Here is a 532,110-nt window from a genome sequence, read left to right as displayed (position 1 = left end):
TACAGCTATGGAAGACAAGCCTGGGAAGGTCCATCAGGCACAGAATGGCTGACAGTCACTGCTAGGAAGTGCTAAGGCTCTTCCAAGAGCAGGGAGCAAAGGTGTTTCCAGCAGAGCTGGGGAAAAAGCAGTGCTGCTGTCCCAAGTGTAGGTGAGGCACAGGTCAGGTGAAGATGCATAGTTCTGGTTACACCTTCCTACTGGGAATATTTTATCTCTGGGCTAACTTCTGCATGATTTCTCTTACAAAATCTGTATGTCTCGGACAGGAGCACACAGCACAAAGATCTGTTGTTTTTGCTCATCTGCCCTGCACATGTACACACACAGATACTCACATACACTCTCTAAAGCATCTCTAGGTGTGATAGAGGGAGAAGGGACTGAAGCACCTCAGGCCATGTACATTGCTTGGGTAAGGGGCATCTTCAAATTTCTCCTGTGGGGTTCAGGTACCTGGCACCAATAAGCTGATGCGCAGATCAGTTTGCTGGGCCAGCCAGGATGGATCAAGAACAAGGGCAGATGCCAGCTCAGGAAAAGTCAGGACATGCATAGTCCTACTGCAAGGAGGGAGTCTGGCTTCTGGTAGCAAAGGCACATGCTGCCTGCAGAGCTGGCACTTAACCAGATGGGCTAAGGGGAGGAAATGGGATCTGGCCCGCTGGGCAGGGAGGCATGGGGGACTGAGTCCCCTTCATGCTCTGCAGCCAAGCAAACACTGCACTCCTGCCACTTCACTGTGATTTGCGTGGCAGATCAGAAGGACAAATTTCCCTCTGGATGATTTATCACTCACACCTCAGCAGGTGTATTTCATAAGGTAAAGAATTTTTCAGTGCCTCAGCAATCTCCTTTGCAAGTCTTACCAAAAGCAAGATGCCTAGGGTGCCTCCTGGGTCCTGCTGGCTGGCCTCATCTTCACTCACTGTGCCTCTGCACATTTGGTTGTCCTCCAGGACATACAGACATGGCTGACATTGTCAGTCACTGGAATGATTTTCCTGGCCTCTAAGAGAGGGTTGATTTGACATGCTCTTTTCTCTTGGCTAAATTCTGTGTTTTCTTTTAGTCAAATACAAATGTGGGGCTGCCATAGTCCTTGTTTTCTCTCACAGTCTGTTGCTTACATGCCATGTGAAAAGCAGGTTTCTGTTTTGATAATTACAGGTTGCCTATAGACTGCATGGCAGGGGCTACATGTTTCTTTTGTTCAGACTACCCTGTTTTCAATATAACCTCCCAATCTTTTTCACCTGTTGGCCTTAACCTTCCACAAGCAATGAGAAGACCACTAAGAGTTGTGAAGTCTGATTTCCTCCTTGCTTCCATAAGGTCATCAAATCACATACATCACATATTGACTGCGTCTGTTTTGCCATTTAATTTTGTTCAATAGCTATATCACACATGGGGGTAAAGTATGAACATCTGCTTCAGTACAAGAGCTTCAAGACCAGTCAAAGTCATTGTTATAATTTCACCTTAGAAACTTGTAAAGTCTGCATCCTCCATTCTACTGGGAAATAGGCATTACTGTAGTCTGTGTTTAACAACCCACTGCTTAACCCATTGCAGCACACCAGTGTGTAATGAAAAATATACTGGGATTTTCAGGCTACAATAACTTTTCTACCCATGATGTTGAAGAAGGAAAAGATCTGAAACTTGTAAAAAAATAGGTAGTTTTCAAAAACTCAGCCATTTTTCAGGAAGCTCTGGGTTTTAAGTCCATTTTTGGAAAAATAATAAAACTGGCCTTTCTATTACACCATTCAAGTATTAAATATGTTTTAAGTGAGGGATTTTCTTCTGCATATTAAATTTATCTTCCAGACATCACTCCTTTTGGTACTGTAACTAGAAGATGAAATGATAAAAGACACTAAATTACACAGTCTGAGATATTCTGGCTAATGTCTCTATTTTAAAAGCCAATATATACAGTGGTATTTACAACTCTTGCCTGGAGAATGGCTTATCATCATTTTCTTTTATTAAAGATGTTTGAAGTATATCTCACCCTTCTCCAAGGACACAGACATCCCCAGCAGTAAAGAAATCACATGGCTCCAGTTCTCTTTGATCCATAACAGGGAAGAAAACTCCAAATGCCCATCGTGGTGCTAGCCTATTGTCATGACTTCAGGTCACCATCATCATCATGCTGTCACAGAATTATAGAACTGTAGACTCCTTTAGCTTGGAAATACCTTTAAGATGATCAAGTCCAACCCTTAACCCAGAACTGTCAAGTCCATCATTACAGCATGTCTCTAAGCACCACAACTACGCTTCCTTTAAATACCTCCAGGGGTGGTGACTCAACCATTTGCATGGTCAGCCAGTTCCAATGCTTGGCAACACTTTAACTAAAGACATTTTTTTCCTGCTTTCCAATCTAAACCTCTCCTGCTGCACCTTGAAGCCATTTCCTCTCATACTATCATTTGTTACCTGAGAGAAGAGGTTGCTCTCCACAGCTGGTACAACCTGCTTTCAGGCATCTCTAGAGAGTTATCAGGTCAACCCTGATCCTCTTTCTCCAGGCCAAACAACCCCAGCTTTCTCAGCGGCTCCTCATCACGCTTTTGCTCTAGACCCTTCACCAGCTCTGTTGCCTTTCTCTGGACATGCTCCAGCACCTCAATGTCCTTCCTAAACTGAGGGGCTCAAACCGGAACGCTGGATACGAGGTGTGGCCTCACAGTGCTCAGTACAGGGGACAATCCTGCCCTGTTCCTGCTGGCCACACTATCCCTGACACAGGCCAGGTTGCCATTGGCCTTCTTGGCCACCTTGGCACAACTGGCTCGTGTTCAGATGGCTCCAGGTCCTTTTCCACTTGGTAACTTTCCAGCTACTCTGCCCTCAGCCCCTTGCACTGCATGGGGTTGTTGAGGACCAAGGGCAGCACCCAGCACTTGACTTTGTGGAACCTTATACAAATGGTCTCAGCTCACTGGTCCAACTTATCCAGATCCTATCCAGTATACCCATTCAGGCTGTGAGCAGCCAGTTTCTCCAGGAGAATTCTGTGGAAAACAGTGCCAAAAGCTCATCAGCCTCTCTGCTGAATTACGCTCCATGCCTTGATTGTGATAGTCAAACACTCTTTTGGAGTGTAGTTAGGTGCAACATAGATAGGAATACTTGACAACAGCTTTATGTGCATCATCTCTTGTAAGGGATGATGTCAGCTCCAATAGGTTCATGCAACACATGATTTGCATTATAGCTCATCGTTGGTTCTTGGGATTAATGGTGGTATGCACTTAAATGATGTGATATTTATCTATATTGCTACAAATTCACTGCTACCTGCTTTTTCATGATCATTGCTAAATAACACATCCTGCCCTCTGAGACTTTCTGATCCTGACAGCAATGAGGTCTAAATGCAGGACTGGGCTGGTTTTGGCTGGGGTAGAGTTAATTTCCTTCACAGTGGCTGGTAGGGGCTGTGTTTTGGATTTGTGCTGAGCACAGGGTTGAAGATATATTATTTTTGTTACTGCTTGAGAGGGCTTACACAGAGCCAAGGCCTCTTCTCCTTTTCCTACTGCCTGGTGTGGGAGCTGGGGGTACGTGGGAGGTTGGGAGGAGACACAGCCAAGGCAGGTGACCCAAACTGACACAAGGGATGTTCCAGAGCATATGGTATCATGCAGCACATGAAATGGGGGAAGAAGGACAAAGCGGGGGACAGTTGGAGAGAGAGAGTTTGTCATCCCAAGTCAGTATTACATGTGGTGGGGCCCTGCTGTCCTGGAGATGGCTGAACACCTACCTGCCAATGGGAAGCAGTGAATGAATTCCTTGTTTTGCTTTGATTGTGTGCCTGGCTTTTGCTTTTCCTATGAAATTGTCTCTTTCTCAACCCACGAGCTTTCAAGCTTTTACCCTTCCATTCTCTCCCTGATCCTGCTGGTGGGGCTGTGAGTGAGTGGCTGTGTGGAGCTTGGCTCCTGGCTGGGGTTAAACCACAACAAGGAGGTAAAAGAGTTCTTTGTAAGAGAACAAAAAAATTGAAACAATTTGACTTCACACAAGTAAATTACATGGGTTGTGCTACATTATTGTAAAGAAAATAGGTATACGCCAGATAATGGTGATGCTACGTCAATCAAAAATATTAGGGAAAAATGAGTAATGTGGGCTTGGAAATTTAAAAGTAGTGTGACAGCTTCTGTATCCTTTTGCTGATAAAGGATACAAAAGGACTTGTCATGAATCCAGTTATCCATGCCCACAGAAAACCATAAAACCCCTCTGAAATGAGCCAAAATGGTGTTTTCAAAAACAAAGGTCTCTCATAGTTAAAGTCCTTTCTGGGAGCTATTCCAGATCTAAATGGAGTGTCACTAGGAAACAGGAAAGCTTTCTTTCCCAGTGCCATGGCCCTTTCATTTCTCTCCCTGAAAGATTAAATTTGAACATTGCACAGTTGGATTCTCTGCTTTCCCATCTTGTGCCATGCTTGTGGTGAAAGGCTGCCACGTCCAAACAGCAGTTCTTTCCTCCCTGTTTGCATTTCTCTGTACGGCTGCAAGATAAAAGCCTTAGGGTCATGTGATGCTATGTTTAAAGAAACTGGTAACTGGTCCAGCATTACATCTTTCTCATCTTGCCACATGGCCATGTAATGCTCTGTGGAAATTCTTGTGCGCATGAAGAAAATAAAAACAACCCTTAACGGGTGAGCGGGGTTGGATTTTTTAGGTGATGATGACCTTTCTGGTTTAGTTTTCTGTTTTTAAATGGTGGCTGTTCAAAGGAATGTTAGAGTAAATCCTGAGAGATGGGATAAAAGTCAGAGGGCAGGGGAAGCTGTTGGGGGTGCAATACAAATTCATTTAGCACATTTCTCTGCAATTTATCACTGAGGTCTCACCTCCATATATGTGGTGCGTGCTGTATATTTAGGGACAGGGATGAAGTACAGTGGGGAAAATGGCTTCCCTCTTCCACGTACAGACAGTTTTATAAACTAGGATTTATTTACTGCCACACAGTATTGCTGTCAAGACACCTAAAAGTATTTTGACCCATAGATTTTCACTGAAATAGGGGTAGGCAGCTGGAGTTGTGCCTTCCTCAGAATGACATCTGAAAGGGGTGGCCTGGTGGCAGCCTGCTTGGACTTGCTTCACTGCCCAAATCTTGGCTTTTCCGTGAAGCACCTAGTGTTTTGCAAATAACAACTGAAGTACAAGGTGGCATTTGTGAGCACCGCTAACAGCAACAGAACTTTGCATAAAGATGGATATTTAACCGCTTCATTGCTGAGGGCTTGGCCGCAGAAAGTGGAGGGGCACAATATGCTGCCAGGTCACCTGCTCTGGCTCCTCAGTGGGAGTGGCAGAGGAATACACTGTGCACATTCCCAGGGGGCTCAGTGCCTTGGAGGTGGGGTGGGAAGAGGAGGGTCCCCTTACCATGAGATCTGCACATTTGCAGGGTGCAAGGGGTGGGTAAAATCTGCTTATAGCTGGACTGAGAAAATGGGGAAGCAATAGAAGGAAGAGGATTTGCAGAAAGACATAAGTCACAAGTCACAGATTGTATTTGCTTAACCAGCCCCAGATGGGAGAGATTTGTAGGTGTGGTGGCTAAGGAAAGTTTTCAAGATAAATTTAGAAAGATGGGAACAATGGGCTTTGCAAAACCTTAAGGATTTTCCTACGCATTGGGGGGATGAGTGAAAGTGACTGACGGGGAAATGCATTCTAGGAGAAAAATGCAGACCAAGGGCAGAAGGAAGGAGTTTGAAAAGCTAAAGGACATTGAAGACAAACGTCCGTGCTTTGATATGACGAATGGCTGCACAGTCTGCTCTGAACTGCGCAGGGCTGTAGCATCCAGGAGTGATGCCTGGCTTGCAGGTACCACCACCACCTTCCCTCCTTCTTATTTAAATCCCTGCTCTTAGTAGGGATTTAAGACAAACAAACAAACAAACAAGCAAAAGTTCTCTGTTATCTTATCTTTAAAGATTTGTTAAGATACTGGCTCAGAATCAGAGGCTTTTACAGAACAAAACTTCATCCCTCTGAACTCCATTTAAATTCCATTTCAATGGGTAATGCTATCAATTCTTTCACTGAAAATTCAGAAGGAGCTGCCTTTAGAATAAGTTCCATTTTCTGGATTACAGAGTGTGCTTAAATCTGTCTGTGGCTATATTTATTACAGTTCTTTTTTTTCAACTTGCTTGAACTCTGAAAGGGGAAGGTCAACTGATACAACCTCATAAAATCCCAGAGCAAATGTAGAGACTGTCAAGAAATTTCATAAGTTTAGGATCTCTGGCATTTCAAAAAGAAAAATTGATTGTCCTTTTCCCATTTGCCTGGAACAGGTGAATGAAGATACTTCTGAAGCAATAATTTATTGTGTCTTTAGGGATTCAATGAAGCATTTATGAATATAGCCCAAAGTCTCTTGACATTGGCTGCCTGATATGTTATCACATATTTTACACAGGAATTTGAAGAGCAAACTTGGCTTTCTGTACGAAGTCATAAACACTAGAAAGCCCTGGGCACAGTGAAATGGGCTACCAGGTGTGCATCCAGGGAGGCTTTAAGCTCCTCTTTAAGCCCTCCCTGACCCCTACTACTCTGATCTGTTCCATCTGTGGGATGTGCACCAGCACCTGGCCTTTTCTGTGGGATGCTCTGCTCTGCTCCACAGCAATGGACTCATGTAAGTGAGGGAGGAGATGGGGACAGGCTGGGCGCACCTGTATCACCTCAGAAGGATGGGGCAGCAGCACTCACAGGAGGCTGGAGCATATCCCCAGTTCCATTCTGAAGATGTGTTAAATGATCGGTCAAATAGAGGCTGCAAATTGATATCTGCAGCTGACAAAGCTCAGGAGGAAATTCCTTTAATTATGCTAGGAAGAGCATGATTAAAGGAGGTGAGAGGGGTAGGTGTGCAGGGTGAGGTACAGCAGGGGACTAATTTCTGTCATGTCTGGGAGCAATCCCACTGTGACACAGTAGTCTGTCTATCAGTCTTGCTTCTGCGAGGCTTTAATTAAATGAGACAGTTAAGTAACTGCAGTATAAAAGTTTCCAGATTTTGGGGAAGGTGATTCTGGCACCTTGAGGCAGTAATGTGCTGGGTATCTCCTGCAATGCAAATCCATATGACACACAGTGCAGAATCAAGCCCACTGTGTGCTAAGGTCAAACCTTAGCACATACATGTCGAACAAGACTGTTCTCTTCCTCCTTGCTGTGATGTTCACTTCTGACCATGCTGTGGACATGGAAGTAAAAATACACATAAGCATTTCTTACTAATGAAACAGTTTAAGTTATTCATACTTCAGAGGAACCTTGGAAATTTAGCTCTTAGAAGTTCCAGGGTACTTCAGAACTTGCATCCTAAAATTCCCCTGCTTTTAATGCTGATGATTCCGTTTAAAAACAAAATTACTTCAATCAGAGTATGGTCAGGTTCCAGACCACAGCGCTGAAAGTGCAGCAGTAAATGTCAGGCTGGTTCAGCAATGTGTGCGTGTTCATGTTGAACTGGTGCTACCAGCCAGGAAAAGTACGAAGCAAAGGTTGAACTGGCTCACTGGATGTGTTGGAAGAGTCAAGCATGAAACCTGTATCAGTGCCTGAACTTCATCAGAGAGATCTTGCCTTGTCACTACGTGGCATATACAGGTCTGAAATCCTAGGCTGGGGTTATTCATAATCTGTAACTATTTAAAATCTGTAGTCCTAAGTACCTTGCACCCAAGGGTAACATAAAAAAAAAAAACAAACCAGACAAGTCCTCTGAACTAAATCTTTAAGCCCCAGGAAAATCCTGAAAAATTAGAGTAGGAGAAGAGAATAAAAAGCAAATAAGAAGATGACCAAGAGGGCCTTAAAAGAAAATTTTGGGCCAATATTTTAGAAAGCCAAAGGAATGATGCAGGAGGCACTGAAGTGCTTATCTTGGCATTGATCCCAGGCACAGTTCAGGGAAAGGCTGATTGAGGATGCAATCCATAAAAAGAAATTAAGAGATGAGAGCATTAGTAATGCCAATCGACGTCACTTTATGGCAAACAAGTTTTGTCAAATATACATGACAGCATGTTTTTAGTAGAATCACAAGTTTGTAGGTTACAAAAGATGGTATTGCCATAAAGTACCTACATTTTTGTGTTTGGGGCAGAAAGAGCACTAAGCAAAGCCAGTGTAGCTCCTATTCAAAGAATGAGTAATGTGAACAGAGAAACTGAAAAAGCTTGGAAGTAGGGAAGGTTAATCCCACATAGTGTGGTTTTAGTGGAGTCCAATGGGTACCTATTCTTAATCTAATGCTATTTAATATAGGTTTTATAACCTGACCAAAAGACCTGCTTCCCCGTTGATGAAGGCTGATGTAAACCACATGCGCTTTCTTGCAGACATAGGTACAGTTATGAATTTAGAAATAAATGGAACAGATCGGGAGTGTAAGATGGGCGGTTGTATTCTGGAAATTTGTGGCCTTAAAGCAGAACTGGAAGTCATTTGAGATAAATTACAGAATATTTTTCTTCCAGTGTAAAGATTTAGCCAGAGCAACAAACAGGTTTCAAGGGCACCCAAACAAGTAGAAATAGAGAAATGGTATCATCCTTGCATTCAATTAAATTATCTTTCTGCAACAGCATTACCATTACATTGCATCCACTAACTGGTGTCCAGACCTCAGCAGGGGTCAGGAGGACTTGGAAAGTTCCAGGAAAGACCTGTGTGCTCTCCCAGTACAGGCTGCAGCAGCATGAGCTGCTTAGTGTATACAGAGGTTTCAGATAAAAAGCCTTTACAGTCTCCTTCAGAAGATATTTCTGTTGGTAGAAAGTGTCTTAAGATGCCAGAAAAGCACAGGATGCTCTGGTGTTCCATCTGTATTAGGGAACTGGATAGGCCTGAAAACAGTAGGAAGAAAGCAAGGTGAATAAATGGTTTCCTCTCTGGAATCGGCTTAGGTTGAATCTGCAAGGGCTTGTTTAAACTTCAAGTAACTGAGATAGGCATTTCCTATGCTTTAGCCAGAAGGTTCAAAACAAATAAAAGAGGTGTGTTCTGCCCCTCCAGCCTCCCACCCACACATACATATTCAAAATAAAAACCACTCTGTAAAATAGTGTTTGAGAGCAATGGCCACTTTTCCATGACTCTGGGGATGTAAACTCTACTGCCTTGAAATAAATTAACCACAAAATGTGGTGCTTTTGCAACACAAAGTATTTTTACACAGTTTGTAATGTGCTGATGAAATACTGATATACCTAGGGACATACAACGTGAACAAATCTGCTCCAAAATTTCTCATGACACAGCCCAGCAAAACATTGCTAGAGTGGCCTTAATGGGAACCATACCAGAAGGGCTCATTCATGCCATCAGTGGTTTGCAGAGCTGCTTCTCAAATGACTGGTTAGTTGCCTTTTACAAAATAATAAAAAAAAAATCTCAGTTCTACAAGTTATTGTCTTATACAAAGAATGGGCAAGAAACACACTGCAGAAAATAACAGCAAACAGACGTTGTATTACGTGAGACACACAGCTCATTTTAAACACTTTGGTCCTAAAGTACATTGGTTGTTTTTAATGATTATTTTGGTGCACAAAGGATGAAGCCACAGAACATTGCTTTCTCTGGAAATGAAAAATCCCCCAGAAACTCTTGCTGAGAGCTCCTTCATGGAAGCCATGGCCATGGGGAGGGACACACCAGACCCACTATAGGGAAACAACCAAGGTACCAACCCCAGCAAAGGCAGCAGCAGCCTCTGAGCCCTGCAAAGGGCTGCTGTCCCAAGCACACACCAGTGGGTTACACTAGGCACCCAGGATTTCCCTCCGCTGTTAATAAAATAGGGAAATAGCAATTGCTCTGGGCTAATTTTTGTGTGATTCATAAGGTATAGAAACACACGACTCTGGAGCAGAGAGAGAGGAGAACAGACATGGTTGCAACCAAAAAGGTTCTCCACATAACCAACCTCCATCAGACTGGAGCTAACAGCTTCTGTGTTTTAAAAACAAAATACTTTTTTTTCTGCATATGTATTGTGTCAGATGACTATATAGGTGTAAACAAGCCTGCACTGTCTTATTGTCCATAAATAAATACTTAGTAAGTTCAAAGCAAGGCTGGATTCATAAAGCAACATTCTCCTAATCTGTATTCGGGTCTCAAGCGTATTATCTGTAATTTACAACCAATTTAAATGGCATTAACAGCCTTCCCCTTATGGGAATTTAAATTTGCATCCTACCATTGAATTAAACACTGATTGCATATTTTCTATAGGGGACGTAATGCTCTTTGAAGCTTGTTTTGAATAATAAAGCATCTATTCATGCACATGGTGCAATGTGTTTCTTTGTCCTGAATGTAATTGAAGTAAAATGTGAGTTAAAGGGATTTTTCCTCTAGCCACAGGTTTGTTGATTACCATCTATTTTCATCTATTCAAGGTTTTTAAAAGGAAAAGAAAAATACAGTAATCTTTTCCTGCATTTGGAACCTCATTTACCACTCAGAGCTTTCCTGAGAGCATCTGAGATGAACAATCAGAAGGTCAAGTTTCAGTCCATCTTTGAAGGAGGAGAAGGGGAGAAAGGAACAAAACAGTGCCTTACCCTTCTGAAAAGAAAAATATGAAAGAAAAAATAAGTAAATACCACAAACAAAAAGCAGAGGGAAGCAGACAACACCACATCTAACCTTCAGGAGACAGATCTTGCCTACCTGTCAAGTAGCTGTTCTCTATGCTGTCAGTCGCTGAGAGCCAGGAAAACCACAGCAACAATGACTTCAGCATTAAGGAAGCAAATAGGATGAAATAACACTGTTGACCTTTTTTGTTTGATTTGTAAGGGAAGAATAACTGAAACAAATTATAAACATGACTTACTTACTCCTTCCTGAATGGGAAAAACAAGCAGAAAGGATTGAAGAAAAGGAGTGCTAGCCGGTGGATGTGTGATTTGCCCTCAGTGGGGCTGGGTCCTCCAGCCACACACCCACTCCAGCCTTGGAGGACTTTCAGAGGAGTGGGTGGGCTGATGCCAGGAGTGGGTGACCAGCTGCAGCAGGAGTGGTGGAAGTGTCCCCCAGCATGGCCATCCTTCAACCTTCTCTTGTCCTGTGCAGCTCACCAGGCTGGAAAGCTCTGCTTGCTGATGATGCTCAGAACACTCAGCAAACCATCTGGAGAAACTGAGCTCTCCACTAGTTCTCCTGTCCCAGGATACAGCTACAAAAGAGTTAGGGGAAAAGCCTGTCTTGAAATCTGGTGGATTTTAAGAGATTTTTTTCTCCCACTCTTTTCCCTTTAAAGGTGATCATTTTAAGATGCAGGCAGGCCTAATAAACCTGTTGTGGTGTTGATAGCTCTGACATTCATGATCTCGGCATTTATTCAGAAATGACAGAGAAGACAAAACACAGTTGATATGTTTGGCATTTATGTAGTGATATAAGTAATTGTTTAGAGTGATTTTTAAAAATTATTTTTTACCACTGTCTGGTTCCTACATTCTTGAAAAAGCAGGGGCCACTTCTGCTGAAACCCTTGTTTTCCTTCAGTTCTCAGGAAAGCTTTAGGAAAAACAGAAACTACTGGAAAACAGAACTTTATGATGATTTGTGCCTTTCCCCATCTTAAAAGGGGATTTTATGAGTCCTTGAGGAACAAACACTGCTTAAAAACTGCCGACTGTGTTTTAGGAAGAGGCAGGGAGGATTGCAGACCATGGCCTTGATCCCATTAGGACGAAATGTCACACCAGCAACGGTAACCATATCTCTGGCCTTAGCCAGTTGCTCAAGATTTCTTTACAGGCTATCTTAAATTGCTGCAGTTAATATTGTATTGGTGCTATAAAAGCAGGCACCGCCAATGCCTCTTGCACGTGTAACAAACATCAAAGTCCCCCGTAGCCACACTGCCGGCAGATAGCGAGAAGGCCTCGAGATAGCGAGGGACATAAAGGCTCTCTTTTTTCTTTTGCTTTCCACAACGTTTTCATCATATCATTTGCACACAAGAGACCACAAATGGTCCCTGGGCACCTTGGGGGTAATTGCCACATTGTTCAATTTGCCTCGAATGAACGGCTCGGGAATGATAAATGCTCTTTCATAATAAGCTCGCTACCACTGGTACATAGTACGGGTGGGATACCCTGGACCCTGACCCTCTGCCAGAAAGTCATCCTCCCCCGTTATATTTGCAGAGACAAGGAATCTCAGGGGCAAAGGAGGTTTATTAGCAGCACGTACCCATCTGTGGGCTGCAGCCCCACAGGCACATTGTGTTAATGCTGTGCCCTCAATGCTACCTGCTACCGTGGCACGACAGAGAGCCGGAGCAAGAATGGCGCCAGCAGGGAGGTCTGGTGGCTGGGAGGCTTACGTGGTTCAGGAGAAAACACTAGCAATTCCTAGCACAAAATAAAGATTAAAGTGAATGAGACCCTCATGACTTCCTAACCCTGGCTCAGGGGGAGTATGGGCAAGGCTGGCTGCTCCTGTAAAGCTAGCCATGCTCCTGACTCTGGCGGGTAGGTGCAGCCTGCCGTCATCCCAGAGCTGTGTGCAGCCTGGCACAGCCACCCAGCCCCAAACCCCCTGCTGAAACTCCCCCTTCTCCTGCCCACAAAGGGAACTGGGGTCCGTCCTTCCCTCACAATCGGATGATTCTGTAATTTTTTGGGGAGAGAGTTCACCGTATTCCTTCATTCAAAGGCCAAGCTCTGGTTTGCTTTCCTCTCCAAATGGGCTGCCCCAGTCCTGTGGAAAGGAGGTGTGGGTGCCAGGCACTTGGGGCACCTGAGCAGTCCAGCTGACTTTCACCATTTCTCCTTGTTTTTTCCTAGGAATAAACAAAGGCTAAGGCCCAACTTGCTTCACACATATGATAAGTACAAGCCCAAGCTGGGAATGCTGGAGTAGGCATTGTCCATTCACCAGCAGCCAAGGACAGTGTGCAGTAACTCCACTAGAGATCCACATTTTAAAACTGCTTAACCTCAGCAATCCTACCGCAGCTGGTTGAGGAGCCTGTGCCTTGCTCCATGTTTGGGGCACTTTGCCACACTGGGGAAATGCCAGTGTAGAGTGACATGTTGAGCAAAGAAAACACACATATCCTCAGGTGCTGAAGCTGCTGCTGGGGCTTTTCAGGGTGCCACACACAGCTGCTCCCCAGCATCTTCGTTAGTGATGTGGAAATAAATGTGAAATCACTGCTGGTAAAGCACCCAGAGAAAGGCAGGAGGGTAAATAAAGCAGAAAGGCTGGCTGAATCACACAGCCTGCTGCACCCGGACAAGCAAAATGCATTTTACTGTGGGCTAATTGGAAGTAAAAGCATGGTCCTGAGAGTGATACCTGGGAACGAGGGAGAATGGCAGGAAATGAGTCAGCCTTGAGAAAATGATGGAGGTCATGGTGCAGCTGATAAAAATTCAGTAGACTTTTTCTAAATCATGGAGAATTTCTAAAAGTTTAGATGAAACTGCACAGGATGATGATGCTTTTTGACTGATAGTTATGGGCATCTTCTAATTAAGGTGGGATGCCTTGCAATAGTCCTAGCCAGAATGTCCAGTCTGCCATAGAGGGATAATTCAGTGACATTTATATGGGAGTTGGCTTCAGCAGATCTGATGAGTTCTGCTGGTTTTAGGCTTTATTCATCTCTGAAATTGCCACACTGCTTTATAATCTATTATAAATAAATAAAAAAGAGAAGGGGCTGAGTTCCCATAGCAAACTCTCTGCCTGCTGTCCAGGCCTCCACAACATGAATTTGTTTTTAAAGAAAAAAATAGCAGGACAAAGGTGACAAAGCAGACTCAAACATCACCATTACCATAGCAACAGTGGCATTAGCCTGACACAGCAGCAGAAACCAAAATACGCCCTTGCACAGAATACCATGCAAGTTAGGAAATTGCTATCTCTGTACGGCACGCAAGATAAACAGCCAAAATATAAATGACTATAGATTGCTCAGTAAAATTATTAATTGCTATTTAAAAAATACACTTCCTGCAAATAAATATTATCTTAATAATCTCTAAAATTGATTTCCCTGGACACGAACAGCAGAAGAAAAAACAATTGCAAGTTGTGTATGTACCACAATATAGAGCAGCATCTTTGCCTGGAAGCTAAAACTACGAAGGCAGCAATGCTGTAGGGGTTCCCTGACTGCCTTTCTGGCTTGGCTCCTGCCAGCAGTGCATTCGGTGACGTGACTAACATCTGTCACATGTGGTTTGCTCTCTCTCTCACCTGCCCTTTGGGGAAGGACTACGTGTGCAGGGGACCATTTTGCATGGACTTTCTTTTTTTCTTTTTCTTTTAATGCACTCACCAGGCTGCATTTAAATGGGGAAACTTCAAGCCAAAGAAATACACTATATGCTTGAAAGAAAAAAGGATTTCTTAGCCCTCCGTGGGATTTCGTACTCTAGCCTCAGACATAAAAGGACTAAGGAAAGTCTCTCTCTTGCCCAGATGAGTTTCGAAGAGACAGTGCTTGATGTTTGACTGAGTTCTTGCTCAGTGCAGAGCAAGAACTTGCAGAAGCCATCATGTTGGGCAGCTGTCCTTATCATGGTGCTTTGTGTGTGGGTTGAGATGATGGGTGACAGCAGTGCCTCCCAGATGTTTGGATGGCCGAGCCCCAGTGTCTCCACTGCACTGCAGCAGCGACTCTGCTTGGGGAGATCAGGGGAGCAGCACCACTGCTGCTGTTCCCACACAGCCACGGTGATGTTTTAGGCACACTGGACCAAGGCTCGGGAGATAATTCTGAACTTCTTGAGACTCTGTTTAGTCTTTGTGATACCAGGACAGAGGGCAGAGGAGGGGTCTGACGTGTTTGCAGCAGGCTGTTTTCTGAGGAAATGCTAAGCTGCAGCCCTCCCTCTAGAGAACATCCTGCAACCCATTGCCACATCCAGCTGGAAGCTGCATGTACAGGGAGGGCACCTAAGTAGAAAAATACCCCAACCCAATGTAAACCAGTGTGAAATAAAATTGCTTTCTCCCACCTCTTCTGGAGACAGACACTGAGGGTTGCAGCAGGCAAGCCAAGGGCACTGCTGTCACTCTGACTTGGCAGGGCAACCATGAGAAGCTCCTGCCAGCCCACAGGGCCACTTGGCCTCCTGCCTGTGTTCTCTCCCTGCCTGGAGCCCAGGAGCTCCCACACTGCTGCAATTCAACATTTTCTTGTAGCAGCAGCTGAGCACACACAGGCTGGGTGCTGCAGGCAGTGTGGCAGGGCAGTCCCAGGGGGATGCAGGGAGGGGGATGTACTGGGAAGAGAGATGGGTCCCATCTCCCTGGACCATGGAATGAGCCCAGATCTGCAGCAGGTAGCCAGTCAAAAAGCATCAGTCCCACCAATAAAACTAGGAAAATTATAAAATACACCAGTAAAGGTATATTTTTTCCCATTTCAGACTGAAAAATTGCCAGCCATCTCTGGGTGCTATTAATCACACAGTGAACTCCTCAGATGTGTTCAGATACAGTGGAATAACAGTGACTTGCTCTCCAGGACAGCCAGCCACTAAGATTCCTGGGGACAGAGGGCTCTCCTAATTACTTTGAAGGGATGAATAACGCTTGTGCTGGTCCTGAGACAGAAAGCCAGACCCCCAAAGTTGGGCAACTCCATCATTTTTGATAATGCAAACAGTACTGGGATAAATCCAGACAGGAAAAGGAGGTGCCATCAGTTTTATGTGGCTGTTATAAATCCTCTTTTACAGGAGCCTTTTCGCTGCATTAGGCACGTGTGCATTTAAACTGGTTACAAAGCAACAAATTCTCTCTTTTTATTTAAGTTTGGCTTCATAACTAGAGACATTCCACTTCACATGTGTGATGGAGATGGATTAAATGGGATTCAGCCCTCACAGACAGGAATTTGTGCTGCCAGAAAGAGATGCTGAGAACAATCTTGGTAGTGTTTGATGGAGGCAACACACACAAGGTTTTGCAAAAGAAAATAAATTTACAACATCTAAGTCCAAAAAATATTTTTCTCAGTTAGTTATAACTACCATACACATATAGGACTTTTTTTTTTTTTTTTTGTAGAATTGTTAGCTTGACATGGATTTTTATTGTAATGAGATTGCAACATATCACTTTAATTTGCAGTTAGATCCCAACATTAGTCAGATGTTCTTAGAAGCCAGCAGAAAAATGAAGAAAAGCAGGTCGTCATGAAAGCTGACTTGTACTATTGGCAGTAAGCTCCCATTGGTCACCAAACCTAATATCTTCTATACTTTAAAAAATTTCCATAATCAATTAATTCTGTGAAGTTACTTTTTTTTTTTTTTTTTTTTTTTTTTTTTTTTTTTTTTTTTTTTTAATAGTAGATAAACCAGAGGCATTTTCACCCAGGGGATATAAATTCTTTTAAAAACTCAGCATTCTCAGGGGCTTATTGCAGAGTGCTCCCTGCCCAGGGAGACAAATACCACATCCTCTTCAAAGTTGCATGAAGATAATTGCAGCTTTCAATCAGGGAATTAAGAATCAGCCCATCGTAGATGTTTAAGCTGCTTCCATCTTTTTCGAGAAACATCTGTTTCTCAAGCAGATTGCCACAGCTGATAGAAATGCTCTTTTATTTTAATAATCTAGAATAAAAAGGGAACATGAGCTGCTGGGGGAGGGATGATGGTTGCTCTTCCCCTCATCTGCATGAAGCACAGAAACGCCTGGAAGGACTGGGCGTGAAAAGCCAACCAGCCTTTCTCAGAGGAGCATGATCTACTCTGCAGGGATGCAGCTGCAGCACAAACTAACGTGGCAGCCAGCAGTGGCCAAAGCCACTGGAATTAGAAAAACTTTCAAATGGAGAATTATTTAAATCCGTTACAATTGCCCATTTTCTCCTTTTCTGTCTCTGTCATATCAAACATTTCCCACTTTTGAATTGCCCTTTAATAGCTGCAGAGAGCATCAGGTTAGTGCTGCAGGCTGGTGGAGGGGGAAGGAGCCAAGGATCTCCCTGGAGAAGCAGAAGACTTTCACCAGCAGCTGGTTAACCTGAGCGGCACCTCCTTGGGCCCCACAGTCTGAGGTCACAGATGTTCCAGTTGGCAATACAACCATGAATGTAGAACCTTCTGTGTTGCCTTTCCAATTGTGAGGCCAGGAAGGTGACCAGGCTGATTTGTTTTCCTGTTTTGTGGCTGGGAGGGTTGGCCAGTCTAACAGAGCTCATGCCATCGTGGCGGGTTGCTTTGTGCCCTCCAGGCTGTGAGCGTGGAGCTGTGTGTAAGGAGGGGCTGGATGAGAAATGACAGGTTTTGGTATTTCTGCAGCTGTTTCCAAGCAAACCCATGGAAACCAGAGCCCACATTCAGGTGCTCCAGTCAGGGTGACGAAGGGGAAAAGTGGCAGGATCACCTCCCAGCCCTGTGCTCTGGGATAGCTTTAAGGTCTGCAGAGCATCCCTGGATGGAGGAAAGATGCCAGTTTCCTATTCAAGATTTGTGAAACCCATTCTCCAGATATCTCAAATCCAAAACAAACCAGTACCTTGCTTGAAAGCTGAGAGCACAAAGAAAGTCATGTCCACTGCTTCCCACCTTCTGATATGGGATTTCAAAATCACCTCTGATAAGAGAGCTTAGATTAGGATGCAAAAGTCCATATAAACAGATTTCTGCTGGTGTTGCATTGTACTCACTACCTTGGGAATATTTTCTTTGGTAACAAAATCAGCTTTTTTACTTATCAAGAGAATAAAGGGTGTTTCTTGATCTCTGGACAGTAAAATGCAGGGGTTTCCCACACTGGATATACAGCAGTGGTGTAGTACCCAGCCTGCCCCAAAAAGAGAGAGGTGGAGAACTGTATAAATACACCTGGTTCCTCATTCCTCGGCCAGAAATGATAAAATGGAAGAAGATATATAATTTATCTTTTATATACCTTTCCTATAAACCTGTCCTCAGGGTTTCCCTTACTTTAATATTTCTGAATGTTCTCAAATTAATGTGCTCAGAAAGTGGGGGAATTTGACACAGAGTTTATTTTCCAGTTATTTCCCCCTCTTTTTGGTTTTTCACAGCTTTTAAAATGTGTAATACATTGAAAAGGTACACAGCCTTGTAGAAAGGTGGCTGAGAAAGGAAGGGGCAAAAGGACATTCCCTCTTATGCACAAGCTATCACTAGGTGAAACAACTTTCCACTCCTTGCAGAGGAGACAGGAGAGCATTATCTCTTGATTTTTCTCCACAGCCCTACTTGGGGAAGATCTTTTCCATGGCCTGTCATAAAGAAGCCATTGGGGTTCAGGCACCCAGCCAAGCAGATGTGCTCACGTGGCTCCAGGCACCTTCTGATGTATGGTAACACACTGCTGCCTGCTCATCCCCACCTTGGGTTTGTGAAGCCAGGGCTGAATTGATGCTGAGAGATGAGTGGCTCCTGGCTGCTCACTGTCCTGAATGTCTTGAAACTGCAGCAAGGCTTGCCTGATGTCTGGATCCCACTCAAACCAATTTGAGTCCAATCATGAGGCCATGGGATAGTAACCCTCTCTGGCCCAGACCTCCAGAAGTGTCTGCCTCAAAGTCACACTGGCTCTGGGATCACCCCAGACTGCTCAGGACTTGATTTTCAAAACCTTCACGGATGGAACCAGCACAAGCTCATGGGGCAACCTGCTCCACTGTCTGACTTATCCTCATACCAACCTGACTCTCTTGTTTCAACCTCTGCTCTCCCACTGTGCCCCACCACAGAGACTCTGGCTCCATTCTGTGAGCGCTGGGCAGCTGCTGGGTCCTCCCAAAACTGTCTCTTCTCCAGACTGTACAAGTCCAACTCTGTCAGTTTTCACTTAAAATAATTCAGGGGTGCAAAATACTACCAAAAATAAAATCCAACCTCTACAAAACCCCAGTAGTTAACCTCTGGTGCCTCCATCAGCATTTTTCTAAACTATTGCTGTTACAGGTATAGTTCAGTTATAATTAAACAAGTAATTTTAAACCTTCCTTGACCTGAAAACCTATGCTTCATCTTTGGATCTGCATCCCCAACTTTCCCAATGGACTAAGAACCATGGGCCTTCAAGACTGTGTAGTGAAAGGAGCACACTCCTGACTCTATTCCCTGCCAGACCCCATGGAGAAAGAACAGCAGAGGAGATTATACAATGCAACACCAGAAAAATTTTACATTTTTCATTGAGCGGAATTGTTACAAAACTCAATTTTAGCCTGAGAATTACCAAGGGTTGGCTTTTTGAACACGTGAAATGACAATCAATCAGTTCTCAATCCAGCCATTGCAATCTGACAGAAATGAGGAGGATAACACATGTAAGGAGGACGGAGTAAAGAAAGTATACTGGAAGTGATCTTTAATTAAAAAATTAACCACCAACAACAGACATCATGTCAAGTGAACCTTTGGAAATGTATGCAAATAGATGAGAAAAGGAAAACGAGACATAGCTCTGGTAAGTGAATGAAAGGAAGTCTTTAAATGGCTTAATAATAGGAACACGTTGAGAAGCAGTGAGGTTAATACAGAAATTACATAAAGCAGTGGGGGGTCTTGGACTAGATTTATTGAGCATACTAATTGGAGGACACTGAACACCAGATAATAGCTGAAGGATGGGGCTTCTGTTCTGTCAACATTCTCTTGTTCACAAAGGATGATCCAGCAGAATTTAATAGCTTCACAATATCACTGAGTGTGACACTGTAATAGGTAACAAAACGCTGTATTTCAGCACTGTGCAGGGGGAAACCACAAGAAAGTGGAAGGGGATGACACTGGAGGCCTCGCTGGCAGCTGCCAGATCTGAAAGCAGCACAATTCCCCCAGCCTCTCCCAGCCTGAAAAAGAGCCCAAGTGTTTATCTGTGGTAATATTAAAGCAAACTTTAAAGTAACAGCACCAACAATTGAGACCACAAATGTCTTGTAATTCTTTTATTCCTTATAACCTTGCAAAGACTGAGAGAGCTCAAGAACCAGCTCATTAAAACCTGAGTTATTTGGAGCAAGAAAAGCAAGCAGCTCTTACTGGTCCTTACTGTCCAGGCTAAGTGCAGAAATTACACAGCCAGCAAATAGATTTGCTTTTTTTGTAGTAGGGCTTTATTAACAATTCACACAAAAAATCACATAGCATTCAGTGATGTAAGAGATGTCATGGTGTGCAAATGTAAGCCTCATCTTTGAGTACTCAAGCTCTGAGTTACAAGGCAGACTTCTGAATAAGAAAACCATCTGTCAGGAAAGGTCTTTCATGAATATTTTCTCCCTGTAGCTTTTAACATGCCAACACAAGAATACTGTATAGAGGTCAAGTGGCAGTCTCTGAGCAAAAGCCCGACAGTCTTAGGAAATCTCATTCCTTAAAAACAAACTCTGGTGGCTGAGGCAATGCTTGCACACTTGAGGCCAGGCCCTGGCAACGTGAGACACAGGATGTGTGGAGTGGCTGCTCTTTTGGTGCCACTGGGGATTCTCAGTGGGCTCTGCGGGGCTGGCTGCTCTGCCAGAGGGTCCGAGGAAAGCAGTGACCACAGATACTTGTTGGGATGTCCTGCTACATCTCCAATGGCTCCAGGTGCCTGCAGAAAACCACCTTAGAAGCTTGTGCAGAAACAGCCACGTTTTACCAGCTGAATACACCACTGGGCTCCACAGTGGTATTCACTAGATGTACGCTGACTGCCACAAGAGCTTAACCTCCAGGATCACCCATGGTCATCCACGCAGTGGGCAGATTCTGGATTTCTATGTCAGAAACCCAAGCCCATCTTCCCCTGTGCACCTTGGCACCTTTGTCACCCTGGCACCGAATTAATGAAATGGATATTTTTCCTGCCACAGCTACCAATTCACTGTCAAAGAACAAGGTATACCATTTGCTGTGAGGTGTTTATTTTTGTGATACGCAATGCAGGGAGGCATGAGGGCAGGTGTGCCTTTTGGCCTCAACAGAGCTCACGGGTGTGCAGGGTGAGGTGTCATGTAAGTCACCACAAGTAAAGAGAAGGCACCAGCCAGCACTGTCTGAAAGAGGCCAAAGCATCTCTGCCCACCTGCCTAAGAGGGAAAAATAATTTTTAAGTGATTTTTCCAGACCATGGCACATGGTGAGTCAGAGGGAGGAAGGCAACATGTGTGGCTCAGCATCAGGAGCCCCTGGCCCTTTTTTCATCCTACCTCCTCCTCTGTGCATCATTGCCCTCAAATCTCTTACCCACTGATTTTCAGGCATACCTTGTTCAATGGGTGCACAGAGGTTTACTCCTGAGGGAATCAGCAAACAGGATGTGCTCAAGGCAGCAAAGAGCAACTTTAATACAAAGTACATGTACTGGCAGAGGATGTGTCAGTGTCATGTAAAACACACTTGGCAAGGTCGTTTGCCATGCAGGTAGAAGCTGTGCAGCTAAAGGTGATCAGATACTGATCTGCCAAGACACATTACCAGGGTAACCTGAGCATGTAACCCAAGCAGATGACCCCACAGGGAACTTGTCTAACTGGCTCCATTCGTGTGAAAGCACTGGAGTCAGACAGTAAAAGAAACCTTTCCTTCTAGCTGGGATATAATTCCCTTGAAATTCAGAGCGCATCACCAAAATGGGTCTTCCTCTCAGATTTCTTACTGAACACTGACTTTGCTTAGGTAACTACAGCTCTGCCCAGACCTGCAAGCACAAGTGGGGAGAACATGATGAGCTGGGAACAATTTTTTTTCAGAACAGGTTAAAACCAAAACAAATGCTGGAAGAGCAGACCAGATTAAAGCCAAACCCTCAGCTGTACCTTGAAGCCTGAGGGTGGTTCAGCTGGGGCATCCCTGGGGTGTGCAGTACCAGGGTACTTGAAGCAGGGGAGCACTGGGTGCACTCTTCCCATGACACAGACTTTGTTCTTCAGGTCTGAGTCCTCTGACCTCACCAGGATTTTCAGTTTGATGTAAATTTTCAGGGTGCAGTAGATGATGACTTCCAGGAAGCTGGATTGGATGATTCAATAGTTACTTAGAGTCTTATACTCCACATGACTGGAAAACATCCTACAAAATCCTTATCACAGTGTTGTAGTGAGCTGGTACATTTATTACTTATCATGAAAATGGCAGTGCTGATAAAACTCACTATCTTTGGTCCCTGAAGCTGTCTTCTATCTGTGGCAAGATCTTATTTGTGTTTTCTACAGCTGGGAACCTCCCAAGGGCTAAGTCCTGGGAGCCAAGAGCAATACAGAGAAGAAATTGGGCCCAGAGCTTGGTTTTTCTTCCCCAGTCTGAGATGCTGACACACACTGCTTTTGCAAAGTGCCCAATCTTCTCATATCTTGGTCAGCCCAGCTGCCAAACTGTATAATGGCAGGATCTCGCTGAGAGCCGTATGTTGCTGCTGGATTGTTTTGGACAAAATTAAATTAAAACAATCCACAACAGTTGTTTTAATGCCATTTCTTGTTTGCTTGAAGCCTTGGTCCCAAAGCCTATGGTTTCCAGTAACTTGAGGGACATGCTGGACACTCAGGAATGGCTCCTGATGGGCAGCACAGAGACTCTGAGCCCTGGGAGAGCTCTTGAGAGGGAAACTGAAAAAAAAGGTGAAAAAAAGTCAGGAAGAATAGCAGCTTTACTTGCTTTAAATTCAGCTAAAAGCAAAAATTGCATTGCATTACATGTCTTTCTCCAGGAAAACCTCTTCAAGCCAGTGGTTAACTTTATTCCACAGATTTTTTTGCTTCCTCCCTTCCACTCCCCATATTTCTCTGCATGTGTGCTTATCAATATAGAGTTACATTCAATCCACAGGACTAAGCTCCATGCTCAGAAATCCAAATCTGCAGGTTACCACTGCTGTAGGACACAGAGAGCTGTCAGATTAGCAATTGAATAGAAAGCACTGACCAGAATTCTCATGGAGGAGCTGCTTTCTCCTGATAATGAGAAAGTGGACAGAGCTCCGGGGTGTTTGTCAGACTGAGCAATGGTGTGGATGAGACACCCAAAGTGCTCTGCACTGCTGACTCCTGCAGCCTTGACCTCCCAAACCTGCGCTTGGCACAGGCAGGGGGGACTGGCATGTTCAGTTCTTTGCTGAGAGTTAAGGCTTGAGAGCAACTAGTGTAACAAAATGTTTTTAAGGCAAATGGAAAAAAAAAATTTTTTTACTTATTTTATGCAGACAGTGAGAACACAGACTTTTCCATTCTGATAACATCGGGGAGTTGTTCTGAGAGTACCAAGCCCTTTCCAGGCTAGGTAAGAGACCTTCACTTTTAAAAGAAACCCCAGTATGATAACAGTTCCTTGCATACATATTTCCCTCCCATGATTTTACACTGAATAAGTAAGAGAAAGAATCCTACAGCCAGGCAGAAGTAGCTGATATATCCAGGGCCATGCTTTCTCTCCAGTGCTGTTTATGTACATCAGTTTTTTGTTTGTAGCCCTTAGTGTAAGATCTCATTTATATGACACTGTTTTATCTCCTCCCTTTTATTGGCACTGATGCTGGATTCTGGGTGGGAGCACTCTCCTCTCTCGTCATTCTTGCAAGGCCCAATGATAATAATGATGTGTCTGGTGGTGGATGCTCAGGGCTCCAGCAGTGATGGTGTGGGTTCCCTGGAGAGCAGAGCAGAGCAGAGCAGAGCTGATGGTGCCCTGGACAACACAGCGTCTACCCCAGAGGCCATCTAAATCTGCTGGCTGGTGTGCTTGTTTGCACTCCCCTGGGTCTGCCCTGGGTGTCAGCATGGGAAGGGCTCTAGGCAGCCTCAAACTCCCTGGTTCAATGAGGGACCATGGACATGTCTCCGGGATGCTGTGGGCAGCTTGCCTGGCTCCTCATTTCCTTCCTGCCAGCCTGCAGGCTGGGACTGTTGGGGTTCCCAAGGGGATTCCTGTACTCCCCTCTTGGAGTGCCCCCAGGTGAGGAGATCTGCTTAGGCTTGGGTCATGTTTGGTTAGCATCTGGGAAGGTTAGAAAGGTAATTATTTTATTTTTATTTCCTCCCCCCAAGATTTCATCTCCACTAGAGGGTCAAGGCCAGGGAGGAGACACCTCTGCATGTCTGGTTCTCAGGGCCTTCACCTCAGAGCTGTTTTCTCAACAGTGCTTCATCAAGGGTAGCCTTTGTCTGGGCTGGGATAAAGGCACTTCCATAATTAAGTTAGCTTAACCACCACTTGGGAAACACAATGTTCACTAAACTCATCCACAGCCAGGCAGTGACGAGGATCGCATCTCCTCTGCAAGAATGGAGCACACGTCAATTATCCCCAGAATTTCAAAGCTGCAAAACCCAATAGTTTCCTTGGCAAAATCTGCCAGGCATGACATGACTGCTACTTGCACTCCACACATTTTCTAATGCAAAGGATTGGACAACCTCAAATACCGATTCCAAGAATAGCAAGGGCAAATGAACTGCAAATTACTAAATTCCTTTTATTGCTGGGAGCTACAAAGTAATTTAAATTAGTTTCAGTCTGAAGTGAACTGTGGGGCAAGCTGGGAAAATTATATAAGTGGTGACATTTTACAAACACCTTTTATGATCACTTAAAGAAAATATTTCACCTCACACCAGGGTACTTAGTAGTCTTAGGAAAGATACGTTTGTAAAAGTTCATGGCTTTCTGTACATGCATACATGCAGCACATTTAAATGCACATGTACACACATACGTATGCTTTAACCTATAATGGAAACTGAATATTTTTCATTCACTTAGCAACTAGCCTTTGCAGGGAAAGCGATAGGAACTCACCCCAAGAGAATTTACATTTTTATGGAAAACTGCCATTAACATTAGACTTGATTACATAACATTCTTTACCTCTTTCCCACATCCTCTGATGTAGGTGGGTTTGCTAAATGCATAGGTAAAATAATGATCTTGTACATTCTTCAAACAGTTTCCTGCTCCAGGAACTACTTTTGGTTCTCCATTATGGTTTTGATTAACATCCTACCTGTGACTTCTGCAGATCGGCGCTGGTTTGCTTCTCCAGGCAAATGAGAGAGGGGAATAAGCTCCAGCACCTGGCACTGAATCCTTGCAGCTGGAGTGAAGAAGTCATAAAATGCACTGCCTTTTAATGAAATAGGATAGAGGGAATAGATGCTTCCCCTGTCTTGCAGCATCACTGCAAAAATAACTCAGCCATGCTGAGTGGTGTTGGCTGCACAAGCTCTACATGTCACAGCTAGAGCAGACACAAAAGACAATAAGAATAGTAATAATAATAATAAATAAATTAAAAAATAAATAAAACCAGAAAATGGTTGGAAATATTTCATGCTGTCATGATTTCTTTCAATGAAGGGAGGTTAAATCTCCAGCCAGCCGAAAAGCAAAGGATAGGATTTGTCCCTCTTACAAATAATGGATCAGCAACTGCAAACACTGGATGCAATATGTAGTTGCAGAAAGCTTTCAGTCAAGTGGAGATAATTTCTTCATGGAACAAAGCACTTTCTGCGACCTCAATGTCCTAAATGTAAAGCAATACAGTGCTAGTGTCATAGAAATCAGAGTGCTGCCGGGTGAATGGTTGAATGGAGTGAGGGTGTAATTTCAAAGGGGAATGTTGAGGGTGATGGAAGTGGCATGGACTAGCCCATGCTTTATTGGCAGTTTTGTGTGCATGTGTGTGTACAATAATTTTGTCTTTCCTGGGGTCTGAAATTGTGCAGTTTCTGTGCTACTCCTCCCTGTGTAACTCACTTGCTTTCCCTGTCTGTTATCTGGGCTGCAGGCAGATAAAGATGGAGATGGGTGGGAGGAGGTGGATCAGTGCCTCCAGGGACTCCTCCTGGGAGGGGAACAGGTCTGGAAGCAAATTTGAAACAAGCAGAGGTGATATTAGGAAAAAAATGTTAGCGCTTGAGTAAGTACAGGATGACCTCCATGGCTGTCTGGAAGGAGATGGTGGGGGTGTGAGGCAGCTTTTCCTAGGCTGTCTCTTCTGAGAGGTTAGACAGAGCTCTGGATCACGACATTAGAGGACATCCTAGTGGAGTGGGTCACAGCTTTGGCCCTCACAGGCCTAGGGCTGCTGAGCATCAACAGGGACTATGAACGGGGAACTCCCTTCCAGCTGGTCCTTAGCTGGCCCAAAGGAAGCCCAGAAGCTTTCTGAGTTAAGACCAAATAAATGAAGACAGCAGAGGATGATGTGCTCCAGAGGCAAAGGGGGCCTTGGCTCACCACATTATTGCAAGGTATTATTACACTGTATTTCTACTAAGTAATAATATTAGTAACACGCAGAGGGTCAAAGCCTCAATTTTTCCCAAGCAAATGTCTTAAGTCAGGAGTTCATAAGGAAGCAAAGATAAAGAGATGAAAGAGCTATGGAACAGATGAATGACTAGACTGGGAGAAAGGTATGAGGAACTTGGAAGCCCAGGTGAAGAGGAGGAATCACTGGGATTAATTTTAAGAATATAAAGTTACTTTATCTTAGGTGGAAAAGAAAATAGGGATATTTGGATAAGAGTTCAGTTTTTCAAGCATATGTGAGTCTTTTGCACCAACTGCTATACAGCTGGTGTGAGAAGGATAAAAAAACCAGTATAAAAGACCAATTTTCCTTCTCTTTGAATGGGCCTGGCACATATCATGAACACAGAATCATAGCATTAATTAGGTTGAAAAAGTCTTCTCAGATAATCAAGTCCAACCAGTAACCCAACATTGCAAAGTCCAGCACTGAAACTTCACCTGAGCTACCTGCATCACAGAGGATGATGTCAACCCACCAGAGTTACTGTCAGTCTTCATGTCCAAGACACAGCAGACATGCTACAATAAGAAATATGCAAGAAGATATGAACAAAAACATACTGGGATGTCCTCAGGGCACAGCACATGTCCTAAACCTGCCCTCACCTCCACCCTGACCCCAGAGTCATCATGCCCAGTGCTTGCAAGCAATACTCTGCCTGTGGGTTTGCAAAGCAGCAGCTTTGTTCTGGTCATTTAAGACTAGCAAGGAGATAAGAAGAGAGAAAAACATTATGAATATTTTTTCTCAAAAGATACTAGTGATAGAAAACGTAGACCAAAGTTATCTTGATATCTTGCCACAGGCGTAGTAAAAACAAATACTTTATGCTTTTCTGCCAGCTCTCCTCAGAAATACAGAGCCTTTGAATTCACCTAGAACTGACTGCACAGACAATCTTACTTTTAAAGGAGTCAAATTGCATCTAACTGAGCTATGGTTGAGCTGGGGCTGAGCTCAATAACCTATAAAAAACTGAGCTGATAAGAGACAGCAATTTTACAGAGTAGCCAGCTTTCACTAACTGCAAGCTGAATTTGTGGTAATAATGGCAGAATGGGAAAATGTCATATTACAACTTCAATGTCCAGATCCATTTCTCTGCTGCATGTTATAATACTCGAATTTATACTGTTGTTCTTTTTTAAAAAACCTGGTGTATATGAGTTTGTTTTAATAATGTCTGTGCACGATATCCTTAGTTTAAATTCCAGTACCAAAAGTCAGTGAACAGATAGTGCAATGATAGTGTGTTTAGTGCTGAAGAGAATTATTTTATGAAGGGAAAATCTAGATGCACATCAGAAGAGGATGCAATCAGAGAGAGTTACTTCCAGATGGAACAGACCCTTTGGGGTTGACAATAGTGGGTGGCTGGCAATGAATAATTTGATGGACTGAGTCTCCTGTTACTACCTGTGGATAGTGAAAGAATGCTGCAGGTCCTCCACATACACTTGATTATCTCAATAACATTGCAAACCTTAAATTCAGAGGCTCAAGTGATTTCAAACACTGTTCTACAGGTGTTCAATATTTGAAAGCTGCAAGGTAGTCATCATTACCCAGAAACTGTAGGACATTATTTCTGATCTCCTGATTCCTGCTACACTGGTATTTCAGCAGGAAATTCCTGTAGGAATAATTTTTCCCTAGTCTTTAGGCACATTTTCGAATACAATTTCCATGAATGCCCATGCCAAAAAAGGTGCTGTATGAATAGGGAACAGGGCAAACACAAGAGAAACCATGACACGCAGTTCTGTTTGAAGCAATCAAAATTCCTAGAAATTCTTTATACAGTATGTACAATATTTCACATTAAAACATTTTGATTTTTTTTTTAATATTATTACCTGCTTTACTGCTGCATAGCTATACTTATGCACTGGACAGATAATTTTGAAAGGCAGGACAGCAAGGGGAAATCAAACAGGTTGGAAAGAGTTAATGCTCTCAAATAACACTCATTTATTGCTATTGTGCTTGATAGAAATGCTTCTTGCTTGCTTTCTGAAATCATTACAGCACACTCACACATTTTTGGGTTATTGCACCTGCAGGCCAGGTAGAGGCAGTTATTTCTGTGCAGCTCAGTGACATGATTCATAGTTCAACCTGATTTGGGAGGCTGAACCTTCTGCCAACCAACCTTTTCGGTGAAATCTTATTCTTCCTATTCTTGATTTTATTTTCATGCCCACGCTGTCCCATGCAGGACTCAGGTCAATGGAGGGGAACCTGGATGCCAGTCCCAGGGGCAAGGAGAAGTGGGGGGAGGGAAGGCATGGCCAGGTGGGCTGGGCTGCGGTGCCCAGCTCAGGGACAAAGCTGTGGTCTGCTGCAGGTGCCTTGGTGGGGTTAGTTTGTATTAAACAAAACCAAGAGGTAGCAGTAAAAGGGCAAGCTCAAAAGGTTGCAGATAGAGGTCTGCCTTGGAGTCAGTGCTGCCCTGCTGAGCTCCTGCTCTCTGCTTCTGAATTTGAATGTCATGATAAGATAAAAGCAAAAGCAGGTTTGTATTAGGCTGAGCAAACAAAAAGAGAGCAGGACTTTTCCATTTAAAATCCCAGCCAATGCAAAGTGTCTAATTTCCCCTACCCTTTCCAGGCTGCAGCACAAACTAAGCTATCTCAGCACGGTTGTTGACACCTACTGAAATAAAAATGCATGAAGTAATCTTTGTGAAGGTCACAGTGACCTTAGTGCTTAGCACAAAATTCTCACTTAAGCTGGGGTTTCTGGCACATCCTTGTCTGTAGCTAGGGAACCAGGCATTTTACTCGATAGAGACATGATCTTCCCTTGGCTTTGCTCATTCCCAGCCCAACTTGGCTGTGCCAGAAGTACAGTTGGGCTGAAAAATGGCTGCTGATCAGACAAAGCAAATTCAAGGACATGGCTCAACGCAAACGCTGAGAAAATGCTGCATCACTTTCCAACAAGTTGAACCAACTTGGGCTTCCCTCTTTGCCAAATTAAATAAGGATCAGTTGCAAAGAAATGAATTGAAGTGCATATTTGCTTGAGTGAAGACAGTGGGGTAGCAAATAAAGGGTGATTTCTAAAAGAGTCTGGAGATTTTGAATCACAGCAAGCCTCCAGGAACTTGAACTCTGCAGGTCATTTCAAAAACTTCATTGTAATGTGTTTCTCTAACTGTGGTAGGAGTGAGAACAGCTACAAAATTCTTTAAAAAGAAAGAATAATTTTGAATGAAGCATTATAACTCTAATATTAGCATTACAAGTACACTTAGGACTACCCTGAAATATAAAGTATTAGTGATGAGGATTGATATCAGTGTCTCTCCACAGACATTTTTCCATTCTTCTGAATATCGTGCTGCCATTAATACCCAATACTACCAAAAACACTCCTAACTCACTTTGCAGCACTGCAAAAAGACAGTGTTTTAGAGCAAAAGGGAAGGGGACCTGTGCTCATAGGGCCTGTGCATGTTATGAAACTGCCTTTTGTGGCCTCCCAGCCACATCCTTGCCCTCTGCCGCCCAAGCACAGAGTTCGGGGAAGAAGGCTGAAGGATGGCAAAAGATACGCACAGCTTTTCCTGCATCCCAAACAACAGGACCTGAGAGGTAAGGGAAGGCTTCTCTATTGGGTTTTAACCCTTTCAGAGTAGATGAGGTGTTATGAAAAATATGTGCAACACCCTCTTCAAACTAGTGTTGGATATTTTTAGCTTATTTTTTAAAAAACACTATATGGAAAAAAAAAAATCTTCATCTCTCTTCATATATGCTTTAAATAATGAGCCTGAGTCATGTCTGCAGCTCTTCACCTTAGAAAGGAAGTATTTAACAAAGTCACATAAAAATGTAGGGTATTGGGAGGTGTTAGTAATTGTGATAAAATCCCATTAGAGTGACAAGCCAGTATGATGTAACAAGAGAGTTGTACAGTTAAACACAGCCAAATAACCCCAAAGCAAAAGAAAAACAGGCTTGCAGAATGGAGCATGGCACAAATGAACACAAACAACAAATGCAGTAATGAAAGCCACACGTGAAAAATCAAGAAAAGGGGCTTTTTCCCAGGTGCAGCATAAAAAGGAGGGGGGAGAAACTCTGTTTTGCAGCACAAAGCCAAGAACCACCTTAGTAAGGGCACAGCATCTACCAGGGCCCTGGGTCAAGGCAAGAGGGTCCCATCTGGCCAAAATATTGATTCTGATAATCAAAGTGTTATTTTCCAAGTCACCACAGTGTCAGTGCAGAGAGATAAACCTGCATGTGAGAATACTGAGAATACCACCTGACAGCATCTTGGGATCATCTTCATCAGGTCAAAACAAATACCTTCTCAGGCCAGGCAAGGTTTCCCTGTTGAGTTTGAACATCCAGGAAAAAGAATGCCATACTGGCTGATAAGAAAGAATGGCTGAGAAACAAAACCCCAGATATTTTCAGAATGTATAACTTGGTGTTGAAGTATTTGAAAAACCTTTCTTTTATTTGTGTGAATTACTTTACCAAACTGATGGCGAATGTAATTAATTGATCAAAGCCATTGCTTCTGTGAATATAGAGCCATGTCACTAAGTAAGATGACACTGTTTTCACAGAAAAAGGAGACTTTCCACAATTACAGCCCATACCTATATTGGAAGGGAACTGAGGCATCTTGTCAGCAAAATACTCCTTTTTTTTGGTTTGAAAAAGGAAGTCTTACCAGCTACGCTAATTAACATGCAATGAAGCTTGAATGGGTGCCAAAGGATCTACAGTAGCACAGTGAACAGTCAGAAAACTCAGACAAGAACTTAGTGTTCCTGCCTCGTCATGCTTCTTTTCTCCACGTAGATGGACAGACTGAAATGGGCTGTGTGACCTCCTTCTGTCAGAAACTATTATTCATGTTTTGCCACTAATGCCCCTGGCTAGTTTGGCTGCCAGCTCTTACACTAGGAAAAAGAAAAGTCATCAGGTCCTTTTCATCTCTCAGGACTGGCCACAGCCAAAGGCCTGGAGATAAAACCCATGCTCAGTGATGGAACAGCAGGGCCAGCCCTGGGGTCCTGCTGGAGATTGCAGTGGGAATTGCAAAAGGAATCTCAGTGAGAAGTGCATTGGGAAATGCAAGGGGAATCACAGTGGGAATCAGAGTGGAAATTGCACTGGAAATTGCAATGGGAATCACACTGAGAAGTGCACTGGGAATTGCAAAGTGAATTGCAATCACAGTGGAAACTGAACTGGAAAATATTCTGGGAATTGCATCGGAAATCACACTGAGAATTGCAAAGGAAATTGCAATGGGAATCCCAGTCAGAGTTGCCCACCTGCAGCAGGGGAGCCCATAAAATCTCTTGGTGTGGCTCTGAACCTTTCCCTCCTGAGGGAAGGGGACAGCATATGACTTCCTGCAGCACCTTTGGCCCCAGGCTGGTGAAACTGGAGGGCAGCTGGCACCACGACTGTTGTATTCTATTGAAATGGTTTATCCTAGTTTCCCCTATGTTCTGTATGTCAATGGTTTACCCTAAGTTCTGTGTACGCCCCTTTGTTCCCTATATGGTCATTCCCCACCTCTTGTTCCGGCACCTTCCCTATCAGTCACCTAAACCCTGCCTACCCTCCCTGTCCATTATTGTAAACCCTAGCCCTTTACCCAGAATGTTCCATGTTCATCAAACCTCCCTCGAAGCTCTATTGGACTAGGCAATGCAATCCCTCCCACACTGCTATCCCATTGGTTTCCTCAGTAGTATTCTCCACCCTTTGCTCCTCCCTAGCTGAACCTGATTGGTTGTAAGTTTGTATCTGCCCCCCCGTTGTTTAAAACCCCCATGCGCACCAGTGCTCTTCACCTTTTTTCCCTGTGGACCCCTTCACAAATAAACCCTGTGGATTTATCCCAGCAAAAAGATCTCTCCTTTTCCTTAATCCCAGTCCTTGTCGTTGCCCAAGGACAGCAGGAGTTTTCCTTGACTCCAGCAGGCTCTGTGAGTCCTAAGGCACTGCCATGGGAACACGGTTCCCCACTCCTGTTGCAGCTCCAGGGTGCTGAGCTATCCCGATAGCCCCGTAGAGCAAAGGCGCTGCGACACACGACGAGCCCCCATTGCTGCCAGGGCTGGCAGGGCAGCGGGGTGGCTTTGGCCAGCGTCAGGGAAGCTCTGTGAGTAGGGACCTGCAGATGCTGGAGGGCTGCCCTGTGGCCAAGCCACCCTGGGGGGGCAGGGGACCCCTCTTCATGGGGGCTGGCAGCTCTCCTCAAACCTTGCTCAAACCCTGCATGCCTGGCCCCGCATTAGTTACTGCCTGATCATCTGCATAAGCAATCAAAAATTAGTTTAAAAATTCAGGCTGGATACAGTTAAGCTTCCCATTAAGCACTGGATGTGTGGGAAGTGGGGTCAGGGCACTTTTAAAAGGTGGTTGGGTTGTTTGTGCTACCTCCTGGTGAAAGTACATAGTCTGAGCAGGAGTTAAAAGCAGACTTTTCTCATGAATGAGGATGTTTATGGTCTGGCATCTTGTGAAATTAAATAGAGGCCTATGTGCAGAGAAGAGATAACTTTTGATGCTGCAGCCATCTAGGACAATAGAGGACTCCCACATTTGAGACGCTAATTCGCTCCCAGTGTTCCCAGTAAGGACATGTTTATCTTGTTTTCATTTGGGCTCTGAATCAGGAAGGTAATAAAAAAAATTAACTCTTCTGAGTGTTCTTGCGCTTTGTGTGTTTTTGCAGGAATTTACAGACACCTGAAAAGGATATTTGCAAAATGACCTATGATCCTTAACCCGTGGTACACACAATAAATCTGCCGCCCTAAGCATTGCCAGCCTTTTTGAATGAAAGGCTGCATTATAACAACACATGTGTATGGCTACAGGGCTGTATATCTTACTGGACCTCATACTCCAATCAACGTTTAAAAATAAAAGGAAAGCAATATAAAACTATCTACGCATAAATTCTCTTGCAATGATTTGGCTTTCCCTTCTCCCTAGCCCCTTTCCATCCTGACTGTTGGCCTTATTATACAAAGGACAGTAATAAACATCCTAGCTAAAGCCAATGAACTTTTCTTACACGTAAATACCTCCTTGGACGATACCAGGTATGACCAAGAGGAGAGTAATGACTTCTTTTCTCCATTTATTCCATGTTAATAAAATTACTGGTCATCAAATTGTAGGCTTGGATGTGATAGATTCCCAGTTTGTATCTGGACACTAAAACAGACTTAAATGGGAGAAGAAACCAGTTAGAAATTTTAAAAAGAAATATGTTTACAAACACTGTTGGCTCAGGGTAGCACTACATGAGTATCTTTTGATTAATTTTTTTGATTCATTCTTTTGGTTCACCAGATGATCTGAAGAAGAATCCAAATATAGGGCCAGATCAACTTTAAATTATTTTTACTTGTTGTTCCTCACCAAAGTAAAAAGAAGAAAATATAATTTTCAATTTCAGTAAAACAACCTGAAATATAACATGCTGAATTTCATTCATTTCACAAAAGCTGAGGGAGTAAAAGCTGGATTCACAAAACTTCCTGCAAAATTTCTTTGTGCCCAGTTCAGCTCAGGGAGCAGCCAATATTTCTTGGAAACCCAACCTCACATCCACTGTCTGCCTGAGAGGATTCAGCCCATCCCCTAGGACTGCAATCCAACCATTGGAATCCATGAACTCCAGGATGAGCTCAGCCTTTTCTACTAAAGCCTTCTTTGATTAGTGACATGAATATTCATTAATGCAGAAAACAAAGCACTTCCTAACTCATTTGTTAGGCCCCTCTAAGAAGGAGAAGACCTTAGTAGGTTGTCCATGCAGCAGGTTCTCCATTAATAATAATAATAATAATAATAATAATAATAATCATCTAGTTGCTGATGTGACTTTTACTCTCTTACTCAAAGCATTAATTTCTTCCAGTCTTTTAACAAAATGAGCAATACAGTGCACCTGTCTTCCCCTTGGATGAGTTGAGGGCCCTTTCATATCTATTCCTAAATCTGGCTATAAATCTGATGAGATAACATATACACATGCAGCTATGACGCTATTTCTCTCACTTGTATGCAGAGATGCATGCACTGGATGCCTTGAAATCAAGTGCTGTAAAACTACAGTGAAAAACAAAGGGAAGCCCCCAACATGTGCTTTCATTTGATATCCCTGGGTTGTTATGCTGATATTTTTTATCTGAGCACAATTTTGACATAATGTTTTAATTCTAAAAACTAATAAACCAATGAATTATTGTAAATTGCCTATAGAATTTTTTGAAAAATTTAAACTGTTTTCATTGGAGACCACTGATGATTTTGTTTTGACTATCCAAATATTTTGCATATTCCAGTATTTAAAATAATCTCCTTGTAGAGGGAGGCTTCAGTACGGCAAGAGGACTGACAATTGACCACAAATAGTTGTAGTTTTTCCAAATGTCTCAACATTTCCCTCTCAAAAAACTTGGTGGCAATAGTCAGTGTTTCCTATGAAACAGTCTGTTTCAGACAAATTCTGCACATTGTGCCAAGAAACCATGCAACCAAATTTTCTAGCCAGCTGTCAAGGTGAGGCAAACTATTTCCCAGAAAAGTATGTGATGGAAGAAATAAAAAGAAACCAATCATACAAGCAAATACTGCCCATATTGAGCTGTACCTTCAGAAGGTTTGGCCACAGGACAGAAGAGACATCCTCATGTCCTCTCTGGGATTCTGGTGCAGCAAGGGCTCACTGCCCCACCAGTTACTATAGAAGAAGTTGCTGCAATTTGTGCTTTCACACAGGGGTGAAAGCTGACAGGTGCCTTGCAGGGCTTCAGGGGGTTGCCTCAGGTCCCTGCACAGATGGGATCCCAGGGGAGCACCCATCTCACCTCCAGCCTTTGCCCCTCGGTGCACTGGTCTTGCCCTGGCACTTGTCCTTGTGGACAATTGCAAACCCACCCCCTTTCTCCCTCCTCCCCCCCTCCCTTCTCCTCCTCCCCTCATCCTGATTTTGAGGCACACACCTCCAGATGGGACAGGTTTCATGCCAGCCCTCCTTCCACCAGGGCCATTTAAACTCTGTTCTTTAGACAGTGTCTCTAAACTTTAGGAAGGAGAAAGCAGGGGATGGGATGGGATGGGATGGGATGGGATGGGATGGGATGGGATGGGATGGGATGGGATGGGTGGTCCTTCAGTGCTGGCCAGGGGGGTGCAGTGTAGGGGCTGGGCAGAGCACCCAGGGGTGCTCCCAGACATTGCCAGCACCTTCCTCATTTTCCTGCTTTGTTAAGAGAAGAGAAACAGCTGAAGAAACGTCTGCTGGAAAATAAAACAGATGAAGAGATTTCCAGCCTCCTCTCAGCTTCCCTGCAGGGTGAGACTCTGAACGCTGGGCCAAGAAGGCCAGCAGCGTGGGGAGGGCTGCCTGTGTGCAGCCCCTGGGGAGGGAGCACTGCTGGGCTGCCCTTCCCAGCATGCGCTTCCCAGATGTGCCGCATCGGGCACGTCAGGATGGGGCTGATTTACTGCATCTGTACAGGCCATCTGCAGGGTAGGACAGAGCCTGTGTGATAAACATCCCAGCCATGCTGGCCTCATGGCACGTGCACCGCAGAGATGATTTATTCACAAGGCAGTGGCTCTCTGTCCAGCATTTCTGGATATCCAGCAGAGACATCATGCCAGCTGGGCTGTTGGAAAAATATCCAAAATCCTCAGTCCTATCTGTGCAACATTTCCAGGCAGAAAAATAGCCATATGCACAGGAAGCCGCTGCAGCACTGCTGTCGCTGTCAGGCTGAAGGTGTACGGCTGAGACCTGCAGCTCCTGCTTGCATAAATGGCTTGCTAAAACCATTGAGGAACCTCACTGGGGTCCTTGACTGCCAGATTTACATCCCATGTGTTTTTTCTTTCCCGGCTCAAGGCATGCATAACTCACTAGCAAATGTGGCTTGACAATGGCAGACAGAGGAAACTGCTATGGGCCAGCTGTTATTCGGCACAGCCTCTGCTTCCCACCCTAATTAGGATGAGGCAACACCCCAAAAAGCAAGGAAGCTAACAAAGCAATCCAGGAGAGATATAGCAGACAGTGTTGTCTGTACGGATCCCTCATCCCATCCACAGCACTGAAAGGCTTTTTAAAGCTAGTATTTTAAAATGCTGCAGGGTCCCAGCTCTGAGCGGCCGAGGATGTATTGCTATAATCGTCGGGTGGATGATTCACGGCTTTGCACTTACACCATTAAAGGTAGCATTAGCACCAGGACCCTTTATGCAGCAACATTAGTGAACGCTGAAAAACATTCCTCTGAAAGGGCTTTGTCACCTTCCCTTGGTCGTGAAACAGTCTCTTACACCAACCCCGTACATTTCAATTACTGTACGCTGGCATTTCTACCCCTTTCCCCAACTCATAAAAATCACAGCCAATAAACACAGATCACCACCTGAAGGAGCTGGTGCTTTCCTCCCACTTTAATACACCTACCCATACTTCAAAGAAACCTGATTCTCATATCGGCAATGCCCAGGCTGCCTAGTCCTAGGCAAGGATTAGCCACGTATGCACTTGGAACAATCTGCTCTTAGTTTGCTTTGACATGGTTTTTATCCCTCTAAATCACACTCAGCCATTTGACCTGACAGCAGACTAATATGTGACCTGTTCAGGGGAAGGAGGGTGGGGAAGGCAGGAGATTTTGCTCTTTTCTTGTCCAAATTGGAAGAACCCTGCATCTTGCCAGGTGAGCTCTTGTCTCAAGAAGATGATAATTCCCCCTTTGTTTCCCAACGGTAGCTATATTGCTGTATTTCAAGATGGCAAGATAATGGCGATGACTTCAAGGCTCCATAACAACAAGCTTTACTGGAAACTACCAGGGGAGAGACAGGGACCACTGAAAATACAAATAACCCTGCAAAAAAGAGGGCAGCTAACTGGCAGGCACTAGTAACAGTAGAGGCAATGTAAATACTTCAGTGCCAGACCCATCATCAGCCTGTCTCTGTTTTTCAGGGGGCTCTGGCAGGATTTCCTAGGCATCGATGCGGCATTGATTTCACCTGCCTGCTGTGCTAGCAGGTGGGGAGAGAGGGCATGCAGGAGTCAGGGAAGCCTGGCAGAATCCCAGCTGGATTTTTCTCACTCTGTCCCAGCATTTTACTACTGGAGAGCTGGGATTTAGGCAATGCCAGTGCTGTGGAGCAGGAAAACAAAAGTAGCTTTTCATTCAGGGCTCTTGCGCAAAGCAGTGGCACTTTAAAACTTTCCAAGTGTTGCATGCATGGGAGTTTAGCATGTGACTCCCATTAAAGTCGGTATGAGTCATGTGGCAAACAACCCCAAACACTTTGAAGATATACTGCAATTTATGTTTTTCTGATCTGTGGGGGAAAAAAAAAAAAAAAAAAAAAAAAAAAAAAAAAAAAAAAAAAAAAAAAAAAAAAAAAAAAGACAACTATTGTGGACTGGGACTTCGAGGACAGCTTTTCCAAAGCAGTTCTCTTTCTGTGTTTGCTCCTAGACATAAATCATAGCAGGAGGGAGCACAATCATGCTGTTAATTGGTGATGGCACAACAATGACTGGGCAAAGGGGAAAAATAGGTGTGAAAAAGAAATGCTGGTGAAAATTATATATTGATTCCTTAAGCCTTGTACTAAAGTACTGACCAGAAAGAAAGCCAGGTGGATTTAAATTCAATACAATACAAAAGCTTTCCATGGAAAAGCTGAGGTGTTTAACAGAAACTGGAGGGAAGGTGTGCTCTTGGGTTTGGATCAGTGCCAAACATTCCTAGAAAGATAGATAATCCAGGGAGCTGAAGGCATGTGGGCCTCAGTGCCCCCTTCCCAGATGGTCACATCTAGCAGGGCCACTTAGCTTTGGTGCCACGTGTGGGGCTGGTGGTCCCACTGCATTCTCATCCCTTTTAATAAGGATGGAACCCAGCCCATGCTGTGTGGCTAAATGAGACCTCAACCTTTTCACAAGTCCAGGCTTGATGTTCAACTTGGAATTGTCAGAAATATGTTCCTTCTCGGTCTCTGCTGTCACTGGTGGGCTAAGGGACAATGCCTCAGTCAGAAGAGTGCCTGGGATGTCTCCTGCCCATGTCCCATGCTGCAAAATCCTCTGCAGAGCCATAAATCCTGTCCTCCAGCTCTGCTGTTATAGAGTGCCAGCAGAGGCAGGCAAGCAATGGTGCTGTCCCCTCTGTGACACTGTGACACGCTGCTACTGACCAGCACTCCTAGGTGGACATCACCTTTGTGTACCCAGCCAACATGTTCTGGCACCTCTCAAGAAGCTGACCCCATAGTGCTTCTCAAAAAAAAAAAAAAAAATTAGTTTTTGCATCTTGCTGGCCCCTACGGAGTGACTATAAAAGGGGATGAAGGATTTATCACTGCAGCGGCAGAATGGCAACTCAGTGTGCATTAAATAACTACAATAGAAGGAGACAGGATTTGTTTTGTTGAATAGTAAGTAGAACAAATGAAAAATTCACTTTCTAGTGAGAAATATGCACTGACTGGTGTTAGATTTTATGGATAAGTGGGGAAAAATGTAGGAGTGAGACATTTTTGATACTTCCTTGATATTCTGCTTTGACAGTTTCAGAATAAATTGTTTCAATGCATTATTTTGAGAGGATATTTTTATTCTAAAATTCACCTGAATTGAGAAATAATGAAAAAACAATCATAGGTTATCCTGAAGAAAAGTGTGGGGATTTTTTCTTTTTTTAACTTAGTTACTGAACTATTGAAAAAAAATCCATTCAGGTAAGGCTGAGCAGAATCAAGGTTGATAAGAGACCTTATAATGTGACTACCATTCACTCATGTCCCTGCCTGGCATATAAAATGTTTTCAGGAAATTAAAACCTCCATAATAGTGTAAATGGAATATTGCCTCTCTGTACTCACCTCCTCTAACATTTATTTCTCATTTTATCTTTGCTTGTCCTTGTCTCACTTTTCATCTTTTATATGTGTGGGATTCTTTTATAAAAGATACTTTGTTCCCAGGCAGAAAGCACAAGGCAGGTGAGAAGCAGCATCCAAGAGAAAATGCAGTGCTGCACTACAGCAAATTCACCTGGATTAATTTGGCTGTAGTTTTCTTGGCTAGCAAATTGCATCTGCCCAGAAAGTAAATGCACCTCTCTGAGGTTTTGATGTAACATCTACCTTTACTTCCACAGCAGACGAATTCAAAGAGCCAAAAATCAAGACTTGTATTTTCCCATCCCAGATATGCATCTCTGCACACTGAACTTCCCAACTATTTCCATGACAACAGATTACAGACTGACACTTTTTTCCTCCATTGGCAGTGAATTTATAAACCAGGGATTTATGAAGTATCATTGTTAAGAGATGCATCAGGATGGGAGAGACATGCCATGCGTTTCTGCAATAACTCACGGGCGGCTGTCAGGAGTGCTGGGGTGCTCTGTGCAACACCATGGTTCACATTCACACATTAATATCACCCGCTCATGCTGCAGCTCCAGTAAGTGGGGAGCAGATCCAGCGTGCTGTAAATCACTCACTATACCCTGGCTTTTATGCTCCTGTAGTTTTATTGCTTTCCTTTAGCTGCTAGCTGTTGTCACCAAACCAATTAAAAGTTTACTTACCACCCCTGGGTAGGGAACATGTGGGTACTCACCTCCCTTCCCAATGCTGGGATGTGGGGTAGGCTGTGGGATCGTCTCCAGCCCCATCCCAGCAGCAGTTAACAGCCTCTTCCCCTGTGGCTCTCCCAGTGATGCATCCTGGGTTCTGGGCTGACATGTGGGTGTCTTGGGGCTACTCCAGAATCCAAATTATTCCCAGAGCTCCTTTCTAGCTCTTGCCACCATGAGCACAGAATTATAGAATATCCTGAGTTGGATGGGACTCAAGAGGATCACCAAAGTCCTGGCCTTGCATAGCTTGTCCCCAAGAGTTCACACCATGTTCCTGAGAGCATTGTCCAAAAGCTTCTTGAACTCTTCCAGGCTTGGTGCTGTGACCACCTCCCTGGAGAGCCTGTTCTAATGCCCAGCCACCCTCTGGGTGAAAAACCTTTTCCTGATATCCGACCTATACCTCCCCTGACACAGCTTCATTGCTGTTCCCTTGGGTCCTACCACTGGTCACCAGAGAGAAGATCAGTACCTGAAGCAAGCAGGAAGCAAAGAGCAGCAAGCAAATAAGGAGCAGCAGCTGGAAATCAGCCCCAAAGACCCTCAGTGAGCAGAGTTGTGGCCCTGACAGCAAAGTCTCATCAAGGCACAGGAGAACCCCAGGGCACGGGAAGGGGGGAAATGATGCCTTAAGTTTTAGCTTTCATGTTTTTCAGATTCTGTGCTGCCTACAGGTGTTGTTCTGAGTCTCATATTGACTGCTAGTAAGCTCTCTTTACAGAGTAGGCAGACAAAACAATTAATTTTCCTGCTGAAGACCAAGGACAACGAGTACAACTTTGAGGCCCAAAAGCATAAACAATGGTGGACTGAAGAGAGAAACAAGGACGGGACTTCATAATCTGAAGCTGTAATTGGACAATTAAATACCAATATGCAAATGGACCAAAACTTATAAAAGTGTGAGACCTCATGACCAGTTGTCCATTTTATGACCATTTTTAGTCCACCTTTGGTGTAACCCTGGTCAGGCTCTTGTCCTGCCCAAGGTGTACCCTAAAGGCCTTTCAATAAATATCTACTTTATTCTCTTAGCTCTGTCCAGTCTGTGTTTCAGGTCAGCCTTCCCAAGGCATCACCCAGATATTGAAGGATTAGGGCGCCATTAGCCTGGCACATTTCCACAAAGCCCCTTGGTTCCAGCTCACCTATGCAGAAAAACAGTTCAAAGCATGAAGAGAGGGTTCAACAGACCTTGTGAGAAAACCAGCCTCCTTTAAAAGCGCTGGGTTGATTTGTAGTTCAGCAAGTTCATGAGAAGGATTGTTTAAAGCAGAAGAAAAGGTTTAAGGTGCAAATGCCTCACCCCTGAAAACAAGGGTACAGCTCCTGATTATGTCACAAGTATTTTTTCCAATATGGAGAAATATTAATAAGACCTTCAATGAGTCCATAAAAACATTAGGATAGCTTTAGTCCCCCTTTTTTAGTAACTATTATGCTTGTACATTTTCTTAATGGAAGTACAGAGCAAGAAAAGTGCTTTCTTATGAAGAAAAATGAGGAAATGGCTGCTAAAAGTGGAATACTCAAGGATGTGAAAATGCGGTTGGCTCCTCCATCCGTGTGAAGAAATGTGAAGGAGAGTCAGGGGAGAGTGAACTGCCAGGTGAAGGAGACTTGAAGAGGGAGGGCACAGCTGAGACATGTCCATGACGCTTTGGGGAGAATTACTGGATGTTTCTGCATTACAATTTTTCTTTTGAAAAGTGACAAAACTAATGTAAGGAACCCCCATTTTTGTAGGATTTTCTCTTGCCAATGAACGCTTATTACCTTCTCTAGGTCTTCTTCTATCTGATTACATTAATGCTAGTAATGCAGATTCTGTCTTCAGAATCAATTAAGAGACAAAGGTAACAATCTTACTGCTAAAATCAAAGGATTTTTTTTTTTTTTTTTTTTTTAATTCTGTCACAGTCTTCTTTGGAAAGAGTACCTTAAGTCCAGAAATATCAAACTAAAGGAGAGCCTTTAAACTGATTTTTGCAGTTTTCTTTCTCACTTTTAAATTCTTTTTAAAGTACATTCAACAATGCTGACTAATAAGTGAGGATGCAGTTCCCATGTTGACACAGCACTCACCTACACAGCTGTTGATTTTTATTTGCCTGACACCCTCTCCTCCTGCTGTTCCTGCTATCTGCAAACCTGTTGGGCAGAAAAGCTGCATGAAGCATTTCTGAGCCTTTTCCACTCTCCTGAAGCAGCCCTTGCAACTCACTCCCCATGCAAAGAGGGGCATGGGCAAACAAAGGCTGTCTGCCACAGGAGCCAGGGGCAAAGCACTGCATTCCTGAGATAATTCAGGTGACAGCAGGGAGTACCCAGGCTGTCCAGGTCCCCTGGATGCCCATCTGGGAGGACAACAGAAGAAGCAACATGACCTAGGGGCAAATCACCAGTCCCAGTAGCAGTTCAGCAATACAGGAGGAGGAAATACCATCAGTTCTCTTCCTTGTACCTTGGGAAAGATACTGACAGCGTTTCACAACACTCTGGAGACCCATTGACATTTCCAGATCTGCTATTCAATTGTCACCTGAGCCCTTTCCACAGGGTACCAGGTGCTTTTGCTAAGCATTGCTGCTGGGTTTGAGCCATATATCCATAGCATACAGAGGTGTCTGCCATTTTCCAGGGCATTTTCCCAGCTCAAAGCCTCCCTTCGTGGCCCAGTCAAACACGGGGAGCTGCACAGTGCCCAGGAAGCATTGCACATCCCACAACAGCCATGACAGAGCCAAGTGCCCCATGGTCAGGGTTGGAGGGCTGTTCATGGGAGGGGAGACAAGGAGGGATCAGTTACTCTTATGAAAGTAAGAAAAAACGCAAGAGCAGGACCCGTCAAGACCACCGAGGCAGGTCCCTGCTGCTGCTCCCCAGCACAGCTATCCCCATTCCCTGAGCACGTCAGCTGCCCCCAGCCCAGGCTGCCAGAGAGACAGCAGTGGGGCCTGCCAGGGCTCCAGGGATGCACTGCACGACACAGGTGACCACGCTAAAGGCAAAAAAGGGCAGGCAAGGTGACACAAGCTGCCCTGAGCACGCGGGCACTTTCTGGGCTCAATCACACCAAGCAAGTGTACATGTGCTGGTGTGTCCCGGTGTAGGACACTATCCATAGCAGTGCCAGCCCCAGGATGCAGGAGCCAGCAGCACCCAGCAGCAGCAAGAGCACCTCACCAACCCACACAGCCTTCAGCTCATGTGCACACCTCCTGGAGAAAGCTGCACCTTCACTGGCAAGGCTGACCAGTCTCTCCCTCCCAAATATCCACTGTTTCCGTCCATTACAGGAGTTATTTAAGTAAGAGGAGTGGTAGCACAGCCCTGCACAACAGCCCAGCTGAGACTGTAGCACTGGGTGGGGCCAAGGATACCATGGAAGCCACACTTCTATATCAAATCTCATTTTCTACACATATGCAGGAATCTGGGATATGACATCCCAGCATGTATTTATAGTGCTCTCCCTTCCTTACACTCAGTCCCTGGGAATCAGCTGTGTGGGCTGCCTTAAGAGCAGGATACAGCAGTTGACTGCTGCTTTTGCCTGTGGCTCAGACTTCCAGAGCTGACCCTGTCCCATCCAGTCCAATAGAAATGGGTGGGAGGGTGTCCAGCAAGGTCTATGAACAAATACCCAGCTCTGCCAACACTTTCCATGGGTCCTGACATCACAGAGGTGGCAAAGCCTGGCATTGGGCACTGCCAGTGGCACTCAGCTCAGGTGTGTTACTTGCTATGCAGCAAAGCCACCCTTGCTTCCTCAGGTTTGCTGTGCAGAGGTCACGTTAGTGTGTTAGACCCTGGCATGTGCAAGACTCCAACCATCTCAGCCTGCCTGCCCCTCCAGCATCCTCTGCCCTCTCAAGACAGCCCAGAACCCTGTGGCAGGGATGGTGGCCAATGAAGCACTCAGACCTTGCAAAGTGCAGCACCTGCAGATCTATTAAACTTTGGCCCTGGGTTCATGCAGCGAGGTGGGATGAGCTCAGCATGCTGCAAACAATTACAGGGAGGTGGAGGAGAGACAAGCACCGCTCAGCTCTCTAGCAGTCAGCAAGCAGATGGCTCTCTCAGCTTGCTTCGAAATAGAGCTCCAAGGCACAAAGGAAGGCCAAAACCCATCCACCTTTCTGAGAGCTGGGCTCTGAAAACCTGTGCTTTATGCACTTCTGTTGTATAAATCTCAGACTTGCTCACTTTCCCACTTCCAGACCCCTAAGCAGAGCTGAGGCAGGTCCCTGCAGCCCCCTGGTACACAGAGCCCAGCTAACACATCCCATCTGCAGCAGTGAATCAGCAAAATCCATCAGTATTTCCCAGCAGGATTTTGGCACCTGCTCACAGAGTGAGTCGGCAGCCGAACCTGTTATTCCCCACTACAGTAATAATAAGCTTGCATTTTCACAATGCTTTTCAGGGGAAAGTTTCCCAAAGCATTTCACAAACAGCAGGAAGCTTAGAAAAAGGGATTGTTCCTGCCAAAACCTGAAGAACAGCCATTCTGTTCTGGAAAACAGCAACTGCTAAATAATAGAGAGAAACAACACAGAGCTTTTTAGGAAGCAAAAACAAATGGTTGGAGGAGTGTAGAAAGACATCCTGGAAACTTAGCTACTATTAATTTAAAAAAAAACCCTCCAAACTGCAGATATGTAACTGTCTTGGATTTAATTTTCATTTCAAAAGGCTTCCTTTTGTTATTTGTGTACCAGTCATAACCAGGCTCCTGTTTCTTTGGAAGACAATCAGCGATCCAATTTCTGCGTTTACTGAAAATAATCCCAATGCTGAAGAACATTTAGATCACTTAGATGTCCTCCAGTCAGCAGAACAGGCAGGGTCTGACAGAGGTACAGAATGGGGTTGCTGGGGTAATTTCAGAAGCCGTAGCAATTATCTCTGAGTGCTCACACAGTAACAGGGAAATCTCAAAGGCACAGCAGGGATTGGGTCCAGGTTAAGGTCTCTGATGGTAGGTCTCTACATCAGAGCTGGGTGCCTAAATTTCCATTAGTGAAGATCCAGTCAGTGGGGGTGGGGAGCAATGTGCCTCATTGTAAAGGAGGCAGCATGGGCAGCTCAGATTGATTCCTTTCCGGATTATGCACTGGAGTTTAAACTTGGATACCTTGTGCCAGTTTGGACTCCTTGGGAAGTCCAGAGTGTTCAGATGAGGCTGACATAGGAGACATGGCCAAGGGTGCCTTTCTGGAGTGGCAGCAGGAGGAGGGGTCTAGACCTCATGCATCTCAGGGGACAAGGGACAGCCCTGTTTACCAAACTCCCTCCCACCTTGGATCCCTCGCACCTGCAATGGGAGTGCAGAAGCCTCATGCCCACGCAGATACCAAGGTGTGCACGCCTACAGCTCACTGCCTTGGGCTCAAACTGCCTTCTGGCCCTCAGAGCTGCTAAGCCAGAAACAGAAGGACCTCAGAGCACTGTACATGAAAGACCCTGTCAGCAGGAAAGGGCAAGGAATATCCAAGCTCCAAATGATCATGTGTACTTGACAGCTTAAGCTCCAAGTAGGTGATCACAATGGTCTGGTGCATAGAGAACAGGGATATCGATGTACACAGTGGAACAGAAATTGCTGAAAATACTGCTGGGTTTGCAAGCAGTGCCTTCAAATCTGGTAGAAAGCATTCAATCAGCCTATCATTATATATTTTCCACTGAATTTAATTTCAATAGTATCTCACTGCACCTTGTAGGGAATGTTGATTTTTTTTCCCTTTTTTAGGAAGACATTCTGCACCTGTGTCTGTAACAGTCCAAGAAGAGCCATGTGAGAACACATATTGAATGCATTTTTGTATTTCCTAGAGATTTTCAGATTATGGTTATCAAATCATGGGTTATGATTTAATTACTTTTCGTGGTCTGACCTGCAGAGTTCTCAAACATGAGAAACACACTCCTTCAAAGACTCAAGAAAAAAAAAAAAAAAGTTAAAAAATAGTATCTTCTGTAAGGGTTTCTATAAGCCCTTCTGAAAGAAATCCCTTGCACATCCCTTGTGCTACAAATGGAACAAATCTTATTGCTCAAGAAAAAAACCAGCATGATTTATCTGAAATAAAATTCCAAGTTCCATTCAGAGGCAGGAGCTCCATCCTGAAATGCAGAAGGGGGTTTCCATACTTTTGTGTACAATTTTCTTATTTCAACAAGACCTTGCCTTATCTACTTGCACTAGATAAAGTACCTGGGAAAAGCTGTTTAATTCTGACAAAATGTCAAAGTATGTTTTTGCAAAACAAAGAGATTCACAATGAAATGTGTTCTGTCTTTTATTTAAAATTCTTTATTGACATGTTCAAATATTTAAACTAATCCCAGGGAAGAAGGGGAACAGAGATTAGATACCAAATTAATTGATTGGCTTAAAACAAAGACTACACTGAAAAAAAATCCCCGTCACATGCTGCTTTGTATGTCTGCTTAACTTGTGTAAATAATTGCAGACACAAGTAATTGGCCTAAACCACTACCAACCAATAGCAATAGTGGAAGAGCAGGATCTCTCAGAGATACTGGTTTGAGATGACATCTCTTTCGCAAACTGCCTGTTTTTTCATTTAGCAGAATCACACAAAAGCAGGTTTATCTTAAATCTCGGGAGGTCAGCTAATTTTAATCCATCCTCCTGTCCTCAGGCTGGAGTGAATATCCATTACTGAGCGACATGTGTCTTGTGTGGCACTAAACCACTCCACAGCCAGTCTCAGCAGCCCCTGCCAATTCTTAACAATCATTGCATTTAACCTAAATCTCTCATGTTGCAACTTAAGCTGATAATTTCTTGTCTTGCCTTTGGTCATGTTGAAGAAATGAGCAACATCCTACTTAGAGCAAGTTTATACACATTTTAAGACATTCAAGATTACTGTATTTTCTTCAGTATCCATTTTCAGGAAACATTATTCAGCCCTTCTTTCCTTTCCTTTCATCCATCCCTCCCTTCCAGCCATCCATCTATCCACACACCCACCCATGCTGAATTTCCCAGATGTCTCACAATTTTCTTTTTTTGGTCTTTGTTTCCTCTATAATGTATCTGTCTTTCTTTACCTGAATCTCCCAGGCCTGGAAACAGCTGAGGTCTTGCCACAGTCAGGTAGAAAGCTATAATGGTCTCTTCTGTCATGTGTTAACAAGACACAGAGCAGAGATTGTTGCAGCTAAGGAGCATCACTTGCTAATGCTTAGATAACTTATCAGTAATTAATTTGTTTTCATTTGATATAGAAACTGCAGGTTTCTCCTGCAGGTGTGATATTTTTCATTGTTTTTGTTTAGTGCCATCTATTGATTTAAAATAAGTTTGTTAACCAGACACATATCTCCTTTTCAAGGGCACCATTTAGTTCATGTCTCTCTGGTATTCTCTGGTGAGGGTAGCATGTAGAAATACAGGAAAAATTGTAAATTGGTCATCTACTACAGCTAATGTGCGTTTGCTTTGCCAACCACCCTGCCAAAGAAAGCCATCAGGTGGCTTTCATGCAGTTCATTTTGAAGAGCGGTAGGATGGCTGGCCATTAATGCCCTACTTTTCCTCTATTCTAGCATCATGAAGTGCTCCAAAGGAAAACTGTGTGTGTTGGCTTTAAGGGCACTCATGATCAATGATGAAGAGCTGGGTTTGTTAAGCCCTTCTTCTCAACCAGCGAGGCTGAGGACCTTTATGCTGTTTTCCTACACCCAGGATAGACACTGCCACATTGAGGCTCTTGGCTGTTTTGGAGGAGAGACTGATTGTTGTTTTCCTTCAGACACAGTCCATCATGCACTCCTAATCCACGGTAAGAGAAAGGCCAGGACTGGGCGAGCCACAGTGAGGTCAGACATCTTCCCTGTGTGCTAGCTGGAAGAAACATGTACCTCCATCTTCCTTCTCTCCATTCGGTGCATGTCTGGCTGCCCACTCTCCATCTCTAGTGTTTCCCTTATAAATCCTTTGTTCACCATTCACCTTGCAGCAACAGCCTGGTTCCTGCTTTGTGGCTGAAGGTGCCCACTGCTTAGTATCTAGATGCCTGAGGTTCTATATAGTACTACAGAACTCTGCATAACACAAACACTAGCTTGACAATCTCGTGAGGCCTACTTCAAGTGCCTTGAAGAAATTAATTCTGGAAATAAAAAAGTGTAAAAAGACTTAATCCAGAAGCATAGGAATACAATGATGCTTTGGCAAAGAATCACACAAGCACATCTGGGAAAATCAAAGTCCAAGGCAAGACTAATACTTGCACCTTGTGTGCCTACTGTAATTTCAAATGGCTTACAATGTTTCTACTAGGGTGTATTTTTGAAAAAGATAGGGCTTTAAAAAGTGATTCCTGAGGAGAGTCTGCTGGGTTATCCATGTCTCTTTCTGCTGAGTTTTGAAGCCTTGGACCTCATAAGAATATCAAAATTTGAGATGGCAGCTATAATGAATATCAGGAAGCAGTTTCACACCTTTTGGAGGGGTGGAAATGATAAAATGAGTCTTTAGCTCAACTGTCTAATGAAAAGTGTAATTCCTTTATCACCTTCTAAAGGTCAGTGTAATCCCCAGAGTTTTCAGCTTAACCCATTAAATTTCAAAATAAATTTTCTTTCTTTTAGATTTTAAAATCCATTCTGAGGAAGAAAACATTCACCAAGTACTCAAAACCAGAAGCAAGGAATGAAGTATAGCTTTGTATTGCAGTCTTATAGGACTCAAATCTGTTTTCTGTTAAGTTCAAGCAAGAATTGAATCCTGCTCATACAAAATAAAGGACTGTGAATTGTAGGCTTTTCAGTGTTGTCAAGCAGCTTGGCTGTAGCAGGCTTAAGGGCAGTGTTTGCTTGCACTGTGGTGGTGAGGCATTAGATGGAAGAGCTGTGGTCTTGCTGCTCTAGCAGGGCAGGGAATTAGCCCACCCAGCCCATTAGACAGGAGATTTATATCTCAAATGAACTTTCCCATCACCTACCTTCTTCCCCTCCCCTGAAGCAGATAGCCATTTAAGCATAAAAAATAATGTAAGGGAGAGAGAAACATTATGATTTAACCCCTGGAGGCACTTACTTTCCCATATGGCATAAAGTGCCTTGGCAGTCACTTAGACTAAATACCCACTAACAAGAGGCCATGCGAATCCTACTCGTCATGCTTTCTTTTGCATTTCCAATTAAAAACCTGATGGGATTCCACAGCCTGATAAATTTTAAGGCACCCTTTCCACTGAGTGCATAGGATCAAGACAGACCAACCCAACCCACTCAGATGGCAAACAACACCTTGAGCTGAAGCCACCAGACAGTTGTTCTTTGTAGAGTGGCCAGTGGGGTTTAGGATTGTTCCTCCTGAGTGCCTGAGTGCCTCTCCAGAGAGCCTGCAGTAGCAAAGATGTGATAGTGTGGGTGGTGCCCGGGATAGGAGAGCCCAAAGTTCAGGGCCTCGCTTCACTTGGTTCAAACAAGAGGCTTGAAACAAAGGATGCATCTATGCTGTGCTGTGGAGAGCCCCTGCCCAGCAGGATCTGCCTCACTGCCAGAAAGGGCAGGTTTCACAGCTGTGTCAATAGAAGGCTGCACCCAAACTGCTGGCCCTGCTGGGCAGCAGGGCTTGCCAAGGTAGGCACATCAAACGAGCTTGTGTTTGAGAGAAAGGTGTGCCCAAGGCGGCATTTCTGACTGACTTGGTCTAACTTATCCTCATCAAAGTGTCCAAAAAGCAGAAAGAAGCTCCACTTTTCTCTAAAGATTAGTGTTTGTTATCAGCTGAGATGCCATAGGGACAGTAGGACCCCAGCTGGCAGCCCAGAAGAGCAAAGGTCACCCACAGATGTGTTGCCACATCTGCCAGTTCCACGTGGATGAAACTTCTTTAGACACCCGTGGTTTGGCAACTGTACCAAGCCCTGATTGATTGCAAATGGTACCTTAACTATCCAGTTCACTTAGACCTGTGTGACAATTTCAAGGGAATCACACCTACTGTCTCCGTAGGTACTTTGGATTATCCCCTTTAGGCTGGCTTTGGTGCGCCCTATAGCTCATTCCATCATAACAGCTAGAAATTATCTCAGTCTCCCAGGCCATTGTCCTGAACAGGCCTTTGGCTGTTCTGGAGCCCCTCCACAGTTTGGGCAGAAATTCCACCTCAGAAGTGGCATGTTTCACCTCTAGAACTTCTGTTTCAACCAAGCAACATGTTGGAAAACTACCATCTGGATTTCCCTGAAGATCTTTGAGAATGACACTGATTTTTTTAGACATTACTGCCCATGCTGAGATTGCCGTCAGGACGAGACCTTCATCCCTCAATTTCTCCCTTCACCATGTTGTTTCAGAAGGACAGAGGAGCTGACTACAGGCCTGGGGTTTAGTCTTTTCAGCTGCCCCTTGGCTTCTCCTGTGGGGTAGGGGTAGGGTGGGGAGAGAAGGCAGAGACACTGGCTGCTTCAGCGGACGAGGGTTTCCTGGAGAACTGTGAGGGGGACTGAGCAGAGCACACAGCCAAGGGACGTGTTTGAACAAGAGCTGCCCAGAAGGAATGATGCTCATACTGGCATCCTTACTATAATACGCAAGAAGTCTGCATTGTCCTTTTGGCTGTAACCTGAGTGTTAGCGTTGTTGTCTGCTAATGAACTGTATCTTTTTTAATCTTGCAGATATGCCCAGATACGTAAAGCTGCTCCTTGAACTGCTCCCGGATGAATAGGTTGGTAAGTGGTTACTTCCTTAGCACTTTACATTCCTTAGAAACCAATTATTTTTATTTCAGAAGCTGTGAATCCTAGAAAGCCTGTCCCTAGCTCAGAAATGTGGCTGAAAGCGTAAGTACTCTAATTTAGGAGCATGATCTAATTGATTAGTTTTACAAAAATATGAGTTCCAAATTGAAACAGAATTTCATTGCCTTGACTGCTTTAAAGCATGAGTGTTTCCTTTTTAAATTAATTCCACTGATGTCTTGTGCATTGCTAAAATTTTATCTGACTTACGCTGAGACATTTTTGAGAGATTTACATGGGTGTTCAAGATACTTCATCATCAAGAAGGGTGATTTGGGAGACGTGATCTAATGGACAAGGCACAAGCCTGGGATAGTAAAGACCCAGGTGCTAATCTCCATTCTGTGACCTTGGGCAAATCATTTCATCTTCCTGCATTTCCCTCCTACCTTTTATCTTTCTTTAACACTCTTAATTAAGCCAGAGTGCTACAGATAATACTGATAATAACCAATTCTTCCCGTTCACAAATTAGACATGCTCCTCTTAAAATGCCATAGAGGTTGGACTGTGGTGAAAGCGTGCAATTACTTTTAGTGAAGACAGTGGCTGTTGCACACAACCTCCCTCCATTCACATGAGCATCTGGATTAATTATATCCTATCTTCAGTAATCCTCTGGAGAATGAAAATAATGAGGGTAAATACCTTTTATTAATACAATTATGGAGTGCAATACGAAAAAACCTGAATGCATCATACATTTCACTAACTACTTAATGGAGAACACAACCAGAACAGACACCCTGTCCTCGGACATACTCCGTGCTGGGTTTCAGCCGATGGGCCTTCTGGCAGGGAGGCAGAGCTGGCAAGGAGGCAGAGCTTCCCATGCCACCAGCAGGAGACAGGACCTGGTAGTAAACGATGGCTCTGTGATACTGAGAAGGTGCTCTGGGAGCTCCAGCTGTGTGCCAAGAGAGTTGTCCCTTTCCTGCTCCGATGATGCAGGTGACGGGAAGCCTGAGGTCCATGAACTCTCCATGAGCAGCCACAGCAGGCTGTGTATTTTGGAGGAAAGGAGGTGACTGCCAAGCTCGTGAGCCACTATAGTGGCTGAGGATGTGCCTGTGAAAGTCACTCAGCCATGATTAGGAAAGTAAAACTTTAAATAGAAAATAATATCCTAGTTAGGCACTCTTACTGCCTAAAGTAAACAATGACATCTTTGCACTGAAAAAAAAAAAAGAAAAAAAAAATCAGCAGGAGAAATCCAACCTGTAAAAGCCATCTGGTGCACACAGTGGAAAATGGATCATGACAGTCTGAGTGTGAGAGGATGTGATGAAAGGTATATGTGCGTTCAAACAGATAAAGTAGAAGAAATGTAAAAAATCCAGAGCCCTCCTAATGCAGTGCCAGCGTGTTTAGCTGAAGATCACAGCAGAGGGGCACTCAAGCCCTCGGAGCCCCCCAGCAATGTTAATGCAGCCTCCTGCAGAACCACACCACAGATGGTCAGGGTGGTCTCTCCCTAACGCCAGTGCTCAGACAGACAAGACACAGTGCATGGTTATTACTTGGGAATAGATGTAGGAGCACTTTAAGGAGCCGCTTACGTAGAGCATTATTACGCAGGAAAGAATCGGAACAAATGAGGCCGTGTCTTTATCAAAGCTCTGGAGCAGAGGAACAGTACTGCCCCCTGTCCGGAGCCGGCGCTGCCCCGCTCTCATTCATGGAATACAATTCGCTGCACACGTTTCACTAGGATGTATGGCTTACGGTATTTGAAGGAATTGCTAGAATTTCACCCTCAAATGAATCCTTAAGACATAATAAGGTTTTCAGATTACAAAATCGGTTCTGTCTGCTTCTCATCCTTCTGGTAGAAAGAGAAAAATTAATGTGTTTTGCAAATTGGTGGGGAGTGTCTTTTCTCCCTCTCATCTCATTTGTTGCTAGAGCTTAAAGCCCTGCAAGGTGAGAAATAGACGCTATCTAAAGGGACAATTAAACAAGAGGGTTAGGCTAGACAAACTCAGAGGTACTGTGAAACCTCAGCTGTCCCATGATCCTGTGAAGAAGTGCACAGTCTTGCTGTCAAATAAGTCCAACAGCTTCACTATCCAAATAATTTCTATGTTGGCAGAGCACGTCAGAAACTTAGCCCAGTCATCTCTGGGGAAAATGTGGTGTATCTCTACCGCAGAACCTGTCATGCTGTCTTTATTTTTCGGCTTCCTATTAGCCGAGCAGGAATTAAGGGAAAATGAATTATCTTCAAACCAGATTGGTCTTAAATTCTTTATAAGGGAATCACACAGATCTTCAAAGTTATGCAGACATGTCAAGATCCAGCCATTGCAATGCATGCAAATATTTTATACCCTGAGTACTGCATGTAGCAATGAGACTTCTGGCTTTTTTTTTTTAAGAAGCGCATGTTCCCCCATCTCTGCATTGTTATATACCCTCCATGTCCATGTAATTTTTATTTTCCGCTCAATTAAGTAAAATGTATTCCCCAGCAAAATATTCAGAGTGTTTGGCCTGATAACTCCTTTCAGAGGCAATCACAGCCTTCTGAGATGGGGGAGGAGGGGTGTGCATGCACGGCTTCATCTCCCTCTGCAGCAGACAGGGCTGCCTGGTGCTACTCCTCAACTGTCTGCTTCCCAGCCCACGTCTGGGCATCCAGTCCCTTCCAGCCATCCCTCCTGATCTCTGTAGCTGTTCAACATGAAATTTCCAGGTATCTCACTCTCTAAGTGCCTGAGGTCAACATGACCCTCAGGGACAAATCCCTTCCCTGCTGGGAAGGTAATGCATGTTCACACACTATCATTTTTTTCCTCTGCCTGTGCTGCTATCCTCATCAAACACACAAGCACACACACACACACACACACATATGCACGCATGAAGCTTTAAAAAGCAAAGTCAAGAATGAGCCTTGCACGTGTGTCAAAGAACACTAAATACCCCTGGTTTAAAAATCAAAATTATTATTAAACTGAACTGCTTATGCATTGAGGAACAACTAAAGTACCCAAATAATCTTAACTCTTAACCTGCTGAGAGACAACCATCTCTGATTTTGCTGAAAATACACACTACAAAACTCTAGGTCTGTTTTTGTTTACGTATATACATGAATATATATCTCTAGTCTACAGTACTAAATGTAGTGCTCTGTAGTCATGCCAACCTTTGTATTTTTCATGTAAGTACTATAATTTTATGATCTGGACCCATGAGATCTGTACATAGGAGAGCAGAGCTGGTGATAGCTCTAATGGCACTGTGTAATTCCCAGGAAGAGGCCAGGTGCTTTGCTTAGCAGACTGGAGCAGCAGACAAGGAGGAGGACAAAGTAGGGATGGGTGGGAGGCTTTAAGCCAATGTCTGGCCTCATGAACAAATGCCACACATGTCCATGCATCCTCATAATGTTTCTGAATTCTCCAACAACCTCCACCTTTTTGATCAGAACAACCAGAGCACAGCAAACTGCACATACATCTTCAATGAGGCTGTGTCTGAAACATTTTTCAGAGTCAAGGCAGTAGTGGCAGAGAGAACAGATCCAAAATTACAGAAGAGATAAAGAAAAGGAATCTGAAGGGTAAGGTTGAGGTAACAGCATATCAGAGACTCAGGTTCAGACCTTTGTCCTTCATATGAATGGGGTCAGGTCTGCAGTCATCTGCCCCTGTGCCTGAGGCCAAATGCACCTCCTGCAGTCATTGCTAACCCTCACAAAGACATTTTGCCATGTCCTGTGGTGACAAAGCCCTGCTGTACTGGTGCTATAGAGTGTAAGAGAGCTATGCCCAGAGGTCCAGGTTCTTGGACCCCCATGTTGTAAAGGCTTTCTACCACTATGCAGCAGGTCTAGCCCACCTCACTGCCTGTGCAGCCTCACATGGCTGACATGAAAGCACACAGGAAGACTTTATACCAGAGAGGCAAGAGGAGTGGTCTCACCCTGTGTCCAATGGAAGGCTGGTCTGTGCATTGCAGCAATACCTGGGGGCTTCCATTGCTTGTAAGAAAGGCCCGTAAGGTACCCAGCAGGAACAGGCTCTGGACTCTCTGATGACCATTTTTTACCCAGGTTTGCCTTACTGAAGAAAGACCAAAACCTCCCTCTTCTCTTTCCCAGCTCAGGATCAACTGAGCTGTTCTCACTCCATCTCCAAACATTGGCCTTATATGCCTTTTAAGACCCCATGTGCTCACATTCTCTGTTTCCAGGCTTTCTTCTATGACTCCAGGCTTACAAATGTTTTGTCTGACAAGAAATATGAAAAGGCATTTCTGACATCACCCTGTGGGCAGTGCTGGGGCATCAGAGAGGGTGGCTTGTCCGTAACTTGGTGTTCCTGGGAGGCTCAATCACCCTTTCAGGTGCAGGGGATCTGTATGCTTGTGCTGGTCCCCGAGTAGCACACGTCATCTTGTCGGGGAATTCACAGTCTGCAGTGGACAAATGGAGTCAGCCTTGCTCATGCTGCTGTGTCTGGTTCCATCCCGCACCGGGCAGGAGATGACCTCTGGCTAGCTCGAGTCAACACAGCCACAGAATGGTCCCGGTTCGTTTCGGCTTCTCGGCTTAGCAGCTGGACCCCAAAAGTGTTGTGACAGCAACAGCAGCAGAAGAGAAAAGGCTGGCTCTCAGCTTAGCAGGTTAAAAGATGTTTATTAGCTCCAGAGTTGAGGTGCAGAGAGGCTGAGAGCTCCGAGCTGAGAGCTCCGAGCTGAGAGCTGAGAGCTGAGAGGCTGAGAGAGTTTTTCCCTCCCTCCTACCCCCTATAAGCGGGGGAGGGGTTCCAGGGTACCACAAGACAACAAATCAGGGAATTCAGGGGGTAACAAGGTGTGCCCACCCCCAAGCCTTGGACCACTAAAATCCAGAGCCAAAGGAATTCCCCCCAGGGCGCCTATCACCTGAAGCCCTCTCCCTGAGATTTCGCAACCTGGGAGGGTTCCTCAAAGTGATAGACAGGCTGCCCCAGAGAGGGGGGTGGGAGGAACTGACACAAAACACCTTGTTATACAGACAACACAAAAAGGGTTACAACATTGGGGATACAGTGAAATGAACCATAACATAAACTTCTTATAAAAACCTAATAAAACAGTTCTGCACCACCACATGCTGCCACTAGTTTGCATCTGTGCCTCTCTGCAGAACCACTACAGGACTCTTCTACAGCTGCTCCAGCAGCTTAACACCACAGACTGATCATCACAAGGCACAACACCCTTCACAACTCAAACAGAAGCATCACCTTACAACAGACCAGCAGGGAAGCTGAGAGATACTAACAAATTGTGTTGGATGTGTGTTATCACAGCTCTTGCTGAAAGTACTGAGGCCATTTCCCTACCAGCCACCTTTTTCGTGGGTAATTTCTGTGGCATCCTGGACAGGGTTCAAAGAGCTGCAATTGCATGCAAGCTGTGCTACAGGAACAATGGACAGGAGCAAAATTTCTGAGTTCTAATCCACTTGTCCATCTGTGTTTGGTACTTCAGTGAAATAGGGTTACACAGAGCATGATTAAGAGGAATCACAGGCTCTTGGTGGATTTCATTGCTCAGCCTGTGCTGTCATCACCTTCCATGAAGCTCCTGACAGGTTCCCTCTGGCAGATAAGACCCTTACTTGGCTTCGTTGTTAATAGGAGTGTACCGTGACTGTCAGAAATACCATTACCATTGAAAAAATGGATGCCACCTTCGGACAAATGCAACAGAATGTCAGAGAATATCTTCCATACTCAGGTCTCTTCTGCTTCTCAAAAATGACATATAATGCTCAAATAACAGGGCCTAAAATATGCCAGATAGCCAGAACACGTGTGTTGAACTCTGATATTTTAGAGTCACTGGGAAGCAGTAACACCCGAGTAGTAAGGTAGATGTTTAAACTAACACCCACATCATCACAGTAACTGTGGATTCTAGTCTGGTGCTGTTGCAGCCACACAAAGCCAGTGAAATGTCATCTGTCCTCAGGAAAATATGAAAGGCACTCACTCTTCTGCTATGTCCAGTGCTTTGCCATATACCTGACATGAATTTTCCATACCCAGACTAGTAAGGCAAAATCCATGCCAGCTTCAAAGACACTTCAAAGACACCCTTGTGACTTGCATTCAATCAGTCTGTCAACAAGCTGTCCCCTGGCAAGGCACTCATAGACATGGCAGTGTTTTCAGGATATGTCTGGTGTGAAAGGAATCGCCTCTGTCAGTAGGAGCAAAGAAATACGTTGAACCTCTTCTTTGGTTCTCTAACTTCACAGAATCACAGCACATTCTGAGTTGAAAAGGACCCACAAGGATCAAGTCCAACTTTTAAGTGAATATCCCATATGGGGATTAAACACACGACCTTGGTGTTTTTGCACCATGCTCTGACCAGCTGAAATAATTTCAGTCCACTCTGCTTCCTACTGCTTCTGCTGAGCAAAAGGTCTGGACCACCTGAGGGCAATACTGGCAGCCCCCGTGGAGGAAAAGAGACAGAAAGATACCCCTAAATATGTGCCCAAATGCAGACGCTGCTATCTACCATCAGTAAGTAATTTCCATCCAGACCCTGGAGGCCTGAAGACACACAACACAGCAAATGTGGAAGCTGCTGTCTTGCTCAGTGAAATTCATGTCTGCTGGAAAAGGAGGCCTCCAGCAGCCAGCATAAATTGCAGCAGCCCTCACGGCCTGCATCAGTTCACACCAGGGAATAAAACCAAAGCATCTCGACGTGAATCTTCCCCAAGATACGCTCCATTGCTTTTTGCTCGCCAACAAGAACTAGGACATAACAGTTTTGTTATCAGTCATTATCTGTTTTCATGTTCTCACAAGCAAATGGGTAATGTTCCCTCAGCAGGTAGCACTCTGCAAGGCTGGCCCTGGGAACACATGAGTGCATTCATCGCAGGGACCTTTGCATTGAAACTGAACCCAGTGGATCTCTGTGGCACGGGGCTGCAAAGGCAGGCAGACAAACAGCAAAGGGGCCAGTGAAGTTATGCCAAACTTATACTGTGCAGTTGCTTTCCAGATCTGTTTCACTATCTGTATTAGCAAAGAACAAAGGAGGAGAAAGACTTAAAATATGATGCATGATAAAAACATTTCTCAGTGGGATGATTTTAAAAGTTTTCTGTTAGGCATCATCTGCTCTCTAAGCCTTGAATAATGTTTCATTTTCAGAATTTATACCGCAAATAATAACCACATTTTCTTTCTTTTAGAAGTATCTGTGCAGGTCTTCAAATAGTTGGCTATCAGTTTGACCAAAGAATACTGAATAGATCTTTCTCCCAACCAAGGCCTCAAGAGAGAAGAGGATAATAACACTACACTTCGGCCCTTAGTGTTCCTCCTCAACAGACCCAGCTTCTTCTCAGCACAGACTTCTTTTTTGGTAGCTGGCAAAGTTCACTCCAGCAACTTGTGCAGCATTTCCTGCTGTCCTTTTTCCACTTTCTCAAGAAAACTGGGACAGAACAATATAGCTTTTGAGGCCAGAGTCGATTACCATCCCCAGATACTTTACATTCAACATGCCATCTGTGTTTTGTTTTCTTGTTAAGAGGGTTTTGTAACATTTTTTATTATCTACTGTAACTAGAAACAACAGCAGGAAATCATGTAGAGCAAAGCAAGTACAGCGAGTGATTTGGCTTCACAATCACTGGCCATCAATCCTCCACTTGAAATGTCCCCACTGCAAGCCTTTTCCGTCCTCTCTTGCACGTGTACCTATGAGAGAGAGAGGGTGTGAGAGCAGGGCAAAAGCATGCACGTCAGAAGGGCAGGAGATGGTTAAAAACACTCCCCAAAAATAAGGCATAGCAGGGTTTGATGTTGTTGCAGTATCATTTGCAAACAGCATGCTAACTAGTTAGCTCATTGCTAATTTTTCTGAGAGGGACACAAACTTTTTGCATCTTTGGTCAACCCAAGAGATTATCTGACTGTCCAATTTACTTGGTCCTGTGCTCCCAGCAATTTGATTAACAGCTTCGTTGATTAATACTGATTAGTTTAACCAACCGACTTAACCTCAGAATTAACGTGTGGTCAGTAATTTAAGTGACGTGTGAAAAAAGTCATCCTGATTGCTGTCTTGCAGCCCATTTTCCATTAAATCTTTCTTTTAATTTGTAACCTTCTGCTTTGTGTAAAAACTCACCATGTCACAAAACTCCAGTTTCAGTGTTTGGACTCCTCTGTATACACTAAGTGGAGGAAAAAAGGAGGAAGCAACATGGATTATGATATCCTAGTGCAGGGTTACTGTAAAATTGCACTCGCTGCATGCCAGGGAGTAGGAAATTTCATTTTCAAGGGCTCCCTGGGGGGCGGAGATAAACTACAAAAGTCACAACTTGTCATAATTAAACACTCATGCCCATTACACACAAAGGAAATTATGCACATTTATCTAGGTCATTGAAACATTCATATGGCAATACTATACAGGAATGTCCATTAATATCCTGTAAGAATTTAGTGAAAGTGTTCTCCCAGAAGCGATGCAAGGCTGCCTCTGATGAAGGTGCTGTAATAGCATGGAGGAGGTGGGGGAAGGGATGGGAATGGTTATTGTATTTCCAGAATGAATGTAAAAATACTTAGATGGGTATACAAACCATTCCTTCTCTGCCAAGTAAAGCATAAATATGTTAATTGGATAAGCTTTTCATATCATTATTCTATATGGTTATCAAGCAATAGCAATAGAAGGGGTTTTAAAAGTAATAAACAGCAAGTGTTGTGATGCTTGGAAGTCGGCTTGGTTCATCTAGTGAAACTTGGTGTACTGGAAGTTGGTAGCTCTGAAAACATCTCCATCTATTCTCTCATATTTGTATTTATTTTGAATATCTACTTTCCGTGGGAATGCGTGTGTGAGTTAACAAATAAGAAAATATTTTTCTACATATATTGCTGTAGTCATCCATATTCACTTTATTCTTGTCATCTCCTCAGTGGAAAACTGTAGTAATTTTGCTTGCCCTCTGGTACTTCCCAAAAGTCAAAAATATGTTTTTCCCCATTAAAAACACAGCAAGGATTGTTAGAAACAACCCTGATGAGTTTGGCACTGGCATCTCCTGGGAAATTATTGGCCAGGTGTCACTAATGGCTCTCAGCTTTGTGTCAACACTCCAAGTTACTCTTAATCCCCAGAACAGGCTCTGCTCTTTATTGCTTAATTAGAACACAAACAGTTTTATGAAAATAGCACTGATGGTCTGACTCAAATTCACAAAAGAAGATAAAATGCAGAAGTTAAGGGTTAAAAAAAAAATCCCAGCACTAACACACAGCCATCTGTGTAAGTAGGTTTTGTTTTATGGCAAACACTGTTAATAGAAATGGCTGAAAATTTATTTTTTTCAGAATCTGATCTTTTGCAGCTAAAAGACCTGTATTCATTTGCTTTTATTCCTAGATTATGGTTTATGCTGTTTGGACCACTGCCAAGTATGTGACAACCCTTGTGTGGGAAAGTGGCATGAATTTTAAGAATGAATGAGTAGTCTTCCAAGTGTTTGTGCCAGAAGCACCTCATTCACTAGTGGTGTTTTTTACTTATATAAGACGTTTTATTTATCCAATCAAAGAAAAAAGTCTTACCATATGACCCCTGAAATTTGTGCATCTCAGAGAGACATCAGGTAGAAGAACTCACAATTTTGATATTCCATCAAAATATTGGGTAAAACTCTCACTCAATAAACATGTTCATAGGAAATCCATAGTAAGTCATGAACCATTTTTTTAAATTCAAAACGACAGGAGTTTGTGATAACATCTGAGGTTATTTCACTTTTGTTTGCTTTCAAAATGCTTTTCAAGCTCTGACATGTACAATAATTTGCTGCTTGAAGAAGTGTTCCATCCCCAGCTCTAGAGGTTGAAAGGTCTGTCTAAAGAAGGGGGCACCTAAAAAGCCAAATCAATTTAACTATGAAAGTTTATTCTTCTAGATTCAAAGTTTATTGCTAAAATGATCTAAGGATCATATTTATGAATATGTATAACTTTTTGTATGGATAAAGCAATCCAAATTAAGCCCAGTGCTCTGTTTAAAATATATGGCTTGCAATGTTAGTCTGACTGTAGAAGAAATTTCCAGACCTGAACTAGTAAGACCCATGTCTGGATGTAGATTCAAACACATGATTTTGCTTAAGACACTTTGTTCCAGCTGCCAAAGAAAGAATTTTTATTCTTTAGCTATTTGTGAATCTGGATATACACCAGATACAGTCCTACAGTAAAGCAGGAACACGACCTTTAGACTTTTACAGAAAACCAACGCTAAAATGCAATTCAAATGATTGTTTTACAATGCATTAAAAAACCCTTTCTCTTCCAAACTAGCAGATAACTCTAGACTAAGTCCCATTTCCTTCAAGAGGATGTTAGTGAAAATAAGCTATTACTTTATAGGTTTTCATTGATGTCTGTCCCTCGGAAAAATAAGAAAAGCAGTGATGCAGCCGTCAGTGCTTTGAATGCATTTGGAATATGTGCCATACCTATTAGCAGCGCTATTATCCCTGTCGGCAGCGCTGCTGTGTTTCTGCTAAGCTGCCTCAGAAGGCTCACATCCATACAATGCATCCTGTTCTTCTTTTTTTAAAAAAAAAACAAAAAAAAACAAACAAAAAAAAAAACAAAAAAAAACCACTTAAGCTGACTTCTGCTAATCCCCCTGGCCACACAGAGTGGGCTCAATCAAGTTGAGGAGCCAATTTATAATCAGATCTATAGTAACTCTTGCAAGATCGAAATTTAGCTTCACATTTGGAAAAGGTGAGAGGGGGGAGGAAATGTTGGAAGTTTTTCACAGCTATCCTGGTAACAAAATCTGCATGAACTCCCTATTGGAAATTACTGTAATAATACAGAACATCTACTGAGCAATATTTGTTACTCTCTTTTGTCTGTGCGTGTAACACACAAGTACAAGTTTTAACAGTGCATATGCACTACAGACTTATGACTTTGTACATTCAAATAAAGAACTTTTGAGAGATGTGTTGCTTCATTTCTTTCAGCCAGTTCTAGTTTTAGCCTTTTTTAGCATGATATATAAATTTTACATATTGTGAAATATCCCACACACTTGCACTATAAATTATTTCCCTAGGGTTTCCCTGGGGTAGAAAGGTTGATTTTAAGCAGATTATCTGTGCAAATGAGGCTGTGTGCATTTGTCACTCGAGTGTTCAATTAACTGGAAACTCGTAATAGCCATGTAGGACCTGAAACTTTTGTTCAGCTTAGCCTGTTAGGCTGCACTTCATATGCTGGCAAACAATTACTTTTTTGCACACGTGGTACTGTGTGAGGGAAATTTTCCCATGTGAAGGGGAAAAAGTTAGGGCCCTCATTCTATGTACTGTATAGCCAACATTTGCTAAGCATGATGTGTTAGGTGTTGATCTTGCAGTACATCTCCAAGGCAAAATGAAGTTATGGATGTAGTGTGCCTTGACCTACATAGACCTCACTGAATCTGCTTAGCCTGGGTAACAGGAGGAGTGAAAGGATGGTGTACAGGAATCAGGTCAGCTCAGCAACCCAACCGCCCTTCCAAGACTCATTAGTGAGGCCTGAAGCCTCTTCACTGCATCTCTGCTGATCTTGTACATTTTTATAAGCACACCTTCATCTTGTTGTGGAGACAAGCTCCTAAAAATTGAGTCTCTAGGAAATTTGCCTCTCTCCTAAGACACTGGAAAAGGCCATCACCTTCTTCTTGCCTTTCCTTTGGATGGATGAGTGGATGGATGGATGGATGGATGGATGGATGGATGGATGGATGGATGGATGGACGGAAGGTATTTCCTGGAGGAAATGTGACAGAAATATGTCTTCAGGAAGGAAAGCATCAAAACAGGTAAGTAGCAAGAGCATAGTAGCCACCTGCAGGAAAGTTGCACCACATTCCAACGGCCAAGGACAGAAATGCCCTGGGGTGACACCGCAGTAACTGCATTGGGATGCACCTGCAGGGTAGAGGCTACAAATGGGTAACATAACTCAGAAATGCAACACATGGGAAAGTGCAGAACTGTGCTCAAAACTGAATGTAAGGCAACTCCAGCTGAGATGAGTCAAGAGAGAGTGGCAGGGGCTGAGGAAATAAGCAAAGAGGACAAGCTTTGCCACAGCATTCTTCCCAGACTGGAAGGTGCAGTGCTCAAGGCAGCTGGTGCTGGGTCTGGGATGGCCCTGGGCAGCAGCACTTCAGCAGAGATCCGTGGGTTGCTGAAGTCACTCCTGTGTGCCTGTTTTTCAACAGCATTCCCCAAGAGTTAACGTGCAGTTACAACACGTGCACTTACACACTTTCATACAGCATTGGTTGTTTAAGTTATATCTGCATAAAATGAGTGTTCAAAATACTGAGCGGCTGTGTAACCAAGAGTTGAACAGACCTAAACACTTCATGAAATACTAACAAAATAGCTATAAATCTCAAGCTTAAAATGCCCTGGTCAATACACGCAGAATATTTAATCTTACTTTTTCCTCAGGACACACATCATTAACTGCTAATCAACTCAAGCTTCAGAAATCCCTGAGCACTCTTCTCAGTTTTCAAAAATGCAGGCACAAAACAAAGTACTTTTTATCCCACCCTCAGCAAGGGTAACGGGTCCCAGAGGTGTCCAGGTGCAGGCAACATCACTGTGCTGCACACCGTACCACGCTGTGCTGGACGCACTTTGCCTGTGTTTTATAGAACTGACATAAACCCCTTCAGGTTGACAAACAAAACTGCTCCATGGCACATGGTTCTGCCCTGCAATTAGGCAGTGCCTGGGAAGCTGAAGCCAGCAGAACTTGCCTGCTCCCATTAAGTCTGGGCAGGCAGATGCAGTCTCAGTGGGGCTGGGTGGGAGGGCTTGCTTTGCCCAGTGAGCTGAGCGATGGCATCAGAGCAGATCCCTGGTGCCTGGAAGTCTTTATTTCCCTGCTGGAATCCAACCAGGGAATGGTCACCCTTTGTGTGCAGGGGCTGAGCTCAAGCACACCCTCTGCAGTGCCCTTATTTGTAAGGGAGGGGCTGCTATTTAATTAGCCTGTCGGGATATGCTGTGCATTTCAACAGAATGAGAGAATGCTGCTTTGTTAAAATGCCTGCTTGCAGGTGCTAACAGGAGTAATCGGTGATTCCCCCCAGCATAACGTTTCTGCTGGGGAATTTCTGCCCCAGATCCTAGAGCCTCTCACATTCCTGAATAAGTGCATTGCAGCCTTGATTCTGCAGGCTTTTGCTTCTCTCCATCTCTGTACATTGTTGGGAAATTTATACAGAATGAACACAGAACCCGGGGGTTGCCTTTATTTGAGTTCATATTGTGTGCCAGTGAGCTTGGCCACTTCTTCCGCTTCATCCTCTTTCTCTTGCCTTTTTTTCTCTGACTTTTTGTTCCACAACTATTATTGCAGGGGGCTGCTGATTAAGGTGAACGCTCTGAAATCAAAATACAGCAACGTCTACTCCATTCGGTGCAAGGAGCCCTGCACTGTGTTGGAGATAGACAGACACAGGATTAGATATGCAGGACAAGCACATGCAGGGACACTTCTGCTGGATTCCTGCCAGGCCCGGAATCAATTGCTTTTCCAATTACCCCATATTAAAAAAATCTGCCTACTGGGCTCAGCTGCTTGGGGAGTATGGGTCTGAGGTGGCACTGGTGAGGCTGCACCTCAAAAACAGTGTTTGGTTTTGGTTCCCTTGGTTCAAGAAAGACACTGAGGTGCTAGAGCATGCCCAGAGAAGCTGGTGAAGGGTCTGGAGCACAAGTCTTACATGGAGCAGCTGAGAGAACTGGGGTTGTTTGGACTGGAGAAGAAGAGGTTCAGGGTAGATATTATTCTCTACAACTACCTGAAAGGAGGTTGTGGCAAGGTGGGGTCAGTCTCTTCTTTGATGTAACAAGTGACAGGGAGAGAGGAAGTGGCTCAAGGTGCACATGGGGATATTAGGGAACATTTCTTCACTGAAAGAGTGAACAGGCATTGGAATAGGCCTGGCAGTGTTAAAAAGGTATGTGGATGTGGCATGTGGGGGCATGGTTTAATGGTGGACTTGACAGTACTGGGTTAATAGTTGGACTTGATGATCCTAGAGGTCTTTTCCAACCTGATTCTAAGACAAATAATAAACCTGTGCTTCATCACACGGAAGGACAAACAGACCTCCATGAACTCAGACATCTCTCTGCCAAACTAACAGTCAGAGGAGATGTGCCTCCCCAACCTCTGCCCATCATTCTGCTGGAGGGCTCTCCAATTCCTGGTGTCCCACCTCATATATCTGTTTTCCAAATCCATAAGGAGGGTGATGCTGCATTGCTAAAGGCACCTGCTCTGCCAGCAGGCCCTGGCTTCCAGGCCAAGTACAATGCAACATCTTCTACCCCCACTGCTCCAGGCTGGGCCTGTCTGCAGCAAAATGACTGAATCCACACTTTGTGATACACTGAACTGTTCATCACAATGTCCCCATGGCTATGGGTTCAAATGAAGGAGCCAGGCTATTGAGCCAGCCATCTCTGCACAAAATACTTCCCTAGAAATGGCCGCCATGTTGCTCAGTGTGGAGGGGGGAGCAGGTTTTGACGTAAATTGGACCAAAAAAATTAATGACTTGGATGATTAGTACCAGGTACTTGAACTGAACCTTCATCTGAAGAAGGAAGGCGTGGAGGACTCTGGAGAGCTGTGCTAGTTCTGCTGAAGAGAGCTGCCTGGTGTGTAGCTCGTTTCTGTGTTGGTCTGAGCCTCCTCGCCGCAGGCTAGAGGACGTTACCATACTGGCTTTTATTTTTCCATTCTAGAGGGACCTTTAAATAAGAAGGCTTTGCCTCACAGATGTCCCTCTTCTCTGACTCAGTCTGGTGTAAGAGAAATAAGGATATGGCCCAGAGGGACTAATCATATAAATAAGATTTTAGGATTCGACTCAAGTAATAAATGAAAGACTAGCAATTTGGTATTATGAAACCCCAGCTGCATGAACTCTCAACTTCAGCCTAGTGCCTGTGCCAGCTTCCAGCTGGCTATCAGAAATCATTTCCACTTCAGTGAGACCAATGTTGAAATGTCCCCTTTATCCTTTTCCAAACCATGCCCACACATTCTAACTCTATTTATTTTTACTACAATTTGAGCAGAAAAGGTGGCCTGACATCACTCTAGGAGTAGTGCAGCATTCATTTGAATGCTTCAAGACTGACGCCTGCCCTCCTTCCCGCCCCACCGGGCTCAGGGTTCTGCTACGGCCCGTCCCCTCGGCCCCGACCCGCTCAGGCATGCTACATGGGGGCACAGTGCCCAAAACATGAACAAAAAGTGAAAACAGAAGGGATTAAAAAAAACCCAAAAGCCAATTTCACAGGTTTTTAACCACAGTTTTGCCAAGGTTTGCGAGATATGGGTCTGGCTGGGCCTTCTCACCTTTGAGTGTGTTGCAGCTCATTCATCAGGAGTAGATGGCGGGGGGGCCAGGCGTGGCTTTTGCTGAGTGGCGTTGGCTCACGTTCACCGGCTGGCCTGGGCTTTCCAGAGAGGGGGAATGAAATTCTCCACCACCCCGTCCTGTGAGCTCTGATCACGACATTTCAGCTTTCCTGCTGAGTGTGGCTTGAAGCAAGGAAGGTGGTGCAGGCACCACCCTGCCGTGGCTCCATACCCCAGGCAAGTGCTGCTGGAAAGAGTTTTTTGCAGAAATTTCTGGGTGACAGCAGCTGCAGGACAGCTGCTCTGGAGGGGGCTGTATTTTGTGGGGGAACCGTGTCTCTGTAGGGGTGTGTGGAGTGAAGCCTTGGGGAAGCCCTTTGGGATGGGCAGCCGGGCAGCTCCTACGGCCACCGAGGGCGGCTGCCCCTACACTGGGGCCCAATGTCACCACCGTTGGTCCTGCTGTAATTTTAATATTTGAATGTGGCTGTTGGTGACCTGGGGGAGGCATTGCCATTAGCAGGATGTGGGGAGATGGTGGTGGCTGGGGGATAGAGGGAGGCTGGCCCTGCAGACCCCCTTGCATGGCAACTAGCAAGGCAGGGCATCTGAGGGGAGCAGGGCCATAGGAACCTGCTGCTGGCTTTCTTTCTAAACAAAACCTCAAATCCCTAATTTCTGACAGGGGAAGTTCAGTGCTGAAGGGGGAGGCTGGGGGGGCTCTTGGGGGAAACCACCAGGTTGAGTGGGTGTGAGCAGTGCGTCTCAGAGGAACAGAGGTCCAGACCAAAGTCAGTTTGGTAGGCAAAGGGGCAGGAAGGACATGACAGAGGCTGATGCTGTCCAAGGAGGAGTATGGCTGAGCATGAAGTATCTGTGGTGCGTCAGAGTGTTCTGGGCATGCAGTTCTCTGCAAGCCTGGTTCATTTCTGTCGCTGGGAACTGAGGCACAAGAAATCATTTGTCACTTTTAAGGATTTTTACCATCATACATGGTCATAGATCGATGCCTGCATATCCTCAAGTGCCAGCTCTTTTCTTAAGAGCTAGATCACCAACCAAGTGGGTTTTTCAGGTTGTTTTAGTTGGTCCAACTTTCTCTCTTTTAATGTCTTCCTTCCTTCCTTCCTTCCTTCCTTCCTTCCTTCCTTCCTTCCTTCCTTCCTTCCTTCCTTCCTTCCTTCCTTCCTTCCTTCCTTCCTTCCTTCCTTCCTTCCTTCCTTCCTTCCTTCCTTCCTTCCTTCCTTCCTTCCTTCCTTCCTTCCTTCCTTCCTTCCTTCCTTCTTCCTTCCTTCCTTCCTTCCTTCCTTCCTTCCTTCCTTCCTTCCTTCCTTCCTTCCTTCCTTCCTTCCTTCCTTCCTTCCTTCCTTCCTTCCTTCCTTCCTTCCTTCCTTCCTTCCTTCCTTCCTTCCTTCCTGTCCTTCCTTCCTTCCTTCCTTCCTTCCTTCCTTCCTTCCTTCCTTCCTTCCTTCCTTCCTTCCTTCCTTCCTTCCTTCCTTCCTTCCTTCCTTCCTTCCTTCCTTCCTTCCTTCCTTCCTTCCTTCCTTCCTTACGTCCTTCCTTCCTTCCTTCCTTCCTTCCTTCCTTCCTTCCTTCCTTCCTTCCTTCCTTCCTTCCTTCCTTCCTTCCTTCCTTCCTTCCTGCCTTCCTTCCTTCCTTCCTTCCTTCCTTCCTTCCTTCCTTCCTTCCTTCCGTTCCTTCTCTCCTTCCTTCCTTCCTTCCTTCCTTCCTTCCTTCCTTCCTTCCTTCCTTCCTTCCTTCCTCCCGCTCTCCTTCCCTCCCTCGTTTTTCCCCTTCTTTTTTCTTTTCCTTGTTTTTCCTCTCTGTTTTATCTCTTTCTCCCTTGATTTCTCACCTCCTCCCCCACTTTTTTTTTCTTCTTTTTTTTCCCCCCCTTTGGTCAAAATAAGCAGGATTTCCTCCAGAGACTGCATAACTGCAAATCTGTTTGCAAGCCAGAAGAGTGATACACTCACAAAGTTGCCTCTGAACACTTATATCATTGCTGATCTTCTTTCAATGGCTATAAAATATGCTTCAGATAGATAGTGCTTTCTAATAAACCAAGAACCCTCTCCCAAATCAACCTGACAATAATTCAGCCTCTTATTTCTGACATGCTGTCGCTGCTGTGCACAGAAACACAAACATTTGCTGCTTATGGATGCGTGGGGACAGCAGCACAGTGGTAATGGCTGCATGGCCATGCCACCTGCAGGGTTTTCTGTTCTGCTGCTCAGGTTGGCCTAGCTTTGTAGTAAAGCTGCCAGCAGCTCTCCTGCCAGCCGCAGCACAGCGCACTCCCAAAGATGTGCTGCAGCTCGTCTTTGAGCACTGTGACAGCTTCCCCAAAATCTATCAAAGGATCAAGGGTGTTTTAGGCTTGGTATTGTTTCTGGAGAGAAGAGCAATCAGCTGTTTCTGGGAACTCAGAACCGGTTCTCCTTCGCCTCATTATCCATAATACCATTAGCTACAAAGCAGTGTCTTGCCAATAACTGGCTTTTGCATATTACTATGAAATTATTCTTCTGTGCCATATGCCATCTATATTCCTCTTCCAAAAACATGCTAGCGACTCCATTAGTGGCATCCACTGCTTACTGGGATCACAGCAAGCAGATAGTGCTTGAAATGTTCCTATTCACATGGGCATAACGTGTTAGATTTCAGAACTTCAAAACACATAAAGAAACAACAGAGGAGAAAGAACACTCCCTTTGTGCTTTAACATTCACTTCTTTATTGACAAATGCAAATTCTTCCACAGTTGTGAGGGTTTTGGTTTTTGTTCTTTTTTGTTAGGGTTAAGATGAATAATATATAGGAAATGTAGACTTGAGTTTGGATTTCGTTGTTTATTATATTTTATTTATGCATAGACTCACATACTGTGAGTTTTAATTAGTATGTTAGGAAAATGAGGTAAAATTGAGGAGTTTTAATTTCTTTAAGGTTTTTAAAGTGATAATTATTTAATTCTAAGGTGATCTTTATGTTTTTGGTTTAATAATGATTACTTAAGGCTTGTCATGCAGACTTTTTTTACTTAATTATAGAAAACTACTTAAGTTTATGAAGAAGACAGAAGAAGAGGGTGAAGAAGAAGGACTTAGATAATGTTTAAAGTTTCATGTTGTGCTTGCCTGAGGGTCAGCACCCCTCAGCTCAGAAAGAGCGAATTTTCAGCCTCTAGGGTTCCAACACAGAGTGAGATGCCCTGAGAAGGCACAGCTACCAAACCAAGGGCACTAACACTAAATAAGAATTTCTCCTACACCTGTTTGCCTCTGACTAAGCCTGGAAAAAATCTGTAAAGAACTGTAACCAAAAGCAAAGTCACAACCATTGCGGTACTGTCAGAGTCAATCTCTACTGGGCTATAAGGAGCAGAAAGAGATTACGTGAGTCCTTGCCAGGAAATTTAAAGGGTCAGTAGTTGAAAGTTGTGACTTGAAGACAGACTCAACATGCACCCAGGGAACAGTGAAAACTGGGAAGGTCCTTCCTCCCGTGGAGAGCAGAGCCAGGCTGATTTTACACCAGAGCCCCTGCTTAAAAACAAGAAACAGATTAATTCCACCACAACAGTGTATGGAAAGGCTCTTATCTGCCCTCTTTCTTGCTGGCAGATCTCCAGGAAGAAATTATTGTGAGGATCTTTGATGCTATCTGGCATCTAGACAAGCTCATGTATATGGAAAAAGCAAAAGAAGTGCAACCAATAAAGTGGAAACCAAAGGAGGACAAGTCCTGACTAAACCAGGTCGGAGACTAGGAGGAGAATTTGAGTGTCAGACTAAAGTAGCATATGCACTTGTTTTTAAGGTGTATGCTCAAAAGCAGAGAGACATACAAACCCACTTATGAAAAAGGCACAGTGAAAAACTTCACGCATAGGCTAGCGAGGATATCCCACTCACACACACCCCCACGCCCCCTGCCCCTCCCTCCAAGGGGAATTTCCTGTACTCCAAGTGTCGCTGAGGTGGACATGCACTTGCTGAATGCCTCTCATGCTCAGCACATACTTCCCCATGCTTGGCACACACCTTTAGACACTGTGCTTCCTTTGCAAACTTCTGTCCTGTATTGGATTATGTAACCTAAAGATGCGTATTCTGTTTCATATGTTGAAAGCTGTTTTTTGGGAGATGTTTTATCCTTCTCTTGTAACTCCAGGGGGGAGGGGGGTGGATGCCTTCTGATAATGGCTCAGCCATTAAAACCAGGTGGGACAGTGTTTCTTATCTCTTTCACCACCAAGGAGACATCTTCTGATAATGGGCCATTAGAGCTCACCAATGACAGGACACATTCCATCATCCCATTGTGAGATGCTCCACACAGTGGGGGAGGAGCCAGCTGTTCCTAGCTAGATAAAAACTGGCCCTGAAGGACACAAGGTATCCTGCTTTTCCACTGGATTCCTGGAGGATGACCAGACCCATCTCATCACCACTGGACTTTCTACAGGATCATCTCTACTCCACAGAACTACATCTGTTTCTCCAGGAGGACTTATTTGGACTGCTTCCAACACCCTGACCAATGAAGTGCCAGGTCATATCCCTGACTCTGTCAGCTTTTTGCAAGATTTTTGTTTGCTTCCTTGCTTGTTTCTTTTTTTGTACTACTACATTTGCCTTTTTTTTTTTTTTTTTTTTTTTAAATATTCCCAGTAAAGAACAGTTACTCCTATTCCCATATCTTTGCCTGAAAGCCCCTAATTGCACGATTATAATAATTTGGAGGGAAGGGGGTTTACATTCTCTGTTCCAAGGGAGGCTCTACCTTTCCTTGGCAGACAACTGTCTTCAACTGTCTTTCAAAACCAAGACATGTCCACTCAGAGACAAGTATCGTCTTCTGGTGAGCAAGTGAAGGAGCCCCTGGTCTTTGGGCTTCTCCCAACTTTTTCTGCACAGCTCGCACAGCTCATAGGCAAGGTCTACCTTACTCCCTAGTAGAGCTCCACTGCCCAGCCTGCAGTTGGCTGGCCACTGTAAGCTTTAGCTAGAGCAGGGCAACTTGACAGATGCTTAACTGCTAGCAGAGCCAGAGCAGACATCTTGGGAGCTAAGTAGGCATGGAGAAATTTGGAATATGTCTCATTTCTCCCAAATGACTTGTCTACCACCTTCCTATTCCCTTATTCCCAGAGACTACAGGGCTACTGATGAATGGCCTAAACCCTTCCAAGAACTCCACCATGCCGAAAGAAAATCGTGTTGCTGAGAAGCATGAATGTAGTCAGAGCGAGGGGGTCAAAAGAGGGGCTCTGGGTTTTTTTACTCATTATCAAGAATATGGCAGGGGATTTGCAAACGCATTTTGTGCCTGGGGTGGCAAGCTCTGTGTCAGCCTTCAGTACACACTGCAATGGCAGATTGCTCGCTGGGAGGGAGCTCTGCAGGCTCATCACTGTGTTACTTCTCACAACTTCTATCATCCCACACACACACACTCTCTGAGGAGCACCACTATCTAGTTTAATCCAGCAACTAGGCATCTAGTAAGAGCCTTGGTTCCCTCCCTACACAGTGAACAGAAGGTAAGTCAGACCCCTCAAAGGGGTATTCACCAAGGAGCTGCTTTCTCTCTTTCTGGTAACAATAGAGACTATTAAATATAAATAACCAGCTCAAGTGCCCAGCTTTCAGATGGCTAAAATGGTCAAGCAGGGTGAATTCCACACACAATATATAATATTTGTATATTCATTTTCTTGCTTTGCATAAAAATGTGTATCCATTATGTTGGGGGCATGTGAAAGCACATACACACTCACACACACACACGAAGAAGAGGAATGGATTTATTGTGCAAGGCTAAAGCATCTCAAGCCTTCTTCCTCCACGTAGTGCTGGCCAAGGCACTCATCAGGCATTGAGAGGCTGTGACCACTTTGTACTGCGGTGCAGACTTGGCCATGGAGGTTGGGCTGTTTTCCTGATCTGCCTGAAATTAGCTCAGGGCCTACTACAGAGACTATGGCATTCTTATTTAAAGTATTTTCTTTCGTCTTATGTCTTGATTTTGCAATAAATCAAATTATTTGGCTGTTATCTCAATCCTTCAACATTAAACAATTCATTTTAGCGTTCGGCTTTAATGATCAATAGAAAGCTCTTAATCAGAGCTGCCAGCAGTGCTCCTTTTATTTAAGGCTCATGAAGATTAATGAAAATGTATATGATCTCAGTTGTGCTAATTTTTGCTAGCTATGGCAGGTACTCCCCACAGCCTGTGAGGGTGACCGGCTCCAATCCACTTGATGCATCATCATGGACATGCTGACTGATCCCCACAGGCAGGGATGTGCTCCCAGCTCCACACCCACTTACCACATGAATGCCATCACCCACCGAGGACCATGGCTATAGGACTCTAAGTGAATCCAGGACCTGGCCCTGAGGGAACACACATTACTGAGGATAACTCAATAAACAAAAAAAGGAAGCCTCGGCTGGCAACCAAAGCTCGGGATGAGTTGACACATCTGGCGAACAGAGTGGGAGTAAAAAAGGATTTTTAAAAAAATGTTTTAATTGGATTTATTCATATATTCCCATGGAAGCCTGGAAGTGTGGGATGCCATGTGAAAAAAGGCACATTGTATGAGCCCATTTCTTCCAGGCTGTGGCAAGCAGCACTACTAGTATTAATAAATAGAGGGTTCACTCACTGTCACCCAAAATAGCAATAACCAAGCAGCTCAGAATAACTTAATACCTCTTCACTGGATTCTTTTAAGTGAAAATTACAATTCAAATTTCAGCTGTTTCTTGTGGTTTTGGGGAGTAATTTGGTGAGGTCACAACCAAGGACAGAGCAAAGATGACACTACCACTGAGTGGAGGTGATAAGTAGGGCTGGTCCTGCGAAGGAGAAACCCAGGGTGGGTCAGACAACAAGTTCACAGACATATACTGCAGCTGAACTCAGCTCCGGATGGTGTGTAATGAATGTTGTTAAAATCCATTCTGGAGAGACTGAAAAAATAACCCCAAGAAGCCAGTGAACTTTTTTTGGGGAGAAAGCATATTTGCAGCTAATATGCATGTGGGTGCCCTCAAGTCTATTGAGGCATTAGCAGGTTATCAGGTTAAATCTGTGCACTTTGGTTTGGCAGTACGAGGCATTATGTACTGCTGCTGCTGTATTTCCAAGGATGGAGACACTGCTATCCATTGGTATGAGTCCATCACCTCTGTGGAATTCCAGCCTCATTTAAAAAATTAAATTTAAAAGACAAAGACACAATAGAAAACCATTCTGGTTTCCATTTAGAAATAATAATCATCATCATAATCATCGAAAAATCATACAACAAATGGAGAAAAATCATGAGGCAAAAAAGTTTTAGGAGTAAAAAGCTGGGTAGTTACAGGGCATCAGCAGAGGCTATGCACTCATTCAATGAAATTACCACATAGGCTGATCTGAAAAACTGGCAGGTCTTGTTAAAAAGAAAAAACGCTTCTGAAGGCAGCAACACCATGTCTGATAAGTGAAAGATGAGACTGTATAATAGACAATGCCAACAGCAGTTTGTGTATTTTTCTTTGTGCCAAGGAAAACTCAGTTATGTAGTTTATTCTTTCTACTCCCTTCATACGACAAAGAGAAAACATTTCGTTTGTAATTCCTAGGGAAGATTTTGTCCATCAGGAAAGGTGATGACTAAATATGCAAGTAGAAGCATAAATGGTATCCATGAATAGCCACCCCTTCTGAAAAAGAGAAATAGTCTAATGCCTATAAAGGGTGCCTTGCAATAAAGCTCTTAAAGCAAAGAGAAAGAAGATTTATTATCTTTTTTTAAAACAGCTGGTCCACTGACTCATTGTGTGGGCAAGTCTTAGGACTTTGCATCTCACTCACTCTAGCAATTCAACTGGATGAAAGCAGAATGGATGGAAGCATGCTCCAATATTCAATATGCTGCAGATGCTGCTGCTAGAAGAAGCATTCCTGGCTAAATAAGCTCACAATGCAAACCCAAGGAAACCAGAGATAGCTGCAGGCACCAGTGCAAACAGCAGTGTTTGTGTCTTCTCTTGAAGCCTTTGTGCTGTTGTAGATCTTAATAGTCACTTAAGCTTATAGCTCAAAGTACAGTGGATTGGATTATATGACATTTAAAATGGCTTCTATCCTGATTTTCAGGTAATCTTTATAATAAATTCAATATATATGTAGGTAAAACAAAATGAAACTCTTATTTCATTTTGTTTACTTCACATATAGGCCCAGAATGTTTTGATGTATACATAGCCAAACCTGTAAACACGCTGCTGCCTGTTGTGAATGGTTGTGAAGTGGTTAAGGGGGAGATGAACCTATTTTTAAAATATTTACACATAAAATCTTATTAATTATTCCCATTGCAAAATAATTCTGTAAGCTGGAATCATTAAAAGAATGCATGTGACATAAAGTAAATCCCTCTTCATGGAAAAATATCCTTTCAAACAATGACTATTCAGTGCACAGAACTGAGGCAGACAGTAGACAGAAATATAGGTTAAAATCTGGCTTTGGGACCCAGTTCAGCGCAGCGTTTAATTGTATGTAAGTACTTAGATCCTAATGCAGCAGAGCACTAATGCACACATTTAACTGCCACGATGAATGAAGACCTAAATAGGAACGGGATTACACATTTTTAGCATTCTTAGTAGTTATTCCTGTTCAGCAGATGTTTAATGCTTAATGTTTTACTGAGGTGGACATAGGCTAAATTTATTAACAGAAAGATTTAAAATTTCTTCAGGAAATTTCAAGCACCTTCCTGAGGTAAGTCAGAGCTTTTTATTTTTTGAAAACACTGTAAATCCTGGGAATACTCTGGACGGTGGCTAAAACCCAAACTTTTTCACTGGGTTTTGATAATTTTTGCACAACAGCCTGCACTGGAGCACATGGAATCACCTCCTCAGTGTCTTACCAGAATGAATTAAGCATCCAGGGAGTGTGTACCAACATCATAAACTTGCATATTCTTCTTCCAGGACCAACTTTCATGAACAACCTCAGTGAGTGAAAGGGAGGACAGGCTATGCACTTAACTTCTTACTAGTTTTCAGCAGGCAGGGCAGAATAATGAGCATTGCTCTTATGCTGTACATGCAGGAGGAAAAATGTAGTCAATGCTTGTGCAGAAGCCAATAGAGCACAGACACTATGGTTACTGAATGCAGGTCTAGTCAGCCTCCACCAAAAGGGATATAGAGGAAGCAGGGAGGGTAGAGAGAAGGATGAAGTGGTTGAGAGGGCCTCTAACACATGAAGAAAGAAGAAAGAAACCAATAACTTGTTCCCTTACAGAAGCAGCAGAAATGATAGATGCACTTTGTGACTGAGGGCAATATATTCACAGCTGGCATGGGGGAGGTGGCCAGGGAGCAAATTTTAGTCTCTTACCACACAACTTCAGAGTTACCCCATGAAACAAAGAGGCAGCAGATTTGAAAACTAACACAGAAAAGAAGCTGATTCATAGTGTGCATAATTATGGCTGTGCAACTCATAGCCACAAATGGCTCAAAAAACCTAAAAAGGGCACTAGAAAAGTTCCCGAGGCAGGGCCTATCATGATATATGAAACTGCATGACAAACACAGCCTCTGGCTTGGCAAGTCTTGCAGTAGGTGGAGACAGAAAATGTGGGTGAGGACAAGGGTGATGCTGCACCAGCCTTTTTTTGCATACTCTTTCTAGGGGTCTGCTTCTGGCAGTTCTTGCACATGATGAGCCTTTGGTCTGATAGAGTATTTCAGGGACTTAATGTTCTTACGCACCTCTTAAGTGAAAGTGGATCCCACCTGCACTCCCCCACTGCGGAACCCTGGTAAACTGCCCCATGAAATAGCTAGAGGTGGGGTTATTCCCCACAATCTTCTCTCCTTTAATAAAGCTACTCTTAAACAAAGAACTGGTTCCTCGGGCAATAATGTCTCCCCATAAGAAAAAACCCACTACTGTGTGCTCTGTGGCTTCATTGTCTTGACTTAAGATGGCGGAAAAAGGCAAGGTGCGCCAACTCATTGCTGGTTTGATGGAAAAACTGAGTTTGCACAGACCAAGAGCAACTCAATTGGCACGTTGTAGTCACTATGATGACATGAATGGGGAAGATTGTGTTGCTGAGAGAGGGTCCAAGTGTCAGTCCACAGAGGACACAACAGGTCTCCTGCACACCTTTTCACACATAGTCAGGTCCTAGAAGGACATTATCATTGCAGATGCTTTTGACCTGTTTTTCTCAGAAAAGACACTATCTGCCAGTGGTTTTTTTCTTGCCTCCAAAACACAGTACACTGAGGGGCATTTTTTTAAAGTTGCAGCAGCAACAGCAACCCAACTATTTGGGCCAGTGCAACCAAGGAACAAAAATTCGAAATAGGAAAGGCATTATTGTGAAATCAGGAGTTAAACTCCTGCCCAAGTAACAGTGTACTAATTTTGGAGGGGAGAGATATGACTTCAAGCTTTAAGTCTAGCTGGAATTGGGATGGGTGGAGTGCGATGGTGGGAATGACTTACTGGTGCATTGATTTTTTTGCAAAGGGCACTAACATCTGATCTGACATCCCCGTTCCAGCTTGTTTTCCTCCTTCTGCAGCTGCTTCAGTACCCTCTCCCCTCATTGAAGAGATTGTTATTTTGTGCTCTAATGACCTGCTAAAGGACAGGACAATAGTCATCACGACTGAGCAGGTTTTTCCTCTTCATTTTGCTCATCTCTGCCCCAACGGAATGTTGCACCAGGAGCTGTTGACATTAAATCTGAACACATTTTGCTGACTGTTGCAGAGTGCATGGGTGGCTGAGGCAGGCTCAGAACTGTAATTTTCAAGAACAAGCTTACGGGAAACCTTCTTTTCATCAAGAAAGGCACTGCACATTCTTATTGGATTCAAGCAATTGCAGGTGGTTTACTATGGCAGCACCCAGGGACCACATTTTCAAGAGCATGGAGAATGAGACTTTTCTCTTTCGCAGGGATTGAGCAGGAGGGGAGGCAGGTCCCTGGGCATTTTGTCCCCTGAAAGCCCAAGCCAGGGCCTGAGAGAATATTTGTTCAAAGGCCTGGGATTGGGTCTGAGATACTTACTTTGAAGAGACAAGGTATCTTGAATCTCTAGTGTTGGTCAGAAACTTGTCCTTGCCTTAAGCACGTTTTCTGGCAGTGCAGTGACGGAGGTGTCTCCGGCACATCCATTTCTGGCCCTGTTATTGTTATGTGTCCCACCCCCACCGCTGGGAACACCCTCTTTTCCCCAAGACCAGTGCACGTGTGGCTCTGCCTGTGCTGCCATGAGAAAATCCATTTAAATCCCCTGAATGGATAGCACAGGAGCTCACTGCAAAGACAGCAGTTGTTCACTATATTAACATGGCTTGGTAACAGAAAAGAAGGATGATGAAACATATTCTAATGGATTTCTGTGTCTCTGTCTGTGAGGGGAGCAACAAGACTTCTCCATGCTGTGGGGCTTGTACTCCTTGTGCTAGGACATTCCCACATGGTGCCACTTGTAATAGGGAAGAAGGGCTCTAACTTTGCTGGTGGGCCTGAAGGGAAAGCTGTGTTTCAGGCAGTATTACGGCAGGCATCCCAGCTTGAGGAACACATGGTGAGGCTCTCAAGCTCATGACACTGTGTTCAACACCCTGCATACTTTCCCAGTTTTGCCCTTCACTTTAACAGGAGATATTTTCTGTCCAAATTTCATCGCTGAAGAGAGGCATAACAGATGAGAAAATGCTGTAGTGGTCTTGAGCTGAAATAAAGCACAAATGGCTTAGAAACCAATTTAAAAATGGCAAAGAGGGAACTCCCTCTTCTGTTTCAAATCAGCGCACACCAGCAGTGCCATGAAAAAACAGCAATCTGAGGGTCAGCAGGAGAGAAAGAGGAAAGCTTCCTACCCACAGATCCTGGGGTGATAAGAAATCAGCTTATTAGTATTCCTCCAAGGACACACATTATCGAGCAGATAGGCACTGCAGGGCTGGGGGCTGGTGTGATCACGAGCTCTGGGAGAGCCTGTCACGAGCATGCAAGTGGGAGCAAGGACAGAGAATGTATCAGCTCCTGGCTCAAACGCTGTTTTCAGGGGATGGAGAATCTGCCTGAGTCAGGCACAAGCTGCATGGGTACCAGGAGAAGCAAATAGAGAGCAAAACTTGCTGGAAGGCAGAATTTCGAAGAGTCAGGCTGCAATTTTAGCAGTGCCTTCTGCTCAACAGGGCAAGCCCACCTCCACTTCAGCCCTGGATAGCAACATGCACAAGCATGGCATGGGAACGGGAATGGGAAGCTCACTCTGTGCTGCACAGCAGTATCTGTACTGGAGGTGCCATGGTGGCAGTGGGCTTCTCCCTATGAGACATCCACATGTCCCTGTTGGCACTTGGACATCTCTCCCTGTGTGTCTGTGGTCACATCCCTCCCCTGCTGACTTGCCATGAGGTCATGGGCAAGCTCCACGTCTCCTCTGGGCCCTGAAGAGCTGTGTTTAGCATGCCCACTGCCATCCACCAACAGATACTGTGACTTAGTTATGGGCTGGGCATCGGATTATCACAACAAAGGTCTTCAGGCTGAGAGCCTTATGTGCTGCCATTGGACTTTGGCTCTCAAAGGTAAGGGATTTAACTCCCAGAAGAGAAGGTAGCTGCCTTCTGTAGGACAGCTTTGACGTTTGGTGGTAGCAGTCAACAGGCCTGTAAGGTGTTGGTTAGCATAAAGTGCAGAGACCAACAGAGCTCCGGCCCAGGAGCTGCAGTATGTTTTACCACAGAAGGTCAGGGAGGCATTAAAATTGACAAATGTTTTTCCTTTTCAAAGCATTCACTCAACAGTAGCACAACACAAATCTCCACCCCCTCCTCCAGACACTTTAGAAGGAATACACAAAGGGAACAGGCACACATTTGCATCCCAGCCTGACTTTGAACTCTTCATTCTCCTGTAGAACTACAAGTGATGTAAGGATTCACACAGACACAAGAAATTAGTGTGGGGACTTCCCTATGTGACCACACCACCAATATTTACTTGTTTGGGTTTCATAAGGTCCAAGAAAAGCATAAAAAGCAAAGCCATGTGTAAAATACTCAGATAAAACCTGCAATTTTTTGCCCTCAAAGGGAAGTGGGAGGCAGGCAGTGGTTCCTGCAAATGTCTTTCCTCCCATGCTTATAGATGCCTTGACCTCTCAATGGCTCATGCAACACCTACTCCCACTCCATATGGTTTCTCTTCACCAGCTGTGTCACTCCCTCCCAGATGATGGCCAGAAGAACTGAACTTGCCTTTGCCAGCAATGGGCTGCTGTTTTGCTCTTGGGCAAAGCAGACTCAGATCTGGAAGGATCATTTTTAACCAGCTGTTACTCTGTCCCTAAGACTGGGCACAGAGCATCCCTGTCAGTCCATTAGTGGTGCATCTTTCCCTGGCCCAGCTGTCTGCCCCCAGGTCCTTGTTCTTGCCCTTGTTTGATTGCTTCAAACCCACTTCCCATGAGGGCAACAAATGCTCCTCTTTGCAATTACATTAATGTTAGCGTGACATTGTTAAAATTGTGCGTTCCACATCCAAGATGCCTTTCAAGAAGTATGGACAAATGGCCACCTGAAGCCTGACCAGCCCTGCTCACTACTTGCCCTGATGACATGAGAAGCTTTAATTCTGGCTGGTGTGACCTGGCACCTGTGGCCCCATCACTCCTCCTAGCTGGGTAGTACCCATAGGGGCTGCTCTGGTACCATCAGAGTGTGCTACCCAGACTCTGGATCTCCATCACCCCCATTTTTTCCATCCATTAAAATCATGAGCTGGATTTCATGAAGAACACGAGCCTGATGTTTTCGTGCCTGTCACCCGTCAGTGTTATTCCAAGGTGGGAGGATGACTGAGCTGGAAGTAAGGGGGCAGTTCATACAGGTGGTGGGCAGGTCCAGCAGAGATGCCCAGGCAGGCAGAGGCTGCTCCATGCTGCTATGTCTCATCCACATTTTGTGTGTCTCTCCTTTGAGTGACTTCTGCATTCCAGTCAAGCTGGGTTGCTGTTGGCAATTTTCTCTGTTTAATTTTTTTCCTCTTGCCAGCACACACAGCTTGGGCAAAACACTTGAACATTTTGTTTTTAAGTATTTACTTCCTCATAGGCAGCCAGCCTGGCACCCAGCCAGATTCCCAAAATAATCCAGTTAGGATTTAAGTAATGTGCCTTCAGGTGTCGCCTAGCTGCTTGTGAAGAAGTCTTGAACTCTACACTGGGCCCTTAGAACCAATGAGAGACAGTACAAGACTGACTTTTTTGCCAGCCTCATACCCTGCCCCTGCTCTGGATGTGGGACAGGGCTGCCTAATTCTCCTCTTCCAACTGCCTGCTGCTGCTGTCTTTTTTCCCCTTGTACTCTGAGATCATCTCTAGCTATACTGTCTCTAAGATATTTTGCCATCTTCCCCCGCCGCTGACAAAGGAAGAGGAAAATGAAGCAATTCACAGTGATCCCCTCCAGAAGTCACCCTAAGCAGAGGAAAGGGGCGCAGGCACAGGGGCCTGCAAGAGAAACCTGGGAAGTCCTGTCCCCATCCAAACCAAGGGGTCTGAGAAGAATGGGGGTTTCATTCCCTAAGCAAAGGTCAGGCAACCAGACTTGCAGCTGACCCTGGACAGTTTGGCCCCAGGTCTGTGCTGGCTGTAACACACTCTGGAGGTACAGCTCTAACGGTGCTATGGACTGGCAGAGTCTTTAACCTACCTGGCCTTTGGCAGGGCAGTGTCCTGACACTGGCTCAGGCTCCTGCAGCTCTAGCAGCCAGACCCCTTCTTGGGCTTCAGCTCACTTAGCCAAGCCCCATTCCAGCAGGACTGGCAGTGCAAATCAAACCCAGGTTAAAGGAGAGCTGTAACATACTGCAAACCTGCATTCAGCTACAGCTGAGCTGTAAATCTGCTCCTCTGATGCTCATGGTAGGAAGCTGGGCCACGGGAATAGTTCTGAGAGGTCAATCTCCAAAGCCAGTGTTTAAAAAGAACTTTTCTATGTGAAATTTTACACACGCCTGCATGCTAGTGAAATAATGTTAACCAGCTGTGTTTCTACATGCAAATAATGTTTTCTGTGCCTGTGCACATACACACCTGCAGTCACACACAGAGGACTGGGTGAGGGGCATTAGATTAAGCTGACTGCAGTAAGTGTAAGAAGCAGATTCGATAATGACCCCAAATATGGATCCTAATGTTCCTTCTTCTGACACTAATTGATCTAATGGATTTCAAATTTGTAACCAGGCAGTGGTTTGTACTGTTTCTTTTTGTTTGCTGCTTTAGAAAAAATAAGAGCTACTAGAACATAACCCATACCATATTTGCAGATGTAATTGCTGTGATATGCCCCTTGTCCCCAAAGCAATTGCCAGTAGTGGATTACTAATAGTTTGGAGCAGTCGCACTGTAATTTATGATGGCAAACTGTGGCAGAAATCCTCAGTCACTAAGCACACAAATACAATGATATACATGCATATTAATCTATTATAAGAGCAACATATTCTAGATCCTCAGTCAAGTGCACAGTGTTGTCAGAAGGGAAGCATAATGCTTTTATTCAGGTGGGGGAAACTGAGACAGCAGATCAGCATCTGATGAGGGAGCAGATCTGCCGTGTCATTGTTGCATGAAGCTACGGTGGGGTCTGCTCCCTCTTTGGAGACATATCCCTGCCTTCCTTGGCAGTGCTGTGCTTCATCTCTGTCCATCCACACTCTCTCCCCTGGCTCTTTGCTGTCCTTGATATTCCTATTCCTTGTTTTCTTCTCCCCTTGGTCCCACCCCAGTGACTCTGCAACGCTTCCCACTTGAGGGACAAATTTGATTGCATCCCTCTCTTCTTTGAGCTTGCAAGGCACAGCAGGAAAGCTAATGACACAGCTGCCTGTGCCACAGTAGCTCTGGCCACTTCAATAAAAGATAAAAAGAGGGGGAAAAAAGAGAAGAATTGTATGTTCTTCAGCTCTCAAACTGGCACCTTTCAGGAGTGTTAAATGGTCTTAATAAGTAAATAAAATGCAGGCTACTTACCAGAGAAATCAGAACAGCACCTTTTGCAGCTGTTCCTGTCTCTTGAGAGAAAAGATATAATTAGGAAGGTTTGAGGGGTTTTTCATTAAAAAACCCATTTAATTTGGAACCACTCTAGTCTGCTGAGTAAGCGTGTGTCTAGGTGAACTTCAAAATACATTTTCTGTACTGTATAGAAGAAAATTTCAGAAGAAGCCTCCCTGGTATATTGGATGGGTGTGTATTGGGCCAGGTTTAAAAACATTTTAGTGTAGCTGATGGACCATGACCTTTTAGCATCAGTTAAATCCAGATTTATTTTTTAAGTATGCTATGGAAAGGCACTGGCAGCCAAACTAGAGAAGTCTGCCACAGTATTTTCAAAGGATCATTCCAAGGTATTCTGTTGCTCATGCCAAGCAATAAAACCTTTGGCTTTGTGTGCATTTCTGGACACCACTGTGCTCTCAGCATAGGCAAATTATCTCCAAAAGGTGCTATTTCACAGAGAAAGCTATGTTTTAAAAACTTTTCTGCATTAGGATATTGAACAACAACAAAAAAATAAGGATGGATTTACATGTGTTGTACATAGAAGATGAGAGAACAGGCATGTACTCAAATATTGTTTTAATTATTTTTCACTTGTAGTCCTCCATATGTTTGCACTGTGAGCAATAGAAGAGCTCTCCTGTGGTTAATTTTACACCTGTAAAGTCCCCTGGATACAAACCAAGATTGTGTGGCCAAGTGCATAAAGTATCCTGGTTATCTGGCCAATGAATTCATATGCTCCAGAGGGTTGGAGAAGATGCGGAGAATATGAGGAATTTATTATTTTCAGTCTTTAGCAGATTTTCATTACTTTTACCCGTTCTACCTCCAACACCTGAGGAAATAAATCCCCACAGCTTCAGGTTTTCAATGCAAACATGAGAAGAACCACCCCACCCCCCTCCAGTGTCTGTGCTCCTTGCAGACAACAGAGGAGGAATCCAAGGCTCGCGCCAGGGGCTCCCCCAAGTCCCACACCCATGGGTCTATGGAAGGGATTGCCCCAGCAGAGCCTGCTCCCAGCACAGCCTGGCTGACAGACCATGGGGACACATCTGATTTTTGTTCAGCTCTGCTCCAGCCCTCCCACACTGCTCCTAATGATCTGACAATTATCATCATCGCTACAACAGCCGTGGAGATCCTTGCATTTTCCCCCTACCATCGAGCTGGCTGGAGACTCCTGGGTTTCCAGGCAGAGCCTTGCAAAAGGCTTCAGGGTGACCTTGTGCCAGGCACAGAGCCTCTGCAGCAAAGGCTGGCTCCCGCTCGTCAGCCACGAGAACCGGCTGTTCCACGTGGCCCTCACCTTCTACCGCAGGCTCACACCTCTGCTGCAGTCACCACACGTCACCCAAATCGCAATTAATAGGCATAATTAGTGCTTCACAACCACGCAGAATTAATAAGGCTGGGAGTGTGACACTAATATATCAATAGCAGAGTTTACATACATTGTTGGTATTCTTCGGGAGCCGTGACCTATATTCGGATATAATGGATCTTCAATGCTCCTTTGCAAATAAAAGCAAATGTTAATTAAAACGCTTTCCTTTGAAAGGCTTATTTTAAAATGACATACAATTCAAATATTTGTTTTATGACACACACAGATAGGAGGGCTCACAGTCTCACAGGAAATGTATGCATGTAGGATGGAAAAAGAAAAAAAAAAAACTGTAAGGAGATTAATTCCCTTCTATGGCACATCAGAATAAAGACTGTGTTCATGGGCTGAAGTGAGAAGGGCACATATTACACACCTGAAATGTTTTTAACTGCAGAAATGGTTGGCATCAGTTTTTCTTTTTAGTGAAGGGGATGGCTAGCATACAAAAATGAAATGTAGTCTAACATTTGCATTGTTTCCAAAATAGAAGCCTGGAGGTATTTTATTTTCACTTTCATACTCTTTTTTTGCACCTTAAGAAAGCTCTCTTACATAGTTTATTTAAAGCTACATCTTTCTACACAGTCCTTTGCAGTACATTTTCAGTTACATTCACAATGCACTTCAGGAGAAGAAATCACATACAAAGAGCAATGCTTTTTGCAGATATTAAAAAAAAAAAAAAAAAAAAAAAAATAATTTTTTTTTTTTTTTTCACTGAACAATTTTTTTTGGTGCATTTTTTCCAGTTAGAAGGCCTACTAAAGCTCAACTAAAATATGCAGTCTCAGTATAATATCCCAAGACATTCCATTCACCAACAATTTTTTTTTTCCTTTTATTTAAAAAAAAAACCAAAACCCAAACACAAAAAACCAAACTCAGATTCTCCAGGAAGTCAGAGTCTGCTATTGTTCTTCCATTTCTGATGCAAGGCAGAAGATACCAGCCAATACAGATTACTGAGTCACCACTTGCTAAGCTGTATCTTCTTACACAACAGCTCTCCCAGCTGATCCTTCCAAGTTAGCAGAGAGAATATAAGAACAAAAAAGTGATCAGTGTTCAAAAAATCAAGTGCTTTTATGTAGCCAGGTATGCCGTGAAGCTGGGAAAGAAGGGAATCGGATGGACATTTCAGTGGGGAACTGTTGGGAAGGAAGAAGCCAAAAAACCCTATAAATATGATTGCCTCTATTCTGAGAATGAGAAACCTGTAAGTGAGATAGAATTGAAAGTAAGTTTTGATGTTTGAGATGTATTAGATACTGGATCTCTGGGAAAACAGTTATGTGACCATCTGAAAGTTACCTGCAGCCAGACCCAGAGGTCAAATGGAATGTTCTGTCTCACCCCTCAATGTATGGCTCATCCCACACCTGTACCCCTCCCCTGAAGTATCAGGTATCTGTAACCCCATTGGCCCAAGGCTTGTTCCAGCCCACCTTGAAGACCCCTGATAAGGGGTCCTGGGGGGCTGGACGGTCTCTTTGCTCTTTGCTCTTTCTGCTTGCACCCTTCCCTGAGGACTTTCCTCTCTTGGAATTTCCTCTCCCTACTTCTCCCTTCCCCCACTTTCCTAGGCCTTGCCACGAGCTGCAGCCTGGCAGCTCCGAGCAAGGCCTCCACATCCCTTACAATAAACCTCATCTTCTAAAACCTAACTTCAGAGATCTCTCGTCTACATTCATCTACACCGTCCTAGAGTCCTCAGCAGCAAGAGGAAGCTATTTCTACAATTGGCGCACAACGTGGAAAACGCCGGACCCAGCCTTTCAAGCTGTGAGAGACTTCCCCATGGACGGTAACTAAATTACCAGTTGTATGCTAATCGGTGTCGTGAGCACAATATATCGCTGCAGGGCAGCGTGAGGCTGGAGCTCTTTAAAGTTGCCGAGGACAAAACCTTGAGCACGAGGATCGTTACTAAGTAGCGAACACTCGGAGCTCTGAGGAGGTTTTGTCTGGCGTCCCTCGAGCACAGACGGCTGCTGCTGAGCGGCGGCCACTGGGGCTCACGGAGGGAGTTTTGCCGTGGTACGTTGCCACGTGCGTTGAGCGCGTGTGGGCACTGCTTTGCACTGCCCGCACTGAAGCGCCGAGGGGAGGTTGGAGTCCCGAGCACGGAAGAGCTGTTCCTGAGCAGCGCCTGGAGCCGTGGCTCTGAAGGGGACCCCGTGCAGTGTCCTGAGAGCCGACTGGAGTGTCTGGCCAACCCCCACGTCGGATCTCGAGTGAGGACCTGCTTCTGCGACATCGAGGTGAGCTACACTGGTGTAAAAATGGGGCACTGCCATTCTACCCTTGATAGAGATCTCTATAAACACATCAAGTATCTTTTACGCTGCAATCACAGTACTTTACATAAGCAAGAGCTGAAAGACCTTTTAGAATGGACTCTAGTTAACTTTCCCAATGCTGACCGTTCAGCCGTCTTTACCAGAGACTTTTGGGACTCAGTTGGAAATAGACTCTTTAATGATATTTCACTGAAGAATTTTGCTGCTGCTGAGCTCGTTCCAGCTTGTAGGGCCCTCGTTGAGATCTTTGCTACAAAAAATGCCACTACAGCCGCGGCACCTGGTCACGCCGCTCCCGGAGATCCCCTCCGCGTGGCCGCCGGTCTGCAGCGGAGCCCGCTCCCCTCCCCTCCCCCGCGCCACGTGGTTTCGGCATCCGCGGTCCCGCCGAGCGCCGCGGACCCATCCCCCACCCTCGTGGCCGCGGCACCCGTTCCCTCGGCCCCTACGCCCCCACCGGACCCTGCGGCCCCTCCCACCGCGCCCTCGGTCCCGTTCACGGCTGGAATTCCTGTTACCGGGGCTCCCTCCCCCCCGCTCCGTTGTGCCGAGCCCCGTCCCCGTCTCTGCCCCTTCGAGCCCGCCCACTGACAGCATCCCTGCGGTGCTTCTCGCTGCCGGCACGGCGGCAGCCCTGCCCCCTCCATACCACGCGGCCCCGGCTCTACCCCCCCTCCCCGCCGCGGGTCCCGCCGGCCCGCCAGCCTCAGCGTTTGCTGCTGTAGCTGCTGCTGTCGCAGGCCTACTGCACAGGCAGGCTGCGACGCTTTTGCAGGCGGCGCAGGGTCCCCTCTCTGCAGCCGATGCGGCGCTGGCGGTGCCACCGCTCTCGTCCGTGCCCGCCGCTGCCTCGCCGCCGCCGCCCTTCTATCAGCCGGCGGTGCCGGCTGCAGCGGTGTCGGCGCCCGCGGTGCCACCGGCGCCGGTACCGGCTGTCCCTGCAGTTCCCCTTGCGCACACTAACGCGGAGATGCCCACCATCCCCCCGCGTGTTCTGCCACAGTGCCCCAGCCCCGCGCCGCGGCGGATGCTACAGCCCGTTCCAGTCCCGGCTCCGCGGCGTGCCCTGGCCCTGCCCGCAAGCTACGAGCAGCTCACTCCCGCAGCACAGACGGCGGCTGACCATGCACGCCCTGTCCCCGCTCCGCGGCGTGCCCCGGCCCAGCCTGCGAGCGACCAGCGGCTGAGTGCCGCGGCACAGACGGCGGATGGCCGGGCACGCCCAGTCCCCGCTCCGCGGCGTGTTCCACCCCGCCCCCCCGTCCCTGCCAGAGCGACGGCTGCACCGGAGGCCGGGGCTGTGGCCGAGTTCGCAGCACGACCCCCTGCCGACGTGTCCCCATCGCACGGTGACTCTCCGGAGCCCCCAGCCGCGGCCCCGGCGTGTCCTGTGCCCACAGGCTTCTTAGAGATCCCTCCCACGGTTCCTGCTGCGATCCCTGCGCCTCCGCCGCGTCCCGCGCGCCCCATGCAGCCCGCCGCCGTGATAACTTCCTACGCCGACCCTGTGCACGCAGCGCATTCGCATTTCGCGCCAACGCGCCCGGCCGTGTCACCGCCTGTGATACAGCCCCGTGCAGAAACCTACGCTCAGCCGGAACTTGTTACAGTGCCATCGCAAATAGTCCACACTGCCGCGCGTGCTGCACAGCCCCCGACGCCACAGACTTCAGCAGTTTCTGCACAACCACAGCCTTCAGCAGCCCTTCCTTCGTCTACGACCCTGCACACAGCACAACAGCAACACGATTCTACAGCGACTTATATGTATCCTTCCGCGCCTCTTCCACCGCCAGACCTACGTGCTACTGTAACAGCTTCATGCCGGACGACTCCTCCCGCAGCTTCAAGTTCTTCTCAGATGTCTTCACTGACAGGCTCTGTGCCTTCTGCATTCCTGCCTGTGCCTCCTGCATCGTGCCCAAGCATGACAGAACCACAGCTGGGCACACAAGCCTTGCAACGAGAAGGGGGAGGATGGAATGTGACAGCCACTTTAACAAATACAGGACAGACAGAGAACTGCTTTGCCCTTGCAGATGCAAGCTGTCTCAAATCTGAGGATCCACCACCACCAATCCCGATTTTGGAAGGTCCCCAGAAATGTTCTGATGACCTTCAACTGACAGACTGGCATGAAGTCACACGAGAAATTTGCAAAGAAGAAAATCTAAATCCTCTAGCCATGCCTGTGATATTCAGCCAGCAAGCTGGAGGTCCCAGAACATGGACACCTATTCCATCTCATGAAATTAAAGAATTAAGAAAAGCAATAAAGGACAGTGGCATCTGCTCTCCATATTATAAAGAACTGCTGAAAAATACCCTAGAAAGAACACGCCAAACCCTAAAACTCATTTTAAGTCAAGTGAAAAGGGTGAAAGCCCAAGCGACACCTCAAAAGAGATTGAAGAAAGCTCAGTATGTTTATAATTTTCTGAACAGCTCTGCAGAAGAGCCTCACCCTCACATTTACAGACATTTCTTGAACACTAAAAAGGTAAAACTGAAAGAACACCCCCCAGTTTCAATTAAAAATTTAAAATCAAGACAGTTAGAAAGACCATATAATCCTGTAACATGGGGGAAGAGGTTTGCATTTGCCTCCACAGAAAGAGGACTCAAGTGGGTTCCAGTGAAAAATGTGAAGCTGTACCACGCATCTAAGCCCGCTGAGACCTCCACATCAGCCAGTACTGCTGCAAACCAAGAAGCAAGCACCCAGACCTGAGCTGCGCAGAATCATCAAGAGAAGATGATCCGCCAAAAACAGCCCAAGAAAAGACTGGAGTTTTATTGTTTGCATGTTACTTTTGTTCTTTTGTTTTAGTTTTTGTAGTGAAGATTTACCTAAGTCAACCAAAGATGAATGTCTGAGTTGTTTTAGCTAAGTCTGCAGGCTCTGATACCATCTGTCTATCCGACAGAAGCCCTGAAAAACCTGTTTAGTTAGAGTACCTTTTCCAAAAGATTTTGAAGGTTTGTGCTGCATGAATTTATCCGATCACTCTGTTTCCATTCACAAACAATTGCAAGAATTGAGAGATTTAGCTAGCCAAATTACAATAGATGACCCATCCTGGTTAGACAATTTGTTTGATGGTTTGAGCTTTGCACCTTGGCTAAAGGAACTTTGTAAGATAGGTTTGATCATTCTAATAGTAGTAATTGTAGTTTTAGTAGCGGTTCCCTGCATACTTCAGTGTGTGAAAAAAGTAATGAGTAGGTCAGTGTCTAGCGTTTTAGTTGTTAATAAGAACGGGGGAGATGTTGGGAAGGAAGAAGCCAAAAAACCCTATAAATATGATTGCCTCTATTCTGAGAATGAGAAACCTGTAAGTGAGATAGAATTGAAAGTAAGTTTTGATGTTTGAGATGTATTAGATACTGGATCTCTGGGAAAACAGTTATGTGACCATCTGAAAGTTACCTGCAGCCAGACCCAGAGGTCAAATGGAATGTTCTGTCTCACCCCTCAATGTATGGTTCATCCCACACCTGTACCCCTCCCCTGAAGTATCAGGTATCTGTAACCCCATTGGCCCAAGGCTTGTTCCAGCCCACCTTGAAGACCCCTGATAAGGGGTCCCGGGGGGCTGGACGGTCTCTTTGCTCTTTGCTCTTTCTGCTTGCACCCTTCCCTGAGGACTTTCCTCTCTTAGAATTTCCTCTCCCTACTTCTCCCTTCCCCCACTTTCCTAGGCCTTGCCACGAGCTGCAGCCTAGCGGCTCAGAGCAAGGCCCCCACATCCCTTACAATAAACCTCATCTTCTAAAACCTAACTTCAGAGATCTCTCGTCTACATTCATCTACACCGTCCTGGAGTCCTCAGCAGCAAGAGGAAGCTATTTCTACAGGGAACTGCTCCAGCTGGGGCTGATTTGGATGGGTTCATTCTGTGACAAAGTGGGGACAGAAGGGTCGCTCAGGGCTACAGGGTGTAGGCAGAAAAGGGGGAGTCAGAGGGAGGAGGCACTAGATAAAGGAAATATCTGTATTCTAGCATACAGGATACTTAATCCTAATGTAAGGATAAGCAGGGCTTCAGCAGTTAACAGGCACATTGGGCTGGGAAATTGATTCAGGACAAGGGGTTCAGCAGCAAGTCTGCTTCTTTCAGCACTTTTTCTTTAAATATCCTAGAATTCATCAAACAGAAGATAGATTACACTTTATAATATAAGCCTCCTGAGGGGATGCTGCTAAAAGGCTGTCAGCAGAAAGAAAAAAAGAAGTGTTCAAAGTGTGCATGTAGGGTTAGGGACTCCACATTTCAACTCATCTGCAGCTGGAGATGAGATGCATTTGCATTTGTTCCCCTGGCTGAAGATATAATATTCATTACATAAGCTATTTAAAAATGGTTCTAGCTTAATTTTTTTTTATTCACACATAACCCATATAAAATTTATATTCACACATAACCCATATAAAGTACATATACATTCAAAAATTTTATAAAGTTACATTTCAAACAATTTTGCCCATGTCCAGTATGATCTGCAGAGAGAACACTTTTCAGTTTCAGTTGCGTTTGTGCCAGACCTTCAAATAAAGACCATAATATACTTAATTAACTCTAGTGCTGGTGGGTTTTTTGCGCAGAAAACCCTTTACACAAAGCATTGTGTATAGAAACAGAAATAAGATGACCCCTGGCCCAAAAAGTTTACTTGTCATGGTTTCAGCATCACACTACTCTGCAAATCTGTGGCTTTTGTTAATGATCACTGTCATTTTCCTGACATGTAGCTGAATAGACTTTCTACGGAGAAATTAGGACAGACAGTAGAAACTATGTTGTTAGGTCCCTCTGTCACATAGATCTAAGAACACGGTCACAATTGCAACCAGTGACTCCCACCTGCTTTGTAAGATGCAGAGATATAATCTTCAGTACTTTGGATCATGGAGATGTTTCTACGGCTGGTCTTGGCGCTTTGGTTCACATTCCCTCAGCAGAGATTTGTGACAGCCTCAGGCATTGTCACTCCTCTTGGTCTTTCTTCCTGCTTCACAGAAGTCAGAGGAGCATTTGTGCAAGCACCTCAGCCACTGCAGTTCAGAGTCCAGGGTGCTTGTGCAAGCTCTCATGCTGAATTACCAACTGGAGTGTGTTACTCAACTGGGATGAGCTGAGCCACCCCAAAGATGAGGGAATATCTAAATTTACAAAGCTTTTCCGAGTGCCCACAACACCCATTTCCTACATTCATCCCTTGTGATCATTTGATGAGTTATTACAATTTTTTTTTAATTATCTGCATGATCTTTCAACTGTGTTTCCATATGTTAATCTTTCCAACCTTGAGGAACCACAAATAGGATGGAAGTTACACATCAAGATGCTTGCAGAACTAGGCCATAGATTCAAATGTAATAAACCCAAAGCCAATAAAAAGTTTGACTAGATCTGCTTTCAGGCTAAACAAGACTAGGTTTTACTCACAGTTTCTGAGAAAAGACTTTCTTTGGACAAGTGCATATTTAAAATGAAATTCAGAAAAGCCACAAAGCCAGAAAAAAATTCAATGCTTGGGATGTGGTACATTTTTTTCTTCCACTTTTATAAAGAATATGCCATCTCTGCTGTCTTGTCATAGTAAATATATCTTTTACGTTTTTACAGTTGCAAGAGACAAAAAGAAATTACATTCAAAACCAAATTTTCTGTGGAAAACCACCTCACTCTCTACACGGAGGAAAGTAAAGGATTATTACAAATATTTTGTTTTATTTTATTCTCCTACCAATGAATGTTGAAAGTGTAGCTCTGTAAAACTACATTCTAAAAAAAAAAAAAAAAAAAAAAAGTGTGGACAAAATATGCTCAACTAGCACCTCCCTGAGACTACACAGCAGAAAAATATTCCTCACTTATACACTTATAATCCAAATACATTCAAGGATGGAAAAAATGCTGTATGGAAAACTATCTTAATGGAATTTAAGTGTTCTGCAATATGTGGAAAACAAACATATTTTAATAAATTGCTGCTTTCAGTGGCTGAATTACCAAGAAAATCATAACCATAAAGCAGAAAACGAATTCTTCCTTCAGAGCAGTGGCAAAAGGGAAACAGAAAACAGAACACTAAAGTGTTACCTTTGACATCTTAGATGAACTGGCAGAAGGCTGTTGGGGTTTGTTGTTTTGTGGCATCTGTTTTGGTTTGGGTTTTTTTAAGGTTTCTTTAAAAAAACCCCAAACATGTATTTTTCTCACTTTTTTAGTTTAGAGTTAATGAATTATCTGCAAAAACATTTAAGCAAAACCAATCACATGAGCAATGCATTTCTATTAATTTCTTCAGTGTTTCCATCATTCTTTGACAGCTGGAGAAAAATAGGTGCCTACCTACTTCATTTTCACGTCCAAGCACCTGACTGCTCTGTTCACTCCGTTCCTACAGGCATTAAAACAAGCATAGCAGTATGCAAGTCAGGAATGTAAAATATGAATCCATTCTCTGCCCCCACCCTCCTCAGTGTCAACTTAAACAGCTTTCCTTTCCTTCTGAAATTTCCTGCCTGTGGAGCTGGTAAGGGAAAGTTACTATCTGATGGATCAGAAACATAAGCCAATCCCTTTCAGAACATTTTTTGCCAAATCTGAGTGAAGATTGATACTTTGGGCAACAAGAACAAAAGTAGAATGCAATACAAAAACCGCTGTCAAAATCCAGCTTACTTAGACCCATTCCTTGCAGACTTTTAATCATTTGCAAATCTCCCTACTTAGGGTGGTTTGTTACTCTGCCATGGAACTTTTCCTTTCTCTAATGAGGCACCCGGTGATATTTTTAAATGTCTTCTAGCCTACAATATTGTTATTCCACCTTCTGAAACCTGACAGTACATGGAGCAAGATGTCCTTCTGGACTACCTGGGGTGGCTTCACAGAGTTTTGGAATTTCCCAGGCCCCTGGCTGCCTTCTGATGGCTCTGAAATTCTCTTCCTTGATGGTATGCTGGCTTTGGCTGGGGCAGAGTTAATGCACTTCACAGTAGCTAGCATGGGGCTGTGTTTGTGATTTGCGCTGGAAACAGGGCTGATAGTGCAGTTACATTTTCCCTATTGCTTTGAAGTGTTTGCACAGTCAAGACCTTTTCTGCTCCTCACCTCAACCCAGCAGTGAGAGTGCTGGGGGTGCACGAGGAGTTGGGAGAGGACACAGCCAGGACAGCTGACCCCAACTGACCACAGGAATATCCCACACCACACGGCATCACGTTCAGCCTAGAGAGCTGGGGGAGAAGGAGGAAGGAGAGGACATTCAGAGATACAGCATTTGTCTTCCCAAGGCACCCTTACACGTGATGAAGCCCAGCTTTCCTGGATGTGGCTGAACACCTGCCTGCCCATGGGATGTGGTGAATAAATTCCTTGTTTTGCTTCACCTATTAAACTGTATTTATCTCAATCTATGATTTTTCTCACTTTTACCGTTCAGACTCCCCTCCCGCATCCCACTGGGACGAGTGAACTGCAGGGGGCTTAGTTGACAGCTGGGGTTAAACCAAGGGAATTGAGACCTGCAAAGCAGACACCACCTTTGGAAAGTTCACAATACCAGATTAAATGCCAAAGAATTTGCTAAGGCTGTGAGAAAAGAGGATGCCGAACCTGGTGTTCCATCACTCCCACATTTTATTACTCATACAAAACTGTATGTGAACAGTTGCCACATGTGTTAAAGATTTACAGATGATGTTAAAAGCAACTAAAAAAAAAAAAAGCCTCACTGAAAAAACAATCCCAACTCAAATTAGATCATTTTAAAATCAGAATATTTAGTTTAAATGGATAGAGCAGAGGTAGAGGTGAAACTTCAAACTTCCAGTGAGAGCACCAGTCAAATTCTCCGAATGGCATCACCATCAGAATATTTAGTGTTCGTTTCAGTCAGGGAGGTTTTTGGTTTCTCAGAAAAACTTTGGGCCTCGGTAGGTGGTGCTATAGCCCTTCTATCCACCCGAGGGACAGCCCTGCTGCCAGTGCTGAAACAGATTTCATGGAGCAGTGTGACACAATCAGCGTCACTTCACCAGTGGAAAGCTGAGGGAAGAATACAAAAAAACACCCCTACAACAACAACAACAAACAAACAAACAAACAAAACCCCCATGCTGAAATTGTAATTTAAACACATACATAAGCCTGTCGTTCAGGTGATGTTTAGTGTTCTCACGTCAGGCACAGGTATCATCATACCATACACTGAACAAAAGAAAATAGTAATTATGCAACAGACCTATGAAATTATCACATTGCCATTTCTATACGAAAATACAAATAAAGAACTGCACAAATATTTAGTTCTTTCTGCAGCCTATCCTAAAATCCTGTGACTATCTGAATAAACACTTGAAGAAAATAGCAAGCATTGACATTGTTCTGAGTTCTGGCTATAAAAGCCGAACACAGCCGTAAGATGGGTTGTTTACATCCACACTCCAAAACCGGCAAAAATTCTGATCAGAGCCTGCGGGGTGCACCAAGACCCCGCAGGTGCCCAGGGCAGCTTGGCCCTGTCCCTCTTGGCCACCCTGTGCCCTCGCCCCTGCCAGCCCCATCCCCTGCAGCCCTGAGTGGGCAGGGGAAGCAGTGTCCCACTCACAGCCCTGCTCTGCGCTGGCTCTTGCGCGACACTCGCACCCGCGGTGCTGCTGACCACGCTCTGGGCTCCACTCCACCCGTGTCCCGTGTCCCGTGTCCCTGCTGGGCAGGGAGCAGCTCACACCAGAGCACTGTGCTGGGAGGGACGCGTGCTGCCCGTGCTGCAGGTGCCCGGCCCCAGCCCTGGCTGCTCCAGCTGCTCCCTGACACGAAGCGCAGAAAAGAACTGTTCATTCCTTAGGTCACATCCAGGGATCCACAGCACCTGGCAGTGAATGCTCAGCACCTCTACCAGCCCTGTTTTATGCCTTGAAAAAGGACTAACACAGAAACTGAAAGAACGAGGCCTCGTCTACTAATTCATCAGTATAAAGGACTTTCTTACAAATTTTATTCAACTTCTACCCTTTTGTGGAAAGCTGTTTTGAGTAACTCGCACACAGCTGTAAATGACAAGTCAAGTCCAGAAGTGTTTGTTTTGGTTTACAGTCTAGGCAGTGCCAAATCGTCACACCTCAGTCAGAATATCTCTCAAAGCCCTGGTTCTTCAAAGGACGTCAGAAGACTCTTTTCAGATGAAACTGTACTTGAACTGTAGATTCATGACACAAGAAATACTTAAGACATGCAGATATAGTCAAAGAGCTATTATACTTTTATTTGTAAAATACTTTATTCCTAACAGCAAAATACTTTAATTGTACTTTATAAAAGTTAGCAAAATTTGATACATTTGAAACAGAAACAAGAAAACTATTTCTACTTCAATTACTCAATTTTCTTTTCAAGATGGAAGCTATAGGTATGCATCACAGACTTAACAGATTTCAGTGTCAGACAAGTCATTCAATAAATATATTCTTCTACCATTAAAATCTGTAAAGGGCCATGAAAAACATTCGTAAAACTACTGAAAAAATATAAGCATTTTTGGTTTTTTCTGAAGTTTGGAACTAGTAATATCTATACACAACAAAGTTCTTGGCATTTACAACAAGGACTGTACAGAAAGTAACAGAAAAAATTGTTAATAGTACACCAGAACAACCAAATTTGCTGTACAACATTTCTACCGAAGAAAGAAAATCAGAAATTCAGTCTATTTCTTGAATCTTAGAGAGGACTTCCGCAAGGAAGTGGCAGGAGGAATTTAAATTACCAACTGATTTAATATTTGATAAGGCCATTGCATATCCTAAATTTCAATTAAAAAGCTGGTCCTATACACTGTACAGAAGACTGTTTGTTATGAACAGAAGTTGATTTGAGAATGAGAAAATTCACTGTTTTATCCCATTGCTAACAAATAAACTATGAAACCTTTGCCTTGGGGAGGACAGGATTAGTTATTTCTAATGCTGCTATGTACAGGCATTATTCTGGAAGCCACAGTTTCCACAACTCTCAGAAGTAAAATCCATTCCCTATGCCAATCTTCCAAGAAACTTCCTTCTGTGGAGAAACTGGACCTCTGAGACTGCACTCAGACCCAACACAAGTGGCAAGTTCACACAGCAGCAGCCAGTACAGGCACTGGGAGGACTCTCTGGCGCTGAAAACACGGAACAGAAAGGCTTATACCAACTGCATGGAGTTCAACAAGGGCAAGGGCTGGATTCTGCACCTGAACGGGGCAACCCTGGCTGCATGTATAAATTGGAGAAGGAGAAGCTGGAGAGCAGCTATGGAAAGGGTCTTGGGAGTCCTGGTTGATGGCAAATTGAACATCAGTCAGAAGTGCCCTGCCAGCCAGGAGGGTCAGCTGTGTCTTGTGGGGCATCAGCATCGCCAGCTGGACAAGGGAGGGGATTGTCCTGCTCTGCTCTGCACTGAGGCAGCCTCACCTTGAGTGCTGGGGACAGTTTTGGGCACCACAACACAAGACATTCAGCCATTAGGGAGTGTCCAGAGGAGGGCCATAAGGATGGTGAAGGGTCTGGAGGGGAAGCCATGTGAAGAGCACTTTGTCTGTTCAGCCTGGAGGAGACTGAGGGGAGACCTCATTGTGGTCTTCAACATCCTCACAAGGGAAGAGGTGTGGCAGGTACCAATCTCTTCACTCTTGTGACCAGTGACAGGGCCCGAGGGAATGGCCTGAAGCTGTGGTAGGAGAGGTTTAGGTTGGATATCAGGAAAAGGTTCTTCACCCAGAAGATTGCTGGGCAGTGGAGCAGGTTCCCAGGGAAGTGGTCACAGCACTGAGCCTGACAGAGCTCAAGAAGCACTTGGACAATGCTCTCAGGCACACACTGTCATTTTTGGGGATGATCCTATGCAGTGTCAGGACTTGGACTTCATGATCCTGATATGTCCCTTAGAACTCAGCATATTTTATGATTCTATGATTACTTCCGTTTTTGAAAACAAGCAAACAAAAAACCAAAATAACAAAGAACCTATGCAACAAAAAACTACATTAACTTCTGTACAGTTACTGTTGTTGAATTATAACTTACCAATGAAACCAAGCAAGATGTGAAATTGAATAAATACAGTAATTAACTTTATTTTTAAAAGTTCGACATCCAAGTGATTTTGAAAATTAGTTTGTTAAAATTTGTTTGTTTTTTTTTAATATAAAACTTAGCGTACTAATAAATCTTAGTCTTGTGTGAACAGAAAGGAAAGGCAAGGACATCAACATTTGTCATTGACAGGTGCTTTTCTGGACTTCATACCACCTACAACAAGGGATTTGCTGAAAATGTGAAGCCTTAGCTGCAGTAACCGTAAGATGCTGGAGTTCAGGATCCTGAAGAAGTATTTTCCTTAAATTTCATTAAGAAAAACCAGAAACAACCATTGGATGGTTCATTTTTTGGATGTGTTTTTTTTGTTCTTTTTGTAGAGCTAAATCAGAGCAAAGCAGTATTACCAGCTGTAGTTACATTGTTGTCTGCCTCTTATCCTACAAAAAACACTGATACAAGAGGCAAAGATGTGAGAGATCATACAATCATTAAGGTTGAAAAAGATCATCAAGAAGATCATCAAGTCCAGATACAATGAGTTAACTAAATGCAATTTAAAATATTTTTTTCCTTTCTGGTAATTTTGCTGAAGATATCCAGTTGTCAAAGCAAATTTCATTCCTCGCACATAATGAGATAATTTAGCTGGCTATGATTCACCCTCCAAGGAGGACCACTCTTTCCTCTCCTCTTTTCCATCTGCTTCTGCTGAACTGATGTACAGTGCATCTTTTCTAATCAGATTAATCTTTCAGATTCAATGAATCATGAGAAGAAGATGCTTTTAAGAGAGAGCACATTGCAAATGCAACAGGGAACAGTGAAAATAATTTCTGAGGAGCACAAACGCTACTTATGCAAGGAATTAGGGCTCCCAAGCCTTTTGCTAACTTTGGTCTCTATTTAGCGCTGCTGAAACTCAGTTGAATAGGAGAGCTCGGTATTACAGGCTTCTGCACGGAATTAATAAAAACCTACTAAATTAAGATTTGAGGCAGATGCTAGAGAGCTTCAGTCTGAGAGATGAGAGTGCTGCTTTCCACTGGCTTTACGGTAGTGGGATCCTCTGGAGGACTCTGCATTCGAGGACCGCACTGCCGGGGCTCTCTGGCGCATTCCGGATGAAGCCTTTTTAAGCTCATGTCTGAGACTGCGGATCGTGCTGTTTATGGCGCCCACGCATGCCTTCCAATCATATCCACTTTCATTTAGATCAAAGGATGGAAAATTCTCTTTAAGAAATTCTAAAAATAAACAAGTAGGTAATAGTGAGTTATCAATTATTTATGCAAGCTCTATACTCTTTCTGGATATAATTAAGTTAAAACAAGTGCATGCTACCAAACCAGGACAATTAGGCATATTACAAGCCTTGAAAAGCAAAGCAGGGCAGATACTGCTTTCCCCCTTTCTGTTATATTTGAAAACAAGGGGAAAAACGTCTAAGCATAAAAACAAAATAAGGAAAGAAAATGTGACCATGTGTGTGGCTTTGATCTTCTGAAGTGCTGAGTAACTTCAGCTTCTAATATCGTCAGCTAGCAAAGAGAAATCTTGAGCTCCATTTCAGAATAACCAGTATTAGGCAGGACCAAGCTCTCCTTCAGAGGATATGACTACTATATTCACTAAAATTAATGACAGCATTTCAGCATAACACATGTACAGAAACAACAGTGACAGAAAAATTGTGAGAGCTCTTTCCTTACTGTACTGCAAACAAGGTCAGTAAACAAACACTTGAGTTTGGTAACGGTAAGATAAAAAGGGTAGGACTGTGGTACCTTTCTCCCCTTCCATGAGTAAAACCAGTAGTTTATAACAAAAATTAATACTAGTTTTTAAAATTAGTGACGAGTGACTGTCCTTCTGAGCTGAGCTGAATTACGTTTTCTCTAAGCAACCCCATAAAAGACTTAAATAAACACCAAAAAGAAATTCTCATCTGTAATTTCAAATCAAGGCAATATTGCTTCTCCTTCTCTGATTAACATCTAGATTTACCTTTTTAGTAGAAAGAAAGGTACAGGTAGTAGATATTGTGTCAGCTTTGTTCTTCCACATACCAACAAGTAAAAATCTAGTATAGTATCATTTTTTATAGTTAATATTTTAACTTGTAGTTACAAACCTGGAAACTCATTTTGCCAGAAAAACTTTGGTCTGAAGGAAGAAAGTAAGTGAGATAAAAACTTGTGCTCTTGCAGTTCACTCTGCTCCAGGAAGAAAGGTGAAGGGGAGAATAAGTGTCCCTTAGGATGTTCCTGCTATAAGCTGTGCTGAGAAAGGATACACTAGCTGTTGGCTGTAGCAGCAGCCAGGCTTTCTATACTTCCATCTCCAGCAGTAAATTCAAGAGTACTTGACCTCAGTTGAACAGCACAAAACTACTGGAATTCCCACAATCTACAGAGCCTTTGTACATGGTCCACAAAACAGCATTTAACGTTGTATCTTTTCTTTCACCAAAACTGACCAATTTTGGGGATTACAGTCAGGCTATGCAGAGCCCCTTCCTGATCTGCAGGGTAACATTCAGGGAGCTTTATACCTCAAGCTATGCCCAGATGTCACCCCAGCTCCATTTTATTTAGCATGAATGCTGTTCCCTCAGATGCAGTACTTCCCTGCTTCTCTCCCCCATCCCAGTGGCTGGGGCAGAGAACAGGACAGGGAGGAAGAAGGCGAGCAAGTACCTGTGTGGTGTTTAGCTCCCTGATGGGTTAAAACACAACAGTTGCTGAATTCCACTTCATAAGCTCTCCTTGTTTCCAGTCTTTAAATATGTCTTTTTTGCTCCAGAGCTCAGTTATGAATTCCCTGCCCAACCTGTCGCCCCACATCTCTCTCAGATCTCCTAAGCATCAAGATGGACACTCGAGTGCTTGCAGAAGGCTGTTCTCAAAGTTCTGTCAACTTTCCTGAGCTCCTCTCCTATTCAGAGCTGTCTCTCACAGGCTCCCATCTGTGACTTACCCAAATATTTTGAAGTGTGCTCTCCCAAGTTACCTATACTCAGACCTCTCCAACTCTACTCAGGACCTTGGGGCCCATGATTTCATAATCTCTACAGGCAATGCCACCACCAATTATCACACAACAACCCTTTTTGTGAAGGGAGCCATAACCTGCTGTACATGACGTCTCTGCTCTCTGCTTTCATCCTCATAGCCCCTGTATCAAGAAATTATCCCTGATGTCCTCCAGAATCCTCAGGGACTGCTCCCATCTCCCACTGCATTGCCCTTTCAAGCCAATGTCAAGACAATTGAGTTTTTCCATACAAACCAGGTTCATGATCTGGAGAGTTTCTTGAGCTACTAAAATATAACTTCATTTACTTCCTCTCAATTTGTTCCACTGCTTGCAGAAATGCCTGTAAGAATAGTTTCACAGACTAATTTCTGAAGCTCTATGCTTTGTTCATAGGATACAAAGTTAATACTCCAATAGTTTCCCCACATTATAACTTAACAGAGATTTTCTTACCTCTGAGAGCATTAATTTTATTGGAATCCAGTGGGCTCATGCCACGGTCGAGACTACCATACACATTGCTTTTCACCAGCACATCTTCAGGGAACATATGACGAATTAGGTAGCGAGCTGACAATTCTGGCCGTGTCTTCCCCTTAGCAACGTAAATGACTGAGAAAGGCAATTGAATATTGCGCCATGGGCTCCCAAGAGGTTCTGGAGAAGACGTCATGGAGGAAAGTGAGATATTTTACTCATCTAACACCGACCACACTTCAAAGTTGCTGTATTAAATCAAAACTGACACAAGAAGTTCACCCAGAAACTATTCTACTTGCTTGGAAAGACCAGAGCAAAACCATAACACTACAGCTACTGATAACGTGAAACCTATTGCAGACACATGGCCAAGCAGACAGAACACCCTGCTTGGCTTACAACCCTGAAGAGTACTTCTGGTATGTCTTCGGCAATGCAACCTGCATTATTAATTATTGCTAACTTGTTTCATCTCATGTGAAAAGATGACGCTTTTCCAAGTACAGAAGTAAATAAAAGTTGTGCTATTTCAGTGGTGCTTAGATCTTCTAAGTGGAAACAGAAAGAGTGAAATGTTTTTTTAACTACTTATACCTAACTTCACAGCAAACATTAATAAGAAAAAATGCAAAATTTTTAGTACATAAAGAGGTCTGTGGGACCTGACTAACAAATTCTGGGTGCAGGAACAGATCTGATACAGCCCCAAAGTGATCCTAATTGAATAAATTACTTCCAAGGGCAACTAATCTCAGATAATTTTCCTTGAGGGTCTCTAAGCATCACACGTTGTACATAGAATTTTTTCCCAATGCATTTGTATATTGAACACTTCCACTAAAAAGTGAAAATATAAAGGCTGCTTTAAGATTTTTACTGTCCTAAAGAGTCAGTTTTGCAGAAAGGTGTGCTTTTTCTTCTGAAATTGCAATACCATTCAATAGATATTCTGAGCTAGCTTACTTTTTAAAGGCAGAATATCTACCAAATAAAAGAAGAAAGCCAGGGCGACTGAACAGCTTCAGAATGTCACAAGGGATAAGCATTATGGGACACTGGTAGATGCATATATTTTGTTAGCCAGATACAATGCTCTTGCTCATTCCCAAAAAGACTTTCTATGTATACAGCACATTACTACCTTAAGAGAAAAAGAAGACTCACATAGTTCAGAAAATCCCTTTACTATGCAATTATACCTACAGTACCATCTTTTGCCTCCACTGACCATTGAAAATGTAATTAGCAATCCCAGAAAACAAAAATTTCATTGCTTACCCATAGGTTCCAAAGACTGTTTTTTCCTGACCAAAGATGTCTGGAAAGCTTCTGGAAAGTTATCCAATCCTGAATTCTGCAATGTGTCAGTTATGGAACTGGTCATTTTCTGAGAGCTTTTAGAATTGTCTTCACTATTTTCATTATAATTTAAATCTACACAATGAGATGTATCAGGAGCATCAGAAACTTCTTCTTTCCCCTCAGTTGTCTCCTGAAACATTCAATGAGGTTAGTACACACACTGAGAGAAGCACACCCGTTTGCTAATTAGTGTTCCAGTTTACTTCACATTTAGTATAAATTAGCTTTCAGATCTTTGCAATATAGCTACTCCTGAATTTCTATCATGAAAACCACAGGTAGAACAGTTAATAATTATTCAAAAATGTGCACAGAGCACTTTAGAAGTAAATGTAGCTGGAGGTGTTTTGGGAGTGATGTTTCAGTCAATATAAAACTGAAATGCATGCTGAATATATCAGAAAAAAAAAAAAGCATGCGAAAACAAGTGTTAAGAGCTACTTGTTTAAGCTCTCAATCAAATTTCACACTACATCTGGGCAATATTTACAGTGATTTTCTTTTAGTATTCTATGCCTGAACAATTCTTAACTGAACTCTGGACACAGGAGCAGGAAGAAGCAGAGCAGAAAACGGCATACTCCAGTATTCCCCACATGGAACCAGTGCTGCAGTCAGCATGCCTGTCCTGAGCAACACAGAGACAGAACCCAAGGAATTGCCAATACAGCACTTGTACCATAAGGAGGTCAAATAATTAGTCTGAGAAAAAAGTGCAAACTTAGTACTTAATAAATCATCACCTTAGGAGAACTTGCTGAGCTTCGTTTGGTTTCAGAGCGTAAACAGCGGATCATAGAATTGACATTTGTGATACAGGTTTTCCAGTCTTTTCCATGCTCACTCAAATCATAGGTTGGAAAATTAGTTGCAAGAAACTCTGCATATAAAATATAGAAAATGTTTGAAGCTTCATGACAAAGCCCAGTATTTAGAAGTATCCTAATTTAGAAAGAGACAGAAAGCTAACTAAGCTTTCTTAGTTAGCTAACTAGCTAACTAAGCTAGCTTCATGTTTACTGTTCTCCATTTACATGCTTCAGATTTCCATCGATAAATAAAGACAGTAAACGTATGTTTTGAAAACAACCAGCATTATGAATTCATTATGTTCTGTGATACTTTTTGAGATGTTGTGAATAATGCTTTTATTACATTAAACATTTCCTGGTAGAATTAGGCAAAATATGTGATTTATCATACTAACTTTTAAAAAAACCCCAAAATCAACACCACCACCATCCCCCCAAAAGAAGAGAGACAGGGTAATGCTGCAACTATTTCACATGGCTTATATAATCTCACACTCAATTTTAACCCTTTAACACATATGTGCCATGGGATTTGTGTAAACGACTTGACATTTATTAAAAAAAGCCCCCTCCATCTTCACCACTTCTCACTCAAGAGAACTGAGTATAAGAGTATTTCAAAAACACCAGTTAATGTTTCTCGTAAGTACACCATGGCCATAAACCAACCCAAATCAACCAAACAAAAAACCACTGACAAAATCCATGGCACACACAAACACAAAATAAACTGCAATTAAAAATTTAGAGCCAAGCAAGCATGAATGATGAACAAGATGTACATAAAACCAGAAGAAATTTGATTAATTTTATTCAAATTGAAGAAAAACTAACATTGAGAATTACAAAGCAGGACTTTCAAAACAAAAAGATACTGCAGAGTGGAGCACATCCACCATGGCGTTTATCTGCTCACCAGCTGCCAGATAATGATTAGCCAGAAGCATACAGAAAAGGGCTCCTTTAAAGTTCAAAACTATGTTAAGTATGAAAGAAGTAAATCTGTGCATTTTGGAAGGCAACACACCTCTTATCGCAGCAATTTTGTTTGGATCCAATGTCCTGCGTCCCCGTGCACTCGCTCCCATAATGCTGCACAATAAAGTTTTTTTGGGGAACAAGACACGAACCAAGTGGCGTGCTGCAAACTTGGGTTTAGTCTTCTGCTGAGCCTTCACCAACTGGCTTCCAAGAACTTTCACATTTCTTGCTGGGTCACCGACAAACTCTTCTGTAAAACAAAAACATTCAAAGAAAAAAAAAAATTAAAATTCCAAGTGAGTTGTTAAAAACAGAACATTTTTTCAAAATCTTGACTCTCAGAGTATATTCTCTATTACAGTTAATTCAACTACGCGTTACTACTTATCTTCGCTCTTACAAAAGCAGCTTTAAATTAGAATGTTAACAGAAATATCTTTTTGATTCACATTAACCACCAGCATAACTGGAATCAAAACACCCAAGGAATTATATTAGATACACAATTGTCCACAATGTTCACACTGGCCTATTTTTCATATGTGCAGATACCAGGTATGTTTTCAAGACAATGACTCACAAAGAGGGGCATATCCATACACAGAACTGCTAAATCATAAACTGTTTACAAATTTTTAGATAGCTACCTGAATATTTCACCTGCTGTTCATGCAGCTTTTTAATTGTACAAATGTATTTTTTAGACCAAAAGGAAAGAAGTCATAGCTCGGCCTTGCACATAACTTAGGGCACTTACACTTTAGCAAGGTGTTAGTTTTTAATGCATTGTGCTATTTTATATGTGTATCTTTATTATAATGCAACAATGTATAGAATTCTTGTTTTTCTTCGGAATGAAGTATTTTGAAAGAAACAAAACACTGGAGGATTTGAGTATAGAAAGGATATTTCATGGATAAAATCACCCACAAAGAAAACAGGTAATTTCTTCACAGAGATCAAGTAAACCGCTTTCTTAAAACATGCACACAGGCATATGCCTCACCTAGCTTTAGTGGCAATCTCTTTTGCCTCCTTCAACACATGGATAGCACGGACATATTACTCATGAATTATAAACAGAATAAAAAAGGGTTACATTAAGAGAAAAAAAGAGAGAGCCTAGAGTTAAAAGAACACAAAGCACCTACTCTAAATCAAAGGCTTGTGGTAGTACCAGCCATTTTTTCTGCCTTTGTTTCTGAGAATTTATCACAAAGGAACTCACCAAAGCTAGGATTGATTAAGTCTGAAGAGGATGGTAGCTCTTCACTAATATTCACATCCTCAGATGCATTTCTGCAGTTCAACTCCACAGCATTATTTTCCTGACTGGGCTCAGATGGTGCTGGTATCGATGGTGATGCCACGGGTGAAGATGCAACGTTGACAGTACTTTCCACAATACTGGGAGGAAGATTTGATTGTGGTGAAAGGTCAGGCATCCCATTAGTTGCTGTATATGATGAATGCAATGAATGTGTAGAAACTATGGTGGGGAGTGGTGGGCTCTGCCTTCCAACAGGCTGCTGACATTCAAGCTGAAAACTCTGCGGGGCATGTTTTACTTTGGAATTGACTTGAACGTGGCCATTTTGTAAAGCAGCCCTTACACCTGGGCTATGCCTTCCCTGGCCTGATGAAGGGAGATGAAGACTTAAATCCCTTTCCATGTGTTTTTGTACTCTTATTTTTCCTGAAGGCAAATGACTGGAACTTCTGTATGTAAATCCAAATGGTTTCTGCAAACATGATTCAGAAAACAATTAAAAGGTTAAATTAGACATAGCTGATAATTTTTGGGGTTTTTTTAGCAAACCAGGAAAATTAGATTTTAGTAATTATGCTATAGGGAGCAAACTCTTCAATGAAGTAGTCTGTGTCATTAACTCAGAGCTACCATGTTTTAGCCTTCCCTCTACTATCTTCTATTCTCATTTGTATTTGCAGCACCAGGAGTCTATCTGGTCAGTTTCAATGTTTCTCAAAATTTTTCCACTTGGGGTGGTGGCAAAATTACTTTCTAGACCTCTATAAAAAGTAAATAGACAAAATAAAATTTAAATTTTTTCAGTCACTGACCCAGTTGTTAGCTGATGGAATTTTCAAGGAATGTGTCCACTGCCATGCTAGCTCCTTTCAAACAAGAAAAAACCCCAAACATTTTCTCTTCTTTACTTGTTAGCTGAAAACATTAAACATTCAGATCTCATCTACAATGACAGCAATATTCCAAAGAGACTGAGGTGGTCAAACTGAGAGATGGGCTATGTTTTCCATCACTTCAAGTACTTTTATTAAAAAATCATACAGTATGCATTCTAGTTCAAAACACAAGTCACTGACCAGGAGCCACCAAATGTAGATTTGTTTTTCTTATTTTTGTTTAATTTTGGTGGTTTTGTGTGTTTGTTTAGAGAAATCTCATTATATTTTACCCTTGTAGCCTTAAAAAAAAATCTATGACCTTAAGGAAGTCTTATGTATCTGAAAGTTTTGTCAGTTTCTCCAGCTTTTGGAGTTCATCTAATTAAAAAAAAGTACCCTTACTCCATTCCATTAGCCCTTCACAAGTACAGCAATGGTACAGCTATAAAAAAACCCAACAGCATCCCTGATGGTTTTAAATGGCAGAACCTAAGAAAATAGCTGGCTAAAGAAAAATAAAAAAAGCAGTGCAGGTCACTTTTAACCCCAAAGTCCAAACATTACAGCAGCTGCGATCCCACATATCAGAGGGGAGGGTAAGAGCACAGAGGTCTTATAGGGTTCACCTGTAGGTGACAAGATCAGTTTATTCCCTGAAACTCGTTTTAGATGTGTGGACAGCACGAGCTTGGAGATGACAATAAAAATACATTCCAAATAAAACCTAGTATCCTACTGATAGCTGACAGGTGAGAAATCCAACTCCATCCACCCTTAAAGCAAATGGCCTTACTGCTGTCTTGGTATCTCCTGATGGCAGAATCATCTCTGCTACATTAAAAGCTTGGTAGTGTTGATGACAAAAGAAGTCATTATGGATTTTATGACCTTTTTCAAAAATCATCTGTTATACTTTCCTTTTAAAGATAATTGTTAGAAGTACTAAAAATTGTGTCTCCTTAGTTAATAGTAGATTGACCATTTAGGAACAAAACAAATACTCTGTACTCTATATCAAACATTATTAAAAATGTTTAAAAATGAATTTCCATTTAAAAAATAATAAATTCTATACTGTAATGGATATGACAACATACTGTTGAGATCTAATGTTTGGCAAGCCAATTGAACCTACCTGACTGATGCTTAAACTCTCTTCTAACTGCAGAAACCAATGAGAAAACACATCACATGTTGCAAAGATACAACAGCAATATACTGAAGTTGAAGATGCACCTACACAATTAACTTCTATTCATGGAAATACAAATAGAATTTTACAGCATCTATCACAGTATCCTGAATTTGATGAGGGTAACTGTCAACCTGTCAGTAACACAGGAAACTGAAGCTGGCACATAATCAGAAATCTCAAGTAATTTAATTGAAATAGATTCCAAGTCTACTATTTTAGTACTGATTTTAATCTTAGTGAAAGGATAGGGATTTTTAAAATGAGCATCAGAAGAAATGAGAGAATTAAAGCAAAAATAAATGTCTTAGATCTTTAATACTCACAGGTTTGAACAACAATGGCTTTATACGAGTATGCTGCATTTCTGAGACCTTACGATGAAGCAGGTCAAATTTTTTATCCAACTTCTGAATGGCATCATACATGGCCTGTCAACAAACATAAGACTGAAAACAGTACTGTTTTACAAGAAACCAACCTAAACCTGGAGAAACCAATAAAGTTCAACTAAAAGCTAAACTCCCTCCCTAAAACTTAGCCAACTTCCTTCCACAGCACTGCTGAGTGCTTAAGGAGACTCACAAGGCATTAACACTTGGCTATAAACCACTTACAAGTTGACTTCCATTAAGCATGGGCTGAATGACTCCAGTCACACAAGCGCTCTCATGAATAAATATGGGATGCTTTTAATTTTTAGTACAGTTATTTTCAATTTTGCCAGTTCCTACTTCAGAAATCAAAGGGAAAGAACTCACAAAACCAACACTAACGGGATTTTTTGTACACCTTTGGCAAGCGTTATGTACTTTCAATAGCTGAGTGTGTATCACTGCCATATCTTTCCCATTACTGTGAAGCTCCTCCCAATAACTAAACTTTATATTTTGTATTAAAGCTTAATATTTGAAAATATTAACTTCTTATGAGAAGTTCAGAGAATATGAAGGAGATTAGTTTTACTTTGAAAATATTGTAGTTATGTGAGCAATAAACAAGCAAACAATTGGAAAAGATCACTGGTTGTCAAGTTAATAATACAACTCTTCTGGAAGTTTAAAACTAAGACTGTATAAACACCATTTCAGATATAAAGGAAAAATAAGATACCTGGCAATAACTGAGGACCTCCATGAGAGGATTCTGCTGATATTCAGTATAAGAAGCTTCAGATAAAATGCTCTCCTTTTTCATTAAAACAATAATTATATATAAAAAAGAAAAGAAGAAAAAAAAAGGAGTGTAAGGTACTAATAGATAAACGGACTTAGGATATCACATTAAGCAAGTAAATCCCAACTTCAAATCTCTCATGCCTAGCCCAAAACATGCATCCCCAAAGCAGCTTTTCAAAGTCAGTCAAACAGAAGAAAATTCACTTACACATTCATAGTCTGGTTCATACTCATAAATGACACTGTCACTGTCTTCAAATTCTTCTTCCCTTGTTCTCATCTGGGAAATAATATAATTAACATTTAATAGTTTGAAAAGTTAAAGACTTCTCCTAGGAATCCAAATTGGACACTTTTGGTTTTAGCTGTAATTCCCTCCCTTGGCTACAAGAGGGCCCAAGAAAACAAGACTTACCACAGTCATCTTATTTATGTACTGGTGTATTAAAGAACTTTCCTGTCTGACCACTCAGGGGACACTCTGGGGGTCACCCAGAGACTGTAACTCCTGGGACTGAAGCCCCTTTGCAGTGGACGGCTCAGGTGCTCTGCCTGACTCCCTACATACTCTACTTCCACAGTCAGGTAAGGTCTCCTTATCAGCTTGACCCTGGATTTGCTACAGCAGAATCTCAGACCTCTTTTTTCAAGTAATTTTACCAAGGAACAGGACATATATAAGTATATATATGTATATACATATATATGTGTATATATATATATGAAAAATAACGTGCACTTTTATTTATTCTAAGGCAGAACTTTCTCATCTAACTATACATACTCATCTAACTCATCTAACTATACATACAGCCAAGCTTATGCAATCATAGAATCATGGAATCACTTAGATTGGAAAAGACCTCTGAGTCCAAACGATGAGAGTTTAGTGGCTATAACTGAAAGCACAAGCTGTAAAAAATTCCTAGAAGAGGCAATTTGCTCAGGGCTTGCAAACTGCTTTTAACCAGGAAGAACGGCGCCACCACCTGGGCAATCCCGACATTTTCCTTCTACCGGATGGATGCCGATCCCATCCACCACACACCACGGATTTAATGCGTCTGCTGGTGGTATTTTCTTTTAAATTTTATTTTTTTAACTGATCAGGTTTTATTTTAGAAATAGAAGGATCGCGGTGGGGGAATGTGGGTGATGCTTCTGTTTTGTTTACAACAGGCAAAATTCAGTGACTGCTAAAACTGTGGAGATTTTTCTGGGAGTTACTGAAAAACACCTGAAGGACAACTGAGTAGCTGGTCACAGCCAGGACGGCTTCAGAAGGGTGAAGTCCTCCTGTCAAAGTTAATTTCCCTTTATGACAAGATGACCCACCTAGCTGATCAAGGGAAGTCAGTTGATGTAATCTCTTGGATTTCAGTAAAGCTTTTGATACTGTCTCTCACAGGATCCTCTGGACAAAATCCAGCATGCTGCTGGATAAACACATCATGGGATGGATGAGTAACTGGCTCATGAGCCAGGCACAAAGGGTTACAGTGAATGGGGTGACATCAGACTGGGGACCTGTCGCTAGTGGGGTTCTGCAATGGCTCCATCCTGGGCCCTGTGCTTCTCAACATCTTCATAAATTACATGGACACAGGACCGGAAGGGAGACTAAATTTTCTGATGACACTAAGTTGGGAGAAGCCGTTGACTCCTTTGAAGAGGTGAAGAAGCCCTGCAGAGAGATCTGAACAAATCAGAGGCTGGGCGACCACCAACTGTATGAAGTTTAACAAGGACAGTGCTGGATTCTGCACCTGGGATGGCACAACTCTGGATGCACAGACAGACTGCAGAGTAGGAGGCTGAAGACTTGCTGGAAGCATCCATGCATAGATATCCCACCCATCTTCAGTGGGATGGCATCAAATCACCACACAACAGTGAGAAAAAATATATATTCCAAGTAACATTGAAACTGGTCTCAAAACAAAGGGCTATTGTTTGGTGAAACATACCACATTGTGTTCTGCTACAGCAGGACAAAGTCGTTTTCTTTTATTATGCAAAACCAAAAAATCCATATTTTCAGGGCTGTGACCATTTCCTCTCTGCATCCTTGAAGAATGGCTCATTTGTGAGGCTGTTTGATCAGCAAGCATTGGCAAGCCTTCGCTTCCTGGAAAAGTGAAGAGAAAGTGTCCCACTGCATTAAACGTCTCACTACAGTAAAAACAGGCACAGTCTCCCTTCCTTTTTAAACTTTCAGACAGCTTGATTATTTGAAATTTGCTTATCAGCATAATATCAAACAGTTATTTATCCAATTAATTTTGATCAGAAATGATAAATTCAATTTTGTTTTTTTCAAACATAATGGTATTAAAAAAGCACCAGTAAAAGTAATACTTTTTGAGCGTAAATGGCTAAGAAAAAGTTAAAATAAAAGGTGTTCTGCAGTATGCAGGGAGAAATAAAGACCTAGATCTCTATCTGCATGATGTTGAGCTTGCTCTGACAGCTTCTTGTTGTAGGCAAGAAGATACAAGACAAAAGTAGAAGAAACTTGCTTGGACAGACAGAATGAGATCTGAAGGAAAGGCACTACTCTACAAGACATCAGTCTAAGATAGTGGTTGAATAAAATCAATCAGAAAGAATTTCAGTTTCAAGTTCAATATTTAAATTTGAGATAAACCTGTGGTGTGTTTCATTCATATATCTCACTATACTTGATTTTAACTAGACAATATCTAATGCTAATACACCCAAAGACAAGAAAATCATATTTTATCTTTTAAGAAACAACTGCTCTCATCACAATTAATTTATTAACAATGAAATAATTACTCCATGTCCTAAACCAAGGTCAGCAACTGTCTATGATAGCTTTTTGGGCAGAAATTTTAATTTTGGTGGGGTTGTTGGCTTATTTTCAATAAGAGACAAAACCCCAAGTAAACCATCCAAACCATCCTCCAACTCCCAAATTTGTTTTTAGATGTAAACATACAGAAAACTACAGAATACTCTACCGTCAATCAGAAGACCAAAAAGACTAAAGGTCCTCAGAAGCACCCAATAACACTAAGAAACAGATGTTACTCGTGTCTCTGAAGAGAAATACTGATGGGATTCTCCATAGAGTTAACTGGCTCAATTACAAAAAAAAAAAAAAAAAAAAAAGCATCCCCCAAACTAGAAAGGGCCTTTACCAGTTACAGTAATTTTCCTCACTGACTTGGTAATACTGCTACAGGACTTCATAAATGCTTAGAAAAGCTGTGACAAATTTTTGTCTGGGCCAATGAAGCACTGGGTAAGATTTCTTGAGAGATTTTGATCTTGCATGTTAAAATAAATACACTGAATTAGAGACAGACACAAATAAATACAATGACTTAGAGACAGTCACAATGGCTACTTACCACTAATAATTTATCATCTTAAACAACCATCTCGCTATCATTACACATTAGCATCTCCAGTACTAAGTTACACTGGACAGATTATCTAAAAAACTAGTTTTTTAGGTTAGGTTCTTTCATGACATTTATTTTCCCAAAGTGTTTCCTAATTTATTCCTAGGTATACTTACCTTTACAAGTAAGTAAAATGTTCTCTTTTTAAAATGTAATATTTTAGCAGGCTCACCATTTATAAGGACCTCAAAAGTAATAAAAAGCACTTACCTTTAAAGGTTGCCGAGCAATTTCTATAAAGTAGCTTTCTAATAAAATGTGTTTTAGAGATATGGGTAATATGGAAAGCACTGAATCCAAAAGCACAGAACATATGGCATTAAAACTAGCCATTAACTATCACAATAAAAACTAACAGTAATTACCACAGGCAAGTTGACTCATGTGGTGAACAGCACTGTTTGCTTCAGAGTTCTGTTGCACTGGCATGAAGCTTTGGGTGGACAGTCCATTGTCTCCATGGTCTATAATCACAGCTTCATCCTCTTCCTCAGCCTTCACACACACATAATCTATCAGCAGATGCAGAAAGAGAAACAGGTAAGACTGCAGGCCATTCTGCGCATCAGGTGACAACTGCAGTGCTTGTATCACACCTAGCATTATCTCAATTGTACCGTGGGCTATTATACATTTGGCTTCACTTTAGCATCTAAACGCAAAGTCACCTTTAAACACAGACTCTAAGTTTTTAACACACACTAAAATGGAAGCATCTTACTATTGTTTGGATGGTGGGATTTCTGAAACTATTCGGCACCCAGTTCTCCCTAAACTGTGCAGCTTCAACTGGAACAGTTATAAGCCAATAACAAGCACTTCTACAAACTCCACTTTTACATATTCAAGCATATGAAAAAATGTATTAATTTGGTCTTGAAGTTTTACTTTCATAATTAAGACTTGCTTAATACACTTGAAACAAACTAGTCTACAAATCCTAACTGTATACTTCCTACTCAGATCAATCCAAACATTAGCTCCCAATGCAATACAGCGCAGAAACACTAAATGGCAAAACTCCAGTACCAGATTTTTTGCAATTAAACACACTACAACAAGAGAAAAATGGTTTCAGAATAACTATATTACAGTAATTATTGCTAGATCCAGCGTTTTTGACAAGGTCGGGGAGGGAGTGGAATTTGTTCCTGATAAAACAAATTAATGGAAGGAACCTCATCAAGTTAGGAAATAAAACTTAAATTCAGCCAGCACTCATGCATGACACTCTAACTATGTGTAACACAGCCTGAATATTCCACAGGGTCTCTGCCCTGTTCAGTGCACAGGTCAGACTGAGCTCCAGGAATGAATCAGAACTGTATGAGTGGAACAGCTGTCTGGGTCTCTACTCTCACATATTCAATTCACTCCAAATCCTGCTCTCTTCCAATTTCCAAAAGAGACTAAAAGGTAAGAAGGACATTGAATTCCACAGGTCATTCAGTTTTCTCTCTGGCCAATACTCCCACTCAATGCAAAAGACATACATCAGGTTTTGGATTTGGCTCTCATCACATTAAGAAACTGATGGTCTGTTCAGAAACACCCATCAACTGCCACAGGTGTAAACAAAGACAAAAAGCTACCCAGAGCAGAGCTGACCTGTACAAAGGAGTTTAGCTGAGGACACACTCTAGGATATGCTGCTTAGACTGCCAACAAGAGAACAGTATAGAAGTAAACAACAGGCTTACTCATGAACTGAATTTAGGTGCAGCTTTTAGCAAAACACTTCAGTGATACTCACTGACTGAAGTTCATTGCAGCCTAACATGAGTTGTTAGCGTGTGAATTATTTAACTGCCTCACAGGCAGAAATTTCTTTGTTGACAATCATTTAGTATTACACCTGCTTTGGGAGAGAATTAATGAAGAGTCAATAAAAGTGCATCTGCATCAAAGCAGGAGGGATGAGAATCCTCTCTGCCTATTTCCCCAACCAGGATGTCAGATTAGTGCATGCATGGTCTGACAAATGCCCTACCCACAGCTGGGTCTCTGCTGTCCTGCAATCCTCTTTCTATCCCTAACTAGACAAAGCAGTGCAAATCGTATGTTATTTATGCAACCCTAATTTACATCTTTGCCACCGATCCCATGCCTCACTCAAATAACACAAGCAAAACAACCCTACCTGATCAGCCATGGCATCACTCAAATGTACAGCAGACAGAGTGCTGAGTATGGAAGAGATAAAATTCTGTGTGCAACCAGCACATAGAAAAGACATGGCAATGTCAAAGGAGCTCCATCTGGACTACAGGAAAGCCAGTATGATCAGAATTTAGGAGAGTTTCTACAAGTGATTGATACTGAAAGCAGGCCTCAGTCTTTCATACCCTCTACCACCCTCCCCTAAGTAAGTTTCAAAATCAGAATTTCAACAGTGCCATGGACTCTGAGCAGAAAGTGCTTCCAAAGCCTGCAGCTACACCAACTCACAGCTGGAGAACAAACATAAACCAAACAGGAAAACACAGAAAGGAAAACCACCTCAATTAAAAAAACAAACAAAACCAGAACAAAACAAACAAAACAAAAAAAACCCCAAACAAACAAACCCCACCCAAAACCCCCTAAAAACAACAACAAAAAAACCGAACCCACTCCCCCCCCCCCAAAAAAAAAACCCCAAAACCACAAACAAACCACAACCCCCCCCTCCAACCTACAACACATTTCTATAATGACATGGAAACAATCCAGCAACAAGCAGTAATCTCTCATTTGAACCTCTCAGGTGATGGCCAGGATCCTCGTCATCCCCATGCCTTTTAATTTACATCCACACACTGCTAAACATGGCTGCTTTCACACACAGAAAGGAAATTATTCTGTCCTCAGAACAGCTTTTACATGGACAATTAAGAAACTTGGATTAGAATACACCACCCATTTCCAGGAAGCCTTATTAGTATGACTGGTCACACTGCAACAATAAGAAAGGCAGCTCCAAGAATGTAGACTCACCTGCTTTATACCAACAACTTCTTCCTTTCCCTAATGCATTCTAGTTGCCTGGCCTTCAAAGTCAGTGGACAAACTTAAATGCCTTTGCTGTAGATTTGACTACATTCATCAGCAAGAGAAATATATATGTGATCAAAAATACTTTGTTTATAAGACTGTTGACGATCAAATAAAGTTTACTTACAGAATATTTAGAATATTATTCATAACTTCAAAAACTTGTGACAAGAAAAAACCAGTTATTTATCCATAATCTGAAAGACACTGTAACTTAGTCCTCTAAGCAATTCTAATTATTTCTGATGCTTCCTTGAACTGTCACGAATAGAAAATATTGTTATACATATATAGCATCAACACCTGACTCTCAGGTAGAAACCCCAAACTGCCAAATTCTATGGATTAATTTGTGCTCCTGAAAAAAAAAAAAAAAAATGAAGCCATCAAGTGTTTTTTACTTCTATCTTGGATAAAGATGCAACTGCATTTCTTGTGCCAAGTTAGTTATTATTATACTTTAATTCACTCCACTGACAGAAAATTTCATTACACGGCTATTTAGATGTTTCCAGTAAGTCTTGAAAGGAAATTATAAATTTAAAAAGTGTGACTAAGGAAATATTTCAGGTTTACATATTTCAAACATGGCTTTACTGTGAAGTGGATTACACACTAGTAAGACTTACTAAATAGGCTGATTTGTCCAATCATTGGATGAAGTTATCAGTTTAAGAGAACTCTGAATTTCTGTTTGAAAACTGAAGAACCAGTCATCTAAAATTAGAAAACATAACCAAACCACTTTCCTTTTTAGACTCAATACATACTCTGAGTTATATGACACACGCCACGACTTAGAATTTTCAGTAGAGCAGTAGGATCTGATAAAAGCTTGAAGCTCATTAAAAAATGTATATTGTACAGAAAAATATTTATAGACAGAGCAGTCCAGTGAAATGACCATATTAAAAAGCCAAGATTTGAGGTGATCTTTTTAACTTTTAAGATGTTTAAGTCCATCAATTAGAATTCTTTCATCAGGAGACTGTCCTCACTTCTGCACAAAATCATCAGGTTGAAGAATGTTAAAGGCAATTACACTTTAATTATTTACACCCCAAACTGTCCAACTCTGTGCCTAACCCTGTACTATATTAAACTACATTTTTTTATGCAGCACTGTGACGGCAAGCATCACAAAGAATTTATTTCCAGTAACCAACAGAAGGATATAATTAAAAGTAATTAGGACCTGAAAATGTGTTGGTATTAAACATCAATAAACACTAAAATCAAGCGAACAAACAAACAATCTCAAACTCTTTCAAAGGCAGATTGAAAAGAAAAACATTAAAACTCAAAAAAACCTCTCAAGCAACTATGAATTGCATACCAAAACAAATCAAGCAAAGCAACCCCACCCCAACAAATAAGGAAGTTACGTGGTTTGAAACTAAGCCAACAAAAGGAGAGACAGCTAACCTTAACTAGGATGATAATTAGATCCTGCGCTATTTATGGCATGACACTTGTGCTAACATACACAAGAAAGTGAACTAACACAGGGGAGAGCCCAAGAAACACCAGTGCCTTTCAGTGCTAGTATCATCCCATTACAACTCTAAGTAATCAGCTGCCCATTAACTCAATCTCACTGCAGACATAACTGGGAGTTTTAGGCAGATTTGTGCATACTATGATAATGATAGCTACAAGCACAGAAATACAACCAGATCTGATGCATCAGCTGAAGTCTGAAGATGACAGACTATTTTTTTCCTTCTCCAAGTATGTTACCACTAAAATACATCACATAAGTCAGTGGTGTAAGGAAGGACTTGTACTGAATCATTTTACCTGATGAACGCTCTCACTTGCTGCAGAAACACAAATATAAGTGACCATCAAGTACAAAATGGTAAAGGGAGATTGATGAGAGAAATGGCTGAAAGCACCAGTTAGTACTAAATTCTATCTTAAACTCTACTACAGAGTTCCCAGAGGGCTTCTTGCAAAATCACTAAAAACGTTTCACAGAAATCTGGTGGGTTTGTTTAATTTTCTACGAGTTCAGTTACATACACCTCTGTATTTCTGCAAACATTACCGCAACACACCCAGGTGCAACAACCAGCCATAGAAGCTGTAAGTCAAGCCAGATTTTACAAAGACATTTAAATACTGCACTCAGAAATAAATGGTAGCCCTCACCTCAAGTCACATCCTTGAATTTATCATACTTCTGATTATTTTATCCATCCTCTGGATATGTTGTCTGGGATCACAGACACCAGAATACTTTACCAGAGATAAAATGCTTAACAACAGCCTCTGAACACTGAAACAGTTAATTTAGAATGCTGTTGTCAGAATTTGCAACAAACTAAGACAACAGAAAGGAACGTTAAGCTCATTTAAACCAATTACTGCGGCGAGAAAGAAAAAATAAAACCAGATTTCCTGTATTCTTACATGTCGTATTTAGACCACTGACACGATAAAACCACTGGAAGTTAAAGTAAAGCCACTCTCACACAAAGACCTTTCGTGTTTATTAGGACTGGAGTTTCTACTGTACTTTTTGATTGAACCATATTATTAATGGCACATATTTTCTATTGACAGAAATTAGTACAGGCTTAGTACTTACTAAGATTACTGAACTACAAACAAAGCCAATCAGGAAACAAAGGAATTGAGAACAAAGAAGGACCAACAAATTACGTTTATGTTACGTTTATTTAATAAAAATTATATCGCAATTGCTGTGCTCCCACCCTCCTGCATCTCAGTCCTACGCCTTTAATTCATGTTGATGCTTGCAGAACTGCACAATGAACTGGCTGTTTCCTAATCAGAAAAGTTCCTTGAACAGTGAAATCACACAAGAAAATCTGGCATCTGAGCAAGACACAACCGGAACTTCTTCAGAGGGCAGGCCTGTGATTGCAACAACCTAAATGGGCATAAATGAATCTGAGTCTCTATAAACACCCCTCCCCTGAAGGGCAAGACAAAGCACGTAATTAACATAAATAGACCTGTTTCGGTCCAAAGTCAAGGTGTCTGAAGTCTAAGACACTTAAGCTGTGCTGTGCATTCTATCTTCTGACAGACAACACATTAGGTCAGGCCTCTCACTTCAGGAGCATCATTCATCTCTCTCTTACTCAGGTTTTGCATCCAAGTAACTGCAGCGCTGGGTGAACCTGTCAAAGCTGAGGCCCTTCAACATTTTGGCACTACGTTCAGCTGCCATTTGAAAGAAAAAGCAAAAGCTTTTTGGAAAACGAAAGCAAAATCTCCCTCTGCCATCAACACTGGAACTGACGCAACCAAGCTGTGGCTGGGCCACACTGCTTCTGAGCACTAACTTCCCCGAGGGTCCTGTCCCGGGACCACATTCCCGAGGAGAGCCCCTGGGTCGCGCTGGGCCCGCACCCCCTGGGGGGCGAAGCGGCGCAGCCGCGCCCGCCATGTCCCCGCCCGCCATGAGCCCCGCCGGCCGCGGCCCCGCGCCGCGAGCCCCCGCCGGCGCTGACGCGGCGGCGACGGGCAGGAGCGGCAGCCAATGGCAGCGCCGGCCGCGCGGGAACGGGCGAATAGCGACGGGCGCGGTGGGCGTGGCCCCGCCGGCTCGGCAGCGGGCGTTGGGGCTGTTGCGAACGATAAAGGGAGTATTTCCCGCGCCTCGGCGGCGCCGCGTTTCGCTCGCCTCCCTCGGCGGAGCCGGCCGGCCGCCAACCTTACCCTCCTCGGACATGGCTTGCTGGGGCGGCTGAGCGCGGGCTTCTCCTCGAGCGGGTCGGGCGGCGGAGCGAGCCGGGGCTCGGCACGGGCAGGTGTGGCCGGAATGCGGCGTTGGAAACGGAAGCGGCTTCTCCGACGCAAGAAACTGTTTTGGAGCAGTGCGGCTGCGCGCTGGGCGCGGGGGCGCGCCCGAGAAACGGGAGCGCGGGGGCCGTGCCGCCTGCTCCTTCCGCAGCCGCCGCTTGTGCGCAGAAGTCCGCCAGGGAGCGAGCCAACGAAGCCGCTAAACAGCCTGTCCGCTCCCGCAGCAGCCAGCCGGCCAATGGCCAGCTAAACAGCCGGTCCGCTCCCGCAGCAGCCGGCTGTGCCCCCACCCCTCAGTATCCGACCAGGCCGTCCGCTCTCCTAGCAACCCGGCGGCCCGCTCCCGCAGCAGCCCGGTCGTTCCCGCCTCAGCTAGGCAGCCAGCTGGGCCACTCTGGGAGCAGCTAGTCCATCGGCGGGCCCTTTCCTCCAGCAACCCGCCAAAGATACGCTGCCGGGCACGACTCTCGAGTTAGGGAAAATGCCCGGGCTTTCTCTGCGCCCCACTCGGCTGCCTGGCGATGCCACACTCTGCTAGCCGAGGCCATACTGAGGGCAGCAAGCTCCCGTTCATGCAGATTATTTGGGCTCCTGGGGAATGCGGGGCTGCCGAGCTGCTCCCTGGGGCCCTGCACGAGGTCAGAGCCTGTTGCTTGTGCCATTCACAGCTCCAGGTTTCAGGATACAAACCCATCTAGTTCTCTTTGCACACCAACAAATTGAGTTTTGGTGGCCTGCAAGGCCCCTTGTTTTTTTGATTCGGGGCTGGGGATCAGCAGGTGCCGGAGACAGCCTGCCCAGATGCCGTGTGGGTGTCCTGAGGCTCCCCCATGGAGGCACAGGAATCTTTCTGGAGGTATATCTTCGGGGAGTGGTGGGAAGAATCAAAGAACTAATTAGGTTGGGAAAGACAATCATTGAGAGCATCCAGCCCAGCCTATTACTTGACACCATGTTATCTGTTAGAGATGGATGGTGTGGTGATTGAATCTCATAAATGAGGAATGGGTATTACATGTGGTAGAAGAAGTTTTGTTCAGGCTTAAAGTTCTTTTGATGTGTAACTCTGTTGTTGTAGATTGGTTTTGGACCCCTTTTTTGTTGAACTGCTTTAATCTTTTCTTCTTCCCTCTGTATTGTTGCTACCAGACAACCCTGGTCATCAGACATTTGGGGGAGGGCATGTACTCGTGCCCCTTGCATGTGGCAGCCAGGAATGGGGGAAGCTTGTTCTTGGGGGTCTTGGAGTGACAACACCTCAACTCCAGTCAAGTTGCAAGAAGGTCTGCACGAATGAATGGCAAAGAAGAGTTAACTGGCAGACTTCAAGAGGGACCAGGGATATATAAGGAAAAACAGGAATGTATATGATTGCTTATAAAAATGTATTTAGTTGATAAAACACCAGGGATATAAAAAACAGAGCTACCATTTTGTGGATGAGCCTCTGGTGGTCGGCTATGCTCCCAGCACTGCTCCTTTTGCCTTATGGATTCTTTATTAGTTCTCAGTGGAACTTTTCTCACTCATTCCTGCTTGGGGTTTGAGCAATTTGTAACATTATTAAATAAACTATGGCACTAAGTCATATCAAGCCTTGTTTTAAAACACTTTCAGGGATAACCACTCCACTATCTTCTTAGGCAGCCCATTCCAATGTCCCAAATACAGTGACACAGTGTAAGAACATTGGATGTGGGTGGTTATGGGACCTGACCTACTCATGGCTTGAGGCAGCAAAGTGGCCTACAACAGCCTGCAGGATCAAAGAAAGTACAGTTCAGTGGCACTATGCAAGGCAAAAGAAGGGCAGTCTCTGCAGGTTCAACCAAGAGCTTTTAAGGAAAGTGAAAGAGACATGGAAAGTTCTGTTTAGGAAATGAGTAAAAAATCAGGGAAAGGGGTGGATTGAGGTGAATTGGGGAGGAACAAGACTGTGGCGGTAGTAAATGTTTTTCTAGCTTTTGTCTAGGATAATGTGCATACATGTGTGTGGGGGGGTCTGAGTGCAGTAACGGGAGTCAGACATGTCAGAGGACCTGTGTACCTCTGGTGCAGTTCTGGAGTGAATCCAGGTGTGAGTAAATGTGAGCACTAATGAAGGTAAAACTTGATGGTCCAGAAAGTAGGGAGGTGGCCCCAGAATCAGAGGTGTGTTTAAAGGTGGGACCATGGGGCACTTTGCTGCCAAGGACCAGGGGAATCCTGGCCAGGTGCTAGAGAGACCATAGAGCTGAGGGGCTCTCAAGGGGTGAAGAAGGCATGTGTATAAGGGCAAAATCAAAGGGTTGTGAGGGATCCTGGGTTCCCTGGACAACAGTGGGTCCAGAAGTCTCCTGAATTGTCTGCAGCTTGTGGTGGTAGTTTTCTAGCAGAAAAAGAGCCTGTGAGCACACTGCTTTCTGTAGCTGAAGCAAGAAAGCTTTGTCAATAGGCTCCTCTTGACCAGGCTGCCTGTGCAAGACATCAATCACAAGATTTCCTTTGTTGCCTTGGTCTGCAATTCTTACCCACTGGCTTTCTTATTTATTTTCTGATGGTGGTGGCACCTTTGGTGCAACTGGACTTTTATTCTCTTCAGCTTTTGGCTGGCTTTTCATGTGCAAAACCTCTTAGCCCTTGTGCAGAGGGACCTGGGGGATGAGGTGCAGGAAAAAAAGTGTCACTTGCTGTCTATCCCAAACATGGACTACCCTCCTTTGCTCCTTTCTTTACAAATGCTACCTTCTCATTGATGGGGAATGGATAGATCCCCTTGATCTTGAATTATTTCTGGTGGCTGCTGCTGTTTAGGGAGGTCAGACCTTGGTTCTATCAGTCTATCTCCTTTTCTGACTTTCCAATATTCCTTATTAATTTTTTAATTGTAACATTTTTAATTAACAATTGCAGCTGTTTCCCCTGCATGGTGCAAGAGACACTATTTTGAAGCGTCTAATTCTTATCAAAGGAGATTTATCTCCAAACTATTAATCACTTTCTGTAGCACCATCTTCTGAGGAGTCAACCCAGTCCTCTGCAGAAGTGAAATGCAGTTTTGCAGTACCAGCTGGAAAGGGGGGTTTCATCTTCTGCTGTAGTGAGGGTGGCTGCAACAAATCTTTGGGTCCCCTGACTTCAGGGTGAGCATGGTGCGAAATGAGAAAAAGGAGCGGAAATGATGGAGTGCCTGAAAAGAAAATTACTTTTAATGAAAAATAAAAATAGAAATGATGCCCAAAACCTGAACGCAGTATAGGAGCAAGCTCCAAAAGACCAGAAACAAGGGAGAGGTAACGAGCTGTATCCTGCTTTATGCTTCTGCTTGCTGAGTGCTGCTTGAGGTGATGTGGGGCTGCTGATGTTGGGGTTTGATGTAGGACTTCTGTGCTCTAAGCAGTAAAGGCTCTAAGTTCTTTGCATGATCCAATATTTGGATGTGTCCACACAATTTCTGAATTCTGTTACACGTTTGGATTGTCAGTTGCCACACCTGTAGACAGAATCTCAGGAGGAATATTGTGTTCATTGAGCCACACCTTCATACTGGAAAGACTGGTAACCTAGACCACAGGGTAAATCCAAGCTGTGTTTCCCAAGAAATGTGCTACTTTTGAATGATGTAGCTTACTTTTGTGATAAATAAAATGACTCACTCTTGGGTTCCATTCAGTTTCATTATCAGTGGGTTTCTCTAGTGGTTTTATATTTGCTAAATTTAGTGCAGTGGTTTTAGTGTTTATTCTCTTTTTGTAGGAGAAAGATTAGGAGAAAAGTAAAGCAGGCTTAAACTTAAACAAATAGTTTTATTAACACACACTAAAAGGATGGAAAAAAACAAAGTTGGGAAAAAAATAAAACATAATGAAACTCCAAAACACTCTTTCCTCCCTCTGCAAAGTGTTAACTTTCTTACAAAACAATATAGAGACACAACCTGTGATTTTCAGTCAGTTTCACCATTTAAACATAATCCTTCATCACTTTGGGAGAGGAATCTCTCTAGAGTACCATGGAGACACCTGCCACAAGACTGTAACAATCTAGTGGCTCCCAATGTCACAAATCTGCAACCATCCAGAATTTTTGCAGATTGTGCTGTTCTACCCATTAGCAGCCTTCCCCAGGCTAATTATGGGCCTCTCAGTGTATCTAGGGTACTGTTTAAGAATGTTTCTTCTCGTACAAAACAAGGATTCTCTTTGATCTCTGAAATCAGCTCTATCTCAAAAGAAGTAAAGACTTCCTTTTACCCCAGAAGCTGAGGGCTTTAAATTACTCTCTCTAAAATCATCTTTGTCTCAAACACTGAGATCTCCTTTTAACCCAGGAGCAAGGGCTTTGAGATTCCCACTTAAATCTCAATCATATCAGTCCCCAGTTTTGATTAGAACCAGCATTCCCCCAAACAACATTAAGATGTTACAAGGAACAGTCCATTTTCCCATAGTTTACCCCAGAGAAGTCCAGTTAAAAATGTCCACTTCCTCAATCCCATTGTCCAAAAATATTATCAGTTCACTCTTGCTCCACTGACTTCATGTGGTGTTTTTTCTATGTCCACTCTGTCTCTTTCTTCTCTTTCTCAGGAAAAGGTTAGTCCTTGGATGCTTCATGTTGCCAGGAAAGGGTTAAATCTGCCCAGGCCTGCAGTGGCCATGTGCTCTCTCTCGTGGACTGCAGGGCTGTAGAGATGCAAAGCCGTGCCCATGAGGGAGGCTGGTGGATGTCCTCCACTCCCCAGACTCATCCAGGGCGGCCTGGCTCAGAGCTACCACAAAGCTGAAGGCTTCCTTTCTCTGCTGCCCCCAATGTTACCTGATGACTGACCCCAAAGCAAGAGAGCGACCTGCAGTGTGGCTGCGCCTCTCCACGCTGGGCGGGCACGGGCCCCTGGCTGGCCCAGATCTGCACAGCGGCCAAAGCGTTCCAGTCCGGATTTGCAAGCAGGCTATCTTTACCTGCTGGACTCAGCTTCTCACCAGCAGCTGGCCCAAATTGTGTTGTGACTGCGGCGGTACATAAAAGGATCGGCTCTCAGCTAAGCAGGTTTAAAGATGGTTTATTCAGGCCAAGCTGCGGGAGCTCCGTAGCTCATCCAAACTGCCAGCCAGAGAGACCCTTTGAATTTCCCTCCCTGATCTTATAAGCGGGGGAGGATTCAGGGGAGGTCACAACAGGATAGCAAATCAGGGAATTCGGGGGGATAACGGGGGGTGTCCACTTTTAAGCCTCTGACCACTGACGAAAGGGGAAAAGGGGATTCCCCCGGGCACCAGCCTATCACACGACGCCTTAACTTCTACAAAGGAATCTGGAAGGGATTGCAGGGACACAGACTGACCCTCTTTGTTAGTCTGCTCTGTGATCTCCAAGAGCCTAGCTGGCAGCTTCTTGGGTCCAAACGGGATCCCAGCAAGGCAGGTCATGAGCAGATTGTCTGCCGACGTGGCTGAGAGGCAAATGTGGTCCTGCCCCATAGCCCTGGCGAGGGTCGCCCATACGTTGACCTTGGGCTGAGGTACGAGCCATCCGGAGACAGGAGCTATGAGACTGGTGAGCAGGAAGACACCGAGGAGTAGGTGGAACTCCCTCGATGCTGGGGACCGGTGCTGGACAGGTTCCATAATCACTGAAAAAGACTGAAACAAATATTCAGATTTTGGGTAGAGGGGCCTGTAAAAAACGGAGCCCTTCCCAGGAGAGATCTTTGCTCCTCCTCCATCTGAATGCTGCATTTGTGACTTGTGGTGGTTTTTCCTTCTCCCCTGAGACCTTTGGGACGTACGGCCTCACCCACTTAGATGGTAACCATTTCAGCCCTGTGGGGGTGGACACGCAAGCATACGCATTACTCCACATAACCAAATCGTGAGGTCCCTCCGTCCTTCCAGTCTCAGGGTCCCGGACCATGACCGGTGGCCTTTCTTTGATACTAAGCTGAGCGTTTGCCCTGAAGTGCCGAACGATTGGTGGATTCAAAACCTCAAAGGTGCAATTTAGAAAATTCAACGTGAACAGAACCCTGGCCAATCAGATCTGAGGTGTTTCTGTTTTTAAGACCTATTGTTGTTGGTTGAGGACCCTCTTGATTTCCCTGTGGGTCCTCTCCACCACGGCTTGGCCTATCGGGGAATGGGGGATGCCGGTCTTATGTTCGACTCCCCATTGCTGCAGGAAGCTGCAGAACTCCTTGGATCTGTATGCTGGACCGTTGTTGGTTTTTAATTCCTTCGGGATGCCCATGAAGGAGAAAGCCTGGATGAGATGTTTTATGGCATCCGAGGTTTTCTCCCCTGTGTGGGCAGAAGCAAAGACTGCACCGGAAAAGGTGTCCACAGAGACATGCACATATTTTGATCTGCTGAATTGGGGAACATGTGTCATGTCTGTTTGCCACACCTCGCAGCTTTTGAGGCCTCTGGGGTTCACTCCCTCACTCAAGGTGGGAAGCGTGTGTTGGTTGCAGGAAGGACATGTTGCTACAATCGCCTTAGCCTGTTCCCGGGTGATGTGAAAACGGCGAACAAGGCCAGGCGCGTTCTGATGGAAGAGCTGATGGCTGAGCTTTGCCTGCTCAAAAATGCTAGGCAAGGGGGCCATTGCTGCAGGGGCAGCAAGAGTATCGGCTCTTCTGTTTCCCTCAGCGATGAACCCTGGCAAATCGGTATGTGACCTCGTGTGCATCACAAAGAAGGGCTGCTCTCGGTGGGAGATAAGTTTGACAAGCTTCGAGAACAACTCGAACAGTGCGGTGTTAGTCACTTCATGCAGTATCGCTTGCTCTGCCCTGGACACCACCTCCGGCACATATGCGGAGTCCATTATCAAATTGAATGGTTCGGGGAACGTTTCAAAGGCTCTGACGACAGCGGCCAACTCAGCAACTTGCAGTGATCCTTCCACCTTGGTGATGTCTGCCTCCCACTGCTGAGTTTGAGGGTCCTTCCAAGTCATAACTGACTTGTGGGACCTTCTGGACGTGTCAGTGAAAACAGTCAAAGCTTCCAAAGGTTTCCTGCTCTGAATGCTTTTCAAACTCAATGTGAATTTGGCGTCCTGATGGAAAATTTTGTGGGCTGGCCTGTGAATCGAAATTTGTCCGGTAAAGGAATCCAGAGCAAACTGCAATGCTTCGTTCTCTTGAAGCAAGTGTTCTAACATCGCTTTTGTAATTTGGCTCCATCTCAATCCAGTTGGAATGTGAATGCACTCAAAGTCGTATCCGGCCAATTCCCTGATCCGGACTCTGGCTTTCCGGATCAGTTCAGCCACCAGTTCCTGTGGTCGTGTCTTTTGGACCTTTGATGGCTGAGAAAGACCCAGGCTCTATAATTAAAAGCGGATCTCCTCTGCCCTGGTCCATCTTGGTGTTGTGCCTCCACTGAAAGATGACCCCATGGAGGTGTGGCAATCTCCCCGTAACCTTAAATTTGAAGGGCAGGTCCAGATTGCACCTGTGGGCCTGCCGAGTGGACATAAGATGTTACACATTTTCTAGCGCTTCCTTCGCCTCCGGGATGAGTTCCCTAGGAGAACGCAGCTCCTCTCCCCCTTTCAATAAATTGAAAAGAGGAGCCAGGTCCTCGGTGGTCAGACCTAACCAGGGTCTCACCCAGTTCAAAGCCCCACACAGCTGATGGACATCCGCGAGGGTCTTGATTTTAGCTTTGATTTCCAATTTTTGCAGCACAATGGTCCGCTTTCCGATCTCAAGCCCAAGGTACTTCCAGGGTGGCATCTGCTGAACTTTGTCTTCTTGCAGCTCAAACCCTGCAACAACCTACGCATTGATTGTCAGGTCAAGCGCGTGGGACAAGACATCATCGGTGGGGACACACACAAGCACATCATCCATATAATGATGGATGATTGCTTTCTCCATGGCTACGCGGACTGGGGACAGCAAGGAAGCCACATACCACTGGCAGATGACAGGAGACACTTTCATCCCCTGGCGTAAAACTCACCAATGGTAGCGTTTCCTTGGGGCCTCTCAGTTGATGGTGGGAACCGAGAACACTAAACGCGGGGCATCGTCAGGGTGTAGGGGAATTTGGAAGAAACAGTCTCTTATGTCAGTGACAGCCAGTGACAGCCAGTTTCCAATTTTGTGGGAGCATGGTCGGGGAAGGCATCTCAGGTTGAAGAGATCCCATGTCTTCAATTACGTTGTTAATCTGTCGGAGGTCTTGGAGGAGTCGCCACTTGTCCTTCCCTGGCTTCTGGATGACGAAAACCGGGGAATTCCAAGGGCTAGTTGTCTCTACTATATGGCCTTTGGCCAACTGCTCCTCCACGAGTTCCTCAAGTGCCTTCAATTTCTGTTTTGAAAGCAGCCACTGTTCTACCCACACTGGTGAATCAGTTTTCCAAATCAGTTTGTGGGTAGGGTGCTCCTCAGTGGCCGCCGCCCAATAATCCTGTGAGGGGTCTGGGATGTCAGTTGTGACCCCCCACTGGGCCATCAGGTCTCTCCCCAACAAGGGTTCCTTATAATCCAAAACAAAAGGGTGTAAACTTGCCAATTGCCCTTTCAGCCCCTTAATTTGCACCACACTCTTTGACTGTTTGGCCAGTTGCATTGCCCCTATACCCTGCAAGTGTCCAGCCATGTTTTGCAAGGCCCAATGTGATGGCCAATACTTTGTAGGCATAATCATCACATCTGCCCCCATGTCTAGGAGGCCCGTGATGTTGAGGGCCTCCCCACCCACACTCATCTCATACGCCACCTGGGGCTTCGCTTCTGTGATGTTGCACCTGGAACTGGAACTGGACAGACTGATGGGATGTTGTCTTCTTCTGGGGGCTCCCAGGCGGGTATAATTTGGGCAACTATTTGTCCTTTCGGTAGAAATGTAGGTGGGTGGGTGCAACATAGCCAGAGAAAGAATCTCCCAGGATTGTTGTCCAGTGTTCCTGGAAGGATTTAAATCTCTTGCAGGGTGTGTTTGCAATCCCCCACAACAATGAGCTTACCTTCAATCTTTGGCCAAGTGCCCTGCTCATCGATGTTGACCAACACAAATTTCCAGTTGTTGTCCTTCAGGAGCAGACCCTCTGTGAACCGCAACCTGTAAGGCGAATGGTAAGAGCTGGTTGTCAAAATTGGTTGTGAAATGTCATGGTCCGAGAGAGTCACGTCCGGTGAGTTTTTTACTGTATCCCCCTCAATGGGGTAAGGCAGCTTCGAATTTTTGCCCTCCTGGCTTCCTTTCCCTTCCCCCTCTGCCAGGTGCACCCCATTTTTATCGTCATGCTGGGTGGACCTGCGCTCCCCCTTTGGTTTTTTCGCGAGGGTTTGAACCCTCTTGCCCTCTCCCTGTCTCCTCCCCATTTTGTGCCTGAAGTCTTCGAACTCCTTCTGCAGAAGGCATTGTGATGACCAGTGCCCTGGCTTCCCGCAGAGATAGCGTTTCTGCGAGCCTTGGATGGAAGGCTTCTTCCTGATGTTAGGCATTTTTCTGACATCCTCAGCCTCCATGGCCACAACGTGGTGAAGTTTGGGCCTCTGTCCTGTGGAAGCACTCATAAAAGGAACCTTTAACTGACATACGCGAAGCATGTCCTGCAGGGTGGGTGGAGGGTCTAGGGGGAGACTTAGAATTGCCACACGGCACAGCTCATTAGAATTCGAGAACACAGTCTCCCCTAGGATGCCCTCCTGCGCTCCCTCATTTTTAACCTGCACTTCGATGGCCCTGGTGAGCCGCTCCACAGTATCAGTAAAGGATTCATTTGGGCCCTGCCTCATTTTAGAAGAGGGAACCAGAGGACTGTGAGGCTGCATTCCGAAGAACGCAGTTAAGGCTGCTTCTTTTACTATGTGGAGGCATGGTTGTGGGATGGCAACCTGATCAGTCGCCATTGTCCACTGCCCCTCACCAGCAAGATGGTCAAGGGTGAGGGGGCTCCCATTAACCGTCCACCATAGTCTCCATGTTGTTCAGGAGACCGGGCAGGGCGTCCCTGAGCAGCTGTTTCCATGCCCCCTTCCAGAGCCCCTGAGAGATCTGCGCGCAAAAGCCTCCTGAAATAAGGACTATCACGCCCTTAGGCCTTATGGGCCTTGCACTGATCTCTTATGGTGGCCTGTGGGAACGGGTGGTAAGTTGCCCTGATGTTATGGCCTCCACGGGAATTCCTATATGTAACGGGCTAGAGTAGGAACGGGGGAGGAGGATCGTGGTTGTCCTGTCTTCTTGTCTTCCAGGTCCCAACCGTGGGAACCGGAAGGAGGGGCGTGGGAACCGGGACTCCAGGCCGACCGCCTTCTGGAGGGGGGTGTGGTTTGCCTGAAGGATGATGTCATCCAGGGGTCGGTTCGATGGGCGGGGTGTGTGGGAGGGGATCTGGGAGGAGTTTTCAGAGAGGGCGGAGAGGGAAAGGTTACATCATGGGGATAGGGCGGGGCAAGAGGCAGGAACAGGGTTGAGGGAAGATTGGGCGGGGCGAAAGGGATTAGGGGAAGGAGAAGGGCTGGGGGATGGCGATGATCCCGCCACGCGGTCTCCACCATTTTGTGCCCAGGGGTTTGGGAAGCCATCTTGCGATTCTACTTCTCCATCTATAGAAAAACAAACTCTGGGTTTTTGAACTGGGAAACGTGGGGATGGGGAAGGCTCTCGAGCCACCTGGCCAGGGCTGCCCGAGAGATCCTGGGCAGAGAACTGCGTGGGCGGGGGGATTGGGGCATCCTGGGGGAGCCTGAGCCAGCAGGTTGGGTCCCTGCTGCTCCCTTCAAAATGCTCTTCTGGGGACGTGGGGATTTGGGTGAGGGGACAGGAGAACTGGGGGGAGTCTCTTCACAACCCGGCCCTTTTTGCACTCCTTTTAGAGATTTTATCGCAGAGCTGAATTGCACTGCCAAATGGAAAAATTTAGATGCTTTCTTGTCCCCAGAGCTTGCCAATTGGGTTATTTTCTTTTCTACATTGCACCAGAATTTTGGATTGTAGACCTTCTCTGGGGTCATTTGCGGAAAGTGCAAAAACAGCCAGTGGACAGACTGGTTTAACTTGCCCTTTGAAATTTTCAACTGGGCTGATTCAACAATAGAAACGAAACTATAATACATGCCCTTTTGGGCGACGGAGAGTTTCACGCCCATCTCCCCCAACAAAAGATGTTGCCCCCAACTAACACCCAGGCAAACTTAACACGAAACTAAAACCGAACACACAGGCAAGTCTCCTAAAACCGAGTGGGGGACCCCTCCCACTCACCCGGGGAGCCACGGAAAATAAAATCGGTGGTGCAAGAAACCCGAGAAAGGGCCACCGCGCGAACCCTCTTCGCGCCGAACAAAGGGCTAAACAACAAAAAACAACAAAAGAGGGTGCTCAGGAGAGTTCCGGACAGGGGAACAGGGCCAACCACCACCCCCCCCAGGCTGCGCAGCCGGAATCCTTTACAAGGATTCTTGAGGACTCTTCCTCCAAGTCGGGTCTCCGTCTCCAGGGAGAACCCCACCAAAGGTAAGCACCGCTTGCGGGCGATACTTACCCCCTCCTGGGACCTGGGAAGCTTGGGGTTGTCGGTCCACTGCCTGAAGAGGACTCCGAGGGTGCTCCGGAGCTGTCCTCTTCTCCCCCAGGAGTGTGCTTCCCATAGGAGCCGCTTCCACCGAAGGTAGCGTGACACCCAAGGAGTGTTTCTTCGGGCTTTTCAAATGCCCTAGTCCGTGCTGCATGGTCCACCTCGACGCTGGGGGGTGCCCCATGTTGAGCACCAAGCCACACTGTCGCGGTGTCCCTTCACGCCTGGCAGGCGCTGACCACAGGCTAGCTCAGCCTTTGCACTGCGGCCGACCCGGTATGAGGTCGGGATTGCAAGCAAGGCAAGCAACTTCCTCCCTGTGGGGCCTTGGCTCCCCACACCGGAGATAGGACTTGGAGGTGTCACAACGTTGGCAACGGACAAAGGGCTGACTCTCTCGAGCAGGGTTTAATATGATTTATTAAAAAGGGGAGTCCAACTGGGAGCTCCGCCTCTGATCACTGCTGGCCAGAGAGAGCCCTGAACAGAACTGTACACAATCTTTTAACTGGGGGAGGACCAAGGGGTGGCGACAATGGGTCAGCCAATCAGGGCACAAGGGGGTGTAACTGGGGGTGTCAACTTTATAACAATGAGCGAATCACAATAGGAGAGAGGGAGATTTCCCGCGCCCCAGCCTATCACTCGACGCCCTCCCTGGATCTTTCCAGAAACCAGGGATGGGCCCCAAAGTGACAGGGCGCCCAAGAGGAGAGAGAGAGGATTGACAGGGACAGGTGTTGGAGAGGGATGATTGGCATATAACAGATAGTTATATAACAAACACATGTGGGAGGAACCATTACAGAAACCGGGGGGATACAGTGGAATAAACCGATACAAAGTACAATATAAAATGCTTGAACAAATACAATAAAACATGCACCGCCACAGTCTACAAGGCTACAAGTATACAAGAAATGTACAGAGAGCAAAAATTTATATGCATCAGTACTGTCCCACTTTCTGGTGTTTGTATACTTTGATCTGGTACATTCTGGGTCACGTTTACTTGTAAATTAATTTGATGACAGTGTGGACACAAACTCCAAATATTTTAAGATAGGCACAGAGTATCTTGAAAGTTTCTCCTGCAGGTTTGAGCATCTTGGCAGTAAAATCATGCAGTTCTTGTGGAATTTCAGCTTCTCTGTGCTTCAAACAGTGCAGAATCAGAGGTGCATGACATGTAGTGTTCTGTTGGATACTGCCTTCATGTACCCCTGATCTACAGAAGAATGACTGATTCTGTCTTTGTATGTTCCTGATCTAGAGAAGAATCCTTTATCATAGCCTAGAAGTTGTCAGTCATGCTGTCTAGACGCTGACCAAAGATTCTTGGAGAAGGAAAACTGAAATGGATCACCAAAGTTGCATCCCTAGTTCCCAAAGACTGTAGGCAGTCATCTGTTAAAACTAACATAACAGGAGTGACCAGAATTCCCTCTATTTTCTGTTTTATACAGAAACAGAGGAAATTTGATTTCTTAGGTGTCCTGGTTTGGGACAAATTTGGGAGAAAACCCCTGTATAGGATCCCTCTAAGGAAGCAAACCTAAGTGGCCCCTCCCTCCAACCGGTCCGGTGTCGCGGTGCTGTTCCTCGTGCTGATGAGCACGGCCACGGGCTAGCTCAGTCTCGTGCACCGCGGCAACGTGTGAGGTCGGGGTGGCAAGCCGGGCGAGCCACCTCCTCCCTGTGGGTCTTGGTTCCCCTCTCAGTGACGGTCAGCAGATGGCAAATGCAACCCACGGCAGATAATCAAAAGGCGGACTCCTCTGGGCTCAGTTAAACAGGATTTTATTCAGGGGGAGAGGCAGCACAGGGCTCAGCACTCTCTGACCCACCGCCCAGAAGAGACCCTGAGGCCAGGCACGCGGCAGGTTTTAAGGGGGGGTGGAAACAGGGGTGGCGACAACCGGTCAGCCAGTCACAGGAATCGGGGGGGTTAACCGGGGGTGTGAACCATGGAACTGGGGACCAACCACAAAATGAGGGGAGGGGGTCTCCCGGGCCCCAGCCTATCACTTGGCACCCTTCCCCGAGTCTTCTAGAAGCCAGGGAAGGGTCTCTGAGTGACAGGCAGGTGACCACGAGGAGGGGGGGGTGGGGATTGACAGCGACAGGTGCAGGGAAGGGATGAATAACAGAAAACGTTGGGTTTTACAATAGACAAAACAACCGATGCAGAAGGGAAAACCAATGCAGAACACAGGGGTATACAGTGAACTAAACCATTATAAAAATAACTTTAAAATCTTAAAAAAATAACTTAATAACTTAATAAAAACAATTCTCACACTACCACATCTCCCCCTTTTTTGTTTTTTCAAGAGGAGTGGGACTGGAACGGAGGAGGGAGGTCAGTGATGCTGCGTTGGGTACCTCAGTCCATGCTCTTCTTCATCTGGATTTCGTTCTTCGTCTTCTGGGGTCCCCTCCAGCACCTCTTCCAACTCCAGTCCTTCCTCTTCATGGTCCTCGTCTGATGGCATGGTGACATGGTTAACTGTGGGGGAGTGTGAGGTGGCAGAAACCAAATTATACAACATCTTTTTTAGAACACTGAACACAAGTACAATTAATAACAAAACAAACAAACAAAGCAACACAGTCTTTATGATGGAGGAAACCCAGCGGGAGATTCCCCAGTTTGCAAAAAGTCCGCCCAGCCAGTCTTCGGTCTCCCTCTTGAGGTTGCCCACCATCTCCTTCATCTTTTGGATGGCGGCGTGGACGTCCTCGGCTCTTGATGTTAGATTGAAGCAACACAACCCCTCGAACTCCTCCCACCGGTGGCCATGCAAGAGTAGCAGGTAATCGATGGCCGCCCGGTTCTGAAGTGTTGCCTGCCTTGTGATCTCCTCCTCATTTAGGAGGTTTGACAGGGCTTCTGAAGGCAAATTTGCTTGTTTTGCTACCCAGCACTCTAGGTGGGCCAATTCACCTAGAGACTTTGCAATGGCAAGAAGATTGTGACTGCAACGCCTTTCGATTTGGTCCAGTGTATAATTTCGGAGTCACAATCGGGTTCCAATGCTTTAAGATCTCTTTTCTGAACTGCCGAATCTGAAGCAATTTTTCTCTGCCAATTCGCTAGAGTGGTTTAGTTGGGTGAAAACAAGCTCAATCTGCCCAGTGTGCAAGGTCCTCCTACATGAAGAGGGGGGATGCCTGCCCAGGCCCGGTCCCCACAAATAAAAAAGGTTCCTTTTGGGAGAGCAAAGAACTTACTACCAAAGGAGGTGGGTCGTGTGACTTCTACTGTGTCTTCGCACCAGTCATCTGGCATGTTGACTGGGCGGACATGGCGGTAGTTCTGCTCTTGCCCTTTAGGGGGGGTGTAAACAAACTTAATACAAAACGAAGCATTAACAGAACCTAGTAATTCTAAATCAGTGGGGTCAGAACTTAAAGAGAGGAGGCCTTGAAGATACTGGACCCAGAAAGCAAACGGGTTTCTAACAGGGTAGGTGTTATAACGAAACTCAGGACTAAGATAATTGGACCGAACCTGATTGGCTGACCTCATTTTCTGAAGAAATATCGGTGGAAACTCATTTAGTCTAAAAGGGATCCCCACAAGGCAGGTTGACAAGTGGTTGTTCGCCGAGGTGGCCGACAAGCAGATGTGGTCTTGATTCATCGCTTTGGCCAGGGTGGCCCACACATTGGCTTTCGGCTGTGGTACCACCCATCCGTCCACCGGGAGACTCAGGCTGAGCGCGACCAGGACTCCGAGGATGAGATGCTGGTTCCTCGGAGTAAAGAATCCGGTCTGGGCTAGCTCCATCTCAACTGAAAAACACTAAATAAAGACATTATATAAAATGGACACAGTGAGGAAAAGGGGGTGGCTCTGCCCGGAACTGATGTTCAGTCCTCCTCAATCGATGTTTTCCTTTTCCGCCTCCACGCTGCTACAGTGACTTGCGGACTGTTGATTTTGCCAGACCCTGGGCTTTTGGGAACATAGGGCCTCACCCACTTTGCTGGAATCCATTTTGGTCCCGTGGGGGTGGACACGCAGGCGTACCCACGTCCCCACGTGACCAGATCGTGTGGTCCTTCTGTCCCTCCAGACCCAGGATCTCTGACCATGACCTGCGGTCGTTCTTTGACCCCAAACAGCGAGCTCGCGCCGAAGTGTCGGACAATGGGTGGATTGAGACCTTCGTAAGAACAATTCAGGAAGTTAATTGTAAACAAAGCTCTGGCCAGCCTGACCAATGGTGACTCTGTCCTGAGGACCCTCTGTTGTTGATGCAGCACACGCTTGATGATCCCATGGGTCCTCTCAACCATGGCTTGGCCTGTGGGGGAGGGGGGATGCCGGTCTTGTGCTCCACCCCCCATTGCTGCAGGAAGCTACGAAGCTCCCTGGATTTATACGCCGGGCCGTTATCGGTTTTCAGTTCTCTCGGAATGCCCATGAAGGAGAAGGCGTGGATGAGGTGTTTTATGGCATCCCCAGCCTTCTCCCCTGTGTGGGCAGAGGCGAACACGGCTCCAGAAAAGGTATCCACTGACACATGTATGTATTTTTGTTGTCCGAATTGTGGGAAATGTGTGACATCTGTTTGCCGCGCCTCACAGCTCCGCAGCCCTCGGGGATTAACCCCTGCATGTAGAGTTGGAACAGCCTGCTGGGAGCACGATGGACACACGGCCAAGATCGCTCTGGCCTGTTCCCGCATAAGGTGGAAACGGCGAACAAGGCCAGGCGCGTTTTGGTGGAAGAGCTGGTGGCTGAGTTTCGCCTGCATAAAGATGTTTGGCAGGGGGGCCATCTCAGCGGGGGCAGCAAGGGCATCAGCCTTCCTGTTCCCCTCTGCGATGAACCCTGGCAAATCGGTGTGTGATCTCGTATGCATCACAAAATAGGGTTGCTCTCAGTGGGAGACCAATCTAACTAATTTCGAGAGCAAGTCATAAAGTGTTATGTTGGACATCTCCTGTAAAATCGCCTGATCTGCTCTGGATACCACCCCCGCCACATAGGCGGAGTCTGTGACCAGATTAAAGGGTTCGGGAAACCACTCAAATGCCCTAACGACAGCGGCCAACTCAGCGACTTGAGGTGATCCTTCCACCTTGGCAATATCAGCCTCCCACTGCTGAGTTTGAGGGTCCTTCCAAGTCAGAACTGACTTGTGGGACCTTCCGGACGCGTCTGTAAAAACGGTTAGAGCCTTGAGGGGCCTCCTACTGCGAACCTCTTTCAGAGATAAAACAAATTTAACTTCCGAATTGAAAATTTTGTGGGCAGGCCGATGAATAGAAATTTGCCCAGTGAAGGAATCCAGGGCGAATTGGAGTGCTTCGTTTTCCTGAAGCAAGTGTTCCAACATAGCTTTAGAAATTTGGCCCGATCTTAAACCAATTGGGATGTGAATACATTCGAAGTCACAGCTGGCCAATTCTCTGATCTGGAATCTCGCTTTCCAGATCAGCTCTGCCACCAACTCTTGTGGCCGGGTCATCCTCTTGGACCGTTGATGACTCAGGAAGACCCACTCTATGATTGAGAGTGGATCATTCCCTTCTCGGTCCTTCTTTGGGATGTTCCTCCATTGGAAGATCATCCCATGGAGGTGCGGCAACTTTCCCATGATGATAGATTTGAAAGGAAGCTCCGGGTCGAATCGGTGAGCTTGCCTCTTTGACATTGCATCCTGGACCTTTTCCAGTGCCTTCTCCGCCTCAGGGGTAAGGACCCTAGGAGAACTCGGCTCCTCTCCCCCTTTCAATAAATTGAAAAGGGGGGCTAGGTCGTTAGTGGTCAGACCCAGCCAGGGCCTTACCCAGTTCAAAGCCCCACACAGTTGATGGACATCCACGAGGGAATTTACTTTTGTTTTAATCACCAATTTTTGCAGCACAATGGTCCGCTTTCCGATCTCGAGCCCAAGGTATTTCCAGGGCGGCATCTGCTGAACCTTTTCTTCCTGTAGCTCAAACCCTGCAGCAACCAGTGCATCGACTGTCAGACCAATCACATGGGAAAGCATGTCATCATTCGGGGCGCACACCAGGACATCATCCATTTAGTGGTAGATGATGGCCTGTCCCGCGACTGCGTGGACAGGGGACAGCAAGGAGGCCACATACCACTGGCAGATAACAGGTGAGTTCTTCATCCCTTGCGGGAGAACTCGCCAGTGATAGCGTCTCCTCGGGGCTTCCCGGTTGATGGTGGGAACCGAGAAAGCAAAACGTGGGGCATCGTCAGGGTGCAGAGGAATTTGAAAGAAGCAATCTTTTATATCTATAACAGCCAATTGCCCATTTTGGGGGAGCATAGTCGGGGAAGGCATCCCAGGTTGGAGAGACCCCATGTCTTCGATAACATTATTAATTTGGCGGAGGTCTTGAAGGAGCCGCCACTTGTCCTTCCCCGGCTTTTGAATCACAAAAACTGGGGAATTCCAAGGGCTGTCGGTTTCTACGATGTGGCCCTTGGCCAATTGCTCCTTCACGAGCTCCTCGAGCGCTTTTAATTTCGTTTTTGAAAGCGGCCACTGCTCCACCCAAACTGGTTCATTCGTCAGCCAATTAAGTTTCTTGGTGGGACGCTCATCAATGGACACTGCGGAAATTTCCATTGAGGGGTTGGGTATGTCAATTTTGACCCCCCATTGCGACATGAGATCTCTGCCAAGCAGAGGCTCCTTGTAATCTAAAACAAAAGGACGGATGTTAGCCAATTTTCCTTTTGGCCCCTTAATTTGCACTATGCTCCTGGATTGTCTCGCCAATTGCAACCCTCCGACACCTTGAACGTGTCCAGCCACGTCCTGCAGAGCCCAATGTGACGGCCAATCCTGGGCTGGCACGACCGTCACATCCGCCCCGGTGTCCAAAAGGCCTCTGATGTTTAATGTTTCCCCACCCACCCTGAACTCACAGTCTACCTGGGGCCTTTCTTCAGTGATGGCTTGCATAGGGCAAGCCACTGGGGTGTTGTTCAGTCCCCGGGTAGGGATGATTTGTGCGATCACCTGTCCCTTAGGAATAAATGTGGGTGGATGGGTGCAGCGCAGCCAGAGGACGAGATTTCCGGGGTCGTTGACGAGAACCCCTGGAAGAATCTCGACCTCTTGCGGGGTGTACTTACAGTCCCCGAGGATGACAAGCTCCTTTCCTTGGACTGGCCAGGCTCCTTGTTCTTTGATGCTTATGGAAAGGAAGGTCCAATCCGCCATCCTCAGATGGAGCGCTTCGGTGAGCCGCAGCCGATAAGGTTCATGCCTTGATGATGTTACTAAAATTGGCTTTGAAAGGTCATGGTCAGTACTGTATGTCAAATCTGGTATGTCATGTCCGGTATTATTGTCTGTCTCAGTGAAAGGCAGCGTATCATTGGCGCTAGATGTTTCTTCCCCCTCCCCCGCTGCTCGGTCTGCCCTATTTCTATCTTCGCGCTGGGCGGACCTGCGCTCCCCCCTTAGTTTAACTGTCGGGAGCTATCTCCCGACCCTCCCCTGTTCCCACTGCCCCCGCCTTCCCCCCTTTTCTTTTTCAAAGCTTCAACGGCATCCCACAGTGGGCAGGTGTTCGCCCAGTGCCCGGGCTCCCGGCAGATTAGACACCGGTTCTTCTGGGGCACATACGGTCTGCGTGTCGGTCCTTGGGTGCCAGACACTGCTGAAACTCTCGGTGTTATTGATTTCCCTTCCCGGTCGTTTCCCTGCATGTAGGGGACCTTTAGCTGACACACCCTGAGCATATCTGGAAGGGTCAGAGGGGGGTCCAGAGGGAGACTCAAAATTGCACTCCGGCACATGTTATTTGCATTTGCAAACACCATCTCCCTCAAGATCCCATCCCTTACCGCCACTTCCATTACTTGCACCTCGATTGCTCGGGTGAGCCGCTCGACGAACTTGGTGAAACTTTCCTTGGCCCCCTGCATGATCTTGTAATAAGGTACGACCGGGCCGTCTGGCACCGTCCCAAAAAACGCAGAGACCGCATGCTCCCTGGTAACCTGGAGGGCTTTGATGGGGATATCTGAGGTTTGGTCCGATGGGTCAGCCCATCTCCCCTCACCCATAAGGTGTTCTAAAGTGAGGGGGTTCCCGTTGTCGTCCACCGCAGTCTCCGGGTCTCGGAGGAGACTGGGCAAGGCCTCCCTGAGTTGCTGCCTCCATGCTGCTACCCACAGTTTGAACTCTGTTGAGTCAAGCAGGCAGGAGAACAGCTGCTTCAGGTCCACAGGAATAACAACAGCGGCATCGAGATCTGAACGGAGCAAACCCCTGAAATGGGGGCTGTCCCGCCCATAATCTCGATGGGCCTTGCACAGATCCCGGATGGTGGACTGGGGGAACGGGTGATGGATCGCTCGGACCCGCTGCCCTCCTCGGGAGCCCTTATAAATGACTGGGGATACCGAAGGAACAGGGGAAGGCTGATGCATCCCTGCAGGCTCAGGCCCTGGCCCCGCCCCCTCCGGGCCCAGACCGTGGGAACCGGAAGGGGGAGCATGGGAACCAGCAGGGGGAGCGTGGGAACCGGAAGGGGGAGCGTGGGAACCAGCAGGGGGAGCGTGGGAACCAGCAGGGGGAGCGTGGGAACCGGAAGCCCAGGAGGCAGGTCTTCCGGCAGGGGGCGTGGTTTGGGAACCTGATGATGTAAAGTGGGTGTTCCCATGAGGGGAGTAACTGGGAGGAGCCAAGGGTGGAGTTTTCGGTGAGGGAGGAGGCATGGGCGGAGCCCTTTTATGAAGGGGAGGAGTATAGGAAAGGAAGGGGTTGGAAGAATTTGGGGCGGGAAGAAAAGGATTTAGAGAAGAGGAAGTGGGGGATAGGGAGAACCGTGCCATCCTGCCATGCGGTCTCCTCCATCTTGGGGATAAAGGGTAGGGGAGCCATTTTGTGGTTGGGGAGTCTCAGCGGGACTAAATCTACCACGAGGTTTATTAACTGGGGAAGATGGGGAAGGGTGGAATTCTTGAGCAGCCCGGCCAGGGCTGCCCAAGAAGCCCCGAGCAGTCTGGCTAGGACTGCCCGGGCAGGGGGGTCGAGAATTCCTGGGGGAGCCTGAGCCAGCAGGTTGGGGTCCTGCTGCTCCCTTCAGAATTCCCTTCTGGGGACGAGGAGAAGGGACAGAGGGACAGGGAGAACAAAGGGCAGGTTGTCTTGGATGTGGCTGTTTCTGCACTTTCCTATTCATTTTTGTAACAGCAGCTGAAAGCTGCAAAGCCAAATTGAGGAATTTGGAGGCTTGTTTGTCCCCTGAGAGTGCCAAATTATGGATTTTGTTTTGTACAACCGTCCAAAACTTGGGGCTGTACACTTGCTCCAGGGACACATGAGGGAAGTGCAGGAAAAGCCACCTCACAAACCCCTTGAGCTCGCCCCTCGAAACCTTTAACTGGGCGAGCTCCACAACTGACTTAAAACTATGATACACACCTTTTTGGGCAGCGGAGAGTTTTGCGCCCATCTCTCCGAAACCGAAAAACCAAAATCAGGGGCTCGGGGACACCTCAACCCGAACAAATCCCCCTTGCCTGCTGCCCACCCGATGACACCCAGACAAAAGCAAACTTAACAGAAAACGAACGCGGAGGTCACTCCCCTAAAACCGGGCAAAACCTAAAACCCAAACCCGGGGGGTCCGCACCGAAAAATAAAATCGCAGTGTCTAAAACCCCTGTGGACACTTCCACCCAAAAGACAACTGCCCGAAACTTAAAGTTTACAAAACGAAAAAGAACAAAAGAGCACCCCGAGGAGAGTAACCCGCAGGGGGATGAGGCTAACCACCACCCCCCCGAGCTGCGCAGCCTGAGATCCCCCCCACTCCTGGAGGATCCCTCCCGAAATTAGGGTCTCCACACCGGGAGCACCCTCCGAAAGTAAGCCCCCTCACGAAGAAGGCTTACCCCCTCCTGGGATGTGATGAAGCCTGGAGTCTCGAGATCAGCTGCCTGAAGAGGACCTGTTGGGCGCTTCAGGCTGTCCTCTTCGTCCCTTGGGAGCGTGAGCTTACGAAGCCGCTCGACCAAGGGTAGCGGGGCGCCCAAGGACTTTTCTTCAGGCTCTTGCAGCCTCAGTCCGTGCCGCGGGGTCTGCCTCGTGACCGGGGGGTGCCCCACGATGGACGCCAAACCGCTGTCGCGGTGCTGTTCCTCGCGCTGATGAGTGCGGCCACGGGCTAGCTCAGTCTCATGCACCGCGGCAACATGTGAGGTCGGGGTGGCAAGCCGGGCGAGCCACCTCCTCCCTGTGGGGCCTTGGTTCCCCTCTCAGCAATGGTCAGCAGATGGCAAATGCAACCCACGGCAGCTAATCAAAAGGCGGACTCCTCTGGGCTCAGTTAAACAGGATTTTATTCAGGGGGAGAGGCAGCACGGGGCTCAGCACTCTCTGACCCACCGCCCAGAAGAGACCCTGAGGCCAGGCACGCGGCAGGTTTTAAGGGGGGGTGGAAACAGGGGTGGCGACAACCGGTCAGCCAGTCACAGGAATCGGGGGGGTTAACCGGGGGTGTGAACCATGGAACTGGGGACCAACCACAAAATGAGGGGAGGGGGTCTCCCGGGCCCCAGCCTATCACTTGGCACCCTTTCCCGAGTCTTCTAGAAGCCAGGGAAGGGTCTCTGAGTGACAGGCAGGTGACCACGAGGAGGGGGGGCAGGGATTGACAGTGACAGGTGCAGGGAAGGGATGAATAACAGAAAACGTCAGGTTTTACAATAGACAAAACAACCGATGCAGAAGGGAAAACCAATGCAGAACACAGGGGTATACAGTGAACTAAACCATTATAAAAATAACTTTAAAATCTTACAAAAATAACTTAATAATTTAATAAAAACAATTCTCACACCACCACAGTCCGGTAAAAAAAAAACCTCTTTGGAGAAAAGTGGAAAAAACTATTTTACTAAACAAATGAAGTGCATACAAGTATAAAGATTGAATAATATGAAACAATAAAACCTCTCCTTCTGAAGTGAGATGGCAAATTGAGAAAGTCCTTGCCGTGGGTGTAGCTCGGCTCTCTCTCAGTCTCTCATCAGTCCCAGTCTCTCTGGCGCTGCTAGAAAATGCTGAGGTCCAGGCCCCGGTGGGCCGCAGGTGCAGCCCCCAGTGCTCCCCTGGGTTTTCAGTCCAGAGCAGGTTTAAACAGTTCTGAGAAAAAGGGAAAAAAAACAGTCCAGGGAACTTCTCTGCCCTAGCTAGCTGAAACTAACTAAAAGCAAAAAAAGATCTTTGTCCTGCAGTCTCTCCAAGCCTCCGCCGAACACCCCATCCGCAGAAGAATGTGGAGGAGTCAGGCAGTTTTCTCAAAACAAACTCCGCGCTTCTCCTTGCTCTTAGAACCAGTCTTAAAGGCACAGGACTCAATATACAGCACAAACAGAACAGACGATTGGGGATACAAGCATCATAAAATTACCCTAAGACATTAGGTCAACATTTTGTATGGATGTAAGGAAGCAGTCTCTAAAAAGAATAATTTGGTAAGAGGTCTTGAGAGGCTGCAGAGGCTAAATGGGGTACCAAGAAACAGCTTGAGAAGTGAAGCAGCAGAGTGAGAGATAAAGGATATTCACTGGTAGGGCTGCTGTCGAGTAAGCTTTTAATGAATACCAACAGGAGGTACTTCCTAAATGGAGAACATTAAAGGGCATTCATTAAATGCTACTAATAGGATAATTGTCCTATGCTTTTGAAATCTGTAAATAAACTTAACTGCTTAGGCATTGAATACTATATCCTTAGAGATTCTTAGAAACTCCTATACCCTTAAAAATAGTTTTCAAGTTGATGTGAGAGATGGCCTCTATCCATTCAGGGATGGCGGATATGGGAACTGATGTCACTGTCATTGCTTACTCCACATGGCTGTGGGACTGGGAACTGACTCCTGTTGTGGGGGTTGCGTCAGGGATTGGAGGGGCTGCAGTGGCCATGTGAAGCTAACATATCACAATTGAGGGACCCAAGGGACAGACTGCCACCATCAGGCCATTCTTGGTAAGGGCACCCATCACACTCTGGGACCTGTTGGCTAGTGGGGAGCTTGGCTAGTCATCCCATCTCTAACTCAGGATTTCTAGTCGGGGCCACTGGAGAGCGTGTTACCCCACATCTCATGTGGAAAACGTCATCTGGTGTAGGTTGACCGGTGGCCTCTTTCCATAGAGAAACTACGTGCTCTTGAACTCCTTGTTGAACAGCTTGCCAAGGGCCACATTGTACCTACAAACAGCCCTTCGAACTCCCTTGTCTTTGTCCTCAGAAAACCAGGTTAAGACAAATGAAGCCTCTTACAGGACCTCCGTAAAATAAGTGAGGTCATTGAGGACATGGGTCCTTTGCAACCTGGCCTCCATGTGTCTCTGTGACTGGAGACTCACAGTCATTGATATCAAGGACTGCTTTTTTAACATCCTCCTCCATCCTCGAGATGCACCCAGGTTTGCATTCTCAGTCCCATCCCTAAACTGATCTCTAAAACGGTATCACTGGCAGGTTCTTCCTCAAGGCATGAAGAACGTGCCATCTATCTGCCAGTGATATGTGGTCCACATCCTTTCCCCCATCAGAAAACTTTCCTGACACCATTATATTCCATTCTATGGACAATTTTTTGATATGTGCAAGAGAGGCATCTTACCTAGACATTGTTATTGCTAAGACTATTGAAGCTATTGAAGAAGCCAGTTTTGAGATTCAGGAGGAAAAGATACAGTGCACTAGCCTCTGGACCTACTTGGAACTCCGGGTCACTGAGTGGACCATCATGTCCCAGTAGCTCGTCATCACGGACAACCCAAAGACCCTCTGCGATCTGCACCAACCCTGCGGTTCATTAGCTGGGTGCATCCATTGCTGGGGATCATGACTGAAGACGTTGCCCTGTTCTTCAACCTACTCCAAGGCAATGAAGATCTCGACTCACGGAGGACCATCACTCTGGAGGCTCAAGAATTCATCTTACATGTCCAAGAAGCTCTGTCATCCTGGCAGGCGCACAGGACATATCCCATGGTGCCCTTTCAGTTGATCGTCCTGGGTAAGTCACCCAGATTTCATTCACTTATTTTTCAGTGGGACATACAATCAAAGGACCCGCTCCGTATCATTGAATAGGTCTTTCTCCACCATCAACCCACCAAAAAAGAGAACTCACTGAATTAGATGAAAATTGTAATAGTCAAATTGCTGATTGGCCGCATAAGAAAAAGATTGTAATGTCTGTCTTTCTACCATGGGTACCTGCAGCCAAAGCTTTAGGTGAGATTTCTCACCTGGAGTGCTGGTTTGGCAAGCAGGCCAACCTAGCATCTGCTGTTCTAAGTTACCTCTTGGCAGATGAAGATACCACTGGGCATGCCAGCCTTCAAAACTGGGACACCATTGACTTCCTGCTGCATGCGCATGGACATGGTTGTGAGGAATTTGACAGATTGTGCTGTTTTAACCTCTCCACCCACAGGGAAAGTATCTACATTTGCGTCCAGAGGATCCAAGACTCGTGAAAGAACTAAAGACCAAGAAAGACCCAAAATGGTATGAAGACCTCTTTGGACATTGGGGACTTAAGGGATGGATTGGTTCCTTTTTGGAAAATATTGTATGGGTGTTCCGGACTGTTTTTATTTCATGTATGTTTAGTTGTTTAAAATGGTTCTTTGTAAAATCCTTGGGGGAAGAAGCCTTCTTAATAAAGAAGGGGGACTTTTGGAGGCCAGTAAGCCTGTTAAACAGGAATCCAGGATCATCCCTTGAGGGGTAAATAATTTTTGCTTCAAAGACTTGGTGCCTTCTTAATTTCATCAGAAAGTGTGTTACTTCTCGCAACTTGGAGACTTGTTCCAGGATCCTTAACTTCTGTCCCTCGGGGGTGGGACATCAAGAGTGAGGGAAGTGTCCTGGGTTACAATGTAAGATGTGCCCAAAGTGTATTCTATCACCATCTACATGAAATGTTGAAACTAAGTTGTGCACTGTTTCCCTTGGCCCCTGCCTCCAGCCTCCAGACTATCTTCTGTTAATGGCCCATCAATGCCTTCCTGCATGACTCATAGGTAACTCCCTCCAGGAGCTATCTCTGTTTAATAGGCAATCAAGGACCCATTACAAGACTGATAAAATGGTATCAGCCCATTGTGAGATGCTCCCCCCAGGGGGAGGAGCCAAGCATTCCCACCTGGATATAATCTGGGATTCGGGACAGCACAGGCAGCCTTACCCACTGGATCCCCAGAGGACAAGAGCTACCAGACCTTTCTGCAGGAACACTGCTTCAACAAGACCGCTTCATCTGGACTGCTACCACCACGGTGTCAGGTTGTATTCTGACTCTGTCAGTGATCTTTTGTACCATTGCATGTGTTTTATTTTATTTTATTTTACCTTTTTTTTTTCTCTCCTATTAAATTGGTTTTTTTCTGACTTGGAGTCTCTCGCTGGTTTTGCCTTCAAGCCAGCACAGGAAGGCACACCTTGCTGAGTTTAGCAGCTCTTGACTTGTCACTCCTTGTGGGGGACATGCAGGTGTGACCTGGATAGGGGACTCTAGAAGCAAAAAGGGGAAAGGAGGAGAGGGAGTGTTGGGGTCAAAGAAAGCTAAGGCCATGGGAAAAATCCCCCTGGTCAGGGTGAGAGAAATCTCACCCGCAAGGCCCCATGGGAGGTCTCTGTGTTAATTAGACTAGAAAGTTCTCTGTTCATCTTGTTAGCATTGGTTACTTTTTGTTGCAATAATTTGCATATTCCTAATCCTCTCTCCCAATTGGTTCCCTGCTCTCAGACTCTGCCCTTATCCTACCCTATATAAGTGACTGTAACCCCCTAACCCTTGCCTTTTTGGTGCACCCTATACTGAGCTCAGTTTGCTGTTTGCTGTTTTGCTTCCTATTAAAGTAGCTCTTTTTCAGGTCACCAGATTGTTCCCATCTCTCATTTATATAAATATCACCACCAAAGGGACTTTGGCACCCGAAATCCCGTGGTGACACCTGGCCTTCCTATCCGGACCTGGGCTGTCACAAGGGAGAGAGTAGAGTTTATGCGTGATAGTTGGTAACACCTGTGCACAGGGCCCACATAAGAAAAGTGACTCTTAAGCATTACCTGGGTGGCCTGGGGGGAGCAGGACTATGTGTGTGTGTTTGAGACAAAGAATTGCCTGTGAAGTGGCTGTGGAGTCCTTCTAACTGCAGTTCCTTCATTCCACAAGGGATATGGCCAATGAAGAGACGAAGCGAGTTGTATGTGCAGGAGTCCTGTGGAAATATTGTGAGATGGGAAATAGCTGCAGTGGGAAGACTAAGAGGAGTGGAGAGGTGTTGGAAGACTCCACTCCGAGCATACTTCCTGACAGTCCTTTTGGGAGGATGCTCAGTGACTGGGGACAAGAAGACCTGTCTTGTAGTCAGGGGAAGGATATGAAAAAATGTTGCAAGCCCAATCTTAGTCCAGGGCCATGAGCGAGGGAGCTGCAACACTTCTCCCAGAGTACCTGCGTGTCCTTGGCACTCATCAGGCAAATTGGGGTAGGGAATTATGAGATGGGTTCCATGTGCCACTCTGAGTCACAAGTTAATTCACAGAAACGGAAAGTGATCTTAACTTGAAGGCTTGGCAGGGACAGAGACATCGATGCCAGGCTAGCAGACCCTTATAAATAGGGGAGGTCTCGGAGGAAGGTACAAATACAATGACCAATGGGAACACAAAGGGTGGGGAGCAATTCGAACCCAAAGTGGGAGTGACTAGCACAGAGTAGGATTGATGGGGCGGGTAGAAGGATGGGTTCAATGGGTGGATTCAAGAGGTGAGTGATCTCAGCACAAAGGAATGTAATTGGGACCATATCAACCACACAAGGAAGGAGAGGGGGGAGTTACAGAACAAACCATTTGAGGGACTAAAATGATGAAAAAAACACATCGCCATAAAAAAGATGATTCAATATTGTATATTCTAATGGACTAAAGAACCCATTAGACCAGGCCCATTATATTGACCCAGATACAGGTCTTTGGAAGATGAGATATGTTGGGCTTTAAATCTATATGTGAATGCGAAAGAACCTTGGTGTTGCAGTGTTTATCTTCTTATCCCTGATGGACTGTTCCTTTCCCCCTATGTTCTTGGGTTTGCCCCAGTTGTCCATCTTTCCTAGACCTGCCCTTCCCCCTTCCCACTGGCTTGTCAATCCTCTCCAGTTCCTACCTACAGTTCTGGAAACTTCTGTGTTCTTCAACACCCTGTTGGTCCCCTTTAGTTGGATCTTCCCCCTGTGCTCCCCCACTGGTCGAAGTTTTGTAAGTCCCTCTCTGCACTCCTCCCCTCTTGAATCCTGATTGGTCATACTGTTGTGTCCACCCACTGTTCTACCCCTGTTTAAAAACTGTGTTCACCCCTACTCGGGGTTCTCTTCGGCTCCTGAACCCTTCAGCAATAAATCTACCCTGCTGGTACCTCAGACCGAGAGCCTTCCTCTCCCTCTCCTCCTTTACCTGGTCCATGACGTCGCCTAGCACAGTGTCCTAGAGCTGGTGGCTCTAAGGTTCTGCCTATGGTAAAGCTTACACCAAGGTGTTTCCCCGCTCCTGGTGCAGCACCGGTGTGCCACTTGGAGCTAGCTGGGACACCGGTGACATAGAGTGTGCGACCAAGAAGTAGGGGATTATGCTGCTTGTTAAAAGAGATATTTGTCCATGTTTGTGACTAAATACATGAAGACTAGAGGGGACACGAGGGAAAAATTAAACCCCTTAGACCATTACCTTCTCCCTATGTGCTTTATAGATGGTCAGATGGTATGAATTTAGAAGATGCAACAGTTGAGCATGAAAGAAGTGATAACGATGGGAAAAGATATGAAGTGACTGGTCCCCTCAAAATGGTGGATCTATGTGGCACAGCTTGTTTCCAGTGAAATGGCAGGGCCGCGTGGTAGGACTGGTTTTAGGGAAATTATATAATCTCTTGATATAACAGCTGTCACAGAGAACTAGATCACAGAGTTAGGGCAGTTAAAGAAAGACATTCAAAATTTCCCATTCCCCCCTTCAAAAACAACCTCAAAAGTTAATGCAAATAGCTTCCATGTTTCCCTTGCAAGAGGTGCCTATGCAGGGAGCTCCAAGGGGAGTAGGATTTGTGAATGTACTTCTTATTAGCACCGAAGTAAGATAATAATAATAATAATAATAATAATAATAAAGTTTTAAAGAAATCATATTAGAGGACCTCTTTGGGTTGGCAGAGCAATTAGGTAAATTTTTAGGTCCAAATATCTACACTTCGGAAGAAATACAGTCTATTTTAGGGACTTTATTTACTTCATAGGGGAGACAAATGGTACAAATTATAGGGATAAGAATTTGTGAAAGAGAAAATCCACCTGATGTTCAAGAGGAAATGCTCGATGAACAGAAATTTCCAATATTGAGACCTAACTGTGATCAGAATACAACTGAGGGAGGATGTCAGACTGTAGAAGGTTGGTGCTTAGGGGGATAAGAGAAGCAGCAGCAAAGGGTCAGAATTTTGAGAAGCTGTTTGAAAATATCCCAGCTGTTTGAAAATATCCCAGCAATGGGATGAGCCACCTGCTGCCTGGTTACAGAGGCTTAGAAGGAATATACAGCAGTACTCAGGAATAGATCTTGAGAGTGATGCAGGTCAGGAAGTACTGAAAGTCAGTTTTGTTACTAAAGTGTGGAAAGATACAGAGAAGAAATTGGAGAAGATAAAGGGCTGGAGTGATTAGGAATTGAGTGATTTATTGAGGGAAGCTCAAAAGGTTCATGTTAGGAGAGATCATGAGAAACAGAAGAATAAAACTAAATTAAAGGGGGCCACTGTAGACCAAGTAATAAAGCAGCAACCTGGGAATGGAGTTGGGAGACGAACAGGAGTAGCACAAAGAAGACTTCAACCAAATGGTAGGAGACTCCAGGGAAGAGTATGGGAGATGATCACGTGGTTGACAGGTCCCAAGAACTGTTTCTATTGTGGAAAGGTGGGACATTTCAAAAGAGAATGTTCAGAATTACAGAGGGAAGTTAAAACTTTTCAGATCATGGAATCAGGAAATGAAGCACAGTATTAAGGGTGTCAGGGGCTCTATTTTTTGGGGTCCAACTACTTTGAAGATGCCTTGATAAAATTAAAATTATGATCCCAAGAAGAAGAGTATGTATTCAGGAGAGAGTGTAAGTCCCTGAGTACCCAGCCAATGGGAAAGGGCACAGGGACCATGCTTGGCCGTGAAACAGTATTAAAAGGTTGCCATTTTAACGGTGTGTTTGTGTTCACTTTTGGAGGGGAGGCATGTGACTCAGCTGAATCAGTGATAGCTATAAATAGGTTTTTTGTTTGAAGACTCCATCCTCTTTCAATTCTATGGAAAAGTGAGCTACTTCTCATAGGGGTGTCTTCCCACATACCAGATTTGTTAGTGAAAATTCTTTCATACCTATGCACAATCTTTTCCCCTTGCAAAAGAAATCCATTGTGGGAAATAATCATTTAAAACAAGGCCATAAAAAAACCTCCCAAAACCAATAGAGCAGGAAAACCTAAGCAAAGAAAGGCATACATTAACTGAGGCTGTTTAAGTTCCACCTGTCTGTCCCCAGTCAAGGTTCTGTGTTGTGTTTTACTAAGTTGGTTTCTTCCAGTTTCACCTATAGTTGATAAATTTTTGGTTTGCCCCAAAGTTGTAGCCTCCTCCCTGATCCCCTGTACTTCCCCTATCCATCACAGCTTCCCTGTCTGTCATTGTAATCTCTAGCCCTTCATCCAGAAAGTTCTATGTGTATCAAACCTTCCTTGAAGCCCCATTGGACTTGGCAATACAATCCCTCCTCCCTTGCAATCCTGTTGGTTCCCCAGTTATAATTCTCCTCCCATAACTCCTCCCTAGATATATCTGATTGGTTGTCTGCTGCATCCACCCCTCACCGCCCCCCCCCTCTGTTTATAATCCCTAGCACAGCCTGTGTTTGGGGCTCTTTCCCTCTGGATTCCATCTCTGCAATAAACCTTGTGGAATATATCCCAGTGAAAGAGTCTCCTTTTGTCCTTCATCCCAGTCCTCAAACTTGGCTCCTAATACCCTGGGAGTGTACAGAGTCTCAACAGATTCAACATATCCTAAAGCCTTGCTGGGAGGGCATTGTTCCCCATTTCTGTGGTTGCTCTGGGGACAGAGCTGGCCAAAACCACCGCATAGAGCAAGGAGCAACAACAGATTGGTACCCAAGGTGGTCAACGGATTCAATGTCTTGGTCTGAGTCCCAACAACAACTTGCTGTCGAGGTCTCGGACCCCATGGACAAGCTTGAGATCCTCGGTGGATCAATTGAGCTTTTGGTACGCTGATCGCCTCGGTGGTAGCAGGCCACTTTTTGTGTGGCAGCACTCCCGAGGGTGAGAGTGGCAGCCCTCCGGTGCCCAGGAGGGTCGCTCCCAGACTGCGAACTCCTTCTGTGACCATCCAGATTGGTTGAGGGATCTCCAAAGGAGTTGGTGAGTATAGAGGGGACCCTAGGAGACCACATACAGTGGGGGTTTTGATCCAAAACCAGATTGCTAAAGGAAAGGGTGGGCAGCCCTCAGGGTGAAGAGGGACTGTGACAATACTGTGTACTGTGTATAGGCGGATTTTCACCCCTTACCTCAAAACTGGGGGGGGCGGGGATGGGAGCTGTAGTGTACCATTTTCCTGTGGCTGATCGTGGACATTTTGGTGATTTTAGTTAGTTTAGTTTCTTTTGTCACGAGAAGGGGGTGGATTTTGTTGTGCTGACAGGATTCCATCACAATGGGGGCACATTTGTCAGCTCAGCAGAAAGGAATCTGTTTCCAAGTTGTGGGTACCCTGGGGGGCGGGAATGTTAAGTTTTCCAAAGGCTTGTTAAAGCATTTTGTGTGTTGGCTGTAGTTTCATTTTCCACAGTTATCCCTGTGGGATGTGGACTCTATCCCATTCTGGGATAGGGTAGGAGACCTGCTCACCTCTAAGGTGGAGCAGGGAGATGGAACTGCTCCAAAGTTCCTAGCGCTGTTTCTCCTGATTAGGAAAGAAGTAATCAGGAGGGAAATGAGATGACAGCCATCCAAAACCTTCCTTGTTTCCCTTTCCCCTTCCCCTGGACCCTCTATCCCTAGACTGGGGGGACTGCGCAGAGCAAACAGTACTTGCAGGGTCGCCAGCAACACTGCAGTCTGCCTGGCTCCCTGCACACTGCCCGGCACCCTAGCTCTGGCAGCAGTGTGTGGCTGCCAGAGACCCTTCCCTATATCCTTCCCCAGTTAATACCCCAAAAGTTAAGCGTTCTGTTAGTTTTAGAGATGAGTACCCTGAGTCTCAAAATGGCTCCTGGAGAGCTCAAAATGGTGGGGACTGCATGGTGAGCCCTCCATTTTGTCCTTCTCCTTTCCAGACTCTCTCTTTCCCATGCCCATGTCTGTCCAACTCCTTCCATCCACCCAACCCCTTCCAAGTGACCAGCGCCTTCCTCCCTTGCGACTCCTCCTCCTTTTCCCCACCTTGTTATATGTCATCCCATAACCCCACCCCCAGAAGTAGCTGTCTTGAGTTTTGTACCTTCCTCTCTGGCCCCACCCCTTCTCCGACTTCCAGTTCCCACACCCTCCCTTCCGTTTCCCATGGCAGTGTGGCCGGGGGTGGGGGTGCTGGGGACAGGAACCCAGAAGAGGATGAGCTGCCCATTGCAGCTCCAGTTACTTACTCTGCTAGAACTGATAAGAACTGTGGGTAGAAAGCCATGTCATATCAAACTAAAAGGGAGTTCTGCAAGGCCCAAAAGGAGTTCGTCCGGGGAAGCAAAATGTTTAGAGGGACATTGGATGCAGCCCTAACTTCCTATGACTTAGTACTAGCAGATCTTAGGGATCTCTTCTGGTGCGTTTTAAATCCTTCAGAGTAGTTTCTCCTATGGGAGGATAATGGGAAGAGACTCCTAAGATCACACCTGAATGAGTTAAAGTACAGCCCAGAAGGTTCTTTAGACAAGGACGGTAATTTTATTACCACTGAACATCTAATCGGTACTGGGAGGTGGGGGACCCTGAGGAACAGGCTCGGGTGCTTCTCAAATATACAGTCAATAGGTTGAGCACAGTGGCAGTCAAGGCATTCTTCCAACTATCTGAGTTGGAATCTAAGGGAAGTTATGTGAATATTAAACAGCTGCCTTCTGTTTTTGCAGTTTGTGGAGCAGCTTCAAGAGCAGGTGGAGAAGCAGATTGAGGATCCTGCAGCTCAGGCGGAGGTGCTAAGAGAAATGGCACAGAATAATGCAAACGAAGCCTGTCACTGAGTGATCCTGGCTCTTCCGGTAGACCCTCCACCTACTCTCACACAAATCATTGCTGTGTGTACAAAGAAGTCAGAACTCTTCAGAGACCAAGAAAAGAAGCCAATGCCAACCAAACCCAGGATGGTAGCTGTGACGAGTCCAGGAGCTATTAAGAAACAACTGCCCTTGCAAGCCAAGTGTTTTAAATGTGGGAAGCCTGGTCACTTCACAAAGGAGTGCCTGAAACACCAAAAAGAGAACCAATGGGGATTCAACAGAGGAGGAGGGAACCAAAAGGGTCCTCAAAGAGACCCACAACAAAAAAACTAAATTATGAGTGCGAGTCCACCCTGCACCAAGGCAAAGATCAGGCGGACTCCAAAGAGGAAAAGACCTCCTCAAAGACAAAAAAGGGGGAGGAAGGGAAATTAAGCATGACGTGGTGCAAAGATCATGCTAAAAGGGACAATAAAAAACTGGACTGTGACCTTAAAAATAACAAGGAAAAGACTGCTTACCCTGATGGGGATCCACACACATTTGATGATTTGGTTTGGCAGCCTCGCAAGCCTACTAGGCTTGTGAAAGTCAAGGCTTGTCATTTTAGGTCTGCCCACTGGACGGTGGTGTCAGTGGACCTGGAAGAGGATTCAACAGACAGAACAGGACCATTTGCCAACTGGACCAAAACTGTGAGCACTTTGTCATCGGGGACGCAGCGCATACTCCCTCAGAGATTGAGATTGCTCCTGAAACTATCAAGGGGGGCTTAAATGATCTCATTCACCTGGCATGCTGTCCTCAACCACCCTTCTATTTGGCTGAGGGGCAAATTATCACCCAGGCCATCCCAGTTCCAACAGGGGTCCCGGTAGATGACAAGACACCAGACGCCTACTGGGCAGAAGTAGTGGGTGAGGACAAATCTGTATGGGTTGCAACCTAACACATGGAACCAAACACCTCCGTGTGGATGGCTTGCTTGACATGAGGGCAGATAAGACAGTCATACCCGAAAGGATGTAGCCATCACATTGGGAGTTGCAACCCATGACTGGCAAGATCCATGGTGTAGGTGGGGTGAAATTGGTGAAGGTTTCAAAGAGCATTGTACAGATTGAGGGGCCAGATGGAAATTGGCCAATGTCCGTCTGTTTGTTACTGATTTTAAGCAGTCCCTGTGGGGGAAGGGATACCATGTCTCAATGGGTGGTCAAACTGACCATAACAAAGAACCCCCAGGATTTTTAGAGGCGCCCGCTGTGGAGCGCCCTGCCCACAAACTGAATTGGCTAAGTGATGATCCAGTCTGGGTGGATCAATGTCTGCTCAGTAAAGAGAAATTGAAGGCGCTCAAGGACCTTGTGGGAGAGCAGTTGGCCAAAGGCCATATTGAGGAAACAACCAGCCTTTGGAATTCTCCGATTTTTTATAATCAAAAAGCCAGGGAAGGACAAGGAAGGGAAGGACTCCTTCATGACGTCCGAGAAATTAATAAAATAATTGAGGACATGGGACCACTCCAACCAGGGATGCCTTCCCCGACAATGCTCTCCCAAAATTGGAGATTGGCTGTGCTTGATATTAAGGACTGCTTTTTTCAAATTCCCCTGCACCCGGAAGACGCCCCGCGGTTGCCTTCTCAGTTCCCATTATCACCGAGAAGCCCCAATGAGGCGCTACCACTGGAAGGTTCTTTCCCAAGGAATGAAGAACAGTCCATCTATTTGCCAGTGATACGTGGCCTCATTGCTGTCCCCGGTGCGCGCCCAAAAGAGAAAAGCCGTCATCCTACATTATGTGGATGATGTGCTTGTGTGTGCCCTGGATGACATTTTACTCCAGGACACCCTTGACCTAGTGGTTAAGGTTTTAACAACTGCTGGGTTTCAACAACTGCTGGGTTTCAACCGCAGGAAGAGAAGGTTCTAAGGATGCCTCCGTGGAAGTACCTGGGCTTGGAGATGACTGCGCAGACTATTGTGCCGCAAAAATTGGAAATTTGCAGTGATCCCAAGACCTTAGCGAATCTCCACTCACTGTGTGTGTCATTGAATTGGGTCAGGTTTTACAATCTCTTTTCAATCTATTGAAGGGAGAGAGAGAGCTGGATTTTTCCCTGTAATTGAATGCCAGTTGGTTTCAGGGATTTGGAGTGCCCACAGATCAGTGGCATTATCCTTTCAGGGTCCACCAAACACCATCATGGGGTCTAAAAGGTGCCCTGAAAGGGCACAATTTGCAATCATGCATCAATTGTATGTATGTCTCTTTTTGGATGCTTTTTATCAGATGATCAGTAGTTCGTCTATAGCAAATGGGTTGCTGCTTTCTAGGGGGTTTAACCTTCTGGCCTAATAAGCCTTCTTCTGGGTTAAGTGACCAGAGGGCTTGGGAGTCCCTAGTTGTGAAGAACATACCAGGACCCCAGTATCTGTTGGCTTACTTCTTGCTTGAAAGGAGCTGGTTGTCCTCCCCACCCCTTAAGAGATACTCGCCACACCTACTCTGTCTCAGATTCCCTGGGGTAGTGACCAGAATCCTTTTTTAACTTTGCCAGTTCAGTGGCCATAAATGGCACTTTAAATTAAAGTTAGGGACTTGATCTTGGTCATTTTCATACAGCTATTCTTTTTTTAGTAAAGGCCTAATAAGCCTTCTTCTGGGTTAAGTGACCAGAGGGCTTGGGAGTCCCTAGTTGTGAAGAACATACCAGGACCCCAGTATCTGTTGGCTTACTTCTTGCTTGAAAGGAGCTGGTTGTCCTCCCCACCCCTTAAGAGATACTCGCCACACCTACTCTGTCTCAGATTCCCTGGGGTAGTGACCAGAATCCTTTTTTAACTTTGCCAGTTCAGTGGCCATAAATGGCACTTTAAATTAAAGTTAGGGACTTGATCTTGGTCATTTTCATACAGCTATTCTTTTTTTAGTAAAGGGTGTATGTAGTGTGTAGCATCCTCCTGAATCTGTGTCTCTGCTAGCTCCTTCCATGCATAAATGAGAGCAACCAAGTTGGTTCCTGCATCTTTCAAGCAGCCTTCGGCATCCACTGGTGTGGATCCGCTAATTCCTCTCATAAAACTTGTTGTAAGTTGCTATTATGTGCCTTTTCTTTCTCTAGCCTGCCTTCCAAGCCTGCAGCTCAACTTGGTAGGGATTGCATTGGTGCCTGCAGGGACTCGACAGCCATAATCTCTCATCTGCCGTGTGCTGCCCATTCTTCCAATGGGAGCAGCACACAATGCAGCTCCTAGAACAGCACAGGTAGCTGCTTTGTCCCTTCCTGGTTTAGAGTTTGCTTTAAGTAGCAATGTGATGGTGCAGTTCTGCACATTTCTGCCAATTCTCTCTAGCCCTCACGCTAAGTATTTCAAAACATGTATTTCACCAGCAGATCCCACTTCTGACACCGTTAAATATCTGCTGTGGGTAAGTGTGGTGGATTTTTTTAAACCAGTGCCAAGGGTGACATGAGATGCAAACAAGGTCAATACTATATCTGTGAACCATTTATTAATGAGGCTGTAAGATAAGAGGATAGAGAAGACAGAAACGAAGGAAAAGGAGAAGAGACAGAAAAAGGGAGAGAGAGGATGTTGACTGCTATGAACAAACAAGTTAAACCGCTGTTAAAAGTATATGTATGTATCTTATAAGTTTGTATTCCAATATTTAACTTGGTATGGTGGTAGGAGTTTATAAGTTCGCGTTTCAACTTGTAACTTGGTACAGTTACAAGATGTTACAGTTGTAATGTTGTCGAAGTGCTGATAGTACTACATAAGGAAGACATCAGGACACTTTTCTGGGCCATGATTGGTGAACACAGCTGGCCAATCATTCAACACTCAGAAGAAATGATTGGCCAGGAATGAATCTCGTTAAAGACCAATCAAGTGAATGAGCCAATCACGTCAAGGCGTGCACCAATCAGAGAGAGGACAGAATACATAAAAAGAACTGACAAACTGTGTTGGGTGTCACTCTCTGAAGGACGGTGTGTCCCAGAGGAGTGTCCAGTACAGTACTGTACTTGTTCTGGTTTGTCATAAAGGGCTTGAAACTAGCTCAGCCCTTTTTCTCACTGGTCAGTTTTAAATAAATTATTGGCCATTTATCCTACAACATTGGAGTCACAGCCTCGTTTATAACATTGACCAGCAAGACTTTGCAATGTACCATTGATGTCATGTGTACTGCAAGCTGGAGGAGTCTGCACAGCTCTTGGGAGAAGAGGTTCACCTTCCACGGTTGCAGGCAGCATGTCTCCTGTGTCAGCAGGTGGTGGGATGTTGTATTCTGCTAAATTGGTTTATTCTGATTCCCCCTATGTTCATTGTATGGTTTGCCCTGAAGTTTGTATTCTCCCCTCTATTCCCTTCTATGTTCATACCACACCTCCTTTTCCAGAATCTTCCCTACCTGTCACCCAAACCCAGCCCACTACTCCCAAATCCTCTCTATCAATCACTGTAATCCCTACCCCTTTGCCCAGAATGTTCTCTGTCAATCCTCCTTCAAAGCCTCATTGGACTCAGCAATAAAATCCCTCCCACTCTGTAATGCCATTGGTTCCCCAGTTGTATTCTCCTCCCTTTACTCCTCCTATGGTTGTACCCCATTGGTTGTCTGCTTATATCCATGTCTACCACCCCCTCAGTTCATAATCCCATGCACACTGGTGTTCGGGGCTCTTCCCCTTTGGATTTCCTTTACCAATAAACCATGGGGATTTATACCAGGGAAGAGTCTCCCCTTGTCTTTTGCCTCGATCCCAGTCAGTGCCAAAGGTGACAGGAGCTTGCTTCAGCTCCACAGGTTCAGCATGCCCCAAGGCTCTACCACGGCAATGCTGTTCCCCACTCCTGCTCTTACTCCAGGGTCGGGAGCCAGCCTGAGCAACCCCTGTGGAGAAAGGCGTGACGACAGTGGGATGCTCAGTGGGTTGGCACTCAGGCAGGGGAAGGCGGTAGAGCAGCAGGTGGGATCATGGTAGGATTGTGTCAGGCTGCAGTCGGTAGGTGGCAGGGCTCAGCTAGCCTCGAGCAAGCAGGGGCTGGATTCAGCAGGCTTATATGACACACTCCATAGTAGTTTGTATACTGTATAGCTCCTCTCATGGTTTGATCACCCAAGAAAGATTACTGGATAATCTGGAGAGTCTTTCCCCAGCAGCAAGGGCTGCCCCCCTGTAGGGGGATTAGTTTAGAGTCTAGTAGTGGAGGCTTTGTTCCCATGATAGGCTGATGGAAAATGTCCCCAGAGACAGAACCCTTCTCTGTTTCCTAAAGGGCAGGCTTGCTCAGAGACAGTCCTCAGCGATTCCCTCCCATTCATGAGGACTTGCTGCCTGTGAACATGCTCACATGTCACAGCTCCTAGAGCATGTGTCCTGCTAGTTTTCCATTCAATATCTGTCTTATTTTGAAAGATGTGTGTTTGCCAAGGAAGGTGGAAACCTCCCTTGGAATGGAGAATATGTCTCCCCTCCAAATTATTGTAACTGAAACTAAGGGGTTTTCAGGCAAAGATATGGGAAAAGGAATAACAGTTCTTTACTAGTACGTATAACAAGGCCAACAAACAGCAATAGTAGCAACCACAAACAAATCCAGAGCCCTGGTGACAGCCTTCTCTCAAAGGCTGCAGGCACTTTTCCCTTTGGTGCAGTTCCGGTCACAGCCTGTAGGGGCGCTGCTGGCTCTCGGCTGGGCAAAGCGGGTGTGATGATTCCTCCGCGGCTGCAGGGGGCGCTGTGGCGCGAGCTCGGCCACCTCTCTGCATGTGGTAATGGCGGGGGCAGCTGGCGGAAAGGATGGAAAAGGCACTTCCTTTACAACTCCCCAGGGACAGCTGGTCCCGGTGCGCCTCCAGATAGCAAAATGAGCTGTAGCAGGAGCCTCAGAAGCAGCAAGCTGGAACGGCAGAGGTGAGCAGATCCCAGAGTAGTAAACAAAATGTATGAGAAACTCTGTAGATGTAGCAGGAGCCATAGGGTGTCAGGGCAGGCAGGGGGTGCAGGGTTACAGTGTAGTGAAAAACTGTGAGTGGTGGCAGAGAGATGGTGGGATTGGGCAGCAGCAGCCTGGCTCCTGAACATGGCCAGGAGAGGCTCCCTTGGAGGGGCAAGGGGCTTGGCAGTCTGGGCTTTCCCCTGAGGCACCCAAGTAGATGGTGAGGGTCCTTTCTAGTGAGGTAGAGTGTTAACAAAGTCCCAGTGCAACAGCTCTGGCTGGTGTTCTGGCTCTTAACAGGCAGAACTCCACTCACAGTAGGAGAAGAAAGCAGGGGATGGAACCCTGCAGTAGTGGCGAATTCTCCCCACAGCCTGTCTCCTCTCCCATGTCGAGAGAAAGAGAGAGAGAAAGAGCAAGAGAGAGAGCTAGAGGCTGCACCCAGCTTCTTCCCCCAGCCCAAAATCTCATGGTAACTCTGTCCTTCCCAAGAGAAAAAAACCCTCAGGTAGGAGAGTAGCAGCTAGCTGCACTCCTCCCCCTCCTCTGTGGCTATATTCCTCTGTCTATATGAAGTACCAGTTGTTATTGTTTCTGAGCAACAAATGGCAGAAAAATTCCCTAAGAAAAAACAAACAAAAAATCCTAACCCCCCAACATCAAATACCAGATTTACAACCACATTTACAAATCACAGTTTATAACCACAGTTCAAGAAATAAAATGAAACAATGTTGAGGTACTATTATTTCAAAATTAAATTGGTACCACACAGTGGTGGCGGTAACAGCAGGAGAGGAGGAGGAAAAGTGGGACTCTTTGCAAGACTTAAATGTGTTAAATGTGGCCACTCAGGTGTTAAAATACCTCTTCAGAGAAGCTGGGAGTTGAGGGATGCTAGTGACCAGTGGAGTACGTGCCTTAGTAATCACCACCTAAAAAACCCACCCCCGCTTCATCTGAGATCTACCAAGGCTCTATGGGAGACATGGCATATGGGTTATATAAGTCCTTTCAAGGAATCAGAAAGAAAACAAGTGCTGGTCGGGATGGTCTTGTTGAGGTTGAAGCAGTAGGATGGCCTGTTGGAGAAAGCATAGTAGAAGTGCTGAAGCGATGGTTCAGTTACTTGTCCAAACCCAAGTCTATCCAGTCTGACAACAATAGTCATTTTACTGCCAGATGGTCTAAGAATGGGATAATATATGGGCACAAGTTTGTTGTAACCTAATGGAAGATAATAGTCCTTAAAAAGATCAAGGAAATTGTAATCAGGTATAGAACAAGTTTCACTTAGGCTGTACTATGATTTGATTGGTGGTACCCACCATGAGAGAGTAATGAATATTAAGAGAGTAAGAATATTTTGAAACAAGCAAAGTGGAATCCACAGTGGTGGATTCCTTCTTCCTTTCATCCTCTCCTGAAAAGGTCAGTCCACGGGTTGTTCACAAATCACTGTTGCCATGTACTGTTCAGAAGTATTTAAATCATTGCTGCCACAGGCTAACCTGTCGTAAGATTTAAATAATGGGTGCCCTAATAGAAACTTTATGATTGATTGTTAGGCATTGTTTCACTGTAATTTAGCTCAAGGGTATCCCAAATGTACCTCTGAGTAGGTAGTCCACAATTGCTTCTAGGATCCAACATTTTCTGGCTATCCCAGACCAGGTGGCCCAGGATTGTCATCTTGGGATCTGACACCTTGCATATATATAAAAGTACTGGGTATATTTTATGTAGTCTAATGTTTAGTCTTTTCTTCACTGAGCATGAAGAAATACAGATGTACAGTGGGCAGATGAAAACCAGCTTGTGTCTGCCCCTACGGGCTAGGCTTTTTCTAAAGATCTTGCTTACCTGTGGTTTTGGGATGGGAAAGGCACATAAGACAACAGGATCATTACAACAATAATCATTATCTATATGGTGATTTGGTTAAACGTTATGCCAACTGAGTCACACTTGGAGACTACTCAAAGGGTACCACATCATCAGGGCAATCCTCATACTGTTGCAAACTATCATTGCAGATAGCCCAGGAGCATTCCCCATAGTTCCTCTTTTTTCACGCTCTCTGTAACACCAGACCTGCACGTTTCAGCCTTTTTTCCATATGCATTTTTTAATCTCCAAGTGCAGTGTTTCGAGGCTACTTGCAAGGTGACAGCTGAAACCAATGTTTGATGATGTATATTTTCATCTCCATTTACAAAGAGGCCTGTGAAGGGCTATTGTTTAAACACTTAGCTTCCGTGTGCTGATGTCTCAATCTCCTGATAATGGAACCATTTTAAAATGAAGTTATGTTTGCCCTTCAAAGTTTGTGTTCATAATCTGTGGCCTCCATTTTGCCCAAGGCTTGCTTTATTTCCTAAGATCCAGCCCCTGGATTCTCTGTGTCTTGAGTCTGAAGTGTTGCAGTTTGTTTCCTGTTCCAGGTGAAGATAAAGTAGTAGACTCCACCATTTTTCATCTTAGCTTTCTTTCTCTTAGCCTTTTCTTACCTGTAAAATCCATGGTGAGAATTCAGCAGTTACTAGATTCTGGCGAAGTTGTGCTGGTGGGCAGCTAAAGTCAGCGACATTTTGGGTAGACATTTTCCCTTACTCAATTTATGAATGAGTCAGTTGAAGAGAAAATAGGATTAAATAGTTTGAAATGTGTAACGTGCTGAGGGTGACCTTGGGAAATAGCACACTTGTAGTCTGTAGATCAGACTTCTCATCTCATTACAAGAAAGTAAAGAGAACATTAGATTTAATTGCAGTCACGTTTATTTGCAGTTTCTATACACACTTTCTAGGTAATCAAACTTTTCCAACACATTTTTTGAGAGGGGTTCACAATGAAACTGTCACCGTTTTTACTAAAAATAAATACAAGACTTAAAGTGTTGCACAGCTCTAAAATATACAAAGGCTTGGATTTAATGTAAACTTTGAAAACATTTTACAAAAGAAACCATATTTGCAACAATTTAAAAAGTTCATATTTACAAATATTACAAAAATACAAAATGGATGCAAGTCCATAAACCATTGTCTTTTCTGCCAGCATGAACTGGTGCTAGTACCAAAATAGTTACACTGTAACCTTCTTATTTTTTTTTTTTTTTTTAAATTCTTTAAGTCATAACCTACAGTATTTCTCTATCTGCCACCATTGCAGCAAATGCACTCAATCACTGACCTTTGGCAAAAGCAAACATATGCTTTATTTGCTACAACTATCCCATGCCCTCTATGCTGCCACAACAAAAACTAAAACAGAAAGGGGGAAAAAGAAAAAAAAAGAAAAAGAAAAAAAAGAAGAAAAGGGGAAAATGTTCTTTTTCAGAACACAGCTGTATAATTTAAGAAATAATTTTCATAACATCCGTGCAAGCAACAGAACAGTAGGTTGAAATGACGGTTCAGCAGTTACCTGATGCACGTACTGTACCCTGTCTCAAGAGGTGAGTGATGTTCCCTTCGCTCTGTGGCCTGTCCTCTGGTGCCTTAGTGGCATGCTTGCAATGCCACAGGGCTCCCCGCCACTCTGACTCCCACGTTTGTTCTGGACTCTTCATAAAGGATTTAGAATGTCTCTGGGTTTCAGTCCGCTAAATATAAACTAGAAAATTAGCAAAAGGAGAGTATACTCCAATGGGTTTGTTCTGTGTTTGTTTTGTATGTGAAGTCTTGCCTCATCAATCTGGTAAAAAAAAACAAACCTCAGTGTATATATATTTATTTAGGGTGTCTGTGAAATTATTGATTGGTAATAAAAAGTGGTATCATCAAGGTCAATTAAGCTGTATTCTCGTTATTGTTTTGAATGACCATTTAACTCAGGACTATTAAACATTTTGTAAAAGTGCTCCTGGTAAAATTTTTGTGGAAAATGACTGAAGATGACAAACTAAAGATTTTCTGCCCATTATCTAAACTAGCTTTTCTCATACTCTCCAGAAGGTAGTCTATTATATGCTAAACATATAGCTTCCTCTTAAAACGCTCTCATTCATTCACTTCACTTGTATTCAGACTTATTTTCCTACCTAAGCTACTAATGTGATTAGCCTTTTGTTTCCAAAACCTTTCTCCCATCACCTTTTCAAAAACTATTTTAGATGATTTTGCAGCCCTTTGGCTGATGGACCATCCCTCATCCCAACACACCTATCACATGCACAGTGACTCTACCTCATCAACTGAATGCAACCAGGCTACACAGGAGGCCTGTAGGAAACTCTGAATAATATATGTCTTGTGGTAAGCGCTAGACAAAATCAGATGTGAACCTTCTGGGGAATAACATTTCAGATACGTTAAACTGTTCTGATTTGCTTTGACTCCTTGAAATTTTAACAGTTTTAGGAAGAACCTTCCTCTTTAAAACATGATCTGCCTTCTTTTAATAACTCTCAGCTTTACATGTTACATGATTAAAAGAAAAAAACCCCAAAAACCGAATTCGCACATCCCACCTCCCAATCCTTTACTTATGCTTAAAGCCAGCGTTTAGCCAATTTCTCTACAGCCAAGAATTCTCTTTCTGCCATCCTGCTTGACCTGTCCTACTGCACACCCCATTCTTCCTTCACTATTTTCTCTGCACTAACCTTTCCTCTTTTCCTGACCATATCCTACAGCAACCAATACCGACTGCATCAGTTTTGGATAAAGAGGACCTTGTCCTCTAAGTACCACATCAGTGTAGGTGGGGCTACATCAGTGGAAATTCTGGTGGCCCAAAGGAGAATCAGGCCTGTTGGTTTTATACTGTTTGAAAATTAAAAGTATAAAGCAACTCACGGGTTATCCTGGTATTAAGATGAGAATATTCAAGTAACTTCAAGTAATTCAGCTTCTATCTCCCTGCTTTCATTTATATCAAAGCAGCTACTTTGATTTGTCTCCTTTCCCACCCCACCCCAGTCCCTCACCCTGTTCTGTGTTTCTGGTAAACCCAGACAAGATCCCTACTGTACGTGGCTGGCACAATGAACTGGAGCTTTCCCCTTCCCAGCTCAGCAATGAATATAAATAATGCATACACATGCCTATTTCCCAGCTACGTTTTCACAGTGTCATTTTTGTAAATATTTAGGTAGCATGAATCTCATCAGCACAAAGAGAAAGCTTCACTGAAAACTCATTGCAGATATTTACTGATAAATCGAAAGCGCTTCTTGCATGCTTATAATTTATTTGTTTCCTTTATGAACCAGAAACTAATTGTGTTTAAAGATTATAGTTACCAGGTTATGACTGTGTTACGTATCCCAATAGCCTAATAGGAATATGAAAGTTAAGTACTGTTTCCTCTCACATCTATCCTCTCTGAAGCAATCCCTGCAAGAATAAAGGCCCAGGGGAGGCTGTGGGATGGGACCCTTGGGGGCTTTGCATCAGACCCAGCTTTGTTCTGTCAGACTCATCTTCCCCACCAATCCTCACGGTAACCCTCCCAGCTGTGCTTTCCAGTTAGCTTCTTTGGAGCTGCCTTAGAAAGACAAATGGTTTCTTTAATCCACTCACAGTCAGCCTTTCCATTTCCTTAAATAAAGTGGAAAATTCCTGCTTTCCACTGCTCAATGTCATCCTTGAGGCCTTTTGCACTGGAAGTGGTTATTGGTGGCCATGTTTTATGTTTGATATGAAAATGGTATTCACAGAATACAGTTATTACAATTGAATTTGTTTGTCTTCTATAAACAAAGTTGTTATGCAGTAAATTATTTGCCACGTCCACTTTTTGATAATTCTATTTACAAATTTTTATCAAAAATATGATATTTACATATGTTTTGTTAATTTCTAAAGTTTGTTTTCGCTCATTTTAGTGTAGAAAAATACCAATTCTCAAGAGCTTTTTTTTTTTTTTTTTTTTTTTTTTTTTTTTTTTTTTTTTTTTTTTTTTTTTTTTTTTTCTCCCTAGGGAAGCACTACAGTGAGGGATGTGTTTCTAGATGGGCAGCTTCTGGAAAAAAAACCCACCCAAAGTCACCTTTAACTCTATGGAAAGTGAATAGCCTTGAAATCTACACTGACAATGGAAATGAGAGTGGGATAAACCAAATGAAGCCAAAAGAAAACAGAACAGACATAGCATATCTTCATTCTTTTAGAAAATGTAATGTAATAAATAGCTACAGCTGTAGTCCTTTTGTTTCCCCAGCATCTTCCAAACACAAACACATCTAAGCATTGATATTGCCCTGTGATTGTTCTCTTTTTCTTCTTTTTTTTTTTTTTTGTTTTGTTTGTTTGTTTTTTGTTTTTGTTTTGTTTTGTTTTTGTTTTAATTGATTACTACAGCATTGGCCTTTTATACTGACATCCTTAAGAGCTCGAGTGGTGTTGGCAGCCTGGCCCTGACACCCACACAGCCTATGTAGAGCTTTGAGAAGACCGATCGTCGTGGGGGCTGCCGTCCGAGTTCTCGGTCTCCCCCTCAGAGATGGCCTGCATGGGTGTATTGTACAGCCTGCAGCGCACGCTGTACCGGCTGCTGCTGGCTGCTGGCGGTGCCCGCGACCGCCCCACCCGTGAGGATGCCGACATGGGGAAGTTCTTGGAGGAGAATCCTTCCGTGTTGACCCGAGGGGAGCAGGGGGAAAGTGGCGATAATGCATCAGGGCTCGTTGTGGGAGGAGACTCTTCTGTGCTTTGAAGGGTGTCCGCCGTCAGCTCTCCAGGAGACTTCGGCAAAATAGGGCTTTTCAGAATTTCTGTGGCAGACATCCTGTAGCTGGAATCAGATCGGCTACCCTTTTTAAGGAGCAGTAGCTTAAACTCCTCATTGGACGTGTTGGACTTTTTGGCATTTCTGTATATGAGCCCGGGGGATCTCTGACTGCTAATGGAAGTGCCCACATTGCTGGCTGGTGGCATGTTGCTGATGGGCAGTGTGCTGCTGGTGGAAGGCTGGCTGCTGGTCCCAGATGAAGCTCTCAATCTGTTTCTTACAGAAAGGTCTCCAGAATCCTTTCTCCCAAGAACTTTCCTTTTTGATCTGTAAAGCACAAAGGAAAACTCTTAGATGTTATTTTTGTAGTATAATGTTTAGTGCTGTTCTGGAGTTTTACAAATGCTTTCGTATTAGCCAGATTTCTCTTAATCCCTTTGTAAAATATTGGAGGCTATCAGTGACTCGTGGCACTGAGCTGCAGTGTCAGGTCTCAACATTACATACCTCTTCCAAGACAATGTATGCACAGCCAACTCATTGTAACGACAACAATGCATACAGAAACTTAGGTAGTAATAATATGAAGCGTAATCTATCAGAAAACTTCAACATCAGTTTTGATCCCAAATTTCAGCTGACTACAAAATACTCTAAAATTGAAGAGATGCCTTGTCATATCCTTCTCCCTGCAACAACTCATTCACCAGAAATGAGCTGGTGGATTGGTAGGCAGAAGACAGGAACCACTGCAGGTAGTTTTCTTTGAAGACATATATGTCAGTTAGAAAGAACAGCCTGATGTTTTTATCTGTAAAGTATCCCACAGAGCATGAAGTATCTCAGACTGCACTCCAAGCCATAATAAAGCATGTTTTAAAACTGCCTTTTAGAAAACTGAACTGAGTTAACTAAAGAACATTAGTTTGAGGACAAGACTTAAACCAGAATAACCATCCTGAAACTATTGTTAGTGGATAACTGTGCCAGGATGCATGTTGTCATTTCCCATTGCCACAAGGTTGTCACCTGTGAATGACTGCAAACAGATCCTCAGTAGTGCGGGGTTTGTTTGGAGACACAAAGACATCCTCAGTGTCAGCCTGTGACTCCTCGCTCAGTGGAGACATGATGGACTCATCGCTTGGAGAAGACTCTTAAAAAGGAGAGAAGCCACATTATGAGTCAGACTCCACTGCACTTGGCAACAGCACCACCAGTTGGAGGCACCAGCTCCACTCACAACTGAGTGGATGATACCACCACATACTAATCCAAAAGTCATGTCTGTTCCATATTGGAGCCCATAAAAGGAACACTGAATACAGGATCTCTCATTTACAGCACAGCTGTGATAATCAGACTCTTCTGTACCCAGGACCAATGCTCCTCCCTTTTAATCTTTTCAGTTGAAATGCAGCCGAAGGGAGAAAATAAGTATCAGAAATACAGTCTGAATACTTTGGAAAAGTGTAAATAGCTTTGGGCTGGGTGGATAGCTAACAGACGTGGGGGGGAGGTCTATGCTTAAACCCACAGAAGGAAGCTGATTGCTACTCTGCTTTGACTCTACCACCATCCTGTCCAAAACCTGCCTGATTGGGGTATAACACAGTAAGAATTCCCAACTGACCTTTCAGTGAAGGCTCGTCTGCGCTGCCCACTGTCTCCTCTGCCCTGCTGTTATCAGAGGCACTTTTGGTTGGGATACCTGATGTGAAATCATTTTCCTGCTTGCAACCCTCTTCGCTGAGTGAATCCCCCGCTGCCATCTCTGCTTCGTAGCTGATATTCCCAGGCACATGGTGGCTTACATCGGGTTGGTGCTTTAATTGATAGGTGATGGCCGGTCCCTCAGCCTGAGCTGGCCTTTCAGCCACAGGCCCAGCTTCCACCTTCCCCTCACTGCCTGTGGAGAGCTCTTGCTGAGCCTGTACTTGCTGAAGATCGTGCACTGTTTCTGCTCCCTGGACAGGTTTCTTTGTTTCATCATCACCTGTGGGGACAGCTGAGCCCTCCTGAAAGCCATCCATGGGGACAGCACATGTCTGATTCAGAGAACTTTCTGGTAAGTGTTCAGCGGCCAGGTGTGTTTGGTCCTTCCCAGGTTTGATTTCAACCAGACCCATGCTTGCTGAAGTTATAGCTTCTCGCTCACAGCTGTTCTGCCCACCGAAAGAGGAGCTTTTCTCTAAAGGTGGCTTTCCAGGGCCTGCATCGGCTGGGGACGTGTCAGTGTACAGAATTATGGACTCATCTGTAGAGTACTGGCGTGATACTGGTTTCTTAGCTAAGAGTGGCCTCATTTTGCCTGGAGAGACCTCAGTTGCCATCAAGGTGGTCTCCTGTATGCAGAGCAGGTCTGGGGTACTGCCTTTGTGTTTCACTCCTTCAGGCTTGTTCACTGCCCGGAGGTGGACAGATTTGAGAACGGAGGGTGTGATGGCAAGGGCAGAGGGAGGGCTGGGCTGCAGGGCTTCCCCGACCATGTTCTGTTTGCTGTGGCTAAAGGTATGCAGCTGATGCCTGTGAGCGAAGGGCTTGCTCAAGACATTGTGAAGAGCACTTAGGTCAAGGTGAGTAGGAGGTATAATCGGAAGTTCAAGGTCTTTGCTCACGGAGGCAGTGCCATCTTTTGAGAGTGGCTGCTGCAGCGATGACTTCCTCTCTGGAACTTTCGGCTTCCTCTTGCTCCCCCCTGGAGACAATGGTCCCGAAAAGAAAGCTGTTGGAAAAGAAGAGGTGGGCGTCTCTGACTGGCTGGAGTAGCCACTGGAAGGTGAGGCTAACCCTGCCAGTTTCTCTGGGGAGGCCAGCTTAAATTCATTATCAACAGAGGGGAGGGATGGGGTTGTAGCTCTTGACCCAGACTGAGATGTCTGGGATTCGGAGCTCTCTGGTGACTTGATGCACTCTATGACTGTAGTACCCGTAGCAGTGCTTGAATTGGACAAGGACCTGTAAGGATCGCTAGATTTCAAGTCGTTCAGAAGCCAGAGGTCTGCATAGTGAGGTTGTTCAGCACCTTCATCTTTAAAGGAGGGGATATCGGCGGTGTCAAATGGAGCGTCCTTTAACCCGCCATCATCCTGGTTTGGCCATGGAAGCTCCTGCTTGGCTGGAAGGTTGGGACCTTCCACTCGGGAAGGTGTGTTTGAAAACTCAAGGGGCAGCTTCATCTCCCTGGCAGTGTGAGAGACATGCTGCCCACCACTGATCTTTGGTTCTTTCTTGTCAGGAAGGTCGGTGCTGCCCTCTGATTTCCTCAAAGACGAGCTGCGTTTTGGTGGGGCTGGCTTTGCCTTTGGTTTCTTCAGTGAGATGCACTGCCGTGCCTGCCTCCTGTGGCTCACACATTCCTGCCAGGCACAGTCAGCTAGGCTGGAAGACATGCTCCCAGTCTGGCCACTCTCGGAGCCTGGGGCTGCATAGTTGCAAATATAGCTTTTATTACCCTTCAGACCGCAGTCAAAGTGCATGGAGGTATAGTATCCTTCAGTATCCACAGAAAAGTGTGAGCTAGTGTCTGCCTTGTCAGAGGGGGTCTTTTCGAGGAAGCTGTCATAGGTGGCCATGCTGGTAAAGCTGGGACATCCCAGGCTGTCTGCTTTCGGGCGCTCAGGGCTGAAATCCTGGCGACAGGAGGCGTCATGGTGATGGTGCAGGTAGTTCCACTCACTGTCGCTCGTGTTGCTGTTGTTGGGGTCATCCAGTAAATCCGCCACAGTGGATGTGAAGGAGCTCGCCCTGTGGCCCCTGACCTTTTCTGTGTGGTCACCAAACTGCTCTGTGATGAAGACATTGGAGTCCTCGTTGGCGTTGGGAGCAGTATTGAGTGACAGCTCGGAGTCACAGTGTGAAGAGCCTGTTAGCGGAGGAGAGGCAGCAGGAGGAATGGTTTCAGATGTCTGGGAGGGACATGTGGAGCTGCTCCCGCTCCAGTTGCCACTGGAGGACTGGTGGTCATCTTTCTGGTCCATGTGGCTGCTGAGCAGGACTCCTGCTGTTGAGATGGAATGAATTGGGCTCCCGAAGGTGTCTGAGTTGGATGAAATTTCACAGCTGCCTGAATCAACCATCCTTGACAGCCGTGATCTCCCCCTGTCGCTGATGCTGTGTTCAGGGCTATGCAGGTGCTGAGGACAAGTTAAACCAATGGGCTGGCACTCCTGTGAACCCTGCTTGCTCAAGATCTCCTTCCCCTTTTTCGGGATCCTCTCCTGACCAGCTAGGAAGTGCTCTGCTTCATACCCTGCACTCTTGGTGGTGGCATCCTGATGACCCTCGCTGGCCCGGGCGCCCTCGCGAGGAAGGCTGCGCGAGCGGATGCGGTTGCTCACAGCAGCAGCAAAGACGGCATCCCCGTTATCCGCCAGCACCAAGATGTTGCCAGTGGAGTGGGAGAGGGAGGCGACAACGCTCTGCCCCCGCTGGGCACGGATCCGTCGCCGTGAGGGAGCAGCTATCAGGATTTCTTCCGTCTGACACTCTGAGTCCCGGGTCCCCAACCTCCTGTTGCTGGAGCCAGAGAATTCTGGGTTTGTGTGCACAATCACATTGCGCTCTCTTGCCACTGGTGACTCGTCAGAATCTAGGACATATGGAAGGCTGGGTGAGTGGGAGAGAGCTCCACATTTCCTGGCAAGAGACAACCCGCGAAGCAACCCAAAAAGCATTATCTGCCATATTCTTTGTTTTTTAGTCTTTCTGAGCATTGGATCAAATTAAATTTTCATATAAAGAATTTATAAGGCAGACCTCCTGCCGGTGAGGGATGGAAATTCTCCTAGTCTTACAACACAACTTCTGCAATGCCTTCTCAATGTGGAGCTGAGTTTGCTGTGCTAAATATTAAGACAAATACTAAGTTTTCAGTTTTTTATTACTCTATTTCAGCTACATAAAGTTTTCAGGAGCAGCTGCTGGATAAAACACTCCATAGGCTTCTAAAAGTAATTCTGTTTCGCCTACCTGTCTGTTCAGAATTTCCATTATCTGCCTCTTTACTATCAAGAATATTTGCAAGACAAAAGGATCTTTCTTTCATAGGTTCTCTGAATGCTTATTCCCTATGATAAACACATTTCTTCTGCTTCCAGTCAAGTTTCATGGCAACCAACTGAAACACCAGAGCCACCTTCAGGCGCAGATGAACATTAAGAAATAACAATTCTGTTAATTTCATTTTGAGTTAATAAGAATTTCACACTGAATTTGCCCCCAACAGAGTTGCTCCTAACTTACCCTGATAAAAAATGAGGTAATTTGGTAGATTTAAGGCAAATATTCTTGATGATAAAGAATAATGGGAAGGAATTTAGGAGCGTGAGAAATAAAAGGAAGGTTTAGCAAAGCTCCCATAGGGTACCAGCAGCTGTATCTATGGTGGATATTCAACCACTTGTCTAAGTTATCCAGCTGTCGTGACCACTCATGATCACTTTGTTGAGTACCTTAAGCTCCCCTGACACAAGAAAAAACTTTCACTTAATCTAGTTACTTTTTATGCACATAACTATGGGTTCATAACAAAAATAAAATGAAAAAGAAAAAAAGAACTGATTAACATTTACACAATAAGAGCTGAACACGTACATCTATATTACTCAGTAAAGCCCCCGGTCCTTCAAGGCCATATGGAGTAATATAGCTTTTCTTACTGTAGTAAATCAAAAGAACAAAACATATCATTCCTAGAGTCCACAAGCATTTACACTTTCAAGGTTTCGTTTCTTTGGAATGCTAACTAACAGCTCATATCCCTGCAATTTAAGTTGGTTAGAAAGCTATCTATGGAAGATTTGTATTTATACTACACCTATTTCTTGTTGCACTCTTCTGGGGATGCCAGAGATGGTTTTCCTCCTCCTCAACTTTCGTCTCCGCTGTAGTACAGATTGTGAATGAACAAGAGAGCAGCGTATACTAGCCTCTCTGTCAAAACCAACTCCTGCAACCCATAAATAGGTCTCATTAGCCTTTAGAAATAGTAAACAAATTTTCATGGCTGGAACACAGTGGAGGTATGTGAGCTTGGATTAAGCCTGTGAATAAACATAAGGGAGCCCTTATGTAGCTCTTATGTAAATTATATCACAGTATATCACAGTTTTACATCTAATTCCAGCTCCCCCTCAGCAGCCTGGTCTGCCAAAAATAACAGAAGGCATGAAAAGAAAAGGAACAGAAAAAGGAAAGAAAATCAGGAAGGCAAATAGAGAGCTCTTGGTAGCAGGGCATCTTTCTTACAGCTATTTATCCATCTGTCATAGGGACAATGACAGTAACTTGTCTGCAAAGCATTATCTGTTCAGCTGTAGCCTGATTTCTTTTAAGCAACTAAGCGTAAAAAAACATTTTAAGGTTGTAATGCCATATTGCAGTAGTTGGGCGCTTCTTAGGAGACCAATATGCCAAGGGAGCTAACATTTCAAAAAGGAAGGAGACAGCTAAAATGGGGCCAAGTTACCATGCAAGTTTAGAGAGCATTCTCTGTGACAATGGCACATGACTAAGAGTGACATTAACAGGGAGCTGCTGTTCACTTGCATACATCAGGAAGTGGCCGGATTTTCCAGTGTGCACAGTGCACAGTGGGAGTCTGCTCAGGTCATGCAGTCAAGACCTTCAGTTTAGATTTAGAAGCACAAGTTCTTGAATACATTTGTTTATGACTACCTTCATCCAGAATAGGTGAGAATTCATTGTTTGTGTTTCCATGGAATTAGCAAAGGGAAGTGTATTTCAGTTTGATTTTACTCTGTGTAGTCAAAAAAGAGTTAAAAGGAGACCAACCAGAAGGCCAGTGCCCATCTGCACTGGCTTTTTGCACAACTATACACTCACTTATGCTCTCTAAAGTTGACATGGGACAGGTTGGAAAAAAAGTGCCAGGTCCATAAAAACAATAACATAAGGATTGCTGGTACAGTGGTTTGTAATCTTAAGAAAAACGAACAAACTAAGGCAAACAAAAGGGGAAAAAAAAAAAAACCAAAAAACCTGATAAGCAGCTCTATTTTAATAGCGTATAATTATAGAAAACATAATTATACACAGACATACACATACATATTACATTACATAACAATGTAAAACATTAAAAAGTAACTTTCTTGTAAAAGTTCTTCTTGAAATCTACTACAGTGAAATAGAGGCTTCAGACAGATGTCCTGTAACCACCAATGCCCCTGGAATAAGCAGAGGAAGAACTTTCTTTAATATGGAACAAAAGTGCCATAAACTCCAACAACAATCAATTTCAAAAAAGTGAACATTTCTCAGGGTTGGGAGAAGCTTAAAAACAAAAGCAGAGAACTAAAAGCAAACTCTTTGAAACAAAAAAATCAATCAGCATCATTGCTGGTTTTCCAGCAACTGTGAGTTAGCTGAACATGCTCTGTGTGCCAGATGCACAGGGGTCATCTCCAAGAGGAAAGTGGAAGAGGGTATTTCTTCCCCGTGATGCATACAAATTATTCCCATTAGTGTTAATGAGAATGATACACATAAACATCCAGAAGATTACATACCATTCTTGATCTGTAAAACTGATCAGTGGAAATTTGGTTCCAATGTATGGCAGGTGGAGTCTAGGCAAAAATGGCTATTACTGGAAAAGTTAACATTGGTCCCAGACCTAACTGTCCTCTGGCTGCTCTAGGTGACAACAGCCCTGTTAGAAAGCCTGCACCAGTTAGAGTCCTATATTGAAACTAGAAGGAGCATCATTTTATCACCAGCTTTACCTCGTGGAAATATACATTATCTATGACTTTCCATGTGGATTTCCAGGGGCACTGCCCAACCTACGACCTTGAACAGCTGGCTCCCAACCTGCTATGCAGGCAGTTCTGCCACCCAGTTGCCTGTCATCCTGTGGCCAGGGCAATGCCCTGAAGAAAGGGACACCCACACCTGGCTGCCACCTCCACAGGGAGGCAGAGCAGGTGGCACTGTGCAGTGTCACCTCTACCAGGACAGAGGGGCACTGGGACTATGTTGCTGTCACTGGGAGGATTCATGAAGTTGACAGTGGAGCAGATGCGGACTTGTCACAGTGATGCTGTAAGCCCAAAAGCCTTGGTTGAGGCTGAAGCTGGAGTGTGAGCATACAATCCTCTCCAGCACCATGGTGAATCCTTACAGCCTGTCTTGCAGGAAGGTTTGTGCACCACTGATAGATACGGGGAAGAACAATGGGAAGTGAGGGGCTGTGACCTTACCCCAACCCCCCAGTTATGGGGAAAATATAATTAAATACAAATATTTTCTCTGGAGAATGAAGGTTAACTGAAAGCCCCCTGCTTTTTTCCTGATTGTTTACATTGAAGTCTATAACTGTGAGAGTTAGTACACTTTATGCTCTTAAATTAATCAAAACTTGGTACTTGAAAATATTATTGAGGAAAACTCAGATCAACTTTACATTTACCATAGTCCTCTGGAAGGAAAGAGAAAAAGAGAAAGAGAAAAACAGCCTGATTTTTGATTCTGGAAATAAGTAATCTGTCACATTTAATAAGTGCTATATCTGCTGCTTCTATAAACAAGTTGTCCTTCAAATAAATCTAGTCAAATATATCCAAATGTTATAGAAATAAAAGAAAATGCCATTACTATACCTTCAGCATAACTGCATGTAAAGAGATCTCAGAGCGATGGTTTGCATGCTACACATTCATGCCTTGCATGTTTAAAGCACTGCAAATAGTAGCCTACATTCTCTAGTTTCTCTTCTCCTGCTACACATGATAATCATATGATTAATTTTGGTGGCTTTCTGCATTATTTCAGTCAGCTACATTCAAAAAGTTATTTGGGGTCTTTGTTAATTCAGACTGTAGGTTATATACACAACAAAAGTACATTGTTTATGCAGGGAACTAGGGTTATGTTACACCATATAACATGACTCTGAAAATATGGGCCAAATTAATCCTAGATGCAGCTTCAGCGACTCCAGCAGTCACGCATAAGGGATGAATTTAGCCCACTGTCTTTCAGGAACTAAATCTTCAAGCTAGGGTCTTTGCCCCCAGACTGCGCAATCCCGTGACTTCAAATAAATTAAACAAAATAAGTACTTGACCTCCCCTGAACCATGCAATAAATACAAAAAGAAATAGAAGAGATTTGTACCAGTGACATTGATGGGGATAATGCAAGAAGAAATCACTTGAGCATCTTGTTTCATTTTCTCCTCTGGAGTTGGGAGAGGTAGTGCTTTACTCCAATTGGTTTGTTTATCCAGTGTAGAAGGGATATTATGTATTGGATTTTTCGGCCTCTGCCCTAACATGACATCTGTATCTTCGTCCTCTGGTGGATGGGACTGCAAATGAATACATTCAAAATCAGTGGCTCCCATTCAGGCACACAAGGGTAATTTTGAAACAAAGCAGACACACAAATCAGAGATCAATTAGAGGGATGCAACAAGGAATCATTCTAACTAAGTCACACGGCACCAGCCATTCTCCAATGGAAACTTAACACCCTGCTAATAGGAGAAAAACACCTCGGCATACTGGAAGTCAGCACATTCACAGTGACATTTACAAGCCATCTCCTCTGTCAGAAGGGGCACATCCTGCATTTGTGCTTGGCCATGGCAAGCGTGTCCTCAGTTACCACAGGCGTTACAGACATGTGGGTTCTCATTTGCAACTGCAACTGGCCTCATATAACCATTCATTCAAGCATCAGAAGGTCCAAAGTTTTAAAGAAGACCCCTCTGTACTTCAGAATAACCATTTGCATTTCATTTGTACAAATGCAGACCAAGAGCAGACCATCCAACAGCTGTGTGGAGAGAAGTGGCAGTGTTGAGGGTGCTGGGACAGGGGGATAACAACCACAGAAAAGAGTAGCCACCACCAGAAGAAATTCAAAAGATTGTTTAGAAACCATGCATATTTTTGTAGCATACTACAAGAAGTACTAGATGCTGAAGATGAAGAAACAGAGAAAAGTAAACAGCATGGAAGAAACACAGATGGTCTGTTTTCTTTTTGAAGAAACAACAAATCCCCCAATACCCTGTCTTGCAAAGAGAAATAAAACAAGTGTTTTTTCATGTGGTGCTGGCTGCCAGCTTGGGTTTGGGGGGTTCTCTTTGTTTGGGGAAAGAAAAAAAAAAAAAAAAAAAAAAAAAGTTTCTGTTTCTTACCTTTACCTTCTTCTACCTAATTTCCCTCCCTTCTTGCATTAATACATTCTTCTGTAAGCTCTGACAACTGTTTGTCCAGCTCAGGACATCTGTCTGCCTCTCATTTTTTAAAAATTAAGTGCAATCCCTTTCAGACCGGCTTTCTCTTCAGTCTTGAATTCCCAGCTGCTTAACTACCAGCCTTCCCTCCTTCATGCCTGCTGTTTACACTTTACTTGCTACTTTCGGTAGCAAACAGGGCAGAGATAAAATGTTGCTCTACACTGCCATGGCAGAGCATCGAGCAGGTGGGTGCTGAACACTGCAGGATCATGCCCTGTCTGCCATTGTACTTCTGCCATTCCTCCGCCCAGGCTCCTCGCAAATCCTGGGGGAATTAACCATCTCAGGCTTGCCAAACAGCATTTACGTCCCGGCCCCAAAAGCATTAAAGACCTTAACTCTGCAGCTACTATTTAAACTGCTGGAGGGCACTTACTTACCTCGTCAATGTCACCTCCTGCAGCACCCCCAGACCCAAGACAACACACGTTTCCTCTTCTCCCGCCCGCAGAAAACCCTCCTTTCCCACGCAGGATTTCAGTCAAACATTGCAGCCTTCTTTCTGCCGGCAGCTTTTGTGCCGATTCCCGGCAGACGTGAATAGCTCATATAAACTTCAAGCACAAAAGACTTTGTTTCCTAGGTAACTGCCCCCCCCTCCCCGCCCTAAGTTTGATGCATGCATGCAAAAACCCCACCCTTGCACACACACAGAGGCACGTGGGGACACATGCACACACGCACGCACACACACACACACGCTGCATTTGTTGCCAAATTCATCCTTCTCTGGATGACAAAGAAGTGCTGGACAAAGCAGGCAAAGTCACCCTGAGCTCCTGCTCTGCAAACAGTGGCATCACCAAATGGCCAGAGAATAAATACCTGCTGTCGGTGTGGCATTGTCCAAACCATTCCTTACCGTTGAGGGAAAAAAAATAAGGGGCAGTTGCAAAACACGGCAAGAGAATTAAATGCAATTGCTAATGGTATTGAGTCTGTCTGAGTTCAGGCTTTTTAAAGGAGGTGATAGGGGAAGGCGTCTTTGTGGCCTTGAGCTCCTGAAACCCATCCAAGGTGTGAAGAATGAAAGAAGGGGGGGAAAAGTTATTATTGTGTCTTACTGGCATGAGAAAAACAGAAATGGCTTCTTTTAGCGCAGTAAAGTTAGCAAGTGAAAAGCAAGCAAGAGGAAGGGTTAGGATCTGGAAGGGAGAAGAGTGAGACAGGGCTGTTAATTGAGGATTGCTTGTTTTTCCAGTACCTTTCTACTCCAGGGGGTCATGTGGCAACACTCAATTGGGGAGGGCGAACGGGTGCTGTTAAACTATAAATGTGAAATGTGGAAAAAAAAAATTAAAATTAAAAACATACACAAAACAATTCTTGTAAAAGCACATAATTTTTGTCTGGATAAATTAGCATCAGATCCAAAACAATCAGTGATTTTCACCCTGGTCCCTATTGATGGGTTTATTCCCCACAGCAGATTGGTCTGGATCCCTGTGAAGTCTGTGCTGTTTTTGCTTACTTGGATTAGACAAAACTGCAGTGAAATTGGTTCAACCTCCTTGTACAGACATGGTTAAATTGTCCCAAGAATGCCTTGTATTGATTTGGTAACTCAAACTGTGTTCTGCCTGGAGCTGAAGCGGTGCAAGATACGTATCAAATTACATTATAAATGTAAATTATTTCATAATATAAGGGATATTTTTTCAATTTTTTCTTCAGTTTTAAGCAAATGGATAAATAATGATGCTGACAGTGATTTATCAAATACATTGATTGCTATGTGTTTCTGATGATACCACTATTTCTCTAAGTTTGCAATCACTGTGGCAGGGTAACAATGACCAATTGACTTTTTGTCACTTTTTGTAACACCTGAAAGGACAAATGGCAATGGCCACAACATCCTGGTCTTGCTGAATCCCTACACCTCCAAAATCCTATCCGATCAGAAACTCTGGTTTGTTTGTGACAATATCCAGTTTTCAAAATTAAAGAGTGAAGGACAACTGACTTCTTTTGAAATAGGAACTCAAAAAGAAAGAGACAAAGAAAACAGGTCTGTTGACAACTCAAACTCTTTAGCAAGTGTTTCTTGGTGGGGGTTATTATCTCTCCATGCATTAGTTAGCAGACTAATAATACCAAATAATTCTATGAATGTTTTTCCTCACAGTCATTATCAATCATTATCAGCATTGCTCTTGCAAATGAACAAACCTCAGTTTGAAAGACTTTGCATTATATGGTCTCCTCTCAAGAAAAAAAAGTTGTAATGAGTCTCAAAAAGCCTAATGCCACATCCCGTCCTACTTTCTTCCTACATGTACAACATCTGCTTTTCCCTCGTTCCCATGTGCCCATGGGAAGCCTCCAGATGAGCTGTCCATAATGCTTACAGGAGACCAGACTGGAGGAAATCAAGAGAGCTGTTCCCAGTGAACATTTCCAGCAGCTTAGTTTCTGCCAAGGCCAGTGGAAAACCAGTTCTCCTAAGCTGGGAAAAGTCCTTCTCTCAGGAGCTACAGCTCTGTTCATGCAACGATGGCTGTGGAGATACTGAATACATCGACAATTTCAGTCTACTTACTCCTCAGATACCCAAGGATGACACCAAACCTGGTCCTCTGACCAAGTTTCCAGTCACCTGCTCTAAGCAGACTGACTGCAGGTACCAGGATGCTTGATATTCAACTTCCCCATGGAATGTGCTGAAGGATCTCTGGGGAAGGTCAGGATACAGGGAGACTAATGCTGCTGCAGTGACAAGAGTTCAGGATATGAATCTTTGCAATATCCCATGGCCTGTGATCGTCAGTGCACAAAGAGAAGAGGACAGGAGGGACCTCCTGCCCTGAGCTTCAAGCACAGCTACATGCACAAGACACTCAGGGGCAAACCTGTCTAGGAGAGATACAGCAGGACTTCAACTTTGGTCTCAATGTGGGCTACAGTCAAGACGAGCAAGGTGTGGTTACCCTTCTGTCTGTCCTATCAGTGCAGCACTTTCCTACCTCACCTTGGTGCCACTCTTCCAGGTGCCTCAGAGAAAACACCTGTCTGGTTCCACATACCTACAGCCGTCCTTTGATGTGCCAGAGGCTCAGGTCCCTGCTTAAGCATGGCAGACAAACTTCCTAGGTAAGTTCCTATCATTAGAGATATGAAGGTGACCATCAAAATTCCAGTTTCTGCTGTCACAGCTGTGCTCCTGAGAACGCTGGTGTTACCACTGCCTTGCCAAGGGGTCCTGAGGTCGCTTAGTGCCTGTTCCCATGTGATGCCTGTTGTTGGGGCATGCTGGCACAGAGCAGCAGCCTCACCATTTCAACACCTCCATGCTGGGGGAGGGAGTGAGCTGCTGCTGCTTTTCAGAAGTTCTCACTCACTCAGAAAACCAGAATATCTCTAAATGTCCTGAGTAAACACATAATTAAGCAAGAAATTATTATTATAAACCCAAGGCTGTTCTGGTCTGATGGGGAAATCTGAAGTTTGGCAGTTTTAAAAGTGAATTTCTTTTGTGTAGGTGTGCTTGGCAAACAGAAACAGTGATAATCACTCTGTTAAATAAAAAGCCAGAATACTTTAAGTGTGCATTTTTGTTAATGGGCTAAGATTGCTTTGAAACTAAACTGGTGCCTAATTGCTTGAATAGGGATTTGTCACTGACATATGTGAGCATTTTTATTTCTTGAGCTATCCCATCAACCTCATATGCATAGGTGCCATTGTGCTCATGAAACTGCCTTGCAGTAAAAATCTTGTTGCATATGCACGTGACCTGACTTTTCAGTGCTCCGTGTCACTTCAGTGTGAAAGTTCTTTGGTTTCTGTGCAGTACAACAAAATGGTCACATGTCCAAGTCTGACTAGTCAACTTGGACTGACTATAGAGCCTCCCTTATAGAGAAAGAGATAGTGGCTCTGCTGAGGAGCAATTCAGCTCACCTTCCTTCAGCACTTAACTTGGGCTGAGATGAAGCACCCCTGAACACTCTCACCCTGATTTTAGGAAGAGCATTACTAGAACACAGGTAAGTCAGGACTCATCATTAATCATTTTAATGAATTAAAACCTTAAAATATCACCAGGACAGTAACAAAGAAGCAAATCAGGAGTTGACAAACTTGCCAGCCTGGCAATTTATGAGTCTGCACCATTTATTGTCCCTGAGCTGGGATCTGGAGAAGGAAATGAATGGGTCAATAACAGCACAAAAATGCCACTTCTGCCCCTCTTCCCTTTTCCATCCCCCAAAACTCTGAGACATGACTGTTGTCCAGCATCTTCAACATTTGGGAAAGACTGGCTCAAGAAGCATAATTTATGTTATATCATGTACCCAGCCTGCCTTACCTATAGTGATTGCTTTACAGGAGATTCTGGGATTTCAAAGTTAGTGTGCAGGGCTTATGGAACACAATGCAATAGTGACAGGAAAAACATAAACCCAAGAATAAAGAAACAATTTTTCCTCAGTTAATTAAAGATTGAGAATGCTAAAGCCTCATCAAGAGCATTTATCCTCAACATGTTTGTTGAATTTAGACTTGGCTGAGTTGATTCCTTCCCCCTCAGCTGTGTTTGATCAGGCAGGCAAGGTGTTTTCTCACAAGAGATTTAGGTGGCAGAGTCACAGCCCCCAGCAGCACAGGACTGGCACAGCCTTGGTGAGGGCAGGAGGTGGCTGGTGCATGCTGCTGCACAGTGCAATTCTCCAGAGGATTATTTCTGACTCCTGCTGCCTAAAAGCTGCAAAAAGCAAGAAGGATCAATATTATTTCTGACTTCAGGCTTCTATTGCAGTAGGTGGGGGAAATTTCCCTCCCAGAATAACCTTATGAATATAGTGGGTGATATTCACCCAAGCAGAGTGCATCAGCATATTGCTTCAGCATCTGCAAGCTTTATATATTCTATTGTCTCCAGCAAACAGAATATGCATACAGTTTGCTTTCACCCTATGGAAGCATAGAAATAAGGTGTACAGTACATTCTGACATCTCATTTGAGAACAGTCATTCATGCACTGAAACAGCAACATGTAGAATAAGTGTGAACTAGTGTTCAATCTCACATTCACATGAGAACATGACTGACTACTGGGGCTCTGGTTGAAACCTCTGTGTCTCCCTTTCTCTGCCTGTGAAATGGAGAGCCTGCTCCTTCCTTAACTCACAGCAGTTAAGGAAAATGGTATTTATTTACATGATAGAAAAACCTGAAGGTCTAGAGAAGGGAGAAGAAATACTAATAAAAGGCTACCAGCTTTCCAGTATTTTCAGAGCACAGTTGACTACTTAATTAGAAATTCATAACTATACAGCAGCTTTCTGACACAGTCAACTGATGCTGAAGAGAAAATAATGGGAATATTTCTGGCCATGCTATTTTTGCTGCAAATCACAACCCTGCTCACCTGCTTGCTCCCAATGTTTGTATTTCTGTTATGTTTCATTCTCCTCCAGATTTTATTTTATCTGCTTGTGGGTGTTTTCTTTTCTTTTGGAGCATCACAAATGCGATCAGCTGAAGTACTGACAATCCTTTAACGACTAATGTATGGCTCCAGTGTTTTGACAAGGTAAAGACAAAACTAAGACATGTTTTGAGACAGAAGTCATACCACATGTGGCATTTCAGCAGACAAAGGTACAAAATAAACATCCCACAATACAGGGTTGTAGGTATTAGGCTTATTGCACAAATGGTGCTATACAAGTTCAGTCTGATGAATAAAGTCAGGTAGGTTTTATTTCTAACAGCTTCAGGCAGGATTTGCACACTGAAAGTGCAGAACCCAACTCATGCCTGTCCCTTAACTCAGTTGCTTCTTACTGAGGCTTCATCTGGCTTCAGCACAAAACTTTGTGAAACTTAGTATATTCAGTTGTACTTCCTTCCCTTTGCTGTACAAAGCATCCTAAAGCAGACCATAGGGAATATTTTTGAAATGGCAAGGAGATGGAATAAAATTACCCAGTGCATTATTTTCCCTTCACATTTGCTCTAGCTGAATCCTCAGGGACAGAAAAACCCTGTCCAGGAAAAAACCTCCTGCTTCTTGTACCTTCTGTTCCTGCTCAGATCATAATTATGAATAAACTGACACTGAAATTTGTGCAATTGTGAGTGTAAATTTCCAAATACTGAATTCCTTGCTCCATCTCCTTGGTTTTATTATAATAGCTGTGCCACACAGGGATTGAGAAAGTGTGGTCCCATAACATTCTGAACTGGAAAATTTCAGAGCCTTGCTGGCTGGACTCGGGGAAACCCAAGAACAAAAAAATGCAGAAAAAAAAAGAAGTCTGAAATGCAGTTGGAATGACACAGCATCTTCACACTCAGTGACTGGCCTCAGCAGTGCTACAGACAGGGTTGTCATGGGAACACGTGTAAGAAATGGTTTCCTCATTTTAGCAAGTCCATAACTTTCTCCTACTTTCCTCAGATTATTTTTTGTTTGGTTTGGGTTCTTCTTCTTCTTCATTGGCAAAAATGCCTGAATGAATGCTACTTTTAAATGTGTTTGGTTGTATATTTCTTTCATGTAGAGAGAGACTAAGCATGCCAGTTTTTCAGCTTTAAAAATGAATGACTGGAATGGATAGGAAAGTTAAGTGAACTCATGTCTGTAAAACCATGAAGAGCATGGAGAAAGGGAATGAGAAAGCAATGCTTACTGTTTCTCATAGCCTGAGAGCCAGAAGGGATATGATGAAATTATGAGGTATTGGGCTTGGAACAAACAAAAGCTACATTTTCATACAGATTTTTAAAGTCATTGTCACAAGAAGCTGTTGAGGCTGAAGGTGTAAATTTGCTAAAAAATTGAATTAAACAACATAGTCAACACAGAGAGCTTCATTGGTGGCTATTATTCTGTGTTTGTTCTCTGTCCCAGGAAGTCTGTAACCAGTTTCTCTATGAAACTGGAAGGATAAATCATGGGACAATAAACAGCATAAACCATGCCCTGTTCTTTTTCCTGAAGGATCCCCTTTTGGTCTTTGGGCAAAATGGACATTTCATCAGCCAAATCATGGAATTTCCTGTAACAAGAGTAGACATGAAAAAGCTTATTCCATTTCTAGTCCTCTACTCTTTCTCCACAACAAAAATGATCTTGTTATGGGACAGTCCAAAATGTCTTTCCAGACCCATTTATGCTGGCATTACTTGCTTTGAACTTGAATTCATTTGTCCTTTCTTGGGATTTGTGGGACTTTGGCATCTTTCTCCCTGTAAACAAAAGTGAATCTTCATCTATTGTGATTGATTTTCTTTGGTTTTACTATACAATATGCAAGACCTTTGGAAGAGCTCATAGCCACCTAATTGGTAGCAGCAGCCAAAATGTACACACATAGGGAACCTTGACCCAGATATAACTGACCTGTTTTTTCAGTAACTTTATGTGGTGGTAGTTCCCACAGGTCTCACAGTGGCAATTTGAACAATCCTCAAAATCAAATTTCTTATCTGAGTATCTTAATACATGCATTTAAATTAGATAGTCAGTTTGGAAAAGTCAGACCCTGTAACTTTCAAGAATTTCCCAGCTTCTTGATGATCCCTTTCCTAATTTAAAAGAAACACAAAAAGGGGCTCTTTTGGATGTGTAGTATTGCTCCCTTCAGCACCTTCCCAATGCATCAGAAAAGTGGAATACACAACATACTGCTATGCCATGAAAAGAATTCTTGTGGATTTAGCATCTTTAGTTCATTGACAACTGGATGATACCATCAGCTGGATCAGATATCAGACGTTACCGGCAGTCCCTGGAGCAGATAAACCTTTGCAGATGTCGGCCACAAAAAGCTTATGCCAAAAAGAGCAAGCTAGCCAATAACAGCATTCTCAGCTTTCTCTTGTAATGGTATCATTCTGTCATGAAGGCTGGCACAATATCAGTTAGCTAATCACTGTTGCAGTGTCGTGTAACAATCTCTGACTAACCTCTGCCGGACAGAACATTCATGTGCAGCTTTGTCTTGCCTTATTATCTTTCAATTTTTAAGTTTCCCCATTAACAAGGGGTTTTCTCAGAAATGGGTCAGGGCACTTTGAAGTAGTCTGGGTGTGGTGTATTTGCGATTTCCAAAGCAAAACATTGCCAGATGCCTTGAAATCAATAGAACAACAGCCCTCCAACAGCTCTTGTTTGCTTCTCCTTAGGGGAGAACCTGGTCAGCTCCAAAAGGAGTTCTGATATGGGTGGGTACAAAGCTTAATGTTTTCCTTCTTGAAAAGAAAAAGGTGGCTTTTCAGATATAGCCAAGACATCTGCATTCAGCACGACTTAATTTTTTCAACCAATATAGGAGTCAGAGAGTTGCTCACTATTTGTTACTATTTTGTGTTCCACAGATGGAAGTAATGTATAAAATGCACCGGTTGTTTTCCTAACACAGCAAAGATTCAGCCCTTTAAGCACTGCGTATGCAATTTCAAAAGAGATGCCTTGTTCCCCATCTGATACTAAGCCCTATGTTCAATAGCCTGTCCAAACTATTATCTGTAACTAGTTCTGATCCTTACCATGGCATCACTTTCCCTTTACCTTTCAATGACCCCACAACAGCACTAGCTGCGATGATGACTTATAAAGAAGAAACAGGTGATCCTGTTTCTTCTTTCTGTCTTCAAACTCTTTTTCTATGCTGTTCTTAAACATTAAATTTAAGTTGAATCCTAAGGTCTGCAAATGGAACCTGTTCAAAGCCTGCAGTGATGCTGTCCTCAAAATTAATCAGATAAGCAGCCAAAAAGCCAGAACAGTCAAACTAATGCAAATCTCATGTATTTCATGCTTTTAAAATGAGAAACAAAGCTTTTCCTATGGACTGATTGGGTGATGTTTTGGTCCAAGGGCAGGTGTGACTTGTTTACATTGAGTCTTTTACACTATGAGTGCTTTAGCATTATAATAAGTATTTAAATATGTTTACTATCATGGATTAGGATGAATCCACTTGGATTTTTAAGCTAAAGTAAGTGATGATTCAGTGTGGTTATTGAATCATCACCGAGCTTACAACGTTCTCATAGGTGTGGCATCTCCTGAGATGCCAGTGTCCCTGAACTGACAGATGCAGAACCGATCTATTACCACCTGACTGAGGACTGGCATGAAACAAACGTCCCACTTAAAAGCCAAGTCCAGGTCTGACCTACACCTTTTAAATAATGCAATGACTCTTAGTACAGGGCAAAATGTAGCTACTGTGACACTTCCGTGAGTAAAACACCCAGAGGCACGGGAATTCCAAAGTCTGGCTGAAGCCAGTGGGAATTATTGACCTAATCAGAATTAAAGTTGTCAGTCTAGCACAATTCCTTTAACAATGATAAATGCCATATTGTCAACACTAACTTGATTTCAAATCAATGCAGCAGTAGCAAGTCAACACAGACATACAGGACCAGATCTTCAGCTGGAGTTCCTGCTTGGCTGGCTGCAAGGACACTCATGAGACATGAAATATCTACAAAACTGCATGGAGATGAACATTGCAAAGCAGGACTATGGAAAGTGTAACTCCTTGTAGGTGGGGTCTTGCTCCTGAACCTCCTGCACACACACAAAGCACCCAAAGCCCTTGAGCTCTTGGCTCTTGCCAATGCTAATGCCAGGGCTGAAATTACAGCACTTTCTGAAATTGCAGGAGGGTCCTCCAAGTGCTGCCTCTACAGCCTGAGTGGTGAATGTGGAGGGCTTGTGGAGGAGTGTATGAATGAAAACCTATGTGTGCTGGCCACAAGTGAAAAATAAGAGGTTTCTGATTGAAAACAGCAACCCTGGGGCTGTCTGCTGGAAGCTGTGACCTGAGTTACACTCTTGACAGTCTTTAAGGTCAGCTTTGTTGTACCTGCACCAGCTTGGCAAGGGGGCACTTGTGAAGCCCTGTCACACTTAGGTCCCACCATGCTAAAAATGTATTTGTGTGTGGTAGCTTAGTGAAAGACTTACTGGTAGCAAATGCCGGTCCTTTATCGCTTGCCTCTTTTTGCTGCAGATTGCAGGGAAGGGAGGAAAGGGGGGAGCCACCACAGCAATGGGGCCTTGGACTTTTTGCTCTCTGTTATCACCTCGGCTGCGATGTTCTGTTTCGGGTGAGAAAGAAGACACAAGTCTTTCAAAGTGCTAAAAACATACAAGTATCTCTATTAAGAGCACAAGAGAGACAGGTACAGGACAGTGGACTGCAAAGACAAGGGTTCTTCTCTTCCCCAGTGACTGGCACAAATGATCCCTGTTGTGACTGAAGGGGAGAAGCACTTACTGGACATCTGGGCACCCAGAAGGGCAATGCCCGTACAACCCCAGCATATGCAATGCAGCTAATTGTCCCCAAATGAGATTTATACCATTTATCCCGAGACAATGGAGCTATCTTCTAGGCACTTGAGACCCAAGGCCTGATTTCCAACAGGAACCTGCAGCTCCTATTGCCTTGAAATATTGAGATGCAATAACTATGCCTGCATTCTGCCCATATAAAATATACAGCTCTGGAGGGAAAAAAAGAAACACAGCTCCAAGTGAGATTTCATTCCCTGGCTGCATGGCAGGGCTAGGACCTAAGCACTGGCTTGACATCACAAAGGTTGTTGCAGTGGTAATGCTCAGGTTCCAGCATGAAGGAGATCATCCTAGGAACATCAAGATCTTTATTTGCCCTGGCCTACAGGAGTCTTACTTCAGCATGGGCTCACAATATTCACTCCTCTTCTAGCATCAGTCCCAAATCTTTAGAACCTTCCAAGTGAATGGAAGAATGCTCATGGACTTCTCATCTCTAATTTTAGGTGACAGTTAGATAATTGCTGTTTGCATGGAGTGCTGCTGAAAGGAGATAATATATTCACTCATTCCAGTAGATGTGGTCCAGACAAAAATGTTTGCTGGTAGCATAGCTGTTTTATGACCTAAAATTTAATTTTAGTTGCTTCTGGGTAAACAGATAAAGAGATAATGAAATTCTGATAGAAGAGAGAGTTGAGACACAATAAACATGTTTAGAGCAAATTTCAAACTAAAATTTCATCCCCATATATGCAGTTATTTGGAAAATAAGATAAAGCAGCACATGAAAAGCTGCCTTCTGAACCTGCACAGCTACCATTAATTGTGGAGGATGGGAAATTGCCAAAACTGAGATTTGTAACTTTAAAATGATGAGACATTTTCTGGAGCTGCTGTCAGGATTTCTCTGCCCACAAGATGGCAGGCAAAGATCAGCCTGGTTCTGGGACAACTGCAAAGCAGAGCTGCTGAGAACAGAAAAGAACTTCTGCTTTACTCCAGCACTGTGGTTGCAGTTTGGCTGTCTCACTCTCTGGCATGCTGTAAAGACATACTGCATCCACAGTGTGTTCCTGACCTAAGGCCTTCAGAGATGGTCAAATGTGATAATTAATTGGAACATCTTATCCCGCTAACAGATGCTCTGCAGTTCTAAGTAATCGATTATTATTATAAGCTAATAACAATAATAAATGAGCAAGACAATTAGAGCTGTTGGTGCAAAACGCTTCAAGACAGGAGGCTGCTGCTGAACATTTTAAGCATGACCTGCAGGGATTTTCTCCCTCCTTATGGCACAGAAGAAAGAGAGCCTTGTTTGCCTGCTTTATCTTACGTCCTGGTAATAATTTTCCCCTTGGTTAGGTTCCTAGTGAAAACTGACCTTTCCCCATCTTTTGCCTTTCCTTTAATGTGCTGTTTAGGACCATCCAGATGTTAGCATCTAGTAAATTCTCTTTATGGCAGGGATCCAGAAGCCTGGTTATGACCTTGTTACTCCTGCTTCCTCTCTGTGTCGCTTTGAGATCACAGGTCTGCAGTTCATTAGGCAATGTCAGAAAATGTTCCCTAGCCTGGGAAGGGGAGACTCTCCCAACCCTTCCAAGCTGTCCAGGACATCTATTACCTGACTTTCAGCTGCCACTCTTGAAGGACACGGACATCCTCCAGTATCATGCTTGGAAACCTTGAGCAGACAGCTCAGTTTTTGTGGAGACTAATACCACTGGGCTCCAGTTTCAGCCCTTGTGAAGGGCTTTGTGACTAGATAATCTTTAAGGCCCCTTCAAATCCAAACCATTCCGTGATTCTACAGTTCTGTCATTTCTCGGCATGAGTAAGTCCCAGTGCAGGTCAGTGCCCACAGTTCTGCGTGCCTGTGCCTGAGCATGGTTCTGCTGCCTGGAGTGGGCCATGGAGAGGTGTTACGTGTGTGGAGCTGGAGCACGGGGAGCACCTACCTCTGCGCAAGGCTCGCAGGTGCTGCTTGGCGTGGTGGTGCAGCTCCTCCACGCAGGGCGGTCTGGTGGAGGGCAGAAAGATGTTTCTTTGCTGATGCCAAGGTGCTCGGTAGTAGACGCTCAGTTTGCTCTCTGCATCAAGGTTAGAGACAGCTGCAGGATAAAAAATAAGAGCGCAACATAAGACTTCTAGTCTCTCTTCCATCATCTTAGCTGAAAAGGAAAGGTTCTTGCTTGGAACAGCATCGTCAAGAACAGGCACTGGCTTTGTTACAACCTTTACTCCCATCAAATAGCAGCAGACATTATTTTCTCCGTGTTTCCACATCATGCTATACCAGTTAGCCTTTAGGCAATGCCCTTTTACCAGATTGCAAATGGCTCTATGGAGGCAAGCAAGTGCAATGATACTGTATCGGGGGGTTTTATATAAATGGACCAAAGGGATAATAATTTTATAGAGAGCAAAACAAAAATGCAAAAAAGCTACACAGTCTTTCCACAGTGACATCTTGAGCAAAGGCAGTGGGAAGAGTAAGTCTTCCATTTACTCATTCTCCTGCCAATGTGCTCTTTCACTACATCATGTTACACACAAGTAGTTTCTGACACAGGTTGCTGGTTCGCTGCCTTCCAGGGCGTAACAGCTGAGATTAACTGCTTGCCTTGCTGAGAGACTTTGACTGTCACCTATCAAAAGAGGTTCCTTTAATAAACAGGGACTTCTGTGGGACAGGAACACTTCAGTTCCTCTAAAGATAAATCCCAGAAGTCTGCCTCTGAAAATTATATGAATCAAGTTCCACTAAAGGTTTGAGAGATTTTTTTTTAGGAGTGCTGGGACTCATGGGAGTCCCGTGGACTATTCCCAGCCCCAGGGTACACAGTAGGTAGCTTTCCAAGGCTGAAGCAGGAGTGGGCGGCCATGGGAGATGCCAGCACTCTGCCCCAGCCAGCGGCAGGGAGCAGACTCATCCTGAGCCCAGAAGATGGTGGCACATCCTGAGGTATAGATAGCACTGGGCTTGATCCTCCTACCACAGGCACTAACACAGACAGACTCTGGTCTAATGCCAAGGAGCTGCTGCAGCTGTTTTGCTCACAGGACAGCACAGTGTGACACAGGCAGGCAGCCTCATGCAGAGGAGATACCTCCTGGGCTTCCCTTCCCAGCAGCAACCAAAGAACCAGTGTGCCTCACACTGGTTCCCCCACTGGCCATGCACTCCTCTCCTTTGCATATTTCAGGACTCTCATCTACTTTACTGCTTTTGCACTCTCTTACCCTTTTTTGAGGGGTAGCCAGTGCATCATGACAGAGAATGGCTCTCTGGTGGAGATGCTTTGGTCTTTCTTGTTTTGTTGCTTTCTTTAATGCAAAACAACATTCACTCAGCCTGAAGGCATACCAGTGCTTTTTACAGAGAAAGAATTGGGAAAGTACAGTTGAAGAAGAAGGAGGGAGCAGGCAGAAGAGAAGAAACCTAGGAACCATGCTGCCATGTGTGGGATGATGAGAGACTATCAGTTTCTTTGATTAGAAAGAAAACCCCAATGGTTCACCAAAATTTGTAGGTGTTATAATGGAAGTGGTGGTATGATATCATGAACAGAACTGCTGAAGTTCAGGTTCTCAGAGCTTCAGCAAAAATGAAGGGACCCCAAATCCTGTCTGCTAGGGAGCCTTGCTTTGCTGCTCAGTGGATTTTTGCAGGTGGGGTTTCAGCACATTTGTAGTGCTGCTCCATGCAACAGGCATGGTGTCAGTGCAAGGAATGGCACCGGGGGGAGAAAAACATGATAGTGGAGGAAGGTAGTAGGATGAATGATGCCAACCTGTCAGTGCTTGTTCATCATGAGGATTTACTAATTAAATTTTTGACATTGCAAAAAACATCATGTTGCCAAACTGGAGGCAGAGCTTTTGATGGCTTGTCTGTCTGCTACCACTGCAGCAGGGAAATACCTCACTTGCACGAGCTGATTTTATATATCTTTTACCCCTTGAAGGTAATAAAGCACTATGTCTGTTTTACATACAAGGTACTGAGACAAAGCAACTTGCCCTGATCCTGTTCTGAGCCACACTTCCTCCCTGGGAATCTCAGCTCAGGACAAAAATTTTTACGCTATAGTAATTAATGATACCCCACCCATTCTATGTATTGCCTAGGGCATGTGGTATTCATGATCACAAATTGTACCCTGGAGGCTAGTGAAAAGGCAGGTACAAGCAGTTTCTTCCTGCTCCCAGAAAAATCTGTCTAGACTGAAGTACTAGTAGTTGTCTATGATGAATATCAGTAAGTGAGTGGAAAGTTTTACCTTCTTACGAAATTTTCAGATATTTCATCAGGCTAGAATAGATTTTGCTGCAAAATTTAGCTTGTAGAAAGCTCTTTTGGCCTTGGCAACAGTGCCTTACAAATAATAGTAGGAGTTGGGTTAATATACTTTGTGTGAGACTTAAAAAAGAAACCAAGCTCATGCAAACTCTGCTACACACCTACTGTTGTAGACACATGTTGCTGTTGACAGATAAAATAGCATGGCCTCTTAGCCATCCAACAAGTGTCTCTTAGCTAGCAGACCTGGCAGAGCTAATGCACAGTGCTGTCCCAGGAGAAAAACCACAAATACATTGCTTATCTCCAAATGATAGGGCACTAAGAAGCTTACAGTACCCTGTGCTGTGGCCCCAGCCAGCACCCATCCATGTCTTCTCCCCTTTCCCTGCAGGGTCTCTGATTCATGGTAACAGGAAATACACCCCCCGACACCAAGAATGCAGAAATATTGCACAATACTCACTGAACTGACCAACCCTTTAAAATACTCCAAACCTGGAGTGGATTTTCGAGGAGGTCCAGAATAGAAACTAAAAGTGCTGGCAGAAAAAGCCGCAAGGGGCTGAATGTTCTCAGCCTGCAGTGGGGAAGAAGCTCAGAGGGAGGGAGCAGCACTGGGTAGGGTGAAGGACAATGCTGGCCCCAGGATAAGCAAGCATAACCCCAAAATGAATGCAATTAGTCTGGAAGTTTGAGGAACAGCATCCCAACCTCAGAGCAGCAAAGCTCTGCAAAAAAAGACTCCTGGAAAGAGGAAAGAGTGAAAAAGCTACCAAGTGAGTAAAAGCCTGCCAAAAGAAAGACCTGCTTCCATTTCATTCCTTGCACATTGTCCTTTGCATGTCCTTCTCTGTCCTTTGCACACTGCCTGTTCTTCTGCAATGGCATTTTGCCTGGCCTCACTGATTGCCCCTGGGAACTGGGCACCATGCTGGGAGCTGAAACCAGAGGATGCAACCCCTGGAGTGGATTGTGAGCTTTAAGGACTACTGAACATCTAATTTTCTTCACAGGACTGAATCTCTTACTTTAACTAAAAGAAAAAAGCCAACCCTGTGGCAGGGTAATTCAGCAGACAAAGAGCACTGGGCACTGAGATCTAGAAGAAATGTGCAGTCAAAGCTTCACCATATGCTTCTGCTAGGAGCTGGCGTTAAGTATTAAGACTCGCTGTATCTCTGTTCTGTGAAGTGAGGATAAGGTATCTCTTTCAGCCAGCACTTCCTTTACTCAGTGTTTTACACTGCAGGCTGTTTTTACAATGCTGAGCCGGCGCGTGGCTGTAGCCCCTCCACATCATCATAACACGCATAATAAATAAAGCAATAAAGAAACTGTAAAGACACAGTCTTTAAACAATTAACAGCTGGACATCACACTGAATGAGAAAAAAAGCCAATACAGAGAAAGGAAATGCTACATTTCAGGCACCAGATATAGACTGTTAACTTATTTTTAGTGTGCACTTCGATCAATTTAGACTATACAAGTGAATCATATAAACTATCATTTCATTTCATTCCTGAGTTAAAGTAATTGGTTTTTTGTTTTTTTGTGGTTTTGTGTGGGGTTTTATTTTTAATTATTATTATTTTTATTTTTTTTGTCTTGTGGGATGACAAAATGACAAGAGACCATTTAAATGGATTCTCCATTCCATTCTGTGGATCCATTAACAGTGGCTGGTTTCCTAACAACCAGTGTCAAACAGAAATACACTAATGGCTCTTCTCATGAGAAGATTTTTGAAGATTTACAAATAGCTGTTTTATTGAAGTAGATCATATTTATCATTTACAGATCCTTCTCATCTTCACATCCGCTCATTCTCTCCCTCTTCTAACCAAGCAGAAAAAGGATCCTGCCATAGCAGAGCTGCATGTGGATGCTTGAAGGTTGTGCGGCTTTAGTGCACTCAGGCATGCTTGTTCTAATAATAACACCACAAAGGCCAAGCAAGAAAGATTTCTGCTCTATTTATTTGATAGATCCAGGGGTTTCCCCCCACAACTCCGTCTGCTTTTATAGACTCTTGCCTCCCCCCTTCCCAGATCCTTCTGTTTCTCAACTTTCTGTTATTTCTATCTGCATTATAGTTGCAATTACCTGTCAGGGGAAGAAGGAAAAAAGATAATTTCATATGTTTCCTGATCCAGAGAGAAAACATGATTTGCTCTAAGGTGTGAAAAAGTGTGCAGCCTGGAGGGAATTGGAGCAGCGAGCAGGGAAGTTGCCTACTTGTTTAGGGCCAGTGCCCAGAGCTGTCAGCCCTGAATTCTGCACAGGGAGAGCTGAACCAGGCAGCTGCCAAATCCTTAAAGTATCCAGATTCCAAAAGACAAAACTCAAAATTAAAAAGGATCAGACTAGTGAATAAGCCTATTTCAGAGCCCAGTTATGCTTAAGAGAGGGTGTAATGAGCCAAGCTCTTTGCAGGAGACAGAGGTGCTGGGGGCTGTGCACTTGGTGAAACTCCCCCTCTCTGCACACGCTGCTTCAGGGGTGCAGGATGCATCCAAAGGTTGCTGTGGCCAGCAGTCCCATGCCAGGCTCTGCTGAGGAAAGCCCTTCTTCTCCAGCATTAAGGTGGTTCACCTGTCCTTTTAGCATATGCCATTTATTCTAGCTATTTCATGTAAAAATGGTGACTTTTCCTTGTGTGATTCCATGTCATAAGAAAGCTGGATGTTCATCCAGATTTGCATAAATAGGCCTATGCCAGCAGCAGCAGCAGAATTCAACGTGATCAGCCTCTTCCTCAACTACTGCCCAGGTCAGCAGTGAGTTACTGCCTGCTGTGTTTGTGTGCAAAACATTGCAAGAAAATTAATTCTGAGGAAGACGAGATTATCTCAAAGACTAGGCAGCCTGGCAGCACATCCAACTTCATCATGCAATTTAGCGCATAAATGTTTCATTGAGGCAAATGCTGAGTCTGATGTGAATTTTATTTATAGCTCTGTATGTCTTGAATGTACGCTTCTCCCAACGTACTCGTGTAACCACTGGAGCACTCAGGGGGTTTAAGCCTACAACACTGGTAAAAATCTAGAGTCGCTCCTTTGCTGTTCATGTCCCACATCCATCAGCAAGCTCAGTACTTTCAAAGCACCTCCCTCTGCGGCTGCTGCTTCCCAGTGACGGCAAAGAGAGCACCAGGCTTACCCAGGAGGAACACTGGAGTCTGGAGCTCCTTGAAGGCGGGACAGTCACTCAGTCTTCAACAATTGTGTTCCCTCCCAACCATGCATATACCCAGACATTTCCCTATTTGCCAGTGGCAAACCCCACCAACAGGAACTACGAGTAGCTATTTGGATGAGCTACTTTCCTGTCCCATCTTTATTAGCAATTGAAAAACGCCCATGCAAAGGGACTGTGTTGGTGGGGCTGCTGTTCACTGCAAATAAGGCTGCTGGCTCATCAGCTTTTCCAGCACCCAGCTGAACAATGGCAACCTCACTGTAACTTCAGTGACTACACCTACAAGCAAGGGTATGCACACAGTTTCTCTCACACCTCTAGAAAAAAATACCAAGTGACTGCAGCTAGAAACTGGGACACATCCCAGTGCCCTTGGAAACCCTGGTCACCCTGGCAGGGGCAGGATGCCATGCTCTTTCCCCACCAAGTCAGTGTCAGAGCAACACCTGACAGTGATGGGTTTCTTTTCTAAATCTCTTTTGCTGGGACAGGGACATGAGATGAAGGGAATGTGACAGGCGCTCTCACTCCTTGGCACTGCAGAGGCTGCTGAGGAACCTGCCTGTGCTTCCCAGTCCTTCTCTTCCCTGGGAAGCTGTCTGTGGTCCACCTTCCCTGGGACAAGTGGGAAATGAGACAGTCTTCACAGGGCTTTCTAAGCACATCTCTCCTGTAAGGCAAGAGATGCTCAACTCAATGAAAGAGAGAACTGCATGCCAAACCCCGTTTCCTCACCAACCAAGTACATCTTTGGGATTTGTTCAGGGTCTGGGTAGGATGCCCCCATCCTTGGCCACGTCTTTTGTTCCTGTTTCCCTGGTCATTCTGCCATTTCTGAGGGTGCTATTTAGGGCAGATGTTTCCCTTTCAGTCTTCACAGTGCGCACTGTCACAGGGCCGCAGGTGATTGATGACCCACTTTAGGTGGTTCACTCCTTGGCTACTTCTCTCTGGGAGCCTGTGCTGGAAAACATGGTTTGTAATGGCCTTGTGCATCATTATGTCTTATTGCTTTTATCAGGGCAGAAATCCAGAATATTTCTGAATAGTTTTTGTGTTGTGTAACCTGAGTTCAGGATGGACGTGAGTGGAAAGCTCCAGTGACACAGACCCCAAGAGATGGTTTGGGCAACCGGTCTGGACCTGAAGCCTGGATCACCACATCCGCCCTGCCACTGGCACTTGCACATGCAAATCAAAGCCAGTGCAACTGTGTCTATGCAGGCTGCAGCTGCCCTCCAGAAAAACAGGAGGGGAGACATGACAAAACAAGTTAAATCTTTAGCTACATGTGGGCCAACAGCACGTGTACGATTAATCTGTTCTACACTCATGAACGGACAATTTAGCTAATTTTTCAAACTCAAGCAAAAAGGCAGAAACCTCACTGACAGAATCTGTTGAGAAAGACCACAATCTTTTATGCTCTTTGTGCTATTTTGTATCCTGCCAATACAATGAAACCTCTCGTTTCAATCACAGTTTCTTAGCACATCCCTGTGGCATTTTTCTGCCCTGCATTATGCTACACAGGGAAATAACAGCTATTCAGGAGAAAAAAGGGCAAGTAGGCAAAACCCCATCCATATTTGGCATTCAGACAGCAGGAGAGATTAAAACACTGGAAAGCATATGATTTGGATGTCATTTCCATGAGCATATCCCTGAATTTTGCATTTACCTGATGTTTGGTTGACTGGTACAGACATAATTCAAGAGGGCTGGGAGGTGTGTGGTTCTTATACACGTAAGAAGATTAGGCTGTTAAGCAATATGCACTTATGTGAAGAGTACCACATGCTAATCCCATTCTTGGCTTTGCTGCTTTCAACCACTGCTGGTGGTGTTTGAATGTATTTTAAACTGCTTTTCCTAACTGTCAAATATGTTACAGTGGCCAGAATGGAACTTCGTATTTCAAAGTATTTCAAAGCTGTCACTGCAGGATAGACAATAACCTCTTAGAAATACAGAGTACTTTATATGTTCAAGCCTCCATTCCTGTGAAGTTTCCCTAGCCAGCAATTTCTTCCTTTCCTTTTATTCCTGTTCTCAGGTCTATGCTTTACAGAGCCTCCAAGAGTGCCCTGCAGGGCAATGGTAAAAAAAAAACGAAACAAAAACAAGCAGACAACATGGCAGTCCTGCCTGGCAAGCTTAAGGCTACTGTTAGGTCAACTATTCTGCAGGAATATTTATTTCATATTCAATCAGATTGCTGGCATGCTCCATGAGAAAACAAAGAGCTAGCTAGCCAGTAAAATAGTGAAGGCATTAACAGTCTTAGATAAAAACCAAAACCAGAACTATTTTAAGGTTACTGGACCTAATGATAAGGATGAATTGTTACAGCAGGGATGATACAACATCCCACATATGCACACATGTCTGAGTATTTCCAGAGCATGTAACTGAAATCAGTGTCCCAAGAGAGCCCTTTCAGTCCTACATGCCTAATTAGTTGAAAGCACTTCTTTCAATTTAACGCACTTCCAACACAGATTTCTTCCTATGTTGACCCTTCATATTACTCCCACTCTGGATACGCAGCAAGATAAAATCTGTTATATCCAGCAGTGTAGTGTATGGTCTCAATAACACACTTTGTAAGTATGCTTTTAGACATCCTTTACAATTCTCTCCCACTGCTCTGCTATTTTTCTCCTGTACTGACTCAGCCCCAATCGCTACTAAGCTTGCCTGAGTTGCTCCAGCAGGTCACCATAATGCTGTCCTTTTTATCACAGAGAAGTGTGCTGTTCACTGCGATGTTGCTTTCAGATCAGTCACCTTGATTTCACATGCCAGAACTCAAGAACAAAGCTCTACAAAATTAATTTACTATTCCACCTACCTTAGTTAATATTTACTTTCAGAATCTTGAAAAAAAAATCCTATAGACAATTTTATGGTACGTCAAATTGGGTTTTGGTAGCAGTTTTAGGGTATCCTGCCTATTCTTCTACTCAAAACATTCAATTCCCCTGCATATTGCTGTCTGAATATTTGCACCTAAAGTGGTCATTTTCAAGTAATAGCCTTTTGAGTCTATGCTGAGCATCATCTTTTAAAGAAGAGCAGAAACTTGGTCATTGCAGCACCTATTTCCACATCAGCATCCATAGTAGGATCAACCCCTCCACATTTGTGAACCTAGAGACCATGAGTAAAATATCATGAACCTTGAAAAAGCACACTGGAAGATGACACTCGACAAAGAATATGCTGTGCTTGCCATATTGGGAGATAAGATTCAGATGACTTATTCCAAGTACAGCAGATGTATTTCTGTTTTCCTTGAATTTTTCAAAAACTGCAACCTTCCATCTACGCTCTAGGACTTAGTCTCCATACCATCTCTTGATTCTTAGAAGTAGCATTTAGAATCAAAGATGCCAGTTTGCAGAGAAAATGAATGAGCCAGGCCCCTCTTCCCTTCTGCTGGCACTGCCTGTAGGCTGAGGAATCAAACCCCCAGGAGTCAGGAACAACAAGCAATGTGTTAGGAGTAGAGATAGTGGCTCGTATTTCACACTTCTTCCTTCCCATCAGTCTTTTTCAGTGAGCTTGGCTAGATGCCTTGGATGCCACTTAACTGCAAGTCGAGGTAAATAGCAAGTTTCTTCCGATTCTATTTAGTAATTACTGTGCAATACTATGTATGTACGTACTATTACAGCATGTCCCCTCAAATCACTCACAGCCCTTCAGGGCAAGATAGAAAGTCAAGCATCTCAGTGGGACCAAAAGCAACTATTTTTTTCCTTCCTCTGGAGAAATATTCTTGCTGCTCCTGCAGCTCTATAAGTCTGTTCTGCAGGATTGAGAGACCTGCTCTGTCTCTCTATCCCTGTCTCTGAATAGCTTCCTCCCCAGAATGGTAAGGCAGCGTGTTTCTTGGGACAAGCAACAAAAATCCCACATGCTCCTCCACAAGGTCTCTCTGGAGCCACCCTGACGGTGGCCCAGAGCTGGCTGGCACAGGGGTGCAGTTACAGATACAGTTCATGGTGTAGTTCTGGTTCTTTGAGTACAACACTTCCCCAGTCTCAGTAAATACCAAGTCCTCCAATACCAGCCTCCTCAGATGTTTGGTTTGGCTCTGGCCTCCCAAGCCACTTACTTAAAGCCCAGTTGCAGACAACCATCTGAGTCAGCCCACAAATCACAGAACCAGACTGGATTGGGCTGTAAGTGACCTTGGAGATCACCCAATTCCAACTCCCTTCCGTGGGCAGGAACACCTTTCATTAGACCAGATTGCTCTGGGCCAAGAGAAGGGTCCTCTTACACTGTCCTTCCCCAGTCCCACTTATGACAGGACACTTGTGTTAAACACGACAGCAAACTGGGCTGTAAGAGTTCAGAGAAGCACACTGAGAACAGGGCCAGCTGAATTACAGAGTTTCATTTGTTGAAACAATAGGGAACACAGTCCTTTTGTTTTGTAAGGGGAAGGAGAGTTGCCTCAAAATAAGGATTTATGCCCCTTTCACTTCTATGCTTTCTCAAGGGAATTGTTTTTAATGAAAAAAAACTGATTTGGATTTAGGCTGTCTTAGATTTCTTGTGAGTCCCTTCCACCCACTTTGTGATGCCAACCACATGTTCCAGCCCCCCTCACTGCCAGAGCTCCAGCTCTTACCCAGCAATTGCGGCCTCTGCCCTCCAGGCCTTTTGGTTTGAAATTAGCCCTTAATCCATGAAGCATGGATGTGTTACAATATATGGAATGGCCTGTATTACTTACAGTACTTTCTACACACAGACAAAAAGACCCTCTATACAAAGACACCAAGATACACTAGATTACTTTTTAAAGAAATCCATCCAGACAACATTTGGAAACTCTGTCAGTGATGTTGTATATCTAGACTGCAGGATGAATAACTTACGTCAAGATAAATTATTCTCCCACTGTTGTTATTATTTGAATAACATGTTCTCAGCTTACTCACCTTAGGCACTAAAATTTTTTCTGCAGACTTGCACGTTTTTTTCTACTGTATTTCAAGCCCTTACTTACCTCAAATGGCCCACAAACCTCAAATGGCAAATGCAAATTTAACCAGGAGGTGAGCATTGGTAGCTGTATCCCTGTGCACGTCCCTGCAGAGGTGCAAACCTGTAACCATGCCCCTGGGGTGCCCCTGAGGCTCACACTGACCCACTAACTCCCACTTCGAAGTGAGACATCACAGCCAATGGCAACTAGTACATAAAATGCAGCATGAAAACATTTAAGCTAAACTAAATTTTAAAGCATTTACTTCTTTTAAAGTGTCATAGGGTGTTAATAAAGATCATAACATGGGCTAAGCTTCATTGTTATGGCTAATATGGCTTTATGAGCCCAAACCATATCCTATTGTTTGTACTCACATTTATACTATTAAGCCACATATTCATGCACAAAACCTAATTGAGTTCTGACGGGGTTTCTGAAAAGCCACATCTGCTGAAGAGCTTCAGGGCTTGTCAGAGGCTGCAGGGGTGTGGACCACTCTCTGGTGAGAGCTGTCATCCAGAACATAGCTGCAAACAGCTAGTTCTCGCACATTTGTAACTCCTCTGCCTTTGTGCACGCATCAGACCAAGGCAGCTTTCAACACGTCGGCTTTAGCGAAGCAAATACACAGTTGCAAACAATTTCTCCCTTAATGTTCATATAAAATGATTACCTTTTAAGTGTGGGCAGACATTTTATTATGACCGTGGACCGAGCCCTGCACACGAAGAAGAAAACCAGAAGGCATGGCTGAAATGGCTACACTTCATTGCATTCAGTCAGAACCGGAGCAGAAATGTCAGGTGTCAACACCTACTGGCAGCTATCAAACACCACCATGGAATGACTGCACTGACAGCAACACCGGACAGGAAGTCTTCAAACTCTCAGCTGTAAGCAGTGATCAAAATTAAATAAAACTAATCTGCAGGAAATAAGCTTCTTGGGGAAAAAAAAAAAAATCCACAGGAAAAGAAATTAAATTAGGAAATACTTTCAGAAAAGGAATAAGGCAAGGAACAAAGGAGAGCAGGGAGAAAGGCATTGGAAGAAGGGAGAATTGTCGTTAAAGTTATCATGCAGAAAGTGTAAGTTAAAAGTCGGGCCACTGAGTAGCAAACGCTGTTTGACCTTAATGTATCAAGTGGAATGGTAAATCAGGGCAGAGGGCACTCCGGGGACACTCAGAATTATTCAGAATGAGAAAAGTTGACAATATTTCCAAACATAAAGAAGCAGACAGTGGAAAGTAATCACAAAAGTAACTTTCCTCAGGGGAGATTTGTCTCCCTGGAGAATTTCTGTGACTAACAGATAGGCTCCTCAGTGATTTTGAGTACAAATGAGCCTCAGAGAGATCTGAAGAGTCCGGTAGCAGCACCTGTCCCCCTGGGTTCACTGTGGAAGAACCATGAGAAGACTGACTGTGAGGAGCTCACATGTTATGTTACCACCAGGCACCAAGAGGGGAGATATCACCTTTGTGGGGTAGGAGGGAAACAAACATGAGTCTGCAAAGCTATGTATGGGTTCTTACATTTAGTTGCTGAATATATTTAATGACGAAGTGAAGCATAAAATTAGGTCACAGACAGGCAAGCTACCAAGGCATAAGGTGAGTTTTAACTCAAAAAGGTAAAGCATTGCCTGAGAAACTGAACAAAATTCATTTTTATGAAGGAAGGGATAAACACAGTCATAAACGTGACACCATAGGCTGGGCCAGGTGTGCAGTTTTGCTGTCCTTCTTTTGTCCTTCCTGAGTCATGGATCTGCCTTACTTCTCTGAACCCTCCAGCTCTGCCAGGACATCAGGTTTGGCCCTAGTTACCCCCCTTCCCGCTTCACTGCCTTCTCTTCTCTGCCCCTCTTCTCTCTGTATGGATTTTCCAAGCGGTGTTAAAAAAAGGAAGTGCTGGAAGAGGTGCCAGACTGCTCTAGAAGCTGAGATGCTGTACATGCTGAACAGTGAAAGGCAGACGACACCCACAGCCCTGATCTGGCAGGATCTGCCCAGGGGGGAGGTGGCAATTGCTCCTCACATCCTTTCCACTCCCGTAGCATCTGCCAGCACAGGCGGACGGGGAGCCACCCCAGCCAACTTTTTTTTTTTTTTATAATATGGATCTTGTTCATAAAGTCAGAGACATTTTATATACAAATACAGATCAGTTCCCTGCCATCTGCTTATTTCTATGTAGCATCTAAAGTATCATAAGGGTGTTATAGAGAACATGAAAACAAGGTCTTACCTCTGCTGCTGAGCTTAAAAAAAAAAAAAAAAAAAAAAAAAAAAAAAAAAAAAAAAAGAAGAAATACAGTTGTTGGTATGCAGTGAAGAGCTAGGAACTGAGACAGCATTTTCAATCATGGTTGCCTGGGCTGCTGTTGTCCTGCAGGGACCTCCCAGCCTTTTCTTGGTCTTTCTACTTGTGTGTCTTAAGAGCAGAAATCACCCTTTTACGCTAAGCATTTGCACATACAGTTACAGGCCCTGCATTTCATGTGCTAGTCCAGGAATACCTCACTGGTGGATCTATTTAGTGTTATACTCCTACAGATAAAAGTAGTCCTTATTCCCCACCAGGACATGCTCCAGACCTCTGCAGATGAGCTGTGGTCTGTACTGCCCAGGCTGCAGTTTTGGACCCACAAAACTAGGGGGTCCTACAGCACAACCAACCTTCACCATTTACAAGCAGCTCCAAAGCACTGCACTGGTTAAGAACCAGGTGGTTCATTACTCAGAATTAACCCCCCATGGTCAGTATAGAAAAAAGAGCCAGGTTGCCTGATCCCACCAGAGCCCAGACCCACACAGCAAGGGAAGACACAAGAATTCACTGATCATCTGCCAGAGTCATTATCACTCAAGGATTTTTAACTACTGCATTTAAATACAGCTAATTCTGAAAAATCAAGATTGTTTCTCTCACTTGCCAGTTTGATAATTTCATCTTCATGTTTATTCACATTAGTAAGTATTGATTTCCTCTGGGATGCAGTACATTTTCTCACAGTAAGTGAGGGTGAGGTCTGCTTGGCAAGGTTTTTGTTACAAAGCAATTTCTGAAGTTTGGGTATTGTAATATTTAACATACTTTTATTGCATCCAGGGGAAAAAAAAAAAAAAATCTGTGCAACAGCAAAGAAGAAAAAATACCTAAAAGGTGCAGGCATGACTTAGCTAAGAAAATGGCATTAGGCAAAGATTACTTTGAATGCTTTTCAATTGAATTAATCCTTTATCCCAGTTATTAACACCTGTTGCCCTGAGATTTTAGCCTTATGATTGTTTGCATTTTTGTAGTGGAGTCTCTCACGGAGAGTAACATAAACAAAGTGATTGTTTTCACATTCCTCCTTGGAGGAGGGACAATCGATAGACTTCTAGTTTGACCAGTGGGTCGGAGAGGAGTCAACCTCATTCTCCAATCCCTGGTCATTGTCCAGGAACTATATAAATCGAGGTTGAAAATAAACTTCCCTTCTTTTTGCCCTGACCACCTGACTGTGAGTATCGTTCTTTTCGTGTCCTCTAGCGACAACACCCCAATTCCTTTTGTGTTTGTAATATTGCACAACAGCAACACTTTACAAATACTACAGTGCTTCTTCACTCTACAAGGGCCAGAGCAACCTCCGCACAACTTTCTCTCTATTTTTAGCTAACTGTTACACATCTGGGATGGGAAAGCTACAACAAAAATTCAGCCCATCAGAAGAACATATCTAAACTTTGAAGATTCTCATTTAGAGTCATACAACAACTTCTTTTGTAGATACTTCTGCAGGACAGTGGAATAATTTTCAAGGCTTTAAGTAAGTTCTGTCACTACTAAAGTTACAGCCACATCCATGATGACTAAGGGAAATATTTGCTAAAGGGATGGCTCCAAGACACTCATCTTCCTTCCCCTTAGATGCCCTTCTGTGGACACTCAGTGAGTGTTGGATGATGTTGCTACAGAAATACTGCAGCCAGGAGAAACTAATGATAACCAAAATGCCAGACATGCCTCACAGAAATAAGACTTTAAAAAGGACAGTGGGCAGAAACGCCTTTCTCACCCCATTAATGAACCACTGAGACAGATATGTGTCCAAAGCTGAGCTTATTCATGCAATCCCCAGGGCAATTTTTGTATTCAGAAACTCTTTATTTGGAGGGCAAAGTGACATTAATTTGTTGCCTACCACGGAAAGCACATCTTTGCAAAAGTAGTGTCACTGCCTGTTTTGTGTTGATTCATTCATCCCAACAGGAGAAAAATGTCTCTTCCTCCAGCCAGCTCCATACTCACCCCAGACCCCCTGCCAAGAGCTGAAACCCTATTGAACAACAGCTCTAAATTTTCCAGCCTTTCAGCTTTTATCATGCCCAGCCATGCTGATGGGGGCTCAGATAATCAGGTGATTAATTCTCCTTTAACATGAAACCAGGGAGACTTGGGGCTAGCTGTCCACCAGATACATAACAGTACCTAACATTTCTAGCCAGGTGCCTACACAACACTGGTTTTAAGATTACAGCTCATGATGACCAGAGTTTCATTCTGCATTTTGTACTAGCAATCTTCCACTTGGACTAGATGATCATGGTAGGAGGCCTCTACCAATTGAAAACATTCTATTCTATTCTATTCTATTCTATTCTATTCTATTCTATTCTATTCTATTCTATTCATTATGCTATGCTATGCTATGCTATGCTATGCTAATTCTGTTCTACCCTACCCTAACCTATTATTTCTACCAACATGACAAACACTGCTGATTTTGTATCCAAGCTTTAAATAATATCTTATAATATCTTCCAGTCTGACAACTCACTGCAGGCAGGACCTCTGTAGCACTGTGTTGGGAGGTCATGAACCAATACAAGGCAGTATATTGTGCACATGAGGCAATGAACCTCTGGAAATAATTCAGGGTCTAGATAACTCCATCTCTGTTATCTGGGGTCATTTCCCACTCTCAAACTGTGAAAGTTCTTCAGGTTTTAATGCAACAAAATGACCTCTGTCTTTATACAGTGCATTATACTGGCAAAGCAGCTGCAGCCATGCTGACAGAACTGCATTTTAGCAGTCAGTCTACTCTTTGCACCTCCATATTCTTCAGAAAGTACATGATGCTGATAAATGGTAGCAATGGCTTTGGTTGGCACAGTTTTACTGGTCAAAGATCACACTGTTTTCAGAGCTTTGTCCCATACCTTTGCACAAGCAGAAATGATTTGTGAAGAAAATCAGCTTCAGTATATTTACTCAGACTTGTTATGGAGAACACAAACTTTTAGATTCAGACCACATGAAAGGAATTTTAAAGTGTGGGGCACTACAGTTTATACTCCTAGCTTCATTGACTGCAACTGCCTCCCCTTGAGCTTCCCCACTTCACCTACCGAGTAAATACCTCTTCCTAGGAAGTACAAATTTCCACCCAGGAAAGCTGAAACCCTTTTCATGGGGTCCCAAGTTCTTCAGGGGTGCTTTGTTTGCCAAGTCTTATTCTTGTGGCCTACAGGCCACAATTCATAATATAAATAAAGCTTATTGCATCTCTTGGAGGTATCACCAACTGCACAGTGCCTCTGTTTAAACAGCTGCCAGAAGATCAAGGCAGGACTCTGCTGACTCCAAAAACGTTTCCAGTAATCCCATGGAGACTTCACTGAGATGCTGGCACCAGAAACAACCCAAGACTCACAGGCTGACTAGGTCATGTAATCATCTTCCTCCAGAGAGGATGAGAGACTGCAACAAGGCCATCCCAGGGCAGGATGACTGGTATGGAAAACAAGCAAGGCTTACTGAAAGGATCAGGGCAGAGAAGATGGATTCCTGAAAAGTTGCCAGTAAGTGTATGAGTTATGAAGAAGCACCAGAGAAAATGCCAAGGAAAAACTGCATGAATTGTAGAAAGCAGAAACCCAGTGCATATTCAGAGCATGGGACTAGAGTAAACCAGACTGACACATCAACCAGCCTTTGAGTAAGCTAAACACTTTCTGCTACATTTATGAAGTTGCGTACAACTTACAGGCTTTTTTTTTTTTTTTTTTTTTTTTTTTTTTTAATTTTGCCTCGTAGACACCTGGTGCTGCCAAGGCAGAAAGGGGCGGTCATATGTTGAGACAGAACAACTCAAGACAAAAGATTTTATCAAATTTGGGAGAACCTCTTTCCTCACAGGTATTTGCTGGACTTCTCTAAAAAGAGAAAGAGTGAAAAATTACAAAAGGCAGGTTAAGGATGTAAGACAGGACTGTTCCAGACTGCTCCAAAGAACCAGTACTGAGCCTTCAATACATGCCAGAACTGGGGATCCTGAGGCACATTTCCAGGATAAACATGTTTTTCCCATGGCACTACTAGACCCAGGCTGGTGATACCAATCCAGTTACTGAGCCTCTGCTCACAGAAAATCCCAGTATTTAGATTGTACTATAACACTGGAGTTGTCTAAGATTGGCATCACATGTCCATGCACGTGACGGAAGGAAAAAGAAAGCACACTGCTGTTTGTGCACGTTGAATTTGAGAAAACTACCATTTAAGCACTGCACACCTTGTGTTTAAAAGGCTATTCAAGGTACTACAGTCATTTTTCTCATATTACAGCTACAGCACCTCCAATGTACTCTGCCTTCCCAAAATGCTCATTAACCCAGGCCTCCTGAATCACATCTGCTCTTCCTGCCATTCAAACTGCCTTAGTATAAGTCAAGTCCCCTTCTTACAGATCATGAAAGAACATCTTGAGAATAAAATTCAGTCACCAAAAACCTGGGAGGAATTCAGTTCAGCAGGAATTCAGTTCATACTACCAAACCTTGGTTTTTTACATTGTTATATGATGCACTCACTGTTTCACAGTTCATTGAAAAAGCTGTAAGGTCACAGAACTGTTCCCATCTGTAGTAAAAATACAACCATGAGCTACAATTAAGTTCCTAAACCACTGATGGACAGGTTATAATAATTATTGCAGGCTCATCTCATCATTTGGAGTTAGACATTGAAAGTAAAAGGGCTTTGGTGGTGGAGCTGAGACAGGGTCTGGGACAAAGAAAGTGCAAGGGAAAAGTGATCCTTCCCTTAGCAGCTTCCCTTACCACGCCTGTATTTGAAGCAGGCAGTCTGGAGCAGGGTTGCAGCAAGGTGATAACACAACTGGCCTTGCTGCTGGCCAGTTGCACAGCAGAAACCTTGGGATACAGGTGTGGGATATCATCTGGCTCACACTGCAGGGTGTCAGCAGCACAGCAGATGAAGCCCTCCAAGGTCTCTGAGTGCTACCATAGCACGGGTAGTGAATAATACCTCGTCAGCAGGCCACATTATTGAATAGCAATAACTCTCCATAATAACTAATTAATGTCACATACAGACCAGACACTTAGAGAAAGTGCTATAGCTCTTCCTTCATCAAATTGCAGCACTGAGGTTGAGCTTTACTCATCTCTGGATTGGTAGAAGCTGGTACCTGCATGAGAGCCAGAACCTTCCCTCTGGCAGCTGTGGGCTCAATCAAGCTATTTGGCACCTCCCCCAGCTCTGTAGTGCCATTACTTCTGTGGCCATCCTGCCTGGAAAGCAAACTCTAGTGTATTTGGATATCCCCCAGCTATCCCTGACATGTCCTCCAGCTCTCACCACCCCAGTGACAACCCTGCCCTGCAAAAGGAGGCTCCCAGCATCCCCATCTTGGGCAGGGCTCACACCTCCCAGGAAAGCACTGCCTGGACCCACACAGGTTCCTTGGAAATCCTGAGACCCTAGGGAACCTCAAGAAAAGTTTATTTTGGCAGGCTCAGTAGTGTGGGCATGGTCAGCACTCTATCCTCTCACTTACCCTGTGTACCAACATGGGGACACATCTATGACGCTCCATGTCGAGCATGTTGCCTTTTCATTCATAAAAGGCAGCCTTGTATCTTTAATCACTTTGCCAGATAATAGCAAAGAAACAAGTACTTGATTGTCTGTGTTATCAGACACTATTGGAAAAGTCTAGATAAGGATGCTGAACAACCTTGTCTTATTAGAATTCCACATGCAAACGCTTCCCCATAATCCAGAGTCATCTGTATCCCAGCAACCCTTTAAATTTCATTCTCACTGAATTGCCAGATCTTTATCAAAATATAATTACAGTCTTAATTTGGATGATAAATTTTGATTGCTTGTGCTGTGCCAAAAAAAACCCCAAAAGCTGTCAGGTACACAAAAAATGAGGTGCAACTGTGAGATGTGAATCTGCATATTCTGACATTGGTACATCACCTTTCTTCTTATCAGAAGTTTGGCTCTGATAGCAAGCAATGAGGTTATGTAGGGGTAAATAGGGAAGGACATGAAAAAACAGTTTTCTGATGCCATCAAATGAAATTTGCACTAAAAACGGGGAAGAATTTGAAATCTGCAGTCGCATATGAAGATTATCACTATTATGAAGATTATACACTATTATCGTTATGAGGTAAATGATGTGCAGCATTGCTGTGCAAAGTGGAAGAAAACACCGGTCCTTCCTGAAACGAGGAGATTGTGTGGAATTCACCTTTTCTCCCACTGCCTTACCCCTCTCCTTCAATTACTGACAGAAAACAGCACAGTGCTTTACAGTTATATCCAGATTATGTGGAGAGTTACAAAGATTTTTCCAAAACAAGTAGCCTAAAAAAAGTATCCCAGAGGAATATAACCACTGCCTACTCTGCCAAGAGAGCCCAAAGGAGAGGAGATAGCCCTGCTAGCAAGCCATGGAGGTTACCTAGTTTCTGACTTATCAGAGTCCAAACCCACTTCAGTTTTACTCTGTTTAAATGTCAGGGAAAGATAATTACTCAGATGATAATGGCATAAATGCAATTAGACGTTTTACCTTAGTGTTTCTTGGTCATATGCACAGAGCTGAACTAATTGCTAAATTTGGGACCGTGAAGTTCTTCTTTTCCTTCTTTTCCACAAACGCCCTCACATTGAATTGTTTTCAGGTTTTCTGTATCCCTGAGAAGGGTCCTTTCCTAGGACAGATGTGACTTCATCCCTTGAAAATTATTTCCTTGCTTCCTGTCAGGGCTTTGGGTACCCAGCCTTGGTCCTCTTTGTTACCTGCTTCTCTAACTTTGATCACCATTGCATGCACCATAAAATACCTCTCTGACACACCTGTGAGTTGAATTCATTCTCATGGAGGGTATGTTGTCCTTCCCTGAGAAGACCATGCAAGTAAAGTAAAGTAAATTCCACCACATAAGCATGCAGAAGGGTTACAGTGTAGATTGAAAGTCATGCTGGGTCACAGTTACAGCACGAAAAATGTGCTGCTCCCTTGTGAACAATCAGCTACATCACTCAGGTGAGGACTGTTACCCTAATTCTCCACAGCCCCAGCACTCTCCAAGAGACCACTCCAAACCAAATGTGATTTTGTCCAGAGCCTGACGTAAGCAAATGCAGTTGCCAACTAATGGTAAAATTCAAAGCTCACCGAAGTCCAGAAAGATACCGCAACCTTTGCAGTCACGTCTGTGCCCTGGGTCCCGTTCCCTAACAATCATGTCCATCACTGACACATCAGTAATGCTTTTGCTGACAGCAGCAGCACAAAGTTTTACAGCTGAACGGTCTGAGGCATTGAACCATTCTCATCCCTTTGGTGATAGGAGCTCAGTGGGGCTAATGCTGCAGTAGAAATGGAGGGCAGGAAGGAACCGTGTAATAATTGTCTGGTCTGTGACTTTTCCAACTCTGAAACACAGCTAAAATTAACAGCAAATGAGGTACCCACCTCCTAACACAGAAAATGTTTCCTGTAGTGAATTTTGACTGACATGTGACCAAACCTGTCCTAAAAATGCCAAAATGCAAAGCCGAGTGTAATTCCACTACTATAAAGTGGATGAAGTATTTTTAGTTCACCTCAATTTTATTATTCTTAAAAAGCCTAAAAGAAGGGCATCCTATAAACTCCGTAGGAGCCTGTCCTGGTGCTTTATTCCTATTTGTGCTTGGAAAGGTCTTGCTAACCTTCCCTGCTGCAAAGTCAGCTGGCTCCTAAGGGGGAAGGCTGCAGAAGCGGGCATGACGGCTGCAGTCACATGCAGCTCCCCTCTTCTTTGGTTATCAGACTCCATCTCTAGTGTCATAAATTTGCAACTTTTCCTCTCAGATAAACTGAGCTGAGACAAAAATGACAGAACTTGTGCCCTGGCTGAAAATCCAGAACCAGTTTTCATTCCAGGCTGTGGGGGAAGTGGGAATGCCTAAGCCCCCAAAGGAGGATGATGAATTGCTGCTTATTCCTGATGCAGAGTTCTTTGCTCTCCTTTAAAAAAATTAATTTATTTCCTTCTGGTGAAAGGAGCCAAGCTAAAATCACAGGAAAACAAAGTTGCCTATCCACAGCAGCAGATTCAGCCTGGCACAAAGGAGATGGAAAGCTTCCATATGCCATGGTGACTAGTTCAGTCTGTTAACCATTCCCTCCACCTGCCAGGCAGACTGCCCCCCACATAAGCACTGTTAGTGAAGGCAAGCGTACATCTGGATGAAAACCACGCTGAGAGGAACATGCCATTTTAAAAGCCTGGCTTTTGTCTCTGAGTTACATGTTCCAACACTAAGGCTAATGTTGAGAGGACTGGCAGAAGAGGTTACCAGATTTACTCTTCCTCTGCACCAAGGCATGTTGCAGGGGGAGGAGTCCAAACTGGCCCCTGTGATGGCTGCCGGCATCTTCACAATAGCTGCTAAAAAAGAGGCTCATTCCTCCCAGCTACTCTTCAGTAAGAGCTTTCTCTAGGGCAGCAATGGATTCCTCACGCCTTCAGCCACAGCAGGAACTTCCTGAAGGAACATTTCATATTCAGAAGGAATTGCAATGTTCCTATTTATTTTTCTGCCTCTTTCATTCTTGAGCCCAGATCTCCCATCTTTGAGCTCACAGTTGTCATGACAAACTACAGCAGGAGGTCTGTGGCTATCACATGAACATCCCAAGTTCCTAGTAAGCAAAACTGTGGTCTGGCTTCCTCAGCTGCCTTGAGTGTTCTCCTGGGTGAAAAGACAAGCAAGTCTCACCGCTGGGAAATGGGATCCCAGAGAGGAATGTGACAAGCCTTCCACAGACAAATGGACTTCTGGCATTACACCCTCTGCCTTTGGACCGGGCATCATCACAATGACCACAAACCCAAACTGTACCGGTGATACCAGAAGCTGAATACTTGGAAATATAAACTGGGGATGCTTTTCGCTGCCCGCCATTTGGGCTAAGACACTTTACCCTTGATGGACCTGTCTTGACTTATTTATCTAAAAATTACTTGACTGCTTCTGCTGATTCCAGGAGCCAGAGACAAAATAACCCTCTGCCCACAGCACAGCCTGATCATCTGATCTCTGATCAGTGAGGCATCCCACTGATTTCTACAGAAGACAGCAACAGGGCAAATGCAGTGGAGGGAGCAGCACACAAGTGGTTAATGCATGCCAGGATGAACTATACATACATATACTGTCTCACATAGCCAAAATCTCTTATGTTGACATTTTCCATTCAGTACCACTAGAATTAAAATACTCATAATAAAAACCTGCCAATCAAAAGCATAGAAATTATTACCCAAGCAAAATTAATTTCTATCTATATAGTTGACCAGAAGGCTTTCTGCCTCCTACAAGCAACATTAATGCCATCCATTACAACAGCAAATGCTAGTAAAGTCCCTTTCTTTCCACCTGTGATTTTAAAAGTACATTTCCTGTGCAGAATGCTGTGTGCTTGGCAACCTCTGCATCTCTCCTCCTGATGAGTAGCAGAAACACTGCATGCTAAACTCTCCTGTAATGACATGAATTCCCACATCAGAGAAAAATTATCAAACTACGCAGGAAAAACTTCAAATAACCGGCAAGGTATTTAACAAACCAGAGGCAACAGCGCAGTCAAACCCTCAAAACACATACACAGAGAGAGAGAGAGAGAGAGAGAGAAAATAAATGCCCTCTGCTTGACCCAAAATAACAGAACAGTTCTGCATAGGAAAGAAAATTAATTACCATTGTGGGGACCCTCAGTCATTTAGAGTCTCCAGTCAAGGCTGAGAGCCATTCTGAGACTGCAGGTTTTTCCTTTAACTTCACTCCCCAGCTCTGTGAGGAACCAGTTAAAAATGACATCACTGCTCATACTACCCTCCTCCCCCTCCCCATTCACTTGCTAAAAAAGCTGAGGCTGCTCCTCTCCCCCTGCATTGGCTCCAGATTTGGTCCTCACTCCTCTTCGATAAGTTCCAGGTCTGCAGTTGACTGTGTGCATCGGTGTCAGTGTGGGACGGAGGATGCGTCTCTGTGCTTTTCCAGCATCCCCGCTGGTACCCACTTGAGAAATAAAATAGCCTTTCCATTAAGAAATCAGAAGAGGTCTAACCTTGTGATGTATAATGCATTACACAACCAGCTCCGTTTACAGAAGGCAGTCTTACTCTTGGAAGTGGAAGGGAGAGAGACACCCTCCAAGGGGCTCTGCCTTTCACCTCATCTTCCTTAGAGGAGAGGACTCTCTCTGTGGTTTGCTGCATCCTCCTTGCATTAGGACCGCAATCTATCTCTCCTTTTTTTTTTTTTTTTTTTCCTCTCTTTTTTTTTTTTTTTTTCCCCTTTCTTTTCCCTCCTCCTGAGTGTGACATCATCACATCATCAGAAACCAACTCTACTTCTGTAATAAAAAAGGATCCCGAGCAGAGCTACCTGGGACGAGGTCATCTGGAGGACCCAGGCGATTCTGCCTCCTGAGCAACTGTCGGTTCTTACAAAAAATACTTTGCTCTTGCACAGTGTCATCGAGGTTTAATAACCCTGCGCTTGCTGCAGACGAGGAGACCCAGCTGCAGGGCTGAGATCAGTCTCGTTTCCATCCCTGCAAGCTCCACCGGCATCACCAGGAGCAGGGACCTCCGGAGCGCTCCCCTGGTGCGCATCATTCATTCACGTCTCCGCTCCTTCGCTCCCCCCGGACTGCTGGGAAGGATGCCGCAGCAAAATCCCTCGGCCAGCACTCGGGTCTGCTGCGAAGCAGCGGGGCTGCGAGCACCCCGCGCACACGCTCCCAGCACTCCTCCGCTCTCCTCAGCCTTTTCAGCACCACCGAGGGGGCCTTTGGAAAACACGCTCCCCCCGGAGCGGCGGCTGCAGGAGCCAGCAGCTCCCGGCCAGCCGCAGCGCAGGGCCCGGCGGCTGCCACGGGCCATTTCCCCTTACCTGCCTTCTCTCCCGCGGAAGAGCGCAGGGGGCTGTGCCGAGCCCGCCCTCCCCCGGGGACCCCAGTGGCTGCCAGGGCGGCGGGGATGAGCCCCAGCACCGCCGCCGGGGCGCGGAGGGGATGGCGGCTCCCGGGATCGGCAGCGTTCCCTGCGCGCTGCCATGCTCGCAGCGGCAGGCGCGGCGCTGCCGGGAGAGAGCGGTCTGTGTGCACACGCATATGTGTAACATACGCCTACCTGTTAGCCAGACACGGGGCTACATGCGGGTGTAAACACAGACTCGCATTCTGGATCGCTCCCCGCTTCCAGCAAAGCTGCAGCCGTACCAAACACTGCACACGTGAAAGGGCCGGCGGCATTAAGTAATTTAAAAGATGTGCGGAGGTGGCCCTTAGGGACCGGGTTTAGCGGTGGGCCTGGCAGTGTTAGGTTAATGGCTGGAGCCCGCGATCGTAGAGGTCTTCTCCAACTGAAACGATTCCGTGATCTTGTGACACGACTGCATGAGCAAACGTGCTCTGGCTGGTTTTTGTGCTACCTGCCTATACAGCTGCACACGAGTACAGCCCTCGCCGCAGTGCTGACTGCAGGTGAGTACCTGACACGGGGCTGTGCAAGCGTCACAAAACTTAAGCAAGCTCCTCTAAAAGAGGTAGTGGTATGTCACACACGTCGTGTAATGGTACTGCTTTGTAAGCCAGTCACATGGTGGGGGGCTGGAAAGGTCTTTCAACAGGGAAACCCTCATCAGCCCTCTGAATTAGGAATATGCTGGTGCATCAGGTCCCAGAGAATATCTGTGCTAGAGACAGGGAGTCAGTGGGAAGCTGAAGGAAGTCAGTAAAAACCCTGCCTTCAGAGTTTATTCATAACTCCCTCTCCCTTTTTTTTTTTTTTTTTTTTTTTTTTTTTTTTTTTTTTTTTTTTTTTTTTTTCTCCAGACCTGTGCTTTGCACGTGGGCTGGTAACATTCTTACCAAACACCAGAGCCTCTCTGAATGAGCCAGAATTAAAAACCTGACATCTCCTCTCAGCTGGGACAAAACAACATTACACACTCATGAAAGGCAGAATTTCCACTACAGAGTCTCCCACTCATTCTTTTAGAAAATATCTCTGCAGGTCCTCTTCACATCACTACACTTCACTTCACAGCCCTACCAGACTGCACTCATCCTCTCCAGGCACGCAGCAGGAAGGGGGTCTCTGGCACAGGCACTGAGGAGCGATGACTGTGGTGGATAGGGATGTGGGACCATCTTGGAAGCTCTGCCAATGTGAACATTCAGTTAAGTACTAAAGACCTCTGCCATCACTCATCACACAGTTTTCTATCTGCTCTGGTAGGGATATCACAGTCATTAGCAAAGGGGGATCCTACATACACATAGCAGCATCAATAATGTCTCTGGAGAAACATCGATTATACATCATATGCTAGATCAAAAGACAAAGAAGAAGAAAGTGCACTAATTCACCACATTCATATTTCATTTCTAAATGAAGTAAGTGTTTAACTCAGATTCTTAAGGAAAAGAAGTGAACGTGCTGTTGCCTGTCCTGTCCCCTGCATCCAATCCCCATAATTTTTGAGTTCCCTCCCCAAATTTGCCAGAATATATATATAATTCTATATAATTATATACCTACAAATTGAAGATGAACAAAGTAATTAAAAAAAAAAAAAAAAAATCAGTGCCACTCCCATTTAGGACAGACAGGTAAAATTTTCACAGGGAATCTACTGGCTGATTGGCCCTGTGCCAGTGGTGGTCCCCTTGCTGTGGGAAAGGGAAGAGTGTTCCCTGGATTTTCTGAAAAGGCAAAAAACATTTTGGAGAGTAAAGGACAAGTCTACAGATCCACACTAAGTTCTTACTTCTTTGTTTTCTTTGGTTAATATGACAATTTATTTAGTGCTTTTGTTTTCTCTTCCTGAATCTGCTTCTCATGGGTCAGCACTTCGGAGCTCAAGTGCCTGTGGATTTTATTTCCCGATGAAACCCTTGAACGCAGCTTTCTCATTTTACTTTGGTTCTCCTAAGCAATGGCATTGTTTTAATCTACAGATGGGAACGCTGGCACACTGCTGGCTGGTTATAACAGCTCCCAGACCTGACAAGTTCCATGCTCATTCCTGGTTGTGAGATGGTTTTGCAGGAAAACAAACAAACTCATTCCTGTAAGAAAGAACAGGCAAACAAAGCGTGGGATTGGGTGGTGGAAGGATCCCAACAGAAATAAATTAGGGCTGGAACTTTATCCAGAGCTCTCAGAACTCTCAAAGATGCAGAAATCCCTTCAGTCAGAAGAAAAGGAAGCCTGCCCACCTCTCCCATCATTTCCCCTCCTGTTATACTGATACTAACTGTTTTACTTGGTGAATGCAGATTGTTTCAAGTTTTTGGGTGACTGAGTTGAAGATCAGTTCTCAAATAAGTAGCATCATCAAGTACTGCGACGTGATGATCATAAGATCATCAAGTAGCACTACTGCCCTAATATATGCATTTCAGTGTACCTTGGGGTACCTCCAAAGCAAATGGGGCAGAATATGTTCCATATTACATGAATTCCCCACTTGCCTTAGCAAGTGCACCTCGTTTGGGAAGTCCACTATCTTCTTTCCTCTAGTACTATGCCTCCCACAAGCACAGTTTAACAAATGTATTTTATCATATAAATGGGTGTTTCCCATTTTGAGAATCCTTCAGAGATAAGCTGAGAGTCCTGGACTGCTTTCCTGCTTCGACCAGTCTTTAAATGCAACCAAATCTGGTAACAGACATGAAGGAGTCAGCAGATGAATGTCACACATCTATTTCCTCTGCTATTTTTAACAGCACAGAGCGTACTGAAAGGAAGAACGGAAAGTCCTCCTCTTTAATGATGTCCCTGAAATTTTCGAAAAAAATCTAAATTTCAATACTCTTCCATTTCAACCCAAACCGTTACAAAGTAAATCAAGGTCATGGCTGTCTGTCACTTACCCAAATTACTCTTGAGTAAAGACAGCCCCTAGCCAAATAATGTCAGTCTAAATAGGAACTCAGCCTCTTCTGTTTCATTATCCCAGAGAGGTTTCAATTTCAAAGCTGACTTGGACCACATAAAAGTTAGCTTTTAAGCAGGAGCAGTATGAATATTTCTGCCTCCCCTCTATTTTACCTTCTCAAGGAAAGAAAGAATAAAATAAGACCCAGTACCAGTTCTGGTGACCTGACACAAGAGAAGGAGGCAGAACACAGTGATATTCCTTCGACAGGAAATCTCAGTACCATTATTTTATCATCTGTTTTCCTTCCTGCTCCACTTGACTGCATGTACCCTAAAAACAGGCTGCTCCAGCCTGCCACTCCCATTTCAGAGCAGCTGGCCATCGTTGGCAGGGGCATTGCCAAGCACCCCACCATTTGGCAACAATAGGTGACAACTCAATCAGCCCTCGAGATCCTTACTGGTGTTGCCCTTCTTTTTCAGAAGGTGCAGCTGGAGCAGGTCCATAGAAAAGCCAGGAAGATGATCAGAGGGCTGAAGCACCTCTCATATGAGGACAGGCTGAGAGATTTGGGGTTGTTCAGCCTGGAGAAGAAAGAGAAGGCTCCAGGGAGATCTTCTAGCTGCCTTTCAGTGCCTACAAGAAAGTTGGAGAGAGACTTTTTCCAAAGGCATGTAGTGACAGGACAAGGAATTGCTTTAGGCTGAAAGAGGGTGGGTTTAGCCTAGAATACTGTGAGGGTGGTGAGCCACTGGAACAGGTTGCCCAGAGAAGCTGGGTGGTGGATGCCCCATACTTTGAAGTGCTCAAGGCCAGGTTGAATGGGCTTTTGAGCAACCTGGTCTGGAGGAAGGTGTTACTGCCCATGGCAGGGGAGCTGGAATGACACCATCTTTAGGGTCCATTTCAGCCCAGGCCATTCTTTTATTCTGTGATGGTTCTATGGAATGCGAGAAATGGAAACAAAAAGGTGGAAGAGAAGAGAAATGTAACGCCTCAACTGTCATGATATTTGTGTGCCAGCTGCAAAACAAGAATTGCAGAACAGGATCCTCTCATTGACCCTTGTTTCGCATCACTCACTTAATTTGTCTGAAGCCTTTGCTTAGACCCAGGTGACAGTGCTGGGGCTCTTAGAAGAACTGAGCCCTGAGTTACACAAGCTTTATATCATAACTGTATTATGTTTATTGTTTTTCACTAGTGTTTCCAGCCTTCCTGATCCTTTTTCACAAGATTTTCTTCTTGTTTATTTCAGAAGAACTACTGACTGTGTCATAAATATTGATGTTTTATTTAATGTCTTTTGCTTTTAGCCTGGCAGCTCTATATTTCTGCTTGCCAGGGCCCTGCATTTCAAACAGCTAAAGACACAGTTGTTATAATAGAGACTAATAACTGCTTGAAAAGACTGCAAGGTTTCTTAACACAAATAGAAATACATTCAAGTAACCCACTGCCTGAAACAGTAACCATGTCATTGTCCTAGCACAACTGGTATCTGAAAAGCCTGCAAACCATCCAGCAAGAACTGCCCTATTCTGACCTGTTAAAACAGGGCAGAACTGCAATAATCCCATAGTATTTAATGTGCACTTTAAAGCAAGCTCTACCCACAAGCCCAAATAACAACCTAGGGAACTATCACTCTGTACTGACTGCATTGGCACAAATCATTATTACTTATCTAATAATTACTATCACTTCATGGAAAATAGTTGAGGAGTGTAATTTTCACTGCTTTACTTTCGGTGCTGCCTTCTCACTTTGATATCAAGTTCAACCCTGAAGATATATCTGCTGAATTTTACTGACAAATTACATTCATCATCTATGTGCCTGTCTTGTCAAGCATCTGAGATGCAATACATATTAAAATACTACACATGAATTTCCTGTTACAAGACTTAGCACATACCATGCTCGATTTCCAAAACCCAAACCAATGCATTTAGTGACCCCCAGGGAGCAGCCAAGCTTCAGGATTAGTGACCTCTCTAAGCAGTGGCCACAAATACAAGAATCCAACGGGTATTATTCCCAAGTGAGCTTGCCATCTGCTGCCCCAGGAGAACCACTCCAATTCCTTTCAACGCACACAGAGTTTAAGACAATTGTGAAAATTCTGTGTTTATTCTTCCCTATCCATGTGCTTCATCCATCAGCTATGAAGGAATAGATTATCATTTTTCCTGCGAGTGCAGCACTGTATTTGTGCTCTGACCAGAAAAACACCAGCACACGGTGGCAGGGCTGAGCCATCCCTCTGGAGCTTCTGGCTCTGCCAGAGATGGTGGCCAGGGAGGGGGCAGCTGGAGAAAGGATGGACATGGTTGTGGCAAAGGCAGGGAGAAATTAAACCTTGAAAGGATACACGTGGCCCTGTATTTCCCAGTCTTACTGCACTTGGCTGTGTGTCTCTGAAAGTTGTGTCTGCTACTGAAATTTCCCTTCAAAACTGAAAATGGGACAAAGAAAGCACCTTGTGCCTTTAATTGAGGGACATGGCATCTCTTCTTAAAAGCTTTAACCATTTTAGCTAAAAAATAGCTTATAAACTCAGTGTCTGTTCTTGCCTTCGTGACAGTGTAATGGGAGAACAGTTGTATTTTATCCTTGTCCTCATTGCTGCTGGGGGAAAATGAAGTGAGGGGTGTGCATAATCAAATGGGAGAGAGAGATGCACTGATCCCGCTTGCTGTCTGTCAAAACAGCTCAGAGAAGGAAGGAAAAGCAGAAAACCTTGAGCCTTCATGCCCCTGAAGTAAATGGCCATTTATTTTAGAGATGAGCAGCCTTCATAGGAAAGGGAGTCTGCAGTGATCACTTTCAACTAGAAAGTGGTGAAATCCTGTCCCAGATGGAGCCCAAGATGCCCACTTGCATCCCAGCGAGGCCAAGGCTGTGAACACCCCAAATGCCTTCTATATGTCAGACACTTAAATGGATGCTAAAAATGCTTAGTCTGAAAGACAGGAGCCTATTTGGGCAGGCTGGTGACTGAGGTAGATGTGTGCAACCGCAGTGACAGGGTTGCAGTGAGCAGTGATAGTAATCCTCTTTGTGGATCAATCTTCAAAAAGCCAAAAAAAAAAAAAAAAAAAAAAAAAAAAAAAAAAAAAAAAAAAAAAAAAAAAAAGTGCAGAGAGCTGTGTGACACCACGACACCATGCAAGAGAATGTCATTGTACAACTATTTTCCCTGAGTTTCATTAGACAGCCCCGAATTTTGTGAAAATATTGACAGGCTGAGGGAAAATCCCAAGTGCCATTTAATTTTGACAGATGGAAAAAATAATGCCTTGTACAAAGCATAGTCTTGATGGTCTGCTTTGTCCCTTTTTATCAAGGGCCAGCTCCCAGAGGCAGAAGCCTGGATAAAGCACATGTCAAATACAAGGAACAAGAACAGCAGAGAGATTTTATGATTAAATATGTACAAGGGAGAATGGAAGTGGGGGGAGGGAAGGATGCACATACTGTATGTGAAGTAAATGGTGCAGAAGAGACAGACACAGCAATACAGAACTGCCTGATGTGAAACTGAAACCCAGGCTGTCAGGGAGGCATGACCTACCTCATTTACTCACCACAGTCTACAATTGGAAGTCATCCCAACAATTTATCTCAATTCCTTACTCAACCACTTTGTTATTTGATAGGAAAATAGTTTTTTTCTGCTAGCATGTATGAAACCTGGCTAAACGCCTATTCATAGTAAATCTGGGACTAATTTTAATAAAGCCCTTCCTTGGTTGTTGAACTCCTCTTGAAAAAATGTTGTGAAATAGCTACACAGATAGTATTGTCTCATAGAGACCTAGTGCCATTTCATCTGGTACTGACAACAGTGACTGAAGTTGGTTAGACAAATGTGGCTGGGCATTGCTGTTGGTAAATGAGGAGTGCTGCAGTCTGCCTGCTGACTCTTCTGTTTCTACACTTCCTCCATAGCAAACACCCCTGTGTGCAGCCCTTAGGCTGGCTTAACACAGGCCAGTTTGTGTCCTGGGATGGAGCCCCACAGAGCCTGAGCCTTCCTTGGCACATTGCTCCAGCTGCCTTGCTCCACCTACTGTGCAAGGTTATTGCACGGTGCCCATGAGGCAGGAACACAAGGTACCATGGATGGGAATTAGAAAAGGTAAAATCATTTCTCCCTGACAGCATTTAAAATCTGCTTTCCCGGCCCTTTGAAATATGCTTCTCACCAAAGCTCCCTGTTCAAACAAAACTACTGCACTGTACAGTGGATTGGTCACAGGCGTCTTTGTTCTGCACCCACACAAAATTGGAAGTGACACTTTACTTCCATTGCAGACCAGACATCAAGCAGAGTCATGTCCTCACTTACAGTTTATTTAAAACCATAGATGGCTTTTTAGGGATCAAAGAGAAAGGGGTGTAGGAGGGGGGTGCTGCTCAGTGGAAGACTGGGAACAAACCAGTACAGTTTCTTTGACTGCTCCATGTTTGCTTTTTAAATTGCTGAAATGTAACATGGCAATGAAGTTACCTAAAGCATGAGACACTGAGTAGTGGGCTATGAAGCTTTTTCAATTTTTTAGTACTTACAGCTCTCTGCAGTACCTGTCACAAAGGTAAGGGATTAGACTGGTGTAAATCAGTGCTATTCCATGAAGAGCAGCCACAGTGGGAAGCCAGGCTGAAGGCTCAGAGGGCTTCACAAGCTGAGAGTACAAAGCACCATTAGGATACAAAGCACACTGTCAGCATCTGATCTTTGGGACAGGATGTTTGGAAGGGCACATAGATTTTTTTTATCATGACTTGGACTCTATTTCAAAGGAATCCCATTTAAACCAGAAACAGGGCTCTGTGCACAGTCAGGCTCTCCAGAGCCAGCAGCTCACCTCTTCCCAGATCAGTACATCTGTGTTACAAGCAGCTGGATGCCCCAGCCCTATTCGTGCTCCCTGTAACTGGGTTTCAAGTTTACAAGTATCACAAATGAGTTCATTTCCCCTCATTAACTCTCGCAAGTAGTCGCTGCTCCTCTGAACTCTGTATTTCTCTGCCCCCAAATCCCTCGGGAGTCCCTGAGGCTGAAAAAGCCCTACTCGATAGGAGAGGTTTCAGATGGCTGCCCAAACAAGACAAGCCAAGGGGGCCTCATTAGACTGGACACAGCACTCACAGAATGGATGGGGAGCAGGTTTAAATCATAGTGAGAAACTTATAAAGCAGAAATCTAAGCAGCTTCATTTTTTCCAGATAATTGTTTTCAGCAGGTTTCTTACCCAATACAAGTCTCACCCAAAGTGGTATGACAAACTGCTGAGCTCATGTTCCCAATTCAGTTTATTCCTCTCTCTCCATTCCAGGCCTCTCATTTTCTTACTTTTCTAAGCAGCCCACTAATTTCTCAAAATGACAGCTGAGATCCCAGGCTGTCCTGATTGTCAGCTATTGGTCCAAATATGCAGCATGGAAATGTTTTAGACCCCAGAAAGCCCCACACTGAACAGCCAGTTTGAAAACCTTACTGCACCCAACACATGCCAGAGGAATTTCTGGACTGTCTTATTGACACTTCCATCAAGTCTTCTGCCACACATGAGGCTGCTTTCCTAAACCCCACCTCCCTATGGGGTTTTATTTCCATCTGGGGTTTCTCTCCCTCTTGTTCTCTTATGATTTTCATGTTGAAGGCTTTCATGGACTTTTTCTCAAAAAGCAGAACGAACAACTCAAAGCAGCCACACAGTTACGGTAAGACTCAGCACAGGGATATTAATACAGCATGTGCATTTTCCTCCAAAACCCAGCACTGAAGCCATAATGACATTGAAAGCTGCAACAAAAATAAAGAAAGCATAATAAAGGTAGGTAACAAGACTTTGACTCTTTCCCTGTATATGACATACACTGTGGAGAAATGTTTGTTACCCACTGCAAAACTTCCTTTAATGACCCTTAGCTAGTCAAATGATTCAAAAATAAGGAACGCAGAAAATAAATCCAACCAAACCTACCACCTGGATATGGTTATTCTTGAGACAGGGCAAATTGCAGTCATCAAAGTGCCAGATAGCCTGTGAAGAGGTCTGGGCTTGGGCCCTGTTATCACAGAGGCTTTATATATGATCTTGAGCAAACCACTTATGGTGGGATTGAGTTGCTTAAGCCAAGGTGTCCAGTACCATTTGAGATGCCCTAGGGTACACATCACATCTGTACACGGCTGGCTGGTTGACACAAAATAGAACCCTGATATAGCAGCTGGAGGCCAGGAAGGATTTAGACACCTGTAATGCATCCTGCACTGCTTTATGAGTGTCTGCAACAGATACCTCATGCAGCTTTCCAAGCCTAGTAGCTTCTAAGCTGAAGCACCCATTACCCAACTCTCCAGAACGCTCCAGCCAGGCTCTGCACTCCCTGGCCCAAGGAACTGCCCCCACCAGGCTGTGCTTTCACTGGAGAGCAGCTGGCACACCTGGGAACATCCTACATGCTGCAGCCCAAGGCCAGGTACTGTCAGCAGCAGCTCTCTGTCCCAGGGGCAGCGCTGCCCACAGGCTGTGCCCAGGGACTGTGCTAGCACTGGAGTCACTGCACTGGCTGATTTGCACTGGTTTCCCAGTCCATCCTGCACACCACCCCTGGAAAGCTCCATGGGCCAGAGTGTCTCACCCAGTGCATTAATCCCTCATGACAGAGAGAGTCTCCAGACTGCCCAACACACTCAGCAAAGCTAGCCCGTCTGTTCCTGGGTATTTACTGTTCCTGTATTTACGGAGTTGAGAATATGTCCTCCCAAAATAACTCATTCCTTTAGCAGTTTTCCAGACCCAGCAAGGCACACGTGTGTGTGTGCCACCAGCCCACCAGCCACTGCATGTTGGGCATCAGTGCCTTTTCTCCTCTACATGGCCAGGACCTGCTATCATCTCCTCCAGCCATGGGCTGGCTCTTTGATTGTGTACGCTCCAAGCCAGCTTTACAGGACAACCACATTTCAAAATTCATCACCCAAGCCCAAACTGCCCGTGAGTCTGTCAGAGACAGAAAACTTTGGCAGCTGAGGTTGTTGGTGGCCAGAGGCCATTTCCAGTGAGTATAACACAGACAGGGCATGGGCTCTCACAGTGATTTACTGTGCAGTCAAGACATAAATCACAGTTTGTTCCTGACTACTTGTGGAAGTAATTATGTAAGAAGGGAAATAAAGCATTTCCACAGAGTCTTCCTTTCTCCCAGTTTGCAAAAAAACATTTATTTGTTCCATCTTATCAATGTCTGACATTTGCAGTTGTGCTACTGAGAAATTGCAGCTGGGTTTTGGAGTCCATCCCAAAGACAGGGTGACTTCTGCACACCCCTCCACTTTTGTGCTTTTGCCTTACCATGAGATGCACATGGACACAGTGTTCTTTTCTGAAAGCTTTGCAGGGGTAAAGAACAAGCACTCAGGGCATCCACAGCTACCTCCTTCCAGGTCTGATGCCAGTACTGCCCGTGCTTCAGCCTCAGGCTTGTGCCATCCTGTGCATCCCTACTTAAAGTGAGGGGAAACTCTCCCAAAGTAAGGGCTATAAGAGGCACCCAAAGGCCAGACATGAGGTTTTTTCACAGGGAAGAAGATGACTCTGTGTCCTCATTTACCGCTCATTTGTGAAAGTGAGCACAGATCTAGCAGGGGGAACACTGACAGCATTTCTAGCACTCACGGGCTGAGATGCCCCAAGCCACCATCACCAGGACCAGGCACCTGTATTCCTGTTCTGCACCTAGCATTAAAAAGCTCCAGAGGACATTGTGTAGGGGATGAGGAAAGTGTCCCAAAGCCCCAAGGAGTTAGAGGACTGCAGCTGGGGCTCCTTCAGCACAAGGAGGGCTATGAACTGGAGATCTTCCTCCATGCTGCCCTTTCTCTTGGACACTGGCAGAGCAAGGTGGCATCCCATCATCCTGCCCGTGCCCTGCCAGGAGCTGCACAGGCAGCACAGCTGCTGCCCTGCTACCCTGCCTGCATTAATACAAACCCCACCGTTACACCAGCTGCTACTACCTCTCTGCTATCCAACAACAACCAGGATAATTGGCAACAGCAGAGTAAAGTATCAAATCGACCGTGTTTTTGAGGGACTTCATAGGAGGCCAACAAAAGCAAGGACGTTCAAAGCTCTCAGCTAAGCATACCAAGAGCTCTCGGTGGAGCGTCAGATGACGAGAAACAGATTTGCTGCATTACATAGTCATGTCAAAGGGCTGTGCCAGAGCTTTAGCTGACAGCAGGCCTGAATTGCTTTGCATTTGCTGGCTTCAGCCAGACAGAGGCCTGCAGACTTGTGTTTCATATTGTGCCGATCTTCTTTCTGAATTTCATTGATCAAAGTCTGATAGCTCTCTCACATATTTTATCCTATTCCACACGGACCCCACCACTTTCGCCATGGGGATGACTTTAGCACAAGTCCTGGAGGAATGAGGCATCTCACGATTAAGGGGTGGTCCACAGATCAAATAGCACCAATTAACATAAAGATACATTATTAAATGGAAGGTAGTCATGGTACAAACCCTTCATGTTTAACCGGGATGCAGTTCTTCCTTGGTTTGGAGCAAACTGATTTCAAAGGCCTTTTTTTAATATGGGGGATTTGACAAGCTATTTGACATGCTATTTCTTTCTGACCATTTTGTGTAGATTCCATAGGAAAAGTAGATTTATCAAAGAACCACCAAGTTACTAATTTCTAAAATCCCTTCTTGTTCTGGAAGACAGCTCACAACAGCAGGTAGTCTGGAGGAGCTGTTGTCAGAGAGTGCCTGTGTTTGCTATGTATCAGTTCCACAACCTCAGGAGGACTGAACCTATCCTATTCCTGCTGAACACAAAATGAGCTGCTAAAGAAAAATAGCCTGGTCTGTCTCTTCCAGGGTCTGCATCCCTTTAATTTAATAGTTTTATAATTAGACATTTATTTAGCTGAGAATATATCTTTGACATACACATAGACTTAGAATTGAGCTCAGCTGAACCAAAAAAAGTCCCTATTACACAAAACAAAACCAGCTTCACAGACTGTTTCTAGTTAAGGACACACCCGCAATGGCTTGTAATAATTTAGCAAGTAATATCTGCAGAGATGCTTCAGTGTGTGCGCTACCAAACAAATACTCACCTCTGTGGTAAGCAGTGAGATCTAAAACTCAGGGAATTAATGCACAGTAAATTTTACCTGCATAGCAGGAAGAACTTTCCTGTGCGGGTGACCATGCACTGGAACAGATTTCCCAGAGAGGGTGTGGAGTCTCCCTCACTGGAGATATTAAAAAACCTCATGGACACAATCCTGTGCCATGTGCTCTGGGATGAGTCTGCTGGGATGAGCAGGGAGGTTGGACTAGATGATCTTCCATGATCCCTTCCAGCTGTGACAGACAGTAAAAGAGGCAAGTTTTAAGCTCAAGAAAGTAGAGACCACTACACACAGAGATGGTGGGAGGTAGCTTTGCTGAAAGTGGGGAACTTAGTAATCTACCATAACTAGATGGTATCTCAGTCTGCCCAAATCCCATTTTTCCCTGGTCTAAAAGAGTGAGACGTATTTAAGTTGTATATACCACGACTGTGGAGCCCCTGGATATTGCTAGCAGGTGTTGCACACCATTACACAACAGAGCTGGGAGATTGCTCTCACAACACAAACCCATTAACAACAGCAGGAACATTTGGAACAGGACATTGCTTTCTTCAGTCCCAGGACATCATTATGTCTGCAGAAGTTGTACCACAATGCCATTTTTTTAAAGGCATAACTAGGAAGTACTTATTTGCTTTTAATTCTTATTAAATAGGGGACCCAAATATTTGGGAGAGGAAGGAGCGGTATGATTCCTATGAAGAAGGCACCCATAAAGCTTGATGAATTTTGTAAGGTGTCATTTGCACAAACAAAAGCACTTGGCTTCATGAACCTATCAAGAAGCAGTTCTGCGAGGACTTCAGTGAAGTGTTGCAGAGTGCCACTGGGAGGTGTCACTATAATGCAATAGCATCAGGCCAAAAAAAAAAGAGCTGTGCTGAATACGGCAGAAGGCACATGCATTATTTTCAGGGGGACTATGAAAAGGGGAGTGTGCGTGCTGGGATTAAAACTGGATGGTTGACACTTTTGTCACTGGGTGCCATCCATCCACAGACGCTGTTTTAAAGTGACCAGTCCTGGCCAGAGAGTTGAGTGATATCTGTTATTGACCTCCCCTTTAATCTGTCGGCATTTGCTGTAACACAGACTCACGTGCATGCACACACACCAGCCCCCAAAGGCTTACTCATTAGCGTAATCTTTACCAAGCATCAATAGATTTGATACTAACAGGGTTTAATAAAACCAAACCTTAATCTACCAACCCTCCAAGTCTTGGAGAAAAGTGCTGAAAGAGCTAACTGCAAAGCTAAACACATCAAGCCTCACTCTGATACTTGCACTCTAACCCTCTCTTCTACTACTATCCCTGCCTCTGAGCATTTAGTTGGATCTCCCTTATTAAACCGATCATGAATCTCATGCAAAAAAAGTTTGACTGAATCTGCATTTTGCCCGGGGTCGTATCCCTTTATTTATTTAATTCGGTGTTTAATTTGGGGGGGAAAAAAATCCTGCCAAGTCTGCTTTTTTTTTTTTTTTTTTTTTTTTTTTTTTTTTTTTTTTTTTTTTTTTCAAGGAGCAGACAAATGGAGTTATTTCTCCCTAGTAGCAAACCCAAGCAAATCAGAAAGGGTTTACAGCAGATTTTAACACCAAAACACCAAACCAATTATGCAATACCGCTGTCGTCAAAAAAAAAAAAAAAAAAAAAAAAAAAGAGAGAGAGAGAGAGAGAGAGAGAGAGACCGCTAGCAGAAATAACCAGAACTGCTATCAGCTGCCTGAGAAGGCTGACTAAATTTCGGATGCTATTACGTGAAGACCGGTCTCTTGTCTCTGCCGCTCACCACCAGCTCTGCGGAGGAGGCACCGAGCCCGGAGCGGCCCAAGCTCCCTGCTCCTGCCCGGTGCGGTGCTCTGGGTGCTTCGTGGACTCTCCGCTCAAAAGAAACTCTCAAACAAAATGTTCCAACAAAAAACAAAATAACGAAAATTAAATACTCGAGCAGGTTTGCCAGCTCGCAGAAGACAAACGCTGAGAAGCCCGAGTACTCTGTAAGTCAGGTTTGATAAGAGATACATGTTAGTGGAAGTTTTACGGCATGCTTTGGCTGCGAGAATGGACAAAAAGGAATGGGAGGAGGCATCTTTAAAACGACGTGCGACTCTGAGCAAGACGGCGAGCTCCGCAGAGCTCGACAGGGTTTGGGGAAAGCATCCTTCCCCCGCCCGCGGCGCCCCGAGGAGACCCGGCAGGGAAGGGCGGACCCGCCTGTCCAAGTGTCCCTGTTCCCGGGAGACCCCGGTGTCCCCGCCTGTCCAAGTGTCCCTGTTCCCGGGAGGCCCGGGTGTCCCCGCCTGTCCCAGTGTCCCCGTTCCCGGAAGGCCCCGGTGTTCCCGGTGTCCCCGCCTGTCCCAGTGCCCCCGTTCCCGGGAGGCCCCGGTGTTCCCGGTGTCCCCGCCTGTCCCAGTGCCCCCGTTCCCGGGACGCCCCGGTGTTCCCGGTGTCCCCGCCTGTCCAAGTGTCCCTGTTCCCGGGAGGCCCCGGTGTCCCCCGGCCCTGCCGGGACCATGCGGCCCCGCCGGCGGAGGTAGGGGCGCGGCAGCAGGCAGCACGCAGATGGCCCCGGCCCCGGGCTCCGGCCGTCTAATCCCCACTCGACCCCGTCCCCGCCGGGAGTGGGGAGCAGTAATCCCCCTGCCGCCCTCTGTGCAGGGTTAACGCTTTCCTGTCCTGGAGCAGCTCCGCTTCCTCGCTTGGCTGCTGCTCGAACGGCAAAGACACGGGGAAACATTCCCGCCGTGGCTGGGAGAGGGGGGAGAAGAAAACGGACAGAAAGTATGGCTGGTAAAATTTGCTAGGAAGGAAGAGGGGAGAAGACTCCAAAAATGAGATTAAACTCAGCATCGCCTGCCCCAGCCCAGTGACCGTGACTTCTTGGGCCGCACTGGGCAGATCCCAGTGGTGAGAAGGGACCGGCCACTCTCCTGGCCGGTGCAAGGCCAGGACAAGGCCGGCAGAACCTGATCACACCTTGAACTGCTCACACGCCTTGGTGCTGCCACGCTAGAAAGACAAACTGCAGCAGAGACACCTCTGCAATACTTCTTAGGCTTCCCGAGCATTGTCAGCTGCGTGCTTCCAGCCTCTCCGATTCTGATTCCCGCGTCTGGATGTGATGGTGTGCGGAACTGCAAGGAGGACGGAGTCATTTTCAGCTAAGGGGCAGTCCCCACCCCAAACCCACTGGCTGTTCAATAGGCTGCTCCATCATGGAATAGCACCTCCAATGTTGTCATCATCATGCAGCAGAGGCGTTCTCCAGCAGCATTCCTATTTTCATTTTCTGTGGGTCTCCACTTCTCCTCTTAAAAGTGTTTTGTTTTGTTTTGTTTTGTTTTTTAATTTTAAAAAAAATCCTAACTGCCTATTTTGGTACACTGCGTATGATCATTGATAATGGTAACTGGGTTATGAAACACTGAAATCAAAAAAACAGAAAAGGTGGGGAAACGGGTTTAGGGAGAGATTTCGGAGATTTAAAAATAACAACAGTGATGGTAAAATGAGAAATTTTCTTCTCAGCCTGGGGAACCAAAAAGACTGTGATTAATGCTCGAACTCCCTGGTCAGGTTACCCACCTCAGCGATTACATGAAGAGCTGAGCGATGCAGCTTGAGTTCAGGAGGTGAGCTGAAGCATAGCAGAGGCTCTTTGATGCATTAAGACAGCCCAAGTCAACAGCAGGTCTGGCTGTAAGGGAGGCAGCAGTCTTGGAGAACGTGACCTACATAGAGGCTTCAGCCTCACAAGCAGCAGTGAGGGAAATCAGCAGCTTATACGGCACAGACATTTCCTGAAAGACTTATAATTATGATACTTGCTGGCTGCTCTGTCCCCTCCTTTGTGTGTAAGTCCTGGCACCAAGAAGGAGCAGACAGAAAAACAGATCAAGAATTTCTACAGGTTTTATTGAGGTATGACTTGTGAATGAGAATTTTCATTAATTTAAAAAAAAAAAAAAAGAACTAAAGGTAAATTAATCCATACATTTATTCAAATCCTGTGATCTCTTCCCAAGTCAGTCACAAAGCAGTTACCTTCCCAAAGCCAGCAACTTTTCCGTAAAAATAACCTCACAAATGGAAGGAAGAGGTGCTTTAAATTTTATTTTCTCTAGGAAGTAATAATAATTTTTAAAGGGGTGATATACCTCCAGCCCTGTTTTTCCCTTAAAATGACCCCAAGCTGCACAGGAAAAATATTTGCTCTCAGCGCTTGAACAAACCTCAGTGAATTAAGTTTTTGTTGTTAATGGCAAGGCTGCTGTTTATCTGCAGAGAATCAAACCAGATGTGGAAAATAACTGAGGGTTTAGTGGCTCAGCAGCTCGCCCTTCAACCTCAAGGAGGAAGCCCAGCACCCAAACCCGGTCAAGATTGTCAGCAGCCCTAAAGCCTTGGAGATGTCCGTGTTTGCCTGCCACAGCCATCAGTGCACAGCTGGTTCCCAGTGGGGATCAGGAGGTGAGAAGTGGGAGCCTGGACTGGCTCCAGAGGCAAAGCTGGGTGCTTTGGCACCTCTGTGACCTCTGCATGGAAACTTTCACGTGGTGCAGGCAGCTTTGAGCTTGTGACATTATTGAGGGTTACTTAATTTTTTTTTAATCTGTCCTTTCTTTGCCACCCCAGAGAAAATCAGGTTCAACACAATGAAATCAGTTGCGAAATCTTTTCTGCCACTGTAAAATTCTCCCAGACTGGGATGATTCAGTGCTTAGAGAGCTCTATCATGGAAACACAGTGTGGGATGGCTCACAGCTGAGATCAGGGTGTCCCCTGCCCCTCGCCACCTCCTTCCCCTGGGGTTGATACCTTGGCCAGGCTCTGTGGGAATGGGGCTCTCACTAACAATGGGGGAAACACCAGTACCCTCAGTAAGAGGCACAGTAGTTCCCAGGTGGCCCCACCATGGCACTTCCAAATTTTAGCTGATGTGTGTCAGAAAAATATTTGCTTTGTGGATTTTATTTCTGTTTTAAAAGTTTTATCTCCTGCTGTGTCTTTTTGTGCCGTTTTACCTATTAACATGTCATACAGCTCTTTATTTTCTTCATGGGACAGCCATCAGGTACTGATGGTTTAATTCCACTGTTCCTTTATCCTTAAATTACCAGGCTTGTACTAAAAACTCATATTTTCTTGAAAGAAATTGTGTGTTTTGAACAAACATCCAACATGCAGAAAATGGAGGGTGGTGCTTCCATACAGTATCTCTGTGGCTGCTAAGCATTTTCCACCGAAGTGCTGGGCTCTCACATGGCTGAGACAAGGAGATGGACACATTCCAATAAGGGACCAATCCTGTCCCAGGAGGCAAAGGCACCAAAGGCACACTATGCCCCATCTGATATGGGCTGTAAGGATGATCTTGCAAAACTAACACCCTGTTGATCTAGTCTTACTCATCAGAATACACAAGTTGGCATAAAGAAAAAGCAGGTGGGTTAAATGTTGCTGCAACATTGCAGGAAAAGTGTTTGCAGCTGGTATGTGGATTTGCACGGGCTGTCTCTGTGCATGTGGAAGAAGTGCTGACTTATAAAATCAGGTTGCCTTTGCAATGCTTCACACAGACCTCCTTTTCTCCCCTCCCTGGAGAAATCAGGATGTGAAGAAGCAAAGCTTTCTTCCTTCTTGATGTTTCCTAACTAGGCCAGATCGCTTTGGAAGATGGCCAAAAGGGAATTTAATATTCACCGCTGACCTGTTTTATTCCTCTGAGGTTTCAATAAAAAGTTGGGTGAAAGCCTTTTCCTCTGTTTGTCTGTTAGTGCGCCACCGTTGATGCCAATCCCTGAAACAGTCTGCAGTGCACACATAAATGATTTATTCAGAGCTGCTGCTACTTACTTGCTCCATCAACACACTCCTGCAGAAACTGGCTAGCTGCTGCTCAGGTAATATTCACTGGCAATCTCCGCAGCATCAGGAGAAAAAAAAAAAAATTAAAAAAATAAACTGCTTCCTTTTTTTTGTAACGCCTTTCTTCACGTCTCTTCAGAGTCATGAAAGAGATTTGGGAAACAGGTAAGAAATACCAAACTCCCAGCTCTCTTCAAGCTGACTGCATATCACTGTGCTTCTTAGAGGGGAGATTATGCAGCTGTGTAATCTGCAATGCAAAGCTGAATCCCTCCTGCTAACCATCAGTACCTGTCTGCAGTACAAAGGTGCTGTTCTGGCTACTGGAATAAGAGAGGATAAGGAGAGGAAACTGCAGAGGCAAAGAGACTTTTTTTTCTATAATAGCACATGAAAATCCAAGACAAAGCACAGTAACGAGTGCAAATAAATTTGACGTGACTGAAAATGGTGATTTTTTTACTTGCAGGTGGAAGGTGGTGTGATTCAGTGTTGCCAGTGATACTGATCACACCCACCCCTACAAAAATAATTGTTAAACTAAATTAGGAATTTACAAATACTATACTCACTTGCACATGTGTTCACATGCAGGATCACTGATTACCTATGTAGCAGATTCTGCTGGACAGACATAAGCTGATGGCTGTAAGTCCACAAAAACCCGCTAACTTTGGAAATTGCCCTAAATATCAAGCATATGTTATGTGTAACTAATCCTCTTGGTGTCCATTTTCTACAATAGGAGTTGTGAGTGTTCAGCTCTTTCTCACACTCGGCCGTGGAGGAGAATATATTTCTGTGCTTGTTGCTACGTGCTCAGATACCTAATTTAAGTTACTGGTTGTGACAGGGACATTGAATTTAAACTAATGATTGTGGATTCAGTCTTTCTTCAGTGAAGGGATGAACTGCTGAAGTCCCAACCATAAATAAATGCTGATGTCCCAGCTAACACTGGTCATTAAGGATCTTGATGCTATATCTCACTAAATGACTGCTGACTTTTTTCTTCAAATCAAGCTGCCTTGGAACAACATACCCTTTTCATTTTAATTAAAAAATTGAACTGCTGTAGTTCCTAAACTAAAACATTGTGCTTCCAATGAGCTCTTGATACCTGTGCTAAACACCTGCACTGCTAGTCCTGCCTTGATGGCTTTTCAGACATGGCAGTTTTAGGCAGCGGATCATGCTGGATAAAGGCTGCTGCAGAAGGTGACGTGACATACATAATTTGATGCTTGCAGAACTGTATCAGAGGCAGATTTCCAAGTGGCTTGGAGGTGCATGCTGAAGGGTCCTGATGGATGCTTTACAGGATACAAATATGTATATGGGTATATTCCTCTCGAAGGACAGATATTCAGATATCCATGATTCAGGGACACTTAGGTGACACATTGCAGCACCTCTGGAAAACACCTAAGAGGTGTTCAGTACCATACCTTCACGGGACTAAACCCTGTTGAAAACCTTCTGATGAGGTGCAATTCAGTTCATACGACACCAGTTGTCTAAAAGTGAAGTGCCTACTCTGATCCAGTTGTCCAGACCCTCTGAGTCAAAAGAGAGATACAGGCACCTCTGGAGGGCAACTCCTGTAGTTCACCTTGGACACTTTCACCACGGTGGAGTGAATTCTCACCTGCATGCATCCACAGCTCTCCTGACCCTGGACCAAGTCCAGAGGACCCTAGACCAGGTAATTCACTTTCAGGGACCCCCTATTAGATATGATGAATACCAGCCTTGGCAATTAGGTGGAATCCTTTCCTCATTCTCCCTGTTTCCTGGCAAATAACCCCGCTGAGTAAGCTCTTAAATCCTCAAGTCCTCAGTTTAGGCTCCAGGTAGGAAAGTGTCCCAACACCATTAGCACTGTTCCTCCCCCTCCTCCCAAGTCCATTTTGCTCTTCAAAAGATGAATTCAAACAGAAACATTTAATACCCAGAAAATGTAGCCAGGCAGCACTTCTCTGTATATACTTTTTTTTTTTTTTTTTTTTTTTTTTTTTGGGGGGGGGGGGTGTCTTTTCTCACAATAAATAAATAAACAAACATGCAAGGTAACTTCTACAGAATAATTGACACTGAAAACTGATGATTTGTCCAGGTGTTTTCCCTCTTATGATAAGACAATCTTTGACTGGATGCCAAACAACACTTCCCGAACAGCTCCCCTGACACCTGCATGAGCTCCGGCGCTGGCGCGAGGGCTCCCAGTGAACACAGCCTCAGCAGATAACACAGAGCTCAGCTCTCCTTTGATTTACAGCCTCCTTATGCTGCTGCGATGCAAACATCCTGCAGCCCAGAGTTATTGAGTAACTCATACAATCTGTCTCCTGTGATTTCCATCAAAAACTCTTGGTCTAAAATATTTTCATAGATCATAAATCCACGGTTTTATCAGGATTTCTCAAGTGATGGTGAGCAAGATGTTTGCACCTATGGGAGTCTGTTGAAAACTTCCGTCAGCAAAAGATGGCTTTTGAAAGGAATAAAGATTTTCTTGTGATTTCAAAATCAATATCATCACTTTGGGGGCATACTAAAGGGAAGGTGTTTTGCTTCCACAGAAAAAAATACCTTACTGGTGAAGACATTTTTCTTTGTTACTAATCTTCCATAGATGAGAAACAAATTAAAAATCTCTCATGTCATCATTACCTAATGTTTAATTAAGCAAAGAATCCTGTTTTTCCAGAAAGGCAGCAATCTATTTATTTGGGACAAAAAAAATGCAGACATTACAGCAATTATAAAGCAAAGCAAGAAACGGCAAACACACGATGGCAGCTAGTGGGGTTTTTTCTGTCTGTGGTGGAAACATTTCCTTTCAAATATCAAACACTGAATTCACTTCTTAAGGTGAATAGTTCAAGTGGTAAAGGCACATCAGATAAGAAAACAGGACAGAGAATCACGCATGCACACAACTGCAAATCATCTTATGTAGTGTGACTTATTTATACTGTACATCAATAAAATAATAACTTTCAACCCACTTAGTGACTTTTTGTGTAGGGAGAGAAAACGAGCACACCTAAGTAGGCAAGGAATATTCAGGTTAAACATACAAATTATTTATACCTTGTAGTTATTTTGGAGGAAGAAGGACTGGGGGAGGAAAGGGGAAGAAGCAGAATGTACTTCAGATAGCATTATTTACCATTTCCTGACTAAATATAGCATGCATCTCAGGAAAAGATTGATTTGGCTTCCCAGTCAGTAGCAAAAGGAATTAACCCATGCTGGGTTTGACATAAACTGGTAAATCCTTCAAATATGATCCACATCTTAAATTAAAGTCCAAGACGAGCTGCTGGAACTGGATGTTAGGAGAAATACTTCCATTCCAATAACAATTTGCCTTGAAAAATATATGGTTTTCCCTTAAAACTTGCTAACCTCTGAATGTGGCAGGATTTCTGTGGGATGGGAAACAATCCATCCCCTCTTCAGTCATCAGCCAGCTGCAAGCAGGAAACATCTCCATGTGCCAAGGAAACTGGCCCTGCATGATCACTCCCTTGGTAAATCCAAACAAAAGTGAGCTTCCAAGTTCCAAGAGACCCAGACATGGAGCAGTATCAGATCTTTAGCAAAGAAACCGGCAATTTCTGAAGCTGTGAAGTCCTGCATTTGGGTAAATCCTGGATTTCCCCATTTTTTTGGTGGTGTCTGACCTTTGCCTTGCCTGCCTACACAGTCTGAGTGAACAAATTTAGCAGCACAGTTCATGGGAAGGATTAAGCAGGAGCACTATTTCAGTATTATATTCCAGCACTTACCTCAAAAGCCGTGCAAATGTGCAAAATAATACGTTCTGTTAAGCAGTGAAAATTCACATGAAAATTGAAATAATGACCTCTTTGGAAAAGCAACAAATATTTCACCAAGCAAAAGCCTTTGCACTTCCAGCACCAGAGTTATTTTACAGCCCTCAGAATTGACTCCGTCATTTATATTTTATCAGCTATAGCACACTAGGGTGCTATAAACATAATCCAAAAGAAGCTGCCAGCTCAGCTTCTAGAAAGCAGAAAAATCCCACAAAACCCCCATCAAACCAAAGCCCTGTTCCGAAGGGAGACACAGAGCAATCACTGGGTCTCTTCCTAATATCAGGAGGGGCAAGTTCCTCCCTTCTGCTGGAGACAGCACCCCTTCCCAGGGATTTAGGGATGGGTTGCTGGGAAGGTCACAGAATGGGATTGATGTCTCTTTGTTGAAAAGAGAGACAGGCAAACTTCTCAACTGCCTCCAACCAAGAACACTTATCTCCCTTTAATCCCAAATTTATTCCTGTCCCAGAAATCACTGCTGTTTTCTCACATATGTTATTACGAGCTATATACATCAAGAATGCCGAAATGAAAGCCTACGGCTCCAGACAATGTTCTTGCCAGAACAGAAGTTGCTCCCATGTGATCTGAAATAATTTGTACATTTGGTTTTCTTTCTTCTTCCTGTTACCCCTTTGCCCATCAGCACTGTCCATGTTTGCCTTGCTGTAACTTGACAGATGGACAGACAAGTAGCAAAAAAGGTCCTGAGTATTTATTTAGAGTCTTCCTGTTGTTATGGTGCTACATTATCTGGTAGGTCTGCCTGCCTGCCTGGAGTGAGAGGAGGGAAGGAAAGGCTGAATGCTTTGGCTAATCCTAAAGTGCTATCAAGCTTTTCCTCTAAATCACCAGTTCAAATGCAAAGTCAGCAGTGACCAGCCATCCTTATGACTTGCTCCAGCTGCCTTCCAGAGCTCCTGAAATGCCATTAACTTTCCCAAAACATCTCTACGTCAGCAGAAATCCTGTTGCAGTGTGACTAGCAGCCACAGCCCAGAGGCTGGGTACTGAACTACTATTTCCTTCTGCCTTTTTTCTAGATAAGGCAATGGCTGTCACCTGTGTAAGGCACACGGGCCTCAGAGAACTTCCTCTTGGACTCTGTGTTAGCAAGTGGTGCAGGGCCATGGGAGCTGGTCTGCAGAGCTGAATGTCAGTGAGGACCTCATTCCACAGGACTTGCAGTTTGGTGCCAAAACTCAAAAGAGGACCATGGGGAGCACACTCCCAGACCAATCTCTGCCATCTGGGACGTGGTCAGGGAGGACTGTGGTATCTTGTCCTGCTGTGCAGTCTGCCCCAGCAGCTCCTCCCAGTGCAGGTCATGCAGTCTGACTGCAGCCAAACGCACGCCAAGCACGGGCACGCACATGGCAGCCAAGGGCACGCGGGTCTCGCCACCACAACCGCGGCCCCGCCTCGTCCGCAGGAGCCAAGGCAGCCACCTCCCACCCATCACCCAAATTTCTCATGGAAACAGTCACGTGCCCATGGATGCCCCTGCTCTCCAACCCAGCCATGAACAGCATGCAGCCTATGGCAGGTGTGGCAGGCTGTTTTGCCATAAATAGCATAGAAAATGGGTCAAGCTGTGACTCACACAGGGTTTTGTCCATTGAGCCTGGAGCTGCTCTAGTATTTTCAGTAGAGTAAACCAGATATGGTGTGGGCCTAAGAGGCTTTACACTCACTGATTGCTGTGTGATGTGAACTGCTCCAACAGCCCTCTCTTCAGTATTGCTTTTGGAAATTATTGCACAGTACAGGAAAAATCAGGATGCTTTTCCCTTTGACGAGTTGCTGGTTACTTCTGTGAGTAATCTTCTCCTGCCTTGATCTTTACATGTTCTACAGGCACAGTCTATTGCATTACCTCCTCTGCTGTGGCACTGCCAAGTGAACCAGGTTTAATTCTTGCAAAGCACAACTAGCCTAGCACCCTTCCAGCTCCATCTTTGTTACCCTTTACTGAACTCTAACCAATTTACCTCTGTTTTTCTGGCAACCAACAGATCAGAACGAACCCCAAACTTCCAGTTACAAGTCTCATGGAGACAGGAATTACTTCTTTTCCTGGGTCCTGAAGTCTGTCCATAATGCTTTATGTTTTAAATCTTCTTTGAAGCCAGTCAGTGAAGTGCTGCCCACCTTCCCACACACTCCTTTAACGCAACTGTGTTCGACACTTCAAAACATCAAAACCATGTTTCATGTTTTTCCCTAGAGCTTAAACTTCTGCTTTAACAAGTCAAATCTCACTTTGTTATTTTCTGTGCATTTTCCCAACCTGGCAAGGCCTGCCTGTCTCCCTGTTCAGTACTGCTCATGGATCTCATTGCTTTTTTCAGTTCTTTCCAAGACAGTGTCACCTCCAAATTCCTTGACTGGTGTTTGAGAAAGGAGACTTTCTAATAATAAAGAAGAAAAGAGAAGGGAGGAGAGGGGAAGGGAAAGAGAAGAGAAGAGAAGAGAAGAGAAGAGAAGAGAAGAGAAGAGAAGAGAAGAGAAGAGAAGAGAAGAGAAGAGAAGAGAAGAGAAGAGAAGAGAAGAGAAGAGAAGAGAAAAGAGAAGAGGAGAGAAGAGATCAATAAGCCAGCATGGCAAATTGCAGAGTCTGTCCAAAGTGACAAACTTCACCATCTGTGTGAGCACCAACTAGATAGAGAATAATATCAACACAAAAAGATTATCTTTTGCCTAGAGAAAGAAATTAGTTAAAGATCTCGAAACTATGGTAATGTCTCTGCTCTTTCTGATAGCAGGCATGGATCTTTCAGGGAAACTAAGGCACAGAGATTTAAAGGGATTTGCCCACTCAGCATGAGAAAAAAAATCATGGAGTAATGTCCTGATTTTTATTCTGTAAAATTCAAGCCCACATTTAATATCTAGATGCATATAGCTTAATTCTAGACTCTGGTATCAGTGTTCTTAAGAGCATACTGCAGTTTGATGAATTTCAGTTAAATGTTCAGGAAAAATGATCATGTCTACAACATCAGCTATAGGGAACCATCAATAAAACTCAGTTTGGTTTTAGAGACAAGATTTCACTTGCAGTGTCTCATCTTATTTCAAGTTATTTCATATCTCTTTCTAATTGCTCTCTAGTTACACAATCGCCCTCATAATACTGAGTTCTTAGCAAGTGCTTAATTAACAAAAACAAAAATTATGATTTTTCTTCCTTCTCAGATTGCAAGTAAAATCACTTCATTGACATATTTTCTAAAAATTATTTCTGCTTGGCTGTGTTTATGAGTAATGAAATGACTGACTGCAAAGAACCTAAAGCAATCCTAAAGAAAAGGAATGAGTTTTGAATTTAATTAAAAAAAAAAAAAAAAAAAAAAAAAACAAGCAAAAAACAAACCCCAACATTTCTTTTCATGTATGGAACTAAGAGCAAATCATTTAGTTCTGGTTACTGAGGTCTGATATAAGCTTAATCTATCAAAATGACTACAGTTTATTTCAAAACAATGTAGCCAGTTTAAGAGAACAAAAATTAAACAACTACAGAGAAAGGTGGACTTCATTCTCTCTGGACAAAATAATCAAGAAGAATGACAGCAAGAGATGATTAATATTCCAGATGGTAGCATGGTCTGTAATTAAAATATGATATGCCAAAAGATTACAGCCAAACAAGAAGCCTGCCCTCATCTGCTTCTTAGTATTACTAATTGTACTGTTATTAGGCCAAACAGTGGCTTTTTCTCATTACATTAATTCCTTTATTTGCTTTGGAGCTCCTGTCTTAAAGCCGCAGACACCAGAAAAAGCACTTTATGACACAAATAAGCCAGCAAAGGCAGAGAGAGGCCCTGGTGAGTGGTGGGGACAGAGATGCATGGATGGAAGGAGAGCGTTGCGTCACAAGCCCCTCATCACTCTTCTGTTCAAATCTCTTTCTTTCAGCCACCAAGCTGTAAGAAAGATGCACACTGAGGTTTCCAACATACATTAGATGAAGGATTCGGGGCAGCTTGTCTTTGTGGATAACGTGTAGTATTTGAATTCACAATAAGAACATTTTCCCAATAGAACTTAACATTTCTCAACTTCAAGCACACGCTGTACTTAATCAAAACAGAGCTAAAAGAGAATGTGAAGAACTGGATGTCTTTCAACATCCCAACACCCTGGATTTTCAAATCTCAGACCACTCTTCATCTGATTATCCGTGGGCCTAATGAAGTAATTGCAGAGTGGTGGCCTGATTTCCTTGAATCAAATGTCTACACTCACAAACCTCCAGGAGTATAGGAAGCCTGCTAACACAGTGACCCTGCTCTATTACATATTTTTCATATTAGAGAGCAGATGGAAGCTGTAATTCTCTCTAGAGTGGAGGGATGCCTTTCAGCAAACAGTAGCAGATGACATGTTCATTTCTGGAAATGATTTCTATGTCTATCCAGTAGATCAATGGGTCGTGGTGGAAAAGGAGCTGAAAGAGGCAGAAATGACCAGAATAAATGCTACAGAGGGGGTGGGGAAATACATCTCATAACCTGTGAGTTCCTGTGTATCTGGTGCTCAGCATGGGGACTCACCACTCTGTGATGCCAAGAAATCCAGTAATGGTACCCAGTCAAAAAGCTTTGCAAAGCTGCTTGGCTTTCAGAAACAGACTGCAATAGTGCTGACAGCATCACACTATTTCTCAAAAAATACACCATTTTTCACTAGGTGGACTTTACAGGTGATCCAATCTTTCTGTGCAGAAGACAGCACAGCCACTGTGGTCTCTTCATGTTTGTCTTTTGCGTTGAGAAGGTCCAGAATGCTTTTTCTTTAAGTCAGCGGTTTGGTAGTCCTGCAGTAGAGTCAAGAAGCCTGTCAGCTGTCTGAGGAGGGGAGATAAGCTGCAAAATGCAAACCCTGGTTGCTTCTTTAAAACGAGAATACCCAGGCTTGCTGTCTTTCAGCCCTCTTTCAGGCAGGCATGTTTGTTGTGCCAGCAAGGCAGCCACTTAGGAAGGCAAGGAGCACAGGGGACTTGGAGCATCCTCTGAGCTTGACAAGGAGACTCTCTCATGAAGAAAATGCTCAGGACTTTTTAAATTCAGGCTTTGCAATGCAATGCCTGCCAAGAGTATTTCCCCACCCCTCTTTTCCTTACCCCTAGCAAGGAGAGACCAAAGCCTGCCCTCAGGAAAATACATGGCTAAAATTAAGAAGAACATGAACTAGCAAAGGGAGGATAAGTGGAAGACTAAAAAAGTACAGAATAATGTGGCTTACAGTGGGATCTACATCACTGTACTTTTTAAAAGGATGTACAGGTTTCTTTTTCGTGACGCTGATTATATATGTTCCCAAACTCCATGGGGCTGTTTAAAATCCCATCTACTGCATAACTTGGATATTTCCACACTCCAAGTTTTCTGAGTATTAATTTCAGTTCTCATGCACACTGACTTAACCCATTCCTGAGCTATACAAGATCCCTCTGGCAAATTCTATCATTGCCTCAGCTCTGACCTACATCTTCTCAGTTGCCCAATTCAAAGCTCCTCCTGCCGGAAGATTGGCCATCAAGGTGTAGAGCAGCTCCCTGTGACAGATCAAGCTCCTGTTCCCATCAGTGAAAGGCCACCAGCTGTAAGAGCTCTCTTTCCTTCCTCTCTCCTGACTGACAACCCTCAGCAACTGCCCTCTAATTCATGCTACACCGCAGGAACTAAATAAACAACTGCATTAGGCAATTACTGCAATAAATGCTTTCTTTATTCCCTGCTTTCTACTACCAATTTGTTGTTGGAGGGCTGGAGTGGCTTAATTTTTTTTAATTGCAAAATAACCACCTCACTGACAGGTGGGTTATGGTACATGTTTAAAAATCCATTAAAATGAAGATAAAGTCAGATGGGCTGTAATGTAATGCAAATTTGAAAGTCTTTGCTCTTAATTCTGCTGAGCTTTTGCCAAGCTCGGGCATCTTCTACAGCAAGCAAAAGATCTTTTTCCGTGACACCGAAGTGTGGGTTTTTCTAATCCCACTTTTATCCTATTTTTATCCTCAAACATTTCAAATTTGAAATTCATCTTGCCCAGTGTATTTCAGTGCCCAGGAATTTGTTCCTGAAGTCAGTCCAGCCTGTCCAGTTCTGAATGCAAGGAAGGGAACCTGTGATGGCAGATGTGCTATTCAACTACAGCCAGCTAAATGCTGTCCATTTAGAGAGAAATTTGCTTGCTATGCATAGCTAGATCTTTTCCACAAATGACATTATCTGATAATAAGGCCCAGACCTGACTTGCTTAAAGGAATTTCACTTGAAACTGGAAAATTAAATTCTCCTGGCAATCAAAGGCAAAATAACTCAGTAAGCTGACAACACATTTAAAATTAACTCTGATTTTTAGAGGAGATATCTTTTGGCAAGGTTGATTTTCCAATGACTGACTTTTTTTAAAAAAAATGCAGTTCACTATTTATGGAGCAGTAATAACTTCAGAGGTTTGAAACCTACTGAATGCTCCTGAAACCACTGAAACATTCAGACAATTAAGGAAAGTGTGATTTGGTACTGATTTATTTAGCACGAAAACAGATTTCTATCAAAACAGATGTCAACAGCTGAAATTCAAAAACATCTGCATCTTTACCCTCATTTCAGTCACCTTTGTGTGCATTATAGGCACACCTAAAAATGGACTTGTGCTTGCATTTCAGTTATATTTAACACAGGTGTAACTTCTCATTGTAGAAGTTTGTTTAGCTGTTTTCTCGTATGTGTTGAGATACACGTGCCACCAAGGGTTGACAACTCCCCGTTTCACAACCCAGTTCTTCCCACACCTGCAGCCCTGTGCTTCAGAGCATCAGCATCAGCGTCATCTCCCTGCTTGGCGTGGTGAGGGCAGCCCCAAGACGCGGTGCCCGAGCCGTGCAATGCGGCAGGGCCCGAGCGGCGCGGCCCAGGGCCGTGCTGTGGGCAGCAGCCAGCCCCCACCCCTCCTTCTCCTGTCGTGGATGGCTGCTACATCAGCAAGGGCAGTCAGCAACAGCAAAGATGTTTAAAAACTCATGTCATATGGCTGCAGATGTGTAGGATTGTCAGTCACATCTGCAGGGTCTGCGTGGCCCCTCTCTGATGTACTGCCCTCAGCAAGGGTGCGGGTGAAGATGCAAGGCTGGTCTCTACCTCTGTTGCAATTTTCTCTTAGCATTTTCTGCCGAGCTTGGAATATAATATGTGCACATACGGGAACACAGGCAAGTCATTCAATGGAAAAAGCAACCCCTGCAGCAGACAGAGGTTTAAAAGTCTCTGGTTTTGAAAAGCACCGCAGCAAGAGCAGGTGCTTCCACTCACACAGACAGGAGCTAATTGTAGGATCGGCTCTGGCCTACAGGCTCTCTTTTTTACGGTTATGTCCACAAAGTCTTTGGCTGTTCTCTGTAGTTAGTGACCGCACACACAAAGAGGTCTTTCATTAGCAGTGCTCTATAGGAAGCCGGGGCAGAGAGTAAATGACACCTTAATGTTCCCTTTCAAAGCCAGAGTGGTTTGACAATGGTGCTTGTTAGTGAACTGCTGTATGTTCCTCCTGCCTGCCTTCCTCCAGTTTGCAATTAACTTTACAGACATCTAATATTTAGCTTGCCTCCAAAACTTTGGCACTGATTGCTTATAAGTTACTGTGGGAAGATGCAAGGGAAGATCTTTGTTTCAAGAGCATGGCTCCAACTCCGTGTTACAGCAAGTGCTGATTAACACACCGCCCCAGGAGAGGTGCCCGCATCCCGTGCCTCTAGGGACCAAATCCTGTGGCTAAGCAGTGAGCAGACAGGGAAACCCTGCAAGAATTCAGGGGGGCTGTTCATTTTTAGGGCAAAGAATTACTTTTGTTGTTTCTGGAGAGTCCAATGGGATTTTTAATGTCCAGCCTTAGGTGTGACGCTGGTTTAAACCTGGGGCACAAGTTAGCTCTGGCTGTAGGTCTCTGTTTCCACCTGCAAGATCAACATCTGTGACTTAGTGGCCCGATGGAGGTGGTGTTATCCTCTCCTGCTTAATTGGCTGCTGCAGCTTGATACTTCTGTTTCAGAGGTTTCTGTGTCTTGCTCATTAAATGCAAAGCAAAGAGAAACACGAACAGCAGCTGAAACAAAATCCTGTTTTTTTCATTAACTGTGTGCTCTAGACTGAACTATCTTACTAACATTTCATAGTGGAGAAGTTACAGGCATTACAGCTGAAAGTATCCGTGAGTACAAACCAGAGCTTTGCCCATTTTTGAAAGCAGGGGTGGTCCTTCTCTGTGTGAGCTGCTTCCCTCTAGAAAGGAATCTCTGTTTACCCACATTAGTTACAACAGAGTTGTGTTTCAGTAAGTCAGTTCTATTTTTATAAGAAAGTCCTGTTTTTATAAGGCACTGTAGTTTTCAGAGACTTCATATCAAAATCCATCTTCCTGGGAGAGTAGAAGCAATGGACTGCATGAAAAACAGAAGGCAAAAATAACAAAATCTACACTTGCTGAGTCATATGCAAGGCATGTTTACAACAGCAGACCAAATATATCTCAATATTTTCATCATTATTCAGTTTGAGGCTCTACTGATAATTTATAAAATGCTCTTAGTTTTGACAGCTTAGATTATTAAGGGGGATTTTATGTACCCAGCCTAGTTTGAATGATGTGACTAAAAATGCTTGAAAAGAAAACACACACACACGCACATGCGCACACACATGCACACAGTCTCACAAAAAGGGAAAAAGCTCACAAGTTAACAATTGAATATTATATAAACATATTTAAGTGAATACTAATTAAACATATTTAGAGCCATAGAAAAAGAAGGTAATTCTTCATCACTTCTTCTGTGGAGTTTAAATTGCATTCTGTATAACTGAAATACAGGCTGATGGAAATGTGATGGAAATATTTTTATTTTAGTTTTGAGGGAAACTGATAAGGGTTTTCTGTGGGGTTTTTTTTTTTGGTTTTTTCAGCTTTTTTTTTTTTCTTTTTTTTTTTTTTTTTTTTTTTATTTGGAAAATTAGCATTCACAAAGCCAGACAGCCAGGTGTTTTGTCTGTAAGAGATAAGTATCTCATATCTCTCTCAGCTTTGTTTGACAGATGAGCTGTATCCCAGCACTCTCAAGGCATATCAGCCAAATTGAGACCTTCCAGCTGCATCCTTTGGAGCAGAGCAGTAAAATTATGTGTGGGAAGTATACGTTAGTAAGGTAGTTGAAGCATTGTTTGGGATACTTGTATTTGGAAAAATCTAGCTACAAATATATGATACAGATCATCCTAAATAAGAGCTGAACTGTAGCTACATGGCCTATTTTCTGCACCAGCAAAGTCAGTTTAGGAAACTCTTGCTTTCCTTTTGTCTTCCTCCATGTTCTCAGCAAGATACATTAGGATTTTTGACACTTGTGAAAGGCAGTAGTCACCCAGATGACTTACCTTCACCAGGAGTCAAAGTGCTAGAGTTAAGGCAATTATTGGAGATAAACTCACGGCGGAGGGAGCAAGTGCTCATTTTGGCCATGCTTCTGGTGAGTCCTTCCAGCTAGGCCAGTGTTGGATCTGTCAGGCATTTAGCCTTTCACCTGAGCTTCAGCACTCCTAGCAGAAGCCAGCTGCCACCACTCCTGACTTCCTTGCAAAAGCTTTAGTATGTGCAGAGTAGGTGGGAAATCCAGGAAAACTATTGAGTTTCAGTAGACAACAAACAGAAATGCAGGAGACAGGACTATCAAAGCCCAGATGACAGAATGATGAGTGATGTAAGTCCATGAGAGACGGGCTTTTGTTTTCACTAGGACCAAGTTTAACAAGGCTTCTCTAATGACATAACCGTACCAAATTATATTCCTTATAACTATCCAACCAGCTGTGCAGCATTTCTCCTGCTGAAGTTATCTGGCACCTCAGCCAGAAGAGGGCATTACACTTTGGTTCTGTTCATATTTGCACAGTTTCAATACTGCTCCCTAGGATATCTCTTTCCTCTGTCTCACCCTTCATCAGTGCCAGGATGTTCCTCAGACCCCTGTTTTCATCTTGTGGGCATTGCCCACAAGCTTTGCCTGAAATCTTTGTCTTAACACCTCCTGACATGTCTGAACCACCATATTATTGTCAGATGTTCTGGTCATTCAGAACCCATCGACTTGTGCTACATTCCCAAGAAGTGACACGTCTTTCATGTTTTGCTTTGACAACTCAGCACTGGGCAACTAAATTCTATTTTTAAAAGCATGAAAAACAATTGTTCTTTCTGTGAAAATCAGGATTAAGCTGTGTTTCTATGCTAGGAACGTGTAGGGCTTCCTAGAGGGAGCTGAAGATTTGCTCCTGCAAAGCTATTTTTAGAACATCTGAGACAAGTTTCATAAACATGTACTAAACAGGACTTTGTGCAAGTGGAAAGCAGTGCTTTTTAGCACATTTGATCGCTCTTTTTTCTGGGTTAGTGCTCCTTTGCACTTGACGCCTTCTCCACAAAAAAATGAAGAGCTGGTTGGTGGCAACAAGTTCTCCACTGCCTCTCCAACTTTTTCCCTCTGCCTTTGATGGTAAATACATTCCTCTTGCATTTTACAAAGATATTCCAGGTCTGGGTATTATGAACTCAGGGCTACTTTCTCTTGGAGTATTTATTTCCACCAGGCTGCTCCCGTCCAGGAACACAGGCTGAAAGACAGATGCAGAAAGGCTGCAGCAGAAGTGACCACGCTGCTTTACAAATAATCTGGCAAGCAAGGTGAGCTTTGAAGCACACGACACCGGGCAGGTGCATTTGATAGAATTGTAGGAATTTCTTTTCAATGTCTCAGTGACTGTGAGAGGAATCCTCTCTCCTCCTCCTTCCCCACATCTGACTTGTACTAAACGAATGTTCTAGGAAAGAGCTGGAGCAGCCACAAACATCAGGGACCAGATGCTCCAAATCTCACTTTTTAGCAAGGTTGAATAGAGTTGTACTATTTGCTCTTTCTTGAGGGGGATATTTTTAAATTATTCCCCAGGCAGTAGCAAAAGCAGTAGCAGGTTATGCGAGCTTCCAACTGGATGATTGTAGACAAGCCAAGAGGCTTGTCTGCAAAATATTTTGGAACTAGTATCACCCAGCAGTATGTGCAGCTTAGAAGAGGACTGTTTCCTAACAAGCTTTCCCACAGTGGTGATGTGAGCACTCAGTGCTTTCATATGCTCATGGATCTCCTTCAACAGCTTTGGCTCTTTCAGACTGCCATTCTCTTCTTGATGCTGCAGGCTCCAACAGGGCATCCTTGAATACCTCAGAACTTGATGATACACAGGATAAAACACCTTCACGCCATTTGCTGGTAATTTACTTCATTACACAAGCTGTTTTTCTGGCTAACTGGGTGTTTTTCCCTCCAACACCTGCGGTGCCAATTCTGCTGCTGGTTGCAGGGCTCTAAATCACACATTTCTTATGGGTGATTTCTGCTTTTGCAATTGGTCCAAACTCTTAGGAGGGACGATGGTTACATCTGCAAAGACAAGCCATGTAGTGTGGAAACTCCCCTCCCAAAAACCATGAACATTTCCTTTCTAAAGTGATCTGCTAACATTAGGAGTGAAAGGTGAACTGCTGCTCCTGAACTGCAGAGACCTCATGGGTGTGTCTGTGAAGAAGTCGTTTTGAAAGTTGGTCCTCTTCATATCTACAGTTCCAGCTTAAACAGGCAATGAGTGAAGCAGTAGAAGAGAGTGGTCATTAAATATAAACAGAAATAGAGACAACAGGATATAAAGGACGTGCAGAGCTTAGAAATGTTCACTGAAAATTTAGTGGCATTAGGATTTGGGGGAACATGTAGGAACCAGCAAGTCAGAGGTGGTGGAATACTTTGTCATGGCTATTTTGCCTTTCTTTACTGACTTTAATATGAAAGTCATGAGGAAATTCTGGTCTCTTTTCACATCCCCACGGTGCCAGGGGGAAAGCCAGAGCTTTGATTGTGAGCCCAGCATTTCTGGAAGGCTCCTGCTCAAGATCTGACACAAGTCAGAAAGTTTTTCATGTACCTGCAAGGTATGTTTCATAGTCCAGGGACATCAGAGCATGGGTTACTCTGCCTGTGCAGAAAAAGCAGTTGTGTAGTTCATGCAACAAGCACTGAACTCTTAGTGTCCTCCTGTTTATTGATAAGGAACAGCAGCTGTACAGCACTACTTCTGTGCATGTCAATATAACGATATGCAGGACAACTGTTCTTAATATCTCCATTTTTTGCTCTTGCAGGTTTTTTTGTCCACTAGTTAAACACCCGAATCACAAATAATGCGACTCTTGGGTTGGGATTTTTTTCTTTTCCCATGCACACCTTCCTTTCTTTTTTTTTCTTTTTCCCCATCCAGCTTTCTAAGCTTTTTCTTTTAACACTTCTGCCTCAACTCTTGGCAACACCTGGATCACATACTTAACTCGCTTTTTATCTCAGCAGCTTGTAAGCTTTAAACAACTGACACACTCCATCAAAGGAAGAGAAAAACCAAAACAAGAACCCTATTAACCTCTGTTACCCATACAAACTAATTAACTCTAACCCCTCCCCAATTATCCCTGGAGAGGGGAATTGCTTTTATAAGCTTCCTGCCTTTTTTCAGCCCTCCTCTTCATGGCTGCTTGCCTTGTTCCTGAGGAGTGAGGCGCTGACGTGCCCCCATCTGCGGCTGCCTTTGCAGCCCCGAGGGCTCTACAAACACTGGGCTGCTGTGAGATGCTGAGCCCCACGTCCTGCTTGGCCATGGTGCCCTTCAGGTGCCTGGAGGAAGGGGAGAGGCTGCCTTTCACTACAGCTCTTGGCCACACCTGGTTGTTCAGTCCACGGTCAAGGGTGGTGACCCTTAGTTTCTGACCTTGGATTATATTTCAGGTTTTAAACGGGCTTCCCGTCTGCTGATTAAAGCTTGTTTGTTCAAAGCAAAAGGATTAAAAAGAGTAATTATAATCCTGCTAATTTATGTGATTCTTCATGCTAAACCATGCCTGTGTGCATAGACATCTGTGAGCACACGTGCCTGGGATGGTTTTTGTGTGCATTTGGTTTAAACCTGTGCCAGCAGTGAGAGAGACAAAGATTATTAACTGGCTGCTGTTAGTCCTCTCTGTGCCATATTTATGTCAACACACACCATCGTTCTTCCTTTTTCATTAAGAACTAGCTAAAAGCAGCGAGTTATTTCAGGATGCCAAGCTCTTGCTTCTGAATTGTTATTCAATGAGTAACCTGACGCGAAAGGTAAGGGCAACTGTGGCTACCTTATCCAGCTCCACCTGATTTTTGTCATCTCTCTTATCAAGCAGAGTCACAGTTACACATTTCCAATGCACTGCATGCTGAAGATAGATAATTTGCATGTGGAACTGATAACATGGACTGATTATGTGCAGGTGAAGGGGGAAGTCTCAGCAAGAGTCCAATAAAACAGAAGGCAGCAAGTGGGGGGGGGGGCGGGGGACCCTGTTCCATGCTTGCAGAAGGGATATTAATAGCAGAATATTAATAGCAGGCCTGGATAAACACGTGGATCAATTCAGAGCTTAAAGCAAGAGGGAGGTACAGAGCTCTCTCAGGTCTCTTGTTCACTCTGTCTCAGTTTATTTTGTGCCAAGGAAGGTGTCAGACTAGTCCCGGGAATTAGGCTCCTCTCTGCAGCTGGATGGGGCAGAGAGCCTGATGCAGGCCAAATGAAAACTCAAGGCATGATTCAGAGTTATGTAGAGGGGTTTTGGAGACCTAACTTGTTCTGAAAGTTGCTTGAGGGACTTCTCAATACACTTTGTGACTTGGTGTTGCCATATTATGGCAACAACTTGGGCCAGGAGAGGTGTTTTGGATTAGGATTTAGCAAAACTCCAGGTGGGCAAGCAACTGGATCAGGGGTCTGTGGTCCCTCTCCAGATGAATGCTTATGGAGTACCCAGTGCTGCAGGACATGGGTAGGGAGGGCCCAAATGGCCATAGCCAAAGAACAGGATCCAGTCAATCTCACCCTTACAAAGTTAACCATGAAAATATCAAATTTTCTAAAACATCCAGCTAGCACACTTTGAGGGGCAAACAAGTATTTGATTGTTATTTTCTCCTGATAAATACTGCAGACTGGAACAGACTTCTGAGCAGACTCTATGGAGCTCTACAGAGTCCACAAAGCTTTACTTTTGATATTGTTGCCGAGTTCTCATTACCAGTTGAGCAGCAGTGCTGCAGAAACCTGCCTTACCCTTTTCTCTTTAGGGATGAGTCAGGTTTATTTTATCCCAAGGTGCGTGTGACACTTAAGTATTGCCACTTAAATAACTAAAAAAATAAGAAGAGAGTCTAAATGCAGGTACTTTAGAAGTGGCCTGCATTACAGGGAATCTGGCTTTGATGTGCCACCATGGCTACAGCAAGTCTTCTCTCCCCACTCCATCTGTGTTGGTGAATTTGAGTGCTTTGCTTCTGAGGATGAAGAATTAAACCAAACCCAGGTGGATCCACCCAGCCCACATGAGAGCATTCCTTCAAAAGATAGCTGCCAGCCTATCCTTCCCTCTTTTTTTTTTTTTTTTTTTCCCTTTCATTCTTTCCTGTTGGCGTTTCCCCTCTGCTGCCCCCGGGCGCAGCCCTGTGGTGCTCAGCCAGCTGCTGGCGGAGGGTGCTGAGGGAGGGAGCGGAATGGCCCTGGGGTGCTATTGCCACAAGGGTGCCTGCCTGCACAGGGCTCAGCACACTGGGGGTGCTGGGTCTGCCCAAAGAAACTCCCTTCTCTCCCCACAGTGGTCTCTCTCGCGGAGCTTTCCTGGCTGTACCCACAACAATCTACCCATCCCCATCTTCTGCCCCTCTCTCTGACTCCATGTGAGAATGCAGCAGCAGCAAAACTAAGGCAGCAGATTAGAAATGCTAAAAATTTTCAGCACTGCTTCCCCATCCTCCTCTTTAGGAAGCTGCTTTCAATCACTTTATGTACTGAAAACAAACATGAAAGGAAAAACTCTCATCTGCCTTCAGTTGTCAGAGCAAAAACCAGAATTCCCTGAGCTCTTTTCAGAAGTGCTAATATTCTCCCCTAGGCCTTCATTATATCGCACACAGATCTGCAGTCCTCTGCACACAGGCAGGGAGGAAACAGCCTTAAAAAGTTGGGCTGCAACATTTATTTATTTATCTATTTAGTAGAAATAAAAACAAAAATTTGCCAGCATCAGTGAACAGCAGATCACAGTGGAATAAAAAGGAAGTTTATGGTTCCAGCACTAATCAGTCAGGTAATGTTGGGTCAGTGTGATGGGGACCCCCCCCTGACCTGGCTCAGAATGAATATGGCCAATGTGTGGCTGGGTCCTCTTCCTCGGCACCTGCACGTCTCAAAGCAATTAAGTAACGTTTCTGTAGGTATCCAGTTCTCCTTCCCTTGTTTCCAGCACAAATATCAAACTTTTTCTGTCTCCTGCGACTGAGAAAAATGGTGTGCTCCCTGTTCCTGGTTCAAGGTGCCCAATGCATAAATTTCCTTGCTGTTCTCCCTGCAATCCATTTTGATTTTGTCAATGGCACAAATGCTTCCAGCCTCAGGAATACTGGGGGTTTTTTTTGAAATTTGAAACTGGAATTTGTTCAAAGGGAACAAAGAGTCTTAAAAATTTCAATTGGGAGCCATTTATGATTGAGGAAACCCTCCTTTGGTAGCTAGGTACCCAAAACACAGGGTAATTCAGCCCAAACACCAACTGAGAACCGGGCAATGGGATGTGCAGCTAGTGGGTGAAATTTCTCACTGTTCCTCCTCTGCTATCACCCACTTATGAACACCTGTATTGTGTTTTAGCATATTACAATTATGGGTATTGACTCATGGTGGGCCTGCACTGCTGGCGTAACCTCAGCCCAGAAATGACATTTGTAACACACTGCCAGCAGCCATCGACATCAGCCCCCTCAATTTCTAGATCACAGTTTACAGCATACAAGGATTTTTTTGTCTCTCACTTTATTCACGCTGTCTAAAGAAGTGAAAGAAAAAGAGGGAAAAAACGGTCTAAAATGTTGCTGTATTCAGCCCTTTAAAAAAGCCCCACCATGGAGCACTATTCTAGTTAGGTTTTTCAAGCACTCTGGGGAGACGTTAACCCTATCATACCATTGCAGGCATACAATGTGTTTGGAAATGAAGATTCATTTGGATTTCACTTGGTAGCCCAGAGCATCCTTTGGCTTTCTGCAAAGTTATGTGTGTTACATGAATCTGAAATGTCAGTGTAACACTTCAGCACTGGGAACAGAGACAGGAGTTTGTAAATTGCTGGCCTGATTTGAGCCAACAAACAAGAGTTCAAAAAAAAGACATATGCCTACATTCATAGCAAGGCACCTACATCAGGGCAACAGTAGATTTTTCTAAGCACAGAACATCTTTCACCTGCCTCTTAGAGCCCCGTGGCTAAAAATTATATCCACTGTCTTAATGTGGTATATAAATGCTAGGATATCAAACTATAAGCCTATGTTAGGAGGAACCTTCCACTTCTAAAACTTGAAAACATTTTTAGTGTTATGACTGTTGAATCTGTTGGTTGTACCAGTGCTGGAAAGCACTGGTTAATTCTAACTCTGTCCAAAGGTCTGAGGTGTTTGTCCACTGTCTGGGGCCCAGAGTTTGAGTGGTTTAGCATGTACTGGCATTGGTTCTTTTAGAAGTTCTCACATACTAGAAAGGATGGGATAAACTGTTTTGAAAAGTAGTATTTTGCGTAGGGCTTGCTGCTGAGCATCTAGTATGAAAGCCAAGGCCGTTCACTTGCCTCACTGGAGTAATCCTGAGAAAATCAGTAACATAGTCAAGATACAGGCATGCCATTCATAAGGAAGCTGTAGTTCAGCTAGAAGTGTAACACTGCATCCCTCAGGCTGTTTTCCAAGGCCAAAGAATTTCTAACCATCATTACAGCACTGAATGCATGCCATGCAACACATGTAATACACCCCCGCACCTCCCTCCCTTTTCTTTTTGCTAGAGACAAAAATCTCACTGAAGCTGAACAAATAACAATATTGTTTTCTGATCTATATTATTCCCAGAATATTAATCCTGCATTCTCAGAATATATTCAAGAGATGGGGCATCAATAAAAGAGCCTGGTTTTCTAAGACTACACTTCGGCATGACCACCTACCTAGAGAACTTGCCTCAATAGATCATAGTGATTATCATTTTCTTGCTCTTCTCTCAGATCAATTCTGGCTGACAACTACTCTCAGATAGTCTCTTCAGAGTTGATTAAGTTTGCTCTTGCAGCTGAGATACAACAGAGTTAAGACTCACATGCAGAAGTAATTTCTTTTTGTATATGAAGGCTGACTGTAGACTGAGACAAAGTGTATGGTCGCTGAGGGCAACACATCACACTGCTTGCAGAAGTGAAATGGCCCCAGTCCTATTACTGACCACGTAGAGCCCTGGCCAGGCAAGGTGGCTGCCACTTCACAAAAGTAACGGGCAAACAGGGAAGGTATTTCCAAAGAAAGGAGTGAGAAGCATCTTCTCCCCCTGATGGAGCTGCTGCTTTCAGCCCTCCAGGCTCCACAGGGGTAGCAGATCTGCAGATCTTCCCATCTCAACTCATCAACCAGCTTTGGCCCTGTTTTTGCCAGAAGTCTTTACTTTTGAAGCAGCAAAAATAATTTTTGCCTGTGCTGCTGAGCAGCTTGAAACAGCAATGTTAATTAGTCCCACAGACCAAATTTAGCAAAAATGGACAAGCTTTCAGGCACTCAAGTGCTTCGCATTTGATTATGCTATTTTCTGCAAGTAGAGCACAGTCAAATAACAGAATACCCTTAAAAATGGGCAACAAATCCAATTAACTGACAGGATCTTAAATGATAGGATGAGTAAGAAGAGATGAGGTAAAGTAATAAACTGTAAAACTGAAAAAAAAATAGCCCTGTATAAAATGAGATGGATTTTGGGGGTTTCTCGGTGTGAAAGGAGTAACAGAGACAACAGTAATGGTTTCTCTCTATGTTATGGCCTCTGGGTAAAAAACCCCTACCTGGTATCTGTTTAACAGGTACCAGTGGCAAAGTATGTCTGTCCAGTGGGCTCCCCACTTTTCAGTACTCAAGATTAGATAGGTCTGCATCATAAGGGATGGAAGAAGCTGAAGCCTGATCTTAGAGTCAAGAGTCTTAGAGTCTAGTCTCCAAGCTCATGCCAAGCACCCAATCTCTGCTGTGAGATGTGGGCAGCACTGCTGAGGACCTGCCAAAAGAAAGTTGTAAAAGCAATCCTTCAAATGCTGTTTTTGCAAGGTCAGCAGCACAGGGTGATTTAGGGTGCAGCATGCACAGATACCTTCGCTGGAATTAAAAAACAACTCACATTTTTACTGCACATAGTACACAGCTTGCTACCCAATGAAAAGGCCAAAAGTCAAGATGTGATGGATACTCTTCAAGGATGCCACAAAGGAAAAGAGGCCCTTCTCTTAATTTCAGTACCACAGGCCCAGCAAGAGGGCTTTATTTTCCTGAAGCTGAGGGTAAGATTAACTGTGATGTATCCAGCTGGCAAAGCTGTCAGAGAATTTCCCCAAGGCAGAGTCTGAGCCTACAGACTCCACTGGGCAAGATAAACAGATGTACCGAGCACATACCGAGATCTCCGTGAGTATACTAATCGTGCTTTACACCATGCTTAGGAACAATCCCACTAAGGTTTTTGCCTGGATGCAATGACCTAGATACTTGCCAGCACTGCAGTAGAAGGCAAGGAATTATTCTGCTAAAGTTACCAGCAGGATGTCACAGCCCTGTGAAATCACCGGATGCCAGGTATGATAAATGAGCACAGCTCTTTACCTTTAGGTATAACCTTAGTAGGGCAAGAGAAGAGGTCCAGTGAGAGGGGACATACTTAGGAAAAATGCTAAAGAAATAATCTCAGCATATCTTCATGTTCTCCTTATGCCAAAATTTCCTTCACCCTTCAGTGTCCTCCTTTTCCTCCCCGCTGCTGGCCACCAGCAAGGATGAAATCATCAGGTTTATCAGATGAACACTATTGGCAAGAGCATCTGTTTTCAAGTCTACCTTTTCAGCAATGCTAGTTGACTGTTTCTAGGATTGAGTGCTTTTTAAAATGAAGATGCAAATCTGACACTAAAACCAATATGAAAATAATTCATCTTTTATTGTCTCTTAGCGTGACAGAAGACAGGAAAACAACAGGGTCAGCAACTGTCTTATGCTGTTTATAAAAAAAATAATGTTTCCTGACCTGTCCTTTGCTTTTTACCTTTCATGTACCTGATAGCTCTGCTCAGGGTGTGCTGAAGACAGAAGATTATTCATCTGAAAGTTGCAATCCCTTAATTAATGCTAATAGACACCCAAGTGGATCTCATTATAATTAGTGTGGCTCCTTTAAAGTACTATAGAAAATATACTACTCTACATGTAGGCTGCAGCACCAACAGATTGACAAGAAAACTGCGAAACAACTTGAAAGCAGCATGGGGCTGAATCCTGCTCCATTTCCATTTATGTCACTCCAGTGATGCTACAGTGAGACACAGTGGTGTAAGCCCCTTTTTTCAGTCATAAGACTGTTTTGGTTAAGATGCTGATTTCGTTAGATGTGCTCATATTCTGCAGGGGATTCAGAACACCAGGAAAAGGGCCATCCAGCATCCCGAGAGGGCTAGCATTTTCAGGATTCAGAAAGATTAAAAACAGCAGTGATAGACATCTCCAATGAGCATTTTTAAATGGCAGCTTGCCACATAAATGGTGAAGTGTGGATTTTTTTTAACTAACTTTTAGTAAATTTACTGTCCAGTGGGATTCAACTATCAAGATACTGTTCTTTTCCTGTGACAAAATACTGCAGTGGCAAAGCCTAGCTAAGCAAAATCCCGTGTCTTTTAACAGTGTGAAAATGCTTGAGGAAACAAAAAGGGAAACAAAAAGAAAAAAGAAAAACAAAAATAAAGGAGACTCTTGAAGTTGTGTGTCAACCTTTGATGTTGTTCTTGAATCCTTCTTAAATACTATGGCTGAAATCCTCACTCCCATGGCAGCGAGGAAGGGTCTTCATGGGCTCATAGAATCAAAGAACGGCCTGGGTTGGAAGGGACCTTAAAGATCATCTTGTTCCAGCCTCCTGTCATGGACAGGGACATCTTCCAAAAGACCAGGCTGCTCAGATCTCCATCCAGCCTGGCCTTAAACATTTCCAGGGATGGGGCATCCAGAGTTCTCTGGGAAAATTTTCCAGTGCCTCATCACCCTCAGTAAAATAATTTCTTCCTCGTATCTAATCTAAACCTGCTTTCTTTCAGTTTCTATCTTCAGTTGTTTACTAATTCCTTATGGCAAGCCACAAGGTGCAACTGAAGATGCTTCCTTGACTGCAGATTACATAACAGAACACACAGAAGGACCTAATCTAGAATTTCAAAGTGCTTTGTCAAACACAGACATCAAAGAGAAACTGAGGCAGTTTGACTTCTATTTACCACTTTAAAATGAGTCAGTCTTTTCTGTAGTAGTTATCTATCTATCTATCTATCTATCTATCTATCTATCTATCTATCTATCTATCTATCTATCTATCCCATATGTATTTTAGAAAAGATATATATACATAAATATATATGAGAAACTGTTTACATGTTCTTAAAAAATTAAGAGTCAGCAACCCTACAATAATAAGCAGATCTAAACCTCAAACTCCTAAGTTTTTATTACCAAGAGTGAGAAATATTTTTTGAATAAATGAAAGTCACAAGGGGTGTGCCTGTCTCATTTTTCTTCCGCTCCAGTTATATACAATGCACAGCATGTGGCGGTTATCTGACAGTGAGATTCTTCAAGTTCTATACACCACAGTTTGAAGGATGCAAACAGCACGGCCTCAATTCATACTTGTTTTACTAATGCCTTGTGTCTATTTTTACAGCCTATTTAAGAATTCCTTGCTTTACAATGGTGACAAAGTTTTAATTTACAGCAGCCAGATTCCTAGGAACATTGCTCCCAAGCAACCAGCATTTTGACCTCTGCACTTTCAGACACTCATAACCTCCTAAAAAAAATTCAAGAAAACCAAAAGAATGATCATCCACAGAAGGGAAAACTTCAGCAATGTCTGTGTCTGCTCTTGTCTCCTAACATAGCTAAAAGAGATGCTATCCTCTCTGGGTGCATCTACATTATTGTTTTGGCTTAAATTAAGGGTATGGTTTGGAAGCAAATCTACCTGTCATTTTCACTTGCCAGATTTTGGGTCACATCAGAGAGTGGGAGATTTTGAACTGGATACTTTCTACCTTGAAATTAATTTGGAAGAAGTCTCCCAAGAGTGCACTCAGTTTTCTCTGACCAGGAATGGACATGCAGCTCCCCAGTACCAAATTAGAGTTAGTTCATAGTAAACTGTCAAAGTATAAATGGTGATAATATCAATTCTCAGCACCAACTGCTCTTCTCCTTTTGCAGTGTGCTACTTGCTAATGTAGTCATCCTCTCTGAAACTAGTTTCTAATTTTCCCTACAGCCTTCCTTGGGAAGTGTCTGCTGGATAACAATGCCCTTACTCCATCTGCAGGACCATAGTGCAAAGTTGCTGGCATGTGGAAAGACTCAGTGGTCCCTTCTCTCCACCTCCCCTCACACCTCTTTCCTGGTGAATCTGCCTTTCAAATCATAGAATCACAGAATATGCTGAGTTGGAAAGGACCTATCATCACTGAGTCCAACCCCTGGCCCTGCACAGGACACTCCAGGAATCACAGCATGTACCTGAGAGCATTGACCAAACACTTCTTGGTCTCAGACATTGCTTGGTGTTGCCACCACTTCCCTGGGGAGGCTTTCCCAGTGCCCAGCCCAGGGAAAGGTGAAAAACCTTTCCCTGAGAACTCACCTAACCTCCCTGACTCAGCTTCATGCCATAATATCATAGCCCTTACATATGATTTGGTGGAAAAACAGGCCCTGGAGTTTCCATTCCTGGGGATATTTGGAAGCCACTGGACACTGTCTTGGCAACTGGCTGTAGGTGTCCCTGCTTGAGCAGAGAGGATTGGACAAGATAACTTCCAGAAGTCCAGTCTAACCTCAGCCATTCTGTCATCCTATGACAACAATTCTTTTCAAACTATACCATAAAATCTGAAATTTATAGCTCACAGGACCAGAGGAACATGTCACCAAGCTCGCCATGGAACAGGTTTGAGAGCTCCCAGGCCTGGCAGAGTAACTCACCATAACCATCACAAAGGGATGCTGCTAATCCTAGGAGAAACACTATGGCTGAAAACATTTGTCCTTGGCTGTAACATCTCCCAAGTCCAAGTAATGCCTTTTCCATAGAGACATGGTGTCCAGGGATTTCTCCAGCAGAAAATCAAGTATTGTAGCCACTGGCAAGAGCAATGACTGCCTGCTTGGAGCTGGGCAGAATCCACCACCAGCTCATGCGTCAGGCTCCTGCCCTGCCCATGAGGGGAAGCCACAAGAGATGGCTGTGCTGATCTTCCCTATCACTAATGCTGCCGAGGGCATGGTAGGAAACAGCCCTGGGAAAGTATAGGCACAGCATGGTACTGAGGGGAAAATGCAGATTAATTAGCTCACAGAAAAAAAAAAAAAAAAAAGAGAACGGTGAGCTATTTATTCAGGGTCAGCATTTTTGAGGGAAGGAAAACAAAACAGTTATGCTTATGGTTCAGAAGAACACAATATAAAACATATTTGAGGTTTGCAGCTAAAAATCTTCTAAATTCACAACAGAATTTTTACAGAGGTCAAATAATTTCTTTAGAGATGGAAAGAAAACACAGGCTTAAATGTTGCAGAAAAAAATATTGTTTCAACTAGTTACAGTAACAAGTGCTGGGCTGGCAATATCCTCCAGCCAACTCTTTTTGTCAGAATTGATCATAAAAAACATTTCAGATGGCCCCTCTGCAGCTTTACAAAGCCTTCAACAGAAGCTGCCTTTTGTGAACTGCGTAACCCATAGGACAGCACAGCTGCCTTCCGTATAAGTCACAGACTTGAGATGTAGACATCACAAGAGAGAAAGCTCCAAATGCCTCAAAAACAATGCAGTGAAAATAAAGGTCCTTTAAATATGTGGACAAGCAGTGGAAATGAGATCTAAGACATGCATAAAGAAATGCAGAAATAAAGCACATCTCCCATGCACTTTTAGACGAGGACTTTTACCATCAGCCATAAAGTTTTGGTTGAGTTTATTTGATGCAGCCAAGAACTTTCAGATGGTTTTTTAAGTGTGTCATGATATAGCCAAGGCCTTCAGAGTGTTTTATTTACTAATTAAATGGATCCTGGTAGGCTGAGTGCCAGTCTGTACCATTACACAATTACATTAAAAGATCTGGATGATGTAGAACTTTCATCACCCATTTGGGGTCTTAACAGGCTATTTCGCTTTCTTTACTAGTATTGGCTTATTATAGTAGGTGCTGTCATTAGTGTTCAGTCAGCCAGAGCTGAATTTGCTGCCAGTTTGACGCAAGCATGTGCTGTTGTGTATTAATTAGGAAGTGCTGAGTGTACTGTGTGACCCGTTTTCCTCAGCTCTGCAATTAGCAGCTTCACAAAAATGTCTTCTGAGGACCCGAACACAAGCTAATCTTCTGGGGGGAAATGGTGAAAGAAACAATCAGCAAAACTTTTCAAATGGGATTTGAGATAATGCTGCTGAACTCTGAAAGGTCTCATGTCTATGCAGTTGCTTTTAAGGACATTGGCAAAGTACCATGTCTTTGTTTCTGGAATAAAAATTCCAGTGGAGTACATTGCCCTTCATGTTTGCATTTTTCTTTCTCCATTTTGGAAGCCGCAAACTCTGACCCGGCATATCTGCGTGCCTTATTATAGCATGACACCACCCTCCTGCCTGTAATTTGGAAGAGAAAACTTGTCATTCCCAGTCAGATGCCCACTGCACACACAATTTGCTCCATCAGTTGTTCAAAGACTACTGAGACCCAACTGTCTGAAGATTCTCCAAAAAAACCTGTTCTCCTGCTGTGTTTGTGCAGTATTCAAAATGCATTTGCCTCTCTGGTTAGAGTTGGAGACAAGATGACTTCCAGGGATGGGCTTATTTCCCACCTCACTAAAGGACACACTCAGTTTGCCATCCATTTTCCTCCTGCACTCAGTGTCTCCTGTGGCTGGTACCAACCCAGCTCATTGCAGACTGCAGCCTCATTGGAAACTGCAGGCTCAGGGACTCCAGCTATACTTAGTCTGTTTAGAATTCAACCTACAAAAACTACATTTCTCCAAACAAGCTGTTCTGTGAATTTGGCTTTTACAAGTAATTTTTTATCAGTGGTGAGGGAAGATGGTGAGGATCAGCTCAGGTAAGCATTACCATTTGGAGTCTGTCCAAATGAGATCAAACATTCTGAAGTCCTCCTCTTGCTGAAGTCCCTATCAGCTCTTGAAATTTCTGGCAGTTGCCTAATGCCTTCTGGCATGCTCTCCCCTCCAGCTGCATGCACACAATATCCTTGCAGGTTTCATGGTAATTTCTTCTTTCTAGTACACTCACAGCCATACTATCCTTTACCCAATGAGAAACACTGTGTGATGAGCTTCTCCCTCAGTTTCAGCTGACATCATTGAGCAATGATTGAACATGAAACCAATGCTTAAATCCAAAAGTTAAATAATCTAGCTCAAGATTTCTGTAACAGTTTGGTACAAATTAGGCTGGCTCCCAAATTTACAATGGCTGGCTCAGTTCCTGGATTTTACAGACACCTGTTAGCAGCCATTAGCCACATCTTTGGATTTTACTTCTAATACAGTGGCATTATTCCAAAAGAATTTCTCCAGCAGGTAACACAGATGGGCAATCACCACCTACCAACCAGATCAGTGTGAACACTGTGTTTGATAACAGCTAGAATGAGGATTCGCTGTGTCTATCTGACATGATATTCTAGCTGACATATCAATTCAGTTAATCTGACACTTGGCTAGCGTTTCCTGCACAGGAGCTGTTTACAACTCAAACGGCAGGAAACCCTGTCCAGGCTTAAGTGGCAAGTGAATGTCACAGAATTATAGAACATTTTGGGTTGGACTTTGAAGAGTCACACAAGTCCAATCCCATGCCAGGAGAGGGGGTTATCCAGACATGGTAGAGGTTAACACAATATTCCTCAAATTTATGCAGAAAACTCACATTTACCACTCTCTCCTGCTCTCCAAGGAGTAGTTTCAGTCAGTCCCCATGACTACAGCCATGAAAGAGTTAGAACCAGCACTCTGCTTCTCAGACCCAGCAGAAGTGAACAGAAGACTTAAAAAGTCAACTGTCTTGGGCTTAGACAGAGAATGGAGCGGCCTTGGTGAATAGCCACACAGTGAAATCTAGGTCCCCTGTTCCTTGAGAAGATCTTGTTGATGTCTTTTTATATACAGGAACACACAAACTGGTTGTCCACCTGTGTAAAGCTGTTCTTCAATCTCAAACTGCTTAATAGATGCTCATTAAGACTCACTCCCCTCCTCTGACATTGGCTGGATGCCCATTTTGCAGATACATTTTTGGTAACTACCAGCTGGGGAGTAGTGACTCAGAGGTAGAATCACGGAATCATAGAATGTTAAGGGTTTGGAATGGGCCTTAAAGATCACCTAGTCCCAGCCACATGGCCGGGCAGGATACCTCCCACAAAGAAATCCTGATTTTGAATTACTCCAGTCACTGTGTGACATTCCTTTCCCTAGAAAACCTTTAAACTTTTGCCATACAGAGGACAGAAACATAGATTATCCACCTTGCTATTACTTCTAGGCATAGCTCCCAAGAAAAGCAACAGGAAAAAATCCTGACACTCCTTATGACCAACAACATCCTGCTGAACCTAATGAAAACAACAGGCTTTATTAATTATGACTATCAAAGCTGTATTGTCAGTAGTTACAGGAACTTTTCGTGATGTTAAGAACTGTGCGTAAGACGGACTTTTGCAAATCAAGACATTGATACTCTGTAGTCTCTTACATAGTCTAAAAACCAGATTATGACCAAATAATAAATTACCCAAATCAGAAGAAGAGCTGCGGCTGGGGAACAGGTCACCTACAAGCACTGTATCATGGATCTGGCCTGGAGACTGTGTTGGTCTTGGAGCTACTTGATAATCTGAGCCCCTTGCTATGAGCAGCCTGAAGCTGATGACACCAGGTCTTCTGCAAAGGGGCAGGATGATTCTGTTCTCTTGCATTTGCTTTGACTGTCTTTAGTAGTAACATTCAGTCACCCCCAGCAAATGTTTGTAGATCCATTCAATGGACATACCTTCAAGGCAATTTGTTAGTAGCCTGCATTTCCATAAACTGCAGCAAACATCCTCACAAAGACAGCGAATAAGAAAGATACTGGATGCTCTTTGACACTGATGTCTCTTTGAACTTGAACAATGACTATTGTCACACATGGACTTCTTCAACATGTTTTATCCATACTTCCCCTCTCTAGGTTCTCTTGTTACCCCTCTCTCCTTAATACATTTCCCCTTCCTTTTTGAGAAATACTCTATTATCTTAACTTTTAGAGATTTAGGTCACCCATAGTTATCTCAGACCAGGAATTTTTGATGTTGAGCCCTACACTGTAATGATGCTTTATAAGAATAAAGCTAAAGTAAGTCTACTAAACCTTCTGTCCAGCTCACCACTACCACAGCAGCGTTCCCACTAATAAATTGAATAATGGTTCTTCTAATCCATTGAAGAACTGTTCCACAGAGACTCAAAAAGGCATCTAAATGTAGCATTTTAAATTCATTTACTGATAGTTTATTATTACATAATATAGATCCTGAAAATTGTAGGATTTACCAACCAGTAACCAGCCTAGGTATCAACAAGATACCTGCAAACTGCATTCCCTGGTTTGGCTGGTAACGGTTTTAAAAGGCCTTTTCCCAGGATGAAAAATCTTTCTCGTAGTTAGATTTAAATTTTTTGAAGCAATGTACCTGAATACAAAAATAAGCTTGAATTCCCCACTGGTACCTGAACTCCAGCTAGGGAAAATAAGACCATCAGTGTAGTAAAGCAAGCACATGTGCCGGCTGAAGGCCACATATCCAAGGACGTCAGCAGCTGATATTCAAATGGAATGGTCTTTACTCCCATGGCAACCACCATTTTTCTCTTTTGAAGCAAGGAAGATATCATCCTGAATGTTCTGCTTATGAAAAGATTCTTCTGAACTCATCCAAGGGCCACCAAGCCAACAGAAAGATTCTTCCACTGAGTAATCGGTTTTCTTATGTCTAGGGTTTTTCAAATATGCATTGATTTGTTTATGAAAGATGCTGCTCACAGCTTTGTGGGTATAATTTCCAGTCTGCAACCTATAAGAAACAACAAATTAAAAGGAAGCCCCTTCATCACCCTCTATTCTCATATTTTAAACAAAAATTTGCCTGTGCATTTGCCTGGTTAAAATACTATTCATCTGAGTATGGGGATACTCCATTTTGCAGAGTAATTTCATTCAGTGACAAGAGCTGACAGTGACCAAAAATTAAATGTTCCACGACGAAGGCATTTACCTCAATGATCTTCTGTTTAAAATGACAAAAAAACATTTTGTGTCACCACTCTTGTTCTTTCTCTCTCATCCGGCTGCTAATCTGGGTTTCCCAGCAGGCCTTCACCAGAGAAAGCAAAAACCAGGAGGTAGTTCTTCAGCTGCTGGATGTTGCTAAGAGCTCTGCTAAAGTCACTGAAGCTGTGAAAATTTACACCAGCTGAAGATCTGCCTGCAGGGCTCAAAGTGCAGTCAGGTGTTGTCCCTTCTTTCCCGTCACCATCCAAACAAAATTTTATTTAACTTGTAACATAACTTGCTCACTACTATTGGGAAGACAAGAGAACAGAAAGGGAGTTCCCGAGATTAAACATTTGCTATCTGAGGCTTGGATAGAAACCCGCAAAACTGTGAGCAATCAGAATGCACCACATGGAAATGATGATGGAAAACCCCAGTGAATAAACACGCCAGCAACAGCAAAGCCTGTCTCTAAAGAACATATTATTATAGGTTTTCTTCTCTTTTTTTAAGATAAGAATTTGGTTGTTGCTTTTTCTTAATAAAGATTTTCTTAGTTTCTTTTTTTTTTTTTTTTTTCTCATATCTCCATAAATTTCTCCCCGTGCTCTGTAGCCCCATATGTTCAAAGAGGAGATGGCACATTAGCAGCTAGGCCATATACAACTGAAAAAGCCTGCAGGTACATGGAACAGGCTATGGGATGGATGGGATGAGGGCCTCATTTTCTGTCTTGTGGGTCACCTGGTCAGCACTGAAATGGAGCTGATATGCTATACCAAAAGTCGCTCTCACTTCAGGACAGGTTATAAAGTCTCCAACCAGTATAACAAACTACAGTGCCCTCAGTTATTTGTGGGCAGAGCAGCTGAGCTGCTGTACTGCTCCAGCATGGATCCCATGGGAATTATGGGGCAGAGACAGCACCATGGAAACACAGCTCTCTCTGCAGCACAGTGCCAACCCAAACCAGCAGCTGGCTTGTCAGCAGTGGGACTCAGAGTAATTCCCAAATCCCTGGAAATGTTTTCACTCCATCCTGGGGTGAAATAATGACACGTTCTGCCTGACAAGGCAGGCAGGCAGGAAGGAAGGCAAGCAGGAAGGAGGGAAGGAAGGAGACCCAGGTGTACATGGGTGACACATTGCAATCTAATGTCATAGCTACTCTGGGTCGTCAGAGACCAGGACCTTGGGGTGCACCACCAAAGGAATCGTCCCCATGTGGCAGCCATGAGGAGTCCTTGCCCCTATACAGAGTTTAGGCACCATAAAACTGAATGAGCAGAAATGACAGGATTTATTTCAACTGCCTGCAAGTTTGGCCTAGGTTCTTTCCATAGTCAAAAGAAACACACAGCTCCCCAGCAGAGTTCATCTCTCCTATTTCAGGATGGGCTGGCTCATGCTTCAGAGGTACTGGTCTTTCTCCATTGTCTCTAGAGGACATCTTACATACTTTTAGACAGCTAAGAAAAATGAAATTATTTCCACCCAGGTGTCAAAACTGGCTCCCTTTGTTCTTGAAATTTGACTAATACGATTAATCAGAATGAACTGACTCATGATAATATTGAAAAAAGGGGATTAATAGGAGTGAAGACAAGATAAAGGAATCCAAGTTCTCTCTGATGTAAAGTAATGAAATTTATGGTTGCTATCTGTACTGTCATTAGCAGAACATTATATTTCTATAAAGAAAGCTTTGTATTCCAGTTCACAAGGTACAGAAAATGTGTCGATTGTGCCCAAAATGCCAGCCTAGTAATTTCCAGTCTGGTAGTTTTGACAGTCTTAATGAACGGGCTCAGCAAAAAACAAGGACTGGAATGCAGAGATAGCTCTATTAGGTGGACTGACAGGCTCTTTGAGAAGGGCTGCATAGGACCTGCCCTAAATATTCTCAGCCATTCTGTACTAGCACTTCTCACTTTCTTAAGCATGAAATTGACTTACATATTCTAAAGAAGAAAAAAGGAGGGGCTTGGAGGGCAAAGAAGAAATTGCCATTTTAGTGTACAAGCATATTTACATAATCAGGGCAAACCCCTGCATTTTAAAAATGCCCTAAATACATATTTACATGAGAGAATGCAATGGTTCCAAAGAGGCTGATAAAATGCATTTTAAGTATAGCTAACTATATATTTACACAACCAAGACAATAATCCCCATTAAGGATTTATTTTTTTTCACATTGCCACATTAGAAAACTGAACAGTTATTAATCCATACAACTCCACATTAACTCCTAGATACTGCAAGCCCTGAGGGCATTGCAGTACCAGCAAGCGTAGACTGCAGCCTAGAAAATTCCTCATGAGGAAAGGAGAGGTTCCCTCTCTCTCTGGGTTTTGCTCAATTATCAGTCATCTTCCAAGAGATCCCCAGAACTGCAGTGTCTCTGCTGTAAGCAGAATCCTGCTTGAGTCACTGCTGAGCTGCACCAAGGATGGGAGTAAACACTTTGTAAAAGTCATGATTCAGAACAATATTTCTGAATGAATTGTACCTACAGAGGCACACGTCTGCTCGGCATGGCCATTTCTGAGTGCGGATGCACTTGAGGTAGGGAATTCCCTTTTTCCTTAGGGCAGGAAAACCTGGTCTCCTCAGAGGCTACAACAAAGATCATGCAGGAATGTAGCGCTTTGGGCATGACAAGGAAGGGGACACATGGAGAGAACAAGAAAGGATCTCTGTTATCACCACCAAACGCTTTCCTAAACAATTTAATATACTGAATATGTTACTAATATGAAAATGAAGCTTGTGTTCCCTCATCCACACCCTGTGAATTTTTCCCATCAGAAAATCTCATCTCATTAAAAAGTTGAATGGTATTTTTATATATTTATCCCTTACCTGTCTTCTAGCTTCAATTTCAGTGACAATGAGTTTCAGGAAATACGATATACTTGATTTTTTTTTCTGGTAATTCACCATCTATGATCAATACAACAACTTCAGTGTATTTGTGGGCACAACTTTTTTTTTTTTTTTTTTTTAATAGACTAAAAATTATGAATTATGAAACATTTTAAAAATTAATGCATGCTCCACTTTAAGCAGCTGTCAAATTCATCTGCTCCTCCTCCCCACAGGAAAACATCTCTTCCCCCAATATCAAAACCCTAAAGACAGCCAAATACAGAGCTTTTACTGGTGCAGAAAGACCATCCTCAAAAGTACGGGCTGTCTTTCATATCTTTTGTGCATTACCTCACTTGCCAACCACTCCCAGCCCTGTCCCATCAACAGAAGACCTGAACAAAACACCCAGCAGTGCACCTGCCATCTGGTACATGTGCTCCATCCTGCACCTTACCTGCTCTCAAAAGGGAAAGCTGGGTAATGCACTGAAGTGGTTTAGTAGGACTTTCTCTTGGGGGATTATCCACATTTTCAGATTTTCAGTCTCTACATAAAGCAGACAACCCAGGGAAGGCCTTAGGTTAGATTACACCTGGGCAGAGCTGGGACGGGCAGGTGGAGGATTTGCTGGTATGTGGGAACCAGCCCAGTCAACTAGTTATGACATTTTTCTTGGGAACAGTCAACAACTTTGTCACATACATGATGTTTTTACAGCACCTTTGCTTGCAGGTTGAGCTTCCTGAAGCATTTATTTTGCCTTAACTGAGTTTTGCTGCTGTTGTTCTCAGACTCTGTGCTCTCACCTCACTAGTCTACTTCCAGAAAAAAAATTTCCTTCTCTAACGTGTCCATCTTGTTCTAATTCCCTTTATACTTCTTCCCACATTCTGCTAATAGACAAGGTCCAGCTCAGCATGCCCCTTAATCAGCTGAGAATCCAGTAGCAAAGGAAGTCCAGACATGGGAGAAGTGGTCATTTCAAGGGCATTGCCTCTCCAGCAGCTGCAGCCACTGACAGGTACAGGGGGATACCAGAGACACAACACAACTTCACATGCCCTACCTGAAAGCAGTACCACACAATAATAAATAGCATCACAGGCCACTGGGCCATGAAAAAAGAGAACACTGCTGACAGATTTTAAAGGATTTTACCTACTTCTCAAAAGAAGTATGGAAAAATAAGGAGTTTGACTCTCAGCATAATCTGTGCTGCCTGTTAGGCATTTTCATAAACAGTTGCGGTAATTCCTTACTCAAACTAAGCGAGCAGTAGCATTGACACACAAAAACACATGCATGCACACACACCACGTGAGGAAAGCTCAAAGCTGTGGCAATCCCTGACCTTTGTTTGCAAACACAAAAGCTGTTGCACAGCCCTCTTCTGTATATTTCTCTCTGCCACAGACCCGCTGGCCTGAGCACAACCAATGCACAGGCATCAGAACGGAGACAGCACAGAAAATAACAAGCCTCAGAGGGATCATCGAGGGAAGAGATTGATCAGGGAGAAAGTTTGGCAGCCAACACAAGCGGGCTGAGAAAGCTGTCGTGCTTTCAATAGTATAAGTTCCTTGGGCCATAAAGCTGACAGTGGGGCTGCACACTTGCATTCCAACCCGACACATTTATTGGAGAAGTAGAAAGCTAATGTTGGCCTATTAACAATTGCTGTCTGCTGTAAATCACTGCAGGACCTCCCTTGAAGCATATTGCCTTCCATTTATCTCCCTGGCATCAAGGAACCCTTTGCCCTCTTCAACTCATTATTTGGCTATTAAATCAAAACACTGCCTTTGGGGGAGAGGACTGGTTCACAAAATCCAGAGCAGAAAACACACCATTCCAATATGAGGTGCAAAACATCATTGGGGAAGATAAATTATTTGATCCAAACTTGCAGTAAGTTTGTTGCAAATATTTGCCTTAATTCTATTTCCCTCTCTGGAAAAAAAACTCAGTGCTCCTAAGTTTGATCAGTGTTCTGGGAGAGAAATTGCTACAGAAACCAGCATCTCTTCAGGATATGATACATAAACAGATTTGCTACCCTTTGAAATGAATGGAGATTAAGAGTTTAGTATCAGTTTCCTATGAGCTTCTTGGATACAATTCTTCCAACAGAGTCAATATAAAATTGGAATTACAGAATTTAATGCTGTAATTATAATTTTCTGGCTTATGCTGAAAAATTGCAAGGCTGAGCTTTTTTAAACTCCTCTATCATTCCTTTACTATTCAGGGGAAGACCATCTGATAAATAACTGTAATGGGAAATAGGAAGTGTGGAGCTGAGAAATTTCTATGAACTTTCTCATCGTCTGGACACCATGGACTTGGTCAGATGCATTCCCTGATAAACTGACTCCTTCCTACTGGCCTACTGACAAGGAACAAACACATCCCACTAAGTCACACAGTGGGTAAGAGCAATAAGCAAAAAGAGCAGCAGTGAAGTTTGTGCGGGAGAATCCCGTGTTCCCACTTCATACCACAGAGGTGGCCCCGTGTGAGCGCTGACACCGCTGCCCGCTCTGTCACACCGGGGTGGCCCAGGTTTGTGTGTGAAAGGAGGTGAGGTGCCGAGCAGGTGGGAATCCTGTTCTGCAAACACCGTGGGGGTGTGAGCTATCACAGCCTCGTCCATGTGAGAGAGGACAAAGCTCTACAGCTCACACAAGAAAGAGAAGAAGACGAGCTGCGGTGCACGTGTACAGTCTGAGGGCCCAGAGTCGGGCGTGCACTCAAACATCTGTGCCAAGGTCCTGGGGCAGGACAGAGAGAGGTGGAGCAGCCACCCAAGAGCAGCATGTGCTGGTGCCAGGGAGGGGATTGGGTACCCACAGGTGTTGTCTTGATTTATTGACAGACTTCAAATAAAAACCAGATATTTATATATTCTGTTATTAATGTTAACCACAAAACTATAAAGGTTCTGAGCAGCCAGTTAAGATAGCAGTGTGAAATCCAGGAGGGCCAAGCCACTAAAGAAATGTCAAGCTGTAGAAAAAGTTAATAAATTCCGGAGGAATGTTTCAGGCTTACTCTGTTTCCAAGGGACCCAGAGATCCCTTCGTGCATAGCTCATGGGTCTGGCCAAAGGGGGCTTGGACAGACTTCAAGGGAAACCTGCAGCTATCTCTGTCTCCGCTGCCAGAAATTTAATGGTGTCGAGCAGCAAAGCACCACTGTCGATTGACAGAGGGGTGGAAAAACAGATCAGATGCATGCCTGCCTCCTATAAAAGGCCCTGCAGTCCAGGAGAGCCTCCCATCATTTTGATAAAGCAGTCCTTTGAAAAAACAGTTTCAGATCTTTTTTATCCAACGTGGACAGACAGTGACCTGAGCTCCCTGATCCTGTCATGCCATGGTGCTACAGAGTTCCCTATAAAATTCAGACCTCCTCACAGAACCAATTTAAAAGAAAACAAAGAAAAATGCTGTTTCTACACCTTGAAATGATTTAGGAAACTGAGAACTTAAAAGGAGCAAGTTGATATAGTTGTGTTCTGCTGTGTTAGCAATATTGGCCTTGCGAAGTTCACTTTTATTTCAATGGACCAAGTAAGTCTGAAATCTAATGTGATGGTTGCCTGTGCCATTATTGATCATGTGGGGCCCTGCTTGCCTCATACTCTTCCCAGGGCAGCAGTTTCCAGCTTCACTTACATCAGGAAAGCGTCACATTGCACTGACAGGGAGGTCCTTGGGGAAAGGGAAGAAGAAATGAGGAGGCCTGGTCACAGCTGGCCAGAGCCAGGGCAGACCTGCATCTCCCTGCTCACATTCAGGCCCTGGTCAATCTTTTTATGGACACGCTTTGATGTTGTGCACAGTAAGCCCTGTGTTTTAACACTACCACTGGCATGTGCCAATGGATCTGTATGTCTGAAAAAATGATTTAATAGATTCAGGAGCACATGGACACAGCATGGAACTTCAGAAACAACACTAACAAAAAACCCCAAACAAACAAACAAAATCAAACACTTAATCTTAGCAAATGAAACCCAAAATATAAGAAGGTGCCTGTGCTTTTTGATATACCAAAAAGAGGAAAAGCCAATGATTAAAAAAGAAAGTGTTATAAATAATTTTCCTTTTATTCATGCAATACAGCTGGATAAAAAGCACTTTTTAAAAGGTCTTTTAATTTCCTTACAATGTGCACAGCTAAAATCTTTCTTTTTACCTTTCTGGTTTTAGCTAAAAGTTGTTCTGTTGATCAGAACAATTGTGCTTATAATGGGCAATAAAAGGAACTGGTTACCTATAGATACACGAATTGCTGATGCCAAATGTACAGTCACAATCTACTACTTAGATTGGTTTCATCTGTGCATTTTATTTGTCCGTAAATTCCATATACTTTTTCTTTTATCAGCAACTTTTGATTGCCTATGCAGTTAATAATTTTACAAGCAGAAAAGCTTTCCGCTTGGGGGAAAAAAAAGAAGAAAAAATTAGGGACAACAAAAAACTTATGAGGCTACAATTTACAGCTAAAAAAACCTCAGAAAAACTATTATAAAACCTTTGGTTAAACAGTGACTTTACTCTTGCTACCAGTGGGAAATGCTGTTGCATGCAATGATTTGTGCTGCGTTCATCTCATGCTCTGTGCTGTATTGAAAACCCACCGATATCAGTTGTTGCCAGAAACAGGGAAGCAGACAATGTGCACTACTCACTGTCACAGTTCTTATATTCCTGGAAGATTTTATTCCGCTGGTATGATAATGGAATGTTCTTATATACTGTCTATCCAGAAGGACTGCATTTTAATTACCCTTTAGATGTCTGACTGGAAGTTGGCTGTCTCAGTAGTTTTGCTTTCTTTCTTAACATTGCCTTATTGCTTAAGGCTGTACAGATCCCTTTGTGATAACTGCAAGCAACCAAAGAATGGAAACATCTCTTGGAAAAGTAAAAACAAATCAAGATTTGGGTTCAGGATGGTTTAGCAGAGTGCATTCTTATTCATAGTCTTCACATTCTTGCTGAGGCTTCACTTTATTGAATTCCCAACATTTTTCTGTTGCTCTTTGATTAGTAAAGCTCACTCTAGGTTTCTAAGGCACTGTTGAAGCACATGTTATTTCAGTATCACTGCTCAGCGGTGTTACAGCATGTGGAGAAGAAATGATGAATGAGTACAGTAGAAGAAAGAGGGGGGAGTACAGAGACACCAAGTCTTCCCTGCCATCTAAAGGGAAGTAACCTCTCACAATGAGATTGTCAAAGAACTGATCACACAGGTTTATTCTGATTTCTGTGTCAAACTAGAGTCTCAATTGCCCCTCAAGTAGCAAGAATGTAGCAGAAAAAATGAGATGGTACTGAGGTAGGACCACCTGCCCTGGAGTCACCTTTGACTTGGCTTTAACACAGAGTGAGCTACAAGAGCACTTTCTCCTTTTACATCAAATTGGTTACAAAAAAAAAAGAGAGACTATCCAATAGGTCTAAATAATTCGTAGCCTTAAGCAACTCCAGCCTTGTAGGACTGTGAGGGGAACAGCAAGCAGCATGCGGCAACCAGGATCAGTTTGCCATGGTCATCATAGGGGCATATCAAAGACCTAAGCTCCTTCACTTGCTGAGATTATAACCTTCATTTTGCAAAAAATAAATTCCTATTCACCACTGTTATAAAGGAAATACTCACATATGAGCCAAAGAACAGGTGTCTGCCTCCATCTGTAGGAAGCCTGCAAGAAACTTTCACCAGGTGCTAGCAGTTCCTGTTCATCTTAACCTCAGCCACATCTAATGTGTGGGGTCAGGGAAGGAGCTGGGGCATAAGGGTTCCATGTGAGGTACAGGGAGAATCCTCAGTGCTTTAATCCATGACTTGCTATAGCAATTTAGGTGTGGCTTCTCCAGCTCAGCCTACAGCGTTCAGGCACGAGGGCAGTGTGTACTACCATAGCCATTGCTGTCACACCAAAAATCAGAATACTTTAGTTTCTATGCTCTCTATTTGTAATTCATATTGACACTATATTCACTTCAAAATTAATTTGAAAATGAACAGCCCAGGCAATGCTAACTTTGGTACATTACAGTTATTACACAGAGGAAACAACAGAGTGCTGTGCACAAATAAAAGTCCCACGGGATCCCAAAACAGGATCCCACAGTGTCTTTTAAAGTAAATTGTTAAATTAGGACTATACAAGTCACTACAAAGCTGTCAGACGATACTGTTCCCACTTTTCAACATTCTCTCTATCTTTTGCACACAAGTACATACACAAATACTCCCACAGATTCAACAGAGCTCCTGAATACACCTCTGCCAATTCCTTGCCTGCATATGTATGACTTCCACTAAAACTGGCGTAAGTTCAGTGAGAAAAAGAATGTATTTCTCTCTGTGCCATAATGCATGAGGCAGTGCTTTCAACCATTGCCATTTGCTGTTTATAAAAATTTCAGTTTATGTGAAACAACTAGAAATACTGAAAAATGAGAGGGGAGGGAACGTCAGGAAGAAATATATTTGTCCATGACCTTTTGAAAAAGTACCATGTAGAATAAAGAACACCACCACTCTCCATACTTGAACTTAAATTAGTCCATCAGTCATCAAAAATAAAAGGCTATAATTAGTTAATAATGTGAAGAATTAAGTTATCATAAGCTAACACTGGAAAATTACTTAAGCACAACCACTCAATACAGAAGGGTGGGAAAAGGCTGAGGTACAGGCACGCCGGGCTTCTTGGATGAAATTCCCTCCCCATTCAGCAGCCTCCCACCAACTTCAAGGCCCTGATTTTCTCCTGGACTCTCTACCAGATTTTCCTCTCAACTCACTGTTCAAGATCAAAAAAATTTTCAACACCTCCATTTCTGCCAAAAATGGGAAACCAATCACCAAATTCAGGCTATTGTTCAATCTGCTACGTCCTTGTTTCAGCACAAGGTTCTGTGGCTGTTTCTTAAAGCAAGAATCATCCAAGGTATTTTTTTATCCTCTTAGAAGGATGTAAAATGCCTTTCAATATATTTGGCTGGAGGAAAGCTTGTCTTGCTGATAAGATTCTGCATGAAAATACCTGTGACCTGAGCTGAGTCCCTTTGTCCCCCATCCTACAAGGATCAGTATTAACCACTAAGGAAAATACACCCTTCTCCCAATCTTGAGGGATAATGTAATTTCATACTCTGGAAAAAAAAATCAAGTGATTATGGCACACATCTTCAAAAGACACTGTCACAGGAAATCCTGCCCTGATGTAAAGCCATAAAATAATTTCAAACCATTGTCATCTTTCCCCTAAAAGACAAAGTCCATATGGATAAAATAGTGCTCTATTACTGTGGGAAGCAGAATGACAATAGAGACAGATGAGGAAAATAACATCTGTACCCTGAACCATCTCTTGCCAAAACTTGGTCTTGTTCCGTGCTCCATCAAGGCGGGGCCACCAAGGATTGGGACAAAACAGAGTAAAGGACTCATGCAAGGGGCAGTGGAAGCAGGCAAGAACTCAGACAATACACAGGAAAAACAAACCCCACACGCTCTGGACAATCACTGGTTTTTGTTCTTATATCAGTTTCTTGAGGAGGTGAGATAATCTAGTATTTCTCATCTTTAAAGAAGATTTCAGGCTGATGGGCAGTCAAGTGAAACTGTTAGAAATGGCATGGAGCCCAGACTAAGAAGAGCATGAGGAGGTGTCAGCTGAAGAGGTCTGCTCTTGGTTTGTGCAGCTCAGCTGCACAAGATAAGGAAAACCAAGAGCACGTTTTCTCTGACCACAGAGACTTTATGTGTTTCATTTCCCAGTATCATTCCGGAAACAATTCTTCATCCACACTCAGGTTTCCACAAATGTCCCCCCAAGCAGAGCAGTGGGGAGACCTGATGAGTTGGGCCAAAGCAATAGGGGTGTCTCGGGCAGGGTGTGTTCAGAGCCTTGTTGCTACACACCAAATCCCATCAAAATACACTGGCCTGCTGCAGCGGGGACCCTCAGTCTCTAAAAGAAACGACAGCCACTGACATCTACTGCCACCCTGCACATTTGAAGCAGCATTCAGCAGCTGACTGATGACCCCAGTTTTGTGAGCTGGGGTTTTGCATTCAAATTCATCTGACCTAACACTGTTCATCTACCTCCTGGGCTGAGATGAGAAACACAGTCAGATGGGTACTCCCCCTCCTTCAGAAAGCAGCTGATGTCTTAAGCCAAGGGTGACTGTGCTGCTCATTTGGGACCTTGTGTGGGGTGGGAAGAATAGAGGTCTTGGTGACATGTCTCTTTGTTTAGCAGTATCTTTTGAAGCTCAGAGGACTGGAAAATCCTGGAAGGGGAAATTGCAACTCTGTACCCCCCCCCTAACATGAATGTGCCCATGGTGCAAAAAGGCCACAGTAAATCTCTGAATTTTTTGTCCCTGGATTTGATCTCCTTGGCTATGGTCTACATTTCTTAGAAAATTGCTCCATCTCTCTTTTGGCAATTCAGCTCTACACTTATCACACATGTGCTGCTTTAGCAGATGAGTAACTTAATTTTCCCCCCAAAGCAGTAAAATGTTATAAAATGAACATTTCTGATTTTTGTAAGCAGTAAAATGTCTTTTATTCAACCTGTTTAATAGGTTAGATGCTCATTTTGTATTAAAGAAACATGAAGTATGCTTTCCTTCCCAGTATCTCTCCTTCTTTTTTAACCTGATGTTTTAAGAGTTTCAAGATCAGGAAAGTGGATATTTTTTGGCATAATATTTAGAAAGACAATCTTGCAATAGCACTCTCTACCAAGTAAGTGCTCAAATGAACAGAGCTTATAAATGATTAATGTAACCGCAGTGAGATAACCCTGACAAGTGCATCTGGTGTTTGTTAACTGAAGATTATTTCTTTTAAGTTTTAATTGGGCCATGTTAATTGGACGCTTTTGTTCCGCAGACATTTTTCCTATCACAAAGTTAAGCTAGGTTTTGTTCAGTAAAACTGTAAACATGCAATTAATCACAGAAAAACATGGACCCCTCCTTATGCTTGGAACACACAGACCCTGAAAGTAATTTTCACAGGATTTTGCTCCCTAAAATCAAGTGAACTCGTATGGCTGAGGTCTTGCATAATGTTCTGAACACTGACTGATGTCTCTGTGATTACCATGAGCCTGCACAGCACTGGCAAAACTGTTTGGAACCCTTCTTGGTAGAAATACCCTGTGTACTTCAGCAGTGTGTTTCCATGAGAAATGGCTGACAAGAACAGGATGGTGACAGCCCTAGGCTTCCCATGCCTTCGAAGCAGAATAAACCTTTTCTGTGTAAAGGAAGGCAACAGCTCTGCTTCTGTGCCAAGGGCCACTTAGAAATGGCTCTGCCAGTGTTTGTGAGGAGTCTCTTACAGCCCTGTGACCAGAGCCAGTAAGGGCTTAACACAGAGAGGGCTCATCAAAATGTGCTACCATGTCCCCTGGATTATTCATAGTAAGATTGGAAACTACCTTTGAAAAAATACTACCAGAACGGCTACACAAGCCCTTCTGCTTGGCAGCTGGGTTAGTTAATGGCACAGGGTCTGCGGGAAGGGACTGGCTAAATGCCAGTCTCATCCACCTTCAAAATGATGGTGAAATGTGAGAGCTTCCCCTCTACTATTATACATTTTTAGGGTTTGAATTTCACTTTTTTAGCCCCTTCCCTAATTCCTTCCCTTCCCTTCCCTTCCCTTCCCTTCCCTTTCCCGTCCCTTCCCTTCCCTTCCCTTCCCTTCCCTTCACCTTCCCTTCCTTCCTTCCCTTCCCTTTCCCTTCCCTTCCCTCCCTTCCCTTCCCTTCCCTTCCCTTCCCTTCCCTTACCTTCCCCTCCCCTCCCCTTTCCAAAATTAGGTAAAACTGACATGTTAAAGGTGCATCTTTAGGCCATCACTGTTGAACCCCTCACTGATCCTCAGCTATGGAGGCTTTCTGGAGCTCCATACAAGTTCCTTTCATGATGAAAACACACAGCGTTGTGAAAGAAGATGAGAAAAGCACAAAATCAATCTTATTTATGGGAATACCTTCGATTTTGGTTTAGAACAGGAATAGATTTTAATCTATTGCTGTGATGAAGAATGATATAAAATATGCATATGTGGTACTGAGGTACAGACACATACTCAGCACAGACCAGAGCACTCTCATTTTCTGGTTGACTGAAATTATGACTGCACACAAGCACCTAGTGCATAGTGTAGCCTTTTACATGAGTCTACACTGCTATATGAAGAATAGATATATGTCTCTTCTCATTACGTAGTAGCCGTAAAGTTCATTTGCACTGAATTAATTAAGTTGTTCCTGTTATAGATTCATGCCAGCAGGAGTTATGATTGATTAAAAGTAGTTCCAGACATGATCTCCTTGAACATGTGTCAGAGGTCTGCTGCTGAGTGCCCATGTAAATTAGAATAATACAATTTGCCTTTCATTAGCCATCAGGTCTTGGTTTGAAATGCCCCCGAGGAAACTATGACCTACTCTGTGATCTGTAGAAAACACACTTTACTCCCATAGGCCCAGTTCAGGGCAGTGTTCAGCACAAGCCAGGTGTTAAGTTAGTGGATACACTGACTTGTCTCAGCAGAACTAATCATGAACTTAAAACTGTGCTCCTGCACGTATCAGCTGAACCCAGATCTAATAAGGGATCGGCACGAGAAACCAAATACATGCTCCATGAACACTTTCAGACAGCCCAAGGCTTTTTCAAAATTTTAACATTGGCAAAAAGACAAAATGACAAACATTTTCAGGGGGCTAAAGTCCAGAATAACTTCATTCATGATGCCCATCTCTCCCAGATTTCCAGGAACAGCCAAGCTAACTGCTTGAACACTAGGGACCTTGGAGGGTCACAGCTCTGGCAGCACTACAGTGGAAATGACACCAGGACCATGGACATAGGACTTCCAGACCATAAACTGGACAGGGGACTCAAACCAAGAAGGAAGCTCCAGAGCCCTTGGAGACCTGGGTGAAGGGCTAGGTCTGACAGCAAGTCTCCTTCCATAGTGGCAATGAAGATGACAATGCCAATGAAGGAGCCACCTGGCTTGGGAGTCTGGAAATGATAAAGTCCATTTCCTTAGGGCATACAATTCAGTAAGGATTTTCTTGAGCTGAGGTCCCTAAAAGCCCCCGCAGTCTTTACTTTGATGCCATCTTTCAGGCAGTTTTCTAAGTCCCTGGGGAGGAAAGCTGGCAGTAAGCCTGTGAGGTTTCTGAGGAAACCTGGCTGCCAGGAAGGTTTTGAAACTTGCCTGACAGGCAAGGTCATGTTGGAGCTTGGGGTGACTGACAGAAAATCAGCTGAAAGGAGCAGGTTTCCATATGATGTTTTACATCTGAAAAAATCAGCATATTCTAAGATAAAATCATTCTTTTGGAAAATTCCCGTAACCTCTGCTTAAAGGCTATCATCTGCCACAGTCTCGCTTAGAGCTTTACAGAATTAGATCACTGCTTGCTGCAGAAAGTCCTAATTGGAGTAATTTCTACAGCAGATTGTTTCTCTGAGCAAGCTTCATTTGGCCACAGAAAATTATATACTATTTAGCTCCACCACAGTGGAGTCATACTATGTCAGATCAGAAATACGATAAAAGGAAAATATTCCCGTAACACAAAATATTCTCTTGAAAACAAAATCAGTGGGATATGTGGGTTACGCATGGTATCCAACAGCTATCAAATAACTGAGTGGCAGCAGACCTGAGACTGTTTCACTCACCTAGACTTTCCTTTTTATCCATTAAGTTTTGAATGAAGAGCTCACCCTACCAGGTTGTAGTGGTTAAAAAACACCATTAGAAAGAAACCTGCCATCCAAATTTTAATAGGGTTTGAGCCACTTCAAAGCTGTTCATTTCTAACATTTTAATCCTTTTCAGCCACTAGCTGTCTCCCCACTGAAATTAAGTCAATTAGTTAAGAAGTCATTAGAAAAGCCCTCAGATATGAAAGCCATGCCTTGAAGTCCAGGTCTTTTGCTACCTCTCTCAAAAGATGGGGCTGCTAATTTGGCGTGGTTTCAGCCCCTTGGTCTAGCTGAAACGCAAATATAAAATCAGCCTGACTCATCTGCTTTGTCTGATTGCACCCTCAGCCACTGGAAGAGGCTTTGTCCCAGAAAGCAGATGAGCAAGTACCGGCGGAGCAGCAGCCACAGCTTTCGTGCTGGCGACTGAATAATGAACCTATCGCTTCAGCAGACCTGCTGCAACAAAGTTGTGCCAAATTTTTAACGTCTTCAGAGATGCTGTTGTGCACCGGCCTTGCGCAAAAGCCCTGGTGATCGGTGGCAAGTTCAGTCCTAGTCAATGCCCCATGCCATGAGTCAGCCCTCAGCCCAGGGCCAAACGGTGTGTGCTGGTTCATGACTGCTCTCGATGTGGGGTCCAGAGATTTCTCCGCCAAGAGAAGTATTTGGCTTGTTCCTGACTGGAGCTCTGAATGCAAACACTCATACCTACAGCGTGGGTGAAGAGCGGAGCCGTGCCCAAGGGCAAAGCAGGGAGTGAACCAACCTGACAGCACAGAAACACCCAGTGAAATTTATTTTCATTTTTGGCCCATCTTCCCCAGGGAGCTTATCTTTTGCTGCCGTACAAGCTCTAATTCATGCCAGGGCTCAAAATTTTCTCACTTCTACGCTTGCTCTGAACACAGTCAGGCATCCTGATGGCAGCAACGCCTGTCCTGGGGGTGTCACCGTGTGCACCGTGCTCCCTGGATATTCCATGGCCATGATGTGCCACCCCAGCTGCACCGAGGACAGCTGGCACCCATGCCACTGCCACACTCATGCTGCCAAACAGGAGACCCCTCCCACTGCTGAGTGGAAGTGTGGCATTTGCTGCTGACCGATCCCATCCCTCTCACTGAGCCACACCCCAGCAAACAGCACAGGGAGGGTGCAAAATGAATCCCGTCTATAACATGCAGCCCTACATGATGCAGAGATCCTTGGAAACTGTCTGCAGGTCCTTTTACTAAGCCCACTTACATCCCAAGGCAGGCTGTCATCAAACCTGGCATTGCAAAACTGAAACTGGCAGGGACCAAAGGCAAGGAGCATGTGCCTACTGCAAGTATTTCCTCACACATCCCCACATTTTGCATTACCGCACAGCGGCAAACAATTTTATCGAGCAACCAAAAATCACTCAAATTACAGATATTTACCCCTACAGTAAGTCAGAATGGGTGTTGATTCACTCATCACTCCAAGAGAAACTGGATGGAGTGACTAATGTGGAAATGATCATAATTTTCCTTGCCCTTAATTTTGAAACTGAATTCAAAAACATACAGTCTGATGATGGCAAAACATGGGCTGTAAATATTTTGATATGGCAGAATGAAGAAGGAGGCTGAGTGTTAAAAGGCAACGTAGCAAGAAGCAGGAAGGGATGCTCTTACAAATACTTGCAATTTTCGCATGGATTGTGCAATGCCAGAAAGATGTTGTCAAAACAGAAGAAATTTGGTAAATATCAAAATGAGCCAGTGATAGGCTTAAGTGAAAAGACCAGGAGAAATACCATGTCTGCTGCAGAAATGGTGTAAAGATAAATCGTCAAATTGCAAGTAATGTGCAGGTGGGAAAAATGGGCTGCGCCACAAAGATCAGGTACAAAAATGGTTCTCTGCAGCCTTGCTTTGAAGTTTGGACCATGTAAGAGCCAATGGAGACAACACAGCCAAAGGACACACTTGTCCCTAATCTTCTGGTGAGATGCAGGGAGAGAGGGGGTCTGTCACTTGCTTCTTGCCTGCTCTGTTAATCAAGGTACTGGCTCCTCCAGCACGGCAACTGCGACCATTCTGCCAGGAGTGATAAATCAGGGATGGAGAGGAGAGGAGAGGAGAAGAGAGGAGAGGAGAGGAGAGGAGAGGAGAGGAGAGGAGAGGAGAGGAGAGGAGAGGAGAGGAGAGGAGAGGAGAGGAGAGGAGAGGAGAGGAGAGGAGAGGAGAGGAGAGGAGAGGAGAGGAGAGGAGAGGGGAGGATACACTCTTGTCCACCCATGCTGCCAACTCCCAGCCAAGCCCTCCACACCTGTAGCAGTGGGAGGTCCTGCCAGGGTCCAACTAGCTGTGTTTCAGCTCTCTTCCCTTGCCTTGTGCCACAATAACAACCCAGAGAGGGTGGCTTTGGAGGGAGATGGGGCCCCTCAGGGCAGGGGTGGGCAGAAGAACGTGGGGACAGCTGGTCTCTGGGACTGTAACATGGCACTTTTGCACAGGAAACATATTGCACAGAGGAGCAGCCATGGGGAATGGAGAAGAGGCAGAAAGGATGGAGCTTGTGCCTGCCTTTTGGCAGTTCAGTCACTGCACAAGGATCCATCTTCCAGGCTTTGACGGTCCACTACTAGGCTCTTGGATGAGCTAAACCATCCTCCTCCCTCCCCCAAATATCCACATGATGGTATGGGCAGATTTGGAAGAGGTAGGTGGAAAATGTCCTGCATGTGGAGGTAGAAGTACCCAGTCTCACTGTGTGTGCAGTGGATGTTTTCCAGGAGTTTCTGATGTCCAGAAATGCCAGGGACAGGTGCTCTCGATGAGCAGTTTGCCCGAGGGCCCAGGACAGTGTTGCACCCCTGGTCCCAGACCTGGACACTGTGACTTTGGCTGATGCAGGACTAGTGAACATGTACCAACAGTGAAACACCAGGGGGATGGTGTGAAAGTCATCAGCCCCATGCCCTGGCTCTGGATTATTGCACTGAAGTGGAGGTGTCCTGGGAGATGACACAGGATTCCTGTCTGTCAGATGACTCTGTTACTCCAAACAATGCTGAGAAACAGCTATGGACAGCATGTGGCTGGGATGCCAGATTTGCAGAGCTCCTCAAAGTCTTCCCAATGTCATCCTGACCTGTAAAGAGACTGATATTTCAGTGCCAACTTCCTTAAGTACACCTCGGTTTCAGATAAGCCCTCAAACAATCTATTTTGTGTGTGTTTTAATTTAAGGGGAAAACATCTGGCTGCTAATGATGCTGTTGTTATTGGCAGCATAATTAAGACTTTTGTTTTCATAAACTAAGAATAATGGTGAGCAGTATTCAGCAGCCTGAAATCTTTATGCTGTATATATAGGAGTCATGATTTTTCTAATGAGTTGGCTGATTGAAATGTGTTTATGTGTCTATAAAGAGAGCTAAGTAGCATGTACTGATGTTAATTGCAGAGCTGACAAGTTATTCTACCCTGTTATTACGTTGCCCCCTTCCACACGATCCTAATTGATAAGCAATCCAAAAAGTTTTGTTTTGTCTTAAATATACCTCCCTTGGTAGGGCAAAGTTCACTGTAGTCTGCAACTAACCCTGAAACAGGGCTTGCCCAAGTGCAGTGCTTGATTGTGGTTCATGCTTCAGCCTGGCTATGGCTCTGGCATTCTGGGAGTTCAGTGGATAAAATGCAACACCTCACACCTGTTATCCACCCTGTGCAACATCTCATCTGGAATTTCACCCATTTCTGGGAAGGGTCAAACTCAGCTCTTTATCCAGGCCCCAGAGAAAGAAAGGAAAGGGTTGGGGAGGTCTGGGGTTTCTAGAGGTGCCATCACCCCCTGTAGAAACAATACAACCAAGGGGCTCAGACCAGGTTCTCTACAAAATAGCCTGCAAGAAGTCAGGTGACATCTGTGGGTCTTGGAAAAGCAGTGAAGGCAACAACCAAGGTAACGCATGTACATTTCTGGACCCACAGACAGACTGGCCTTGGCAAAGGGACAGTTTGCTTGTGGACAGCTGCCTCTGCGGCTGTGAGTCAGATGAAGAACATGATCACACCCAAAAATCCACTCAAAGTCCACACTCATTAGAGAGTCAGTTTGCAACTGTGAGTGGGCAAATGGACCAGCAGAGAGGAATGACAGTACTGCGAGCATCTTAACTACACTGCCAGAAAACCTGCCATTGGAAAAGCACTGTAGGTTCTGCATTTCATCTGCATTCTGGAGGGCTGCAACATGCATGGTCCATATTTCCACACTAAAAACTAGAAGTCTTACTTTATGACAGAACTTCATCATAAATGCACAAGCTACAGCACACAGACACCTGACAAATTTTGCAGATGAGATTTGCAACAGTATCGTAGCTGCAGGTGCTGAGCTCACAAGGCTCTTGGTCCATGCAAGAAAAGGGATTTATAGTTCATTTGTAGGTGGCTACAGTAAGAACACATGAAGTAGAAGAATAATTGTCAGGGAAAAAACCAAACCAAAACAACAACAACAAAACCCACCCCAACAGATGTCAAGAAGCCACAAGAAAAAGAGAAGGTTCTTACTGCTGAGGAAACAGGAAACTAAGACTTCCTGCTTCTCACTGGACCAGAAATATCACAACCTCTGTCTCTCCCAAACCCTGGCATAACTCGGGCATTTTGTCTGGTGAGGAACATGGTGTTGACACAAACAAGCACAGAAGAGGGAAGAGCTGCCCATATGTTTTACATGGTCACAAGGGTCTCGGCTGGGGGCCTGACATCTACGTGAGATGCTCCCCCAGTGGTTTGTTAGCTCCAGCCCACTGGAATACCGTGCCAATGCTGAAATGGTGTTTTCCCTGGTTGGCCCGCCCTAGTAGACAACAGCACATGGTCAGTTATAACCACATGCTATATTTAGCTTGCCCCATGCAGTTAACGGATACAGACTGAGTGGGGTTTTCCTTTTCCTTCCCTTGGAGAGAACTTATTTCAAAGGAATGTTTTCTCCTTATTCCTCCGTACAGATGCCTCTGCCTGGGAATTGCAGCTCTGACACCAATACCCATACGCTTCAGGAATGAGCATCCTTTCCCTCCATTTCTTTTCAATCTCTGAGGAAACAGAGAAACATCTTTGCTTAACACAATCAAGACAGAGGCTAACATCCAGCATGTGAGCCACCAGGGAAGCCTATCCATTTCATCTCTTCTCCAACACAAATGCAACAAAATAATGGAGAGAGTCAAGCTGAGCAGAAGAAACGTATCACTGTGGTCTGGTACAGTTACAGTGGAGAAAACACTTTTATTGTGTAGCCAAATGTACAAAAACCTGTGTGACAAGCTCTATAAATAAACACACAAACCACTGAAGGGGCAGGGCATTCCTACCTGGTCTGAAGGAAATTCCTCTACTGATGAGGAAGCACGGAGGGGCTGGGAGCTTCCTCTACCATTCTGGTGAGTCCCTTTCAAGCTAAGCAAACTTTAGCATGATAGCAAAGAGACCACTCTTTTTTTCTTTCTTTTCCTCTTTAGAAATGCTTAAGTTAATTTTGGGCATTTGGGGAAAAAAGTGCTGGTTTCCACTCATTAAAGGAGAAGATGTATTCCTGTAAAGTGATAAGCATGTTCAATTCCTGCTGACAGAACTGGGTTTTTTTTGTATGTTTGTTTGTTTTTTTGTTTGTTTGTTTGTTTTTGTTTGGGTTTTTTTTTTTTTTTTTTTTTTTTTTTTTTAAATACACTATCTTTGCTGACTGATACATGTGCTGACAGGTTATATTATTAGAGAATAATATGTGAGGAAGTTTATTCTACCATAATCCAAGTGGACAGAATTCAAGTTAAATGCCATTGTTTGGCTTTTGAGAGATTAAGTTAAGGAATTTATCATTCTCTTGATATTTTTTTATTTGCATCAAGTGTCTAACTGTAGAGTGCATCAGTGCATGCAGTCAAACAAGATACTCAGTATACACAAGAGGTTACAGCCTCTGGAGATCCTGACAGATTCTTTTTTGTATTCAACAGACATCCACCCAGTAGCACAGGCTAGATCCTCCATTCAGCCAACATAGTTTACAGAAATATAGATGAACAGTGCTTAGCTACAACTAAGCTCACTCTGTCTTCTGGGGAGGTTGCATAACAACCACTCATGTTCTGCCAAGAGTTTGGATAAAAACACACAGCTACACTCTGCAGCAGAGACCCACCAGTTATTACATTAATTTAATAACACCCCCTCCCACAGTCTAGGGAGATGCACATACAAGAACATGACGATGGCCAAAAATGTGGCTTGACTGTAAAACCAGTTGACCATAGCCATGTCCCATTGACAGGAAGGCTTTCCACAAGCTGGGAAAGTGATGCTCCTGTGTACACCCTCACCTTATGTACACATGTCCCCCTGTCAGAAGCAGGGATGACGGGGAATCGTTTGATCGGGGCAATACAAAGGGCTCTCTACCTTGTTTCTTCTGGGTCAGCGAGCAAGCACTGCTGTTAAATTGGGGTTTAATGTATAAACTGCCACTCAGTTGTTTCTGATTGTCCAGAATGTGTCTTTGTTTAAACACATAAGCCCCCATCTGGTACGCATTACTGGCCCACTTCTTTGCCTCGTGCATGGGTAACTAAACACAGAAGCTGGTAGGGAGGCTGAAGCTTGTCCACATGGCCCCACAGCCTCCTCAAAGAGCCAGCTGGGCAGCCACAACATCAACTCACCCTGTCAAGGAATCATCTCCACTGCTAAAAGGGGACAAAAAGGCAGGCACTCCATGGTCTGGGAAGCCAGACTCTGAGACAGGATTAGCAGAGAGTGTTTCAGATAGGCACGTTGTAGCAGGAACAACTGCTACTGCTGCAGCAGTAGTGACAAGGAGTGATCAAAGACAGAATGACTGAAATAGGATGAGCCCAGCCCAAAAGGGTTCAGATCATATGCAGAAGTCCTAAACGTGGACTGCAACACGTGTTTCACAGAAATTCACCTGTTCTTCTCTCACATTTGTAGGTGTCTACAGCTTACATCACTCTTGTAATAGAAATCTGTATTTTGAGCTCACATTTAAACTCACTTAGTCTAAACAGAATAAAAAACTCCAGCCTCCAGTTCTGCCAGGTTCAGCAACCTCCCCCCTCCTATCAGATCTCGAGTTTAATGTACCTTCAGCAGTTATTTCCGAGTTGACATAAATGACTGCCCTAGCTATCTTACTTCAAGAAGGTTTTGTGGAACAAAACCTACCCCAACCTAGCTCACAAAACCATTTATTTTCCAACCAACAAAGACTGAACATCAACCTGTCCTGGCTGCAGTTCCCAAAAATGTCTGTTTGCTGTAAAAATGGCAAATGGGACAGGTCATCTCTTTGTCCAAACCAATGTCCACACCCTTTTTTTTTTTTTTTTTAGACACTGCACTTTATGTATTTGTAACTTATTGTATAAACAACTAACATTTGTGTCCCCCTGAAACTGAGTTGGATCTCATGTTTTCTGTCACATAAGGGGTTGCTCCTGTTTTTCTTCTGGCCAGCAGTGCATGAGGAGGGCTTAGAAAAGCTGGCTACTCCAGGAGCACTGAACTGCTGTCCCAGGGTTTCAGCTCCTGTCAGCCGATGAGGAAAAGTGCCCCCTCTTTTGGCCATGCCCCCACCTCCCTTCTCCCAGACTGGGAGCTGACTGGGAACCACATAAAGGCTTTTGCAGTCTAATTCCACTTGTATTCGGAACTTCACAAGGTATCTTCACAGCGGGTCTGGTGAGTGGCAACCACCTTCACACTGATGTGAAAAGAAGAATCAGCAAGAATGAAACTACTCAGAATTATTATATTTTAAAGATAAATTACAAAGTGCAAACCCCACACTTTTGCTGTGACAGGTGTCTCTTCTTCTGAAATAAAGGATGACTGCCATGTTAGTAAATCATGTTGGGTCTACTGTGCCTTTCTCTTAGGGTGCATTCAGTCACTGAAAATCATCAGTTTCTCAAGTTAAGTGAGCTTCACTAATCATCACAATACTTTTAGCTTTCTTGGTTGAAGGAAAAAGCTTACACAAAATAAAGCTCAGAAATTGGAAAGGAAATTGTTTTATAAAAAGTAGGTAATAACCGTGGTAAATTTCAAGTCCTTGACTGACAGTGTTGGCAAAAAAACACTGATGCAGCCAATCTGCTGAGAATTGGTGCAAGAATTCTGACTTCTATGACGACCTTCATGAAACACCTATGGCCATCGAAAGCTGACATGATAAATTAACCTGTCAATGCCCACCATGCATTTCCAATGAGATTCTGCTCTCCAATTCTCCATTGGCAAAACCAATACACCTGCCATGTTTAAAACACCACAGTGGGAGTAGGCACAGTGCTGAAAACAGAACAGAAAAGTCTTGCAGGTCCAACACTCAGTTTGTACAAAGCCGTGGCCATGTTTGACATCACAGTGGCCAGAGTCTGTCCTTCAAACACCCGCGCCCCCATCTCAGCGAGGACCACACAGGACCAGGACTTTGTGTTTCTCTATCTGGCAGCCTCTTGGGTTCCCAGGAATTGAGGAGGTGATACACACACACACACACACACTCACACACACAGAGACACTTTAATCAGCCAAGAAACAGCCACTGCAGAAAGGACCTTGCTTGTTTCTAAGGAGCGATTAATGAATGCTGTTACCTGGAAACTGGTCAACAACAGCATTGGTTTTCAAGGCAATCCTTCGCCTTTCTGTGCAAAGCTGAAGTTGTTGCACATGGTTCCCTCAGAACAGAGTTTGCAGAAAACTTTTATGGATGGGTTGGTCATCAAAACAGTATGGGAAGAGGAGGGAAGAGACACAGAAAAATACTCATTTCAAATAAATTTGAGATGTTTTCACATCCCTGAGGCAGACTCATGTTGGTTTTGGCAAGCACAACATAAAAAATAACACTTGAGTGTGCAGCTCATGAGCAGTTTCCTGCATGGGCTGTGAATTTGCTTTGTTTTCTGTTGTTATTGTTACTGTTATTCGATGGAGGTTGTGGAAAAGAGCATAGGTACATGCAGGAGGTGAAATAGGAAAAAGTTAATCTGTTGTGTCATCATTCTTTTAATTCAAAGCATAGAAACTCAGTTTTTTATAGTGTGAGGTCTGATAATGATAATCCAGCACCACCTGAACAAACAGTCTGCGGGACAGTCCATACCACAGCGAGTGGGAAGAGAGAGGTTCTCCGTCCGCTCCCTGCTCCTGCCCTGAGAACAGTGGCCATGTGAGAAGAGGAATGGGGCACACATCTCAGTGCTTGTCCTGTCAGCTGGGCCAGAACATTCTACAGAAAGGCTTAATCACAGTGAAAAACCTGCTTGAAAGGCTGGCCCAAGACCTTGCCCTCTGCCAGCTGTGGGTTTCAGAACAGCCTTCTCTTTTGGAGACATGCTCACGTCTGAAGAGGAGCAAAACTGTTAAAAGTGTTTAATGTCTTGCTTGTACTAATGTTTACCAAAACCAAAAAGGTCAGTAACAAAAATGTTTCTATAACAACTAGTACCTGTGAAAGGGAATGACCTCAGCTTGGGTCATGGAAAGATCAGGTTAGAAAGTACTTAAGTGGACAGATCCTCTTAAATCACGCGAGTCTGAGGAAATCAATCCAAAAGTACTTAGAGGGCTTACAGAGGCAGTTATTAACAGCCTCATTAGTGGTCATCCTTGAGAACTTGTAGATGGTTGAAGAGGCTGGCAAAGGGTAAGCATGAATCTTTGCTTTAAAAGGGAGAGAAGCAAGATCTCCTGGTAGTACCACACTGAAGGAGGTTGCCCATGCCCCAGAGGACAGGAGTACAATTCATGTTAGAAAAACAGCCTGAAAATAATATACTGTAACTCAGTTTGGATAAGGAAAGCTTCTACCTGATGCCTGGGAGAATTAGCTGCATTAGTAGTTGGAGAGAACCATCTGGGCCAACAGGAGTTGTACAGGAGAGGAACCTGTGGTTACAGTAGAGACAGGGGCTACTGAATTGCCTGGCTTAGCCCCAGTCTGAGAGGTGATACAGTCGAGGAAACAGAATGGGCAGAGATGCTCTTCTACTGAGACAGGGAAGCAAGTATGGGCAGAGAACATCAGTGAGGGAAGGTGGCCAAATTCACCTAGTCTGAGCCCTAATGGCACCCAAAGATGGACAAGAAACTTGGTGAAGAAATGAGACAATAAATTGAGGATGACAATGCTCTAACCAGTGTTGAGATGAAGTCTCCAGCTTGCGTTGCTTTGGGCTCTTTCTCCGTTTTCTCATGACCGTGTATCCCAAAGGACTATTTCTCTCTCTCTCTTTCCAGGCTTACAGAGAAAGTTATATGGAGTCCCCATAGCAACCCTCCAGTATCTGAAGGAGGCCTACAGCAAAGCTAGAGAGGGAATCTTCATCAGAAACTGTAGTGATAGGACAAGGAGTAATGGGTACAGACTCAAAGACAGGAATTTTAGGCTAGATTTTGGGAAGAAATTCTTTACTGTGAGGGTGGTGAGATATGGGAACAGGCTGCCCAGAGAGGCTGTGGATGACCCTGACAGTGTACTGGGCCATACTGGGTAAGGCTTTGAGCAACCTGGTCTAGTGGGAGAAATGATCTTTAAGGTCCAGTCCAACCCTTAACATTCTGTGATTCTGCACAAAAAAAAAAAAAAAAAAAAAAAAAAAAAAAAAAAAAAAAAAAAAGGGAAATTCAATAATTCGATAAGGCAAGCTAAACCAGATGCACATTAACTTCATTCCTCCATCACCAGGTTGTTTAGGTTCAGTTCTTTAATTGATACATCCTTTATGTGTCAATCTACACGGCATACTCCTCATGGCAACTGGGCAGAAAAGCATGCTTTATGCATTTATCTATCTGTATTGTATCAGTGACATCACTAGTGATATAATTGCCCAGACATGTCATCAAGTCAATACATTCAGGGATTTGGGGCTTATTTGTTTGGGAAAGTGAGGAAGAAAAAGAACAACAGACCAGAAATTGAGAAAATGCTGTGCCTTGAAAGCTTCCATGGGTAGGTTTTGTCTGCAATGATGGACGAAGAATTAGCAGTTGGAAAAGGACTCTCAGAGGAGCAGCTGTGCCGTGTCATGGCACAGAGCTGCTGCAGACATCTCTTCAGGGCTGGCTGAGAAAGAGACAGCCAGCACTTCAGGACTCTACAGAAGGGCTCTGCACCATTTTATCATTCATGATGATGTGTCCAATGTGTGAACATGAACAGGAGCAGCTGCTTCATGAATGGAGACTACAGTATCCAGACTCCCCCCAGAAACTCACTGGCACTGCAAACCCCCCCACAGTTTCACAGGAGTTTTACAGGAGACACGGAACTGATACCCTTCTCTCTCTGACTGTTAAACTCCTTGTTGCTCATCTTAGTAAAGAGGGTAATACTGAGCCAATGTGAATGAAAATAAATGGTTCCTAGATAAAGAAAAAACCAAGCCACTTCTTGTTCATTAACTGAGACATTCTACAAGTGAGGTGATTCTTTCAGAAAGAGCTAAAGGCTCAAATACAAAATAGTCACCCTGTAGTTTAACCAACTGGTAGATCACCATACCTTGAAACAAAAACGTTAGTAGAAAAGGGTCTGAACTTGTAGAAAAGCTCCACAGGAACTCTATAGTTTGAGTGTGAACCTCACAGGGCTGAGGACAGAGGCAAGGAGAGTCACAGAAGTTGGGAAACCATATACAAAACCCCCATGATTTTGATATGAAAACCAAAAATAATGGAAGAGATAGAAATCCTGAAAGGTTTAATCAGACACAAGGAGAGCATAAAAACTCTGAAGAGTGAAAGCTCTCTAGATAAATGATAAAATTAGTTAACAAATTATAAAATCATTTAACAAAAAAAATTAGACACAGCTCACACACACACATGGGGCTAAAGGTTTCCTCAACTCACAGTTTGAAACTCCCACTGGTGCTAACTCAGCTCAAGTCGTTTCAGTAAGCCAGTGGAGACCCCTAGGTTATTGTGTCTCACCTCCTGTGCACCACAGGATGAGAAAAGCCATGCAAGTGTCCGTAGGCTGAGGTTGCCAAGTTACACCTCCAGTTAAACCATGTCAAACCTCTAACTGTGTACCTTTCCCTCTTCCACATGAAGCACAAGAGCCCTAAATACTGTTGAAAATGCAGGAATGCTTTGCTCCCTGTTTTTTCACTGCTCTATGACACAACGTGAAATCTGGTATTTGTAGCTCTGTTACTCTTTCTGTGATTGACATTGCACCTGGATGACATCGCCTACCACAGAATTTCTCTAACACATGTGACCAGGCCAGCAGCCATGTTACTGCCCTCAAGTTAGGCCTCTTTATCTTGTATTTTTGCATATCCTCTTTAAAGTTATAGTATTATTTTTATTTGGCAGGAGAGAAGCTCTTCCTATCTGCTCTCCAAAAACTGAGGAAAATACCTTAATGTTTTTTTCCCCAATGTATTTTCTGTGCTAAAGGTGAAACATTAATCTTGTTTCAATAAGGTATTCAAGAACATGCCTAACTGTAAGAAAATTAGTAATTTGACCAACTCCATCGGAATGAATCATCTACACCGTGATTAATCAGGGATAAGAGGTTTATTTTGATGTGTGACAAGTACATGCAGAGAAGCACAGATGTGTATGAACCACCTACAACGAGAGACATGAAACAAGTCAGCCATTTTAAGGATCTGGTATCTGTTGGTTCATTCACTCTTGAATATTTATTTTTCTTCTCATATAGGAAATAAATCTGCAAGTTCTTGCAGACTGGTTATAGTGGAAAAGAAACAAAGCACGTCCCTGTGGCACATTTTTCCATCTCATCCCAGACTTATTTAACCCAAGAATGGGTGAGCCAACAGGCAATGATGAAATCCTCTTGAATACCGCCTATGGACTCAAGATTTCTTCCCTTTAGTTTTTTTGATGATTATGGAAGCTTATCTGTGCACAGTCCTGCTTCTCCCACAGAAACCATCAGCTGTGTCCTGCAGCCTATTTCAGTTGTGATAACAGCTGCTGCTTGCCTCCCTGCTTTCCCAGTCTTTTCTAAATTGCAGTAAGTTTCCTGTGGTTTACTGGTTCTTCCAGCTCATAAACTGCTTTCAGTGTCACTGAGTATTATGCCTAAAATCTATCCACAAAGAAGGAGAATGAGAAAATGAGGACTGGAAGAAAACAATGAAGGAACAAAAAATGCAGTTGATGATGCATCTTAATTTGATCCTCTCAGGAAGTGTGCTGTCCTAGAATACAAACCAAACAAAACCAATCCATCCCATCAAAAGAAAACATTCAGAATTCCCCAGATAAGATCACAAAACATGGGGGGAACTGTGCTGTTCCTCAGGCTACAAGCTGCAGTTGGCTGGGAGGGCAGCAATAGATAGCAATAGATAGGCAGCAATGCAGGGTGTGGGTTTCCCAGGAGCTGGGCCAGGCACTGCTCGCTCCCCTTTGCACCAAAAGCAGTGCTGGGGACAGCTGTGGGTGCCAGGCAGTTCCCTCTGTCCTCTGCAGACAGGGTTTGCCCATGGGTTCCTCCCTGCACCCCTCCAGCACATTCATCCCTGGCTGCTGGGGACAGCTTCTGCCTGAGGGGCCCCTCCATCTTTGAAGACACCAACTTTGTGGTTTATAGGTCTGTTTTAGGTTTGAGGGCAAATCTAGGGAGATGGCCTATTTTTTCCAGTTTTTCTTGTCTTTCCCCTCTGGCTTCTGGGGACTTGGAGAGGAACCATCCCTCCTTTCAAGAGAAAGTCAGCAGAGAGAATGATACGATCTCAAGTGACAGGATTTGAAAGACTCAGTCTTGGCTAAGAGACAGTATGAGACAGGTGAAGAAAATGGCTGTGGCCCTGGATTTTAGATTGTGCCAATCTGTGGATATTTCTGTGGGGCTCAGCAGTGAATTTTAAACATCTTTTCCACTGCATGCCTTCCAAGTCCCCCTGTGGGAATAATGGGTGAGGTGAGGAGGTGAGGAAACTGCCACCAGAAACTTAACTAAAACTGCCCTAGCCAAGTATGAAAATTAAGCTTTCCTCTCTGCTGTTTCTAACAAGATCTGGAAACATTATGGTTTTACAATTTTAACAGAAATAGTTCCATTGTGTCCCAGAACACTCTGGGGGCAAGTTCAGTGGCCGGGTTCACATCTGCTGTTTTCTGAGAGTCAGAAGATTATCCTCTTACTGAAAGTACATTTCTCAGAGTTTTAAGTGCCCAACTCAAAACCTTTTCCCTTCTTTTCCTAAAAAGATACAATAATTTGTAAAGTAGTGTAGTGTACTGGGAAGTGACACCCATATCCCATCCTGGCAATGGGCTACGTTTTATAGGTGAATTACCCTCAAACATACAAGCAGCAGTGTCCTTTGTGAAATGAAAAAGGCTGCCTTGAAAATAACATTAAACATTTAAACATGCTCAGTTCTGCTGTTCTGTTTCCATTTGTTTATTTATCTGGTCTTCCTCTTATTTGTGCGTGTCCATGCATGGAGATGGCAAACCCCAGGATGGAGTCTTGTAATAACAGAATCAGTGCTCACCTTCCTCCCAGCTACAGAGGAGATGGTACCTCTTTTACTATTTCTTACCCTTAAGCTACCAGAACAAACACGCCCACTCATTGTCTCCAAACAGGGCCAAAAAAGTAGTATATAATCATACACACTAGAACTAAGTGCTCCAGGGGCAAATAAACAGACAATTTGGTACATGGCAACCTGGAAAGCAATTGAAATGAAAAAGGACATATGATGCTAACTTCTGCTTTTTTTCCCACTTATCACGGCTGGCTTATACTTCTGCTGCACCCTGGGAGAAGTAGCTGTGTGCTGTGAAGATAAGCCTTTGTGACAGAGGAACCCATAGCACATATTCCCAGGTCCTCACAACACCATGTGAGCGCTGAGCACCACATCTCTCTGCCTTTCCTCCAGCTTCTTCCTGAACAGCAGAGGAAAAGCAACTTGGAGACGGAGTTACTGACTTGGAGTACTTCTTGCAGTACAAATATTTTTCCTAGTTCCCATGGAGTACCAGTGAGGAATTCAGCTTTCATCTATATATTTTCCTCCAAGACGTCTCAAAGTCTTGTTCACAGGTCATCTGTCCTAAGAGTCCCGCATGCTATTAAGTCATTAAATCATATTCATAGCAAAGGCCCCTGTACCATACACCTTCCATGTCAACAGTGTCACCTGACTAATATAGCCATCTCCTCAATTCCTACCAGTAAAGGAAACCACCCCTTGTGGCTTCATCTCCTTCATCAGGCTTTCAAGAGCTTTGCAAAGCCAGCATTCTGGTTCTGCACTGATACAGAGTCAGCCACACTCAAAACCCTTCCAGAACCTCAATAAAATCCCTGCTTGGACCCACACGAACACACATTCACTTATGAATGCTGACAAGTGTGCCCCAAATATTCAGTGTCTTAAAATTCAGTCTCATATATGGCCAACCTAAAACAGAACAGAGCATCTCCTCCCTCCAATTCATCAACAGCGGTGTGTACATCAAGAACATACAGAGGTAAGGACAGAAATCGAAGCAGTGCAGATTTCAAAGAGCCAGAGTCTGAACTTCCTGTATGCTCCAGGTATCCAAACTCTCTAGACTCTGAAGTGAGTAGGCACCAACAGAAAGCAGAACCAGCACAATTTTCTGACATCCATGGAATTTGTTTTATACCTCATTGGATTTGGAGGGGAGGGAAAATGAAAAAAGGGGGAGGTAGGGAGGGAGATGGCAATAAAGCAAACTGTTGTTTCTCTCAGGACCATCCACAGACCCATTTGGCAGTGCTCACGTTTGCTCAGCTGCTGTGCCGCAACATGCATGACCTACATTACAATGCCAGGTGAGTGCCAGTGTTTTCTCCTCCGTAGCAGGATGGAACATGCCACCCAGAGAGATCCAGGCACTCCAATTCTGGATAAGCTGGTTGATTCAAGACAGAAGCAGAGGTCATGCAGACTGTACATGTGCATTTCTGTGATATTTTGTTTGCATTTTTAGGGAAATCTCATCTTCTGTGTATTTCTGAAAACATAATGTGTGACCAAGAGGGATTGCACCAATGTGTGAATCCATCTGTTTCACTGCAAGGGAAGAGTGCAACTGTTGGTTATTCCACCTCCTACCTTCCCTTCCCTAGTGCCAGCTGATGCCTTGGGAAGGCTGACCTGAAACACAGGCTGGACAGAGCTAAGAGAATAAAGCAGATATTTATTGAAAGGCCCTTAGGGTACAGCTTGGGCAGGACAAGAGCCTGGCCAGGGCTATACCCAAGGTGGACTAAAAATGGTCACAAAAACTGGACAACTGGTCACGAGGTCTCACACTTTTATAAGTTTTTGTCCATTTGCATGTTGGGGTTTAATTGTCCAATTACAGCTTCAGGTTGTGGGGTCTCATCCTTCTTGTGTTCTCTCTTCAGTCCACTGTTGTTCATGCTTTTGGGCCTGAAAGTTGTACCCATTGTCCTTGGTCTTCAGCAGGAAAATGATTTGTTTTATCTACCTACTCTGTGGAGAGAGCTTACTAGCGCTTATTATGAGGCTCAGAACTGCACCCCCAGGCAGCACAGAAACTGAAAAACATGAAAGCTGAAACTTAAGGCATCACAGGAGTGCCCTGTGCTTTGGGTCTCACCGCAGACAAAGGCAGTGACACCAGATTGCTACCAGCAGGGCCCCTTGCCTTGAGATGGATTGACAGCTTGGCACCTTTAGTAACAGAGTGCTTGCACACCATTTTGGTGCACCTGTTAGGGGATGTGAACAATGGTGAAAAGCAACATCTGAATAGGGGGGGAAAATCCTGCACACAGAAACTCCTCTGCCAGGTGCTAACCCATCTATCTGCAGACTGATGCAGGATGTGGCTCTGTTTGCAGGTCAAGTTTTTAGCCACAGAAAAATAATGGCAACATCTATGAAAAGGATGGAAGGAAACTGATCCTATTTTGTTATAGGCATCCACTTGGAATAAAAGCTTTATTGTATTTACAATGAAAGTGGAACTAAACTTAAGACTGTGAAGTCCATGGCTGAGCTGTGGCTGCCCGTGTAGCTCATTATTGAGAAGAAAACCCAATATTCAGTAGCAACTTTGAAGGTCATAGTATGAGAACACTTACAGTGCACAACTAAATGCAGTGACATGCCTGGAAACTCCAGCTGTACAAGAGCAGAGAAGCCACAATTATCTGTATAAGCATATGTGATCAAAATCTGTGCCACAAAACTAGGCAGAATTTCCCAGAATTTCCCAGAATATAATATCCTCTGGGGATTTTTAATTTTTTCTCTTTTTTTTTTTCAGAAACAAAGATAGAAAATCATTGATAGAATTTACCTAAAGCAAATTATCCTCTTGTCTGCAAAACTCTCAGTTGCATTTTGAAGAGCTGAATAAATGACACATACAATTGTTAGGTGGTATGGGTAGGAAATACGTTCAATGATCAACTTAAACACCTGTTATTCATCCAAAATTCTTTCTTTACATCTCCAGCGAAAAAGAAGAAATATTTCATATACCACAAAAAGATGCAGATTATATTGCACTAGACTAAAACAAAATCCTTCCTTCTGTTTTGGTATACTTAGTACATTTTAAAACCTTCCTCTATGATTTTACAAAATTCAGATCATGTATTTGAATGAACACACTTTCAGAATTAAAGGTTGAAAAGTTTCATTTATCAAATCTGAAAATGACATATTTTTGTGTTCAGAAAATTTCTGCAATGAAATGTTTTGACTTTGTTAAGTCTCACTGCTTCCTCTTTTCTGTCAAAAATACTAATCAAATCTAATCTCTTTTCTCGAACAATTTCAGTACTTCTGAAACTACATTTTAGGCAGAATGAACCATGTATTGACACTCCTGGAGGATGGGATTCAGTCCAAAGGGACCTGGGCAAGAAGTGGGCACATGGAAGCCTCGTGGAGTTTGAGAAAACCAAGTGCAAGGTGCTGCATCTGGATCAGGACAACCCCTGCTATCGCTCCAGGCTGGGCCATGAATGGATCAGGAGCAGCCCAGTCAAGAAGGACTTGGGGTGCTGGTGGGTGAGAGGCTGGGCATGGCCTGGCAATGTGCACTGGCAGCACAGAGAGCCAAATGGTTCTTGGGCTGCATCAAAATGGTGGAGTGCTGCATACAGCTCTGGGATCCTCTGCACAAGGTCATCAACCTGCTGGAGCAAGTCCAGAGGAGGCCCCTGAGATGAAGAGAGGGTGGGAGCACCTCTCCTATAAGAACAGGCAGGGAGTTGGGGCTGTTCAGCCTGGAGAAGAGACAGCTCTGAGATGACCTTGTTGTGGCCTTTCAGTACTTAAAGGGGCCTACAGGAGAGCGGGAAAGGAACCTATGACAAGGGCATGTAGGGAGGAAAGGAACCTTTGACAAGAGGCAATGGCTTTAAACCAGAAGAGAGTAGGTTTAAATTCAGTATTAGAAAGAAATTCTTTACTGTGAGGGTGGTGAGGCACTGAAACAGATTGTCCAGAGAAGCTGTAGGTGCCCCATCCTGGAAATGTTCAAGGCAAGGCTGGATGGCTCTTTGAGCAGCCTGGTCTCTTGGAAGGTGTTCCCTCCTGTGGCAGGGGGGTTTGGAACCAGGTGATATTTAAGGCCCTGTCCAACTCAAACCATTCTATGATTCATGATTCTATGATGTACTGATAAACTTATCCCCCAGTGTATTATCACCTGCCTTAGGATGAATCTCAAAAATATGGAAGCAATGCACTTTGTCAATTTTTGCTCTTTTTTGTTTTTAATTATTTTGATCTTTTACTTTCATGAGGTATACCTGCATTTTTGTGGTCTGATCACAAATGTGCTTTGAGAGTGAATTTCCTTCCTATTCTCACACGTCTTGGTTAACATCATAGAGTGTTTTGGAAGCATGCAAACTGCATTACTTTCATACAAAATCAAACTGCAGGATGTGCTTGAGGAACACATCTAACATATTCCAGCTGCTGAGAGGTGTTCAGTCCTCAAGGCTGGGTCTGGTGAGTCCCTGTAACAGGCACAGTGTAGGGATGAGTTCTCAGCACTGACTTTTAATTTTTGTGCCTACTCCTGCTGCCCTGAACTACTGCTGTGCAGACAGAGCCAGAGTCCCCCAGGAAATGTCTGTTCTCAGCTCTTGACATGCTTTACAAACCTGGCTCAGTGACACATTCCCATTTTGCACAGGGAGAAAGTGCAGCTGGCACTGTGCATTTATGGTTGGTATTTTCCCAGGTGCTCGCTAATTTTGCATGCATCATAGCTGGGCAGCCACTGAGAGAAACCTGTGGCAAATATCACCCAACTGGGGCAATCTAAAAGTTAGACCTCTGTGTCTGAGTTGGTCAAGAAAGAACAGAGACCGTCACAAGATAATACATTCTTGTCCACCTTAAACACCCAGAACACAGAAGGGGGTGGCTTTTCCATAAACTGACAATGACCATAATAGAAGCAGATAACCAGCTGAAATTTAAGTGCCTAACTTCTAAACATACAGAAGAAGCCAGAATGCTTTCAGATAGTCCCCCAGAAGAAATGTTCTCTGGTACAGTGTTGATGACCCACAGAAATTCCACAGGACACAGAAATTTTCTTGATCAGGCTCAGAGAGAGGCTGGAAAGCACATCTGGAGCACATCCAGGCTCACCCTTATTCAGGGCAGGGGCAGCTGCAGCTGGTTTCTCACAGCCATCTTTAGCTGGGTTCTGAGTATCTCCATGGATGGAGACGACAAAACCTCAGTGGGCAACCTGCTCCAGTGTTTGATTACATTCAGCCTAGAAAAGCTTTTTCTTATTTTCAGATGAAATCTTCTGTCATTTGAGTTTGTCGTGTCACAAGATACCAATGAGAAGAGTCTGGATTCATCTTCTTCTGATAGTCAGTATACCAGTAGTCAGATTGAATCAATAAATTGCTTTTTAAACATAGGAATATGTTTCATTTGTTGTGGTATCACTAATTCCTACATTTATACACTCCATCAGATTTTTCTTACTAGCCTATTTATTCCATGAAAAAGTCAAATAGCCATTTTCTCAAGCCTCACTACCAATCTCCAACAGCTTGGAGATTTAGAAACTTCACAATTACAACGTTTATTCATGTTTCATAACCTCAAATTCTGTGTTGAAAGACGCAATGATGCACCAATAAACTTCTATGTATGCAGTTAAATGTTTATTGCATAAGCCATTCCAATTTTCATGAGATTTTTCCTCATAAATTTCTGCAATTCATTTCATCATTGAATGTCTGCACAGAGGGAGAAAGATGACAGACAGTCATTTTTATGCTTAGTCCTATGTAAATGAAATCTAACATTGAAACTTGCTTTGTAAATGTACACTGTGATATTCACATTAGCATTGAAAATGTGTATGCAGAGATACATGAGATGGTGCAGGTGTGCAACTGTGGTGCACCATTGGGCACACATTTTTAAGTTTTATTTTTTCATTTGAGTGTCGTCAAAGTTTATGTCTATACCCATTCTTCCTCTGACAAATTATGTTTCAATCTAATTTAATTGTGTCTATGCATCTGCAGCCCTGTTTCTCTCACATTACAATCTAAAAGCTACTTTCTGAAGAGAAGGAAATCCACCGGGTGCCTGAAAACAGCTCTCAACAAACAGGAATTTAAGATGCACATGAAGTCAAACTCTCATGGCCGTAAGTATGACGGATGTCGGATGCTTGCCTCCTAACAGTGGTGATTTAAGATGAGCAGAGGCAGAGCACCAAGGGAAAATCTATTCTAATGGTTATAAAAATATTTCCTTTGCCATGTGGCAGCCACCTGCCACAATGCCTTCAATTGAACAAACTCCCTTCTCATCCACTTCCAGGAAATCCATTCAGTTTCAACCTGGACCACGTAGGCAAGTCTTGATTGCCAGCTGTAAACTGAAAGCTGGATTGGCTCATCAATATATGGGCAAAATGAAAGACTTAATTCTAATATGAACATTTTTAATGAATTAAAAGATGCAACAAATTTTCTGGCTATAGTTTCTGGGAAGGGATTGAACCTGTTCCTCTTCCAGTGACAGGGTAAGCCTCATCCAGCCTCAGTTCCTGAGACTGTGACTCTTGCCCACACCATGACTATATCAAACAAAAAGATGAATTATTGACCATGCATCAGTGACACAAGACGGGCTTCTGCAAGAGTTTTCCCTAAGGCTTGATGCTGAGTTTCAATGATGGAGTGTTTGTAAATGCAGCAAAGAAGTTGTACACTTGAAGATGCTCCCCACGGCCTGTTTTCAGTCCATGTCTAGGCCAGACCAAAATATCCTGCTCCCTCCCTGCTCCTGTCCCACAAAAACTTCCAGGGAAACCAATGGAGTTTTGTTTGTTAAGTGCAACTATTTATGAAAATAAAAAATTGCACAGTGATTGCTAGTCCTAGCTCTGAGCAAAAATGAAAGACTCTTCCACTTTTAATTCTCTCTTTTCTCCTTTTGTCTAAGGAAGCTCAGCCAGCTGTCAACAGCATTTCATTGACAATTTTGTAGTGAGCTCACAACCAAAAAGACAGCTAAAAGCAGTCAAGAACAGCTTAATGCTGGTCCTGATTTGCCAAGTCTTGGAGTGAGCGATAAGGCTGCATTCAGCCTTCTTCCCGTGCTGAGGCTGCCAAGATTGTCAGAAACAGCAATGGAAGTAGCATTTTTTTATAATTTCTATCTGCCTTTTTTTCTTTCTTTATCTTTCAGGCACTGTTCTCTAAAAAAAGCAGCAGTAATTATCCCAGCTTATTTTGGGTGACTTTGCCTTCCAACAAGATGATCTTTAATGTTATATTTAATGCTAATTCTAAGTTCCTAAACTGGATTTTCCTTGTAAACCTCCATAGCTAAAGGAAAACAGAATGTACTTCAGAAGCAAAATGAGATCTGTCCGTAAAACATCTTTCAGGTGCCTTCAGTTTCTCCCCTTCTTTTTCATCTGTATCTTTAACAATGAAGTATGGTAAAGTGAGTATTACATGATCATGTGAAGTCTTTATAAGTCAGAGACTTTAATGGAAGTTGTTGGCAACATGCCCAAGCATTCAGAGATTTCTGTGCTCGAACTCTGAAACCTCATTTGACCATTAAACACCACACCATGTCAAGGTCACATTAACACCTTTGGCTCTGGAGACCTGCCATAATCTGTTGAAATAAGCACATCATACCAATCAGTTGGGATGCCCTCCTTCTCAATCTAATAGCTACTGAACTCATGGAAATATGACAGCCTTGGAAGCTTGCTGGAGAGTTCTAGGGAATCATATCACAGGAAAGTAGGAAGATCACTGAAGAGAGCTCCTTGTTTGGTATAATCATCAAGAGTATGATATTGGCATATTAACAGCCTTAACTTTTGTTTTATAGAAGCAGATGGACCTTCCCCATGATGCAAAACTTTAGAAAGCAGTCTGTGCCTTACTGCTGCGACTAGTTATCTCAAATGACTGTCATTCTGTTTATAGGAAGATTTGGGTCTAGAGTCACTGATAAATAGTCTGGAAGTACAAAGCAGTCATAAACATATTTGGGGAAACAGCACACAGCCCAAGCATGCCTCCACTTGGCAAAGTCCCCTCTCCTTGACATAATTACCAATTGAACTTGTGGGTAGCCAGGAAATGGCAGAGTGGAACTGAGGCAAGACAAGCTGGATCTTGGTCAGCTCTATGTCAATACACAACAGGAATCCATATATATTTCCAGTATCTCTCTGGGAAACTGAAGTGTGCTACAGGCTGGGTTCAGTATACTTGCCCCCTGTTAAACCATTGCATTGTAAAAAGAGAGATAGAAAACACACTATCTTTATACACTAAATAACATTATTGTTAGAAACTAGCTTTGGAAGACAATGGCCTTTGGAGTTCAGTGAGGTGTATTCAGCTTCCGAATGGAGGCAGTATTAAGAAACAGCATGTCTGACGCCCATGGGAACCAGGATGAAAGGATTCCCACACTGGGCAGCATGGCAGTAGCTCTGAGCACCACGGATCAGCTGGGAAGAGCTCACCTCACAGGACCACAGTGGAAAACAGGGGCATGTCCAGCAGCTGCTACCCTTAGCTCATGAACATATTTCTATTCTATCTGCTCTCATTTTCCAACACTGCTTTTAAAAACCCATATTCAAATGCCCCACCATTCAAACCAGGAATACTCTCTGCCATTAAAAGAGTAACTTTTAAATTTTTTTCTGAAACTCTGTATCTCTGAAATACCAACTTCCCTGCAAACACTTTCTTTCACTTTCATCTCTCAGAGGGGTAAAATTACTTCAGCAAGTATTTCTTTCTAAGAGATGAAAAACAGAGATTAGTGGGATTTCCAAGGCTGTATTTGGTGCCTTTTCTATATGAATTGTGATATGTAATTTTGATTTGGGACTCTCCAAAATTACAAAGCCACTTGTTTTCTTTGATATAGTAAGAAGTTAAAAATAAATCAAAATGTTGAAGAAAATATAAATAAGTATAAAAATGTGATATGTATAACAATTCCCAGACATCAAACCTTCAGTATGCACATGTGCATGCACTCTACATATTCATAAACACATTTATGTTAGCCTAGTAGAAGTGACAAAACATACAGGGATGTATCGCATAAAATCCCAGTCCTTTAGGGTTGAGATTTACAAGAATGTTCTTAAGCTAAGGGTTGGAACAGAAAAAACTACCAGGAACTGGGGATTTTTGAACCTGTATTAGAAGAGAAGGCTAGAAGACTTCAGCTTTAGTCTTCCAAGATGAAGGCTGAGGGATTATATTGGGGCCTTCTTTAAATCCACTGCGGAGATAAAGGCCAAAAATAAATGTAGACTATGGAAGCTGGTTCAAGAACAAATGGTCATAATCTGGCCAAAACTAAGGCTAAATATTAGAAGTCCTGTAAATTTTAGAGTAGTTAAATCCTAGAAATTCTTCAAAACAACTCAGAAGACTGCCTACATCATTTCTGTATCCTGTAAAGTCATCTCCTGGCATGGTATTGGCCAACTCTTCCACTGTCAGAGTTAAAACTGTACTGACACACGACCTACTCCACTACCAGGCCAAAATAAGTTATTTTGGTGTCTTCAAAAGGAAGGACTTTTTTCTAAGAGCAAAAAAACCCAATTCAATCAAAGCTGGATTCGATGGGGCTTTGAGCAACCTGGTCTGGGCTGGCCAGACAACAAGGCACCCCTCCATAGTGTTTGGTACCTTGCTCCTCCCAACAGGCAGCCGTGTCAGCGCCTTGCCCTGGCACCCGGCTCACATGACTCTGCCGCAGACCCGTGTGGTTTGCCAGCAAGGGGCAGAGATTTCGCTCCCATGTGCATTCAGGGCTTGGCTTGTAGTGGCTGTTGCCCTCACTTAAGTAGAAAGAAATCAAACACTCTACCTGCAAAGATGCCTTCTTCAACTAACCCTGAGTATTTGTGATTCACAAATACCATTTTAGCCTCTGGGAACAAAATCACAAAGTCCTTGGAAGCCACAGCATGCCCACAGAGGCACAGGATTTGCTTCAGTGAAAGAGAGATCCTAGCAATTTCACCGGAACCCTGCTGTCCGGCAAAAACCTTACAGAAGTGGCTGGGCAGGTATGAGGGCAATGTCAGTCCCTGCTGGGATTTGACACTTTTGAGGCTGAGAGTCAGCAGCCAGGGCTGCTTTCATTTTCCCTGTTTGAAATGAGGGCTGCCTTCTTCCTCTCAGGGAACCAACATCACTGCAAAGCCCCCCTGACTCCACGGCACCCACACAGGCAGCTCCCATGCCAGCCCAGGCACATTGTCCTGCCCCTCTCCTTTCAGCAATGTGCTGGCAGCAGCTTTACTTTTGTTTTGCTGGCTGATCCCTCCATCTGCACAGCGGCTGGGCCCATTCAGCAGCCGTGTGCTTGTCTCCCACTGCTCCCAGCACCAGCCCCGGCGCAGCCATTGTCTCTGGAAAAGCAGTCAGTCTTTCCAAACAAAAGTCGCCAGAGCTGGGTAAATCCTTCTGACATCAGCCCCACAGCAAAGGCAGCTGAACTTGGACTTTCTCCCTAGCCACGCTCTTTACGAACTTGTTCAACGCTGCTGACCTCATGTCAAATAAGCACAGAAACAAAGAGCATCCTCACCCCCAAGTGCACTTAAACGTCCCTCCTGATCCAGGCAGGGACCCAACAAGAACCTGGCAGAGCCTGAAAGCTGCAGAGCCCTTTTGGGCTCTCTTAGCTTGAAAATCAACAAACAACATTGCAGGAAAGGCAACATTTCTGTGCAAGTGCATCCCTGCATTCTCTGCAATGATGGATCAGAGCACAGCCATGCAACCTCAGTATGCTCATCTCTCATTTCTTCTCATCAATGTGGAAGCATGGGATGGAAACTGCAGGTCTCATTTGTAGACTGTGGTTCCTTTTTAAGGACAAAAAGTGAAAAAAATGTAGAGAAATAAGAGATTACAACTTCTGACTGTCCAAAGTGATCTGGTTTTTACTTGAGAAGATAAGAACGAAGGAGTAAAGGAAAGATGCAGGAAAGACTTGGTCTACATTATAGACACCTACTTAGACTTCTTCTGTTCTTGACTGAGAATTCTTGTTAACTTCCCCTGTGACATCATGCAGGGTACCTACTTACACAAGATCTACTGTACCAGTCATGCACAAATATATATTGATCAAGTTGCTGTTGATCCAGAATGGAAAAATGGGGAAAAGAATGGATTTTACAGTGAGAAACAAGATTTTACAGCCAAAATGAGCTAAACATTAGATCACAATTGGGATGGTAGCAGCACACAAAAATGTACAATAAACATCTACATGTACAGCACAGGTTTGATAGAGAGACATTAGAGTAAATCTGCCATGCCATAGAAGTTTCCTGCATGGACCAGGTACAAGTAATTTATCTTTACCAAATACATACCCCTCCCCATCTCTCAGGACATCTGAGAGATCAAAGACATCAAGAGCAGTGACATATTTGAAGTCTACAGCATCAAGGGCCGTGGGAGGAGCTTGGACCATACACAGGTCAAGACCCCAGGCAAGCATCTCCTCACGCTGTGCTGGTGAAGCCTGGCCAGAGGCCGGAGGGGATGACCTGGCTTTCTCAGCTACATCACCCTGTGCCGTTTAAGCTCAGCATTAACACACTGATCACTCGTGGGTCTCAGAAAGAAGACGAGTTCCAAGGATCATCCACGTCTAGAGGTGTTTTACTGGCACTTAACCAAACCATCGGATTTACTTACTTCCAACCAGATCCTTGGTAATCTGAAATACTTTCTATTTCTACAAGTCCATGAGATTTCCTATGACAATGGATACAATCACCTAGGAGCAATTCTGTGAGGCCTCTGCCACTGAGGACCACCACATCTGCTACCACCAAATAAGGCAACTATGGAAGACCCAAGCACCCATTTCTCCTGCAGACACAGCCTCAATTTTCATTTCAAGCTGCCTGCTGCAGCTGGGAGGCTTTTCTATATATTTTTCTGCTATATGCATTTTATGATTGATGTCAAAGGCACGCAAAAACCAAGGTTCTCAAGTGCCCAGGGATCCACTTTTCCATGTAATACAAAAAAGGTAAGAAAATTTGAGCATCTTTAAGTGAAAAAGTAGTTGCTAGACTGGATGAGAAAGAAAGGGGGAGAAAGGGAGAGGGAGGGAGGCAGGAAGGCAGACAGGCAGGGGAGAAGGCAGGAATGCAGGAAGGCAAGATGGAAAGAAGGAAATCAGACAGATTCAAAACTAGAAAGGGTCAAGACCGCCATGTTAATAGATACAGAGTTTGGTTTGGTTTATTTAGATATTATCTTCTCCTGCAATAGTCACTGAGATTGTGATGATACTATTCAGCCATATTTATGAAGCTGTGATTGAGAGCTAGGTAATATTCTCCAAATCAGGAGGAAAAAAAATATTACAAAATCCCCTCACTAACCCTTCTCAGCCAAGTATGCCAGTCAGAAAAGCTTCTCGAAGTTGGTGACAGTAATAACTTAAGAATTCCAAGTACCTCATATTTACAAAGTGACATCTTTCAAAGAAGAAACTTAGAGCCCTCCAGGGGTAGAGAATAGTCTGAAATATTTCCTCAATTGCCTAATTTAGCTTTCCTCTGACTTCCTCCTGATGTGGCCAATGTAAACTTTCCCATTTTCTGCTTTTTTTTTTCTCTCTTGGAGATCATGCCTTACAACAGAAACATGAAATCCCACAATTCCAGTTGCCGTTGTGCCAGGGCTACTTTTAGAATCATGGAATCATTTAGGTCAAAAAAAAATTTTGAGATCATCCAGTCCAACTGCTAACCCAGAACTGTCGAGTCTGCCACTAGACCATGTCCCTAAGTGCCACATCTACTTGTCTTTTAAATACCTCCAGAGTCTGGTGACTCCACCGTTTCTCTGGTTAGCCTATTTCAGTGCTTGACAAACCTTTCAGTGCATTATGATTCCTATAAAATGGTGGCTTTGGGTCATTACTATGCCCCATTACTATACTAAGCAGTTTTTTAATTTATTTTTATAGACAGTTCACCTTCCAGTTTCAATGCTGCTCAAAGGCTTCAAAGAATATTAGCACTTTCAGCATAACTTACTTTTGTGATTTGTTTTCATCTTCCATAAAGACAAAAGAAGACTTTAAGTGTTTTCTCTCCCTGTCTGACAAATGTTAACAATGGGTATTTGCATAAGAAAGGCACTTGATTTATATTTTGATTTTCAATCTACAGTCAAGATAAGCCTAACCGGAGATCATTTGGGGAAGATAAATATTTATCCCATTTTTCCATTGGAAAATGCAAAAATTCAGAATATATTAAAAGGGATGATGCAGCCTTCCTACACTAAATTTATAGACCTACACTGTCAGACCTGGCCTCCACAATTCCTTCCTGCCTCGCCTTTTCTGTGCAAAAAATATGTAGAGCAAGGACCTTGTGCTCTTTTTTTTCCTAAGGCTCTTAACACTTTGTAGTGGTGTCTGAATAATTAATCATACTAAATTTGTATATGGTTATGCATGCAGAACTATTTGTACCAGAAAATAAGAACATGAACATGCACAGAAACTGTGCACATACTTTTGAGAGATTGCCTGGCCGATGTGTTCAGTATTGTTTTAGAAGGAATGAATATCTTAGCATTGAAAGCCTTTATGTGATGGTAGTATTGTATTACTCATTCCTTAAATAAATCCTTACAACGGTTCAGACCTCACAAGAATAAAAATGTGTTATGGGTAGGATGATTTCTTTTTTCTCCAACCTTTCCCCTGAAAAAAATTATTTTGCAAATCTTTTCCACCTATTTCACTTAAGAAATGCTCTCAGCAGATAAGGTTAGCGCAGTACATATGTCCCTCTCCAAATCCTCACTCATCTTTCTGACTAACCATGCCTGAGATTCAGATGGCTGGTCATGCCCAGCATTCATTCTGTGCATGGCTTACTGAATCTTTGAGGAAACCACAGCTTCAAAGTCATTGTTCCTTACGGTGTTTTTTTAGCTGCTGCAGCATTTTTCCTGTGCCCACATCCTTTACCTGCAAGGCTTTTTTAGCAACTGAGATTTATGTTGCTCTATTGCACAGCCTTTTTAATTGTGGGACTTTGCCCTGCCTCATTCCACTTGCACAGTTCCTACCTTCATCAGTTATAACTGGTGTGTTGGCATCTCACCCAGATCTTCATCTGACAGCCAAACTACTTGAGCTGATGCACACCACTTCCAGATCCTGCAGTCTGCAGGATACAAATAGCCATTCATGGGAGAATCCCTTATTCCTTCTCTCACCTTCACCTCTGCACCTCAGCACGAAGCTGACACTTGAGCACTATTGCTTTGGACAGAGTGTTGCAAATCCCATCTCTGTCAGCTTCCCTATGTGCCATAGTGGTTGTATCGAGGTTATCTGCTACGGAAGTCTCAAGGGACATGCATGAGTTCTACTGGAATGATGTGGTGCTCCCATCCAGCCTGCGCACTCCAACTCCTTGGCACAGCAGGGAATGGGACAGGAAGATGCGTGCTCTGGTCGTGCCTCAGCAAGGAGTTTGGACGTGCCTGAGGCACACATCCAGGCACAGATGCTGGGAAATTCAGCGTGGGCATTGCACAGGATGAAGGCTGCTATTGCATTTCACAGCTACTCTGCTCAAAACCGTGGGACACTGATGATTATTAAATGCCTCTGAAATACGTGCCACCAAGCATGGCATTCCTTACTGCCTGCCAACAAACAAACCCAAGTCATTACGTTAACATCTATATTCACCGAGAGTGTTAGATATTGGCAAAGGATGATCTGGGGAAGGAGGGGAGGAGCTGGGGACACAGACGGGAGGGAGGGCAGAAGTCTTTCTTTACATGCAGAAAACAAAAGTAGTCTCAATCAGAGCTCGTGATGTTCCTTCAGTGATCTTCTCCAGCCTGCGTTTACCAAAGCACTGCAGAAGTCACTCCAATCATTATGCACCAGAGTAGTAGATTCTCACTGGTACATAAGAACGTGTGTGTCAGACATGTCAGAGTTACAGTTCTCCAGACTAATGTAGTTCTCAAACGTGCACATCGCCGCTGATAAAGGGATGACCAGCAAGGGAGGAAAAGCACAGGATCTTGCAATGCAGCTCTTCAGTTTTCCAGACTGAAAAAATGCAGTCTGTTTGTGGGGTACACTCCAGTAGCTCAAATGTCTTTTCTTCTTGCCGCCAGTTTCCACTGCCCTCTCTTGCTGTGACTTTGAATGCTCTTGCTTGCTCTGCTTTTGATTGACTCTCTTCTCCCTTCGCAGCCAGCAGAGCGCAGCTCACCAGTGCCCTGTTGCTCTACAGTGCCCACCAGCCTTTGGCTTTACCACACACTGAAGAACAGCTGTCACCTACTCTCACCCTCTTGCCAAGCAATGCCTTTTGCTTTTCCTTCTGTTGAGCATTTGCAAGTGGGAGGACCCCCTGCAAGCTGCCTAAGTGTTGAATGAGGAGGACCCTGGGATGCATAATCCTGCGGAGCAGCAGATATCCTGCTCTCTACCTGCTCTGATTACCATGGGGGTGGGTGCATTCCTCCAGGACTCCCTAAAAGATTAGCAACTAACCTGGGAAGAGATAAGGGATTAAATTAAGTCCTTAAGTGGGTTGGGCTACAACACAGAAGAAAAGAAACCCAAAGGCAAACACAAAAATAACCTTAACTCTACTCTTCCCTAATGCTCCAGAATGGACCAGAGATTTAGAAAATCCACAAAAGTACAGTTATGTGAGAGGGAGTGAGGCCTTCTACCACTAAAGAGGATCTCCTAGATCCACTTTAATGTCTACTTATACTCAACAAGAAAAAAATTCTGGTTAGCGCAATTTCACATTTTTATTTTTGTAACAATAATTGTTAATGATGTGGAGAATTTCTTCATATGATGACTCTATCCTCAAGCAGAGGCATGTTTGAAAGAAAAGCCCTTCATCCACAAACACGGTATGAGATTCAGTTAAAAGCTATCAGATACAGATAAACCTCTCAGAAAGTATTGCTGGCTACTTCTTTATTATTTAGGAGAAAAGAAGAATTAAAGAACTAAAAATTTATGAGGTTTTTCTATAGGTGTCTGTGAAAAAGTAACATCTTGCAAGCCATAAAAATTCTTTCTCTGTCCATATAAGCAAATTTCTAAAAATCAGCTGCATGCGCTTATTCCCTTGGAAATGAGGGACGGATTCAAACCGTTCCATTTTAACCACCTGTGCAAGATATTCCACTGAATTCCAATAGAGACCTGAATCTCTGCCTCTGTCCCATGATGGTGTGAGGGGGAATCCAACAGTGGAGCTCAGGGTGACCTCTTTCTTCACCTGGGCTCTGCAGGGAAGTGTTACAAGCCAGGTCAGAGTCTGCTGAGACCTATCTGAGTAATTGGTCTTGGCAAAGGTAGCAAATGCAACAGCTCCACTGAAAGCGACCAGCTGTCCTCCAGGTGAGCATCCCACACAACCTGAGCAAGCATGGCTGGATTACACCAAACCTGAGCAGCATTATTAAATCTTATTTACCTAAATATGAGATGTTGCTCACATAAAACTTTGCAACAACAGGCCTCTGGTTATTTTAAATTCTAAACCCTGCAATAACTTAGAAAACATTTGTTTTAATACAGCGCAATATGAACAGCCTAGTCCTCCCTTCAGGAGGTACTTCACATGTCAGAGCACTTCATATACTTGTTACCAACAAGTACAGGCCTTTAAGTAAAAGAAAAATACTTTGGCAATAAAAAAGCAATAGCCAGCAGCTACAGACAGTATTATTTAAATAATAGTGACTTTAGGGTCACCTTTTGAAAGGTAAAAAAAATAAATCCTTACTGCAAAGGCAGCATAGCAAAGCATTCTGGACTTTCCTATCTCCAACACCACCACGAGTCTTGTGTAATTGTTGGTTCTGGGAAAGGAAGGTGCTGATAGAAATGAAAGTCCAGGCAAAAAATGAAAGTAGTTAGTGCATGAACGAACAACAGAGGGAGAATGTGGGGATTTATTTGACAATCCTTTCTACAACACTCCAGAAATCTGATAAGTGGTTGGGACTTTTCTCTGGAAAAAGGAAGGAGTTGAATATGACTTACTTTTTAAGGATAGCATGGAACTAAATCTCTTTTCCTTGATAATGCCAAAAGACCCATTATGAAAAAAAAAAAAAATCAGAAAAGCAGCAGTTATCTGTGCAGGGCTGCAAAGACTCACTCACTCAATGATTTAAAAACACTAAACTTGTTTTCTTAAGGATCCTGTAAGGATTAATCCATATGTTGTAGGAAAGGTGGTCACACTTCTCCTTTGGAAACTGACTGGTCAGCCACCCTTTTATGGCAAGGGTTGCAGTGAGAGGAACAACACATCATGGCCAAATATGGAGCCTGTCTGAAGTTGCTGAAGCCATTTCATTTGTTGGACCCAAGCCACTAATTCTGCTTTTTTTATTGCATGTTTTGTTCAGCTAGCCCAGATGTTATAGAGGCATCGAGATGCAGAAACACAGTGCCTTCCCTTCAAAATACTTCCCCTGAAAATACTGCACAGCCCAATTAAATAACGACATTTGCAACAGGAGAGATAGTGCAAAAATTAGAGCAGCATTTCAGCTTGCACTGCAGCCCTCCTTGACAAGCAGCCCAAAGTGGTTGACAGTATGCAGAACATCATGCTGTGCTAGAAGACTTGATGTGTTCAGAAAAATAAAACCCATCCTCAGCTTGTGCTGCAATGGGTGAAACAGGCAAGGAAGTCTCCTGGGAGTTCTCATACAAAGCAGTCCATCACCCAGACCTGCACAGCGGTGCTTTCTGACAGCAAGAGCACATGGCAGTGCATGTATGTAAAGGCAATAGTGCTGCTGAGAGATAACTACAAAGAAGGGATTCTCAGAGACTCACAGATCACCACCAAGACATTATTTGGCTCCTGCACAGCTCAGCAGCAGGCCCTGGCTGCAGGCTGAGCGCTGGGGTTCAGCTGAGGCAGCGAGGGGTCCGGTGGCACTGATGGGTGGCAGGTACGTATGGGGACTACTGGAAGCATGCTCAGCCAAACTTGCCAGGCAGATGGGGGAAACCATTCAGTAGTGAATTAAATGAAGCCCTGGAAGCAAAATGCAGTGACAAAAAGCAATTGGGCTCATTCAGGGATAAGTTGGCCTTTAGGTATAATACCCATCACCATTCCTCCATTTCTGTAATTAGGCTGAGGAAGGAAATTAAAAGCAAACAAGGAGACACAACAGCAATATCTCCTCATCAAACAAGAAGAAGCGAGAGCAAAAGGCAAAAAATTCACAGTTGCTTTTCCCCAGCCCCACTTCTCCAAGACATCCTTTTGTGCTCCTTCATCCCCACCTTTGCTCTGCCTTGTGCTGGCACAAGCATTTGCTCAGTTCTGTGGTGAGCCAGACCAGGGGAACTAATCCAGGCTGAAACTAATCTTGCAAAAATGAATTACAGCACAGGGGCAGGAATGCACAGCCAGGCCAAGGGGAAGGGTAAAATCAGCTCCCTCAGCAGCAGTCCCCCCGGGGTTATGTCATACCTGTGAGTGCAGATGCTATCACACAGCAGGGAAAACGGTTCCTTGTGGCCACAAGCACACAGGGACTTTAAGCTCAGTGCCTCAGATGCTTGCTATCAGTGGAGACAAGAAAGCACCCAGCTCAGCACATGCAGCAGAGCCTGCTTGACAAGGCAGCTAAATATTCAAGCAGTTAGCTCTGTGCTGATGCAGCTCCACAGTTCACCCTGATTTAATGCCAGCTCCAGTGTGTTTGCATCCATCAGTCACCACAGAGAATTAAGCACTGCAAGTGTAGGTCAAGAACTAGAGCTGGTCCCATTTCTTCAAATTCAAATTTACGTTCCAAATGCAAAAAGCAGCAAGAATTTTAACACTTTCCCCCCATTTCTGCTATTTGTAAATAGCCTTTAAGAACACTGAGAGGAGCACTGCCTCCCGAGAATCAGTCACAAGAAATTATTTCCCTGTATTAGCCTTTGATCTCTCTCTCCAAACACGTCCGATTTAAAACAGTATTCATTTATGGTATAACCATGTTGGCTACCAAAGAACTACAGCAGAAACAAGGCAGACCCACCCCTAATTAACATTGCAGTGTCTCCTTCCGTCCAAAGCATCTCTGCTTGTGCCCAGCTCAGCTCTAAGCCAGTGTGTTGCTTTCACCAAGCCCAGAGCTGAATCTGTTGCTGGCAGAAACCAGAGCAAACTGGGGGCTGTTAATGAGTGCTGACGTGCAAGGATTTCTCAGAAGCCATTATGTAGTGAAGGCAGATCCAAGTGCTCTTCAGCCACTGGAATGCAGCATCCCTCGCCTTGTCATGCTTCCTGCAACGGGGAAAACCGAAGGGAACTGACATCAAGCTGGGCTGGTCCCATACCAGCCAAAACTGCTCTGGAGCAAATATTCATTTGCCCTGATATAGGCGCATTAAAGACCCTTATGTACTCCTCTAGCACTTCATGGTGACATCTGCAAGGAAGGTCACTGCAGTAAACTTCATCCTTAACAAAGGAGGGGGGAAGAAGGGAGGGAGGGAGGGAGGGAGGGAGGGAGGGAGGAAGGAAGGAAGGAAGGAAGGAAGGAAGGAAGGAAGGAAGGAAGGAAGGAAGGAAGGAAGGAAGGAAGGAAGGAAGGAAGGAAGGAAGGAAAGAAGGAAAGAAGGAAAGAAGGAAAGAAGGAAAGAAGGAAAGAAGGAAAGAAGGAAAGAAGGCAGGAGGGAATTAGAAAAATTAATTTTCTGGTAATTAGTTTGCAACATAGTGTAAGTAAATGGTAGTTAATCCTAAATTAAATGCCAGCGCATAAAAATAAAGAATGGAGAGGGAGGAAAGACAGACCAACACACACGGACATGTGTGACAAGTTAACTCTCAGAGTCCCTCTGCAGAGTCACTACAGCACTAATGAGCACTCCTGTGATGCGAGGGGTGGATGCTGTGTTCCTGATATCTCCGAGGAGGGTTCAATTCCACTCTCAATTACACCACCAGAAACTCCCTTTACATCTGTGAATGTAAGATCAAAACCAGATCCAAGGTCCCTGCTCCACAAAGCTTGCTGTGTACTGTTGACAGTTAAAATGATGAGCAAAGACATCAAACCTCTGGGAAAGAGGGGGAAAAAAAAGGTGACCGAACAGCAGGAAAAGGGGGTGGGGGAAGAACCACTCTTAGAAAAGCAATTATAGCTTCTGTTTCATGTTTCTTTCTTTATGTTTGGTGGAGACCAGGGTGTCTTGCTTTTAAAAGCCAGGTATGGCAGTAGGAATGGAGAGAAGCTGAGAAGAGATTAATGGGAATTTCAGAGACAAAAAGAACCAACTAATTTTTACTCTAAAAGCTCTCAACAATATCCAGCCAAGGCCAGTCTCCTGACTTACCAGGGTTAATACCAGTCTTTTACTGGCAGGAAAAGTCTGTGGGTGCTGTCCTACCCTGCCACACAGATGAGGCATGAGGATCTTTTAGTAAAGGAGCACACAAAAGATACTTTGCAAAGGGAGCTGGTGTCACCATAGCTCGTTCCTCAGAAGCTCTAAGCCTGAAAACATAAACCTAGGGGTGATTTGTATTCTTGTTTTGAGCAGGGCAGTCTCCTTCAGCAGGTACGAACTTCCCAATCCCAAGCAGCAGGGTTCTGCTCTGCCTGTCAATAAAGATCAGAGCCTGTACACAGCAATCACTCAGATATGTGATGGAAAGGGGTGCATTTGCACAAGTACACACATTTCCATGCATGCACATGCAAGTGTTCAAATTTAATTTTGGGTAACACCGTAACACTTTAGACTGAATGGCAAAATAGCCAAAATCATAAACTGCCAATCACTGGCACTAACTTAGAAATATAAAATATGCCTAACACTGTAACTCTGTGCTTATGGTGCTGTAACTTCACTGGCTATCAGTAGTCATGCATGAATGGGCCAGAAATCCTCTGAAATGCAGAGGGAGTGGTGCCAGTGGGGAAGGCATCCATTTGCTTTTTCCAATAGTAGGCATACTCTCCTTCCAGTCCATTTTTGGGCAACCAGGAACTCACCCATGAGGGCTCCTTCTAATGTGGCACTGCCTAAATGCAAACACCTCTTATTTTTCTGCACTAGATAGATCAGCAGCAAGAGTAAAAGCACAGCTTCTCTCCTGCCCCCACTGCTCACCTGGGGCTCCTCATCTGGGGGTGCAGGGCAGGCAGGGCTGAGCCAGCCTGGGGGCTCCTGGGCTGGAAGGAATCCCTCTGCATTGTCCCCAGGTGAAGAGCTGCCCACCCACAGGGAAGCTCCTTGAGACTGCTGGGACCTGGTGAAACGTTTCTGCCACATGGAGCTTTTGGAGGTGCAGTTGAAGTGAAATGAAGGCTCTTGGTGAATTTTTAATCAACTGAGACTGCCGCATAAGGAGGGCTGCAGAATTCAGCATTGCTTTACCAATATGCTGACTAATAGCCTTGATGAAAATCCTAGGGCGCTTTTTGTAGCACACAGGAGCATTAATTCCAGTTCAGTTAATTACCTGTGCCTAACGAAATGCCATTTGCAGCTTCAGCCAGGCCTGAAATTCTTTACCTCCCCTCTTAAAAAAATGGTGCTGTATCCAACCACAGAGCTGCCCCATCTCCCTGGGATCCAACGTCGTCGCTGCCCCTTCCCACTCTACCCAGGAGGCAGGATGATGCCTGCATGGTGACTCCAGATCCACAGATGAAGGATGCGATCCAAGGGCAAAAGATATGCGCTGCCTCCATGACCTGATTTTGTCCTTTTCCATTTATCAGATGTTGGGTTTTGTAGCTTATGGCTGTTTCAGCTTCTTTTGTAAGCGCTGCATTTTTAAACGGGAACTCTCTACTGCGCTGCAGTGGCAGCTGCCATTTTGCATTCATGTGCAGAGAGTGAGGCAGTGAAGGAGCTCTGAAGAAGAACTCATGCTATTTATTTTTTACTCCTTGTTTTGCTGTTGCATTTAAATATAAAAGAAAGGTCATCCTGACTGAAAGGATAGAATTGCTCTATGGAAACATATAATGAATGCACTGGATGTAAAAAGGGCAAAGGTCCTTTGAGCAAAAACACAAATCAAATTATCTTTTTTTAAAAACCAGCTTTTTCATCCTCAGACAGTTTCTTTTTGTGAAAAGTGTGGGTCAAGGCTCAAGGAATTACAAGCTCACATGAACTACCAGAATTGCAGCAGAGGAAATATTTCCACTGTACAGGAGCCATTTTCCTCTCTGAACTTTCTTAGTCACTAAGTAGAGAATTTCAGGAAATGCTAGAGCTGAAATATTTGGAGAGAAAAATTACTTTTGCATGTTTGACCTGTTTCATGTGCTGCTGAAACCTAAAATTAATACGCATCTCCAATACCACTATTAGGCTTACCTCTGTCAGGTTCATCCCTCTTTGAAGGCTATGGCACTTATAGAAAGGAAATTAAACACAGCAGAAGGGAAGCCAGAGGCAGAAGGAGTTTCCATGTGTCCCTGCCTAGTGCCTGTTGTCCCACTGGTCCAGACAACATATAAGGTGACCTAAAGAAATCATTGCATGTTTTCTGCCAGGTCAGCTCTGCAAGAGGAGCATGCAGAAGGGGGCACAATGCTGCTCCTTGATGAGCAAATGACACCCTGCTGCCCTCTTCCAGCAGCTCTTCTTCGCACTGCCACAGAAAACAAAGACCTTATCTGGTGTAACACAATCCAAAGCCTACACCATAAATGCAGCAACGCAGTGATGGCAAAAATACTGGGCTTGTAACACCAAAGCTGATTGCAGTACAGTTTCCTTTCTAACCTTCCCTATCTCATCCCTTCCAAAGTTGTTCCCAGCTAAGCAGAAGCTGCTTGTGATAAAACAGAAAACTTTGGTGGGTCACAAATTGAGGAAAGCGGAGATCTGTTGAGTGCAAACACAGTAACACAGTGCTGCAGGCCAAGGGCCACTTGCATGTTGCAAAATACATTTAAAAACCTGGTGTACACATGCACTGAGTAGAAGAGCAAATGTGAAACCTCATCAGCCCAGCCAAGAATTACCCTGGAGTTTGGAGAAACCCACTACAAAACCCATGAGAACAACGGTATCTTAGCATTACTACGCAAAACTGAGTTTCCACCCAACACATTAAGACAGCCCTTTCAAAAGGACATGCTCGATGACAGGAGAAAGAAGAAAATTAAAATAAATGGCAGTTTCAGACAAAAATAAGAGCCTTGGAGGAGAAAGATCAATCCCATCTAGAAAGAAGTTTTGGAGAGCAATAATAGTAACAGTTCAAGCCCTATCTCTAGTTACCACTTTGGGGGCAAATGATTTAAATGTGCTTTATCAGTTGTTTTTCTCTATTGGCATATTATAAGCAACATTTTATTTTTTATATTTTTCCACAAATATAGAACAGTACATGTACACTCAGAATATAATCCAGTTAATAAAATCATGCACACACATAGCAAATGATTAGAAATTTCAAAACACATAGACTATGCAGCACTGTTTGCCCCAGGCAATGCAAAAACTGACTTACACTTCAAGCCAGAATTGAAGTAATTTTAAAATCTCAATTTAAAAAAGTTTGGAAAATTATCTTGAGGAGATCTTAATTCATGTTCTGCCTTTTGAAACTTTAGGATTCCTATTTGCCAGATTTTCATACAGCCAGGAGGATTAACAGATGCAGCCAGAATCTGAGACTGAGAACTATGTCAGGAATTTGAAATAAACCATTAATCTCCGACAACTCTGGAAAAGGCTGAACTCAAGTGACATCCTCATTTATTTCATTTTAACTACATGTCACTCCCAGACCTCGACTGAGTTTTTGCAGACTCATTAACCCTCCAAAGGTGATTTTCCTAGTGAAAATGAAGCCTACAGTGGACACTGGGCACAAGCTGGGAGGTCCAAACTCTTGTCAGAGGCAGAACTGCTGCCAAGCACCAGGGTTGGGGTTCCCAACCATCACCACACCACCTCCTGCCCTGTCTCTGCCTCACTACAATACTCATTCAAGCAAAGAGAGTAAAGAATAAGCAACCACATTTTGTATGGAATTTTGTAGAACTGATTTTTAGAGAAGAAGCAGGGAAAAGTTCCTGCAAGTGCTGCCACAAGCTGGGATGTTCCCCTAGCAGGGCTTTCTAAGCCAAATGGAGTTTTTCAGTGCACTGCAGCTTCAAGCTCACAGGCCCTGGCTGCAGGGTGGGTGCTCAGCAGGTTGCTCTGCCAGTGGCAGCCCTCTCCTTATGTGCCAGCACCAGCAAGTTTGGCAAAGTGTCTCACTGTGCACAGAGGAAACATTAATTTTGCAGCATCCTTGAGAAAAAAAAAAAAAATCACTTTTGGAAGCTTTCAGCTTTTGAAATTTTCATCTTTTTACCCCAAAAATCAGGACTGTGCTGCTGGCCAGGCTGTATGTTGGCAAGGGCATGTCTGTCCCGTGGGGCCCTGCCCTCACGCTGTGTGTCTGGGAAGCTCGTGCCAGCACCCTGCCTGGTGCCACTGGCCACCTGAGGCGAGTGGGGCACTGGGAACACACAGCAGCAGAAAATCCTCCTCATCTGTGTTTCTTCTGCTGCCCTTGAAGAGCATTATTTTTATCACCTGCATTGAATCCTTGCAAGTTCTTCCCCCAGCCTCTGCCGAGTCAAAGCTGGTGCGTACAATAAACAACCCAACAGCAAGAGGTAGGACAGGTCTCGACTGCACATGCTACTGGCAGGGAAAGCAGTGTTTCCAGCAAGGCAGTCTGTGAGTATGGAGTAGGAAGGGAATTCTGGGCTGTGGAGAACGCACAGCCTGCACTCGCTGCTGCTCACACCAACACGAAGTATGGTGTTACTACTTCATGGAACGCTTGGGAGACAGTGCTCCTTTACCTCCACCTCTGCTACCAGAAACGTGTTACTCAATGCTTCTTTCAGATGCAGTCGGTACAAAGCAGTGCAGAACACGCCTACTGACACACTGATAGGAATTTTAAATTCTTCAGTCTTTGCAACCCCTTCTCAGCATGTGTCTGAAAGCGGGAAGATTCACTCCTCTGCCTTTTTTTTTTTCGAGTTGTGCTTTTTTTCCCCTGCCTACAAATTCCCACAATATCTCCATTTATCAAAGCTGAGGGGAGCTTTAGGAAGCTACTGCTGCCACTATGGAACATGCAGGTTCCTTCACTGCTCCTTCTGCAGCTCCATGTTTCTTCTCCAGGGAAGAACATCCTAATGGTTGGATTCAGTGGTCTTAGAGATCTTTTCCAAACTTGATAATTCAGTGATCTACAGAACTGTGTACTAGTTGCAATGCATTAGATATTGACCCTTGCCATTTTAATTACAGTGTCTGCTGGTTTGCCAGGAGCCTCAGGTCTTGGGTATCACCTGAATGCCTGAAACCCTGTTTTGATTTAAAACTAAATTTCTTCTAGCTTATATCACTGCAGATTAATGAAAAAGACTTTAAACACTTCAGAATGTTTCAAGACCTAGAATAATAATTAAAAAAAAAAAAGGCTTTTTTTTTCTTTACTTTTTTAAGCAAATCTCAGGTGACTTGGACATGACTTCTGCACACCTGAGGCTGCCAGCAAAGCAGAACTATCTGCACATTTTCTCCTTATCATTGCAAGAATTCCTGCAGGCCCAGGAGGCCAGAAAACTCAGCATCCTGACAATTGCGACGATTACAACTTTCTTGTGAAATTGAGAACTCAGCAGAGGTACAAAGAGATGTAAATAGCATTCAATGAATCATGAGAGAAAGGTAAAGCCAAGCTGCAAAACATCCTCTCTCTTCCTGGCTCCCAGCCTGGGGGCTCAATCTTACCATAAAAGTCCTTCACAGATTATCTAGGAGAAGAGCATATAAATCTCCTTTTATTTCAAAGCAGTAGGTAATCAATACCCGAAATAAGACAAAAACACAACTCTCTTTAGAAGATTGTTTTCTTGATAGAAGACAGGGAATAAATATTCCTAATAGGTACCTACTTACTTTTAAATAATAATGGCATCAGCTCAGTAATCTGCGATGCCTCAATTAGAGCCCCATTGTGCTATGAGATGTACAAACAGGTCAAACTGGTTCAAGCTATTCTTGTGATAATTTCTGAAAATGAACAGAACATGGGAAACATCAAAATGCTGAATGTAAAACCTCCTGTAGTTCTGTCAGACATCTTGACTTGAGAAATCCCCAGGAAACAAATGAAGCCAGCTACTGGGATAGGCAATCCTTAGCATAAATAAAGAAATAAATAAATAAATGAAAAATGAAAGCACTGAAAACTGATTTTACATTAATTCTTGTTTCATGGATTGCAGGGATGAAAGGCAGCAAAGAAGTGTGCCTGGTGAAGTAACTCTCTCTTTTGATAATGCACATACACATGCACATACACTTGCCCCTCTTCCTACATACAGTAAATATCATTCTGCTTTGATTTTCATAAGTAATAAACAAGTCACATCTAGATATAAGTTAACATGATTAATACCAAAGAGCAATCCACTACTTTAAATTTGCCCACTGGCAGTTGCACACACAGATATTTTCAGTGGTTTTTTTAATTTGATTTTTAAAAAATGAAACTGTCTCTCATCCCTCAGTGTCTGACATAAGAATGAGAGGTGGTTTGTACCAGTAGCCTCCAACACTGAGAGATTGTATTTCCCTGGTCACGTTAAAAACGGGTTAGAAATATGATGATGGAATGAATTTCCAAACTTCCCTTGATTTTGTTGCTATTTACACAGATAGTCTGACCACCTTTATTTTCTCTAAATGGTGCTTTCCATCCCCACTATGCACAGTAAGAAATGCATTCACCTATGTACAGCCTTCTACAACGGCTCCAAAGATTCTGGAGGTATAAAATGCTGCAGATCAAGGTTCAGTTACTGTTACTGTGAGAACTGATGAAAATTTTTCCTGTGCAAAATGATTATGCAGAAAACTTCTGTTTTCTACTGAAAAAGTACACTAAAACCTGTAGAGCAGAGGTGTTAATGATGCCTGGGGAACTATTTCCATGTGTTGCTCATGGTCTCACCCTGGGGTCATATCCTGAACACCTCACAACTCCATATCAGGTCCCCATCTGGGATGGGCTGTGTCCCTTTACCACATGGGAACCTTTGGCTTGACCAGGCTAAAAGGAAGAGTGGAAGCCGTAAGTATCTGTAAGTATAAAAGCCATAAAGTGCCCTGGCACTATTTTAGAAGCAATATATTTAGATGTTAGAGAATGTGCTTCATCGAAACCTCACAAACTTTATGGGAGGAAAAAAAATATCCCTCCATTTTCAGGTCCAATTACCATAATGAGAAGCTGATGTGATAACAACACCAGTGTCAAGTAAAAAGCAGATAGGAGGACCTGCTCTCTGCCTGGGGGAGTTTGTGATCTAAGTATTTCACCACTGTCTGCCACAGTAATATGCAAAGGTATGGTAAGAGAGATGTAAGCAAATGCTTCAATTTGTATATCTGAATATTACGAAGTGCTGACTCCTCTCATCCAGTGTCTCTCAGCTGCGTAATTCTATGTAGAAAGCAGAGTTAAGGAGTGTCTTCAGGGCCAGGAAATGACTTTACTTAAAGATCAACTGTAGATTTCATATCTAAAGTATGGTTGGTAAAAGAAAAATAAAAATCTGCAGGCAGGACTGGGGGGGCAAATGAGTCAGAGGAGTGTGGAAGCAACGCCTGCAGAGGAGAAAACCTCTGAGGGGATAAGGGCGCTTGAGCATGAAGGGAGGAAACAGAGGCAGCCATTCAAAGTGGGTGACAACGTGGCTATAGAGAGGAAGATGAAAGGAGGAAGGCTGTGGAAGAGTAGGAATGGTGTTTAGAGAGATAAGTTCTGGTTGGGAGATGGGAGTTTGGCCAAAGCTTCTACTGCAGTTGGTTGGGACACGAGAGCAAGAGAAGCCAAAGGTGACCAAGGGCTTTTGGCATGAGGATCAGGTGGAGAAGGAGGATGGTGAAGTACAGTCACGTGTTTCTGAAACAGGTACTTCTATGCAATTCTCACTGTAAAACCACCTCCAGCTTTCCATAGTGAGCTCAGGCAGCCTTGGCCCCTCTCCAGCCACCATCTGAGCTTCATTTTACAACACTGATGTTCGGGCAGTTGCAAGTGGATTGTAAGCAGATAGAAGACCATTACTGTATGCTCTCCATTGCTGTAGCCCTTGCAATGCTAGGACTAACAACAGAGATTTTTCCTCTTCCCCATGGAACTTTCACACCTTACAATGGCTCTGCAGTCAGAAGGTCCTCTGGGTTACAGGGAGCAGACCTACAGGTCCTCCTCCTCTTCTTGTCCTCCCGGCAGGTCACTGCCAGGAAAAGCCATGTCCTAAGGGGTCTCCCACCCAAAGACTTATCCCAGGCACCTGTGACAGATGTGAACCACCTGGCTGGGCAGTGGAGAGTTGCTGGGACTCTGGAGAGTGACCACCACAGGCTAGTAGGCAAGAGATACAGAAAGAAAGTTTTGCATTCCAGCGTGAAGATGTGCCAGGAGCACATTCAGCAGCCCTGACCTCAAACTGAGGAAAGAAAGAGAGAAAGTTGCAGCAGCTTTGTTCAAAAAGAGGCTCTTAAATACAGAATTTAGGAGAGACTCAGGTCTGTCCTAGCAATAAAAGGGTTCAACTTTTTGTCATCAGATCTGAAGAGACCATAGCAAAATAGAAGCTGGTACTTTACAGAGATCTCCTAATTCCCATGTGTACAGTTACATCATTCAAAGGAAGAGAACAAACACAGGCACCTTTGGAGAGGAACAAAGAGACATCATCACCTTGGAAAACCTTTCCAATAAGTTACTTGGTCCTTTCCTGCTCACAGGCCTGGTCCACAAGGAAAGAAATGTTGAGCAGCTCTGTCAGAGCAACCAGACTTTATCACAAGTTTTCTTATCCATGGCTGGATTCAGGTCACGCCTCCATGATCATTAATCCTGGCTCTTTGCTCTCAGTACACATTTGATCTGGATCAGCCTAGGGCACATAATCACATTTAAGATGAATTAGCTAGAACACATGATATGGAGTTTGTGCTGGCCTCATGCCAGCCGTGGGAGGATGAACGACACCCGATCCTGCACAAAGCCTGCCAGCACAAAGTTACCCCGGTGCTGTTTTTGGAACAAACGTGAACCAGCAGAGCCACATCAGTCCCCTGGAACCAGCCCTGTGCACAGAAGGGTTGCTGCATTTTTGATGCAGTTATTCTTAGTCAGAGGCAGACTGACTAAGTCTCACTTAATTATGAAGTCAGGACAATCAGAATTACCCTTAGTCAAATCACATTTCAGTCCTTACATCAGAGTTGTCCCACAGTTAAAAGGATCTACATTACACCTAGACTGGGTATAAACAAACACATGGTACCTCCCTAGCTTTGTCTCCTTCCTTGCTGGGTTTGCTCAGGGCACATCCCATGGTTCTCCAGTACTAGAGCAAGCAGAGCCACATTTTCACTCCTCCCTCTGCATTTTGGAAATTAATTGCCTTACCCTTTTGGGTACATTAAAGAAAATTAGAAGACACTCTTGGCAGGCAGTTGATTTAGCCTGTGACTTTACTCTTGAGTTTCTGCACCAACAAACTTAAGTATTGGGAGAAGGCAGGATGAGAGACCCCCTGGCCAGTGCCTACTGTTTTATTGCACCAAAGCAGTCACCATCAGCCACTATCTCTGCTTGAAAATGTGTTTCCAAAACAGCTGTTGTGTGTGCCACTGCCAAACATTTTAAAATACCATATATTATATTACTTTATTGAGTTCAACGTAGTAGTTAGAAAGTACGGAAAACTGGCAGATGTTCAAAGTGCAGTGTCTATAGACAGACAACACAATGCACTGTTTTCCTGTTGGTGTCTGGGTGACAATATCTATATGTGCCATTCCAACATGAGCTTGTAACCAAATATTTTCATATTCAGGTTAAAAATAGGATAAGTTTTCTGAAACAACTAAAGTGCAAGTTATCTTTTACTAGATACAATTGAATGGTACTCAAACTTCTTGGACTGATTCCCTACCAGATAATTTGGAGGAAAAACGTAAGTCCTAGCAAATAAAAGGCATAGGTACCTCACATGGGGATACTCATAGAAGTGAGAGAGTTTGAGCAGGGCCCTGAACAGCAATTCCACCATTCTCCTCATTACAATGAAGGGAACAAATGGAAGAGAAAGGCACAGAGACAACCTGGCTCATCTCCTGCCCTCCCGCTTTGCCTTGTCCTTTGTCTTAGTCTGCTTTTCCCCAGCAGCACAAATAATTTCTATCCTACATCTTGAACCCCATAATTCTTTTATTTCTAAGGTGTGATAACATTTCCTTATTCCTGCCAGTTGCAAAAGAAAGCTTTCAAGGACCTTGGTGAAACATCTTCTGCTCTAGCCTAGCTGATTCATGAGATGATCTGTTCTTAATATATACAGTCCTAAGCCTGTAGCTCTTAAGTTTTAGATCAGCACAATATTCATTCCTTGCTGTGACTCAGTGGAGGCTGCAAGACATGGCGAAAGGGAAAAAAGAAAAAGTATTTTTATAGCAGGTTATTTTTATTAGAAAATAGTGTGTTGTATAAAAACGGCCTTATTGAATTGAGGTGTTCAAAGCAATTCCTGCAGAGTAAGATTATAGTGAGCAGAGTGCAGGTGAGAAGGTCAGAACTGCAAACTAAATGCAGTTTATTCCACTGGTGCAGAAACCTAGGAATGTACTCCAAGGTAATCATAAACACGTGTGATGCAAGTATCGCACATGCATAGATGTACACCCCACCATAGAAATCTTGAACTGTACACAAAGGCAGTAGCAACAAAAAGTAAAAATAGTAAAAAGTATAAACTTTTAGTCTCCTTGCTAAATCATGTTCCTTATGATTATGTTCAGCACAAGTTATGAGAAAAAATACATGGCTAAAATGACTATACTTGTCATATGTTTAAGTAAAGCATTTATGAAAAAAAAAGATAAGTATGCAGAAAGAAGGATGTGTTTGGGAGTGTCCACTTGAATCCATCATAAAGCCCAAGGCGCAAAGGAGATCAGCTTGAAAATAAAACCCAGGTGGTAAATTAAGTGTACATAGCCGACTAAACAATACAGTGCAGTGGAAATACACAAGATTCAAGCCACTGCAAGGGGGCAGATAAGACATCTGAGAACTGCCCATGGGACACAGTGTTTGATATCATACTAATATTGTAGCTGCTTCCATGCATGAAAACCAGGGGAGCCATTTTTGCAGAGTGATCTCACATTCATTAAATACTGAGCTCTTACTGTCCAGTTGCCACCTGCTCCAAGTTCATCTCAGATGCCCTGTGTCCACTACAGCAGTGGGCAAGGGAATGCACAAGGAAAGATCTCATAAAAAGCAGAGTTCATTTGCAGTGCTATGGAAATGGAGGGGATGAGGATGGGGAGAGCAAGAGCAGTACACAGTGAAGTTACCAAACCACCTGGTGCAGTCTTGTATTTAGAGTGAAAACTAAACTGCTCTGAATGCAAAACCAAACTGTTCACCAGCAGCATTTTGACCAGTGGCTTTAATTAAACTCAGCCAGCCAGAAAAAACACATTTGTACATATGGACTCCTCAACAGTTACCCAAGATCAAAGCAAATGAGTATGGGGGTGGGAGGGGTCACTGGGAAAGGCTTTTCTCCTTTCTCTTGGAAAAAGATGTTTTCCTCCATTATTCTGCAGCTCACTCTATGTATTTTCTGAGTGGCATGTTCTTGTCCATACCAAACTCATGGCTTGTCACCTCTAGTCACGCTGAAGCCTTCCAGTTTGCCAGTGGAAATTAGATGTTCAAGACTTGCCAGCATAGATGTCATGTCCATCAACAAAAGACCACACAGGGCATGTTTGCTCCACTGGCATTTTATCACATTAAAATAACTGTGAGCCAAAGAAAGCTGAGAGTCATGGTAACACAAATTTCTACTCACCTATATTCTACCCTACTTCAAAAAGCAAGAGAAAATGTAGAAAAAGGCTTAAGAAAACCAAACCATGGAAACCCAACACATGGTAAAATTCTTGAAGGAATAATGCCTTTCTCTGAAGAGCATCTGCAGAATAGTATGTCCGTCAGAAACTGGAATTTCCTGCAATTAATCAGTTTAATTTAAAAAAAAAAAAGAAAAAGTGACAGCCTTCCTTCAAATACTGCACATGTTTTGGTTGTATTTCTGTTTCTGGATCTTTTGATCAATCATGGAAGAAAAGTGACTGGCTAGACTTGCTCTACTGAAAATGAAAGGTGAACTAGGAAGCTCATTTATTTTATCTGGAGAAAGAAACAAAGACAGACAAACTGACCAAAAAGCCAAACCAGGCCACTGGCCAAAGCAATTATTTGTGCCTTGCCAATCATTTCAGTCCACATTTGTTCCTCTAACAAAACAGAGCAGCCTGTTCATACAGTTATTTGCCTTACAATGAAGAGGCAATCCAAATTTTTCTGGATTGTTTCCAAACAAATGTTGAATATAAATTTACATTATGGTAATTTTTAAAAAGAATGAGTTGGAGGCTTTCAGGCCTCCACACTTACCTATTAAACAACCAGAACGAAGGTGACTCACAAGAGAAAATGTCTTCTCAGCTGATGAAACCATAAAATTTGGCGTTTCTGGCTTGTGTCTGGAGAGGAAAGTGATTTCCTCTATAAATTATGGGTGTGCCAGATGTGCCAGTATCCAAACCAGAACTACACAGTAAACACAAGTATGGGAAGATTGAAGAACAGGACAAGATCCTACTGGATACAACCAGAAGGTTTGCACTTGATTTATGGCCTCAGAGCTTGAACATACCTTCACTAGTGCTGCTGCTATAGTAACAAAACAGACTGGCATGCAGGTTTGTGGTAATAGTGTTTATTGAAAGAGTTTTCTCAGTTTTGTATTCATGCTTCTGCTGCTTTTCAGGCCTCTCTCTAAAGGAGGTTAGCATATGAAAGCAAGAAATGTAAAACTAGAGGGGGAAAAAGGGCTGTAAAGGCATTTTAAGAGAAACACATAAAACAATGCAGTTACTTCACAGAGATAAGGGACCAAAATATTAATGAATTATTTGGGAATCTCCTAAGCATTTCAGCCACCCTTTGGGCTTTGAGGAGCCTGACCTGGAGGCACAGTCCTCCCAAACTCTAGAAATATTGGCAGCTTTCTAATTGAGGCAACAGTGAACGGGAACTGAGAGGAAAAGAGCCAGACTTGGTTTATTCAAGGCCAAGTTCATCCTATGGCCCCAGTGGCTCAATCCCTTACACACCTACTTTAAATGTTACAAACAGCCCCTGCTCATGCAGTGGCAATCAACAGCAAAACTCTCATATCCTGTATGCATAACATTATCTGCAAGCTTTTGCTCTTGTGTGGAAAAAGACTAAACCCCATTTATCACACTGACCCACTGACTGAAAAGAGAGCCTGCTGTTCAGCCTTGATTCAACAAATCCCCTTATCCAGAGAAGATCTCCTGTACTTGATTGCAGTACATGCACTGCTGATCTGAGATCTTAAATACATCCCTTAATTATCACAACACTAAGGGCATGGAGGTTAATTAAAAAGCAAATGAGGGCACTCTATGAAGGTAATTCCAGTTACTCTGACCTGTAGAGGCGTGCAAGGCTTTTGCTCTGGGCATTTAATAGACAGGGAAAGTGGTTTAGTTCAATATTATCATGGCCTCTTGAATTTAGCATGGAAACACAGGAACATGTTTCCATTTCTCATGGACCTAAAATGGGACTAATCTAATATTTCAAAAAGAGCCAAGAATTTGGAAACCAGTGAAGAATGGCATTTGTCTTACATGTTTTCTAACACATATTTTCAGTATTTTCTATTATGATATAATTCACCTGTCACTTTATTCCACTCTCTGTTTCTGTACAGCCACAAGGAAGAACAAGGCTGCTCAACACCTACTCACAGTAATTATCTTTCTTACTGATGATGTCTCACCCACAGTGATAAGCTGGGAAATGTGAATCTTTGACTCACTGAAAAGGAGGAACGGAAATCCGTGCAGCTGGTCTGCGGTGCAGTTCCTCCATTCAGGACACCAGCTTAAAAATAAACCAAGGTGAAAAAACTATTTTCATGGACTGTAGTCCATTAGCATTTAAGAAAAGAGGAGTTAAGAAATGGCATGACTCTCTGGAGTAAGAAAAAAAATCTCCAGTCTGTTATACCAAAGGGGAAATGCCTATCACCTAGAGGACAGCTCACCTTATTTAAAAGAAGTGTTTCTGCTTTAAAAGAAGTATTCTCCAAGTTGTTTATCCAAGGCCAAAACAAGGCGCCAACACCATTTTTTGCCATCACGACTACTGCAATACAAGGAAATAAAGTATTCACCAACACCTCCCTCCAAAAAAACCCCAAGGCTCTGTGTGCTACTGCAGGAGGTTTGAGCCATTTATTCAAGCTTTTTCACCTTTAGTAAATAAGGGCAGCTACAACATTGTTATTTTTAAGTACACTAGTTTTGGCTTTTGGTTTTCTGGCAAAGCACCAAGGTATCTTCTCAATTATAAAAACCTGTGATCCCTCTGAGACACCAACTGGTTTGGAAAGTGGAATATGGATTAAGTGGCCACTAACTGTCAGCCCCTATTAATGAGACTGAGCAAGAACAGTGATAAATGAGGAGGTAAAGCAGATACTGTAATAAAGTACCCTGAGTCTGGTAGAAATTTTTAAACTCAACGTGGTACTCTGGCTTCCTTCCCCTACCCCCAGAAGAGGTCAAGAACTGAACCAGGAAATTGCAGAGGTAGGATTACCATCTGACCCAAGAAAACTCTCAGGGATGTGACATGAGAACACCTGGAAAGACAGTTTGATTAAGGACAGCCAGCATACGTTTAGACACAGGAGGTCATGCTTAACTAACCTGCTGGATATCTTTGAAGATAATGCTGCTGTGGCAGGTAAGAAAAGGGTGACAGATGCTGCATAACACATTGAGGTTAGATTTTTCAAACAAAGTTTTGACAAGGTCCAGCATCAGAGATGACTAATGGAGACACACATAAAGTTATGGATTGCAAAGTAAAAGGACAGAACAGTGGCTGTGGAGCAAGAGTTCAAAAAAGATATAAAAAATATGTTGGCAAAAGGGTACTGAAGGCAGGGGTCAGATTTACAAGGGTTATTCCATCCCACTTGCCCCAAGCATTGTTTCTGTGTCAGACCAAAACATTGGCATGACCTACAGTACCTGTGATTAGGCTCTTACATTATGGCAGTGATAAACTGTGGCCTTTAGAACTGCTTTTGGTTCACAGTACTGAGCCTGTACTTGCACACTGATGTAATGAAGAAACACTGGAGAGAATAGCTTCACATGGGTTCAGCCTCTAATCTAAGCACCAAATCTAGGCTGAGCATACTCAGTGCTGAAGAATTTGGTTCAGTCAGCAAATGACAGAATCATAGAATCTTTCAATTTGGAAAACATCTTTAATATCATCAAATCCAACCACCAACTCAGCACCACCACCATGTTCATCATTAAACATCATCCTTATGTGCCACATCCACACTTTTTGGAACGCTTGTAGGGATGATGACTCAACCACTTTCCTGGGCTGTGCCAATGTTTGACAACCGTTGCCATGAAAAAAACATTGCCTAATATCTAATCTGAAGCTCCCCTGGCGCTTCCTCTTGTCCTGTCACTTGTTACCTGGGTCAGAAGAGGATGATCCCTACCTGGCTACAAGCTCTTTCCAGGTAGTTGTAGACGTTGATAAGGTCCTCCCTGAGCCTCCTTTTTTCCTAAACAACCCCAGCTTCCTCAGCCACTCATCAGACTTGTGTTCCAGGCCCTTCCCTAGCTCATTCTCTGGACTCACTCCAGCATCTCAATGTTCTTCTTGCAGTGAGGGGTCCAGAACTGGACACAGGATTTAAGTTGTGACCTCACCAGTGCCGAGTACAAGGGGATAATCCCTGCCCTGCTCCTGCTGGCCACTCTATTGCTGACACAGGCCAGGTGCCACTGGCCTTCTTGGACACCTGGGCACAGCTGGCTCATTCAGCCACTGTCGACCAGCACCCCCAGGTAATTTTCCTCTGCTTCCAGCCACTCCTTCCCCAGCTCTGCCTGGGGTTGTTGTGATCCAAGTATAGGACTTGACTTTATTGAACCTCATACCATTGGTCTCAACCCATCAACCCAGCCTGTCCAGATCCCTCTGCACAGCCTTCCTACCCTCCAGTAGACCACACCCACCCAACCTGGTCTACAGACTTGCTTAGGGTGCACTTCATTCCCTCACCCAGGTCATTGATGAAGATATTACACAGGGATGGCCCTAGTCCTGATCCCTGGGGAACACCACTTGTGACAGCTCACCAGTTAGATGTAACCCCAAAAGCACAAAATAAATTAATCCCTGAGAAAGGAATCAGGCAAAGCTGAACATGCTAAGTACCATAACAACATGGCACTTTGCTGAAGCAAGGGATTTTAAGGGTTGTAGTGAGAAAAAATGTGATTAAAGCCACTAATATATGGCAGAGAAGATGAAAAAAAAAAAAAAAAAAAAGAGAGAGAGATGGGATACAACTTTTGTTAATAGAAATATGGCAATAACGACTAGAAATCAATGGCTTGTTCTGGAGATGGAGGCTTAACAGATGCTCTGTATTAGGCACTGTATGACAGAGAGAATATTATTGCCTCAGAGGGTGCAAGAGCAGGGCAACAAAAAGTGAAAGAAGATCTTGGCTCTTACTAAGTCCTAAATTATTAGGTGGGTGAAATGAGGGCAAGTTATACTTGTTTTCATTGGAAAAGAAAATATTTTTATGTGACCTGGTAGATGATTTTCAAAATCACGTTGGGGGTGATCAAGGTAAACTCTGCCAAGCTAGGGTGGAACAACAGGGGAAAGGAAGGTGAGGTATGCCTAAACAGGCTGTAAAAATCTTAAATAATACAAGTGGGAGAAAACTGGGAAATTGTCAGGTAGAACTGCTCCAGCTTAAAGGCAATAAATGTGGAAGAATAAATGAGAGGCAGCTGAAACAAAGGCAGGAGAGGAGAGGAGAGGAGAGGAGAGGAGAGGAGAGGAGAGGAGAGGAGAGGAGAGGAGAGGAGAGGAGAGGAGAGGAGAGGAGAGGAGAGGAGAGGAGAGGAGAGGAGAGGAGAGGAGAGGAGAGGAGAGGAGAGGAGAGGAGAGGAGAGGAGAGGAGAGGAGAGGAGAGGAGAGGAGAGGAGAGGAGAGGAGAGGAGAGGAGAGGAGAATTTGAGGATTTTTGTGAAAACCAGAATCTTGGGATTAAGATGCACTGTAAAACAGTAGGTATGCCAAGCCAAGTCAGGATGCCTAAAATTGTTCATGCTGTTACACACATAAAGCAGAATTCCCTGTTTTGCTGCCACACCTTTACCCTGGAGCCACAGTCAAGAGAAATCTCTCCATGTAGAAATCTTCCGTCCTGCAGCTTCTTTTGGTCAAACTATTTAAGTGGAGAAGAGCTCTTCTCCCAAATACCTCAAGGCTACAAATAGCTGTAACAAAGGCAGAAATGAACTGCAGGAGTGCCACCAAGTCCCACTTGCAGTGACCTCCTGAAGCACAGACTGTGCCTGCTGCTGTGGCTGCTGCAGCAGCATTTGCTGTATGGCCCCTCAAAATACTGGCTGAAGTCTCAGGGGAAAGGAGCAATCAAAAACAAAGTTGTGCTCACTTTTCAGGGGGATTTTCCCGTGTCCTCAGCTGTCAAGCCCTGAAATGGTCATAAGGTTTAAGAATCAGGCTCCCTGCAACCCCAAAGCTGCCCCAGCTCCAGGCAACCACAGACACAGCCAAAGTCTCTGAAATGCAATGGGGCAGGGGGTAGGACTCCCCAGTGCTGGGGTCCAGTGCAGGGACCCTTACAGCTGCCTATTTACCTGTCTTCTTTATTGCATTTTGGTCTATAATAGGAAAGGAAAAAAAATGCTGGGTATGTGCACTCTAGAAGGAGATGCACTCATCACTTCCATCCCAAGGCCAGGGTCTGATCCATGTTAGTATCCCTGCACACCAACAGGTGTGTGATGCAGTTCTGACCAGAATCATATCTAGGTAAGCAGGATAGTTAAAAATGGGTATGCAAGAATCTTAACTCTTTCTGTTTAAATTCCATTCTAATTTTATAATAGCCACCTCAGAATTAGGCTCAGTTTTGTTATGAGAAAAAAAAATGCTCCCTGATTTAGAAGATTACACCCATCAGTCTAGCTTCAAGTTCTCTCTTACGGATGAGCTGTAGCATGCAGAAATTAGGTGACTGTTTTGGAAATGTTCACATGCTTTCTAATAGAGAATTCACCGCCATGCAGATTTGTTTTTATGTTTGCTGTGAGTTATAGAAATAGAGACTGAAACAGGTTTTCTCTTCTGATATTTTTTCTATTACCTGATACTCTGATATCTTACTCAAGCAAAATCATTAGCTCCTAGCATTTATTTCATATTAATATGTCATAAGAAAAAGCCAACGTCAGAGCTGTGCAGAAAAGCATAAATAGCAGTATAAGTATTGCAACTGTATACAAGAGGAAGAACAGAGTAGATGGAGGAACGATCCTGTCCAACATGAGCATCCTGTCCTAACTACAATGAAAATAAGAGAGACAGGATTTAGAAAAAGACACAAGGTGGCTTTTTTTTTTTTTTTCATTGTACTACTGTTCCTTTAGACACAACTTAGCAAATGATGCTACCTTCAAATATTCCTTGGATGGATGTGTTGATCAGCAAGCACTCAATCCAAACAAACACTAGTCAAAAGCCCAGTCAGTATTCTGCTTTCCCTTGCAAACCAGAGCTCTATCTCCCAGCTTGCTTTCCTCAGGGTGTCCACATTATTTCTCTCCAGGGGACCTGCTGTATAATCAATGTCAAGTATGAATGTTCGAGTTTTTCTAGTTTGCAAACCTGAGGCAAATGATTCCTTATACCTCCCAATCACAACGAGTAAAGGCCTTTAACTGGCCCCAGTCACCATCACTGACAGGGATAACAAATGGAAACATCTGGGGAAAATTAATATTATTGGGGAAGGTGTGAAAACAGTTAGCACTGTTTGGGGTAATGACAGACCACATCCCCGCAGGTGTAAAGGGACTTTTGACCATTTATGGGAAGGCAGAATTTGGCTGTTGGAGATCCTACCAGACTCCTCCATATATGCTCCAGCATTCACTATGGAAACCTCAATGAATCCACCCTTATATAGAACTGTAGGCAAGTTCCTTCCAAACCCCTTTTTTTTTTTTTTTTTTTTTAGAAAGTTCTCATCTGAGAGATTTATTGAAATTAAATACTCAGGACTCCATTTTCCTACAGAAGACAACTGGCATTACTCAGGCAAAGAGATAATCGCTAAGAAAACCAAGTGATGGGTGATGTCACACACTCTTTTGCTCAAATACATTGCTTTGGAGTAAGCAATTTCTAATAAAAATGTGCATTTTAAATTTGTTCCTTGCTTGTCACAAATTTTCTTCATGTCCAAGATTTACTTAGGATATGTCTTGTGAGTTCAAGGACTGAGAAAAGACTGTTTTTCCTGATAAAAAATTGCAGTTTTCTGTTTTAATTATATGCTGATAAATTATACTGATAATCATGATGACTGTGCTGTGCTTTGCACAACTAGATGGAGGTTGAGAAATACTCCTTCTGCCTTTCTAGAAGTCATTCTGGAAGAAGAACACAAAACACATCTCCAGTTTAGGCCACTGAGCAAACTGAAAGACGCATAAGTGGAAGAAACACTGTAAAACAATATGAAAAAGATTAATTATATCCTGGGCTGCCCTTAACAATCTCCAGATGACCTGAATACCAGAAACAGTTTGATAAATATTGCTGTGGCAGTTGGGTCCAGGTTGATAAAGTCCTCGCCACTATTTTCAAAGGTGTAGAAGTATGAATGTGTGTATACATGTGAGTGTGCGTGTGTAAATATTTATCCAGACTATGAATCTATTTTGAAAATAAGAGGAACAAAGTTTATTGTTACATATTGGCACAGCAACAGACAAAGAAGCACATCATCTCTTTCACACAGAAGGAGTGCATGGAGCCAACCAGTTGTGACAGAAATAGGGACAGCCAAGGAGCCCTCTGAATGGCAGCGTGGGGCTAGGAGCCTCTGCTTTCCCACCCTTCTCCGTATCATTGAGTCCTGACACAGTGAATTGGGTTATATGAAGGGGTTTTCCTCTCCAAAGCAACCTCTACAGCTTTATCATAGCAGAGCTTGGGTGAATTGGGATCACCTGGGTGTAGAGCAGTGCTTTGAGGAGGTGGGAAGAGTAGTGGTTATCAAGAACTGCCTCTATCAAATTTTTTGTTTCCCTACATTAAGAGTCTATAAAAAGCTCTGATTCCCTTTTAAAGAAAATAAAAATGAAGAGTCTGTTTTTGCTTAGATGCATGTGCAGGCTGATGGCCAAAAACAGCAGTAAGGGCAAAAGCCTTATCAAAGTTTAAAAAAACCAAGTGAAAAACCCCAAACAAACAAACAAGTATATCCCAAGATAGACACTTAGCTGAACCCACTGTGACACAATATGCAAGTTCCTGTCATTTCCCACTTCCTTCACTGCTTATTTGGGGCTTGACTATGCTACAGTCTTGCCAGTCCACCCAAGGGAGTCCCAAGGGATGCACTTTCCCACTCCTCTGTGCAGAACTGGGAGAAAAGATATGGGAAAAGAAAAGCTGGAGCAACTGAGCCACCCCATTCCCTTGCAAGTATCTTGGTTTAGAAAGACAGTTGTCTGCCAGGGAAAACTAGAGCCTCCCTTGGAATGGAGAATGTAAACCCCCATCCTTCTAATTATTATAATTTTGCAATTATGAGCGAGCGAGGTAGAGACATTCCCTCTTTCCTTCTCCAGCCCACCACCCCAAGAACTGTCTGGCCACGAGACAGTGAGCAGACACTGCACTTGGTGGCACAACATCCTCTCTCTCCATCCTGCCCACTGTGGCACAGGGGGAGAAGGAACAGGAGGGCTGGGGATGCCTTCAGCTGCCAGTGCCCAGCTGAGACTGTGTCTCCTGGAGTGAGAAACAGTCCTGTGTCCTCAGGGAACTGTCAGGGTTTCCAAGGCAGAAATCTCATACAGCAACTAAGGCACAAGTGGCATAAATAACCAATGTCAACAGAGGAATAGCAAGGGAAATGTTCCACTACAGCAAATCAACACCTATGTCCCTCATGAAAAAGTATCTCCCCTCTTTCTTGATGGGAATAACAAAAAGTACATTTAATTTTGCCAGAGCAGTAAAACAAGCATAAGTATTCTCTTTCTATCTTCAGAGTTAGCGTTTTAGAGAAGGATCTGTGCCAGCACATCCCCTTCTCCTGCATGTCCCAAGAGAGAGCTAAAGTGAGCATTTCTCCATTCATACATGGAATGCACATTCCAGTGCTGCTGTACAAATGCTGTGATGCCAAGGAATGACTACATGATTCTCCTGTTCAGGCTTCTTTTTTAAATGAAAAACAAGAGTTTTACCCTGAGCTGTCTGCTTTTGGCTGACATTTTTCAATTTTCATTAAAATCCACCAACAAGATTCTTGCACCCAGAAAATGAAAGTATGGTTCTGATTCTGAGCTAAAATGTGAAGTTTTCCATTTGGAAATACTCACAGATACCGTTTTGCCATTTTGATACAAGATAAACTTCATTTTTCCTGCAAAATTACATTGTTTGGTCTTGACTCTTGCTTTAAAACAGTTTCTTCCTTTATTCACCACAAGAGCAGCCCAAGACTGTCTCTCTAAATACTTCAGTCTCCTTCTGTAACCCATGCCCTTTGCTTAGCTGGTGCAGCTCTGATCACACAGCAAGGTCATGCCATTCCCCTCATGCACATGCAGGGCCAACTGAAGAGCCTGGGCAGCATCTGGAAGGGAGAGGAGATAGGCCAATACCAGAAAAGGCAGCTTGATTTAATAAATGAAAGTAAATGTTCTGCTTCTCCTGAAAAAAATTGCTTTTATTCCTTTACGGAAAAGGAAGGGAAGCTTTCTTTGCCCTATTCCCTCTCGCCAAATGACATCACCTCAGTCCAGAAAACAAATTTACTTGGACACCTGATTAGTGGGAGTTGGACATACAAGTATTTTCATGCAGCTGAGTCTATTCTCTTAAGCTCAGTTGCAGTGTTCCTCTTTATACACATCATATCATGTTGCACAGTAATGGGTTAGGGAAGGGATTTCCAGATCTCCCTGAGAAACCAATTTAGTCCTGAAGGCAAAGAAACTGAATGAATTCAACGTTACCTCAGACTACACTAATTGCATTAAAACCAAGGACATGGCTAAGAAACAGTAAAACACAATTCAGGTCTTCATGAAAAAGCTGCTTCTTGAATTCTCTGTTATCTGTACCCTTCTATTCTTTCACCCCTCCCTGCTCCAACAGAGAACAGATGCTGCTGAATCGCCAAGATCTTTAGTCCAGGAAACAAGAGCCAAATTCAGCTCCACAAAGCGTCCCAAGGAAGCTACTGCCCATACAGCTCATGCAATAGGTTAGCTGTCATTAGATTCATTCACACCTGACAAGCAGAAATGACAATGTCTCGAGAACAAGAATGGCTCAGTGTCCCTCTCTTCCTCTTCCCCCACTAGTGTCAGGCCTGTGCCTTATGTCTAATGGTGGCAATTAGTTTCACCATCTGTGACACACACACCCATAGACCCAGGCACTGCACAAACACCGTGGGAGCAGCTGTCCCAGCCCTGCAGGGTACTGTGCCTTGGGATTGCTTAAATGGGTATGACAGAACCTGCTGGGGTGAAGTGCAGAGGGGGGAATCAGCTTGCCCAAAATCACAGAGCAATCACCACGTAATCACAAACACCATGGCTTCACCAGTCTCCACCTCCCAATGCCCTAATGACCACAATGGGACTGTACTGCCAGATATAAGAGAGCATGAGGATGGCAAGTGTTTCCTGGAACCATGCACTCCCTCCTCTCCCAAAGCACATCCTGTCTTTGCGAGGCCATCTCCTGCCCCAGCTCATAACTCAGCTGCACCACACACTCCAGGCTGGCACCACAGAATCTGGCCTCCCGTGGGCAGTGGCACTGCAAGCACAGCAGTTCCCAGAAGGAGCTATGGCAGGTCCCCAAACCAGTCACAGACAGGGCTTTTGGCAGCCACTGCAGGGTTAACACAGAGCCGCCTTCACATTCCGTTTCCTTGGTCAGGTCTTCCGACACTAGATTGAAACCCAGGCTCATTTGGAAGACATCAGGATTTGGGGTGGAGGTGCTGCTCATGTCTTGGACCTGCGCTTGAAGATTAAGCTTTTCATTTCAAACCTCTCAAAGCAAGAGAGATGGGATTTTCCCACCCTTTGCTTTCCCCATAGAAGTGCTTTCTAATGACTTTTGCCTGCAACATGCAGCTCTCCTCCCTCGAGTGTTTCAGCGCACTGAGAACTTACAGACCTCTGCGTGCTCTTGAGCCCACTGCCTGTGACATGCAGCAGCCACCAGTGCCCCTGCCCAACACACACCTCTCTGGGGAGAAATGAGCCAGCTGGGAGTGGGGCAGCTGCAGGGGAAGCCAAGAAGAGGCACTGGGTGCTGCCTGCGCTGGGGGCTGTGAGCCGGGGTACAAACACACGGCCCATCTGTGCCACACCAAGGATGGAGATGCACGCAGCTTTCGCGGCCAGCGGGTGCAGCCTCTTTAGCAGACAGGCTTCATTTCACAACAGCATAGAAGAAGCAGAAGGTTGGGTTAGAAAGAACAGAAAAACAGCATGCAAGCTTTTATTAATATTGAAAAAAAACATGAGAAGACCGGAGAGGAGGATCCAGCCTTCCTAACACAACGCCTTAACTCTGGGGAAGGACACTGATGACCTTTGTTAAAAACACCTACCCCTCTCCAGGGAATATTCAAGGAGCCCAGAAGACTGCTTCGCTATCTTCCTAAAATAGATCTGGGTGGGTCGATGATGCTGTCATGCACTCCTTCCAAGAATAAAAGGTCTTTAGTCACATTAATCCTCCTGCACCAAAGAGTGCAACATCTCATCATGTGAATGTGTAACAAACATCTCTCTGTTGGCTGAAGTAAGCCTGCATGAACAACATCAGTTCAGGTGTTTGCCACACACTTTTTTTGTAACCTTAATTGTATTCGTTCAATAAAGAGTTTCATGAGTTTTGTAGATTTGGGGCTTTGGATTTTTTCAAGCATAAGCTATTTAATAATAGATACCAGACAGAAGCCTCTGTATAGTAAATAAATGGATTTTTTTTCATCCCATTTACAGAAAATCGCATCTCCAGAGGTGACTAAACCAGAAGAGGCAGAGAAAACTGAAGAGCTGTTGGTCTTTCAGAAGATCCCTCTACAACAGGAGACAGAAACTTCTCAACAGGCTTTACTTGGAAACACTGCACGAAGTAGATCTCGTGTGAAAGCTGGAAGGTTAGTTGGAGAAGAGCTGACTTTGCTTTTAGGGAGTGGTGACACAGGGCTGGAGTGGTGATACACAGTGAAACACCTAGGTGCAGGAGGAGAGTAAGATTTGCCTGCAGGCCAGCAGTGAGTGTTAGCAAGCTGGTATAACAGGGGTTGTGCCGTTCGAATAGCTGAAGAGGCACTCGGTACACGAGATAAGCATCCTGTACTGTATCTCAAGACATATTTCCCTTTACAAAACAGTTGCTTGTACAGTTCTCAAGGCTTTTTGTTTATCCCATAGGTTTCCTGGGGTGACAGAAGAGGTTTACTTGCTTTTACATATCATGCTTCCTGTCTCTGAATAAAACCGGTGATGTTCATGACACTCAGTGCTCTACGGGTATTTATCAGCTGTATAGAGCGCAACAGGGTAGTGAATAATTCTCATGTTGCTACAATTAAGCCACTTCAAACTCCATCACTGGTTGAACTTCTGGTGAGACTTTTGCCTCAAAAGTAATACACTTTTAAAACAAGTAATTACTTGTGCTGAAGGTTAAAAAAAGTAGAAAAGAAACCTCAAATCCATCCTCCTCATTTTTCAGATATTAGTAACTGCTTCAATTCATAACCATTATGTTTTCAAAAAGTAAAACAAATAAAGGAGAGTGGAGTGAATGCTGAAGTTTAAAAAAGATCAGTATGAAGACCTGTCTAAACAGACTGTGCGCTAAGACTGTACACAAATGTTTCTCTGACCTCCCTCTTGAACCCTGTGTTTTGGTAGCCACCTAACTTAACCTGTTCAGCATGAAAGTAAGCAGTGAGTCAGAGTCTTAAGCATCCTTAAATGCATGCTAGTAGAAGAAAACATCAACAGTGTTTATTTTTGACAGAAACCCTAATATGAGGAAGAGAATTTAGCAATGGCATGAAGAAAATATATTGTTCACAGAATTTCCTATTTTTGGACATTAGAAGATAGGCTTCCAGGTTACTCCAGCTTCAGCCAGTGGCTTGTAGGACAATTCCCTCTGGTTCCTGAGTGCGCTGACTCTTTATTCACACTCTGGTCCATCTCTATTTTGCATAACATAAACACTCCTGCAACAGGTCCTCAAAAGTGTTTCCAGATCATTGCTTCCAATAGAATAGGGTCTAGCTAAGAAGATAAATTTCAGCAACCCTGCATCTTTGCTTACCACTCCCTGACAGAGAAGCAACATTTATTGCTGTTTAAAACATGGATCAGGTCTGTGTGTGCTTCCAGACACGGCCCACTGCAAAATGGGGCACAGGCATTGGGGTCCCAAAGGTTCAACAGTGACATTTCTAAGATTATATTTTTCCTTCCCCCCAAATCATGTACATAAATCAAAACTGAAGAAGACAATAGAGTAACATTTGTACTGACTAGAATTTTAACCTAAAAGTGACAACAAAGTAGAGAATATATTTGTCCTAAAAGACAAAAACTACCAAGTAGAAGACAGGAATAGGACTGTAAGACAGTGAAAAGCACAGAAGAGATTCAGGCAAAGGGGAAGAAGGAATAAGCTTTCTTTTTATCCCCTAAAAAGACAACACCATGCAGCAATTTCTACAGTCCAGACCAAAGGTTCTCCTTTGCTTCACGGAGTTTGAAAGAAGGGAAGAGAGAGGGAAAGATGAAATGGAGCTTCTCTAGCAATGCGGGTGTTGTGCACAGGGAGCCTTTCAAGTGCTGCAGCAGCAGTGTTCAAGCATTAATTCCTCTTTGCCACATTGCAGAGAGCCAGTGGCATCTCAGCAGATTCCAGCTTCACCTTAGCAATGCCCAGCAGAGCAGCTGCACTCCAGAGAGCAGCTCTCTTGCATGTCCCTGAGCTGTCAGTTTGCAGCACATCACCCCAGCCGTCCGGATGGGAGGCCAGCAGAGTGGGGAAGGCTCACAGGGACCTGCCCAGCAACATTCTCTGCAGATTGGAAATCCCAGCCAAAGCTCATCCAGTCCTGTCACAGCCTCCCACAATCCAACCTGACAAGGAAAGCCAACTACAGAATGCAGTTCAAACCTCACCTGCTCTCCCAAGAGAGGCTCTATGAGCTAGAGGGATTTTCATGGCCTTCCCAAAATGTCTGTCTGGCTAAAGTGACCTACAAATACCAAGGTACAACACGTTCTTTACTCCACTTGCCTCAGTTTTGGAAACCAAGTGCTGTATTTAATGTTGGGGGCTAAGCACAACACAAGTCAAGTCAGAACAAGGAGGTGGGCAATGGAAGAGCAGAGGAGCAAGGACTAGCCACCAAATTCTGGTAGAGGTAATTATTAGCATCTGAAGTGTATGTTGACAAATATGTTTTGATGGGGACTATTAATCCTTTTCATCAGCTATAAAGGTGCCTCCAGAGTAGAACTGTCTTTACTCATTACCTTTATAAGTATGAACCTGAAATAAGGAATGGGAAACAGCCAATTTGCAAAACTGTGCTGTGTGAGCAGGACAGGCACTCCCTGCTCCAACAGAGTCAAGCCCCACGTGTACGTGCCAACACAAAGAACAGAACACTGTGTACACAAGGCTGATCCTCAGCACAGTATCTTCTGCTAATAATAAAGTAAGAGTCATTTGAAGACATTAAAACAGGCCAAAAAACCACCAAAAACCTGGACTCAGATTCACAGGAACAGGTAATCAGTGCAGCTTCAGCAATACTAGCCAAGTTACACCAGTTTTTTCCTACTAAAGTTTGGTCCACTAAATGTGAGCACCATCCTTGGATTTTACTTTCTCTCACTGGATTTATGAAAATAGACTTTAAAAAAACCAACCAACCAACCAACCAACCAACCAACCAAAAAAAAAAAAAAAAAAAAAAAAAAAAAAAAAAAAAAAAAAAAAAACCAAACCAAAACCACTTCCTTTCTCAAAAACACTTCCATCACTGTATGTGGGGGGGGGAAAAAGGTGTGTGTATATATATGTATGGAGGTATTTAAAAATCCCACATATGTGGCATATGACATATATGGCATACTCCATACCCATACCATATGTATTTGCGTGCATACCATACACACACCCAAACAGTACAGACATGGGCCTGCATGGCTGTATGTAGACAGCTGTGGCAGAGATGTCTGGAGAGAGGGCAAAGAGAAGTCTTCATGCAGTCCAGACTTTCAGGCATGGCCCCTCCAGGCACCAGGATAATTGTTACTCAATGACCTTGTGGAACAGATAATTTTCCTTTCTGTAGGGTCAATCGTTGTGGAGCATTCAAGCAGGCATTTCCAGCCCTTCCACACTCTCCGGTAACGTTCTCAAACGCAGCAGTTCTCTATTAAATCCTCTGCATTTTCAGAGTTCCTTCAGCAAGGCCTGATAGGCCTCACCCATTTTATACAAGGTACCTACACTTATGCCTGCATTGGAATAGCCTTATCCATCATGCCTAAGATTAAATGCTCTGCTCAATCAGCATTTCAGAGATTAGTTTGTTTTTTTCCTTTTCCAGAAGAAAAGGAAAATACCTGTTGCATCTTTCCTCCCAGCAGCCTTCTGCAAGCAACAGTGGAGGTGTTCTGGCTAGGGCAGGCACAGGTTTCCAAGGATACGCCTCTTATCCCACATGCAGGAAAGAGGGAGAGGGCAGTGCCAAAAGGAATGCCAAAGTTTGCCTTTCCCTTTTTGGAATGTCAGCGCTCATTGATCACTAAATCACCTCAACAGCTTATTAAGTAGATGTCATAGAGAGTTACTGCCAGTCTTCTATTAATTTAAAAATACTAATGGGGTTTTTTTGAGTGTAATTCTTTCTGAATGAAAAATGTTCCTTGTGTTAAATTGTGAACATTTTGGTTCTCACTAACCAGTGTGCAAGGTTGTTGATAACACAGAGCACAGATTTAGTAGAAATTTTAACACCACAATATGTTTTTAACGTTGCTCCATAGCTTTGTTGCCTTATTTCTTTATCATTTCAAAGGATCCCTTCCATTTGTTTTTTTCATTTGCATACAAAATGACATTCTCTTGATATATATTATTCACAGGTTCATGTCAATACCAGCATAAGCAGAAGCTATCAATCACTTCTCTGATGATAACAGTAAATAAATAATGCACACTTTAAACCTTCAAAGCACTGCATAAATATCAGTTTGTTTTCACAACACCCCTTTAAGCATTAAGGAAAGCAGTTTAACCATTTCACTAGACAAAAGCTCAGATTCAAGCACAGCTTTAGACCTATATGAATCATTTTGTACATTACCCACAGAAGAACATACAGTCTGATACATAATGTATACACACAAGGCTGGAAAAAGCACTTTTCCTCCCCCACCCCCCAAAAAATGATACTGAAGGTAACTATTTCTTATTTTTAAAAGAAAGCCAGAAAGCATTCTTTCTGTTTCCCTAACACTGCTATGCAGTATTACCAGATTGTGCTGCCTTTCCCTTTGGATACTGAAAGCTTCTGCTTCCTCACAAACATAGGGGAAAGGGAAGACACCATTGCCTGCTACTTTCTAGTGCCCTCCTTTCCACAGGGCATGAGGCTGGAGCAGCAGCTACACATCTTTGTAGCACCTGCAGGCTCTTCTTTGTGCCCACTTGTGCTGCACCTCTCTCCCATACAAGGGACAGCACACATCTGCCACAGGCAGCTATGTGCTCTGGGTACAAAAAATGAAATACAGGGAGTGGAAAGCTTTCTTGTGGTGAGGCTGGTCAAACTCTGGCACAGACTGACTGGTGAGCTTGTGGAGTCTCCATCCTCTGAGAAACTGAAACCCAGCTGGACATTGCTCTGAGCAACCTGCTGCAGCTGCTGTGCCTCGAGCAGGGGCCAGGCTGGATACTCTCCAGAGATGCCTTCCTGCCTCAACTGGTCTGTGTCTTTTGCATAAAGAAGTTGGGAATCCCTCATTTGAATTGCTACATGCCCATGAAAAATAAATACCAATGTTTGAGGATACCAAAGCATTTCAGTGCCTTTTACTTCTCTGGGGGTACAGCTAGAAATGTCATGCCTGTGGCTAGAGGTCATCAACTGCCACAAATGGTATAGGGAGCCAGACACATGAAAGAAAAAACACAGACAGAGGACGAAACCTAGACACCTGATTCCAATATTCAGTGCAAGGAGCAGACGGGTGTTCTTTGTGTTTGGAAGTCTTTCAGCTCTAAAATAAAACTACTGTTCATTCTCCAACAAAAGACTGGGATCAAGTATCAAACTTTTTTTCTTTTTCTTTTCTTTTATTTTTGTTCAACAGCTACCAGCCAGACTTTGTAGCATCCTTCTCCCACAGTTTTTCTTCACAGATTAAAAAAAAAATCTCCTTATCCATTACGTCTTTGCTTATTTCACATCCATTGATCATTCTGCCTGTCCACCTAGCAGAAGAGGAGAAAATAAGCAAGAAAACTAAGATAAGGCTAGATTTTTGTCCTGGTGTCCTGGAAGTTGCAGCACTGTGCTCTTTTCCCTGTTTTCTCCCCCTTTCCCCCTCCTTACCATATCTGCTTTCATCCCTAGAGACATTTCCAATAGCAGATAAATCAGCACTTTGAATTCTTCTTCTGATGTTGTAACAAGCTGGCAACTGGCATGACATGTTGTAGAGAGACACATGTGAATACCTAAGTCAGAAATAATGAGATTTCTCTCTCATATCCAGAGTGAAATGAGAGGCAAATGACATCACTACTGAAAACAGAAGCGTGCAAGAGGAGGTGTGAGGAGGGGAGGTAGAAAGAGAGGACGTCTCATGCACTCTGCTTACTACAGAGGATTCCAGAAGAAAAACTGTCTCACAGGCAGCACCCTGGGAAACACAGACTCAGAAGGATGGGACAGTTGCAGAGGGCAGTGTCTCAAATCCAGGCAGCTCCACCCCCTATCCCAAGGACACACCCCCCGTGGCCAAGCACTGCTGTGTGATGTGGCCAAACGAACCAGCCCTTCAAACGAAAACATAAGGGACAAAAGGAGGAAACAAAAGAGAAAGGGAATGAAAGGTCCCAGTAAATCAATTAATGCAAAAGTCTGCTCCAGTTAATGGGCAGCACTGGTAATTGCTGTGTGTGTTGCCTGTGATGAATAGGGGCCGGTTACCGTTGCACCACTCATCCTTCTCTGCACGGTGGGAACCGGCAGAACGCTGATCTCCACTGAAAGTCTTTAATTATTGTAAAATTAATCAGGGCAGGGTGTCAGGTCTGGGTTCATGCTTAATTGTCCCAATTTCTTGTGGCCTCAGACTCCCACCTTCCCTCCTTACGCTCCCACCCTCTCCCTGGCCCATGCATAATTTTTGTACTGGTGTTGTTTACACAGCAGTGAGTCACACAAAGGTTTCTGAGATCCCTCATTTCCACTACTTCAGGACTCCGTGTCTTCAAAAGCCACAGTGTAACACAAAACTCTTGAAAGCAAAACTCAAGACAAACCACAAGACAGGGTAGAGTATTCTGCCACTAGTGCAGAATTCAGATACGATTGCTGTTGTTACTTGTTAACACTGGGCATACAACCACTTCTCAGTCATGATCTCATTCTCTGGGCTGGTAGAGAACAAGGGGCATCACCATCTTAAACTTTCTCGTTCCCATTCATGATCATTCCACTGAACAGCTTTTATCTGAAAAGAGCATAAGCAAGGTGAAAATCTGGTCTAAACTGTTTTAGTGTTCAGAGCAAAGGTCAAGCGCCTGTTAGTGGTTAGAGATGATTTCCACATATTCAGAAGACTTCTTCACAAAGTCTTAAGACCCTATTTTCTCTCTTCTCTGTCTCCCCAAACTGCAAATGATGAGTGGGATTGGACTAGCATATTCCATGCAGCTTTCAAAGAGTTAAGCCACAAGTATATAAAAGATTACAGCAAGGAGAAAGAGGCTGTGCTCCGTGAATAGTGAGGATAGGACAAGAAATAATGGGAGCAATTAAGGAATAATTAAGTTGTAGCAGAAGACATCTAGGTCAGGTGTAAGAAGAAAAAAGGCAAGTTAGAGCAGGAAATTACTTGAATAAATTTCCTAGGTAGACTGGGGGATCTGTCACCAGGGGGTATTAGGAGGCAGACAGACAGCCTGAGGATATTGAGGTGATCTGAATGACTTCTTCCAGACCTACAGTGAAGAATCAGACTGGTCTAAGGGGAGGGCAGTCAGAGATGGGCAGAGCAGCAGCAGGGATCCTGAGGATCTGCTCAAAATAGAACTGCAGTGACAAATGCAGTACTCAAGGTTTAGCACTGTAAAATTCTGAAAATTACCCACACTCCAGTGTCAGTCCAGACTTTACACAATACATAAACAAGATGGAATTTTCCATGACTCTCATAATGCAAATATATAATTTACAGCAAAGTTTTGGAGGAAAAAATATAAGGTGCATTAAATTGGACAGTTTCTTTATTAATCCAAAAGCATAATCCTCACAGCAGTCTGAGTTCACCATTTCCCATCACTACGCAGAAAAAATGGCCTACTTTTATAATGCAACCTGCATCACATAATCATACATCTCCCCTTTCTCACCCAGCTGAAATGATCCATAGAGCAAGGCACCAAGGGAAAGTCCTGAAAAATCAAACCTGTGCACAGCCAGCATAAGCGATATTTTACTTTTTTTTTTTTTTTTTTTGGCAAAGGTTAAAGAAGGCTTCATGGAGATTGTTCAGAAAGTTCCTTCATCATTTCTAGGTCATTGGCAGGAGCAAGTTTACTGTTTTGAGGAATATATTATCAAGAGATGCCCAGTCTAAGTGATCTAATGCACTTAACACTGTGAGACTGCTCACAAAGAACTTGGCCGTAAATCTGACAGAAGGAGAAAGACTTGAATTCTGAAATCTCCAGTAGGATCCCTCATCATTTATTCCTTCACGTTACTGTTTCTTCTTTACCTACAGCTTCTCACTGATAAGTAAAAAAACCTTCAAACTGCTGAAGTTAGACTGTATGAGAATACATCTTTGCATAATTACATTTGATAAGGAAGCACTTTAGATAAAATGTGGTTGTTGTATCACTACAGTGATTCTTTCTTACTTTCTAAAAATGGAGACAAATTAGCAAGTCTTTATTATCCTAGACAAAGGCATCTAGCTTATTGGCACTCCCATATTTGCTTGTCTCAGTTTTACATTCATCAAGGGTGATATAATTTACATACTTTTATTTGCACTGGAGTGGCAATTTAAGATCATTGTGCAATCCCAGCAATATGCATCACACTGCACAGCTCTGACCTCCCCACTGTGCTGTGAGTAAGGAATCTAACACCAACATAAGTGAGGCAATAGTTTCTCTTTACCTAATTGACTGCTTTCAGCTCCAAGAAGTTATTTTGGGATGGTTGAGGGAAGGGAAACTGTGGGAAAGAGAAGAACAAGAAACAAGAAGAGGGACCACAATGAGATTCAGTCCCACAGAAGAAAACATCTTTTGCTTTTTATTACGCTGTGTGAAGCAGCAAAGTTAATTAGATAAAATTAATCTTCAAAAGATACATTTCAGTCAGTCCATTTTTATTTTTTTTTTTCCACTGAAGGCAGATACGGAACTTCAAGGAGGAATATGTTGGGGTCCCGCTGTGGCAGAGAGATTGGCTATAGCAGACACTCCCACAGCACTGGCCCATCTTTTTCTTCCCAAATCCAGAGTCATGAATGCTTGTATTCTCTTCAGTCCCCGAACTGCTCTAGACTAAGCAGCTCAGACAACTCCTGGTCTTCAACAGCCTCGTTATCTTGGATTATTTTTGTTCTAAAGGTGCTTCTTCTAAAGAAGATATGCCTCCATTGAAACAGTATTACCTATATAATAAGAAATGCTCTCTCACACATGTGCATTGCATGTACCACCAGATTTTCTGAGGGTCACTACATGACTTGCCAAGAATGGCATTTGTGGGAGAGTTCTTATTTTCTTTTTACGTATATTAAAAGATATTTCACAGATAGCTGTAGCTGAGACATCCCTTTTTTCCTTCTTATCTGTGTGATACTTGCATAATAAAATCACTGTGTTTCATATTATAAGGAGAGAGTAAAAGGACAGAGTGGGTAAAACCAGTTCTAGGCACAGTGCAAACCAAATCAGGACATTGTGAATTTGCTGGCACTTATTATCCTGATTTTCTTGTCCATTGTAAGCATCACAGCATTATTTGTGAAAAATGTTCTTAAAGTCTTTTTCTGAGTTTGTTTACCCCTGGGGCTAGTATTTTGTACTGGAATTTTAGCTCTGCCAAAAGAAGAGTCAGTTAGAGTGTTAACCAATGCTTGGGCCCCCATGCTTTATTCCCAGATGCCTCTTCACACTCTAGCAATTCCAATGTTGTTGTTAAATAATTGGAGGTGGGCAAGATGTGAGAAGAAAGTTACATGTATCAGCTTCTACAGATGAGAACATAAAAGATACTTAAAATTCTCTCAAATGGATAATTTCTTAATTATCTTTATAGATTTTCTGCCTGTCTTGCTATTGCTACCACTGCATCTCATTAGGGGTTGTTTAGCCTCAGATGGTCTCACAATTGTTGTTTCAAGATGCTTTTGAAAATTACTATAATTTGTTTGTTACTTGTGTTAAAAAAAGGTTTGAATTATGAGTTTTTTCAACAAATGTTTACTGAGTATTACAGAAACCATAATGAAATTTCACTCTGTAACACTTGGTGGGTTTTTTATTATTATTATTATGTTCTTTTCTTTAATCGTCTGAAGCATAACCAAACAGTTAAACTTCAAGCAGAGCTCTTGAGAGTTAAGTTATGGTTAGCCTAGAGTTCTGGAAGTAGGACTTCATTAATTTGAGCAGTATGTTATTACAGCTTATACATAACAAATCATAGCCATTAGTAGCTGAAAATTATTACTTCAAGGCTAAAGAGAAACAAGATGACAGTCTTACTTGACCTTCCAGGACTGTGTGTCAATTCTCTGTGCCGCAAACAAGTTACACAGGATATACTCAGAAGAGAGGTCAAATTAAAAAAAAAAAAAAAAAAAAAAAAAAAAAAATTAAAAAAAAAAAAAAAAAGATCCCTCCTATGAGACAAATCGTGCTTCGACAATCTTGAATTTGGAGAGTGGAAAACAAGAAACATGAAATGCCCTCTCCTGGCACCACTTTTCTCAAGTGGAGACTCAAATGATGACCAGAGGGTCTTCGCTGCCCTCTTTACAGCTGGCTGCACTTGTTAGTGCACAAGGTAACAACAGAGAACATTTTAGATGGTCTCAACCTCCTCCTTGAGCACAAGATGGAAATGAACAGCCCTAATCTGTGCTGCCTGAAGGGCTATGACCCCAGACCTGTCAGCAGGGAGAACAGAGCTATTTGTCACATTAGAATATCACTTTTCCTTCTCAGAATACTGCACTCAGTTTATGTATTAAAAAAAATCCTTAAAATGCTGGAATGATTTAGGAAAGGTACTGCTCTTCTCCATTTTCAATCTGTTTTGCTTGTAGACTTGACAACAAGAACCTGTGACCAGCCTTTTTCACTGAGTGGCGCAAGGTGCGTGCTCTCCGCAGGCTCTACAACAGGATGCTTTCCAGAAACAGCAGCAAATCTGAACGCAAAAGGCCCTCAGGAATATGAGTAATGCAGAGAGAAAAGGGAGAGATTTCCGTGGCACGAGGCCCAAACTGCAGCTCTTTATGAAGATCAATCGGGTCTGGATGTTACTGAGCCGGAACGGAGAATGCCTCTGTACAACGGAGTGTCTGCCCGTCACTCACCGCTGTCCCGCGGGAGGCAACGCAGTCATTGGGCTGTCCACTGTCTGCTGTAGAATTTAGTGTCAAACTACATCAGCCTGAAAATTGTATTTCTCCAGGCTAGCACTGACATTCATAGATCAGAGGAAAGACTATAGGCCTGATTCATCCTCATTTCATGCCACAGGAGTTCCACAGAAGTCGATGGAACTGCACCAGCACATACCTGGAATGGGTCTGGCTCAGCAGTCAGGAAGTGCTGGGGTCACTGCTAGACAGCTTCTTGGGAAGAAAAGCTCCTGCAGAGAGTTCCCACCATGTGAGCAACAACAGTGCTTCTGAGAGCCTGTGCACAGGATTTTTGAAAGGGAAAGATTCAGCTCTGTGGGAAGTATAAGCCCAGTATGAGCACTTCACATGGATATCCCTTACAGAAAAGAAGTCTTACTGGCAGGGCACTGATTTACTTCAGATCCTAACATTGCTTCAATGCAATTGCCACTGCATTTTGGTGATGCTGTAGTCTCTTCAAATGGCATGTTCTGGAAATCATTTTCAGTGCTGCTTTTTATGTTAACATTTTTATTATTAAGCTGAGTACTTTGAAATTAGCCCTGCTGTCAATCTCTATGAGGATTGACCAGATGACCTTCAGAGGTCCTTTTCAACTTAGAGTTTTCCCCGAATTTAAGATTCAGAGGTTATTTACTTTTGGTGATGCTTATTCTGCAAAGACCTGTTCCAAACCAGACTCAAGTCATGCACTCCCTTTTGTAACCCTTTTTTACTAACAGTACTAAGTAGAGTGCATTACTGCAAGATCATTACCAACTTATCTACACCAAATCCGCTTTTAACACTTACATTTATTTGTGCATGAGAGTTCATTGTAATTTCTCCTTACTTAGGCATTACTGATGCCTGAGGAGCAACATTTTCCAGAGTGCTACCATCCGTTTCCCCAGAGCTTCCATACGGCTTTGAACATCTAACCATTTCTGTTATCCCATAGTCAATGAAGAGAGCCTGATGGCAGCCAGAACAAGAAAGCAAATCTCATTCTGTTCTGCTTTTTAATTAAAAATAAATAACTTACACACTGCTCAGATATGTGGTGATGTCTCCCTGTGCTCCATTCTGTGTGTATGTCTATACACCACATTTATGTAGAGTCTGTGCAAGATATTTTCCCAGGAAAAGTCTGTCTAAGCCCCAAACTGACATACCCTGGATACACCACTCAAATGCAGACAAATTAAAAATGTGAACATGCAATCTCACTCATGTTTCTCTTGGCACTTCCCAAGATTTTCTACATTTGGTATGCCAAAGTGCTTCTGTCAGTCAGGATCCAGCTCTTCCCCACAACGGCAAATGCCAAAGTGACAGAGCAGGCACAGATTTATTGAAGGAGGATTGCAGGAGCCGGGAGATAGGATGGGCTGCCTGGACCACACCTCTCCAGTTAACTCTGCTGTCTTCCCAGCTCTACTACCCATATTCTTTTCAGCACTGCAGACACTCTAGTGCTTCCCAAAAGTGCTGCCTCTGCCTGGTGGCACTGCTCGAGCAAAACAGCTCATTTGAGCTGGTAAGCCTGTCAGATATTATATAAAAGATGTTCCAGTTTTGCAGTATATAAATTAAGCTTGACACTACTGCAGCAGGACCTCTACTTTTCTTGCATATCTAGTTACACTTGATGGGAGTTAATAACTGCAGGCAGGAAAAATAGTGAGGAATAGATTTCAGGGGACATGAAGATGCTCTTTGCAGTGAAGAATTTTAAAAATTAGTTGACAGTCAAATATCCCAAAACACTTACATGAGTATCCCTTTGATCTTTGGTTCTCAGCACTGTGGCTTGTTGGACGTGGCATCCTTCCTTTTCCTGCTTGCTTTGTGCAGGAGTTATATTTCAAGGCATCAGAGGGCTGAAGGCTGTTAGTAGAAAGTATCATTTGTATGGCCCTTATCCTGATTAGCTGTGTTTCCACATGTCCCTTAATTCACCCAACTAATCCTACTGATATCATGACCTTTATCTTTTACCTCCTTTATCACTCTCAGCTAATGAACTAGTTCTCGTAACCTAGGTCATCCATTACAAATAACCACCCAGGACTGAACTCTACAGCTTTTGTCTGCAAAACCAAAATACCTTTGCTTTGCCAAATCCAAAACACAGCTACAAGATAGAAATCAGACTATAATGTATTTGTAGCAAATATTTTATGCAAATTCTGTCAAGGTTTTTGAATTAAACATTCCATCAGATATTTGTCTGTTATTTCAGACTTTGACTGACTTGACTATAAAATAATATTCTGCAGACATTTGCCACAAATTATTGCGTTATGTTTGAATACACTCTGACATAAAAGCAAGATGAAAGAAAGCAGCCGTGTCACAGCTGGAGATACCACTTGTATTTGCACTGTGCAACCAAATCTGGACCATGGGAAAATGATACACCATCAGGTCAGGAGGCTCCCCGCTATTCTACTTTGATGCACACACAGCTTAGGTGGTGTCAGCAAACAAACAGGCTAGTATTAAGCATGAAAAATGAGGACTTATGTGCTTAAGCCCTGAGCAGATTTCCACGGTGGAAAGAAAGCTAAGAAGGCAGAAAACTCAGCAATCTGCAAAACTGGGCATTATTTGGTTCACCTGGAAGAGTGGAGCCCAGGCCTCTCCTTGGAGGCAGTCAAAAGCCATCACAGCAGCAATGTGAGATGCCAAGATATGCAACCAGACAACAGGTATCCACTCACTGCGTATTATAGAGTCCTCTGGAGCTGCCATGCACCTGAGCAGTGACTTCCTGCACCCACCACAAGCAGCCTTTGGAAAACAGCCACAGACACAAGCTGTCTGCCCCCACAGGAACTAATCCAGCCTGGAGAGCAGTCCCTTAGTGGCAAGCAGACCTCAGCCAGGCTCACCTTGTATATCCGCCCCATTGGCTACATATATGCTATATTGTCCCACATAACAACAGAAGTTTGTTTTACTGGTCTAAGCAAACAGAAGGAACGAACCCAAAAACCAAACCAACCAAAAAACTCAAAAGCATCCTACTTCTCCATATTTGCACAACAAATTTAGCGACTCACAGTGTCACTAAACTAATGGTGTCAATAGGACCAAAGCACACAAAGACCAGTGACCCACATCAGCAGCAACTATTCTCCCTGGCATAGTCCCCAAAAGAGGCATCCGCCCTCTCCCAACTGCAAACAAGGTCCATTGTGTCTTTCCAGTGATCCATTCTGTTTGCTGAAAGCTGAAACAGGGCCAGTGGCTCTTCTGTTGGCATCCCAGTCCGCTTTTCGGCTGCATGCCTTGTTCTCTCCTCCTGCCCCCAGCCAACCAGCTCGCTTAAACAGCCGACAACATTCGTTTGGATTTATCGTGCAGTCATGGCCCGAGTCCAGACCTGAGCTGGCAGGATCAGGGGAGGACCAGCATCGTCCTATTCAGCTACACACAACCTACTTGTCGTCCTTTTGGGAACCAGTGACTCAGACGTAACTTTATTGCGGCCTGGCAGCTGGTGGGACCGGGTGAGATGTACAGAGACAATAACTCTGGCACCCATCAGGCCCTGGAGTGTGGAGCAGAAAGCCTGACTGCAACCCTCTTTCAAGCCCTGGCATAATTAAAACAACATTACCATTCTTGGTGGCAGATTTTCACCTTCTGTAAACCCAGACTTTCTGTGAGAGTTTTGTTTTGCCAATTTACTATGTCCAAAAGTCAATGGATTATAAAGCAGAAGAGCAAGCCCTTTCTTTCTTTTGGGCTACTGCTATTAGCAAAATCACTGCAGCCTACATTTGGGGCTGTACATATGGTGGATGCTTGATTGCACCCTTGGCAGACGCCTGGGAGACAGCAAATGAAAGTAAGGGTTTACTCTTTAGCAAAGCTCCAGAAAACATCTTTTCTCAGGTGCTGTTTCTAAAGTAGGCAAGCGAGAGAAATCTTGTACTTATCACAGGCAATCTTTCCCTCTTAGGCTGTGGTTTCAGAGGAGAGCTGGGCAGCCCCACAAGTTCCCTGTGTTGCCACATTTTTTCCTCCTTGCCATCGCCTGCTCACACCTGCTGCAGTGCCCTTCAAGTCCTGCTGATAGAGCTGGCTCTGCAGGCTTGCTCATTGCCTGGCCCAAGGAACTCATCTGGGTGGATAAGGGCAAGAAAACAAAATATTAAGTCACCTTAAACTGTAAACAACTGCAGCCTGTTTGCCTCCATCCAGTGCATTATTCAGGGTACCTGCTCCTTCCCAAAGGGCCACAGCCCTGCCAGTAAGCACCAGAGCATCCGTGAAATGCCCAGCAGAGAGCACGTCCTGCAGGTAGCTTTGCATATGCCCTAGCCAGAAACCCAACTCCTTTCTGTTATCTCCTCGGTTATCAAGGACCCAACCACTATCAAACTACAACATCTGTGTGCTTCCATAAATACAGATTTTAGCCTCAACACTGCTAACAGAGGGCGGTAAGGGGAGGGGAAACATTTTCAGGGCAGTCGGAGAGCAGAGACTAAACACATCTCTCTCCTTTTCCCTTCCCAGGATGCAAGACGATGCTGCTGCTACGTCCTCGGAGCTGTTTACAGGCGTCTGCGGTCCATGCATGCCCCGTGCACCTGCGGCAATGCCCACTCCGGTCTAGGCAGCTCCAGCAGCTGATCTCCCTCCTCCTCCTCCTCCTCTCATCGCGGCTCAGCGTCCTATCCCCTCCCCCAGCTTCAATTTCTGTCTGCTCTTCTAGAGGGAATAACTCCTGCGGTTGCCTCAGCAGCTGCTCTTCCCTTTCCCAAGCAGCAGCAAGAGCTAAATTGACCTAATTCCTGCTTGTTTCCCTGCCACCCACAGAATCTGAAATAGCAGCAGTGAAATCTGCCAAGGCGCTCGTCAGCGGCCGCTCTGCCGCAGAGCGGGACCCGCTCACGTTCTCTCCGCTCCCTGCAGGTCCCACAAGGCTCGGAAACTTCTCACGCTGCAAGTTTTGAAACCCGCAAAAGTGGCGGGCAATTACTGCAGACAGCTCCTCAGGCAGCCTCAAGGAAAAGCGGGGTTTTTGTGCCCTTCGGCACATCCTCGGCAGCGCTCTTTATACTGCAAACATCAGACATATCTATTTGTAAAAATCCAGGGAGAAGTCTCGCAGCTGCTCCCTCACCTCCTTTTCAGCTGTAGTTTGCATTTGCAGCCAAGTTGGGACTATCAGGCTGGGGTTTTTTTGCTTTAAATGAAAGCTGCGACAGTCACGATCAAAACTTCAGCCAGAACAGGAGCTGAATTTGTGTATGTAATTTGGTAGTGAAATAAGCTGTCACCTGCAAGGCAATGCGAGTGACCTGTTACAGCTTCATCAGAAGCAACCCCCCTTCGCTGAAGTCTATAGCCTCAGATACAGTAAAAAAAATATATAGAAAAAATTGTTCTTTCCCTCTGATGGCAACACACTGCCACAATCCAAGCTGCCCAACTGCCCACAAAATTTAGCAAGCTACAAAGCAAGCAGGAGTGGGAGCATTTATGTTAATTAGTGTGTGGAAAGGGAGGCAAAGATATGGTAAGGTTTGATATGGCATATGGGATCCAATAACATGTCATTAGAGGTAGAAAGGAACCCTTCACAGTGTAATTTTTCAGGTGCTTATTAAGGCTTTCCGTTCAAACTTCTAGCTGAAATTTTCCATGCCATAATTGCTACTATTCTGGTGATTAAAGCTTGCTATAGTGCAAAAACAAAAGGGCATTTCCTAACTTCTGAGTGTATGCCTCTACAACTTTACTCATGTGGTTTCTATTAACAGCTGAGGGGGAAGAAGGCTTAAATCTCTTAACCTGAACATGAGCAATGTTGGCATTAAATTCTCCCATATTTGATGGGCATCAGGCAAGAACATAAATTTTACCAGAACATATTTTCTGTCCTTGCATCTGTACTGCATTTTGAGATTGCTCTTGAGACTCAAAGCAATCTCAAATTTATGTGGAACTCCTGGGTCAGTAAGACAAGAGATACCACAAAAAATAACAGTGGCCAAGCACTCTTCAAATAATTCTCCTTCCCATACCTCTGGCAAGGGGAATGGTTACCAGTAGAAAAAGCTCATAAGTTATCATAACGTGAAACATCAGATTTCAATATTTAACTGAAGCTTCTGTAGGTATCATGGTCACTTCCCTATCCCAGCCCTCATCTGCACAGTGACCAATGAATGTCATTCACTTGAAGCTTGCCAAAGCTTCCACTAAGAATTTCTGGCACTGCTTAGACGCCTAGAAACCTCAGAGCCAAACAGCCTGTGTAATAACTATGAAAATTGTATTATTAGCTTCTAAACAGAAGCAGCATGACACTACAAAGGAAATATGCAGGCTGTCAGAGGCACTAAGAGAAGGTGTCAGCTACAAATTAATGGCTATTAAAACATATTATTTGTTCCAAAGGGTTAAAACTGAGATTTTTAGTTCTGACATCAGAAAAGGTGGTGGTGTCAGGTCCCACACTGGCATCCCATCTCTCCCAGCTGCTGTTGCCAGCATTTCAAAGCTGTTGATTGGTATCATTCAGATACCCCCATGGAAGATTCAGGAGATGCAAAAAGAGGCTTCATTCCTTTCCCTTGGTTTAACTAAGGTGGAGACATTCCTCTTCTGGCTCTGCTGACAAACATATGTGATTAAAGACATGAAGGCAGAGGAGCAGAGATCACCTCAAGTTAACATGGACGGATGACTCGAGCACAAATCTAACTGGTGGACCCCTCTTCATTGACAAACTCAAAGTACAACTAGTTAACCAAGTTCGGGCTCAGTTAAGTACAACTGGCTTCCACATCCCAAACGCAGGTTTCCAAAAAGCAATGTGAAAGCAGGGAGGCCCTCACAAGCATTTTTACTGATCATCCCATTTTGCCTATTTAAAATTTACCACCTCAAAGCAGCAGTCTCTTATACGAAAGAGCTTAGGAAAATTAATTGGGAAGGCTAAAAGCCAAGCCAGAGGCAGGCACAAATCTCTATACTGTCTGTAACAGGCAGTGTCTTAGCCATGCCAGCTCTTTTTTGTGGAGTGGGTCTGTGGAGGGAGGTGTGTGTTAATCATTGCTATTGTAGATGAAATTAATTCCATACATGCTGCCACACAAGGCCCTTGGAACTAGAGGATGGTACTGCTAAGTGGAAATACTACTGAAGTATTTTCACAGCACTTGTAAGGAGAGGGAGCAAGTGTGGCACACACTGGTACTGCACAGCCCACAGGTGAAGAAAGGACTATTGATTTTAATCTGTTTGAAAATGTTTTTGTTGAACCTACTGCAAGCATACTGACAGAGACTTGTAGGTCCAAGTTAAATAACTTGCCACAGCCACAAGAGCAGGTTGGCAGAGTCAATTCTTGGCATGGCATGCAATACCTGTATTTCATGCCAGCACTTCTTGAAAAATCTTCCTACAGGTCCCTGAGCCTTGGAAAACAGGGGCAGGAATGCTCAAGGATCTGGAATGTGTAGAGCTTCAGAAAAGCTAGGGTAATTTCAGTTAGGCTAATCCAGCCACCTGGGTCTCATCACAGCCACAGCTCAGGTGCTGCAAGACCAGCCTGCCAAGGACACAGACCTGAGACTTCCCTGCCCCTGGCTTCCTTGTGACTGATGGCTAGGTAGGGATATGGCAGAGACACTGCAAGAGAATGTTTTCTCGAGAAGCTGGCTGGTGCCTGACAAAATTGCATTGTCACTAACTCAATGCCACAGACTCATCCAATTTCAAGTTGGCATTGTCTGATGGAAAAAGTTTTGTATTAGAATATGCCCAACCAACAATATGCCCAACAAATCTGAATATAAAATGATGAAGAACTTTCCAAGTCCACTGTGTCTTGGGACAGACCATCAGAAAATCCAGGGTACTTCACATATTTCTCAGTGACCTTTTGAGTCTAAAATTCAATGGGAACCTCAAAACACCTGCCTTTTAATGCCATTTCTGTCTAGAGATCTAGCACCAACCTAAGGCACACACCTCCTTTACCTGGACAAAAGCACTAAAATATCATTTAATTGGTGCATCCATAATTACATTGACACTATCAGCTTTTGAAAACTTAAAAAAATTAAAATAAAATAAAATAAAATAAAAAAATCTAAAAAAGTACCACATTGACTCAACATGCTAACCAATGCCAAAGACCAGCAAATCTGACCTAGGTACTTACTAATTTAACTTTTCAGTGAATTACATTGTTGTAGAAAGTAGCACAAACTGCTGACATAAATCTCAGACTCTCACTAATGTCACTTCAAGCAGAACTTAGGTGCTTGGAATAACTGAGATGATGAAAGGACATAAAAGTGTGAAGTATAAAACAGGGGGACTCAGGGATGCAAGGGGGAACAAATACAGGCAGCCTACACTGGTAAACACTCCAGCAAGAATTCACACCGTGGAAGTTAGAAAGGGAGCTTAAATTAGAGGAGGTACTGTTATTCTTCAGGTTTGTAATCAAAATCTTGTGGTTCCAATTAGGAAAGAAAAGACGCCTGGACAACATGTTATTACCAGCTTTTTGGCAGGAAAAGCCATTTACAACAACCAGGCTGCCTCTCCTGCACTCAAGTATTTGTTTTTACATTCAAGCCTTCCCAGACTCAACAGCTCTTGGAACAGCCACATTTGTACAGGGCAAAGTCCATATCAGATGGATCATCAAGCAGAATAAAGTGTTATTACTTTCTCAAAGCTGCTATTCAGTCACACCCCTTACATTATTTCTGTGAAAATGAGGGAGTGCTTTCAATTATGGAAGTATGGAAATTTCAATTATTTGAGTATGGATCAAAAGAGACTGAAAACAGGAGATGAGCTGTTGGCTCTTTTTTTAACCTTCAAGGCTGAAGTTCATATGAAAACTCATCAGAATAACACAAAGCACCTTCCTTTCGATTGTGCTTTTCCAGCTGTCAGTCTTTGGAACACGTCTGGGAGCACCCCACTGCTGCGCAAGTTGCTGAGTGTTGGAGAACTTTGGCTGTACTGGAGCAGAAACAAGAGAAGGAAAGGTTGTTCACTAAGACTACCATTGCCTAGAGAGAATTTTTTGTATAGGGGCTCCTAACATCAGACTCCTGCTCAGCATCAGACCTCTTCTCTCTGTCTCACTTTCCTTCTTTCTGTGTCTTTATCTTCAGTGACTTGAGTCTCTTGGGAAAGCTCCCTTTCAAGCTTCACTCTTCCACACAGCCTCAGCCCAGTGCAGAACTGCATGTGTTCAGCAGAAAATGTCCTCGACTTTTTTTTTTTTTTCCCCATGTTATTTAAAGCTCCACTTCATTATATTTACTGGTATTCTGATTTTAATAAATAATAATTGCATGCTTCTTGGAGGCTCTAGGCATCTTAATGCGTAATTAATCATAGTACCAAACCCCATGAGCCTTCAAATCATCATTAGAAAGAAAATCTTTCAGCCAAACACCTTGGTAAAAAAAATGAGATCCTTTCCCTTAATTGGTCTGGGAAGCACATGCACAGCTCTCTTAAATGGATGTCTTCTACACGCTATCCACAGATATGGGCTCAGAACAAACCAGGGAAATAAATTCCTGAGATGCAAAATCCCCACACAGGCACATCCTACCAGCACCCCTCTTTCTCTGCAGCACAGTGAGTCAGGTTAGAATGTTCATGAAGAAAAGGAAGAAGGAAAAAAAAAAAAAAAAAAAGAGAGCATCCCCTCTCCTCAAGTAATGGATGAAGAAATATGTAAAGTGATACTTCAGGGACGAAACACTACAACATGGACATGGGCAATTTCACAAAGTTGCCATTAAACGACAACTACTCCTCTTCTCTGAAAGGTATAAGGCTTCAGAGGTGCTTTAGCTCTTTTTCCACCCAACACCTCCTTGAATCTGGAAAGTTAATCTAATTTCCTTTACAGTAAACACCAGCCTTGAGTGCAGCTGGGGAGTCAGCACGTATGCCTAACAACAGCAGAAGGTTACTTCTGGTCCACACAATGATATTAATCATAATCTAACCTAAATGAGCACATGGCCACAGGCAGAGGGTTTTCTCCTGCCTGGACAGAGCTCCAGGTTAGCCCTGACTGAGTTCTGTGTTCGCTCAGGACCCATAGAGCTTGGAGAGTTTGACCCTCCCTCCCATAGGCACCACGGGCCCAGCCACAGCCACTGGAGGTATCCCCAACACAGATGTGGTGCAAAGCTCCAGTTTTCCCCAGTTTGTAACTTCCAGCTCACTTCATTCACCCCTGGTGCTTGCTATTGACACAGCCCCATTACAGAGCTAACCCCTGAGCAATCCTAACAAGAAAGAGCTGAGAGCTTAAAAGACAGCTTATTTCCTTCTAATTATTTAAATTCCCCTTCAGTTTTCACGTCTTCTACACAATGAAGGAAGGTCTAATATGTAAACGGATTACTGGCAGGGGAGAGTGAGCAAATAGCTAACTTATTTGTTTTAGATGGAGTAATACAATAAAAAGCGTGCAACCTACTGTATCGTGCCCATGAACTTTATCCTTCTGAATAACACTCAGTGTCCAAGAAAAATTTCCTGCTCCGAGAGTCTACAACCTGGGACTGGAGCCCAAAGACTCCCAAGAAGCTCCAGCAGATGGTAAACAGCTGCACGTCCTGAGGGAATGGCTAACCTGGCAGTGGTTTCCATATACTAAATCCTCATTGCTTTAACAAGGTTGCCTGGAAGTGGCTTGAACAGAAGTAAAGGGAACGCTGCTCTGATCAAGTGACTCATAGAAGGAGAGAGGGAGGTCTTAAGATACTCTCTGGAAAGGATTTCAAAGCTGAGCATATTGTTCCAGGAAATGTTTACAGACTGGAAAAGAGGAAGTTTTGACTTTCATTGGCTTATTCTGTTGCAACACAGCATGCTTACCAAAAATACACAAAGGGAGGGAAGAGAAAAGCTCCCTTCTGAAGAAGAGCTGGGCAGGAGGCAAAAGGAGTGCAGCTCTGCCCACTTTACAGTGCCAGCCAACAGCAGAAAATGAGCTCCATCCTGGCTCCATAAGGCACACTCATACCTCAGCCCCACAAACATAACAAAAAGGAACAAATGCCAGACTTAATCAGAGAGGTTCAGAGCATGAGGAGTATAATCTCACTACAGTTTTTAGGGCCATACCTATCATATACTACTCACAGTTGCCAAAGAAGACAGTGCTTCTCCCAGGAGATGTTAGCAATGTCTGGGAGATGAAGCAGTTACAGAGAGACTATATTTAGGGTTGTGGTGGATGTGGATGTTCTTTTGTTTTTATACATTGAAGAAGTTCACAACAACCAACAGAAAAAGCAGGACTTTATGGATGCTCCTGTGGAAAGGCTTAAGAAAATCACGTCACAATTTAGACCAGTGGCTCCTGATTTTTTACAGCTCAGACTCCTTTGATAAAATGTGCCTTCCTATTTAGTCCTTCAGTTACTGCACTGTCCTGAGCCAGTGTAATTTCATTCCTCTAATCCACTTGGGATGTCTCCTCTCATCCCCTACCAAGAAGCTGCAAGATCCTCCTTTTGCTGCTACTGTTTTTTTGGCAGCAGCATAAGCCCAGAGGAAGAGCTCATGCTCCTCTCTACCCCTGCAGAGGGGCCAGGTGCCAGGGCTGTGACATGACCACACTTCAGCTGCTCCTCACCCTGGCTGAGCTGCTGACTCTCCAAAGAAGTGTTGTCCTTCCAGCAGAAAGAGCTGCAGGAAGAGCTGCCCCTGGAGGAACTATGTGAGAACAGCCCAGGCTTCAGAAGGTAAGGACTAAAACAACAGGGCAGGCCCCTCAAACTTCCCTGCACCCTCCCTTTCTGAAGCTTCAGAGCATCTCCTCTTTTTCTCCCCTCTCTACAAACCTGACTCCCAAAAGGCCGTGAGCACTTTCAAACCGGCCCCAGAACCTGTTGGGAGGAAGAACAATGAAAACAAAGGTTCATCACAGGCCACGACAGCAGTGATCAATCCAGTACCCATTAAAGGTGAAATGATGTTCATTTGGTCTGACAAAAAGACAAGGAGCCTGATAGAGGAAGTGAAAGAAAGTTTGGAAAGAAAGTAAGCATTTCAGTCCTGGGGATGTGTGCTGGAAGATGAAAGGACATGCAGAAGTCATCCTCTCCATCCTTAGCTCTTTTTGCAAACCATATATATCCATTTTCTTGAACTGCAGAAAGCCTAATGAGGGGAAAAACCAAACAACCAAACAAACCACTAAGGTTACTTCATTCTGAAGCCATTTTTTAAAGAAACAGAAGCCCTTCAGATGTCAATACTACGCTAACCTGTGGTCCCCGAAGTGACCAAGCTTTTGCTTGGGAAACAACGGGTCCCTGCAGTTTGGTGACTTAGATATTTTGAAATCCTTACCTATTTGACAAGATATTAATCAAAAAGCAGCCAGAATGCGCGAATTAATAGGACCCATATGTAACTGCTTAATAGTAACCACTTGCTTAATACTGTGTAGCTAAATGGTATAACAAAAGAATTAGCCAGTGACATCCACTTAGGAAATATGATCCAATCAATACTCTGATTTCTTTTTAAGTGCTGAACTGGTTTTGACACGTATAAAAATGTGGTTTCAATCAGACCAAACTGCACCACAAAAAAAGCCTTATAAAGAAGCCCAGACCTGTGGTCTTTAAACAGTGCACTGAAGTAAAGAACATTCACTATGGGATTGAGACTGGGAGCACGAGGGGAAGAAATAAGTGGTCCCTCAGTCATTATTATCAGCCATGAGATCACACAGACCTTTCATCTTATATTATCAATCTCCCTTTGTGCCGGACCTACAATAAAATATGTAGTGTCAGGCAGAGCTGTAACAGGAGGAACAGTAAATTCCCCTTGCTTTTCTCCTTCTGATTGCCCTCATTTACATTAACTTCTCGGCAAACAGTAATAGCTGATGGAGCAAGACTGTTGCCGTCCTGGTTCAGTGACACTGGCTAACTGGGAGCACTAAAAGGATGTTCAGAAACACAGACCAAAATGGCAGCAACTGACACAGGGGGGGAAAAAACCCAAACCAACAACTAATTATGAAATAAGAAAATACCGCCCCCCCAGACTAAAATATCCCCTACACCAGGGCCCACTACAGTGTAATATTTTTATGAAGAAAACCCACTGATCACAGCTGATCTAATTTTTCTGTATGTGAAACAGGAGCTGAATGAAGTTTCCTCCTGGTGATGGTCTCAATCCAAGCCCTCAACACACCAAGCATAGTTATTGTTTTGGCTCCAGCAAGACACAGCGCCTGAACAACGTCCCACCTGCAGTTTTAAGATTGTGTTTCATTAAACTGAATTATCTTTGTGCAAAATGTACAGATTAGCTCCCCAGCTAGCTCATAAGTACACGCAAGCACCAACAAAGCCAGACATGGTCTGATCCCATGCAGGGCTCAATGGCAAAGGTAATTGAGCCTTCACAGACCAACTGAGAGTGACACATCTCCTGTGCATAGAAAGTCAGAGGGAAAGGGCCAGGAAGAGCACACTGAGCAGTATGTACGGAATGCTTGTGTATCCATCCCCATATCTGTATGCCTACCCTCTGACTGTTCTGGCAGGTGACAGAGAAAGATGGCCATGAGCTCTGCATGCATATGAAGAGCTTAAAAATCATAAGGGCTATGGCAGCCCATGGCAAATAGGGACAGTTCAGTTTTAGAGCTGAATGTATCACAAGGACCTCAAGAAATAGGCTGCCACCCTTCCTCGAACAGGTTAGTACTCGTTTTACAGCTTCTAGCATTGCTGCTGCTCCCCCTGGAGCTGCCCCAACGGGTGCTGAGCCCAACACCTGCAGCCTTTGAGGGAAGCCAGCCCTATGCTGTCCTCAGGGTGCAGCTGCGACGTATTCACTGCCTTGTCACATGCATGCTTCCCCAAGATTAGTGCCAGCCGAGCTTGCATCCTGGTAGGACTGTGGTTGTAGCATCAGGGTGCTCCAGGGAAGCTGCCTGTCGCAGTATGTGGTCAGCCTTTGCAGGCTGCGAAACTGGGGCGGTGGCAGGCAGAAAACCATCGATAAACCACGGCTAAAGACCTGGCTGCATTCCAGTAGAGTCCCAGCAGGCTCTACAGAGCAAAGGTGGTGTGGTCCTTCTCCTCCATTCAAGTTACAAAATGAAGAAGCCAGCACTCAAGTTACTCAGCCTACCAAACATTAACTTTCCCAAACCATGTCAGGATCTGAAAGAGATTTGTTAAAAAAAAAAAAAATAACAAGCTGCTGCTTTTTAAAAGCTTTGAGTTTCTTATCAAAGGTCACATGGAAGAGGTTTTAAGAGTCAAAGAACTGTTCTCCTTGTTTTCCCTTGTTGGGAAAACTGCCTTCACAGCTGACTGAGAATGGATAGACATGAGTAGGTTTCTTTGCTTTCTGAAACAAATATTCATTCCCACATATCTGAGTCAAACATTAACAGTAATGTCTTACTCTAGGAGCCCATAACATGAAAGGTGAATGTGCAGATTTAGAGCAGTCAGCTTTTAGCAAAAGACAAATAAAGCTGATGCCAGCAGTATCTCAGGGAGGGCTTCATCCCCTTGTACAAAAGAAGCTCATGTAACCCAGCTTTGTACTATCTAGGAGTAAAGAACAATTTCTTTGTTCCTTTCATCTGTTTCTTTTGTTTTGTTATTCTTTATTCATGATCTCATTGGCCATGTCAGGATGACAAGCTGTCCTGAAAAGAAGGACATCATGCCAGATGCCAGTTAGGATAACAAAACTTTCACCAGAGAAGGGACGATGAAAAAATCATCAGTCCAAATCAGGTCCCCACTCTTCAGAAGCAGGGAAAAAAAAACAAAAAACAAAAAACACCAAAACAAACAAACAAACAAAGAACAAAAAACCCCCCCCACACACAAAAAACCCCAACCAAACAAAAAAACACACCACAGTAAACTCAGTATTTCAAGCAATTTTTGAATTTTTGCCCTAGCAATTACATGTTTCCTCCATGTTCATGAACTGCCTAGCACAAATCTGAAGAATCCCCACAGCTCACATGGGAGGAAAAGAGGGGGCTGAGGCATATCCCCTTCCTCTGCAGGTACAATCTCATACAAAGGGGTGAGAGGAAAGATTCTGCAGCTGGAGGTGCCACATGAGACTGAGCACATTGCACCATGTCAACTTCACGGAGCAGAGCCAACATATTATTAGCCACAGGAAAGAAAAATACCAGTCAAATGTTTGCCAAAGCTTTTGTAAGAAGAAGGAACTGTTCCAAAAAAGGTTATTCCACAACTAGTTAATCTTAGGAGGAGACAGATAATCTGGTGAACTGCAAGTTCAGTCCCCCTGTTTCTGAGGATGGAGTTACTAAGGCTTCTGAAATGGCCCACTGGTGAATAGACACTGATGTTAACCCCGTAATAGCACAACAGCAATAAAAATAGAGAACCACTATGCACCAAGGAGTATGAAAGGGTGAAAAGCTGATGGATTTATTCATATTTATTCTGAAGTGAGCTAAAAGCAAATGTAAATTTCAAACACTGCCCCTCAGATCCATCTCATCACTTTTAACCTTACTCATTACAAAAATCCAAATATATTGTACTGATCTTAGTACTTGCATTTGCAATTCGCTGGTCACTGCGTTAAAATCCCAAATGCTGGCAAAACTCAGGCATGTTTTTATTTAATTTACATGTTTCAGTCATAGATTAAGGCCTGGAAGAGAGATTTTCTTTTTTTGTACAGTGGGCCACAAGCAATACAGGGGGACATCTTCCCCTCTGCTCAAGAGAGCGCAATATATCACCATAAAATCCTGCAATGGTTTCCTTGAGAAAAGACAAGCTATACACGCCTGGTTCACATTTAAATGCTTATTGACATGACTCAGTCCTTGAACAGTAGTCTGCCTGTGGATACACCTGCTCATGGGAGAGTCCCTCTCCCATTGTCTTCAGCCACCTGTCATTCCACTGCAGATACCAGACACTCTTCTTTGTCATCCCTACTGCATCCTGAAAGGCAAGGATCCCCCTCAATTGCTTCAGGCAAAGATCAGCTGGGTTAGTTTGAATAACTTGGTGGTTCAAGCTAAGCCAGTCCCTCTGGGTTTTAATTCTTCTAAGACCTGTTCTGTCCAAAGTTTCCATAATAGTTTGACTGCTTCAGCTGGGGGTGTGATGTTTTACCTGTAAAATTAAAGTGGTAGCTACAGATGTACTTACACTGATAAAAATATTTCACAACACAGTAGTTAATTTCTTCTTTGTGCTGCAAATTCCTGCAGCAAACACCTTTGCACTGCCACTAGAACATCCATGAACATCCCATGTAAACTCCATGAGGTTCAACAAAGTCAAGTGCCAGGTGCTGCACCTGGGTCAAGGCAGACCCCTGTATCATTAACAGGCTGGGGATGAACAGATTGAGAGCAGCCCTGCTGAAAAAGACTCAGGGGTGCTGGTGGATGAGAGGCTGGACATGATCTAGCAATGTGCTCTTGCAACCCAGAGAGCCAAACGTGTCCTGGGCTGCACCCAAAACAGCGTGGTCAGCAGGTTGAGAGGGGGGATTCTGCCCCTTCACTCTGGTGACACCCCTCCTGGAGTGCTCAAGCAGCTGTGGGTCCTCAGCACAGGGTCCTCCATCTCACTGGAGGCTTTGCAGTTGTCACTAGTGGCTTGGAAAGTGAGGTTATACATCCTAAGCCATCCAGCCTGGCTGTTAGCTTTTATAGTTTTTAATTTAGATTCTCTTGATTAATCCTTCCATCTTTCTTTCCTGCTGTTCTGGAAACTGTAATATATCATGGGCAGAAAACAGAACTGAGGGGGAGGGCAGGAAGGGAAAAAGAACAACAAAACTAAAAAAGTGAACAGGTCAGCCAAAGCGGGCAGCAAGAAGAATAACACAAAATGTCAGCAGTAAAAGTAGAGACTGAAGGGACTGGCAGGGCAGCAAAGCGAGCAGTGGGATATAGGGGTTTTCCACCAAAAATAATCTTTAAAACAACAGATCAACTCAGGGCATTGTTATAAAATACTCCCCACACAGAGTGTAACTCAGTCCTCCAAACATGGGTGGAGAATGACCTCTTCACTCAAGCTACAGATAGAGTCACCCCCTAAGCATTCCCACAAAGGGCAGAAAGGGAGACAGGAGTGACCTGGCCAAATACTGGCAATGAGTTGTAACTCCACCCTGCCTTTAGCTATTGGCAAGGAAGTGTACATCCAGCAGAATATTGTGGATTTTTACCAGAACTGTTTTTTCAATACATCTAAAATATATTTTATATATATTTATATATATTTTTATATATATATACACACACACACTGATACCTCCTTATTAATCAAGGTGACACCCCTCAAGAAAACCCAGTAATCACATCCTGCAACTTTATTAATTGCATATAGTTGTTTTCTTACAACCAAGCTCCTGATGTCAGGTGATTGACTGGAAGATAAGATTATCATTTTAGTGAGAGGAAATTTAAAAAAAAAAAAACACAACCTTATAATTGTGGAGAAGCATCTGTAGATGAGCAAAAGTTTCAAAATAGAGAAAACAAACAAATTATTTTGTTCAAAATTTAGTGGTTTGGGTTTTGGGGGTTTTTTTAATAAACATCACTGTTCTAAGACTAGATTTTGACTATTTATATGTTGCAACTCACTTCAAATAGACTAATAAGGCCTAACACAACGACTCTGCTTCTCTGCAATTTTTGACTACTTGACATTTCAGAACAACCTACACCAATCTTAAGCTTCAGTATTTGGAGCCTCTGAACTAAAAGGAAACAGCAAGGACAGCGATACTTTGTCCACCACCTCACCTTACTGACTCTTGGGTAAGGCACCGCTCTGAAACAAACATTTTCTGCAAAGAGTCCAAAGAAGAGAAATGAGAAAGATGGGAAAGATGGGATGTCTAAAAAATTATCTGACAAAGAGAACTGGCATTGTCTAGTCTGAAGAAAAAGAGGGGATGTAGGACAACAGTCTTCAAAGTCATAAAGTCTGTCATGCAGAAAAGTCAATTTTCTGTGATGGACAGAGAAGTAACCAGCTTACATCACAGAGAATACGATTCCAGTTGGGTAGCTGGGGACACTTTCTAATGATAAAAATAGCAAAGCCCTGGAACATGCTGACCATGAAGACTTCAATATCAGAGGCTTTTCAACATGGGTTAAACAAACACCTTTTGAGTGTGACATTGGTACAGTTGATCCGCCTGAGGGTAAGGAGATGGACTGCATGATCCTCCAAGGTCCCCTCCAGCCTCAGCTGTCTATGACTGCATGAATTTAATAGTCGGATTTGATGATCTTGAATGTCTTTTTCAACATAAATGATTCTATGTTTGTGTAAATTGTTTATTAAACTAAAAATACTTGTACTTTAAAAATGCTCTGCCATATAATATGAAATAACCTCTGAAAACAAGCTAGTCTGTGGGAGAAATATCCTTTGCAAATAATTTCTCTTCAATTAAAAAAAAAAAAAAAAAAAGAAGGAATTTTCTGTTCTCCTTCTTCATTGTAGCAACAGTATTTACTCATTGATCTCACTTCTGTAGCAAAGTATAGATCATTTTAATGAAAACAAAAGCTTAAAAAAACTACTCTCTCCTTCCCTAATGTTTTGGCAGATCACTTGTGGGAGTCTTACCTGCTCTCCCCTCAGATTGTCTCTGTCCTCACAACAGCTATACTACAAGATAACTCTTCCCCTTACTTTCATTCTCAGCTCTCTGCTACACTGTGATAGAAAATACTGTCCCAATTCCATTTGTAGCTGACCTTCCCCCCAACCTGAGGATTGATGATGCCTCTCCCTAAAACACTCTCTCTTGATTTTGCCTGCATGGATGTAGAAGTATAAAACAGAGAGAGATCATCCAGGCAGTGGTAAATGAGATCCCAGAATAGGAATATGCCAGAAACTCATCCCAATTACAAGAAGACAGTCAGGAATTGCTGGAATACTCAAGCCCAGACAGTGATCTGCAACTGTGGCTCTGTCGAGTACATGGAAGCATTTGTCAACAGTAATATGAACTGATGGCATGTTGTAGCAAAACCCATCAAAGGTGGACAAGTCTCCCTTTACAGGATTACCCCTGTCATCCCCAAAACCTGACAAATGAATCTGAAAACTTCTCTCAGTCACAAATTCAGCCCATCTCTGAAATATCACAAGGACTGCATCACAATCCTCTCTCTTCCACTGAGAAAGAAATGGAGGGCTCAGGATAGAATTCTCTCCATAACACATTGGTAGAGGCAAGTTTTCCCTCCAAAAGTGCTAAGTTTCTTCTAAACACATTTGTGATGAGGAGTAACACAGAGCATCCTCTGCTTAACAACGTGTCAGACCCACCCCTACCCTCCCAGGAGAAGTTCTCAGTGGAGACCATAGTCAACAAGATTGCCATCCAAATGTGGGTGGCACAAAGGGCCAAGGGATAAAAAAAATGGACATTGGGAGAAAAATATTTTAAGATAAGTAAGATGAGAAGATGAGGAGCAAAATGGTGAAACTTTCGTGTTCAGCGCCAGAGATGTGAAAAGGTAAATGCCAACACCTTTGCAAGTTCATAACATATCTTAGTCTGGGAGCAAATAGTTTGAAAGAGAGTGCTTAGAGGTTATTAAAATATGGTATGATGCACAAGGGATTATAAAAAAACAGTAGACCTTCCAGGCATCCACACTGCCTCCCAACCAGACAGGAATATTTCGCACCATTCATTAGTAATGTGTTATACTTACCAAAAAAAAAAAAAAAAATTGTTTCAAATACATTATCTTTACTGTAGGGCTCCTGAATAGCTAGGTTCACAGGGGAAAGAGTGAAGAGATTTAAATAAATTAAGTGAGCAGAAACTATTATAGTGGTTTCTAATTGTTCTTAAAGACTTTTGCATCTACTGTAATGAGCACATCTGACACTCAGGAGGTAGCTGCTGCTCTTTGGAGGACAGTACATTTTGGACAGTGGCCCTCTTGAGGGAATATTGAAACAACTAGTTCTGAAACAGCTCTATTGTATCAAAGGCATATCACTGACCAGAAAACCTTAATGTTTCCACAGAAATCACTGTGTTCTTAGGTTGCTGAAGCATGCACTTACAGTTTTCTGAACAGGACATGCCCCTTTTGGTTCTAATAGCTTTACAGAGCCCAGAGGAAGGTCTCATGCCTTTCATTTACATTGTTGTAGCTTTTTGACTAAAATACACAGATTCATAGAACTGGTTAGTTTGGAAAATACCTTCAAAAACACCAAGTCCAACTGTTAACCCATGTAATGGTTTAGGAATGGTACTCCCCAATTCAGTGTTCCCACTGAGACTCTCCAAGCCACGTGCTGCTCACAGGTGGCTGGAGAGGAGAACTGGAGGCACAGAAGGTAAATATCACCAGTTGAGATAATAACCATATACTGGAAATGGCAAAGAGATAAGAAAACAAACAGCATCAGCAAGAATATTAACAAAAAAGTGTACAAAAGAGTGGCTTCGAATAACCCCCAGGTCCTGGCCATGCCCCCTCCATGCTACCGCAAAAATTAAACCCAGCACTGACAAATCCATAAATCCACCTCCAGTCCACGTCTCTAAGTGCCACAACTACATGTCTTTCAAATACCTCCAGGGATGGTGACTCAACCACTTCCCTTGACAGCTTATTCCAATTCTTGAGAACTCTTTCCATAAAGAATTTTTTCTTAATGACCAATTTGAACCTCCTTTGGCACAACTGGAGGCCATTTCCTCTTGTCCTGCTTCTTGTCACCAACCCCACCCTGGCTAGAACCCTCTTTCAGGCAATTGTAGAGAGAGATCTGGTTTCCCCTTAGCCTTTTTTTCTCCAGGATAAACAACCCCAGCTCCCTCAGATGCTCCACAAAAGATTGTCCTCCTCATCAGCCTTGTTCTCCAGACCATTCACCAGCTCCATTACCCTTCCCAGAGGTGCTCCAGCACCTCAATGTCCTGCTTGTAGTGAGGAGGTGAAAACTGAACACAGGATTTGAGGGGCAGCATCACCAGCGCTGAGTACAGGGGACAATCCCTGCCCTGCTCCTGCTGGCCACATTATTGCTGACACAGGCCAGGTGCCACTGGCTTCTTGGCCACCTGGGCACAGCTGGCTCACATTCAGCTGCTGTTGATCAACATCCCCAGGCCCTTTTCTGCCAGGCAGCTTTCCAGCCACTCTTGCCCAAGAGTGTAGCACTGCATGAGGCTGTCAAGACCCAAGTGCAGGACCTTGCCTTTATTTAACCTCACACAATTTGCCTCAACCCATCAATCCAGCCTGTCCAGATCCCTGTGCAGAGCCTTCCTACCCTCCAGCAGTTCAATAAAAAAAAATTAAAAAAAAAAAAAAAACCAAGAAAAAACAAAAAACAGCATGGTGTCATGTGGAAACTGACTGAGGATGCCCCTTATGTCCTGATCCAGATCATAGATAAAGATACTCAAGAGGACTGGCCCCAGCACTGAGCACTGTGACTCAACACAACACCGGCTGTCAACCTAAGGAAGTGACTGAAAAATCCCTTTCCCAGTTAATATCACCTGGTGGATAAGCAGCCATTACAGATCAAGCATTAAAACCAGCATTTTAGAAATGCAGAGTTGGCCTTATTATTCCTAGAGAATGGAGATATCAGTGGGTGAAAATATTATTTCACTGAAATAACAAGAGTTTGTTTTTAGCTTTGAGTGCTTTTCTATGAAGCAATTCCTCAGCATCTTTCCTCCAATGGCCATGTAGAGCACTGGCAAAGATCACTGCTCTACCTCCTGAACAAAGACAGTAAATGAAGATGGGTGCTGCTGAGCTAAACTCTAACTCCACAGACAGTTGGAGCAGACACCCAGGAGGGAGAAGTGCAGATTCAGGGTCTGTTTTGCTGTTCTCCCATGTCCCTAGATCTAGCCTATTAGCAGTCCCTCTGAGTTCTCTCTCTATAAAAAGTTTAAACAGTTTTTCACATCATCCTCACGCACAATAACAAAATGGTGTAAGTTGTCACCTGTTCCTTACCCTTTCCGGCAGCTTTTCTATCTTCAGAAAGGGGCAGGGAGGTAGAGGACTGCTCCCCCTCCTTGCTCTTGTTTTGCCCTCAACCTCCCATAAGCTACTGACAAATATCAGATTGCTGGCTCAGCTGGAGCATTCACTAAACAAGAGATAAGGATTACTTATACAGGAACTCTAAACCCATCATCAAAATGTCTATAATTGCAGGACAAACCAGCTGTCCAAAACGTGGAGGTCTCAGCTGAGTTTTGCCACAGCCTGAGGCTTTTGCTTTCACCTCCCCCTTGCAGTTGTTCAAAGAAAAGAAAAAATCCACCTTAGCTCAATTAGTAGGGGCCATTTCCTCTGGTAGTCTATGTCTCTTAGTAAGAGAGCAAGCAGCTGCCAATTAACTACATAAAGACAAGTACAAAATCCCAGACTTTGAAAGGGTTTCAAAGGTGATGCCTCTGGTACAAGACTTGTCTCCCCACCTACTCCTGCAGACAGATAGCGCAAAGCACTTCATCTTTCTCCCTCTGCTCCTCTTTAGCTTGGTTCATCTAAGGTCTACCAAACGCACATACTTACAAGGAACTTTTCATCAGAAACAGGGCTTTTGCCAGGACACACAAATACAAGAGCAGGCATAGGCTACCTGTCCCCCCATATTGCCTTGCTGCACTGTCTCTGTCTTCATGCTCTACTTTGCTTTCTTTGCACACGACACTGACCTAAACTGCTCAGCTATGAGATCTGGACTAGTATTTCCAGCAACTCACAAAAGCCAAAGTCAGGCAATAGCCCCTGCACTTTGATATGTCAGAAGTGCTTGATCTCAGTAGCACGCCAGCCTGCCTACGAGTAACAAGGAATCATTTCTCATATACTTTCACAGAAAGGAGGATAAATGGAGGTTCACGCCTGATAAAGCAGCCATCTCAGCCTGTGATTGAGTCATGACGGCTTCTTCAACCATGATAGCACGGTATTAAGGAATTCTATTTCTACACCCCTCTATTTTTCCTCTGCAGTTTCTTTTTACGTTTTAAGTGCAGAGTTTTATTGAGTTTTGTTTTTTCAGTCATTATGAAAACTATGGATCATTTGTACCTCTTGCAATTCTCAATGACCAGTACAGTCTGTCCTGGCTGGTGTCGATTTTAAGTTGTTTTGCAGAAACTAGGTAAATGACAGACTATGAACAGAAAGGAGTAATTAAAGAGGACAGAGAGCCTGAAGCCTGCAAAGGTGGCCACTAATCAGATGAAAACTAAATCTCCAGGTTAAAAAACATAGATGGAAGCTTGCCATAAACAGATGGTTTACGCACAACTCAGATAAGGGGTTAACAGACCACCAGCACTATTAGTGAATTAAATATCCATTCATTATTTCATTAATTATTATTAATTACTGAAACTTAAATTTCATCCCAATGCATCTGAAGGAAAAATGTCATTTCTGGCCACCATTTCACTCCTTGTGTCACTCAAAGCAGCAACAAACTGACAGAGCTGCAGTGAAGGTAAATGAAGAGTGGAAAGCCATCCAGAAACAGCCAGTGTTCTCACATTGTATTGTATGCATCCATCATATGGGAAGATAAGAAATGAAAAAGCAACCTCCTGTTCTCATGAACAAAAATAGACATTTGAGTTTGGGTGTTACAGCTATAGTGTTCTCCTGTTCTCAGCTCCGTGCCTTTTTTTCCATACCACCCACAACACTCAGAGCAGCTTCCAATTTCCTTTTTACCTAATGACCTAAATCTCCACAGAACCTATTTTCCCCTTGAATCCTTCCTACATCTGCCAGGTTTGGCCTCGTGTCTTTGCAGGATTTCATGGCAAAAAACATCATCCTGGCACTGGTAAGCTGGGTACCAGGGTAATACAGGGTAGTATTTCCTCACATAAAGCACTGTGTGCATTTATGCAGTGTTGTGTGCAGTGAGAATCTTGAGGATGACTTCCTGCATTACTCCCTGCATTCCTACAGCATGCACCCTCTAGATGTCATTACAAAGAGCCCTAATCCTCACACAGCCATGCCTGAATCTCTCTGCTGCTACAGCTACAACACCAGCATGGTGATGAAGCAGCTGGATGGGGGGAGTCCCAAAAAGTGCAGCTAGCTTCTTTTCTGCTCAACATGCATTTTGTCTCCCTCACACTTACGTTACTTGTAGAAAAGCAAATAATTCATGGTCTCAAATATATATATGTTAATTTTGCTGTTAATGTTATTATTAATGTTTAATTAGTCTTTGCTCTGAAGATGAAAAACAGTGAAGCACATAAGTTAGGCTCCTGCAATTACTGTGATTGCACTCACAAAACCAGCTAATTGCACTTGCAAATTACAACTTAGCTATTTGCACATGTACTTCTGCAGTCTGCCGGCACCACCATGACAACTGTGGAGCCTGGAAAAGAAAATAGGATGAATTATAGTAATTCTGTGGACGGCTATTGGGGCTTTGTTTCCCTTCATACACACTGGGATTTTCTGATTCTGTTGGCATGGCACAGGGGTTTTCAGATGATCTCGCATCCCAGGATGCATGTGGGACCTGGAGCTGTTCCGGGGGCTGTGGGCCCCAGGAGGTGCTGTTGTGGTGTCCCCCAGCCAAAATAAGCGAAGAGGTCTCCAGGTGAGGTTGTGGGCATGGGCCTTCTCTCCCCACTGTGTCAAGCCTACGGGGAATTGCTTCTCCCCCTCCAGATGTGAAGTCCAGCAGCCCATCTCCTCTGGGGCGCATCCATACATGAAAAGCCGCCGGCCCTGAACCTCTGCTTTCAGTGTTACACTGTTTCCTGGCACTCAAAAGCTGTGTGTGGGGTGAATGAGCTTGCTGAAACACAAAATAAAGCTCTCAGGCATGACTCCTGCAGAACTCCTATCTTGGGGTAAATGACTGTTGTAAGATGGTCTTTTCGAGATGCTTGTACACGCTTTTCAGGCCGACACAGCCCACTCAGAAACTCCACCATGTCTTTTGGGAACGTGGTGACACCAAGGTAGCTCTGCCCTTTTACCTCTTTCATCTCCCCAGGCCCTCAGGGGGAACTGAGCATTTGCACAGTGCAAGGGTAGCACACCTAATTGCTCAGAGCTCCCTGGTGTCTCCATCTGGCAACACCTAAACCTTCACAGCAATGCGGAAAGGACTGGGCTCATCAGTCACCTGAAGCAGCGATGGAGAGAGTCTGCAGAGCCCCTGTGGCACAATTCATTCATATTTGACCACCAATTTGACAGGACATTAAGAAGAGTGTCAATGGTTGGTATATTTTGCTGATGATTCCTTATGAAATGCAATTTTCTGGATGTCTGAAGGTAGCAGGAGCAAAAGGGTTGATCAAAACCCTTTTTTTCTGATGAGAGGATTTCAATATGTCTGTTTTGCGGCAATCATGTTCTTTAACAGCAGCAGGGCCTCCAAATCTTTTCCCCTCCCCCTTACAAAATTAGACATTAGCTTGTTTTTCTAATCTTGCTATAGACAGCCTCCAAGGGTCATGCACAGAATTGAAGACATGATATTAAAATCAATCTGCCCCGCACACTCATTTAAACAGAGGGGGGAAAATAAAGCCACAGAGCAGAACTGCAGGACTGGAGTAAAAACCAATAAAGTGCCCCTCTCTAATTTCTTGGAAGGTCTTTCTAGAGTTTTATTCCCAACAGTGCTCCTCAAATGCCTCAGTTTGCCTGCAGAAACACTTGATATTTCTGTAGTGCAAATCAAAGTGAATTAAACATTAAAGCACTGTGATAGCATAGCAGGTCTGCTATAGGAGAGAAACTGGTTAATGTGGCACTGAAGTTTATGAAGCAGTGGACTGGACTTTCCCTCCCCTCCTCCTTCTTCAGATGTATTTACTTATTTATTAGTTCATTCATACATCCTTCAGTGCAAAGCAGCAAAATCTTTTTCCAGTATAACTCTAGTTATATTGGTCTGGCACTTCGAATTTTCTGCATATTGCATGACACAGTTACATACACACAAGCTGTGAGACACGCTGCATTCTGATGTATCCCCACAAACGGTGCTTTCCAAAACTCCCTCATTAAAAGGCAGCACATTAACTGAAGGATCCCAAACACTGCTCAGAAGAGGAATCCCTCTTCCTTTAATGGAAGGCTAAGGAATGCATAAACACCCACTACCTGAACATCATTACTACCCATTTTCTTCCATTCCGGGGTATAAAAAGCATCAAAGTGGTGTCTTATTCTCAGGTGAGACCCTGAAGCACCTTGTACTGACTCTGATCCTCTCATCTGACTCACAAGAGAGCTGGCAAGCTGATCAGAGATGACAAGCTTTCTGCAGTCAGCCTTCTGCCTGGCTCCTTCTCCCCCTTTCTTGACCATAGACACTCCCTGATTGCCTTCCCTTGGCCAACCATCCAAGATTCTAAAATGAGAGAGAAGCAAGGATTTGTAAATATCAAGGGGAGCCATCACTCACCCAGGTACCCAAGAGTCTACAGGGGTTCCACACTCGGGTGTAGTGAAGAAGAGTTTGGCACCTGTACACACACAACCACAATCTGCACACACCACAGCACAAGATGGAGCTTCCGGAAAGAAATTAAAGAAGTAATTCAGAGGAGCACACTGGAGAGCTAGCAAAGAGAAACAATCCTTAAGGTCCACTAAAAGGAGAGACTCTAGCCAGGGCCTTGACTTCTATATAGTAGAAATCTGCACTTCAATTAAGCCCAGAGGAAGTTTATCCACTGGAGCTGAATAATGAAACCATCATTCAAAATGATTTCATGTAACCTTGCGGTTGGTTGTGGTTTTTCTTTTCAAGAGAGAAGCTGCAAGGCAGTTTAAAGCTCGGATGCATTAAGGTTCATGGGGGCTAGGTCATCTGGAGAAGCTCTGATTCCCTTGAGGCATTTTGATGATTCTGACTGCCCTCCCACACATTTCTGTCTCTCTCTCAGTATGTTACATCCATGGCTATCAAGCCCTGACCAGCAAAGGCCGGGCAGGTGAACATCATTCACAATCTGTCCTTATTCTATTTAGAAATATTAAGCAGGTTATCTCAAGATGCTTTGTTGGACAAAAGTTCAAAGCCTCCTTCAGCACTGGTGATCCTATTCCTTGCTGTTTTCAAACTGCAGACCTTCATTTCACAGCTACCTTTACTTCAGGATGATTTTGCAGCATCACAGAGACTGCTCTGCATCTCTGTTATGGTCCTCCCTGCAATGCAAAGAGGAGATGCAACATGTATATGTATGTATCTGTACATGTGTATATCTATATCTGGGTCATCACCTGTTGAACACCTGAGCCAAATAACATTCAGCCACGTTCCTGAAGAGAGGGCAGAGCACTCATACATAGGTTCCCACTGTCACTAGGAACCTAACGCAGACTATTTTTGGAAATATTTCTACCTTGAAAAGGAGAGGTGGGAAGGACATAGGAACATCCCAGATGAGTGTTTGTTTGTTTGTTTGTTTTTTATTTCAAGAGATAAGCATACAGAACTCCACTGGAAGCAAGCCAAAAATACTTGTAAATAACCTTGATCAGAAACTGGCAGATCAGGTTCCTTTTTTTCCCGTGCTATTATTTTGAAAAAACAAATGTGTGGAGCATTGAGGAAAACAAGCATCAAATGTGTTGTAGTGACACTGATGTGAAGTCAGGATCAAATTTTATATTTTAAGTTCATCTACTCTTTCAAATATTCTGTATGCACTGTCACTCCATCTTCACTTTCTTTGAGAGCATGGCCACAGCAAGTACACGCTATCAATTATTTATTAAAATCCTTAGTATCTGCTGCTCACTCTAACATACTCTTCCTCACTAACATCAAAGCCCCTTTGACCCAGGTGTTAGCCAATATCTATGAAAAGACTATCCCTCCCCTAAGTTTTATAGTCTAAACACTCATGAAAAGTTGAGACATGAAGGACTGAACTAGCCTGCTTGCCAGAGCCAGGCACAGAATATATTCCATATCTCCCGTCTCTCAGCAGGGATGGTGGCCTCTTGCCACCCTGCTGCAAGCCCTGCAATAGCTTTCACCAGTACTGCTTGAGATTCAGGCTGACCCAGTGAAGCTGGCTCTTCTCCACTACATTATGAGAAGCTGGAGGTCTACTAAAAACTTACTGTTTCTTTCCCCCTTTCACTGGTTGGCATTATCCCTCAAGAGAGGTCCTGCAAGTAACCAGAACAACAACAACAACAAAAATTACTTGCTTAAACAGAAGATACACAAACTTAGAAAAGTGTACATATAAAAATTTGAGGAGAGGTTGTTTAAGTTCACCAGTCTAGGTATTTTTAGTTTCGAAGTGTTCTCTCTGAATAAAGGTTTTTATTGACAGGAAATGTTTGGCTTTTTTTCCCCTGAAAATCAGTTCTGAGAAAAGTCTGTATACTCTTCTGGCAAACTGCTGATTTAGAGAGCAACAAGGAGATAATGATGATCTGACACCACCCTCTCTCAAGAAAAAACAATAAAAAAACCAAGTAACTTAATTCCCTAAGACACTGATGCATGTAGTGTAGCTAGTCCCCTTTTTTCACCCGTGTAATCACTGCACTTCTCATCAGAGTCAAGGACACCAATTTTTATTAAGAACATTTCAAAGGGCTTCCTGATGTTCTACCCTCCTGAAGGGCAGCAGCTCCCTGCACACATGAAATTTCTGCTGAAGCTCAATTCCATCTAAAGGTTACATGCCATTTATATCCCTGCACTGAACCTATCTCTTTTTTTTCTCCTCAAGCACCACCCCAGGTTTCATCCTCTTTCTTTACCGTCCTCTCTTCCCTTCCATTGTTAGCATCCTAACCTGTCTCACTAGGCCCAAATAACACCCACCTGTGTTCATTTGCAGCAGTGATGCTTCATGACATGGTAGAGAACATGCAGTTGAACAGAACTAGATGGAACAATACTTTTGCCGTAACATCATGTAGGTGACTTCCATAGACCAAAGCACTCCATATGTAACTTGTGGAAAAGCACAGGAACAACTTAAGCCCACCTTTATCTCAGACAGGATCTGTTTTGCAGGGTAGTTGTAGCATGAGTTAAGGATTTCTTACCCTGTTCATCTTCAGAAATTACCCAGCTATAAGAAATTTTATACTGGGAATATAATAATGGAGCTTAATAATGGATCACATTATTCTTAGAAAGCCTCTAGTTAATACAGCAAAGGACATATTTTCTTGTCAGCAGTTCAGAACTCAGTGCAGAGGGACAGAAGCACCAGAAGCTTTATTTAAACCACCCTTTAGATAGAACTCCCCAGACACATTTAGCACAAGCATAACTGCAGCAGACAGACAAAGCATGCTCCATATTGCAGGAGAATACAAACAAATGAAAATTACTTAAGAATCATAGCATTGTAGAATGGTTGGGATTGGATGGGACCCTTAAGGAATGTCTGGTTTTAACCCCCCTGCCATGGGCAGGGACACCTTCTAACTGACCAGATTGCTCAAAGCTCCATCCATTCTGGCCTTCAACACTTCCAGGGATGGGGCATCCACAACTCCTCTGGACAACCTGTTCCAAAAAATCACTACTCACACAGTAAATAACTTTTTCCTAATAGCTAATGCAAATCTACCCTTTGACCTATCACTACACACCCTTAGACCTCTCCTAGGTACAAGAAAGTGCTATAATGTCTTCTCAGAGCTCTCTTCTCTTCTCTTCTCTTCTCTTCTCTTCTCTTCTCTTCTCTTCTCTTCTCTTCTCTTCTCTTCTCTTCTCTTCTCTTCTCTTCTCTTCTCTTCATAGGACAGGTGCTCCAGCACTGTGATCATTCTTGTGGTCCTCCTCTGGACTCTTTTAAACAGGTCAAGATACTTTGCAGCAGTGATGATGGAACAGTTTGTTCCATTGACAGAGTCTTTGTCAGCACAAGTTTCAAATGCTGCAACTCGCATTTAAAAATACAAACAATAAAAGACTCTAGAAACACAGGGACTCCTATGATAGGGTTTTATGATCATAATGGGGTACTTTCATAGGCACAAATCTGGGAGACACTGAAGGGAGAACTTTAAAATATATGCACATACTTTTCAGGGATACAGACCTTTTTAAAGCACATTTCTAGCATTCCATAATCAAAAACGTTTTTAAATATTCAGACGTGATTAGATCAAACATTTCCCTACAAAGCCCAACGAATGAGGTATGGCATTTCAGCTGTCTGAAAGACATGACTGCAAAGTGAAGCCTAGGGGAGGAGAAGAGACTTTAAGCTTCACTGACATATACTCCATATAAAAGGCATGCTAGGCAGACTTTTTGGGTCAGTGGTAATCAGCAAGAACATTAAAGACTAGATGTACTGTAACCATGGAAAAAAATCTATTTATTCTCTAATAGCCGAAGCAGTCACAATGGTTGCGGTGAGCAGCCAAGTGAGGGGCCACTTACTCTCCAGCCGAGTCCTCCTGAAGCCAGTGGTGCTACAACTGCTCTAGTGGTGAAGTCAGCTTGTCAGAGCCCCAAGACACCGCTGTGCTCCTGAGCTGCACAGGCACGCTCTGGTTTGGCACCACCTGTTTAGGAGACAGCTTCAGCAGAGACAGGTCTAATGAAAACGTTCCTCCCCACCAAAAGCACATCAGTGAATACAAAAGGGCACTGATGATCAGTATTGAACAAATGTGTCTCCAGCCCCCTGACTCACACGCTAAGAAAAACTGTTGCACTTCATGAGGTGCTTGGTGTTGTTAAAATCAGATGTCAAGAGACTCAAATCCCTTGCTCAGGTTTGTATTCTTCTCTCGTTGCTCTGTTTGAAATTGAGCTGTTAAAAGCAAGACAGTCTTGCTGACTGTCAAGTCATTCAAATCCCAGATTTCATTCCCCATTAAAACAGTACACAATGACAAGAAACAGATCCTTCTTTTACTCCAGCAGAGTTTTCCCTCAAATTAATCATTCACACCATGAGCAATTAAAGAAAATTAAATCTGCACATAGCACTTGGACAGATACTGCACTTGAGTACATGTAAACAGGCTCCAGCTTGTTTGAATGAGATTTTAATTACCTTATGATCAACTGGAAATCTTACATGGATGACATAGGGCCCTTTCCCAAACTTAAAACATACAGCTTTAAAATAAGACCCATTCCTTTAAAGTAGACCCCTAAATAACCAGACACAGCCTGTTCAGAGGTTGTTCTTAGGCGTGGCTGGCTTAAAGGTTTATATCTCTGCTAAACCCAGGTTAGGGAGAAATATCAGCACTTCAGCATGAGTAAGATAAGACAGAGGCTACCAAAAATCTTTCAGCAAAGATAGATCCTTGACATTAGTTTGAATATTCCCTCCTCCTGCCTTGTCCTCTCTTATGTCTGTCTGCCTCATCACTCAGTGCTGCCGTAGTCAAGGGGCCCAAAGAAAGTTTGATTTTAAGCATCGTTGACAGCAAACATCTCAGGAGAATCATGAGAAAACTTCATTAAGAAGTTTTCATTAAGAGGAAAATCCATAAAACCTTCTACCACCATGGTGAAGGCTTGCTCCCACCGAGTACCTGAAGGGTCTGGCTCCAAACCCTGAAAAGACCTTGCAAGACCACCTAGACCACACAGAGTCACAACTTGTGTTTCCTGCAAAGCCATCTGACAGGGGGATGCCACAAATGCCAGTATTTGCCTGCATGTCCCAGAGTCTTCATGATGGGCACAGCTACTTATAAGAGGAAAGCAAGGAAGCAGTCACTTGGCACTCAGTGCGTGGGGAAATATCCAGCCAGCCAAACAGAGCTAAGGAATGCAACAAATAATTCAATACAAAAACCAGAAGCCTGGGTTTACGTAGGTACCTGGAGCTTCCACAATTCAAATTCTCATAGCACAGGCCCAAAATACAGAAAAGGATCATGGAAAATAACAGGAGAGAAATCCAAAGCTTTGCCTCAATGAAAGCATTTCCTAACTTTTAAGGAATGACAAAATCACCTACATGCATTGCAATTACGGACCACCTTTCCTTTCCTCTGCTCCTGGAGCCAGAGCACCTGCACACCATCACAGCTTTGCAGGTCTCATTTAGAGTGTGCTGTGAGAATTGTTATGTAAGACTGAGTTTACTGTTCCATCCTGGAAGTGCTCTGTGTTTTGGGAAGCTACCAGCTGGTATTTGTTACCCATCAGAACCAAGGTGTCAAGGATACGATGCTGCTTTTTCAGCAAGTAAAGAGCCTTTTGCTGGCATAGAAGCATTTGAGCAGTTTTCCCAGGAGTATTTCTACAGGATACCAGCTCAATATTTAAAATAAAATAAAAATAAGTCAAGGATTATGTATGATGAACAGCTGGAGAATGTTAAACATATTTTACTTTAGGTTTGGCAGGGTTTAGTAAATCATGATTTAATCACGCTCCCAGGCCATCACTGCAAGTGAACTCTGGAAATGCTCAATAAGACATAAAGAAAGGATAAACAGAAGAATGGAAAAGACATTTTACCAGGAAGGACAGAGTCATTTGTTACTCAGCTTTGGAGCAAAACAAATGTGAAGACGTCTCAGAAATGAGAGATGAGAACAGCTATGAAAGAACACGATGTCACCTTCCCCCCTCAATCATGGGCACGCTTCAGCTGCAGACCTGGACCTGGACCTCCGGGTGGGTGTCAGACACAGGCAGACAAGGAACTGTAGGCTCCAGAATGAGAACTGCCTGTTCTTTAGTCTAATAAGACTTCAATGTCTGGAAACGCTGCCAGCTTTTTCAATCAGCTAGGCAGTGCATAAGCCCAGATAAATTAAAATTAGTTCCATGAAAGTTCTGAGGAATACTGTCATATGCTTTACTGAAAATTAAGGAACAAGTCAGTGAAAGCTGTGAAACTGATTTCAGTGGCAGAGTGTTGAGCTGTCTGAGCTCTGCATTTACCTTATTTGAGAAATTTTAGTAGCAATAATAACTAAGCCAATGTTCTGATTGATTCTTTATTAACACCACTTGTTCATTTTTTGTGGTTTCATTACCTTCTAGAAGCCAAAGGTTTATAGATTCTGGGCCAAATTCAGAAGCAAGGCTTGTAAAACTGATATAAACTATACTTGCATAAATTATATTCTACAAGATCTTCTTACATCCAAAAGAAATGGGAAAACAAACTGTTAAACTGAAGGTCAAAGTGATTATGTCTGATTCATTGCACAAGCCACATAGTTTTCTGGCCTACTAACTGCTGGTGTGAACCAAAGAATAGGAGACCCTTACTAGGTCAGGCCAACATTTGGTGCAGCTCAGCAGCCTTCCTTCTGTCCTTTGATGGGCTTAGGTTACAGGACACTGTATTTCATGGGTGAGACAGCACAGGAGCTGGCTCCATCCACTTTACATAAATCTGATGTGGCAGCACCTCCCAAAACATAAATAACACCACCAAAAGCTACCCAAGCCAAAAGAACATGCAATGACTTCTCCCCAGAACACCCTGTTTCCAGCAATATGTTCCTCTGGAATTTCCTGGAACAGAGCAGATGCCCCTGTATTTATCGGCATTCAGCAGATCTCCCTTTCATTAGTGGCCCAAACGGTTAGGTGAGGAGCTCCCCAGCTGGCCAAGGATTCACCTCACATAGCCTTGAACTTGTCACTTGCTAATTTGTTTTAACATTTCCAACAGCCCTCTGCAGCAACCAACTCTTCTGGTTTCCTTGGTGAAAAGCTACAGCAAACCAGGCTTCTGGTCAACCGTCTAATAGAGTAAACTTTATGTGGCTTTAATGTCAACATTTCACCTTTTTTTTTCTTTTTTTTTTTTTTAAGGATTATTTTACAAGAAAATAGCATAAAAACTAAGAGTTCATTTTCCAGTTTAGTTTTTTTTCACAGACTTGTGACGTTTTATATTATAAAAATGTTTACATCACAATGCAAACACTTTAAAATCCTTACTGTTTTCTGTCTCAGGTTTTTATAAGAACTGCACAAAAAATTTGGAGCTTTTAGTAACAAAATTTCCATTCTAGTTGTCCAATTCTTTTTCTCCACTTATTACATCTCTCCACGTTCTTTGTGAAATCACTGTGCTGATATAAATGAGGAAAACTCTACCTAGTGTCTTCCATTTTCTCTTCTGCCCTGAAACAAACTTCTCTTCCTTCCTTAATCATATGCAAGTTACAAAAAAAGGATAAAACTATGCAAAATTTTACAGTACAAAGAAGCTTGCCAAGTATTTTCTTTTAAAGGATAGCACATGACAAAGCAGCAAACATCCCTTCTTACCAACATAGCTAAAGCTCTTACCAAATAGCTAGATTGTATGTAATTAGGAGTTTTTTAACCTTTTCGATTACTTCTAATGGTTGGCCAGGAAGATTGTTCTGAAAATCCGCTGAAGCTGAGGCTTGAGAGCTTTCTTATCTACGTGAAAATATTTTTCATGCTTACTCTTGCTGAACATCCACACTTCCCAAGTTTTGAAGCTGGATGGCACAGTTGGCAGAGTACAGTGAAACCAGTCAAGGTGGTCTGTGAGCACAGTTTGTCACTAATAGTTTACCACGAGCAGCGACTGCAGATGGGCCATGCTCTGAAAGTCAGACACTTGAAACTTAAATACAAGGAGCTCACAAGTCAGTTGTGGTGGACTTGCACCTTTGCACTGCATTATCCATTTTGCCCCATGGAAACACAGGTCCTTAAAAAATGAGCAACCAAGCGAAGAATTTTAACGTGCTTTCAACTTGTTCTCTCTTGGGACTACTAGTGCTGAGTCAGATTCCTGCTAGGAACCGGCTGGATTTCTGGAAGGAAGGTATTAAAGACTGTGGTGCAAATGAATCCTTTCCATTTAAGCACATTTTAAAGGCTGTTGCTGGACACTAAGATATAGGACAACCCATACCATACCTCCAAAAGGGAAGGGAAGGGAAGGGAAGGGAAGGGAAGGGAAGGGAAGGGAAGGGAAGGGAAGGGAAGGGAAGGGAAGGGAAGGGAAGGGAAGGGAAGGGAAGGGAAGGGAAGGGAAGGGAAGGGAAGGGAAGGGAAGGGAAGGGAAGGGAAGGGAAGGGAAGGGAAGGGAAGGGAAGGGAAGGGAAGGGAAGTACAACCCCCTTTTAAATCCTTCTTCAGACAATGACAGCAAGAGGCTGAAACATGAACAGTCTCCATTCAGAATTAAGACCATTTTTCACTTCACAATCCACACTATAAAAATCAGTGTGTGTACATACAGTCAGGACCTCAATATGATACTTCCTGCCATTGTAAGCACAGAACAAATGCCTTCAGTTCAGATGCATAAGCTGAGACAGAGTGTACTGAAGCCTTTCCTCCCAGCACTGTGGACTGCAGCGGCTGCTGGAGCCCCAGGACAGAGAAGATGACCTCAGTGGGCAGCTCTATCCCCACCACACCCAAAGCCAGGTAGCAGAGTCACCCAACAGTAACAGCAGCCCTTGTGGGCCCTCATATTAGCTCCTCCTGTGTGGACAATGACCAAGAGGGTGTCCCCACTAACATCAATGGCAAAACCCACACAGCCAGGACATCTTATGGGGTGCCTGGTGGGAGCTGAGACAACAGTGCCATTGCTTCAGCCACCTCAGAGAGAACGGAATACATCCGGAAAAAACAAAACAAAACAAACCAAACAAACTGCGACAACAAAAAAACCCAACAACAACAAAACCACCACCACAACAAAAAAATTAGACCTAATGGGGGATTTTGATGTGAAGTCTTAATTTGAAAGAAAACTCCTTCAGAGAGTGATAAATATAATTCACAGCTTTTATCTAAGCATCAGCTCAAAGTATTTCCTTCTTTTCTAATTAAAATAGGGATTTGAGTGCCAGAACAATGATCTCTAGTCAAAGACTCTCACAGAAGGAGGGATCACACCAACTCATTTCCTACTGGAACAATAAAATCAAACCAAGGTTTGGGAGATCGGCATTTGTTGCTATTATTCAAGCTGGCACCATGCACACTCTGCAGTACTTTGATGTGGCTGCCTTAGGCAGCTCATAACAGGAGTAATAATATTGTAAAATATAAACAATCCCGGTTAGCAGTTTGGGAGAGGATAGGAAAAAAAAAAAACAACCCACAAAAATCCCCAACCCAGAGCCCCTGCTTTTGGAGCAAGAACCAGCACACTGCCTTTCCTGTTTGCAGGTCCTGCTAAAATTAAATTTTAACAGTGCTAAGACCATGCTCCTGAACATGATGAAAAGTGAGATGGGTGCCAGCACAGAGACTCCCCTGAGCCAAGATGAATAATGCAGGGGTATCCCAGAGTTACCCTAAGTGTCCCCTGACTACCAGTGAAAGGGCTCTCCTGATGTCATGGGGGCTACATAAACTTTGAATTGCCAATGAAAGTGATAATCTGAAAATAAATTTAAGCGCTGAGAAAATATTGCTCATCTTCCAATGTACCCCTTACACATAGGAGTAGATAATTTTTAAAATCATTACCTGCTTTTCAAGTGCACGTTTCAATGAAAGTGAAAAAAGTGAGCACTGGAAAGAGCCACTGAGCATACCTAATGGCAGATAAAGCCCCACATCCCATGCCACGTGACCAGCCAGGAATCCACCCTCTCAAAGGGATGGAAAACAGAACAGCCATGCTGACCACTTAGGAGTAACACTATTTTCCTGATTCTGAACCAGGTCCCTTTTCCCTCCTCCCATCTTCTCACCTCTTCCCTTTCCACCACCATCCTGATCCCGTGCCTCTTGAAATCAGCAGGCTTCCTGATACTGCTTTTAATGGCCTTCAGTCAGGCTCAACAACACTTGAAGCTCTGCCATTATGAGCAAACCCCACCAAGTGAGGAATTTCCCTCATGAGATGTGATGTATGTGGGAAGGCATGGCCAGAAATGCCTGGAGAAAGGGCCTGCCATAATTGAACCAGGAGGTTGAACAGAATGACTAAAATCACAGAAATCCCAGTTTAGCGAGGGAAGACATAGCCTAGCCTTGAGATGGGAGAACAAACTGACTTTGTTCCAATAACTGCAGTTCTGCAGGAGACAAAAAAAAGGGCAGTTCATATCACAAAATTAGAATAAAATTAATAGTATTAATGTTAAGAAGGAGAGGGCTCCAAGTGAATCCAAAACGGTTATTGTCCTTCTATATCAATTGCTGTGCTAAAAGCCTTTGTATTTTAGAGCCTGAAGCCAAGCTCACAAGACTTAAGATTCATTAGATCAAAAGAAATAGGAAAAAGAGACAGATTTAAGGACATAACCAAACATATCTATTTACAGCTCTAATCCTGAAGACACTGGCTGTTCTAACTCAGTCTGTGCAGAGATGATGGTATTGATGGTCGTGCTACTCCAACTCCCTTATTGAAATACATTCAGATGGAGACATAAACACTGAGTTGTGTTTTCTTTAAGTAAACTTATAGCTATCAAAACCAGACAGTATTCCTCACTTCCTTTATCACATTAATTCCAGATAGATGGAATGAATAATATGAAATGCTGGTCATAGAATATGCAGCCTCTGAATCAAAATGAGGGCAGATTTTAACTAAGTCTATTCAGTAGCTTAAGAGATTACAAGCCTTGAAAAGAGTGTTTTCGAGGGGGGGGAAAAGAAAATAAAAGAAAAAAAAAGAAAAAAAAAGAAGAAAAAAAATAATATGGCCACTCCTTAGCATTTATCTTAGATTCTTGTAATTTAGAAATGAGTTAATAAGAGGAATGTCAATAGAAAAAGATCTAAGCACTCCCATATGCATTGGCCAGTTCTGAAAGAAAAATATCTCAATTCAACCAATTCTAGCAGATATCCTTCTATAATTTTGAACTTTCTTTGCAAAAATAGAAGGTACTATTGCTGCAGGTAAAACTACCACTTCCAGGTTAAATAACAAAATCTACCAAGACTTCCTCTGTAAAAACTGGAGGGGAAAAAACCCTATGGAAGCACATAGTGAATGCAGCAGTAAAGTTTCTTTAAGTAGGATATAAAATTGTCTCTAATTGCACTTACAGAAAACATAGCAATATGCCTGTCAGGAAGTCTGCTAGACAGACAACCACCATTTATTTGTGTTTTGGATTTATTTTAAGATGCTTAAATCAGTTCCAAGTAGAATCACCTTATAAGGAAGTTCATATGCCAATCTCTGTCCATTATTTCCAAGTTCAAGTATTCAGACATCAGTAGTCAAATGCCACTGGCCCCTAAAACAGAGTCTGCATACATGACATCTACTCAGAAGTACCAGGGCTCTGCAGGTTGTTTGATCAATCGTAGTTTAGTGTTCTTCATTCACCTTTACAGCTGTGAAACTCCAGAGTTCAAAATATTAATATTCTCAACCAGACTAGCTTGTTCTACCTGGTTCTTTTTAAAAGGAGAGCTAATGCTCAGATGAGCATACGACTCTTGTTTTTGGCAGTCCAAGACAGTCAATAAAATCCCAGAAGTTGTCAACATTGTCCAGAGTGTCAGCAAGTCTTGAACCAAGAGCAACCCTTCATCCACCATTTTACAAGGTCCTCTTCCATCAGTGTTTTTCCAAACAGGTACTAACAGCATCTCTGGAACACTACAGCTTATGCACAAAATGAATAAGATTAATAAAATAGCTTTTAATTGCATTCAGGAATAAAGTTGTAACAAGATAAGAACAAAATGCTTTGGCTTCATTTGCACACTTAGCAGAGTGTGCTCAGAACAACACATTTCTCTCATGCACAGTTTACACTTAAAGGCAGTGAAGAACTTATCGACTACTCTCAGCTTCACTGCTTGACTCACTCTCATCTTCTAGAGGCCACAACCTACTCCTAGGCAATCCACCCTTTCCTCATGTCATGCAGTGACAAAGGGTCCAAAAACAATCAAACTAATTTCCACAGAGATGAGGAAAACAGCACAATTACACACTTTGTTTTCCCCTGCAAATCAGTCTTAATGCTTCAGTGTTTTAAGCACAAAACGGTGTCTCTGCTTGCTGAAGAAAACAAACAGTCCTAGCCTGACTTTAGACCTGCAAAGGGTGCAGCCACACTCCCTACACTTGTAACCATATTCCAAAACCAGTCAGCAGCCTCCCTCCCCTATGAAAATTTGCAGAAGTTATCCTCCCTGCCCCGTCACTGCTGCATCACAATCACATGCCGCCTAACAATCTTCCAAGCAAAGCTACCCTTCGAGGGCAAACACCTCCTTCTGAAAGGCCCTCCCACATGTTTTCTGTCATCAGAATGAGAAATCCACATGCCCTGGTGACTGCTAGTTTGTGGATATTCTGCCATGGGACATGGGATCCCATGGGATTCAGGCTCTAGACAATCAATTCCTAGCTGCACACCACAGCAAGCTGCCATGATAACATCACTAACATCACTTCTGCCTCCGTGCCAGGACAGAACAGACACTTTCTCCCTGCAGTATCTCCCGAAATGTTTCAAAGGACAGGTCACACTTAAGAAGATCCTCAGCAGGGCTAGAACACCCGTTTATCCAGTTCTACATCAACACAGGGATGAGAACACAACTGTGAAAGAGGTGATCCTCCCAATGTGGTATTTTTCTTTATTTTACCTTAGCTTAAATGAAGTAAAAGAATGTATTTTGCAGCACAGGTGTATGCTAGCCCAGGTCTACAAGGACTAAAGCCTTTTTATCTTCAAATCATCCATTCTACAAAATTTGTTTTTCCACATGCTTACAGTTAAGATTATTTGTTTGAGCTTAGTCTCTTTGGTTTGTTATTGACATGAAAAATGCAAAATTGTAAAGTTGAATGTTTAGGAAGTCATTTATATGAAACAAAACTGTTTTAATGAAACAACACTGTTTTAATTTTCTTGCTGGTACTCATACGAGTTAGTCACAGCACGTTCATCAAATATTGCCCTTTACATTACGGCTTTGGCAAGTATGATAAAGTACAAGCTCTATAAAATCACATTCACAGCATCAATTTACCTTTATAGCACTTAATTATACGGGACAGCAACAGTAGGGTGTGTATACCTGATGCTTTCTTAAGTTGCCAAATTGTAGCAAAAGAACATGATTTTGAACATCTGAGGACAAAGATACAAACATTAGCCCCTTTGATACAGATAGGAGGAGGCTTGTACCTACTGAGCTGCTATTCAATAAGAAAACATGTAAAATAAAGCACATAGCTCATTTTCTCAAGAAAAGAAAGATAACACTGTTCCCAAGCTCAGTACCACTGATTAGAAGAATATACCCTCATTTACTGCTGCTGTATAGCCTAGACATACACAGGCTCTAAGTTCCATAATTAGTGTCCTCTGTTGCAAGGATAGAGTATTACATTCATGTCAGAAAGGAGGGGAGAGAAGAGGGGCGGGGGGGAAGATACTGTTCCATACAAAAGAAGCTACTGTGTTTCACCGGCTCTCTGCAGAGGGGTTCTGTAGGTGGCCAGTTAAACAACAAAGGAAGTTCAAGGGTTCAAAACAGATTTCTGCCCCTTAATACACAGAAATCTGCATTTTTAAACTCAGTCTCCCTGCTGTGCAATTATGTGTGAATTTAAGACTAGTCGTTTTCTTACAAGAGGCCGTGTTGTGCAAGTGGGAGACAAAATCAGGTCACCCAATCATAAGAAGTAAATTTTCCCCCACCAGCCACTGCACTCCTGAGAGAGACAAAAAGGAAAAGGCAGATTTTGTTACCTGCTCAGACTAGTCCAATTTCTAATAATATCCTTTGGAATTTTGAATACCTCTTCCATTTCCCTTCAGATCTACAGACCAACATGGAAATCTAATTAAACTGTAAGTAGTATCTGTTTAAAACAAGGTACCTGTCCTTTCTGAGACTCCTGTGTCTAGTCCAATATAATTCTCTTTCTCTTACTTGCATTTTAACACTAAATTTGAAGTTGCGTCTTTCCTCAGAGATTTTATATACCCGCTCAGTGTGTTCACTATGTCCCTATGCACTGAAGGTCATGCCCTTCCAGGCAAAAAGCCTAGAGAAGAACAGATTAGTCCCAATCACTTAATCCCATTCCCCACCTTAGAACCTCCCAAAATGTCAGCAGAAATTTCTCCAATTTCACAGCGGCTTTGCACAGGCAAGAGAAGCCACAGCAGCAAAGCCTGACCCATGCAGAAGCCTCCCTACCCACCATCCTGTGATTAATGTTCACACACAAAGAACAAAACCCTATCTCCTGGTGTTGGACCAGAATTCAGCATTAGTGAACATCTCTGAGACAAAATTTATATTGCTAAAACTATTTCTTACCTGCTTTCACTGAGAAAATCAGTAATTAGGCCTAAGGCTTTTTCCAGAGAGATATGGCAAAAGAAATACATCAAGCCTAAACCATAGGACTACGTCTGTCTCCTTTGCTCCCAAACATTACCTTCTGCATGATCATGAATACACAGATGTCATGGGCTTTCCCCGACATTTAGGTGGTTTTAGAGTCTTTTTGCCCTCTGCAAAGCTCTGTGCCAAACGGATGAAAGAGACGGAGTCTTCAGGTTCTGATTTTTCAAGGTTGCATGCTTCGTTTATTGTTTCTTATCTTACAATTTTCTCAGTGCCCAACAAAGATCTGTGCAGCTGCCTGGACATCTGATGACTCCTCGACTCCTCCCGAACCGGGCTGTCGTTATCTTTTATACTAATTGCTACGTGTTCTTTATTTATCATTATTTGCCAATACCTATCACTAATACTAAAAAGGTCATCTCTACTTTGACCCAATCTTCTTAAACTACTTTGTGCCAACATCACTGCTGAAATGGAGTGAGGGAAGAAGAAAGAAGAAGCAGGAGACAATGCCCCAAATCCTCCATCTTGCCCCCATTCACTTCAATGCTAGAAACTTAAATTTACTGGTTTTTCACCCTGTGATAAGCTAAACTACTATTTTTCACACTCTTGTGGCCTGGAATCCCTCCCACAGTGCAGGAAGCCTTTCCCATGGACTGAGATCAAAGCCAGTGTCTCTCTGAGCTCTGGGCTGGGGTCCCAGACCCCCCTGTCCAAGGTCTCTGACCCTCCAGGGCAGCCAAAGGAATGCCCTGGACTCCAACACACAGATATGTTTGGAAGAGCCAGCCAGGGAAAAAATTACCTCCCTGATTACCCAGGAGATTACTCTAAAACCATCCAGCAACAACTGCTTCTATAGGAAAGATATGACCAGGTCCACCAGCTTCATTTATATATGGCAGTTCTGCTCTGCCAAAAGTTGTTACACAGCACAAATTCAGGATGTGCTGCACTGTCCAACATAGCTTGGCTGTTCCAGGACACCCAAACAGTTTCTTATTTCCCTTAGGAGTAGTCATTCTTCAGTTTCTATATTAAAAAAAATGAGACATTTCTATTTATTAGGTATTTAAAACAATATTTTGTTTACAGAATGTCAACAGTAACTATATCTTGGTATTCAAAGCTTATTTTAAAAATAAATTGATGCTGTACACTAGAGATTACAAAGTTAATTCTGTTTAGTTTCAACACAAGCAATACACTGCACTGGATCAAAAAGGAAAAACAAATCAGAAACTCTTCTGATTCTCCAGGATAGCCCACAGTTCTAACCCTGACCCAGTGTAGCTCAGTGCTGAAGAGCTGTGGATTAATTTGTGGTTAGTGAGTCAAGAAAGAAAATCAGTCACTGGCATCATAGCATAGTACCCTTTATCTGTAAATAAGAAAAAGCCTGTGTTTCACCCTTTCTTTCCCTATACAATAAACTACAAATAGCCACAAAGAATGTTGAAAACAAATTTAAAATGTGTGAATAAATCTAATAATTTAAGATATTACAGTTCAAATATATGGATGAATAGATATTTAACCTGCATGTATGTATCTGTAGATGTTAGAATTTATAGATAAGGTTGCCATGCTTGAACTGTGTTAAAAGACCACAGTCAGACAAGCTGCATGCTTTCCCTTGCTGGGGTCACAGACCACTTTTTGTGAGAGTGAAAAAAGCAAAGGGAAGGACACTTCTGAAAGCAGTATTTTTTTCAGCCTGATTTACCACTTTTCTATCTGAAAGAGGCACCAGTGCATGGTCTACTGAAAAAAACCTTTTCCATCTTTAGTCTTCTTCCTAATTCATGGAGCATTTTTTTTTTTTTTCTGCCTGCATAGTCAAGGTGTCACAGATTTTGTTCAGAGGGAAGAGAGACCTCAGGTAGCCCCAGATGAGCTACTAAACATCTGTGTGTGACTTGTACTGAAGTGTTCTCCTGAAATGAGAGTAAACTTCAACAGTACAAGCCTAACTGCTGCTTCTTCAGCAAACATCCCTCCAGTGCTAGTTGAGGGACAACTTCTCTCTAAAATCTTCATCCTCCAAGCACTTAGAAAGCCTCATTTTTCTTTGAATGCATTTTCACAGGTCAGATGCAGGCATGGCACAAAGAAGGAGACTAAAAAATTAAGTTCTGTCAAACCTGTGCTAGCTTTGGGAGTGCAGCACAACATTCATCACCAGACAGAACTGGCAACATCCAGCTGTGTGTATTAATGCTGTGGTGGAGCCAGCATTGCAAAAGCCAGAGCCAGGGATAGCCCAAAGGATAAGGAAAGCATCAGCTGTGCTAGAGGCAGCTCAAGGAAGGAAATGGTAAAGCAAGGTGAGAAGCTGGACCCAGCCAAGTCCAGGACCCACTCAAAGCTGTTTCACGTGAGGCATGTAAGTGCAAAAAGTTTAGATGGAAAAATAAAAAGCAAGCCCAGCATTAAGAGTTCAGATGATAAATCCTTCCAGATGGGACCCATGCACCACTGTTCTTTCTGTCCCATCTCGTGTTACAAAGGACTGAAGCCACAAAACTGCTCTGAGATCACACACATCTATAGTGAACTAGATCCTCTTTGAATTCAATTTCAGCAGGTATTAAAAGAAAAGGATTTCTCTTTCAGCTCTTGTTAGTATTTCCATCCCATTCTGGAATTTGTCTATCATTTTTATCTTTTGATTTAGAAATGTTAATAAAGATTGATGGTCTCCCTGAGGAAAAACAGGTGAGGAGATAGCACAAGTTGGATTATATCATCCCAATAAATCTTCCTTTCAAAACAAACACAGCTTTCTCTTCTTGCAAAATACTGCTCTTTAAAGACTATACTTTGTTTTTTAATAAAGAAAAAAGTCTTTCAACTGTGTCAATGATTAGCAAATGATATGGCAGCTCACCAAGATGCTTAGGCCTGTAGCTTTAGTCGCTTATCAGATTAATACACATAAATGAAGTGAAATTCTTCACTTACAATGGCTGAAGTCATCGGGTTTAGTGAGGGAAGGCTACAGCACTGAGCCTGGAAAAATGGGGAGGATGGAGGGGGAAACTGAGGAGAAAGGAGCTCCCAGAAAACACTCATAAGGATACTGCTGTATGCAGCCTCCTTTGAGTTGTGTATGATACTGGGAAATAAAAGAGCTCCAGAAGCAGCTTATAAAAATAATTAGTGGCATGAAAAGATTTACAGATGGAAAGACACTGGAGAGGTCTAATGTATTTAATTTAGATATAAGGGCACAAGAAAGAGGTACACAAAGGAATGAATAGTACAGAGAGAGAATTCTGGGATTCTTTAATTATCCAGCTTTGCAATGCAAGAACAAGTGGGTATTCAGAGAAATTAAACTAATTCCATAGAGTTCCCAGGCAATACACAGGTAACCAGCAGAGCTACTGGCCGTGTTTCATCACTAAGGCCAAGAATTTAGGAAGAATTTAAAAAAAAAATAAACAACTCCACACACCCAACTCAGTTAATAGTAGCAAGTGCAATGACAACAGAGTAAACAAACAACACATAAGAAGCTCATGCTTCAAAGGACCTGTCAAAGCCAAGCCTTCCTTCTCTAGGATAAAGCCTCATGTGTGGGCAGTTGTAACTACTTTTTACTGAAGTACTTCTTACGCTTTGCTTGAACCATTTGGTACCAGCCATGATTTTCTGATCAAAAATATTTTTCTGAGTATTTGAGGTCTGCCATTAGGCTCAAGGAAGAAAGAATATTCTTTTCCTCCCCTGAGCCCTCTCTCAGCCTGCAGCAGGCCATGCCTGGGAAAGGAGGGACCCTGCACTGCTTTCTCCACTGTTACAGCAGAACACTAACATTGTCATGCGTTGTTTCCATGGCCCTGGAACACCCCACAGAAGCACTTCATTTCCTCTCCAGCAGCAGTAAGGCTCAATATAACTTCCCAAACTGGCTGTCATCCTCAGGTGTTTTCACAACTGCTGAAGAGGATGCACACGGACACCACAACTTCTCTTATCAGCTGATATAAGTCTCCTGCCACTGGCCATAGCTACAGCGTCCTCCTTAATCTGTGGAAGCAGTTAAAAATGAGTCTGTGCGCACCTAGGACCAGTGGCTGGGCTCATTTCCACAGCTGAAAAGAAAGCCACATTCTCCCCCGAGAAATGGGCAGAGGCGTCAATCCTGCACCACATCAGCACCTGGGGAGAGTGGGGCAGGAGGGGCACCCTCGGAACACCTCCAGCCATAAGCATGGGACAACTTTTGCTCCCAGAGGGCAGAGAAACGTAAATGGAGACGACCCAACCTGCCGTGACTGCCCCGTATGCCCGGTCTTTTTACCGAGTTCCCTCGGAGAGGGAGGGAAAGGGGAAAAAAAAAAAACCCAAAAAACCCCACCGAAGCGATTCACGAGGGCGGGAAGCTTTGTCTGCCTGAATAATGAACTAACGGCTGGCCCCGCCACAGCCCCGCGTCCTGGCACAATTGCATCCGTCTGCGCTTTGTTCCCGGCCCGCTCAGCCATCAGCTGAGAACTTCATCTGTCTCAGCCGTCCGCGGTAATGATGGCAAGGGTTAAATACCACTTACACGGAGGTACAAAAGGCCAGTATCATTTTATATGAGGCCAGACAGCTGGTTTGTATAATTCCAGTTTGCACAGAGCGTTTTCTTTCCAGTGCGTCCCTCTAAAAAAGCTTTTCCTCGTGAGTTAATTCTCTCACTGGAGAATGCCAGCGCAGCTCCAATTATCTCTGAGATAATCCAAAGCGAAATTCGCTGTCAAACTCAGACCTGGGATAAGGCTTCAAGAGAAAGACTGTTATAAAAGTCCTCACCATGAAATCAATTAGAGACAAGGTAAAGGGTTTGTTTTGTGTCTATCCTGTCGCGGTTTTTTCCCCTGAAAAAACCCAACCACTCTATGTTTCTAGGCGTTTCCAGATAAGAACATCTGTTTTTAAATCATCTCAGTGCTACTTCGGAGTTTCTACATCTTACAGTGACACAATCAGCTGCTTTTTATTAACTTACTTGTTTGTGCAACAGCATTGGTGAATGTTCATGCATTCATCGCTGCACATCAAGCAGCTGGGGCAGATCCAGTAGCAGGAGTGTTCAGTGCTTGCCAATTCTGGTACATCAGCACTAACTAGTAGCTGAATCATGCTTGCCTTGCCTGAGCAGGCATTGACTGAACACAAACACATACACGGTTTGCTGAATCCTCTTTCCTCCCTGTTTTAACAGTTAAAAAGTGAAAAAGCATAAGGCAACAGCAGGGCATTCAAGGTGCAGCTGAATCCTACTTCCTCTAACTCTCTGTCTCTAAGACTCTTTCAAATCATGAAAAAATTTGCCTTTTCCAGGGAAATCCCTGCAACCATGAGTACAGGAAGGAGCTGATCCATGAGGACTCTTGCAAACAGATTTTACACTATCGCACACAGCTTTGCAAGGCTTTGGAATACTAAACTAGAAGTTCTTGGAATTTTTCACAATGTGAGCTAACAGTCTCTGACTCCCTAAGAGCTGAGGGGAGAAGGCAGAGCAAAACAGTCTCCAATTTGATAAGATGCTGTATGACCTTCACCTCAGCCCACTACCTGAAGCCATTGGCACACGACTCTCCTGTTGAGAATGGGTGGAGGACACTGGACATCGCTCTTCAATTCACAGGACAATGAGCAGGAGCAACAGAAAGACTCACAGGTGCAGGGTGTGCCACAACAGCCCTCAGGGACCAAAAATGAACAGTTTCACCTCAACAATGTGCATGTTACCACAGAAGGGAGAAAGCCCCTTTACTGCACTCGGTCTGACTGACAGGCTATCTTCCCTGCAAGTCTTCCTAATGGCTCAGAGCAGTGGACTTGATGCTTGTCCTTTTAGAGGGCAAATGAAAAAGCATGGTCCTTGAAGCTTCTAATCATGGCACCTCAGGCTCTTAAGTGCCCTACAGAGGGGCACGTGGAAGAACCAGAAAATCCCATAGAATCTAGTCCGATTTCTGCAACTATATATATATTCTGTAACTACCCCTTTGACAGCACTCTTCTGTCTGATCTGATTTTGACTTTTTTCAATGAGTGGAAGTGGACAAGATGCTTGGCAGCTGTGAAGATGCTGGGCATGATGGAGCAAGGGGGTGTTTCACTGAAAGGCAGGTCTCAATTTGTCCTACAGTGCCCAATGATCTTGCAAGAACAGATTGCAAGCAGTTTTGAAATGTCTTGACCAAAGCACTATTGCTGTCCCTGCTGGAAACAAAAGCACTTTGTAATCATGCTATAAACCAAGAAGTTTTATAACAAGTCCTCTCCTCCACCAAACTGCCACTGTAAATCAAAGAATGGAGATCTCCACCTCCACAAAAATGAACAAAGCTGTAGATCTGGGTTTAAAAGGTAAGGGGGGTCTGATTACACTTTACAAGCCACCTGCAGATCTTGAGTAAACTACTATTTAATTGAATCACTCTTCTGAAATTTCCTTTAAAGAAAAAGAAAGATACTGACTCATTTTGGTTTCTTTGATCCTTTCCAACACAAGCAGCTTATGAAGCAAGTAATTTTCCTTCCTGGGTCCTCCCCTATTTGCTTCCTGAAGTGTCAACCTGCTCCAGGAGACAGTCCCTGTTTGGGCTATAACACTGCTTATCTTACCCATCATCTCTGTTAAAGTTGCAACAGTTCTGATTAAACTACTAACGAGGTAGGTCTACTGCCATGGGTGGGTAAATCATGTCTACCAAGGCCCGGCAAAGAACACATCAGGACACTGCTTATGACTTTCCCAGCCTCTACCAGCATTTTGGGAAAGGGCTGACTTCTAATACATCCTGCTCTTTCCACATCCCCTCAGGAATACCAATCAAACCTAATGTTCCCCAAAACCCTTTCATGCTGGAGCATCTCTTTCTTGAGAAGAGACTTCATACTTAAATATTCTTCTGCATGTGCATGAGATCTACACTCCCTTTATGCTTGTGAACTACAGAGGAAAAGCTAATAATAGTTTAATAATACACTAAGGTGATGATAACAAAAGCAAAGCTACAGCTTTCCATAACATTAGATTTACTGTATTAAGCTTTTAATACTGCAAGAGATTAACAGTGACAGATTCTCTTGTAGAGCAGCAAAAGCTATTGCAATTCTTGCAACTTTCACATTAATCACATTTAAACATGCTTCTAACAGATGGGCATCATGGAGTGCTAGGTCTCTCTCCCAAGCCAGTACTGACAAAAAGCTTGTCTAGGAGATCTTGTGGCTTGTACAGTTTAGAGGGATTGTATATCCAGGCACCTTGTTATTGTTTTCATTGCATATTATCTAAGATTATTAGAAAAGCTCAAGTTAAATAGATGACAGACTTCAGCATACGTGAGCGGGAAGGGAAAGGGAGGGGGCAGAAAGAGTCAAAACAAGACCACCCACACAAAGTTCCTCCAAGTCCACATTTCACATGCATGATTATGATTTCTCCACATGGAAAGCACAGGGAAAGCATTAGGTTCTGCACTGCAACTTTTCCTCTGACGCTACTACCTGCAAAAACCCTTCTCCGAAGCTGAGACACAAGCCCAAGCTGCGAAAAATGAGCTGTCAGGCTCAAACCTGGCTGGACAGAGAATGACTGTCTGTCCTCCCTCCCCTTTCATTAGTGCAGATGTCAGGTTCAGATGGTCCTTTTTGACTGAAGCTGGGAAAGCACTGGAAGAAAACCAGCATTAGAACTTGGCACCCAGATAGAACGTAGATGTTTAATAAACTTCCCGGCACCGTTTTTTTAATTAAACCAAGTCCCAAGGTAAAACCTCATGTTTACATGACTGTAATTAACCAGGACACACTGTCTGTAATGTAAGAAAGCTCAACCTCCTCTATGAGCCAGACCTCAAAAGAAAGACTGGCAATTGCAAACTCAGCCCAACCTAAGGTTAGTCCGCCCAGAGTAAGGCCTGCAGATCTCTTCAGTTCCAGCCTGCAAGGACTCCTGCTTGTTGAAAAGTAAGACTGGAGAATCCCACCTGATGGTACTGCTTTCATATGGCCCCTGAAAGCATTTTCCCATGAAGGACAGAAGCACTCCTGATGTGCAAGGGTCTCAGCCTTGCAGATTGCCTGTCATTTACAAAACAGGTCTGTGTGTCCCGGATCTCTCACTCCACAACCCAGCTCGCTCTCAGTGTTTGTGGTACTCCTCTGAGAGGAGGGTTGTGCTGTCACTCTGCCACAGACCTGAGAACAGAGTGCCAAAAAGCCTGTGGCAGTACCCATTTCACACTGTCACATCTACAGTACTTAGGGGACTCATCCAAACCAGAAACTTCCTCTGCTCAAGAGTGAAAGACAGGCTCACCTTTGAACAGGATGGATGGCCTAGAGTTTAGAGTGCTAAAACTTGGTGATCTGAATGCCACTGTTAACCTTTCCCTAAGCTGTCATGAGAAGTCAGTGGATTAATCCAGGTCTCCCCAGTAGCAGCATTTTAGCTGCTCGGTCTTTCTCAGTTCTAGCCTGCAAAACTAAACATTCTCAGCCTACACACCTACCAGACATTGACAGACAGCAGCGGAGTCCACCTAAAAGCTATCTGCTATGTTTCCTCATAAACCACATTCCAGTGTCCGCATCGTGTTTGGCCAGGACCACACTGACACGGGGCTTCCAGGGAGCACAATTCACCTAATGGTCACAACTGACCACCATTACTCCAAAACATAGCAGAAAAAAGGTTGTACAGATATGACAGGAAAATTCAGGTGAGTTTCCACAAGCTCTACAAATCTGTGAAATGTTCCTGTAGTGCTACCAGGGAACAAAGTAGTAGAGAGAATTCTGTATTATGTCAATGAAAATAATATTGGTATATGATTCAGCATCCTCATGCCCAAGGAATATAATCTGAAAGGAATAAACAGGAATTACTTTGACACTGGAGATGTAACTTGGACAAGGAAATACTGTAGTATCAGCCAAAGTTTGTCTCAGTCAGCTCCAGCCTTCAATACCAGAGTCCTTAATTATGCTATCCAGCACTTAGCTCTAGGGCTCTGTCCATCTGGCTCATGCCACTAGAATCAAGAAGCTACAGAAGAGCAGACTGCAGCAAACAAGGTCAGGATGTGCCAATTTCTGTAGAGACATACTTAACAAGCCCAAGGTTGGACAGTCTCAAAACAGAAAAAAGGCACAGGAGACATCTCTGCAAAAATAAATACAACACATTCCTTCAGTGCATCTACAAATGACATCGTATCACAGAATCACAGAATTAATGAGGTTGTAAAAGACCTTTTGAGATCATCTAGTCCAACCTATGACCTAGACTTGCATCACTTTACCTTTCATTAACCCATCTGTTTTCCTGAAAGATTTAATTTCATTAACTTGGCTTTTCTACATTTTAATTTTGTTTTTCACCCCTTGCGGTAATATAGGAGGGGCAGTTCATTCAAAAGCAGTCTTTACTCTTGCATGTATGCAAGCAGCAAACAGCAGAATTCCATAACCCTAAGCAAGACATACCTCACTTCTGATCACCCATTACATGCAGTAGAAGAGTTTCTATCAATAACATCACAATCTCTGTGTCCAAACTTATCTTCCATTGAGAGAGGGAGGCAATGGGAAAAAAGTGAACTCAACCATGGGATGCTTTTGGATGAAGATACAAAGTGAAAACAAGGAAAAAACAAAACACATCAATTACCTTCAATTTTTACCTCTGTAATGAGAGCTGGAGTACTAATTATTTTCTCTCATTTGAGCAGTTTGCTGCTAATGTGGCTGTAAATTTCTTATCCCATTTATCAAGCTTTTCTAATCTCAGTGACCAATATGATTTTGTCCAATCTTTCCACTGGTCTTCTTCCACTATCTACACATTACTATATGTGTGTGAATATATATATATATATATATGTGCATGTGTATACACAAAGTTGTTCCTCCTCTAGTGACACACAGAATTTTGAGGAAAAACTCCTTCTTGGGATTTTTTTTCCTCTTTGAGAAAAACCTATTTCAATTGTCATTTTAAAAGGTCTGCAGGAAAATGGGCACACTTATTCATTTTATGGTGACAGAATCTTTTAGTCTCACAGTCCAAGATGCTGCTTATCAAGACAGATATAAAGACAAGCAAGAATCAGAAAAAAAATAATCAGCCTGAGCTGTGATATTTTGCAGTTCCCTCTTATTTTCTTTAACTAATTGCCATTCTACTGGATTCTTCGAAACAAGCAGATAAATGAAACATACTTTTAATCTACACTAATAATTTGTGTTAAGTTCCACTTGGACAATTTCATAAATGGTCACATTATAGCTGCTGAATGTAGCTGTAACCCATTCACACATTTACAGACAAAGCACTTGCTCATTTTCATATGTACCTCTAGGCAGATATTTTATTGGCGGATCTGAGAGAGAATTGTACTCTAAATTTTGCGTGTATTGACAGAGGTCCCTAAAAATATTTACAGCACAAACTGGATAAATACCCTGGGTCATACTTCAATCTGGACACTGACTCGCATCAGCTAACAGAGATGTATAATTAATGATAAATCTTCAGGTGAGCCTCCTAGTCTCCCTTCGGAGGGTTTTGTCCTGAGTACAGCTTATCCAACCTCTGTCTTGGCATCAAGGCTATATCAAGCCTGTGGCAGCTGTAAGAGGCCTAAAAATACTACTGAAGTAATGAAGTAGTGATACCTATTTTAGAATATTATCAGAGTAACGACTGCCATGAAATACACTTTAACTATAGTGCAATCTGAGAGTACAAGAACTTAAACCAGTGTTTTTAATGTGCCAGGCACAATGCATTTACAACATCTATTAAATGCAGGTTATGTTTGGGGGAGGGGGATAATTACATCTTAGCAGGTAGTTTATTAACTGAACAAGACAGCATCACATTAAAGATAATCAATGGAGGATAAACCACAGTTGTAAAAATTAATACTGTTCATTCACACCATGAAGGGAGTGAGGGGGGGTTGTCTTTGCTATTAAGACAGAACTAAAAGTATAGCCCCTCTGAAACAACCATGAGTAGAGGAGTAAAGGATAGGATGGCACAAAATGAAAGTCATTCAAGGCATAAGTGTCAAAAAAACCAAAACAAAAAAAAACAAAAAAAAAAAAAGAAAAAAAAAAGGAATAAAAAACCAACCAACCAAACAAACAAACAAAACCCAAAAAACCAAACAACAAAAAACAAACAAACAAACAAAAAAAAAACCAAACAAAAAAACCCCCAAAAAACAAAAAACAAAACAAAAACACAAAAAACCCCCAACATTAATATTGAAATTGAAAAGAAATAATCAGCAGTTCTAGAGGGGAAAGAGGAATATGAGCAACCAGTTTTGCAAGCAGCGGAACTAATGAAGCCTGGTTTTCTCCAGCTTTTATGTCATGCAAAGACTGACTTTCACATTGAAGTAAATGTGAGCTCCAACTTGAGCACTTTTTTTCTTAGGTTGGAACATTTATATGGGATTCCTTCCCCAGTGTATTTTCTAGTTTCTAATGAAGAATAAGACCTCCTCCAAATGCAGTAGGAATAATCTGTTCTCTCCTTTACCTGGCAGCCTCTTTTATGATTTCTACATTGTGGCAATGTAGTTGAAATTGTAGATGAGTAACAGATATAAAATTCCTGAATGGCTGGTGTGAGATACCCAGGCACACCTACCCCCTCCCCTGCTATACACACAGAATGTGCTATTCCTTAGTACTTGTTATGGATAAGAAACAAGGCTAAAAGCAGTGCTGCCAGGATAATTCAACTTATAGGGAAAATTCGTCTTTGGTATGCTAACTGTGTGCAAGGCTTCAGGCAATTTTCTGCAGAGACCAAGACCTCTGGTTCCTGCAGCAATACCTGTTGCAAGGAACAGTCAACACAAGAAGGGAGATGAGATCTCCTCAGTGTGCTGACACAGGAGCCTCTGTGATGATTTACCTGCTGGGGTAGAGGAAGGCCAGAGGAGCTGAGTTTAGTACAGCCTGAAGCAGCAGAACCAGTCAGAAGAGGGTTTGGATAATTATAAGAAAGCCATCACACCCTCACCCCTCCACTCCCCCCCACAAAAAATCCCAAGAAAGAAAAAAAGCTTGCATTCAAAATCTGGGCTGTGCAGAGCTATATAGTTTCCAGGGTTAAGTCTGGGCGTGTAACAGTCAGTGGTCAACCCATGATAGATGATTTCTTTTCTTAGAAATTAATTAAGATACATCTCTTGACTCTCCTCCTGTACACAACACTTAACCAAAAACCACTTCACCAAATGAAAGACCATGTCTATGACAAGAACTGGCCCTCTTTTTTCTGCAAGTAAATAAACTTTACAAGGAGAAAAAACGGAACTGGGTAGTATCCATTCTTTGCACCCACTCTGATTTGCATGGTAAGCATTAAATCATAATTCAACTCTTGTTTCACTTAAAATTAAACTGCCCCTTATCATAGATCACTAAGTACTGGATGCAGGGAAACAGGCATAGCATCTTAAAAAACTTTGCCTCTGAGCATCACAGTGAGTTACTGCTGCCTATCTTGAGTTTCATCATCCAGAAGATCTGATTTCTGCAATCATGGACATTAGAAGCTTCTGAAGAGAACAATGCTTGGTAATGCCTTGGGGGGGGTTTGGGGGGGGGATGGGTTGTGGAAATCTGACAAAATTGAGCATGCACAGAGAGCCCAGTTTACCCTTTAAAGCAATCCAAAGCCTCTGGATACACTGGAATTTTTCAGTGCACCTTACATATTCTGCTCCTAAAAATGACCCAGTTCTGTAGCCACTGGTACACACATCTTCAAGAAGGATTAGTACCTTTTCCCCCCCAACTCACCCTCTGCCCAGGTCAACTTAAAAGTCTGCTCAAACATTGTTCAAGATAACAAAAAACACTTTGAGAAGTCAGGGGGAAAAGCTGCAGAGGCCTGAAGACTCTGCATATTTATAGCACAAACACACTGCCCCATGCTCATTCCCCTTAATCACATGCACACACTCGCAAGACGTCTCCTCCAAACTTTCTCAGGGACTCAGTCTGAGTGGCTGTAGTTCAAAGTCCAACTGCCTTGGCAGCTGAAAAGAAAGAGAAAACCATGGTGGCTTTGTAAGAATTACAGTGATCCTATTAAAAAAAAAAAAAAAAGTCACTCTCTGCTGGGACTTAACATGGCAGTGCCACGCAGCACTCACCGAATTGAGCAGCATTTCAAGCACACAGCTCTTGGTGTAATAAGACTACAGGCTTAATTAGGTTCCTATCAGTATTGCTTTTTTCCTGCCTTCAGCCAAGAAGGTATAAGAAAAGATTGTCCAATACAGATACTGCAATTTAAAGTCTCGAGTTAAGAACACAGTGGGTGTATATCTACTATAAAATCTACCCTAAAAACATGCCAGTTGTTAAACTAAGCAGTGCATTAGAAGCAGTTAGATATAATGAGAATGTAAATGGAAAGTATTCTAGGGAGATATTTCAGCTAAAAACAGCATACACTCTATGCTATCTTTTATTTTAATCATGCTCTAAGCCCTGCCTTTTTGAACTTTTTATAAATTCTGCTATCTCCCTTTGCAGTTACTTACATATTGGTATATAAATTCAAAGATGAGAAGCAATTAGGAATGAAGCGAAGACTCCCTCTCTTGATGCTAATACATCAAAGGAAGTGAAAAAAAACCTTCCCCCCTCATACACACTGGGTAACACAGAGAGTTTCTGCTCTTCACAGCCTAATAGCTCAAGTAGTTCCAATCGAGAGTCTGATGTCAGCCTCTGATTACATGGAGATGCCAAGCGATTGGAAAGAGCGGCTTTTGAAAAATCCCAGCTCTCTGACTCTGGCAACCACACAACCCCGCAACAATGCTTTTAAAAAGCATACGTGTGTTACTCACATCAGCTGGTCCTATTTTTTTCCCCACATTGGGCATCGTAACATTGCTATTAAGAGTTCTCTGAGGGTATCTGCTGGATTTAGGTACAATGGGTGTGAAGGGAATGTGTCAGATCGGGAGCTTTTTTAAACAGCTCCCCTGCACCCGATCTCTCCTGCTCTCCAGCTTGGAGAGGGGAAGAGGCAGGTGCTGCCTTTAAACAGACACACTAGAGAAGTCTACTTTTGCCTGATTGGAGAAAGAGAGGTTGGGACTGGCTCATGGCAGGGATCAGTAAGGACTGCTCCCATTTTTTTCTGCACCTTTGCACATCTCTGCCAGGCCAGCCTAATCTGATCCCTGGAACTGAAGCCTCAAAACAGGTAAACCTATGTAAGAAATGCCAACAAAACCTGATTCTGCTGATCCAGAACAGCAGCTGAGTGGCACCCTGAAACTGGGTATTTGGATTTCCTTCCTGCAAGTCCTTCCCTCAGTCCAAGGACATTTGAGAACAGTGCAAGAGTTTTTTGGAAACACTCCAGGCCCTTCATCTTTCAAAAAGGAAAATTAACGTCTCTTATGCATCTGAATCAACAGGTGAATGACCTCCCCATGTCCTCATGTTACCAGAGTCCATTTATTTCTTAATCACAGTATCTCCCCTTTATGAGCAGGGGAGCTAACCAAAAGAAGGAATGACTTCATTGATTTCACTGAAACATTCATCCTATGTTTCTGTATGAACACAAACATTACACTATTAAGGTTTTTAAATAGAAGAATGGAGTTTTAAAGGGTCTGTAGGAAGAATTTCTGCTTAACCACTAGATCCTCAGTAAGCTGATGTCTCTTATGGCTCTGGTTCTATCTTTTCTGCAGTTTTGCTCCTGTGTAAAGGAGACCTTATTGGTATTAAAGGAGCTAAAATATCTCCAGCAGAATTTCTAATAAATCCTCTGGAGACTATTGCTTGGCTCTTGAGCATGAGCCAAAAAGAAGCTGCACTAACTATGATATTACAGAGCTGTGTAGCTGCAGTGAGGTGGAAATCAAGCATTGAGTGGTTTTTGATACGTTTTTTAACTGGCAGGCTCTCCATCTAGCAACAAAATCCCCAAATGCTCAAACCTGGTACATTAGCTTAAGTACTGCTCATGGAATGATGAGCGAGGAGCTATAGAACAGAGGCTTTCTGAGCTACACCAGTGGAAGACCAAGTAAATGACATTCAGCAAAACTCTAGAAGATTTACAGCTATATAACAGGGAATGGCTTTGGAGGAAAACCACTGCTTTCTGCTCTTCATCTGTTACCAGGCTGTGCCAGATGAAGTCTAGTGAGTCTACCTGAGCACTGAAATCTCAGAGCCTTTCCACCAAGCATCTCACTGGCCTTGGCAGGACAAAGGATTTTACACTATGCTTTTATCTGCAAAGAGACCAGAGTCTGCATTCCACAAGCTAACAGGACTGAAGGTGACAACCCCAGCTTTCAGAAAGTTACATCCCTGCCAAAGCCACCTGACAAATTCCATCCCATTACCTTCTATCACGTACTAAATGTATGAGGAAAAAATACCTCAAGCAAAGTCTCTATAGTCGTGTTCCTGTGTTAAAGGTCTTCTATCACCATTCTGTAAGCAAAGACAAGACATTTTTCTCCTAAATAACAGTACTCTAGCTAGTGGTGCTTTAGTGAATGTTAAGGTAAAGTGGGGATCCTTAAGTGAACAGTTTTTCTTCCCCTGTCCCTTTGTTGTTCTGACAGCAATAAAGGTAAGAAGGAAAGCCCATGCTTTGGCCTCCCTCTCCTTTTCACTCTGCTAATGCGCCATCAATCCTCCCCATTTAGAAGAAACCATGCACTGAGGAAATTCTCCAACTTTCCCACAACCACAGCTTGGGTTATTTGCATTCACGGGCAAACTACAGGCCAGTGCACCACCAGAGAGGTTCTCTTTACACAAATTAATACACAGTGACCAGCACGAAACCAGGAAACCAAACCTGGCAAGCAAATCCAAAAGCACTTCTTTTCCAAAAGGACAAGCGAACAGATTGTGTCATCACATTTGGGCAGGTAAAGGACAGAAAGCTGAAAGTTGATGGATTACTACATCCAGTGTACAGCTGCTTTTCTTAGGAGACTTTATTCTGCAACCAACAAAGACTTGCCAATTAATATAATTTTGGTGTACAAAGGGAGCTCTGAATATATCCTCTTGCTTCATGTCCCCCAGAATACATTAGTGTGCACCTCTAAGAGTGTGACTACCCTCCCACTCAGATGGGCTCACTAACTGTAAAGGACAATGATACAAAGTTAAAGGAAGCTAGGAATCTCTTCTGTTTTGTCTCCAGAATATCTGAGATATTTTTGCGTAAATGTATCCAACCCATGGAGATCTACAGCTGCGCCTCAGTACCACAGAGAATCCATGTAATGAAAATTGCACTTTAAATCTCAAGGATCTTGAGAAGCTGAGACAAAGTGCAACACTTATCTTCCCAACTTGGATGCTTTTTTCTCTTTCAAGATGCATCTGCTCTTAAGGTCTTGTGTACCTCCCTGAAGATCTCTGCAAGGATGCTCACCAACCCTAAGCCTGGGATGGCCTAACAATGCAACTGAATTCTGAGATGGAAGCATGAAAATTTCTTGATTCCATTTCAACAGTAATTGAGACTTCAGCACATTAAATCAAGGAGGAGGAGGTGCGTTTTCTGATGAGCTTTGGATCCAATACATATTTTGTAAAAATGTAGGATTGTGGCAGAAAACACATGAAAAGCTTATAAGGGATTAAATATTTCCCTGCAGTGCTCAAAACCCAAACAGAAAAGAAAATATCAGTGTGGTTAAAAGCCACACTAGCAAGAATTCCAAACCAAAAAAAATCAAAACAAAACCACCTAAAAAAAGCACAAGGAGAGAGACTAAAAGCAAGAGTGAAACTTGCCAGGCTGTTCTCAGTAACCAGCTTCAATCAAACAGAATAAATTAACGCAGAGCCTAAAATTATAAAGGATCAGTTCAGAGCTGTCTTTTTTATCTCAATACTGACACTTCAGGAAACAAGAAAATCCTATAGAGGAGCTGACTACAGAGATCCAGGGGCCTCTGAAGAGCTGACTAACACAGGAGATCCCCACACTTCTAAGCGGCTGCATCACTAATTGTTGGCACATAGCAAAATCAGGAATGGAAAAGTGGAGCAATGAAGATACAGCAGGCAACTTCTGGAAATGATACAGCTTTTAGAAAGATTGGCTACTGGTAACACATTGATGCTTTTGAAAAAAAGCCTGGAATGTGTGGAATTCTCTGGGATGCCAGGGTGCAAAAAGGATCTCATTAGCTAGGGCTTTCAAAATCTACTGCCCGGTTGTTGCCTATTATTCCGAAAGCAAGATGGCTTACATCATCAGTTTCTGTAAAGTACAATATTCCACTTAACCTGCCAGATCTCTAGTCCCCTAGACTGAGAAATCATCTTTCCAAATAACCATGGAGGCACATCTTTCCAAATAACCATGAGTCCCAAGTCTACACACTAGTCCAGCACTTTTGTGTTTCCATATTACCAAGATAATCAAGCACCTAATAATAAAACTGGGCAGTATCACACTGCTCAGTTCTCTTGCTGGCAACCAGAAAACTCTAAGCAACACCCAGACTGACAACAATCATGTTCTTCCCACATGGTTCTGCTTTAGAAGCAGACCCTGGAGCTGCTCATGATGAATAGCAGTGGAGTGGCAGAAGGGCAAAGTAGTTAGCTCAGGAGCTGGGCAGGAAAACATTTCTTACCCTTGTTTCTCTTACATTCAGAGGATGGGAAAGGATTCCTGTTTGCAAGATGCTGGCTGGCCAGGGGCTTAAAAGAAAGATGAAAGAACAAGCAGTATCTGGGGATGCAGAGGCGAGGGACCTTGAGTTTTTGAAGATGACCTGCTTGTAACTGCCCAGAAACCGTCCTTTGTTGTGCCTAACAAAGTTTTCCAATCACACTGAAAAGTGACAAGAAGAAAGGGCAACACATAGGTAAATACCTTTACCAGTAGCTTAGTAGAGGACTTTAAGTACTTTTTTTAAAGCAAAGTATACACATAGTTGCAAATGTTCACCATTGCAACAGCAACAGAGCCGAGAATGTTAAGGCCTCATGAAAATGATAGAAGTAGTGATAAGCATTGCTGGACAAATGCCAGTTTTAATTAATTTTAATTCTTTATTAATATTCCCTGAAACCAACATAGATGTTTTAATATAACAATACATAATTTTCAGTATAATATACAACGTTATTATGCCAAACTGTATTAAATGCTATTTTCAAGAGAACTCCTTTCCTGCTCCCCTTTCCCTTGGTATCATCTCTGCAATTGCCAAGGAATGGCATTCTGGGCAAGGAATGCCCCTCTAACCACTGGCTGCAATTGCCCTTGAGATGGCATTAGCCCATCATTTCCTTTTCCTAATGCAGCCTGAGTGTTCACAGGGGAATCTCAGAATCCAGCTGGCTTATGAGGCATGGAGAAAAAGGCCTTCCACTGTCACAGCTCAGTATCTAGGCCATGTCCAGTAGCATTATTCTCAAATCACTGTGCTGCACTCGAAGTTGGAATATGAAGAATGTCTCACTATGGCAAGATAGGCCAGTAGTTTTAAACTGAATACTTGAAAAACTTGTGGTTGGGCTGCACTGTCCTGGTGTTAACATCCCAGCAACATGGTGTTTTGGTCAATGCATCAATAAGCCCAGCCCCTCAAGACTCATGCAATAAATTCAGTGCAGTCATCACAGTCATGCCATGGGTGGGGTGGCCGCATGCCTGTCACCAACTTGATCCTTGTGGTTGTGAGTCCAAACCTCCAGCCAGTTCTGAAGTTTTCTTAGATGTGTCATTTGGGCTGGACAGCCAAAAGACAGCCCTGAGGCCATCCCATAATCTCCATGCTCGCCACAGGAGATAGAAGTCAGTATGCTTAACATGATGCTGATTAGGTCCTGGGCAGATCTGTGACCACCTGCGATTGCTCTCTTGGTTTCAAACAAACAACTGGGTGTAGTAACCTGAGCGTAACACTTTCAGGAGTGAATTATGTAGGCACTTCATGCATAAAACAAACATTAGCATAGTCTTGCTGAAAGTAATAATGAAGGAGGAGGTGTCAGCCCAGAGAGGAGAAAGCACACTATCATTATACACTACAGGGAAGATGGGCAGCTTCCTGCCTGGCAGTTTTATCCATCCCTTGGGGACAGCGAGCGGTCTGGACACCAAAGGCAGGTATTGCTCTGGGGGTGTATGGATTTGGGGGGAGTGTGAGGAGATAATGTGTAGAGTGGTGCTGTTCAGCTCTGGGTCTCAGCTGAGATGTTCAGGTGCAGCACTATGTAAATGCAGCTCTGCTGATCCGACGTTGTAGGGGGGATACAAGCAGCCAGAGGAGGAGGCAAAGAAGCTGACTGTTCATGTACATTGGATTGTATTGAGACTTTCACCTTTAGGAAAGATGTGGTACAGCACTGCACAGAGGGAAGTGATGAGGACAGGGAGGTGTGCTTTGAGCAGCTGTACAGCTGCAGGCAAGACACACACCTGCTGGAGAATGGGGGGGGGGCAAAGCCCAGCGCTGTGGAGGATCCCTTGGCTGAGTAGACCTAGGGACATCTGTAGATCTATCAGTGGCACTGTGCTCTATACAAGAGGAAGGAAGAACAGCTGGCAAACACAGGGAAGATCATGACCAAAATTTTCTCCCCTCTTAAAGAGAGAAGGATTTAAGAGAAAACCGAACACTAAAAAAAATGAATTCTGCATTTATCATCACAGGGATAAAGCCAGACTCTCTAATTAAGCATATGACATAACTGTGCTGTAATATCAAGATTTTGCTCTGTGATTTGCAAACAAGCTGCACTTGCACAATCCAGAAAGAAAAAAGCCATACAGATTAGGACAGCTAAACCCTGCTCTCACTTACATTAGTATATACCCACACTTACTTAGCTCAAAAGACCTACAGATGAGAATGTGATACGAGGAGTTTCATTTCCTCAGACAGTTCTCTCACTAGCTCAGCCAAGCCTCCTTCTCACTGCGGTTTCCAATCACAGCCCAGCACTCTGCTCTGATTACACACTCATCCTGGAACCACAAAAAATCTCCCTCGGTCTCATCTGTGGTTGATGTATATTAATACAACACCAGCAAAGTCACTGTACAGCTGCTGAGTACGTAGCTTAAATACCGTTGAACACCTAAGGCTTGATTCTGTTAATCAGGACAGCTTCATCAATCCTAGAGGAGACACATATACTCCACAATGCTCCAAAGGGGAGGAAATACAAAGCACAATTTTTTAAATGGCATATTCATGAAAAACACCTAGAAGAGGGCATGGTCTTGTTTACCCTGGTATAAACTCACTTTGCTGTACTTAGCAGAAGTACTCAGGATTTAGAGGGGTACAGCAGAAGGCAAAACTAAGCCAAATTCTCCTCTCAAGCCATTGCTTTTCCTAAAACAGATACTGTGAGGTCAGAACCAACACCAACCTCTGCTACTCCAGACTTCCAAACCTCAGCCCTATCTATCAAAAAACCACATATCCACAAGTGCTTGGAAGTGTATGCACCAGTGAGAGCACAAAATCATTGCACTGCTGTGAACACGAGCTATATTCAGCAGAAATCAGCAGCTGCTAGGACTACAGAGCTTTTCACTGCTTTTATAGTTTGGGCGGAGGAGAAACAGGATTCAAGTACTGCTCATAACACAAGTTCTATATTGCCTTGATCTTTATCCTCCTCCCCCTCCTCCACCCTCCCCTCGTCGCTCTTCAGGGCCACTCTTTAAACAGAAAGAAGTCATTAGCCAAACTTCCTTATTTTATGGTCCCGATAGTTAGGTAACGACGAAGCAGTTTTATTATTTCTACTAAACAGCGTTCTGTCGGGAATTCAGAGACACTTCTAAGGGGAACGTGGGGAACGTCGGGGAAGGGGGACAGGCCAGCAAAGGGAGAAAATCCAAATATGCCCGAGTGCGACGGATCATCTCCATCAGCCCCGGCGCCCAGCTGACAGACCTCGTCCCCCTCCCTGGCCAAACCCTTGGCTGCAGAAGATACGTCCCGAGAGCCCCGCCAGCCAGCTCCTTACGTAAGGCACAAACCACTGACATCATCCCTCCCGCCGGCATCGCCGCGGCGCCCAGCGGCGCCCACAGACCCGACCCGACCCGCGCCCGCCCGTTCCCTTCCCACTCTGCTGCCCCGCCGGGGCTCCTTTCCCACCCACTCTGCCCCCGAACTTTGCACGGCAGGTTGCCAGGGGATGGCTTTCCCCGCCGGGCGCCCCGCGCCGCGGTGCGCTCCATCCATCCCGCGGTGCGTCCCATCCATCCCGCGGCGCTCCCCATCCATCCCGCATTCCGTGGTACTTACGCACTGCCTCCTGCTTGGGGTCGAGGCCGCGCACGGCTCCCTGGAGGCCGGCGATGCGGCCGTGCAGCGCCCGTACGCGGCGGTGGGTGCCCTGGATGTCAGCCTCGACCTCCTGGAAAAGGGTGCAGGCGTGCCGGGCCACGTCGGACAGCTGTCGGAGGATCCGCGACAGGGCGACGTTGCTGACCGAGCAGAGGTCCAGCACCATCAGCACCGCCGCCGCCTCCCTCTCCCCGCCGCCGGCCGCCTCGGCGCCCTCGCTCGCCGTCCCCGGCTCCTCCGGCGGCGGGTCCCGCGGCGGCGGCGGCTCCGCGCCCCAGCTCTCCTCCAGCACGGAGGCGGCGGGCTGCCGCCGGCACAGCCGCTGCGGCTCCACGGTCCGCTTGGCGAAGGGCATGGCCGAGCCCTCGGCCGGAGCTCTCCCGGGCTCCCGCGGGCACTGGCGGGGATCGCTGTCCTCCTCCTCCTCCTGCTCCTCGTCCTTCTCCTGGCCGCCGCTCCTCGCCCGCCGCCGTCACTCGCGGGCGGCCGCCGGCGGGCGGCTCATCGCCTCGCTCCCTCCCTGCGCGGGGCTCCTGGGCTGCGGGGCGGCCGCCGCGCCGCCGAGCATCCGCCGCTGCCGCCGCGGGGAGCCGGGGCGCATCCGCGCCGCCTCGCTCGCTCGCTCGCTTCTCACGCCGTCCCGCTCCGGCGGCGGGTGTGAAGGGGCGGCCCGAAAACCCGGAGAGAGGAATCCCGCGGCCGCGAGGAGGAGCGAGCCGCCGAGGCTCCCGCCCGGGAGAGCGGCGGGGCGGGGGCGGGCGGGGAACCGGGGCGGTGCCGAGCTCCCGCCGCCGCGGGGAGGCGCTGCGGGGCGGGCGCGGCGGCCGCGGGCCCGGGGCGCGGCGGCGGAGGCTCCGGCGGCCCCTGCCGGGCGGGGAGCGCTGCTCCGGGCGCGATCGGCCTCCTCGCCCCCGGCGCGGCCCGGGTCCTCGCCGGCCGGAGCGCTGCCCAGGTGCGCAGAAGAAGGAGAAGCTGTTTGGAGGGGCAGAAGGGAACCCAACTCGGCAAGGCCGGGCTGCTGCGGAGGGTGGTGCCCGCCCGCTGGTGTCACCTCCTGGGGCACCGCGGAGGTTGTCGCACTCCCTGGAGTCAGGTGCGTGCACTCGGGCACCGATTTCTTAGGTGTCGGGGAAGGCTGGGTTCCCGTCAGACAAGGAGCGCTGCTTCTGACGCAACACAGCTCAGCTTGAGTACGTACACTTCTGAAAGGTGAACGTTCCTGACAAGCAGGCATGAAATCTGAACACAAACTCTGAATTATTGGTGGTAAATACTACTGAAAGAGGTACTGTAAAATGAGATCCAGGCAGACGCGAATGCAGGCGTTCCACAGTTTGGAAATAGCAGCTTGTTTGCCCACTTGACCTTAACTTGTCATCCTTGCACTTGAGTGTTGTGGTACAGTCTGTCATTACATGACCACATAGAAGCAGCTTTTAATTACCTCTGGTCAAACAGCCCGAGTTGCAGAGAGCACCACTGCCAGCCTGGCGATACGCACACCCCACGTTCTGCAGATGCAACGGCATCCTGAGACAAGCTTAGGTCCAGAGAGGAGGTACAGCTGCTTTCGCCGAGATCAGTGTCTGAGCTGATGAACTTTGCTGGCCCTGCTGCTGGCTTTTAGCATGGACCATTCATGTGCCTTCACGTTTTGCCTCTGGAAAGAGGAGCACACTGTGACACAAAGTCAGCTCAGCTCTTTAGCTCAGGTTTCTGACTTGGCTTGAAGTGGGTTCCAGCCCTATTGTTGGGCAGGGAGGAAGGCACAGAGCCTGTCCCAATCCCAGAACCACTTCCCCATGCTTCCTGGGGGCCTTGAAGTTCAGGTGTGACCCAGTAGGAGCAAGCAGGGACTTGAGAGCTGTCAGAGGTCCAGGGGCAGTGCTCAAACAGTACTAAAAATATTTCTTGGACCAAGATAAGCCACTACTAAAATCGCGGAGGTATTTGTACCTCACATTGCTGAGTTTCCTCTGCAGCCAGGAGGCTTTTAGCTCTTGTAATGGACCATGTGTTCTCCTCCTCCTACCTGGGGGAGTCATGGTAAGTTATTTATAAGCCACTGAAAGGTATTTTAATATTTCACTTGAGACTCATAAAGCAGGGGGAAAGTGTTAAGTTTTAATGCTTCAGAAAGAGCAGCAGCCACCCAAACTGATGTGGGATCACAAGAGAAGGACCAAGAAACAACAGTATAGCGCTCACCAGGCAGGGGCAGGAGATACCTCTGAGAAAATCAGCTCAGGTGGTCATTTGGCCTGTCTCTCAGGAACATGATAAACCAGTGAATTGCGCCATAGGTAACAGGTAAAAGCTGCAAGGGGTAGGATTTTAAATTGCACCTTACCACAGGCTCCCAATTGCATCTACTCTCTGATCAGCTCAGACAGGACAAGAGCTGTGCAGCTCTCTTCCTTCCCTTGAAAGCAGCACTTTGGTTCTGGCAGTATATCCCTACTTGACCTCAGCAAAACTACCAGAAGACAGTGCTTTTCCCAGTCTGTTATTACTACTTCTCATTTACACAGACTCCATGGTCTCTCTTTTCATACCATGCTTGGAAAGGTACAGCTTACCTTAGGGACCCTGCTAGTCCCATGACAATTGTGTGACTTGAGAACAGGACACACACCACCAAACCACACAGAAATGAACTTATTGAAAAGAGGAAGGTTCTGCCAAGTCTGTGCATCTCCACCACAGGGAGCATATTTTTCATATTGGAGGTTTGCAGCATTACTGTCCTTCCCTCCACAAGTCTAGATGTTGCATTTTCCTTAGTTCTTCACTGCAAGCAGAACAGACTCCATATGCAGCTTGGGTAAGGGGCACTGGCACTTTCTACCAGGCAGGTGGAGGTTCTGTGTCACTGTCCTCTGGTCAGAACACATCTCCTGTCTTTGCAGGCGCTGGGGAGTCAGGTTGCCCCAGTCATGCACTTACTACGTGCTTTTTATTAGTAATATTGCGTGGTATAAATCCAAATTCAGTAGCTTCTCAGCTGCCCCTGGGATTGCTTTTGGTGTGTCTGTTCAATAGCAGAGGTAGTAAGAGGGGAGCAATCCCGAAGGTTAACCTCAGTCTCACCCAATGGGTCTTTGGAGTCTTGCATAGCAAAAGGAGAGGAAAAAATCTTCCATGGGGGATTATGAATGTTGTATTGGTTCTGAAGTGCCCCTCAGAGGTGCCAATCCCTCTGCACTGACTGGAAGCTTCTCTTGGCTGGAGTTAAACCTCAAGGCCCAGAGTATTTAATTGGTGAACACAGCAGCCTGCACCAGCCAGCTGCATCACTAGACTTCAAGAAGCACTGGCTGACCTTAAAGATTGAGACATATCAGAAAGAATAAGAGTCATGAACAGAGGTAAATAGATGAAACAATTCCTTGTGTATTTATTTATGACAAGGAAAAATGTCGTGTTGAGCTGTACTGCTTTCTTGCATCTGCATGAGCTGTAATTCACTGTGTTAGTTGCTATACAGTTAGGTTGGGATGCTGCCTGGATGGCATTGGCTTTCAGCCGTGTCAGTGAAAGGCAGTGGTTTGCTCTCAAGACACTACGGTGTGGGAGTGGAAGAATGGGCTAACAGAGTGGAAGAAAGGTCCTGCTTGATCTCTCACTGGTGCTGCTGGTGGTAGCAGGCACCTGGCCCTAGCCCACAGTAACTCTTTTGCAGCTTCCCACCCTGTTCCTGCCTCTGTGCTCCTTCCCTCGCTCACATTGGCTGCTGGTAGTCTGGCAAGGGAATATGCCTGCGATGGAGACAGAGGGCAGAGCCACTGGCAGATAAGAAGGGATCTGGTTTCCTGCTGCAGGGAGCTGCAGGAAGAAGGGAGGTGGGATTAGGCAATCTCACCCGGTTTGGCAGGGCTGCTCTGGCCTGCTGCAGTGTCTCTTGCTCTGCAGTGCCAAAAAGGGAGGAGAGGCCGATGAGTGCTGGAAGCTATTGTCATTTCCTCCTCTTTCCACAGCTGTCAGGAAGGTGCCTTTAGGCATCCTATTAATGAAGTTGTGGCCTTTTGGCCATGATGTGGAATCTGTCATCGCTGGTGCTAGCCCACCCTTAATATATCGCTTATTTATTCTCAGCAAAGATGTCACAGACAAAGCATTCCTAAACCTGTACACACTTAGGCTAGCAAAGTTATCCTTTTTTAGAAAGTCCTTCAATATTCAGCTGCCATTCTGCACTTTGACCTAACGGCAACATTCCTTGATCACAGTAAGGCCACATTAAATGTAAAAGTTCCTAAGGCAGGAAAGTACCAGCCAAGGAAGTTCCCTGTAAGTTTGGATCTGCTCATTTAGGACTCTCAGTTTGCCAGTTTGTTTCAGCAAGCAAAGGTTAAAATCATTTCCAAAACACGGGACATTAAGATTTTACTGGGAAATACCTTTCTTGAAGGGGATCCCTAATTTTGAGTGATGTAGTGAGGCAAAAGGCTGGTGATTCAAATTCTGATGGTATGTCTGGGACACAGAGGTGACTTTCTCCTTCAGTGCATGCCACACTACTGAGGTACTGAGACACACATCTTATTTTTGGTTCCTGTTTTCCTAAAACTTTGTTGGCACAAACAGCTACACAAATGTATGCAGCAAACAAGGGACCACAAATCTCTTCTAGGAGTTGCAATATGAGTATGACTAGATATTTGTGTTCTATAGGTAGGAGTATTCCCTGTTCCTCCTTGTTTGTCTCACAATACTCCCAAAATCATTGTTGCTGCCAGTTTGCCATCACTACTAAAGCTGTGCAGTCTGAATTTTCTCTTGTCCTCTGGGCCAGGACACCCTTTTTCCTCATTTTTTTCCTTCTTTGAGAAGAAGAATTTTACTGTCCTCAGTAGAGCTGTTTCCTAATCTTTCTCACACCTCCACCTGAGGACGCGTACAGGCATTAGAATGGCGAGTGTTTCTCTGCATTAATGTCTCTCCTGTCCAACTGCATTTCCCCAGGCACTCATGTGCTGTCACCAGCTTACACTGATCCAGCCCACTACTGCTCTATCTGGTAGCTGTTAATATTTATATTGCCATAAACCTTTTCACCCTTGAACTATGAGCCCACTGATTCAGTCATTGGTTTAAGTGGGGAAATACAGGGCTTGCAGAAGTCCTTGTACCTGTAGCAAAAGGAATTACTGGACTCTGCATGGTGCTGCAAGACAGAACTGAATACATTCAAACTGACTTCCTTTCTCCAAAATCTCCTAATTATGGTAGTTACAGAGTTTACCTGTAATCAGAGTAAGGATGACATTTCAATCTGAAGAGTGATTATTAAATTGACACTTCCTTTAAAATGTGCCTGAAGTCAGGACTGACATGCTAATTGAATTTTATGAGCAAGGAATGTCTGCTTTACTAGGAGAACTTCCTAATCTTTCTATCAAGTTCGTGCTAAGTGCATACCTACTCAATGTTTTCCATCATTACTACCAGGTATTGCTAGTCGAAGAATAAAAGCCTCAATGGAGCACGCCCCTGATTACAGCAAATGCTGTAATTTCCTTTGATACCAATATTAGTTTCACATTCATATATCCCATTGACTGCTAGCACAAGAACATGTCAAGGAAGAAAAAAAAAACAAAGCCGTTTAGGCCTTTAAAAATAATAATGGTTAAGAATGTGCAATAAATCCAAGACCAAATCCCAATGGTGCTGAGTATTGCTGGCAAATTTCAGGGTCCCCTAAAGCACAATAAACATTTCCCAACAGCTCTAGTATGATGGGTATAAGTATCCCCACCATTATGCTGGAGAACAGTGATGCTCATTCTGTCATCTCAGAAGAAAGGAGTTGTGTTGAGGACAGTTGGGATGCCTTTCCTAGACTCCGTACCAGAACACAGCACAGCAGAGTAACTGCAATACTGGAGCAGCATCCAGCTCCAAGCTGGACTTCAGGGAAACGAGATTCTGCCATGTGGGTGGGCTGTGCCACTCTGTGTTAGGAAAGGGCAGGTGAGTGCTTCTTCAGAAGACAAAGCTCTCAAACTAAAGTCAGGCTCTGTTCTATATCGAAAAGCTCTGCTGAGGGAACATCACCAGCAACCTCAGCTGGAGTGCTGTGACACCTGACTCCAGCCTGTGCAGAGAACTGGTTAATTCAGTCTCTACAGTCCCAAGAAGGAACATTCACAAAAACAAAAAGTTAACACAGAGGGTTGTATCTTAATAAAACACAGTAAAAGGAGAAGCAGAAAATAATAAACTGTGTTCTTTACAAAGAAATATAATCCCTTCTAGAGAAACAGAAGGGAAAAAGATGTTTTACTTCCAATGTGAGCTCCATACACCCTCTATTTTGCTCCGACTTCTTAATTGCACTTGATTTCATAGCAGTGGGGGTTTAACCTACGTTGTGGGTATTTTCACTGTTGTCTTTAATTTTGCCTGCTGGCATCAGGCAGTTTGTGCACATCAAGCCAAGTCTGCTGTCTTGATTCAGGACTCACATGACCTCAGCTGACATTTTGCCTGTATCAGAACAGTGGGAGTACACTAGTGTAGAGAAAAGAAGAATTATTGGGAACAGAATGTGAAAACCCCATCATCCACAGATGAGCTTTTATCCAGTATTAACAACACAGATTTTTACACATTCCAAAAGAATTTGGCACATTCAGTTTGCATGCTGAACATGTCCTAACTCTCCGTCATACAGTCTAAATGTGAAAGTAATTTTGAGTTTCTGTATTCTGGAGCCAATCCAGCTTGTGGTTCATGTCACCAAGTCAAGGGCAGTAAAATGTCACTTCCCCTTACGCTCATGATGAAGAACTGAAAATGGAGATACTCTGGGAAAGGCTAGATCAGGTCGATGCCTCCACACTTTCTGTTGCTTCTCCCAGGGACAAGGAACTTTAGTTTGGTTAGGTGGGTGTTTGCTTGGCCTGTATCTTTCTGTGTTGTGGTGTGACCTTAACTCACTCGTCCCTGGGTGCTGCTTGGACAGGAAAGCACGCTGAGCTCCCTGGCTTTGCAGTGCTCAGAGGGGAGGCTCAGTCTGCATCACAGGTTTCCTAGCAGTGCCTCATGCCAGCCACTCCTCCAGGGGTTTAGCCAAGCTCCTGCCTTGGGCTTGCTGTGGTGCATTCCAGCAGAGGAAGAGCACGAGTGGCTCGGGTTGGTTTCATCAAACTGATGAGCTTCCAGTCTCACGAGGCAGAGTGCATTAGGGTATCGCAAGCTCTAGCCTGCAGTGTACAGGCCATATTCAGCTCAGTGGATCAGAAGTTCAATTTATTGGAAAACCTGTGCTCCCCGAGTCCAAAACAGCAAAAAAGGGAGCAAATTAGGATTGAATACCACTTGGGTAAGTAAATGCAAAAGTTCATGCTACCCTGCACGTACTCTTTCCAGCTGTATGATTTCCATTATGAATGTATTTTCTCTTCCAGGAGTAACTCTTTGATTTAGAAAGAAATCAAAATAACAAAAGATATATAATTACTTTGTAGGTGGGCTAATTCCTTCTTCCTGCTCTTTGTCCACGATGGAGACAAGAGGAGTAGTTTTATGCTTGGTGGCTTGGCGGTGCTTCCAGCCCTCTATCAGCAGAAGGGAAAGGCACCCTAAACGTTAATATTTTAAATCTTACCATAAAGCAGCTAAGGTTGGTTCATACTCTTGAGTAGGCTGAATAGTTCCTCCGTGTAGCAGAACTGGTGCTGGAAGTACAGACAGTAGCCCAGCTTTTAAGAAGAATCTTCATCTGATATAAATCATTTTTAGTTGGAGACCACTTGTGGTCTCATCATGGCCAGTCAAATTAGCTTCCTGTTTTGTTTTACAACAAGTAGTACTCAAAGTGCTCTGAAAATGCACGATAATAGGAAAAGTCTGATGAAGTAAGTGATTACTATTTCAAAGGAAGGCAAAGTTTACAGAAGCATAATTAGTCATCTGCTGTTAAACCAGAAAAATATGGTGGAGAAAAAATGTCTTTGGGGTTTTAAAAAGAGATACAGAAATATGTTAAGTGATGGAATGTCATTAGAGTCTGCATTTATTTTAAGGATAAACAAAGCTATTACACAGTTGCCCACCTTTATATCTGCTCTTTCTGTTTTCTGCCTAATGGGCTTTCTTCCTTATGTACAGAAGAAAAACCCCAGCTCTATCCTGTTTATAGTTGAGTTGCAATATGCTGAAAATTATTACTTCAGATTTTGTACATTAAGCCTGTCTGCTGGCAAGAGGAAAACCCTCTCATATTATCTAATTATGGCTTCAAGCAGCACTAATGAAGAAGTTGTGCAGGCTGGGGCCTGTTCTCTCCTCTCTGGAGGCGTCAGCAGAGAGTCTGTGGTTGTGGTCACACAGAAGTCGGGAGGGAGGCTGGGGCTGCCAGGCACAGCAGCCTGCAGAGGGAAGGTTAGCTCTCAAGAGCACAAGAGTGGAGTCAAGTGTTACCCAGGTAAGTCCACAGCCCCAGTGTAGGAATGCAGCCTCGATTCATGAGCCTGAGACCCCCCACCAATGCCTTCTTCCCCTGCCACCCTGGTGGCCTCAGCTGGGATGTGTCTCGGAGGGGATGGAGCCCTCCATGCCTTGGGAAGAAGATGTGCACAGCTTGTGCCAGCACAACTTCAGCACTTGTCTACAACTCTGTTCCTGGCAGTGGGCTGCAAGCCAGCCTGAGAAGCAACTGTCCAGCTTTGGGGAAGTTGTGTCTGGTGGCTGGAGAGACCCGGGTACATATTCCCTGGAATCAAAGGGGCTGTCCATGTAAAATAAGGCAACCTCAGTGGAGACTCATGCTAGACAAGCCAGGCTATGTACTCAGAGCAAGAACTGAGACATGCCAATGGAGATCAGAGAACTTGCTTGTTTAATATCAACTACAGTTTAGCTGTAAAACCCATGGTAAAAGCTGAACATGCAAGTCACGTCTGAGTTCCCTGCTGCCACTGCTTACCTGTTACAGGTTCCAAAGCTAACTAGTTTAGCATTAGCCGTGCTAATTTTGTAAACACAGTTGAAACCATAGCAGGGGCATATATGTAGTCATTTAGAGTAGTGCAGAGAATAGTAAAGATACCAGAGAATCAGAATAAACTCCATTGATAGCTGGCCTACATGAAGAGGGAAGAGGCTCAAAGTTAGATATGAGTTAATTGGGATTTTCTCCTACATCTCATTAACCTCTTGGATGGAGAATCCAGCAAAGCTGTGATTATTTACCATAGATGCATTCAAAGGATACTGCATAACTTAGAGTTCTGGCACTCTGAAAGTTATTTGCAGTAATGAATTTTTTAAATTCTTTGGAGGAAAGTGAGTGCATATTCCCTTCCCCCACCAAATTAAAAAAAAAAAAAAAAAAAAATCAGAGTAACATTCAAAGGCTCATTAAAAGCAACCAGGGAAAATAGATTACGGAGACTTCAAAGGCTCATGATACTGGTTAAGAATCAGCTCTCTTTTTCAAAGAAAATGTTATTAGCTAATCCTTGAAATTTGGGTTTTGGCAGATGACACAGTATTTCCTGCAGGTGCAGAAATGAGGCAGTATTAAAAGAGTTTTGGTAGTGCACAAAAAACTTCTCAACTAGACTTATGGTTCCCTCTGCTCAAGTCAGCTTGGGTGCACTCCCTGTTCCCTCATACATGTACTGAAATGTAGCAGCATTTCAGGAGGCTCTAACTGCATTAAGCTAGATATCTTCTTTATTGAGAGAGCAAGTCTGTTAAGATAATATTTTTGGGGTTTCTTTAGTAGGAAAAATAATGCATTAATTATTGCTATTATCAGCAATGTTGGAGGGAATAACAGAAAAGTCAATGCCATGAATAATGGAAATAATATCTACATAACAAGTACATGAAAGAAACACTATATACATGCAAACAAACCTCATTCCACTCCGCATTCCTGCTTACATCAGTATGGATATGCTTTGGCATATTGTCTCTTTTAAGACCATCTTTACAAGGTCCCGTGTGTGTTTTTGTCTGCTCTATCCATGGCTAATCCCAGCTCCTCCATGAGTTAGAAGTCCCTGTTTATCAAGAGCGACAAGTCCAGCCAGATCTGTCCAAAGTCTTTTGTTAAACTGTGATCCTTTGGCCATGATTTGAAACTTGATTGTCTCACAATGACAGTTTTCGCACTGAGACTTTCACCTAAAATTTGGCCCAGAAGATGCCCAAAGCTATGTCTTACTGTTTCCATGGCAATGAATTGCTTGAAGTCAAGTAAGTGAGCTTAAGATGCCCTTAGTAGGTAGCAACCTGAAAAGGAGCACTGGAATGAATAGTAGCAAAATTTGCAAACTTATTCCCATTTTCTAGAAGTCTAAAGAGGCTTTTTGCAGGTATTAATTTTCAGATATAGTCTGACCAACATTGCTTGTAAATTCAATTAAGACTTTCAGGTGAAATTTAAACTACAACAAAAGTGAAGTTCACAATTTGTAGAACAGAGGTGATGGGAGGTCATTAATTCCAGCATTAATGGTAGACACCTGTGTCTGCGTATATTAGGAGATAAAAATGTCAGAGACACACAGTAAAGCTCACCACTTTACTGAGTGCTTGGACATATCTTGTTGAAAGTATTTTGAAGTGTTTTGAGATCTCAGATATGTTATACAGGCACTTGCATTTGCTTGTAAGAGACAGCTACTCCTATTACTCACAAGTCCATTCTCTGACATGTATTTTGTCCCCATACACAGTATCAGGTATACAGTGCTGACAACTAATATCAGAAAACTTGACATGGTTACAGTTGTTTGAGCCATGTGTGTACCCACCACAAATCAGACACAAAATATCACACTGAAAAGTTAAACTACTTCAGAAATTAATATTTGGCTTGTCTGATTTGCTTCAGCACCTAGAACAAATACATATTTTCCAATACATATTTTTAGTTAGAGGTCTCTGAACAGTCTGGGAGAGCTTGGACAGGCAGTAGAGTAGGACTGATGACACCAGATGGGATTAATACAGCATTATTAAACAGGCGTCACAAACATTACATGTGTATGTGTCCAACCCTTCCCTCACCCCCAAAAAATCCAAATGCAGGCACAAAACCCACCTAAATCCTTGTTTAAACTACTGCACAAGTGTTCCAATTTTCAAAAGCATCTCTTGTTGGCCCTTATTTCTCTAGTTTTATTGACATTTACATAGATGTGTCAAAATGCTTGCTGAAAAGTTTAATCCAATATAATACTGTTCAGAGAACAAGAGGGCTCAGGAGATTCTTTTTTTTTCTTTTGTTACAAAAGAGGTTTAAAACAAATTGGGCGCCATAGAACATTTATTGCTCAAAGAAAAATTACCTAGAATTTAGGAAGTGAAATAGATGGTTTTGGAAATAAAAAAAGCTACATCATGAGGGCAGGGCATCTGACCAGATCTGTAAAAGTTGTTGAAGTTCTCATTTCTTTTGCACAGGTCTATTTTCCAGCAGATGACTGTAAATTTTGGGTGTACTGGAGGATCTCTCTCCCACCCCAACACAGATTCTTCCTTGTGGGAAGAAGCTATTGAGGGCAGGTAAGGCAAGGAGTAGGAAGAGAAACTGCAGAAAAAGCACATTTTGAGGGATACGCTGACCATAACAGGAGTCTTCTAACTGTAATTATAAGAAAGGTATCTAGAACCCTTGAACATGCTCTTTACTTAATGTCATGGTACAAGCTGTTGTTCATCTTGCTAAGACCAGAACTATGCTCTAAAATTGTCCTTATCTGCCCTTGGTTTATACAGGCACTGTCTTCCTAGTTTGGACATCTCAGTTATAAACTCGGTATCAATAGTCAGGGGGAATGAATCTGGGTCCTAATTATCTCCCTTTTAGAGGAGGATATGCTCACAATATATCTCAACATCTTCTGTATTAGATTAGTGATATCAGGGTTTCCAGTAAATTTTCCAGAGTCTCTTGCTCTTCACATCTAGCAGGCAGAGAAACAATAACCTGCGGATGAGTTGAGTGAGGATGAGCTATAAGAGGGGAAATATCAAAAAAAGGACTGTGGCCACAGTAAATTAAAAAAAAACACAGTGATTTTAAAGTTCTTTGGTCTTTACCCTATCTAAGTGGGTAGGAACCTCAGTAGCAGGATAACTAGTTTAGAGGAGGTGGCACTGAATCATGTTGCATCACTTTTGCTACATGGAATGTTTTTTGAAGGCAGTGTAACATCCATTCATCACCCATTATGTTCACCCAGAGAACACTTCCCTGTTCATTCACTAGAATGATAGTAAGAACTACATCAAGACCCTTGTCCTGGCTCATTGTAGTTGTCCTGGCCATGTATTTTATGTGGATTTCTCCATGGCTGCCATAGTGTCTGCCATCAATTTTAGTTTCCAAATGGTATGTGTTTATTGCTACTTTAATAAGAACACTTGTTTAGTTTAGAATATTTACCATTTTACACATACCTTGACAACAGCAACGGCTGTTAAGGCAAATAAAAAAGTTCTGAGTATCTGAGTAAGAACCAAGAGCAATCCCTTTGGTTCCTTACAGTACAGCCCTTGCTACCCACTCTAGGCTCCCTTCTGTGCAGGGACAATGATGTTGCAGTGAGGCTGTTGACTGGAGAATATGGCAGGATGCTGTTCAAATGAGTGAGATTAATTAGGACTATGCTACTTTTGGAATTGCATGTAAGCTCCTCTTCAAAAAAAGAGCTTTGATAATCAAGAGGAAGTAGAAGCATGAGGAAAAAGGTATATTTTTTCATCCTTGTTCCTACAACTTTACCTGCATTTGTTACTATTTTAACATTTGTCACAGTACTTAAAATCTTACCACGGGCAAAATGTATCTACAATATTGTTTTCACTTCAAAACTAGACACAGAATTCCAGTCCTGCAAGTCTGCCTTGACAAGCATACAACACCGAGCATTGTAAAGTAAAATCAAATAGAAATGGCAATTCAGAAAATCCATGTGCAGAAACATTAAAGATTCACTACAACATCACTGATCAAGTATAAGGTCTTAGGTTACATGAAATGAGTTACTAAAGCACAAATTGTTCTTGAGAGCTACTTATCTTGCTCTCCATAATTAATTTAATACCTTAGATGAGGAGAACAAAGGTTAAGGCTTACTTTCCAGTGGGGGTCACTGTTGAAGAACAGCCTCTAATTTTTCTTCTACAGAAGTTCAAACGTATCCTAGAAACGCTAGACAAAATCTATACAGCTCATGCAAATGTATTGGAATTTGATTGGAGTAGTTCACATCAAGTGTCGAAGTGAATCCTATGTAAAGACAATGTGTGTGGACTGTAGAAAGTAAATTATCAGGTAATTAACACTATATGCATAACAAATAAGTGAAACTAAAGATGGGAGAGTGAGTACAACCGTTTGACCTCATTCAAGGCTTGGCCAGAATGATGTGCTTTTGTACCAGCTTTGGTAACTTTAGTGTGGGTCTGTATCCTCACAAGCAGCATTTGGATTCTGAATTTCATCCCTTTAAAGATATTTACTACTCTTCACTGCTGGTATTAGATTCCTTACTGAGCTTGCTATAGTGCTTCCATTCTAGACCAAGAACTCCTGTAAAATGGGAAATACCCCTTCAGAGCAGCATCAGTGTTATCTGATATGTTGTTTCTCAACAGTATGATATTTATACCTGGTTGTACTCAGATTAAAAAGCAGTTATTACTCTTTGTTTTCAGAGGACAGCAACAGCAGGCCTCAGACCACAGGAGACAGATGGAGTTGCAGGCAGCCCTTATGTACCCTTAGAGATATGGTTTTAATAGGACAGAATAAACACATGATCTAAGTCAGATCTTTTGCTCCCGTAAGTCAGAGTGATGCCACCAGGTCTGTCACTTGTAGTGGCCAACATGCAGCTCAAATACCGTCCATCTGTAAACTCAGAAACTGTCTGTCTTTGGTGTGGCAACCAAACTGGCTGAGGTGAGTGGTGGTTTAGCCTCAGTGGCTTATGCAGGAGGCTTCAACCTGAGACTGTGAGAGGCGGGATACTGAAAAGGAGATACCTGGTTAGGTTATGGTGAGAAGAGTGTAACCATGGGAGTTGGTGTGCCAATAGAATTATTCTGTAATAGGCCATGTTTCTGGTTCTGGGGCTCAGTTGGTTCGGGACCCGTTACACATAAGGTCGTGTTCCTGTTCTGCCTTTGGGATTGGACCCTTGCCCTCAGGTACCCATATGTATTGTTACGATTGCCACACTCCCAGTTTTTTGGATGTTGCCCCTCAGATTGTACAGTTTCTGTGTTTGATATTTTCACTAATAAATTTCTTTATTTTTTGGGCAACTCCATTGTTCCTGTCCCTCTATTTTCGCCCCTCTCCCTGGCTGGACCGGACCTGGAGTCACAGTGAGCCGGACTGTGATAAAAAGGGGCACAGGCAGCTCACCCAGAGTGGGCAATGAAGGGAGGAGATATTTTAGCAGTAGTTCCAAACATAAAGATGTTCATCCCTGCCTGAAGGGATTATTAACTCCAGCTTTTTACAGTTCAAGGAGCAGCCCCTACCACTGTTAGTTGTCCCAAATAACTCTTCACTGGGAGTAGACTAAAAGGTCTGCTGCAGGAAGTATATTCTCAGTACTTCAAATAGTCCTATTGGAGTTGAACAGAGTTGTAGACATCTGAAATGCAGACGTGACTTTTCCTACCTACTACAAACATTTTGTGTATTTTTTAACCATTAGTGTTTGTCAGGGTCAGCAACTTCATGGTATACAAGGGAAATCAGAGAGCAGGAGAAATATATTTCATTTGTTCCTGAGCTAGGACTGAGCTCTGCCTTCCTCGCCATGCTGGTTCGGACATGTCTACACGTGCAGCCTGCCTCCATCTGGTACCTGAAGATGAGACTCAGCCACAAGCACAAAAGAAATCAGGATTTCAAGAATACCCTGAGAGATCTTTAAGAAAAGTCATTATGCTGTGAAATTAAGACTATGAAGAATCAGAATTAAACTGTTATTTTTAGAAACAGAATCTCTGGTTAAGAGGAAAATTGCTGGCAAAGATAATTCAAAAAGTATGTTCATGTAGCTGTAAGGCTCATTCTTTGTTTAATGCTTGCAATCTCAGCATCTTTGCAACTGCAAAATACCAGTTCTTTCACTCCTGTGCATACCCGTGTCCTTTCATGTCATTGAACCTTCTTTCTTCATTGCATCTGACACACTGAAGTGTGTCAGCCAATGTAGCTAACCTGTGGTTAGCACTTGCTACGAAAGGGAAGATTATTTGTAGCACAGAGTATTTAATCTAGAGAACTTGGATGTGGTGTAAGATGTATATGGAAAAGACAAAAGAAAATACTTCTCATCTAGCTGAACAGATGTAAACCTGTGACTTCATGATATGCTTCTGTTGCACTCTATTATAAAATGAAAGTTGAACATTTAGTTCTGCTCCAATTTTAGCATCATTTCCACAGATAACACAGAGCACTTCACAGACTTTTCGAGAACATTTTTTCCCCATAATGTTTATGGAAAAAGAAATTTGTCATGCTACCTTGCAAAAGGCGGTTGCTTTGTTGACCAGATGCCAAAATGAAATTCAGACATGGATGGCCAGGAATAAGATTTACTTTAATCCTGCTAATCCTGAGCTGTTGATTGGTACAAGGCGCCATTATAGCTGGGTAAGCTTCCTAGGCTTATCATCTGATTCTCTTTGGAGTCATGAGATCACTGTGGATTCTCAGTCTTTCCCTTGTAAAGGCCAGTGTTCCTGTCTCATGTTCCATTTTCTGCTGTAAACCATAATGAGCAAAAGAAGTCATGCACTTTTGCCAGAAAATGCAGAAAATTCAGGGCAGGTGTTGTATTGAGCCTGGTGATACACTTTACCATGGAAAGTGGAATGAGGAGATGTCCTTGAGGAGATTACCAGCCTGTACAGGTAATTACGGCGCCTTCTTGTACTTACTTCAGTGAAGCCCCAAGACCTCCTCAGAAGCTGAAATGATACTTGCAGAATCATAAAATTATTTAAGCTGGAAAACACCTATAAATCATCAATTCCAATTGTTATCCCAACATTGCCAAGACCAACATTAAACCACGTTTCCTAGTGCCACCTCTACATGTCTTCTAAATAGCTGCAGGTGTGGTGACTCCACCAGTTCTCTGGGCAGTTATGATGCTTGACAACCTTTTTATTGAGGAATTTTTCCCCAGTATCCAGTCTAAACCTTCCCTGGTACAACTTGAGGCCATTTCTTCTTGACCAACACTCACAGGTCCTTTTCCATGGGGCGCTTTTCAGACACTCTTCCCCAAGCCTGTAGGGTCACATGAGGTTATTGTGACCCAAGTGCAGGACACGGCATTTCACCTGGTTGAACCTCATACAATTGGTCTCATCCCATCAATCCAGCCTGTCCAGATCCCTCTGTAGAACCCTCCTAGCCTCCAGCAGATCAACACATGACCAACATGGTGTCATCTCCAAACTGACTGAGGGTACCCTTGACCCCAGTCACCAGTAAGGATATTAAACAGGACTAGCCCCGGTACTGGGCTCTGGGGGACACCACTAGCACCCAGCCATCAGCTGGATGTAATTCCATTCACCACCACTCTCTGCACCCAGCTGTTCAGACCCTTTTTAACCTTTCATTCAAACCGAGAGCAGCCAGTTTCTCCAGCAGAATTCTGTGGGAAATGGTGTCAATGCTGTCAAGTAGATGATATCCAGAGCCTTTCCCTCATGCACTAAGCAGATCACCCTGCCATAGGGGGAGGTTGGTCAGGCTGGGCCCCAGTCCCTGCATGTGCCACCTGATGGCACTGAAGATGATCTGCTCCATGACCTTCCCTGCACTGATGTCAGACTGACAGGCCTGGAGTTCCCTGGATCCTCCTTCTGGGCCTTCTTTGTAGATGGGCCAACTTCTGTCAGAAAAGTTTAGCTTTTTTTTGCTAATGGGAAGAAGGGGAGAAACAGAACTACCAAACCACTTTTAGCTGGATTTGAGGACCATCAGAGATCTGGTGGGATCGTATTGATGTTTCTTTTCCATCTGGAAGTAGCCAATAGACTTTCATGGGTTTGTGAATCACAAGGTAGAAAGCCACTCCAGTCATGAAGTACTGACCCAGTCCCATTGGCAACTGTTACCCAAACACTGAATGCTCACACCACCTGGCTGAAGAATGAATAAGGCCCTTAGAGTAAGGTTGTCTCTTGACAAAAATCTGCTTTGTTTACTTTTTTAAAAATGTACTGATTGCAGTTATGTGCTCCAACTTGACAGAGCTGCCTCGCGGTACAGAACTCCACATTCAGTGTGCTTTTTATCTCACTGGAATATTATCTGTAAATCTGCTGTCTGTATTCAAGATCCTCTGGAAAAATTCCTGCCCTTGAAGCTTATCTTGTTGTAGGGTAGTTAGAAGGACACAGATTCCAGTACATCTGATGTACCTTATGTTGCAATATTATCAAGTTAACACCATCACATCAGCAACACATCTGGAGTTGCAATAAAAAGATACATATTCAGTTTTAGGCTTAACTTTATCTAAGGACTCGTAGATAAAACTTGAAAGGACAGCTTCTGAATCATAGTTTCACCTAGAAAGAAAGAGTGAAAGTTTCAGAGAGGAAAACAGCTGAGTTATGTTGATTTTTCCTTTCTTTGGGGATCTCTACCTCAGAACAGTTTTTGAAACTGTGACTGCCTTTTTTAGTGTGTTCATGGTATCCCTGAAATGGAGCCTGTTCTATTTCTGTAGCTTATAGGTGCTATGGTAATAAAGGCAATAGCTAGCAGTAAACAGCATAGCCTCCCACACACAATATCTGTAAAAGGCAGATGATTGAGAACACTTCTTATTATCCTTTTTAGCAGTGGATGCATTTAATTTGTTAACATTTCCCCATAGTCTCACAAAGAAGCTGAGCAACATGGAAATACAAACCAGATAATAAATGTACATGGTTGATTCATCTCAGCCCTAAGAAGTTATTCATCATTTGTACTAAGCATCTTCAAACACACAGAGCATTTTTGAGACCATGAAGTCCTTCCAAACATAAAAAAACTTTCCATGCCACTGTTGTTAAGGTAGGAGTTGAGAACTGCCTAACTGAGGTCAGTTGCTGTGCTGGTGAGATGTGTCACACTGATCAGCACCTCTAGCTACTGATCTGCAGCCTGCCCAACTCTGTCACTTTCCTGAGGAATTTCTAAGGGTTACTGGTTTACAGAAGTACTATTTGCAAATAATACCATGAATGTATGATTTGCAAAACTAGCAGCACAGGGAGTGAAAAATGGCTGGGTGTCCTCTCTCTAATCCTGCCTCCCAGAGGTAGGATGTGGAAAAAAACCCACCTTTGGAAAGTGCTACCTGGCAGAAATGTCAAATGGAAGGAAATACGTGAGAAGCAGCAGATTGAAACAACCCCATGGTTTGAGATGCAGCAGGAGGTAGAAATGCTTGCATCTGTGACTAGCTGCTTGAGGGAAACAAAAGAAAGTGGCATGCTGTTCCATATATCTTATCTCCCCCAAATCTGGTGCATAGGCATGACTTGTAGGCCTGACTCTGTACTGCTAAAGTCAGTGGAAATTTCTGCCCTGGCAAGTGCATAATTGATTCCAGTGGCAGAAACTGGACAGTGTTGAAAAGAACCTTTTAGCTGCTGCCATTAATACAGCAACAACAATTTTCACTGTTAAGGGTCTGTCTTATACTGAAGGAGAATTTCTGCACACCCTTTTGCAAGAGTATTGTGCTTGCAAGGAATTATTACAGTGAGGTCAGGGGATTACTCCAGTAAGCTGACTGAACTTCTCTTAAAACTTTTAGTAATTTTAGTGGTGATCTCATTCTCCAGGCAGACAATGGGCATTTCTCCATCAGTTCCCATCAAGAAATGGGCAGTTTAGTGATGCCTCTGACTGTCCTAGCTTCTTGATTTCTGATTATATACAGCTTATGGTTCTGACAGTTCACATCAATAGTCTAATTTAATGCAGACCTGATGATCTCTTAATGCTTTTCTAGGCTAAGGTTTCAAAAGAGGTTTCTCTTTAATTTAGTTTATGGCAGCACTGTATTTCACAGCTGGTTTTAATGTATTTTTGGAGACTGTATGGAATCAGTACTTGAGTTACAAGGTATGTATATCAGATGGAGACATAGCCACCATTCCTTGGCAAACTGTTAGATCAAATGAGCTGAATCTCCTCTACTTTATTGCCTAATTAATTCTTGAATGATTGCTGAATTGCTGAAGTGGGAAACCTTCCAATTTTGGTCACACTCTGTATTGGGTTATGTCAGAAAGGATTGGAAAGTGAGGGTTTTCTTTAATCTGGGTTCACAGAGGGAAACTTCTAGGTAGGTGGGCAGGGATTGCTGGTGCCTGCTTTTACAGCTGAATAGCAAGAGGATGCAGCTCTTCAGCCAAGGGTCAAAATCTCCAGGGAGGAGCAGATCCTACTGGGGAACAGGACCATGAAAATTCTCACGTCTCATTTGCCAGCTTTCTGATAAACAGGATGGGCTTGGTTTTCTGCAGAAAAGTCTGCCTTGGAAGACTAGATCTTCTGTGAGTTTTGCAGGAACTTCCAGTAGTGACAGCAAAATAACTGGAGAGATAAGTTGTGGGCTGCTGAAAGTGAAGTCACAGCACAGAAAAAAATTTGTGAGAACTGACCCTGAAGAATTAAAGAAATGATGACTTAGGAAGGACAATGTATTTTTGCAGGGTGGTGTTAGACACAGGATTGTCAGTAAAAATTTTTTATTCTTCTGGAGCAGCAGTTTCCCCTTTCTGTGGTTTTATCCTGCTTTTAAGCAGAGAAAACACTCTTTGGTATCTGGCGACATGATAGGCTTACACTCCCTCCAGGAAAATACAAGATATTTATTCTACATCCATGGGCTTCAAGAGCACTTGATGCACGTACTGCCTCAGGTACAGGAGGGACAAGTCCTTAGCTCCTTTGGGTATCTCTTCACAGAGTTGTCCTGAATCTGTTAGCTACATCTTGGAAATGCCAGCAGGAGAGAAATGAGAGCAAATGCAAATACCAGTACCCTACCACTCACCCATCCCAGCGTTGCCTCCAACAGTGACAGTGATTAGAAATACGAGTCAGAAAAAGCATGCAAAGCTACTCACTTTCCTTTCATACCTCCAGCATCCACAGTTCACGTATTTAGGATACGTCCCAGCCTCCTGCTTTTGTGGCATTGGTGTATATAACTGCTGTCAGTGAATTTGCCCGGTTTATCTAAAGCAATAGGGTGGAAGTGTAGTTGGCAAGGATACTGGTTTATAAGATATTGTGGATGTTGTGGCTATGCTTATTCCTGGAATGAAGAATGCAGCTGAAACCTTACGAATGAATGACGCTGCTTCCACTTACTGTGTAAGCTCAGGCCAGAGCTCACTGTGGGTGTAGCTGAGGTCAGTGACACATTGCATTTGTTTTAATGAATGGGATAAATGGCCAAAGGCTAATAGAAAATTCTAGGTATGAAACTTAGTGCCTGTTTTACATTTGGATGGCAGGCAATCAGCTTTGAACTGCTACCTTGGCTGGGCATCAGGGAGCTCTTCTTTTCCAGCAGATTGAAGCTCCTAGATAGGAGTCAACCAGACATGTAGGAGCTCAGCACTACAGTGAACACCAGCAGTGGATACAAGGCAAAGTCCTCTAACAGTACTCAGACAGACTTTGTTTTTCTAAACATTTGTTGAGATGCATTTTTTTTCCCCCTTATGATTTCTCTCCAATTGTCACCATCCTTTTCCCTGGCACTTGGCTTATGTTCTCATAGATCATAGAATCACAGAATATCCTGAGTTGGATTATACCCACAAGGATTACTGAGTTCAGTTCCTGACCCAGAACTTCCTCTATGCTATGAAATGCTCTGAGGATTTGATGGTGACCTCTTCAGACGTAATGTGGAGTTTCTATGCAATTCCACCTGGAAGACTGGTGCTCAGATGGTGTGCAGGTAACGCCTTCCTACTCAGTGCCTTGGCTCACATCTGCAGTAGTTCCCTGGGAGCACTTTTGCCTGAAAAGCTGTCATTGATGGGCCACAAGAGCAAGCAGACTTTTGCAACTAATAAAACTTCTGCAACAAGACCCACTGCCTTTTTTGGGGCAAAAGCCTACATAAAAAACCATGGAATGTAACAACACATGCTAGCTGAGTTAGACCCTAAATAAATAAGTGAAAAAGATAATGCAGAACAGCACCACCTCATGCTGTCTATCACTACTGCAACAACAATTTACATTTTCACTGCTCTTCATTATCAGACTTCCATGGACCAGGAAAAGCAATTGAGGAAAACAAGCCTGTTTCTAAATAAATGTCTGTTGGCCACATACAGGCTTATACCTCCACATCACCCAGGGATCATGAATAAAAAAATATTGAAAACACTCCTATTTAAACTGTATTAAACTTGTATAAAATCAGACCTGTTCCAAAAGTCCCTCTGTCATTCAGTGGTAGTTACAGAGAGGGAAGACTGTCTCAGTGATATACTTCTATTTTGGTCTCTCCGAGGACTGGAGAGAGTAGGAAACTGAGCTCCCAGTGTGACAGGGAGCACACAAGAAGGTAGGTGCTTTCCAAAGTCCTTTTGCCTGCAAGAGTGTTGTCTATAGGAGCTCATGGTAAAGGCATGAACAGAAATATGCTTGTTCTTTCACTGGCCTCATGAGAGAACTGCATTGTACACTGGATCTAACACTGGAAACACCCATTTCCCTGCAGTGTTTAATGTGTAAAAATGAAGGGAGTTGACTCGTTCTTGTTGAAATACTGACTCATGAAAATTTACAAAAGACTAACTCTTCTTGCATTTTTAGTGCACTTTTGAAGTCTTTGCACAGAACTAATGCAGACAAGGAGAACATTAAATTCACTCTACAGAATCACCTGTTTCTTTTCTTACCACATATGTAGGAAAGTTTTAGGGAAACACCATGCCTCTTCAAAGACAAATTAAATGAACATAAGAATATTCATATGAATAATGCAAATCATATTACTTTGCAGGACTGCTTTTCATACTGATTTAATTTTTCCATATTTCCAGAACACTCAATACTTTTTTTTTTTTTTTTTTTTTTTTTTTTTTTTTACACTGCAAGCTATTATTTACACTATCAGTTTAGTTGTGGATGATTTATCCTTGGAGCAAATCAGAACCAGCGTCCAGAAGGTGAGGAAGAAGAGGCCAGAGATGGTGGCTGGGAGCTGCGAAATGAGGCAGTGCTAATGCACCCACCTGGGTGCAAGGAACCCAGCTCTGCTGTGGTGCCCCCACGCTGTCTGCAGAAAACCAGGATGGAGGGAGGCAGGCATGTTGTGTTGTGGCAGGTTAAAGAGGCAGAGGATGCCAACCTTGCTGAAGAACCACGATTGTGGGTCCTGTGAGAAACTCAAGACACCCCTCACGCTGCAGAGCTATGGGCACTGGCACAGCTGGTCTCATGCCAGCATCACTGGTGGGGGTGCCCAGGATTTCTAGCGTGCCGTGTAAGCCCAGTCAGCTGTGGTTTGTGCTGTGATAAGCCTACTTGGACAGAACCACATGAGAGTGCTGTAAGTGAGCTGGCCCACAAGGAATGCTTTCATTCTGGGAGCATTTATTTGTTTTGGCTGCTCTGTCAAATACCTGTGACACTATAGCATTTATCAATAGATACAGATCAGTGTTTGTATGCTCAGCACCTTTCTTGCATCTGAATTTTTTCCAAACCAACCAAGTTACACAGATCTGACTGATATGTCTGAAGCCTACAAACTTCCTTTTTTCTGCTCAAGCCTGTAATAGCTGCCTGCTGGTGATTAGTCTGCTAATTAGCAAGGGTGGACCAAAAAGAAAAGGAAAGAAAAGAGGTTTCAATTCAAAGATATATCCCCCAGGCACATAATTGAGGGATCACCATCTCCTAAGAGAAACTGCTTGCCCTGCAATACATGTATTTATATTTCACATTGCGTGCCATATCTTGCACTTTCTTTCGGAAGAGTTAAATGCAGCAGAAAATTATACTTAATATTTTAATAACCTTAAACTGTGAACCCCTAGCCTCACTGCCCTGTAAAGGAAGAGACCCAGGAAAAAAGTACTTATTGGAGAAACTTTAATTAGCTATGCAACTTGCTCAAAATTGTTGCAGACTTTCAGCCCTTTCATGAAGATGGGCTTGGTTCCTCAGGCTTGTTCATACAGAACAACCTGGAGTTATAAAGCTCCACCAGATGCAAACCCAGCAGCATCTTTTCTACCAGACACAACCCCTCAGTTTCACCACAGCCTCCCTTGCAGAGTCATTGTGGCTATCAGATGTGAGAGCTTTGTTTTGTTTGCAACTGCATTTCCCACATTAATGAGCAGCCTCGAGAATTAAAATTCAAGTGGGAGGACCATCACAGCACCTTCGGTGCTTGTCTCTCGCTCCAGGTGCTCTCCCTGCTTAGGACAGAAAAGATGCAAATGCAGTTCCTATTAGCGGGGTACTCCTGGAGGACCACACAAGCGCATTCCTCTCCAAAAGCAGCCTCCAGCCTTTCACTGTGTCAGCACAAAGAGTAATTCACATGCACATGAATGCATTTGGCTAATCATAGAGTAGGGATAATTCTCTGTATATAATTACATGCAGTACTAGGCAGTTAACACTGCAGGGACGTGAAGGTCTACTTACATGTAAGAAGGGGGATGGAAGATTGTTATGCAATGAGCAAACAGGCAGTTTCAAGCCTACTGGTATATTGTGCGTGGACATTGAGCTTATATCTATATGTAACTCAGTGCAGTCCTGATTAAAACCAAAAATAGCTGTTGCTGGTGATGTTCAGTTTAAACTCTATCCCCTTATCTTTGTCAAAAACTTAATGTCTTTGCATGAGGATCTCCATCATACTGATAGCTGAAGCTGCCTGGCTTGCTGCATTATTATTATTAAACCCAGTCCTATGCACCGTGCTTGCTGTCTCACTTTCAGAAGTTCTGAGCAGCTCTATATCTCATAGACAGCAAGGGATTTGCAAGTACTTAGTAGCCCTGAATATCATGACAGCTTTGTCTGGGGTTGAGGCTTTTCTGAAGTCTGGTAGTGAATGAGAAATGTGGAGCCTTTTGAGTAGAAAGAAACTAATACAAACCTGAGAACAGAATGTCCTTTCCTCTATTTTTTAAAATATCAAGTACATTTCAAAACCAGAGAATAATTATTAAAAAAGGTAAAACAACATCCTTGAATTAGGTGTCAAGAAGGTGGAGAAAGCAATTCACACCACTGGGGATACAAGAGACAGGAAAACTCAGAAATATGAGCAACTCAGCAGCAAGAGAAATCTAAGGAGTCAAAAGCTATGAGGCTATTTTTCCAAAGCTCAGGAGTCAGGGTAAAAAAATGATGAGGTTTTAAAAGAATAGAAACTTCTATTCCAGTTTCTAAGCATGGAGAAGATACACCCATCTGCTTTTGTCCAATGCTATTTTTTGCTCTGCTGTCATCACAACTAGAAGCTTAATTCATACAAGACAAGTTTGAAATCATTGAGCAATTAGCCAGCTTTCTAAGAAACAGCAAATATTAATAGACTTGTGAGAAAGTCTTATTAACTGGTAAAGCTGAATTGGGAACCCTTGATGTCAGACCAAACCCAAACAGAGACAACAAGAACTGCTGACTGAAGCCAGGGCAAATCTCCCTATAAATCCTGTGTGAGCCAGTGAGTCTCTGCCTGACCTTTGGCAAATTGTTTGGTCTTGGTTTGTTCCTCTGTCTACTCAGCTGGAAAACTGGGTTAAAAAAAAAAAAAAAAATGCAAGAGCCAACAGACAACCAGATGCTGAGCATGAGCTAAGTCTTTCCAGGTAAATAAATTATTTAAAAATAATTATGATAACAAAATGTTAAGTATATCTCATGTTTTACTCTATGTATTTACTACTGGACCCAAGCCCATTTCTCCCAGAGGATGTACATGGCCAGAGTTGAGAGGAGGGATCTGGTGCCAAATCAATAGGGAAAACCATCAATCCTCGCAGGGTATATTGGATTGCCAAAGACAACATTGTGATAACAGCAAATCCCACCCAGATTTCCAACCCAGTTCATGGCTGAGGCCAAGACCAAGGACAAATGGTTTTCTTCTATGCAGAAAGAGACAAAGAAGCTACTGGGAGCCCCAAGAAAGCCTTTGAGCTGGTCTCTGTGGAGCTGGGGAAACCCCACAGGGCCAAGGTCTCCCATTGGACTGGTTTGGATCCTGGGAAGTGTTCCTGTAGTTTCTGCCAAAAGACAGGCTACTTTCCTTAAACCCACTTTAAAATAAGTTAGGCTCAATAACCTTTCAGAGATGCACAGCTGAAGTCATTTGCTGGAACTAATTTTGTGGAGAAGCTGGGGACGTATCACAGAAGCAAGAGGGGAAAGGCTGTTGGGTTGGGTTTTGGGGTTAGGTTTGTGGTTTGGTTTGTTTGGGCACTTTTTTTTTTTTTTTTTTTAAGCTTTGATTTATTGCCAAAGTTCACTTACTAGCATTTATTTACTGCTGTTGGCAGGCTGAGCATGCACGCTTCCTGACAGATTTATCAGTTAGACTGCTGGGTGGTCACCATTCTTGTGTTGTAAGATTAATTGTAAAGACTTCTAGAGCAACTAGTACTGTGAAGTTTAGGCCATCGAAGTAAAATAATACTGCATTTTTCTCCATGGCTGCATCCATCTGCAGTAGGGGTAGGGGAGTCAGGAACTGTAGCAGGCCAGTGGTGCAACTCCTCAAGCCAGGGGAGGGGCAGTGGCTATCTCAGCACAGACAAGGCTTGTGTACCTTATCAGCTCATTCTCCAGCCCCAGCACAGCAACACAGCACCGAAAACACTGAAACTTGCCTTGCTGCTCCCTTTGTTCCTATGGGAATTCCACAGCTATGGGCTGTAAATTTTTCACTCTCGTGGATTTCCAGACGTGCTAGCTCGATTCAGCCACCGGTGAACATAAAAAAGTTGCTGGTTTGGAAACTCGTGTCTGAGTCTTCAAAAGGATCTAATTATCTTTTGACACCTAAATGCTATTGATTTCTCTTAGTTTGATTTGGACGTCAGCACAAAAATCCCTTTTGGGACCTGTGCATAAACCAATGATCAATGAGAAAAATATAGTTAACTCTAATTGCTGTGGTCTGAACTGAGCTTTTCTAATTGTCCTGCCACTGTGGTGAGTTCAGGAAATGTTCACAGAAAGCATTGAGTTGGCACTAATCCATCACATGTCTCTCTGATACATTTGGGTATCAGAGGTCAGCGATTTGGGCTGGGAGGGAAATTGCTGGCTTGCACCCCTTAGGGTCAGACAGTGATCGCCAACAGCAATGATGTGGAAGCACAAGACCTTCAGTGCTGATGACTTCTCTTATTTGAGCCATGAACAACAGCTGCTAAGCCAACAGGAACTACTTTCATAGAGGTAACTCCACTGGCTTCACAACCTTGTATGACCCTTGCAGCCATAGTTGCACACAGGAGCTATTGGGGATGCCATGTGTGCTCACACACCTGTGCTGCCAGAGCTGTTTCACCAATGAGGAGGGGCTAATGGGAGTCCCACTCTCTGGTAGCACCAGTAATTTTTGTGTTTACAGTTCTTAGAGTGAGGGGAAAACTCTGTTGTAGAGAATATTAGAGAATATTTTAAGGCTGATACTTGTTATGGGTTTGCACTGAGTAAAAGTTAACTTACTTGCCACTTCAAATATCAGTTTTAATAAAGCTTAAAGGACTTTGCCAGTTTGGGAACATAGGGTGCCACTTCTCTGGGGTGTAGAGATTGCTGTCTGGGATTTTTTTTTTACTTTTTATGCTTCAGTAACCAATTTTTTTGCATTTGCATTAGCTTCTCATTTCCTTACAACTGAGTGGGCAATAACAAGACCTTAGACACACAGGGACTGCTGCTAAACTCACAGGCACCCACAGCTAACAGAAGCTTCACAGTAGATTGACCAGACTTCAGGCAGCAAATAACCCCTTTCTGGCTTTCTGATGTTCCAGCTACAGTATGAAAAGGTCAAGTGCAGCTAAAAGCTGTAGAAATGTCCCCTTTCACTTTTTGTTCCAGGTCTGACTCTGTGTTACACAGTGCTTGCCCAGCCGCCCATCAAGGAGGGAGAGCAGCTGGCTTGCATCCAGTGGCTCCCAAATCAGCCAGTGCTTGGACAGCACAGGCTCCCCCGGAGCTGTGAGCTCTGATGTGTGACTGAGAGGAAAGGGTTTCCCACCCTTGATCAAGCTGGTGTAAGGTTATTAGCAAATGCATGGGTCTGTTTGCTTCTGTGTTGAACAAGCAGTCCAGCATTGGTCTTTCCTATTATTTTTCCCAATTCCCCTTTCCAGGGAATTCTCCATGTTGCTTTGCTCCCCCTCCCCTATATTAACCATATCTCTGCAAATTTGTCTCTCTTCCACAGTGGTTTCATCACACAGCCCTTTCAAAGGAGAAGAGACCTTCCCCACTCGATATCTCCTTCCAACCTGAAGCCATACTTCCCACCTCTGAGCAGGTTTGGCAGGATAACCCTTCTCCTCTGCAGCTGCCAAGCCAAGACCGCGATGAAAACATGAAGGATATCGTGCATGCACGCACCTTTTTATTTCCAAATACCTAAAAACTTTACTAGGTTTCCAGAAAGTCATCCATCCAAGGCATAACATGGGCAGGAGGTGGGGAGAAGCAAAAAACTGAAGCAAATTTTCTTAAACCAGCTCTAGACCTCTACTTTTTTCAGGCTGGAGCAGTCCTGGATTACAAGAGCCTTTGGAGGTACCTGAGAAAGAAAGTGGGGTGACACCTTCAGAGGGCAGGCAAAGTCCCTCAGCAGATGCATATTCTCAGTGACTTTTGACTTGTTGGTCCATGAAAGGATCTGCCTTGTCCATTCCAGGGTCTCTGGAAGCAAATCTTCCAGAGCAAATCTTCCAGAGCAAAGCTCTCTCTCTGACTAACTAATCATGCAAATGTTCTGCTCTATGACAAGATTATGTATTGCTTAGAGGTTGGAAAGTCTTGCTAAACCCATTGAAAACTTGGTGGTTGAACTAGGTGACCGCTAAATTGGTGGTTGAACTAGGTGACACAAGTTATTTTGTGATTCTGTGAAAATCTTGAGAACTCACCTCCAGTTATGGTGTTAATTAAATGGCCTTAAACTAGCTCTTTCCAGACTGTCAGAGGAGTATGTCCAAGAGAATCTTGGGGCAGCCTCTTCTTTACCATATTACCATGATCACCCCCCTTGTACTCTTCCTTCCCATAGGTGGCTCAGTCAAGAAAATGGGCTGACAAGGGTCACTTTGTTCTCTCTGATGATCAATCTCTTGCAATCAAACCCATACGTCCCCTTCTCCTTTGGCAACTTTGGCCTTAAAGATTCAGATGCCTGTACCATGTCAGGGACAGTGTGGATAATCAATCATAGAAATGGAAAAAAGCTTACAGAATGCACTAGACTTTGACTTTCTTCCTCTCTTAATTACAAAATTACATTATTTGATAGATTCTTTCATGGTTGTATCTTGCATCCATTTTAGTGAAAGTTTTGAATGAATGAGAGTTGTAGTAGCTAATTCATGATAACCACTGACTATATAACAACATTAGTGCCAGGAAAGATGACACTTTAGTGGCAAAGTTGCCAGTTCTCAATAGCAAATGAAGCCTTTTTTCTGAAGTGCATTTGTAAATTCAATGCATGGTTAAATTTCCCTCTCTGCCTTTGAACACAGTGGTTAGTGATAAAAGTAAATCAGAAGGTGGGGAATAGAAAAAACAGCTTTGCAACAGCTCAACTCCATTTTCCTTTTCTTTTTTTTTTTTTTCAGTAAAAGGGATAGATATTTTTCACAAGCAGAAAGCTGCTGCTGCCATTTTTTTTTTTAACAGAAAGGCCTTCTTGCCTCTCTCAGCAAAACTGGAGCATTCTTGTCTGTAAAAATGTCACATCTTCACCTGGGGCAAATTCATGGAAATTTACAAAGATTTACAACAAGAAGCAAAGTTTTAATTTTCATGAATATGCCCCAGGTGAAAATGTGACATTTTTACAGAGAGGAATGTACCATTCTCCTCAGCAAAAGACTGTTTTCCTAAAGAAATAGCAGTTCAATTTTAAAAGCTGCCTTTCATTACATGTTTTAGATCTACAAAGGGAATTTTAACGCACCCATAAACTCCTCTCCATTTCCATTTTGCCACAAACTGGATCTTCTCAGTTAGACAGTATTATTTTTATTGTCATTATATTTAGGATCCTTAATCAGGGATCAAGATGCCATCATGCCAGGCACTGTGTAAAGAGAGAACATAAGGCTGGTTCTTGCTTCAAAGAGCCGAGCCCCCGTGGCAAGAGGCGGCATCTTGGGGGAGCGTATGAAAACGAGACAACAGATTATTGGCAGAAGAGTTTTAGAAGTTGATGTACCGCAACCACTTTGCCTCATGCTGGGAGAATGGAGTCACCACCTATCAAATCACAAAACCTTTGGATTCGAGCTGAGGATTAAGGACAGACTTTGAAGGATCTTACTCGTCTGCAGCAGTCAGAAAGGCGCAATGCCATTAATGTGAAATTCTCCATTTGTCCTGCTGTCACTCAGATAACAAGTTGCTTATATGTGAAGACAGGATTGATATAAAACACCAGGACAGAACACCAGAAAGAAGATAAGGATTTAGGGGTAACTGTGGCATGAGAAACTAACAATATTCTGCTACTGAAGAAGCTGAAAACATTGAACTGGGGTATAGCGTCAGGATCATCACTTATGAACTGTCTGACATACCTCTTGTCAATTTAGTGCTGCCAAGCCCCTGCCTAGGGTATTTAATTCAATTCTAAGCAAATCCTAATTTTTTTTTAAGAGGATGAAAAAGAAGTATGTCCCAAGTACAGTTCTTCAGCCTAGCAAAATCAAATAGAGATCTAGAAAATACAATTTATGAAGTAAGACTGAAGGAAATTATGTTGTTTAGTCTAGAAAAGACAAGACTGAAGGGCAATATTAAGCATCTTTAAATACATCCAAGTCGTCTGCAAATATGGGGGAATAGTTTTGATGGGAGGATGGGGAAAAATGGACTCATAATTGCAAAAGAGATTCAGGATGAACATGAAAAAAATTCTAATACTAAGGATGATTAAGCACTAGATAGATTGACTAGGGAAACTGTTACATCTCTATCATTTTTTGCTTGTTTCTGGCTAAGAGGTTAGGCAAACATCTGTTGTGAACAGCTTAGGTCCAAGCTGATCCTACTGTTGGGCAGAGGAGGAATCAGATCTGTGGTAAGCCATCAGGGTGCTCTGACCCACACCAACTGCCCAGCTGGAACTGCATTTGCCTGAGGGGTACAAAACCCCCCAACCAGACTGAGTGGAGACATGTGTGAGAAACTCTGAAATATTCTAGGCAGAACCATCTCTCACAACCCTTTCAAAAGTAGTGAGAAAATTTATGCCATGTAGAATGTAATATTTCCTGTGACATGTCTTAGAGCTAGGGATCTTCAGTGTGTATGTGTGCTTGAGTACTTTGAAGTTTTATGCAGCTTTTTGAGAAGACGATGGACACCGGCCCTCTGGAAGCCAAAGAAAAACATCTCAGACTTTTTAAAAGGTTGCTCCTCAGTCATTCATGTCCTCCACTAATTCAAGGGCACCTCTGCTCTGCAGTCTTTTCCAGACCACTGTGGGCGAGACTTAATCAGCATTCATAAAAAGAGATGATTGCTCTTAGAGAGTGTAGAAAAATGGGAAGCAGGAAATGTGGTTACACTGATGAGAAGTATGAGTGAGGCTTGAGCACAGCGCTGAATCAAACCACAAAAGTGCACAAAAAAGGGATTCTGGAGACATGCAGAAAAGCCAGCAACTTGTGCTCTCCCAAAATTTGTTCTGTGGTTTGGAGATTTGGGTCAGACCACACAGATCAGAGGGAGTTGCAATGACAAGGGTGGGAAGCAGAGAGACCCGCACTACACCAGATGAAACCCTAGAAGCGATTCATAGGAAGTGTCTCAGTCTTACCCGCCTAAAATCCCTTTCAAGTGGAGCAGTAGGGAGAGACTATGGCTGCCACAGCATCCTGCTGCTTCCGCAGTGGTAGGTGCTGCTGCACAGCTTTGAAACAGGCATGTCGGGTTCTGAAGGCATGAGCATATGAGAAAGATTACACAGACATTCTGCAGCTCTGTTCTGTGATGTGTAGCTTGTCCTGAAAATGGGGGAGAAGCTGTTCCACTGTTACTGGGGTAGGAACAAACACATGAACAAGTATCGGATGAAAGACATTTCGTAAGATATAGTCATTAAACTCTCTGACACCTCTTCTACTCCTTACAGTATGGTGGAGCATTTAGGAGCACTGAGCTCTACAGTGTTTGCTTGTTTCTCTTTGAACATAATGACTTGATACATGAAGACTTTGCAGCTTGGGAAGAGACATCACAGAGAACGGATGGTCAAGAGACAGGTTGCTGCACAGGAACCACCTTGGTTCCTGCCCTTTCATCCTGCTACTATCTGTAGCTGCAGCTTGCTGTGTAGCAATAGTTCATTGACATTGCAATTCTGGCATCACAGATGCATATGTGCCTTCACACCTCTCTGGCTAATACCATGGCATTTACCCAAGACCAGCCATGGAAAGTGAAAACAATGATCTCCCATTGCCTCCATGAGGAAATAAAACATCTGGAGAACATGCATTCAATTCCTCAGCCCCCATCTGCGTTGCAACTCCTTACCAAGTGTTTCTGCCCAAAGAAACAAACCATAAGGGTGAGCGATACAGGAAAAAAACCCATGGTAATAAAAAATACCTAACCCATCTCAGACCTGTCCCACATCAGGAAGATGCTGCACGTGGAAGTTTTCCCTGAAGGTGCTCTCTTTCTGCCTAGCACCAGTGCAGCTCTGGTGACAGACAGGACTACCAAAGAAACATGAATATCGACAACATTAGGAGAGCTTCAGCAAGTGCACCCACACAGGGACCAAGTTTCCAGCAAACAGGTTTGGGGGGAGGGAGTGGGGGATGGTGTGCTGCATGTGAAGCTGCGCTATGGATGCTGTCAAGTGTATTAGAAGCAGGTGAAAGATTTATCTCTTCCTACATAGACTGAGTTTTCTTCCAAAACTTACAGGGAAAACAACTCTCTAATGCTGAGGAAAATTAGTAATTTCTACAAGATGTGTGCTTCATAGTGGAGTTCCCTCCTTTCACATAAAGGACAATAGTTTTTTCCTTTGATAGAATTTTTTTTTTTTTTTTTTTTTTTTTTCCTGGGTTGGGGGGTGGTAGAGCAGTGCAAACCAGAAGTGTCTAGGAGAGTGTTTGTCCAGTACAGAGGAGAGGTCTCCATTGGAAATATTTTTCCTGCCATGTGGTATTCTGCTTCTCAACTTTGTGAAATGCCTGGAAGACCTGGACAGATCTTCAGGAGGGGCTGAGTGGAAAGAAGGCAACAGATAACAAATTACTTTTGAGACTAATTTTGACAGGAAAACTCCCTGGAAGTCCGGTCGCCTATGAAGACTGATTCATTTCAGCTTGAAGCGCAAATGTGGTTGCTAGCCTAATCTCCACAAAGCCACAGAGAATTTCCACTAAAGAGTTCATTAGACTTTGACAAACTATATGCACTGAGCTGTGTGTGCTTGCTGGGCTTTCTGAGACAGTGGGAAGTGTTTAATACACCACCAAACATCTTAGAAGGGAAGGTATATTTTCTCATATATTTCCACAAAAAACCTTTTTGAAATATTTATTCAATGTAAATCTGAAGCTGCCTTGTAGCTCCCAGGAACAGCTCTGACCTTGGTAACAGATAGGAAATCAAGCAGCTCAGCTCTGAAAACAGTCTTTCCCGAGCTGCTCTCTAGTTTGGTGTTGCACTTCTATGCAGAAACTTCCCAGTTCAGTTCCCATGTGGAGGAAAAAAAGGAAGGGGGAAAAGAAAAAAAGGATGTGTCTATTCACCAGCTCAGCCCTCATAAAGTACTATTGTATATCCTTCCCAGGGAAGTGCCTGGGGAATTAAGATGTTATATCCTTAGGGACAACCTGCTTCAGTTGTTTCCAATGATCAATTTTCATGTTCCTTTTAGGCAGTCTAATTCACTTTATGCAGTCAATGGTAAAAAACAGCAATCAAATTAGATCATATTATCAGCATAAGATAAAATAGTAGTGGTTTTATTTTTTCAAGCATTTTTATCTCAATAGCACAATTTGGAGCAAGTCCAAACACTTAGAAATCCTGTAGATTTGCTTTTAAGAGCGCAGCAGGGGGTTTTCACAGAAAACACTCTAGTATATGAAAGAATTTTTGAATACCCAAGCCCATTTACTACAAGATTTAATGTGGGTTTTTTGCAGTGTGATATGGAGAAATCTATGTTTCTGGTTGCTACTTCCTTCCATTATGTTTTCATTTTAAAATGCAGGAAAGTTTCCTTTTTTAAAAAAAGTCATTACACTAAATAGCAAAACAAGCAAGCCCTTAATAGGATTATTACTCTAGCTGTAATGTCTTGAAGTTTGTGGGAAGAGAAACATCTTTTGTTAGAACTACTGTCAGGCCTTGGAAAAACAGACAAGTCATTTTTTCATGCCTGAAGCTGCTATAGTCAAAACCCAATTCTGTTTGTCCTCAGAATGATAAACTCTTATTTTGATGGAAAATTTATTATCGCAAGCACAGCTATGAACTCCTGTGCACTTCCATTAGTGAGCTGTGCTCTAAAAAGCTAATGAATCTTCCATTTTTAGGCTCTGGTACAACCCAGCAAGCTTGTTTAAGTTGATGAGGTCTCCTCAGCCACTGACATGTCAACCTGAGGCTGAAGGAGCACCACAGCCATGAGGAGGAAGAGCTTTTGCAGTGATTGAGCACCAGGCAAAAGCCGTGTTGGCCCACAGGATGCAGGACCGTGCTCCTGCCTTGGTTTCCTACAGCTTCCCAGCATGCCATGAGGGTTGGATCCAACCTAGAGACATGGACATCTCAGAAATCCAGTCCAACTCAAGCCATAAAACCAGGCATTTGGGTAATGGAGATACCATGACACTGTCCCACTGAAGAAAAGGCTTTGCAATCTCCGCCCAGCACAACCACAGATGCCTCATTCCCCTCCATGGGGAATGGTTCAGTCCCCACAAGGCACGAAAGGATTCCTAGCTTGGATGTGTAGGAAAGGGTCCTTCATGGGCCCTGCTGCCCTCAGGAGCACAGTGCCGTTCTGTGCCTATCCCATGGGACTCTGATTAGAGTGAGTCCATTACAGACTGCTATCTGCAATGTAAAACAGTTCCCAGTTCTCAAATCTGCTGTTCACACCACCGTCCAAGCACCAAGGCCCTTTATACTGGCCCTGCCATTGCACCCCTGCAGGAGAGCACTGCACAGGATGTGGCCCCAGCAGTTTTCAAGTGCTTTTGGCTGGAAACCAGTGGTTCATCATGCTGTTGTTGAGATATGTATGGACTCTCCCTTACAGACAATGGGAATTAATGCCTTTTGATAATCTCCAGGTATTGCAGAAAGATGGCAACAACAATAACAAGCTTGCCTCAGTCTCTAGAATCAACTCTCTCTCCAGCTGTCACCAGGAAGGGTCTGGAAAGATATACTCTCATTCAAAGCCTTTTTTTACTCTGAAAAATACTGATGAGTATTTGTATTTTCAGCTATCAAAACAAAATCCATCTACTCAATAGCTTATTTTGAACTCCTTAGCCACAAATATTAAAAAATATTAGCTGCTCATTTCTTTTGCCTTCATGAGGCTCTAGCTGTGTATTTTTCCCTGTCTCTGCACACAGCTGAGAAGGAGCTGGGTCATCCACTCACTTTCATGGCTGAGAAAACTGCCAAAGTGGCAACACATCCTGCAGAAGTTTGTAAGAAAATAAAATTGCCCCCAGCTCCTTCCTTTGTTGCTGTGCAAAGAGCATCCTTCAGAAACCATCCAGCTCTTGTGACGTGGTCTGCAGCCCCTCAAACATTGTGCTGACAATGCAAGGGGTTTTTTGGTCAAGACAGAAAGGGAGAAGTTTTGCCCAGCTGTCCCAGCCAGGGAGCTGTTGGGTCCTCCTACCTCTTACTGGCATGGGCTTTCTTTGCCACATTGTGAGAGTTTAGGTGCAGCATATCTGACAAGGATAAAAGCCAGCTCTGTGATGCCAAGGGCCAGCTTGGCCATTTGTCAGGATAATAAGCAAAGCAATTAATTTGCATATAAATGACTTAGGATTTTAATCAGAGATTAATAAAGAAATGTTATGGTAATTATCTATGCACATATATCTATATTATCATGGCGATAGTTCTTCACACAATTCAGTGGCCAGCATCACTTGTTCTTGGGGCTTCAGAGAAATATGGCTGGAAAAGAAAAACCCACTGCTCTGCTGGATCAAACTTCTCCACACACAGCTCTTGCCTCAGCAGTGGCTGGACCCCCACTAGAGCACGGGTTCCTCCTTTCCCCAGGGGCCAGGGAGCTCTGCAGCTGGGCATCTCTGCCATGTCCCTTGCAGACAGGAAGCCACTGCTGCCTGCAAGCAGGCTCAGGCCTGAATCCTTGTCTCCTTCTCCTCTTCCTCCTTATTCTCCTCACCAGCATCCACCCTGCTTCAGCACAGCTCCAGCAGGCTTGGGCTGCCATCCAGAGTCCCTGAATTGCCATGTGTGGACCCCACAGCGTAAGGTGACCTTGCTAAAAAGCCATTCATCAATAAAAATACCCCAATGTATCAGTCTTCACTGGCAGAGGATCATCTGCCTCCACTGTGCTTGTGACAGCTGGAAAGACACTGGCACGGGGTGTGCACAGAGCAGTGCCCACCAGGGAGGGTGAAAGAGGGGAAGACATCTCCACAAACTCTTTGCACCAAAATAACACAGAAGCTCAAGGAGATTTACACTTCTCCATATTAGCCTTTAATAACAGATTTGTCTGTTAGTTGGTCCTGTTGATTCCCCTCTTGCACACTCTGGGGCTTTTGTCTTCATGCATGCATATGCTGCAGTTCAGTTTAAAAACATAGAGATTAGACTTAAAGTTCTCACAATAACCTCAACAATTTAGCTTTATAAATTATTAGCTGCTATAGTTAGTCATATAAAAATAGAGGATTTTAAGTCAATACTGCCTAGAAACTGCTGTTGCATGCAAGGGAAAGGAAAAGAGTTCTCTGTCCTTAAAGAAATGCAGGACCAAAATTGTTTCCTGAGCACAGAGCTGGTCTGTTCAGCACAACCACATCAGTAGCCCAGCAGAGTAAGGTGAAAGAGAATCTGTAATACAAAAAAATAGCAGTTCACTTGTCCTTATTTAAGGATTCACATCCCTAGACACTGCTAAATAAAAAATTTCTCTAGCAGGAAGGAACTGGAACACATCACCAGCATGAAGAACTTGGGTGTTTTTCCAAGAAATGTGAAATGATTTGGGCTTTAAGTTTCATTTTCCTCAGCAATGCTAGGCAAGAGCAGGCACAGCAAGACTATTTTAGCTTACTTTTTGTTAGTGGTTTGCAAACGGAAGCTCAACAGCTTAACAGTTTAACACAGCTGGGGATATTCAGCTTCAATGACTAAATATGCCTGAAATATGTCGTAGCTGACTTGGAGGATTTTGTATTTATTCTGCCCAAAGGCTTGCTCTAACACTATTTGGCACTGCAGGTAATTGGCTCTGCTCAGTCTCTGCATTCAACAAAGGAAGGCTCCAGATTTTCCTGTCCGTGGGTGAAGGAGACAGTGTTTTTCAGTCCATCTTGGTAGCAGCTTTCAAGCTTTCTTTTCTGAGGAGTTATCCAGAAAGGACTGATTGCCATTCAGGGAGGGGCTGGGCACAAACCAGTGGGTGGTGAACAACTGTTGCATCAGGGTTGAGTTTCTCTCTTTTTTCTTTATTTTTTCCCATTAGTATTTTTTTTTTCTGATTTTCTTTTACATCCCACTGGGAAGGAAAAGAAAAATAAGTAAGGAAAAGGAAAAGGAAAAGGAAAAGGAAAAGGACAAGGAAAAGGAAAAGGAAAAGGAAAAGGAAAAGGAAAAGGAAAAGGAAGCAAATAAGTCTACAGCTACTTCTAAGAAGGCCTTCCATCTGGGTACAGATTCACAGTGATGAGCAAAGTTGTGGACAGGAAAGGAGATAAGAGATTTGCAGTTTCTCTCTCCTATTAGTAGGTCCTGTGCCTCTTTGGCTACACAATTTTTCTCCTCTCCTCACTTCTCCTGATCCGTTGAAATTGGACCTGTCCTTATCTTTTAAAAACACTTGCCACCAGCACTGCCTTTTACTTCTGAGATGTTTTTGCAGGAGCTAGCACCTCCTCGCCTCCTCCCAACCTCCTCATCCTCCTGGGCACTGGAGGGCTCACGGCCCTTCCTCATCAGCACAGACTGAGCATGGGTGGGTCCTGGTTCCAGTGCAGGTGAGGAACATTCTCAGCTCATGCTAATCTGACAAGGGAGAATCGCATTTGTCTTTCTCACTTCAATGTGCTCAAGATACTCTACCAGCGCCTTCCCAAAACCCTCCTCCAGATAATACTTTGCAGCCTGGTGGGGTGCTTGGTGAGGAGGGTAGAAATACAAGGGTGAGATGAGTGAAATGGAACAAGCAGGACCTCTGGAGGAGCTGACAGAGATGCTGCTGCCTGGTATAAGGACCCAAACTTGTGTCTCTTTCTCACCACTGAAGACACAATTCAGTGAAAATACCCCACCCCTACTGTCTGCTTTGTGAAGAACTTTTTAGATGGCATTGAGGAGGCTGTGAGCTTTAGCATCACCCTCTAGTCACTCTCCTCCATGGCTGCCATCCAGGGGTGCCATCTGGTGTGATGAGAGGGCTCAGTGCACACACCGTGCTCTGTCTCATCCTCAGCTCCAGGATGAGCCATGCGAGCTCCTCTTTGGTTATTGGGAAGAACATGACTCTCCTGAGAATGGGTCCTGAGGAGAGGGCAGCAGGAACATTCTACAGCAAGCTCCTGGGCTGTCCTGTCCTTCTGAACACAGCATGGCCCCCACTGGCATCTTGTGTGGCCTACAGTTCTCTTATCCATGTCCATCATGGAGAGGAGTGACACACCAGAAAATTTCCTGCACCCTGACTGTAAAAAGAGTCAAAGTAGGACATTTCCTCTGCTTCTTCAGGGTTCATTCTTTGTTACTGAAGCACATCATGTAAAGTTTGCAATTAAAACCATCAACAGCATGGAAGACCATACCACAATAGCTTTGTAGTCAATTATTTGATTTATAATTAAACATGCTGAATTTCAGCTTACTGACTAGAAAGTAGGACAAGTACTTTGTGTTTGCCTGGTTCTAAAAAAAAAAAAAAAAAAAAAGAGCCAGGAATCCAGGCTGCAGTTTCGATAGCATGGATAATTTCTCTCCTCCAGTGTGGGCTGTCTAGACAATTGAGTAGGTTAGAACAGAGTAAGTTTTGGAATGCAAATTTTAAGTATTGCCATAACAACAATTAGAAGCCCCAAGATAAATAGCTGGTGGCTGTGAAAGCCCCTTAGCCATGTGGGACGGCGAGCTGGGTAAGACAGAGGACACTGCAGTCCGTGGGTCAGGTTGGGTGCTCCCTCCATGGGGTGTTATCCTCCTGGGTTTGGCAATGCTGCCGTCGGCTGACACAGCGCGGCAGTTTCGAGTCAGAGCTTTGAATCAACCCCGAGTGCAGCCATTTCCAGCTACTTTTTCACTCACACTCCAATGACATGTCATCCATCCCTTCATTCCTTTACCTCTCCCTCAGATGGCAGGGAAGATTTGAAGGCGCTTTTCATGTCAGAGTCCTGCAAAGGACACGGAGGAGTCTTTTGTGTTTGTCAGCTCTAAAATAAAATACAGAATAAAGAAAATGCAAGGAATGCCAGACTATTTTCCATCTGACTGACGCACTGAACTTTGCTTTGTTAAAACCTCCAAATCCTTGCACTTCTGGGGCCAATCAAACACATATTGGACTGGACTATCTCTGCTAGGCATCAGAACCTAACACCTGTGGCCAAGTTCTGCAGTTCTTCATCTGGCTTCCATTTCTTATGCACACAGAGTGACATATGGTCTATTCCATGGGCATCCTGTACCCAATATGCAGTGTGCTTGGGCTAAAACTGGGTTTCACTCAGCTGAAGGACAGAGCACTCCACTGGGTTTAGCCGATTCATACTCATTCTCCTCTGAGAAGTGGTGAGAGTATCTTAAAGGCTGTTACACTTTTCTAACCACTTCATACAATTACTCTTGAAGACTTTTTTAGACTATTTTTGTAAAATGTACTCTCTTCACTACTCTCTTGTACTCATTAGATTTTGTTTTTCTCTTCCACAACTTTGTAAGAGGCCACTAGAAACTCACAGACTCTCCGCCTCCGCTGGACGTGCCACAAAGCTTATGACAACTGCCAGCTCCCAGTTCCTCTGGGATTTCCATGCTCATGTCATGAGAATGAATGCTGGGCCACAGCTCATTGTTCAAGATCTCAAACATCTGTTTGTGGGATAGAGATTCTGTGTATTCATACAACTTATTCTAAAAGTGACTTTCATGTGAACACATTGTGACTTGTGCTCAAAAGGCTTGGATGTTTTTCCTACCCACAGCAGCATTGGAGCAGCAGAAGGACTTCAAGCTGTGAGTGGTCAAATGTGCATTTGTCTGGTATGTTTTCATACCTGGAGAGAAGACTCAGCTTCCTGCGCAGACAAAACTATCATTACCTTTCCCATACTCTGGCTTTTGAATATTTCCATTACTTATCCTTGAAAAACATTTCCTTTTAGGATCATTACATGGCAGTGAAGTAAGGCCTGAGTAGTGGATATCTGCCCATTCCACCTCTTGAGGGTAGAAAAGGGGCTTTATTTGCTGATTTCTACATTGGGACATCCGCATGCCTGCTTGCTAGTCTGCTTTTCTACAGTGGTAGTGAACTGTTCTTTGTAAACAAGATTATTATGTCATCAGAAGAGCCTACGTACTTGCATGTGACATTTCAGGAAAGTGGAGCAGAAATGTTTCCCTGCTTCAGAATTGTTTCAGGAGTCAGTTTTCAACTTGATCAGCAACAAGCATGCCTTAGTGCCGAAGTGGTTTCTCTCTTCTCACAAGCCTAGCCTAATCATAGTTTCCAAAGGCTTGGATTATTTTGGTATCACAGTGGTTGCACATGCAGAAAAGGCAGATTCCTATCTTGAGAAGGATGCGGTAATTGGCCTAATACCTTGCAAGAGTTCAGAGGAGCTCAGAGGTGTTCAGCTGATGGGTCAGGTTGCAAGACTGGAAAGCCAGTGACATTTAATAAATGCCAAACAAGCAATATTCTTTTTGTGTGTCAGATGCAATTAGCACAACACTACAAATACTCAGCATGGTTACAATTGTCACACAGAAAAGCAAAGATGCAGAGTAGAAATGATTGGATTTCAATGCAAGAAAACAAAAGAAGAAGAAATATCCACTTATAAAAACACATACTTCACTTGATGCATTCTTCTTGCTCAAGTCCCATTCCTGAGCAGACAGTCAGCAGTGGAATTTTTCCCCCCCTATTTTCATCTTCAGTACACAGGAACACGTGTTTTGTAACCATGAAGATCAAATGGTAGAGTACTAAATAAGGGTTATGTCCAGTATTACTTCAATAGTGACAATTGTTAAAAATAAAATTAAGACTATTTACCATATTTTTCTTGCTTTGTCATCCAGCCATTTTTCCCAAATTAACTTTTCAACTGCAGAGGGCAGCGGTTTAAGTATGAAGGAACCAACTGGGATTTTTGTATGACTAAATGCTATTCCCTGGAGTCTGGGAAAGTTTACATCTGCTGTTGCCAAACCCTGCCTGCCTCCCAGTGAGCACAAGGCCATGGCCTCTTGCTGGGGAGGGGAAGATGTTGCTCTGAGCACACTAAATGGGGCATGAGATGAGTCAGAGTGGCATGGAAAGATCTTCTTCCTCCCAAATCATGGCTGAGGCATAACACTGTACCAAGTGTAGTTATTTACCTCTCCACAGGGTAAAACAGGAGCATCCTTTTTTCTTTCAGCCAAATATCCAGCACACCAGCAGAGAACAGGAGCCCCTGGCCAGGTTTCAGTCTCTGGAAGGAGACTGTTGGCACATCTGAGCTCCTTGGGAAGGTTGGCATGCTTAGACAGGCATTTCAACCAGGCAGTTAAACTTCTGCCTGCCACCAGTGCATGGTGGGGACCATCTATCCAAGCAGCAGCCATGTGGGTAATAGACATGAACATTTAGTATGACAAAACAGTCAAAATGAGCTTGGGGTTCAGCTCCCAGCAGCATGAACCTCGCACAGTGCATCCTTCAGTGCTTCATCCAGCCATGATTAAACTTTATGGTCAATGGTGTGGGACACTGTTGGGGACAACCGAGCAAAGGAGCCTGCAGGTGCTAGCTGTGGCCAGTGATTCTGAATGCCTCTGACCACCACCACAGTGCTGTTCTTTACCTTCCCATACACTACTGTGCTTCTTCCTCTCTGCCTTTAGGCTGTTTTGTTTGATGGACAACCAACTTCCTCTTTAATGTCCCAGCCCTCCAGTGAAATGCTTGCTTTCATCACACTTAACATTTCACCAGCTGTAACCTGCATCTGTGACTGCTGGCAAGTACAGAATGTTCTGGGTTTGCCCATTCACTTCCCTTTGGTCTGTAATTCCCCGTGCATGGACTCCAGTTGCCAACTTCATGGCTTCCCACAGGTATCTTTATAGAAGAGGTGATTGCAGACAACCTCTATCTGGGACACTGCAAGAAGGCAGCAAGTGGTAGTTGATTCCTACCCAAAGCTAGCTATGTATTTTCTCTGTCTAGCGTACATGAATCCCTTCCCTTAGCTAGGGATCTGAATCTTAGCATGACCTGGCTCTCTCCCCAAAAGCCAGTGCTCTTATTTCAAATCTGAGGAGTGATTTGTTTCTGAAAGTGTGCAAAAAGCCCAAGAAGTTCTCATCAGCAATTGGCACAGAAAGATGACTGTCTTTTTTCCATGAAGTTTGCTAGATCTCATTACTGAATCTTCATTTCTAGTAGCTGCCCTGCCAAACATTGATAAGCATACTACGAGGTATTAGAAAAATGCAGCAAGTGTCAAAATCCAGTCTATGTCTCCAAGCCTCACACCTTGCTTTGTCATTACATTTGTTCACTTGCAAAATTAATTTGCTTATTTTTGGAGAGTGAGAGAGCCATTAGGGAGAATTAAAGAGGATCTGCTGAATCTGAGGAAGCTTAAACATCTGCACATAAGGGAGTGAGGGAGGGGCACTTCTGGATGTTGGCTTAAGGCTGCATGATTAGGACTGTACATATTCCTGGGAGAACAGAAATTGTCTGGAATACAGGTCTGCAGTCCAGAACCAGCTTCATCCTGGAAAGGCTGGTTTCTGCCGTGAGGTTTCTCAGCCACAGCTGGGGTAATTACACCCACAGACTCATGAGCATGGCAAAAGTGGGGAAGAATTTGTGGAAAGGAGAAAGCTGCTTACATTTTATTATCGCTCGGTGGAGGTAGTGAGGGATTTAGCCTGATTACATGAGCTGCACCTAATCTTTCATTTCCCAGCACCTGCCTCTTGCAGGGACTCTCATCAGATAATGAGGAGTGACACACGGTGTGAAGTGCCAGCCCTATCTAATCCACGCTGTCATCACCACTGTCACAAGGAAGCACTAGGGGAGATAAATTTAAGCCTGACTGGTGTTTAGAATTTGGATGTTGTTTGTTGCTATTTTAATACAACCACTCTTCAACTCAGTTCTCTAACAGAGGCAGAAGGAGAACTGCTGAGTTACAGATCATGAGAAACAATTCTAGCTAATTAGTGTTTCTGACCCATATTGGGAAAACACGGTTGGGATTTTCCCCCTGGGTGTTTCTAAAATGCATCTTACAGACTCGAGTCTGATGTAGAGGACTCACTATAGCTGCTGGATTAATATCTCAGTACCTGCTTTAGGGATACAATTTGTGAAAACATTTTACCTATTTTATATGCAGTGTCCCCAAACCAGTTTTGATTTTTCAAAGGTCAGAGGTAACACATTTTGTGGCACTGTCTTGAGCCCACATGAACAATGGTACATAACAAAACAAATGCATGAGTCGGCATATTTTTCCTGTGAGGACTGAAGTTTTAGTTTGATTCTTCCAAGAGATTATTATAAATGACTGTGGGAAAATGATGAAAAAATGTAGAGTCCTTTATAATTCTTGCATTGAGAGATATAATAAAAGAAAAATAATTCCCCTTTTGTCCCTATTTTGTTGTATAATCCTTGATGTTAGAGCTGTGATTGTATCTCTAAGCCCTTTTCTTAACAATTGCTAATTATAATGTGCCAGCCCTTTTCTCAGAGAGTAATATCTGACCTGGTCATGCAGAAGTTTACACCCCCGTAAACTTTAAACTCCTGTACTGTGAACAGCCTCCTTGGCTTAGAAGAACTGCTTCCTGTACAGAAAAGTAGAGCCTGCGTTTGAAGTCCTGCAGGAGAACTGGAAGTTGTGACCTCTCAAATGGTCTCATTCAGCTCAGCAGCTGTGCAGAGACCTGCTCACTGCCTGACATTTGCAGAGGTCCACCCACACAAAAACAAATGGCAAAATTTTTGCTTCAGTCTGTGGCAATTTAAGATAAAAAGTTAAAAAATATTTTCACATTTATTTTTCCTGGGCCGATGAAAGGAGCATTTGTCCGTCTCCGGTGCTAACATCCATCACCATTTCGGAGCATGCACAGTCTACGCTTTGCGGGCAATGAGTGCAATTATTGTTTGAAGGACTGAGAAGTGAAATCCTTGGAAGCAGAACTCTGTGGGCTCTCTCCAGACCACAGTATCCTCCCACAAGTGTCTACAGGACATGGTGTCACAGTGGCTGTGCAGAAGCCTATGGTGTGTGTGCTGCAGTGGGATTAGCCTGTGAACAGTGTGGCTACCCATGGGGTTCCCACATCTGCAGGAATGTTACACATTTCTAACCTCTTCGGAATAAAGTAACTTGCAAGGAAAGACACTTTCCTCGTTAGGTGGTGCAAGGTAAGTGAGGTGCTTACCTTATAATAAATGTTACACCAAAGAGTAGCAAAAAATGCCACCTTTGAGTCCTGCCAGTTTTCCTATGGGATCCTGTCAAGGCTCCTGGCAAACCCCAACTCTGAACTGCACTTTTTCTTGTAAGCAAGTGAAACACATGCTGACCACAGGGTCTGTGGACCAAATGGGCTGGTCTACTCCAAGACCAACAACCACATGGCTCCTGCAGCTGGAAGTCTGAAAATCCAAAGCCTCTTTATTTATAAATTTAGACTCTTAGAGTATTGAACTCTGTTGGCTGACTACAGAGGGAGTTAAAGACCTTTTTTTTCATCCCCACTCTCACCAGCAGCAACTGGACTATGATTCTGGATGCTGAAACCCTGTTACTGAGCAGAAAGTTTCTCTTTAACTGAGTGAATGTTTCAAGAGTTATTATTGTATGTTATTTCAGAAGAGAAAAATATGGAATGATTTCTATTTTCTAGTTATGTGTTTTCTGGTACTGCACAATATTTTCAAAGAAATATTCATATATGGTCATTTTGTGTATGTCTATTACTACAGAAATTTTGCATAAAAACAATCCTGTGAACTCTGTTCCCACTCATCCCAATCAGTGACTTCACTGACTGAAGACTAAACGCCGATCACTAGGTCAAGATCAACATGTGGATTTCGGTGTATTTCTTCAATGAAATAAATTGAAATCAGATTAAAATGAACAGACCCTCTAAGGTCCATAAACAGCTTCTCAGCCTCTTCCTTGAGAAAAAAGAAAAACAGAGTTGTCAGCAGATTTAAATTCCCCATGCAGGGATCCCTATCCTGACAGAAAAATCCTAAAGGTTTGAGAAGCCAAAAATACTTCTATAAAACCAGCTTTATAATGTAGGCTTGCTCTTCTCCCTTGTGTCTGGGGTATGATGTTAATTACTCAGAAATAATTATAATGTCATAAAGGATCCTTCTGCATGCAGCAGAGAGGTGGAAGACACCACATACAGTGGCACTGCTCCTCTCCCATCACCTGGGAGTCAAGACGTGTCACATCCCACTGGGAATACAGCGCCATGGGCTGCTCACTGGCAGCAATGCAGAGGTCCCTGGTAAACCTTATGCAAATGATCCCAGTGATAAATGAGAGAGGGGAGGAAAACAATACATCCAGATTAATATTAAATTAAATTAACCTGTTTCCAAAGTTCAGAAAAATTTATCTCTTGGTCTCTCAGTCAACTTAATTCAAGACTCTCTTAAAGTCCAAGCACCTTCTTTGCTACTTGTTTCATATCTTTTTACTACAAGAGAACCCGAACTACAGCCATGGATAGGATTGCTAAACTACAATGTGACTGTAGTATATCCTAACACACTCCTAAGGTTCAGAAAATCCAGGTTTCTATGCATTCTCTGGCTTCAGACTCAACTACACTGTTCTTGTCCTTCTTTGCTATTTTTCCAGCATGACTTGACAAACCATGGATGTCTGGCTATTTTTTTTATTTCAACCAAGATGCCCCAGTTGATGTCTACTTGTTGGTTAGCAGGAAGTTAATGCTGGTATAACAAAGGTGACAATATAAAAATGTTAATGAGAAATCACTCTGTATTTTTCTGAATTTATCCTCTGAATGAGACTTGACAACTAGGTCCACACAAAGAAATGTGTTTGTTTGTGATATTGTGTGAATTGTGAGCTATGTCTTGATCCATGTCCATGTCCCTACAGATGGAATTGCATTTGGGAAACACGCAGGCTTTACTATATCATGTACTTCTCACAGAGGAAGAAGTCATTTTGGATGGAATCCATGCTTCTTTGCAAACTCAGAGCCCACCAGCTGAGGAGGACAGCCTGGCTAGGTCTAGGACAAGGGCTTACCAAGCACTCTCCTCAAATACTCACGGAGCAAAGAAATCCTCCCAGGTGGCACTGGTTAGGAAGCCACAAGCTGAGCTCTGTGTGTAAGATCCCTTCACAAGATGTTTTAGAAGCAGCAGCAGCACTGGTTACCGCTGGTCCTCCCCTCTGTGCCCACCCTCCTTTTTTGTTTGTTTGTTTGTTTTTTCCTCTTTTTCCAAACAAGAGACTTGAGTGGACAAAGAATATGAGCAGTTGTTTAGGAAAGGAGGAGATCTCTATGGTTGCCTTCTAGCTATGAGGTCTCACTTTTTGAAGACTACCCCAAAAATACTGGAGATCTGCATTCAATTCATCCTCAGGCAGCCTGAGGGAATCAAATTCATCCCTCCCTTGAGATGGACCATGCAGGGGAGAACAGCTTCTTCTCATCACAGAGAATTTGACATTTATTTGGTAAGAAGAAAGAGGATCCAGGCACTGCTTTAAAAAATTATCTGTAAATTTCATAAAAAGTCTCCATGGAGAGGGTGTTATTTTTACCTCTCTTCCTTGCATAATTAATATTTACTGATTACTTGTGAAGTGGGACAGCTTCAAGCTTGAGAGATCTTTTCTTGGAAGTACTTTCTCAGTGAGTGATTGACTGAAGCCTACATCTCTGAGAGAGGCAAGAATAAGACCTGCTCCCTGCATCAGTTTTCCCAGTGGCAAAAGACATGTTCTTTTGCCCATAAGAATGTGAGGCTGGAAACCAAGGGGATGGGTGTCAGTCAGCTGTCTCAACTCGCTGGAGAAGATCTCTGTGTGCTAAGCCTGCAGCAGTCTTCTGTGTCTCTGCAGTTCTGTGGGCCAAGGAGTTCCTGCTGGTGCTCCTCACTGCTAAGTCACTGCCTTGGGCAGTGCTGTTGCCTTCTCACGTGGCCCGGCGACGGGGTTTGGACTTAAAAAGGATGAAGACATCCTTCTCAGTGCTCAGAGGTACTCCCTGAGCTGAGCTGAGGGATGGCACACACACATCTCTTTGTCAATGTCAGTCATCCCATCAGTTGTCCCTTGACCACTGGCACATGATGGACACCAGCCTGGCAAATGTCCTCTCCTGTGCCCAGCTTTGCTTCACTTGAATGTTCGCTGCAGTATCCAGCAAGGTCTCCAGCCCACATCCACATCACCTTGATGTCTGTAGGCTGAAGCTGCCATGGGACAGAGGGAGGCTGCTTAACCCTCCAGCTCCTGTTTTAAAGACCCACTTGTGGAGACAGAGACTCCTGGGCAGGAGCCAGGCAAGCTTCTAGAAAACTGCTCTCTTCTCACTGAAGAAGGAAAAAAAACACAGAAGTTTTGCAGTCCAAAGATGCAACATCCCACCACAGATCTTATTTTAATATGAAGGCTTTGGTCTTCCTTATGTGAATGTCCCCACAGTGAAACAGGGCTCACAAAGTAAATTGCTCTAGAAATGCCAGTGGAAAAAGGATCACAAGGAAAATGTGGATAAGTATGCAAGGTATCCATCAGTGCAAATGTTGTTTTGCATATTTCCTAATTCAACAGTAACAACCAGACCGACTGCATGCTGCCAGATTATTTAGCAATATTTTGATTTTAAACCCCTTGTCTAATCTTATTTAGCATGGTGGCTTTTGAGAAGTAAATCTGAGGTACTGACCCTCCTTACAGATGTTGCAGAAAATGCTACAGCAAGCACATCAAAACCCAGGAGGATATCCATGTGAGACAATGGGATCCACTGTGACTTCCTGCAGTGGTATGGCTGCACACATGCTCCTCAATGCTTTGGCACTTTGGTTTATGTGCTGGGCTTGACAGGGATGGCTCGTGCCCACTTAGTACCTGCTTCCTCCATTAACTGGAGCCAAGTGATCATCTCACACTGCTGGCTTTAGTTTTTATTCATCTTTAAGCAGACCAATTACATCTGTGCTATCTGAGATCCAGCCACTGAGCTCTGTACATACAACAAGAAGGCCATCATGAAATCACTTTGACTCCAGCTGGAGTAACCATGTATGCTAAAATGGACATGTGAAGAAATTCTTGCAGGGTTGAGACTTGGGGAGCTAAAGAAATGTGGCCTGATTTCCCAGGGAGTCAGCTGAGTGCTCAGTTCTCCTGATGAATTCAAAGGATCTGTAGGTTCTCAGCGCTTCAGAAAATCAGTTTGCACCAGATTTTTATAACAGAATGATGCCATGCTGCACTTAAAAATAAACATTTCCCCTTCCTGCCCCCTCTCTGTGTCCCATTTTAACTTACTTTTTTCATTTTACTTTCTCCATAACTTTCTTGGTATGAGCAAAGGAAAAAAATTGCTAAGTTTTAGTTAGAAAGTAATCTTTCAACCTACAATGTAAGCAAGGTTTTAAAACCAAGCAAAAAAATGCTGCAAATCCTGTTATCCTCAGTTACAAAATAAATATGCAAACGATGTCACCATATTCTTCATAAATCTTTCAGCTGTTCTTTCTAATAAAGAGAAAGATTAATTCTTCTGTATTACTCTGAGTTTAAAGTAGCTCACATGTTTGGTCTACCAACTATGACAATGTCCCTTTAAGTTTTCTGATTTTCGTGGAAGATCTAGCCCTGGGGTTTTTTTGGCTTAGACACAGTACTTGTCAAAACCCTTCAGACTCTCTTACTGAAGTGGCTGATGCTGTTCTGAGGGGTTTTTTTTCTTAATATTATTCTTTTTTTTCCCTCAGTATGACCTTATTTCCAGCTCCAATTTCATGAGAAAATATGATTGTGTCAGAATTTTTCTTTGGAGAGAATTTTCATTTTATGGATCTGACAGATTTTCAATTTCATGCTTTGATTTGAAGTTTCTGTGATTCTTTTCCTCTTTCATTTTAATCTGACAGTCTGTGAGGCTAGGGGGATCTATTCTCAAATGGTTAAAGGAAAAGGTTTTGCATCAAGAGATCTGGATTCTATTTCTGGTCTAATCTCCAGACTTGCTATGTAATTTCAGCAATATGAATATATGAGTTTGTACGTTTTTGTGTCTGTGTGTATTTTGCTGGGTCCTGTCCTATAAATACATAAATAGTCATTTAAATAGACAACTATAGGAATAAAAGGCAGTAATGGCTACCCATCCTCTTTCAATTAATGCTTTTGAGTATTTTAAGCTTCTTGGCTGTGAAAGGAAAAACAGAATAATGCATGTGAGCATTGTGGTATCAGTTAGAGTGCTCTCTTTAGCAGCTGATTTTTGACATATTTAAAACTAACATTGATTTACCAAAGTTTTTAGTGCCTGTGCACTCATGCAATATCCTAAACACAATTTTATTTCAGCAAACAGATAGGGAGGGCTGCAGGCTGCAGAGCTGAGATGGCTGCTAGAAAAAGTTTAGGCTTCCTAATCAGTGACTGAGAGGCTCCAGGCACTGACAAATACGTGCCTTGAGAGCAGACAAATATTGCCAGAGTCTCCTATTCATCTGATGGAGAGAAATTTAGGTGTTTTGTTCCATAGAATGTACCTTCTTGGGAGACCTTTAAAGGCATGTACTTGTCAATAAGGAAATTAGGTGGTTACCTTAAAAAGACTATTTCATTAGGTGCCAAAAATGTAGATGCAAATTACGTGCTTATGTTGGCTAGATCCCTGTCACAGAGATGTGAATATTTGGCTTCAAGAGTCCTTCATCTGTTTCTCATCTTGTGGTCATTGATATTTTTATGTTCCTATACTCATAGGTGAGGAATTCCTCATTTATGGAGGTTATCTGAAAATTGAGAAAAAAATAGAGGCCAGTCCAATATGGACAAAAGATCAAATGGTTGAGCACCGAAAATACTGCTCCATGAAAATGGAAAATATTCCCATCCAGGCTTAGAAACTCTGTGCTGTTCTTGCAGTCTGTGTCTTGTATTTGTAATCAAGACCAATGCTTTCCTCTTCTAGCTGTCAAACATAACTGGGAAGGGAATGTGGAAACCCACAACTTTGCTTTCACAGTTCAACTATTTTCTTGTTCATGAATTAGATGGGAACTATGGGACTGTTAAAATTTGGTTATTACCTGAAATGCGATCCATGTAATTGATCATAGGATCCATATCTATTCTCTCCCAGACTAAAAACAATTCCAAGGCCATAAAAGAGGTTTCTTTTCATTCCTGTGCCACCAGCCTTGCCAGTGAGAGCCCCCAGATGAGTTTTCACATGATTTCCATTTTACAGGCTTTTCTCTTGCAAAACAAAAACAAAACCAAGCAAACAGAAAACAAAACCAAAAACTAAAACCCCCAACATACGACAACAAAAAACCAAAATCACAAAAAAACAAAACATAAGAAAATGCATCTACTCGAATGTTGGTGGAAAGCACATAAAAGGAGATCTGATATTATAAAAGAGAACTTGCTATTGTCCTCAAATACCGGTATTTTATCAGCTACTGCTTATTCAGATGTGATCTGTATCACACAGGGCTTATCAGATCTTATGAGTGATCTGATTCATGTTCATACATAATAATTTTGAGAGGAATAACAGGCATGTAAGAAGAAACGTTCCTCTTCCATCCCTGGCTATATAGCCATAAGTTTGGGCCATGGAAGGGACTGGTTCAATTGTTGTCGGGACCTGAAATCCTTTCAGGATTTAATTCTTGGTCATGTGAAGGGACTTTAAGTTCTTTTTAACATGTTTACACAGTGTCTGCTACAAGTGTCTGGAGCATAAATGCAAATGGTGCACCACAAGAGTCATATTCTTCAGTGAAAGGCACTGCATCTAGAAAGTAATATAAGCTGAGAGGGAAATAAACTACAGAGGAAACATAAATTCACAGAAAAATGCTATGTTCTAACTAAGATCACACACATTGTTTCAATAATAATCTCTTTTAAAAAGCAGATATTAAAAATGGCTGCAGCACTGATGACCTGTTGCTAATATCAGTTTCTCTGTCTTCTAGGGAGGGAGCAGATCCAGCAGCATCCTCAGCTCCTGGCAGGCCCACAGAGCTATGGGAGAGGGAGGACAGTGGCATAAGCACGACCCTAGTGGGGAACTTCTTAATCCTCCATTAAGGGGAGGAAGTTTACTTTCAGCTGGGAGGGGGATGCTATCTTGCTTTTGCCCAATTTGGCACAGGATGAGGGTACAAATACAGGTAGTCATTGAGAGCACATGTATCTCATGTTTTTACAGTAACTTCTACACTGTAATTTCCTGAATAGTATGCTGTGTATGGTAACCTACTTAGTTATGCTACTTTATTTTTCTTGAAATATAGTCTCTTTTTGGTTTTGGTTGGTTTAGCAGAAGTGTGGGGAGGTAGTGAGCAGGGATGGGTTCACAGTGGGAATTTATTTCATATTGCAGCCTTTTTCTTAGCCAGCTATTCTCACGTCTCTCTGACCTGTGTTCAAAAGGCCAGGTATTGTGTGTGTGAAGGAACACCCTCAGAAACACGGATGCTCCCCAGCCTTGACATGCCCCTCATGTCTGAAGGCCTGGCTGCTCGGTGTCCGAGCAGCACAGCTCCCTTCAAGGGACACCTTTCCACAGCACAACCCATTTAGTCCCATCTCGTACAGGAAACACTTAGAGAGCCTTTTTTTCTCCTGGCAATAAAATTGCAATTTGTTGGTCTCTAGTAAAACCTTTTCAATTAGAGGAATGGCAGATCAGCCATCCAGTTCATTCCCTGTGTTTCCTCATCATCGTTTAGGCCTTGATGCCGCTGCTGTGGAAGGAGTTGATTTGGTTGGCTTCATAAAAACTGCACCTCTTCCAGGAAGGTCTGAAATCCCAGCCATACTGAGTCCTCCTGAGCAGGACCTTCCGTGGATGAAGTATGGGGTCTTATTGCAATACCAAGCACAGACACCTTCTGGGTGCTATTGGTTTCAGAGATATTTATTTTAAGCACCACAGAAATGCTACTGTATAAAAGAGCACTGCAATGCTGCTGGAATGGCTGCCCATTGACCACTTCTGACCCTTTTGGGTGGGAGGGGTGTCACTTACCATTCACCCTCAGCAAGCGGGGTGTTTGCTCTGCGGGAGCCTTGGGCCCTCTCTCCATGGTCTCTGTGGAACAATGGCCTTGTGAAAGGACAAGATCCCTTTGTGCTCCACAGAGGGATGAGTGTCAGGGTCACAGCAGCATTCTCTGATGGGGTGCTAAGGCCTGGTACTGTGAGCCTGGGATGTGTCTAGGGATGTGAGAGAATATTAGGTCTGTCACCACCGTGCTGGGGGACAGCCCCCGAAGTTGTGGGGCAAAGTGCCCTGTTAGCAGCGGCCAGCTTTCCTCTTGAAACTTTCAGATGGTGTCTGGGGTGGGCCTCAGCATGAATCACTATGTTGGCAGTGTGTAGGGGACTGATTTGGGGGCACAAAGGCACGTCAAGTTGTTGGGATGAATCATCCTGTGGAGGTATTTGTGGCTCCAGGTCCAATAAAGAGAGCTGAAGCAGCCTGGCAGAGCTCTGCGCCCTGCTCTCAGACTGCTAGGTCTGCAAGAGAGGAGCCCCACTGGTGTCTCAACCCTTTCCAGCCTCCACAGGTTTGATTTCTCCCCTATTTTACTATGTCTGCTGGGACACACGCCAAAGCCACACGGAGCTGGATCTGCTCCTGATGTTCTTCATGTTCCCACTGTTCATCTCTAAGGCTTTGGGTTGGCCCTTCAGAGAAGCTGAGGCCAGCAGGGAAATTTGGAGCTTGATCAGCTTCCTGAAGGGGAGGACTAGATTCAGTGGGTTGTTTCAATCACATCCCCACCAATATTTGCTAGAATAATAAAAACTCATTTCTTTCCATTAGTTCAACTTGGATTTGCTATGTTGGTGGTCTCTTTTTCTCTATTTTCTTTCAGTCTTTCTGTATAAACTTAATCAAAACAAGTTTCCTAGATTTGCTGAGTGATTCCATGACATTTATTGACTGCTGTCTTTCTTGTCTGCTTTGCTGTTCCTCCCTGTCCTGCAAGGATCTTTAACACAATCCCTCTGAACCCACACAACCCCAGCCCTTCAGTCTTCCTTTCATAAGGCACTGAAAAAGGCTGAAGTAGGCTTGACTATTTGTTAGAGTAAAGCTAAAAGGTGTCTCTCTGCTGCTCCAAAGGAAAAATCCCTTTCCCTGACACTCAGCTCTGATTTACAGCTCATGTCCTATGTGACCAGCAGCTCCCTGTCACCTCTCCCCTCCTGTCAGTTGGCTGTTTTCCAGACACTGGCTCATCATATCTGTCCTGAGGTACCTTACAAACTGGGAAACTCATTGTGTCATGCTGATGGATGGTGTTAGAGGTGGGAAATGGTGACTTCCCCGTGCCCCAAGCCTGGGTGGAGGCATGTCTGCTGTTCAGAGGTCAGGGTGCAGAGCCCTCCAGCACCCAGGGCTTGCTCCCCAGAAAAGTCCATGCAACCTCTTCTCCCATCCTAGATAACCATGACCTCCCTTTCTGCATCCTTTTACTGCTCTCTGATGGGATGAATGCCTTTCTTAACCTTGCAGGAATGTGAGTCCCTACTGACAAGAGGGGGTGTATAAAGCATGTCAGCCTGTACCTAATACCGTGTGAAGGTGCTTACCTGGAGACACAGGGGCAGGAAGACTACAGCGTGCTGCTGGGGAGCAGGAATATTTATTGGCTTTAGCCTGACAACCTTTGCTGGCTGTCAGAGTGGCAGGGAATAGAGACAGAGACAGATCTGTGCTTCAGCCCCGCTTTAACTACCAGGAATTTATTGTTCAATCATTAACATCTTCTGTAGAACCTCCAAAAGCTGCAGTTCTTAGAGGGGAAGGAAAGCCCTTTCTGCCCTCGTTTCCTCTAAAAAAACCCCAAAACCCCAAGCTACATATCCTGTGGAGTGTTTGTTTTGTTCTGTTTTAAAAGCCTTTGCAACAAGATGGTAAAAAGCGTCAGAAAAAAACGCAGCGGTTGCTTTGTGGTTTTCCTTGATTCATTGTGTTCCAGCTGACCAGCTGCAAACTTTTTTTTCATGCCTTCATTGTTGTTTTTACTGTCAGTGGTTTTATTGCTTGATTTCTAATCGGACATTTCTTGCAGGTGTACCTCCTGTGGTAAATCAAGGCTGCCCTTGGTTCTTTGATCCTGGTCTTCAAATAAAGAAGCCGAGAACTTATCTCTCCCTTTTCCCAGGTGGCTGTGTGCTTTGCCAGCGCTAATGAGTCCGGTCTCACGGCACCGAGGAGACGAGCGGTAGGTAACTATTGTCCCCATTTAAACAGGTACAGAAAGCTCTCTCAGCACAGCAAGGGAAGGCAGTGGTGCAGCCAGAGCAGCACACCCAGCTCCGGCTGCCAGCACAGCCTCTCTAAACTGACTCCCCCTACTTTGATAGGGACACTGGGAGAGCAAGAGCAAGCCCTGTCAGGTGCCATTGCTCCTTTGCAGATAGAAAGACTGGTCCTAATAATGAGAACACATGATGAAGAAGGATGCTTCCTCTTTAAAGGGCTTTTCAAAAGTAGTTCTATGACTTCCCAGGTATACCCTTTGCCCTGTGGTCCCTGCTCAGCCCACTGAAACTGCTTATCTGCTGTGCTCTTATTAATTACTGCCAGAGCTCAGGACATTTTTCACCTGGGAACTAAGGGTGTGCAAGAGACAATGGGAGCAAGTCAAAAAAGAGAGGGGACTGCAACCTCTCCCTCTTAAAAATCTGCTACCTCTGTTGTTCCCAGCCTGCTGTAGAGCCTATGGACCATCCTGGTGCACAGCAGAAAACAGCTTCACAGCTGGAGACACAGAGTGCCTAAAAAGGGTGACCCATCCGAACTGCAGGGCAAACCAACAGAAGTAGCTGTGTTGCTGACAGGAGTGGGTCATTTTGGTGTAGCTGCCCCAGCTCGCCCATTGAAATGCCACCTCATGAGAAATGACACAAAAGTTGGTTTTTAGTGGTCATATAATCTAGTAGATGTTTTGTATCCACTGCTGACATGTTTTTCCATACCCTCCAGAGCTCATAATTCCAATTTTAAGAAATGAAAGGCTGTATGCTCCTTCTACTCCTTCTCTTTATGGTGCAAACGGTATCCAGATATAGCTTAATGAGCAGATGTGATTTTAGCCAGAGGGTATGGTTTCACAAGGCACCTCAAGCTGAATGATTTACTCACAGGTCTGCCATTTTACTGGTCCAAATTGGCTTATCTTACAATCAGACAAGTGCCAGAGCTGGTGCAAGGAGAGCCAGGGAGGTGAGGAGTGGGTAGTGCAGACTGGAGTCTGGAGAAGGGCATGGAGAGGATCCAGGATGGAGGAGGATGGGCTCTCCCCTCCTGTGGCAGCAGCTAGCTTCTGGTTCAGCTCATCCATCACCAAGCCCTCACTGACCAGAGAGATCAGATCACAGCAGTGTCTGCACAGCTGAGTCACCTCTACAGCTGCAGGGAGAAAGCTTCTGAAGCATCTCATGGCAAGCTCGTTGCTCCAGACCACCACGGTGAGAGCTCAAAGGGAACTGCAAGAGAGGTGTCAGCCTGGCAGAAAGCAAAGGCAGCTCTGCTACCAAGATCCCACAACAGCAATTATTGTTATAGGTTGGTATTGTACTCCCACAACAAAGGATGCAAGTTTTAATGAATACGCTACAAAAAGTAGGAAAAATAAAATATGCATTCACGAGCCATACTGGTTCAATAAACCAATAAATACTTAATGGGTAATGATTCCAAAACAAAACCAAACCAAACAGGACTGCAGAAGGGTGGGAGAAAATGGAAATGCAACTGAAATGAACTGGGAGACTGTGAAATTCATAATGAGGTCTGAAGCGAGGAAGGTAAAGAGAGGAGCTGGTCAAAAATTTCTGCAGTCTTCTCCCTATAGAGTGTCTCATAAAACCCCACACAGCTCCAATTATTTTACTCCAAGACACACATTATAAAGACAAACCTATTATTAATGGGAAATGTTCCTGATATAAAAGGCAATATGAATTTGATCTTGTTCTTGCCATATGTCTTCTGAAATGACAGCTAAAGACAGCTGAATTGCCTCCAAGTGCTAGGCAGTGGTTACTGACTAAGGAGCTTTTTTTATTGAGAAAATTATTATATTCTTTTCCATGATAATAAAATTCTTCATAACCCTCATTAAAAATGCTAAGGCTTCCCAGGTAGCTGCTGTGCCCTGCCAGGAATGTCGTGCTCTCCTGGAGTTCAGGCAAACCCAAGTAATGTGTAGAGCTGTCTGTGTATTTTCAACATCTTTGCAATCCTCCTTTAAGAACTTGTGATTTGAATAAGCCCAGGAGTGTCCTGATGCTTCTGAGCTGATTCTTGTGCTGCTAATCTTTGCTCCACTATTTTTAGATAATTTTCCAATCTGCTTGCTTTTCAGTCACGTACTTGCTCAAAGTGATGGTTTATTTATGTGGTCTGGGAGCGTTTGCTGTTTGCCTCAGTATGTCAGTCTGAGCTCTGCAAACGCTTCCTGACAGAAGTAAGCTCCAGTTCCCCTTATCCTTGGCTCCCTGCTGTAGGAGAGGTCTCCATGAGGCACCTGACCATGGGGTGCTGGAGGAGGGCAGAGTCCAGACCCCTCTCTCACTCCCACTATGTGCCCCTGCTGCCTGCTGATGAAAGATAAAAATGGATAAATTGTATTCTTCATGGTTTCAAATATTCAGAAAGGGTGAATGATCCCACAGAAGTGTGAATGCATTGTCAGCACACAGCAGTGCCCCCAGCCATGGCTGCAGGAGAGGCCTGTGGCACCTGACAGAGGCCAGGAAAGGTGCCCTGGAACACTTGCAAGCTTGGTTTTGCCATGTGTCACCCAAAGATAGGCACACAAGGGAAGCCAGAGGGTCTTTGTGGGCCCAGACCCCCTCAGGCCCACGTTTGTGCAGATGTGCAGTGAGCCGCAGCAAGGAACAGCATTAAAAATTGTAACTTGTTTCCAAATCTGTTTTATTCCTGTCTGCCTTGAAAGAGCTGCAAACCAAAGACTGATGGCTGGAACTTGGTGAGTGCAGGAGCCAGGCTGCTGCATCCTGGCCACTTGGTCCCATGGATGCTTTGGTGGCTGCATGGAACCTATTTCTGCTCCCAGATAATATACAAACCTCCTCAAGAGCAGTGAGATACCCTGCTGCTACAGCCTTGAGGGACAGAGAGGGGGCTTGAGCCATGAGGGCATGTCTGCATGTCTGTTGTCCTTTTCACCATCTGAAGTGCTCCCAGATCAAGAAATGAAGCTTTATTGCATTCAAAGCCTTACTACAACAAAGAGTTGTATGGACTCAGAGCTGCTCCTGTGTCTGAAGAAGGCTCCTCAGGCTGCCAGTGGTGAGTGACATCTGTGTTGGCATTGCAAGGCAAGATGCCATTTTGCTGAGAAAAAGCAACATTTCTCTATGCGGGCAGGCAAGTTTCACCTTGACTTAAACTAGGACAAGTCATGCAATGTTTGCTGTGGGAAATACAGGGAAAACAAACCTGTGATGGCAGAGAGATGGGCTGGATGGTTTTTGCCCTCATCTCTGAGTCTATAAAAGTGAGGAAATCTCACTTAAGGTCATATCAGAGCATCTCTGTGGATATTCACAAATCTGTCAGGTTTTGCACAAAAAACCAGCCCTGAGCTGTTCAGATGAGACAGTTCAAACCCACCCTCCTTCTCTGCTGAAGGAGCTGAGAAGCAGCGGAGGGTCAGGGGAGCGTGTTGCAGCTACAGAGCAGCAGTCTGTGTTTCACACCCCCATGCAAACTGTGTGGGTTTGCACTTTTAGGAAATGGGGCTGCCCTCGAGGAAGAAAGCGAGGTTTATCTGAGCTGACGCTGTGAACAGCACTTGGCTGCTATAGCTGCCACTTTCACTTAAGGCCAACGCAAGCTCACGTGCTTTACACAACTGCAGATGCTGTGGGTGTTGCAAAAAATCAACAATTGCTGACAATATATCTAGGGATGAGCCCAAACCAAAGCTATTCCTCGGATTTTGAACACTGAACTCCATTAGAGTGCCAAATGTTATTTACATACAGGCGGAATATTAAATCTCAAGATTCTTACAGCTAAAGTCTTGCTTTAAAATAGATCCAAAGTAGCCAGCTCAAAACTCTCAGTAATTTGTTTATTTTGGGTTTCTTTCTTTCACATTTGTGACTCAACAACCTGGCAGCAAAAGGCCCCAGTTATTCTCATTATACAGGGCAGTGCATTTAAAGAAATGGGACCCAATTATGTCGGTTATGTTTATCTTGCCAAACTACCTTTTCCAGCAGGAGTTACGTAGCCAATATAGTTTCTGCGTGATAAATATCTCTCATTTCCTTCCAAACCACAAGTGCTTTTTGCCCAGAGAAGGCTGGCCAGAGCAGCAGGTAGGTGAGGCCATCCCCATCCTCTGTGCCAGCAGCCGTCCCTTGGCAGACTGCCTTGGGCACCTGTCTCCATCGAGGGTGCCCAGGCCACCTCCTGCCTGGGGTCCCTGGTGCTGAGAGCGTTCTGCAGCAAGGGCTCACCACCCACTGAGACACGACCTGCACTTGGCTGGTGCAGCCCCTGGGAGCCCCAGTTTCACAGCTGGTGAAGCAGAGGGGGTAGAGCTTGGTTCGCCTTTGGGACTGCTGCATACTACAGTGACAGAAGCCCCAGAGCAGCACATGATTATGTGTTGAGACAAATTTGTCTGTCTGTGGCATTATCACTTGTCTGTGCCATATGCAGGTATGCCCTGACTGAGAAGAGGAGCCATCAAGGACATGTGAAAACCTCAGTGTGGTAAAAGTACAAGCCAATGCTAAATTTACCATACCAGGTCACAGCAATGCAGCAACTCCCTTCAACCAGACACAACAGGCTGAACGGCCAAACAACCGTTTCTGGTGCACAATTTCTTGTTTCTTGGTGCATCTTCAATGTTTTCATGTGCTTAAACCAGGGCTTAACCTTCACATATGAAGCTGCTCACTGGAGAACACAGACTTGCAAGAAAGTTCACTGCGGACCCACTTTGTTCCCATATCCCCTCTTTTCAGACCTTAAAACCTCCCTGCTCTTTCCCTAGTAGCTCCTTTGCCACCTCAGCAGCTTGCTCTTCCTGCTCTTACCTGCTGCTGTCTGCTCCCACCTGCATGGCACGGAGTCTGCCTTAGGCCTTTATTCCAACAGCAATGCTTCTGGAAAAGTGGGGTTGATCTGGGAAGTGCACATGTAAATATCCTCCAGAGGATATTCCTCCAGAATTTTTTGATTTTGGACCATGAACTTGGCTTTAGAGAAGCTGGGTGACCCCTGATAAGATGGAAATTTGTAGAAATGAGGATGAGTTTATAAAGACCATAAAAGCTCCTGGCATAACCCTATTTTAGGGTTCATTCCTCTCTTTGGGAAGGGAGCCTCACTGAGGGAGAAGCTGTGAGCTATTGAAAAAGAAAATTAGAAGAGGTAAGCTTAGCTTTGCTTCCCAAGCATCCAAAATACCCAACCAGTTTCCAGGAGGTAACTAATGTTGGGAAGGTTAGTCTTTGATGGGAAGAATAAGTAAGGAGGATGAGAAATTATGCCGTCAAACAGGGTCATTAAAGAGTCAGTCAAAGAAAAAAAACTAGGAATGTAGAAAACTGTGGAGAACCACTGCTATCAGTGACCCTTCCCCTTCCCCTTCCCCTTCCCTTCCCTCCCCTTCCCTCCCCTTCCCTTCCTTTCCCTTCCCTTCCCTTCCCTTCCCTTCCCTTCCCTTCCCTTCCCTTCCCTTCCCTTCCCTTCCCTTCCCTTCCCTTCCCTTCCCTTCCCTTCCCTTCCCTTCCCTTCCCTTCCCTTCCCTTCCCTTCCCTTCCCTTCCCTTCCCTTCCCTTCCCTTCCCTTCCCTTCCCTTCCCTTCCCTTCCCTTCCATTTTTTTTTAGCATGTGCTATTCATAGACTCCAAGGCCTCCTAAGTTTTCAGTTAAAATGAGTTCTAGTGCAAAAAATGAAGTCTCCCTATGGATTTATTACTCTAATAAGGAAAAATGATGGAATGCCTTGAGTCAGCGAACCCTGCCCTGTGTACATGCAACCCACACAGGTAACTACTGACAGTTCATCAGGATCAGCAGGAAATAGGCAGGGGAACTGGGAGGTGGCAGCGGCCCATTTAATTGTGCAGGCTGAGGAAAATGGAAAATAATGTCAGAGAGGAGCACCAAGAATGAGAGGAAAACAAAACTTGAACATCCGTTCAATAGGCATGACTGGTAAAAAAGAGCTTTTTAAAATCTCTAGTGACCTTCAGAGATGTCCAAATCAAAAGGAACAAGGGGCTGGGGGCAGGTGGTGGGGCAAGATAGGGATGTGATGACAGGCTGAGGGAAAATAAATAGCCATGACCTTGCTGAAGATCATAAAGTCCTGACTTCACCCTCCATATTTGTCATGCAGACAAGACAAAAGCCTTCAATTTTCAAAACCTCTCACATTCAAGTCCCTTTAAGGCACCTCATAGTGAACAGGCAAAATGTAAAGAGCTAAAGTTACAGACCACTCTGGCAATGACCTAATATATCTACTTCTAGAAAATTATATTTTGAAATTATGACTAGTTTTATCTACTGAGGATTTTAAAAATGTTTTAAATTAGTCATGATTTGTATATTTTGGAAGAAACTGCATTAATTGTCTTTTATTTAAATGTGGAAACAAAATGGAGCTTTCCTGTTCCTCCAGTCAGCACTAAATCAAGGAGGATTAACCAGCATGCAGCATATTTCTCATTCAAGCTCATTTGGCCTCTTTTTTTTTTTCCCCTAGAGAGTTTTGGCCTCTTATCTTCAGCTGACATTACACACCAATCACACCATCAGTGTTGAAAGCAGGCTAACGTTTGTGGCAGCAGCTACTTCCCAACTAAATCCCTATGTTTACCTTGGGAAGTGCCCATCATTTCCCAGTCCTAGGACCCAGACCTTGCAGTGTTGGTTAATGGCAGCATTTACCAACTGCAGCAAAAGCCTCATCTGAGCCTCTTCTTGGAGAGGCGACTGGAAGAGCAATGGCAACCCATGGACCAACTTTCCCGATGGGAGCCAGGACACCCAGAAGCTCAGAACTGAGAGTGGAATTATTTTAGGTCAGGAGACATCTGACCCCCCTCAAGCCTCACTCAAAAGGGGAAGTTAGTGAAGGTGATAACTGTTTGATTGGAGTTCCTGCTGAAGTCTCCTGTCATCTAGAGCTCACCACTGAAAGAGAATTTAGCCCTCTATGTCAAGAAGTTTGTGGGCTCAAACTAAATTGTCCAAAAAATCCTCTAAGTTCTGCAAAGATCAAGTATAAGGGCTGGGGAATTTGTGAGCAAGCTCACTGAAGTGAAAGAAAAAAAAAAAAGTGGTGGGGAATTAAAAGAAAAAAAAAAAAAAAAAAAAAGAACTTTTAATAAATAAAATGCAACCCGAGTAATAAAATAAGCACAGTAGATTCAGTATTATTTGTTTTTATACTAATTTTATGCTGCCCCCACAAACTCAGTATACCACAGCTTTGTATATGAAGAAAATATGTGCAATATGGAAAGAATTAAGGACGTGTTGCGGAGGTTGCTTTAGAGGAGGGTCATTACTTTTGGCTGTCTGAGGAACTGTCTGTAGTCGAGGAATGTGTGTGTCAGCTGATTAAAGACCACAGAAGCGATTAGTGAGGGAACCCTTAACAACGCTGCGTGTCAGTGCACATCTTGAGGTTAAGGAGTTAATTGCCTCTCTCAAAACTGTGGTTTCAAGACTTCTGTAGACCTGAGAAGCAAACCCAATGGCAGTTTGAACTTGATCCACAGTTTTCAAAATTCATTTTGCAAATACAAAGGCTAAATATGTCTCCTTTTAATTCCTGCAGAGCATTTTAATGCTGTGTTAAACAGCTAATTCTGTGAAGAATGAGGCAGCCATGAACTACACAAGTGTTTACCCATCACCTCCCCTGTTTGCTCCAACCTTCTATTTTCAGGAAAGCTTTTCCTTGATTTACGAAGCACACTTCTCCAAGAGTTCAAGTGTGTCCACCTTCCACAAAAGCGCTGATGGGCAGCATGTCCTTCAAAATGCCCTTCCTGCCCCTGGGTACAAGCACTGGCCATTCTTCCCATCAAACCCCTCTCTTCCCAACCATATAAGCCTGAAGGAATAAATATTGTCCAAAAATTAACTAATCAAGATTTTACAGACTGAAGGAACAGAAAGACCTTGATGAAAATACCCCCGTGTCTTTATTGCATACACATGAGAAGCTGGAGCACTTCCACATGGCAGCTCTGTCTGGACCCACTCTGGTGGGCACTGGATACCCTCCAGCCTGGCAGGTGCTGCCTGCAGAGCTGTCCTGTGGGTGCTGGGTGCCTCTGGCAGCCTGATCTCTCACCTGGACCCCAAACTGCTGACACTGCTCACACCCAGGCCGCTGCTTTTCAGCTGAAACCCTGAAATGTCACCATTGAGAAAACTAGGTCTTCCACCAGAGGAGTCCCAGGCCATTTCCAGCTTTTAGAGCTGTCCCCAGGCAGACCATGGAAATCAGAGATAAGACACAGATATTTTTCAGATAAGATGTACCCACTCAAGGCAAGTCCTGCTTATATCCCCCACTGCCACCACTGGGAGGACTGTACTGTGCTAGCCCAGTCTCCAGGCATGCAGTACTGCTCTCTGTACTGCAGCCTGCGAGCAAACTAAACCCAACTGAACAGAGGAAAAATAAACATTTGTTCAGGTCAGCTGCTCTGCTCTGCTCACATTTTGCTCAGCTCCCCATCCAAGCCAGAGAGATACACCACAGACATAATCTCTAATCAAGTGGATCTTTTCTCACCACTAACATGCAGGCACCATCAATCCTACCTTGGCTGAGGCCAGCTGGCTCCAGGTGAAGCCCTACCCTCAGCCAGCCTTGAGTAAATAACCTTTCCCTGTAGCTCGGGGGCCTGCAAACCCTGATCCCTGCCCCGGCACTGGCTGGCAGGGAAGGTACAGGGCAAGCTAATAAACTCAGGCAGTGCCTGCAGAGAATCCATCTTTTCAAACAGGACACGTTGGGAGCGACGGCCGTGGCTGTGGACACTTTGTGTCCCTGCCAATAGCTGCTTAACACAACCATGAGTTTATGCACCAGCAGCTTTAAACAATAGGAGAGGTCCTTCATGACCTCAGCTGAATCTTTAACCTGAGAAGGGGACAACAGCTTTAATTTGCACAAGCACGTGCTGATTCAAATCTTTATTTCAGTTGTTTTATTTTGTTGGGTTTTTTTAAGCAGCTGGGCTTGTCTTCTCTAGATACGAGTTTTTCTTGAGATATTCTGCCTTTAATTATCAGCTGGGATAGGAGGCTTGCAAGCACAGCTGTTATTGTAACATTTCAGTGCTTTGACTTTCAGGCCCAGATGGAGTGAGCTGTGCAAAAATGAGGAACCAAGAGTAAAGCAAACTTTCTCAAACTTTCAAAGCAACTCGATGTGAGGCACAGACAGGGGTGGACTGAGCTGAGCCGAGGTGACACCGCGCCGTGGCACCCTGCCTTGCACCAGTGCTGAGAGGAAGGGCTCCTCCACACCGTGCTGCTGTAAATCCCTCTGCGCTGCTGGGTAAGGACTCGGCTCTGCCCGAGCTTGGCAATCCCTTTCCAGGAGCCCATCACAGATAATGGCCTTGCTTGCAGAAGGTATTTGGCTGAGTGTAGACATGGGGATGGCATGGGCTCCTTGGCTTGGTTGCTGATCCCTTCCTCAGCCCCGGGCGCACCAATGGCCTCGTCGCCAGCCAAAGGAAGGAATTAGCTTGGGGTAAGACAACAAGTCTTTTGCCAGGTTGGTGTTAGCTTGTTTTTCTCCCCTTGGTGGGGTGGCAGCAGGGCTCACGGGGCATTGCCACGGCAGGAGGGAGCAGCTGCAGGGTGGGAAGGCAGGAGTGCAGTGCTGCTGCAGCGTGGTTTAAGACACAAGAGTGACAGGCCACGGTGAGGTGCTGGCAGCCCTCCTGTGCTCACCAGCAAGGTGGCATGGCAGGAGCCTGCCCCCCAAAAGTGCTCCTCTCTCCTTAGTGCAGAGGGAGCCCAGGCAATTAGACACCAGAGCTTTAATAATTAACCAGGTGGGATTAAGAAAGGTTAACTCCACCTCTGATGGTCTCCCCAGACCACAGAAAAGGACCTGAATCCAGATTTACATGGCTCATGCCCTAACACCTCTTTCCTTTCTGGATGCAGGCATCTGAGAGCCAGCCTCTCGTCTGTGATGTCAGTGGCAAAGAATCAAACACCATGACAGCAAAGACAGCCTCAAATGCTTTTTCCTCTCGTAACTAAACAGATTATTTCCTCAGGATAATATTTCATGAATATAACTGTAACCCACCCCATTAATACTTACATTTACTAGCAGCTCCCTGTCAGGGGCCCTGCTCCCATGCACTGTGAGGGACATTTGCTGGCAATGCTCAGCACCTGCTCCCAAGTCAGTCCCACCAGTTTAGGTTTCCCAGTTGTCTTCATGCTAATGCTGAATAAAGTCCAGGTCTTTATTTACTTGTGAGCTGGTTACAGATAAGGGGAAAGGCATCCTGTCTCTCTTTGGGGACCAAAGAATCCAGTCCACAAGTTTAAAGGAGTGGATTTCTTGGAAGGCAGGATTTCAGACAGCTTTGTGGAGCTCTCCCTATTGCCTGTGCAAGAAAATAATCTCTTTGGCTGGCTCATCCCATATTAGCTTCCCAATTCAACCCCCCCACTCTTGAGCCAGGGCCATCCATGCTTCATTAGTTCACTGAGCCCTGTTGCACCTGCCACATACATGTCACCACTGATTAAATAATTCAGTCTCTCTGAAAAATTACAGTCCTCAAAAAAAGTGGGTTATGTGCTGAGGCCAATCCTGCTTGCCTCAAGGAAGATCACTCCTCTCCTGCCTCTCCAGGGCACAGAAATAAGAACTCAGTTTCATTAATTATCCCTGGAAAAACACTCAGCTAAATAATTATGATCAGCTGCTGCCTAAACATGAGATACATGCAGGCTACAAATCATAAGCAAAATACAGAAAGGAATGTCTTCTAATTTCTTTTATAAAGCCAGATATGGTGGTCAATGCAGACAGGATGCTCCCATTTCTAATGGGACAATATTGACCTTGCTCTATCGGAGAATCACACACTGGTTGAGGTTGGAAGGGATCTCTGGAAATCACCTCAAGCAGGGCCAGGTGGTTGTTCAGACTCATGTCCAAATGGCTTTTGAATATTTTCAAGAAGGGAATCCCTACAAAACTCTCTGGGCCACCTGTTGTTATCCTCATAGTGAAAAAGTGTTTGCTGATGTTCAGGAAGTGTTTCCTCCTGGGCTTCAGTTTGTGCCCATTGCCTCTAATCCTGCCACTGGGCACCTAATAGTCCCAAATATTCTGGCAGTCTCCTCTGAGAAGGTAAGCCTTGGTCCCAGAGGAAAGCACAGGACACAAAGGTTTAGTCCTTTGCAGTGAGTCCTGGGAAGTCACAGTTACTGAACCCTCCACTAGTAGAAGGACCTTTAGGCTGTTACACACTGCATACGATGCTTTAGGATGGGAGCAGTGCTGTTGCATGAGTATTGACAGCTGAACAGCACTGCTGCCTGTTTGCTCTCTCCCACTATTGACTGTTTCTTAAAGCTCCAGCTGTTGGAAGCAAGGGATTTAAAAAAGAGTAAGCTTAGCTTTAATTCAGAAAAATCTGTAGTCGAGAATTAAAAAGGGGCCCCGAGTAAAAATTCAGGGGCCAGAAGTCACATTAAGAAAACTTCCCATTTAAATTTTAGATCTCACTTGTTTTTAAGCTCACCTCATGGTTTTGAAATCTGGGCTCATAAATATCATTCACTGAGGCTTGTCATACGTTGGCCAACACGACACAGGGAAAGTGAAAATGAAGCCTCTTTTAGATAAAATTGTTTCTACTACTAATTTCTTATGCTCCTAAAGAACTTCTGGGATTTAATCTAGTTTTGCCACTTTGTGATGTGTATTGACTTTGCAATTTATTCCACGCAGACAATGAAACAAGACCAGTAGTCTCTGAGTAGTGTGGCTACCCTCGACCTGCACAGTTACTGCTTTAAACTTAAAGCACTTGCCTACAGCAAACTTATACATGCAGCAAACAAATTCACCTTTCCCCTGTGTAACCCACTTCCCATTGCAGTAAAAGATGCATAATGAAACTACTGTCAGAAAGTAACAGCTACAAACACATACATCTAGGTTGAGGATTAACATAAATAACTTGTGCCCTTCTAACAGATGAGGGGATTATATGGTATCCTATTGTGCAGGCAGTGCATATATCAACCTCATTTCTTTTAGACAAAAGCTAAATTTGAGGCCTGAATTATTACTTCTTCCCTAATGATAAAAGACAGCTGCATAAGGCAAAATGTGCAGCGATGTCTGAGCACAAAAATGAGTGCAACTCTCAAAAGGCTTTGCAAAATTCAAAGAGGAGCAATAAATACTCCTGTTTAAGGGAAGAAAGAATTGAGACATCCATTACTTTTATTAGAACTGATTTTGTTATCTCATTCCTCCCCTGCCTTTGATCTTGCTTCTTCTTCCTGAGACTAAATAGATGAGTGTGTTAATGAGACACCTCAGGATGTAAAATTTCCTGCAAGATGGTCCTGCTCCTTTGGAACTTCCAAAGCCCATGCTCAGAGTCACCATTACCACAAATTCCAGAGCAACTCTGAGCTCAGGATTTGCCTTCTCAGATGTACACAGCAACGCTGTTACTTGAGGGAGCAGAAATCAAAGGGCACAAGGTCAGAGAATAGTTTTTATACTTCTGAAGAGACATGTTTTATTTGCACTGTTTTTCAAGAAGATACAGGCTTTCAGTCAGCTAAGGCCTGCCTCTCCAGCTCTCACAGAAACCTTTCAATGCAATTATCTGAAAAATGCAGTTATAGAATGTATTTGCTATGGGGCAGGGTGGCTCATGTGTATCTGATGGTTTATAAAAGTATTATTACTTTAAAATAATGCTTCAGGTTTGATGCAAACATTGCAAAAAGAGTGAGAGACAGAGATTCACACTGTGTCTTACAAACTTGTATGGTGTTATTTACAAATTCTCAATTCATTGGTATGATCCCACCATTCCAGGATGCCAGCTGATGTTTGCTGGGCTGCCAGATAGAGGAGAAATAAGAAAATAAGAACTATAAACTCCTGGGTGTCATGATGCTGTATTTTACAGAGTCACTGCTTAGGAAATGAGATGACAACGAACTGGCTACTGTTTAAAAAAAAAAAAAAAAAAAAAGGGTTCCCAGAGAGAAGCAACAAAACCAACTAGAGACAAAAAATATCTGGAAGAAGACAGGCTGAACAGATTCCTCTGTCTATACTGGAGAAAACTAACACAGGAAAAGATTTAAAAAATACATATCAAATAACGAACTGCAAAGGGAAAAGTAAAGCAGAAACTTTTGTAAATATGTCTGTATAGATCTCATACTGCTGAGTGTGCATTACAGGTGCTCTGATTTAAGGCAGGAAGAAATGACTGCAACCAGAAGTGAAGCAGAGGCTGGCCTTGAGCACATGCTTCAGGTTCCACAGCCACCAGAAGAAACACCAGCATGTCAGCCAAGGCAGTGGTCACCCAAACTCTTTACTGAATTGTTTGGGGAACTTTAGGGCTCTTCCTTTGTCCTCTAACACTTTTTAGCACTGCATAATGTAAGAGTGGCATCTTGAATGAGATGGACCAACCTGGAGCACAGCCCCACGTGTCCAGCACTGGTGTTGCTATTAGTCTCAAGTATCATTAATTCTGTAAGTTTTCCCACATTGTGTCATGCACTCTGAGGTTTCTGTGCTCAGTTTGAGCTGAGTGCAGGTTTCCACTGACCATTTCAATACTTGGCTTGCAGAGCTGCAAGTCTATGACAAGCCCATGTCCATCCAGATGATGTGTCACCGCAGCCCCTTGCTTCAGCACCTGCAGCCAAAGCCACTTCCAGAGTCAAGTAAATCAAAGTCAAGTCCTCATCCCAGCCATACATTTGTACAGAACAAAAGCAGGATGAGTGCCCCAGGCTATGGGCTGAAAGCAAGACCAGCCAGTAAGCACCTGTGCTTTGCTCAGCCTTCCCAGTTTGTGCTAAACCAAGCAAGTACCAAATCTAGAAAACAAGGCAATGGATCAAACTAGAGAGAAATGAACTCCAGCTGAGGATCCAACTCATCAAAATATGAATTAGGCTAAGCTAGATTCCTAACTAAGGTGGGGGAAATTAAACTGCATTTTTGTTCCTCAAATTAGAGCTTACCTATGGTGGTAAAATTCAGAGTAGGAGGAAGATGCTGCTGGCCTGCCTCCACCTCAGCCCCTGCAGTCCAGACTAGCCCTGGAATCTGCCACACTTGACCCAAACACCCATAAATTGTTTGCTCTCACTCTGACATTGCTCCAAGTGCACTTAATGGCCAGCTATAATTGGAGCACGACATACCTGCAGCAGCACTTTGAAAGGCTGTTCAAATAAATGCATGTGTGTTACTATTTTCTCTAATATGACTGATTGGGTGAGTGATAGGAGTAAATAGATTGCGGTGGAACAGGAAGCTCAGTTCCAAATCAGAGCCCCTAAAAGTCCTGGGATATCAAAAGTCCTGGGATTCTTGGATCAAAATTCCTGAGGACTTTTGCAGAAAAAAAAATTCAAGAAGTGCAGCCCTGAAGAGACAGCTTCTGAGTAATACAACCAGATATTTGGAGAGCAATCAAAGCAACAACTTTTTTTTTTTTTTTTCTCTATGTGGTATGGTACTACTGCTGGAAACATACCTTTCCCAAGGAGGGTCTTTTAATCCCAGGAGACATTTTCACTGATAGCTTCAGGTGACTGGTGATTCTGGCAGCACTGGTTTCTTTAGCATCCAAACTGAGACACCCAAAAAGGAGCGGATTTTCTGCTGGTGGAGAATGGTGCCCCCAGTATGACCCACTGGGAGGGCCAATTGCTTTTGGAAGTGCACACCTCCTTCACCCAAGCTGATTACTCTGAAGGGAAAGTGCTGCAAGAACTCATTAATGAAACACGAAGCCGTTATTTCTGACCAAGTATACAGTGTCCTTTACAAACAGCACGAGGCTGGAAAACAAATCCAGGTGAGATCATGTGCTGGCCTTTTCCTCTCAGATAAGAGCGTGAAAACTGCAATTAACAATGTGTGCTCTGTATGAGTCTACTCAACATTGGGATCGCTGCCTTAATGCAACCTAAACCTGTGACAGACAGCACAGACTGCTGAATTCAAGTGACCTTGGGAGGGAATAGCTCATGTATCAAGGGGCAGCCCTACTCCAAGCACCCTCGTAGTGAGTAGTCCAGAGGAGCATTTTTAAGCACATTATTCTTCCATGTGGGCATGGAGCAAAGTGGCAGAGGGACACTGACTTCTTTGCCCCCTCAGGAGCATGATTACTTTTCCAGAGTCATATTTTTTCTGCCAGAGCTGACATACTGCCTCCTTCTCTTTTCTCCTTGCTGGGCTCTGGATTTGCCATCACAGGGCTGACACGCTACTGCTGCTCCATTCCTGCTCATCTCTGGAGGGCAAGGTCCTGGTGGAGGGCCCGTGGCAGGGAGGCATTACCTGCACATTTGCCAGCTGTTATACCCAGGTTTTATTGAAAACGACAGCACACCGATGAGCTCCTCCATGAACCAAGGATGGCATGTAAAAAGAAAACATTTCTTGTGGGATCAGCCTAGGCTGAGGAAGCAATCTCCCCTCACTCCCATCCTCTTTCCCTCCCACAAAAAACAGTCTAGATGCAATATATAGCCTTAGTCTTGTCTACCCCATCACATTTCTGATGCATAGAGCATCCTCAAAGTGTCCTCAGATAAGATATTTTTCCTGCCTCGTGCAATTTAAGTTAACAATCAATAAACATTAAGTCAATCCAGGATTTAACTGGAAATACTGATACAGCATGTAGTAGAGGGACTACTGGGCTAACACATCTGGAACACAGCTAATGCCACTGCTTCCAGATGTGTGCCAAAATGGTGGGTATTGAGGCAATACTGAGGACATGAGAGGCTGCTGCAAGTGGAGCTCACATCCCCAAGGCCTCCTGCTCCAAGGTGCATTTGAGGGCACTGTAAAACTGGAGGAGCAATGAGACCATGAGGTGAAGGAGCTCTGATTTGGCTATGGGCTACAGTTACCTAGGGATTCCACTTCTCTGTTAATCTTCTCTTATTCTGCTCTACAGCAAAATCCATGTAAACATCCCACTGAAGCAGGCACACTTGTAAAGCAGCACTGCCTTAGAAAACGGTTTAAAAAAGGGCTTTTGAAGTTTCTCCTGCTTCTTTTTTTTCCCACTTCAACTAAGAACTCTTCTCTGGAGCAGGAAGATGCTTTTTTTTTAATTTTTAAGAATGATTATTGGAACCATGAATTTAAATACAGAGAGCCAATCTAGATTTGCATGACGGCACCCCAGAGTACTATTTAATTGTAAAAACTAAGAATGGAGGAGCCATCTAAATCCATCCCACTGCTGAAGGAGAATAGCTCCCCACAGGATATTTACAAGTTTTTAACGCCTTGGCCTTGTGCCTCACGTGCACCAGAGACATACTTTTGGGCCAATAAAACATCCCTTGTCATGGCTTAATGCTGGAAGAATTAATTTATCACTCATTATTTCCTCTTTTAAAGCTCTGCTCTTTGGATAGCTGTGACATAATTCTTAGAAATCACACTAGTTAAAGAGCAGAATATGCTGTCCCCTCTGGCTCCCTGCCCACAAAGGCCATCTATTCAAATGGTTTCCTTTTCCCAGAGTAATTTCAGCTCTTGCACCTGACAAGGGGCCAAAGCCACTGATCCCAGAGATGCTGGGTGGAACACCTGGGGTCCTCTTGCAGCTCCTGCTCCTCCCTTTGACTAAGGGTCTGTTGGAGGCTGGGAATGGCTTTTCCTCCACAATGGTGAAGGAGTGTCCCCCTTTGAGCTAAACCAGAGAGTTATGTCTGAATTCTGACAAAACAAGGCCTGACAAAGCAAAGATGAAGTTTTGACTTAACTGGAGCCTAAGGAAATATGATTTCACTTTAAATAAGTCTCTCTCTGTCTCTATTGTGTACGCACAATCCCAAAGTAAGTGATTTCATCTTTCAAAGCTGAAGGTCAGCCATTTCAACGTGGTATTTTTTCAACTGGGTGTCACAGTTTCTGGTCTCCTGGCAAATCTGTACCATCAACATCCTAAATAAACCACAAAAGCAAGGCAATTTGAACTCATTGGACGCTTTTATTTGAATGTAGCACCCATCTTCATATCACGTACATTTTCCAAACGTAGATGGGCATAGTATAGAACACTATACATTTTGCAGCTTACCACAGGGACAGTCTGCAGCTGTGAAAACAAATTACTTAAATCTGGCTATCTAATTTATAAGTTAAAATTCAAATATATAATAGCCTTGGGGTATTTTTTTAGATTAACAACCATAATGCTTGCAATACAACTTTTTTATATCAAAAAATCAGTAACAGAGTAAAACGTAATGCATATGTTCACAGTACATATCAAGATAGCTGAAAAAAGCTTCAAAATACATCATCTCTTTTCAAAGATACTAAATCACTAAGACTTAATTTTTTTCCTGAAGAAAAATATTTTACTCTTTAGTCAATAAAATATGTGGCTTCATGAACCCATTTATTTTCTTGTCAAGGACTGTGTATGCTGAAGACTGAAAGACTGAAGGTACTGGAAAATGGACATCCCTCATTTCCCAGCTAGCAACTTTTACAGGATCTCTTCCTCCTGTTTTGGAAGCTCAGCTGGGAGGAAAGCAACCTATGCATCACCAACAGCCAATTTTCACCTTATGCCCATCCTAAATGCTTCCTGTGAAGGTTTCCAAACCCCAACTATCCCTTTATGGTTGTTTTACCATGCACAGTCTCATCACCCTACGCTGGTTAGCCTTGGCAGTGCTGTAGAATCAGAGACTGGTTTGGATTGGAAGGGACCATGAGACTCATCTTTTTCTAACCCCCTGCTGTGGACAGGGACACCCATCACTATTCAGGTTACTCAGAGCCCCATCCAACCTGGCCCTTCAAGGGATGGGGCAGCCACAATTTCTCTGGCAACCACTTCCAGTGTGTCACCACCTTCACAGTAAAGAGTTTCTTCCTTTTATCTAACCCAAACCTGCCCTCTTTCAGTCTGAAGCCATTCCCCCTGGTCCTATCACGGCATGCTCTTATAAAAAGTCTCTCTCCAGATCTCTTGCAGGCCCTTTAGGTACTGAAAGGTGTTATAAGGTCTCCCCAGAGCCTTTTCTTCTCCAGGCTGAACAACCTGAACTCAGCCTGTCTTCATAGGAGAGGTGCTCCAGGCCTTCTGATTATCTGTCAAGCTGGAACTACCTGCATGATATCCAAACTAATTCATCTCCCTGATGTGAATACAGAATTTCCAGCAGGAAAACTACTGCCATGCAGTCTGATGATATTTTCGCTTTAACAGGATATCCAACATTTACCAGTAACAAGGCTGCCTTGACTAAACACGCTTTTGTTACATCACCAAAACTCTCTGGAAGAGCAAACTGAAGACTTTCTGGAAAGAGTTGGTAATGTTTCCACTGCAGCCTAGTATAATATTAATAACTAGAAGGACATTGATCCTTAAGGATTAATGTGTGTTCACAGGTAGTTTATTTAATAAAGGAATGCCTCAGAAATGGAAACTGCTTGCCTTGCTTAATTACCAGGTCATTATTTATTTTGAAAGGCTCAAATAGAAATGGCTTATCTACAAAGGCAATCAGTCACTACACTTAGCTGGGCATTTTTCTTTTTTTACCATGGAATTACCATAGATTGAAACAAATATAGGTATCAGGTGATATGAATCTTAACAGACCCATAAAGAAATGCATGAACAAAAGGAAGACACATGAGTGCACTCTTACACACACACTGAGGAAGATCCTTATCTGCTCTGCCTAGCCCTATTGTGTAGACAAAAATACTTATTTGCCCACTGAAGACTTGAAAAGGGGAACCAGGCTCGTGGTCAGCACTTCCTCTCAGATGCAAGGATGCCATGCTCCTGTTGCCACTTACCCTCTCTTGACGGGCATGCTGTGCTCTGCCCAAGTATCTACAGAAACCACAAACTGAGAACAGTGAGAGCTCGTGCATGGGAATGTGATCCCGCTCCTTCATCAGGCTGGCAGCTGGGGCAGGCAGACCTCACTTGCTGTTCTGGGTCAGGGATGTTGGGGTTTAAAGCTGCTCACTCACCTGTAGCCCAAGAAAGTACCCTGAACACTAAGCCTGTGAGGTCTCCCTTTCTGACCAAATGGTTTTGGACCTAGGAGCATCTCCCATCCAAAGTCTGAGAAAGTAAAGGTTTCTGCAAGAAATTATGGCCTTGCTCCACCCACATTTTTTTCCAAAGAAAAAGTATTTTGAAGAAAATCTGTAATACTGGATTTAGATGTGAATTTGGACCAGTCAGGGCCTGTTAACTGTAGCCATGAGCATGGCTGCATCGAGCAATTACCAGAAGCACTGTCATAGCTTCACGATTCCTTCTCTCCTCAAAATGCTAACAGCTTCCCAAGAACAGACACATTTTTTCATTCTGTGTGGGCTATCATAAATGCTTAACCATTGAGACATACAGAAGAGTAACCTCCTGCACCATATGTTTGACACCATTGACACCTCTCCTTGAATATTTCACTTTACCCATGTATGAAGCAGTATATCGTTATCATGACTGACATTTCACCAAAAAGAATAGAAATCAACTCACATTCTAGTCATTGAAGCTAAGTGGGGTATTTGATTGCAACGCTAAATATCAGGGATTATGAAATACTTTTATTAAGCCAGTGGTAAAGTAATAGCCAAGCAAGTATTTCATTGTTGGCTAAGCAAGTATCATAATTTCCAGTGAATGAAAAAACTCCTGGATTTTAGAAGGCAGACTTTTGAAAAAGACAGTATAAAGCCGACTCTTCCACTCTTCCCTTGAACAGTGTTTATTCCATGACTAACTCAGGTGAAATAAATGGGAGATTATTTCAAAGGAAGCTCCATCAAACATGAAAAAGTCCTCCACTTCTTTAAAAACACATTGCACACACTTCTTTGTAATCATTTAAAAGCTTTCCTTAAAAAATCACCCATAAAAGAAAAAAACAAGTATGCCATATGATTATTTCCTACGAAACAGTAAGGGCTTATTAACCAAATGACAATGTATGAACTAAAAAGCAAACAGGGCAAGCACTTAACCTCATTAAATCTCACGAATGACTCAGTTGTATTATGAACAAATTAAATAAATGATGATAAATTCTCAGCAATACCACTATTAGCAAGAGGGTAGTGGCTCTTCTGCAGATTCCCAGAAAATCCTGCATTCCTTGCATTTTGTCACTGACCAGGAATGACCATCTGACCTCAGCTATGCAACAGCCACATGAGAGAAGTCCCAAATCCAGAAGAACAGCTGTTGCTTGTTGACACAGTGATCTTTAGCTGAATCACAACTAATCAGACTTTTAGTAACAATTCTGCCAATGCTTATTTTCACCTGCAGACTTCTGGATTCATGTCCTCCTTCCATATTCATTTCAGCAAAAGTAAACTGTCTCCTTACCACTTTCAACACTCCCAGTGATGCCTTTCTTATCTCCCAACAAAACCTTTGGCTGCTCTGGTGCTCTGTGATATGCCACGGCAGCCATTCCATAACACACCCCCAAGAAGAGGTTCTCCAGCTTCTTCAAACCTGCTTCTCCTTCCTCTCAGCCCCAGGGCAATCCTACTGCTACAGGGAGCAGGCATCACACCCAGGAGGGTGATGGAAATGCTGCACCGTTTCTGCAAGGTGACCACAAACACTTCAGTCCGGTCGGTGAGACACGTGCAGGGTCATGTTGAAGGTCACCAACAGGTAGGTGACGTCCCCTTTCAGTAAAGCACACCCACGGTGGGAGCAGGGCTGACATTATTATGTCTGAAGTCACCTAGTTCAAGAGTATTGCCACAAGAAATATGGCAACATTCATTAGCCAGCTTCCACTGTAAAAAACTGAGACCAAAGCCACCAACCACTGCAGCCATGGAAAATTCCCTACAGGATTCAGCTGGCCCTGGATCAAATGCAGGTTAAAGATAAATCTTTGCTTCTTGGTTTAGAAAATAGGTGGGCATTAGCAGCTTTCTCCTATCAGTAGCATCTCCACTGACGTGCAAAGGAACCTTAACAAAAGCCTGCTGTAAAAGGCAATTACTTCCATCTCACATTTTATAGCCTCATACATAGCACTTCTGCTATCTCCTCTCTTCTGGAAGTACTGTTCTTGTACACATCCTTAAAACAAGTCAGCAGCTATTAAGACAACAAAGCAGACTAATATAAATGTACATAGAATAGCTCTTATAAAAATGCCCTGAATGCATTTTTAATCTCTTGTTAGAAATACACTGTTGGTTAAAGAAAAAAAAATATATATATATATACCAGCCACCTCAATCATGCTAAAACAATGGAGAGATACTGGTAGTTGCAAGCAAGTGCCCAAATACTGGTGATTAGAAACAACAGCTCTGGCTCAAAAAGATTTCTTTTTGTTAATTTCCAAAATAATTATATTTTAGTATTTTTTACTGTTCTCTTACATGACTTGAACTAATAAAATACAAGTTCTCTAACATTAAAATACATCCGTGATTGTATAATAAACAGTACTAAGAAAATAATTATTTGACATGTGATTGAGGATAAAGATTCTGTACATCTTGCAAGTTGTATTCCTATGGTATGTTAAATCCACAGGTACTCTACAGTGATACAATCCTACAGCAATCAGTAACATCCAGAAGCACATCTCAGAGGATGAGTTTTCAATTTAAGCAAGAATTCAGGAATGCTGTACTCTTAATGATCGGGGCAGGAGGTGCTGCCAAAATCCATATAAATCAGGAATTCTTTACATCAATAAAATACTCTCAGGTTATTCATTTAATTGATAAACTGCATTCACACATTGGGCTGGGAAGGGGGAAGAAAGAAGGCAAAGCATCCCCCACTCAGAAATATTCCATAGTCAGGTATTCATTTTCTGTACCTTCCTCACCTGCAAAGGCAAAATGTGCGTAATGGGGTGAAGAGAGACCCAGCAAGGCCAGTCCTCCCCCCTGCCTTGGCAGAGACCCTGCTCAGCTGCACAGAACTCCTCTCCTTGTGAGACTGCTGGACACTGCTCTGCTCCTGCATGAGCAGGAAGTCACAAGACGGTGACGGGACGTAGCTGCTCCAGCTGCGTTTCCAGGGCAATGCGTTCCTTGTGGACCTCCTGCAGGAGGAGAGGTGTGTTAGAACCTTTGGGATGCTGGCATGCACCACCCTGCTCTGGGAAGGGCAGCCAGGCAGGCTCTTGCTGGCCTCCCATGAGGGCCCCCTGCCAGCGTGGGAGCTGGGCTGGACTGCAGCTCCTCCAGGGTCTGCTTCCCCATCGGGGCAGGCTCAGCACCCCAGAGTGGGAGTGCACTTGAACCCCTCTAAGCCTCAGCGCAAGATGTGCCTGAGCAGTACCCATCAAGCCTTCTGGTCTCCATAAAAACAGCAGAGCTCTGCTCTATCAGAAAGCTTCCAAACAGCAATAAAACTTGAAGGATAAGTTCAGTTTTATTCTCTTTTGTGACCTTAGACAAACTTCTCTGTCTTTTCCTGCTGCAGAACACAGGTAACAGCACTGGCCTGCTGAAGATGGAAGCAAACAAGGCTTGACCCAAGGAATGATGCAATGTGCTCTCACGAAAAGCTTTCATCTCTGTGCTTATTTCAATTACTGTCCTATATTTGGCTCTGATTTTGATACTGCTGGAGGTGTAACTGATTGCAGGGAGCTTTGTCGCTGATTTTCAATGCAGTCCTTACCTTCAGCTGCTGCTGGAGCTCACTGTTCAACCTGGCGAGCACAGCATTGGCTTCTTTGTTTTTTCGTATAGCAGTCTGAATAGTCCTTTTCTGCTTGGAAGACTGTCTGCCAGAGAGATAAATACAAGACATTTCAATTTAGAGTCCCAGCACTGGCTGATGCCAGAAGAGCAGCCACCCATTCTGCATAACTCTGCACCCTGTGAACAACACTTCAAAGACATGATCCAAACTATTTAAGAGAAGAAAAATGTAACACTGAAATGAGACGGCTGAATCAGGTGGAATATGTGGAACCTGTTAACCTGAATGACAGAAATATTTTTAGCTGTCTCAATTATTTCAAAATCACTGCATCCTCACTGAGCTTAAGAATGATCCCTACATAGCTGTGTTTATTGCAGCATCTTTGCATTAGCTGTTTTCAGAGACTTGTAGAGTTTAAAGGGTCAGGAGGGGTTAACAGAAAATATAAGAATCATTCTATACAGAAAGAAAGGACATTGGTATGAAGATACTGTCTCAGAATTTTGCTGATTCTGATGTTTCTTTACTTCAAAATTTAATACTTCTTTTATTCAAAGCAGTCATTTCCACAAAAACCATCTGACATCATGAACAGGAAGATGACTGATTGATTTCCCTCAGCTCTTTTGCTGCTAAAATAAAGGATGTACTTCTTAAATTGTAAGAATTTATTTTATTAATTAAGAATTTTTATTGCTCCATAGCCTGGTGTAACTGATCTGGAGGAAATGACAGCTATGCAGACAGGTATAAAAAGAGACAGCTGTATATGAGGACTAACCTATTCAAAGCAAGAGATAACAACAGCAAAAAAGAAAGAAAATACAGAAAATATTGACTGAATATCCAAGTCCCTTTCCAAATAGATTATTTTAAAGTTTTACACGAGGAAACAAGAGCTCATTAATGCCAGATTTGATCTAAAACAGATGCCCTATTTATACATGGTCCAGTGGCACACAGTCCCCATTGGCTCTTCTCTTTTTTACAGAGCTGATGACACTGATTTTTGCAATAGACTCCTTCTCGCAGCACGGCAACAGGACTTTATGCTGTTATCTTCCAGTGAAGTGTCAGTTTTCTGCTTCACTATTTTCCTGCAAACTACTCTCCATAGGCTATAAAGTAATAAATCACAGGAAAAAAAAAAAAAAAGCAGGGCAATATATGTCTGTGGCCATTTAAACATTTTAGGAAAGATATAGACGAGACAGGATTGAGATGTTAACAAATGCTATTATCTTTGAACCACTATGGAGTATGCACTCCCAAAGCACAAAATAGTACTTTAAGAGCATCCTAGGAGTCTTATTACTTATTCTAATCTCCAATTATGCAGCATAGATTCAGTCTACTGATAAACAGTCTGCCAAGAAACACTCAATTGATTTGGGCAGCTTGATTTTGTTTCAGACTGAATCAGATGTCTTTTGCAAGGCCCTGGGTGATGGTGGGGTATAATGTTTGCACGGTGCTTCAGCTGAGGGAGATGCACAGACCCAACTGGGTTTCAAGCGCCTTCGCTTACCATTTGTACAGCCCCTTTTCCAGCACTATTAAATGCACACAGAGTGAAATCCCCACAAGTCTTGTTTGCTCTCGTAAATACAGCTGTCAAAGCTGTCAGCAACAAACACAGCTGGGATCTCGCCATTAACAGATGGACCACAAGAGGTCTGAGGCCCACCTCACACCAGTAGCAAGCCTGTTTCCAACATGCCTTGCAATGAAGGAATATCACAAGGATATGACCAACACCAAGCACTTCACGACTGAGCTTCCCGGGCATTCATTTGGTCATATCTGACCAAATGAAGGAGCAAAATTATAGAAGACACATGCAAGGCAGAAACACACGCCCTCACATATAAAAGAAGTTGTCTTAGAGATGCTGGTGTCCTAGAGATGATGGTGGAACAGCTAGGCTTGCTCCTCAGCCATGTCTACCAGGTACAGAAGTAGGACACCTTTGAAGAGGTTATCTACCTATCAAATAACACTGACAGTCGCTACAGGCTTAGTCTGCCTTTGAGAAGACTGATGTAGGTTTCAGAGACCTGTATCTTGTGAAGCATTCTCAGAAACAGAATTACTAAGCACAAAATTATACAAAGAACAAACTCTGCTGCATCAGATCTCATGCTGCAGTTTGGCATGCTTGGTACAGGTTTTTACTTTTGGACTGGGAGGTGAGGCTTGGCTGCTGGCAGGGAAGAAGTCACATTTATCGTGGGAGAAAGCTCGGGGGTCTCCAGCCCTTGTGCCTCTGTCCGGAGCTTCCTGCGGGCAGGCTTGGAGGGTGGTTGAGCAAGAGCAACCTCCTGAAAGGAAAAAGCACAGCAACTTTAAGTCAGGCCATATGTGTCCCATCATTAGGCTGGAGAATACTTGTGACACATAAATTGCTGACAGCTGGTTAAGATTTCATAATTGAAAGACGTACAGAGCTTAATTCCAATTTGGTAATAGCCTCTTAGGTTTCTGACTTTGAAAAAGGAACAGTAACTCCTGCAATCCCTTCATGAATGAAAGGGTGTTTTGCCTTCATCTGGATGACAGGCTCCTCACAACTGGGTTGTACAGCTTAGTGTGCATTGGGTGGAAGTGGAGGGAGGGGTATAAACACATGTACTGGCCCCCAGTGGACCCAAAAGCATTACAAACAGAGCAGGATTTATTTCTGACTAGGTTCAGTTGGAAAGAATCAATAATCGATCACTTGCATCCCAACTTACTGTCACACATCTGGCATGAAGCCTCTCCCTTCTCCCCTGCTCTCTTACATGAAGCAACACTGAATATAGCTTTGAAATACAAACACATGAAATTATCCATGCAAAATTAACATGCTGAAGTATAGAAGGCCAGCTATTTCTCTTGATAAATTACATCAAAGAAATAGCCTGGCTTTTCTAGGTAAAGCAGAGTCTTGGATTTTTATGACTTCAGTGGTAAGAAGTGTTTTCATTATTATAAACTAAGACACCCTTTCTTTTGAAATGAGAAGTAGTTTTATCACCTTATAACTGATTTAAATTATAAATATAAACGTATCCTCTTCAGTGTATTTTATTATTAGATCTATTTTAGAAGAGATATAACTCTTACTGCCTCATTTCATGAATGAGAAAGCTAGGACTCAAAAAAGTTGAATTGACTTGAGACCGGTTTTTTCAGCATCAAAGACAAAGACTGAATTTCACTATCACACATTTTACTGGGCTAGATTACCTTCACTACTGTGTTTTCCCCAAATGTTAGTTAAAAAAAAAAAAAAATTAATGGGGAAATATTTAATGACAAAGGAATTGCACGGAAAAAACCAACACTGTAGTAAGCAGCCTGACTCACAGGAAGAGACTGCTATGAGTGATACAAAATGTAACCAATATAAGACCAACAATCATTCATATCAGAAGGGCTGCAATTATTAAAAGAAATTGAATTATAAGGAATTTATTGAAATACTAAAAAACCAGTTCTGTAATTACTGAAAAAAAAAATCTAAAAATATCAGATATTCTGATCAGGATGTCAGCACGTCAGGACTGCACAGATCTCTGGTAATGCCATGCTCTGAAATCCTCTGCACAGGCACAGCGCCCTGCAAACACACCCCATGCAGCAAGGGAGGAACTTGCATATGCCTTCCACAGTTATAAAGCCAAACACACAATCCCAGTCTACCTTAGACTGCCCAAACCCTACAAAATCCACAGGATAAATCCTCTTCCCTTTCAAACACAATACTGTAAGCAATGGTCCAAGCAGATCCCTTGGCAGGGGCTCTCTGGCTGGCTGCTGCTGTACCAGGCTTTGGAAGGTGGGTCAGCAGTGCAACAACCACCTGCCCCCCACATCCCACAGCCTGGGGTTTTGCTGCACTTTAGGGGAGGATGAGGGTGAGTATGAAGTAGGTGGACCACAAGGACTTCCTTTCCCCAGAAGGGCTACAAAGCAGAGCAAGGAAAAAGCAGGGCCAGGCTAGAAGTAGCATATGATGAGCACAAGCAGAGCAAGGACACTGCCCAGAAAGCCCTGTTATATACAGAAAATGATGACACTGGGTGTTTGCCTGTGCCCCCTGTTACACTAAGAAGTGTGATGGTGCTCCCTGGACAAGGTACATCCAGCACCTATTAGAAGTTCTTGGCTGGACTGAGTAAATGTCTTGCAGGTGCTCTCACGCTGCAGGAGGGGCCAGAATGGGGAGGATCTGTATTTTCCCCCTATGCAAACCTGTTCTAGGTGGGGCTGGTGGAAAGAGGTGGTCAGAACGTGACCAGGAGAGGGAAAATGCTCACAGTCACTGCTAAGGCCACTCCATCCCTAAGCAAGGCCCTTGAAGTGTGCCATTTTAATTTCACTGCTTACTTTTTACAAATGATAGGTTCATACAAAAGCATATAGGAACTGCATATCTTGAGCAAATCTCTCCAAGTCTTTGTACATTCAGTGGCAGATTCTGACCTCTAGCAAACAGGTGTGTTTATATCAAAATCAAATCCTCAATAACTGAAACCAAGAAGTGCATCACAATTTGGAGGAACCACAGTGAGACTGAGCTGGAGTACAATCAAACTCCTTTTGTTTTCCCTAAGGCTCCACAAGCCCCCATTGATCTGAAATAAATGGCAAGCTGCCTCTCTCAAAGCATGTGCAGCAATGTGTACATACTAAGAGGTTTCTTAATGATTTATCCAAGTTGGTGCCACATATGATCACAGTTCTCTCCAGTGTCTTGACCTCCAGAGAAGGTAAACATGTAAAAACACAACCCCAACCCTCTGTTAACTGCTTTTAAACTTAAAACAACCACATTTGTTGATGAAGGCAAATCACTCCATATTGGCACAATGTGTGCAGATCTCACCTTTTTTGCTGAACTGTTTTCTTCTGCCTGCGATGGGGGTCTGTTCATCTGAGGATGTAATTCAACCTCAGATGGTTGCTCTGTCTGCAACAACAAATCAGTCATTGCTACACCCAGAAAATGACTAGCAGTCACATACAATAAAGTCAATGAAAGGAAATGTTAGACACAAAAGAAAAGTTACTTTAACAACTCAGCACTAGGGAAAATGGAGATCTAGGGTGACAGCTGAATGGATGGCATATGTCTTTTGCAGATTTTAATGAAACCGTATTCTTGCATTTTACAGTGCTGGGAAAACAGGAGAAAAGTTTTTTGGTGAAGCACTAGGAACCATGTCTCTGAATATAAACAATCTAATATCCAGAATTTCTTCTAGAATTACCATTATGGCCTAAATACTCTGAGAAAAACTGAGAGTGGAAAAAAGCTAGAAAGATCTTGGATATGCCCTGTCACCTTATTATCACCTGAAACCGATGAAAGTTCACAGGAGTAAGCCTGTCTTTGAAGTTTGTGAGGCCGGAGTGAGAAAGCCAGAATCATACCAAAAATTCCAGCAAAGTTACTGAAAACACAAATCATGAAAAAGCAAACAAGTCTTCCCTCCTCCCTTCTCACATTTCAAACAGAAACCCAGCTGAAAACTCATCACCCAGATCTACACATCTGTAAAACATAACACCTGATTCCAAAAATATCTGACTGAGAAGCAAATTAAAGCAGAGGTTAATCCCTTGCTTTGCCTCTCATGAAAGCCCTCTGCACCTTTTTATTTCCTCCACCAGGACAGGACACAGCACCAGGGAGGGTGGCAGGATTTAGAACTGCCTGTCCCCAGGTGCACAGCAGCAAACATGGTGTGGCTGTTCACAAAGTATGGGCTGGCTCTCCGAGATGGGGAAAGCAGGCAGGAGCAGGAGGTTGATGCCACTTGGCAGTGACAGACAGCTTCTCCTCCTCTTTCCCAGCTTCTACCAAGTTGGAGCCAGGCTGGCAATGGCCCCCAGGCAGCAGGAGCAACCTGCCACCCTGCTTCCTCCTCAAATGAGGCTCATTTCTACACAGGTGAAAGCCTGTGTTTAAAACCAAGTCCCAAGCAAAGCTGAAACTTTTAAGGGGCCAGGATTTTAGCCAAAATAACAATCTGTTGCACACCAAAGAACCTAACTTGCTGTCACCAAGAGGTTTCTGCATAGGCCCACCAAGCTCTGTAGCAGTCACAAGTTTCCAAGTGTTTAAGCTAAACAAAAACAACAGAAAGCACTGAATTTGGTAAATTTCAAAAGGAGGAATTTTCCCATACCATTTTTATTTCTTCCATAACAGACAAAATAAGAGCTGTACAGAAAGGTACAGGGGAAATGTGGTTGTGTGGTACTGCTCTTCCCCAACAATACAGTATCAAACACGTGCACAGAAAAGCTTTGCAATCAAATTTTTTTAAATGCATGTGAAATTCCTCAGGAGAGGGGGAAGAGGGGGACTGACAAGATTTCTCTCCCACCCTTTTTTAAGTGTGCTACATCTGTAGTGTTACCTGATGGTTAAAAAAAACCCAAAGAGCCCCTCACACTGTAATATTTGCAGTATTTGAATATGAATATCTTATTTTTTAAAAAATTTTAGTAACTACTGGATGATAACATTTGAACTTTGAAAAGCTTTTTATATATTGAAGGGATTCCTCTGTAAATGTAGATTTCTAGTCAAATAGAGTGAAATGGAAAAAAAGCAGGTTTTTGTGCATCTATAAAAATCAAAGACCTTTAAAACTCCATTGAATGCAACAGAGTATTTCTTTATCAGCAAGCTGAATAGCCCATAACCTCCCCAATTCCTACAACCACTTTTTATATATTTGAAAGAAATGAAGGCTATAAGCACTGCTAACAGCAGCCTGGCAAAGTCCACAGGGGTTTCATGAATGATTTGGGGATGGCAAATCTCAAATAATAAACAGAACCACACAGTAAGTTTGGGCCACATCAATTTGATAACCCATTCATTCATTTAGGGACAGCAAGAGTAAACCCAGCCCTTCAGAGACACATGCAATACACATACTATAAAGTTCTCTTTGCTGCAAAGCACAGAACAGGGTACAGGAAAGACAGCTTTTAATGACTTTTTAGTGACAGCATTAGACACCTGCCTTAACCTGGCCAGGCAGGCAGTTTCTGGTACTCACACTCTTGTTGGAGTCTACACTAAACCTTGCATTAAAAGCAAAAATATATTAATGTATTCCACAGAATGAAGAGGGGGAAAAAAAACCCCAACTAACTCCATGTTATTTATGTATGGACAAAAAAGGGCAGATTTTGAAGAATCAGTATGTTCAAACAATGTAGAAGTAACTGCGCAGATTAGTATTCTATAGTGTCAGGTTCAAATGATCAGAAAAACTGAAATCATGGTCAGATAAGGGGCCTAGAGAGGAAAGAAAAATTATTAAAAAAAAAAAAAAAAAACCACAAAAAAACCCCACCAAAACAAAACAGAACCCAAACTTTTGCAGAACCACCTTTTTTTTTTTTTTTTTTTTTTTTACAGTCTTGTTGCAGAATACTGTTTTAAATCAAAGGGAACTGAAAAGGGAAAGAAAGGGTAAACCTTGTGTTCAGTGCAAGCAAATACAAATCTCAGTGAATATATCAAAAAGGGTAAGATTTCAAAACCTGTGAGAGCAAGACACGTTTTGCGAGCTGAGCGCTGCGATGTGTCTGTCAGGGACAGCTTGCAGCCCCTGCTCAGGGCTGTGGTACCCGCGGGCTGTGCCCGGGACACCGGGCTGGCCACCTCACCCTCGCTGCCAGGACATCAGGATGGCAAACTTCGGCAGCCAGCAGTGCAGGGGCTGGTAAAAATAAAGAAATAGCTACATCCGACCGAAAAAAATAACAAACAACACAACTACACCCCCCTTCCCCCCCCCCCCCAAAAAAAAACCCACCACAAAAAACACCCTCCCAAACAACAACAATTTAAAAATAAACAAAAACAAACAAACAAAAAACCAAAAAAAACCCCCCAAAAAACAAAAAACCCACCAACCAACCAAAAAAAGCCCACCAAACCCCCCTAGTTGTGGTGATGCAGCTCCCCACAGTGAGCGATACCGAGCGGCTGCCGTGTCCCCAAAGCGCCACCTAGCGGCACGCGGGACAGGCCGCTGCCGAGCGCTCGGCACCACACGCGTCACCGCAAAGGTTTGCCGCTGCGGCCGACAGAGCCCTCTCCGAGAGGCTTTATGAATACATCTGCAAGAAGATGCCTCCCCACATTGTCCCCACACAGATTTTAAAGGAAAAAGAACTCCTGCTTTTCCCTTTGGCAGTGGGATTCTTGGCAGATTTCCGGATTTGGATGTGGGGCATTTGTAGCCTGCTGGTACTGGGCAGAGAGAGCCTGGCTCAACAGTACTCTGGTCCTCTAGCAGAGCACAAGGAAAAGGAGATCCTTCAGGAGCAGCTGAGTGAATTCTCTCTAGTTCTTCATCATATTAATACCATGCTTAGCATAATCTGCCCACAACTCATTTAGCAATATGGAAATAAACTACCTCCCTCCAATCATAGAAATGTCCTAAAATTTTCACACATCTTGGCACAATTACTTTCGAGTTTATTCTTCACCGTTGGTTTATTAATTATAAATTATGCAATATGGTCTTCCAAAGGAAACTCCATTTATGGCAACAAAGAGGTGCTTTGATGGAGGTGTCTCATTCTCAGAATAAACTACTGACACTGGGAATGCTCCTGCACTGGCTGGTATGGCTGGGAACACAATCAGGGTCACAGGAGATGGGCCTGAAGATATTACCAAGTATATCCTGGTTGTCTGCACTGCAGAGCCTGCAGACCAGGCTTGTGGGTATCTTGATTTTGGGAAGCAGGGTAAGTGACCGCAGGAAAGAGCAATAGTGTTCTACTCCCAATCTCCTGAAGAGATTCTCTTGGCAGAGACCAGTCCAGTTATATTAGCAGACAGTATCTCCAGTACCCATAGCACAGTCTCGTCCTTTCCAGGAGTAGCCATACCCTTCTCATTCTTCCAGGCAGAAGGTAGAACTGGCCAACAAAGTTTCTGTGCAATGGCCACAGACAGAGCCCAATCTGCAGCCTATGGCCAACACTGAGCACTAGGATAAATAATTCCCCATCGTTAAGGAGAGTATTAAGAGTTGCAAATGCTCATTATTTCATCGCATGATCCCTGACCAGCCATTGATAATCTCCTCACTGCTCCATGTGACCATACTTAACAGGACCTTTCTACAAGAATATGTAACACTCACTTAAGCACTGAGTGCTTCAAAAACCTCAGATGAAAGATTTTCATAACCATATGAGAACACAGTATCTTAACAACTGGTTCTTCACTTACATTTCCAGTTCTTTTGCTTTGCAATGCTGGATTATTTGTAGATTTCACACTCACTTTTCAAGACAATCCATAACTGATCTTCCAGAACAGAAGATCTACACCAAGCTTTCCTGTTTCTGTTACCTGATAGCCTTTTTGCAAGAGGTGAAGTATATATATATTCAATCACTCCCACAATTCAATTTTGCCCACACTTATGCTCCAGGCTAACTTTACACATGGAGATAGTCCCATTGTAGACACTGATACTACTCACAGAAATGAAATTATCTTTGTGCATTCATTGGAGTAGCCCATAATCGTTACCTATACAGTGCCACTGCTTAGCTTTGCAAAAAAAGTATTGAGAACAGCTTATCGCTAAGAAAAAGTAGGAAACCAAATATGCTTAACACTCTGCATGTGCCCACTGCAATCTTCTATCTCTGCGTAAGTTCATTTAAGAGGTATTTTGCTCCTTTCTAAACACTCGTATTTTTGTGCTTAAAGCCAGTTTCTGGGAAGTCGAGACATCTCAATTCCAGTTTCTGTGAGTCTCCTGCATCCCACACTGAATCATCAATTCTTTTTATTGCTTATTACAAAAACTGAAAATGGTAAGACAGAAAAAAAAAACCCACAGGGATGCAAATGCAACAAGCTGCCAGGGTCTTAGTGTGCTGCCTGCTTTCTCAGCACTGTGCAGCCCTGAAGTTTTGATAAGCTTTTTCTTTCTCTGAGCTATCTGAGGGTTGGTGATAAGGTTGAGGAGAAAGGCAGTAAATACAAACAAATTGCTGCAATGTTCAGCTCATTCACAAGGAAAGAATAGGACCCAGATGGAAGCATTAACAATCTGTTTTAATACTTCAACTTCCACAAAACCAGATTAACGTAAGCTAGAAAGGCATATGTGCATTCCACTAGAGATACAGGCATTGGGTTCTTAGCTTCTTTTTTCGTTGTTATGGTAAATGTGAAGCCAAATTAAAAAATCGTCACAACATATTTTAATTTAGATACTCACCTTCTTCCATTCTTCTAGGAATCTCTTTAGAAAGGATTTTACAGCATCCATCAACTACTCCTCAAATTCAATTTTAACTGTGCTACTTTCTACCACTTCTTAAATTGCAATTTATTTTGTCTGGCTGTCTTAGATTTAATATATAATTTTCATAAGAGGAAGATAATCCATTTGTATTATATTAAAGTGGCAGATGGCAAAATCTTTCATGTTATAGAAGACTTTTAGTTTCATTACTGTTACATGCTTCTTCAGTACCTATTGTACAGCTTATACAACATATGTTATTCTGCAGCCAAAACCATGGAGATTATCAAAAAAACCCCAACCTTTCCTTGCACAGTGGTTGTAAATGCAAGCTAAAAACTATTCCTTTCATTTAGTATAAAATAAGTTATTTCGGAGAGTACCACCACGTATAAAACTGCATGGTGCCAAAAGCAAAATCTTCACTTTTTTGTGGGAGTTATTTTTATTTATGTAACAGAAAAGTTCCTTACTGTAAAATTCAAGGTGTCCTGCCAGCACTTGAAATTCCTCATGTAATTTTACAGAATAAAGGAATGCCTGAGTATTTTCCCCAAACAACCTTGTAACCAAGTCTGGCCTCATCCTCCATGTATCTCTGCTTTAGCCAAAGATGCTGGTGTGGGACGCTGGGGGACGCCTGGAGCACCTCCCAGCATGGAGCCTGCACATGGCCATCCTGCTCCGGAGGCCCAGAGGTCCCAGCAGGACAGATGGGAGTCCTTCCCCACCCCTTGGCCTCAGCATGGGCAAGTGTAATTGATGGTTAAAAATCCAGCCTGAGCCACATTCGTGGCTCTCCATGGATTCCGCAGGACGTGGAGGCATGTTAGTAAAGACAACTTCTTGAAACGGGTCCCAGTTTTCACTTGCAATTCTGGATGATGAATGGCCAAAAAGCTTCAAGGAGTTACGAAGTATCAAGTAACATTTGGAGAGCAGAACATTCAAAAAGAGTAATAAAAAGAGTAATACCTTTGCTTTCCAACACCACCAGGGGCTGTGACTGGGCAGGGTGACCCATCCATCGCTCCTCACAGTGTTTCACTTCCAGGATTTCACCAAATCGATAACATTTCATGGCAACAATGGCCTCTAAACTGACAGCCAAATTCTGAGCTCATATAACAGTGAGATTTTTATCTTCAGAGCTGCACTGTACTCAGGGTACTTCAGTTTGATCATGTTAACAGCTGTCTACCTACTCTACTTCACTTGAATGCTTTGCCTTCACCCACAATTTTTTCAGTCCCTGCCAAAACTGCCAGCATGGAATCAGTGGAAAAATCACATCCCAAGGTCTCCAGAAATAAAAGTGCAGCACAAACCAGTGTGAATTTACAAAACCAACAGGCTTAAAATTGGGACTGTGGGAAAAGAGACCAGCAACATCAGTTTTTTCGGCCAAGATACACGGAGTTTTCTTCCAGTCCCACTGTTTTCAAATTCCCTTATACAGCACAGGCAGGATTGAAGATACGCCTTCATTGCTGGACAGGAAGGAACTGAAATAGAGTAATTTAAATAAAGGAATGTTGATCTAATTGGGCAACATTTCAGATAGTTAGCTGATGTTGGATAAAATCCCGAAGTTATATTTACTTTTCAGTGTTCATCCATAATTCCTATTAACATAAATATGTTACTAAATCTCCCAGAGAAAGCAGCTGTGGTAAATGACTTCTGTAGGCTTAAAAGCCAACAGTAATAAAAGTACTATTTTGTTTTCCATTAAAAAAATAACAACAGGGGCTTATATGAAATGTGCATACATGTTTGGCTCCAGTGGAATGTTATTCATGATCACCGAAGTTATTTTCTATCTGAAATCGGTGTCACTGCAAATCAGCTGCATAGCTACTGCCTTCCTACCATGATTCTTGAACTTCCATGTTACACAAATTTTCTCTGTACAGCCCTGGATCTGCACAAAAGTTTGGGGGCCACCTTTATGCCATTTATCCTTGATGATTTAAGCTTGGCTGTACAAGCCCAGAAAAAAAAACCACAGTAGGTATCTCCAAAAGCTACAGGTTATCTGCTCTGTATACTACAGCATGCCATGGGAAATAAGCAGAGGTAAGGCACTGCCAGCATCCTTAGTCTACAACAGCTTGTAGAATATTAAATATTTATGGTGAAAACAGTTGGGAAACTGATATGGATAAAATTATCCTTAAATCCAAGAAGTTACTGCAAACTTGCTAAATGTGAGATGTGCTACTAGAGATCACAGAAGGTGTCAGTGAAGTTACACACAGGCTTATGCACAGAAGGAAAACACTTCAAAATAACATATCCAAAAAAACTCCTCTCATCTACATATAAGTGCTTTTTCATACAGAATCTTTCCAAGAACTCTTTACAGAACTGAGGCAAAACTTGAATGACTCTTTTTTAATAGGAAAGCATTATGAATTGATGAGTCTAATAAGAGTTCATTCTGCAATTCACAATGTCTTATTGTAAACATCAATTCAAAATGGCTTGGAGTGCAGAGAGGTATGGGATGGAATTTGGGTTAAAAGATCATTAACTGAAGATAATGATGTATCCAAACTATTTAAACTGGCCTTTTGTCCACCTTTATCTATTCAGGTTACTTACAGTCATCACCAGGACCTCAGACAAAAGCATGGTGGCATCAGAGAAGCAGCTGGTGAAAGCTCTGAGGAAACCTTAAGTACAGCTTATGAACTGATACAAAGTCAATAAAACGCTGACTTTGGCAATGGAGACACATCCTGAGAAGAAACTACCATAGCCTTTTAGAGGCCATCAAGAAAAAAGAAACACGGAGTTAAATCCACCAGCTCAAAAAGCTGGAAAGAAGGAAAAAGAGCTGCAGTCACCACCTGTAAAGGTGTCTGCCCAGCAGAGGTGTGGGACAGCATGAGCTGGCAGCAGCAAGCTGAGCAGAGAAGCCAGCCCTGCTGCTATCTGCCATAAACTGGCCAGGCCCTCACAGCATCCCAGGACTCAAGCCTGCCACAGTAAGCCTGTGCATCCCCTGAGCTGTGAAGTCAAGGCTGTAAGTATCAGTATCAGCTGTAAGTATCACCCTGTGCTCTGCTCACCCAGTGATACTGTCCCTGTCCCTCATAATTCACCCACCTGGACTATGGAAGCAGAGTTGGATGTGGACATAATTTAGAAAGTTTGTGATATGAGTAGAGATGTTTGGCACACTCTGAATAACTAGTGATTCAGTAACTCACCAAGGTAGATTACCTTGGAGGTTCTGACAAGAAAAATAATGTTTTCCTAAAGGCTGAAATAAATTCTACTGAAAAGCACTGCAACACAGGACCAAAGTCAAGGTGCCATTTCTATATTCTACTCTATACTCTGCTTTCTATATTCTGGACTTCTGATCTACTGAAATGTAACACCTACCCCTGGGTACCTCTCTTTTATGCACTTTGGTCTTTACATCCAGTGAGCCCTTTAATCTCACTCAAAAGAGCCAACTGTTTCAAATTGCTTCTCAGTCGTCTATAGAAAACCATAGTCCTCAGAAAGAAATTATTTCTCTCTCCTCCTTCCATCAACTGATTTCCAAAGCTGAGCCAAAATAATCATATCATGAGCATACTTATAAGGTGTGCAGCCACCTGAAATATGAAGGGTTTGCTTCACTTCCAAGCTACATTTGTCAATAAAAGTGCTTAACGGCAGGCATACAGCAAAATGACACTAAAGAATGATTTTCAATAGCACTGTTGAAAAATAAGTTAAAACAGGAATTTAAGGAGGGTTTGGTAAATCTTGAAACAAGAAAAAGCTGAATATGCAATTTCAGCCTCATGGCTTTTCTTCAAGTCTTGATCCTGTCTCAGCTTTGAAAGCAGATCCCTTCCTCCAGCTTCTCTGTGCTCTTTAAATCAAGGGCCCCCCTGGACTACTGTAATCCATATGCTCACTATTGCTTACATGCTATTTGCAAAGGTCAGCTCAGCTGAATTATGACCCCATCACCCATACTTCCCTACTGTCTGTTGCCTTTATCACAGAAAGGCATGCTTGGAGAAAAAAGAAACAATGTGATGAGAATGAAGTTTATGATGCTTGCAGGAACTGGTTTTAGATACAGTTTTGGAAGACCTGAGTACAATAGTGTTTTGATACTTGATTCAGTATCTTTAAATATCATCAGAAATAAGTAAATGCAAGTGATACACGTTAGCGAAGCACTAGCTGCATATTCATTACTGAGCAGACAGAGAAATCACTCTTTTTCTTTTTAAAAGCCAGACCTTTGTAATGGGAGAGGACTGGATCAAAAATTTTACATGAGAATCGTCTCGTGTTTATCATTTTAAAAAGGTCCTGCATTTTGCACATCCCAGTGTAGGAAGAGCATTTGATTCAGTATTTGGTAAGGAAGCTGCTGGACATGCATAAACAAATCAAGTTGTCACTCCCCTGCTAAGGAGATGCAATCTGATCACAGGACAAGAGAATGAACAATTAAGAGAACCTTGCTTAAAACCAAAGGTTTTCTTCTCTGAGAGCAGGATTTGTTGTAGTTCGTGCTTCTCCTGATGGCAGCAAGAGGGCTTGCACAGCACAAAGCCAGCACTGTGGGAAGCTGGGGCAGCAGCAGGAGGGCTGGCAATTGCTGCAGGCACACGACTGGGAGGCAGGGAGCTGTGCTGTGGAGTCTGGGATTGGGAGGTAGGGAGCTGTGCTGGGTCTGGGATTGGGAGGTAGGGAGCTGTGCTGGGTCTGGGAGGTAGGGAGCTGTGCTGGGGGATCTGGGATTGGGAGGTAGGGAGCTGTGCTATGGGATATGGGATTGGGAGGTAGGGAGCTGTGCTGGGTCTGGGATTGGGAGAGAGGGAGTTGTGCTGTGGGGTCTGGGATTGGGAGGTAGGGAGCTGTGCTGGGTCTGGGATTGGGAGGCAGGGAGCTGTGCTGTGGGATATGGGATTGGGAGAGAGGGAGTTGTGCTGTGGGGTCTGGGATTGGGAGAGGGAGTTGTGTGGGATCTGGGATTGGGAGGTAGGGAGCTGTGCTGTGGGATATGGGATGGGGAGGCAGGGAGCTGTGCTGTGGGATATGGGATGGGGAGGCAGGGAGCTGTGCTGTGGGATATGGGATGGGGAGGCAGGGAGCTGTGCTGTGGGATCTGGGATTGGGAGGCAGGGAGCTGTGCTGTGGGATCTGGGATTGGGAGGTAGGGAGCTGTGCTGGGTCTGGGATTGGGAGGTAGGGAGTTGTGCTGTGGGATCTGGGATTGGGAGGTAGGGAGCTGTGCTGGGTCTGGGATTGGGAGGTAGGGAGCTGTGCTGGGTCTGGGATTGGGAGGTAGGGAGCTGTGCTGGGGGATCTGGGATTGGGAGGTAGGGAGCTGTGCTGGGTCTGGGATTGGGAGGCAGGGAGCTGTGCTGTGGGATATGGGATTGGGAGAGAGGGAGTTGTGCTGTGGGGTCTGGGATTGGGAGAGGGAGTTGTGTGGGATCTGGGATTGGGAGGTAGGGAGCTGTGCTGTGGGATATGGGATGGGGAGGTAGGGAACTGTGCTGTGGGATATGGGATGGGGAGGCAGGGAGCTGTGCTGTGGGATATGGGATTGGGAGAGAGGGAGTTGTGCTGTGGGGTCTGGGATTGGGAGAGGGAGTTGTGTGGGATATGGGATTGGGAGGTAGGGAGCTGTGCTGTGGGATATGGGATTGGGAGGCAGGGAGCTGTGCTGTGGGATATGGGATTGGGAGGCAGGGAGCTGTGCTGTGGAATATGGGATTGGGAGGTAGGGAGCTGTGCTGTGGGATATGGGATTGGGAGGTAGGGAGCTGTGCTGTGGGATATGGGATTGGGAGGTAGGGAGCTGTGCTGTGGGATATGGGGAAGCCAGAGGGAAATGCTGCTCTCTGGGGAGAGACAGACAAAGCAGGAATGTGATGGGGACACGAAGGGGTATGTGATGTTAACATCATGGCTAATGCCATCCTGACTGGGGAAATATGCAAGCTCAAACCAGAGTGTACTACAGTCCCCAAGCCAGAAACTGCATTCAGTGCCAGCAAGGGATGGGGATAAAAAGAGCACAACAAGCTGCTGATGGAGCTGTGTGTGGCTACAAGCCTCTAATCATTTCTATCATAAGCACTCTGCAGTAAGAGGTGTTCAACAGCACACTCTTGAGGGTAGATCTAAAGCTCAAGTGATGACCATTCTGGCTTTTTGTATGTAAGGGCTGTCAGCTCCCCTGTGGATTTGTTTCCTACCATACACTTAATCCAAAGGAGCATATGAAGCATATTGCTGTCTAAGACTTAACACAGCCAACAACACAGAAAAAGATTATGATCCTCCATCATTTCCTGAACGGTGAAGAATTATCTTGATGTACACATGCATGATTTTATCAATTTATGTTGTGCTGTAGTTGTATCATGCTCTAAAAAACAAAACCCCCAAACTCACCCGAATTTGCAGAAATAAAGCACACCACTAATGGTTTGAAACTTAACATAACTGACATGGCATTCACTTCCTTTCAGCAATATTTTTTTTAAGCCCATGGGTGCAACACACACTTCCATACCTGGTTCCCTTAGCAGACGCCCTCCGTGGCTTTGAAGCTCAAGAAGCAAATAGCAGTAGCAGGTATCAAGCCCATGCTTTCAGGCATGAAACTCATTTTAGTAGACTAACTTTGCCAGCCTTTTATGTACAATTAGGTCTAGTGAGTGCATGTCAGCTCCACTGCAAAGAGGTTTAACTAGTCTGTGATTTGACACTGCAACACACCGGCCTGACAAACACAGGAGGGAGGATATGGAGCTACAAACTGCAGATTTTCATCAACTTGGAAGCACGAACAACTGCTGGGTCCAAGCAAACTTGTGCTAACCACTGCAACAGTAACATAAACAAATAACACACAGCAAAGAACTAAAGCTTTGTCCATACCTGAGATACAGAAGGCCGAGGGGGAAGTGCAGGTGGTGGTGGGGGCAGCCAGCCAGACCTGACAGCTGAACAGTGGGAAAAGAAGAAGATGATGATAAAAAACCCCAAGCAAACAAAACCACTGTAATTTAATACCAAATAAACCCAAAATTAATTCCCAGGATAAGTGGAAATTCCTCCTAGTGAAGAGGCAGTATTCAAGATTTAACAACAAAACCCAAACTCGATCTTTATTGAGGAAAAGTTTGTTTGAAATAACTTAATGAGTAGTGAATGAGCACTGATTTAATTGTTGTAAACCCCCAAATGTTACGATAAGCAGGGAAAGAAGACAGTCAGCCATAAAACCTGTAGGTAAAGCAATCCAATTCCAGTTAAAGAAACCTAGAAACAGGGTCCACTTGCTTTTTGGACTTTGCTCTTTGTCATTATAAATATTGTCCTTCTTAAAAGTGACAATTTAGCACCCAGTGTAGACACTAGCATTCATTCTGGATAAAACACATTCTGTGATAGAGTGCAGCCTTAAAAAGAAAATGTCTGCCATGGAATTAATAGCACAAAAGCCTAAATGAACCAAAAATAAATCCATTTCTTTGGTTTTATATTTTGTATTTGCATGCTATTACTCAGTGGAGGTATTTCAGAGGGAGGAGGAAGACAAATTCTAACAATTAGTTCAAGCCCCTATAAGACAACATAATGTCAGCTTAGGTGTAGGTGCAACGCTGTAATTTTTAGTTTTCTTAAAATAATTAAAACCCATTTGGGACAAAACTACAGGATAGACGACAGCTTCCAAAGGCAACTGTGAGGAGGCAGAGAGGAGAACTAGGCTGGCACAGAGACATCAACCAGGATTAACTGGGTTACCCTCCCCAAGCTCCTGTTGCACTGAATGCTCAGCACTTGCTCTGGCAGACACCAGACAGCCCATCTTGCACTGGTGTATTTTTGTGTAACAAAAAACCTCCAACAGCATTAAACTTAGAAATGCTCTTCACCACAATAATGGTAAGCAATCAATTATATTTATACACTTTCTATTTCCATATATATTTTAAAAACACCACGAAGACCATTAAGAGCTGTGTTATAGCTTAGCCATTTATATATTTTATATACCAAATCTAAAAATGTCTACATGGCTGAAAATAAGAAGAAAAAAAGATACAAAACACTGCACATAATTGAGACAGACATGAGAGTAAAACTGTTTGTGAGAACACTGAGAACAATCATATTGATTATTTAGGGTTCCAAAGAGGTATAATACAGTGGTGGATTTTTTCTATTTTCTGTTTCATCACCTCATAAGATACAATGCTCTTGTATCTTATAAAATGAAGCCTAATATGGCACACAGTACTAAAGAGAGAGTTAAAGCATCTAAAACAGAACTGAAGTTATGCCAGGGAGCTGCGAACACACCTACAGATGTAAGATTTGAAAAAACAGTCATCAAGATCCTTTCTCATGCATTTAATTGGTTGTGTTTATAAGACCATTGCAATAACAGCATGATCTGGTACCTACATTCTCCATCTCTCCTGTACAAGTGATCTTTAGAAGGGAAGAAACCTTCCTTTCCTTTAATCTGAACTTGAGGTCATTAGTTCATTAATCTGTGCACTGGCAGTGGCTTTGGCATTTACAGCTTGTGACAATATTTGAAAACAACACCTAGCTCAGATACCACATGCTGGAAAAGCATCTCCTGAAGTCATTGGACATAACTGTGAAACTCCATGAGTCTCTAGGGATTTGGCCCACAATATTTCAAAGGGAAAAGTTCAGTAAAATAGTCCATGAAAAGACCCACATAACCACATGAAAAGAGCCACCACAAAAAAACCCCTCCTCCTTCAGCTTTCAAAATGCAACATATATGAATCTAGCATTAAAGAAGTTAGATGCTTACAACATATGCATTTGACCCAGTTTCCTCTTTTTAATCCTAAAAATTCTAACCTAAGCTACTCATGAAATATTCATAGAGTTCCTGCTGTTGCAGAAGATCTTTGGCCTGTTGTTAGAAGGAAATCATGCTTATGTGAGCACAATTACTAACGAAAGTTAGCTGATTTTGGAGGACTTGTAACAACTTACAAAAAATCCCCCAGGTTTCAGCCTCCTCTGGTGCCACTACGCTAAAAGAGGACAGTATGAACACACACTCGCAGGTTTCCATGTGCTTTGGCAGGTGGCTCGTATGATCCAGCTATTCCAGAATACTCTCCTTCCTGGGAGAGTGCCCTGCAAGATGGGCTCTTGCTGCCAGGGATGGCAGCACCACTTCTCTCAGAGCAAACACAAGTACAGGGGAAGGTCTGTTTTCAAAATTAAAGCAAGCACCCTGGGGCTGAACAGCAAACAGACACACGTCCTGCTTCCAGGTGCACGCCTCAGAGCTTGGAGAAGCTCTGATGTCCCTGATCTTTGAAAAGAAGTCTTCACCCCGTGCAGGAATTGAATGGGCCTTGCACAGGTCCTCTTGCTGGCATTCAAATCAGGCTGAGCCACAGAACCATGGAATAGTCAAATAGTCTGGGCTGGAAGGGACCTTAAAGATCAGCTCAATCCAACCCCCCTGTCATAAGCAGGGACATTTTTCTCTAGACCAGCCTGCTCACAGCCCCATCATGTAAGGCAAATCCCACAGAGAGCACTGTGGAAAGCCCATACAGGTACCAGCAAAATAGATTTAAGTATCCATACCACATGTATTCCTGCAAATAACAGCATTTTCATGCACTAGTTACTCCCACAAAGACAGTGTTTTCAGTTCAGAAATCATGGCTCTTTACTTAGCATGTTTACACTTTAAGACGGATTATCTGCATGGAAACCTTCCAAGACCATTTTTCTGCCCTATTTTGGCAACCACAAAAGTCTGATAGTACTAACATGACACCACACCAGATTAAAAGAACAGGCTTTCCAATCTGAAGGTAGATTAATATTTTAAAACAAACAGCAGGCTGCAATTGTATACTCTGAGAACTGGCCATGCCATCTTATCTGACCACTCTGCCTCCAGCCTCCCCAACAGACACCACCACTCAGCACTTAATCATTATTTGTGGCAGTGAAAAATAACAATCCTAGGAACCACTCAGATAGCTCCTTTACTTATTTGATGTAGGAAGAGAAGATGAAGGAAAAACAGAAGTTGTAACAACCCCCACAAACCTATGGAAGCAGGTCTTTAAGTCACCAGATACAGCTGCAGTGCACAATCCCAAAACTAGGATGAACCAGTCTGGGCCCATGGGATCCTTTAGAGCAATACAAGAGCAAGGTGCTGAACTTCTCTTACCTGATGACAGTCACTTATGCTCTTGGTTTTCAGTATTGAAGACAGAACTACCATAAACACACTGAACTTCTGGATGCCTGCTGTTTTTGAAAATTAATACTGGAACAGCAGCATACAAAACTACATTTCCTGAAATATTTCCATGTCATATATTTAATATTAATTCCCTACATGTGGATGACATCTTGGTTTTAGATGTCTATCACCTTAGCTTGAATATCACCACAGACAAGTTAAACTTTGGGTGGAAAAAATGTACAGCTTCATTCCCATCTGAACTGAATACATATGTAAGCAGTCTCCTGAAAGAAGGGAAGGGTGCTTTTCCTGGGTCAAGGGCCATCTTGTACCTTGCAGTCCAAATTGAAACTAGATCCAAGGAGACTGACCTCATCCCAAGTCAAAAGAGAATCTGGCTGATGTATTTGGCATTTGTCAAATGGATGCTACAGCACTGCTGGATCAAAGGTAAAGTTGCTTGCATGGTAGATTTCCATCAGTTTATGCTGCTCCAGAGTCCTGAGCTCCCAGATCAGGTTGAATAAAACCAATTAATTTTATCAGGAAGCAAAGGGAGTAAGATACCACAATCAGCTCAAAAAAGATAAGCTAACAGAACGAATTATTCTTCAGTTTTCCCAACTACCTAAGGCTTTGGTTCCTCAGGGAAGCCAGCATTTTCACCCTTCCACTCTGATACTATTCTGGAGAGGTTTTTGAGATACTTTTCCTGCTTCTGTTGCCAAAGGCAGAGCACAGAACAGTTCTGTGTCTAATCTGGTTTCTGTTTACCTCCTTCTTACTAAATTTCTGTTCCTGTTCAGTGAAATTAGTATTTGGTTATCCCCTAACACTGACACCATTCTTTGCACAACTTCATTTATCTACATTCCTGACAGCAGCATTAGTAAGTGATTGTGAAATTACTATTTCTCAAGAGATCTGATTTATTAATTCTCACTATGTCTAAAAAAAAAACCAACCAACCAACCAACCAACAACAACAACAAAAAAAAACAACACAAAAACAAACAAAAAAAAAACCAACCCACACCAAAAAACCCCAAACAACAACAAAAACCCCCCCTGTAAAGCTGTAGCCAGGAATATAAATCTAATAAAGGATTCTAGTAAGGTAGTTGTGAAATACCACTGATCCAGGGATCTGTTTCAATAATTTTTGCTAATGTCTCCTTGGAATGTAATAGCATTACAAAAAAACCACCCCTGCTTTGGACTCCTGACATTAACTTTGTTTACCAGGTTTGTAGACATGCTGTAGAAAGCATTGCCAGTGGCAGAATGACCTCTCTTCTCACAGTTTTGGGAACCTGCTCAGCAAGCAGCTTCTTGTGTCACAGCAAATGATGCACACACCTGATGTCACAGACACAAACTCCTGTTACAGGTTTGTTTCATGTGCTAACAGAATGGTAGTTGTACCTTGAGTGAGTGGAAAATCATCCATGAACTTTCCAAGTAATTAGGAAGAGATATAGCCAGCCCTTAAGTAATTCATGTTTTTGCACTATGAGCTCACAGGTGTGACTATTTAGGACACTGTGTGCTAATGTATCTGATGGGTTGCTTCCAAATCAAACAAGTAGAATATCATTAGAGGATTTTTTTTTTGTGATGTCTGTTTTTAATGTCCTATCCATGAATTTCAGCGTGTGTTAATAAGTTCTGTAAAACAGATTTTTCTAAACACCTATTTTCTGGTTTATGCCATATATCCACAACATCTGTATTTTTACCTCCCTGTCCCTCATTTTCCTTAAACCATTTAATTTTCCAGTTACTGTTTTCTCTACCCTTTCCTTTTCTGTGTGTTTCTCCCTTCTCCCTTTGCCCTTAAACAAAGCTATCCAAGATTTTGTTCTGTCTCACTTCATGTTTAGCTTCATTCTCCACCCACAGGGAGGCACAATCCCTCCACCCACCTCCCAGAGATCCACGTTGCCCGTGTTTCTCCCCTCTGGAGACCTGGGGGTAGTGTTGGAGCTTCCACCACTGGCCATCTGGGACCACTGCCAGCATGGGCTCACTCAGAACAGGCACATGGGAGCCAGGGAGAGCAGGGGGCTACCAGCCACCAGCTCTCTGGTCCCTCCTGCAGCTCACACACTTCTGCATCTCCAGGGTCTCCCCCCAAGGGAGGCAGCTTGACCCCTGTTCCACACGAGACACAGCAGATCCTGTCTTGTTTAACCTATAAAGTTCTTCCATGATGGATGAACATTTTTGCACATGGGATCATGGAAAAGGTCAGTGGAACTGGCAGGGCTAGTCAAGAATATTTCAGCTTCAAATTTCTGTAGAAGAGTTTTTGGATTAAAATTTAAAATTTTTAACAACCTGCAACAGGATGAAAATAGACTGCAAATCATTCCTCAGTCTCTGAAAGAGCTAAGATTAGATAAATGGGAAAATATAATTTGTAAAAAGTTCAATTTATTGACACAAATTGTAAAAAAAAGCAGCTACACTTGAAAGGCTGAAAAGATTTACCCCAGTAAAGTACTGTCCAGACTCAGCCCTTAGAGATACACATAAAAATCTTAAAATGCAAAAATAAGTTACCCCATCAGATTCCTATCATGTAGTAACTATTAATCCATTTATATCCTCACTATTCTCTCCATCTTATTTAACCTTAATTATGTTGTTGTCCAGTTGGACAAAAAAGTAAGTCACACAGCTGTAAGTACATAAATCCTTCATAAAAAATTCTAAAAGGCTGACAGGCACAAAACTCTTCCATTCAAATCTGAAGGAAGAATGAATGTTTTATTCAGAGTAAGCTCAGTTCAGTCATCAAATGTATTCTGAAAGGGAACAGGACTAGAAAAAACCAACAGCTCCAGATCAGGGGCTGAGTCCCAAAAGAAAAAAAATATTTTCTGATTCAAAAAAGTATTTTTGCACCAATTATTTTAAAATGTATTCCATAGCCAGAGAAAAATATGAATAGCAGCTCAATTTTGTGTTCTCTGTGCATAAGACATTTTTAATTTAAATTTGTCATAACCCTTACAGCCAGTCACTCACTCGACTCTACACTCCTCACTCAATGAAGCTTGCAATATTAGAGCTCTTGTACACTATGCAAACAATAATTGGTGAAATGGCATATTTGGTGAGGGTATTTGCTATTATTTCTTCTCTAAAAAAAAGGTCCTTCAGAACGTTCATCTTCCTAATTTAATGTTTAATGGTCTGATTAATAAACACAGTAACATGCAAGACAGTACAGTATTATAGCATGAACAAGATGCCAAGAAAGTAGCTGGATTTTACTAAATCAAGACTAATGTAAGAGCAACGAGAGGCAGGAGTCCTGAAAATTAATTACTTCATTAAATTCAGCTTTAAAAAAAGAACATTACTATTCCAAGTTCCCCCCTGTCACTTTGGCTTTCAATTAAAATTTTAGTTAAGAAATCTGTACTTAGGGTAACACAAAAACATAACTGTGCCACCCGTTAAAAGCTTGTCTTTAGCAGCTACATCTTTCAGACAGCTAACCTCAATGGACACAGATATTTCCTAGCAAATACAATTAAGCATAAAATAATACAGAAGGTAATACAGTAATCATGCTTATCTAGGTTAAGTTTAGCAGGGTTTTTTTTGTATTCACAAAAGGGAAAGTCACTTGCATTTGGCTCACTAAACTAAAAAGACAATATATTCCTGAAAACAACTGGGAACTCAGTATTATGGTTACTGCTTGGGTCTGTTTGTATCAAAACATCTATGATACCAGAGCAACTAACATTTTAATTCTCAAAATCCTCCTTCCTACCCAGTAATGAACGGTTTCATTTTAAATGTAAACTTAAAACCATTCAGAAATACCAATTTGACTTAGGCAAACATAAAAAAACCAAGATCATCTCAACATAGTTTTAACTATTTACCAATCTCCACACTTGGCCAACAAGACCCACCAAGTCTGTAAGCTCAAGGAAAGGATGTGCTAATTGAATGAAATAATGGAAGTCTGATGACTTAAAGAAGTAATGAAAAGTCTTCTTCAAAGGTATGAAAAAGAGGGTAAAATGTGATGCTGAACAGTCTTCCTTTAGCACTAATGAAAACAAGAGATTGAGTCTTAATGACGCAAATACCACTTCAAACTGCTCGGGAAACACGTATATGAAGGAATGTAGGAGTCACGTGGGGACACACTTATATCACTGATGGGAATGCTGATGCACACCAATAAAATCCATTCCCTTGTTCCTTTCCTGTGAGCACCAAATTAGAACAAACAGGACTTTTTCTTTTCTGGCAGCCATCACTACTAGCCCAGCAATGCTAAGTACGGTTTACAGATCTGACTGTAGTCAGGAAAACATCATCTGTGACAGAAAATACTGCACTTGCAAGGAAATGCCTGTTGCATTTCCATCTGACCAAGTGTGGAACTTAACACCCCACATTTTAAAAGGGAGAAAAACCCCAAAATACTAGCCCCTTGTTGCTGGCTGAAACCAGCACTTCAGAAGCAGAGAATCCAGGTTACAGAGAGTGCTTCCTTAGAAGCCCATGCAAAAAATGGTGCCTGCAGTCCACATGCTCTTCACCGCAGGCACAGCCACAGCAGGAGATGAGTTTCAAAAGCAAATGAGTGCTGAAAACCTCCAGTCAAAAATTCATTTGTAAATAGTTTTATGGCTGTTTTGTTCAATCTGTTTCCAGATAACACAAAACTACACTGTTTATGACAATTTTGTCATTTCAACAAAGCAAATTCTCTTTTCCTAACAAGTATCCTTTGTTCAACAGAACTGTTAATTTAAAGTAGTTATGTCTCAGTTACTCAGAAATGAAACTAAACGGGAAATAAAATGTATTTCGGAGGGAACTGTATGAATCTAACAAGACTCAGACTGCTGTCACTGCCCAGAAGTAAATTATCAGCTGTCATGGGCAGCAAACAGAACTGAACAAAACATCAGAAGACAATGGATGCATTTTCAGGTTTTATTACTAAAACTGAGGCTTGCCCCAGAGTTGCCCCAAGGCAGACTCCAGCTTACTGCTGCAGTGGAGGCTAGAGGTGGCTGGGGCACTGCTGCAGGATCTCTGGGCTCTGAGCTGCCCCAATTTTGGCCCCCTCAAAACCCAGGTCTTACTCTGGGAGCTCTTGGCTCGTATCTGACCAGAGACTGGGCTAGGGGATAAATGAAGAAGTAAACTAGGTCATGTAGGCATTTAAAATGACATTTTTATTTCTACTTAAAACCTGCTTGTCCTTCCAGGAATGCATAAACTCTAGCCAAGTTTTTCTTAACATGAACAGAGGCCAAATATCAGAGATTACATATCCAACAAAAAGAAATACATTGAGAATGTATCAGCACAGGATTTTTCTCAGATGTTAACATAAAGACTACATGAATAAAAACAAAAAGAGAAGAAATCTCTGTCTCTTAACAGAAATTCACCTGGGTATTTCAGAAAGTGGTGCCTTTTAATAAGTTCTCATTTTTTTTTTTATGTCTGTCCTGGGTAACACTCATTGCAGCATCCCAGAGAAGTGCAGCTATGAAGTATAAATGAAGGTGCCTTCTTCAAGTCCAGTTAACTCCCTATCCAACAAATTTAAAGCACATTTCTAAGGCTAATCCATTGCTGGACATCCCAGCTATCACAGATAAATATTCTGTGTGTATAATGGCCAGGAGAAAGGCATAATAAGATGATGACAAACATGATATAGCAGCAATAAATGAATATCAAAAACCAAACAAAAAATTGCAGTGCCCACAGCAGGGATTTACCACAGTCTTTAACTGAATTTACTTGAAGATATTTTTCTTTTTCTGCCCTTTAAAAAGGAAACAAACAAACAAACAAAAGCTTCAAAGCACAGATGGTTTTATAATTAAAGAAATGATACCTATAGATCAACATGACCTATGTGGAACTGAAAACTAAACTCAGTACTACTGAGCATTCCTCTGTGGGTCTGGAAGCAGATTATTCACCCATCTCCACAAACCAAAATTATTTCTGAACTAGAATTAGTAGGACAAAACCTAATGCACCAAAACAGGATTATTCTAGTCATGCTGGCTATGCATAGAAGCATGGAATATCCTGAGCTGGGAAGGACCCACTAGAATAAGCAAACCCAGCTCCTGGCCCTGCACAGGACACCCCAACAGTCACACCATGTGCCTGAGGGCATGGTCCAAATGCTCCTCGAACTCAGGGCTGATGCTGTGATCACTTCCCTGGGGAGCCTGTTCCAGAGCCCAACCAGCCTCTGAGTGAAGAAAATGGTCCTGATATCCCACCTAAACCTCTCCTGACAACTTCAGCCATTCCCTTGGGTCCTGTCACTGGTTACCACAGAGAAGAGATCAGTGCCTGCCCCTGCTCTTCCTCTCATGAGGAGTTGTAACTGCGATGATGCCTCCCCTCCAGGCTGAACAGACCAAGTGATCTCAGCTGCTCCTCACTCAGCTTCCCCTCAAGGCCCTTCACCACCTTTGTTGCCCTCATTTGGACACTCCCTGATGGCTTAATGTCTTTTTTTATGTTGTGGTACCCAAAACTGCACGCAGTTTGTTAACTTCCACAAAAGAAAGTGCTTTGTGACTTTCAAAATGAACCACTACAAAACCAAGATGTTAATTTTCATTCACAGAATGACTTTAAGAATTTACGTTCTTCTTTCTTTTGTGTTCCAAGTGAAATTTAAACCCAAGCTTATCTCCTTCCAGTTACACTTGTTATCTGAATTTCAAGATTTGCTGCAGTAGAAAATGTGACTTGGCTCTGTTTGGGGTTTTATTTTGATGTATAACAAAATCAAAATTGGAAGCATCAGATCCCTCAACAGGAACAAAAATAAGGAATTACTCCTCCGTGTAAGGCAAAAGAAAAATGTTTATTCCTACTGAGTTTCAGGGATCAGCACACATAGCAGGACTCTTGAATTCTCTCTAATGTTTGCACAAAAAAGTCCCATACAGCAAGAGGTAAAACCCTTTTCTACTCCAAGAACCACATTAGAGAGCCCAGTTAAACATTCCTTCTCACAGTCAAACCTTGGCTTTCTCCTGAAGCATAAGCATGACTGTGTTTAAGCTGGTCCTTGAGTCAGATGATTGGTGTGCAGCACACAAACCTCTGATGTGGTCCAAGGACACTGCTGCAGCACAGCCACGCTGGGTGACTGCTGCCCTGAACAAACAGCTCCTCTTCCCATCTGAAGGCAAGAGGCACACTCGAAGGGTAACGTGCTGAAAAGCCATTTTCTTTCAGCTCACCCCAGCTACTATTCCACATTTTCTTTCTCTCCCCTCAAAATGCACCCATGTCAAAAGAAATCACCCCTTTTTTTTTTTTTACTCAGAGTACTGATTGTTCTCACACATATGTTAGACTTTGACATCAAAAATGTTTGCTTTCTTTCTCCCAGTTTAAACATTTCTTCCTGCTTCTGAACTACAAGAAAATAAATAGTAATAAAAATCAGTTATACTGTAGTTACTGATGAGATTTGTCTAAACAGCCAGACTACTTATAAACAGTCAGCGATGACAGATTACCATATGCTAAGCTTCCCATTACCGTGCCAGAAAACATTACATTCTTAATTATAGAAACAGTGATTTTTCCCCCTCAGTGGCAATGTAACACAAGCAAGTGCACGAGCACAAGTCCAGTTCTGCAGTGCATTACTGCAAAGGCCAGCATATGCACATATTGTCAAGCGTTTCTGCAAACAGATCAAGTTTCCAAGCATGCAGCTAACCTGAACAGTCTCAGAAGGAGCAAAGAAAGCAAACTTTACCTTGTGTGTTTTGCTGAAATATTTTGTTCAGATCCAAAGAGGAAGCTCTGGAATGTGATTTTTGTGGCCTTGGAGGTGGAGTAGGAGGCTCTTCTCCCTTTTTCATGGCATCTTCTATTGATGTGCTAGAATAAGACCTAAGGAAAAACATGTTGGGGAAAAGCAGAAAGTATTTTATTTCAAAAATTTATTTTAAACAACTGTAGTGAATAATACCTAAAAATACACCGATCAGAAGTCAGGTTCATGGTGGAAATTCCTTGTTCTAATGACTAAGAGCTCCCTCTTATAACAACAGATTTATTTGGCAACAGAAGGACCCAAGCATGTGGAGAAAGGAACGAGTCATGCTTACAGGGCTAGTATTTTTTAAGGCTTTTTGTAAGACAGCTTGAGGCCTTCTTATGTAACTTTGCCAGCAGGATAATTGTAGCAACTATTTTGAATAAACCAAAGTAAAATTCCCCACATAAACCCCTTGGAGTTTCTGTTGCCTTTCCCAGATGCAAGGGAAGTGTTCATACAGGTATAGATTCAATCTACCTCTTGTAAATACACATTTCGTAATTTGTAATATTCTCACTAGTAGAATAAATTTTTAACTTTTAGCACAAATTTTCCATAAGAAACAGTCACCAAATTCCACAAAATCTGGAAGAACTGAATGGCTTCAAAGTGAGTACATCTGGTCAAATACACGGTGCAGCACCTCTTTCCAGGCCTGCCTACAGCACATGAATCCCCAGGTGGTGTGGAGATGTCAGACTTACTGTAACACATTTTGCATGTCAGGGCAAGACCAAAAGCACACTTGAGTAAAACAGAAATAACTCCAACTAATGGCAAATGGACCTTTTTTTTTTTTTTTTTTTTTCTCCAAAGAGGTTCTTAATATCCAGTGCCAGCTGTCCAATTAAGAGCATATTGAGCAATATCCTATTACCCTCACTCTCCAGGTCCATGTTTGTCCATTTATGAGCCACTGCACACAAACACTCATAAAAAGCTAATGGAGATTCTCTGTCTCCCTGCTTTATGTCATACAACTTCGCAGGACTCCTAGGTTTTTCCAACCCATTATGAATTCCATATAAAATCAACATTTTTACTCCTCTTAATCTAACATCTTCATTCAAATCCCATTCAAGGTCTTCTCTGGGGAGAAGTTCATCAGGATTTAGTAGTCCTGCTCCCCCAATTTTCTGATCTAGCTCTTCAACTTTTCTCCTAGTCAGTCCTTCCCCTGCTTTTTCTACAACTACTCTTTTTTTCTTCACAAATAAACAAATTTCTAACCAAGCTTATGTATCTCCCAGCTGGGGTTATGTGTCATCATCACAGATTAAATAATACTATGCATATAATTTGGGTTATTACAATGAGATGCAGCATCCTGTTTCCGAGACAATAAATCCTAGTCAATAAACAGTACGTGGACATAGATGGCTTTCCCAGCAGTCCCACAATTCTGCTTAAAGGAGCCTGAATCACTGATTTACTCCATCCTCTTGTTCTGGTTCTGCTAGAGACAAAGACTTCCTGATTTATTTCTTTCTCTAACAGGATTGTCACAATCCTCCTCATCCTTTGAATCAGAATTTTCAGGACCCATCAGAGGAGCCACCCACAATTCTACTTGTTCATTATCACCACCAAGTTTACTGGATTTACTTCTTCCACCACAAATTCTTCCGCCGTTTTTGTTTCTGTTACTGAATATATTCCAATCTGGTTTAGAAGTCCATTAATACACATTTTTTCCTAACATCCCAATCATTCTTTAAAGAGAAAAATAAATTCCCCTATGGTAATTCATCCCATTTCCAACAATCACAGCAGGTCTGAGTTCAAGGACGTGACCAAGCATCTTTAGTCTCAACTTCTGCATTAAAGCAGTGACATACAGTCAGATGTGAGACAGCCACATGTGACACAGTAATCACATTCGAGTGACTTTTTTTGAGCTTGTTTAAGCATTTGGTGTTCTATGGATTTGTGCACATTTTTTGCATATTTGCAATTTAGTAACGCAGCAAGAAAATCTAAAACTCTGCAGAAACTAATAAGCTTTGGCTAGCAGTAGAAAAACAGCACACAAGGCAGTTCAGCCTTCCCAAATATAGGTCCTAGGAACAGAGGATTTAAATCCTCAATCACCATGCTTATAGCTGATCTTCTCTTACTAGCAGGCTTTGACAAGCCTGTAAGCAGACAGCTTCTGATTATACTCTCATTACCCAAGCAAAAAAATCCCAAGCAGAGTCCTCTAACTAGCACCAAAAATGACAAGTTTAGGGTGAATTAACAATATGCCTATACACCAGCAGGTGACAACCAACCCAAGATGTAATCCATTTTTATACAATATTTTCTGGCACAGGTTTCCCTGTTCTTTCAAACATCCAAATTCAGCAGGTGTCACTTCTGCACACAACAGTCCTGAAGTCTTTCCATCACACACCAAACAAGCACAGCCAAGCACATGGATGCCAATGCAAGGATTCACTCACCCACACCCAAGAGCTGAGCTACTACTGCTGTTCCTGCAGGAATGTGCAGTGTCTCCCTCCATTTGGAATCACCGTGCAGGTTACAGGGGCACAGAATTGCTGGGGATGTTCCCAGGAATGGGGTGGCCCCAGCTGTTCTGCCACGACGCCCCTGGGGCTGGGCTGGAGGCAGTCACAACCCTGACAAGGCAGCAGGGCTTCCAGCACCTTATGACCAGAGCTCATGGGGCCCTAGCACAGTATTTATGGAGTGTCTATAGCTTACAGATTCCTCCTGGTAAATCTGTCTGATTTGAGCTGTACTTCCAGCACAACGCCAGTTTAAAAAAAAAAATTCCAACACCAGTTCTGATGCCTTGTATCTAACACGAGAAAAACATCTTTTCCTGAAACAGGAATGAAAGCAGTACCTGGATCGTGGTCTGGCTCTGAGTGCATTATGTTCTTGAGCAACTGGAATAGAAAAGAAAGAAGAACTGCTAAAACATCATATTGTAAATAAATGTCTGTAGCTTCAGAATCAGTGTCCCTTTAACATGTGAGTGCTGCAAATGTGGATGTGAGAGTACACTCATCTCACATGAGCAATGGGGATTGATTTTCACTTCTCCTTCCCCTTTGTTTTTGTGAATGTCCCAACAATTCAAAAGCCAACATGTAATGAGAGCTTCACCTTTTTAATTTGGTTACCAGAACACAGGACGAGCAATAGGTCTGGTAGCTCTGACCTGTAGTCATGGATGTAGTTGTGATAAAGCAACGTAAGGAACAACATAAACATTTTATAGAAAACATCTTGTTCGTAGTCCAGGTATCTATTACTTGTCCTGCTCCCAAAAGCACAAGGGTTTATGTCCTTCCTAAATACTTTAACGAATTAGTATAAATGTACATCACCCATTACAAAATGGGTACAAAATTAACATGTTATTTGTTGACCTTGGGAAGGAAAGGTTATTTGAAGGAAAAAAGCTTTTAAGTCTAAATGTTGATCAAAGACATTTCCATTAATGTAAAAATGTGTTTCTGTTATTTGGATGAATTCCAAATATCCTGCCACAGGCACGTTTTATGTGATAGGAAAACAACGGTGCTGAATTATCATCTCTGGGTAATTCCTCGAGGCTGTTCCTTGGTTTACATTGTCTTTTCTGTTACTCTCCTTACTAGTATCAGATAATTTTGAGAAAACATATCTGCATGATTGCTTTCAATTTCATCCCACTGAGATATCCTCAAGGTATTACAGCAGCATCAATGATCCCAGTGCACATACAAAGTGAATCCTTGTATTTTTCCCAGCCTACTAATCAAGGTACAACACTCAAGAGAAACAAGTAGGCTGGGGAAAAAAAAATAATTGTCAGAATTTCTACCTTCCTTCAAATATATGCTTACTTTCAAGTCAGACATTTATCACCAGCTACTACAGAGCATTTATCATCAGCTACTACAGAGCACTACCTGAGAATACAACAGATCCTCCAAACGACAGAGCAGGAGCTGCCTGTGGCAGCAGCTGGCAAATACTGAGTTTTTAATGGCTTGCACTGTACTGCTGCACAGACCCTCCACAGGAAACTTTAGGCTCACAGAAGACAAGTAGCAGCATATGGCACATGTACAGCCACACACTGGCTCTTCATAAAAGAAACTGCTTTTAGGATCATGCAGAGCTAGTTGGTGTTCTGGACAGAATAAATCCCACTGCAGCCGCCAGTGACCACTTATAAACGAAGTTCTAGTAGATTGTCATCACCAAACTGATTCACAGTCTTTCCAGATTTCTCTGCAACAAACTCTTCCTAGCAACTACAGAAGGGAGAGGGAATTAATATTAAAATATGCAGTGGTGATAATCCTCCTCCCTCTCTCTGTGTCAAACTCCCAGAGAATACAACTTCAGAAACCGCTTCCCTACAGCCATATGACCCAATTTTCCAATGCTGAAATTGCTGATTATTAAATTACATGAACAATTATTAAATATGCCACTTAGAAATAGGAAGTATAAATCCTTTCCAAGCTAACCCATGTTTAAGAATCTTCAAATTTTCCTGTTCTTATGGAAACTGTAATTCTATTCATACTTCTTTTAGAAAGCCTTTCAAATAAAAAACCTGTAGGTAAAACTGACATTTAAACTCTCCGAGGACATCCTGTTGAGGTAAACAGGAAAGCACATAAGGAAGAGAGAATTCTGAAATGACTACTAATAAAAAATGATAGCAATAGAATGCTACTGCCAAGGATTTTCTTTTTAAGCTTTTGAAAAACTAGGAAATTCAAGGCTACAATTACAGAATACCCAGACTTAGCTTTCCTTTCAAAAGAAGTAGTACAATACAAAAAATACTATGAAGCAGGTAGTTCATTATTAGGACATACAAATAATTGTGGCAGGATTTTCAAGAAACATGCAGCTATTTTGGTACATTCAGACTGTGTATGCTTCATGTCTGAGGTGCAGGTTTATACACATACATGACAAAAATCACCCAAGATGATACAAAACTATTTCTCAAGCTCAAGAGTTTTCCATATTTCTACTGCTACGGTTACACAAGCCTAACTTTCATGAAATGAGTAAGTTAAACCTGTTGAATAAATAATTTACACTGATTATTTAGAAGTTTGTACAATTCCTAGAATAGTAGAACCTGACAGACTGAGCAGCTTAGTCTGCAGTAATTAAAGAGGGTTCCTGTTTTGGGTGTTGAGCTGCGCTTACAGCCCTTTTGCAAGATAGCTTCATTTTAATATCCCAGAGAATGCTGATTTGGTAACTTTTGACTGCAGCCTACCATCTTACACTCAACAGCTGCCTCCTTGTTCTACAGGCTTAAGATCAGGTCGAAAATTGTGCTGAAAAAGGAGAAAAAAGAAAAAAACCAAAGCATTCCTCACTAGTCAACATCAACCTCAATGACACATCTCTTATTGGTCATCTAGGAAGAAATGTACAGTTTAAATGCTTAAAAATTTGGCCCTCAAGCCTTTAAAAGGCTAAGGTCAACAATGATCCTGCACTTAGGAGTCTATACAAACTGGCCAGATGTTCAGAATGCTGAGCATATAAAGTTCCTGCTGATTTCAAATTTCAAAACTTTCTGATGGCAAAGAAAACTTTCACAGACTGTCCTCTTCCCTGAGTTTACATAAACAGCCAAAATGAACAACCAAAGTGTGTAAAATTTCTCCCACTTCATCCCAAATGAGTTTTCATGCTGGAGGTTAATGATTACAATGATCTTTCAGAATGGTGACTGATTCTGAAACAACCACTCAACCACTGTGCTGCATCTACTCCACTGGATAGATAAACATTTTTACTTTTCACATCAGCTGTAGCATGCAACCTGAGAATGTGCTGGCTCAAATCCTCAATGTGCAGCACAGCAGGAGTGGAACCCCTGCAGGGACAGGAGCCATGATGATGGAGAGAAATTCTGCCACTCTCCCCTTTGGTATACAAACACAGCAACACTGCTGGAGGAACACAGCAGCATGGGGAAGACCTCCCTGACCAGGAGAGGAAAGACACAGGAGAAGGAGATGTGCAGGTGACAGTAAGCTTTTCCTACACGTACTGAAGACAGAATTGCTGAACCGAAAGTAAAACTCCCCTGGTGCTCCTGGGCAAAACCAGAAGGAAGAAGTATAGAATGGAAAGTCATACAACCTCCCCTCCCCTTTCCCTGAGAGGGATGTGCAAGAGAGAGTGTGTGTGTGTAAAGGAGAAGCAGCAATCTTTTGAGAATAGGAGCTGAAGATAGCAAATCTGGCAGCTGCCAAGTCTTTGGGAAGAAGCCAGGAAAAAAAGATTTGGGAAATGAAGCATGCAGCTGTTGAGCAGCCATGAATAAATCGAGCTCTAAGACAAAACTGCTGTGACAGACATGTGGGGTCCATTTTCTTAAGCAAGGATATCTTCATGAGTAAAAACATTCATGCAAAAGGAAGAGAAAGCAAGACTTTAGCTTGACTGGGACCAGGGAGGGCTTACAAACATTCTTACAACTGTACAAAGAGATTAACAAAGAAGAAGGCAAGGGAGGTCTGATGAACTGAACTGAATGCAGGGGAAGTTTCTGGAGCAAATTAGTAATTTTGACATATGCAGTTCCAAAAATAACATTTTCCAGAACGATAAGATAAAGGAGTGTATGTTGGAGCTGGAGAGAGAAAAATCAGGTGTGGTTTCAACAAAGTTAACAAGCCCCGAGTCAAAAGCTTGAGTCAGTGTCTTAAGTGCCTCAAGGTCTGTGTTTCCAAAAGGCTCTCTGTCCTTAACTCCTTGAGACAAAACAGGAAAGCTGAGCTTTCACAAAGACACAGGCCATTTCAGAATAGTTACCAAAACATTACATAGTTATTCTATACTTTAGATGAGGTTTTAGAAGAGGTACAATATTCATGCTCTTGCATCTTGTTTGTAGCACAGAAGAACTCCAGAATCTTTAAAACTGCTTAAAACATTTTCTACACAGGACAAACCCATACACTACCAATGAGGGAAAGAAAGTAAGAAAACCTGAAGAGGTAATTAAATATTTATCTTACAAATAGTACTCATTATGAGGTAAAAAATAATATCAGTAGGAAAACAGTACAAGAACAAAAGGTTCTTTCAAAAATTAATCAATTTACACTACTTTAGGCTTACTGTGATATAGAAATACTTGATCAAAATTCTCATGCAAGTAACACATGGCATTTCTTTCTCCTTACCTGCTTTCACAGTCAAGTGCTGAAATTCCTTTGGTATAGTTTTGAGAGCAGTGCTTACTTTAAGAGCTTAAGAAAAAAAAAAAAGAAAAGATAATTTAAGTACAAGTGGGTAAAATCTAGAAGTATCAGGTCTCAGAAAGGAACACCTAAACTGGTATTAGACATCTTGTAATGCCAAACATATTTGAAAAGTAGCCAAATACCCTCAGAAAACAGAAGCATTTAAACAAGTAACAATTTTCAAGAACACAAAAGTCAAGAACAGAAAGAAAGACCTATGCTCAAGATGCCAAAAATCTCAAATTTTGAGCATTTGTGGGATTGAATGCTTATTCCCCTTCCACATTCCCCTATGAAAATTTTCTAATGCAGTTTTTAATGCACCACAGTGCATTTTGGTGTACTGTAACACTCAGTGTTAAATGACCAATTGGAGTGAAATTTCTCCTGCTCTAGGATGAACCTGCTTTAGCAAGGAGGTTGAACCAGATGCCCCTTCCAACCTTGCCTGCTTTATGATCTGCCTTTATCAACAAACGTGTGGGAAAAGTTTAGGGTCTTGTAACCCAGTTCAGTGTACATTGACTTCCAAATTTAACTACATTATAACCTAAGTGAAGTTAATTTACTTGTATACTTTTGAAAATGCAGGAAAATTTGCTTCTGCTGTCCTGAACTGCAGGTTCTTGACTTCTGGGGAGATCCCCTCAGTCAGGAGAGTGATCTGTTCTCATGTTTCTCAGAATAGTAATAAAAGGTAGAACAAAAGTATTTGTTCTTTGGCTGAAAAGGTAACAATCTGACTCATAAATACAGCATATCTTCAGCCCTGAAGGAGGACTGCATGTCTCAAAACAGGTTCTCATGTGACTTAACATGTCAGCTACAAAAATCAAAGCACAACTTTATCATCTAAACAGGGAAAAAATACTCCCTAATTAAAAAGTAAATCTTCCCAAAACATTTCAAAGCAACAACCTTCAAGATTCAAGTCCTTCTATGGTTCACTGTATGTTTTACAACAGAACCAACCTTGTCAACAAAGCACTGATTTCTTGGAGTATGCTGACACAAACCCAAAATGTTTTACAAACACACATCAATTCTTGACAAACTTTCTTCGAAAAAGGGATACTGGGAATCTGTCAAACTCTGTCACACCTGAGTGTGGAAGGTGAATCAGGAATGTGGGCTACCTGGTCTCACAGCTCTGATGCAACCTTAACATGTGGATGTCTGAGAGGCCAAGACATTTTTTACTTTAATTAATACATAATCTGCAACTCTGAGAATCAGGCAACAAAATACCCACAGCTGTTTTGTTTCTACAATAGAGGGACAGCAAGCAAGAATTGGAAAAAGGGAATATAAAAGGGAATGAGTGGCTGGGTGATGATCTGGTGCCAATTCTAGAAGCCATAGAAGCTACTACAGCAAAAAAGAGAAAGATCAGTTTCACATGATTTGCTGCTGGTGGATGTCAACTGAAGTGAACGAATCAAGTCTTTTCAGTCCAATTTGACTATAACTTTTGTTTTACAAGAAAATACAGAGTTTTGGGGTTTTTTTCAAAAAGGAGTAAGTACTGATTTTGAAGTGGTGGTGTTTCTTGCAAAAATGGAAATTGAAAATCTGTCACAGTGTAATCTTTACTCTTAAAAAATTCCTGATAATAATTAAAATTTTGTTTAAGTAAGAACAACATTAATTGCTTAAGGGATAGACATATTTTAGAAGGTACACTTTTTAACATTCACATATGATACAACTAATTTTGAAGCAAACCCCTCGATTTATTTGTTTTCAACTTAGCTGCTGTGAGATGTCTCTTTAGATATTTATCAACATGTAGCCAGCTTAGAAATTAAACACACCATTGCTTCTGTCAGCAAACATAATGGCTAACTAAAAACACACATAATTTAATCCCTAATGGGGGGAAAAAAAGTTATTTATTTAAATACCTTGTTTGTCATCTTTCTTCCCATCTTGTAACAGGGCAGAGTTATCAGGTACCTCTTCAGCTGATGACTTCTAAAGAAAGATTTCTTAATTATGCTGATTGCTACAGCTTGTACCTTTCCACAGTCAAATATTTAAGAATACAGTTTAACACAAATAATGGCAACATTTGTTCTTGCACCTCAATTTCTTTGTTAGATAAAGAAGAATAGAAGACCTATAGAAAGAAAATACAACGCTGCTTTTCAAGGTGCACCAGTTCCACACCTGAAATTAGCTCGAGAAGCACTTCAACCGTGGAAGACTGAAGGAGATAAGGACTATATGTAAGGAGAGACTTCCCCCAACAGAGCCATATCTAACACCTGGGTAAGGACTGATGAAAGCTCCTCCAGTCTCCACGAGAAAAGTCTCTGTAACCAAAACTCCAGCTGTACTGCAGAGCCTGATGGTCATGCTTTAAAGGCTCCTGGCTGATGTGGCTGATCCTTGTACTACTCTTTCCTTTCAGCATGCAGTCAGAGAGGGGAAAAACAAATTTAATTTGCAAGTCTGTTGGAGACTCCAGTCTTATTCCTTAATTTTCTGTTATTTCAGCAGCAACTTATAGGCATTTATTGTTCTTGGAGCTTCTGCTGGAATAAATTCTACTTCTACTATCTGTAAGAACACGAATACACTCTGCAACCAAATAAAACATTCAGGCAAATGTCAAAACCCCTAAACTTCTCTAAATATTAAGTGATGCTGGTTTTTTCCCAGGGAGCATAGAAGAGGTTTGACCTGAAAATGTCCTGAAATAAAGTTGGCCTAAACAAATGAATCGAGAAACCTACATTTCATGGACATTTTTAAAAGACCACAAAAATCTCAAGTCAGTAGTTCCAAAAAGAAAACTCCACAGTAAATGTATGTGAGATTTATTTATAAAGTTTCTGAGGAACAGGATACCCAAAACTTCTGAAAAAGCAACACAGCAAAAATATGGCTTGAGGTATGAACAAAACATTTCACATCCATTGCTAGCCCTGACACTCCTGTGAAGAACATGAGACCACAGACCTAACTCAATGCATGCTTTAATTGATGGAATGACTTTCAGAGATTTCAATGAACTGTGAGCATGACATTCCTGAGGAAGCCCAGAGGAACCCCAGCCAGTCATTTTATGCATGTTTTAACTTTAAGATCTTGGCAGCCAGAAAGCTTGCAGAAAAGAGCCAAAGCAGAGTGGGAGACAAAAACTTGATTGAAAAAAGCCAAAACTGTGAAGACAAAATTTCCTTGGTAAACAAAAATCAGTCACCCATGTCATTCCCAAGCATAATATCAGCAACCTTGGTGCGTTTTTCAAGTTTAACAAAGCCTAACATGCAAATGACATGTCTCCTGACATTATTTTCCTTATGAATGCATTCAGGAACTGTTTCTATTTTATTGCAGTATTGTAGTTCAGCAGTCACAGTAAAAACAGGCATCTGAGATGAAATTAAATAGCCTGAATGGATCATAGGTGGAAATTAAAAAAGACACAGAGGTAATGCATAACAGATTGCATTGATAATATAATATTTTAATGTAGTGATCAAGTATCTAAAGTATAATTCCTCAACTAGCCAAGATACAAATGAAATTGCAACAGTGAATTGCTGCACTTCCCACTGAGGAAGATGAATTACTGATCTTCCAAGTGATGCTCATTTGGTGTATTAATTCTGAATGCAAAAACTTAAGTTGAACAACAAAAAAATCAAGTCAAAATGATTTTCAAATCACTTTTGAGGAGATTTTAATGTCCAAGAATCTTGGACAATGTAAACTGAAGCTTTTAAATTATGTATATGAAAGATACATAATTATATATTTCTTTACATTTCAAATATAATTTAATTCTATATTATAACTACATCTTCTTTCATATTTTAGGTTGCAAGCTACCCAAATTAAGGTCATAAGCAAGGGATTAGGTGAATCTGGTAAACTACCTGCCCACGCTGCCAACATCCCAGCATCCTGCACTACCAGATCTGCAGGGCTGCTTCCAAAGCCCCCTGTGACTGCTGTGCTTTGGCCAAGCTGCTGCAGGATGAGCAACATCTCCCCAGGACACAACACACATTTTAACAGTTCCAGAAGATACACTGGGTGCTCAATGTCCCGGCTGCAGCATTGCCCAAAGTGAACACTGTACTCCACAGAAGCTTAGGAGATTCTGTTTGCTGGTACCACTACCAAGATGGATTTGATGAGGGAGCAGCTGGGTTCCGATCCAGGGACTCCCCAGAGCAAAGCATCGGGAGAAAATAGCTGGAGAACAGCCTTGCTGAGCTCCCATGACATACCATTATTTTTAAACCTGTAGGAGTGTCAGGAGGGCCAGTTCCTGCAGTCAGTTTGCCACTTGATCAACTACCTTAACAATAAACCTTTAAATCCCACATCACATATATTGAGACTTGCAATATTCAGGCACAACTCAGTGGCCATGATTAGTTCGGTTCTACAGAGTCTTTAAAAGTTTGGGATTTTAACCTCAGCGTTAACTCTTCTCTTTAATTCAGTTTTGCTTGCAGCAGACTTCATGGAATCATACAACAGTTGGGTTTGGACGGGACCTCTGGGGATCTAGTCCAAAGCCCCTGTTCCATCCAACCAAAGCTACCGTGTTCAGTTGTGGGCCCCTCACTACGAGAAAGGACACTGGCATGTGTTCAAAGAAGGGCAATGGAGCTGGTGGAGTCTCCAGAGCACAAAACGAGTCCCTGAGGAAGCTGGGGTTGCTTATCCTGGAGAAAAGGATGCTCAGGGGTGACCTTATTGCTCTCTACAGCCACACGAAAGAAGGCAGTGCTGAGCTAACATTTGGAATCGATGGTCTTTTAAGTCTTTTCTGAATTATGTGATTTTATGATTCTAGGTCTGTGCTGAAGCCTCATATTTTCAACCAATTCAGGCTGAGCAGATACTTCACCTGAACACGATCCATGAGCCCCACTGCCCCTCCTGCAGCAGCCCTGCAGGACACCAACAGGTACAGCCTAGTACTCTGCAGATTCCAGCATCTCACAAGTCTCTCAATGACTGCTGTGAACTCTGTTATGTGGGAATGTCTCTTGAAAAGCCTGTCAGCCTTTTCCATACACAGAAGAAACGGCAGCGCTGGGGGTTTGGGATGGTTTAATGAGAAGCTTAGAGATTCCTGAAGTCCTCTCAGAGACTCACAGTCCTGCTGCTCACATAGCACAGTCTCTGTGAAGCTGCTCCAGCCCCCTCCCCTCTGCCAGGGAAGGACCCAGCTTACACCCTCTCACCTCTGTCCGACTCAAGTCCCGACTCTGCTGACTGCTTGGCAATGGCTCAGAGTAAGAATCAAATAGTGCACAGTCACGCATGGGCTTCAAACAAGCTGCAGGGGAAAGAAAAAGAAAAGAAAAAAGTAAAAAAAAACCAAACCAACAAAAATCCAACCCAAAGCCAAACACAGAGACACACCAAGTCTTTGGTTAATATATACTTCTTAGAAACCTGTTCTAGCATAATTTTGCCCTTCATTTCTACATCTCAGACCTAACCCATAAAACATGGATGACAAACACCATGAAGAAAAATCTTTATCTTGCATCTTAAGTAAGTCAGTGTCATGAAGGGAATAGCTTGTATAGTTTCAGTTGTAGAAATAATGGTGAAATTTGGAAGAAATTTTTTCTTCTCCCAATCCAGTATCAACTCAATTATCTTATAGTTTATATCTTATTCTCTTAACAATGTTAAAGATGTTACCTTCAGCTGCAATTTTGACTTTTTGAATACTGAAAAGTATAGTAGCATCTATATTATTTAAAATTGAAGGCCAGGAAAAAGCAAAGCACTAAATATGGTGGATGCTGTAGTATATACCACCTTCAATTAAACAACAGGGGGGAAAAAAAGGAAAAGAAAATCCCATCTAACTTCTGAAAGGAATATTCACAACAAGCTAATTTCTCTCCCACATGCTCAAGTCCTTCTGCTGGTATCACTCTGGGATTAGCTCCTTTGAGATAAATCTCTTATGAGCTGGAAAACAACTCTTTTTAAAGATCAATATATTAAAAGGCAGAACAACACTTCTAGTTTTTGGCTAGCATTTATTTTATCTCAATAAATTAAGTTCTTGGAAATCTGTCTTAATTTACAGTACAGTGGGTTACACACAGGGCAAATTGCTTTTGAGATTCTGCAAATTAGTTTTAATAAAAAGTTTCCAAAAAGGGGGTGGGTCAGATTGTCAATGGAACTGTGCCAGAATAGCATTTGGACCAGTTGTGCTTGTAGTTTATGGTACAAGTCATAAAACTAGGAAGATTAATGCATTCTAAAATGCTTTTCTGTTTCAAGTAATTTTATTTGAAGTTTTAACAGCATTCTTATCAGATGCAAATACTTCAATTGAACCAAATTACACCTCATTCTGAAACTAATACAGCAACCTAATAAAAACAGTTTCCAATATTCTTATTTGGGGTCCTAAGAAGCTGAAAAATTCTGAAAAAAAATTCTAAATTTCACAGAAATCAAATTATGAAAACATGAAAACACAAGATTTCTCTTGAAAATTCCTTTTGACATTTTAGGTAACTGTATGAGGCGATTACATACCTGTCAATGCTTTTATTTCAGAAGTAATACAACCAGGGCTCTACACTTTTCTGTGATTCACAGATTTATAGTGTGTTGAGATGTTCTGCTTTTTTATTAATGCAACTCTTTCAAAGGACAGATTTACGAATCCTGACCGGATAGTAGAATGAGCATGAGCTAGTTTCAGACCCTCAGATTAACCAGAATTAGTTCATTAGCTGAGGTGTTTAAAGGACCCTCAAGAAAGAATTAGTCCTTTCATCTCTTCCATGTAGATTTGCTTGAAATGCTTGGTTTCATGCAACAGCATGAAAAAATAATCATCTAAGAAAATGACAGAATTAAATGCTGAAGGACAAAGAGGGAAAAAGAGGACTGCCAGGGAACAACTGCAGCTTATCATGCCATTTCTCCCATTGACATAACGACTCTCTGCTACTGGAGATAGTTATTTCCATTGCAGTTTTACCCAAAAAGATTCACACCAAAAAGAACCTGCATGTATGAGTTTACAAGTCAATTTATCATGAGACCAGGCATGAAAGTAGTGAACAAAGTGGTGGTCCTGGAGGGAAAAGGTAGTTGCAATTACGACAGGGGAATGTAATTAGAGAGACTGAAAGTGATGAAGATTTGGAAGTGCATGTTTTCCAGGAGCTTATTGCTTTGGAAATGAATATAGTGGATTACAGGGAACACGACTCCATCAGAAATTATTTCACAAATCTGATAGAGGGTCAACATTTAATTTTCCTAACTGAAGCTTGATTTGTTCTTTTCCTGCCTTTTAATATATTCAGCATCATCAAATTTAATGGACGTTTTATTAGGTCTTAAATATTATCCCTTAGCACTGTAATTACCATCTGTGATTAATCCTCCTTGCCCTCGAGAGTCATGCACATTTTTTAGATGTAACAGTATATATTCCAACATTCATTTATAATTAAGAGACATAACTGAAGAGAACAAATGAAAGGGTAGGTCTTCCACTGCACATTGTTGCTAAAGTATGTTATATTTTGGGTTAATTCATCCTTGTACTACACAAATTGTTGTAATCCTCCTGTCATTAATGCAAACTACCCACAGAAGAACCTGTGGATTATATAAAATGAATTACAAAAAAAACCCCACAACCTTTGATATAACCAGTATCTCCATCTAAAAAATACACTAGCATATTAAGTTCTAATTCAGTCCAATATAATTTTTAACAAATCTTCAAGACATAGATACTTTAGAAAAAAATATCAAAAGCATTAAAAGCTGTATCAAAAATTCACAGAATGGTTTGGATTGGAAGAGATTTTAAAGATTATCCAGTTCCAACCTCCCTTACCATGGGCAGGGACACCTTCCACTAGACCAGGTTGCTCTAGGCCTTATCTAGCCTGGCCTTGAACCCTTTCAGGGGTGGAGCACCCAGGGCTGCTCTGGGCAACCTGTTCCAATGACTCACTGCACTCACAGTAAACAATCTCTTCCTAAAATCTACATAAACCCATCCTCTTTCAGTGTAAAGCCATTGCTGGATTCCCTTTCCTTTACAGGTACTCATCTCTGTCTGTCCTGTCTTTATCTGTCCTCACACCTGAAGCACAGTGGAGCAAAGGGGCAGACATTAAGAAGCAGGTATCTGCTCTACTTTGCATCTCTATGCTTTGATATATTAATTCTTCAGCAATCACCCCACAAGCACAATTAAAAACCCATGCCTTGAATGCAGCTGGAGAATCATTAGAGAGCACAGAAACCCAGGATGAGCTCTTTTCCAGGATGGAAAGCGAGCCTGTCTTACACACACGTTGGATTTCTGAGATGGCTGCAGGGACATGCCTTGCCACAGAACTTTACCTGCTTGAAGGTACTCGGGCAGCAGTGTCTCTGGCAGCGTCTCAGGCAGCTGGTAACCATTCTTCCTCGCAACCACAAGGTGGAAAGCGGCACAGAACTCCGCGAGTGTCAGTGCCCCATCGCAATCCACGTCACTCAGCTCCCTGTGGATAAAACAGCCATGCAAGGTGCTGCCTCAGGGAAACGTGTGTGCCATCACGGAGGAGACAAAAATGCAGCTCTGAGAAGGGATATTTCAGCACAAGACAAACATCCCTGACATGTACGCTCGATCCTGATTTGCACATTTCTCTTGGGGGAGATGAAGCAAGCTGATTTTCTAAAACTGACTTGCCACTTTTTTATTTTTCAGTAAAGTACATTTCTTTAATACCTCATGACATTGAATATGATGGTATACGTATATCAGAATGTAAAATACTTAATCTATACTTAGAGAATCATAGGGTGGTTGGAGTTAGAAGGGACCTCAAAGATCATCTAATTCCAACTCCCCTGCCATGGGCAGGAACCTTCTGCTAGACCACGTTACGTGAAGCCCCATCCAGCCTGGCCGTGAAGTCTTTCCAGAATGGGAAGTCCACAACCTCTCTAGACACTTTGTTCTAAGGCCTCATGACCCTTATAGTACAAAAGTCCTTCCTAATATCTAATCTAAACCTGCCCTTCCCTTCTTTAGCTTACAGCCATTCCCCCTTGTTCTACCACTACATGCTCTTGTGGAAAAGTCCCTCTCCAGCTCCCTTGTGGACTGTGCTAGGTACTGGAAAGCTGCTAGAAGATCTCCCAGACCCTTTTCTTCAGGCTGAACAGCCCCAAGTGTCTCAGCCTGTTTTCACAGGAGAGGTGCTCCAGCCCTGTGATCAAATTAGTGGACCTCCTCTGACTTGTTCAAACAGCTCCATGTTCTTCTTATGCTGAGAAACCCGGAGCTGGATGCAGCACTCTGGATGGGGTCCTTGCCAGAGCAGAGCAGAAGTGCAGAATTCCTTTCCTTGCCCCGCTGGTCATACCACTTTTGATGCAGCCCAGGATGTAGCTGGCCTTCTGAGCAGCAGTTAATTGCACATTGTTCCAAGGGTGGAATTAACCTTCCAATATTTGGAAGCACTTTTGGCTAATCCATGTAAGATCTTAAAACAGGTCAAGCAGAAAAAGTTAAATGTGGACTTTAGCAATGGTTACTTAGCACCACTGACTAACCTTTAAAAAACAGCAAAATTAATGCTCTTGGCAAGTTTAAATATTGTTGTTAACTTCTCACTAAGCGATTCTCTCTAATTCTAGCACACTTCACAAACACTAAAGCTAAACTTCAGAAATTAAAGAATTCAATTTTATGAATTAACTCTTTGCAAAAATTGAGTAATATTTTATCTTGAGCACATGGTCTAAAATAAACATGTAAGTTCTTACTCTTTGAAAGTAACTGTTTGGGTTATAGTGACAAGGACTGAAATCCCATGTGTTTAACACAAGAACACAACCTGATAAATCACACTGTCACAAAATTATTTGCATCTACTAGAAAGGAATACTTTTCTTGAAATTCTGCACAGACAACAAGTTGTGTCAGCCACAGAAATAAAACCTGTTTTGCTAATATATTAGGTTAATCCATTCTTTTTAAGTCATCTCCAATATTCACTTTCCCCAGCACTATGTTTCTTCAGTTGGGTTTTTTATTTTCACAACTGACAATCCGCTTTGAAAAGATTCCAGACATATCCTTTGACCCTGACAGATGTTTAGGCTCTTGTAAGCTTTTCTTCTCATCTCTCTTCATAAAAGCATATATAAAAACAAAATCACTATCAGCATTTTTGATCCATGTTTAAAACTGTTTGTTCCTCATATCAGACATGCAGTGATGACAACAAATTACAAAGCATCGTGTTGTTGATGAAAATATAACAGAATTTCTGTCAAATTTTATCACGTACAGTTCCATCTGCAATTGTTTCTCAATAAGCTCATTAAAAGTAAGCACACTGGTTCATTAGAAAAGCACTAATGAATTATGTAGTTGTTCAATTAGGCCTCCTCTGACAGAACAGAGACAGAAACATAAAACCAACAACACATCTAAAACATTCCAGAGGCGCTTCTCCTCTGTGTCATTTCATGAAAAATGCCAGTTCTTTGAGCTAATGATGCTGCTTACAATACACTTAAGAACAGCTCTCAGCTCATTGCTGTTCAAACCTTCCCAATCCTGCTGAGTAGGCAAACATCTCTCCAGAAAACAAGTGTGTCAGGAAGAGCTATGACCACCCTGCTGCTTGGGCCTCAAAGTGATGCTGGAGATAAGAGCAATAATTATAACTGAAGACACTTTCAAAATTTAACAAGAACTCTTGAATTAAGATTCTTTTAACAAAACGTGATAGGCATCCACAGCACTATTACAGTACTCACCAGATGTGAGAAAGTTCCAGGATGGGCAGCTTTGATTTTGTGAAGAAATTCTTTGCTACGGAACCTGTTGGGAAAGCATGCCTCATCAACCACTGGAAATTAATTCTCCAAAATCTTCCCTTTTACCAGGTCTGCTGTGCCAGATGCAGACAGTTAATTCATGTCCGAGAGATGCTCAGATTAATCGGATGCTACTATAGATGCTGGACCATTTGTCTCCTTCTGAGTAAATGATGAAGCCAGACAGAGCTGTTGACCTCATTTCTCCATTCCCTCCATATGGGAAAAATAAATACAGGGAAACCTACTTTAGTACTAGTAACTCTAACCTGCATAAAAAGTACGTCAACCAATGAAGAAATAACAGACACAAATGGCCCTGCTTCACCCAGAAGTGATGGGTACGGCAGTACAGGGCTTTGGCATCTGCACTGCTCTCCCACAATGCTGCTTCAACCACGACTTTTCCCTGCAGTGAAAATTTTATGTAGGGGAAAAAAAAAGAAAAGAAAAAAGAAACTGCAGATTCAGCTAGCACACCGCTCCTGTCCTACTGCAGCATCTTCACTCACCCTGCCATAGCAGCCCTTCTCATAATTCTAGTTAACAAACACACTTCTTCACCATCTCATATGCACAGGCTATCAGGGGTTCCCTGGAAGCCCTTCCTCGGTACAGGCTTACAAATCATAAGGAAACAAAGCACAGACTTCTGGGATGATAATCCTCTTCTCCCTGGGCAACCACTGGGGAAAGAACCAACACTGAACAACCATTTGTTATTTGAAGCAAACTGCATGGAGACTTAACTGAGGTGAAGAACTGCTGAAGCACTAATTTCAGTTAGTAGCAGGTAATTTCTTTAAACTTTTGGCTGGATCAAAGTCTCCTGAACCCCAGTGATATAGCAGGGCTCATTACAACTGCCTCAGTTTAAAACCTGTGACATATTCTTTGCCAGGACATGGCAAAGTACATGTCTGTACATGGCAGTCTCCTCTCACAACCAGCCTGGACCTTCTGTTCAGGATGGAAATCTGAGTATCATCAGAGCCATCTCAGTATGCTCCTAACAATACTTCTACCATGTGTATGCTCTCCAGGATTCTTTCCTAATTACCTAGAGGTCAAAATCTCAGTCCCACAGAACCATACACCCTCAGGCTTGATCACCCAGGGCAATTAACTGCATGCTTCAATGTCATCACATGGACACTGCCACAGTTCTGCTGGATAAGCCAGCACAACCCTCAGGGGTTTTTCAACTCAATTACACTGCAGGTGTGATCCACAAATACAGCACATCAAATGCAGAGAACTCATTTTAA

The 532,110-nt window shown here is 43.5% G+C and overlaps 3 protein-coding genes across 5 annotated transcripts; all 3 read right to left on the bottom strand.

The window, feature by feature from the left end:
* Positions 1-95,459: 95,459 nt before the first annotated feature.
* Positions 95,460-118,823, bottom strand: BEND2 (BEN domain containing 2). The gene is made up of 12 exons (XM_040056913.1): positions 118,571-118,823; positions 112,210-112,356; positions 110,381-110,541; positions 108,622-108,693; positions 108,349-108,423; positions 107,562-107,666; positions 105,124-105,637; positions 103,942-104,145; positions 102,846-102,982; positions 102,019-102,232; positions 100,714-100,917; positions 95,460-98,468 (listed from the first exon to the last, which is right to left on the bottom strand). The coding sequence occupies exons 1-12, from the start codon at positions 118,581-118,583 to the stop codon at positions 98,236-98,238; spliced, it is 2,079 nt and encodes a 692-aa protein (XP_039912847.1). The 5' UTR covers positions 118,584-118,823; the 3' UTR covers positions 95,460-98,235.
* A 44,910-nt stretch (positions 118,824-163,733) lies between these two features.
* Positions 163,734-407,648, bottom strand: NHS (NHS actin remodeling regulator). 3 transcript variants are annotated; one of them, XM_040055936.2, is made up of 9 exons: positions 407,252-407,648; positions 186,622-186,774; positions 184,325-184,458; positions 175,594-175,656; positions 173,258-173,450; positions 169,935-170,066; positions 165,750-168,707; positions 165,146-165,272; positions 163,734-164,443 (listed from the first exon to the last, which is right to left on the bottom strand). In XM_040055936.2, the coding sequence occupies exons 1-9, from the start codon at positions 407,646-407,648 to the stop codon at positions 163,819-163,821; spliced, it is 4,782 nt and encodes a 1,593-aa protein (XP_039911870.1). In that variant the 3' UTR covers positions 163,734-163,818. The 3 variants fall into 3 exon arrangements, with proteins under 3 accessions (XP_039911870.1, XP_039911871.1, XP_039911872.1); XM_040055937.2 differs by lacking the exon at positions 407,252-407,648 and adding an exon at positions 209,256-209,353; XM_040055938.2 differs by lacking the exons at positions 175,594-175,656; positions 407,252-407,648 and adding an exon at positions 209,256-209,353.
* Positions 407,649-478,634: 70,986 nt separating this feature from the next.
* Positions 478,635-530,868, bottom strand: REPS2 (RALBP1 associated Eps domain containing 2). The gene is made up of 12 exons (XM_040055277.2): positions 530,783-530,868; positions 528,365-528,507; positions 525,199-525,293; positions 521,890-521,959; positions 519,926-519,991; positions 515,605-515,647; positions 512,685-512,821; positions 501,550-501,614; positions 489,207-489,290; positions 486,509-486,654; positions 484,307-484,412; positions 478,635-483,722 (listed from the first exon to the last, which is right to left on the bottom strand). The coding sequence occupies exons 1-12, from the start codon at positions 530,866-530,868 to the stop codon at positions 483,654-483,656; spliced, it is 1,110 nt and encodes a 369-aa protein (XP_039911211.1). The 3' UTR covers positions 478,635-483,653.
* Between the last annotated feature and the right edge of the window lie 1,242 nt (positions 530,869-532,110).

The sequence above is a fragment of the Hirundo rustica genome, chromosome 2 (assembly GCF_015227805.2).
Source record: "Hirundo rustica isolate bHirRus1 chromosome 2, bHirRus1.pri.v3, whole genome shotgun sequence".
Lineage (NCBI taxonomy): Eukaryota > Metazoa > Chordata > Aves > Passeriformes > Hirundinidae > Hirundo > Hirundo rustica.
Note: the sequence above shows the minus strand (reverse complement) of the source record. Positions and strands in the feature narration are given on the sequence as shown.

Bases quoted from the DNA above. Each gene is read 5' to 3' on its own strand.
- BEND2 (XM_040056913.1), bottom strand. The intron at 105,638-107,561 runs GTGAGTATTAAA...TCATGTTTGCAG, and splicing joins AGCCATTGTTGTTCAAACCT to AAACCATTTGGATTTACATA. The intron at 102,233-102,845 runs GTGATGATTTAT...TGAATGTTTCAG, and splicing joins GCTCAGCAAGTTCTCCTAAG to GAGACAACTGAGGGGAAAGA.
- REPS2 (XM_040055277.2), bottom strand. From the start codon at position 530,868: ATGAGGCATGCTTTCCCAACAGGTTCCGTAGCAAAGAATTTCTTCACA. The intron at 489,291-501,549 runs GTATGGACAAAG...TTGTTGTTGCAG, and splicing joins CTCGGCCTTCTGTATCTCAG to ACAGAGCAACCATCTGAGGT. The intron at 484,413-486,508 runs GTAAAAACCTGT...TCTCTCTGGCAG, and splicing joins CCTCACCTCCCAGTCCAAAA to ACAGTCTTCCAAGCAGAAAA.
- NHS (XM_040055936.2), bottom strand. From the start codon at position 407,648: ATGCCCTTCGCCAAGCGGACCGTGGAGCCGCAGCGGCTGTGCCGGCGG. The intron at 184,459-186,621 runs GTAGGTGCTCCC...CACCCGAAACAG, and splicing joins CCTGCGAGCCTTGCGCAGAG to AACATCGCAGCCGAGGTGAT. The intron at 164,444-165,145 runs GTGACAACCTTG...TGTGCTTTACAG, and splicing joins CTGTTTGCAGTCATTCACAG to ATCAAAAAGGAAAGTTCTTG.